The 492,624-nt window shown below is 36.7% G+C and overlaps 6 protein-coding genes and 2 long non-coding RNA genes across 15 annotated transcripts; 5 read left to right on the plus strand and 3 right to left on the minus strand.

Moving 5' to 3' along the window:
- The first annotated feature begins 1,128 nt into the window (after window positions 1-1,128).
- Window positions 1,129-331,960, plus strand: Mmp1 (matrix metalloproteinase 1). Of its 8 annotated transcripts, XM_031928038.2 has the most exons (11): window positions 1,129-1,572; window positions 49,787-49,960; window positions 77,580-77,703; window positions 89,016-89,177; window positions 129,477-129,584; window positions 219,798-219,949; window positions 267,293-267,595; window positions 291,634-291,793; window positions 298,685-298,821; window positions 298,892-299,212; window positions 331,640-331,960. In XM_031928038.2, exons 5-11 carry the CDS (start codon window positions 129,506-129,508, stop codon window positions 331,868-331,870), a joined length of 1,383 nt encoding a protein of 460 aa, XP_031783898.1. In that variant the 5' UTR covers window positions 1,129-1,572; window positions 49,787-49,960; window positions 77,580-77,703; window positions 89,016-89,177; window positions 129,477-129,505; the 3' UTR covers window positions 331,871-331,960.
- Window positions 257,216-258,136, minus strand: LOC116417024. Its single transcript, XR_004227316.2, has 3 exons — window positions 257,984-258,136; window positions 257,614-257,860; window positions 257,216-257,540 (listed from the first exon to the last, which is right to left on the minus strand). It is a non-coding gene; the product is annotated as an uncharacterized LOC116417024 (long non-coding RNA).
- On the plus strand, window positions 276,734-278,804 carry LOC116738668. Its single transcript, XM_032601909.1, has 2 exons — window positions 276,734-277,460; window positions 277,624-278,804. Exon 2 carries the CDS (start codon window positions 277,727-277,729, stop codon window positions 278,486-278,488), a length of 762 nt encoding a protein of 253 aa, XP_032457800.1. The 5' UTR covers window positions 276,734-277,460; window positions 277,624-277,726; the 3' UTR covers window positions 278,489-278,804.
- Window positions 331,961-337,802: 5,842 nt separating the features above from the next.
- LOC116417029 lies at window positions 337,803-341,206 on the plus strand. Its single transcript, XR_004227319.1, has 3 exons — window positions 337,803-340,788; window positions 340,865-341,050; window positions 341,125-341,206. It is a non-coding gene; the product is annotated as an uncharacterized LOC116417029 (long non-coding RNA).
- Window positions 341,207-376,248: 35,042 nt separating this feature from the next.
- On the plus strand, window positions 376,249-378,432 carry LOC116417028. The gene is made up of 4 exons (XM_032601911.1): window positions 376,249-376,389; window positions 376,514-376,776; window positions 377,455-377,995; window positions 378,158-378,432. The coding sequence occupies exons 2-4, from the start codon at window positions 376,609-376,611 to the stop codon at window positions 378,430-378,432; spliced, it is 984 nt and encodes a 327-aa protein (XP_032457802.1). The 5' UTR covers window positions 376,249-376,389; window positions 376,514-376,608.
- Window positions 378,433-387,916: 9,484 nt separating this feature from the next.
- On the minus strand, window positions 387,917-391,729 carry LOC103317346. The gene has a single exon (XM_008214943.2). It carries the CDS (start codon window positions 391,727-391,729, stop codon window positions 387,917-387,919), a length of 3,813 nt encoding a protein of 1,270 aa, XP_008213165.2.
- Window positions 391,730-401,108: 9,379 nt separating this feature from the next.
- Window positions 401,109-460,640, minus strand: LOC116417026. Its single transcript, XM_031928059.2, has 6 exons — window positions 460,106-460,640; window positions 445,557-445,889; window positions 402,274-402,486; window positions 401,991-402,165; window positions 401,617-401,908; window positions 401,109-401,394 (listed from the first exon to the last, which is right to left on the minus strand). The coding sequence occupies exons 2-6, from the start codon at window positions 445,749-445,751 to the stop codon at window positions 401,244-401,246; spliced, it is 1,026 nt and encodes a 341-aa protein (XP_031783919.1). The 5' UTR covers window positions 445,752-445,889; window positions 460,106-460,640; the 3' UTR covers window positions 401,109-401,243.
- On the plus strand, window positions 426,180-427,506 carry LOC116417027. The gene is made up of 2 exons (XM_031928060.1): window positions 426,180-426,533; window positions 426,622-427,506. The coding sequence occupies exons 1-2, from the start codon at window positions 426,436-426,438 to the stop codon at window positions 427,451-427,453; spliced, it is 930 nt and encodes a 309-aa protein (XP_031783920.1). The 5' UTR covers window positions 426,180-426,435; the 3' UTR covers window positions 427,454-427,506.
- Window positions 460,641-492,624: the final 31,984 nt, after the last annotated feature.

Raw genomic sequence — 492,624 nt, forward strand, 5'->3', positions numbered from 1 at the left:
TGTGCTGATTTTTAATAATTGCCTTTGTAAAACTAATTTTACTACATACCTTAGTATATTAATTAAAAGAGAGAAAAACTTTTGTAAGCTGGACAATTTCTTGAAGGATTACATAACATTTTAGAGGAAAAATTAGTTACCAACGTCACGCACAAATGCACACATACACACACGTGTGTGTAAGTATGTATGTGTGTGGGTGTGCGTGTGTGTGATTATAAATTAAATATATGGGAAATTCTACGGGAAAAATGTCATTTTCTGGTTCGAGAGACCGAAAAAAACAAATGTTGGGGTACGCGCTTTTTCTTTCTTTTTCTTATTGTACATGTTTAGAACAATGCAAAACCACGTTCCAAAAATTAAATTCGCAAAAAATTATGAAAAAAGATACAAATTTCTTAACTTTGAAAAATCCTGCAATTTTCATTATTTTTCCGCATTTTTAATTGTGCGTAACTTTTGACCAAATCAAGCATTTTTAACGCATTTTTTTTAAATTGATGCTCTTTTCCCGTTCTTTCATTCTACAGTAATACATTTTCTGTTTGTGCCCTTATGCATTAGTTATATGCCGTTGAACAATGACTATTTTTCGACAAATTTGAAGGGCTTATAAAACAGTGTCACGAGGTACTTTTTCGATGTTGGAATGTGTTTTTGCATTGTTCTAAACATGTACAATAAGAAAAAAAAATTGCGGGCGCGTGCCCCAACATTTGTTTTTTTTCGGTTTCTCTAACCAGAAAATGGCATTTTTCCCGTAGAATTTCTCATATATACATATATATTGTAAGGTTGGTTTTGCACATACACACACATGTTAGTGTATATATATATATATATATATATATATATATATATATATATATATATATATATATATATATATAATCAACATTGAAATATTTTATTTTTAAAATTAGAAAATAATAGAATATATTAATAATTTGACATTTAACATAGTATGATGGAAAATAAATAAGAATTCGTAGATTAATAATAGTGCTTTCAAAAATCATCGAAATTTTTCATTATCTGACTTTTAAACATGTCATGCCAACGATATAGTACGCGGCTTTCGAATAGTGGGAGATCTTATTAAAAGTCAGATGCAATGTGATTGTGAGTCACAGTGCCAGTAGTCTGCGGGCTAGTCAGCGGTAACTATCAGCGGACACCAGCTTGGTTAAATTTTCTTTTTGTATATCCCAGTATAATTGATGAAAATTTCATCTAACACTCTCAGCTGTGGTAGCATAAATGATTTTGTATTTATTGGTGTGATATTTTATACATAAATCCTAAGTAAATTGCACTTGAAAAATTGTATACTCTTATTAATAATATAGTGTGCCTGTAAACAATATTCTTTGTAGGCTCGTGTTGAATCATTCAATTAATAAATACAATTTAAAAAAAGTATAAGTCAATGATAAAATGTCTCTTAATATCCATACTCAGTTGCAGCATTATGCAGAATTGAAATATTTTATTTTTTTTGTATTTATAGTTCTTTATTTTCAAAAAGAGTCAGTTGTTTTAGCGAGTTTTCCAGCTACAGGAGCTATGGTGAGAAAAATATCTAATTTTCGTTTTCTAACATCTTTGTTTTTAATTATACGTATTTCCGTTTCAATTGTTTTGTATATAGTTTTTGTACTGATCTTTTTGCCTAAAAGCCTCACGCAAGCACATTGTAATGTCATGCTTCGTTGGCTCACACGGGATCTTAGTGTTACACGACAAATGTTTCATTGTGTACTACATTTCAGTAAAATTATTCTATTTTACTCTATTATATCTAAATATTTTATTTGCATATTAACGTTAAGACTATATCATTCCCATTCACACAATTAAACTGTTTGTATAAGGATTTACAAAATACGAAATTTATGGGCCGTTATAACAAACGAGTAATCTAAAACATTTTAATTATTTTCAAGAAAAAATAATATATTTTATAATGCATAATAAACATTCACAATAATTTCAAATAACAACAGATTTATTTAATACACGAAATATAATGTTTTGAATTACGATTCTAATTACCTTGATTCATACTTTTATTTAATACATTTTAAACATGTTCATGGACCATTAAGTATAGATTACAAAATAGGAATTGTGCAATTTCTATTAGAAATTTAAAAAAGTTTACTTGTTGAAATACTTTCAAAAAATTAATAATATGTCCTAAGCGTATTCGAACCGTCGACTTCAAATAATCGTTAATGCATTCCAAACAAGTGTTTTTCTAGAATATATGTAATGTTTATGACAACAAAAACAAATACAATAATGATCATACAAAACTTTTTAAATCATCAAACACTTAGCATTAATTTTTCAATGAAATATTCTATTCTTTAAATGAAATTGAAAAAAAATCATAAGTATCTTCATCAGCGTATTTTATTATTTAAATAAGTAAAAAAGTGACTCATATTATACTCGTTAATTGTTATCTTTACTTTCTATTTTAATATACGATTTTGTCTTACTTCCGTACTGGTTGAATCAGCTTATTTCTTTTATATGACATTTGTGAGTCATGCCGCAAATCTTAGAAAGATCCTTTCGTTTTGTAAATATTTGATTCATCAAAAAGAAACTGTACTTTACGCGTTTTAAAATATTGATAAGTGATTTAATCTATTACTATTATTATAATTCTGGAGTTTATGTTTTATTTATGCAAAGAATGTAACTAATCTAAATGTAACATAAATTGCTTAAAAATTTATAAAAATTGAAATTTATAAGTTTAAAAAAAAATGTAAATTATCAGGGTTATTAGTTTCATATGATCGTGAGGCCAGTGCACTGTTATAACAAGAAAGATGAATCTACAAGTATGACCTTGGACACGTCTTGATAGAGCTAGTTAGTATTCTACGCCCTCGCAACTCCCATCAGGCTTGGACTGAATGCAAAGTGATTTTCTCTGCTCTTAGGCAAGGTTTCGCATCATTACTCAAGATAATTTTTACTGCATTTTAATTATTTTTTCAAGTTTTCAATAAGAAAAAGAAAACACACATTTATCTACTTTGTGTGTGTGTATGTGTTCTATTTAGAGCACTCCAGTGGGACTCATTTACTAAACGCAAGTTACGTATTATCCAAGTACAAAATTTAAACATTTTTTGCCTATCGTGCCTACTTTAATTAACAAGAAAGTCTTTTTTTTATGCATGAATAATTTTTTTCGTAAATTTTTCTACATGTCTTAATAAGAGTACATTAAAAGTTTGTGTATGTATTTATATGTGGGGGGGGAGGTAGTTCTCTGTCAAATCAAAGATGAAAATTTTAATTTTGGCCCAAACTGCGTATATATGTTTTACATGGTGTAGCTGACTCCAAAAATATTTTCAGCGTGATCACTTTACTTGGCTTCCAGTTGTAGCTGGTCAAAGTTGTTGCCTATTTCTAATGATTCACAGCTCTTTAGGGATACATTTTCCACTAAAACTATTTACAGATTTTCTTTTGTAAAATTTTCTGAATTTTTTAATAAAAATATTTGTAAAGTCATATAAATTTGCTAAGGCTAGCTTATTCGCATTTTAAACCTTAAAATATAAATCGAGCAGTGAGACGAGTTAATGATAAGAGTATGCCGAGCCATACTACGATGCATACACGGAGAAAAAAATGGAATTATTCCATGCAAACCCCCTCGGAAATACAGCAGGCGTATTTGGCCGGGAAAAGTTGTAGGAGCTCCCGCAATATTAACGGGTGCGCTACGGGCAAATTGGCTCATGGAATACGTATATCCGACCTCGTGCTCACCATGCCGTGCGTTTCTTTTTTGCTAGTTTAAAACTTTTTACATATGTATGATAATCCAAGTGACGTATAAAAAGTTGCAGATATAGGAGACACGTCGAAGAAATTTAACAATCATCAGAAGATAGTTTAAAAGCAATCGGTAAGAAAAATAGAGGTTTAACCTCACTTTTGCTGATGCATGTATGCTTGTATTTTGCGGCGTTTTTGTTTGTATTTTTGAACACGTTGTCGTTTTTCATTTCTATCTTATTTAATTAATTACTCTAACTCTAGTTTCTTTATCGATTTTCAATTTGGGGTTTATATACCTTATTTTTTGCTGCATTTCAATGGGAAGTTCAGTAGTAACTTCTTGTGGAACATTTTTGAAATTGTGCTTTTGATTGGTTAGAATTTATCAATCCGGCAAACTGATGGGAGCATTTCAAAAACGTTCCACAATAATTAACTACCATCGAGTACATCTAATATTTAATAGTATATTTAATAATGGCACGTGAAATAATTAAATATCATTATTACAATCAATTTGTAAAATGCGAGCGTAGCGAGCACTGTAGCTCAAACTCGAAGCAATATAAGTAGAGAAAGCACTTTTAGACCACAGAGAGATCAACATCGTGACGCGATTTCGCTATTCCGTCGATACAAATAAGGTGTTGTCTGAGCTGACTTTTGCTGTGTGTGAAAAACATCATTAATACTAAGCTGGGAAAAAATATTCAAAAAAGCAAGACACTTGAACATTTAGTTGTAAATAACTAATTAATGAAAAAAATCAGATGACCATTAACTGATAATCAGCTGATAATCATGCCAAAACGTCAGCTGATTATCAGGTGATTTCGGCTCAGTATTTTTAATAAAGCTGATAGTTATAAATATGCGTTTTTCAATAATTTAATTTAAACAAATTTTTTTTCAATTGTTAAAAAATAAAAATTTTGGAGCTCACAGCCAGAGTTTTCTTGTTATCATCCTGATGGTAACACCAGTACTGGCCCTCGTTATTTGAAATTTATAAATTTTACTTATTTTAAACAACTTATAATAAATATATTAAAGGTTACAAATTTTGAATGATTATCACCTGATTATCATCAACATTTTATCTCACATAAACGCATATTTATAACTATCAGCTTTATTAAAAATACTGAGCCGAAAGCACCTGATAATCAGCTGACGTTTTGGCATGATTATCAGCTGATTATCAGCTGATTATCAATTGATTGTCATCTGATTTTTTTCAGTAGGGTAGAAGACAAGGTTCTTATAGCAAAAACAATGAATGAGTATTTTTGTGAAGTAAGCATTAATTTAAGTAACCAAATCTCAAATTTCGATACTAATCAACTAAAACTTCCAGATAGAAATGACAAATCAATTTTCTTATATACAACAAAAAATTGAAATTCTAAAAACTATAGATTTTATCAAGAAAAAACTGGTGGTGTTGATAATATAAATGCTTGTTGTAATATGTGAATTTATACAGTCGTAATACTTAAAACGGTACTCGTCGCGACATCTACTGGTTGACGACGATTTGGTGCAACGAGACAAGCTCGATCGAACGCGAGCATATGGCGCATGTCTCGCGTATATACTCTAAGCGCATACTATACTGTATACTCAGCTAAAACAATCAAAGTAATTGAAGTGATATAGCGATATCGTTGAAAAACATTTTTAATATGTGTATCCAACAATCAACGTGGCCAAACGCACTAAAACGTGCTGACATAGTCTCTATATTTAAGGCTGGAGATAGGTCTTGTATGTCGAATTACAGACCAATTTCTCTTATATCAAACTTAGCAAAAATCTACGAGAAAATCATATACAATAGATTGTATATGTTTTTGAGGAATGTAAAATTACATCAGACAATCAATATGGTTTTGTTAAAAATTGAGGCTTTATGGAAGCGTTAAATTATGTATCAAATATTATTTATAATAGTATAGATAAAAGCAAGCCTATTATTACTACTTTTTGGATTTAGCTAAAGCATTTGACACTGTAGGTCACAAGATACTATTAGAAAAATTAGATAGGTATAGAGTATGAGGTAGTGCCTTAAATATAATAATCAGCTATCACCCAGGTAGAAAACAATGTGAAAAAATGCAAAACTGCAAAAGCGAATATAAAGAAATATCTATTGGTGTACCACAGGGGACCATATTGGGACCATTACTTTTCATTCTATATGTAAATGATCTACTGAGAGATATGCAAAAAGATACAATTATGTCTTATGTTGATGACACAGTTATCATAGCGAGTAATAACATGTGGTCATCTGTCCAGGACAAAATCAATAATTATCTTAGTAAAGTCTCAAAGTTGCTTACTTTAAATAAATTTAGACACGTTAGGAATTAAATTAGGTATTAATATAATAAAAAGAGTAGAAAACCATAAATATCTTGGCTTACTTACTGATTTTAATATGAAATGGGATAAATATATAAATTATATTGTCAAAAAAACTAAGTATCTAATTTTCGTTTTTGCAAAAATTAAAAATTCAATGGACTGTAAAACATTAATGATGATTTATTACTCATTTTTTCAAAGTTTAGTAACTTGTGGTATAATTGCTTGCGGAGAAGGGTATACAACAATTTTCTAAATTTAATCTAAAAAATATAAAAGAAAATATTAAAAATTATAATTAAAAATCACTTTACAACGCAAGACCCTCCTCTTACAGTAAGGCAACTATTCCAATTAAAGGCTGTATTTTCCCATTACCTTACATTAAGAAACAGATGTACTATGAGCACTAGCAATACTAGAAATGAGATTATACCTTTGCCAAGAATAAATAAAACGGCTAGAAAAAAGAACAGCTATTTTGTAGCTATAAACTTATACAATGCATTAACTAGTGATCTCAAAAGCTTAATATCAAGCAAGGTCACAATAAAGAAAAGATTGAACGTGTTTATATGAAAACGTTATGTACTGTAAACAAAAACAAAAAAAGGGGGGGGGAGAAAGAAAGTTTTTAACACACTATTACTTAAATTTTGCGAGAAAATTTTATATGTTAATTAAAAATGTGTATTATTACATTATAGTAATTGTTAAGCCTATTGTTATTAGATTATAAGTTTGTTTCTGTACCCGTATGTACCTGTACCTGTATTCGTATGTATAGGCAACCCTGTTTGCCTCGATTACGGACTTAAAAAGACCTTATTGCACTTGAGATTTTGGGAAAAACTAGACATTTCATGTGTTTTGGCTAAGTTTATTGCGCAGCTTTCAAACCCTTATGGTTCTTAAGATATCAAGGTTTCATTTTTTTTCTGAATATTTTTCGATTTTATATATCTCTAATACAATGTAGTCAAATGCTTCAAAATTTTATTTAGTGATTTAGCATAAAAAAAGCTGCCTACTGCTAAAATTTTACACGATTTTATCAATTGGTTCTCAAGTAAAGAGCTAAAATGTAAAAACTTTTGCTTCCTCTTGTAGGTGTGTCGTTGCACGTCGTTAAAGTCCCTCCCTATGAATTTATGTCATACTGATAAGATTTCATCCATAGTTATTTTTCAGTATACTAAAAATTGTCATTTAAGTAGAAAATTTTTCCAGTAAAAATAGTTAATAGCCGAGATTAAAATTAAGAGACAAATAAACTTTGGATTTCCCTAGTAGGAAAGCACCCATTTAAAATGGCCGTAAAGGCAAAAATTGACTAAGTAAAATGTAAAAAACTGAACATTTCAAATTTCCTAAAAGTAGCGATATCTTGTGCATTTTTTATGGGTGAGAATTAGATTTTATGAAAATATCCATAAATTAATTAATTTTTCGGATGTAAGATACAAAATTATTAATATTTAGGCGTGAACTGAATAATTTGAATAATTTAAACATATGGCAAAGCTCATAGGGCTTGTGTAGAACAACGTCTGCGTGGCTCAGTCGGCTAAGGTGCACGGCCGTACTTATTTGGCCTCATGTAGAGTGTGGGTTTAAGTATCCAGTCAGACATTATAATATCTTTTTGTTTGCAATTCCTATCATGAGACCGTTTCAATTCTTCTTTTTCTACCTCATAGGTCATTTTATAAGCTTTAGCATATGGATTAAATTATCTCAATAAAAGGTCTAATTGACTTTGTAAATCTAATTTTGCATCACGATTACTTTTATTATTTTTACGTTGATTCCTTGCCATTTAATTATCCAGAACATATCGTCGGTCCCTACGAAGAGTAGTACAGTTCAGATTTTTGCGGCAAAGAGTAGTACAGTTCAGATTCTCGCGGCGAAAAGTTATACAGTTCAGATTATCACAGCGAAGAGTAGTACAGTTCAGATTCTCCCAGAGAATATTTCATACGAACTCTACAGTATGTCGCAGATAAAGCGGACACATTTCTTTTTTGGTGATTCAGAAAAAAAAAGTGTGAGCGCAAATAAAACTGGGGGGGGGGGGCTAATTAAAGGTTAAATCATGCTCTACAAATTTACCGTAGCTTTTTTTCTCTGAATCGTAAGGTTTTTTTACGGCCCTGGGTTAATAAAATGATGCATAAAAGAAAGTTAGGTAAGGTGCTCTAAGCCCTTCCATTCGACAGACCATGGCAAATAATGCTTAAAACCGCGATTATACGATTACCCTTGTGTTTATTCAATTTTAAATCAATTTTGAAAATTTATTTCTGAAGAGGGAATATTACGCCGGGCAACCGAAGATAGCGGCATGCGACGCACTTCCGTACTGTTGTAACTCAAGGTTAGTGCGTCGTCTGCTACGTGCGGGTTATGCGATCTCATCTAGGACAATAGAGTGAGGTTTGTCGCGGTCTCGTCCGAACGTGAATAATGAGCTGAACAACAATTTATATTAATAATTAAAGTTTTAATTTTTATATTTCTATAAGTTTTCTAAAAAAAAATCACGAAACTCATTTGGTATGAGCCATCTACCGATCATGGCCCATAGGTCAGTTTTTTTAACTTAAAGCTATTCTACAGTTATAAGCCTTAGGCAATCTATAATCTTTCATCAACTTCCATGTAAAATTTATTAAAATTGAAAATATTGTCCTGTGTTTTTTCAGTAATTGTGTATAGTTTTTTTTTTTATTCTTGCACGAAAAAAATGTGAGCCTGGAGGGATATCGGCATTCGTGTGCAGAATGAGAAACACCCAATTATGCCGATACAGCACATACGCGTGCCATTAGTGTACACAATCGAGCCGCATGAAGACGGTCTAAGCAAAGCCGATGCAGCACAGACCCGGTGCTGTTTTGGCACCAGTTCTTATGCTATCTCATTCGCAGCGCGCTCTTTTGGAAGCATGCGCGCGCATAGTACCACAGAGAAGTTTTTTCCGTTCGGCGTGCCCATGCCGCGTGTGGCATCAGAGTTCGAGTTGTGGCTTACTATATTGGTTAAAACTTTATTCAAAAGTGTATCACTGATACTATATCCAATTCCAAATAGTTACCAAAAATAGCCTTTATTGCGCCCCGGGTAATTTATTACCTAGCTAAGTGAACATTATTTTTTCCGGTATCACTAAACAGCTAAGCCCGAGATCTTGAATTAGAAGAAAAAATGGCCTAAAATGACCGTCCCTATCAAAACTGCGAGGTATTTGAAACAGGGTAAAATTCTTCGAAAATGCCTTCGAAACGAGAATTTTCACTATTTTTCCCAACACGCGGATGAAATGGGCCTTTTTTCATGCCTACAAGTAGCGTTGAAAATCGTCCATACCAAGCGTGTTAGAAAAAGTTTGAGCTCAAGCGGGGAGAAAATAATTTTCTCCCCTCTGTTAATACCCGTTTTTCAAATCTCTCAAATTTTCTCAATTTTTTCACATTTCTCAATTTTTTTCAAATTTTTCAAATTTTTATGCACGACTCGAAACGCACGATCTCCTACCCAACTTTCACGCATAAAAAAAGTCCCTTTCATGCCCTTGTTGGAAAAAACGCGGTGTGCAACACGGGAATAAAAGCTATGACATACTCGGATGAGGTGTTTTCAGCACTCGTCTACGTTTCGGACGCCTTCGGCGCCCTCGATTCCTAATTGTGCTGAACACCTCACATACGCTTGACATAGCTTATTTTCTCCCCTTGTTGCACAATGTACTATTGTCGGATTTTCTCATTTTAGGCTATTTAAAATAGGGTACAACGATTACGAGCAATTTAAAATGGGGTAAAAATCGTCTAAAATGAGAAAATCCGACAGAATTCTAAAAATTCTCGTTTCGAAGGCATTTTTGAAGAATTTCATCCTATTTTAAATAGCTCGCATTTTTTATAGAAACGGTAATTTTCAACAATTTTTTTTATAAATATAAGACCTCGGGCTAAGCTGTTTAGTTATTTCGCAGCGAGAATCTGAACTGTACTACTTTTCGCCGCAAAATTTGAACTATACTACTCTTTGTAGGAAATCTGAACCGTACTACTCTTTGTAGGGATCGTCGATATAGTTGACCATATCTTCGTGTATCATCTTTTTATTTTTAAGGTCTTAAATTTTAAGGCTTAAAAATTTTCAAGGCTCAAACTTTTTATGGTCCATCATTTTTATATAAAAAGATAACGTAATATCTAAAAAAGTGTGACGTAGGGCTGGTGGCCCGGAGAACCAGAGAACCGAAAAATAACTTTAATATAATGTAGGAAGGATGTACTATTCACCAGATGTGTAAATCGATGCATATATTGAATATATGTGTTAATGGTTCCGCAATATAGTTGCAAATTATTTTTAGCGTCTTAGTATTTATTTTGTCAACGCCACTATTTTTGAGTTATATGTTATATCAGTTATATAAAATCGTTATATGATGCATATGAGCTAATCGCATTTTCTGTTGCTATTGCGTATGAAAATCACTAACTTCTGATAATAACCACTTTAAAAAACAAAATAAAAGTAAGCGCATGTAAATAAGATTTAAATTAAATAAACACTCTATTATATACTCATAAGTGAAAATAGCTCAGGTAAAAGGATAGCGGATTAACACGCTGCAGACCCGGGTTCTAATCAAGGCTAGGAAAATTTTTTTATTGTTTTCACTACCTCATAGTTGTTTGAAGGAAGACTGTAACAAAGTTTACCTATAATGTAACGGACATAGAGACATATATCTATATTTATACAAACGCAGTCGTATGCTCGCGCTAAGGCCTCCCATCACTCTGGCCTGGAAGTCACAGATCAGCCTTTTATACTCTCCGCACTGTAATTCATCTTCATAATCCGTGGTGTAAACGCCCAACTGAGGTCGTCGCGGTCTAGGAATGATTATGTAAAGACTTCTAAATGTGTTTGCCTGAAGCCACGAATCGCACTGTCGATTTGCGGTAATGAGAAAAAAAAAAAACAATTCGCATTTGCTTTTGTGCCTAGCAGCCCTCGATTACGTCCGAAAGAATTCTTACCCTCGTATAAAAATGCTTAATTTTGTACCCTTAATACTCTTTCCAGCAACTTAAATTAAGCGGCGCGGTAGTGCCACGAAGGCGAGTTTGAGAAGCTTGCGGCGACCGCGACACTATTTTCTCCTATATTATTGGGTTTTCAAATATTTAATTCATTAAATACAAATATTTACATTATTGTATCTGAATTTTTTGACGTATAATCATATTTGTATGCTTGACTATGATATCTAATCAATATACTGGCAAAAAGCAGCTTTCTTTACTATAAACGAGTATGCCTCAAAAAAAACTTCTCAAATCCGTTTGGGATTCTTCAACCCAAGAATGTTTAGACGATAAAGTTAGCCGCACCAAGCTAGTGTTAATTAAGACCGTGAATTTAGCCGCACATATTGCTTTCCCACATACTTATACAGATTATAGGGATTACTGATATGATCACACATATGTGCAAATCCAGAAAAAACCAGACACTTCAGGGGGTCTGAGTGAACAAATTTGAAATTTGAGGGCACACCTACCAGACAAACTTTTTTGGGTTCTTTAGGCCACCCAGAACCCGAAAAACCTTGGGTTCCCAAGATTAAAAAATACTTATTTTTTTGCCGGGCAGTTTAAATTCTCTTATGGGAATTTAACACGGGGAAAATGAACGAAAACCAGGAAAATACCACTTTTTGTCTAGAGGCGCAATTTAAAAATGTGTCTCAATAGAATCGAAGTATTGAAAAAAAATATTGATTTTAGGGTTAGTGGGTTAAAAATGGTTGCCTAAGTCGAAAGTTGTCTAGGCTTGAAAATGACAAAAATCACCAATTTCTCGATTTTTTACGAAAATCAGCGATTTTTCTTAGTTTTAAAATCCTTATAACTTTTGATCCCAGCAGTCAATTTAGACCATTTAAAGCTTTAATAGTAGCTCTTTTCTTTCTCTTTCACTTTCAAAATTTAGATTAAACATTTTACTGGTTTATCAGCAATGAAATGAAATATATATGGCAATGAAAAAGATAAAAAAACAGCCATAATTGATGGGCATATATATAGCTGATCGTAAAATAAAAATGTTAATCTGATTTTTGAAAGCGAAAGCAAAAGAAAAGAGCTACCATTTGAGCCCCAAATGATCAAAATCTTATATAAAAAAGTGTGTACTATAAATAATATTATGATTCCAAAAGTATTTACTATTTTTTCAAATTACTAAATTTAGCTTTAAGATTTTTTCTTTGCAACAAACATTGTATATTTCAAGATTTTTGCGACAGCACCCTGATAGTAAAGCTCCTTAGAATATAATACAAAAATATTATAGTTTTAATTAATATTATCTAACAGATTCACAGCTTAAGAGTAATAATGTCAGTGTTTCATCGATAGACTATAAGACAGCGGGACGGCAGCAAGCATTAAAAGAATAATTTTGAAAAGTACAACCATCTTATTTTTTATATAAGATAAAAATCCGCTTTGTGTTTAAATGATTCTCCTATATACTTAGGAGAAATTTACTTGATTTTTTTATATTTATGATTTTGCTCATTTTTATGCACAAGATAATTTGGATTAATTTTAGAACATTCAGATTAGATGTGAGAAAATCATAAAACACAAAGCAGAATTTCTACTTGAAGTTATAGTGAGATTGATTCTTTTTAGAGTAAGTAATTATTTTTGTCAGTGTACTGACTTTTAACACTTGACATTTTTAAAACTGATTTTATTACATTCATATATTGATAAAAATACAGAAAAACTTTTGTAAACTATAATCATTAGACAATTTCTTTAAGAATTGCATAACTTTTTAGAGGAGAAATCATAATTATAATACAAAGATACAGAATGGTGAGGATGGGTATAAAACTTATATTTGCCAACATTTTACCTTGTGAAAGGTGTTTTTTTAACTGATTTGATCATCTTTTAATGAGTTCCAAATAAACTTATAAAGAAATGTTAAAAAAAAAAATTTAATTTGAATTACAGCATAGCATAGTTAAAAGTTTAGGTTTAAATTTTGCAAAATCTACTACATCTGCACTAAAATGCTTCAGATAATACGTAATGTACGTTGTCTTCAACAAGTTTTAATAACTTTATTTGTAATAAGCTGCTCGATTACAATAATATCCAGTTAAAATATTTTAGGGACACGATGCTAAGAGTTATATTTTCACAAAAACTGCTTCTACGCGAAAATACGTCTGATGATAACACCGGCACAAAAAATAAAAAAAGTTGTCTGCGCGAGAAATCAGACCTATCTATTTTTATGAAATCAGACCTATCTATTTTTTATTGGGTCGCTGAATTCGAATATAAGGTCAATTAGGCCCCATCACGTCATGGTCAAGGTCAGTTGGAGGTCAAATTAAGAAGAAAAGGTTTAAAAAAATTAAAATGCCATATATTTATGTTTTTTGGTCGCTGAATCCAAATCCGGAATCAGTTTGGCCCCATCTCGTCAGGTTCAAGGTCAGTTCAAGGTTAAACTGAGAAGTAATGATTAAAAGAAATAAAAATGCCATACATTTATGTTTTTCTGGTCGCTGAATCCAAATCCAGGGTCAGTTTTACCCGATCACGTCAGGTTCAAGGTCAGTTCGAGGTCAAATTGGGAAGTAACGGTTAAAAAAATTAAAATGCCATATATTTATGTTTATTTGGTCGCTGAATCTAAATCCGGAATCAGTTTGGCCCCATCTCGTCAGGTTCAAGGTCAGTTCAAGGTCAAACTGAGAAGAAATGGTTAAAAGAAATAAAAATGCCATACTTTTATGTTTTTTTGGTCGCTGAATCCAAATCCGGGGTCAGTTTTACCCGATCACGTCAGGTTCAAGGTCAGTTCGAGGTCAAATTGGGAAGTAACGGTTAAAAAAATTAAAGTGCTATATATTCATGTTTTTTTGGTCGCTGAATCTGAATCTGGGGTCAGTTTTACCCGATCACGTCAGGTTCAAGGTCAGTTCGAGGTCAAATTGGGAAGTAACGGTTAAAAAAATTAAAATGCCATATATTTATGTTTATTTGGTCGCTGAATCTAAATCCGGAATCAGTTTGGCCCCATCTCGTCAGGTTCAAGGTCAGTTCAAGGTCAAACTGAGAAGAAATGGTTAAAAGAAATAAAAATGCCATACATTTATGTTTTTTTGGTCGCTGAATCCAAATCCGGGGTCAGTTTTACCCGATCACGTCAGGTTCAAGGTCAGTTCGAGGTCAAATTGGGAAGTAACGGTTAAAAAAATTAAAGTGCTATATATTCATGTTTTTTTGGTCGCTGAATCTGAATCTGGGGTCAGTTTTACCCGATCACGTCAGGTTCAAGGTCAGTTCGAGGTCAAATTGGGAAGTAACGGTTTAAACCGATTAAAATGTCATATCAAAACTTTCCAAAAATGGAAAAAGATACCGAAAAATTGTAAAAAATCTTATTTAATCACATAATATCTTCCTTGTGTACAGAGAAAAGTTGCTTTCGTTTATATTTTTTTCTTATTTTGCTTTTTTTCCACTAGCTTAGTAACTCTCGATGTCTTTCTTTACTCCTTTTTTCTCTTGTAACGAACTCTTTTTACTTCAAATGACCTATGCAATGGGTTTCTTTTTCTCTTTTTGTTATTTGTTTTAATGTTTCTCTTCAGTGTCCAGCAAAAATCTGTCATCATGTTGACATTCCATCTTCCTTGGTATCGATTCTCCATTACACTTATATCTTGATGAAATCGTTCTCCCTGTTCTTCACTGACATCTCCTAGATTAAGAGGGAAGTAATCAAGATGGGAATGTAAGAAATGCATTTTATAACTCATCAAGCAACCCAAATTTTTTAAATTCTCCAACATTTGTTCAACTAGTTCCTGATAGTTCTCACTCTTTTTATTCCATAAAAAGTTCTCACGAACAGTTTTAAAACATTGCCATGCAGCTTTTTCTGTGTCGTTTATTTTTGTGATAAATGTTTCGTCTTCAAATAGAGTACGAATTTGAGGACCATCAAAAATACCTTCTTTTAATTTAGCTTCACTTATTGCGGAAAACTTTTCTCCCAAATACTGGAAACAATCGCCATCTTTATCCAGAGCTTTGACGAACTCCTTCATGAGGCCTAGTTTGATATGAAGTGGTGGTAGCAGATAGTTTGATGGGTCAATCAATGGCGTACGTATAATGTTCCTCGATCCTGGTTCAAAATGTGTTCTAGTTGGCCATACTTTCTTAACGTAGTGATTTACCCTGTCTCTACTATCCCATAAACACAAGAAGCAGGGATTTTTAGTAAAACCTGATTGTTGTCCTATGATCATGGTTGCAATTTTAAGATCACCACAAATTTTTCATTGATGTTCCAAGTACTTTATTTTTTCCAATACAATTTCTAAATTTTCATAAGTCTCTTTCAGCTTAGTCGAGTGAGCTATGGGAATGGATGCAAACCTGTTTCCGTTATGAAGCAGAACAGCTTTCAGACTTCGTTTTGACGAATCAATAAAAAGTCTCCATTCCTCGTCTTTATACGTATTCGGTTTTATTGCATCGACTAAACCTTTAACATCTATACAATATACCAACGAATTCTCTTCATCGTTCGTAAAAAAATTCCTAAATTCTTTTTCTCTATCTCGATAAAAAGAGGCCGTTGTTCCTTTTGCTAACAGATTTTTCGTTTTAAGAACTGACGCTAGATATTCTCCTCCATCTTTAGGTAATCCTAAATTTCGAATAAGATCACTTAACTCTTCTTGGTTAAAGGTTTCTGGAGCTTTTCTTGTACTGCTGGCAGGTATTCTTCGTTTGAGGATTCTTCGTCAGATTCTTCTTCAACCTCAGAACCTTCTTCGTCACAGGACTCATCAACTTGCATTTCTTCTACTTCGCCTGAGCGGTCCACATCCATGGGTTCGATACTAACAGTTTTATCCCTGACTTCTATTCTCATAGGTTTCACTACTGAAGAAACGTCTGCGTATACAATTTTAGATTTAGTAGCCGTGTTTAAACCTTTGGTATTAGTCATACAAAAATAGCAGTCATTTTGACACGTTGGAGAAGACCATATCATTGGTTTTGTAAATTTCAAGTTTCTTTCTATTTTATCTCTTTCCCAATGTGTTACCATCGTATAACATCTACTGCAAACTTTTTGTGGCATCCAGTTTACATTTTGATTGGCTACTTCAATACCAAAGCATTCACTGTAAATCAACTTAAACGGATTTGGATTCAGCGACCAAAAAACATAAATATATGGCATTTTAATTTTTTAAAACCTTTTCTTCTTAATTTGACCTCCAACTGACCTTGACCCTGACGTGATGGGGCCTAACTGACCTTATATTCGAATTCAGCGACCCGAAAAACATAAAGATAGATAGGTCTGATTTCTCGCGCAGACACCTTTTTTTATTTTGTGTGCCGGTGTAATTTATGCATTTCAATATTTCAAGCAACTTTCAATGGTTTTTTTTGTAGGTGCAGTAGTTTTCGAGATATTTTGAAAAAAGTATGAATCCGCCGTTATTATTGTTAATAACAAACAGAGTAGGTATTTGCTAAGAGGAAAACCAAGTTATTTTTAATAAGCGCTATAAATAGAACCATATTGAGTTGAAAAGTCCAGGGGACAATTAAAAAAACACAAAAAGGAAGCTGGCATCTGAATTAGTATATAAGTGAGACTTCTCTATATATCTGCTGAATTCTGACTGGAATATAGACTGTTCTGCTGCTCGATCAGCTCAGCTAAGCTTGCACTGAATGATTATCTTCCTGAAATAAGAATATTTTGGAACTACAAGCTATTTTCTGCCAGTGTCCACTACTAAGCATGAGATTCAAAAATTGCATGTAACTGCATAGCATATGCATATTCGACCCTTGCAGCGATAAAGAAATGACTGCAAGCCGTGAGATGAGAAAAAAACTCAAGCACTTGCGCTCCGCGCAGAGTGTTTACTCGCATTAGCTGATCAATTAACCTAACCTGATGCGACATGGCACGGCCGTTTTTTCATTCAAAATTATTACCGTTGGGTGTACAGCAATCAAGCTTCTTTACGTCTATAATACAACAGATTAGTCAACAGGACATATGATTTAAATTCTTTTATATTTGCAATATCTATCAAGTAGCCTTTGTAATAATTAAAGAATCGTATGTATAGCTATGATTGACTGAAAGAAAAAAAAAGAGAATCAAAAATGCGAAAATTTATTTTTTTTCGCAAAATTAATTTTCAAACTTATTATTCAAATTATTTTACAAATGAGCAATTTTCTTCAAAAAATAATATGGTAATTAGAAAGATCTTACAAAAATCTTTGAAATCGTATACTCATACAGAAACATCAACAGGAGATCGAATAAAATATATACAGAATTCGTAAAACGTAAATAGATTATTCAGCAAATTCAAAGTATAATAGGTCGCGGCGGGCTCCCGGCGGCACAGTGAATAAAACTTATACTTGCTATCGGAGCGCTACCGCACCCCTTGATGAAGTTAGAACGATTCTGATATTAAAGCAATACATAATCTTGAAGGAAGCTACGTGCCAAAGAATCGGCAGCAGTTTTTTATTTAATATCAAGTGGCGCAGTAGCGCCACGAAGACAAGTGAGAGGTTGCCGGTTAAATTTGCGTTCCAGAACAGTAACAGTAACTAGGTAGTTAGGGTAGCCTATGACGACGTCTAGGTAGAGCGCACCGTGGTTTTTTGGTGTCTAGATGTAAAAATCATTTAAGGGTGGTGGCTAGGTGTACAGGGTGGCCGATAGTATGTATAAATCCCAATTATATACCCTTAGTAGTAATTCGTTAGTTTTCAAATCAACAGTCTCTTTTGCCGTGTTTTTCACCATTATTTTGGAAACTTTTGTACGGAGTGGTTTAGGTTTCTCGATCACGTCAGCATAGGATAGCTTGGGTGATATATTATTTTTCTGTATAATTTCCAGTTTCCCCTTTAACATTCGATTTTTTCACTAAATTCTTCGACTAGCTCCATTGTTTTAGTAGCAGATTTTCAGCTTTTATACGTTTACATTTTCCTGCAATGTTACTATCAGGTAACTCCAGTGATGAACACTTAGATTCCTTTAACAACTCTTTCCTGAAAGTCTCGGTTTTTTTTTAAATTTTATTTGTGCAATGAGCAATTTCGCTGCATCACTTAAGTTGTAATCCACAATCTTTGAGGTTATATTCTTGCTGCTATAATCAGGGCAGGCCATTAGATTGTTAGTAATAAGCTTGAAATTGTTCTGCTTCTGCGTCAGGCAGTCCGGGAAGTACACTACGTCGAAAATAATGCACACGATTATTGAGGCTGCCTTATGTTTATGACAGTGAAAAAAGCTAAGACACTTTCGTGTTGGACAAAGATGTGTATTATATCTTTAACCTCACTGGTATTTGTTGGTTTAAGAAATATTAAATTTGCATTTATATCAGTCAATTTGATTTCGGCATTTTTTGGGTTCACAATACCATCACTCAAATTACGTCTAATATGGGTGAGGGTAAAAATTAAAAAAAATAAAAATTAGAAAGGGTAAAGATTAGAAATTCGAAATTTATAAACTGAGATTTTGAAATGAAAAAATGTATAAAACAAAAATGTTTAATTAAAATATTGCGAAAGGTGATATTTGTAGTTAAAATATTGCAAAAGCGATATTTTTAGAAATTTCCAAACTTAGGTTTTCAAAATTATACCTTTCCAATATTCTGGGACTTAAAATTTTACCTTTCGTTATAATTCAATTCGTAATTTTTGCCTTTCAAATATTTATTTTTCAAAATTTTTAGCCTTACTCGTCTAATATCACATAAGAATTTGTTTATTATCTTAGCAATCTCTACTTTGTCGGTAATTTTATTATTATTGTCCCTTATATAACTTATAGCATCATTGGATCTTTTTTCCCCTAATTTATTGTTAATGATTTGTCATAGTTTGTTAACTTTATCTAAAATTTTTGAATAATTTTTGTAATCGTATTTAAGTTGTTCATTGTTTATATCCAGTTGCTATAACTTATATAAAAGCTCCTTTGTTACGCAAGATTTGATAATGGCTTTAGTGATCCAGCTTTTTTATCATTGAGTTTGCGTTTATTTTGCTTCAATTTTGATAATTCAACACACATGGTTTCATACATTAGTGTCAATTGCCAAATTAGGATCCTACATGAATGTAATATCATTCCAGTTTCTGGATTAAACAATCTTAGCTGATTTCTTATATAATTTAGTAATACTGTTAGTTTTTTTTATTTTCATTTCATTGACAGAGATATAGATGGGATAACGGTTAGTAATTGATAGTTTGTGTTTATAAGTAACAGTATCCAGGTTTCTTGCCTTTATAAAGATATTATCTATGCAGGATCCTTTGACGGTACTTAAAGGCGGCCTTGTATTACCCCAAAAAATCCAGTATATAACCTTTATCAAAAAAATTGCATAGCAATTTCTGACTTGCCTGATCGCAATCTAATACATAAATATTGAAATCTCCAATAATTGAATGATTTTTCGTGTTTCTCTTTCTTCTCGAATATTTATTGTAGTCTAGCATAAACTTCGACTTTGGTATGTCATGTGATCTGTGCATAGATAAGATGTCAATATTACTGTTATTATTCAAGTTGAGACAATTGTAATGATGCGCAACATTACAAATGATACATATCAAAGTATTTGTGATTTTCAGGCTATGAAAAGTGAAAACACTGGCGCACTTGTCAGGAAACAACAGCTCTCCTGCTAGATTGGAATACGTAATTTAATAAAATACTAATTTCTGTCAATTAAATAATATAAATCTACAAGTGATTCATCAATTGACGAATTGCGCTACATCATCTAATAAATCACTTGACATATCAGTCGATAAATCAAGTGATTAATCAAATGATTTTTTGCGCCATGATTTCTATACGCACTTACTTTGATTAATGCGTACCAAGTGTATAAAAATCAAATGGCGCGGTATATTAGGATCCATTTATAACCACCATTTGGATGTATAATTGGATATGTCATTGGATCACACTGTTTACTTATTGGAGGTATGCTAATTGGTTTATCATTCCTTGGAATATATAACAATATTACGTTCGATCGGTGGATGACTATCTTCACCAACAAATATCATTGCAACTTCATTACATGTAGCTTCATTATATCTATTTTATCTAATTCATCATTTTTTGTAATTGACATTATAATATTTTTTGGTTTGCAATTCCTTTCATTAGACTTTTAATTCTTCTTTTTCTATCTCATACATCATTTTATAAGCTTTAGCATAAGGATTAACTTTTCTCAATAAACTGTCTAATTGACTGTCTAATTGACTAACATTAATTCTTTGTGGTAACAAGAATTTTCGGTAAATTTATTTTGCCCTTTTGATAACAATTAGAAAATTCATTTCGAATATACTCAAAAGCAAAATGTTTTGCACTGCAATATTTACATATCTCAGACATAGGACCTAAATAATTTTCTGTAATTGAATTTTCATTGAATTGTGTGTTTGCTATTCGGCCTTCAATATTTAAGTACAATACAATATTCATATTTTATAATATTTATTTTATTTATTCATCATATAAAAGTTCTTCTAATTTTTCTCCGGTTCACTTTGTGAGATGATACACATTTTTTTATTTATCTTGGCATTTTTTTTATATTTTATTATTGGATCTTACAAATTCTCGATACATATTCTCTCTCTATCTCTCTTACTCTCTCATGTACTGCGGTTTTTGTAGCTATGAGAAAGTATTATACAGCATGTTGATGGGAAAATGGTTTAAAATTTCTACAGCAAATAGATATTACCGTTTCTCATTGTCATACATTTTTTCAAAACGTTTGACAATTTAGTTTTAGAAATATTCAATTTTTTTCAAAATCACCTTTTTAATCATAAGAATTGAACGGAAGGGTCAATCTGAAAAATCTTGCACGAAAAAGTAGGCAATTTTATGTTCTTTTAGATACATTATCGTCAAATATATTGTATCATATCATAAAAAAAAAGCAAAAATATTTCTCCAAAAATCGAAAAATGGCTGTAATATGGTCAGGAAAAATGGCCATAAAATAATTAGAATCATAAAAGAAATGACCCGAATTCAGAATCAGAAAACGTATATGCACGTCAAATTTTATTACGATCGGTCACGTGGTTCAAGAATGATAAAGTTATACGTACACACATACACACATGCATATCCATCGGCACAGACATTTTCTAAAAACGCATGATTCGAACTTTAAACACCTCCAAACGCGATTCTACACAGTTTTAGCGAAACTGAAAATTTTACTATTACAAAACTTTTTCTATGAGGAAGCAAAAACTCAAGTTTATTACAATATTAACAATATATTTAGAGAAAATGGTTTTTCTCTATCTGATGTTGTCCCTCGGTGGTGATCAAGAATATTGATTTGTCTGTATCGGTCTTCCCGAGGCAAGTTGTGTGGTGAGGAAGGAGAGAAAAAACGTTACAACATTTTCTCTTTTCTACTCAACGTTTCATCGGACAATGCCGCCCTCATCAGGAGAATGATGTGAAAAATTTGTATTTAATACAAACTTGTTGGTGTATAATAATGTATGTACAGTGTGAAATAAAGCTTACAATTATGGAGAAAATCGGTGAAAAACTTTGTCAATAAGGCGCTTCCCCGCCGCGTGGCGGGGCGAACGTAGGTGCACAGTGTGTCTCTCTCAGCTTTTAGATTCTAATTCGCGCGAGTCGAGATTTTCGTCGTGTTTATATAGCGTGGAGTAGTGAGAAGAGAGTCGAGCGGCCGTGTTGACAATTTCTTCCGCTATTGACGTCAGAGCATGGCTTATGTTTGTTTTGTTTTCAGCTGGTGTATAAGGTATGTATACTGTATTAAAATTTTGTGTGTCTTCCTTCTTATTAATACCGTTTTCTTGTAAGTATATGTGTAGCATTTCGGAAACTAGTCTTTTATTTGAATTGATCTCTCTGACTTTAATGTGGTAATTTTCGAAATTGAAAGTGTAATTCAAATTGTTGATGTGATCGGAAATTACAGTATTGTTTGATTGTTTGTGTTCATTTATACGTACACACAACGGGCGGGATATTCAAAGTTTCATTTAACTGTGTGTGGTAACACACGTTTCTTTTTGTATGGCGTATATACGTAGCAGAGCAATAATTACATTGAAGTTTATAGACAACGTTGTTTTCTAGATCTTTATGTTTCTTGTCTTTGTCTTTATAATGATGTTTTTCATTTAGCTATTTATTTTCGGCACAGCTTTGATGTTAAGGGCCTTGAATGCATTGTTACGTCCTGAGACGTATTATAATATTTAGCAATAAGTCCGTAAGCACAAAAATGATGAGTGCGTACAATAAGTATTTTAGCGGAGTTAACGAATACGCCCGATTATGAGGCGTTAAACGGTTGACATTTGTTACTCAAGCTGGACTCTGCTACGACGCTCCGAGCTGTCGACAAAGCTACCAGTAATTTAAGTCGCGATATCGATCTAACAGTATAAAGAATAAGTTCCTGACAACACTAGCAGCAGAGCCGATAGCAGAATCAGCGCAAAGTAAGTACAATAACATATTTATTGATCGGGTCGTGACTTAACAGTGGTTCCGGTACAAATCGAACGCTAGACCTTTGTTATAAAACAAGGAAAACTTGCAAACAGATAAAATATATCAGAACATTAATAAATGCAATAAAAACAACTATAAGAGCAATCTAAAAATAAGACAGAAAGTTTAAAAGTTTTAAAACCGTATAAATCAAGTTTTGCCTAGTGCGAGTGTAACCCTTTCCTCAAATTTGCTTGGTAGCAACTATCCCCTAGATTTGCCAAAATAGCGGTCAGTCTTCTTGATCCTAAAGCTCGCTAAAAAGCGACTTATTCTGAGATCTGCTTAAATAGCGGTTACTCATTTCCTAAAAAGCACATAAAGACACGAAAACCCTCAAGCCATAAAAATACGGTTTATGAACGGATTTATAAACTGATATCTAAATAAACGGAAATAAATAAAATATAAAGAGTACAAAAGCAATCAGCACAATATAAATATAAAATCGTGAGTTTACAAAAAAAAATTCAGGTGAGTGACCTGCTTGTGCTCATTGGCAATTGCGCTCACCTTACGCTGCAGTGTCAGCAGGGTGATAAAACGCGGCGCGTCAGATCTACAGCGCTTGTGTAAGTTTAAAAACTAGGTCAATTCAAAATATTTAAAACAGACGCGAAACAATTAATTTCCTGCAGCATATATATATATATATATATATATATATATATATATATATATATATATATATATATATATATATATATATATATATATATATATATAGTATATATATATATATATATATATATATATATATATATATATATATATATATATATATAATACTAGGGGGGTTCCCCCCTGCTCGCTTCGCTCGCCAACCCCCATATGTTAATTTCAATTCCAAACATGATTTCTATCTATAGTAGTTTTAATAAAATATTTCTATTTTTTCCACGTTTTGCGTTTTTTTTTTTTGTTAATAAACTTTACCCATAATGTTTTATTGCTTATATAGTTTTCAGAATCATTATGTTCATCATAAACAGGTCTTGTTTACATTTTTATTTACACTTATTTGTGTTTATATTTAATGTTTATAAGACTTGGATGAGTATAATGATTATATAATTTTGTTTTATCTGATTAAGTTTATTAACAAAAAAAGTGGTATCCCCGATAGGCCTAATCCACTTTAATAAATCAACATATTTTTTTCAGATTTAAAGTTTTTACTCATATTTGTCTAATATTTAGCATGTATATACATTTATTTATATGTTTTATACTCTATGCTGTAAACCGATATGAGTAAATCATTTTATTGTTCTAAACGATTGAAACAAAAGCTAATCATAAATTATCAGAAAATGTATTGGAAAATGATAAATTTAGTGTCAGTAGAATGATTTACATTTTAATATTTTTATTTATTATCAAAAATTTTGTTCCACGCAATATTTTCAATCTGTGAATTATTTTCAAATTCATTTTGAATGAAAATATTATTTGGATTTTTACATCGTGATAAAGCTACGTAAAATTGTCCATGGGAAAATAAAGATCTTCTAATATACAGTCCTACAGAATTAAAACTTTGACCTTGTGACTTATTAATAGTCATTGCAAAAGCTAAGACAATAGGAAATTGTTTCCTATATAAAATAAATGGTAAGGATGTAGATTCTCCAGTTTTTAATGTTATTCTAGGTGTAAATACTTTATTTCCTTTGTGCTCTCCTGTTATTATTTCCGCTTCTATATTAAACTCATAAAGTTTTTTAATTCCGTTACATAAACCTTCATTTATACTTAAATTACGAATCAACATTACTATCGCATGTATTTTCAAATTTAATTGATGGGGAGGAAGACCCTCTTTAATCTGATTTAGAGTTTCTGGAGGGTAATTCAAATATATATTATCATCTGTTCCATCAACGCCTCTATGAGTAGCATAATCTATACTATAATAAGCTTTTGTTTCCCCATCGATTAGATTCAAAATACTATCATTTAAAAGTCTAATATCATCATTATATGGAGCTAATATCACACAATTAAAATCATTATCATTATTTTTAATATTCTTGTATATTGCATAATTTTATTTTGATGATAAAGTTTATTAGCAAAAAAAGTGGTATCCCCAATAGGCCTAATCCACTTCAAGAAATTGTCAATATGATTTTTTTTAGATTTAAAATTTTTACTCATATTTGTCTAATTATTTAGCATGTATATACATGTATTTATATATTTATACTCTATACTTTAGACCTGTATGAGTAAATTATCTTATTGTAAATGATTAAAACAAAAACTACAGAATTAAAAGTTTGACATTGAGATTTCTTAATAATTATTGATTGCAAATACTAAAACAGTAAAAAAATGTTTCCTATATAAGATACAGTGTATGAATGCAGATTGTATAGTATTTAATGTTATTCTAGGTATAATAGATACCTTATTTCCCTTTCTGTTCTTCTCTTCCAATTCCAGCTTGTATATTAAACTCATAAAGTTTTGCATTTCTTAATTTATATTTAAATCTTGTTACTGTTTTAATATTAATATGCAATATAATACATTAGCCATATAAACCAAATATTTCATAATTGTTATCATTGTTTGTAATTACAGCCGGTATTCGTTTTTGATGTTTTACTCTAAACTTTAACACTTGTATAATTTTTTCCAGAATGTCATTGGGAATTTGGTCGAATCGTGTAAAACTTTTATTTATACTACTACGATTTTTTTCATGAGCTTTAATTTTTTAATCTAATTTTTGCATTTCTTGTATTTGTAAATTTTCTAACATTGTATTATAGCAATATGCACCGTATTCCTCTTCAAATTTGTTATATTCGTCAATTTCTTAATTTAGTTCCAAAATAAATGGTTCTTCGTCTTCAAAATTTTCATTTTCTACATTGAGATGCGGTTCCATTTTTATTAAAAAAGTAATGAATTTTTTTTTTGTAACCTCTCTTTGATTAACTATATATTTGGAAATATGTTGCAGATACACAATTACTTTATAAATTAATTGATTTTCCAAACTATTTTTCATTGATTTATTTATTATCTATATAAGATTGTATTCTAAATAATTATATAAAAATATACAAATATGAGACAAAATATAAAGATGCGCAAAAAGAGTTGAGATAAATATGAAGTCTGCAACATTTACTACAGCTTGTTAATAAGTACATTAGAAAGAAAATTACATTTTCAAATTCTACTTAGTATCAGTAAGACTATGAGGGGGGGTGGAGGAGGGGCATGAGGAGGGGTATAAGGAGGGGCTGAGGAGAGGGGAGGAGGGGGAGGAGGAGCTGAGACTTACGAATCGCATAAACAACTATATAATATAGGGAGATATATATATATTCTGAGACTATCACTAGTTTAAAATTACAAAAGATGTTAAAATGACTCTATCGGTCTATACGTACACAATTAATTTTGAAATAATAGGCTATGACACTGTTCATTCTCAAAATTTGAGATCTCTGAACAGGCATGCCTTCCGAAAATAAAATAAAAATCTCGGCGTTTCGTCCCACCGTCAGATTGAAGTCAACTTAACTCAACTTATTTCAAAATTAATTGTGCTCGTATAGACCGATAGTCATTTTAACTTATTTTGAAATTTCGTACAGTTTCTAATCTGCCGTGTGAGAAGTGAATTCATTCGTCGATAAACAAACAGATTGCATTCAATGAAGGATAATATTAGTGTAGTAAATACGGTAAAAAAAATATACACAAAAGAGGTGGTAAAAGAATATTTTTACGGAAACTATTAAACAAAAAATCTAAATTAATAGAAGAATTTAGACAATTAAACAAGAAAATAGATTTATTTTTCCGATCGAAAGAAGTTAAGCAGCCAAAATTAGTAATCAACCAAGTAGAACAATCAGAGTTTCAAATAGAAATCGGCAACAAATTTGAAAAGTTATTTAATTTCGCTATGACTGAATTGAATACAAATAAATAAATTTGAAATGATAGAATCACAAAAAAAAAAACAATTTAAAGCCTAAAACCGTCCAAAGAATACTTAAAAAACAGAGCCGCGTCAAATTACTGTCACGCGTATAGCCGCGGTAAATGAATTGACCGAAATTTGTGTAGTTTGCAAAAACGCGAAAAGTAGGTCACGTATTGTAAAATAAGTAGTACAGCAATATTACATGCAATAAATAAAAATATAACTAAAATGAGAACACCAAATGAGTGACAATCGGAACAATCTACTAGGAGAGAAATTAACAAGGAGCGTTGTTCGTAATAATTCTATATTGCAGGATTAAATAATAATCCTCAACAACTAAACACCATTTGCAAGAAGTAACAAAGTAATTCTATTACTGCAAGGAAACAATATAACTGCACAAAGAGGGGACGAAGAATCAGTACCCAATACTGAAACATTTAATAAATCAATAGTTAAAAATATAGAAAAAATAGAGCAAGAAACAAATTAAGAACAGACAAACAAAGAAAATTCAACAGGGGCAATAAAAAAGTAGATTTCAAGACTTAACAAAGCCCATTTAACTATTAATATACCAACTACGCCTAATAAACAGGAATCAAGTAAAATATCTAAAGAAGAACAAATAGTAGCACCAGTAAGACCAGAAACACAGCTGACAGCAATTAGAAAAGCTGAAGATTGGAAATTCGATAATAGGTTGAAGCAGGACATATCGTTGATAGACATCGAAGGTTTTAACGAGCAACCAAGTCTAATCAGGAATTTAAAAAATTCACAGAGTAAATTTGACTTTAATTTTAATTTATACAGCTTATTAGAAAACTCCATGGTCGGTGGGGGGCTAAATAATCAACAGCAACAAGCGCCACCGCAGTTGCGTTTATTGCTATTATATGTAGCTAATCTTATACCAGAATTTGACGGAAAATCTATGTCAGTTAATGAATATGTAGAAAAATTAAAGCATGCAAAAACCATGCTGTCAGAGACCGATCAAGCAAATTTAATTCCAATACTAAATATGAAACTAAAAGGCCATGTGTACAGGGCTATGTTAAATGCAGAAGTTTATAATATTCAAGATTTTATCAAAGCTGTGCGGTAGATTTATCCATCAACTGATAACATGGCAACACTTTATGGAAAAATAGCGGAAAGTTTGCAAAATCCAGACGAAACGGTACTCAGTTTTGCTTAGAGATTGCAAGAATAAGTATTGGAAGTAAAGTACAGTAAGGAAGTGAAAGCATATACAGCAGAAGAAAAACAAAGATTCGAAACTAAAATAGATGCGGAAACTCTATTAGCCTTTGTAGAAGGATTACGGCAGGAAATACGTTTAGAATTAGGAGCAACGAGGGATTTAGGTGATGCTATACAAAAGGCAATGGAAGTATAGACAAGATCAAACAGAAGAGACTTGATATTTGGCAAAACAAATAAAGTATTTTGCAGTTTAAGCAATCAAGTGGCTATATCAGGAGACACAAGCGTTGCCATATAATGGTGTCAGATTTGTCAAGATTATGGACATGAGGCATTGTTTTGTCATAAAGTAGCCTGTATTTATTGCAAAAATAAAGACCATTTGTCAGATAGCTGCAAAATAGTAAAAAAAAGATTCAATTAATTTGTTAATTCTGCAATAATCACGGCCATTCAACTGATGCCTGCAAAATGAATAGAATCAAAGGCAACCATTTCCAATATTGCCAAGTTATGGGTCACACTGTAACTCAATGCACATTTATAATAGAGTACGAACTGTGTTGGAAATGCAAAGAAAGCGGACATGACCCTAATAATTGTAAAAATCAAGGAAAACAAAGTAAAACGTGTGAATTCTGCAATGGCGCAACTCATACAATAAAAGATTGCCCAGATGTAACATGCAAAAGATGTAACCAACGGAGACATGTGTTAAAATACTGTCCAATATTAATGGATAGAAAATTTCTAATGTCTGAAATTTGTAATAAAAATGATCATGAAGCTGAACAATGTGAAGAAGCTAAAATATTAATAGCATAACATAGAACAAAAACATGTTAACAGGATATCCAATGCCAGATTTGCAACGAAAAAGGTCATTCAGGAAAATACTGCCCCACATTGATGGCTCAGCAACAAGCTACGAATAATTCCAACACTTTATATAAATATCAAAATTACAACAAGTATAATAGTAACTATAGAAAGAACAACAATTAAAATAACCAGAATAGAAATTCAAATAATCCTAATTGGAAACCGATAAGTTGCGAGTATTGTAAAGTGAGAGGACATCCGATACAAGTGTGACGTCCTACGACGTATTGCATTTAACAAATATCAGCGGAATCGTTACGAAGCCGAAAACTGACGACTCAGATTAATAAAGAATTTTGTGCAAAAACCTATCCTAAAGACGCTGAAAAGCGACTTATCCTTTGATCGCTTAAATAGCGATTACTCTTTTCCATAAATCAATATCCTAACGGAAACCATATAACTCGGGAAATTCAGTTAGTCAACTATAAAATTATATCTGAATAAACAGAGATAATATATATATATATATATATATATATATATATATAACTTGCAAACAAAACGGTAGTTAGATTGAAAAATCAATCATTAAAACAGAAATATAAAATCGCGAGTTCAAAGAAAGATTGGGTGACCTGCTTGCGCTCATCGGCGATCGCGCTCACCTGACGTTGCAGTATCAGCAAGGCGATTGAAAGAAGCGCTGTAAATTGGTAGCGCTTGTGTCACTAGGTCAATCGAGAATATTCAAAACATATGTGAAGAAATTAATTACTCGCATACCTAGAAAGTAGGTCGTGTGTTAAAATATAAGTAGGACAATGAAATTTCGTTTGAATTGTTTGTAAGCGATTTGAAATTCTAAAATTCGGACTAAATAAGATTTTGTAATAAATAAAAAGGTAACAAAAATGAGATTATCAAATGAGTGATAATAAGAAAGAAGTAAATAAAAACGACACTCAGAGGCCAAGATTAACTAGAAACGCTGTTCGTGAAAATCCAGCATTAATAAACGACATAGTAATCTCTAATATCCAAAACCCATTCACAAAAAGTAAGAAAATAATTCGATCACCGCCGACAAACAGCGGATGGATAAAAGATAGTCAGCAACTATTATCTGATATAAATAATAAAAAGTTAGAAGATAGCCAACAAATAGTAACACCCGATACAGATCAGCAAAGTAAACAGAATCTAGAAATTCAAGAAATTTTGAAAGAAAATAAGGACTTGAAGCAGGAAGATACAACACCAGGGCAAACAACGGGAGCAATCAAAAAGCAAATCAAGCAGCTTAATAAAAACCATCTAAGCCTAAGTATACCGCTAACACCTGCAAAACAAAAAGAATTCGAGACAGTAGAAAAGCCAAATCATTCAACATTTTCACCTATAACACCAGCTACAGCGATTCCAATAGGTCTAGACAGAACAGTTAATAATACCAAATTCCTACAAGGAGTTGAGGAGACATCGTTAATACTTATAGAAGGTATTAGTGACCAGCCTAGCTTAATTGGAAACCCAAGTAATTCAAAGTTTAATTTTACTTTTGATTTTGATAATCTTCTTGACGGCAATCGTGCCAACGATATCAAAATGGCGGAGAATCCGCTACGCTTATCGTTAAAATATGTAACTAATTTGGTTCCAGAATTTGATGGAAAAAATATTTCAGTAAATGAATACATCGAAAAATTGTACCGAAGTTGAATCATTGGAAATGCGTTCCAGCAAATTTTGCAGTCTCTGCAAAAATACAAACCATATGACTGGAGAATGTTTCCGATTACAAAACCAGCCGAGCGTAGAGTCGGGAAACGAATAAAGCCTTCTCTGACCGAGTGGCCGAGAAGTTACAACACAAATCCACTCAGCAATACAGAAAACACGGATAAAACAAATGACATAACAGTATCTCAGAATCAGAACAGGGCAAATTATGAAGATCATGATCAGCAGGAGGTTCAATTGCTCGAGGAAAAATAAATCAAACTAGAAATATATCATTTAAAATTAAATGATTTATTAGAATATATTGAGATAATAAATCCCTATTCTAAAAATTTATGCAATTTACTTGTCGATAGTGGAGCACAAATAAATATAATAAAACAAAATCAAATTCCTATAGGAACCCAACTGCTAGATAAAAAATTATTATTATCCGGCATCGCAAATAATTCTATAAAAAAAAACATTAGTATAGTAGAACTACCGATAAATGGTAAAAATTTTGATTTTCACGTAACATCTAATGATTTTGTTATGTAGGATTTTGTTAAGAGGATGTAAACTACGTTTAGATGAAGGGTACTTAGAGGTCAATAATGTAAAATTAAAATTACTGAGAGGTCCGATTACAAAAACCGGAATGAAGCTAAGCCAAAAAGAAACTCTGAATATAATTTTAAAAGAAATTATTCGCGACAATGGTGCATATAATATAGAATAACAAAATATTTTAAAAGAAACGGATCATGAGAATAATATTGTTAAAATCAGAATGCAAGATGAAGCAAATCAAGAGATTTGTGAAGAGAGTCGGACTAGCAAAATCAGAAACATGGAGGATGAGTTAAAACAATCTAAACAATCACATGAAAAACAGAATACTGAGATAAATGAGGCAGAACCATTACTAGAAAATGATAGTGTCACAGAAAACACATTTAATAATGATGTTTTCGCCATTTTAAACAGAATATCGAAAATCCATGAAATAAATGCCAAATCAGAATTACAAAGTTTACAACAAAAAAATATAAATGAAAACAAGCCTAGAAACTTGGAAAATTTTTTGAAAAATGATGATAAAAATATAGAAAATTTTATATTTGACGTAAATACAGTAGTACAAGAGCAAGTAACGCCTGAAGAAGTACCAACCCAAACCAAAAGACTGAATTATAAGGAAATATTAACTATTATGAAGGAAAATAATGTAAACCTATCTAAAGCAGATAAAAAAATAATTTTTGAAGAAAAAAAATATCAATACGTTTTAATATATATCTATTATATACCAGAAGGGGCTCAAGTAGTAGAAGAACTTAATATTGATGCGAAATTAATTCTAAATATAGAAACTGAAATTTTAAATAAAACCCAACAAAATAAAACCAGAAAACCGAGTCGGAAGGAAATATAGCGAAAGAAATTGTAATTAAAAAACGGAGGTAAAAGAAATGACGAAAGAATCGAGCGAATGATAAACCAATATCCGGATGTTTTTTGGATAGAGGGCGATAAATTAGGTACATGTAACGTAGAACAACATGAAATCAACTTAACTTCAGACAAGCCAGTATACGTAAAGCAGTATCCATTAGCACACAAATCTAAGGGAATAGCTTTAAAAGAAATGGGCAAATTACAAGAAACGAAAGCAATCAGAGACACAAAAAGTGCGTTCAATGCGCCAGCGTTAGTAGTCCCGAAGATGGAGCTAATCCCAGGAGAGAAAAGATATAGATTGGTGATAGATTATAGAGCCTTGAATGAGGTGACTATAGCCGATCTATATTTACTTCCCAATATTAATGAAATTTTAGACTTAATTGGAAAGAGGAAATATTTTGATGTATTAGATTTAAAATCTGGTTTTCATCAAGTAAAGATGAGACCTTCGGATATTCACAAAACTGCATTTAGCTACATCCATTAGTAAGATTTGAATTTGTCGTCCTACCGTTCGAGCTTAAAAACTCAGCCTGGACTTTTCAGCGGGTTATAAATAAAGTTTTAGCCAGATATATCGATAAAATATGTTTTAATTATATTGACGACATCATAATTTTCGGTGACACGATTGAAGAATTAGAGGAAAGATTCGGTCAAATAGCTCAAGCATTAATAGAAGCAGAGCTCAAATTAGAGCCGGAAAAATGTGAATTTAGCAAGACAGAAGTGTCTTTTTTAGGGCATGTTATTAGTGAAGCAGGTATAAAACCAGATGAAAACAAAATACAAGCAGTAAAAAAATTCCCAATTCCCAAAAACGTTAAAAAGGTTAGACAGTTTTTAGGTTTTGTAAATTATTATAGAAGGTTTATTAAAAAATTAGCAGAAATTACCAAGCCACTAACCATATTATTACAAAAGGATAGGCCATTTGCGTGGGGATTGGAGCAACAAAGTGCATTTGATAAACTCATAGAATCATTATGTTCAGCACCGGTTTTGCAATATCCGCAATTCGATAAACCGTTTATAATAACTACGGACGCAAGTCAATCTGCGTTAGGTTGTGTAATTTCGCAAAGGAAGGTAGGTAAAGACAGACCAATATCTTATGCATTAAGAGTACTGCAGCCTGCGGAACTTAAATATGCAACCTACGAAAAAGAAGCTCTGGATATTATGTATGCTATAAAAACATTTAAAAATTATATTTATGGAAATAAATTTATGATTGTAACTGACCATAGAGTACTATTGTGGTTGAAATCTGCGGATAATAACGAAAGGGTTCAGAGATGGAGATTAAAACAAGCAGATTATGATTATGAAATTGTGTATATAAAGCTGGAAAACAAAACATAAATGCAGATGCATTATCAAGGAATCCTGTAGCGAAAATGGATATATGCGTAGTAACAAGAGCCCAGAAAAGGCCAGAAGAAAATCAGACGTCGCAAGAATTGACGAATGATGAAAAGATAAAAATTATTAATGAACAAAGATCGAAACTTCGTAATAAGAAGTTACAAATAAAAAAAAAACGCAAAAGGGCCAAGGTACAAAAGTCTAGAAAGAAAAGTGTACCAGAGGAGGAAAAAACCACACGATAAGCAGAAAAATATAGTATATTCCAAGAATACGATACAATTTCGCAATGCTAATATTATTCATATAGTTAATAATAAAGGAGAGTCATTAGAAGACAATATAGGGGAATTATTAAAAAAGGAAAATATTCATTGGAATAAAAACTTAAGTGATAATGAAATTGAAATATTAAATAAGGGTAAAAATAAAATTTTTGTTTTATGTTTAAATACAGCCGAATCAGTAGTTACTGTTAAAACTAATATCATTAAATTATTTCAGTTATTAAAAACAATATTTTTGCAAACAAATTATTTAATATTTAGCATTTCAAAAGATCTAATAATAAATAATATAAGTTGGGAGGAAATTGAGGAAATTTTGAAAACTATATTTGAAGGTACAAATATAAAGGTTGTGATCTGTCTGAATAATATAGTTTATGTAGAGGAGAAGCAAAGAGATAAAATATTTGAAATGCTACACTCTACTAAAATAGAACGACATTCGGGTATAAATAGGACATATAATAGAATAAAAGATAAGTATTATTGGGAAAATCTTAAGGTAGATATTCAAAACAGAGTAAATGTATGCGAGGATTGCCAGATAAATAAGCTAAAAAGAATAAAAATTAAACAACCTATGGTAATTACGAATACACCCTTAAAAACTTTCGATAAAATCTGTATGGATGTAGTAGGTCCGTTTAATGTTACTAAAAATAATAATAAATATATACTTTCAATACAGGATCAACTAACTAAATTTATAATTATAGCATCTATGTCAGATCAAACGGCGGAATCCGTAGCTGACGCGTTAGTTAAGAAATTTATATATATTTTTGGGTCACCAAAGCTCGTACTAACAGATAGAGGGGCAAATTTTACAAGTAAACTATTAAAACAAGTAGCGCATAGATTTAAGTTTACAAAGATTGAAACTACGGCATTTTCACCCCAATCGAATGGTTCTTTAGAGAGAGCTCACCACTCTCCGTGCGAATATATACAAAATTTTACATCAAAGAAAATTGAATGGGATGAGTTGTTAGAGTTCGCATAGTTTCATTATAACACGAGCGTTCATACGAGCCATAAGTTCACACCACATGAACTAGTTTTTGGTTGTCCAGCTAGACTTCCATCTAGAAAACATTAAAAAAATCAGAGCAATTGCCAACGTTTAATGGATATTTAGAAAATCTTGTATTAAAAATGCAAGAGATGGCAAATTAGCTTGAGAAAATTTGATAGATTCAAAATTAAAATCAAAAGCATATTATGATCGATTTATAAATCCAATCGACTTAAAAATTGGTGAAAAGGTCTGGTTAATAAAAGAACCTAAACCAGGAAAATTGGAGAAAAACCATAATTTGGGTCCATATGAGATCCTGAAAGTACATGAAAATAGTAATGTAACTATCAATTATAATGGAAAACCAAAAACAGTTCATACAAATAATTTAAGTCGTTGCCATACTTAATACTAAAATATTTCTCTTTCTAGGAATATAGACAACATGATTATTCAAATGATTATAATTTTTTACGCTTTTTCGAAACAATCACGCTATAATAGGATACGACTGCGGCACAAAAACACCAAACATAACAACATTTTCTCTACTGAACTCAGGAAAATGCGACTTCCACAATACACAAGTAAATTCAACAAGCATCAAAATCGAGCTGATACAAGTCGCTGAATTCCGAGTAGTCACGGTAATACAATGTAAAATAGAAATCCACCGAACAGTATCAAACTGTGAAATCTTCGGACATCTTATTCCTACAGAAAATGGAGAGCAGGAATATATTTATGAAATAAGTCATGAACAATGTAAACTTATTCATGATACGGGAATTTTTAAGTATGATAATATTCACACAATAGCAAATTTGAAGGTAAATTCAACAATTACAAAAGGAATAGATTTTGCCGGATGTGCAGAGGGCAACTCTTGCTCAGGTGCATCTTACGCTGATAGTTTTGGATCCTGGAATAAGGTATTTGTTTATGGCTTAATTAAAATAACGTTAATTCAAAATAGTGCTAAGGTTAGTTTAAAAAATGATAAATTAAGATTAAGCTCAGGAACGGTGTGTAAATTTTCTGCAAAACATTGTATAGATATGGAAGGATGACACGCGTTTCGGGAAGTTTTACCGCAAGGGGAATGTTTTAGAAACTTTTTTGATATTCTTTTCAAAGGGATAGCAACACAATATTTTAGCGATACTAATCATGAAATTATTTACGCACTAAATTCAAATGAAGTAACGTTCGCTTTAGCTATTAAGGATAAAATTATGCGTTGTAATAGAGAATTTATATGTACAGAACATCGAAAATTACTAATCATAGAAAAGAGTAGTTATTTAAATGTGTATCATTTTCAAAACGATAAAATTAGTAATATAAATAGCGTAAACTTAGATTTATTTACATATGTTAATTCAAAATTTGTATATGTAGAAAAGCATTTAGGGAAACAGCTAAATAATTTATATTTTAATTTAATAACGGACAAATGTGAAATTGAAAGAAAGGTAATCCAAAATTCCTTAGCCATAGCCTCTCTTTCCCCGGATGAATTTGCCTATAGAATTATGAAAAAACCTGGATACATAGCAAGAATTGCAGGAGAAGTGGTACATTTAATAAAATGTGTACTAAAAACAGTAAAAATTTTGCATCTAAAGGAATGCTACAATCAATTGCCAGTTTTATCAGGAAATGAAACCTGGTTCTTAACGCCAAAAACGCATATTCTGGTGAAGAAGGGAGTTCAAGTAAATTGTAACTCAATAGTACCTACATACTACAGAATTTCGGAGGAATGGATAAAATTCACACCAACACCAACTAAAACAGTATCACCTCATATTTTGAAACCAAACACAAAGATTGGATGGACATTTGAGTCTGTCGAAACACTAGCAACGAGTGGAGTATATTCTCAAGAAGAGTTGGACCAATTACAACAGCAATTAATGTTTCCAATAGAGAAGGCATCACTTTTCAATGTGATTGTCAGAGAAATGGCAGGAGAGAAAACATCTGAAAACATTTTCGGAAAATACAATAAGAAATTTAGTCGAAAGTACATGACACATGCTTATTGAAAAACTGATCACATGTGGGTCATTTTCATCTGTGTTTATCATGATACTTATAATCTTGTATATTGGAAAACTGATCATCGATACCATTATTAGAGGCTACACGTTACACACGATTTTTTGATGGTCAATACATCTACGTGGAGCCATTTTCAGCTCAGTAACGCATTTATTGACAACACTGGAAAATACAAGCAGCATAAAAGAGCAGATTCATACGAATAAAAAGAAGAACAGGGTTTAGGAAGAGACAGAATTACAAGAAATAAAGATTACCACTCCAATATCCGCCCCAATGCCACCACCTATTCCTTCACGCCCACCACATGCAAATACCTATACAAGTAAAATCACAATACCGAAAATTCAGACAGAATCTAAGGCTAGTATATCTTTATTTTCATTAACACCACTATAAAAGAAATCTATTATATAAAATCCCTATAATGTTATTCTACGTATACAACAACATAGGTATACAAAATTTATATTTTTTATGAAAATTGTTAGTTTATAGATTTTTGAGACTAATGTTACAACTTCGATTATATTGCATATACGATGTACTGATAGAGTAAATTTGTATTAAAATAAACTGATATTTTTAATGAATATTATGTAAAATGATATCTATAAGATTTGTAAATATGTAAATAAAATTCCAGCATATTTAGTAATTTAAATATAAAACAGTAAAAATGAAAACATTTAATGATTTTAAACAATAATAATTAATAAAAGAAAACTATTCCTGAAATTTTAAAGTAAATAAGTTGGAATATTTAAGTGAACAAAAATTATTGTAAAAATATGTTAGAATTTTAAGGATCCAAAATAATTATAAGCCGCTAGTTAATTTTAGTTTTATGTATTATTACAATAAAGTTGCCACTGTACCAATGGGCAATCGGCTAGTTGTGGGTTGTGGGGGTGTGACGTCTAGTTAAGCAATATCAGCGGAATCGTTACGAAGCCGAAAACTGACGACTAAGATTAATAAGTAGATCAGCGAGATTAATGAGTATCCCCTGTATATGCCGAGCGACCAGTTGTAATTATAAACTCGATCTGGACTCTTGTACGACGCTCCTATCCGTCGACAAGAGTTTCCAGCCCAAACAGTTAAACCCAAGTAAGTAAAAATTCAATAATTAATTATAGGTCGGAATTGCGACTTTACACAAGAGTGCAAAAAATTAAAGAATTTTGAAAATATGGCTTAAAGGCGGGAAAATTGCAGTTATTGTAAAGAAGAGGGACACAGTAGAACATTGTCAAGAAATCAAATCAATGGAATCAAGAGCGAATACATTTTGTAGCTATTGCAAAAATACGAACCATAAGATAGAGGAATGCCTTAAATTGCATAATCAGCAAATGAATCGTGTGAGAAACGAGTAAAGCCTACTCGGGATGAGTGGACGAGAAATAATAAGGCTAATGCACTCGAAACAGATTATGACACATCAAATTCAATAAAAACAAGAGATTCCTATAAACAAAATATCTCAAATACAGAGAAGTCGGAGAAATGTAATAACGAAGTAAACGTTACGAATATTGAGAAACTTGAAGTATATCATATAAAATTAGATGATCGATTAGAATATATCGAGATTACGAATCCGTATACAATAAAATCATGCAGCTTTTGACAAAAATTGTCAAAAGCCGAAGGAAAATTAATGTTTGAAAAGAATATCAATATATATCATTCGATATTGACTATATTCCTGGAGGATTTCAATTAGTGGACGAACTGGGCATAGAGGAGAGTTAATTTTAAATATAGAACCAATCAATGCATTTGAAAAAACTAAACAAGGCAAAATCAAGAAGTCTAATAGGCAGGAAGTAGAACACCATGAAATATATTTAACAACAAATACACCTATTTATGTAAAGCAGTTTCCATTAGAGCACAAAAAGAAAGGAATTACCATCAGTGAAACAAAGAAATTAGTCATAAATAAAGCAATTTGTAATACAAAAAGCCCGTTTAATGCACCGGCATTAGTCGTGCTAAGGAAAGAACTTGTAACGGGAGAGAAGAGATACAGGTTAGTGATTGACTACAGGGCACTAAATGAGGTCACTATAGCAGACCCTTATTTACTTCCAAATATTAACGAAATTTTAGATATCATAGGAAACAAGAAATATTTTTATGTTTTAGTCTTAAAATCAGGATTTCATCAAGTAAAAATAAGACCTTCAGATATAGAAAAAACTGCGTTTAGTGTACAGCCATTGGGTAGATTTAAATTTCTTGTTTTACCGTTCGGTCTTAAGAACACTGCTAGAACATTTCAGCAAGTAATAAATACAGTCCTAGTTGATTACATTAAGAAAATATGCTACAATTATATTAACGATATTATTATTTTTGGAGATTCAACGGAAGAATTGGATGAAAAATTTAATCTAATAGCAGAAGCATTGTTAGCAGCAGGATTAAAATTAGAACCAGAAAAATGTGTATTTGGTAAAACAGAAGTTTATTTCTTAGGGCAGATAATTAGCGAAGCTGGGATAAGGCAGGATGAAAAAAATGAAAGCCGTAAAAAGGTTTCCTATGCCTAAAAATGTAAAGGGAGTAAGACAATTCTTAGGATTTGCAAACTATTATAGTAGATTTATAAAAAACCTAATTACAAAGCCATTAACAATATTATTATAAAAAGGTAGACCGTTTATTTGGAAAGAAGAACAACAAACAGCTTTTGATAAACTAGTAAATATGTTATGTTCTGCACCAGTTTTACAATACCTACAGTTCGACAAACCATTCATAATAACAAGTGACGCAAGTCAATACGCCCTAGGATGTGTTATTTCACAAGGCGAAATAAGCAAAGACAGACCTATAGCTTATGCATCTAGATTATTGCAACCATCTGAAATGAAATATGCGACGTATGAGAAAGAGACTTTGGCAATTATGTATGCCATAAAAACTTTCAAGAGTTATATCTATGGTAATAAATTTGTAATTGTAACAGATCACAAGACATTGGTATGGTTAAAATCGGCAGATAATAATCAAAGAGTACAAAGATGGAGATTAAAATTGTTGGACTATGAGTATGAAATTATATATAAAGCTGCGAAGCAAAATACGAATGCAGATGCATTGTCACGAAATCCAGTGGCGGAAGTTGGAATATGTGTTATAACTAGAGCTTAGAAAAAGCGAGAAAAGAATAAAATCAGCCAAGAATTGACCAACGAAAATAAAATTAAAATCGTAAATGAACAAAAGACAAAAATCAATAAAAAAAAGTTGAAGATGAAAAACCGTAAACGAAGAAAAATTAATAGCCTAAAGAATAGAATCGCGTGTGACGTTGAAAAGCAGGAAAGGAAACAGGGAAATGTAGTATACTCCAAAAACGCAATCCAATTCCAAAATGATAATGTGATACATTTAATTAACAATTTCGGTGAATCACTAGATGAAAATACAGCAAAATTATTAGAAAATAGAAATATTTATTGGAATAAAAATCTAGATAGTAATGAGATTGAGGTATTATAAAAAGGAAAGAACAAAATTTTTGTATTATTTAAATACAGCTGAATCGGCAATAACAATTAAAACAAAGCTTATTAATTTATTTAAATTATTAAGAACTATCTATATGTTTGCAAAAGAATTATACAATATTTAGTATATCGAAAGATATAAAAATATCAAATACAAGTTGCGAGGAAATTAAAGAAATTTTAAAAGATATTTTTAACGAGACAAATATTAAAGTTATTATTTGTTTAAATAATATAGTTTATATAGAAATTGATAAAAGAGATAAAATATTTGTAATGTTACACACGACTAAAATAGAGGGACACACTAATATTCATAGAACGTATAATATAATTGAAGATAAATATTATTGGGAAAATTTTAAAGTAGATATTCCAAAATGGATACAAAGATGTAAGGATTGTCAAAGAAATAAGCTGAAAAGAATAAAAACTAAACAACCTATGATTATCACCGACACACCTTTAAAAACATTTGATAAAATTACTATGGACATAGTCGGACCGGTAAATGTTATTAAAAATAACAATGAATATATTTTATCTATACAAGATCAATTAACAAAATTTATAGTAATTACACTGAGAGACTTTCGGTGCAGCTGATTTGCCGTAACAGCGGCGACGGAAGCGCCGTACGTTTGGCGTAGCCCGTGTCCCGAAAATGAACTAATCCTACTCATATTGCACGCGCTCTCTCTACTCCGACACATCGGAGTAGTGGCTACTCCGATTGTCGGAGCGAATTCGGGGCGCTACGTCTCACGCTTTAGCGCGCGTTAGTCGCTATGAAGTTCTCCAGCTTTTCCAAAAAAGTCCTCCATTTTTCTATACAGTAATATGCATTAAACAGCGCAACAACAATAAAAAACACAGTATGAAATCCAATTGTGAACGTGCTTGGAAAGCCAGCGGCGTCAGGCAAATTGGCGCGGAGTAGAGAGTAACGGTCGTTCCGATTCTACAGACAGCTGTTATACCGACGGGGTGGCGCTGCTGGAATACCGACTCGGCGCACGGGCTGCGCTGATCGGAGTAGCTGTTACTCCGATTGCAAGAGTAGCGCCTACTACCACGTTTTGAGGCACTACAAGACTTTGAGGAGTAGCAGCTACACCGAAAGTCTCTCAGTGTATATCTTTTCCTGATCAAACGGCAGAGTCAGTAGCAGATGCTCTAAAAAAAAATTTATACGCACTTTTGGATCACCTAAAATTGTACTCACGGATAGAGGAGCGAACTTTACAAGTAAATTATTAAAACAAATAGCTCGAAGATTCAAATTTAAAAAGGTAGAAACCACGGTTTTATCACCTTAGTCAAATGGCTCGTTCGAAAGAGCACACCATCCGCTGTGCGAATCTCTAAAGAACTTTTCTTCAAAGAAAATGGAGTGGGACGAATTATTGGAATTCACTCTATTTAATTATAATACTAGCGTCCATACTAGCCATAAATTTACACCGCATGAACTAGTTTTTGGTTATACAGCTAGACTTCCATCTTGTGAACCATTAAAGAAAAATGAACAATTGCCTACTTTTAATGGTTATTTGGAAAATGAATAACAAAATTAAAAGAAATTACAATGATTGCTCGAGAAAATTTGATTAATTTAAAAATGAAATCGAAAGAATATTATGGTCATTACGTAAATTCAATAGAACTAAAAATTGGCGATAAGGTATAGTTAATAAAAGAACCAAAACCAGGTAAATTCAAATATAATATATACAAAATAATAAAAGTAAATAAAAATAGTAACGTAACTATAAATTATAACGATAAACCAAAAACTGTTCATGTAAATAGGTTAAGCCGTTGCCATACATGATTCTAAAATATTTTTCTTTCTAGGAAACTTGGACACAATGATTCCTGAAATTATTTTAATTTGTGCAATCCTCAAAACAAGTTAAGCTCCCTATTGCAAAATCTCACGTGAGATCTTACATAAGATCTCACCTGAGATCTCATGCCAAAATCTCATCTGTAATTTTGGTCCGGAAGCTGCTGGATCCTCTTATTTAATAAAAAATAAAGTTTTTAATATTGGAAGTCGCCTATAAGGAGGTGCTCCTACTCAGAAGAGTTCAAAAAACTAGGTTTCGAAGCATTTAAGATGTTTTTTCGATTTTTAAAAATTTCTCATCTGTGATCTCACCTTAAATGTCACCTGAGATCTCAGGTGAGATTTTAGATGAGATATTTTTAAAAATCGAAAAAATGTCTAAAATGCTTTGAAACCTAGTTTTTTGAACTTATTTGGGGGAAGGCTCCTCTTTAAAGGCGACTACCAATATTAAAAAACTCATTTTTGAATAAATAAGAGGATCCGGCAGCTTCCGGACCAAAATAACAGATGAGATTTTGGCATGAGATCTCAGGTGAGATCTCATGCAAGATCTCACGTGAGATTTTGCAAAAGGGCTATAGTAGGTTTCGACTGCGGGGCATCTGATCCAATCATCACCACGTACTCTCTACTTAATTCGGGGGATTTCCATCAATGTAAACGTGACAAGCGCCACCATACAACTACTAAAATTATCAGAATTTAGAAAAGTAAGAGTAATATGATGTAAGATAGAAATTAAGCATACGATATATCATTGCGGAATGTTCAGCCATATAGGTGCAGTAGAACAAGGCGTACAAGAATATATTTATGATATAAGCCATGAAAATTGTAAATCAATCCATGAAAAGCCTATAGTTAATTTCGATCTTTTTACATATGTAAATTCAAAATTTGTATACGTAAAAAAACATATTAGGGGTCAGTTTAAAAATTTATGTTTAAATATGCTAAAAGAAGAATGTCAATTAGAAAAAAAAGTTATTCAGAATTCCTTGTCTCTCGCATCCATTTCACCCGATGAATTTGCCTACAACATTATGCAAAAACATGGGTATATTGCCAGACTAGCAGGCGAGGCTATACACATAATTAAGTGCACGCCAGTCGAAGTAAAGATTTATCATACTGACTATTGTTATACACAACTGACCGTCTTATCAGAAAACAAAACAATGTTTGTCACGCCAAAAACCCATATACTGTCAAAGAAAGGTACGCACATAACTGCAACTCTATCGTACCTCGATATTTAAAAATTGGCGATAATTGGATAAATCTCATGCCTGCGCCAAGAAAAAGCATACAACATCATCAAGACTTTAAAACCGTTAAACAAAATTGCAAGGCAACCAGAAAAGTTGAGTTTATTGGCAACCAGTGGAATTTATTCACAAGAAGATCTTCAAAAACTACAACAGCATATGATGTTTCTGATGGAAAAAGCATCCTTACTTAACACGATAGCCAGAGGAATGCAAGGAGAAGAAACAGTTAAAGCAGGTTTAATAGCCAATCTGTTAACCGAAAATACGTTGATGAATATTGCTGAAAGCACCTGGAATCAATTTATAGACAAACTGGTCAAATTAAGATCAATTAACTCAGCAATAATAATGATATTTATTATCATCTATATCTGCAAATTGACAATAGATATAATACGAGGATATACATTACATGCAATGTACGGATGGGCGCTTCATCTGCTAGGAGCTATATTCAGCTCTATTACACATTTATTAATTGTAATGAAAAAAAATGATACGATAGTAAATGACGATAAAAGACGGACACCAGCGAAAAATTCTCAAGATATCCAGTAACAAGAAACAGTGGTGAAAAATCCTATTAGCTCGAAGAAAGAAATATCCCCACCTATTCCTATCCATCCACCCAATTCAAGGACCTATATACAAATTAACCAATAGAATCAAATGTAAAATCTAAACCAGAATCATATATATCATTATTTTCATAAAAGCCATCCTAGAATAGGCAGCTGTAATTATAATTGGTAAATATTCAAACCCTTTACTGTTATTCCTGGTAGAATCGGTAAATCATTTAATGGCTAGTTCTTGGCATGGAATCTAAGAACTGGGCAGTTTTCTTTGCCATTTCTTAGGCAGAATGTAACACTTTTTCTCTAACTTAATGGGCAGTTCTTGGATTCAATCTGCACACCTTGTTTTTAAGTACAAACTTCCCATTATAGTTGGTCAAGTAACACAGCTGGTTTACACGTGGCTTATTGCGGTTTAAGGTTGGAATTGGAAAATGGTAGCAAGCAGGCTTGGATTCGAGTTTTTAGTTTAAAGAAAGTATATAATCATTTTTTGCGTCAGAAAAAATTCTGTCTGACCGGAGACTTGAATCCACATCCTACACGAGTCCAAATAGGTACAGCCGTGCGCCTTAGCCGACTAAGCCACGCAGACGTTCCGCACAAGCCCTACGAGCCTCGTCATATGTCTAAATTATTCAAATTGTCAGTTTACGCCTAAATAATAATAATTTTGTATCTTACATCCAAAAAATTAATTGATTTATTGATATTTTCATGAAATATAATTCAGTTTTTGCCTTTACGGTCATTTTAAATAGGCGATTTTCTACCAAGGATTTTATGTAAACAATAGGACATCCATATTAATGTTTGATATATTTATTTTGCTAGGATTTTAGATAATAGATTAAGGTATAATATAAATTTCATTTCTAATTTTAAATGAACTAATGTTCTTTTTAATTGAAGTTATGTTACTACTAAGAATAGTAGATTTAATAATGGTAATGTAAATGAAATTCTAGTATATTCATACAAGTTGATAATAAGGTAAACAAAATAATACGAGCAGAAACAACTACGTCAGAATTCAAATCAAATATTCTAGGATTTTATGAAAATTAAAGGATGTTGCTTAGAACTTAATAAGTTGGGTATTTAAATAATCAAAATAGTTTGTTAATCTATAGTATCATTAAGTTGCTATTGTACCAATAGGCAACCAGCTTTTTGAGAGGGTGTTACATCCTGAGACATATTGTAATATTTAGCAATAAGCCCGTAAGCACAAAAATGATGAGTGCGTACAATATGTAGCTCAGCGGAGTTAACATATACACCCGATTACGAGGCGTTGAACAGTTGACATTTGTTACTCAAGTTGGACTCTGCTACGACGCTCCGGGCTGTCGACAGAGCTACCAGTAATTTAAGTCGCGATATCGATCTAACAGTATAACGAATAAATTCCTAATTAAAACTACAATCGTGAGTTATATCTTATTATTATCCCTGCATACGACTAGCCGATTGTTCCTGACAACACTAGCAGCAGAGCCGATAGCAGAATCAGCGCAAAGTAAGTACAATAACATATTTATAGATCGAATCGTGACTTAAACAGCATGACTGGTCTGCTTGTAAAAACCTTAAATATAGGGTAGCTTACAATATTGCGTATTTCATTACTGCTAATCTGTTGCCTCGACAATGTGTTTAAGTTATCGTTGACATTCATTTTCGTATATATTTGTTAATGAAGGCGGATAGATAATGATTTTCGTGCAGTAATTTTTTGATGTTTTAAATATTCTTATTGTGAAATTTTTTGTTAGATGATTTTATCGCTCTATCGACAAGATTGTACAACATGGCGATTTTTTGAGACATACGATGTTGTGATGTGTAATTTAAAAATCTGCCAGAGAAGGTCGGTTGTGTGTACCAATCAGTTACTAATTTACTTTGTCTTTAATCAATAGAACATCTAGAAAACTTATGGAGTTATCAATCTCAGTTTCGTGAACAAATTGTAATCTATTATTATAAGAATTGAATGTTTTTGAAATTTCGTCGACTTTGTCATTCGGCACACATGAGGCACACACGAGGTAACAGATTAGCAGTAATGAAAAACGCAATATCGTAAGCCTACCCTATATTCAAGGTTTTTACGAGCAGACCAGTCGTGCATTCAAGGCCCTCAACATCGAAGCTGTGTCGAAAATAAATAACCAAATAATAAACATCATTATAAAAGGCAAAGACAAGAAAGATAAAAATCTAGAAAACAACGTTGTCTATAAACTTGAATGTAATGATTGCTCTGCTACGGATGTAGGCCAAACAAAAAGGAATGTATGTGTACGTATAAATGAACACAAATAATCAAACAATACTGTAATTTCCAATCACATCAACAATTTGAATTACACTTTCAATTTCGAAAATTACCACATTAAAGTCAGAGAGATCAATTCAAATAAAAGACTAGCTTCTGAAATGCTACACATATACCTACAAGAAAACGGTATTAATAAGAAGGAAGACACGCAAAATTTTAATAGAGTATACACATATTATACACCAGCTGAAAACAAAACAAACATAAGCCATGCTCTGACGTCAATAGCGGAAGAAATTGTCAACACGGCTGCTCGACTCTTTTCTCACTGCTCCACGCTATATAAACACGATGAAAATCTCGACTCGCGCGAATTAGAATCAAACAGCTGAGAGAAACACACTGTTCACCTACGTTCCCCCCGACACGCGGCGGAGAAGCGCCTTCTCGACAAAATTTTGTACCGATTTTCTCCATAATCGTAAGTTTTATTTCACACTGTACATACATTACTATACACCAACAAGTTTTTAATAAATACAAATGTTTCACATCAGTCTCCTGATGAGGGCGGCATTGTACGTCGAAACATTGAAGAGAAAAAAGAAAATGTTTTGAAGTTTTTTTCTCTCCTTTTTCACCACACAACTTGCCTCGGGAAGACCAATACAGACAAATCAATATTATTACAATATTATTTTAATCATAATATAGCAAACAGAAAATTTTAGTGTTCAATTAAGGGCTGAATCAAATCATTGATAACTTAAACTTAAGCAATATATCGATCAATTACAAACAACTCTCGATACTTACTACGTAAATTTCTATGCCTGTTTCATTTTATTTATGGGTCTGCCTATCAGTAACTTTCTGCATATTTTATTTGTGTTTATGCACTTATAAAATTCTTATTTTATTATAATCTTATAAATTTTCAATCTAGATTACACGACAGTCGAAGTTAAATAATAATAAATTTGATATCACATTGTGACATATAGAAAGACTATTTTAGTTGTCCACCTATGAACAAAATGAAACGGGCATGGCAATTTACGTAGTAAGTATCGAGAGTTGTTTTCGTAATTGATCGATATGTTGCTAAAGTTGCCTAACACTTTTACTTTGGTTAAAAGTTTTCTCTTATATAATTTAAATTTATTAAAATTTTTAAATTATTTAAATTTAAAACTGATATGTTATTTTGACGTATATTTTTATTATATACCGTTATCACATACTTTTGTATACAACTGTAGTCCAAAATTAATACATGCAGAGGTATGTACATAATTTTATTACCTGTAAAAATCACATACAAAAAATACATTATAAAAATAAGTATTTCTTTTAACAGGACGAGAAATGCATAATATACCTAGATATACAAAAAAACATATTACAAAATCATATTCAGGAATAATTAGTGTGAGATCTCTTTATATAAAAATGTTAAACGAATATACGATATCAAGTTAACATAAGACAGATGTTACATCATAATATTTTGAATACTACTCTGCTTTATTGTGTGAATCACTTTTGAGAACTGCATTAACGTGTATAAAGTATTCAAGAACGTTCACAAGTTTTTCTCCGAATTATCTCAAGGTGGTTCCAGGGTTGTCTTTAGATGGTTGAATTAGCCAGAAATACCAAGCAGTACTTTTGAATAATGTAAATCCAGCTTCGAGGTTATAAAAACATTGTTGACTTATACTTAATACGGTAACCAGCACCACCAGAGAAACTGAATCCATCTCTAGAGTTTCCTCGATATGTTTCAAATAACCAATGTCAGTCTGCAATGCCCGGGCCGTGTGAATCATCTCCAGGGTTCTGCTTGGTCGAATTGTCAACAATATCTTCATAACTTATATAAGAACTCAACACTGATTCAACTCTAAAAACAAATTACACAATTACTTTGTCATTAATTTTACTCCACAATAAATATCTTGTAAAACATGATAAATAAAATAATACCATAATACCCAATACCAATCTTTATCTAGGCACCATCTAGCAAGAATAATGTATCAGCCCTGCAGAAGCAGCAGCAGTAGTAGTCATAGAAATAAGGGATATAATCTCCTAGCAAAAATCTCAATTATTTTGCTGGAGTTACATTTCTTATCATACTGCAACATGCATTTCTTAACGGACTGACACTTACTAATCTCATAGTCGTTGTTTTTTCGGTGCATCACTTTTTCATTCTTTTTGTATACTGTACCGAATACTATCATTACCCGCGAGCAAGGTCACGTGAGCAGAGGCTGCTTGAAAGCACGTATATATAGGCACAGCAACTGCATTGTTGGTTTTCAAACTTACACTGTTGCATCGCGTTGACGTTTTTCACTAGGTACTTTTTACTTATAACATGGGAAGATACGTAACTCTTGCAAGAAACTTGAGTTTTTGCTTGAAAGTTATATCTCGTGTTTTCGTGACTACTCCTGCTGGAGCGCCTGCAGCGCCGATACATTCGTCTTGATGATGTTCTTGATATTCTTTAAGATAAGATATTGATCTAGATTGGTATTGGGTATTGTGGTATTTTTTTATTTATTACAAGATATTATTTAATAAATGATAAAGTAATTGTATGATTTGTTTTTAAAGTTTAATAAGTGTTGAGTTTTTTCTCATGCCTCCCACTAGCAGCTATTTGGAATTTCTATGAGAGGAGGGGCATGATTTACTGTTTATTGTTGCAAATTCTACCAAACAGAGACAACCCTAAGGCTACATAGAACGTTTTGGCTATGCTGGGTGGGTTTTGGAAATGTCCCTGGAACGATATTTCACTTATTAGCAGTCCTGATTGGCGTTGCTAACTGCTTGAACTACCTCGATATGATATTAGGGCAGGATTTATGCTGTCTAGCAGTACCGGGGAACGTTCTTTTCTATTAAAAAATCTCAGGTGAGATATCACGCCAAAATCTCATCTAACCAATTTTTGTTTTTCATGTGTTTTAAACCATTTTTAGTCAATTAGTGGCTTTTTTGAAATTTTTGAACTTAGAAAATTTATCACAAATTTTGACCAAAAAAAATTGTCTAATTTATGAAAAATTTTCTAAATTTAATTTTTTTTTTTAAAGTCACCAATTTACTGAGAATGGTTTAAAACGCGTAAAAAACAAAAAATTATAGATGAGTTATAGATGAGATTGTGGCGTGAGATCTCATGTGAGATTTTTCAATAGGGTTGGACATTTTGAACGCGTTAATACAGCTTTTGAAAGTAATTTACACAATACAGCGTAGTAGATTCAAAATATTATAAGTAACTTCTGTTCTGTATTAACTTGGTATCGTATCTTTAATAAGTTTTAATTTGTTGCCTTGTTTAACATTCATTACTTGTGAGCATGATTTTGTAATTATTTTTTTTTTGTATATCTAGGTATGTTCTGCATTTCTTGGCTTTCTGATTGCACTGGAGTAAACAAGATATTGATCATAACTGCATCCGATGCGGCTATCTTAGTCTGTTCGATGAGGAGAAGTAGAATTAAGGGCACTGGTCATATGCCTGATCAACGACAATACTGGATCTTCGTTAGTGTATAGCTTACAGGTAAAATATGTTAATCATAACTTATATTGTTTAATAGTAGTAGAAGTACGTTATTGCCCGCCGTCGGCCTATGGCACCAAAGGTCTAGTGAAGGGGCTTTACGTCAAGGGCACATTACTGCCCAATATGGAAGGTAGAGGTCTGGGTCCTATGAAGGGATCAAGTGTCGGGGACGCGTTACTGCCCGATGGGGAAGGGTGAACCATAAGTGTAGCGGTGAGGTCGAGTATTCGGGGCACGTTACTTAACGAAAGTGGAGGTAGAGGTCTAGTCTCGGTGCGCCGCACAGTGGGAGAAAATGGACAAAATTCGAGCCACGCGTCATTTTTAATCGTAGAGCCATGATTTTTTTTTAACTCTTTAAAAAAGCATCAAGTTTAAGCTAAAGGTGCGGAAATTATTATATCACCTTCCCCTAAACCCATGCGACCCATAGAAGCCACCCCTACCAAACCACAAGCAGTCTAACTCATCTATCCCAGGGAACAGCGAGTTAAATCGCTTTCTTTTTTCTTAAAATAATTAAGCCACACACCATAAGCCAGCTAATAACCTAAATACCTACCCCTAAACCGCTTAACCCCTAGAAACCACCCCTACCAAACCACAAGCAATAAAACATGGTTTAAAAAAAAACTTTATTCATGTCACAGTTTGAATTTTGAAAAAAAAGGTAAAAGCACATAAAATGGCGGCTAACATGGGAAAATCGTGAAAAACTTCTAGAATTTTTTATTTGAGAATTATAGACTTTAGAAAAAAATTTACTGAAGAAAAAATTCTTAGATTAAATAAAAAAATACGTTGAAATTCTATCAGAATTTTTTGAAGATTTCTCGAATTTATTATATTATAGTATAATTTAATATAATTAAATCTATTGATCATACGAGTATTTGATGGTTAAATGTTTATTTTTGAATTTATTAGATTATAGTATAATACATACAAATATTGAACATTCGATTTTTCGATGGCTAAATGTTTACTTTCTGAATTTATTAGACTATAGTATAATACATACAAATATAATTAAATCTATTGATCATACGATTTTTCGATGGCTAAATGTTTACTTTTTGAATTCATTAGATTATAGTATAACACATACAAATGTTTATTTTATCATATTGAAAAAAAAACGTTTAAATTTAAATTAAGTTTTCTTCCGTCAAATCTAAGAATATTTCTCTTCAGTAAAATTTTTTCTATTACGTCTGTTATAACATAAGGCATACGTGCGTTCTGTTGATTCTAACTCTATGTATTTATTTTTTGTTAATTAATACAGCTGCGACTAAAGAATCAATCAACTTTTATTTCATATTTTCTGTTTCTACATTAATAAACACATGGACTTCAATTTTAATTGAGGATGTAAAATTACTTAACATTTTTCTTATATTTCATATCAGCAGTAGTGATTTTTAAGATTTATTTAGAAATGAAATAATGGATACAGACATCATATTGATTTTCTTTTACATGAACACTCATATTGATGTGAATTAATATGGAATCATCCTAATGAGCAAAATTGTATTCTCGACATAGTTGTAAATGATGTAAAAATAAAGTATGCACTTTCTGAAAGACATACACAGCATCTAAGAAACCAACTAACCAAATCATTTTTTTCAAAATATAAACTAAAATGGCAAGATGTTTCTTGAAAGAAAGATGTTAAGTCGAAACACAAAGAATTTTTTGAAAATTCTTTTGTGATTCAGTTACTTGACGAAGCTTCAACGTCAAATATAAATACTTCAACATCAAATATGAATACATCAATATCAATCATGAATAATGAAGCTTTAACATTATTTACTAGTAATACTTCACGTACTTCTGAAAAATTTTCTAATGTTCGTAATATAGGTCGACCTCATATAAGTTATGACAAAGGATGTTCAAAAACAAAAAATAGACGAGCTCGTGAAATCTCTGTAAAGCATTCTAAAGAGGAGCTATCGTTGGCGCTAAAGTTAAAAGAACAAACATCTTCAGCAGTTAATACTACGGATACTATAGAAAATTTATTTAATACCGAATATACAAATAAAGTATTAGCGATGTTTATGGACTTAGATTTAACAAAACGAACATTTGAGAAATTAAGGAACCACACTTACAATATGCATGGAAATAAATTATATCCACCTTATTCTGCAATCGTAGAAGCTAAGAAATCTTGTTACCCTGAGCATATCACTTGTTCTAATAGTGGAGCGAAAGTTCATTTTATATCTTTGCTAGAACATACTATAAAACGGATTCTAATGACTTTAGATAAAGAAGTATTAAATGCAACGAAAAGTTTAATATTTGTGGTCAAGCGATGATAATTCTGTTTATCAAACTACAGCCACTGACGCATCTGTATTTATTTGTAATTTTGTACCTCTGCAGCTAAGGACTGCAAAAAACGAAATTTTATGGGTTAACAAAAAACCTTCATCCGTGTTTTATTGTCGTCCAATAAATTTCAAATTTCTTAAAGAAAGCAATAAAGTAACCGAGAAACATTACGAAAATATTTCAGCATTCATTTCAGCTAAAGAAAATAAAAAATTATAACTTTGAATGTATGGAGATGGCATTTGACGTAGCATTTGACATAAAATGTACCATGATAGATGGCAAAGTATGCAATGTTTTAACTAAACATAAGGCTTTTTCTCGCTGCAACATTTGTGGAGTTAGTCCTAAAGATATTAATGATATGAATTTTGTCTTAAAACTTCAGGGCAATACAGAGTTTTACCAATGGGGATTTCCGATCTTACACACCTGGATTCGATCCATGGAATATATTTTACATATTTTTACAATCTAGATTTTAAAAAAGGATCAGCAAGAGGTTCAGATAAAGATTTGAAAAAAGAGAGAAAATCGTTAGTTCAGCAGTCTTTAAAGAGCAAACTTGGTTTAACGGTAGATGTAGTCAAGCAAGGTTCTGGAATAACTAACACAGGAAATGTGGCACGTTCTTTTTTTGCCAACTCTAAAGCAGTATCTCAAATTATCGGTATAGACGAAGAGTTATTAATTAGAATGCATATAATTCTACAAATTATATCTTGCACAAAAGAAGTTAATTTAAACGCATTTAAAAAATATTGCTTGGAAACTGTTAAAAAATGCACAGAAATTTATCCGTGGTATAAGATGCCACCTACTGTGCATAAAGTGCTAATACATGGATGTGACATTATGACGACATTTGATGGACCTATTGGGTATTTTTCAGAAGAAGCCCAGCAATCCAACAACAAAATATTTCGCCATGCTCGAGTTCGACATAGCAGAATGTATGAAAGAAGAAAGACGAATGAAGATATAATTCATTATTGCTTAGTTATATCAGATCCAGTCATAAGCAGCTTGCGAGATGTTGAAGAAAAAAAACTAAAGAATTAACTTCACAAGCTCAAACATTTCTGATGAAATGATAATTCAGTAATTCTAAGCCTCAATAAATGTCTCAACTTTGCTATGTAAAAATTATAAAACATTACAGATATAAAAACTAAAAGAAATTAAAAACAAAAAAAAAACAACAAAAAAACCTCTTTGAAGACTGCAACCTTGACGTGGTAAAGGGGCTTAAATCTGTTTCAACGCAGATGACTAATAGCAGTCCATTCAAAAATTACAGCTAACAAATAATGTGACTAATTTACTTATAATAATGTCTTGAATTACGTGGTTATACGATTCTGCGTGTTTCCGGTCTGGTCTGTGGAGTGGGTTTTTATTATTTTTAGAAAAAATAAAGCGATTTAACTTTCTGTTCCCAGGGTTATGTTAGTTAGCCTGCTTGTGGTTTGGTAGGGGTGGTTTCTAGGGGTTAGGGGTAAGTATTTAAGTGATTTGTTGGCTTCTGGTGTGTGGCTTAATTATTTTGAGAAAAAATAAAGCGATTTAACTTGCTGTTCCCAGGGTTAGGCTAGTTAGCCTGCTTGTGATTTGGTAGGGGTGGTTTCTAGGGGTAGGGGGTGAGTGGGTGTTAGGTGGTTAACTGGCTTATGATGTGTGGCTTTATTATTTTAAGAAAAAATTAAGCGATTTAACTCGCCGTTCCCTGGGATAGATGAGTTAGACTGCTTGTGGTTTGGTAGGGGTGGCTTCTAGGGGTCGCATGGGTTTAGGGGAAGGTGATACAATAATTTCCGCACCTGTAGCTTGAACTTGATGCTTTTTTAAAGAGTTAAAAAAAATCATGGCTCTACGATTAAAAATGACGCGTGGCTCGTATTTTGTCCATTTTCTCCCACTGTGCGCCGGTAAGCCAGCGCCCAGGATTGTTGTTGTGAATAATTTTTATAGTTTGAAAGGATCACGGTATCAACTCTTTCTTTATTATGAATTTGTTGAACAATTTGTTTATTGTGTTTTTGTTAAACGATTTGTTTATTGTGTATTTGTTGAACAATTTAAATAATTTTGTAGCTGCATAAGTAGGAAAAGTAAAAAAAAATGTATTGGATTTTTCTACAGTTATTTGTAAACAGTTGACTCTTTTTAAAAATTTGTTGAGGATTATGGGTTAGGGATTTCGAAATTGTGTATTAGGAAAGTATGCAGAGCTGGGGCCGTGTGGCTTTGGGATTCGAGTCAGTGTGGCCACCCACAGTGAAGAGAGTGCAATGACCCAATTAGAAGAGTTCCATGTAAGATGTTTACGCAACCTGAGATTAGTACTCATTTTGAAAAAGTAAAGTTCATACATTAGCAAGTAAGCGCATTTACACATTTGTATAACGTTCTCTTACCATGTTAATTTAGAGTCAATCACCAATCCCAGATTACGGACAGATGATTTAAACTTGATACGAAGGTGTTAGTTACAGAGGGTTAAGCATTAATGTATTAGAAGAAGCTCAGAAAGATTGCCTTTGCTTTGAGATCGTTGAGTTTTACACGATTTTGTGCATCCCAGCTCATTATCCTCTCTTCGTTAGCTCTCACTTGTCAAAGCAAAGGTCGAGCTCCTCAAGACGGCATTGACTATATATTTGCAAGTCATCCGCGGGGATCAGATGGGAAACATCAGAATCTAGGCAAAAGTGATGATTAATGGCGTTCATTAGGTTAGCATTAAGTGTTGTGTATTCGTCAAGTATGACGTAGCGAGAGATGACTAGTCACATACGCTAAAGAAGCCCCTTAGCTGCTCGGCGCTGATTTCTTTGTAGTTTCTGTAAGAGTATGCATTAGGTACATAACGTGGAATCTGTACCTCAAGAGTGGCCGTGATAAGGTCATGACCGTTGAAAGGTATGTCTGTCTTCCAGTATGACAGCAGGCGACCCTGCTCATCAACTAGGCAAATGTCAAGCCAAATATCGGAACCCTATTTGTGGTAAGTGGCACCATAGAGAACTAAAGAAAGAGAGTTTCTATCAATGAAGACTCTGATGAAATTGGCGTCATCAGATGAAAATAGTTGGTCTGAGCTGAAATCACCCATGATGACCTTCGTAGAGTAGTTGTGCATTTGGGTTGTTATTTGATCAACAAAGTTAGAGCCTTAGAAGAAGGAAGCGTGAGGTAGACGATACACAACTCCTACAAAAATGGGTAAAATTCCCTTTGTCAATAACTCTTAAATAAGGTATTTCGCTAACCTGGCTTTCTTGATGAATTACCGTCAGACGATGAGATAACGCCAACTGTCAATGTTTTATTTATGTAGAGAGCCTCATCTGTTCTTGTTTCTGTCACGTCTATGCAGTATATAATCATCCAGTGAAGGTATGGATGTAATCTTGCTGTTCAATCAGGTTTCAGTTACAGCTATTACGTGAAATGGAGTTTTTTTTCATCGCTTTTAATCGCTACTCCAGTTAGCCGAAACGTTGCTTGATTCTTGAGACCCTTTCAGACACGATGTTCTGTGCCTAAAGAGCGTTATCCGGTTCGTTGCGAATATCATCAAATGCCTCACGAATATTTTTCGAGGCAGCTTCAAAAATTCATGTTGTTTCGTCGCGTGACGACGAAGGATTGCGTTATGTGGAGGTTGATGGTAGTGCCGACTTAATCTTTCTTATCTGAGGCTGTCTTGGAGTAGTTCTTTCTGCTTTTGTGGCAGCTACTCCAGTTGTTGTTGTTGTTGTCGTTGTCGTAGCCGTCACCTTCGTGCTTTTAACGTGTCCATCTGCATACGTTTAACCTTGAAAGTGGACGAAGCGTTCTTAGAAGATAAGACATTTTGCTTGTTGAACTCTCAAAACTGGGCTGCTCTGACAGCATAATCGAATTCGTCAAATTCCTCACGAATTCTGGATATATACATGCCTGTCGACTGTCTGGAAGATAAAATTAGAACAGCATACTAAGGTATCCCACAAGATGGCGTGCGTAGCCCTCTCGTACATAATCTATGTATGTTTGATCACTAAAAACTCACACAAATCGGTTTGTGTTTCTCAATTTACTGATAATATATGTCTTTACATAAAATCTAAATCAACAAAAGCAGTAGACACCATTGCAACCAATCTTAACGAAAAAGGCTTAGAATTATCTCCAGAAAAAATCAAACTGTTGCATTTTAATAAGCAACGCATCCTTCCTGGTTCAATTATTATTATATTACTAGATTGCGTAATAAAGTTCACTGACTGTGTCAAATTCTTAGGTATACATTTCAACTATTAATTGTCATTTGAATATCATGTTAACCAACTCATCTTAAATTGCAGCAAAGCACTTCACATCATTAAATTTCTCTGTGGTACTTAGTGGGGGTCCTGAGTCCCTGAGTAACTTATTTTTTATAAAAGTTATGTTCGATCCATTATCGATTACAGTAGCTATACATACTACCCACTTATAGTCACTTATTAGAAAAAATAGATAAAACTAATGTACCAAAATAAAAATTTTTACTTCCTGTAGACGATGTCCAGGTATCAAAATCACCTCCCGGATGGGGAGACATGGTCTATGATACAACACACTAAGTATACAACAAATGTCTCAAAAAGAAATTTTCACTTCCTGTAGACGATGTCCAGGTATCAGAACAATCCTAAGGTTAACCCATTATAGTTATGGTAAATGAGATATGGTGCTACCTTCAAAATTAGTGGTTCCGTAATAACTTTACCGGGCTTGTGGTATGTTAATGGATGTTTTAGTCCCGTCTGTGCATAAATCGCGACATAGAAAGTAACAAGACTAGTATTGAGATGTATTATATGCTCTTCATTTTTATTTTTTACTGGATAACTTAAACTTTAAGTTAAATAACCCTGCTAAAAATAACCAATTAGACCCGATAAAAATAAAACTAATCGGTTTGAATACCTTTTTGTGATCCGGATTTCCGAATATAATCGGTCTAAATCGTTTGTAATTGTGTAAATGTTGTGGTCTAGTTTGCTATGGTTTATTAATCGGTTTGAATGGATTATAATCGCACGTGTATCTTATGATTAATTGGTTAGTGTAGTAACTTGAACGGCCTTATATACTAACCATCTTAGATTCTTTGCGTTTGCGAATACGAAAAACCGGACACCACCTCGCAGCGCGTCCGTAACAGTCTAATCAATTATTTTTTTTTAAATCGGTCTAAATCGTCTGTAATTGTATAAATGTTGCGGTCTAGATTGCTATGGTTCTTTAATCGATTCAAATAGGTTTTTATTGTAGTAATTTGTATTAATCAATCGAAATTTGTACAAATTGATTTTAATCGGTTTTAATGGGTTATAATTGCACGTATCTTATATGATTAATTGGTTCGTATAGTAAATTGAACGGCCTTATATACTGACCATCATAGATTCTTTGTGCTTACAAGTGAGAATCGCAAAAAAGTGGATAAAAATATCTTCATTTTGATATTTAGATTGCGATTGAGTTCAATTAGCATCGATAATTTAAAACATCGATTAAATCAATCTAGTATTTTTAGCAGGGATTCTTTTTTTAATTATTTAAATTGATTAAAGAATAATTGAATCTAACCGTAAAAAAAGTATCAAGATCGATTAAATATTATATAAACGAATTACCGTATGAATCAATTCAAATTTATTGATAAAATCACGAACAAATCATATTAAAAAGATGATTATTATTTTAATTATATAAATTAATTAGTAATTAAGTACTATTAAAACCAATCCTTAAAAAACAAAGATTAGGGTCGATTTAAGATTATACTTATAAATTACCACTCAAAAAGATTCAAGTTTGTTGACAAAATTACAATTAAATGATATTGCAAGAATAGTATTTGTTTTGGTTATTAAAGTCTATTAAACTTTGGGAGTGAGGAAATGTGACAGGAAATGACGAACTCAGAGTATGTGAACTGAATTTAGATTTATTCGAACTTTCGTTTCGTCGAGGGTCGGTAGCTTAGAGTGCGTGCGACTCGTGTCGTATCTCTAGCGTAACTGATTTCTGTCCTCCGACATCGGCTGTCGAAGATTTCGTCAGCTCCGCCTCCTGTACCGATCGGATCGGCAGGGACGGAGCTTGCACAGCCCGGGCAGCGCGTCAGCGGCGGGGTCGGCTGGCCCAAACGGCCCGCTGTTTGCTGTTTTATTGGGCCGGTAATCCCCCAGCGTCGGCGCGCATCCGCGGCTGTAGCAGTTTATAGTTATACTTCGCCAGGAAAAACCCGGGCGCAATCTAGCGTAGGTCGCAGGTATTGAGATGCGGGCGGCTACAATAAAACGTTCGAGCGCGGCTCGAACGCTTTATTGTCTCCCCGACGCGGAAAACGAATCCAATGAGTGCTAATCCGGGCCGAGCTGTTCGAGGCACGGTCGCCTGGGTTTGCGTGCGCGCGGACGCGCGCGTGTGTGTGTGTGCGTGTCTGTGCATGTGTGTCGAGTGTGCTGACAAAAGCGTGTGGCGCGGCTGCCACAAAACTATTTACTTCTATATTGGTGTTCGGATTTTTCATGATATAGAAAAAAATGCTTATTGCTACTGTTTGTGAGTTTTTTTGACTTATCGGTATGTTTTCTGAGCTAAACTATGATTTCCGACAAAAATATTTGTAGAAAAGCCGTTTCTTTTTATAATATAGTATATTTCGATACAAGTGCGCAAAAGTTGATTCTACACGAGTGGGAGGTTTGAGCTTCGCTCGGGCGACAAACCTCCCACTCGTGTAGGATCAATTTTTTGCACGTGTATCAAACGTTATTTTTTTATACAGGGGCGGAAAATGTGCTTGAACGCACGCGGAGCGTGCGTAAAAGTATATTTTACGCACACTGTATCGAAAAACGAGTTTATATACCACGAATGCTCAAAAAGTATCACTACTTTTTTCTCCAGTGTGGTAGGACCGTGCAGTTGGCCGCACAAGCTATTATGTGTAACATAATGCAACAGTTGGATATCGCTTTTCCACAGATTTCTATAAGCTGCGCAGAGTACTGAGTAAATGTGTTATTACATTGTCTGCTTGAATTTAAGGTTATGTTTTTGAACAGCTGCTGAACTGTCGCTGCACAAACTTTCTGAGTGTTCTGGGTCACTGATGACGGGGCCCAGGAAGTGGGTTTCGTGACTTTCCGTGCATACATGCAAATATCGTTTTGCGGTAGCCGATCACGCTCGGTATCTAGGTGCCAAGGGTCTTCGATGACGAGGCTGTCGAAATATATTGCGTGCTGTAGATTTTTGTATCCACGTATCAATATTGGCCATGAATGCGGTCTCAGGTGACTGATAACAAAGTCAGGCAGTGAGCATCGTAATTCTCAGTGCAAAAATATTTAAATCAATTATGTTTACTGTCCAGGAACATGCGGTCGACAATGACGTGATGGAGGTAGTACTCTCCGTAGCTTTCATTGTCTAAGTGTAAAAACTGATTCTAGACACCAAAAGCCATGGAGCTTATCACCAAGACCCTGTCATCGGTGACCTCATGCACCTGGATACAATACACGAATGATATCGATATTTCCGTAATAAAAATCCCAGTGTACACTACCTGAACCTCATTATATATTTTATTTTTAAAACAAGTATTAGGTACTTCAATAAGTTTGCTCAAAAAGACACGAAATCTCTGGAAAAAAAACTTGACCAAAGTAAAAAGGTTAGGCGCGTTTGATGTTTTGCGTATCAACTTTTTGCACTTTTGACCTCACAAAATGGCTTTAAAGTCAGCAAAACATAATCACATTTTAAGTCAATTATTCTCTTAATGTTTATTACAATAACAAAATGATAATTCTACGATTAAATTGAAAGGAAAACAATCTTAGGCTGATACTTCTTATTTGACCTTGAATTGACCTTCTCAAGGTGACTAAGGCAAACTTGAAATGTCATTTCCGGCGTAATTTTTTCCGCTGCTCCGTATTCCGAGGTCAGAAATATGGTTTCCCGTTAAAAAAATACAATGACCTTCAAATGACCTTGAAAATCGAGTTCAAGGTCAAAGGTGTTGGTGTCATTAGATGGCCCCTTTTGCTCCCTTCAACTTTTGTCAAGGTCATCTTTCAACATCAGTAAAATAAAACCAGACAAACAGCGGTTTAGCAGATTTTTTGTTATTTGACCTTGAATTGACCTTCTCAAGGTCACCAAAGCAAACTTAAAATATCCTTTGCGACGTAATTTTTTCCGCTCTATCCGATTCCAAGGTCTAAAATAGAGGTTCCTATTTAAAAAATCGAGTTCAAGGTCATAGGTATTTGTGTCATTCGATGGCCCCCTTTACCCCCTTCAACTTTTGTTAAGGTCATTTTTCGTTAAAATTAGTTTTTCCATGGTTTTTTGTCATGGTCGGATTAAAATGAAACACCCTATATATATATATATATATATATATATATATATATATATATATATATATAGAGGGTGTTTCATTTAGAGATATATATAATTACACTTAATTATTTAAATATTTTATATATATATATATATATATATATATATATATATATATACTAGTAACGACTAATTTAACAATTAGATTTATCAATTTATTAATTTGGCATAATTTGATTAAATAATACCAAAATAATAAAATTTTCAAGTTTTATAATTTTATTTATTTAGTTTATTTACCCCATTGTTGAAGAGGGGGAATTTTACTATTTAATTTTTAATATATATTATATTAAATTTTTAATAATTAGTTAATTGATTAATGATTTCAACCTTTCTTCCTTTTTTTCTCCTTTTTTTTAAATGGTTTGTAAAATTGATGTAAATTTATAAAAGTGAATAGGATAGAAATTTAATAATTTTACAAAACTAATTCTAAGTTGTAATAGAAAAACATTTAAATACTACGCACCAAAGCTTGCAACTTGAATGTAATTCGATCCATTTCTGATCAAGATCGATCGAATTAGTTCAAATTTGTAGAGATCGGTGTACTTTGACGTAGCACTCAAAGCTTGGTAGGTTCGGTGTATTTCAAGCGAGTTACGATCAAATTTACTCAATACACTCGCTTTAAACTAGTGGTTTGTAGGATTGATGTAAATTTAGATTAATCTTGTGACAGCATCAGGGGTTATACAAAGATATATAAAGATATATTAATTATATTAATTTATTATTAAAATAGTAAATTATTAATATTAATAGGAATAATTTTTAGATTAAATCGAACTCCCTTTGATTTTGCTGAAGGAGAATCTGAGTTAGTTTCTGGATTTAATACAGAATATATAAGAGGTAGATTTGCAATAATTTTTATTGCTGAATATGGAATAATTATATTTATAATATTTTTATTTACTATTATATTTTTAGGTAATAATATTAATAGCATTGTGTTTTATATTATTTATTCAATATTTTTGTTTTTAATTATTTTAATTTGAGGAATTTACCTTCGAATACGATATTATTTTTTAATATATTTGACATGAATAAAGTATTTACCTATTAGATTAAACTATATTATTTATATTATTCGAATAAAATGAGTTTTTACATATGTAATTATTGTTAATAATTAAATTGAAATAAATTTTTCCAATTATATATATATATATATATATATATATATATATATATATAATTAAATTAATTAAATAAATATATATATATATAATAAAAATAAACTATTACTAAAATTTTCAAAAAAATTTTGTGCTTATTTATAACACTAATATATATATATATATATATATATATATATATATATATATATATATATTCGATTATCAACATCTAATAAACGAAATATATCATTATCTTTAATTATAAAAGAATCAAAATTAATTATTTTGAAATCATTATATTCATATCTTCAATATCATTGATGACCAATAATTTTAATAGTAATATTTGGGATATTAATTTCATCAGTTAAGTATACAATTTTTAATGATGGGAATGCTAATAAAATTAATAAAATAATTGGAATAATAGTTCAAATAATTTCAATTATTTGTCCTTCTAATAGATTACGATTAATTAAATTATTATTTATTATAAATCTAATTATATAAATAATTAGCGAAATAATTATTATAATAATCTATATATAATAATCAATATATCCCCATCGAAATGTTTGCTACTTGTCGAAGGCAGCTGCCTTAACACCTTAGCAGCTGACCGGGTGATGGGCTTATGAGAGCAGCACTCCCCATAAACGAGCGGAACGCTGCTCTCTAACTAATCAAGCGAACCGCCGTGTTGGCCGTGCGGTGCGACCCGTGAGCCGCCAAAAGGAGAACCTGGGTGGCGAGGCGATCTGAAGTTGCATGCGGAAGTGACCTGACCCATCTTTGGCTTCCGCTGACGTGCGAGACGGGAGGCCAGAATCTAGCCAATTCTGGTCAATCGGCTTAGGCGAGTGCGTGATATCGAATGATGTCTGCCGGAAACTCTCCAGAGAGCCGAGCACCTTCGTTCGTGGTGGGAGGTTCGGGAGAGCCGAGGTGGACTAGTTCGATAGCGCGTGCTATACCCCGGTATGATGTGCCCAGTCTGATACCGCCTTCAGTCATGTGTGTGGGGTCATGCCAGCTGCTCCTATAGACAGGGGGATCCGGGTGGTCGGACACATGCCGGGATGAAGAAAACTACTAAACATGGAGACCAATAACGAACATCAAGAAAATACACAGGAAATCCTGGAATTGGAAACCCTAAGGGTGCCAATAGCACAAGACGGTGGATATCCAATCCACAAAGCAAGCAGCAGTACCAGCATAGCCAGCGCCATGAGCGCAGCAGAGTACCGGTTCGAGAAGAAGGCACCGATAGATGAAGAGAGCCAGACCATAAAGGAATGGCTAAAAGATCATGCTAGCCTGCGAGACAAGCTACTGGAAATAAGGCGCACGACCAGAGAAATGATGAAAACTGGAGAAGCAGAAGAACGTGAATATTCCGATTAAGGATGGATTACCTATTATAGGATCCACTATAATCGAAGCTCTCACGACTCTCGACAAGATGGAAGATGCTGCAAAGAGGCAGTCCCCCCAACAACCCAGAGCGGACAATCAAAAGCCTCAGAGGACGACAAAGTCGAAGAAGAGGGAACAGGCATCATCCGACGGAGGAGATGGTACCCCGGCCAAAAAAGACAAGAAAGAGGACAGAAGGGCACCCTCCACGAGCAACAAATCTGCAGAGGTACGTGCGCGGTCTTCCGGGCGACCTTAACAGCGGGAAAAACGCAAGGATAATGGCGCGGATACTTCAAGGCAACCTGCACAGAAGTAGGATCGCCCACGATCTCCTACCGCAATTTGTCGCAGAGGAGAAAGCGGACATCCTCCTGATAAGCGAACAGTACACGGATCGAGACACACCCGGCTGGGTGTCCAACGATGCAAAGACCGCTGCAGTCTGGGTGCCCAGGCGCGGAATCGCAGAATCAGGGACGGGGGATGACTACGTACGGGTAAGGGTGGGCCGCATCACTTACTTCAGCGTATATCTCTCACCGAAACTTACTGCGGCGGATTTCGCGATACGACTAGGGGAGCTAGAGGACGCAATAAGAGACATATCCGGGGAACTCGTCATTGGGGGCGACTTCAACGCGAGGGCCGCGGAATGGGGTATGACGACAACGAATTGCAGAGGCTGGGCCATACTCGAGATGGCAGCTTGACTAAGCTTAGTGGTAGCAAACGAGGGAAACACCACTATCTATCGCAGACCAGGTTTTGGGGAATCAATACCGGACGTAACTTTTGCAAGCGAAACGACAATCCGCAAAATCAGGGATTGGCATGTCATGGAGGAATATACTGCAAGTGACCACCAGTATATACTTTTTGACATCCAGGACGACCACAGAAACAGGACCAGAGAAAGAAAAAAGCAGACGCCACGGTGGAATACCCGGTGCATGAACCGGGACAGACTTGCTGAAGAGATGCAAAGGGTGGAGCTCCCATCAATTGGGCTCCCTCAGCAACTGAGCGGACGCGAAAAAGCCGAAGCACTAGTAGAACGTACAACACGTCTCATCACGGAGTTATGCGACGCAGCTATGCCAAGGGTGTCTTGCGGCCATATAAGATACCCGGTATACTGGTGGACGGAGGAAATTGCAAAACTCAGAAAAGATTGCTTTCACGCTAGGAGGGAGGCTCAAAAAGCTCTGAAAAGACAAAGGCCTGAAGCCCAGGACTTGTACGAGAGACACGACCGGGCGCGAAAAAGGCTGAGGGACGAGATAAAGGAAAGTAAGCGACGCTGTTGGGTAAAGATTGTCGACGAAGTGGAGAAAGATCCGTTGGGCGACGGATTTGCGATCGTTACCCGAAAGATAGGCGAAATGAAACAAACGGCGCCCATGGAGGCAGAAGTGATAGAAAAGGTAATCGATGGGCTGTTTCCCACACACCCCATCAGACCTCAGGCAGAAAGAACGAATGTGCCGATAGAAGAGATACCCCCTTTCACCGAGGGCGAGCTTATCGCGGCAACCTCATCCCTGAAAAGCGGCAGAGCACCAGGACTGGATGGTATTCCGGCGGAAATGCTGAAAGTCGTCGCAATCCAACGGCCGGAGCTGCTACTGGAAATGTACAATCTGTGCCTGATACAGGGTGTATTCAGCTCGAGATGGAAAAGGGCAAGATTAGTCCTTATCGAAAAACCGAAAAAAGAAGCGGACGCGGACACTTCTTATAGACCATTGAGTCTATTGGATACGATGGGAAAGACGGAGGAAGCGCTGATTAAACCGCAAATACTTAGCGCCGTACTCGAAGCGGGAGACCTCTCTGATAACCAGTATGGCTTTAGAAAAGGACGATCGACCATAGGGGCCATCAGGGAGGTAACAGACGCGGTAAAGAGGGTAGAAGAGGTTAGACACGCGACTAGAGACATCGTAGTTTTGGTAACGTTAGATGTAAAAAACGCGTTCAACTCAGCAAGATGGATCGACATACATAATGCCTTAGAGTCTTTCGGTGTGCCGCAATACATTATGCGTCTTACGGAAAATTATCTGAGGGATCGGGTTATAGAGTATGACACGAAGCAGGGACGTAGAAGAAGACCTATAACTGCAGGAGTAGCACAGGGCCGGACTTCTGGGGCATCTTGTATAACGGGCTTCTAAAACTCGAAATGCCGGGAGGCGTGATGCTTGTGGGATACGCAGACGACGTAGCCGCGGTTATAACGGCACGTAACGTGGACATCGCGCAAGCGAATGTGCTATGCTGGATGTCGAAGCACGGCTTGACTTTAACGCTTAATAAGACCGAAATAGTCCTCCTGACACGAAAGCGCATACCTACCATCATACCGATGAAGATAGGCGGCGAGACTATAACGACGAAACCATCAGCCAAGTATCTAGGAATAACTCTAGACACGAAGTTGAACTACGAGGAGCACCTAGATCGCGTCTGTAAAAAAGCCACGACTAGAATTGCGCAACTTAGCCGACTCATGGCTAACGTCCGTAGGCCAACAGTTAGGCGGCTACTCATGGTGACCACTAACTCTATCCTGTTATATGGAGCAGAGGTGTGGGCCGACGCTATGACTATGTATAAGTATCGGAAAAAGATTATGGCGGTACAGCGAAGGGGGGCACTTAGAATAGTATGCTCCTACCGGACGGTCGCGGCCGAGGCATCGATGATAATCGCGGGGGTAGTCCCCGTAGATCTTCTTGCGATTGAAAGCAAGCGGAGCTACGAGGCTCGTTTAGCATCGAATAGCACCTCAATTATCGCGGAAGAAAGAGAAATAACAATGCGCAATTGGCAGACTAGGTGGACCGATTGTCCAAAGGCTAGATGGACTAGGACCCTTATAAAAGATGTGGTCCCGTGGGTGGACAGGAAATGGGGGGAGGTCAACTTTTATCCAGTTTTTCTCCGCTCATGGATACTTTAGGAGCTACCTGTTCGCGATAAACAGGTTGTCATTACCGGGGTGTAAATACTGCGGTGGCGAACGGGACGACGTAAGACACACGTTTTTTGACTGTCCCCGCTAGGCCGAGAAACGTAGAGTACTGGAGATGACGATAGGGGCGTTCACGCCCGAGACTGTAGCTGAAACGATGCTTGATAGTAAGCAGAACTGGGATGAGATAACGGCGTACGTGGAGACGGTTCTCCGCGCGAAGAACAATGACGGTTGCTTGCAAGATTAGTTGTCGGTTAGAATAGCTTAAGACAGGCGACCCCCCCCCCCCCCCGAAGGAATGTGAAAGCGGCTACCGGGGGGCTTTTCGCGGCCTTCTGAGAGCTGGTGTTTTAGTGAGTATGCCTGATGTTGTCCCACACAAGGAGAGCCTCACACACGGGGAGTCTCGCACGGCTCCTGTCATGGTGCATTATGCATTCCTCCAACTCTCCGGATAAACAAAACAAAAAAAATCAATATAGCATGATCATGAAATATAATTATATTTTCTATAATTGGCGAATTAGCATCTTGAAATATAAATTGACTTCATAAAGAAATTTTAAAAATAATTTTTAAATTATATATATATAGAATTTAAATCTATTGCACTATTTTCATTATTTCATTATTTTCTAATGCACTTAAATTCATTAAAAGAATGATATCTAGGAGGATATGCTATAACTCATTTAATAGAATTATTCATGTTTTTTATAAAAATAATAATCCGTTGAGAAATAATTCTTTCTCATAAAATAAAAAAATATATATAGTTCTAAATATAGAAATTAGTCTTCCTATTGAAGAACTAATATTTCAACAAATATATGAATCAGGATAATCTGTATATCGACGAGGTATACCTCTTATTCCTAAAAAATGTTGAGTGAAAAAAGTTAAATTAACCCCTGAAAATATCATAATAAATTGAATTTTTAATCATTTTTTATTTATTGATAAACCAAATATTATTGGATATCAATAAATAAATCTTCCAAAAATTGCAAACACTGCATCCATAGATAGTACATAATGAAAATGAGCAACTACATAATAAGTATCATGAAGAATAATATCAATTGATGACTTAGATAAATTAATTCCTGTTAAACCACCAACAGTAAATACAAAAATAAATCCTAATAATCATAAATTAGTTACATTAAATTTAATTTTTATTCCATTTATTGAAGCTAATCATCTACAAATTTTAATTCCTGTGGGAACTGCAATAATTATTGTAGCTGAAGTAAAATAAGCTCGGGTATCTACATCTATACCAACAGTAAATATATGATCAGCTCAAACAATAAAACCTAATAATCCAATAGAAATTATTGCGTAAAGTATTCCTATTGCATCAAAAGTTTTCTTTTCTATTCTTTCATTACTAATTATATGAGAAATTAACCCAAATCCTGGTAAAATTAAAATATAAACTTCTGAATGACCAAAAACTCAAAATAAATGTTGGTAAAGAATAGGATCTCATCCTCCAGCTGGATCAAAAAAAGAAGTATTTAAATTACGATCAAATAATAATATAGTAATAGCCCCGGCTAAAACTGGAAGAGATAATAATAATAAAATTGCAGTCAATAATATTGATCAAGCAATATTATTGACTGCAATATTATTGAATCGTGTTGGAGCCATGTCAGCTGCCTCCATAGACGAGGGGATCCAGGGGGTCGGACACATACCAGGACGAAGTTTGATTTCAGCATGGATGAGGCAACCGAACGGAGTAATTTGAGGATGGAGGGGTACGACGTGCATGCAGACGGAGATGCGGTCAGCGGAGGTAAAAGTAAGTACCTGGTAGGTAGCCTGGCTACTATAAATGACACCGCTGCACAAAATCGTAAAGGGACGGGCGATATAATCGGAGGGTTGCCACAAAACTGGGAGGCTGCAGAGAGGAAGTTGGAAGACCAACTACTCATAAGACGCAACAACCTGGTGAAGATGAAGGCGGAGACATACGTACAAAAGAATGTCAGTCGCGTAATTACGGATGGAATGTGTGAGATCTATGACGCTGTTGAGGTTGGGATGCATGAACTCCAACGTATGAAGCAACTGCGACAGACTCTCACAGAAATACAAAGGACGGACACGGAAAAAACGCCACGACCCAAACGTAAACGGGACAGACAAACCCCGACTCCGGAACCGGGAACTTCAGACAAGCAGGAGTTACCGGCAAAGGATACGTGAACAACCGCCACGAAACGAAATAAACGAAAGGCGGCCACGGAAACAGAGACATATGCTGCTGAAGCAAACAGGACAAAGACAAAAGAGCCTACAGCGCGCAAGATAGATCGCCCAAACCTGAAACCCAGGTGAGCGCGATTTTGATCAAGCCAGCAAAGGGCAAGACGTACGCGGACGTTATACTTTCTATGCGACAGAGAGTGAATTTGACGGACAGTACAGTGGACATATGAGCTATTCGTAAGACCAAAGACGGTCCTGTATTGCTACAGCTTGACAAAGAACAGGAGCGACAGGTTTTCCAGCAGACGTTACAAAACGTACTGGGACAGACTGCCACAGTGAGGGGCGGGACCAAGGTGAAACTAGAATTCATGGACCTGGACTGCGTCACAACAGTACAGGACGTCGCGGACGCGATCAACCGCGAAACAGGGACCACGACTGACCGAAATGTCCACATCTTTGACGCGAATAACCGCGGACAAGCCCTAGCTGTCTGTGAGTTTGACGCGAGGCAACGGATCTACTTAAGAAAGGCCAAATTAAAATCGGGTGGATTAATTGCCGGATCAGACCCAGGTTTCACGTTCCGAGGTGCTACAGGTGCCTTGGCTATGGACACGTGAGGGTTGACTGCAAAGGACCGGACAGACAAGACTGCTGCTGGAAATGCGGCCGAAAGGGGCATGTAGGCAAGGCGTGCACAAGAGCGTCTTCCTGCTTTCTCTGCGCGGGGCAAGCCAACCAAGATCTAGCACACGTGCCTGGCACGGCCTTGTGCGCAGCATTTAAGGCAGCCCTGACTGAATACAGGACGAAACAGACAAAATGGACCTGACAATACTCCAATGCAACCTGAACGGGAGCAGCTTCGCACATTCGCTGCTCCCACAAATTGCGGCGGAAACTAATTATATTATAATTATATAAATAATTTATTATTTTAATTTTTTACTTCATTAATTTTTTTTTTTTTTTTACATAGCATTTGGAACTCGAAAGTTCATCGCCTCATCTACGCAAGCCTTCCACGCTGCCCTATCTTGTGTCAACCCCACCCAAGATGCACCTCTCCGATCGACACCCACCCGTCCTATTTCTACTAGATCCGCTTTTACGTTGTCCTCCCATCTACGTCTAGGTCTACCTAGAGGTCGCGTTACCATCGGCCTGCCCTTCATGACACGCGCTGCCGTACGGTCGTCTCCCACTCTCGCTACGTGCCCTGCCCATCCCAATCTGCGCGATTTTATTATTCTGTTAATATTTAGTGACGCGTACAGATTGTGTAACTCATCATTGTGTAGTCTCCTCCATTCCCCGGTTTCCTCATCTTTCTTCGGTCCGTATATTTTTCGCAAGACTTTATTTTCAAATACCCTAAAACGGTTGTCCGCCTGCTTAGTGAGATCCCACGTTTCGCACCTGTACAGAACCACCGGCAGTATTATTGTCCTGTATATTCTTATTTTAACGTTTTTAGACAACAGCCTCGACTTAAGTAAATTACTCACGGCGTAGAAGCAAGCATTACCCGAATGGAGTCTCTTATTTATTTCGACATTAATCTCGTTTCTATCATTTATGGTCGTACCCAGATACCTGAATTCGCTAACCTTTTCAAAAGTAAAATTCCCAACTCTGAGATCTTCCTCCCATCTGCAGATGCCTAGCTTATCCACAATCATGTACTTTGTTTTTGATTCACTCACTTCTAACCCTGTATACTCCACCGCTTTTATGAGAATTTCCGCGTTTTTTGCTACCGTTTCCCCACACTCCCCCAGTATATCCAAATCATCTGCGTAGCCTAGTATCTGCGTTGTTCCATTAAGCGTTGCGCCCATCTGGCTAACCTGCATCTTTCTAACGGCATACTCTAACGTAAAGTTGAACAGCACCGTAGAGAGTCCATCCCCTTGTTTTAAACCATCGCGTATCATGAAGGGTTCTGATACATTACCGCCTACTTGGACCTTTCCCGTGCTTCCGTTCAGACATATTTGAATTAATCTCACGAGTTTTTTCGGTACACCGAGGAGTACTAGAATTTGATACATTTTGCTTCGCTTAATAGAGTCGTACGCTTTTTTAAAATCTATAAATAGTTGGTGTATGGTTTCGCAAAATTCCCACTTTTTCTCTAACAACTGTCTTATGGTAAACATTTGATCGCTCGTCGATCTGTTGCGCTGAAATCCGCACTGATAATCTCCTACTATATCTTCCGCGAATGGAGTGAGTCTAGCTTGTATTACGTTTGACAGAACTTTGTAGCACGTTGCAAACAGTGAAATACCGCTATAGTTATTGCAGTCTGTCTTATCCCCCTTTTTAAAAATCGGTATAATGATAGATTCCTTCCAATTTTCGGGTATTGTTTCATTTTTCCAGATGGCACATACTAGTTTATAGATTTTGAAAGTGAGCTCGACGCCCCCATATTTGAGTAACTCAGCTGGTATAGAGTCATTTCCCGCGGCTTTGTTGTTTTTTAGTTTTTTAATCGCGGCGTCTACTTCTTGGTAGCTCGGTTCCTCCACGTGGGGTTCAGCAGTGTGAATTCCGTCCCCTAATTCTTCGCTATATTCGTGCACGTTTAATAATTTATCGAAATAATTTTTCCACAGCGACAGTAATTCGTTTTCATTTGTTACGAGGTCCCCGTTTTCGTCCTTCATCAATTGCGCTCTACTCCTAAAACCCTTTCTGATAGCGTTAATCCCTCTGTACATTTCGCGGGGGTTATTTTCCTTACTGTTAGTTTCTATTCTCCTAATCAGATTCTTTTGATACTCCCGCTTCTTATTTCTGTAGATCGCGCTCGTCTGTTTCCTTACGTTAGAATACTCTTCTACGGTCCTATTGCTTCTATTTTATAAGCTATCTAATTTAGCCTTTTTGCGCCTTTCAAACCAGAGTTCGCACTCTTCGTCAAACCATGGTTTGCTCTTTGGCTTTTTCTTTTTACCCAGTACTTTGTTCGCGGCCTCTTTTACCATTTTTTCGATGTCCCCCCATAAGCTATTCGGTTCGTCATTCCCCTCCGGCGATGTGTTTGCATCTTCAAGTGCCTGAAACCTGTTATTAATTTCTATCTGGTACCTAATTCGCTCTGTTCTATCTCGTAGTTTCTCAATATCAAAGCTTTCTACCTTGTTTGCTCGCTTACTATTTTGATTCGCTACTAGTCTAGCTCTTAATTTGGCTACTACTAGGAAGTGGTCCGAGTCGCTATCTGCCCCTCTGTGAGCCCTTACGTCAAGAACATTAGTATGACGTCTTTTTTCAATGAGGAAATGATCAATTTGGTTCTGTGTGTCCCCGTCCGGCGATGTCCACGTTGCCTTGTGTATGTTCTTGTGCTTAAAACACGTAGTTTTGATTATAAGATCTTTTGCCGCCGCGAAATTTATGACTCTAATACCGTTATCATTGCTGGCTTCGTGCAGGCTTTCCTTACCTATATTAGGCCTAAACATTTCCTCCTTACCTATTTTAGCATTGAAATCGCCTAATACTATTCTTGTGTCGTAAGACGCGAACTGGTCGATTACCTGCTCTAAGTTTCGTAATAGAGATCCTTAGCTTCTTCTTCTTTGTCCTCCGTAGGACAGTGTAGATTAATAAATACATATCTATACCATTCACCTTCGATAATGATGTACGAGAGCCTATCATTGATGGATTTGTAACTTTTAACCGAATGTATGATGCTTTTGCTTACGATAAATCCGGTGCCTAGAGATCCCCCACTCCCGGCCCCATACAGGTACGTGAAGTTACCCGATGCTAGTACTCCGCCATCTGGCCACCGCGATTCCTGTATTGCTACCAAATCTAGATTGTACCTATCAGCTTCCTTTACGAGTTCTTTAAACGCACCTGCTCTGTATAGACTGCGAACATTCCAAGTTCCGACCCTTAAGTCCCTTTTGGTTCGGATTTGATTTTTTTTGAGCCATGATGTTATGTTAAACCCGCGCGCTTCGGATCCTGTTCCGATCGCAGGTGAGTCCACCGTTCTAGAGGTGATAACCCCCATACCTCTCTAGAACTAAGTATGAGAGCTTTCCGACTTTGACGAGGACAGTGTCAATTCGTCGTCAGATACACTACGGTTTCATTCTCGCATCCTAACGCCCCCCTGCAAAGCAGCGTGCCTTCGCTGGCATCGTTACCGCGTAAGACCAGGTGACGAATCATTCTACACATCCCCTTTCGGGGCAGTTGTCATCGCTTCCGCATCCTCCTCGGCAGCAGGATTTTTGCCCATTTTTGTAATGTGTGATGAAAGAGATAGATTGAGAGATAAGAGATAATGTGAAGTGTTTTTTTTTTTGTTGTGGTGCTTGCGTAGTGTTTCTAGATGAATGCATTCGACAGTGTGGGCTCATCACACCCACGCCTATTCCTATCGGCTGTCCGCGGCTGCTTATTCAGTTTATTCACAGCTAACCTCTTTCTCAGGGGCTGTTCCTCTATCCGCAACCTAAGGACGCGCTGTGTAGTGGTGATAGGCACCCACCCGTCCGATCTGGACGACAACGCCCAAGACCCGCTTAGGTTAGCGTCTTTGCGTTAAAAGATTGAAGAAAAGACCAACAACGAAGCGAAAGTCAAAGAAGAAGGCAAGAAAAAGTAAAATAGATTCACTATATCTTTGAAGAACATTTTAAAATGTCGTTTTGTACAGCTACTCGAAAACGTGCCTCATAACCAAGCTTGACTTATTTTCCCTCCGTGCTACACAGACTGCTATAGAATCAAGCAGATAAGTATCTTACAAACCCGTGTCGTCGTTGAACGACGAGAGTCCCATGATCTCGCACATTCCATGATAGAACAGAATGTGCAAATAACACCGCTGACAGATACAATCGACAGATTTGTTGCTACAGTAAACGACATTGTACACTTGATTTTCAACCAAGTTGATGTTTATTTAAATCAATAACTTGTCTCACCGCCAGAAAACGCATATCCCTACGGTGCATGCTTAGAAACTATTCTAAATTATGAACCTGCTGCCAAATGTTCTCACCTAACTACCGCTCTATGCGACGCGACGCACAAAAAAATCACGACTAGGGAGTACATCAAAAAAGTGATCAGCGCCGAATCAATCAGCGAGTAGCATCAGCGGCGGATTGGAAGGGGAAGCGGCATCAGTAGCAGCGCCAGCGGACTGGAAGGGGAAGCGCGTAGCTGTAGCTCGGCTCAGTAGCGCCTCAGGAAATAAAAGGCGCCTCGCTTAGCTCCTCAGCCTGATTCGCTCGAACGAGCTGGAAGAGAACGGAGCAATACGCTCCTTCTTCAAATAGAGGTCGGTCAGAGTATCTTTTTGGGCGCGACTTAAGGCGCTAGCAATAAATCCAGTCTCTTACTCTTGCGGATAAAATTAAATGAAAATTCTAACTGTTAACGTAGAAAACAATAAATTATATTAAATATATATAATATAATATAACATCATCTATAACATAATCTCGTGCTATCAGCTGTCCGGGTATCTTGCATCTATTCTTTCGCATATAATTACTCCTTATATATTATTATCTTATTCATATTCGTGTTTGATGTCTATGTGATTTTTCGCAGCGAGAAGGATCCTCTAACCGGCTCGCACGCTGGCGCTAAAAAAAACCACGGCTTTTCGTGTGTTTTACGAGCCTGGAGGATTTTTTTCGCAAGCTGGTGATAACATAAACTCATCTCAACCACTGAACGACTGCTGACGGCGAAGATACTCATGACTGTTCCATCAGGAGGACATAACATCAGTGTTCAACATCGCTAAAAAGGAAAAAAAGGAAAATCACGTTTCTGTGATCATCAGCTCCAAATTCCACCGAACTGAGGTCTTCTTCAGAAATGTTTTGAGGTTAGAAACATATAGCATATTAGGACCGCTACTATTTATCCTATATATTAATGATGTCTTAAAGGAGATTCCCCCCGAGTCCATAATTTCTTATGCAGATGATACTGCTATTATAGCTACAGGTAAAGACTGGATAGAAGCTCAAGTAAACATGAACTATTTCTTAAGTTTAATTGCCGAGTGGTTGGCAGTAAACAATTTGTCCTTAAATGTAGGAAAAACAGTTTGGTGATATTTCGCCGAAGGCGACATTTTTCCAAAAATATGAATTAAGGCTTATTCAGGCTTATTCTTGAACTGAACTGAATTTTTTATTTATTATCGAATTGTTGCTTTACTTATAGTGGTACTTTATTTGTATCCATTCTTTTCATCGACAACATTTCTTGCTTAAACCATTTATACTTAACCTTTACTATAAAAAATAAAATAACGATCAACTAGATTACCTTAATGTACCCTAACTAGGTACTAGAACGAAACTGCAACTCAACCACTTTACACTAACCACTTAACCCGATAACACACGTAACGCGCTCTACTTTTTCCATTTGGGTTGTGAAGTCGACTCATCCAGCATTTTTAGCTGGGCTATTGGGTTAAGCAACTCGGTACAAAAACCAACTGCAACACAAACCATGGTCAGTAATAGAGTTGGTATGGTTATTTTTTTAAGATATGCGAGTTTGTCACGCAGGCAAATCGGTACTAAAAGCAACTGGAACACAAACCAAAAACGGTAAATCGTAATTTCATCTGTAATAAAAGTTTCTAACATCATGTGGCGCGATAGCGCCACGAAGGCGAGTTTGAAAAGCAGACGAAGCCGCAGCGCCACGTTACTATTTACTTCTATATTAGTGTTTGGATTTTTATAGTATTAAAAAAAAATGCATATTATTACTGTTTTTAATTAATTTTTTACTCATTAGCATGTTTTTGTGCTAAACTATGATTCTACGTGAAGTTTGCCACTTATAAGCTATACGTATAGTGTAGTTGGATATTGCTTTCCCACACACTTTTATCATATCAAGTGGCGCGAATTATAAGTGCTATATGTTCTATGGTGTCTAGGTGTAGAAATCATTTAAGAAAGGTAGGTGTCTAGGGGTACAGGGTGGCCGATGACGACGTCCAGGTAGTTCGCACCGTGGTTTTCGGTGTCTAGATGTAAAAATCATTTGAACACGGTGTCCAGGTGTACTGGGTGGCCGATGATGACGTCTAGGTGGTACGCTCCATGGTTTTTAGTGTCTAGGTGTGAAAATCATTTAAGGGCGGTGTCTAGATGTACAAGGTCGCCGATAACGAGATCCAGGTAGCGCGCTCCGTGGTTTTTGGTGTCTAGGTGTAAAATCATTTGAGGACTGTGCCAAGGTGTATAGAGTAGCCTATGACGAAGTCTGGATGGTAAATACTCAAAAAAATTTACTAAAAATGACTAAAATCTCTAAGAAAAATTGATCTCTAAAATAAAATTAAAAGGTTAGGCGAGTTTGATATATTCCGCAACGAAATTACAGATAGAAAAGAACTGAGATCGATCAAACAAAGTCAAGTTTATCATATTTAATCGTAATGAAGCAAGGAGCAACTCTCAAGATAATTACTATTTAACTTGCCATGCCCGTTTCATTGTACTTATGGTGTTTGTATGACGTTCTAATACATAAAAAGAAAATTTCAGTTGTCCACCAATAAACAAAGTGAAACGGGCATGGCAAGTTACGTAGTAAGTATCTTGAGAGTTGTTTCTAATGGATTATCGTGTAACTTGACTTAAGGTAAGTAAGCCCTTGATTAAACAAACAATTTTTTGCGTTATTATGATTAAATATAATAGACTTGACTTTGTTTGATTGATTTCAGTTCTTTTTTATCTGTAATTTTGTTGCGGACAATATTAAACTCGCCTGACGTTTTACTTTTTAAAAAGTCCATTTTTTTTAGAGTTAGCAAATACAACCTAATAATGGTCACAATAGAAATCTTTATGCAAGCTAGCCATTAATTTTAAATTAAAGTACAGGCTATTAATTTTTGATTAATTCAATTTCAACAACGAGTTTTGTTAAAATTCAATTAATGAAAAATTAACATTTTGAAGCTCAGGCTCACAGTTTTGGCGTTATTATCCGGATTATAATACCTATAAAGGCATGTATATTATATTAAAGTTATACATTATCAAAAACTATTATGGAACTTAGAGTTTTTTTTATATTGCTCGCGTCCAAATTTCCTGCAGCTATTTATGCAGAGAGGTCTGTAGAAAGTTAAGCAAAAATTTCTGCGATTTATTTCGCACTTCTGTAGGTTTGAGTGCAGGCCATTTTCGTAAGGGAATCAGAAAAATTCGATTAAAATATTTAAAATGCTGGAAGCGTTGTTATAAATAAGACGCACCGCGTGTTAGACAGGTTAAGGTAAAGGAATAAAAGTACTTTAGACAACCCAGTATATTGTAGAAGCTAATAAAGAGAGTACAGAATAACCGATGCGGCACACTTCGAGCTTGAGAACTTCGCTGTGTAGATGGCGCGGCGTTAGTCGCTAAAATTCATGGTAGGATAGGATAAGAGCATTTTTAGGGCTAGCGTGCACCTATAACTCTAACACTTTCTTCCGGTGGTCTTTGGGAATATTAGTAATTTATTATTTATATCTCAACGTTTTTTATAAAAGATAAATCTAAACTTTTTCGGTTGACATAATATCATAAAAATGTTTATAATCCTAGTAAACAACTAAAAATCTTTTTTTTTTACGTTTTTGAATTGTAAAAATTTTAAAAACGCAATATTATATTGTGGCTAATATACTTTCTAAAAACTTGGACATGAAGCATAGTCTAAAAACGATGTTTTATGCACATTATTTAATAAAGATCTCGGCGCTCACACAACAGGGACCACAATTTTTTCAAAATTGCTTCCTATAATTTAAAACTTATTAACCACTTATTTTTGGTAATAAATCTATAAATTGTCAAACCGCATATAACAGCAAAGTACGCTTCGCCAACGAAAGTAATTCAGCATCATACAAAGGTGTAACAATGATATTTGCTAATTTTAATTAGTACAATTTACTTCCACACTTTAAGTTAAGATGAGTGTAAAACCTTTTTCTCTGATCAAAAATATTTTCCAGCGATACTTATCTCAATATGGCTATTTACCACCATTAAATCCAACCAACGGTGGTCTTGTCTCTGAGCAGACGATGCAACGTGCTATTGCAGAATTCCAATCATTTGCCGGCCTTAATATAACAGGTAAGTAATTCTTGTCACATATATATTATATGTACGCATATTGTATGATATTTTAATGATACGAATAAAGATAAATCATTGTTTAGTATACAAATATAAAAAGGATAATATTTTTCTGACTAACGCACTATGATCTTACTACTCATTTATATGCTATAACGAAAAGTTTCCTTTTTTAAACTGTTCTCAATAAACCTCAACCTACAAAGTACAGTTAATTCTACACGTTGTCAAAACCGAACGCTTTTTTACACGGTCTTCTCACGACTCAAGCAGCACCATCGACAACTCGACTTCAGTGCTAAGAACACTTTTAGGATTTTAGTGCAAATGACGGCCCTTCTACATTCACACACTTTATAAAATACTTTCGCTAGGTAAACTATACATACATACGACTCTAATAACTTTGACTTACCCCACTCATCACAACCTTGCGTTCCGTTCTTTCACTTTGTCGCTTACAGTGCATCCGTTCGGGTGAAGAAAAAATTTTGAAAAATAAAGATTTGAAAGGACAAAGAACCCTGTCCAGTTTGGGCCCCAGAGTTTAATTTGATTTAACTCATATCGCTTTAAAGAAAAACCAGAGAACCGTTGATAATGTAGCGATTGGTTCGGCTCTGCTGCCCAATGGGTAGAATAGTTTTTACTGGTAACTATAACGGACGCATAGGCCTCTGGTGACAGTAGCCTTGCGCACAAAATTATAACTAAAATCTTGTTTCAGGTCCGAGCTATCAAACGAATGAGGCGAGGGTACAAATTTTAAATAATAAAAATTAGAAATGATAGATATTAAAAATTCAAAATTTATATATTTATATATTGAATTATAAATATCTAAAACAAAAATGTTGAATTAAAATATTTCAAAATAGGAGATTTGGTTCAAATATTGCGAAAGGGATATTTTTAGTAAATTCAAAATTTAGTTTGTTAATTTCTAATATTTTAGCACTTAACATTTTACCTTTTGTTATGAATTAATTCGTAAGAAACCCTGTCCAATTATGTATAGAATCTGGGTCTTAAGGGAGCAGAGGTGGGACCCGCTTAGAAATGTTAGGCTTCAATAGTAGATCAAAACGTTATATGGGCACAACCCAATCGGAGAACTCGGAGTGGTTTCTATGACACCGTGCCTATTTCGGCCAAATCAATTTTGTGACACTGAAAATGCGATTATTTTTATTCTATTTATCGTAAGAAGATAAACAAAAACGACTTTTAAGCTTTTGACGCCGACTTCGACGCTGTCGAAATTTATAGGCTTGTTTTTGTATTAAAAATACACGGAATCTACCATACAATCTAGTATTTTGCTATTTACATTATTACAGTATGTTAGTTTCAAGTCTTGAGTCTTGTACAAATATTTTAAGACTCGCATCGCATACTTAGAGTGTGTTTGATCATAACAACTTGGATATCGACTTAAATAATTTACGATGTACGATATATCTTAATATTGGCCTTGTGCATGAACTTATATAAAGCAATTCTCCTATCAAGTTTCTGTACTTTAGTCGCTCGTCTATTCGACTAGCTTGATCTAATTTTAGATTTGTCTCCATTGGAGTATCAATTAATTATCAATCCATTGGAGTATCAATTATAATTTTGTATTTTCTAGATTGTATTTTGCAGCTAAAGATTCAATATATTATGTTTGACTTAATGTCATTTTACTTCTATCTTCACTATAGTTTATATCTATGCCTATATATTGGCTTATCTTGCCTACATCTTTCAGTGCAAATCTTTCCATTAGACAAGCTTTTACTTCGTTTATTATATGTTTATTTTTGCAACAAATAAGGAGATCATCTACAAATACATATATTGGATCTTTGCTTGTATTGTTTATGTGCATACAATAATCATAGTTACTTCTAACAAAGTTTAGACTAGTCATGAATTTATTGAAGCAATTATACCAAGCCTTGGGCTTTCTCTGAGTCCATAGAGTGTCTTGTGCAATTTGCAAACTTTATTGTCTCCTCTTTCATAACCTTTAGGTTTATTGATATATGCTTCTGTTTTAACATAGCCATTCAGAAACGCACATCCATTTATTTGTTCTATCTACAAATTATTTGTGCAGCTGTATGACAATAAAATTTTCAAAGTTTGCATTTTACCTACAGGTGAATAGACATTATCGATGTATTCTTTTTGTTGGAAACCTCTAGCAACTAGTTTTGCTTCATATTCTGTAACGTTGTGGCCTTGCAAGTGCAAAATTGGATAAGTGTGTCCTATCGAGCTTAGGGACCGACGCGAAAGGCTACCACGTGAACAAAAGGATCGTCGGGTGACGACCAGGAACTCGACTCGGCTGTTCAGCATCTCCGTCTTGACGGACCGCGGAGAGTAGCGGAGTCCTTCTGTGCTGGGCTTATTCATGAATGGAAGCAAGGGTTTTAGCATGCACAATAATGACACTCTAATAATTTATGCTAAGAAAACCTTCGGGCTTCATCCGCCTTCAGAACGTTTATTCACTCGAAATAACAATGTACACTACGTGCAATCGTGTGTGCGTATGTTGTGCGTCGAGATGACCATCGAGATCGGCCGGCGCACTATGCGCGACAATCGGGCTTTGCCCTTGGCCCTACGCTAAGCTATATACTCACTCGTGCTTTTCTGCACGTGGTGTGCCATGCGCCAAATTAACTGAGAGAGAGAGAGAGAGAGAGAGAGAGAGAGAGAGAGAGAGAGAGAGAGAGAGAGAGAGAGAGAGAGAGAGAGAGAGAGAGAGAGAGATAGGTGGGCTATTTGCCGAGACAGGACAGACTCACGGGTTTACCGATGAACGTCGCGTTGCCGCTGCCGGACGGGCTGGTTGCTCTGGGTTCCACCTCGTCAGCGCCGTTTGATCGGCAGCCCACTGAACTCCTCCTCGTGGCGTTGGCGAGAGCTGCAGGCACTGAGTCATGGCCCTCGGCCTGATGGTCTGGTTTGGAGCCGCGCCCTTAGAGATGAGCGACTCCGACTGCTGGTCGGCTTTCGTGGCTCCTGGCCACATGTGGTCGCTACCAGAGTCGGGAGTCGAGAGCGCGAGTCGCGCTTCTCTCTGCTGATCGAGTCCTTTTTCGATCAATTCGGGGCCATTCGGATTGCTTCGTGCGAATCCGGCTCTGCTATCTCGTTCTCTCTTGTTGCGTGTTTATTAGTCAGCGTCGGCTATTGTCGCGCTGTTTTCCTTTTGCCCCCCCCCCCTCTCTCTCTCTCCTATTCTACTTCTATGCTTCGCACGCGACTCCTGCCTGATAGTCGTCGCAATGCATGTTTGTATGTGTGTGTGCGCGCTTCGCGCGTGTGTATGTGCTGGGCTTATGCCGAGCTGTTGTGAGGGCATATGCACTGTCACAATACATTATTGTTTTTTCTTTTAAAAACCCATTTAACATCAATGACCTTTTTGTTTTTTGGTCTTTCAACATTGTGCCAAGTATTATTTTTCTTAAGACTATTTATTTTGGAGTCCATCGCAATTTTCCATTGTTGTATATTCATTTGAGTTTAACGCCTCCTCAAATGTATTCGGTACATTCGCATCAATGTGATTTATATAAATGTAATGAGTTACAGGATTTCCATATCTATTTACAGAACTTTTCTTTCTATTTGACGTTCTTTTAACAATCAAATGTTCTCTATTTTCATTTTCTACATTTTTTGAATCATCGTCGCTTTTATAATTATTTATACGATTTTCGAAATTAATTTTGTTACTCCTACTTGACTCGAAATTCGAAGTATGAGTAAATGAATTTGTTTTGTTCGAGTCTACTTCAGTATCGATTTTACTTTTGCTTATCAATTCTGTCATTAAAATTATCGTTTTTTTCGAAGCATATTAATTTTATATTTTCTTCAACTACTATCTCATTTTCTACCTTTATAGATTTGTTATCTTCCAAATCTCTGTCTTTTTCATCATTAAGTTTTTCTAACCAAATAATTTTAGTATTTTCTTCAACTACTTGTACATGTCTAGCATGAATAACTCTACCGTTGACTAAAACTTTATCACCATTTTCTAAATAACCTACTAATACACCTAATTGGGCTTTCATCCCATTTGTTTTTTCGCAATGCTTCTGGAACTCTTACAAAGACTCGACTTCCATAAATTTTCAAACTTTTAACGTTAGATTTGATACCAACAAATATTTCATAAGGAGTTTTGTTTTCCGCTGTATTTGCAATTGTATGATTTTTTAAATAAGCAACAGTTTTCATAATTTCTAGCCAGTATCGCCTGTTTATTTTTGCTTCAAGCATTAAGCATCTACCTATGTCCAAAGCTGACTTATTGTTCTTCCCGCTACTCCATTTAGTTCATAGATGTACAATGAACATGTTACTAGATCTATTCCCTTGGACTTTACAAAATCATAAATTTCACGGTTTAAATATTCTTTACCGTTATCACATTGCAACTTTTTCACTTTTTATTAAATTTATTGTCTACTTAGTTTATGAATTCTTTCAGACAGCTAGCAGTTTCTGATTTATTTTTAATGCAAAATATTCTAGTACACCTACTATAATCGTCAACAAATGTCACGAAATATTTCTCTCCGTCATACCCAATTGTATTATGTGGACCATTTAAATCTGTATGAATGCATCTAAAATTTCGGTAGTTTTAGTTCTATTATTTTTGAACGGTACATTTGACAGTTTGCTTTCAATGCAATTTGCACATTTCATTTCAGTACTTTGAATTTTTTCTGGCAAGCCTTCAAATAATTTATTTTTTACTATTCAGTGCTCTTTTGTACTACGAAACTTTTTATGAAGTATAGATTATCTTTTATACTTGCAACTGCTATTAGTTCTTTATATTTAATGTAAATTTTGGCATCATTTTTGGCTACTACTGTATAATTTTCTGTGACTTTAGATAGACTCAATATATTTTGTCTTATACCTTGAACATAATAAACATTTTTTACGTCTACTTGTTTTTCATTGTAATAATTTTTGAAATATAACTTTACAGTTCCAATTTTTGTTGCTTTCAAACTTTCGCTATCTGGTAATTTCACTTTAATAGACTCTTTTAAACATATGGATTTATCATTATTTACAATGTGGTCAGTACAATCACTATCAAGAATCCAATTTATTTGTCCTAAATTTTCGCTACTATTTTCTAACGCAGTTACCTGGTTTACCTCTGGATTGCAGACCTGTGTCAACCATGCTTCGTTTGCGAAATATGTGTGAGATGCGATATCTTACGCAATTGTCTCCTTTTGCAAAAGCTAAAAAACTATTTTTTTTATCCCGATTCTCTACGTCGTTTTGAAATGCGGGCACAATTTGTTCGATTTTTAAGCGTTTTTTTAATAAAAATTTTCCTGTGATGCGATTATCTCGGAAAGAACTTTTTCCCATTAACATCAAATCATGAAAATGCTTAGAACTCGAATTTACAGCCCAAAATCGATTTTTTACAGCTAAAAACCAATTATTTGCCATAAAACATTACGGATTTACATTTTAGATGAAAATATTAAATATAAAAGTTGTAAACATTTTCAAAATGCAACATTTTTTTAACACTTTTTGACATACACAACCCTAAAAGCGATTTTTTGATACATAAATTGAATAATAACTTCGGTGCAACATGCCCCATCCAACCCAATTATTTTCAGCAATTTTCCTATATTATTAAAAGCTGAAAGTTATATTTTGGCCTTCATCTCATACAGATATATACAAAATTAAACCACTCTTTTATTTAAATTATAAAAAATGCATAATTTAGGAAATACGTAATCGCCGAATACAATCCGTGTAACTTGGCATCATATAACGACGTACGCTATATTAATTAAATCTGTTAAACTGAATCAGTACAATACAGTTTCAAAATTCAAGTGTATATACTGAAGTAGAAAAACCTAAACTCAATAAAGAAAATTGCTTAGATTGAAGAAAAGCTCTAAGTAGCTTACTACATCCCTCTAAACTATGCTAAATACCTAAACAATCAATTTTCTAATATTCTAATTGAAATCCTACAAACGAAATATCATCCTTTTGTTTACTTCCTCTTGAAAACTGCGATACAAAAGTGTTGTATTATTTATCTTAAATTACAATAGAATAAAATTAAAATAAGATATATTTTAAGAATATCTACAAACAAAAATAAATAATTGATACAAATACAAATAAGTTACTAATTTTCCAGTAGTTTTGATGATAGTGTTGATGACCGCCAGAAGAATACCAATCAAAACTTTGACAACAATATTGAAAAAACAAAACAGGATAATACTGCGAGCGTCGGACGGCGTGGCGAGCGCAAAGCGCGAGCGTCAGCGGTCGTGCCTTATGCGCAAAACGCGAAGCGCGCTAGTTTGGTTTCTTCTAATCTTCCACCAGCCGCTTTGAACTCGTTTGTAACCTTTTCAAATTCGACAGAAAAATCTTTAACTAATTTATAGTTATTCAACTTGATTTCCTCAATTTTGTTTCTGCATATTATTTAAGGGCTGTAAATTGTGTTAGATACATTTTGTCAAACTTTTGTATCACTTCAAGAGCCGTTGTGCATTCACGAACATACTCTAATTGTTTATCCGAAAGTGAACTTATTATTATCGTTCTTGCTTTTAAGTCTATCTTTTCCCAATATGTTTCTTTATCTTTATAAGTCTCAGTTATTGTACTAACTGCTGGATCTTTACACTCTTTATACTTTAATAAAATCATCAATCTGATTTTCCAACTGGTGTAACTTGCACGATCAAAAACAGGTATCAAAATATCTTCAATTTTTGCTTGTTTAGCTATTTTTACGTTTTCTTTTTGTTTAACACTTGTAATTTCATGTATTTGATTTTTACTGGTTAAGTTTTCACTTCACTTCTTCGGTTGCTTCTTTGGTTGCTGTTTCAAGTTTTACTTTAATCTTATTTTCTTGACTCATTTATACATGAGTTTAACCTTAAACTTGTCACGTGCTTTATACTAGCAGTTTACCACGTGTTCTACTTGCCGACTTCAATCCGCTTGCATCGCACTTAAATCTTGATTAATTTTCAAAAATCTTTTTATTGTGTAGTACCTGACGAATTTATCTTTGTCACCGAGCGTGTATTATTTAATACTTTAACCCATATTGACCGGTTATTCTTCACTTAAACATTTTCTTCTATCGACAGACTTTTTAACACGAAAATTTGAATTCCTTTGCTTCACAAGCATATTTCACTTTATTAAGAATAACCGTTAACTACTTTTCCACGTGGCTCTTCTTCTAACTTCTAAATTTTTAAATATCTCTAACATGACTCGGGAGTCGATGTGCGAGATAGAATAATAATACTAACCAGCTCTGCATCCATGTTGAGATAGAGGTTTAATAAATAATGACACAAGGTTAAAGGTTAATAATATATTATGAAGTGGCAATAGCCACCGGTCGGCGGTGCGTCTATCACAGTATATTATGACTGTGTAAATTCGCATATTACAACAATGCATTTGCCAACTATGATTTACTCAGCGAAGTAACTCGCGAAAACACTTGTAATGATTTAAAAATAAATAATTTTCTTATTTATTAATAGTTTAACACTTGAAACGTCACCATTTTTAACGGACTAGATATCGACGCGCAAACAATTACTTTACAATGTACTTCAACTAATTTCTCCTTTTCGAACCCTTACGATCTCGAGAGGGAGGACATAAGCTAGGTTAGGAACAGGTGGAGCGCCTAGTGAGGCTGAAGGTTGATAAATAAAAACAAAATTAGTTTATTAACCTCTCGACAGACGAAAGCTGACTACAACTTCCACGTACGGTAATCAACAGCGATAATGCAGCATTAATTTAGATTAGCGTGTTTCAGCCTAAATAACGATCTTAAAACCTTATCCTGACTAGAGATGGGCGATACTGTATAGATACATATGAATATTGGTATATCGGATGGTCAATATTGATATTTTGTATCATAGATTATCTTATTTAAATACACGCGCGCTTTAGAAGTTCGTTAGAAGGGCGCTCGGCAGCTCAGCACTGCGTGCCTAGCGGTATATATATATATATATATGAAGGTCCCCTCCTACCACGATATGCGAAACGACGCGCCACCTAGCAGAGCACCACGACATGGCAACCGCAAAGCGAGCTTATCAGCTCAGTCGCTTCCGACAATCAGTGCCAGCCAGGCCGCCGGTGCGGATGGACCCTTAAGCTACTCATTGTACAGTTCTAATAATATCTAGTGTTAATCAGCATCTAGTCTATCATTCTTTCTATACCCGGTCTGTTATGCCTTTCCTACCTTAGCTCCTATCTGTGAGAGTAGAAGAAAAGATTATTCACTCTCTTAATAAATATATATATATATATATATATATGTATGTGTGTGTATGTGTGTCTGTGTGTGTTTTTTTTTCTCTCTCGGAAAAGAGGTGTTAGGGAAAATCTTAGAAAGACCATAGCGTAACTTTGTTTATGGGGTCGTCGAAACAGCCCCATCCGCAATGTCAGCCGTGTGTCGGATTCACACCGACTAAGCCCATCCTTTTTACGGCCAGATGAAATACACCCAACCGTACCAAGGAACGCCCTCTTTGCCTTTATCGACCCTTATTAAAGGCGCACCTAGCTACATCTTCTATGCCCTTGTTCCCCGCGGTTCGACCGTCAAGTAGTGCTTCGCGGGGGGGGGGGGGGCAAAAGGCTTTTACGCCCTTTTCTAATTAATGTGGTCGTCATCACGTCTTCTTCTTTCTGCGTTGTCCGGGCGTCTGCTTCTTTCCGCATCGTCCGGTCGTCTGCTTCTTGCGGCATCATCCCGCTAACCCCGCTTTTCCTTCCTTCCATCTTTTCTCCTCTATCGCTGTTTGCGCAGTGTCGATCACTAGGCTAACTGCGTTCAGGGTTGAACGATTCTTCCTAACGCCATATTGGTGTTCCGCTAATCCACCTTTTCCTTCTATAAAATTATCCATTCTGACGCAGATTATGTGTTCCAGGATCTTACCCGGAGTGTCCAACATGCAGAGCGGTCTGTATGATGAGAAATCCTGGGGTGGCTTTTTTCCTTTTGGCAGAAGTAAGAGACGCTGTTTCTTCCAGTTTATGGAGAATGTTCCCTCTTCTAGACATGCATTGTAGATCCCCACAGGTACTATCGTTAAACAATACTTTTGTGGGGCCCGTTAACTAGCCCTTTTAGCTTCTGCTTTTAAATTTTACATTTCCATATCTCTTCCATCCATGAACAACGATTGCTTAGTAGGCAGAGTGTCGGGCTAGTAATCCAGAGGTTCTAGGTTTAAGCCTGACTCTCGACTTTTCTGACATCAGGACACCTCTATGTTTATATACTTTTATATGTTATGTACATAAATGTCTTCTAACGTCAAAGCTCCAGTGGTTCGGATCCCACTGTATACAATTTCGCACTGTACAAGTAAACTGCATGTGCACTACATTCTGATGTGATGCACATGCACCATGATTTTATTTTATGACTATAGGGAACCTCTCTGGCCGGTACCATTATATTATATCGGGCAGAGGGAAGAGCCATATAAGACTCTTTGAGAGGACTTGAGAAGGCTATGATATAGAAGAAAAAAAAAACATTCCTCATCCACCAAGGTGATTATGGGTTCAGGATCAAACTCGGCTTCTTTAGTATGCATCGTCAAGCTGTCTGCTTCCTACAGCATTATCCGGTCGTCTACTTCGAGTAGCATCGACCAGTCATCCTCTGAACAGGCTCAACCCCGACACCTACGTTTATCTGCATCGGGTGAGGGAGTCTAGGCTCAACTCAGTTACCTACGTTTCTCATCATCGGTCTGAGGAGCACTTAAAGGTACTTAACCCTAGCTACTACGTTTATCTGCCTTGGGCAGAGGAGTGAAAGCTTAATTCTGTGACCTACATTCCTTTGCATTAGTCTGAGGAGCGTTTCGTGTCTACTACCTAGTGGCCTACGTCTAGCAACAGTACTCGCTCTAGTACTAGCTGATTCGCCTTGTCCTTCCCTTCTATTCTCTTCGTAACCTTCTTGAGAATGGTCCTTATGTAGTTGTTTACCGCGCACCAGCCATCCTCCGACTCTAGGTATAGCTGTTGACGTCATTATTGACTCAGGGGTCACCCTAGTCTGAAGGTAACACTCGAGTTCTTCTCATTCCATTTTGCGAACAGTCACAGAAGACATGCTCCGCATCTTTGTTTGCTTCCGAATATACTGGGCAATTTGGATCGTGCTGTATCTTAAAGCAGTGTAGGTAGGCTCGAAAGCACCCATGTCCGCTCAAAAACTGCGTAAGGTAGTAATTCACTTCCCCGTGTCGTCTATTGGTCCAGCCAACAATACGTGGTATGAGACAGAGCGTCCATCGCCCCTTTTCACTGGAGTTCCATCGTCTTTGCCACTCAGCTAGGGTTTGTTCCTTTGCGAATTTTCAAAGTTCCTCTAGATTATTGTTACCACGCCAGTTTTCTTCGTATGTATTTTCTCGTTCTGTCGCTAAAAGGTGAATAAGCGGTATACTTGAGATAACGCAAACTGCATCTTCTGATACTCTTCGGTAGGTACAAGCGACCCGCAATGCACTTCACCTATAAACTATTGACAGCTTTCGTGCATAGAACTCCACGAACATAGCATCCACCCATATTTTGGTACTGTAAAACATAAATGATGTAGTTACACTGGCTAGGAGTAACGTTCGACTCTGCGATGGTCAACCCACATTTGGCATTAGTCGCGATAGTGCAGCACTGACTTTTGCTGCCTTACTGCTCACCCTCTCAGAATTAAAACAGTCCGCGATGTGTTAGTACGCCAACTTTTGAGATTCGTGACCCGAGGTTAGTAATCAGGAGAAAAGCACAGTCGAAAAATGATGATTGTCTTTAATCCACCCCGCGTTTGTCTGTTGAGTGGATAAAAGACTTCCCTATCCTCTGAAATGGAAGATCTACCAGAGGAGAGCTGCTCGTGTATTGGGGGGAATGAATAGGGGATATCCACTACGCATACCCTGCTCACTTAGGTAAACCACGCAGCTTGTAGACTGATGTGTGAGGTACTACCATCTCACCACGAGTCTATGACCAGATAGCCCCACCTAAGAACAGGGTACTACCATCCTGAACCAGTGAAACATCTCAAGAGGGGAAAGGAGTGGATGATACTAATTAATAAAGGGTTTGAATCATAGTAATATTATATTTATAAATGATGTGCGTTTACTCACTTGATTATATTGTTCTTATGCAATACTGATTCTCAGAGCCTACAGAAGAGGGAGTGGACTGCACGCATACTCATGAGAGCCTGCACTGAGATAAATGTAGAGTTGGATTAACCGGAAACTGGCAGTTTTTACCGGAGCGCTCAAGCAAATGGTTTAAGGTTGAATCTGCCTTAGCACTACCGCTGTTTTTACCTGACTGTAAGCATAAGTATAAAAATTGAATATTTAATAAGTGATTTATTGTTTTGGCATAAAAATTGGTTTACAAGTCCTCTGAGTACAGTTTATCGTATTTGCAAATTTTCATGATCCCAAAGCAGAAGGTTTGCTTAGCTCTGACGAGCTTACGGCAACATCGGGTTTTAAGGGCAATGCAGGTCTACGGCTTTCAGATAAGCTAAGAGACTTTACAGGTATGTCGCATTGTACACTGAGGGCTTGTAAACCAAGATTCATGGCTGAACAATGCATTGATTTATAATTATTTAAATTTTGTGCTTCAGCATAAGTATACAAATTTTGAGGTTAAGAGGTTAAGTTGTAAATATTGCAATACTTATTCTTAAACCTTTCGCAAAACTTTTACAAATTCCACGAAACCAATAAGTCCCTTATGAATTTGTCACTCATTGTAATATGATATGCTAAAAAACATAAACATATAAGTAAAACCTCACGTGTTCGGCGCGGCTGATATAGCGCGGGGAGGAGCCAAGCTTGGACTACTATAAACTCCGGTAGAATCTGCCTGCGTCCACCGCTAAATCAGCTGTGGTCGTCCAAGGCTAATACCACAGAAAAATGTACGGCTATTCTAACTCTACATTTCTCTCAGTGTGGGGCTCATGGACTACTGGATATGGTGGAGACCGGAGCAAGAAGCGAGAGCTTCCATTCGCAACTTCCTCAGTTGAGAGCCAGATTATCAAGGGATCCAGGTTGGGTTAAATCCTACAAAAAAAAACAACAAAATATACGTCTAAAAATTTTTTTCTTTTTACGTAAATTAAAAAACAAAAAATATTTACAATATACACTATTTCTACAGAAAAATATCACATATATACCATACAAAATTACTGACTAAAATTCATGACATTTTACTATATGAATAAGTGTTTTTAGTCACTTGCCACAGCTTTATAAAAGATCCGGACCGTCTTCTTTACTCTATCCGGACTTAAAATGTACCTTAAATATGCCCTCTCAGACCTAATGAATGACATTTCTAAAAAATTATAACGAGGTTCTTTAGCCCATGTATAAGAGAACTGTGACGTATCCACCGTTCTATCGAATTGCGAGAGGAGAAAAAGTAGCAACTCATTGCAGGCTTCTTGTAGGCTGTACGAAGCCTGGCGCGTAGCGCAGTATGCTGTACGTGCTCGTCCTCGAGTGAGTAGTACCCAGGCACCATGGAGAAAGTAAACAAAACCGACCTTGACCCCCCATCCCGAGTCAGTGAGAGGTCAAGATCAAGGTCAAAATTGTTTACTCCCCATGGTGCCATTTGTATTTTGGAGAAAGTCCCCTCACTCTCCCTCTTTCTATCTAAAGTGCCTCGGTTTTTTTGAGGCACTTTGGAGAGAACCCCTTTCTCTTCTCTGCCTATCCAAGGTGTCTTTAGTTTTTCAAGGCACTTCGGAGAGCGATAGAGTGACTTACTTGTAAGGTGTTGACACCCTGACGATCTACGAACGACTGATGTATTTACTGATCTTTTACTTGTAATTTTTCTTTTACCCTATGGGCTTTTAGGACCCAGGGCTGAAATCTCTCTCTCGCTGTCTCTCTCTCTCTCTCTCTCTCTCTCTCTCTCTCTCTCTCTCTCTCTTTCTTTACTTCAAAGATCTTCACATCTTGTAGGGTTCTTACAGTAACACCCTCTTCTAGCACTTCTTGCACCGCTTGTCGATGTTCCGTTGCCTTCCCTTCCGATGTGCGTTGGAGTTCCAAAAGTAAGTCACCAACTGCCGTTTTGCCTATCCTATTTACGCTATCCCCTAGCATCTTAAGTTTTGGATCTTTGGGGATTTGGACTTCCCGTCGGTAGCTTTTATGATTAGAGCCTCCGGTCGGGTTGGTCTTGCCCTTGGCGGCTTAAATTTTCTAGTGCCTTTTTGATCTACAACACCATTGTTAATCTTATCGTCTTCTTTTTCCTTTTTCTTCTTTTTCTTTCTTGTTTCCACCCTTTTGCCAGGGTGGTAATGTCCCTGTTGTGGGTGGTGGGCACTGAGTAGTGCTGAAAGTCGTCGCTTGTGGCACACTCTAGTCATGTTTTGGCGTTTTGTCCTCTTCTTTTCTTTTCTTATTGGTCTTTTCTGTGTAGGAGACCGTTCCTTCCTCTTCCTTTGCGTTTCTACCTCCCGTCTTTTTTCTGAGGTCAGCGAGGTACGTAAGCTATTTGACATCATCAGTCCAAAGCTAGACATGGTCTTGCTCGACGCTTCTCTTACGCTGATGAGCCGTTTCCAGAAAGACATGACCTCCCTTATCCTTAACACTCTTGTGAATTTTTTTGGCTGGACCTACTACAGCATCCATCTTGTCCAGATAGTTCTGAATCTTGTCCATCAACTCTTCGTCCGCACGATTTGCTGTCTGAATTTTAGACCATACCTCGTGCATTCCCCTGTTTATGACTCGATCACATTCTGATGCGTCACTTGAGGCTAATCTTCCTTTGAGGGCCGAGTGACCCACCTCTATAACCTCCTGTCTTGTTTGAGTTAATTGGCTCCCCCCAACATCCATGGAGCCTGCGTCGGCCACCGGGGCTTTCACTTGATCGAAACCAACGTCGGGAGTGGGCTCTAAAGCTTGACCCGCTTGGGGCAGTGTTATAATTAACTCACTGTTCATAATTGATTTATACTCGGGATTTCTTTCCCTATCCTGTATCGTAGGAAGAAGCCCTTTAACAAGGTGCTGTCATTCGGGCCAGATGAGCCTTGGTTATTTTAAGGAGGTTGCTACTCCTCCCCCTCCTCCTTCCCCACTTTTTTTATGGTGTGGCCCCGTGCTTGGGACCGGCGTAACGGAGTTGAGTGTATGTGTGTGTGTGTGTGAGTTTAATACACTTGTGGATAAACTTCAAATCTAGTTTATAACTATAACGAGTATGAAGGATGATTGGGATAGGTAGTGTTGGATAAAGTACACAGGTATGCGAGTAGAAATATTTATTATATATGTTTAACCATTATATTTATTTAAAACTCTTAAACATAATACAATTATAGTTATGTATCCTAATATATAGTTGTATTTAAGTATGCGACTAGCTTATATAAATGTAAATTAACAAACTTGTATATGATGATATAACCATCTTCTAAAGCTAAATATATATTTTCATCTTTTAATAATTGATCTCTCTTATCTACAAGCGTCTCGTCAAAATTTCTCATTGCACATTCAACATTGGAAGCAGTGAAATATGTGTACTTTGCATTTTCGCTATTTACTAATTTGTCTTTACTATAGTCACCCAGCTCTTTCACAATAATTGTTATAGCCTCTCTAATTTTTAATAAGTATTTGATTCTATGATCTATTATATCAGACACGGCTTTTAACCTGTCAAGCGCCACTCTTTTAAATACTAGTAAAGGCACTGCTTTCGCCCTAGACTCGCCAGAGTCTTTGCGTATTGTCGTCTCATCGTCCTCTGGTAATTCAAATGCTCAATCAGAGTAGCTGATCATAAATCTGATGTAAAATCCGGAAAGGGTGATTCGTTAATCCAGAATATCCTCCTCGCTGTACGCCCGGAAGTATCGGTCTATCTCGTCAAACTGTTTCCAGAACTGTAGTCAGGAGGCAAGCGGCAAGCATAGTCCGTAAAATTCGTTATTACTCAGTCGAACAACCGGGTTGAAGTCATCCGAACCGACTGAGGTATTTTCCAGCCCAATATGAATAATTTTTCCATAAGAGTTTTTCAAGTGGTGGAAGTTTGGCTGTCCTGAGTCTATCTATCGTGATGTCTCTTTTGCCTAGCCATCTTTTTTCTTCTTATACTTTTTCTTGTCACCAAGAGAGAACTTCAATTATTCTCTCTTAAAATATCTTTCTTTAAAAATCTCGTATTACAAGTAGGTGCGATAATCCAATGTGCTGTGGCATCTAAATCCAATACTGCTAAGCCCACTTCTTTCGGCACAACTCGACCCTTGTAATCCTTGAAAAACTCAAAATCGATAACTAGATCCATTTCTCCGTTTGTCTGCACAGCTCAAGAAAGGCGTATCGACTGGCACAAAGCTTGTATTGGTAGGTGGTTTTATTTGGTTTTTCAAAGAGCGCCATCTAGTCTTAACCGCTGTAATCCACCAAAACTTGTCGTGACAAGTCAATCTCCAACAGATTGTCGTACTCAGCATAAATTATACAATTTACAACAGTATCTAATGCGTTATCAAATCTCACGTCAATTCTCACACTTCTGATTAAATTCCAATGGGTGTCATTGTTGACCGATAAATCAGGCGTCAAATCAAATGCAAAAAGCCATTTGGGTATGCATCGCGTGTTATCGAATTGCCGGCATTTGAAAAATGTACCCCCGTACCCGAGAAGAGTGTGTGATACACATCCACATACATCTTCGTTTTTTTTAAAGTCAGGCTGCAGTTTTTTTGATGGGACTTGTACACCGTCCACAAACAAAGACAAGAAAATGATATTAAAATTTTTTTAATTTAACGGATTAAGTTTTTTATAGCCGTTATGAGCCTTATTTTCAATAAATCCAATTATGATTCTTTTCGGCAATTGACCCAGTATGACATTATCTATCGACTGACCATGCACGCCACTGTTCAGGGTTACGTTTTTCACCTCTACCCGTGTAAGCAGGTACTTTGCTGTGACTTACCACCAAGTAGTAGTCTATCTATATTTAGCATATCCACGTCTAAGTAGCCCAATAAATTAATTTTATTATTTTTCATAACTGTTTGTCGTCTAAAGAAACCTGCATTACCAGCATTAGTGTTATCTATTTTACCGGCCATGTCATCATACCACAAGACGCTGCTCAAGTGTGAGTTTTTTGCCGCTGGTCCGTAATTTAATAACGTCTCAATGTACGATCTGTATGCGTAGGCGTTACATGGTGGTGATACTGGTTTTTGATTGAAAAATACATCCACCTGATTGAACTGTGAATGCATAAAATTATTCACAGGGCCGACGACTGGTACTGACGAATCCTTCTCTAATGGTTTCGTCGGTGTTATATTCATACGTAGACTCAACATTGTATGCGCTAAATCTAGATATTCGTGTAAATAAAGTACCTGTAATTCCGTGTGTGCGGGCGAGACACAAGCATGCTGTCATCACATAGCGAATCTTCGCTATAGGTCCCGGTCGCGACGACTCGACGAGTCGTTTCAAGTCGTTAACGTAGCGAGGGCTGGACCCGTTCCCGAGACGTCGGGGCCCTGTGACGTGCTGGACGTTGCCACCCCGGTATATTAGACATAACATGACAAATAAGTAATTGTACAAGAAAATTTTGTTTTAGTATTTTGCTCATAACAACAATTTTTTTGATAAACGGGTTTTAGGAGCGTGTTTTACGGAAAATTTCCTGTCAAAATAAGCAAAAAAAAATCGATTTTTTCGAAGTTCAAATGTGTTGTGTCCCCTTAAAGCTAAAGTTACTCTATTGGATCCGAGATTCAATAAAAATACACTTCAATGACAGACTTGCTTGTAGCAAAGCAATAGACAAAATGTCAAGGTTACACCGCGAAATGAATGCAACTTAAAATAATAGTTCTCTGCATGAAAAGTCTGATAAAGTAAGTGATCTGAAAAAGGAAAGTTTTTGGGATTTGCACCCTAAGTTAGTCCAGAAAAATAATTTAATTAGAAAATCTAGAAATGAAGAAGAGTTGTATGATAAACTAAATTTTTTTTAGAATTAACCTACAATTAGAAATGGACGAAAATCTAATCGAATATTAAAATAAAAATTTAAGCTCATTATCTACCTAAGCCAAGCGGTATATGGTTATCGTCGCTACTTTTGTCCCTTCGGAAAGGTTATTTTATGAGGCTGGAAGGATCATGCCACAAGACAGAATTCGTCTGAGCCCTAAACTCCTACAGCATCTTTTATTTTTAACGTCATTGCCAAAAAGAATTAGCGGCTTTAAGAGGTTAATATTATAGAAAAATGATTATTTATTGACTTTACAGAAAAAGAAAATATTATTGTTGAACAAAAATTTAATATATTTGTTTATGTGAATTATAATTTACCATGTAATCATCAAACTTTGATCAAATGAAATCATAAAAACAATCGTGTGTAAGACTCTCCATGTTTTAAGAAACTTTAGTACATGTAGTATTCCGAGGACATATATACTTGTTAAAGGGTTGGAGACCTTGCTAATGCTGGGACAGTGCAGCGAGGAATCTAGGGCGGTCAGGATGAGGGATACGCGATATTCTAAAAAGTATCGATACTGCGTATTGATATGTATAAATCCACTAAATATCGATACGTGCAATATATTAGCATCAAAATATCGATATTACTTGTATCGGTTCGTATCGGTTCAATAGCTCCGTAGAAGCTTTCATCCTGACTTTCCGCTCCTTCTTGGCTCTTAACGCCCGGGCTTCTTTCTTTTTTTGGGCTCCCAAAGATGTCTTTGCCTTCAGATTTTAGCGATCCCTTTACTCGGCTTCAAGTCATAGCTAGTCAAAGTTAGAATCTTGAATAATTTTTGCATTTTTTGCCTTTTTTAATAATTTCTTGTGCAGAAATTTACTTGTGTTTCCCCTAAGTTAAGCTGGATTCCGATTAGTGTCATGCGGGATCTCCGTACCTAGGAATTACATACCATACTCTGGGCCGAATCCTATCAGGTATTTCAAGGACAACGCTTTTATTTTTTTAGGGTAATGAGACATTATAGATTTACTGATCAGAAGAACTTTGGCATAAGTAGCTAAACAACGAAAAACGCATGATTTCCGTCAGAATCTGATTTGAATTTCTATCCTTTTTGAAAGCCAGAAAACAAATTTTACAGTCACATATACTATACTTACTTACAATTTTCTTCTTCTAATATTGATAATCTTAAATTCAAAAAGTCGAAATTGGCCCGCCATGGACCACGATTTTTGGAATCGACCGTTACTCACGCCAGTTCACAGAACTGTCGAACTGTGGGAAATTCGGCTACTTTTTTGAACGAAAATCTGCTGACAACACAATTTTTGGCATATCAAACTAAATGTTTTTTAAATTACTCTGAAATGTTTAACAGGTAACTGCACCTTTTTTATAAAAACCATTTCAACAATATGTGCAGGCATAAATTAACAATAAATACTAGCAGTAAGTTGCATAATGTAGTAATTAGAGGCTGATAATGCACGTAAGTTGCATAAAATGCAATTATTTAAACAAATTTTACACAAAAATAACAAATTTATCACACTAGTCCTTATGTACATACAATTTATGTTGTCTTTAGTGATTTTTCTGTAGAATTTAAGAAGGTGCAGTTACCTGTTAAACTTCAAACATTTCAGAGTAATTTAAAAAAAATGTAGCTTGATATGCCAAAAATTGTGTTGTCAGCAGATTTTCGTTAAAAAAAGTAGCCGAATTTCCCACTGTGGCGTCGTAGTGTCCGAATCACGCAATCAGTATGCGCGCGTAATTTTAGCGGTAAAGACAAGTTACTTTCTCAATTTCAAAAAATATATATTTAAATACTTTTTCTGATTCAAATACAAACACTGGATTTGTTTGTGGTACAAAGACAATGTAATATAAATTTTTTATAGTATTAACAAAAAATGTCTTGATGATAATCATAAAATTTTGATTAATATGCTGTTTCCAAATAAAGATAATTTACGCATATCTTTTAAACAAGTGCAGTAGACTAATTCTTATGATTGCGGTGTTTTTGCTACAGCATTTGCAATCGCTATTGTATTTAATATTTGTGAATGTGATGTACAATTTGATATAAGTAAAATGCGAGAACATTTGATTAGAATGTATGATACATTTACTTTATCATTTTTCCCAATACCAAAAGAGTCTAAGAATAAAATTGATTTTGACACAATTGCTGAAATTTCTATTATAAGAAATGTTACTAGCGCAATAAATTTTGCTGAATTTAAGGGGTCTAACCTGGGTTAAATTCTGCAATATTCGTCTGATAAAAATTGTTCATTTTCACGTAAATTAAAAAAAAATCTAGTGAAAATATTTACAATACTATTTCTACCGAAAAATATCACATATATTTGGGCATTCTCTGCCAAATCAGCGACCCCACCCTCACACTTCAATTTTTAAGATAAATTAACGTTTTTGGGCTTAAAATTTTCGTTGAAGCTTCTAGTTTTTAGTACTGTATGGCATATGTGAATCTTTCAAAATGGCGGACCAGTAATGGCTGCCAAAAGGAAGAAACTACTCAATCAAAGCCGTTATTTGTATTTTGATTCGTATCAAAATAACAAATTGCTTCTTACAATTCACTTTTTTATGTAATTTAGATCGCTGATTATAAATCTATTCGTAGTTTTCAAATTTTCAAGATGGCGGATCCAAGATGGCGGCTGAAAAATGTAAAAATCATTTTATATCGAAATTTACAGTTGGGTATGAGTATAAGTGTTTTTGAGGTTGCTGATTACGAATTTGCTATTTGTTTTTTGACATTCCAAGATGGCGGATCCAAAATTCGATAATACACTTTTTTAAAACAAAAAAATATTTATTTGTAACAAGAACTAAACTAATCTATCTAAAAGTATGCGAATGTTACCCAAATCCTTAATAATAATCAAAACAAATAATAAGCATGAATGTAAAGTAAAAATTTTGAAAAACAATAATTTTCAATTATTAGCCACTTATATGTTGAGAATATTAGTAATTATAGTGAAGGTTACGTGTGTAAAGATGCGTAACATTCACTTTGGACTTATCTTAATGAATTCTTTGTTCACAGCTTTGTTTTTCTGTTTTAAGTCATCTGAAACAGAAAATAATAAATAGTTAAAAATTGCAATTTTTGAGCTTTAAACTATTTTCATAATTAAAGCACAAAATATCTACTTTTTTTGCAGTTATTTTATTCTGATAAGTATATACTTTGTTTCTGACAAGTAAAATACTTAATAGAACCAAATTTTTACAAAATAATAAAATTTAAATATTAATATCAAATTTGAATAATTTTTATTATACTCACATTAGATGATGTCTCTTATTGAAATTTAAATTATTAGCAGTACAGCAACACTACAGGAATCAGGTTGAAGATTAGAAAACTTGTCCAGATGAGATTGATGAAAAGTAGGCCACATGATCAGCTGATAAGCCGCACCAGACCGCTTGCCTGCTGCTTCTGTAACCTGCTTGGCATCTCCTCTCCAGCTATTTCGTGGGCAGAATATCTGTGTTTAGGGTGATTAAAATAAAAAAAAAAAAGAAAAATATGTATGATTTTATGTGTTTCAGTGTTGTGGTGCTGTATATTGTTTGTGTTTTTTGAGCTGTGGTTTAGGTGTTGGTTAGCTGTGTCTAAAAGTGTATAAAAATAGGTTAGTGTGCCCCAGCTGAGTAAGAATCATCATCTGGATGATTTCTCTTCCTTCGTGCTCGACGTGCTTCCAGTGTTGATTCTGTTGCTTTTCTATCAGACCAGAATATCCTTTCTTCATCCGCGTTCTTGGCCCAGTTCACTGCAGAAGACCCCGGTTGGATGCTAAACTTCTTCATCACCTCCAGTACTCCTGTTTTGCCGTCGTCGAAGCAAGTGGCTGCGATGTTGACACCAATTTGCAGGACTACAAGACCACTAAAACTTTGTTTAGGGACCAGTTTCCAAATAGATTGGTTGAAGCTTTCATTGCTGTTCTGTGTGAAGCCTCCAACGCATCTCTCAAGCAAATCTGGCTGTGTCAAGTCCTTATAAATTGGCTCAATCACATCCATGATAGCAGCAGGAAAAATATCAGTGAGGTGGAAATTTTAAAGTTTTCTGTTAGCTTTGGCTACCTGCCATTTGCACCAACTTGACTTTCTTGGCGGGCAAAGGTGGTGTGTAGGATTTTTATCTGTTGATTTCTTATGATAAAATGTCGCCCATATGGCGTTACTCATTGCATCAACAGAATGATTATGGCCTCGGATGGCATTGTCATAATATCTTGTCAACTGACCAATCCTTTGAGCAGTTAGACGATCTTGTCCACCAATACCTTTGCCATCTGAAAGTTTTTGGCCAGCCATATTTTTCTTCAGATTTCTGAGCCTTGTACCCATTCTCTTCTGCACGTGTCCTACACACTCTTTCTTCTGAATTACAAAATTTTCTCCATAAGGCTTAGCGTTGCACAGAGCTTTGTAAACTTTAACTCCATCACCTACATAATTCTTCAATCTTTCCAGAACTTCCTTGATGATTGGCGGAGCACTTGTCTTGATGGGCTTCGAACCACTCCTTGTACTGATGAGTATCCTCTTCTGCGTGCATTTCGCAAGCTCTGCAAAATGATTGTTTTGGAGCAACGTCAATCACTTTACCATTCGCATCGCGAATCAAAGTAGAGACCCCTTAAGTAAATTATTCACGGTGTAGAAGCAAGCATTACCCGAATGGAGTCTCTTATTTATTACGACATTAATCTCGTTTCTATCGTTTATGGTCGTACCCAGATACCTGAATTCGCTAACCTTTTCAAAAGTAAAATTCCTAACTCTGAGATCTCCCTCCCCTCTGCAGATGCCTAGTTTATCCACAATCACGTAATTTGTTTTTAATTTACTCACTGCTAACCCTGTATACTCCGCCGCTTTTATGAGGATTTCTGCGTTTCTTACTACCGTTTCCCTACAATCTCCCAGTATATCCAAATCATCTGCGTAGCCTAGTATCTGTGTTGTTCCATTAAGCGTTGCGCCCAGCTGGCCAATCTGCATTTTTCTAACGACATACTCTAACGTTAAGTTGAACAGCATCGTAGAGAGCCCATCCCCTTGTTTTAAACCATCGTGTATCGTAAATGGTTCTGATAAATTACCGCCTACTCGGACCTTTCCCGTACTTCCGTTCAGACATATTTGAATCAATCTCCCGAGTTTTTTTTGGTACACCGAGAAGTACTAGAATTATATACATTTTACTTCGCTTAATAGAATCGTACGCTTTTTTAAAATCTATAAATAGTTGGTGTATGGTTTCGCAAATTTCCCACTTTTTCTCTAACAACTGTCTTATGGTAAACATTTGATCGCTCGTCGATCTGTTGCACCGAAATCCGTACTGATAATCTCCTACTATATCTTCCGCGAATGGAGTGAGTCTAGCTTGTATTACGTTTGACAGAACTTTGTAGCACGTTGCTAAAAGTGAGCAACAACTATAGATACCCCTATAGTTGTTGCAGTCTGTCTTATCCTCCTTTTTAAAAATCGGTATAATGATAGATTCCTTCCAATTTTCGGGTATTAATATTTCATCAATTGCGCTCTACTCCTAAAACCCTTTCTGATGGCGCTAATCCCTCTGTACATTTCGCGGGGGTTATTTTCCTTACAGTTAGTTTTTATTCTTCTAATAAGATTCTTTTGATACTCCCGCTTCTTATTTCTGTAGATCGCGCCCGCCTGTTTCCTTACGTTAGAATACTCTTCTACGGTCCTATCTGTTGTAATATGTGCATTTATATAGTCGTAATACTTAAGATGGTACTCATCGCGCAATCTATTGGTTTGCGACGATTTCGTGCAGTCAGACAAGCTCACGCAAGAGCAAGCATATCGCGCATGCCTCGCGACTATACTCTATGCGCCTATACTACACTGTACACTCTCGTTCGTAGAGTCAGACTATACCGCACTGTACTACATATTCTCTCTCTCGACTACAAGACTCCAATGTGAGCGGACGCACTGCCGACTAGGCTATATTGCCACTACTATTATAAATATATTAGATTATTAATTAAGCTCACAGTGTTATTATTTATCCACACACTCCAACACTATCGCTTCTATTGTGTAAGCTATCTAATTTAGCCTTTTTGGGCCTTTCAAACCAGATTTCGCACTCTTCGTCAAACCATGGTTTGCTCTTTCGCTTTTTCTTTTTACCAAGTAATTTGTTCGCGGCCTCTTTTACCGTTTTTTCGATGCCCCCATAAGCTATTCGGTTCGTCATTCTTCTCCGGCGTTGTGTTTGCTTCATCAAGTGCCTGAAACCTGTTATTAATTTCTATCTGGTACCTAATTCGCTCTGTTATATCTCGTAGCTTTTCAATATCGAAGCTTTCTACCTTGTTTGTTCGCTTACTATTTTGATTCGCTACTAATCTAGCTCTTAATCTCTATAAGCCTTACGTCGAGAACGTTAGTATGACGTCTTTTTCAATAAGAAAATGATTAATTTGGTTCTGTGTGGCCCCGTCCGGCGATGTCCACGTTGCTTTGTGTATGTTCTTGTGCTTAAAACACGTAGTTTTGATTATAAGATCTTTTGCTGCCGCGAAATGTATGCCCCTAATACCGTTATCATTGCTGGCTTCGTGCAGGGTTTCCTCTCTATAGTAGGCCTAAACATTTCCTCCCTACCTATTTTAGCATTGAAATCGCCTAATACTATTCTTGTGTCGTAAGACACGAACTGATCGATTACCTGCTCTAAAGTTTCGTAATAGAGATCCTTAGCTTCTTCTTCTGTGTCCTCCGTAGGACAGTGTTCATTAATCAATACATATCTATACCATTCACCTTCGATGATGATGTACGAGAGCCTATCATTGACGTATTTGAAACTTTTAACCGAATGTATGATGCTTCTGCTTACGAGAAATCCGGTGCCTAGGGATCCCCCGCTCCTGGCCCCATACAGGTACGTGAAGTTACCCGATGCTAGTACTGCGCCATCTGGCCACCGCAATTCCTGTATTGCTACCAAATCTAGATTGTACCTATCAGCTTCCTTTATGAGTTCTTTAAACGCGCTTGCTCTGTATAGACTGCAAACATTCCAAGTTCCGACCCTTAAGTCCCTTTTGGTTTGGTTTTGATTTTTTTGAGCCATGATAGTATGTTAAACCCGCACGCTTTGGATCCTGTTCCGATCGTAGGTGAGTCCACCATTCTAGAGGTGATAACCCCCATACGTCTCTAGAACTAAGTATGAGAGCTTTCCGTCTTGACGAGGACAGTGTCAACTCGTCGTCAGATACACTACGGTTTCATTCTCGCATCCTAACGCACCCCTGCAAGGCAGCGCACCTTCGCTGGAATCGTTACCGCGTAAGACCAGGTGACGAATCATTCTACACATCACCTTTTGGGGCAGTTGTCATCGCTCCCGATTTTTACCCATTTTTGTAATGTGTGGTGAAAGAGATAGATTAAGAGATAAGAGATAATGTGAAGTGTTTTTTGTTGTGGTGCTTGCGTAGTGTTTCTAGATGAATGCGTTCGACACTGTGGGCTCATCACACCCACACCTGTTCCTATCGGCTGTCCGCGACTGCTTATTCAATTTATTTGCAACTAACCTTTTTGTCAGGGGCTGTTCCTCTATCCGCAACCTGAGGACGCGCTGTGTAATGGTGATAGGCACCCACCCGTCCGATCTGGATGACAACGCCCGCTTAGACGGAAAGAATAGAATAGAAGACGATTTAACCAACAGTGAAAAAGAGATCCAAAATTGGCTAAAAATGCTAGTAGTAGAGACAAAAGAAAGAGGATTACAAACCTAAATAGGATACCAAAAAATAAAAATAGAGGGCAGTTGGTACAAGTAGGATTAAAAAGAGGGAAGGATAGTGAATGTAGAGGAAAAGAAGTTTCGTGAATAATAAGGAAATTAGAGGCGGGATAAGGATAATATCTTGAAATATAGCAGGGACCAACAAAGTCAGGGGGGTTAAGGATTACTTAGATAAGTTTAAAATAATAGCGTTGCAGGAAAGATGGCTGGAGAAGGACAAGGAGAAAGACTGGTTAAATACGTCAGATAGGAAAAATAATTGGGATACGAAGGCTGCAATAAGACTAAATAGGAGAGGTAGGTGTAAAGAAGAAGTATAAGTAGAAATAAAGAAAGGAATAGAAACAGATAGTATGTCAGAGTGGAGCATGGGCAATAGAATTTACGAATTTTGGAGAGCGATAGGACTATTTGTACAGCAAAAGTAGGTAAAAGAATAATAGGACTTGGGACAAACAACGGAGGAAAAAAATTTAGAGAGAAATTAATAGAAATTATATGGAATAAACTTAAGAGAGAATTGTCTACATATAGCAGAAAATTTGAGTCAGCCCACAAACAATTAGCATACAATTTAGAAATAAAACCTGCAAACAATAGCTTCAATCGGTCTAACTAAGGCAGGAATTGCGTGAAAAAAATCTACAATCGTGAATGCGTCACAAAATTCATCAACACGTAAGGGCTAAATTAATACTTTCAGAACATACTAAATCTATGGAGAATCTTACTTTTTACACATGAAATTGATCACATACATTTGGTAGGCAGCTTTTTCTAAGTAACTCTAATTTTTTATATTTCCAAGTGGGGCGTAAAGTGCATTCTACGATAGTAAATATGTCACAAATTTATTATCACGTAGGGGCTAAATTGATACTTTCAGAACATACTAAACCTATGGAAAATCTTCCATTTAACACAGGGATTAGATTACATACATTTAGTAGGCAGCTTCTTCTGAGTAAATTTAATTTTTCATATAACTCAAACGTTTCTGCGCCACAACATACGAAAATGAGTCAGCTCACTATTATTTTTCCATACAACAAACAAAGATTTGATAGCTTTAATCGAAATATTATTCTTTAAAAAGAAGCAAAGAAACATGTTTAAAAACAATTCATGATATTCAACCAGGTAAAGAAATAACCTATTCATATGGATGTGACTTCTTTGCAGTTGGAGAATGTGAATGTAGAACTAGAGAAGAAAATTGTGAATAGATTAAGTTATATGTATTAAGGTTCATGATTATTTAATATATTTAGTATTTTTAATGAATTAACTATATTTTATATTAAACTATTTACTATCTATTTTATGAAAAAAAGTGTAACGATTATTAGCGTCTCTAACCTTAGTCTCTAGTCTTACTAGGCAGCCTCCCCTACGATCGTGAGGTGAAAGGGTTCTACTTCCACTAGGATTCCTAGTGCTTTGGTAAGCGTGGTCCTTAGAGCCCCAGTAGCACCCTCGTTACAAGTCCCCTTAGTCTCTCCAGGGTTCCCCTCGCCCCCGTCTGCTCTACCCCTGGCCACCACACCAGCGTGGCGTATGCAAGCCTGGGAAGAAGTACGGCCCTGTAGAGCCATAGGAGAATTTTGGGACTGAGTCCCCACGTGCTGCTAAACGCCCTACAGCATGTCCAGAATGCCACTAGGAACTTGTTACACTAGGCCGTAAGGTGTTTCTCCCAGGTCTTATCTAGTAATTAGCTGCGTCCTTCACCTCCAGGGTTGTGCCTGAAAGTCTAGGTGCTCTGTAGGTTCAAATCTTGTACTTGCGTGTAAAGATGTGAGGAGCTCAATTTTGTCCGGGTTGACCGAGAGCCCCGTCGAGCAGCACCAATTTTCCACTTTCCTTAGTGCGAGCTGCATGGCATCCATGGCAGCGCCAGCTTTGGCACCTTTGATCAGTATTAGGAAGTCATCTACATAGGCCTGGGCATAGCACCCCCAACATTCAGCGTCTCCAGCAGACCGTTAGCCACCAGACTCCAGATAGTGGGGGACGCCACTCCCCCCTGCGCGCCTCCTTTACTGACTACACCCGAAACCGTAAAAGTTCCTAGTTTTGAGACCATATTCCTGCAGTTTAGCATGCCCTCAAGCCATTGAATCAATGGCCTGGGCACGCCCTGCTTGATAGCCTCCTCAGTTACTGTTTCAGTAGAGGTGCGATTGAATGCTCCCTCTATGTCCAGGAATGCTCCCACCATGAGATCTTCCTTTTCCAGCTGCTTCTCGATGCGTTAGACCGCCGAGTGTAGTGCGGTTTCCGTGAAGTAACCCGCCCTATACGCATGCTGGTTGAGGTTTAGTGGGTTGATGGTAAGGATTTTATCTTTCCACTAACTTTTCAAGTGTTTTAAACACAAAGAAGTTCAGGCTAATGGGCCTAAAATCCTTGACAGTCGTGTGACTAGCTCTCCCAGGTTTTGGAATAAAAACTACCTTGGCCGTTTTCCAAATTTTAGGCACGTAAGCCAAAGCAACGCTAGCTCTAAAAAGTTTGACCAGGGGGCCTATTAGTTCTTCCAGTCCCTCCTGTAGAAAGGCCGGATATATACCATCCGTATCCGGAGCCTTGAAGGGCTGAAAGTTCCCGATGGCCCATCTGACCTTTTCTGGGGTGACAACCATCGCCGCCAGCTCCCATGCTGTATTCTGCGGTCTATTCCTCTGAGAGGGGATCGGCCACAATTCATTCACCAGCTTAAAGTCTGGAAAGTTGGCTTCTAGAAGAAGATGAAGACACTCCTCTTCCGAAGCCGCATGTTCTCCTGTCGGTAGTTTTATTGCTTCGAGCTATACCTCAGGATTCTTTGCGAGTATTCGGATTAGCCTAGCTGCGTCTGGGTATCTTTCGATTCCCTCACAGTAGTCACTCTACCCTTTCTTTTCACCAGAATTAACGTGGTTTTTATACCGCCGTTAGGCTTCTTTATGCTTATCCCAATCACTCCTTTTATGAGTGTTCTTGGCTCTGTTGAAGACTTTCCTTCTGACAAGATATTGTAGCAGTGCATCACCCCTGCTGTTAATATCTAAACTGCCCCAGACGATGTGATGTGCATTGGCATCATAGCCCAGGATAAGCGGAATTCCCTGAATTCGGCAATGCACGACAAGATTTTGTACTTTCATAGGCGGAGGCTCTTCCCGGGAGTCACAAGGGAAGTAGCCTGAGGCTACTACCACATCCCTTTCAGAGGCCCCCTCAACAGAAACCCTTATCCTGACCACTGTCAAATCCCCGCTGCACTGGGCTTGCAGTAGTACAAGAATACATACCCTTGGATTATTGCATCTAGGGTCCCTGAAGATCCGGCTCGACCTACTTACAAGGAAAGGTACCCAACCCGAACTCACCGATTTTGATGATTTTCATATATGTTGTAGAACATAAAAAAATAAGAGACACGTATTTTTTTTTATCGGCTAATTTTCACTTTTAAGGGGTAAAAACCTCCCCTAAAGTTAACCCCCAAAAAGCGTTTTTTTTAAATATCTCGGCTTAAAATTAATATTTTTCAATGAAACAAATTGGAGGTTATTTCTTACAAAAAGAGCAAGCATTTCATGGTGATTTGAAGAGTAAGGGTAGCATCCCCTATTTTTTAGGGGTTGAAAACATATATTTTTTGGCATAATTTTATAATAAAAATGTTTAAACCGACTAAAAAAAATTGGAAAAAATGTTTAAACATCCTTAATAACAAAATTTAGTTGACGTCTTTCGGTGTTTTCATAAATATTACCCCTAAGGGGGTAAACCACCCCTAACACAAAATAACTGTAAATATGTAATTCAATACATAATATTTCGTAGAAAGTTTGTATATAGAGGTTTTCGAGGTCGCTGATTACAAATCTGTTATCAGATTTTGAAAATTCAAAATGGCGGAACCAATATGGCGGACGGAAATATCGAAAAAAAATTTTATATAATAAAAAAGTTTTAAACGACTAAAAAAATTGGAAAAAATTTGTAAACATCTATACTAAACAAATTAAGTTTTTCGATTTTTTCATAGATACTACCCTTTAGGGGGTAAACCACCCCTAACACAAAATAACTATAAGTATACTTCAATCCATAATATTTTGTAGAAGGTTTGTATATAAGGGTTTTCGAGATCGCTCTTTGCAAATCTGATATCAGATTTTGAAAATTCAAAATGGCGGAACCAATGTGGTGGACGAAAATGTCGAAAAAAAATTTTAACTTTTATAAAAACTTGTTATAAATGTGTGATCTTTGTAGCCTGTACATGTGAACTAAAGAGCCTTAAACCCTAAACCCCTAAAGAACAAATAGGCTAAATGGTTGTGCTTTTTAACCAAACCACCTCAAATTCCTAAATTTGTAAACAAGAAAATTCTGTGTGTGAAGCAGTTTTATAATTTCCGTAGATATTGTTATCAGAATGTTATTGAAATTCCTTTATTGTAAATTCAACTTATAATGTATTTTTGTTTATAATATTAGAGTATAATAATAATCTACAATCTTTTATCTTTTGCCATAGTGCATTTTTTGTATTGAGCATAAAATATATTATTTTACGATGTTTTTACAATAATGGTAGTCCTCATAAAAGTGTTTAAAGCACAATGCTTTTTGCACCAACCACATCGTACAATTGCAATGTTTGTGCACCCTTCTATTTCACAATGTGTTGCACAAGACTTTCCAAAACTGAAATCTATAGGATTATCAAATTTATCTGGTTTTTCATTGACGTAACCGCTTTTATACCAGGAATATTTAAACAAATCTATATATCTCGGTGAAGACAGTTGGTTGTGAACCAATGATTGAAGTTTAATTATATTATTTCTCACATGTAAATTCATATCATGATCCATTAACATTACATTATCAGAAAATGTTCGGACAAAGTTTTTCCAAATACGGAATCCATAGACATCAAGTGGTTGTATTTTTCCTGTGGTTCCAGTTGGAATTTTTTTTATGTTAATAATTTTATTTTGTGGCATTGTTTCTTCTATAACTTTGTCACAATGACCACTCCAAGAATCAAGTAATAGTATTGAGTAATGGCCTACATAGGGATAAAATATTTTTTCCAACCAGATTTTGAAGTGATCTGCAATTAAACGACTTACTAATTAACTGATCAACGATATTACAATGTAAAAATTGTTATTAGTTCCCTTACTTGTTGTTAATTTTCCAGATTTGGATGCTTCCACGTACACGTTTTCTGGTCTAAATATGTTTTGTTCTACAATAGGGCCAAACTTGCCACTTGGTTCCTTTAAAACAAGAAATAGCGGTGACAACAATTGTCCAGTAGCTGATATTAGTGGCTGTATAGTATAACTATGCGTTGTTGCTGAAATTGACTGTACCAGACATTGCACTTGCTTTTCTCCTTCTACTGCTAATGTTCTTCCAGAATGCATTTCTAGCTGAAATCCGCTCTGATCTGTATTATACAAATTTTCGAGTCCAATCCTTGGTATACACGATTTAACGTCATCGATAAATGCTTCAGCTTTAGCCGTAAGTTCTGCACTACTTTCTAGTGTTTTTCTTGTTATGAACTTATTTATTTTCCTAGAAACTATTCGGTGTGCTTGCTTAAATTTGAGTAACCAATGTTTAGAAGCTTTGAATCTAATATCATCAAAACCAATTTCTTTTTTAGCTTGTATGGCCCATCGAATTATATCTTCATCATGGATAATTGAACCACTGTCGAGAGCTGCTTGAAAATTATCCAGGGTATACTGACAAATTTGTGCTACTTTTTCTCTATACGTGCCACCTTTATTAATTGAATGAGCCCAACGACGTAGCTGACTAATAGATGATACTTTTTTGAATCTGTTTTGCACTGTTTTGAGACTTAAATTTTGCTTCGTTTTGCTACTTCTCCAAAATTCTACAGCTCTTTTTTTGTATTCAAAATCTAGTTCTTCATTATCTGCTCTACATTGATTTGTTGGTGCTATATCCGGATCAGGAAAATGATGTTGCACTTCATCTTCAATTATTTCCGCATTATGGTCTTTATACTCTTCTTGAAAATCCAAAGAGTCATCAGTAATCATTTCTACATCGTTGAAATCATGTGTTGCATCTATTAAAATTTCTTTTATTTTTTCGGCCAACTCTGTTTTATGATAATTCGTGACACTATCTGGTATGTTTAACGCTTGAAAGTATGCTAATAATAAGTTTAGAACGTTTAACGGATTAATTTTCATTTTTCAATCTAAAATGAAAACAAGCGGTAAAATTTATACAAGCTGTGTTTTTGCATGTAAGGCACGACTGCTACATTTCTACCAGAATACAACGAGTGAATGTAAATTGAACCAAATCATTAATTTATGCATTGGAGAAGAATTCTCGTTCCACTTTGTGATGTTCGGAAAACTCTATTTTTGGTTTTATTCAACTTTTATTCACTTTGAAATTGAATAATCTAAATCTATATAAAATCACTAAAGAAAATTTTCTACAACTGTATGATACCACTGACAAACAAAAAGACGTACTATTCGTAGTTTCCGGCATCGAACTAGAATACCCACAAAACTCACTCACTGCCTAAAAAATAACACAGGCAGCTGAGGTAAACACTCGATGAAAACAATCTAAAAAAAGAACATACTGATTCGCACATATTGTCAACAACTTTTATGAGTGAAAGACATTTATCTGTGGAATTATCATTGAATGTACGATAACATTCATTAAACTAATGAATGCATATAAAATTCCCTTTCAATAACAACGCGTTCTTTAATTGCAAATGAAGTTCGAGTATTAATATTCTTTTATTTATTTTTACCAATAACAAAAATTATCATAGTAATATAATAATAATAATAATAAGAAGAAGAATAAGCATAATTGCAATAGCAATAATAACAGTAATACTGATAATAGCAATGATAATGAAAAATAATAATAATAATTAGAATAATATTTATTATTAAATTTAGATTTTTTGATAAATTCATTAAATCGTAGCAAATAGTATTATTATGGAATTCCAGACTGTAAATATTTTACTATAGATACAATAATCATTACTTCGAGAATTCATCTAAAAAACTTTCGGCTTACGAAATAATTGTAACAATGAAAAACTACCAAGTTTGACAACATTAAATTTTATTACAAAACGCAAAAGAGTTTGATAAACTAATTTTATTAACCTATGTTTTTTCATTTGCAAAAAAGTGTGGACTTTTTGAATTTATAAAATTATATAATTATGCAATTTATGAAATACTTTATAATTTATGAAATTACTTTTGAAATTATGCTTATTTATAAAAGCAGAAAAATAAATAATCTTTGATTGAAACATAAAACGAGACGTTATTTGTTACATACAAAATGATAGAATAAAATATCGGTAATATGTCTATACTCGTGTCTACGGTAAAGCATAGGCCTTCGGCTTGTCTGGAGGTTAGGGGTTTGGAGTCGTTTGGTTAAAAAGCACAACCATTTAGCCTATTTGTTCTTTAGGGGTTTAGGGTTTAAGGCTCTTTAGTTCACATGTACAGGCTACAAAGATCACACATTTGTAAACAAGTTTTTTTGAAAGTTAAAATTTTTTTTCGACATTTTCGTCCACCACATTGGTTTCGCCATTTTGTATTTTTAAAATCTGATATCAGATTTGTAAAGAGCGATCTCGAAAACCCCTATATACAAACCTTCTACAAAATATTATGGATTGAAGTATACTTATAGTTATTTTGTGCTAGGGGTGGTTTACCCCCCTAAGGGGAAGTATCTATGAAAAAACCGAAAAACTTAATTTGTTTATTATAGATGTTTACAAATTTGTTCCAATTTTTTTAGTCGTTTAAAACTTTTTTATTATATAAAATATTTTTTCGATATTTCCGTCCGCCATATTGGATCCGCCATTTTGAATTTTCAAAATCTGATAACAGATTTGTAATCAGCGACCTCGAAAACCTCTATATACAAACTTTCTACGAAATATTATGTATTGAATTACATATTTACAGTTATTTTGTGTTAGGGGTGGCTTACCCCCTTAGGGATAATATTTATGAAAACACCGAAAGACGTCAACTAAATTTTGTTATTAAGGATGTTTAAACATTTTTTTCCAATTTTTTTTAGTCGGTTTAAACATTTTTATTATAAAATTATGCCAAAAAATATATGTTTTCAACCCCTAAAAAATAGGGGATGCTACCTTTACTCTTCAAATCACCATGAAATACTTGCTCTTTTTGTAAGAAATAACCTCCAATTTGTTTCATTGAAAAATATTAATTTTAAGCCGAGATATTTAAAAAAAAACGCTTTTTGGGGGTTAACTTTAGGGGAGGTTTTTACCCCTTAAAAGTGAAAATTAGCCGATAAAAAAAAATACGTGTCTCTTATTTTTTTATGTTCTACAACATATATGAAAATCATCAAAATCGGTGAGTTCGGGTTGGGTACCTTTCCTTGTTAGACCCCTGACTCTCCCTGCTACTACCCAAGGTTCTTGTATTAGGCAGATGCCTGTGTGCATCCTAGCCATGCGCCTGGTCAAGAGAACGGAGGCGCCTTTGCTGTAATGCAAGTGCGCACTGCCGCTACCCCCGCGGTCTCTTGTTTACCAACGGTGACCCGGCCCAGCCGCCAGTGCAGCTGAAAATTGCTCGGTCTTGGTATCCTAGCAGATGTCTGGAATACTGAGCACCAGGAAGGTACCACAGTCCGGTCCCTCCTTGTTCTCAGCACCCATCACTCTCCATCTGTACTACCTCCGCATCCAGCTTGTTTCCCGGTATCCGTATGGTGGCCCTGTATGGTTTTCTAAGCGCGCACATCTCAACCACGAAAAAATTAGCGCTTTCCCAAGGTCTTAGCTGGGGGACAACTTCCTCCAGCCAGTTCCTTGAGAATTCGTTCTTAGCTACCACGATGATGGCCCCCAACTTCACGAAGGAGTCGCGGTACTCAGGCCGAGATCCAGTGGAGATCTTGCCAACCTCTGACTGGACCGCCTCAATGACAAGTGCTAACTATTGTTGTGTCAGCTCCTCATCAGGATAGCCCTCGCAAACGATTGCCCTCGTGAGGAGGTCCACCATCCTGGCCGCCATGATGCCCGGCTCCAGGTTAGGCCTTTTGCTAGCAACTTGATCGGCCAGAGGGATCAAGTGCTGGTTTGATCGCTTTGTAGGAGCTTTCGTCCCGGCCTTTCTCCCCTTCTCTGCTCTTAGTTTCTTTTTCTGGGCTCCTAAAAGTTTCTTTGCCTGCAGTTTTAAAGACTGCAGTCTATCGGTTACAAAACTCGCCTGAGGATTCTGGGCTCCCAAAAGTTTCTTAGCCTGCAGTTTTAAAGACTGCAGTCTATCGGTTACAAAACTCGCCTGAGTTCGTAGAGTCCCCCCTGCGAGGTTTGAGTTGCCGCTGGTTGTGTCAGTAGTCACTTCCATTGGCTTCTCTTGCAGGTCGTTGTGCCCTCCCATCGACGAGACCAGGTTATCCGTGGATCCCCCAGCCCCTCATCCCTCGGAGTTCTTTGACAGGTTCTGCGTTAAGTCCCTGTCTACGACCTCCGAGGGGCCCCTAGTGTCCTCCGAGGTTGCAGTGCTTTTACGCCCTGCCACCCCGGATAACCATTGGGTCAGCGAACCATGTGCATTGCTGCCCAGAGCCCGATTCCCCGCCGGCACCGCGGAGAGGTTCTCCACCGTTAAGTTGCTAGACGTTGCCGCGCTGCTATTGTCGGTTTCGCCCCCCTTTCCACCCTTCGAGTTTTTATGTTTGTTAGTATCCATTTTTGGTCCCACGAGAAGCTAGGCAACTAAAGGTTCGCTACTGCAGAGCCTCGCATGCAGTAGCGAACTACTAAGTAGTAAGGCTAGTTATCCGAGGAGGGCGCCAGGTATCCCTGGGTCACCCCCGAGTGGCCACCAGTTAAGAACGATCTTATTGTATTATATAAAATTTGTAGATCATAAAAATGTCAAGAATTTAATGTTTGTCGAAATAGAGAAAATCAAAAGAAAAAAAGTAAAAGTACTGAATTAACTCCAAACTTCTACTGCTAATGGCATTTAAATATTTGTTTTTTTTTTTATTTTTTCGGAAATCGTTTTAAAATTAATTTTGATTATTACCATTTTCGATTATATGTTACAATTATAAATAAATCTGGTCCGCTACTTTCTCTTATAATAACCATTGCGGCGTTGTTGAATGGCCAGTGGCCTGTTATATATGTTGATGATTGATCATTTTGTTTTTACGTAGCATAATGAGGAAAAAAATCTGTTTTTCATTTTATTAACGTGTTTTAGTTTCATAGCGATTCTTCAATTTATTTTTTTGTGATAATTTTATAGAAAGAGTTATTAAAAATAGTAAATGTGTACCTAAAAGTGAATAATATTTTCTATATTTTTACCGCAGATAATTTAGGTAACAGTTCATTGTTCTTTTGTTATGGACCGAAAGTGAAATTTTGTTAAACCGTCATAATTTTACTGTATACGTTTTACAAAAATCATGTTATAAATAACGTCATGTTATAAATAATACTTACTGCGTAAATATCAAGTTATTTTAGTTATTATACCCTGAGAAATAACTCAATTATTGAAACATAACGTTTTTGTTTCCTACTTAGGGAAGCTTTGCATTTTACAGACCAAGTTAATTAAAGAAAGAAGGCATCAATCATATCCGAAATTTGGACCTGGACGGATTTTCTTGTTATCTTAATTCTTATTTTTTATGAATTTATCGATCTCTGCAAGTTAAATATACTTTTTAAATCTTTACGTGTAGCTGCTCATTAGCTTTATTCGATTTATTTTTTGTCAATATTTTTTTGGAAACTTAAGGTTAACTCTTACACTAAAGTACATAAGTTATAACTCCAATATTTTTTAAGTGATATTGTTTTGTAAATTCGGTTTTATTAATGATACATTCAAACGATTGGGTGCTCACGCAATCAATATAGCGGCATAAAAGAATGAAAATATGTATAAAAATAAATTCATAGTGACTAAATTGATGTACTTAAATGCTCTTTAGATTAGATCTTGATCCTTCTAGTCGCCATGCATATTGAAAAACTTTCGTTCTAAAAACTACTTAAACATATAAATTTTTAATTAATCATATTAAGGCTTAGAGACTTATCAGCAAAAAATTGATATATAACAAATTCTTATTCTATTTTCTAATGTATATAAGTATTTGTATGCATATAGCAAAACCATGCCTGTTTCATATTAAAACGTTGGGCTTACAAACTAATGCCCCTACACTCGTTAAGTTTTATTTGATAAAGTCTATAATAAAAATTGCTTGCATTCGTCAAAAGAAGGAATTAGTCATTGTATACTGGAAGTCAAGGGGCTGTCAGAGCAAATATTATTGATTGTGACCTCACCTCGCGCCGTAGTTCTTATTATTTGCTTTGAATATACTTTAAATTAATCAAAATCAAATTGATAATTATTCCTTATTGTGTAAGTAACTTCGGAATACAGAGTTTTTAGTGATTTAATTATTAAAAAACTTGATATCATAAAATATTGTACGAAAAAGTGTCGGTCATCTTACTTATTCTCACTTTCATCGTCGCCTCCACCTTCCGCAGTAGTTCGTATTGTATATCTAAATTACATACATTGGTGTGAATATTAAAGGGCTTGTAAATATATAGTTTTATTATACGCACCTCAGAGCACCGCGTTTATGTGCGATAAATAAGTTAATGTGCGATAAATGAGTGTATGTACTTATTATTTATGATCCAAAATATTTTCGACATCCCCAATTTAATTTTTTTTTTGCTCTTTTACAAAATTGGCTACTTGACCATCGCAACAATCGAGCATCAAGAGCCTAACCTAATTACCCATGCGCCAACCTTTGTCTTAGAGCTGAACCAGTTAACCCATTAAAGCCCATGCTAAGACTGGTTGAGATAGCAAAAAACAAACTGGGCCATCCTTTGCATAAGTGAAAAATAAAATATACGTATTTTTTCTTATGTCATTTGCAATTGTTTATAACAAATTATTTAAACAAATTACAAAAAAATTCATAATTTTCAAAATCTGAATGCGGGAATCGATTCTGGAGGTAAAATCAAGACGAAAACCTATATAACACTTTTTTGTCAGAGTTCAATTTGTTATCTTTATGTAAAAATAAACTATTGACAAATAAGTGTTTTCATTCTCTTGCATGGTATATGGAATCATATCAGTATTTTTTACTGATAAATTTTGAGATCTTATACTGTAATTGGATAAGTTTATTTCATTTCGCAAATCCTTCGATTTCCGCATTCAGATTTTGAAAATTATGAATTTTTTTGTAATTTGTTTAAATAATTTGTTATAAACAATTGCAAATGACATAAGAAAAAATACGTATATTTTATTTTTCAGCTATGCAAAGGATGGCACAGTTTGTTTTTTGCTATTCCAGATAGATTTTGCTTGGGACTTGACATGGTCACTTTTTCTCCCCAACATGCAATTGTTTATTCCTACATTACACTCACAAATTGAACTCTGACAAAAAGGTGTTATATAGATTTTCGTCTCAATTTTACCTCCAGAATCGATTCCCGCATTCAGATTTTGAAAATTATAAATTTTTTTGTTATTTATTTAAATAATTTGTTATAAACAATTGCAAATGACATAAGAAAAAATACGTATATTTTATTTTTCACTTATGCAAAGGATAGCACAGTTTGTTTGTCGCTATCTCAACCAGTCTTAGCATGGGCTTTAATGGGTTAATGCACAATCTCTTAGCCACTTCAAGCTCAGCACATGTACTGCTTACTAAGCCATTTTACTATTGTAGCTTCTGTTTCTGTCCTGATCACGATTAAGGTTCCAAACCGAGTCATTGAACGTTTTACTAAAGCTTGCTATCGCATCAACATTAATAAGACTTCCAAGGTCGTCACCATAGCTTTGTTCTAATTAGAACAAATCTAGACAAAAATTCCGGCTGCACAACATTTGCCTTTATTCTACCCGAATTAGCCACTAATCTCAGCTGGCTCTTAGTAGCTAAGTTTCTAACTTGATTAATATTTTTTTATTCATTTATCACGCTCGTCAATACAGGTTTTTTCGTAATTGAATTTTCTTAGGAAAGAATAAGTAGAACATCACAATATTTATACAGAAAGTAGTTCTTATCATAATTCATCAACATGATTTTTTTTAAGAAGTTCCATAGTTTAGTTTTTTAGTTATAATGGTTTAAAAATTTGCACTTTTTGGTCTAACGAACGATAATCTAAAGTTTCTGCAGTATGGAGATAAATACTTTTATTCTCTTTTAGGTACGTATTCAGTGTGGGGGACTGTGGGGGGCCGTGGGGGATTGTAGGGGAGCATTCAGATTTTTAAAAATAACATAAAAATGAACGATTTTGACGTTATTTTGTGTGTGTCTGTGTGTATATATATAAAAGATGCATCAGTCCCACTCAATATGCCAAAAAAACGCAAAAATCCATACTTGTGTTAAAAAAATATGGTGTGCACCAAGGGCTAGGTAGGCTTTTTGGCCTCGTGTGGGGTTGCTCGGGCTGACTCGCCTGGACTTGTACTGCAAACTCCACACTCTGCCTAAAAACGTCTACTTTACACCTTTGGTACACAATATACTATTATGACATCAAATAAAACATTATTTGTATTGTCCGAATTCTTCATTATATAATATTTTTCATAATATTTTTTTTCAGTCTCTTTTTTCTCTTCGTTTTTGTATTAATTTCAGCTTTTTCTACTGCACTTTTCTTGTCATAATCTAATATCCTTTCTAAATTTGCTAGCTGAGCAGCAGTGAATTAGGAAAGGCGCGTTCGGCGATCTTCTCGAAAAGTCAAATAAATTTACCGCTAGATAAGCGAAATCAGCTCCATACTCGCCCAGGAAGTACGCGTGCGCTCAAGCGCGGTAATCCGAGAGTGACTTGTAATAAATTGACCTCCGAGAAAAAGAGAGAAAGAAAGATCGTCGGCCCTCATTGCTTTTCTTTTGGTTTTAATCTCTCTCGCGGCAATTAATACGGAGAAGACACGGAAGGGGTTCTGGTGAGCAAGAGTTAACGGATCCGGCAAATTGAGCACTGATTTTGCGCGAAAAATAACGTTCGATACACATGAGAAAAGTTGATTCTACACTTGTGACATTGTCGCTTCACTCGGGCGACAAACCTCTCACTCGTGTAAAATAAACTTTTGCGCACTTGTAACTTTTTACATAAGACTGGATACAAAAAGAAGCTCGATACTTTGGTTTCACTCGAATTAAAGTCAAAAAATTGAATGGACTGAGTTTCTATTTGTGAATCCCTGCCGAAACGAAACGTAATCGAGCCATTTTTAAAACAAATAATTACGGGCGATGAAAACGTACGCAGGTAAATGGTGTGCAAATATAAAGCATTGGAGAGAGGGATAGCCTCGGGTATTTAAGGAGCTCTGCTGCGCTGGCAGAGTCACTCGCTCTCTGATGCAGCAATCAGGCCGTTAGTATGGTTTCCGTTAGTATAGCGCTTTTAAAAGGTTATCCAGGGGATTATCCCTCTCTCCTAGTTATATATCAGATTGCGATCATCTGTACATTATGCTTAAATATATGAATGATTATCTTCTCTACTTCAAATATGTTCAACCTTATTTTATCTACCTTTTATCCCCTCGTCTTTCTCTTTCTTGGGTAGCACTGCGGATCCCTGCCTTGACTGAGCCGGTACTAAATAGATGTGGATGTGAGATAGTGGTTCCTCCTGAAGCATCTCCTAATTGCGGAGATCATTGATCATTAGGGGTATCAGACGTAAAAAGGAATAGCGAGGAATAGCAGCTGACAGCCAATCAGAAGTAAGCGTTAAACGGACTTGTTCCTTATTGAGGTGGTGGGGAGAGAACATGAAGGAATGAGTCCGTTTAAAGATTGCTTCTGATTGGCTGTCAGCTGCTGTTCCTCGGTGTACCTTTTTACGTGTGATAGCCCTTACCCGTAGTGTCAGATGATCCTTGGCCATTAATTACATTCATGGGGTGTGCTCTAATAACTACTCGGGCATAGAACTTACACACGGTTCGCGGCTAACATAGATCGGACCGTTTCAATATGTATAGTAATAAGTCAGTAATGACTCAAACTACATCTAGCGCTATAAAATACAAATAGAATCAAAAATACATATAACACTTTTTGATTCATGTCTCTGGCTTAATAATTCGTGTCATGAAAACTTGCGTACAGCAAAACAACTTAAGTTTACTCTGAAAACTTTTACAGTGATTTTATAAAATCATCATTTAGATTCACCACTTTATTACCAGCTTACTTTGTTATTTTCTTATTTAATACTAGCAAACGATTAAGTCCATTTTCCTTTATAACATTTTTCGGATGAAAGAAATAATTTTAAAACAAATTTTTAGCATTAAAAAAGCTATGACAATCATTATTATCATAGGGGATGCTAAATTTGAAACTAAAGTGTCTTAACACGAAGATGTTTAAACAAGAGCACGGAAAATGAGTTCCCGGCATAAGTATTCGCAATCCAGGCTGGCTGACGTTCGCTGCGCGAAAACCGCGTCCGCATCCTCTCGAAAGCAGCTTGATCGGCTCGCATAGGCATACATCGTTAACAACCTTTGACTTGCTAACTATGTTTGTATCCTTGACTTTCAGACTTTCCACAGATTTAGTCAAGTTGCCTATATCTGTTCTGATGATGTTAGTCAGATTTTTCAAGTTGGTGTTCATCCTGGCGTTCTTCTTTGCGATCGATGACATTCCTATGACTAGTTTGTTACTGAAACTGACCTGAGCCTTGGTATTTTCTTGTATCACGCGGATGAGTTCCTCTATGTTGGTCTTAGGTACGTTTTGAGGTGTTTGCGTGGGCGTTGACGTTATGTCTCCTGTCCCCTTTACGTCGCTGCAGTGGTTTACGGGTCCTCTCAACCCTACTATTTGGTCCTTGGCTGCTTTCAAAATCTCCAGCATTCTAAATGACTCTTTCGCCGTGACGATGGTCATATCTGTAAAATACACATAATCATTAGTCTGCGGTTGAGAAAATACCCTTGCAGGGCTCCTGCTACTTTGTGCACAAGCAGCAGGTTACTCTGCAGTTAATCGAGGCACTCTTCTAATAGAAAAAGCTCCCCAATCTACCCAGTCCATTCTTGCAGAATGTGTGATGAAGCACGGCTCCTGCCTTCCGAGACCCACTGAGCACGAGAACAGGTTTGGAAGATCTGTATGAGGGTCTAATTTTTATTGAGCGTGTGACACTGACTAAGTGTCTATACGTGCGCACGTACCTAGTCAACTTTATGAATACATCTTAAATCCCTCACAGATCCGCGCAGACTTCTACTATTATTAGAATTCTACTATTATTCATGAACAGACTTCATTATCCAATTGGAAACTTTTGTCCTTGTTTGTGATGATCCAGAAGTTTCTACCAAAAAGAGCCAGCCAGGTTTCATCATTGGGTTGATCGTAGGGTAAATCACACTAGTCCAAGATCTTTTAACGTATATCTTCCCAGTCTAGACCTAAGCTTGAATCTGTTGAAACATATCATGATTAATATTCACTCTTTATCCTGCATACAGGTTTTCAATTGAAAGTCTTTTTGTTGAGTTAATAATTAAGTTAATTCATTGCAAAGTTCACTCGCACACCAGCAGCCCCACCTACGCGGTGTCTGCAAGCAGCGCAGCACGCAAGCAGACTTATACTAGATGTGCAAGCGTGCGTTCCTAAATTATCGCGTCGCTTTCCTTATATGTGTGAACCTTTTTGTTCAATTAATTTAAAAAATGAATTAATTTCTGAATGCGCTGATACGTTAGCAGCCCCACCGGCACGGTGTCTGCCCTGAGGCGGAAGTGCAGCAATTGCGATTTTCCCTCCGTTTAAGTGTTCGCGGTCGTGGAGATACAGCATGAGGCTGAATTTAAAATGGCGTCGTCGTGTTTCACGGGTGTCACGCTTCGCGCTTTATTCGGGGTGACGTAAGATGGCGTCTCTTCACTCTTCTCTCTCTCTCTCTCTCTCTCTCTCCCTCCGTTGCATTCTTCTCTTCCCTCCAGCTTGCATGCAGGATAGAGGCGAATCGGCCATGTTGGTTTGGTTGCCTAGCAATCCCCTTGTCCGTCGCTTTGTTTCAAGAACTTTCGCGCGCGCTCCTGTTCGTTTGAATTTCTAAGAAACGCGTCGATCTGACTTTCCAGTTTCGACGCGTTTCGGATTTGCTTTTCGAAGAAATGGGATTTATACACTGTTTCTTGGCGTCGTTTTGTTCGCTCGTTCTTGTGGACTTGATTTTTAGTTTTACTCAACGCTTTTTTGCGAGACTTTTAAGATTTTATTTTATTTCACTTTTTCTCACTTTACTTTTACGCACATGTATAGATACTCAATGCTGATTCGGGATTTTATCAAAACGCGTTTTTCTTTATGATACGTGTCTACATCGCTTTATAATTTTACTTAACTTTTCCTTTGTTTTTCACACGCGTGTTTCTAAAACGATTTACACTTGAAACTTTATCAAAACGCGTCTTTCTTTGTACTACGAAATCGCGTCACTCAGTTTTACTTTTAGTGTACTACGCGTGGTTTGCGGATTTAGCCATCTATATTGATTTTCCGCTATTGTGTTTCCCAATTTTATCTAAGCCGGTGACCTTTGGCTCCTTGTTTTTGACGTATGAGTGCTTTTTACTGGGAAGCGCCGTGTAGCTTTTCTTGTTGAGACGTGTTCGTGGCGTTCGCTGGGAAGCGATGCGTCCAAGTCCTTGGTTTCTTTGTTGAGTGTAAATCGAGGTGTGAATCCTTCTTTAACGTGTTACTCTTTACTTTTCAATTCGCGCAGTGAAAGCGTGCTGGGCCCATAACCTGTCCGGATATAAGGATTTGCTAGACGCGAGAGGAAAAGGTAACGTAAAATAAGAACACTTCGTAATTAGAATGATAAACGTAAACATGGCTTTATTGTAACTTCGAAGAAATAAATGTGAGACTTAAAAACGTGACGTGCGCGGAAGCTTGTTGCTAGCTCGAGGAGCTGGCAAGCAGTGAGGCGGCGAGCGGAGAGCACCGCCGAGCTCAGCGGCATGTCAGGTGATGGAGACGGCTTAAGGGGATGTTGTCCCAAAAAACACTGTTTTTCTATTACATAAAACTGTTTGAATAAAGTTTGCAAATAAAAAACCGAGTCTGTATCGCCGAAGTGTTAAGTTTGATGAATCGTTCTACCGAAATAAAAATTCGATCAGACTTTCTGTTTTTCTAGAGGTTTGGAAATACAAAATACCCCGTGGCGGATTTGCGAAGCTTTTGCACCGACATCTTGGCGCTGTGGCGCCATAGGACAGGTCTCGATGTCGCGTGGAATCGCTAATATTCTAACGTATAGTAATACTATAATTTTTCCGAACAGTTTGTTAATGGATGGCTTAACTGGAGGTCAATCATTGACTTGCAAGGTTGCCTATTAATAAATATACATAAACCAAGATAATAACACGAGTAAACTTCTTCTTATATGTAATTTGTTTAAACTAATTATACTGTCAGACCGTCAGAAGATGTAATAATTTATCTAATCCGCTATAGTATGATAATATACTTATAGATGTAGAATAATTTATAGATCTGCTACGAAAATAAATGAAATTGTTAGTTACATACACTTTCAATTTTCAAATCCTAGAACCAGTGTCGCTATAGTTTTTGAACATCTGTACGCGTATAACAACGAAAGAAAAAAATATGCACTGTAGCACATGTGTTAGAAATAGACACGATTTAAGAGCTCAAGAATTCTAAATGAATTTAACTAAAGTGAAGCTACAGATAACAATAAGTGTATAAAGAAAATAATATTATTACACTACAGTAATTTCGACTATCGTAAGTGAATATTCAAGATACACAATCTTATTTGTAATATTTCCGAGCAATAAATGATCAACATTTAAGCAAAAATAGTATAATCTTAAGCTACATCTTTTTGAAAACAAGCGTAAATAGTATATAACATAAAGCTATAGCTTAACAAAGCAAAGCGTCTGTGTCCAGTTAAGCTCGGACAATAAATTCACTACTAAGCCTATACGCACGCATGGTTTTCATCATCCTAAATGAAACGAATTTCACAGAAGATTATTACAAATCAGTACGACCGGAGGGTAGGCAAAGACAATTCATTGTTTATTATGCAGCTATTGGCCAAGATAAAAGGTATTCTGAAATGACAGTAACGGTGAATACAAACAGTGTTTGATAGCATATCTTTCACTTCGTGTCAGAAAATGGAAAATTATTATTGTCTTATAAGTATTTAAAGCTTTTAAGAGACGATTTAGTTTGATCTCAAAATATATTCTCTTATGGATTTTTTAAGGTAGCATCAAGGTTCAGTTTTAAATATGTTATTTATTATAATATTCAGTTTACACACCTAAAATTAAAGTTTCTACCATAACGAACGTGGGGGTTAGCGAGCGAAGCGAGCAGGGGGGTACCCCTAAGTAATATATAAAGACAATAAGTTCAAGTAGGTGAGACAAGGATACTCACTAAGCCCAACTTTCTTCATCGCAGCTATGGTAGACACGGAAAGGGAGGTGAGCAAGGTACAAAAAGAAGGAGTAGTACATACGCGGACGACGTTGTACTACTAGCCACAAATGCAGTGGGTCTAAAGCAGATGATGAGGAGGTTTAGAAGGCTGATGAAAAGAAAAGGATTAGAACTCAACACGGATAAATCGAAGACAATGGCATTCAGAAAAGGTGGAAGAAGAAAAAAAAGGATAAGGTTCATGTCGAACTACAAAAAAAAAATAGAAATAGTAAGGGACTGAAACTAAAAATCATCTTTCATCTGCTGATTTCTTTAATCATTTCATCCCCTGAATTAAATGGTTAAAAGAATCACCAGATGAAAGATAATTCTAATTTTCAGTAACAGTTAATTTATTCATCCCCGAAGCCCTATTTCCACCTTTGAAATGAGAGGTACTCGCCGTACGGTTGTCGAGTCAAAAGGATATTTTTCCACCCCTAAAATAGGGAATGATAAGCAATTGGTTGTACCTGTAGTACTCTGCAACATTTCTTTCTCGCGCACTGTCCTGAAGTGTAAGGTACCTTTGCTGGCAGCGCAACGCGAGCAAGACCACAAGTAGGCTTGAGGGGGAGAGCAGGTCACTTAGCAGGCGCGCGCAGCGCTGACCGAAACCACATATTGCTATGTGGAGTGAACTTGGCCTCTTTCTCTTCCGAGGCTTCGACCAAGCGAGACGCCGCACTATGGGTCAAATGGCATTTTCGTTAACGGAAATCTAATATCTCAAGAACAAAAAGAGATAGCGACCTAAAAATTTTTTCGGTTGGAGTTCAAGTAATGTGGATTAAGGGAAAATTATTAAGATTGACATCATCCCCTATTTTGGGGGTGAGAAACATGGTTAAAGTATACATCTTTCAAATATCGATTTTTTTTCTCTTCTTTATGGTGTATCTCAAAGAAAAATAGAAATATCGATACCATTTTTTTTTAACTTTGACCAAAACAATATGGATTAAGAAAATATTTATTAGAATGCCATTATCCCCCTCTTAGGGGAGAAATAGGGGGTAAGAGGGCTAAAAATCGCCGAAAAATATTGTACAGGGTTTTGTAAATGAAAATACACAACGTAAAATGTGTTCGTACAAGGTAAACATACATCATACTACCACTTATTTTACCTTTTTGACTCCATTTTTTTCAATACATAAATAAATGAATACGGATTATGAATTTTATTTTTCGTTTTTTACTCGTATTTGTATTCGCCTTGTTAAGTATCCATCAGCGCCATGAAGTACGTGTAAAAGTAAACGGAGTGGTGAAGTTAGGAACCCTGATTATGGTGTAAGATACAGCAGCGCCATGAAGTCCGTGTAAAATTAAATGGTGTAGAGAAGTTAGGAACCCTGAGTAGGTTGTCGTTAACAAGGCGAATTGATTCAAAATTAACATAATTAATATAAAGTTTTTTAATCGTATTCATATTTATTTAAAATTTAAGTAATTAGTATAAAATAACTTAAAAACGTATACTCATAAAAAACAATTTTAAACAATTTTTTACATATCTTAAATATTTCTATTTGTTATATAAACTATACCTAATAACCAACTATTCTGCACAGTTTATAACTGATCCGTTAGTTTTACAAACAAACTGCGATGTTATACTGTTTTCGAATTTTACCATTTTCCGAATTTTCAACAGATTTAGGGTAATGATATTTTAAAACTTACAATATAATATATTAGTACTAGAAATACTAACTTACTTTAATTAGAGTCTGAAAATGTGTATTCTTAAACAATTTTAATATTTCGAATTTCGAACTAAATATTTATACACATAACACCTATTGACACACACACACACACACACACACACAAACACTTATGTATACACATATTCGTCTATAATGATTTGTATTATATATAATATTAAAAAATGACAATATACTTAATATTAAAAGAAGAACAAATTTAAAAAAGTTTTCCGTTAGATTAATGTTTTTATTGTTATAATACAACATTATACATAGTAAGGTAACTAATTTTTGACGATTATCTTTATTATATTTAATATTAACTATTTTTGATGAGACATACATACAATCAGATTTATATTTTTGAGAGTGAGCGCTAACTGAAAAAAAAACGTTTTTAAGTTCTTGCTTTTGTAACGTCCCGTACAAGCTCCGCAAAAAACTATACAGAATAAAAACTAAAATATATTGAATACACTTTTAGATGTTACGCGAGTATCGCGCTCCCCCATTTTCAATTAGGATGAGCCCGCGCTACAGCTGACAGCGCAACTTCAGCAGCGCCACGAGCCAGCGAGCGGCGGTAGCAGCAACACCGAAAGAAGAGGGAGAGCGCGCAACACATCATATATATATATATATATATATATATATATATATATATATATATATATATATATATATATGTGTGTGTGTGTGTGTGTGTGTGTGTGTGTATAGAAGCGGCGAGCGCAGCGGCGCAAGAAGGAGAAGCGACGGCGGCGGCGTAGCGCGCGCATATTATACATTATTTGTATGAATGGGTTTTGTACATAGGTGTGAATGTCTGTGTGAAAGTGTGAATGCGATAGTATTTTCGGCGGCACGATCCCCGCTCGCTCCGAGGCCTATAAAATTTCATTCGGTAATTTACTATAAAAAAAAGCTATCTGCTGCTAGAATTTTAAACAATTTCGTCGAGCGGTCATCAAGTGAAGAGCTCAAATATAAAAATCGTTTACTCGAAAATTGCGCGAGCGACCTATGAATGAATAGCCTGTTGTTTCATGATGGTAAGATTGGGATGGAACACATGGCTGGAAAAAAAAATTGACGGCAGTTTTCGTATTTTACAATAAAGAAATAGAGGGGTCTGCAAACTTTTGGACAATGACCCATCCAATACTTATACATTAAATTATGTATCAAAAACCGCCTCATACATTAGCAGGCACATATACTGTATATTAAAACAATATTTTATTTATTGGATCTATAAATTTGAGTATAAAAGGAAGAAAAAGAAATACTAGAATCTTCAATAAGCTTTATAAAATGCAAATGGGCACAGCAAAAAATACCAATAATCAGAATGAATGCTGCTAGAAAACCATCACTGATAAGTAAAGCATCTGCTATTACTTTAAAGATTCAGTACAATATTTTTCGGCGATTTTTCGTCGAGTTTTGGCCCTCTAATCTCTCATATCAACCCCTAGAGTGGGGGATAATAATAAAAAATCATACCTTAGGTTGCGAATGATGTTTAAATGGTTGTTGGAATCGTTTTTAGCGCCCACGAAAACCCTGTACAATATTTTTCGCTATCGACAACCCATCGCTCCCGAACACGTTCGCTATAGTTATAGCTCTTGCGGCATGCCGAATTAGTGCGTGAGTTAGATTGAGAACGTGCCATTAATATTTAAAATCAAGGAAATGTGTGCGTTACGAAGTGACTGCGCAGTGCGTTGTAGTGTATCGCGGTCGCGTCGAGGCCCCTGGGGTCGCGCTTTGTTATGGGACGGCTTGTAGATGCGGTAGTCGGAAATTTGTAAGAGCAGGGCCGGCGGGGACATCGGAATCTGCAAAAGCACATCATGACGTATGCGCCAGTCGTCACAGCCGAAAAACGACTGACTAAAGGAGCAAAGGGGGTGCATCGTCTCCACCGGCAAGTTAGGGGGGGTTCGCTGACAAGCGTGGCCATGGCACCGTTTGTCATGTGGGCGTGGACAGCATCTCTAGGTAAAAGGAATTAGTCTTTGTTGTTGGGCCGCGCCACGTATAGCCGAATAAGTACGCAGCGACCTCGACCGTCAGCACTATAAACACATGCGGTAGTCCGGCCGCTGTATGCGTGCGTGTGTGTGAGTAAATATGGCGGAATAAGCCTCTGGTAGTAGAGGCAGTGCATTACAGGCAGTAAGCCGGCATTGTTAATTAGAAGGAGCGAATAAATGGAAAGCATGCATCTTTGTGGCAACAAGGGTTGTTAATCTACGACCATGTTCCACTAATACGAATTAGACTTAGGGTGATGCGCAAAATGAATGATGAGATGTTAGGCTTCACCTAGCATTTCCTATCGTCGCTCCCTTCGAAGAGTAACACTGTTTAAATTTTCCGTCATAAGTAGCACAACTGATTTGACGCACGCTAGACTAGCGGACCTCAAAATTTCCCGTGAAGACTAGCACAACTCAAACTTTAAACAACGAATTTCTATTAAAATTTCTTGATTTTTGCGAAACTGTCCGTAATAAACATTTTTAAATATTCACAATTTACAACTTTTTACGGAATTTAAAAGTGTTTTTACAAATACAATAATTTTTTACAAAATTTTGTTTAAATTGTTCACTTTTTTTAGAAACCTTCTAAAATTTCCTAAATATATGTATGCCGTTAGAAAAATGCAGGTTAGCCAGCTGGGCGCAACGCTTAATGGAACAACGCAGATACTAGGCTACGCGGATGATTTGGATATACTGGGGGATTGTAGGGAAACGGTAGCAAGAAACTCGGAAATCCTCATAAAAGCGGTGGAGTATACAGGGTTAGAAGTGAGTGAATCAAAAACAAAGTACATGATTGTGGATAAGCTAGGCATCTGCAGAGGGGAGGGAGATCTCAGAGTTAGGAATTTTACTTTTGAAAAGGTTAGCGAATTCAGGTATCTGGGTACGACCATAAATGATAGAAACGAGATTAATGTCGAAATAAATAAGAGACTCCATTCGGGTAATGCTTGCTTCTACGCCGTGAGTAATTTACTTAAGTCGAGGCTGTTGTCTAAAAACGTTAAAATAAGAATATACAGGACGATAATACTGCCGGTGGGTGCGAAACGTGGGCTCTCACTAAGCAGGCGGACAACCGTTTTAGGGTATTTGAAAATAAAGTCTTGCGAAAAATATACGGGCCGACGAAAGATGAGGAAACCGGGGAATAGAGGAGACTACACAATGATGAGTTACACAATCTGTACGCGTCACCAAATATTAACAGAATAATAAAATCGCGCAGATTGGGATGGGCAGGGCATGTAGCGAGAATGGGAGACGACCGTACGGCAGCGCGTGTCATGAAGGGCAGACCGATGGTAACGCGACCTCTAGGTAGACCTAGACGTAGATGGGAGGACAACGTAAAAGCGGATCTAGTAGAAATAGGACGGGTGGGTGTCGATCGGAGAGGTGCATCTTGGGTGGGGTGCACACAAGATAGGGCAGCGTGGAAGGCTTGCGTAGATGAGGCGATGAACTTTCGAGTTCCAAATGCCATGTAAAAAAAAAAAAATGGTAATGAAGCGAGGAACAACTCTCAAGATAATTCTACTTAACTTGCCATGCCCATTTCATTTTGTTTATTGGTGAACAAATAAAATTTTCTTTTGATGTATTAGAACGTCATACAAATACCATAAGTAGGATGAAGCGGGCATGGCAAGTTACGTATTAATTATGTTGAGAGTTTTTCCTCGCTTCATTACGATTAAATATAATAAACTTGACTTTTTTAAATGGAGTTAGTTACGACTTAGTTCTTTTCTATCTGTAGTTTCGTTGCGAAATATATCAAACTTCCCTAACCTTTTACTTTTTTTAAAGTTATTTTTTTTTAGATATCAAAATTACATGGAGAAATATATAATTTTAATACATCACAAAATCAAGTCAATATTTTCACCAGGGGAGACTAGTGATCACTGTATATTTTTGTAAATTTTTGGATGCTCTGAAGAGGAAAGTTTAACACTTTTAAAACGTCGGCGAAATTAAAGATACCTTTTAAAAACGGCTTGTGGAGATTACTCTATTCCCACAGTTTTAAAATGTAGAATAACTTGTTATTTTTAAGATTTTCCGGTATTTGGTTTATTTTACGTTTTTAAAGAAATGTGTATGGGCTTTAGATCAAATTTGACATCATATTTGTGTTCAGTGACTCAAATTTTATTAAAAAATGTTTTTTAAATAGAAAGTTTGACTTCAAGCACGGTAAACAGCGCAAAAATCATGAAAAAAGCTGATTTAAAAATTTTTTTTCATTCTTTGACAAATTTTCGTGATTGAAAAAAATGAAGAGTAAGTCATTAAATTTAATATTAGATTTGTATTTAGCAGGTCAAAATAAATAAAAAAAAAAATTATTTTTAATACTAGAATATCCTGTAAACTTAGTAAATACCGAAACATTGGCAAAAATGTCCATTTCTCGAATTTACTGATCAATACTTGCGATTTAAATAAAACTGGAGAGTGATGAAGAAATTTCTGTACCACATTCGTATTTAGCGAGCCAAAATACATAGGAATTAATGTGTCATGTGCCGAGGTCAGAATTTTTTTTTGTGTGCCCGTGTTATTTACAAAATAAATATAACAATGTAGGCATAACTTACATTTACGGAGTTTTCGTCAATATATGAGTTTTTGAAATCAAACGTCAAAGGATAAAAAAAAATACTACAATTGTTTTCATACTTTCACCTACATTCTGCCTCAAGACCAATAGATGTTTTCCAACGTTTTTTTTTTTTTTTACAATCACCGACGGATTCAGGGATAGAGTCAGAAATACTGTCATAAAGATAAAGGAAACGCCAATGAATACGTAGCATTCATTTTAATTTTTGCATGGCATTGTGCGTCGGTTTAAAATATAAAATAATCACTTTACGAGTATCTTACGATTTTTGTCTACTGATGTGCATAATGTTCGATTTTGTGGGCATATTTTCGTGCTAAGTGTCGATTCAGGGCGCTGAAAAAGGCATGCAAAAGAGTCCGCGCATGCGCGCACTCTTGTTATTCTTTTGCACACTCAGTTTAGTGTCTGGAAAAGTGATACTTTGCAAACGCAAATGTGTTCGCAAAATTAAACTTTGTGCAAATAAATAGGAAAAGATAATATCAATACAATCGGATTTTTCAACGCCTTATGTTTACTTTTAGAATTAAAATGTAGGTTACTCTAAATTGCATCATAATCATTGTCAATCTCATGTAAGTTGATACTTTTTAGGGGTATTGGATACTGATACTGCTGCTTTAATGTCCATGCCCAGATGTGGAGTAAAAGATAGAGTTGGTGCTAGTTCAGATGGCAGATCCAAGAGATATGCTCTTCAAGGTAAGAAATATATATATGCTTAAATTTCGTTTTAAAAATTTGTGGTTTACAAATTGTGACGTGTTTTGTCGTCTCTTCAGCCCCGAACCTGCAACACTGTTATTTTTTAAACGTTTACAAATCTTCTTGCGTGTTTGTTAAATGAATAAATTAAATAAATAGATGAAAATTAAATGTTTATTAAATTTATTGAATGATCAAATCGAATAGTGCAGTCTCCAAAACTTTATGTTTAAACTCAAACTATATAACAAGAATTAAAACTGAAACCCTCAAGGGGGCGATGATCATGAACCATTTCGAGTATTATTTTTTCCGAATGTGGCGGTGGTCGTGAGGGGTAAGGCGCGTAATTACTAAAGAATTATTTCGCACAACCGTTTAATTCCAGATGAAGTAATTTTTTTTTCGCTTTTTGTATGTGTTATTTAAAGTTTAATAATAAACTAATTTTGGTTTTGTTACCTGAAAAAAAGAAAGGAACCAATTATTTTAATACATTTACGCGTTAGAAAAATAATATAATATTCATTTATTTGAACTGAGCAATAATGAAACTACAACAATAATTTACAAACAGCCCAAGGCCGGATTAAGGTACAGAAAGGCCCAGGGCAATGGTAGGATTAGAGGCCCTTATGTTTATAATAACTTTTAATAATTTACTATACATAATATACATAGCATACGTATAATTAGGAAACAAATTTTTTTCCACACTTTTTTTTCTGCAAATCGCTTTATGATACTTTCGAAGTCAATTGGATTAAACGATTCTCTTTTAATAGCTAAAATTGCCAAAGTTTATAAACGCGAATTTATTAAACATATTTGAATGTCTACATACTTTGTGTGTGTGTGTGTGTGTGTGTGTTTATAAGCGAACCTTGAAATATTAGTAAGCGCCTTATGTAAAGCAAAGCGTTTCGCTTCTAGCGATGTTTTAAAACATTAATGAACTGATAACAGGTAGGATTATTACATTTAGCAGTTCCTTCGATATTTTATAATTATGCATCAATGGGATCGTCTGCCGAAATTATTGCTTCTAAATGTTTACACATTGTAAAATTGGATTGTTATTCATCAAAAGTTACAGATATGACTTTAACACCAGTTTAACTTACAAGGAGGACTACCAGGCTCCGAGTCATGGATTTTTATGAAACTCATAAAGGAGTCTTAACTAATCGTATGATGACAAAAGCCACTTGTAGTTTGATCTCATAGGCCTTTATTCCCTAGATACAGCGTACCCTTTTTTGATCAATTTCAATTAACTAATAAATGTATTAACATGCAATAATATTCATATACGAGTTATAGGGCTTACCGGGTTAGTCAAATAGGTTTGTAGCAGCACATGTGACTTCATTTCGAAAGTTTAATAAACAACATAGGTCTATTATTGCAAGTAAAAGCGACAAAATACGAAGAAGTTACATGTACTTTAATAAGATTACTAGCAAAAAAACATATATAAGTATAAGTTGTCTTTCTTTATTTATAAAACTGATAATTATACAAGTGATGTCTTTTTTTTTATTTACAAGATAAGCTATGTTACGTTATAATCGGATAAAAAATAAAATTTTTTAAGCAAATATTTATAATGTTTTTTTTTTAATTTACAATACCAACGCTATTAGCAAATTAAATTTTTTGATAAAAGTTAGTTGTATTTTTTTAAGTATGTGAATCTAATTTAAACTTCCCAGATAACAGCACGTGCTGTCTTCACCGAGACTTGTTGTACCGCACGGCGTGTTGGCCGTGTGCCGTCTCTGCGCGCTAGCGGTCGCAAAATTTTTCGTCTGCAATATACTCGCATATAAGTTATGTTCCCAAACTCTGGGCACCGCGAGCACCGGCCGCCTGAAGAAGGTGAGCAAGGTGAGTAGCAAGAAAAGCCATATAGCGAGACCGTCTTTATGAATTTTCCCCCCTCCCCTCGGCTTCGGGGTCTAGTCTAATTATATAATAAGTAAGGCGTACCTGTTGCTAAGTGAACATTAAGTAATGGAACAGATATATGTCCTTTTTAATAAACTAGTGATATTTTGCGTGCGTCGCGCGAGTAAACTGCTTTCATTTGTATGTCTTTTGGACATGTCTTAAGTTTTGAAATTATAATTTCTTAATTAAAAATTTTTTTTTCTGTGAATCTACACTATATTAAAATTTTATATTTAGTAAATTTTGTAAAAACTCTCCAAAACTCGTACAAAGAAAAAAAATTAATCTATTTTACGGTCGAAATATTCTTTGAACTTAAATCATACAAGTTACCGAAAAAAAAATGTCAAATGTATCAAATTTTAATTAGCTTTTAGCAGTGAAAGAACTTGAAAAATGTCCGTCCATCCGTCCGTCCTGATTTTTTTTTGCATTTATTCCACAAAATGATGTATTTCATAAACAAAAAACTATTGCTTGGTATAGACAGGTACTTTTATTTTTTTTTTTTTTTTTACATGGCATTTGGAACTCGAAAGTTCATCGCCTCATCTACGCAAGCCTTCCACGCTGCCCTATCTTGTGTGCACCCCACCCAAGATGCACCTCTCCGATCGACACCCACCCGTCCTATTTCTACTAGATCCGCTTTTACGTTGTCCTCCCATCTACGTCTAGGTCTACCTAGAGGTCGCGTTACCATCGGCCTGCCCTTCATGACACGCGCTGCCGTACGGTCGTCTCCCATTCTCGCTACATGCCCTGCCCATCCCAATCTGCGCGATTTTATTATTCAGTTAATATTTGGTGACGCGTACAGATTGTGTAACTCATCATTGTGTAGTCTCCTCCATTCCCCGGTTTCCTCATCTTTCGTCGGCCCGTATATTTTTCGCAAGACTTTATTTTCAAATACCCTAAAACGGTTGTCCGCCTGCTTAGTGAGAGCCCACGTTTCGCACCCGTACAGAACCACCGGCAGTATTATCGTCCTGTATATTCTTATTTTAACGTTTTTAGACAACAGCCTCGTCTTAAGTAAATTACTCACGGCGTAGAAGCAAGCATTACCCGAATGGAGTCTCTTATTTATTTCGACATTAATCTCGTTTCTATCATTTATGGTCGTACCCAGATACCTGAATTCGCTAACCTTTTCAAAAGTAAAATTCCCAACTCTGAGATCTTCCTCCCCTCTGCAGATGCCTAGCTTATCCACAATCATGTGCTTTGTTTTTGATTCACTCACTTCTAACCCTGTATACTCCACCGCTTTTATGAGGATTTCCGCGTTTCTTGCTACCGTTTCCCTACAATCCCCCAGTATATCCAAACCATCTGCGTAGCCTAGTATCTGCGTTGTTCCATTAAGCGTTGCGCCCAGCTGGCTAACCTGCATTTTTCTAACGTCGTACTCTAACGTTAAGTTGAACAGCACCGTAGAGAGCCCATCCCCTTGTATTAAACCATCGCGTCTCATGAAGGGTTCTGATACATTACCGCCTACTCGGACCTTTCCCGTGCTTCCGTTCAGACATATTTGAATTAATCTCACGAGTTTTTTCGGTACACCGAGAAGTACTAGAATTTGATACATTTTGCTTCGCTTAATAGAGTCGTACGCTTTTTCAAAATCTATAAATAGTTGGTGTATGGTTTCGCAAAATTCCCACTTTTGTTCTAACAACTGTCATATGGTAAACATTTGATCGCTCGTCGATCTGTTGCGCCGAAATCCGCACTGATAATCTCCTACTATATCTTCCGCGAATGGAGTGAGTCTAGCTTGTATTACGTTTGACAGAACTTTGTAGCACGTTGCTAAAAGTGAAATACCCCTATAGTTATTGCAGTCTGTCTTATCCCCCTTTTTAAAAATCGGTATAATGGTATTGTTTCATTTTTCCAGATGGCACATACTAGTTTATAGATTTTGAAAGTGAGCTCGACGCCCCCATATTTGAGTAACTCAGCTGGTATAGAGTCATTTCCCGTGGCTTTGTTGTTTTTTAGTTTTTTAATCGCGGCCTCTACTTCTTGGTAGCTCGGTTCCTCCACGCGGGGTTCAGCAGTGTGAATTTGGTCCCCTAATTCTTCGCTATTTTCGTGCACGTTTAATAATTTATCGAAATAATTTTTCCACAGCGACAGTAATTCGTTATCATTTGTTACGAGGTCCCCGTTTTCGTCCTTCATCAATTGCGCTCTACTCCTAAAACCCTTTCTGATGGCGTTAATCCCTCTGTACATTTCGCGGGGGTTATTTTCCTTACTGTTAGTTTCTATTCTCCTAATAAGATTCTTTTGATACTCCCGCTTCTTATTTCTGTAGATCGCGCTCGTCTGTTTCCTTACGTTAGAATACTCTTCTACGGTCCTATCGCTTCTATTTTGTAAGCTATCTAATTTAGCCTTTTTGCGCCTTTCAAACCAGAGTTCGCACTCTTCGTCAAACCATGTTTTGCTCTTTGGCTTTTTCTTTTTACCCAGTACTTTGTTCGCGGCCTCTTTTACCGTTTTTTCGATGTCCCCCCATAAGCTATTCGGTTCGTCATTCCCTTCCGGCGATGTGTTTGCTTCTTCAAGTGCCTGAAACCTGTTATTAATTTCTATCTGGTACCTAATTCGCTCTGTTCTATCTCGTAGTTTCTTAATATCGAAGCTTTCTACCTAGTTTGCTCGCTTACTATTTTGATTCGCTACTAGTCTAGCTCTTAATTTGGCTACTACTAGGAAGTGGTCCGAGTCGCTATCTGCCCCTCTGTAAGCCCTTACGTCAAGAACATTAGTATGACGTCTTTTTTCAATGAGGAAATGATCAATTTGGTTCTGTGTGGCCCCGTTCGGCGATGTCCACGTTGCCTTGTGTATGTTCTTGTGCTTAAAACACGTAGTTTTGATTATAAGATCTTTTGCCGCCGCGAAATTTATGACTCTAATACCGTTATCATTGCTGGCTTCGTGCAGGCTTTCCTTACCTATAGTAGGCCTAAACATTTCCTCCCTACCTATTTTAGCATTGAAATCGCCTAATACTATTCTTGTGTTGTAAGACGCGAACTGGTCGATTACCTGCTCTAAAGTTTCGTAATAGAGATCCTTAGCTTCTTCTTCTTTGTCCTCCGTAGGACAGTGTACATTAATAAATACATATCTGTACCATTCACCTTGAATAATGATGTACGAGAGCCTATCATTGACGGATTTGAAACTTTTAACCGAATGTATGATGCTTTTGCTTACGAGATATCCGGTGCCTACAGATCCCCCACTACCGACCCCATACAGGTACGTGAAGTTACCGGATGCTAGTACTCCGCCATCTGGCCACCGCGATTCCTGTATTGCTACCAAATCTAGATTGTACCTATCAGCTTCCTTTACGAGTTCTTTAAACGCACCTGCTCTGTATAGACTGCGAACATTCCAAGTTCCGACCCTTAAGTCCCTTTTGGTTCGGATTTGATTTTTTTGAGCCATGATGTTATGTTAAACCCGCGCGCTTCGGATCCTGTTCCGATCGCAGGTGAGTCCACCGTTCTAGAGGTGATAACCCCCATACCTCTCTAGAACTAAGTATGAGAGCTTTCCGACTTTATTGAGGACAGTGTCAATTCGTCGTCAGACACACTACGGTTTCATTCTCGCATCCTAACGCCCCCCTGCAAGGCAGCGCGCCTTCGCTGGCATCGTTACCGCGTAAGACCAGGTGACGAATCATTCTACACATCCCCTTTCGGGGCAGTTGTCATCGCTCCCGCATCCTCCTCGGCAGCAGGATTTTTGCCCATTTTTGTAATGTGTGATGAAAGAGATAGATTGAGAGATAAGAGATAATGTCAAGTGTTTTTGTTGTTGTGGTGCTTGCGTAGTGTTTCTAGGTGAATGCGTTCGACAGTGTGGGCTCATCACACCCACGCCTGTTCCTATCGGCTGTCCGCGGCTGCTTATTCAATTTATTCGCAGCTAACAAGGGGCTGTTCCTCTATCCGCAACCTAAGGACGCGCTGTGTAGTGGTGATAGGCACCCACCCGTCCGATCTGGACGACAACGCCCAAGACCCGCTTAGGGTAGCGGCATTGTAACAGGGTATAGACAGGTACATATGATTAAAATATACATTCCTACCAAAAACATTATCAAGATATGGTCCAGGTAGATTGGAAGCTGTTAAAACAATAAAAAAATAGACGTAATTAATTAATTTTCTTTTATATGTTTGACACATATATATATATATATATCTTCCTATATTATATAGTCATTTTGGCAAGACTCCCCCCCACCACCCCCCCAGCACCCCCCCACTACCCCCCCACCACCCCTCCACCACCCCCCCCACCTTGGCCCCCCCACCAAAACACGTAAAATTCTTTCATTTTTCTGTTATTTTCGAAAATCACAAAAACCCCCCCACCCCCCCCCCACCGCCCCCCCCCCCCCCCACACACCACCCCCCCATCGCCCCTCCACCACCCCCCGCCTGGCCCCCCCACCAAATAACATGACTGCTCTCTGCGTTATCGGGCTTGAGACCGTCATACTTTCACAACACTATTGCGTAGTAAAATAAGGCCGCATTAACAGTCCAATTAAATACAAATTTATAACATATTATGATAGATTTAAATTGGATAATATTAAATAGAATTAAGGTTTAGGTTAAGGTAAGAAGTATCAGTTCCAAGAGAACCAGATATTGAAGATCTCTAATTTTATTTAAGTTATAAGATTAAAGTTAATTATTAATAACGTGTAAATAAGTTAGGGAATAATTGAGTTCAAAGAACTCAAAGAACCATCAGAAAGTATAATCATTATAGATGATTCACTGATTGAATAAACACCAAAATGGACAAGATAAGCGAGATCAAAGACCTCGATGAATTTTCAGGTAATATGAGTAGTCAGACAGAACTAGAGAGACAGAATAAAGAGACAGTTTTCCAAATAATTTAATTTTCAGGATCACCTCACGTCTCCCAATGGCGCGCAACTCGAAAAGTCTATCATTTTATAGATGCCTTTTGCGGCACAAAGATTTAAACATTAAGAACATTAAAAAAAATTAAAATTAATTTAAAAAAAAAAATATATATATATATATGTATGTATGTATAGATACATGGATGAATAAAAATTATTTTAAAATTAGTCCAGATAAAAGGTATGCTGCGATTAAATATTTTCCCAACACACGCATGAAATAGGTATTTTTTCATGCTCAAAAGTAGCGTAGAAAATCTTCCATTTTAAGCGTGTTAGAAAAAGAGCTCAAGCAGGGAGAAAAAAATGTTCTCCCCACTTGATGAGTAGCGGAGAGAAAATTATTTTCTCCCTGGTTAAGTAGCAGGGAGAAAATTATTTTCTCCCTGGTTAAGTAGCAGGGAGAAAATTATTTTCTTTCCTCTGTTTATGCCCGTTTTTCAAATATCTCAAATTTTCTCAAATTTTTTCAAACTTCTCAAAGTTTTCAATTTCTTCAAATTTCTTAAATTTTTTGTGCACGACTTGAAATGCACGATCTTCTACCAAACTTTCACGCATAAAACAGTCCTTTTCATGCCCTTGTTGGAATAAACACGGTGTGTAACACGGGAATAAAAGCTGTGTCAGAGTCGGGTGAGGTGTATTGAGCATCTCACCCACGCTTGACATAGCTTATATTTTCTCCCCTTGATGCACAATGTACTATTGTGCAGGGATGCTGCAATCAAAAATATTTGTGCAAATATAATTTTTTTTTACCTTATTTGTTTGTGAATATGAACTGACGATTTATGTATTCATGCATATCACAATATGTTATCTGCAGATTTGATTTACATAAAAGGGATGCTACAAATAATTACTTGTGCAGATATAATCGTTTTTTTAAAGTTTTGTGTTCGTGACATATAATGACGAATGCTGTAAGTATTCATTCATATCACAAGATAAAATCTGCAGTTTTGGTAGAGATCGAAGAGATGCTGCAAATAGTTATTTGTGCAGGTATAATCTTTTTTTATTCTATTTGTATGTGAATATAAAATGCCGTACATGCATATCACAAGATGAAATCTGCAATTTTGGTTGAGATAAATGGAATGCTGCAAATAATTATTTTGCAGATGTGCTCCTTTTTTTTAAAGCTATGTGTTTGTGAATATGAAATGACGCACATGCATCTCAAAAGATGAAATCTGCAATTTTGGTCGAAATAAATGGGATGCTGCGAACAATTATTTGTGCAGATATGCTCTTTTTTCAAAGATATGTGTTTGTGAATACGAAATGACGAATGCTGTATGCATTTATGCATAACGCAAGATGTTATCTGCAGATTTGGTCCAGATGAAAGGCATGCTGCAAATAATTTTATTGTGCTAATATGATCTTTTTTTTTAAACTATGTGTTTGTGAATATAAAAAGACGAATGCCGTATAGTCTCATCCATGTCACAAAATGCAATCTGCAGTTTTGGTCAAGATTAGAAGAATGCTGCAAAAAGATGTTTTAAACAAACATTACCATAAATCATATACTTTCATTAATGTATTATATATGTTTACTATAATATTCAAAGATATTTTATACAAATTTACTGCACATATCAAGCTGATGTGGATTTTCAATATTATAACGTTTTCATCAATTATTTACAGTCATTTTCATTGATTAATCTTAAATAAAAGCTCTACTATTAGGTATACTGCTCTTTTAGGTTTACTTCTAAAATACTCTAAATTTGTTATAATTAAAGATTATTTTTTAAATGGTAAAATCGTATTCAAAAATAGATGCATTTATTCCACAATCAATAAAGTGTCATTCTAATATTGACAACTAAATTTTATCTATTTATAAAATTATAAAAATTAACTTTCTGCATGTGAATCGAACGTTATTTCCTGATACAGGGGGCAAAAAATGTGCTTGAACGCACGCGGAGCGTGCGTAATAGTCTATTTTACGCACACTATATCGTAATATATTTTAAATACTGCCTTATTTAATAATTTAGATAAGTATTAAATAAAATAATAATAAAATAAATTTATTTTTATATGCGGATATAATATATGATTTTGTATAAAATTACATAATTTTTCATACTCATATTGATCCTTAGTGGAACAAAAATTCTGCACATAACAGTTTCTATCTGAAGATTTTAGACTAACTATGATTTTTAACAAAAAAATTGATAAAAACTTAGATATAATACATGAGTGTGTCATTCATAAAGTGCTCGAATCAAATCAAAAAATGTTAGGACCGTTAAGTTAGTTGCAACAAGTGTTAGGACCGTGAAGTTGGCCGCACAGCTATACACAGATGGATATTGCTTTCTCATAAATTTTCTGCTTGCTTGCTCACATGTAGTTTTAAATGTCTAGGTGTAGAAATAATTCGAAGGCGGTGTCTAGGTGTACGGGGTGGCTAATAACGAGGTCTAGGTAGTGCGCTCCGTAATTTTTTATGACTAGGTAAATATATCATTCAAGGGCGGTCTCCAGGTGTACGGGGTGGCTGATGACGAGGTCTGGGTAGTGCGCTCCGTGGTTTTTGGTGACTAGGTGTACAACTCATTTAAGGGCGGTGTCTAGGTGTACAAGGTGGCTGATGACGAGGTCTTGGTGGTGTGCTCCGTGGTTTTTGGTGCCTAGCTGTAAAAATTATTCAGAGTAGGTGTCCAGGTGTACAGGGTGGCCAATGACGAGGTCTAGGTAGTGCGCTTCGTGGTTTTTTGTGTGTAAGTGTAAAAATAATTCGAGGGCGGTGTCTAGGTGTACGGGGTGGCTGATGACGAGGTCTAGGTAGAGCGCTTCGAAATTTGTTATGACTAGGTTAATATATCATTTGAGGGCGGTGTCTAGGAGTACGGGGTGGCTAATGACGAGGTCTAGGTAGTGCGCTTTGTAATTTTTTATGACTAGGTAAATACATCATTCAAGGGCGGTGTCCAGGTGTACGGAGTAGGTGATGACGAGGTCTAGGTAGTGCGCTTTGTAATTTTTTATGACTAGGTAAATACATCATTCAAGGGCGGTGTCCAGGTGTACGGAGTAGCTGATGACGAGGTCTAGGTGGTGCGCTCCGTGGTTTATGGTATCTAGGTGTGAGAATCATTCAAGGTAGGTGTCCAGGTGTACAGGGTGGCTGATGACGAGGTCTAGGTAGTTCGCACTTGGTTTTGGCGTCTAGGTGTAGAAATCATTTAAGGACGGCGTCTTGGTGTACAGGGTGGCCGATGAGGAGGTCTAGGTAGTTCGCACTTGGTTTTGGCGTCTAGGTGAAGAAATCATTAGAGGGTAGTCTATTAATTAGAATAATTAGTGATTTCATGTTAGTGATATAAATGTCACAATAAAACCATGGCCAAAAAGTGCTAAAGATGGCTATATTTTATTTTTAGTAGAAATATGAAATACTCAAAATAATTTACTAAAAAGGACTAAAATCTCAAAAAATTAACTTATAAAAAAGTAAAAGGTTAGGCGATTTTGATATATTTCGCAACGAAATAAAAGAGAAAAAAGAACTGGAATCAATCAACTTAAGTTTTGTTTATTATATTTAATTATAATTAAGCAACAAATTTATTTTTGTTTAATAAAGGGCTTACTTAACTTAAAGTTAAGTTATATACTGATCAATTAGAATAACTCTCAAGATATTTATTACGTAACTTGCCATGACCGTTTTATTTTGTTTATTGGTAAACAACTAAAATTTTCTCATTATGTATTAGAACGTGATAAAAACACCATAAGTACAATGAATCGGTCATGGCAAGTTACGTAGTAAGCATCTTGACAGTTGTTTCTAATTGATCAGTATATAATCTAACTTTAAGTAAGCCCTTCATTGACCAAAAAAAATGTTGTTGCTTTATTATGGTTGAATATAATAAACTCGACTTTGGTTGATTGATCGCAGTTCTTTTTTATCTGTTATTCCGTTGCGGAATATATTAAACTCGCCTTACTTTTTACTTTTTTAAAAGTTAATTTTTTTTATGTTATTAAAAGCGTGTTTTTAAAAAGAAAAAAAATGTGTAAAAATCCGAAGATAGCTGTTTTGATTGGGAACAAACTAGTGAACGTAGAAGACAGCAATTATAGAATAAAGAAAACTGTTCTGAACTATGAAAAAGCTGTTGTCTTTACTTACTAATAGTTATTGTCTGTTGTATTAATTTTTGTATTAATTTTCTTAATTGTAAAATTTTACACCTGAAAAAAAACCAACTGAAGCTAGCAAATTGAATGAAACTGAGACAACAAAAGATTACTGTTATTTGTGTTTCAATTCCGACATTTTTCTGCTATCATCTGCAGTTCATAACGTTTTCTTACAATTGTTTTCATTTTTCTTTTTCGTTAGGGATTGAATATATCGTTATCATTTAATATAAAAGTAAATATCGAATTGTGTATTACATTTTAGTACAGAATACAAATGTTATGATTGTTATAATATCACAATTTACATTATTTTATAAATGTAAATCAGAAAAATATTTAATTAATATTATTTTTTTGTTAGATTTTGTTAATATGATTAATACTGTCATCAAATAATTTCAAAGAGTTTAAAAACATATTTTAATATTTAAAATTTATTTCTATTTCATTCTATAATTTCAAAGCCGGTCCTGTGTACTAGTACTATAACTACTTTTATAGAATGTTGGCTGTATTTAATATATTTATTCATACTTGACAGTAATTAATTCTTATGATACGTTTTTAAAGTCGTGCTTTTGATTGGTTAGAATTTCTCAATTTGGCAATCTGATTAGAGCATTTCAAAAACGTTTTACAAAAATTAACTACCATCGAGTGTACAACTAATATTGAACAGTATATTTAATAATGACACGTTAAATAATTAAGGGGATGTCGGCGCAAAAACTTCGCAAATCCGCCACGGAGTATTTTGTATTTCCAAACTTCTAGAAACATAAAAAGTCTGATCGAAATTTTCGTTTGGTAGAACTATTTATTAAACTTAACACTACGGCCCTACAGACTCGGTTTTTGATTTGCAAACTTTATTCAAAAATTTCTATGTAATACAAAACAGTGTTTTTTAGAACGACATCACCTTAAATATCATCACAATTAATTTGCAAATTGCGAGCGAAGCGAGCGTTTTTTGCTAGTATTAAATTGAAATTTATTAATTCTATATTAATTTTTTTATTATTTATTTAATTTGCTTTTATTTCATAAATAACTTTGTCTAAACGAAATCTATTTTAATTTGTAAATACTTTCTAGATTTTGTATTTTCGTGTCCTTTTAAAAGCAGCCAATCAAATCTCGTTTTCGTCAGTTTCACTTTTCTCGCATCTGTTTTTTAAGAAGGGTTGTTGTGGAATAAACAAAGGAAAGATGTGATCGTAAATTAGAATAAAATGTATTAAAAAAAAAAATTAATTTGTTATTTAAAAGAAACATAGTATACGCAAGAGGTTCTTTAACATAATTCCGAACATTAGTTGGTATTAACGGTAAACCATATTCTTTATTTTTTTTTAAACTCAAAAAATAACCTATATATAATAGCTATATGTAATACATATTAGATGTGGATAATAATTTTGTTCATTATTCTATGTCTTCTTTTGGCGGGTGGAGAAAACGTCTATACGCCAAATTTTTTACCTCAACAAGCGTGAAGATTTTTGCCACATCTTCGCGTGTGATCAGCCCATCGAAAACGTTGTCGCTGAACGGCATCGTCCACAGCCTACTGGTAATGGTTGTGTCTCAGTGATCGCTCTCGTAGCGCGCTGATTTGCGCCGCCATGCCACATGCATTACGTTTTCCAGCGAAGCTTTCTGAAACCATAAACCATAATAATTTGCGCAACTGTAACAAAAAACAGAAATATTCAGTATTAAATTATATAGAAAGAAAAAAAATATAAAAAAAGTTATACTTTCTATGCGGTACAGCATACTTGCAGCATATAGAGGTCGTGCGACGACAATCTGTAGGCCTTCATTAGCACTTTTGCCATATACCGATGAGGACACAGCTACAAGTGTGTGTGCAATCCCTGTTCCCGCAACAGAGTGTTTAAACGACGGTCATCAAGCCGAAATTTTGAGCGGATTTGCGATGCTTGAAAGTGGCGAAGAGTGTGACGCTGATTTCACGCCGTCGTACAATGGGCGATTTCAGGAAAAGTATTGTCAAAATCAAACTGCGCCTCTCAGGAAAGTGCTAGGAACCTAATTTTTTTTTTTAATGAAGGTTGTACTTCTCAGATACAGGGAAAAATATCAGAATATTGTTTTCTGATGATGTCGAGCCGGGGAACCTATGAAAAGTACGAAATTTTAAGAAAACGATATTTTAGCTACTTGTTAATGCATTAATATGCCATAAAAATGCATTTTAAAATAACACCGGCACACAAAATAAAAAAAGTTGTCTGCGCGAGAAATCAGACCTATCTATCTTTATGTTTTTCGGGTCGCTGAACTCGAATATAAGGTCAGTTAGGCCCCATCACGTCAGGGTCAAGGTCAGTTGAAGGTCAAATTAAGAAGAAAAGGTTTAAAAAAATTAAAATGCTATATATTTATGTTTATTTGGTCGCTGAATCCAAATCCGGAATCAGTTTGGCCCCATCTCGTTAGCTTCAAGGTCAGTTCAAGGTGAAACTGAGAAGAAATGGTTAAAAGAAATAAAAATGCCATACATTTATGTTTTTTTGGTCGCTGAATCCAAATCCGGAATCAGTTTGGCCCCATCACGTCAGGGTCAAGGTCAATTCAAGGTCAAACTGAGAAGAAACAGTTTAAACCGATTAAAATGTCATATCAAAACTTTCCAAAAATGGAAAGAGATACCGAAAAATTGTAAAAAATCTTATTTAATCACATAATATCTTCCTTGTGTACAGAGAAAAGTTGCTTTCGTTTATATTTTTTTCTTATTTTGTTTTTTTTTCCACTAGCTTAGTAACTCTCGATGTCTTTCTTTACTCCTTTTTTCTCTTGTAACGAACTCTTTTTACTTCAAATGACCTATGCAATGGGTTTCTTTTTCTCTTTTTGTTATTTGTTTTAATGTCTCTCTTCAGTGTCCAGCAAAAATCTGCCATCATGTTGACATTCCATCTTCCGTGGTATCGATTCTCCATTACACTTATATCTTGATGAAATCGTTCTCTCTGTTCTTCACTGACATCTCCTAGATTAAGAGGGAAGTAATCAAGATGGGAATGTAAGAAATGCATTTTATAGCTCATCAAGCAACCCAAATTTTTGAAATTCTCCAACATTTGTTCAACTAGTTCCTGATAATTCTCACTCTTTTTATTTCCTAAAAAGTTCTCACGAACAGTTTTAAAACTTTGCCATGCAGCTTTTTCTGTGTCGTTTATTTTTGTGATAAATGTTTCGTCTTCAAATAGAGTACGAATTTGAGGACCATCAAAAATACCTTCTTTTAATTTAGCTTCACTTATTGCGGGAAACTTTTCTCCCAAATAATGGAAACACTTAAAAATTAAAAATAACACTTTATAAAAATTACACTTTGTAAACAATAATAATTTGTAAAAAACAACACCTTGTGAAAAATAACATTTGCTTGCTTTTCAAAACTAGGATTTACATAAATATATACTCTTTAATTAGTTATGGGAAACAACCTCTTCTGTTAAAGTAGTGCATAGAGTATAGAGATTTTATGCGCAATTTTTTAAAATGATTTTTCTTTTTGTAATATTTAAATAATGTCTATTTTCGATAAATATGAAATTATTATGAATGCATATAAAAATAATATAAATATTATATAATATATTTTTATGTACATTCATAATATATTTTTTTTTTATCCGGAGAGTTGGAGGAATGCATAATGCACCATGACAGGAGCCGTGCGAAACTCCCCGTGTGTGAGGTTCTCTTGGTGTGGGACAGCACCAGGCTCTCAGAAGGCCGCGAAAAGCCCCCCCGTAGCCGCTTTCGTATTCCTTCGGGGGGTCGCCTGTTTTAAGCTATTCTAGCCGACAACTAGTCTTGCAAGCAACCATCATTGTTCTTCGCGCGGAGAACCGTCTCCACGTACGCGGTTATCTCATCCCATTTCTGCTTACTATCAAGCATCGTTTCAGCTACAGTCTCGGGCGTAAACGCTCCTATCGTCAGCTCCAGTACTCTACGTTTCTCGGCCCAGCGGGGGTAGTCAAAAAACGTGTGTCTCACGTCGTCCTGTTCGTCACCGCAGTACTTACACCACGGTGATGCCACCCTGTTCATCGCGAACAGGTAGCTTCTAAAGTATCCGTGACCGGAGAGAAACTGGGTAAGGTAAAAGTTAACCTCCCCCCACTTCCTGTCCACCCATGGGCATACATCTTTAATAAGGATTCTAGTCCACTTAGCCTTTGGACATTCGGTCCACCTAGTCTGCCAATTGCGCATTGTTTTTTCTCTTTCTTCCGCGGCGATCGAGATGCTATTCGACGCTAAGCGAGCCTCGTAGATCCGCTTGCGTTCAATCGCGAGAAGATCCACGGGGATTACCCCCGCGATTACCATTGATGCCTCGGCCGCGACCGTCCGGTAGGAGCATACTATTCTAAGGGCCTCCCTTCGCTGTACCGCCATAATGTTTTTCCGATACTTATTCATAGTCATAGCGTCGGCCCACACCTCTGCTCCATATAACAGGATAGAGTTAGTGGTCGCCATGAGTAGCCGCCTGACTGTGTCTGCCTTTCCAATGGCGGTTTGGATGGCCGTTTTAAGTGATTCCATTTTATCATCACTCTTACCTACGCCAATCAGAACGCCGCCCTCTTTTGTCTTGCTGCGATACTTAACCTCCGTATTCAGCTCCTCCGGCTTTAATCTTGCCTTGATCTGTCCCAAGATCTCGGCGTAAGTTTTTCCCGGTTCCGGTCTTACGACGATTGCATCTCCTCTCCGCCGCGGGGTGCTCTCTGCCTTTTTCCTCTGTTGTTGAGGCTGGTCTTGCTCCTTATTTTTCTTCTCCTTATTCTTTGCCTTTCTCCCTGCCGCTAGTTGCCAAGGCTCTTGTGTCTCTGCAGTTTTGTTGCTCGTGGAGGGTGCCCTTCTGCCCTCTTTCTTGTCTTTTTTGGCGGGGGTACCATATCCTTCGTCGGATGATGCCCGTTCCCTCTTCTTCGACTTTGTCGTCCTCTGAGGCTTTTGATTGTCCGCTCTGGGTTGTTGGGGGGACTGCCTCTTTGCAGCATCTTCCATCTTGTCGAGGGTCGTGAGAGCTTCTATTATGGTGGATCCTATAAGAGGTAATCCATCCTTAATCGTAATATTCACGTTCTTCTGCTTCTCCAGAGTTTTTATCATTTCTCTGGTCGTGCGCCTTATTTCCAGTAGCTTGTCTCGCAGGCTGGCATGATCTTTTAGCCATTCTTTTATGGTCTGGCTCTCTTGATCTACCAGTGCCTTCTTCTCGAACCGGTACTCTGCTGCGCTCATGGCGCTGGCTATGCTGGTACTGCTGCTTGCTTTGTGGATTGGATATCCACCGTCTTGTGCTATTGGCACCCTTAGGGTTTCCAATTCCAGGAATTCCTGTGTATTTTCTTGATGTTCGTTATTGGTCTCCATGTTTAATAGTTTTCTTCATCCCGGAATGTTTCCGACCACCCGGATTCCCCTGTCTATAGGGGCAGCTGGCATGGCCCCAACACATGAATGAAGACGGAACCAGACTGGGCACATCATACCGGGTTATAGCACGCGCTATCGAACTAGTCCACCTCGGCTCTCTCGAACCTCCCACCACGAACGAAGGTGCTCGGCTCTCTGGAGAGTTTCCGGCAGACGTCATTCGATATCACGCACTCGCCTAAGCCGATTGACCAGAATTGGCTAGATTCCGGCCTCCCGTCTCGCACGTCAGCGGAAGCCAAAGATGGGTCAGGTCACTTCCGCATGCAACTTCAAATCGCCTCGCCACCCAGGTTCTCCTTTTGGTGGCTCACGGGTCGCACCGCACGGCCAACACGGCGGTTCGCTTGATTAGTTAGAGAGCAGCGTTCCGCTCGTTTATGGGGAGTGCTGCTCTCATAAGCCCATCACCCGGTCAGCTGCTAAGGTGTTAAGGTAGCTGCCTTCGACAAGGAGCGAACATTTCGATGGGACATTCATAATATTTTAAATGATCAAAACATGACAATATTAAATATTACAAAGAGAAAAATCATTTTAGAAAATTGAGCATGAACTCCATATACTCTGTACTTTGAAAAAATAATGACAAATAATTAAAAATAATAACAAATAAGATCACTTATCACTATATGGTGGTGGCGTTCTTGTTGCTGTAAGGAATAACATCACCTCCGCTAAATAATTTGTCGAATCCTCACTCGAGCAAATTTTCATCAGAATTTCCCTTCCAGACATCACCATGATCCTGGGTGCGGTCTATCTTCAGCCTATTTCCGATACGACACGATACCAGGAGTATGTCGATGGCCTGGAGATCATCGCTGAGGCCAATGCTGATTGTCAGCTTGTTATGCTGGGAGATTACAATCTTCCTTCCGTCACATGGCACTCAAATCCACTACAGTTTGCTCAGACTGGCTATGTGGATCCGAGTCATCGCATGAAGTCTGAACTCATCAGCAGTTTAAATTATTTTAACATGCGATTAAGTTTATTACTCGAAACTTTTGGCCTGCCACCTTGCGCGAAAAAGGGCTATTTCCCTCATTTGTTTAATATCCCCTAAAACGAAAATTACGTCGGCCCTCTGCCCCTATGAAAGATTTTACGCGCCGGATTCTATTTCTGTCAAAGAGCGACAAGCGTCTACGCGTGGTACAACGACGATACTCGGCGTGATTATGTTTTCGATTTTTAAAAAGAAATAATAGAATACTGCCGTCTGCATGTGTTGCTTTTCGAGAGATATTTCTGAATGTAGGTAAAATCTGTCTATTCGTTAAAGCAACTACTATAGCAAGTGCTTGCTCGCCTGTGTACAGAAAAAATTTCACATGCGATAAGACTATAGGTATTATACCTGCTAGCGGTTATCGTCAAGGTGACAAAGATTCTCAAAAATCTATAGAGTGGTTGGTTCAGTGCAAACGCGAGTGTGGTCGAGAAATCATTTATGCGGGGCGCGCTCGAGAGTTTCGATTACCTAAAGGTTTTCTAGTGGACGGATCTCTACCACCTTTAAATAGAGAGCATAAAAGCACTGTATACAAGTACGAGGGTGGTTACACTCACGACTGCCCGAAATGTTTTGATAAAGCGCGTGAAAAATCGCTGGCTTATGGTCGCATGTTTGACGCCGCATACAAAAACACAATGTCTAAATTGCGAAAAATGCGCGATTGCGGCTACGATGTTCGTAGTATATGGAAATGCGAGTTTGACGAGGTGAAATTGAGAAACCCAGAGATCGCCTCCTATGTGAAAAATCATCCTTTAATGAGTCGAATAACTTTAAATCCGCGAGATGCATTTTTTTGAGGGCGAACAGAAAACATCATACCTTTTTACAAAGTCAAAGACGGCGAGAAAATCAAATATACAGACATTCGTTCGCTGTACCCGTACATCTGTAAGCGTGGAAAATTCCCAATCGGTCATCCGCGTATTTTCGTAAGTAAAGAGTGTTGCGCATTGATTGGCAATGATTACAACAATCTTGACGGGGTTAAGGGATTGGTCAAGTGCAGAGTTTTACTGCCGCGAAATTTGTATATGCCGCTGCTGCCAGTTAAAATGCACGGTCGCCTCCTCTTTGCGCTATACCGCTCTTGTTGCGCCAAGGCACGCGCCGAAGATTGTCATCACGAGCAAATAGCGGATCGTGAGTTTACTGGTACTTGGGTGGCGGAGGAGCTGCGCAAAGCCGTTGAGCTTGGTTATCACATAAGCGAGATATACATCATTTGGCAGTACAACACGATGCACTTTGATGGTACAAAAGGTGGGCTCTTTACGCAGTATGTAAATTTATTTTTGAAGATAAAACAAGAAGCCCCCGACTAGCCCAGCTGGTGTATCATCGAAGTTGCGAAAGCGCGCTATTTAGCCAAGTACGAGCGCGATGAGGGTATCATTCTAGATCGTGAAAAAATTAAGAAAAATTCTGGATTACGGACTGTTGCCATCTTTGTTTAAATAGCTTATGGGGTAAATTCGGTCAGCGCACAAATATGAAACAAACCACTGTTGTCAAATCACGCGAAAACTTCTTGAAGCTTTTATTTACTACTGATAAGGAGTTTTTCGACATCTTACCTATCAATGATGATATTCTGTATGTAAATTGGCAATTTAAAGAAGAAGCTGTAACGTCGACACCTTATACGAATGTTGTCATAGCAGCGTACACAACGGCGCAGGCACGCCTCTAACTGTATGGTTACGTGGAAAAACGCGTATCGCGCCTGCTATACTGCGATACAGACTCGTGCATTTTTGTCAAAAATAAAAACGACCCGGACGAATATGAGCCGCCAATAGGTAATCTCTTAGGTGCTATGACGGATGAGTTAAGAAGTTATGGCGACAATACGTACATAGAAACCATGATGTCTGCAGCGCCAAAATTTTACGCTTTTCGGGCAATCACACCGGGCACCGGTGCCACTATAGAATGTTATAAAGTCAAAGGCATACGTCTAAATTACAATAATTCTTTAAAGATAAATTTTGACAGCACAAAATCTCTAATTGACGATGAATTTGGTGAAAATGCCGACAAAAGTGACAGCGACAATGATGATGTCGACACCGTCAAGGACAAGTGTACAATTAAGGTACACTTTTCAACAATTAGGCGCACACTCACTGACGAAGTCGTGACTCGCGACGAGTTCAAAACTTGTAGCGTTGTTCTTAAAAAAAACGATATGTATCGAAAAACTGTTCTCTTCCTTTTGGTTATAAAATAAATAATCCATTGTAAAATATGTCTACATCTCAATAAATATGATTGAAAGTAAGAGATAAAACTTACCTTGATGTATTCTTATCTATACTATAAAAGTAAAAAAATAAATATATTTACCATTATTCATCACTCCAAAAATCAGCTTATTACCGCGGCAGCGGATCATCAGCTGATCACCCCGCGTGTAATAGGCAAGAAAGCAGCGGTCGCACCGTTTCAGCTTATCTCGTGCCCGCCCGCCCGGGGAAACAGCTGATAACGAGGCACGCGATGTGGTGGACAGACGACATTGCGGAGTTTAGGAAAGAAAATTTATACTGTAAAGAAGGGCTCGAAGAGCCTGGAAGCAGAAAAGACCTGAAGCCGGAGACCTTTCCAAAAGACAGGACGAATCGCGAAAAATTCTCAGAGACGCGATAAAAGATCATCTACGACGTCGAGAAAGATCCATTCGGCGATGGATACGCGATTGTTACACGAAAGATGGGCGAAATGAAACGCACGAAACCCATGGAAGCTGAAACGATGGAAAAAGTAATCGATGGGCTGTTCCCCATACATCCCATCAGACCCCAGAAAGAAGCGGCGGAAATACCGGCAGACGAGATACCTCTTTTTACAGAAGGCGAACTCATCACGGCAACTTCGTCCCTTAAGAGTGGCAGGGCACCGGGACTGGATGGCATCCCTGCGGAAATGCTCAGGATCGTCGCGTCGCAACGGCCTGAGCTGCTCTTAGAGATGTACAACCAGTACCTGGTGCAGGAAATTCTTAGCTCGCGGTGGAAAAGAGCGAGACTTGTACTGATTGAAAAACCGAAAAAAGAAGCGGATACGGATACTTCCTATAGGCCACTGAGTCTTTTAGACACAATGGGAAAGACGGGGAAAGCACTGATTAAACCGCGAATACTAAGTGCTGTACGCAAAGCAGGAAACCTTTCCCATAAACAGTATGGCTTTAGAAAAGAACGATCCACCATAGGGGCCGTTAGAGAGGTAACAGACACGGTAAAGAAAGTAGAGGAAGTTAGACACGCGACTAGAGACATCGTGATTCTGGTAACGTTAGACGTAAAAAGCGCGTTCAACTCGGCAAGATGGACCGACATACTTGCTGCCTTAGAATCATTCGGTATGCCGCGATACATTATGCGTCTTACGGAAGATTATCTGAGGGATCGGGTTATCGAGTATGACACGAAAGAAGGGCGCAGAAGAAGGCCTATAACTGCAGGAGTTGCGCAGGGTTCGCTCTTGGGGCCAGACTTCAGGGGTATCTTGTACGATGCTTCTGAATCTCGAAATGCCAGGGGACGTGATGCTCGTTGGATACGCCGACGACGTGGCCGCGGTTATAACAGCACGGGGCATCGCGCAAGCGAAGTTAAATGCGACCATGAGCAGAGTGCTATGGTGGATGGCGAACCACTGATTGACTTTAGCACTTGATAAGACAGAAATTGTCCTACTGACAGGAAAGCGGATACCGACCATCATACCCATGAAGGTAGGCAGCGAAACTATAACGACGAAACCGTCAGCCAAGTATCTAGGAATAACTCTAGACATGACGTTGAATTACGGGGAGCACCTAGATCGCGTCTGTAAAAAAGCCACGACTAGAATAGCGCAACTTAGCCGACTCATGGCTAACGTCCGTGGGTCTAGGCCAACAGGAAAAAGGCAGAGAGCACCCCGCGGCGGAGAGGAGATGCAATCGTCGTAAGACCGGAACCGGGAAAAACTTACGCCGAGATCTTGGGACAGATCAAGGCAAGATTAAAGCCGGAGGAGCTGAATACGGAGGTTAAGTATCGCAGCAAGACAAAAGAGGGAGGCGTTCTGATTGGCGTAGGTAAGAGTGATGATAAAATGGAATCACTTAAAACGGCCATCCAAACCGCCATTGGAAAGGCAGACACAGTCAGGCGGCTACTCATGGCGACCACTAACTCTATCCTGTTATATGGAGCAGAGGTGTGGGCCGACGCTATGACTATGAATAAGTATCGGAAAAACATTATGGCGGTACAGCGAAGGGAGGCCCTTAGAATAGTATGCTCCTACCGGACGGTCGCGGTCGAGGCATCGATGGTAATCGCGGGGGTAATCCCCGTAGATCTTCTCGCGATTGAACGCAAGCGGATCTACGAGGCTCGTTTAGCGTCGAATAGCACCTCGATTGCCGCGGAAGAAAGAGAAATAACAATGCGCAATTAGTAGACTAGGTAGACCGATTGTCCAAAGGCTAGATGGACTAGGACCCTTATAAAAGATGTGGGCCCGTGGGTGGAGAGGTAATGGGGGGAGGTCAACTTTTACCTTACCCAGTTTTTCTCCGGTCACGGATACTTTAGGAGCTATCTGTTCGCGATGAACAGGGTGGCAACACCGGGGTGTAATTACTGCGGTGACTAACGGGACGACGTGAGACACACGTTTTTTGATTGCCCTCACTGGGCTGAAAAGCGTAGAGCACTGGAGCTGACGATAGGGGCGATCACGCCCGAGACTGTAGTCGAAACGATGCTTGATAGTAAGCAGAACTGGGACGAGATAAAGGTGTACGTGGATATGGTTCTCCGCATAAAAACAATGACGTTTGTTTACAAGACTAGTTGACGCCTAGCACAGCTTAAGACAGGCGACCCCTCGAAGGAATGCGAAAGCGGTTACCGGTTGGGTTTTCGCGGCCCTATGAGAGGTGGAGTTTTAGTGAGTATGCCTGGCGTTGTCCCGCGCCAGGAGAGTCGCACACACGGGGAGCCTCGCACGGCTCCTGTCATAGTGCATTAAGCATTTCTCCAACTCTCCGGATAAACAAAAAAAAAAAAAAAAATTGTCGGCGATCCCCGCGGCGGTGGCGCAGTAGAGGCACATCACGGTCAGGCAACGTACACCGGTCTTCTCTGGTGGCTGGTAGACACCCTGGGCATGGTCACATCGCAGATCTCAGTTATCAGATTAGTAGTTTTCTCTACTATTATCTCTGCTCTTTCGCGTCCGCCTAATTCGTGCGGGATCCCGTTGGATGGGAGGTTCGTCCGAACTACACTTTACCCGCGACACAATACTCTCGTCTTCTACCGCGGCTGTGAAACTCTTTCCCTCGCGAGGAGGTTCCGATGACGAACACAAAGTATTTCGGGTGATACTCTCGGTCTTACGACTATGCGAAATAGCGGGTGATTAGGGACTAAACAACACTTTGCTCGATATTTAAGTACTAAAGTAAGAAAGAATTTTTATTTACTCTTTTTCTGACCACAAATTATACAACTCAACTTCTAATAGAATGCGTTAATTCCGACTTTCAAACTCACTCTCACTCACACAATTCTCGTCGCGCCGCGTACTTCGAAATTCTCTCGCGCCACGTGGCATCAATGAATGCTCGTTCCCGGCGGCCACTAGCTTCACTACGAGTTCTCGACACCATGAGTCTTACTAACCTGGCTACCAATTTCCGCACCACAACTGTTACTTCCTCTCCTCCTGATGATGTCTCGTCCTCTAAGAATAGCGAACTCGCGAAGAACTCTCTCGTGCAGTTAATCAAAACCGGGGGGATCTACTCCAGGTTTCGTGCTCGTTGCCGTCCGGAACTACAATGCCGCGTCGCGGGTCTCTGCGCCACAAGGACCTCATCGAGCCTGTCGATAATCGATATTTCTCGCACGCAGGCGACTAAACAGGCGTCGATACAGAAGTCAATACGCGCGCGATTCGAACCGCGACTCATTCTCTCACTCTCTCACGCCCTTGTTTTCACCATATTTCTGGCTCTGAGCCGCGTACAACGGCGCCAGTATGAACTGGGCTTATGCCCTCTACACATTTATCTCAGATGTTGGCAGGCGCGCCTCCACCGGTTGCCAATCGGGTCTTCTCCCTCCACTCCAAAGCAGTCGGGCCTCGGCATACGTATAGCTATACACTCGGCGCGCGCGCGCAGTTGCTGACTCGTCGTGCTGCTGGCCGTGCGGTTTCCCCCTCTCCGCACTGCCGACTCTCCAGCGCTGCTGCCTCGTGGTCTCGGCGCGCTTGCTTCCGTTGGCGGGAGTCAAAGCTGCGCTGCTCGGATCCGGGAGTTGCCGCACTGGTCAGCCGAGTGTGCGATTGCGTCGTCTGCTCCGGTGACTGACGTGCGATGAAGCTGCTGGCCACGACTCCTCTCTCCTCTCGTTACTACTACAATCACCCTAAATATTAGCAATTACTGCCATTGGGGCGACTCCAGTAACGAGAGCGAGGCGAGGATTCTGTGCACAGTGAAGACGAGCTTGTCTCGTCACACCCCCTCCCTAAACCGGAAATACCTGGATGTATTTACAGGTTTATCAAAAAAAAAAAAAAAGAAAAGGAAATAACTGTGCACTGCCCTCGCCGCGCTGCTGCTTACTAGAGCCGCTTAGACTTATTAGTAAGCTTATCCTACGTTTAGCTAAAAGATAAAAATAATGACGTTAGTTTTACTTTATAGATATATAGATAGGTAGAGAATATCGGTCACTCACTTTCTAACTTAATGTGCGGCGATACTTCTTGTCTGACTGAAATTACCTCTTACTTTTCTCTGACCTCTAATCATCTCGACGCGTTCTACTACGTGAAGCGCGTCCTGGTGAATTGCAGAATGTCTGGCGAAGGATGGCGTCCCTGATATCAGACGGCAATCCTCGTAGCTCCTCCATCAGACGTAGGGTGTCTGAGATAGCTCCAACTACTCCCTCTGAAGCCTCTTCTTGCTCCGAAGTTGATGAGGAAGTAGAGTTGGCATCTCTCTCGTTCTCTCTACGGCTTTGGTCCTCGTACGGCGCGGTGCGAGATGAACGGCGTGCTGCAGAATGGCTCTTATTGCGTCGTGGAGGAGACGGCGATTGGACGCGTCCTCTACTTGCTGCTGACCCCAATGTCTCTTTAGCAGTTAACTCTGCCTCCTTTCCCACTGTTCTGTCCACCAAGGGGCTCGCCCAGCGGACCGTCTGACTACTAGATCTTCTACCCTGACCTCGATTCTGCGACGGCCTGACTGTCGTCGACTCTTCGCAGTCCCTTGGTCTTGTGGTTTCTTGACGACGTGACGTTGAGTGCGATCGTCCCTGACGATTGCCGCTCAGGAATTCTCGGTGACGATCTCCGCATCTCGGGCAGTTTACCATATCTACCCTCCGACGCCCACAATTATAGCAGAAGGAGTCGGTTTGCGGCACTTCACACTCGAATACCGAGTACCCCCAATCCCAGCAATTGAAACAGGCATACGGAGGAGGGTCTATCACTGGATTGGTGGGTATCGGCTTGAGGTTGCCGAACTTTACTCCGCCTAATTTTACTCTGAGCAGGGCCGAACCACGACGTCCAGTGGACTGACCTCGGGCGTTCCGCTTATCTTGCCGGTCATCTTCTTTACGCGGGCCTGCTCCACGATCGAGTTGACGTGTTGGAGGTATCTCCTTTTCGGGGGTGGGCCCATTGGCCTTGTTAGACGAGTTACGCCCATTTCTCCTCCGATCAGCCGAGATAACTCCTCTTGCGCCTCACGACTCTCCCTGGCTTCGACACTTTCATCTCCAGCAGAACCAGGGCTGACCGTCAAGTTCGCCCTACTGGCTGATGATGCTGACGATCGAGGAGTGGCTGAACGGGTGCTGTCTGTGCGGGAGGCTCCGGGGCCTAACGTAAGGGCTCCGATTTCTGCTGTTGACATGCGTCTCGGTGCTCGTCCCTCCATCTGGTCGACCTACGAGGCCGTAGCCTCTTCCAAGTGAGCCTCCTGCTCTCTCTTCTCTCTCTCTAAATGAAGCCGGCGTTCTTCAGCTTCTTGTCGCCGTCGTTCAGCAGCCGCAAGAAGCTCTCGGCGCAGAACCTCAGCTTCGTCTTCGGATGGAGCTGATTGCGCCACTACCCACGAGGAAGCCTCTAATCGGGCTCTGACCGATTCGGGCGAGACAGTGACGAAGTTGGGTGGCGTGAACCCGCAGTCTGGCACATGGCGTCCGCGGCTTTGTGTACTACGACTACGGTACGACCTCGACATCACGACTGGCTTCAATCTAAAATACAATACAGTACGTCTAAGTATATGTGAACGAAACAAAATGAAAATTTTACAAACACAACGACCACAAGCAGGATACATAACTACCCTTACCACTTCTTCGAACTAGGAGGGATTGGGATTGTTGGTCCGGGTCTTACGAGGAGGAATGTATCTTTTCAAATCCATAGCATGCACCTTCGCTACTTTTCGACTTTTCCCTGCCCCGGCCTCCAATATGTAAACGGTTGGGGACTTCTGTTCTATGATTTTGAACGGTCCCTCGAAAAATTGTGAGCCCTACGAAGTACCTCGTCTCCTACTGCAAAGGTTGCTATTCTCCGTCCGCGATTATAATATTTCCCCTGAACCTCACGTTCGTTATCGATGTACTTGGCCACCAGCTCGCGCAGAGCATCTAATCGTTTCATGCGGTCTCCCCATACTGACGGATCTAAACGATCATTTGGTTGTCCTGCCTCTGTTTCGCGACGTAAGCTTTTCACTGGGGTAGGATTCCGACCGTAATTCAAATAAGCGGGTGAAGTCTTAAGGGTGGATTGCGTCGCGGTATTTATGGCATGACGGAACTCTGGCAAATGTTTATCCCAATCGCGATGGTCTGACTTTACAAAGGCCGCGATCATGGTCTTCAGAATACGATTGCTGCGCTCGACGGGGTTGGCCTGAGGGTGATATGGGGGGGTTGTTACGTGAATAACCCCGTACTCGGCTAACGTCTCTGACAGGTGTTTGTTTACGAACTCCGTTCCATTATTAGTCAGGAAGTACTCTGGCATTTCCCAACGGAACAAAACTAATTCCTCAAATGCTCTGGCGACAGATTTTCCGTCAGCTTTCCTCAAGGGCTTGACCTCGATCCAACGAGTGAAGAGGTCTTGAAATACGAGTAGGTACTTGTTTTGAGACTTGCTTCGCGGGAACTCCATCATGTCGGCGGCTACTACCGACCACGGTCTTTCCACAATTCTTTTTCCCATCAAATCGAGAGGGCTCTGTTGGGAGACCTTGTACTGCTGGCAAACCTGGCACGAATTTACGAGTGAACAAACATCATGGTAAACTCCTGGCCAAAAGTAATCACGTGGGACTCGGTCATACGTTTTCTCGATCCCCAAATGGCCTGCCGCAATGGCACTATGAGCTGTCTGTAATACTCTCTCTCACCAGTCCTCTGGCACTACTAACTTCCAACCTTCCTCATTATTAGCAACAGGATCTAGTAAGGGGTCTCTCTTGTATCTGTACAACTGACCGTTCTCGACTCGCCATTGTGGAAATTTTCTTGGTGCTTCCTCTACTTCTCTTCGCCTCCTAAGATACCACTGATCTGTTATCTCTACTGCTGCCGCAATTTCTGTTTCGAACATCCTCGACAAAGCGTCTGGCACTTGGTGATTGGCTCCTTTACGATGGAGAATGTCAAAATCCCATTGCTGGATCTCTAAAGACCAGCGTGCTAGGCGTCCTGACGGCTCTTTGAGAGATCGTAGCCACCGCAATGCACTATGATCAGTGATCACAGTAAAGTGATAACCCTCCACGTACGGTCGCAACTTTTTGATGGCCCAAACTAGAGCTAAACACTCCCTCTCGGTCGTGGTGTAGTTGCGTTCGGCTGGTGTCAATACTCTACTAATGTAGACTATAGGATGCTCACCGTCCTCGAATTTTGCGTCAAAACTGCTCCTATGGCGAAATTACTGGCGTCGCACTGAATGCAGAACGGTTTTGTGAAATCAGGGCGCGCTAGTACAGGAGCTTGAGTCAGAGCTTTCTTCAATTTCTCGAAGGCTTCTTGTTGTTCCTGGCCCCATTCCCAGGATTGACCTTTTCGTAACAATTTGACTAAGGGAATCTTCATCTCAGAGTGCTCTGGCATAAACCGTGAATACCATCCTACCATGCCGAGAAACCTACGCAGTTCGCGGATGTTTCGCGGCGCTGGGTAGTTAAGTACTGGGGCTACTTTTGCAGGATCTGTCCGCAAACCGTCTCTGTCAACAAATTAGGAGCGTCCTCTGGCCCAAATAAAGAATCAACGAGTCTTTGTAGAGTCATTGGCGCATTAATAAGGCCAAATGGCATACGAGTAAACTGCCACAAACCGTACCCTGGTACCGCAAAAGCTGTGTACTTTTTGCTGCTCTCTTCCATCTTGATCTGGTAGTAAGCCCGTCGGAGATCGATCTTACTAAGGTACCTGGCGTTTCTCAGTCTGTCTAAAATGGCGTCCATCTGGGGCAACTGATAGCAATCTTTCTTCGTGAGCTTGTTTACGTCAGAATAATCTACGCACAATCTATCTGGTCCATCGCTCTTGGGAGCTAACACCGGCTGACTGCAAAAATCACTGGCAGATCTCTCAATAATGCCTAGGCGTTCAAGTTCTTTCGCTCCTTGTTGAATGGCTTGTATCTTCTTTGGCGACCTCCTGCGAAACTTCTGTCTTACCGGCGTCGTTGACGTCAGATGTATATGGTGCTCTGACAAATCTGTAAAACCCAAAGTGTCTGGCGAATACACCGGCAGAATATGTTCCACTAGATCGTCAATTTGCTTTCTCTTGTCCTCGTCTAAGTCAGAGATTCCAGCGCATTCTGCAAACACTTGATCGTTTTGAGATGGATTCGTGCAGTTGAACTTTCTCCACTCGCCACCATTCGCTCTCCAAAGGCCTCTATGGTCCGTGTCGATCTTAAAGACGTCACAATCTTTACCTAACACTATGTCATGATTGATCTCTTTGACTGCCCGCGCTGTAATCGTGGCATTAATACCGTCTAACTCGAAACGGAGTTTCAAGTATCCCAAGACTGGCGACAATCCCCCTGTAATAGTCTGAATTGACGCACTGGCATTAACAAGTCTTTCTCGATAACGATTCACACCAACTACCGTTATAACAGCTCCCGGATCGAATAGTGTTCGATGAGCTATCCCTCCGAGGATCACTTGTAAATAATCTCTGTTATCTATTATTACACCAGCCACTTCCGCCTCCGAATCCGATTGATCTATCAACTGAGCTGATAAAGTCAACGGCGGTCCTTTGACCTGTCGGCAATCGAATTTCTCGGCCTCATAGCCCTCCTCTTCTTCAACCAACGTACCATCTTCCATCAACATGTCTACAGCCACCTCAAGCTTCCCTAACCTCACTTCATCTTCTTCCGTCTCCAACAAATCATGTAACTTCTGCTTCTTATCCCTAACCGGCATTTCTTGGAGTAATTGTTTCGCTTCTATGAGACCTGGCGTCTCCGGCGAAATTTCTCGAATAAACGACTCTGGCTTGGCTTCAAAACGCACTTTCTTCTGTGCTTGACCCCGGGTAATGTCATGTGACACCCCGTCAGGCTGTGCTGCAAGAACTTGACTCTCGTCTGAATCCATGACTTCAACGAACTCATCTTCTACTACTCTGAGCCCGAATGGCTTTGAATTAACGGCCGTATCATTCTTGGCATTCGACTCCTTCTTCACTCTATCTTCCACTCTCTGCTTGAGGCTCTTAAGGGACTCCCTTGAAAATTGCGCATCCTGATCAGGTGCTGAGCCTCTCGCCTTCAAAACTTCTTTCGACACACAAAACCCTCTCTTCTTGAACCTATTGGCCTCGACCTCGTAGGAACGTTCAGATTCACTGCTGGAGTCTGATTGGCTTCCTGTCCACAAGGCGAAAGCCTTCAATATTGGTTCATTTTTTTCCACACGCAACTCTGACTTCTCATCTTCACTGCTAGACAGCTGGGCTGTGACAGCTCCGGCGAATATCATTTTGTTACTCGGCTGGCGTGTTACGCCGGCTTTGGCAACTGATTTCTTCTCGACTTCTACTCCAACTCTTCCGTTGCCCATGTTTTGCCGGACAGGTATGCTCGGCTTCACAATGGGCTTTAACTTCTCGTACTTTCTGGCTTCAATGTCGCTGAACCGGTGGTTTGCACCAGCATACGCAATCTTCTTGAAACACTCAGCTATCTCCTCGATACTGCTGAGCCGACAGTGACTTCTCATTTCGCTCTTCTTCACGAACTACTGGTTTTAGTGGCAATTTGCCACTATCTCCCCCTCCCAAAACTGACGTACCACCTTGAAAAGAAAGTGACGTACCGGCAGTTTTAACTACTGCAAAGGGGCTAGGACATTGAACGACGCGGGAGACATGGGCCCCTGTGATGCTCCCGCCTGACCATTTCCCAACATCTGACGTACGGGAAAACAGTTCTGGCAATTCTGGAATGTAACACCTCCACGACCACAAACCTGACACTGCACCGGATTTGTAAATGCCATTGGACATTCGTTGGCTCTATGGCCTTTCTGTCTACATTTAAAACACTCCGTCTGTGGGCAACGAGCAGCTCGATGACCGACTTGCTGGCAGTTATAACATTCACCCACGAATTGTCTGTCAACGCTACTAGCCGCGGGTTGGACAGGCTGTTGGGCAGTGTTGCTGGCATTAATAACGTTATTTTGACGATTCGCAAGGTTCTGAGCGTGCATACTAGTTGTATTCTGCCGCAACTCACCTTGCTTAGTCGTAGTTGCACTGAAGGCACACGTCTGAGGCGACTGTGTTACAGAAACTGGCATAGTGGCTTGAATCTCTGGCTGTGCTGGTATGGCCTGTTGATTACCCTGCTTTTTCTTCTGCTGTTTATTTTTATTGTTGGGTTTTGGTGCGTTGTTCGTACTGTCATTTACTCCGGCCACTTCATCTACCGCTGCCACGCGAGCTTTTGACATAGGAGTCCAAGCCGCTGTTGGAATTCTTGATTTTTCAACGGGTGGTGGCGGTGTGTATCTCGCGTCGTTCTCCACACCTCTTTCGAATCTTCTGCCGTACTTCTTGACGTCACTGTAAGTTTTTATCTTCTTGTTCCGTAGTGCTTTTCGGTATTCTGACCTTAATCGTCCCAGTAGTATTTTCAACTGGCGTTACAAACTTAATGGTTTACGCAGATGTTCAACTATATGGCGGAAATTGGCTATACATATAGGGAGTTATCTTTTCCCCTTTACCTTGGGTTCTCTGGCGCAATTCGTCCATTATATCGTCTTCATTTAGATCGTAAATGTACTGTGTCGGAACGCCTTTTTAAATTCGCTCCAGGACTCCAAATCTTTCTTCTCGGTGCTGAACCAAACACTTGCGCTTTTAGAAAGAGTTGTGGGAATAACAGAGAGTAACTCTCTGCTCTTCATATTTAGACTCTTTCTACAGTCCGCCAATCGAGTTAAATACTCTTCTGGATCGTCACGATTTTCACCACTAAATTTTATGTTCCAATTCTGCACTATCTGGAGTATACTAAGCTTGTGCTCCAATTTATGCGACTTCGTTCGCGATCGTTCCGTTTTACTGTGCTTCTTTGACTTTCGCTTGTTCTTCTTATTCCGACCTCGACTACTGCTCCTACTTCTGCTACTATCTCTGCTAGTCGACGAGTAGTATGAGCTACTCTTGGAACTGCAGTACGAGTCGTCACTGGAACTATCGGCTGAACTACTACTTGAACTGTGGCTCGAGCTACTACAGGAACTGCTGCGCGAACTACTGGCCGATTCGCTATTCGAACTGTAGGTGCGACTACGTCTTGACTTCCTTTCGTTTTTCTTCGGCCTCAATACTAGTGGAGCTTTCTTACTCGATGTGGTTTTCGTTTTCTTTTTCGTAACCTTTACTTTCCTAACTGGTTTATTCGATGATCTCTTGGGAGTTATTACTTCTACCTCACTGACTTCAATATTATTATCGTTATCTTCCTCCCCGTCGCTCTCTCCTTCACTACTGTCACTACTACTCTTGACCACCATTTTGATTGACTTCCGAACTGAGGGGGTAAACGACGACGTTTTCAGCCTCGATTTCGGATTCTCCTTAGTCGGCTCGATTTCTTCTTCTAACCATGGTCTACCAGTGCTCGGTTGAAATCCCAGGCGTGAGGGCTTCAATTGCTTATCTTTTTTAATGCATGGAGTTTTCGGCAACGGAGAAAGTGGCTTGAAGGTTGGCGCATGGATGATTAGGTTAGGCTCTTGGACTCTTGCGCGTCGCATCTGTCGGGGTCTTCTTTGTTGCACCCGTAGAGATGTTTGGCGCCGATCGATTACTATCCGAATAAGCTTTAATACCTAAAAAGTTTGGCGTCTGTGTAGTCGAGCTAATTGCTGGGCTAATTAACGAATCAGTGGGTTGCGACGTCAAACCTGTAGCTTGGGGCTGTTTATTGACCAACAGGTAAGTGGCTGGGTTAAACGTTGAAAGACCAGTGACGTTATTGGCCGAACCCGTTAAAGCGCCTAGCACTTGCGACGATAACAATTGTTGGAATTGTTGAACCACTGTGCGGTCTAGAGTTGGTTTAGGTTGCTGACTGCTACTGTTGAATGTTGAGATTGTATTAATTTGTTCAATCGCTGAACTCATGGCTTGATCGAACGTCTCTTCCGATTCCGACTCTGACGTATTTATACGGTCCACAAGTAAGTTCTCTGTCGATGCTTGCTTTCTCAGACATGGCTTTCTAACAACCTTCTTGCTTAAGAGAGCTTCTTGTGTTTCTATAGGTAATTCACCACCGTCATCCCACTCATACCAGGGCACTGAAGCTGCAATACCCGATTGCAGTAGCATAGCGCGAAGTAATCTGTCTTTACGTATTTCACGATTGCCTTCTTTGCTAATTTTCAGTGCTACTAATTTGTCCTCAAGTACCTGGTCGTTCATTCGCCGAATATCGTTGCATATGCTCCGGACCTCGCGGTTTTTCTTCAACTCTTCCATACGTTGTTGGTGAGAATCCATCTCTCTGTCCGTCATTACTAATATTCGTTTACGCGTCAGTTCGAATTTAAACTTCTGAATTTAAAAAAAAAATTTTCAGTCTTCAATCTTCTGTGGTATTATTCTGGCCACGACTGGCAATTGTTTAATTCGTGGAAGTATGTATTTAGCGGGATTGAGGGCCCCCCTGGGTGCGCAATAAAATTTTTAAAAACTTGGCGACTGAGAACCAGTTGAGATTGGTGGACAATTCGGGTAGAATGAAGGCAAATGTTGTGCACCCGGGATTTTGGTCTGGATTTGTTCTAATTAGCACGAAGCTATGGTGACGACCTTGGAAGTCTTATTAAGGTTGATGCGGTAGCAGGCTTTATTAAGACGTTCAATTTTCAATTTCGACAGTCATTACTCGGTTTAGGACCGTGTATCGTGATTAGACTAAAGCAGCTTCTTTAAGCTAAAATATCAGGACAGAAACAGAAGCTGCATTGGAAAAATGACTTAGTAAGCAGTACATTTACTGAGCTTGGAGTGGCTAAGAGATTGTGAATTAACCAAAAGGTTGGCGCATGGATGATTAGGTTAGGCTCTTGGTGCTCGATTGCTGCAATAGTCAAGTAGCCATTTTTAAAAGGCCAAAAAAGTTCATATAGGGGATGTCGAAGCCACGCTGATTGATCGACATGTTCTGGTTTTCTTAACCTTAAAAATATTTTTGGATCATGAATAATAAGTACATACACTCATTTATCGCACATCAACGCGGTGCTCTGAGGTGCGTGTAATAAAACTATATATTTACAAGCACCTTAATATGTACACCAATGTATGTAATTTAGACAAACAATGCGAACTACTGCGGAAGGTGGAGGCGACGATGAAAGTGAGAATAAGTAAGATGACCGACACTTTTTCGTACAATAATAAAATCACTAAAAACTCTGTATTCCGAAGTTACTTACACAATAAGGAATAATTATCAATTTGATTTTGATTAATTTAAAGTATATTCAAAGCAAATAATAAGAACTACAATGCAAAGTGAGGTCACAATCAGTAAAGTTTGCTCGAACAGCCCCTTGACTTCCAGCAAACAATTACTATTTCCTTTTTTTTTTTTGACGAATGCGAGTAATTCGTATTATAAACTCTATCCACAAAAAATCATATGTCACACATCATTAGTTTGTAAGGGCAACGTTTCAATATGGAACAGACATGGGTTTGCTATATACATATAGATATGTATATACAGTAGAAAATAGGATAAGAATTTGTTATATATCAATTTTTTGCTGATAGGTCTCTAGGCCTTAATATGATTAATTAAAAATGTATATTTATAAGTAGTTTTTAAAACGGAAGTTTTTTAATATGCATGGCGGCTCGAAGGATCAAGATCTAACCTAATGAGCGGGTATTTAAGTAGATCAATTTACTTATCATGAATCTATTTTTATTTTAAAGCATTGTCTCTCTCATTAATCTGTACTATGATTTTGGAAAAAATTAAAGGGGTTATGTTATGTATTAAAATTTATATGCATTTATACATCTATATGTATTTTCATCCTTTGCGTCGCCATATTGATTACGCGAGATCTCAATTGTTTAAATGTATCATCAATAAAACTGAATTCACAAAACAATATCACTTAAAAAATATTAAACTAAAAATGGTAACTCATGTACTTTGGTGTAAGATTTAACCTGAAGTTTTTGAAAAAATATTGACAAAAAATAAATCGAATACAGCTAATAAGTAGCTACAAGTAAAGATTTAAGTTGTATATTTAACTTGAAGAGATTGATAAAATTATATAAAAATAAGAAATAAGAAAACAAAAAGATCCATCTAGATCCAAATTTTTTATATGATTTATGCCTTCTTTCTTTAATTAACTTGGTCTGTAAAATGCAAAGCTTCCATAGGTAGGGAACAAAAACTTTATTTTTTAATAATTGAGGTTTTTTCGCAGGAAATAATTAGTGTAATAACTTGATATTTACGCGGTAAGTATTATTTATAACAATCATGATTTTGGAGAACTTATACAGTGTAATGATCGAGTTATAACGGTTTAAAACAATTTCACTTTTGGTGCATAACAAAAGAACAGTAAACGATAATCTAAATTATCCGCGGTGAAGAGATAGGAAAATATTATTCACTTTTAGGTACACATTTACTATTTTTATTAATTCTTTCGATAAAATTATCACAAAAAAGTAAATCAAAGAATCGCTATGAAACCAAAACACATTAATAAAATGAAAAACAGATTTTTTTCCTCATTATGCTACGTAAAAACAAAAAGATCGATCATCAACGTATATTAGAGGCCACAGGTCATACAACAAAGCCGTAATGGTTATTAAAAGAAAGAGTGGCAGACCAGATTTATTTATAATTGTAACATATAATCAAAAATAAGAAGAATCAAAATTAATTTTAAAACAACTTTCGAAAAAATGGAAAAAAAACTATATATTTTAAATGTCATAAGCAGTAGAAATTCGACATTAATTCAGTACTTTTACTTTTTTTCTTTTGATTTTCTCTATTTTGACAAACATTAAATTCTTGACTTTTTTATGATCTACAAATTTTATACAATACAATAAGATCGCTCTTAATCAACTAAAACGTAATCATCAGATCATAAAGATGACATTTATAAAATAAAAATCACACCGAAACTAAATACGGGGGGTTGGCGAGCGAAGCGAGCAGGGGGGCGAAGCCCATATATATACATATATGGGTGGTTCTCTGTCAAATCGATGATCAAAAATTTTTTCTTCTCCAACCCACGGTAAATATATTCCAGAAACAGTTTCCGATGCACCTACATTTTATCAGATATTTAAATTACTTTTTACCAAAATGGTAGGGAGTTAAATATGTCAATTTTTGAAATTTCAGCACAAATTAATTAATTCATAGCTCCTCAGGGAAGCATTTTTTACAATAGACATGAATATACTTTTTTTGTAAAATTTTCTCGCTTTTTCATTAAAATATCTTCATTTTTAGCCAAAGATACAGGGTCTCTGCCATTCTGGGACCCATACAGGAACTTTTGCACTATAAAAACCGCTGCCAATTCTTTGGCACGTAGCTTTCTTTAACATTATGTCTCGCTTTAATATCTGAATTGCTTTGACTTAAGTCTAAGATAATAAGTCTATAAAGTTTTTGTATTTTTTCGTTTAATAGATAAAATTATTTTGAATCAATTATATATACATAATCAATTATGATTCTCTATCTCTAAAAAAAATTAGCTTTTGAAAAAGTAAAAAGTTAGGCGAGTTTGATATATTCCGCAACGAAATTACAGATAGAAAAGAACTGAGATCAATCAAAGTCAAGTTTATCAAGTTTAATCGTAATGAAGCAAGGAGCAACTCTCAAGATAATTACTATTTAACTTGCTATGCCCGTTTCATTGTACTTATGGTGTTTGTATGGCGTTCTAATACATAAAAAGAAAATTTCAGTTGTCCACCAATAAACAAAGTAAAACGGGCTTGGCAAGTTAAATAGTAATTATCTTGAGAGTCGTTCCTTGCTTCATTACGATTAAATATGATAAAATTGCCAAACTTGATGAACCGTCACAAAGCGAATTTTTAAGCCAATTAGTCCGAAAAATTCGTCGTCATCCCGCTGCAAAGATCCGAGAGCATCACCAAGGCCGTGAATTCACTTTAAAACGCTCCCGTTCTCGGTTCGCGGGTGCACGAAGATTCAGAAAAAAGGGGGCGCCCCTCTCGAGTGAAAAAATACACCTACCTTTATATATACCATTAGCTTTTCATTAGCGCGCGCTCATCGTCGACGGAAGAGGACAAAAGACGTCCTATACACCTATCTCCCCTGCAGGTGTGTTAGTGTGTACGTAAACAAGAGAATTATATCGGCGTTATTGGGTTAATTGATTGGCGCTAGCTCGCGTCGTTAAATTATGTATACACGAGCGAAAGAGCGGGATGGGAGAATTGAATGTGTGCTACGACTTTTATTTGCACAAACCTGTGCTGCATATTCACGTCCCCCGATCAGCTGATTCTACGACGAAAGTATATTCGATTGTTTTCAGACGATTGAATAATTCTGCCGAACGAATTTCGCGTAATACAATATATATATATATATATATGGGGAATTCTTTGTCAAAAAAGCCACCCCCCCTGCCCATTTCAATTGTGGGGAAACAAATTTTTTGAGCATATGAAAAAATTTGTCAAGAAGTGTAGTTTTTTATGCAATTAGGTGTTTTTTGAAAAAAATAAATTTAACCTCAAAAAACTGTCTAAAGTGAGGCATCTCGCAAAAAAGTGCCATTTTTTAGTCAAAAATAATCGAAAAAAATATAATTCCTCAATCATTTTGACCAAATTACTCATTAAAAGTATTTTGGGAGTCGCTGAACAAGAATCCGATGTCAAATTTCAAATTCAAAATGGCGAATCCAAGATGGCGGACATTTTTTTTCTTACTGTTGACCCATTTCTACTAAATTCTGTATGTTGGGGTTTTTGGGATCGCTGATTAAGATTCCGAATTCGAATTTCAAATTCAAGATATTTGATCCAAGATAGAGGATCTTAATTTCGAATTGCTGAATGCAGATCCAAAATGACGGACAGATAATTTCTTATTATTGGCTGTATTCTACAAAATTTTGTGAACGGAAGTTTTTCGGGTCTCTGATAACGAATTTGAGCTCAGGTTTCAAATTCAAGGTGGCGGATTCAAGATGGCGGACATTCCTTATTTATCATCGAATAATATATTCAAAATTCGATATTAAAAAATATTGATGGTCAAAAAATATTAATGTTCACTTAATACAAAACTGAGGTTAGGTTAACAAAATTCAAAATAATTTTTTAATTCTTTGTTTATTGTGGTGACCAGTGATTTGCATTTGTTTCCGTATCATTAGAAAATTTTTTAATCAAAACAATTCCATTGTTTCGTACTATAAAACCGTGGTTTTTCGAAATCTCAGGAACAGTCTCACAATTAAGATATCTTTGATTCAATTTTCGCCTCACCTTGTCATGTAATACTTTATCAAAGTAGAAAATAGATATGTTATCAAAATGTTTTTTTGCCCAATTGAATAGGGCTTGGGGAGTTAATATTGCTTCAGATGGTTTTGCCGTAAGACTTGCCTTGTAGGCTGACCTTTTGAAAGTAGCGCGCACCTATTCCATCATACATACTTTTTCCATGTGCAGTTGCTGTGTAATGCCATTCTGCTTGAATATTAACATCTTTTTTATGATTAATCAAGTTGTTTATTTGAAATTTATTTTTAAAATGTTGCCTAGCGCCATCAGTCGAATAATAAATTTTTTGAACTCTTTTAACTTTTTTTTTAATTTCTGGTATCAATAGCGTTTGAATAGCATATACACCGGCAGTGTCATGTTTCAGGCTATCAGACAAAAAAACCATACTCTGATGGATAACGTCATTATTTTCTTTGTAATAGAAAATCACAGGTACCACTGTACATTGATTATTGTTGAAATGGAAAGCTTGGGAAGCATCCTGACACACGTAAGCATAATTCTCTGAGAAATCAAACATTACAAGTACTTCATGAGGGCTAAGATTTTCTTTTTTTTCATTTATAAACTGAGTCTGCTGCTTAGCAATGTAAGAATGAACTTTCAGAGTATTTAGCTTATTGTCTAGATCCAATAAATAATCTTCAACACTCGATGTCTGTTCGGTTAATGTTGCTCTATCAGTGTCAGTCCACGATGAATATTTTATATCAGAAATACAGGAATCTTCTAATTGTTTACTTATTACAGATATAATTTTTTCAGTTCCTGGACATTTATTACACTTGTTGATGTAACAATCGGAAGTTGGATTAGAACAAACCATTTTTTCTATGCAATCTTTATAATTAGAAAGAGGAGTACTTGTATTTTCAGTCAATTGCTTCAGGTTTATTGCATCTAACATTAGTTTCATATTTTGATGGATAGTGCATACGCATACCGAATGCGTTCCAGATGCTCCGGGAAGAATACAGTATTTTGGTCTTAGAAATGCAAATTTACTAAAAGAAATTTCGATTTTCGGATGAGTTTCTTTAAAACAAGAATAGAGTTCTTTCATATTCAATAATAATAAACGTTTACGTTTTTCTTCTCTTGCGCCATCTTTATTTTTTACGGAAACAACGTCTTTCTTTGATGGCATGATTCGACTGTACATATCGTTATTGTAAAATTCTTAAATATTTTTCACAGTTTCCTGGGACAAACTACGACCCGCTTTCGCAACAGTTTCACTTAAAACCCCATTCATACTCTTCAGCCTTTTAGACTTTTGAACCAAATATCTTGAAGCATTAAACTCATTAGCAATCTTTCTCGTGCTCCATGAACTATAGCAATAGTAAGAATCCTGACTCTTAGAGGATCGTTACTGTACAAAGATGAAAATTTAGTTTTAAGCCCATCTAGCATTTTCTCTAGATCAATTTCTCTTTGGGATCGAACTTCTGGTTCCGGTGACACTCTAGAATCAAGGTTTTCTTCATCCTTGGACATACGAGAATCAGCATTATACGATTCATCAGAAGCACTTGTATTGGCTTGAATAGATTCACCCATTTCGTTTGAATTTAAATCAGAAGCCTTTTTTCGACAAGCCGCACAAATTCTAGAGTCGGGATGTAAACTAGGGAATTGTTTTATTAGAGCACCAGAAACCCTACGGAGATCTTTTCCATAATGACCCTTTTCACCGGGTTTCCTGAACAAATCCACGCATCTGTCTGTTCTCAACTTATCGCCCATCTTGATCAATATATTCATAAATATCCAAAGAAAAAGCGCCCAATATATCAAAAAACTGACTATCCTGAAAAGGACTGTCGATACTGATGTGAGAATAAAGGGTCACAAAAATTTGTGGAAAATTGATCAACTATCCTAAAAAGGTCTGTTGAATATAAACCACAAATTTTGTTATTGAACCTGAAAAGAAATCTCAATAACTATCCTAAGAAGGACAGCTATTGAGAGTACGCCGATGTTGAAGAGCACCGAATATCTCAATAAGCCGACTATCCTGACAAGGACTGTCGATACTGATTTGAGAATAAAGCGCCACAAAAATTTGAATTGAATCAATTTAATAATTCTATACATTGGAGGGAAATAAAAATATGTCGTTAATTTAATCTCAGATCTATAATAAAAAAGCAATGTCCGCCATCTTGAATCCGCCACCTTGAATTTGAAACCTGAGCTCAAATTCGTTATCAGAGACCTGAAAAACTTCCGTTTACAAAATTTTGTAGAATACAGCCAATAATAAGAAATTATCTGTCCGTCATTTTGGATCTGCATTCAGCAATTCGAAATTAAGATCCTCTATCTTGGATCAAATATCTTGAATTTGAAATTCGAATTCGGAATCTTAATCAGCGATCCCAAAAACCCCAACATACAGAATTTAGTAGAAATGGGTCAACAGTAAGAAAAAAATGTCCGCCATCTTGGATCCGCCATTTTGAATTTGAAATTTGACATCGGATTCTTGTTCAGCGACTCCCAAAATACTTTTAATGAGTAATTTGGTCAAAATTATTGAGGAATTATATTTTTTTCGATTATTTTTGACTAAAAAATGGCACTTTTTTGCGAGATGCCTCACTTTAGACAGTTTTTTTGAGATTAAATTTATTTTTTTCAAAAAACACCTAATGGCATAAAAAACTACACTTCTTGACAAATTTTTTCATATGCTCAAAAAATTTTTTTCCCAAAAATTGAAATGGGCAGGGGGGCTGGCTTTTTTGACAAAGAATTCCCCATATATATATTCAAGCACTCGGCTTAAGGGGGAGTGGGAGCTAAAGCTTCGCAAATGCGCCACGGGATATTTACTTTTTCAAAAGTTAATTTTTTTTAGAGATTTTAATCCTTTTTTGTAAATTTTTTGAGTATTTCATATTCGACGTCGTAAAAATAAAATATAAGCATCTTTAACCCTTTGACCACAGCTTTTTTGTAACATTTTTATCACTAACATGAAATCACTAATTGTTCTGATATACACCCCTTTTGAATTATTTCTACACCTTGACACCAAAAACCACGGTGCAAACCACCTAGACCTCGTCATCGGCCACCCTGTACACCTAGACACCACGTTTAAATGATTTTTACACCTAGACACCAAAAACCACGGGGCGAACTACCTAGACCTCGTCACCGGCACCCTTGTACACCTAGACACCTCTCTTGAATGATTTTTATATCTATAATATAAACTCTTAATTTAATAGGACGCCGCAGTAATATTTTTTTGTATTTAACCTTGCAATGATACGAGGAATGTGAGGATATGTAAAAAAGGTGGAAAAGCAATTCCCAAAGCAATTCCCTATCATTTTTGATGCCCAGCTAACTTTACCGTCCTTTCACACTGGAGAAAAAGATAATAATTTGAGCAAATCATATACAAGATTGTTTATATTATATAGATCACAGCGTTTTTTTTTTTTTTTTTTGACAACTTCTATTAAAAATCACTGATTAGCACCCGAATGTAATAATATATAAAAATTACTTAGAAACAATTATGGAAAGTATCATTTTTCTTAAAAGTGAAATCTCGGATACCAATATAGTAGTAAATAGTGTCGCGTGTGCCAAATCTTCGTCTGCTTCTCAAACTCGCCTTCGTGAATAGAAAATTTGTAAACTTTTTATTTATTATTAAATTTCTTATTCATATATTGTATTTATTTAGCTTCAAGTATTTTTTTACTGGGCAATCACACTATTATAAATAGGCTTACATAATGCTATCTGACAGGAGGTATACGTGGGTGCCTTACTTGAGAATTGACATTCGTCACAATAACGCGCGCTGATTGCAAAAGAGAAACTAGAAAGTACTATTAAATAACGCCCGCGGAGGCGGCGGTATTTGCAGGAAGGAACAGGGATCGGAAATAAGCGAACGAGGTTTAGAAATGACGACAACTCACGTTAAATAAAAAGACTAAGGTTATATTTGTCAGTCACGAAATAAACGTGAAGTTACAATAATAAAATGATAATACGCGAGTCGCCAACAACTTTGCGACTCGCCGCGACGCCAGAATAATCACGCTCGGACGAGTGTATCGACGTGAAGGTCGCGCGCGCCGGATCACCCTCGCATGGACCCACGCATCGTCGAAGACTTTTTCTATTTTTCTTATAGGGTATGCACCGCGTTATTAAATATAAGCAGTTCTACATGAACGGAAATTATCGTAATAGTATTTTGCAATTTTTTGCATTAAGAATGATTGCTATTTGGCTTGCCGAGCAAATTCTGGACATAAAAAGTCGATTTTGTTACTGTGCGCCGTAGCCCGATCATGCAAAAGAATGAGATGCTTGGGTGTAGTGAAATGGGATATCAGGTAGTCAACTAACAGCACACAGGATATAGGGAAAACGAGGTACTCCTTATTCCCTTTGGCGATCATTTATTTTACATCTTCTTTTTTCCCCTAGTTCTTCTTGCGGTCCCGTAGGATCTCTGCCAAGATCTTCTTGCGTGCGGCTCACTCCAAGCATTAATGCGACGGCTGCACGCCTCGGTGGCCGCAGATGTAGCATCTCGGCTATTCCTCTCTCTTCTTCCGGAGATACTCGGCGTGCTACTGCTCGTTTATCCGCGCGCATTCTTCCTCGTAGCGAGTCCGTATCAATGTGATATATTATGAGGATGTCAATGTAATATATTATGATGTCAATCGCCCGGTCCGGCACCTTGCTCACGTCTTTCGAGATGATAACGCCGTCGGCTTTAGCTGCTTCGGCCGATTTGCTTTAGTCGAGCCCATAGATAGGCCGGGCTTACGCTTTCTATCTTGCTAATTCGCCGTTGCAATTTTCCGAGGTCGCCCGTGCGGGCGGCGAGAAGGTTTCGGGGTAGCTCCGTTTACGGGTCCCCCACTTCTCTCCGCCATCGCGGATGTCGATCCGTATTTACCGGACCGTTGCTCGCGCTCGCGCTTTCCTCCCGCTACTACATCCGTCTGCTTGCTAGTTTGTCACGGGGTAACTGGCCTTGTGTACGGTGGCCACGAAGATGCCGCAGAGTCACCGAAAAGTTTCTCCATCTGTTAAAATACTTTGCCACGGCTATCCCTCGATAACGCTGGAGTCGCCCACAGACGTTAGCCATCGGTGCAATGAGGACTCCGTGCAATACAGCTAAGTCACTCGCGTATACAAAATGCACGGCGAGTGAAGCTGGACGCGCTTTCTCCGCGCACAGAGTTGCTTGGCTGCCAACAGCGACGAAGATGCCACGGTTTTATCCCAGTCTAACCCTGTCAAGTCCGCGAACAGGAGATAGGAAGGACGGAGTTCGTAACAGCAAAAAGCGCAACTTGTGAATAGAATAGTTGCATATATTGATTACTTCAATTGGTTACAATAGTTGCGCGCGTCGCGCGAGAGGACGGTGTTCGGTAGACGAGCCGAGGATTCGGTGGCACGAATCTTGGTTTCGGCGTCTTTATAGTCGCGTGAAGAAATTCGTGATATACGGAGATGCCAAGCATGCGTCGAGCATGATCTCCGGTGACTAAGGTCAAACGACAAAACCAGTCGAGGAGTCGTCCCTCCTAGCCAAGCTGCTCCAATCCTCGAAAGGCTCCTGGCTAGCTGCTTCTGGACGTCAAGCTCTGATCGAAGGTGCCAGCTATGGGAGTTGATTGCTCAGATGATGCTTGTCGACACGATACGTTTACCGAGATACTTTAGTTTGGTCGTAAAGGTTGACTATTTTGCAAGCCCAAAATAGTCAACCTTTACGCGCAGTGTCTCACATGCACCTCCGCGCACGACTTGGCAACACCGCGCTTGCATGCCGAGCTAACATCGCGCTAATTCACGAGCGTGCGTAATAAGAATTCGTGACAGCTTGTTACAGAATATAGTATTGAAAATACATGAATAAAATACATCATTGCTTATTAAAATTACTATGAGATTCTATATTAATTTCTAATTCTAAAACATTAAAACTTTTTTATCATACGTGTACGAAAATGGCCACTTTCCATGCATGTAAAATGAATAGGAAATCGAGTTTTTTCTTAGCAGCGGGAAAAAAACTACTCCCTTGGGAGGAAATAGTACATTATACAATCTCTAAAAAAAATAACTTTTAAAAAAGTAAAAAGTTAGGCAAGTTTAATATATTTCGCAACAAAATTACAGATTGAAAAGTACTAAGATCAATCAAACAAAGTCAAGTTTATTATATTTAATCGTGATGAAGCAAGGAACAACTCTCAAGATAATTACTACGTAACTTGCCATGCCCGTTTAATTTTGTTTATTGGTGAACAACTAAAATTTCCTTTTATGTATTAGAACGTCATACAAACACCATAAGTACAATGAAACGGGCATGGCAAGTTACGTAGTAATTATCTTGAGAGTTGTTCCTTGCTTCATCACGATTAAATATAATAAACTTGACTTTGTTTGATTGATCTTAGTACTTTTCAATCTGTAATTTTGTTGCGAAATATATTAAACTTGCCTAACTTTTTACTTTTTTAAAAGTTATTTTTTTTAGAGATTTCAATCCTTTTTAGTAAATTTTTTTGAGTATTTCATATTCGACGTCGTAGAAATAAAATATAAGCATATTTAGCACCTTTAGATCAAAGCTTTTTTGTAACATTTTTATCACTAACATGAGATCACTGATTGTTGATATACACCACCCTTGAATTATTTCTACGCCAAGACACCAAAACCCACGGCGCGAACTATACAGACCTCGTTATCGGACACCCTGTACACCTAGACGCCGTCATCGTATGAATTATTTACCTAGACACCAAAAACCACGAAGCGCACGACCTAGACCTCGTCATCGGCCACCCTGTACACCTGGACACCGCGTTCAAGTGATTTTTACACCTAGACACCAAAAACCACGGAGCGAACTACCTAGAACTCGTCACCGGCCACCCTGTACACCTAGACACCGCCCTCGAATTATTTCAACACCAAAAGCCACGGAGCGAACTACCTAGACCTCGTCATCGGCCACCCTGTACACCTAGGTACCGCCCTCGAATTATTTCACACCTAGACACCAAAAACCACGGTGCGAACTACCTAGACCTCGCCATCGGCCGCCCTGTACACCTAGATGCCGTCCTCGTATGATTTATTTATCTAAACACCAAAAATCACGGAGCGCACCACCTAGACGTCGTCATCAGCTACCCTATTTATCTAGACACCTTCCTTGAAAGATTTTTACACCAAAACACCGAATACTACGGAGCACACATTTATAATTCAAGCAGAGGAGCAGACAATGTAGGCTCAATAGCTTGTGCGGCCAACTTCACAGTCTAACCACTCGGTCAAACTGCACGCAGCTAACTTAACGGTCTTACCACTTTTTGGGCTGAAGAAAAATTAAGCAAGTGATTTCAGCATTTTTGTTCACCTGCATACTTGTTTATTATGTTAAAGCTGGTTTATTGCTGATATTTTGGTTTAAAATCATAGTTTGGCATACCAGTATAAACATTTATCAAAATTAGCTGGTTACATGAATGATAAATAATTTATTTCCTTAATTGAAAATTCGAGAGACCAATATAGAAGTAAATAGTGTCACGGGCGCCGAGGCGTCGTCTGCTTCTCAAACTCGCCTTCGTGGCACTCCCGCGCCACTTGACAAGGGACGAAAATGAAAATGATTGGAAAAAATTTATCCTTAACCAACAAAGATTCCTGCAACCTCTTTCCTATTAATACTATTGCAATGTTTGACACAGAATGACAACGACATGGTGTTCTATTAAACTTTGTATATAGGAGTTTAAGTAGTAAAGTCTGCAATCTCCCTTGAGGTGCGTAAACGTAAACTACAGTTTGCACAAATTGCCTGTATTATCGTAATGTTGATTAGCGGATTTCAACGATATATTTGAGCTAGCATCATTTGAACAACTTTGAGGAATGTTAGCGACAACCTTCAATATCTGCGGACTATCTAAATGATTGTAAAAATTGATCCTTAAAAGAACGGTGATTTCATTAACCATTTTTTTTATTATTACAATTGCAACGTTTTAAATGGGATTACAACGACATGCTGTTCCATTTTTCTCTTTATGTACAAGTTTAAATAGTAGAGTCTGCAATTTCCCTTTAGGTGCGGAAACGTAAAATACAGTTTGCACAGATCGTTTTTATTATCGTAATGTCGAACAAAGGATTACAATGACATTTGTGTGCTAGCATCATTGAACAGCTTTATGGGATAATAACGACATTGTTTTTTATGCGCGAACCATCAACATAGCTCGGAAATATTGATTATCAATAAAAAAGATGATTCTTATAGCTCATTTTTATTCATACGACAATAACGTTTTACACGGGATTACAACGACATGGTGTTCTATTAATCTTTGTTTATGAGAGTTGAAAAGGTAAAGTCTGCGATGTCCCTTTAGGTGTGCAAACGTGAAATACAGTTCGCACAGATCGCATGTATTATCGTAATGTTGTTCAAGGGATTGAAACCATTTAGCTTCTCTTTGTACATCTACGTTACATTTATTTACCATGTCGTTGTGATCCCGCCTTAGTCCTCTAATTCTAATGTTACGCAGACAAATCTGCTAGAATATATTATTCATGACGCATAATTTTATATTCTTATCCCTACTTTAGATGCTACATCTTCGTGATCTGAACCCATATTGCTTCTACTATTTGTACATCCACGTTGCATTTATTCAGCAGGTAGTTGTAATCCCGCCTTAATCCTCTGTTTGTTATGCTTGTTCAGAAAGGTCTGCTGGAATATCTTATTCATGACACATAATTTAATATTCTTATCCCACCGCTGTTCACCAGAAAATGTTACGAGTGAAAAGTGTAACAAAAAAGTCATGGACTTAGCTTGATTTCTTAGAATTCAGGGGAATGTAATAACAAAAATCTCACTTATAAGAAAGAGAATACAAGTGTGCAGTAAAAACAACATGAAAGAAGAGTTATAAATCATTAACAAATGTAATAAATTTAGTATATTAAAAAATGAAATAAAATTATTTCAAGCCATTGGCTCCTAGTTTTCTTGCATCCAATTTTTTTTTCTACCATGTTGTTGTAATCTTATATAAAATGTATAATTTTTAATGCACGTACAGACAGTTCTCCTAGCATTTTACTTTTTACGTAAAACTTTAATTAATTCCAATTAAAATTTAATCGACTAAAAAAGGGCAATTGATATACTGTTATCCTTTTTTGTAAACGTTAGAAATTTGTTTGAGTTACGATGTTGCCGTAATCCCGTCTTTTAGAAGTAATGTTTGCAAATATGTACTGTTTGGAATACAATGCCTGATAACTAGGAAGAAGGCATGTATACACTAATTTATGTGTAGTGGTTAAGGGTACTCGAAGTACATTGACATTATGCATGTATTTACAATATTGCTAATGATCTTTAAAACTTCAATTGTGTGATTGCCAGAATCTCGTTATAAAATAAAAACATGAATCGTGGCTAATGATCTTTAAAAGACGATCACTTATTTTGTAAAATATCATTGTTTAAAGAATAACCTTAAATTAATAGCATTCCTTATAATCATCAAAAATTATTACTGGCACACTTAAGCTAAAGAATCCGAATTCACAGGGTGATCCTAGTCCTGTATTGTATTGACTTCTTCTAGTAATTCTTCGTGTAAATTTGAAAAATAAATGTTAGTAGTTCTTTCGGATACTTAATAATAATACTATTTTTGCATGACTTTCGGAAATTTAAATTATTATTAGTAAGGGTTTGTGACGGGCGGGTATGACGGGAAAAGCGCCCATCTAAGAGAGTCGGCGGTAGTGCGTCGTTGGCTCAGTGGTTAGAGCACGTGCCTTTAGATCACGGGGACGCGGGGTCGAATCCTCCTCGTCGCTTTACTTCTGTGCGATTTAGTTCCCGAAATCTTATTACAGGTTATACTTACTGTTACATTATATTCATCTAATGGAAATATGTCGCTGCAAACCACAATTTAAATGAATGTTTTTAGAAATTGCTTCTTAGATGTGCATATAACGACGACTTAACCGTTAAATCACATATTTAGAAATATTTAATAATTATTTACAATAATAAATATAATCATCGTAAATGAGTTTTTTCTGTAATTTCGTCATGATCCCGTCTTGAACTGACAATTGAAGGATACGTATCTGTCTGCAGAAAAAGCAAAATGCCAAAAAAAAATACCCGTGTTTTTTCTTTTGTCGATCACAATTGTTTATAACAAATTATTTAAACAAATAACCCAAAATGTTGTAATTTTGCAAAACTGAATGCGGATATCGATTATACGGGCAAAAACACGACAAAAACTTCTGTAACGTTTTTTTGTCACAGTTCAATTTGTTAGTGTAAAATACCTATAAACAATCGTACTCTGGGAGGGGCATTGACCATGCCAAATGCATGCAAAATATGGCAGAGATATCAAGAAACGAACTGTGCCAACCTTTGCATAACCAAAAATAAAAGTACCCGTGTTTTTTCTTTTGTCGATTACAATTGTATGTAACAAATTATTTAAACAAATAAACCAAAATGTCGTAATTTTGCAAAACTGAATGCGGATATCGATTTTACGGGCAAAAACACGACAAAAACCTATGTAACGTTTTTTTGTCAGAGTTCAATTTGTTAGTCTAAAACAGGATCAAACTTTGCACATGTAAATTATAAACAAAACTTAAAATTAAAACTTAAAACTAAGATATATACATTTGGCATAGCTTCTAATAACAAATTTGTGTATTGCATACAGAAACAATTTTTTTCTTTTATTATTTTTCTAACAGTTGTATCGTATCCAGTCTTTTATGATTTTCTTTTGAGGGTATTTATTTATATTTAATACTTTTAGTCGATTAGGAAGCTCATTATATACATTAATTGCTTTCATATAGCTGTTCTTATTGCTGATTCTCTTATTTGTTTTTGGTATAATAATACTTCTATTCCTAGTAACACTACCTGATGCTAAGAATTTTTCTTTGAGATCATAGTAGTGTAGTTTAAGAGCTTCGAAAGCAAATAGTTGACCTATATTTAATGGATTGTCTTGTAACAAAAAGTTATTTTTATTGATGATTTTTAAAATTTTGTTTTGTAATTTTTGAACTTGGTCTCGGCTATTCCTATATGCACCGCCCCAAGCAATGATGCCATAAGTTATAATACTATGAAAAAATGCGTAGTAAATCATTCTGAGAGTCTCTATGGGCATTGATTTAGAGATTTTATAAAAAATATAGACTAGGTATTTAGTTTTTCCAACTATATATTGCATGTGGTTATCCCACTTTAGATTACTATCAAAGACAACTCCTAAATATTTAAAGTTCTCCACCCTAGTTATACTTTTATCAAGAATTTTAACATTTATCTGAGCTGGTACGCTTCCAATATTACTTCCAAAAGTCATGCACACTGTTTTTCCTACATTTAAGGACAGCTTGTTTACTGCCAGCCACTTGGCAATTACACTTAAGAAATTGTTCATATTTACTTGAGCTTCTATCCAGTCTTTACCTGTAGCTATAATAGCAGTATCATCTGCATAAGAAATTATGGACTCGGGGGGAATCTCCTTTAAGACATCATTAATATACAGAATAAATAGTAGCGGTCCTAATATCGTTCCTTGCGGGACTCCTGTGTTAACTAATTTTCTATCACTTTCATTACCGTCTATTTTGACTACTTGATATCTATCATTTAGATAGCTGGAAAGGAAATCCAACGCTTGACCCCTGATTCCAATACGATATAATTTGGCCAGTAGTATACGGTGGTCAACAGTATCAAAAGCCTTCGCCAGGTCAAGAAAGGTTATTATCGTAGGCTTACTCTTATCGATATTATTATATAATACATTGGTTAGGTAGTTCAGAGCATCCTTCGTACCAATCCCTCTCATTAAACCAAATTGTTGCTTAGAAATTATATTACTCTTTTCTACAAAATCATTTATTCTATTATACATAATTCGCTCAAGAATTTTTGCAACATTAGATATAAGAGAGATAGGTCGATAATTCGTGATCTTATGTTTTTCGCCTGATTTATAAATCAGCACTACTTCAGCACTCTTTAGAGCATCAGGCCATACCACTTTTTCAATACACTTATTGAAAATATGGGTCAAAGGACCTGCTATATGATTACATAGCAATTTTAAAGTCTTGGCATTTATCTTATCAAATCCCCCATTTTTCAGTTTTAGCGTATTGATTATACTTATTATTTCAGCCATACTGGTTGGCTTTAAGAAAATCGACATAGGATTCATGTCAGGTAGCCTAAGTTCTGCGTTGACAGGTTTCACGATATTTGCACTTAATTTTCTCCCAATTTCGCAGAAGAAAGTATTCATGTTTTGAGCTATTTCGACTTTGTCTGTAATTTTCCTATCATTAACCTTTATATAATTTATGGCATCATTAGATTTTTTAACTTTACCGATTTTTGTATTTATTATTTCCCATAGTTTTTTTGGGTTGTTGTAATTATTCTGCACTAGATTCAATTCATATTTCATTTTGGCATCGGTAATTACCTTATCCAAGATTTTAGAGTAGGTTTTATACTGTATTTTAAGCTGTTTATTCTGCACATCTAGTTGCCACAAATTATACAAAAATTCTTTGGTTTCGCATGATCTTATTATTGCGTCGGTAATCCAGTTTTTTCTACCATTTTGTCTATTAGCCTTTTTTGTTGTTTTTGACAATTCTACGCATTGCTTGATTTCATTTAACAATTTTTCTACAGCCAAGTTTGGATCAGGTATCGAACTAATTTCATCCCAGTTTCTTGAATTAGCGTTATTTATTATTTTTTTGTAGTTTAAGAAAACATACGGTTCTTTAGTTACTGTCTTTAGCTTATTTACAGCTATGATAATCGGGTAATGATCCGTTAGATCATGCTTAAGCTTGTATGTGGCTGTGTTAATGTTGTGAGGTTTAATGAAAATGTTGTCGATACATAATCCTTTAGCTCTACCGATAGCTGGCTTTGTAATACCAACAAAACCCTGAATAAATCCCTTATCAAGGAAGTTACATAGAAAATCTTGGCTATAATGATCACAGTCTAGCAGGTCAATATTAAAATCACCTATGACTAAGTGATTCTTTACATTCTTTTTATAAATTAAGTACTTATTTAGATCTAGTATAAATTCTGTTTTCGGTACACCATGTGACCTATACATGGCTGATATTTCAAGACCGCTTTTATCATTTAAGGTTATTCTAGTATTTATTATTTTAATTATCCCTGCTTCAATGACTTTGGTATTTTGGACTAGATTGCTATTGATAAAAACAAAGACTCCATCATTCCTGTTTATCCTACTTTCGTTATAATAAGTTTTATATTCATAATCTGAACCATTCAGTTGATAGAAATTATAATTAACTTGCTCAAAAGCTTCTGAACATATCACAATCGCTGGTTTGATAGCTAAACTTTCTATTAAAATTTTCAGCTTATCAAAATTTGCATTCATACTACGAATGTTTACATGCATGATAAAGTCCTTCTTATTGTTTATAGCTTTGTTAAAATTTTCAATATTACCACATGTCCGTTCTTTTTGCATCGATTCATTTTGAAACCTATCCAAATAATCAAAAATATCCATTTTTACCTATTTCTTGATCTTGTTTTTATCACTCTTGTTGGCTGGTGACAATGCAGAGGATTGCGGTTTTAGATGGTTCAGTGGAATTTGTGGATCACGTCTTGTGATTGGTCTTCTGTTGTGTTCAGTTTCTGGCTTTGTTTTGTTGCGTGGAGTGTCATTTTCCTGTTGTTCACTATCTACGACATTATTAGCCTCTGTGGATACTTTACGCCTATTTGCCAATTCTATGCTGTGATAGATCGATTCAGTTTCAGGTAGAGTAGGTTTTATCGGGTAATCAATAGAGTCGATATATCTGTCAATTTTCTTTTTCAAGATGCTGCACAAGTTAGAGTCATAAGTATGATGTTTTGTGTCTAACTTTGACTTGTATTTTGTGTTACTATAATGACAGTTAATACACTTAGCATAATCTTTATCACAATTACACGTATTATGCTTCCCGGAACATTTCAAACACATAAACTCATTTTGGCATTTCCTGGCACTGTGTCCAAATCTACCGCACTTGAAACACGGGCAAACGTTAACCAAATCATAGGCTTTGCATTGCTGATATCCAACAAAAACTTTGTTATTATTTTCTCTTATATGCTTGTAGATGTCAGCTGGGACTTCCATTATGACCGTACTCAAGCTATTATAATTATTCTCATACATGTGTAGGACTTGTCCTCCCTTTTCAAAATAACTGAAGTTCCTTTCGTTTATGTCCTTTTCAATATCCTTGATGTCCATATTTGCGTGATTATCTATACCTACTATCTTAATTTTCGGGTTGTTGAGTTCATTTTTCATGACATCACATTTGTCCTCTAGTTTTTCCTTTAGTACTGTCTCTGTCAATACCGCACTATTCTCATTAAGACAGCTTATAATGACTTCTTCATTTTTATTTACGTAGATGTTCTTTGTTTGGATGTTTTTTTCAGCTGTTAGACATTCAATAACTGACTTCATAACATCTATATTACTGTTGTTGTTTTTTCTTACGGATATTTTAGGAATTTTTTTATAGATTGGTCTAGAGTACTTCATGACATCTGAGTATGTAAGGACATTGTTGTCAGTTTTACTTCTGGTGTTTTGTAATTTTTCTTTTAGGAGGTCATTTTTCTCAGTTAATTCACTAACTAATCTCCTTAACAGCATGTTTTCCGTTTTCAGCAGTTCAAGATCACTTTCATCTATGGAATCAGTTTCTTGCAAGTCTTGAGTCTTGTTACTAGTTTCTGCCAGAAGGTCATTCCTCACATCTTCTGATTTTTTTAGTTTAATCTGTGCAATTAAAAGTGATGCCGACTCACTCAGGACATCCTCATCAATTTTTGAGGTTATGTTCCGATCACTGTGTTCAGAGCATACTATAAGCTTATTACCAATGAATTTAAAGTTTTCATTCTTGTTCTTAAGGCAGCTAAGGTGATATGCCTCATCACACATCACGCACACTGCTGTTGTTGCAGGTTTTTGTTTGCAACATGCAAAATTACTGCGACACTTGTTAGGAGGCTTGTTTCGGCCCGGCGCCATTTTGGCATTTGAGGACGTATGTGTTTTTCCAGCTTGTAATGCTTATCAAAATTTTCGAGAGAAAAGAAAGAAACCTTCCTTCCTTTTTCAATTTTCAAAACTCCCGCTCTAGCAGATTCCTGAGACACGCACCAAAATTACCATGGCCGATCAGTCATAGGTACCAACGTTTTTCCAGAGTCGATGGTGTTGCACTCTGATGGCGAAAATTGGTACTAGACGCGCAGCGACGGTGACAACTGATCTCGCGCTCTTTAGAGAGATAGAGCTATATGTTTCTAACCTCAAAACATTTCTAAAGAAGACCTCGGTTGGGTGAAATTTGGAGCTGATGATCACAGAAACGTAATGTTCCTTTTTTCCTTTTTAGCGATGTTGAACACTGATGTTATGTCCTCCTGATGGAACAGCCATAAGTATCTTCGCCGTCAGCAGTCGTTCAGTGGTTGAGATGAGGTTATGTTATCGCTTGCGAAAAAAATCCTCCAGGCTCGTTTGAATTGAAAAAAAAAATTATCTTTCGAAACGAGACTTTAGGAATAGAACTTTTCATAAAAATAGATCACATTATTCTTTGTCGATAACGCAATTGATAATGTCGAGACGGAGAGTTAGGAATCTACCTGATTTAGTTGAGGATTCTGACATTGACGAAGATCAATATGTCGATATAGCATTTGTTCCTGCTGATCATGAAAGTTCAGATGGAGATTCGGATGTTGATCTAGAAGAAGATATAACATCTCATGATCTTCCTACAGGTTCTTACGAACATGTGAAAAGTACTTACACAAGTACTCAAAAATTGTTGGAGCCAAATCATATTTACGATTGTGAAGATGATACTCTGGATAATATATTTCCTGATATCGAGGACAACTCCAATCTGTCAGCTATTTCTCCATTGTTTTTTAAAAATTCCTTAGATTATTCGAGTTATTCTTCTCGGAATCGATGAAGAATCATATTGTGGAAGCTACTGCTGAGAATAATTTCGATTTGTCTAAAAAGGATCTAGAAAGATTTATTGTAATCATAATGATTACTATTTTCAATTCTAGAAAACGTCTTTATGATTATTGGTCAACAAAACGAATCCTAGAGTGTCCAATCATTACCGAACTTATGACGAGAAATAAATTTGTTACCATCAAGAAGAATATTCGATTTTACAAACATCAAGATGAAAATCCAACTGACAAAGTTTGGAAAGTAAGAACGATGTATGACATGTTCCGTGAGAATTGCATGCAATTCGGTTTCTTCGACTACAACCTATCGGTAGATGAGGTAATTGTGAAATATTTCGGTAGATTTGGTATCAAGCAGTGTATCAGGAATAAGCCTATCAGGTTTGTAATAAAGATGTGGGCACTTTGTTCTTCTGATGGATACATCTATGACCTCGATATTTACACAGGTAAATCAGGGAATAACACAAAATGTTTTAGCTTCTGTTGGATTGGGTTCAAGAGTAGTAATACAATTACGAAAAAGAAGATTTGAGTAAGTACCACGTATACTTTGACAACTTTTTCTCTAATCCAGACCTAATGATATATTTGAAGAAGAATGGTTTATCATCAACAGGTACTGTCCGGCAGAATTGCGTGAAAGAGAAGGTCGAAATGCCAAAAAAAGCTGAAAGAGTTATTTCTAAGCATGAAGCTAATTCAGGGTTGAATTTCATTACGGTAATGGATTCCAAACCCGTATCGATTCTCTCAACTAAATATGGGGATGAACCGAAAGTGGCAATGCAAAGATGGCAGGAATCGTCGAAAAATTCCATTCTTTTCCCTCATTCTTTTTTAATGTACAATCAACACATGGGTGGTGTCAATCTCCACGATCAACACTATAATACTCTGATGCCTTCGATAAGAGGTAAAAAATGGACATGGTATGCGACTTATTCAAGCATCTTTAGCGAACGCTACGGTGATTTACAATCAACTCCATCCGGATGAAAAGAAAGGTTCCAAAGATATTGTTCAAGAAGTTTGTGAATATTACATTCAGAAGCTATCATCAGTACGTATTCCCAGGGAAAAAAGGAAGCCTGTAAATTCTTCAGAACACATCATGAAACAAGGAAGTATGAAAAAATGCGGGATAGGTACGTGTTCGACGAGAACTGAATGGTTCTGTACGAAATGTTCCAAACCTATTTGCAGAAAACACAAAGAAGATCACGGCAATGAGCTATAATTGGGTTCATAACTCGGAAACTTATTGAAACTTTTGCTACTTTGCGCACGATTGTTTATCCTTATTTTACACTAACAAATTGAACTCTGACAAAAAACGTTACTTAGGTTTTTGTCGTGTTTTTGCCCGTAGAATCGATATCCGCATTCAGTTTTGCAAAATTACAACATTTTGGATTATTTGTTTAAATAATTTGTTATAAACAATTGTAATCGACAGAAGAAAAAACACGGGTATTTTTTTTTTGTTATGCAAAGGATGGGACAGTTCGTTTTTCGATATCTCTGCCAGGTTTTGCCTGGTTTTTAATGGGTTAAATTATCTTTTTATAATTGGAAATCAGAAAATGGCAAATTTTCAAGAAGGGATCACACCCTTTCAGCCCGATTATTATATCAATTGGCATCCCTAGAAGGAACGTAGAATTTTTTGATATGCTGTCTTAGGAATGTTTTTATGAGAAAACGTTATTTTGATTTTAACGACGCTTAATTTTTTTCAATCTCAATAACTATACTCGATAACTATATCACTTCCGCATCTGCTAAACTATTAAACTTCATTAACCCAGCAACATAACATAATCTAGTTTATATTCAGAAAAAAATCTCTCCGCTTAATCATAAGGAGAACAGTAAACCGTTACATAATAATTATTGCATCAAAGTGAGCATCGGCCTGCTGTATCAGTTTGTAATAAAAATACTGTTTAAAAAAAATAGAAAAATCTACAATTACGATCACGCCTATAGCTAACCTGTCTACTATTTAATAAGCTGTTTGTTGAGCTCGAGCAGAAATGCCAGTGCGTTTGAGAAGCTACAGCTAATCGGGTATTAGTCACTTCGAATTTTTTCCTGCTAAAAGCATCATTGATCGCCAAAACGTCAGAAAAAAAAGAAATAATTTCCTAGTTTATTCTTATCCTTTATATACAACCTGCCTCGGGAGGATCGATAGACGCCTTGGATATATACGCGGTAGCAATAAGCCCGTAAAAGCGTATATATATATATATATATATATATATATATATATATATATATATATATATATCTGAAAATTATAAACATTTGCATCAAATAGCTAACATTCAAAGTCTTCTAAATTATAAAATGATTTTTTTACGAAAATCCGAACAACAAAAACATGTATATAATAAACCACGAACCCCTGAATGCGGTGCTCTTATAGTTTCAAATTCAGGATTACCAGAAAATTATGATCTTTGCGTATATCCTCAAGAATTACCAGAAAATTATACACAAAACACATATTTAAATAAATTATCGCAATTTGTTGATCTAATGGATTTCCCATTACTGTTTCCACTAGGTGATTTAGGATAGACTACCAATTATTTTCAAAATTATCAGTCAAAAGAGAAATAAAGATTACTCTATTGCAATATTATTCATACAGACTTGCATATCGACCTAACGAAAAAAATTTTATTCCTTTATTGTATGTGGGGAGATTAACTTAACAATTTTTCATACATTTTTATTTGATGATAGAAAACTATAGTTTGAATTATTTGAGAAATAATCAAAACACATTAAGGATAGAATGTTATTAAGGCTTATTAGATGCAGTAGTTAATAGTGGTTCGAATATTTCTAATAATGTTGAAACAAAAGAAAAATTGGAAATCTTTTGATACTACCATTAACATATATTGGAGGTCTTAGGCACATTGAACAACATTATCAAGATGCAATGGCTATTATAAGAAAATGTGGTAGACCAGATTTATTCATAACTGTAAAATGCTATCCAAATGGAAAGAATTAAAATTAATTTTAAAACAATTTCCAAAAAATACAACTCCAAATGATGTATCTCTCATCACCGTTAGACTATTTCGCACAAAATTACAACCGATAATAAATGATATAACAAACAAAAATATTTTTGGAAAAGTATTAGCTTATGTTCATACAGTTGAGTTTTAATAAAAGGTTTACCACATGCATACATTTTAATAACATTACATCCTGATAACAAAATAATAACATCTGATATTGATAAATATATATCTGCTGAAATAATTTCAGATAATGATAAACTTAAGAAATTAATCATTAAACATATGCTGCACGGACCTCATAATAATAAGAGTCTATGTTTAAATAATAAAAAAATAGAATGCACAAAAAAGTTTTCAATATCTTTTGCTAATACAAAAAATGGTTACCCACTGTATAAAAGAATGAATGATACTTCTGATAATCATGCTTATAAAACTTGATATAATGAGAAAATTCCAGTCAATAATTCAATGGTTGTACCGTATAATAAGTTTTTATCAATGAAGTACAAAAACCATTTGTGCTTCTATACAAAGCATAAAATACATCTTCAAATATAAGCATAAAGGTAGTTCTTTTGAAGAAACTAGTACTGTTATGTTATCAAATCAGTTGCGAAAATTTTTTGCGTGGTTCTTACTTTCTGAAAATATTTAAGGTGATCGTATTTGGAACTAATACAAAAATAATTTCATGAAAGATTTTATTAATAACAAAGAAAATTATGGTCTTTTATATATTATCCATATGAATTAACGGTAGATGGCGGCAACTACGAATTACGAGTTAAAAAAGGAAAAGTTTTTGGAAGAGTATAAATCTAAATGATATATGGTTTAGAATTGTTTTATCAACTAAACTTATTATTTTATTATCTATAATATTTTTTGATTGATTTCTAGCAGTTACTTTTTCTTTGTGTTGGCTTTTAAAAGAGTTAATTAATGATTGCAGTTGTAACGGGGTAGCTGGACTTGTGCATGGCGGCCGCGAAGTCGCCGCCGTGTCACCAAGCGGTTTATAACTACTATATCTAATGCGCCACGGCTCTCCCTCTATGATGCTAGAGTCGTCGGTACAATGACGACTCCGTACAATGCAGCCAGGTTGCTCGCGAATACAAAATGCGCGGCGAGTTTCACTTTCACCGTTTCTAGGGTTTCTCGACTGTCGACGGCGACGACGATGCCGTGACTCTTTCCCGGTCTAATTCTGCCAAGTTCGTAAGCGGAGAAAAGGAAGGACGTGACTCTAGGATTCACAACACAAACACCTTATGTCTGAAAATTGACTGCTAATTGCACATCAAAAGTCGAGTAAAATTTAAAAATGTTCTTGAATTCAAGTATATGGTTATCATTTATTTAACTTAAGTACATCTATAGTATCATAAATGTATTAGGAAATATATTGTCGTACAACAGCAAATAATCTATTTTTCATTTTCATTTTAATCAGGTATTCCTGCACTGACTAATTGGTTTAAGTAATTTGAAGCATAATTTTTTAACTCTTTTTTAAACAAATGTCACATCGACAGTGACGAATCGACGTAGAAAACTATAACATTTAAATACATAACAAAATCACGTCAATGTTCTCGCCATAAATAACTATATGCATAGATAACTTTTTTGATAATATAAAAATTTCATGTTGCATACTAGATAATAATATGACATTATATTTTTCTATTTGTTTACTAAAATTTTAGTGTCTCCATTTTCATGATAATCAGTGATTAAATAATCAATCTAATTTGGCGGCAAAACTTTAGAAAAATTAAAGCATGAAAGGCAAAAATTAAAAACTGAAATTATGAAATTAAACAATTTCTAAAACAAAAATGTTGAATTGAAATATTAGGAAATATAAAATAACAAGAGTTTAGAGTATTTTTGTTTTAAATTCGGAATTTAAAATTTATTTTTTTGGCAGTCATAGATTTTTAATATTTTCAGTTTTTAAATTTTACCTCCTATTATAAATCAATGCGTATATTCCGTGTTTTAAATCTTTACTATTTAAAATTTTTACTTCTATCACTATTAGGAATCGACATTAGGAAAAAAGGTATTAACAAAACTTTAATTTTATCACTATTGCAATATATATTTTAACCGTGCGACGTTAGGAGTGAGGTAAATTGCGCTAGTATATATTATTATTATTTTAACCTTACTATGTTTATTTATTCCTGTTGCAATGCCTCTACCCCAAGCGGGTCTTGGGCGTTGTCGTCCAGATCGGACCGGTGGGTGCCTATCACCACTACACAACGCGTTCTCAGGTTTCGAATAGAGGAACAGCCCCTAAGAAAGAGGCTAGCTGCGAATAAATTGAATAAGCAGTCGCGGACAGCCAATAGGAATAGGCTAGGGTGTAATGAGCCCACACTGTTAAACGTGTGGGCCATCCATCTGGAAACATTACGCAAGCACCACAACAACGAAAAATACCTTACATTATCTTTTAACTCTTAATCTATCTCTTTCATCACACAGTACAATAATGGGAAAAAATCCTGCTACCGGAGAGGATGCGGGAGCGATGACAACTGCTCCGAAAGGGGATGTGTAGAATGATTTGTCACCTGGTCCTACGCGGTAACGATGCCAGCGAAGGCGCGCTGCTTTACAGGGGGCGTTAGAATGCAAGAATGAAACCGTAGTGTTTCTGACGACTATTTGACACTGTCCTCGTCCAAGTTCTGCGACGGGGTAACCGTCGAAGTAGGAATCTCTCTCTTTCTCTCTCTCTCTCTCTCTCTTGCCCAAGCTACTCTCTGTCAGAACTGCATCACCACGAAATCATACTTATATTAGTGGTACTGCATTATAGATAGATAGATAGAGAGAGAGAGAGAGAGAGAGAGAGAGAGAGAGAGAGAGAGAGAGAGAGAGAGAGAGAGAGAGAGATAGCTACCGGATAGCTGCCGTACCGCCAGCCGTAGGAAAAGAGAGAGAGAGACATCATAGCAGACTACGCCACGCTATACTGTGTAGCTTTGCTACCAGCCACACTACTACGTTCCAATCGACTCACACGTATACACTACCTAGAAGAAGCCAGCGCAACACCGAACCAGCGCGAGTGAAGAAGAGAGCGAACCGCTGGGAGGGGAAAAACCGCGTTGTGCGGGCCCACTCGCAACTCACAAATAAGCCCGAGCGCGTTTGTGTGGAAGCCAGCGTATGAGTATGCGAATCATGTAACCTGGAATTAAATAATGTCAATCGCCGAGCAAAAAATTACATACGGTATGGAAGAGATATGCTGATTCGCGAGAGTGAGTTCTAAGTCAAATGATCTGTCGAAAAGTTTGTAAAACAACGACAAAGTAACTGAGTATGTACGGCGCATGCGCGCAATTGTATGCGAGACTATCATGTCGAAATCCACCGTGAGAAGGCATTCATTAGGTTTTGCAACACAGCCTGGAGCAGACTCCCTGGTAGTGCCTAAAATCTTAGTAGTTTTTCTATTGTTCGCGACGAAATTTTCAGAGCACGAGACATTACCAGTACAAGAGTCGTTTTTGTTAAGAAAGTTGAGGTAGAGAGTGAGGTCTCCGTATACCGATTTTATAGCCATACTGCCGGATGTTAGATTTGCTCTAGTCGCGGAGCCATTGTGTGTAACCATCGGAAGTTTAGTTTTCGCGAAAGCGTATCGCACGGATGTAAGTTCACCGCCGAATTTTAGCCGATGCTTCGTTGTGAACCACATAGCTAGTTAAAAATAAAAGAATTGTGATTTCGGTATATTAAAATAAAGTGTCATCATTTTTTTCCTGACTTCATCCACAGCCGATCTCCTCAGAGATAAGAAGTCTCCATTTGCCAGCAACGTGTTAGTGAACTTTGTTAAAAGTAAAAGTCGTTCGACCTAGCGCCCGTTTGATAAATACGGTCGGGCGATATTGATGCCAGTATTAACGTGTAAATGGCGTAATTTTACGCCGGATTTTACCCGAAAAATCCACCCCGTTACAGTTCTTATACTTAGTTCTAGAGAGGTATGGGCGTTATCATCTCTAGAACGGTGGACTCACCTGCGATCGGAACAGAATCTAAAGCGCGCAAGTTTAACTTACTATCATGGCTCAGAAAAATCAAAACCAAACCAAAAGAGACTTAAGGGTGGGAACTCATTATGTTCGCAGTCTATACAGAGTTGGCGCGTTTGAAGAACTCGTAAAGGAAGCTGATAGGTACGATCTAGATTTGATAGCCATACAGGAGTCGCGGTGGCCAGATGGCCCAGTACTAGCATCGAGTAACTTCACGTACCTGTATGGGCCCGGGAGCAGAGGCTCCCTAGGCACCGGATTTCTTGTAAGTAAAAACATCATACATTCAGTTACATCATCATTAGATATGAATGGTATAGATATGTATTAATTAATGTACACTATCCTACGGAGGATAAAGAATAAGAAGCTAAGCATCTCTATTACGAAACTTTAGAGCAGGTAATCGACCAGTTCGCATCTTACGACACAAGAGTAGTATAAGGCAACTTCAATGCTAAAATAGGGAGGGAGGGAATGTTTAGGCCTACTTTAGGAAAGTAAAGCTTGCACAAAGTCAGCAATAATAACGGTATTAGGGTCATAAATTTCGCGGCGGCAAAAGATCTTATAATCAAAACTACGTGTTTCAAGCACAAAGATATACGTAAAGCAACGTGGAAATCACCAGACAAGGCCACGCAGAACCAAATTGATGTTTTTCTCATTGAAAAAAGACATCATACTAACGTTCTCGACATAAGAGCTTATAGAGGGACAGATAGCGACTCGGATCACTTCCTAGTAGAAGCCAAATTAAGAGCTAGATTAGTAGCGAATCACAATAGTAAACGAACAAAAAAGGTAGAAAGCTTTGATATTGAAAAGCTATGAGATAGAACAAAGCAAATTAGGTACCAGATAGAAATTAATAACAGGTTTCAGGCACTTGAAGAAGCAAACACATCGCCGAAGGTGAATGACGAACCATGGTACGACCAAGAGTGCAAACTCTGGTTTAAAAGGCGCAAAAACGAACTCCATATGGAGGAATCGAGCTACCAAGAAGTAGAGGCCGCGATTAAAAAACTAAAAAACAACAAAGTTGCGGGAAATGATTCTATACTAACTGAGTTGCACAAATATGGATGAGTCAAGCTCACTTTTAAAATCTATAATCTAATATGTGCTATCTGGAAAAATGGAACAATACCCGAAAATTGAAAGGAGTCTACCATTATACCGATTTTTAAAAAGGGAGATAAGACCGCAATAACATAGGGGTATCTCACTTTTGGCAATGTGCTACAAAGTTCTGTCAAACATAATAAAAGCTAGGCTCACTTCATTTGCGGATATAGGAATCACTGGCGGCTGCAATTTATCGAACGTTGTGTTCTCTGCTCCAACATCTTTCTCTGCAACCTAACCTGCAAGTTTGCTCGGCTTTCTTCTCTGCTGCACATCGTCATTTTTCCTCAAAGTCTATCAATCGAAGTTAGGTCACTTTCTTGACTAGCGTTTGATCTGGTTTCGAGATTCTAAAGTCTCTGGCTCTGTCGGTAACTTACCATTCACGACTACCCTTAAACACTCTCTGCGCTATCGACTGCCAGGCTGTTGTCGACAGAAACTCAAGAACATCTAAAATGGGCCTAAACGGTGAGAAGAACGTGGAATCGCTTGCTATGTGTGCTCGCTGCTCTCCTGGACTTGGTTCTAGTTAACCAAGGATGCACCCACACCTTATGAAAAAGACACGCAGGGTCTATTGTCGACCTGTCGTTTATTAGCAACAGCCTTATTGGCTCGGTTAATTCATAGATAGTAAGTAAGCACTACACACATAGTAATCTCACTAGTCCATAATAATGGAGGTGGAAATATTAAAACAGGTACTCAGCGCGAGTACAACGACCAATAAAGTTAGTTGGAAAATAAAGAATTATGACAAGGAGATGTTAATGTTAGCAATGCTACTGTCTGGAACAGCGAACAGAAAGGCGGAGCAGGTGACGGTAAACATTACCCGATCATGTGACGCTGACATGCCTCAAATAGTGGCATAGAGTAGACGACCACCAGTATACTGGTGAAACAAGGAGATTGCAAGTGCACGTAGAAAGTGATACTGGACCAGAAGACGAAAACAACGGGCGAGAATTAAATACTATAAAACTGGTAGAGGACAGGAAATGGTAGTTGCCCGCGCACAACAAATAAAGGACACTAAAAGGAGTCTTAAAAAGAGAATCCGCAAAATAGTATACTGTGTACCAAAGGCTCAGCAGGCTTTTTTAGTCCGAGTGTGAAGTTTGCAGCACGAGTCAAGGCGAGTTAGCCCAAGCCAAAGGCGAAGTTGTTTACGAGCCGCAGACGAGTACTACAACCACACAAGGCCAAAAAGCCCGCTTAGCCATTGGTGCACACCATATTTTTTGTAACGCATGTGCTGATTTTCAGGTTTTAAACTGCACTTGTTGAATTTTACGCGATTTTAAAAGATTCGAGCATTTTCAATAAGCAGGCAAAAAAAATTTTTCTTGCCCGCTTTCCTCCAGCCGGTCAAGAAAGGTTTACTTTAAGCCTTCTTTGTTGGTCAAACAAAAAATGTATAAATCGTGCTTGGGGTCGACCGTATAAAATAGTAATGAAGAAAATTAAAGGAAGATACGTGCCCCGAACAAAATGCCCGAAACTATTACACCGGGTAGTGACTACACTGTTTCCCAGGCAACTGGAAAAGCCAAGTGTCATCGAAATAGGTGTAAAAAAAGAGGCTATCCTACTGATCACGATTGAGGAATTGTTAGCTGCCTGCAGAAGGGTAGGAAACAACAAGTCCCCAGAGCCAGATAGCATTCCAAATATTACACCAAAGCATGCCATTCACGCTCATCCAGAGGTCTTCGTGGACTTGTATAATGCATGTCTAGAAGAAGGAACATTCCCCACAAACTAGAAGAAACAGCGTCTCGTGCTTCTACCAAAAGGAAAGAAGGCACCCCAGGATTCCTCATCATACAAACCGCTCTGCATTTTGGACACCCCGGGTATGATCCTGGAACGCATAATCTGCGTCAGAATGGATCATTTTATAGAAGGAAAAGGTGGATTAGCGGAACACGAATATGGCTTCAGAAAGAAGCGTTCAACCCTGGACGAAGTTAGTCTAGTGATTGACACTGCACAAACAACGGTAGAGGGAAAAAGATGGAAGGGATGAGAAAAATGAATTGCGCATCATAGTTACATTGGATGTCAAAAATGCATTTAATTCGGCCAGATGGAGTGAAATACACGAGGCACTCCGGAAGCAGGATGTGCCCTTATATACATAAGAAGGATGATGCCCGACTACTTAAAGGACAGAATTTTATTCAAGGGTCAGTACTTGGCTCAGCGACTTGGAACATTATGTACGACGGAATACTAAAGCTACAATTACCTGAAAGAGCAACAGTTATGGGATTCGCTGACGACATAGCATTAGTGATAGTAGCGAAAGAAGAGGTGACAGACATAGCTGAAGAATCAACCCGTATAATACACGAATGGCTAACAGAGACGGGTCTGGAACTAGCCAGTCCCAAAACGGAAGTTATTCTCATTTCCAGTAGAAAGAAGATGGAGAAAATCATACTGACGGTAGATGGACATGAGATTGTTTTTAACCAATCATGAAATACTTGGGCATCACCATTGATGCAAGACTAAGTTTTAAACAGCATTTGGAAGTAGTCAGTGACAAAGCAGCAAAAGTTAGTGCTGCTATATCACGATTGATGTCAAATGTAAAAGGGCCAGCTCAGAAGCGAAGGTTACTTTTAGCTAGTGTAACCACATTGATTATGCTATACGGAGCTTCAATATGGACAGATGCGATACGGGTGAAATTCTATACACAAAAGTTAACTACTGTGTATAGGCGAAGTGCACTAAGAGTGGCGTCTGCTTACCGCACGGTATCAGACGATGCTGTCTGCATTATAGCAGGCATGCCGCCCATTGACCTTTTAGCGTTGGAGCGAAAGGACGTATACGAAGCTAGGAGACGATTGAATGACAAAAGCCAGAAGAAGATCTGGGATATCGCAAGAAAGGAGACGATGGCCGAATGGCAAACAAGATGGGATGTTAGTGGCAAGGAGCGATAAACTTGTCGCCTTATACTAAGGATAAAAGACTGGATTGGAAGACGACATGGAGAAGTTAACTACTACCTCACGCAGTTTTTGACTAAGTACGGATGTTTCCGGGAGTACCTGCATCTGTTCAAACTAGATGACTGTCTGAACTGCCCATTATGTTCGGATGCAACAGAGGATGTCGAGCACGCCTTTTGCAAGTGCTCACGATATCATCAAGAGCGAGAAGAACTTGAGAGTTATCTTCAGATCATAGTAACTCCTGAGTCGATTATTTCGGCCATGCTGACTTCAGAGGATGGATGGTGCGCAGTCAGTAACTATTCAGCAGACATTCTCAAGAAATTCAGAAAAGACGAAGAGGTTGAGTATGTACGTGTATGTGTGCGACGCAGGAAATGAAGGATGATTATAGAGATGACGACTATATCAACCAGAAGCAGGCAAAAGCTTTTCGCTCCCCGCGAAGCATTGCTTGACGGTAGTATCACGAGGTTTAGGGGCAAGATGGAGCTAGGCACCTTTTCCGAGGGTCGATAAAGACAAAGAGGGCGTTCCTGTTTAAAGCTGGGTCAGATCCCAGAGAGAAGCGATAATGATCCCTGCAGACGAGATACCTTTTTTCACAGAACGTAAACTCATCGTGGCAACTTCGTTCCTTAAAAGCAGCAGGATTTCGGGACTGGATAGTATCCGCGTGGAGATGCTCAGAATCGTTGCGGAGCAACAGCCTGAGCTGCTGCTGGAGGTGTAATTAGTGTCTGGCGCAGAGCGTTTTTAGCTCGTGGTGGAAATGACCTAGACTTGTGCTGATCGAAAAACAGAAAGAAAAGCGAATCCAGACACCTCTTACAGACCTTTTAGTCTTATATCAGACACAATGGGAAAATGGAAGAAGCACTGATCAAACCAGGAATATTAAGTCCCGTACACAAAGCGGGAAATGTTAAGACAGTGGAAGAAGCTAGACCCACGACTAGAGACATCGTAGTTCTAGTAATGTTAGATATAAAGACCGTTTTTAACTTAGCAAGATGGACTGATATACTTAATGTGTTAGAATCATTTGGTATTTAATATGCGTCTTACGGAAGATTACTTGAGGGGCCAGGCTATTGGGTACCAGGCTATCAAGAGACTAAAGAAGGGTGCAGATAAAACCTACAACTACAGAGGTAGTACAGGGCTCGACTTAAGAGGCGGATTTCTAGGGTGTATTGTACGACAGACTTTACAAGCGTGAAACGCCAGAAGGCGTGATGCTTATTGGATACGCAGTCAGCATTACCGCAGTTTTAACAACACGGAGCATAGACATCGCGCATTCTAAATAGAACACGACTATGAGTAGAGTACTGTGGTGGATGCCATAACACGGGCTGACTTACAAAACTTTAACGAAACCGAAGTATGGGCTATATAAAAAAACTAATTATCTATTGATCTATTATCTGTGTATTTTATAATATTGACTAGACTTGACGCAGTGCGCTGCGCGCACTGTAGTAGACTATAATTTCATTAACTTATTAAATGAAATATAAATACTTGATTGATATTTTTAATATTTGTTTTCTATCACGAAAATATATCAAACTTTACAATATATGATTCATTTCGCGCTCATATAAATTTCAAAATTGCCGCGGTTTCGTCGCCAACTTCCTTTTAAAATTTTAAGGTTATGTCTCGAGAATAGAATAGTCTCGAGAGTAAAATGTCTCTAGAATATTATAAATATACATTATAATTTGATATGTATTATAGTATTATATTACATTTTTAATATTGGAATCAATTTTAGAAATCAAAAACAAATCAAAAAATTCTAACGATACTTTTGACGTATGCGCACTACATGAGCCAGTCATATTGACGCATTCGTGGCTTCACTTCATCCGGTCATGAATTTTTTATATAGGGAATCTATTGATTTATTATCAAAAGGTTATTATAAAATACTATACTGTTTCAATCAAATTTTAGTTTTAATGAAGTTTTTTTGCTATTTTGATTTGATAAATACACAATGTCATTGTTATTCACACTTATCAGTATGTTTCTTTCAAAATGATGAATGAAATTTTTAGTTGTTATATCAGCTAAGCTTATTATTTTATTATCTATATTATTTTTTGATCGATTTTTAGCAGTTACTTATTCTTTGTGTTGGCTTCTGAAAGAGTTAATTAATGATTGCTGTATATATAATACAGCAAATTCCTCAATATTAATTTTATAAAAATTTAATTTAAATTTAGCAAATTTTATAGCTTAAGTAACGTTTCCTATGATTTAAATTTCAGCAATTGTTTTGAAATAAATTTTATTTTTATAATCTTTAGATATTGGAAAAAATGATAAAGTTAATGTATCATACATTCTAATCAAATGTTCTCACATTTTACTAATATTAAATTAAAGATTGCATGGGCAAACATTAAATACAATACTGACGGCAAATACTATATTAAAAACACCGCTATCATAATAATTAGTCTGATACTTTACTTGTTTAAAAGATATGCGTAAATTATCTTTATTTGGAAAGAGCCAATCAATCAATATTCTACAATCATCATAAAAACTTTTTTGTTAATACTGTCAAAAATTCGTATTACATTGTCTTTATACCACAAACAAATCCAGTGTTTGTTTGTACTTGAACCAGAAAAAAGTGAATATATTCTTTATGTCTATCAATAGGTTGAATATCTGACAATCTCCGAACATTAACTGCAGATTGCATATAAAATATCAAGTATCAAATGTTGTTGAATTCAAGTATATGGTTATCATGTAATTGACTTTTAGAATTAGAATAATTTCCAATTTTTTTTTTAAATAAGTACATTTATAGTATGATGAATGTTTCATAAATTGTCGTACAACAGCAAATAATCTATTTTTTATGTTCATTTTTATCAGGTATTTCTGCACTAATTAATTGGTTTAGGTGATTTGCAGCATAAGTTCTTTTTACCTCTTCTTTAAACAAATATTACATCGACAGTGACGTAGAAAACTATAAAATTTTAATACATAACAAAATCACGTCAATGATCTCGCCAGTGATAGATAACTATATGCATAGAGAACTTTTTTGATAATATAAAAATTTCTCGTTGCTTACTAGATAATAATAAGACATCATATTTTTCTATTTGTTTACTAAAATTTAGCGTCTTCATTTTCATGATAATCAGTGATTGAATAATTAATTTAACTTTGCGGAAAAAATTTAGAAAAATTATAATTCGAAAAAATTAAAGCATGAAAGGCAAAAATTGAGAGCGGCGATGGCTCAGTAGGCAGAGTGTCGGGCTAGTAATCCGAGGGTTCTGGGTTCAAGCCTGACTCTCGGCTTTTCTGACATCGGGACACCCCTATGTTTACATACGTTTGTATGTTATATACATAAGTGTCTTATAGCGTCAAAGCTTCAGTGGTTCGGATCCCACTGTATACAGTTTCGCACTGTATAATTAAACTTTAGGTTCAGTCGAGATGCATTTGTACTATACTCCGATGTGATAAACATGCACCGCGACAAAGGGAATCTCTCTGGCCGGTACCATTGTATGGTACGGGCAGAGGGAAGAGCCATATAAGACCTGGACAGGACTTGAGAAGGCTATAAAATAAAAAAAAAGGCAAAAATTAAAAAACTGAAATTATTAAATTTAACAATTTCTAAAATGAAAATGCTGAATTGAAATATCAGGAAATATAAAATAACAAGTTTTAAGTATTTTGTTTTAAATCAAGAATTTAAAATTTATTCTTTTGACTGTCATCGTTTTTTAATATTTTTAGTTTCAAAATTTTACCTTCCATTATAAATCAATGCTTAATTTTCGTGTTTCAAATCTTTATTATTTGAAATTTTTACTTCCACTCCTATTCTGAATTGACGTTAGAAAAAAAGATCTTAACAAAACTTGAATTTTATTACTATTGCAATATATATTGTAACTGAACGACGTTAGGAGTGTGGTGAATCGTGCTAGTATTTTATTATTATTAATGCAAATTTTCAGACCACTAACCGATATGCGTGACGTGCATATAGAAGCGGCATTTGTTTCTATGTTTCTTAAAATGCTGCACGCGACGCAATTTCTAGTGGAATAATAGTGTAAATGAAAAATATTTGGCAGAACGCCGTAATAAGAAAGAAGTATTAAGAATGGAGTCTTGGCAGCGTCAACTATTGGTGATAATTATTAGGAAGTTCCATACATTAAATTACGCTATATTGTTATAAAAAAATTAAACAAAATATTTCTATCAAACTATTGGAAAAAACTTTTACGGCCATTAGTTACAGTGATTAAAACATTGTCATCTCGGGGCATTGGCTTTCAGAGGTCATGATGAAATATTCGGCTCCGTTTATAACGAAAATTATGTCTTTAGAAATTATAGCTGAGTATGATCCTTTTTTTCAAGATCACATACAAACACATGTGAATCGCGGGAAATGTAATGTTTCCTATCTTTCTTCAACGATTTGTGAGGAATTTATAAGAATTATGGCTGAGACTACATTCAATAAGATTTTATCTGAAATAAGATCAGCAAAATATTTTTTTATTAGCTTAGATTCAACTTCTGATATATCACATATTAATCAATTAACTTTTATCGTGAGATATGTTTAAATAAACGGTATTTCGATTGAGAGCTTTCTCCAATTCATTACGAATTGTCGACACACTGGTGCAGATCTGGCTAATTCAATATTGAAGCTCCTTAGTTCATATGAAATAGACATTGCAAATTGTCGTAGCCAATGTTATGTCAATGCAAGTAATATGTCAGGAATATACTCTGGAGTGCAAGCCTATATTCTACGAATCAATCCTCTTGCAGCATGGGTACCGTGTGCTGCTCATTCTCCTTATCTAGTTGGAAAATGGAGCACCAAATACAGTCCATAAGCTGTTCAGTTTTGCTTCCTTCTTAAGGAAGCCTTATAATAGTAATTTTTGGAGTTTGTGTAAAAACATTTAAGGAGTCTATTTCGATGTGTTTGAGTTAAAAAATAGTGTTTTTAGAAAATGTCCGTACGGATGTATGTGTGTGTGTTCGTTCGTATACGCCTGTATCTCAGCTGCTACTTAGTGAATTTTAACCCGCCAAGTCGCATTATCTTTCTTTTTACATAGTGGGGAAATAGTCCGTTTTTACATTTTGTGGACGCGTTTTTTTCTATGATGATTTTTTAGTTTTGAGATTGCAGTTTCTTCTAATAAAGTTATTGGAAAAGTTAAATAAAAGTTAATTGCTTACTATGTACCTGAAAAAGAATGGAATTACCTATCTTTTTACCACCGAAAATGTATACTTTCATTCGTCGTTATTTTGTTATACACCATAAAGCGCAATTTTTTGAAGGCGTTTCAACTCGAAAACTAAATGTTGAACCTTAAAAAAATAACATGATTATCAAAGGTTATTAGGACTCTTCAGCACTTTAATTTAAATTCATTTCATGTGGCAGATCCTGAGAAAAACATCAAAAACTAAAAAAAAGTCGTTTTTCTACGTGACGCGATAACTGGAGTCAAAAGGCAATAATCAAGTTCAAATTTTAAATTTAGTAAGCATTATATAGTACTATGATCCCTTTCTTTGGGCTGTTTATAAAACTAGTTAGTTTTAAAGATATTAGGCTTCAAAATTTTATTTTATCACCCTGTATACTCTACATAACTGTAAACTGCATCACTTAGATCTCAGCTCCTATTTAATGGATTTTATTCTATACCGAGGCTCGTTTTTTTCTGTTTTTTTTTTACCAATTCGTGAAAGACAAGATTTTCAGTTACGCATGTGTGTTTTTTCATGGCGATTTTTCGATTACTAGCGATTCTGACGCGTTCCACAAACTACCCTAACCATTATAATACGGAATAAAAACTAAATGTTGACCTTTTTTTAGAAAACCATGATTATTGAAGGTTATTATAACTGTATAAACGATTTTGATTCTAAGTCCTTTCATAAAGCAGATCCGGAGCCCATCTGTTTGTTTCCCTTTGGCAATTGGCTCGCATTATTGTGACGAATGTCAAATAGTACAAAAACTTTGAAGATATGTATGAAGTAAAAACAATTCTGATATTAAAGCAATACATAATCTTGTAGAAAGCTACGTGCTAAAGAATTGGCAGTGGATTTTTCTTGTTTTGCAGAAATTATATAATTTTTTTTCTCTGGATCAACCGGGACATATAGATGGGAACCATTAAAAAAATCTTTAGAGAAGTACGAAAGTTTGAAAAGTTTGTCTATAACGCGATGGTCTGCACGTTTTAAAGCACGCAAAAGTTTACGCCAATCGTATCGTCCAATAATATCTGTTCTTTTGCTAATTGTCGACATACCATATAAAAAACCTACTACTAGAGCTGAAGCCAGAGGTATTTACAATAATTTAAACAAATTAGAAAGTTGTTTTATTACTATTGTTTGGTACGATATAATGGATCATATAGTGCATCAAAGATGCACCTGAGTTGTATAAATCTTTGATTATATATTTAAGTAACATGCGGCATAATTTTGAATTATATGAAACAATCGCTATTGAACTTTTTGGAAGTGACGTATATGAAAACGATAGTAAAAGGCAATGTAAACGTGAGAGATTTTTTGATGAAGAAAATACTGAAGATGCAAATTATTCTCGATCAGCATGTGATAATCTTCGTATGGAGTTTTTTTATAAAGTTTTAGATACGCTTCTTCAAGAATTACAAAGACATCCTAAAGCATATGATACTTCAAATTTAGATTTTGAGTTTTTAATGCGATTATTTGATCTACATTCCGAAGATATTAGTAACTAGCGCGCAACACGCGGCCTTGCGACCACCGTGACTTCCCGCCTAGCATCGCTTCGGGATGGAAGGCGCGCAAAACGCTTCACGTTTTGCGTGTAAGGCACGACCGCTAACACTCGCGCTGCGTGCTCGCCCGATCCACATACGCTCGCGATTCGCGCTCGTCTTAACATTGGCAATCAATTAAAGCTTTTGGGCCAGATAGGGCGTGTCACACCGAAATTGTTATTCAATTATACAGGGTGGGCCATTTTAATCAAACCAGTCTAATAACTCCTAAATTAAGCCATGAACAGAAAAATTGTTCAGATGAAAGTTGTCCAGGATCAAGGGGGACATCTTTTTATGCAATTAGTTTTGACCTTAAACTCAAATTTCAAGGTCATTTGAAGGTCAAATTTTTTGTTAAAATAGGAACCCCTATTTTTGATAGCAGATTCGGAAAGAACAGGAAATTTTACGTCCGAAACGGTATTTCAAAATTTTTTTCATGACCTTCACAAGGTCATTTCTAGGTCAAATGTTAAGAAATACTGTAATTGCTATTTAATCGCATTTTCTGAAAGAATAATCGTAGTTAATGTACTTTTATGATGAATATTCAAACCCAATGTGACAATGACCATGAAAATATTTACCTTGAAAACTAAATAATTCCCTAATGTCAGCGCTACCGAGGAACAACGACGTGGACGTATTAGGATTATGTTCCCTTTGGGGTGCTTTTTTAAAGTGAGTCCCCTTGCCTCTCACTGGGGTGCTTGTTTACTGTGAGTCCCCTTGCCTCTCACTAGGATGCTTGTTTAACATTCGTTAACAAATTTTTAGTGGTCAAAAGTAAATTTTGAAGTAAACATGATAATTTTAAATATCTGAGTTCTTAATGGGAGTGGGAAATGGAACGTTAAAAATCAATGTTGTCAATTCACTCACGGTCGAAGCAGAGTCAAGTAAAAGTTTAACGTTTCAAAAGCGTAAAAAATAGTTAAACAATAAAGGTAGGATGTTAAAAAATAGATTATTTAAGATAAAATATTAAACATCATTTTGCTTTTGTAATATTAAAAAAATGTTTAATAATTGTATTTGCCAAAGTGCATCATTTCCAGTTTAGATGTTTTTTTTAAATTGAATTTCTTTAATCTAATATAAATTGTAACGATTATTCTCACGCTGTCTTCAATTTAAATCACAATGTCTTAACGTAAGAAAATAAGAAGTTACAAATTTGATTTAAAAATTATACAGTTTGAAAATTTCTCCTTTCTTTTGTTGTCACTTTCTTATTTTGATTTAGTTTCAATTTCAATAAAGAGTGAATGTAAATAAAATAGTTTTTCTTATTATAAACAAAATTTTCAACATGGGCGATTATCAATCCAATGAAATTGTTGATATGATAATGATCTTAGGCGAAACCCAAAACAATGCCAGAGCCGCGGTGCGACTCTACGCTGAACGCTTTCCTTTAAGAAGGCGTCCTACTCACGACACATTACTCAGATTACTTTGAAGAGCTCGTGATGGACATCTTCGTCGTCAACGCAGACACCACGAATACAACGAAAATGATCCTAATGTTATAGCCGCCTTAGCAGCTGTTCATGTCAATCCACAAATTAGTAGTCGACAAATTGAAAGAGAAATCGGTATACCACGAAGAACAGCATTGATAATTCTCAATAATCTCCACTATCACGATTACCACATAAGATTAGTTCATGAGCTGAGGCCACGCCATTTTCTAATGCGTATTAACTTTTGCCAGTGGGCTTTAGGAGTTTTACAAAATGATCCAGATTTTTTCAGATTTGTTATGTTCTCTGACGAGGCTATATTTCGCAGTGATGGTCAATTAAATAGGCACAATAGTCACTACTGGTCACCTGTAAATCCCCACTGGTACAGGGCTATTGACCATCAAAAACGATGGAGTTTAATGGTGTGGTGTGGGATCATTAATGGTTACCTGATTGAGCCATATTTTTTCGGTCAAAATGTTAACCAGAATAGCTATTTGGCATTGCTCAGAGATCGACTGCCAGAGCTTTTAGAGGATGTTGACTTTCGGACGTTTCGGACGTAAAATTTCCTGTTCTTTCCGAATCTGCTATCAAAAATAGGGGTTCCTATTTAAAAAAAAAATTGTCCTTCAAATAACCTTGAAATTTGAGTTCAAGGTCAAAACTAATTGCACAAAAAGATGTCCCCCTTGATCCTGGACAACTTTCATCTGAACAATTTTTCTGTTCATGGCTTAATTTAGGAGTTATTAGACTGGTTTGATTAAAATGGCCCACCCTGTATGTACCAAAAATCGTTTCTAGGGTTGTTGTTTATGTATAAGAGTTTTGAAAAAATCTTAATCACAATAAAAAGTTGTATTTTTGAAATATCTACAACTTTTATATTTGAGATTTTTATGTATAATGTATAACCTTAAAGTTTTATGATGAATACTGGTTTATTGCTATAAAAAAAAAAATTGATTTTGGCCTGTTAACTCGAATTAAAAGCATTTTCACGCTTAAGTGTGAATAGGAAAAAGATTTTCCTCGAGATCTACAACTTTTCTCCATAACTTTTTTTTGTAGAACGCATAGAATTTGAGTTAGAGCCAAAAAACCGTGTTTTTAAAAAAGCGATTTTTGGGTGTGACCGCATTCTGCGTATACATGCAGGATCGAGCCCAAAATAAATTTGGTACCATGCTATTACGAGGGGAGTTCGCACACAAATTTTTAGCCCGATAATTAAAAGTCTCTTAGAGATAATCGTGTAACACCAACATTTTTATTTAAAAAACACGCAAAAATTGAATATATTGTGCCGCCATTTTAAAAAAAACGTTGACGATTGGGATAAAAAAATTAGTTTTTAGGTTTGTGCAAGAGGAGACTCCTGAAATTTCAGCCTGACCGTTCGAAAATTGCGTGAGATATCGCATCTCACACATTTTTCGATGACAAAACTAGACAAGGCACTTGTCGCGGTCGTGCCTAAAAATGTGGAAAATCTTGCAACAAAATATTCCAATGATTTAGATGAACTAAGTTCAAATTTAGAATGTCAACATTCGTCTTCTCACTTGATTTCTTTGAATTTGAAAGCAATTTCTGGCAAAGAATTGAACCAAATGATTATTGAAGAAGGTTTCTTGGAATTATATCTTAATGTTTATATAGCTTTTTCCATATTTTTATGCCTAATGGTAACAAATTGTTCAGGAGAGCGATCATTCTCAACTTTAAAAAGAGTCCATGATTATTTAAGATCACCCCAATAATAAGAAAGAATAAATGCCTTGTCTCTTCTTTGCATTGGATGGGAACTTACAGTTTTCTTAGATTGCGATCTTGCAAATAAGATGGTGTAAAGTCGGCAAATTTCTTAATCCGCCTCGGACTCTGATTAGTCCTCCGCATGTGGTGAGCCAATTAGCCAGCTCTGACCTATGGCTCGTTATCCGCGCGGACTAATAGCGAATCGGGCGTCAGCAAGAACAGCGGGCCCGACGGGCTCGAGGAGAGTTTGAGCGCGAGAACAAGCGGTGAATCCGCCAGTACTCTCTCGGCTGTCGACAGAGTACGTCAAAGTACAAGAGAGAGAGAGAGAGAGAGAGAGAGAGAGAGAGAGAGAGAGATTAATTAATAAACTGATTTATTTACACCGTGACCAGAGAGTCGAAGGGGGTGGAGCAGATAATACAGCATAGTAGAAATAGTGTAACCAATAATAATAGCAAATTATAAAGCATTTTGCAAAGGCACATCATTGGAAAATATTCGGCATTTAGTAACAAACCTAAAGCTATTAAATTACATTGTAATGAATCGCAAATCATAACAAAAAATAAAGAGTTTCTCTCTTGAACAATAATAAAGCAAACTTGCCATTTAAAGGCAGCGTAGAAAACGGAACAAGAATTGTAAGCGCGCAGTAACATTCTTATAAACTAAACTAGATATTAATAGTGCACATAATTTTGGAGTAAACTTAATGAATATTTGTAGAGACTCTGTTTAAACGCACTAAGAGATTTGCGAAATCTAATCGTAACAGAGATACAATCGCAAAAGCGCATGCCTTTAACAGTGAATGAATCTTCGTCCTAGTAGTCAGAATCACAAACGCAAAACTGTTATTTCTGGCCGAGCATCGTAAGTCCTCATTTGGCAGCGCGAATAAGTCAGCAAGATAATTGAGCCACTTGTGTATGAATAGCTTATACAGAGTAATCCCTAAATAATAATTACGCCGGTGGTCAAGTGATGACCAGCTCAACTAAGCATAGTAAGGGTCAGGCTTAGAGTCTTTCCTAAGGTAAAAAATAAAGCGTACTGCAGAATTACAAAGCCTTTGCAATTTGATTGCAAGGTTATTTGGAAAGTCTATAATCATCAAATGGAAGCGGTACCCACAACGATGGGTTCAATTCGATGTAAATCCAGGTGCATGTGGAGCTGAGTTGATCCGACAATCGTGGCCTTCGTTTTGCCAACATTCAGGAAAAGACCATTGTCCTGAGACCATTTAACTATACAGCTGGTATCCTTGTTTAGGAATGCAACAGCTAGGTCAATATGACTAAGCAAACATTGAATATAAAGGTCATTAGCAAACAGCATACACGACTTTTTACAATGTCGAAGTACTAAGACAATCTCATTAATATAAATGAAAAAAATCACAAGGCCTGGAGAGGATCCTTAAGGTACACCCGACGTATTAGGGAGAAAGTCAGAAAGATTGCCATCGAGACAGAAAGAGGAGAGAGAAAAAGAGAGACAGAGATCGCGCCAGCCACTCTGCGAAAGGCGAGAGCTGCGTCGAGCACGCGTACGTGTGCGAAAAAGATAGAGTCAAGAGCGCGTACTATGTGACACTACAGGCTACGGATCTGGAGACTAGCATGTGCACGTAAGAGAGAGAGAGAGAGAGAGAGAGAGAGAGAGAGAAAAGTGACGTTTGCTGCACGAGCTTGGATCGTGTGTGTGCGAGCGAGCATAAGACCTGCGTGGTTACATTATGCGCGAGAGGCCTTACAACGTTGTAGGAAAGGGCCAAATACAGAGTGCAATAAACTATATCTATTGAGTGTAATCATTTTCCCCTCTCCCCCGCATTTTCCCAAACGTTGGCGATAGCGCTAAGTCCTATTATTAAAGAAAAATCCTAGTGCATGTATTATGTCCCACGTTTATACTCTTAAATTATATGTTTGTACATCCTGCAAACCGGCAACCGTGTAAGCACGTAGAGAGTGCATACGGATCGCAGGTGCATCTGATTGCGACATTGCATAACCGAGCGCCGAAAATCGGAGCGAGTGCTCTGACCTCTGTATGGCGAATGCTGATTTGACTACCGTGATCTTGTTCATCTCAATTTCATAACCGCGTGAATTGGTACCGAAGCTTTAAAAACCCCGGAGCTGATACACGCAGTACCTTTTAGCGTAGTGACTTACTCCCTGGCGGTTACGACTGATTCTAAGGTGAAGCGGCGATGTTTGCTAGTTTTAGTGTTTGGACCGTGCTAAATCCATCCAACACCTTGGGAGCGGGCTAAATCCGTCCCTTGGCATAGCATACACCGGAGAGCCCTTTGAATACAGATCCGTACCACAGAGATAAGTACAAGCTAAGGACCGTCGAGTAAAATCTCTGCCGTTAGCAAGAGCAGTTTATCATCTTTACTATAAATTGCCACGTGAACGCGTGTAGATCGTAACAGTCAGCATCTGCCACAAAGGGTGTTTGGGATGTTTAGAACCATCTGAAGTGCGCAGGTCTACAATAATTGTAAGTTGCTAAGATAAATTATAAATACAGTTAAGAAAATAGACTAAACTTGCTAATAAACTACAGTAAAACTACAACTTGAGAATATAATAATACAACACCAAAACTCAGTCAACTCTGTATTCTGAACGTCTGTAAAGTGCTCTGGGCCAATAAAAACACATCAGTCAATATAATTGAAAACCTTGTGTATTAAATTGTTAATATTAATAACACCTCAATTGGCATGAATAAATTCAAATCAGCTACGCAGTCACGACGTGCAGGTAAGAGTACGATACTTTTGAACAAACTATCAGCGTCTACACACGAGGTGAGTTAAGCGAACATAACGCCGAGTCTGCAGGACACAAGAGTGTCACAAGCAACTTGTCTGCAACGACCGTAACAGTAGACACTCTTACGCCCGCCAAACGCAGTCGTGGACAGAATACCGTCCGCGCACAAATTCGCGCCCGCGCAGACAAGTAGCGTGGGACACACTTATATCTCAGAGTCCGCGCGTAACTCTAGTAACATAAGGCTCTCAAGCCGAAATCTTGTTTCTCTTAATTTAAATAATTAATTGTATACTCGCGCAGCCCGTCCCTATACCAAGAACGGTCTTTACACATGCGAGGCACTAGGTATTGCGCACCTGTGTTAAGAGGCACAGCGTTGCAGCCTTCACTGGCTCAAAAGACGTAGGAACTGATGCTGCGAGCGTTTACGCCTGAGACTGTAATCAAATCGATGCTTAAAAGCAAGCAGAAATAGGGCAAAATAACGGCGTACGTGTCCTCGGCGCGAAATACAACGATAAGTGTTTACAAGATTAGCTGACTGTTTAAATAGGTTAGGATAGGTGGCTCCCCGGAGAAATGCAAAAACTCCTACTATGCATATTCTCGCAGCAGCATGAGAAAAAGAGTTTTAGTAAGTATGCCTAGTGTTGTCCCATTCCAGAAGAGTCCCACACACGAGGTGTCTCGCATGGCTCTTGTCATGGTGCATAAAGTATTTCTCTAACCACTAAACAAAAAAAAAAAAACACTTTAGAGATAACTTATATAATTTTCATTTAAAAATTCAAGATCAGATTTTAGATGAGCACTTTTTAGATGAAAATTACAAAAATTAGCTCTAAAGTGTTTTAGTACACCTACTTTCTGATGAATCATTTGTTTGGTAGCACCAATAAGGCATGCCCATTTCTGTTTGATTTTCATTTAAAGCAAATTGTTGTGTTTTTTGATCTATAAATAATTTTATTTTGCGATAATAGGATATGCAATACATGATTTATTCTATACATGCGATCTAGTGTAAGACTTTGCAAAGTGAAGGCAATGTATCAATCCAAACGTACTTCGCAGTCAGCGGTGAAAACTGGAAAACGTAGATGAGTCTACTTGCAAAAAATTGAATTTGCTTCATTTTCTGTGAAAAATAACGTAAGCGACAGACTTCTTGAGGCTGACAAGTAAAGGAGTTACAACAAATTAGGAAGGTGATAACAAGTCAGGGATTTAATTTTCTACCTGTTATTAAAGATCCAGCAATTTTCACACATAAGGGGACACAACTCATTTAAGTCCTGAAAAAAAAAATTCACGAGGAGAAATTACAAAATTAAAGTAAACAATTTGATATTTTTCTTAGTGATACTCGATAATACAACCCTCAAATTTACCGTGCTAAAATATAAATCACTCCCACTTACTTATTGTGGTACTCTGGGAAATGTTTTGTAAATTTGTTCACTGTCCGTAGGATTCCAAGTGAACGAGTAATTCTTTCGAACTAAAATTTTTGGAGGACAATTTGTACACTTGTAGTTTTAGTATGAATAAAAGATTTTGATCTGAATTTTTAGAAAATGTTTTATACACAAAAAGGTGGCTTGATAAGCAGAAAAAATTCCAGTATTTACATCGCTAATATTTTCTACTTATTCAAATGAAAATCCCTGCATTAATGCTAAAACTAAAGTTTAAGCCCAAGAGAATCACTTGTTCTCTTAGAATCCTACGGACAGTGAAAAATCTACAGAAAGTGACAAAAATTGTTACTTTCTGTAGATGATGTCCAAGTGGGATTGATCCTGAGGTTAACCCAATATAGTTATGATAAATGATATATGGTGCTTTCTTTAAATTTACACTCAGTTTAACCACCAAGAAACCTCGTTTATAATCATAAGTATATTATTAGCGTTGAAATTCCAGGAAGACCAAAATTCCCAGAAATCAAGAAAAATTTTCTGAACAATCCAGAAAGTGCGATATTTCGTCTTTACATTGAACTATTATAACTGTTCAGTTTATATTTAGTCATTTAAATAGTGTAGATGCGGGTTTGGGTATTTGAATTTCGTGCCGCTGCGCGCTCTCCATTGTGACGTTGAGCAGCGCGCGCGCATGCGTCAAAGCGCGCACCGCCGGCCCTGCTTACGAGCGCGCAAAGGGCCTGCGCGCGCTTATTTCTGTCAGGACCGCCTAGCGACTCGTACATTTGGCTCCCTTACGCTTTTTAACGTTTCTCTGTAAAGTGACTTGTCCTTCTCAGAGCAATTACTGTTCACTTCGTTTGCGCTACTGTGCGGATATTCGAGATCGTGTTCGCTTGTGTAAATTGTGCTCGTGTGTGTGTGTGCCTCAAAGCGTTAGTTTTAAGAGTGTTCTTCCAGTTGCTTGGAGAACAGTTCGGTCACTACCCGGTGTTATAGTTCCGGGCATTTTTGTAAAGGCACGTATCTTCCTTTAATCTTCTTCATTACTATTTTATACGGTCGACCCCAAGGGTCTTGTTCAACCTCGTCCTGTAATTCTTTAAGGCACTGTCAGTTGTTTTCGCGAATTTTCTTTTTAAGACTCCTTTTAGCGTCCTTTATTTCTTGTCTATGGGCATTTACTATTTCCTTGCCTATACCAGTTTTATAGTATTTCTTCCTTGCCTGTTGTTCTCGTCTTTTTGTCCAGTGGCACTCGCAACGTGCTTCGCCTAGCTGTTTGCCGTTCCAGACAGTTGCATTTCTCCTAGTGCTAACAGGAACATCTCCTTATCATAATCCTTCGTTTTTCGACTTACTCTATTGGTCGTTGTACTCGCGCTGGATACCCTTTTTGGTATTCCTACCTTGATTATTATGGCCTAATGATCACTATGTGTGAAGTATTCACTTACTGTCGATGAATCAACTGAGCCAATAAGGCTGCTACTAACAAACGTTCAGGTCGACAATAGACCCTACGTCTCATCTTCTAAATGTGTGGGTGCATCCATGGTTAACTAGGATCAAATCCAAGAGAGTGAATGCTTCCAGGAGTACTCGACTTTTGTGGTTAGTCCATATGCTGCCCCACTTTACAGCCTATACATTAGAGTCTGCAACCAGCACTGGTTTCCTCCCTACTGCGTCTTGTATGAGCTGATCTGGCAGTTGTTCTAACTGCTTAATTGAAGCTTAGGTGAAGCATAGCAACTGTAAACAGTGACACCTGCAACCTTAGCCTGTATAAATCCTTCATCACGGGTCTTCATTTTTTTACAGAATGCAACGTTTTCACATGCCCAGATCGCTGCTTAGTGTCCATTTTCCACGATGGTTTGTCAAGATCCTCATATTGTTCGCACACAATAGCTACGTCTACATTTTTCTCATTATCTCTTTCTCATTATGTTCTTCGGACATACTGGTTGAGTAAGTCCTGTACTGTCTTATAATAGTTTAGATTTCACTGCACTATCTTCATTTCTATTGGTTCTTTAATTCTTTAATGCAGCTCGGTAGGCTGGGTATGTATAGCTACCAGCTGCATTGTTACTGTTTAATTCTTTATTCTTCTATCGGCAGGGAATGCAACCCAGCTCGTTTGTGCAACATTTTGCTGCATGTCCTCCCGTTCCGCACTTACAACAGCATTTAATTCCGTCCTATGTCTCTGTACAATTTTTTGCGATGTGGCCAAAACCCAGGCATTTATAGCATCTAGAAGGTCGCATCTATTGACTAATCTCCCTGATTCTGCAATTAACCTAACCTTCTTTAAACTTTCCTTTTGCAATTTCCTTTTCTGCAATCTGGGCAAGCAGCTGTACGGCGCGGTCTGCGTATCTCCATAGGTTTTCTGGAAGGTCTTTACGGACATCTCTGCTACAACTTTCTTCTCTTTTGAAAACTCTCTGCTCAGGGCTTTTAGAATATCCTGTTTAAAGGAAAGCATTTTAAAGTCTTTTATTTTAAAGACCATTTCATGCTGAAGCCTCTTGATTGTGGCTTCTTCTACCAGCACCGCTTTAACCGTTTCTAAAAGTTCCTGCGTTTTTACGTCTTTGTTGTAGTTCCAAAAAAATATCTCTTGCTACCGTTTTGCGTATCTTGATTACGCTGTTACTAAGCACTGTCAGATAAAGGTTTGCTTTTATTTTCCTTAAAATATCAGCGTGCGATTTTCCCTCAGCAGCTTTTATAACAAGTGTATTAGGCCTGGTGGGGTCTCTCTCGTTATTTACTAGCGCCATTTTTGTTCTTGACACCAGTGCCTTCATGTATAACCTTTTTCTTCTTTTTTTTCTCCTTTCTGGTTGTAACCTCCTGCCAGGGTGGGTCTGCCATTTCTTCCGAAGACACCTGTGATTGGATCTTTGATGTGACTACCACAGAGGTTACTTCCTTATCTTTTCTTGTTCTCTTAGCGTAGTTTTCTTTTTGCTCTACTACCTGGCTTGGTAACGTTGTCTTACGCTTATTTAGCGTTCTTTTCGTCACCGCGTTTGAAGCTTCTATTGTCTGTGATGCCTTGTCCTCCTTTTGGATATGCTGCTGGTTCGCTAACATTTTCTCTTTACTAAGCATTAATCGAAGGCTCTTCTTGGTTTCTTTTTGAGCGCTACTTGTCCTTTTTGAAGCCACTTACCTTGGGTCATAATTGCCGATGTATCACTTTTAACAGACTTATGAAAGTTGGATGCATTTGACACAACATTATCCATAGAATCCAGCCTGTCTCAGACCTTCTCTCATATGCTTTCTCCCTTTCGCTCAGCATCCCGGATTGTATTCCAGATCTCAAGAGATCCTTTTCCAGATTTCTCTCCTTGCTCGATTTAATTATCTATGCTCGATAATAGTTTTCATCTTGGTATGTGTCCGACCACCCTTGATCCCTCCGTCTATGGAGGCGGCTGACATGGCGCCAACACATGACTGTAAGCTGTGCCAGACTGGGAACATCATACCAGGGATACTGCATGCAATACTGCCCTTGGCCACATCCACTCTCTTAAACCTCCTATCCCGAACAAAGTGCTTGGCTCTCTAGAGAGTTTCTGGCAGACATCAAGCAATATCACACACTCGCCTTAGCTGATTGACGAGTACTGGCTATATGACAAGCCCCCCGTCTTGCCGTCAGTGGGAGCCAAAGGTGGTTCAGGTCACTTTTGCTTGCCACCTCAGATTGCCTCTCAACCCAGGATCTCCTTTTGGCAGCGTACGGGTCGAAACACACGGCAAACGCGGCGGCCTAATTTGGTCCACGGAGCATATTTTATTTCTGCTCCACCCTCCGAGGTATATACCTCAGCGAGCTCTCTTCCATCCAGGGGACGCGCCACATATGGGTTTCAGGCTACCCCGCGTTGTGTGTTCGTGTGGGTATTTTTTTTTAATGTGGCGTAGGCAGAGCAAGCTATGCACAAGTGGCCCTTCGACACCGGATCTCCACAGGTACTATCGTTGAACAATACTTTAGTAGGGCCCGTAAACTAGCCTCTTTTAACTTCTCCTTTGAAGTTTGACGTTTTCATACCTACCCCATCCACCAAGGTGATGAGGGGTTCAGGATCAAACTTGTCTTCTTTATTTTGCATCATTTAGCCGTATGCTTCCTGAAGCATCGTCTGGTCGTCTGGGGGTGAGGGAGTCTGGGCTCTACTCAGTTATCTACGTCTCTCAGCATCGGTCTAAGGAGCACTTAGAGGTATTCAACCCTAGCTCCTACGTTCCTCTGCATCAAGCAGGAGAGTAAGAGTTTAACTTTGTGACCTACGTTCCTCTGCATCAGTTTAAGCAGCGTTTCGTATTTATTACCTAGTGGCCTTCGTCTACCAGCGTTCTAACCTTCTTAAAAATTGTCCTTACGTAGTTGTTTACTGCGTACCAGCCATCTTTTGACGCTAGCATAGCTGTCATCATTGATTCAGGGGTCACCCTACTCTAAAGGTAATGCTTGAGTTCTTCTCGTTCCATTTCGTATCGCGAACAGTTACAGAATACATGCGCCGCATCTTCGTTTGCTTCCAAACATACTAGGCAATTTCGGATTATCCTCTATCTTCAAGCGGTGTAAGTAGGCTCGAAAGCATCCGTGTCCGCTCAAAAACTGCATAAGGTAGTAATTCACTTCCCCCTGACGTCTATTGGTCCAGCCAACAATACGTAGTATGAGGCGGTGCGTCCATCGCCCGTTCCGTAATGGTCGGCTGAGAGTTAATTTCGTGTCCGTCCACTGACAGCGTTATTGTCTCTATTTTCTTCCTAATAGATATAAGGATAGCCTCCGTTTTATGGCTAGCAAGCTTAAGTCCGGTCTGCTTTAGCCAATAGTACATGATGTTCTACAATAATTCGCCAAGCACTGACCCTTGTGGGATCCCTCCGGTTACTTGAAAGGTTTTTGTGCCGCTCTCTGTGTGATACAAAAAGGTTCTGTCTTTTAATTAGTCAGAAATAATCCTTCTTATATATGCGGGTACCTTTTTTTCCGTAGTGCCTCGTGTATCTTGTCCCAGCTGGCTAAGTTAAACGCATTTCTACCATCCAGTGTAATAGTAGCACAGTACTTCTTGAACCCTCCTTCCCATCTTTTTCCTTCTGTTGCAGTTCTAGCGGTGTCGGCTACTAAGCTTACGGCATCAAAAGTGGAGCGTTTTTTCCTGAAGCCGTATTGATATTCCGCTAGTCCGCCTGGTTTTCTAACGACTTGGTCCATTATAACGCCGATTATGCGCTCTAAAATCTTGCCTGGGTGTCCAGCATGCAGAGTGGTCTGTATGAGCTTCTCTAGGTGGCTCATCTCTTTTTGGTAGTAGCACCAGGCGTTGCTTCTTTCAGTTATTAGGAAACGTCCTTTCTTTAAGACATAAATTGTACAAGTCTACGAAGACATCGGGGCGTGCCTGTATAGCTTGTTTCAATGCAATATTGGGAATGCCATCCAGGCCTGAAGCCTTGTTGTTCCCAATTCTTTTGCATGCAGCCAGTAATTTCTCTGTGGTGATTGTTGGAATGATTTTGTCATTTTCCTTCACTTCAGGAATAGCTGTTTGTTTCAGTTGAAGGGGAAACAGTGTGGTCACAATACGATCTAGCAATTTCGGCCTCTTAGGAGGGGGGATATAACCTCCCTTTATCTTCTTCATTACCACTTGGTACAGTTGCTTCCAGAGATCAAGCTCAACCGCGTCCTGTAACTCTTTCAGGTACCGTAGTTTATTTTTTTGGATTTTTTCGAGTATCCGTTTAGCATCCTTCATTTCTCTATTTAGGGCGTCTACTATTTCTCTACCACGACTAGTTTTGTAGTATTTATTCTGAGCCCGCTGTTCCTGTCTTCTTGTTTGATGACACTTTTTGCAGGATGCGTTAATTTCTTTAACCCAAGTAAAAGAGTACTAAAATCCGGTCAGAATCGCGATTTTTTTCTCAACTTTATAACAGTTGTCTAAATGGTTCTATCGACGTGTTAGGAGTACTATAGCAGCTGTAAATGTGTGCGCCTGCGACCTTAGCGCGTACGAATCCTTTATTACGTCATGTCATTTTTTTCTGGAAAGCGGTGTCTCAGCATACTTATATCGCCGCTTTACCAGTACTGTCCATATCCCACGACGGTTTGTCCAGGTCTCTGTATTGTTCACACACGATGGCTATGTCGATTCTTGTCTCACGAACATACTGGCTCAGTAGGTCCTGTGCAGTCGCGTAGTGATTCATATTCAACTGCACTATTTTCATGTTCTTCGTCTGTCAGTGGCTTCTACTGCAGCTCGGTAAAATATGCATGCATAGTTATCAGCTGCGTGGTCACTCTTCTTACCTGTACCTCCTTTGCAGAGTACACAGTTGGGTTGGTTCTTACACTCCTCTGCTTTGTGCCTATCTTTTCCATATCTAAATCAAAGCTTACTTCTGAAACGGTCACGGCTCTTCTAGGTCCGGTGCAGAATATTTAATTTATATTATTATCAAAGAGCTATGAACATTTATTGCCCTGTGGCGTAATTCTGACGACGGGTCAAATAAGAGAAAGATAGTTAAATATAATTGATGATTTAAGTATAGGTCAGGTCCGGGATACCAGATATTGGAGTGTTATCAAAATAATAAGATCTTGTTATATGTTTAAATAGTAACTAAAATATATTCAATGAATCGTTTTATATGAAGAATATTGCGTAAATTGCAATATTCTTTTTAACAAAAGATTGTGTAAATCCGCTTTTGATTTTTACAATGAATTTTTATTAGATACGCTTTATTCTGCGTTATCCCTAACTAATTTAAAGTGCGTTTTATAGATGTCGTATACAATCTATAAATTATATTTGTTATGTAAATGATACGCTTAAATTGTGTTATCTTTTGACTTTAAATATGCAAGTGTTAATTTTAGTGAGATACAGTTTATAATTAAGTGCGCATAAATTGCGTCACCTAATTCTACTCGAATTAAGTTTGAATCTATATATGAATTTTACTATGTTAAATTTAAGTCTAAATGATACGCCGAAATTGCGTTATCATTTGAACAAGTTTAATTTGTAATAATATTTCTAAATCAATATTTCTATTCAAGGCGTAAATTGCTCTTGAATAGAGACTAGTGCGCGTAAACTGCGCCAGAACTAGTGAATATACTAGGCTGCGCAGTGCCTTTTATATCATTCTAAGCGAGCGCGAATCGAGCCACCAAATTTAATCACACTTTCGTATATCTCTCACATATACAAATATTGCTTGCCTTTTTCTCCTTTTTCTTTGACTTTCTTGTGACGACTTCCTGCCACGCTGTCTTTTTAAGTTGATTATCCGCTGCTTTGTTTTCTTTATTTCTATCCTGTGGAGTAGTTGGGGTTTTCTCTGTAGTACTCGCCTTTCGAGATCTGAGACTCGGGGTTGTCTGGGTTTCCCGCCCCTGAGTTCCCGGGCGCTGGCATTGCTGTTATCTTCTGCCATGCAAAGATTCTTATTGGCTCGCTCTTATGATTCAGGTAAGATCTTCAATTTGCTTGTGCACATTGTGCCTGTGCCTGACATAATCCATCAGTTCATCGATTCTGCTGTCAAAGGCGATCCGAGTGCGCATTTCTTTGCGTTATGCATATAGCTCTTTTATCCCTGTCTGCATCAACCTCCATATTCATATCGCCTGCGTCTCTACATGCAGCAGGGGTCAGGTGATAAACATCTGCGGCTTCTAAGTAAGTTTAGCACCCCCCCCCCCTTTAACTCCATTGGGCCAGTGTAGATTACCGAGGCTTTTACCCTATCGGAATCGACGGCGGGACTAGGCACTGTGGCTTGATTCGCTTAGGGTAGTAATGTTGTAACAATGCACACGCACACGCTGAAAGCGGCATGCGCACAGCACACACAAGCGCGTAGACGACGCGTACGCGCACACATACACAATACGACACGCGATACGAGACGCATGCCGAGGCGACAGGAGTCGCTGAGCCTGTCTCTCTCTCTCTCTCTCTCTCTCTCTCTCTCTCTCTCTCTCTCTCTCTCTCTCTCTCTTTCGCGCAAAGCGCATAGCGCAAACAGCGCGATTAGACGTAGTAGTTAGATTAGCTAGCATCACGTATAGAATCAGTGCAACTAGAAGCACATAACCTCGGTGAGCGTCTCGTGTACGCAATACACACGCGAGCATATAATACCCGGACCGAGCAACGGCCGGAAGAAATTCTATTTGTTAATTAATGTGAATAAAGGTTATACTGGGCGAAACTAGCCCAAGAGACTCAACTCGAATATTGAATGAGAATCACATTCTGCATGCGAACCCTGCTTCCAACTTCCATTTCAGTCAGCCGAGTAGAAAAGGATCCCGCCACTATCCGCGGTCTGCTAAAGCGGATACGCTAAGTTAGCCGATGCCGATCCTTGTCGTCAAATTGACGACTTTTGCGACACGTTAGCTCCTTGTGCGCCAGCCCGAAGCTTGGCAGGGCTCATTCGAATAGATTTTGCGCGAGCAAACATGTCACAATGTTAATAACTCACTATCCATGTTTGATTTATCTTTGGGGTTTCTTCCATTAGGCTGTTTGATCCGCGGAGCATATTTTATTTCTGCTCTACCCTTCGGCCGGTTAAGGAGACCTCGACGCGTCTATGAGCATTCCCCCTATCCGCCACCCAGGGGACGCGCCACATACAGGGTATCGGCATCCCCGCGCGCGCGCGCATGTGTGTGTGTATGTGTGTGTTTGTGTTTGTGTCAAGTTTTATTTTCTTTGTTTTAACTGTAACATGATGGGAAAAAAGTCCGTTTTTACATTTTTACCTTATTTTTTCATAGCGTTTTTTTTTTTTTTTTTGTTTTAAGAGTTCAGTTTTATCTAATATAGTTATAGAAAAAATTAATTAAAGTGAATTGTTTAATATGTAATTTTAAGAAAGAAAATTACCTATCTGTAACCGCAGAAAATTTATTTTATCGTTCCTTGTTCTTTTATTATACACCATAAAGCGCAATTTATTAAAATTGTTTGCACTTAACAACTAAAAGTCAAACCTTTCTAAAAATTTACATGATTATTGAAGATGTAAAGACCGTACTATATGGTTGGACGGGCTATGCGAGTTTTTCATATAATTATTTATTCGCGAGAACTAGCCTTTGGCTCGAGAGCCTGTTCTATTACTAAAGTTACACGCGGACTGTGGAATTGAGGATGTTCCGCGCTGCTAGTCTGCGCGGGCACGTATTTGCGTGCGGACGGTATTTTGTCCGAGATTGCGTTTAGTTGACGTGTGAGTGTCCGCTGTACTTACAGTCATTGCAGGCAAGTCTCTTGTGACACTTCCGTGTCCTGCGGACTCCGCGTTATGTCCGCTTAACTCGTCTCGTGTGTAGACGCTGATGGTTCGTCCACAAGTATGTACTCTGATAAATGTACTCTTACCTGCACGTCGTGACTGCGAAGCTGATTTGAATTTATTTGTTCTGATTGAGGTTTAGTTAATATTATCAATTTGGTACACAAGGGTTTTATTTATATTGATTGTTATCTTTTTATTGACCCAGAGCACTTCACAGGCGTTCAGTTTACAGAGTTAACGGAATTTCGCTAAATTTAGTTTAGGATGTTGTCGTTTTACAGTAGTATTTAGTAAGTTTAGTCTTATTTATTTATTAATTGTAAAGTACCTATGATTCATCTTAACAACTTACTATTATTATAATCCTGCGCACTTTAGATGGTTCTAATCACCCTTTGTGGCAGATGCTGACTGTATGATCTACACGCGTTTACGTGGCAATTGTAAATAAGGATAGTCAACTGCTCTTGCTAACGCCGGATATTCCACTCGACGATCCTTAGCTTGTACTTCTCTCTGTGGCACTGATCTGTATTGAAAGGGTTCTCCGGTGTATGTTATGCCAAGGGACGGATTTAGCACGCTCCCAAGGTGTAGGATCGATTTAGCACGCTCAAAAAACTAACACTAGCAAACACCGCCGCTTTACCTTAGAATAAGTTGTAGCCGCCAGTAAATAAGTCACTATGCAAAAAGGCACTGCGTGTATCGGCTCAGGTGTTTTTAAAGCTCCGGTACCGATTCACGCAGTTATGAAATTGAGATGAGAAAGATCGCGTTAGTCCAATCAGCATTTGCCACAAAGGATCGACGCGTACATACACAACTTTAATTTTGAGTTATTTCATGAGGCACATCCGTAGAGAAACACGAAAAACTTAAAAATCTAATTATTCTATGAAATTCGATAACTGTTGTTTCAACCTTCAGCGTGTCTACGCTAAGAATTTAGCATATGCATGCTACGGTTACTGATTTTCGTTCAAATGCCATTTATTATTGCGTTAATATTTTTGTTTAAAAAGAAGTTTATAAAAAGAAAAGCAACTTACTTTTGGTTTATCATAATTCATTGCATTTGGTTAGTTTTAAGTAATTTTCTACCGTGCACTTGTTCAGTTTGACTCAGTCTGCTAAAGTTGGGTTTTTGACTCCCTTAATATAAAATTCATTTTGTAATGTGTAATTATTTTGTTTAGGTTCAAGGTGGAGAGTGAAAAAACTTACCTATAAAATCAGTAAATATCCGAGGGTTTTGGAAAAAGGAGCTGTAGACAAAGAAATTGCAAAAGCATTTTCTGTTTGGTCCGATTATACAAACCTTCAGTTTACGCCAAAAAAATCTGGACAAGTAAGTAAATAGTATTTACACAACCTTTATGATCCGAAAAATGCATAATTTAACATATTTAAGAATGCATAATTATTTAATAATCACTAGACCACTTATATACGTTATACTGTGACAGTGCATATGCCCTCACAACAGCTCGGCATAAGCCCAGCATATACACGCGCGTGAAGCGCGCACACACACACACACACATACAAACACGCAATGCGACGACTATCAAGGCGGCAGGAGCCGCGCGCGAAGCATAGAAGTAGAATAGGAGAGAGAGAGGGGGGCAAAAGGAAAGCAGCGCGATAATAGCCGATGCTGACTAATAAACACGCAACAAGAGAGAATGAGATAGCATTGATAGAATCGATCGAAGAAGGACTATCGATCAGCAAAGAGAAGCGCGACCCGCTCTCTCGACTCTCGACTCTGATAGCGACCACACGTGGCCAGGAGCCACGAAAGCCGGCCAGCCGTCGGAGCCGCTCATCTCTAAGGGCGCGGCTCCAGATCAGACCATCAAGCCGAGGACCATGACATCATGCCCAGGCTAAGGCAACCCAGTGCCTGCAGCTCCCGCCAATGCCACGAGAAGGAGTTCAGTGGGCCGCCGACCAAACGGCGCTGATGAGGTGGAACCCAGAGCAACCAGCCCATCCAGCAGCGGCAACGCGTGGGCAAACCCGTGAGTCTGTTCTGTGTCGGCGAATAGCCCATCTATCTCTCTCTCGGTTAATTTGACGCATGGCACACCACGTGCAGAAAAGCACGAGTGAGTATATAGCTTAGCGTAGGGCCAAGGGCAAAGCCCGATTGTCGCGCATAGTGCGCCGGCCGATCTCGATGGTCGTCTCGACGCACAACACACGCACACACGATTGCACGTAATGCACATTGTTATTTCGAGTGAATAAACGTTCTGAGGGCAGATGAAGCCCGAAGATTCTCTTAGCATAAATTATTAGAGTGTTATTATTGTGCATGCTAAAACCCTTGCTTCCATTCATAAATAAGCCGAGCACAGGACTCCGCCACTCTCCGCGGTGCGTCAAGACGGAGATGCTGAGCAGCCGAGGCGAGTTCCTGGTCGTCACCCGACGATCCTCTTGTTAACGTGGTAGCCTTGCGCGTTGGTCGCAAAGCTCGGTGGGACACACTTATCCTATTTCGCACTAGCAAGGTCGAAATAGGATAAGTGTGTCCCACGTTACAGTACTAAAATACGAAAAATGGCTGCATGCAAATCTTCATATATGACTGCATAATTCTGTGCATTTTTAGCGATAGAAGGACCTGCATTAAAATCAGTGCGTGATTATGCACTATACCGTCTGCATTAATGTTTGCACAATGCACTATATACCATTATGCACAACTATATTCCCGTATAGTGGATTAACTATACAAAGGCTATAGCCGGGTTACTATGGTGAAATGGCCCCCTTGGAAAATGTATATATGTTATATACCATTCGATGGGGGATAAAAAAAAACTCCCATAGCCAAATTTTTAGCTCTCTGCCTAGTGCGCATGCGCAGTAACGTCGATAAACGTGTTTTTTTGATTTTATTTTTTTCTGAAGTCCCTATAGGATAAAAATTTTTTTAAAAATTCACATTGGTGTATTTTTATGTAATGAATAACTGCAATTTTTTTGGGATTACATAACCTCAAATATCGGATCTAAAAAAATTATTAAAGTTTTCAATCGATATTTTGACCCCCTTGTTTTTGAGGTGCAACTTTTTAAGTAGACTTTTTTTGTGTACTTTTTCCCGTTCTTTACGATGGCACTAACGTTTTTTCCTTAAAAATGGTGGCACAACTCGATTTGAGCCAAAAACTGATTTTTTTGCCATTTTTTCACGTTTTTAGCTGGTTATGTTACAATTTAGTTACTAAAGTGACTCCTTTTGAGTAGTTTTGCATATCTTCCCATGAAAACATAATCAAATGAAATATTTTGTTCGCTCCAAGCCGTATTTTTTATATTATCTTACGTTTTCAATGATGGTCTTATCAGAATTTGAGGTAATAAAGGGTTTCTCTCTATATATAAAAAGAATATCGCCGCTGTCAGTGTCTGCTTTTCTCTTTAACCTAAAAATGCCCTCATTTGAGTGATTTAACGCCGAAAAAGGCCATTTTTGGTACCATGTAACCCAAAACTAACCTAAAAATGTCATAATGCAAGGGTTTTCACGCAAAAAAGCCTGTTTTTAGCTAAACATAGCCTTGAAATCGATCGTTTGAGGGTACTTTTGGCGTCTTGTGGTCTTAAAAAGGCCATATTTGGCTTATCTGCCTCTACTTAATTGATTATTCAAAATCTATTGACAGTAATAATTATCAGGTAAAAAGGAATTGAAGTTAAGTATGTTCAATTCGTACAAAGTATAATTTATTATCTTCATAGGCTATTTAAAATAAATTATGGAACGTATACAAGTAGCTTTTTAAAAATAACGAATGTTCACAATAGAAAAAATGATTCACTCATCATTGTCACTATCTTCATCAATACACACTTCAATTTGATCATTAAGAAACATTTTAGACAGAATTTCAGCTGGTCGTATGATCTTTGATAAATATCTTCCATGTGAAAGATAATAGATTATGGCAGCAATATGCGCACAACATCCTATAGTACGGTTACCGTTAGCACAATCACAACAGTGTCTTAAGATGCTAGAATAACCAATACCATTTGGTTTATACTCAACGAAACATTTGTATTGTTTTCTGTTAATATGCCTGGATTGAACTTCAAGTTTGAGAATATTGTTAGTCTCTTTTGAATATCCAATCTTCAAATTATTATCTGCGTCAAGCATTTCCGTTAAGTAAGATATTGTCTGTTTAAGCTGATATGTTCCTGTAAACAGAATTTTCAAATCTTTTATTGTTTATTCAGGAAAGTCTGGTAAATCATCCGAAGTTATTATTTTAAATGGTAGTTTCCGACGACTCCATCTTTTGTCTGCTACTAAAACTGCTAATGTATTTTCAACATTTTTTCTAGATTGCATAGCACTAAATATTTCATCTTGCATGTCTTCATCAGAATCTAGGCGTTTGCCAAACAAGTTATTTAAGTAGCAAGAAATTTTACAATAAGATCCAGTATTTTTCACCATTTTATTATCAAGTTTGATCTAATAACCTATATTTTTTCTTTTGAACTCCGTGCACTGCTTCAACAACCCATCGCAGTTTTGTCGTGAATATTGTTTCATTTGATTCTTGCGTAGAAAGTTGAGATTTTGAACCTTTGAGTGCAGGCATCAAAACAATATAACGCATATTTTCTAATTTTTGTTTAATGTCCCTGAAACCTCTATCCAGTATAAAAATATCCCCTTGGCGAAGAAGTTTCTGTAAAATATTCTGCTTCTCTTCCAATATTTCAATCAGTATTGTAGCATCACTTTTATTTGCAAGATATGGACCTAACTGGTCAACAACATAACCATTAGTAGTACATATAGTAAATGGTTTAGTCAGAGGAACTTTTTTTTGGCCTGAATAAGATTTTCTTTGGTACTCGTTATTAGAGCTTTTTTCATGCCTTATATAAGTACCATCAGCAATCAAAATAAGTTGTTTACCAGGATGTAATTTCTTTGCCATATTAGAAGTTTGATTTTCAATCAATTCATTTCTGTCTACATTTTCTAATCCAAAGTGTTTTGGTAGTAAATCTTTTTCGAAAGATAATAATACTGATTGACAAAAACGAGATACTTGTTGTTCGCTTTCAATGTCAAATATTGTAGAGATGAGCGAGTTAGAATTCCCAGAGCGCATTTTGAATAAAAATACGACAATGGCTTGTGTCGCTGTCCTTACACAGGAATTCTTCAGAGAAGTGAGTTGATCTTTAAGATAATTAATATTTTCCCACGTTAATCCCGTAAAAACTTTCAATTTTTTTTCAGGCATGGAAAATTCAGCTACTGTATCTAATAAAGTTTCGTCTGCTTTCATTGATAATTGACTCAAAAATTGTAGTAATTCATCAATATATACCGTACTTGTAGTGGAAAAAATATTAATTTTATTTAGTTCATCTTCATAAAATCTTTTTTTAATTAAATGTGTGCAACAGCATCTATTGCCATGTGGAATAAAAACATTCATTTTACTATAAACTTGAATTCGGGCCTCTAAAGGAACTAATATATTATTAGTCTGTTTTTGGTACCCACAAACAAAGCAATATTTATGTGTCGCAATCGTCCTTTGAATAAGTAATTCCGTGGTTGCTCGTACTTTTTGTTCCTTTATTGTGTATACAGATGATTGTGTACTTTCCTGAGATGATGAAGTGACAGTTAGCTGAGAAAATGATTCAGAAACATTTGAATCTTGAGACGAAGCAGTTGCTGGAACATTAACCTTTTTAGGTTTAGAGCTTGATATGTATTTGGCTAATCGCTTTCTACATGAATCACAAATTACATCATGGATGTAAATATCTTTATTTGATAATTGTTTAGCATATTCGATTTCAACTTCAGATTCGATTTCCTTTTCTCGACCAATTGATTTTCTAATATAAATATTACACATGGCACATCTTCGATCATCGCGTTTCCTGATGTTATCTGACTCTTCATTACTATTAGATGCCATATTTATTTAACCGTTAGACAAGAAGATCACTTCTGAAATAATAAAATATAAATATTTTACAATACATTTAAAAATGCTGTTAGTTAGTTTTTAAAAATCTAAAAAAATTGTTTGCCTTTTTTTAAATTAAAAACTAGAATGAATAATAAATATTACAAAAATATTATAATCTAAGTTCTTGTATAATCCAGTTTTCTCAGTAGCTTTACATGAAAAGTAAAAAAATAATATTGCCTAGTAAAAGTGAAATAAGTTGTATTTCATTTATAAGTTTTTTAAGCAAATAATTTTTTTTTGTCATAAAAACTGTATTGAAGTGCTTGCACCTAGTGATTTTATAAAATCAACAAACCTATGAAATTATTATATTCAATTTGTTTTTTTGTAAAAATATGTTCTTGTATCTAGACATGAATAATAGTGTATTTTAAAATAAATAAATAATGTTGTTTTTAATGATGTTTCATATACGTATGTGTTTAAAGCATAGGTTAGCTTGTGTTTACTTTATTCATTTTACATTTTTTTAACTTAAAAGTTAATTGACAATTAATAAGTTCGCATCCTATTAGTTCTATTTTTCATTTTTATTATTTCTCATGTATTGTTTTTATGTAAAACCAAATACTTTTTTCTCATCTCATAATAATTAACTATAGTAAAAATCACATCATATATAGTCATATGCAGATATTTATGTGCATTTTTTATTAATTTGACAGTATTTTATACATAAACAAATTAATTATTGTTCAAGACTTTCTATATTTTATCAATTTAATCATACTTGTATAATTAATATACCGCATTACATCAAAACATGCAACTCATCAATCGTCAAATCCGTTTCTAGCGAAAGTTTATTGTCATATTTTATTCAAATGTTTTTCCTTCTTAATTTTATTTAGTTAATAGTTTCAACAACTTTATGTTTAACTAATTTCTCATTTTACTTTATGTGATTAGCCTAAATTGGTTAAGTTAAATAGATAAAGACTCGTTCCCCTTACATGCATTGTACGTATATCTATATCTATAGGATTGAAAATTCATTTTTATTAATTACTTTTTTGTTAGCTTATTGATTTAAAATCTGATTGCTATTTTTGTTTTAGGATAAGATCGGATCTTTATGCGAGTACTAAAACAGTTTATAATTTAATGTTGGTTTAAACTTTTGATTTTATGCAAGAATTTAATAACGTACACAACATGTTTTTCTTATTTAGCGTATAAAAAGGTCTAATAATTATCTGTTATTATTATTACATTATTATATTATTATATTATAATATTATATTATTATATCATATTATTATATTATTATATCATATTATTATATTACTATATTATCTGTCATTATTTTTGATACAATTACTCTTAATACTACAGAATTTATAATAAAAATTTTATTTTTCTACCCATTAATAAGTCTTACTCTGCATATACCGGTAAAATACAAGTGTATTTATTATAAATACATGGGAGATTTTTTATTTATCAGTAGGTTGGTTACAGTATTTTTTTCAAAACTCAAAGTGTCGGCATAAAAATAACATTTTAGATATTAATAATAGGTTTTGATTTTAAAGAAGTTATTTAACAAAATATTAATTTATTGTGTAATATGTATTAGAAATACATATAACCCTAATATCAAAGCATATAATCTGTGATGTCAAAACTTTTGAAAAACTTTGTTAAATCTTCATTTTTTTAAAAGATATGTAAAATATATAGTACTCACTTTAAATATACAAGATTGTTAGTTTTGAAGTAAACAGCAGAAAGATTTAAAGTAGCCGCGTCAGCCTTCGGTTCCAACTAACTCCAATGTATTTGAAAATAAATACTTAACTACTTTATTATTTTTTCTAGTATTGCTATCAATTATCAGTCAAAAGCCGAAATAGTAAAAAGAAAAATCGAAACAATTTTTATTTGCTAGATTTTAATTTACTTTAAAAGTTATAAACTTATACTAACAGCGTTTTCACCATTCACTTGTATTAGTATATATTATGGAGAAAGTACAATTGAGTCCGTCGTCCCGTACCGACCTCGGGACATACCGTCTGAAATAAGCTGTTTTTACGGGATTGGCTAATTCTGTACCGTCGATTGGGTTATCGAACAGAATTAGCCAATAATATAAAAGTGACTTATTTCAGACGGTATGTCCCGGGGTCGGTACGGGACGGGACGGGACGTATTGTACTTTCTCCCTTATATAGACAATTGTAAGAAAAAAAAAAATTAGTTTTGAAAAAAACAATGTTGGCCATTGGTTTGCGCATCGTTTAATTAATTAAGAAATCAAAATACTTTATTTGTTTATGCTCCTGATAATTCTTAATTTTATGATTGACCATTCACTACGCAGATCGTCTGCATTGCAGCCGCCGCGTCAACCGCGCGGCCAAGCATAACCTTTTATTATAAATAAAAATAAACAATAAACAAAAAAGTGCGACAGAGACAATACTTTCGACCAATCACAGAACGTTTAAAAAGAACATAACATTAGCCATCAGTTTTATAATAAGGTGATATCACAATTCTGATAAGACCATCATTGAAAACGTAAGATAATATAAAAAATACGGCTTGGAGCGAACAAAATATTTCATTTGATTATGTTTTCATGGGAAGATATGCAAAACTACTCAAAAGGAGTCACTTTAGTAACTAAATTGTAACATAACCAGCTAAAAACGTGAAAAAATGGCTAAAAAAATCAGTTTTTGGCTCAAATCGAGTTGTGCCACCATTTTTAAGGAAAAAACGTTAGTGCCATCGTAAAGAACGGGAAAAAGTACACAAAAAAAGTCTACTTAAAAAGTTGCACCTCAAAAACAAGGGGGTCAAAATATCGATTGAAAACTTTAATAATTTTTTTAGATCCGATATTTGAGGTTATGTAATCCCAAAAAAATTGCAGTTATTCGTGACATAAAAATACACCAATGTGAATTTTTTAAAAAATTTTTATCCTATAGGGACTTCAGAAAAAAATAAAATCAAAAAAACACGTTTATCGACGTTACTGCGCATGCGCACTAGGCAGAGAGCTAAAAATTTGGCTATGGGAGTTTTTTTTTATCCCCCATCGAATGGTATATAACATATATACATTTTCCAAGGGGGCCATTTCACCATAGTAACCCGGCTATAGCCTTTTGCGTAATTTGTGCATGAAATTGCTCATGGTTTTATGTATAAATCGATCTATAAAATTTTGCAAAAGCTATTGTTCGTAACTCGATTTCTATAATAATAATATGTGTATGATAAATTTAGTAAAAGACATTTCTATCATTTCATTCATTGTGTATATTGTTCCGCATATTACTTTACATATTTTTCTTCGATACAATTCTCATGAAAATGACATGCAGAAAATTATGCAAGAAAAGTTGCAATTAATCCCGTACACATGCACTTTGCAAATAATCTGATATATAGTTACGTAGTACAACATTAACAATCCAAGGCATAATCGTTTGTACTGCATTGTAATAGTATATTTCGATACAAGTGCGCAAAAGTTGATTCTACACGAGTTATTTTTCGATACAGGGGCGGAAAATGTGCTTAAACGCACGCGTAGCGTGCGTAAAAGTGCATTTACGCACACTGTATCAAACAAAGATTAATGCAGACAGTAGTGTATAAACATATTGTTGGAGTGACAAATCAAAATTACACTCGTTAAGGCATACTAGATTTTATTTAAGTCACAAGCGAGATCAGAAGCTGTTGCTGTAGCTGTAGTCGGTACGCAAGTGAAGCGACAGCGCACGAGCTCTGGAGAGCGAGCACATGCAGCAATAGCACATATGCAGATTTTTAGATAGGCGCTTCTTGTATATGCAGATTTTCATGCAGGCTTACTACTATAAACAAAAAAATCACAGTAATTTATTACAAGTACAAATCTTAGTCATGAATACAAGCACATTTCAATTTGTATCGCAAAGACTTTTTTCTACTTGTGAGAGTCCACTCGCAATCACGCACGCGACATACACACATTCGCACCGCAGCGTACAATCCAGTACGCTGAGCGGGAATCCACCCGGCCTGGTTTCACTCTCCGAATCTAGCACATACTCGTACCACAGCGCAGAGCCAGACTAGATTCACTTACCGAATCCATCATACTCTCGTACAGCTTTCTCGCACCTAACCTAAGCCTATATACACATTAATAACTTTACCGCTAATTTGTAGCTCGCTTAGTCTACACACTAAGCTTGCATATTACACGTGAACCTACAATGACGCATGTAACCTGATTACTCTAATTTATCCTCGCAATAAGACGCAATTACACGTACATTAAAATTAAGTGCCTTAAGCTAGCCACACTACTTGCGAAAATACATTCGCAAGTACATCGATGATACACACATCCACATCACAGCGCAGAATCCACTATGCTACCCGGAAATTCACCCGACCTGGATTTACTCTCCGATTCCATCGTTCACTCATACATGGCATACTTACATCCTATCCATGTACAAGCTAACATACTTATTGCTTAGACTACAAACTAAGCCTTACATCGTACACGCGACCTTACACTAACACATGTAAGCTAATCTTAATCCTTAAACTACTTGCGAAAACGCACCGATACACACGCACACGCACGATCTTCTGCTGTAGTTGACCCATCTGCGCTGATTGATTGCGTCCCTGCGCCGCATTTCTTGGTCCTCTTGCTGCATTGCTGCAGCCCGTGGACAGCTGATCAGCCACTCGACGCTGTCGTCTTTACGCTGCGTCTCTCTTCCCGCATCTTAAGTCCGGTTGCTTGGCCGCTCCGTCTTCCGGTATACCTGCCGCACCGGCCTTACACCTCCGGCCGATCTCGCCTAACCCAAGCGAATTAGTTTTATGGCCCAATCGGGCCCTTCGCTGCAGCGCTCGGACTCTCGGAGAATCCCCAAACATGGCTGTCATCCGCTTCGGTCTGTCGTAATACACCTACTCTTGCCTATCATAAACGAAAAACTTTCTCGGCATCTTTTCGCGCACACCCGAACTGTGTGGCGCTAATCCTTCCCGAAAACTTCAAAACACGCTTTGCAAAAGGTAGCGTCCTTTCTAAAGCGTCGTGACGCGGTTTCTCACGCGTCTCCCACTGATAATAAAAACGCCAAAACACGCGCGCTTTCAATCAACAACTTTACATTATCACGTAGCCGTCAAAGCTAATTTTTGTCTACGTAAACCTACGACTTTCAAAAGTTCGTACTTCGCGGATCACACGCACTTCAAGTGTCGTTGCATAATTTGCCCGACGCATGTCACACATCTTGCGTCGGCATTTACACACACGCGCGCAGAATCCACTTCGCGCGTATCTGCACAGCTTCTAACTCGCGTCCGCAACACTCACGCAGCTAGGCCTTGTTCGCTCAAAACATAGCTGCAACTCACTGCTGCAGGTCTTCCGCCGCATCTCTCCGGTCCTTAGCAGTTGATCCGCTTGCAGTCTGCACGGTCGTCTCGCTGCATCCTTGGAGCCCTTCTCCAACTGATCATTCACTCGACGCTGCCTTATCCTCGCTGCGTCTTGCTTCCGACTCCCGGCCGGCTCATTGCCCACCTCGGCGACCGGCATATCTGCCGCATGTGGGCCCAAATCTTTGGCCGCTCTCAAACCCAAACGGCTTAAGGGGATATCGTCCCAAAAGTTTAGCAAATCCGCAACGGGGTATTTTGTATATCCAAACTTCTAGAAAAACAGAAAGTCCGATCGAATTTTTCTTTCGGTAGAACGATTCATTAAACTTAACACTATGGCACTACAGACTCGGTTTTTCATTTCCAAACTTTATTCAAAAAGTTTTATGTAATAGAAAAATAGTGTTTTTTGGAACGACATCCCCTTAAGCTTTATGACTCTACTGGACCCTTCGCTGCACGCATGCCTGGGGAATCCCTGAGACCCGCGCGTGGCCGCCGCCCGATCCGGCTTATCATAAAAACAGCTCCTTGTGCCTACCGTAAAACGACTTTTCCGCCGCTTACCGCGCACAACCTGACTATCTGCACTAATCCCTTCCTGAATCTTCACAACACACTCCGAAAAAGGTAGCGTCCTTTTGAAGCGTCATGACGCGACTCCTCGCGCGTCTCCTGCTGATAGTAAAAACGTGAACACACGTAGCATTTCAAGTGTCCTTGCACAGAACTCCGCGATTGCCTGATGCAGAGCACACATCTCACATCAGGACTCACTCACACACACACGACGACACCTACTCCACGACGCTCGATGCTTTTTGCCTTGAAACCTCCATACGACTTGCACATACGGCAACACTCGCGTTTTGACGACGCACTTACTTCGCAAGAAAACCGACTCTTATACTCACATTCCCACGCAATTTTTAGATATGTAAAATAACAAGTTTATACTACATTTTCTCAGAAATATTTCAAAGTATTTTATAAATATTTAAGGAATAATTTTGTTTTATTTAAGTCGAGATAAATAAGAGACTATATTTGGGTAATGCATGTTTTTTTTCATTTTGTTTTCTTCTTAAGTTAGCCTTGTAATAGTAATTTTTTTAGTTTGTGTAAAAACATTTAGGAAGTGTGTTTTGATGCATTTTAAGAAGAAATAGTGGTTTTGTAAAATATTCGTACAGACAAATGTATGTGTGTGACAATGTGTGTGTGTTCGTTCCAGATGCCTATATCTCAGCTTTTACTTATCAGTGGATTTTAATCCACTAAGTCTTATTTTCTTTGTTTTTACTGTAGCATAATGGAAAAACAGTTCGTTATTTTCCGTCATTTACATTTTGTTAACGCGTTGTTTTTATAGAGATTTTTTAGTTTTCAGATTTTAGTTTTTTCTAATAAAGTTATTAAGAAAGTTAATATAAGTAAATATTGCCTGATGATATGTACTTTAAAGAGAATATAATTACCTATATTTTTACCGCGAAAAATTCGTATTATTGTTTATTTTGAAAAAACGTTTATTTTGGAAAACTCGTTTATTTTGGAAAAATCGTTTATTTTGGAAAAATACCGTTTATTTTAAGTTTGTACGCAAAAATTTAGGACAATGGGACGGTAAAACAAAGCTTCTCAAATTGACAGAGCATAACAAATATAGCATCAAATATTATAAAATATTTTTTTAACACTCATTGCGCGAAGCGGGGTTTTTCGGGCTCGTATTCTGTGCGCGAAACACAAGATTTGTTAACTAATACGCGAAACAAATCACATAGCACGAGAAATCCCGTTGCTATATATGATAGTGTAGTTTCGCATATGCTACGCAAAAAACGAGTCCCATGAAAACCACGTTTTTAGCGCATCACTAGCGTCAAAAAATACAGTTTGATACATGTGCACGGAGTAAGCGATCCTTGCACGGGTGTTTTGTAACTCGAGCGAAGTGTACGAAAATCGCTTACTCTGCGCAATTGTTTCGACATCTACTATACAATTTTAAAAAATTATATCCTTTATTATATTAAGAAGCATTTTCGTCAGTCAAATTAAGATTTTTTTTTTCTTCAGTCACCATCAATGGTTCGTATCTTCCTCCAATAGTTAACTTATATACAATACGGAGGTCCGTATATTAAAGACGGAGGTCCGTTAATTGAAGACGAAGGTCCGTTTATATAAGATGGAGGTCCGTTTTTATAAGACGGAGGTCCATGCATACAAGACGGAGGTCCGTTTATTGAAGACGGAAATCTATTTATATAAGATGGAGGTCCGTTTGTATAAGACGGAGGTCCGTATATTCAAGACGGAGGTCCGTTTATTCAACATGGAGGTCCGTGCATACAAGACGGATGTTTGCGTATACAAGACGGAGGTCCGTTTATACAATACGGAGGTCCGTTTATTCAACACGGAGGTCCGTTTATTCAACACGGAGGTCCGTTTATTCAACATGGAGGTCCGTTTATTCAACACGGAGGTCCGTTTATTCAACATGGAGGTCCGTTTATTCAACACGGAGGTCCGTGCATAGAAGACTGAGGTCTTGAGCCAGTGTACCTCGCTCGCTAACTCTCGCCCTGTTAGAGGTAGTTCGGTTAGATAACTGACTGTAATTAAAATGCTAAATTGTTATATATAAAACAGATGCACATATGTGTGTGTAGATAGTTTTTTGTGTGTATGTAGATAGTTTTTTGTGTAGCATATAATAATCAAGGAACATACAAATTTTTTCATTGTGTTCTGGCCAAAACCTTTGGGATTAAATGTCTTTACTATTTTATTTTAACTTATTCAATGTACTTATGTACTGAAAAAAAATTTTAAAAATCCTTGGTGGAAACCCCAACTAATTATAATCCATAAATAAGCATTATAGACACGTATGTAGCTAAAGATTATAGTTTTTTTAATTCACTGGTTACAAATTTAAAAATCTTAAAAGGAAATAGAAAAGAATAAATATTTAATGCAGATAGTTATACACAAATCAATACATTTATTAAAGTTCTCATTTACTTAATTTTTATTTGATTTAAATGTAAGTACATATATACATTTATAAATGATAATTTGAAACAATCAATTATTCTTTAGACATTTTAGTTTTTAAGTACCCTTGTAAACTGAAATGAAAAAATAATTATTAAATTATATTTGAAAAATAATAAATAATAATTATTACTACCGAAGTTACCTAACGACAGAATTATTTTATGTTTTTATATTCGGTGAATTTTCGTTTCATTATGTTCGGGTTATGTATGGCCGTTTGGCGAGATTTGAATTTCTCGCCGTAGAGCGTCGATCGCTGCGGCGAGAGCGGGCGAGCGCATGCGCGCGCCGCCAGGGGCGTATCTTTTTCGCGCGGGATTCGGGCTCGCGAGCACGTGCCAGTCAGTTCTGTCAGCTTCTCCCGAGGAACCGGTCGACTTTTGCATCTTGCGTCTACACCTCTTGTATTTGCGTGCGATTAAAGTCGTCACTCACGTCCTTTTCAGGACGGTCGACTCTACTTTTAATTCCGTGCGTCGCGTATTGTATGCGAATTACGAGCGGTGGGCTGTGTGTGTGTGTTTTCTTCGTGTGTTGGGACGTCGGCCTCGTTCGAGTTTCCTCGGTGTACCGATCTCCACCCAACGATCGCTACCTACGCGGCAGGGCTGAAAAGGTCTGCCCGTGGTCCAGGATAGGTTCCCTCGAGACGTCGAGGCGTCCTGCGACAGAGGAAGGTGCATCCCACCCACTTGCGACCAGGGCTTTACGTCGCGCCGTCCACGTTTCGTTCTGCGAACAAGGTAGGAGAGCTCTCCAGCGTGCGAAAGGTACCTCGTGGCGAATTTAGCGTTTAGTCATAATTGCGTTTTTCTCTCTCTCTCTCTTTATTTGGTCTATCCTAGAGTCACTTTGCATTGTATAATTTCATTATTTCTTCAATAAAGCTATTCGCTTGTCCCGGCTGTTCTCTCTTCTCCGTGAAAGTTTTTACGCCGAGGCAAGTCGTCTTTTTCCCGCACAATTCATTGTGTTTTTTATTTGTGTTTGATTTATTCACTTAACCTTCCCTCATTCATTCCACCATTTTTAGTTTAAACATATATATAGAACTCAGTAGCTTTTCTTCACATTAATTACCCAAAAAAATTTGTTGCTTTATCGTTCCAAAAAACTACTGCTACCTGAAAAATTTTAAGATTGTAAAAGTATTAATGCAATTAAAATAATAATATACTGCTATTAGTTGTGCAAATCATCCATGAACGAATTTTATTAGACTTTTAACCTCACTAAGTAGATCTTTGGTGGTGATTGTTTTAACATCTCCTTAAGGTGGGGTTCTGGTGAATTTTCTAACTTTTTTATATTATATTCTTATTTTCTAAAATTTGTTCTGAAACTTTTACTTATATTCGATATACATAAAGAGGAAGATTTGTAAATTTTGAGCCACATATTTGTTGACGTACTAAATTTTATTAATTTGCTTTTTTAAAAATCGGTTCACTATGTAATTTTATTCTCGAATAAATGCAAATATTGGCCGTAAAAATTTTGGTTTTAGTTGAAAAGGAGTACGCAAGAGACATTTACAAGTAAGCCCAATTTTGAACTATTTTTTGCAATAATTTGAGTAATATACTATATATATGGCTTAAAATTTACAAATCTTTCTCTTTTTTGTACCGAATATGAGTACAAAATTTAAGAAAATGTGACTGCGATATAAAAAGTTAGAAAATTCACCAGAACCCCACCTTAATTTTCTTAAAATACTCGTCAGTCATACTTATTCGTATTATTTTATTATATATATATATATATATATATATATATATATATATATATATATATATATATATATATATATATATAATAAAATAATACGAATAAGTATGACTGACGAGTATTTTATAACTACATCGGTATATATATATATATATATATACCGATGTAGTTAGCAGCGCATTTTATTAGCTAGACAATATTTAATTTAATTTCAATTCAATTTTATTAATCTTTTTTTAATTAATTCAATTTTATTTTTTATTTATTTACTTTGATAAATCATAGTACCTCTTAAAAAACAATATTTTTAGTATAATTTTTATAGTTCATTGAATTATTTTTAATATTTTGTTTATCTTTTATTAAAATATCATTTTCAGTTATTAAAACTTTTAAGTATTTTTTATGCATTGCTCGAGATAGAGCTACATATAATTGGCCATGACTAAATACTAAAGACGGAAGATAAAATTCAACTTTTTTAAATGATTGTCCCTGAGCGTTATTAATTGTCATAGCGTGGGCAAGTCAAACAGGAAATTGCCTTCTTGTCATATTAAAAGGTATTTCTTCTAAAGGTGGAGATAGATTTACTCTGGGTAATATAACTGTTGAGCAAGCTTTACTACCAGTTATTATTTTAGCTAAGATTGAATAATCTTTCATTTCATTGGTAAATAATCTTGTGCTATTGCAAAGACCTTCGTTTATATTTAAATTTCTTAATAGCATTACTATAGCGCCTTTTTTTAATTCAAGCTTATGCTGAGGTAAACAATTAGGTATTAAGAAATACGTCACTAATTTTTGGCGCCAAAATGATTTTATCATAATGGTCACGCTTATTTGTATCGATCTTAGTTCCATATATTTCTTTAATTATGTTCCTATTTGATAACATTTCTGTGGGTAATTTAATAATTTCATTGTCTTCTTTATATTTGTTTTCAAATATTCCATCACATATTTTCAAAAGCTATCTTTTAAATTCTGCACCTGAGGCCATTAAACGTTTATTTTCTTTCAAAGTGACTGATATAAATGCGGCCCATATATAACTTTTTTTTATGCAGTTTTCAACAATCATTGTATTACCATGTTTAACAATGGGTAATGTTTGTCGAAAATTACCTAAAACAATAATGACTTTTCCACCAAAAATGTTGTCGCTATCGCATATATCTCTAAACATACGATCTACTGCTTCAAAAACGTGTTCAGATGACATTGTTATTTCATCCCAAATCACGACGATAGTAGCAAGTTGCTCAATCAATTATCCAGCGACATACTATTAAAAAAAACAACGGAAAAAATATTTAAATTCTTTTCTTGATGGTTGTTCCATGCTCATTAATCATAAGAATCTTATTGTATCTTCGTCTTATTTAAAAAAAAATAGTATCAATTTCGAGATATTATTACAGCGTCCAGGTGATTTGGTCTACATTGAATATTTCGTTTTTCATCAAGTAATTAACATTGGATTTAATTATTCTGAAGCAGTCAATGTAGGCAGTTCGTTCTGGAATTTAACCAATCATTTATTTTATTCCTGTATATGTCCTGGAAATGCTGTCACTAAATTATCACGCAATGTGCAGGTAGAGCCCTATCTATCTGTAAAAAAGGTTAAAATATATTTTTGATGATGTCGCGAATCGTGGTGCATATTTTGATAATGTAAAATCATTTAGTCTACACTAGTTGGAGCAGAAATCCACAGTTTTTAAATGTGAATTGTGCGCTAAACTTCTTTCTACAAAAGAGTCTTTGCGCAAACACGTTAAAAGGATTCATAGAAAAAAGTCATTAATATGTTCAAACTGTAATATTCCACAAACACCTCAAAATATGTCGCGACACGTCAGCAGATGCTACGAACGAATTTGCGACAAATGTGAAAAGAAATTTAATCCCAAAGGTTTCAGCCGTCACATTTTAAATTGTAAGGGAAAAAATAAAGCATAATTAACAGTACATAATGAAAAAATTTGTATGTTCCATGATTATTATATCCTACACACAAAACTATCTACATACACACAGGCCAAAACACACATATGTGCATCTGTTTTCTATATAAAATTTAGCATTCCAATCACAGTCAGTTATCTAACCTAACTACCTCTAACTGAGCGAGCGTCAGCGAGCCAGGTACACTGGCTAGTTTTCTCATTATATTCCATAATGTTCCGTACAAATATAATATTATCACAAGTTTTCAATACATTTCCTTAATTAATCTTAAAATATATTAGAAATAATTTGTAGATATACATTTTGATTAAGTTGGAATAAAGTATATCGATAAAATGTTAAAAAATATTTTATATTCTTTTTAAGTTAATAAAAATGTTAAACTGTTTCGATATATTCCTTAAAATTTTAAACCGATAATCTAAATTTTATTTTGAAATATATTGACTCTTTTAAGATGTAACGCATTTAAGTTAAAATAAAAAAAGATCACGCTAAAAAGGCGCAATTTAATTGCAAAAAAATTTAACACATTACTGAAATCTGTGTTACCGACACCCTATTTTATATTTGAGATATTTATAATACCAAAAATGGTATTTTGAATTTATATACTTGTAGAAATAATTTACAAAAGTACATAGTAAGTTATAAAATTGCGAAATTATCATAGTGGTATATGAGAAACATTTTTTAAAGTGATTTATCCTTAGCGTAACGAGTAGAGTACCAGACTGTCACGCAGAAGATCGCCGGTTCAAATCCCCGTCGCGCCAAGGTTTTTTAATTCTTGAATTCCTTCAGATATACATATATCACGTGGTGCGGTAGCTCCACGAAGGCAAGTTTAAAAATCCTGCGGCGACCGCGACACTATTTACTTCTATATTGGGTTTTCAAATTTTCAATTTAATAAATACAAATATTTACATTATTGTATCTAATTTTTTTTAGCGCAAAATCATATTTGTATGCTTATATAAATCGATATATTGCCAAGAAAGCAGCTTTTTTTACAATAAACAAGCATGACTTAACAAAAATGCTAAAATTTGATTGGGATTCTTCAGCCTAAATGTTCAGACCATGATGTTGGCCGCACACGGCCAGTGTTAAGATCGCGAATTTAGCCGCACATATTACTTTCCCACATACTTATACCGACTAGCAGCACTACGGACGTAATTTCATTTTTTTTTACTTAATATCGAGTGCCGAGGATATTACAACAATTTCAATTACGTTCACTTTTTTCATGGTATCTTTTGTTTGTGAATATACAAGGTAAATCGATTTGGAAAGAATTTAAAAAAATTTTTTATTGAGAATGTTAGGTGAAAATATTTAATCTTTTCCCGTAACTCTAAGTTGGTTCGGTTTCTTTTTCTTCGAACTTCTACGAATAGAACTTCGTAAAAAATCAATCGTGCTTTAACCTCTGGAGATCAACAGTCAAAAATGGCTGGGGAATTTTTCAGATGTGAATTACAGTAAACGTGTAATAGAGAAAAATCCAAATAAAATTTTATTAATTTCGTAAGAACAAAATGAAGTAGAAATGCAATCTGCTCAATTAATTAAACTCTTGAACACAGTCTGAAAATTGAACTCCTGAAAATTTGATTCTAATATCTAATGAGAGCCGCACTCGAGGCTGGCTGATCTACGACCGCCGCCGCTTCGTTTTAGAGACGAGAGAAAAAGCTGCGTAGCTTTCTTCTTCGCGCAGTCCCGTTATCCTTCCCTCAGGCAGTATTGCAGTTCTTTTGACTTCGCTTGGGTTTCCGGCCTCATGGGCCTGACAACGCCGCAAGCCTCGAAAACTGCCGTGCTAGCTTTGCACGCACGTGTGCTCGAGTAAGGGAAAAATCGTTATGGGAGAGTGTTTGTTGCGAATACCTAACCTATGCGTTAATTGTCGAAGCTTCTAGATTTCTTTATAACTCTTTCTTTCGAAATCGAGAAGCTTCGCCACTTAACAGAGGATTTTAAAGAAAATAACGCACTTGTACAAATTAATGAAATATTGTCTACGGAAGACATGTATTGTAAAGATTTTGGTCTACCAACATCAGGTGTTAACTTAATTCAAAAAATTCTCAAAAAGATCAAAAAATAATCATGATATGTAAAGAGATGTTTAGTAATATGTACTGTAAATCAAACATAGATATGAAAAATATTTAAAAAAAATTAAATAATGGTATGGACAAAATTTATTTTATAGATGGACCAGGTGGATCAGACAAGACATTTATATATAAAACAATAATATATTATTATCTGTCAATAGAAGAAGAATATTTTATCAATGGCTTGGGCAGAAATAGTAACAATATTATTGCCCAGAGGAATGACAAGTCATAGAACGTTTAGTTTACCTTTAGATTTAACTAACATATCTATTTCTTTTTTAAAATTAGAATCTGAGAAAAAAAATTACGCAGAGTAGATGTTATTATTTGGCATAAGGTTTCTATGATTCCTAAAAAGCTTTAGAAATTATAGATAAAACTTTAAAAGATATTCGTAGTAATGATTTATATTTTGGTGGCAAATAATTGGTTTTAAGAGGTAATTTTCGTCAGTTTTAACCAGTTATTAAAAATGGTTTTCAAAGTACAATTATTGAAAATACAATTAAGTACTCTACATTATGGCCTCTGTTTAATGTAAAGAAATTACATAAAAATATAAGATTTAAAAATGATAAGTTGTTTTTATTCTTGTTAAATTTAGGAGAATAAAAAATTAATCCATTATTTATCCCGAATAATTGGAAAACAAATGATGTGTATGTTTAAAGATATACAAAAATATTAAGAAAAGTATTAAAAATAATGATATTACTGTGTGATAAAGCTCCACATAATGATGATATTAGACTTTTAAATAACAGAATTTTGAATGTTATCGATGGAGAAACAAAAACTTATTATAGTATGGATTACGCTATACATAAAGGTGTTGATCGAACAGATGATAATATTTATTTGAATTATCCGCCGTAAATTCTAAATCAGATTAAAGAGGGCCTTCCTCTCCATACATTTAATTTAAAAATTCATGCAATGATAATGTTAATTTACAATTTAAGTATTAATGAAATATAAATTCAGATAGAACCCCAAGGTACTAAAATATACAAATTCCCAAACGTTACAGAAAGATAAACAGAAAAAATAGCTATATAAGAGTTTTAAAAATTTTCAACAAATTACCAACAAAGCTTGAGGATTTAATAAACGGGCACGGAGCGCGCCAGGTGGTGCATGCGGTGCGCCGTGAAAGCACCTATACACATCCGCGCCGCGCGCCTTTATAAGGCGGATCACGCGGCGCAACAGGCAGTTCTACTCGAGCTCCACTTCGGATAGTATCGTGCTCACACGTTACTACAAGGAAAAGCGAGAGATAGACCTACGCCGACGAAATCGTCTCGTGAGCCCACGTGACGATTTGGTAGACGAACGAAACCCGAAACTTCGAATTGCCATCGTGAGCACACGAGGCAACCCGGAACACCCGAACGACATCAAGCCTCGTCTACGTGAGCACACGTGGCGACACCCGGTGCCACCGTAAAATCCTAACCTACATTCCGACACATTGCTACCTCCCTCTGCCGCTGTGAGCCCGCAGGGTTGAGGGAGTAACAATAGTTCCGCCGGCGATTCGCCCGGTCGTGCGCTCACGTCCTGGCGAAACAAAGGTAAATTCCTAACCAACAAAGCCAGCCTTACACCGACACCTCACGACTCGCTTTATCTCTGTGTTCACACAGGATAAAGAGAAGAACGAGACGAGCGACGAAGATTTGTGAAGCCGTGCGCTCACGACTTCACAAATCCGAGGGATAACCTCAAAACACCGTGACACTATCCCGGCCATTACTGTGCGCACACAGAGCGGTCGGAATCGTTGTTACACGACACATTCGGACGACTCCACCGTGCCGAATGAATTCCTAACCTCAAAATCCACCACCGACTCGTCATACCGCCACCGAACCGATATACCGCAGCCACGAACACCGAATCATTCTTGTAACGAAATCGCGTATATGTTCTTGTAAATTGTTAATCGCGTTAGATTAAATAATTTCACTTGTAAAGGCGAAGTATTTTTAACAATACGCATAATTGATTTCTGTTTCAGCCGGGATTTAACAACTGATTCCAAATGCTATCGTTTAACTAAGAAATATATTTTTTTATTGTTGAGAATATAAAAACAGACTCTTTTTTGCTTCTTTCCCCTATCCTGATCCTGGAACCGACTGACTATCTAGTCTCTTGGGGAAAGTTAAACCGTTACAGGTTAGAATTAAACAGTGGATCAATGAAAACTGCTAATAATGCAAAATAACATTTTTGTCTATAACAACAAAATTATATGTCAAATAACAAATTACTTTTTTGACTTGACGAAAAAGTGACGGACCTCGGGCTTGAACCGAGATCCTCTGGCTTGCAAGGCAGACGTTCTGTCGTCGCGCGTCGGCTATTAAATAGCGTGCTATAGCTTCTCTTACACAAGGGTTTTGTTGAAAGTTTGCAGGTTGTTCTTCCTGCTCTAATTCAGATTCAGATTCTTCGTCAGATACGTCCTTTATTTTAATATACGGTGTGAAGTGATTTCCCGCTAGGTGTAAATGTATAAACTCCTCATCCTCGTTTAGATTGAAGTAATAGTAATTATTTTAGTTATTCGTTTGAAAATGTATACATACATTGTATCCAAACTCCATTGAGAATACATATATGCAATCCGCGTCTCCGTACTCAACTTCTGATAGCAAGATGCGGCGTGCCTCTTCTGGATCACCACAGGTTTCTACGTTCGGGCTGCACAAGAGTTTATATCTCAGTTGACTCGGTGTCGTTTGTAGATTTGAGATTTTTATTATCGAGTTAAACAGGCAGTTTTTCAGGGGCTCCATTGGTATGTTTCTATCTTGCGTTAACCGTCTGAATGGTTTGGCGCAATCTTCATGCTGTGAGTACACCCATATATAGCGTCAGGGTAGGCTGAGCCCTGGGTGTCGTGCCCATAGTTGCTGCCATTCGATCCGTTGCTGGTTGACCGTTAAACGAGCCCTCCATTGGCTCTACAGACCTGTGTCGGATTCCTCCTTTTATGGAACTAATATTATCGTGTTTGCTCATATTATGACAGCATAGGTCGATGTCTCCCCTGGATGCTTCTAAAGCACTGCTCCCAGGCAAGGGTTTTGCGTTGGCTTGATCGTCTATTTGCGGTGTAATGTGATCAAAATCTTTGCTTGGTCTGTAAAAGGGATGAGTGTATTTTAGATGTTTTAGAGTGCTAGGATGACTGTCTCGTGGAGCTAAGAAGATAGGTGTGGTAAGAATCTGCTGTGGAGAGTCCATACTTTCGTGTGGTATTTCTGCGCTGAGGTTTCTTTTATTGACCCTCTTTCCATCGGGTATCTCGTTGCTACTTTGTGCTCCGCTTTCCTATATTTTGATTAGAACTTCTGACTTGTCTCGCTTACTTATCTCCTCTATGTCTATGGTGAGGCGAGTTCTAAATTTATTCTCATTGCCAAACAATGCCTGTAGGAGGTTTGTTATCGGTGATTCCGCGCTCGTCGGTTTATTACTGGGGTCTACATTACTCGGCTGGCTGTTCGTTTTCTAAGGGATTGGCCTTGATGTTTCATGACTGTTTTGACTGCTTGGTATCAACCTCGGCGTTAGTGGTTGTGATAAGTCGTGGCGATTCAGTGAAGGTTCTTTCTCGATGAGTTTGCGTAATATTTCTACCTCTTGTGCCCGCTCTACTTGACCGGCTCTTAAGGGTTTATCTTCGGCGTCACTACCTAATCTACTGTTGCTGTCTTCGCTGATTTTCATATCGTTTTTGTGAAATTTCGGCAGACTTCTATTAAGGGTCTGCTTCCATATAGGCCTCTTAGGGTCGTCGTTGTAATTCGTTCCCCGAGTTTGCGGTGTACTTGCAGCTTGTACTCCAAGTCTCATATTTTTTTCCTTGCAGAGTTTCCCCAGGATCCTATTCAGGTCCGCCTGACTAAGATTTGACTCGGATGTTTCTCGTGAGCCAGATAGTTTGTGGTATGTAGGGTATATTTTCCCGATTTTCTCGCCGTGAACCTTTTTGTAAACTCTCTTTGTACCATTTCTCGTTCCCGCCTTGGGTTGCCATTCGTCATCTGAGGAGTTATCTGGACCTGTGCTCTCGGTGTAAACTACACCTCGCCATTTCCTCTCTCTTGGGTTCCCGGAGTTATCAAATTCTGTCGATATTCTTTCTTTGTCTGCGGTATCGGCTGATTCCGAAAGCTTTTTAGATTTGCCTTTTTTCCTTGTTGTTATAAATCGTGCTCTTGCTTATCTGCCAATTCGTACAATTCTACCTTTGGTCTCTTTGAATTTTCTTCTCCTTCGTCGAGGATAGGGTTTTTAGAGAGTGCATCTGCATTTCCGTTGCGAGCTCCAGGTCTGTATACAATGTCGAATTCGTAGCCTCTAAGCACTGCCTTCAATCTGTTGAACCTAAGATCTGGTTTTTTCGTGGTGAAGAAATTTTTCAAGAGCTCGTGATCCGTTACGACTGTAAATTTGCGTCCTGCGAGGTAGTGTCTAAATTGGTCTTTTGCGAACACTACAGCTAGTAGTTCCTTGTCATAGGTGGAATATCTTAGCTCGGGTCCTTTTAGGACTCGCGATGCATAAGCGCAGGGCTAATCGCTGCCCAACTGTGCTTGACTTAAGATGGCTCCTATGGCGTAATCAGATGCGTCGGTTATTATTAAAAAGAGCATAATCAGAAGGGCGGTGCCTTCATTATTGGTTCCTCACACAATGCCGTTCGTAATTTGTCAAAGGCTTGCTGATGCTATTCTTTCCACACAAAGGGCTCGGTTTTTTTAACAGTCTAGATAGGATTGCTGCTGATTTCGCGAAGTCTTTGATAAAGCACCTGTAATATCCTGCGAGTCCTAAGAATTGTTTGATTTTCTTAGCGTTTGTCGGTATAGGAAATTTATTTACTGCTTTTATTTTCTTAGGATCTGCTCGAATTTTTCCTTCTCCAGCAATATGTCTTAGAAAGTGTGCCTCTCGCTGCAGGAATTGGCACTTCATAGGTTTAATTGTCAAGTTGGCGTCGTCTAGTCTGTTCATCAAGAGTCGGAACTTCTTACTGTGCTCTTCAAGATCCCTAGCAAAAACGATTATATTATCTAAATAGACGTACAGTTCTGTCACTTATAAGCCTGCAAGTGCTAAGTCTATCAGGGACTGAATTGTCGAAGAAGCGCCTTTGAGCCCCATCCCTAAACGTTGATAGCAGTAATGGCCGAACGGTACAGTAAAAGCTGTTTTGTGAGCGTCTGCGGGGTCCATTGGCATCTAGTAGAATTCGGTCCTCGAATCTATGGGGGATATGTACCTAGCTGAGGCGACGCTGTCAATAATGTCCGCTGCATTGGGTATTGGGTAGCTATTTTTCACCGTTACTTCGTTCAGTTTCTTAAAGTCTGATACTAATCGCCATTTTCTCGTACCTTTTGCTGTGGGATTTTTTGGTATCACGTATGTAGGAGAGCTTTAGGGTGAATCTGTTAGTCTGATTATGTCGTCCTTTAGCATCTGCTCTATCTGGTGCCCTAACTCCTCTTTCTCTTCTTGACTTAGTCTGTATCCTTTCGATCGTACTGGGACATTTGTAGTAGTAGGTATCTTGTGCGACACTAGTGTTGTTGCTTTAAGTTTCTCCCCGGGTAAACCGAAAATATGCGGTTTCTCTTGGATGATTTCTTCAATATGAGTTATTTCTTCCTCCGTTATATGCTTAAGTGTCCCTGGATCAAGAAGTTCAAAAATTCTTTTGGCCTTGTCCTTGCTTTCATTGGAGAATATTATTAGTATATTGACAGTCTCTTCAGGTTTGTCTTCTTCTAGGTTAAATACTGCTCCTCCCTTTTTTATGGCTTTGCAGGCTTCCAGTGTTACCTCTGGTAGATTTAACTCTACTTTATGTTCTGTAGTACTAACGCATAAGGCGTGTATGTTGCCTTCTTGGTCAATACCAATAAAATTTCCAAAATATAGCCCTTCTCCTAAATTTTGTAAAGGGGCAAATCCTGCTTGCTCTGATCTACCGCTTGCTCTTGCGTAAATTACTTGTCTCGACGTGCAGGTATAATAAATCTTTCGTTTTGAATAAATGGTATAATAGTCTGACAAAATTCTATACATCTGTCTGCAGCGTTAAACTTTCTACCGTATTTTGAAAGCACATCCCATCCTAAGATTCCATCTGTATCAATGGTAAATTCATCAGGAACCATGTGTACGTCGCACTCTAGTCCCTCTAAACTCATATTTATCCTACCTCAACTTAAACATCCATCTGGCGTAACTCCGTTAATGGCATAAAGGTATTGCTTATAAATTATCGTCCTACTAGTGACATTACTCGCTTGAATCATCAGCTCCACTATCCGTATAGAAATTTACTTTCCTCCCCTCTAAATTTTCACTTGTAAGCTCTGCGATCGGTGGTTTACGTTCTGCTGTAGCAAATCTTATTAAGTACTTCCGATTATTCATTTTCTCCTACACATTGGCTTCTTTCTCCTGTTCTAACTGTTCTTCTAACTTATTAAACTGCACGGCTATCTCCTTTATTTGCTTCTTTGAATTTTCGATTCTCTCCTGCTTTTTACTCTATGCTGTTGTACGTTTTGTGTGTGTCGAATAATCGGATCAGAAGACGGTTTTGAATTTAAATCCTCGTGTACTTTATCATGCATGAGTTTTTTGAACTGTTCATATTGCTCTATAAAATCGAAGTCTTCCGGTTGCGGCCCATGTTGTTACTCGACGTCAAGCTTATTAAAAAAATTACCTATAGAGTGTAGCCCATGGTTTTTAGGATCGGGTAATTCGTCTAACAGCGATCGGTTAAGACGTCTATCGTCGGGTAGTTGTTCGGTAAAGGTTCGGTAATCCCAGGTGTTTGAAATAAGGTGCGTCGTTGGAGTCGTGTCTCGTGCCGATCAAGCTAACTCTATCGTTTCGAACTGAGGCAAAGATTAGTTTTTTGTCATAGATGTCATTTACTGTGTCTAGAGCACCAGAGTTTAGCTCGATACACATGTTTTCGCGAATAGTTAGCTTTCGGTCTGTAACAATAGTAGTAGTAGTAACTGTAGTCGTCTAATTTTTCTTCTTTGATATGGAGCGCGAATGGGTCGTTTTTGTTAAAAATTTTACACTTGTGGATCGTTTCGTTATTATGCGTAACATGGAGGTTAGATTGTTGCGACGTTTTATCATTTCTTTCCGAAAGTTCCATTTTGTCTTAGATTTACAGTAGGTGTTCTTTCGCAACCCTTGACAATTGTATTTTATCTATTGGGATCAATCTTTCTTGCTGTACTATTCCCTGTATGCGACTTATCATGGTGTCGATCATTTCCCTTGACGGATATGCCATGGCCACGTCCGCGGGTTGCAATGCGATCGTTAATCGAATGACAAAAGTAGCGCCGGTTCCACTGATATCTCGAATTCTTGCAAACATCTTTGAAAAGTGTCGAGAACGGTAGCCTCGCGTGTAAATATGTTTTGTGTTTTGAGACCATTATGTTTGTTAAAGTTTTATAATCAGATGGATTCGATTCAGCTATATTTCGTATTTTATCACGGTATCTAAGACCACGGAATTTGATATTTTGGAGCGATTTGAGTCAGTTGTTAGTTATCCGAACTGAGAAGTTCTCACTAGTGGTCGTCGTTCATTAACAGGGCACACCACCTTTGAAATTAAAATCAAAATTTTTCATTAAAAATTTATAAATACTTATATAAATGAACCAAATTTTTATTACTATTCTTAGACATAATTACCTTTATTTTGATGGTTTTAGACCTTCTATATACCTCTATAATACCTGCGTATAGTAGGGAGTCCATAATTCACTTACCGTAAGATTCCAAAGGAACGAATGGCCCAAATGAGCTCAAACTCTAGGATATTGTTTAAAAGTACATTAGTTATGGTATGAATGAGGGGATTTGGTTTAAATTTCATAGAAAAAATTTTATAAGCGTATTACTGATTTTTTAATCAATTTTTAATTAATTTTAACATAACTATCATGTAACTTTTTTTCTAATAAAATTTGGTTCATTTATATAAGTATTTATAAATTTTTAATGAAAAATTTCGATTTTAATTTCAAAGGTGGTGTGCCCCATTAAAGGGTATAATTGTTAGTTTTTATCAAAATTTAATTGACTTACCTTAAGGTGGCTGCAATGATGAGTATCCAGGCAAAGTTCATTCTTCCTTCCCGTTTATTGGATTGAAATGATAACCGAGTAATCTATCTCTATCGCGGTGTTAAAATACGCCCGTATATTTTGCGAACAAAACCCCACACTCAGCACCAGAAAATGTTATGTGTCAGAGTCGATGTTAAGCTCACGGTTGCTGCAAAAATACCGGGGTAATGAACGAACACGAAAGATTATCGGTGAATGTGTCTGTTTAATAATTGTAATTTATAATGGACTGATTGTATGAAAGAGAGAAACGCGTGTTAAAGTGACCTCAGAGAATGTGCGTTCTAAGTATACGATCCTATCTGTCGTCTCCGAGTCAAAACTACCTGTCTAGTGCTGGATCGTGGGTTGCGGAATCGAGACCAAGCGCCCGCATGCCCCCTCTTTGATAGACTTCCTGGGTGGTGTGATTTCTAACCGCGCGGTCGTCCGAAATCGTGGAAGGGAGGTTATGCTGAGTCGAAAGAAACGGGCTTTGGGGTGAGTCCGAGCTGTTACTATGCGCGTATTTGGCGACTTATGCATCGATTGCATTATAACTAGCATCGCTATATACGTGTGACAATACAACCAAACTGTAGAAATATACAAAGTAAGGAATTTTCACAACCTGAAAAAAAATTGAATATTTATATCCAACATTGAAAGTCAATGGGAATGTAAATGCATAATTCGATAAAATAAAAGCTGAACATATGAGAAAATGACATGTGTATACTGTACCATAAACGCTCTCATCGTCGAATATCTAACTACAACTGGAAGAAAATAACTAACTAAATTTTAGAAAATAAAAAAGCTATTGAACAAATATCAAATAAGATTATAATTAAGTGAATACTCAAAATAGGTCTAATCCAGGAAATACAGAGAAACAAAACAAATAACTTATGCTAGCAGAAAACTGTGATGTATAAAACACATACATGTTGTTAAAGAGAAGCTAAAGGTAGAAGATGAAAGAATAAAACATATTAAAGAGATGAAAAAATTGCAATTATGCAATAGTAATGTTATTTCGCAATCTATGTATTAATAAAGGATTATGTAACAGAACGAAATTAAAAATTACAAAGCTTTATGAGTTTAATATAAAAGTTGAAATCACAACAAGGGAACATGAAAAAAACAAAGTATTTATATCTAGAATAAAATTAAATACTGGAGAATCTTCATCCTTACGTTTTATTTTATAAAGAAAACAATTTCCTATTGTTTTGACATTTGCAATGACTATTAATAAATCACATGGTTAAAGTTTTAATTCTGTAGGATTGTATATTCGAAGATCTTTATTTTCCCATGGGCAACTTTACGTGGCTTTATCAAGATGTAAAAATCTCAAATATTGTCATTTAAAATAATTTAAAAAATAATTCACAGATTCATAATATTGTATGGAACAAAATATTTGATAACAAATGGTAACACAAAAATGATAATAATATTAAGAAATAATTATCATTTCAAATGAATTTTGTAATAAATAATGATTAGTTGCTTTTAATAATTTTAAATAATAAAATAATTCATGCTGTAGACCTATATAAGTAGAGTGTAAAACATGTAAATATATACATGCTTAATATTAGATAAATATAAGTAAAAACTTTAAATCTAGAAAAATTAAGTTGACAATTACACAAAGTGGATTAGGCCTATTGGTGATACTACTTTTTTTTAATAAACTTTATCATTAGGATCACACGATTAACAACGAATCATTATATTTTTCTAAGTCTTATAAACATTAAATATAAACATAAATAAGTGTAAATAAATTGTAAACAAGACTTATATGAAGAATAATAATGATTTTTGAATATTATTATTAAGTAATACAACATAATTAATAGTTTATTAACAAAAAAATATCTCTCTATATACCTGAATATTTGTGTGAAAAAATAGAAAAAATTAATTTTATTACAACTATAAATCGGAATAAACATTGGGGGTTAGCGAGCGTGGCGAGCACGAGGAACCCCCCTATTATATATATATATATATATATATATATATATATATATATATATATATATATATATATATATATATGAGGCATTCTTTCCCAACGTTACACCCCTGCTGCCCACTTTTTATTTCATCTAAAAATTTTCAAAAAAATGTTAAATTTTGTAGAAAATTCTCAGCTTTCGAATGGCGAGTGGCAAAATCACCAGTGTTAATCGGATTATCCTGAAAATTCAAAAAAACCGTAAATTAAGGATGGAAAATTTATTGTAATGGCATCCTACTAATTCTGAAGTTGCTATACGAGTATTATCCAATAGGTAACAGCCTCTTTTCACTATAAAATACCTCGACGAACCGTTCAAATGGTCTCAAATTGGTTCTGGAAAAATTTGGATCCTGAATTTAAAAAAAAAATGACAAAAAGTTGTTCTTTCTGTGTAGTTATGACAATCTTGGTGTCAGAAAGAGGTATTAGACAACCTTTAGTTAACTTACAAATTTGAGAACACGTTGGAAGGTTCTCAACATCACTCCTGGTTTTGCCAAAAAGCCAAAATAATAATGCGAAGATTCATTTGAAAAATAGAAAAGATAATGACTATTTTTGTGATGATAATTCATCAATCGGATAAATTTTTCAGAAATGTCTCCACTATGAAATATGAATGAATTGATGTGACTCATAGTCAAATTCATAAATTTGTTGCATTGTAGTTCATCAGAAACAGGCCTGAGAGTTGAAATAGATCAATGAAACTGAGTGTTATTAGTAGTCATTTTTTAAAACTATTGGTCACAATATATCTTTTCTATGTTATGCTTCTAATATCTCCTGAGCTATTATACTCTATTTTTTGAAATCTTGATATGAAAATGTCGTTGTAGCGCCATCTTCAGAGTATCTTTTGATCATCATTTCTGTGTTATTAATGGGTATGAAACAGTGTTTCTTTAGAATTTCTGGAACTGGTGGAGCAGCATCAAATCTTTTGTTCAAAAATCTTTTCATTTTGTTGTGATCTTTGTCATTGTAAGATAGTAGATGAATATTTTTGGAATTTTTCTGAGCCCAGTCGATAAGTTTCTCGAATGTAATAATGGCGTCATTTGGTTTACAAAGAAGACTAGCTCGTACAGCTTCTCTTTTGAATACAGCACCTACACCATCAGAAGCCCCTTTACCGTGTGCAGTAGCATGAAAGTGCCATTCTGCTCGGACACCAAAATTCTGTTCATGATACATAAGATTCATCATCTGGTATTTATTTTTAAAATGCTGTTTAGCTCCATCGCTAAAGTAGATAACTTTACTCAGCTCAGAATTGATTTTTTTCAATTCAGGGACCAGCAACTTCTGTACAGTATATACTGCAGCTGTGTCATGGAGTGTACTATTTGACAAGAAAATGAAACTTTTGTGCTCAATTTTCAACCCATTTTTGTAGTAATACACGATAGGAAAGACTGTGCATTGGGAATTATTGAAGTGGAATCCTTGCGATGCCTCTTGTGCAACATATTTGTAATTTTCAGAAAAGTCTAACACTACGAGAAATTCTCTTTCTTCTAAATTCTCTTTCTTCTCCTGATAGTATCGAGACTGTTGTTTTGCTATGAAAGAATGAGGTTTTAGTTTGATTAATTTTTCACATAATTCATCAACGAATTCAGATGACGAACGGATTTGTGTTTCTAGAGTTGCTCTGTCAGTAGTTGTCCATACGCTAAATTGCACATGATAGATATTTTCCCTCTCCAAAAGTTCTTTCAAATGCTTATCGAACTCATTTATGCCAGGACACTTTATGCATTCACCGAGAAAACAATTTGCATCAGAATTTTGGCATACGATTTGACGTAAACAATCTTTGTAATTATGTAAAACCATATCAGAATCTGCAGTGAGCTTGTTCAAATTAACAGAGTCAATCATCAATTTGCAATTTTGATGTATCGTACAGACACACACTGAGTGCGTACCACTCGCACCAGCGAGTATACAATGCTTAGGTCGGAGCTGAGCAAATTTACTGAAACTAACTGGATATTCAGGACATAATTTACTGTAGGTATCATAAAGACTTCTTAAATCTGAAAGGAGAAGGCGTTTCTGTGACAAATGTCTACCATCATCATTTTTTACAGAAACCACATCTTTTATACCCGGCATGATTCTGCTATGTTCGTCACTATTGTAAAAATTATCTATTTGTACCACAGTATTGTTTGGCAACGGCCTGCCATTCTTAGCAGTTGTATCTGCCAAAACGCCTTTTGAAGCTTTTAAATCTCTAGCTTTCTTCGCTAACTGTCTTGAACAGTTAAATTCTCGACTAGTTTTATTAAGACTCCATGCATCTGGAACTACTGTCAAAATCGTTAATCTCAAAGGATCATTGATATCAAGAGTAGAAAACTTTGCTTTCAATCCATTCAACAGATCTTCCAACTCGATTTCTCTTTGTGACTTGACGTTAGCTTCCATTCGACTAGAAGATGATGAGGATACCCCTGGAGATTCAGGAATATTTTGTTCAGCTTTATGAGGGTTCAGCGTCAGATTCATAAAACTTGATGAATCAAACAAACCTTCATCCATTCGGGGATGTTTAATTTTCCTACACGAAGCACATATTTTAGCATTATCTGGAAAGCTTGGAAAACTTCGTTTAACCCCAATCGAAATACGCCGAAGATCTTTTCCTTTATGTCCTTCCAAATCGTAGGGATTACAACACCTATCACTGCGAATATTTGACATGTTCAAAACTATTGAGATTGTGAGATTCAGAAAGCTAATGAGATTAGTCCTGAGAAGGACCGTTGAGAGTAGTCGTGAGAAGGACTGTTGAGACTAGTCCTGAGAAGGACTGTCGAGACTAGTCCTGAGAAGGACTGTTGAGAGTAGTCGTGAGGAGGACTCGTGAGAAAAGTCCTGAAAAGGAGTGTTGGGCGTAGTCCTGAGAAGGACTGTTGAGAGTAGTCGTGAGAAGGACTGTTGGGACTAGTCCTGAAAAGGACTGTTGACAGAATTTCTATAGAGATCTGATAAGTGTAGTCCTTGAAACGACAGATTATATATTTCTGGAAAGTACTGACGAGATGGTCCTGCAAAGAACTCAACGAATGAACTTAAAAAATGAAGTATGATTTCACATTGGCCAAATCTCTCAACAATCAATTTCAAATAAAATTATTCAGAATGATGTTTTGCAGTATACACCTATGGTTTCAGAGCAGAATCAGTTAAGTCAACCAGACTTGTGTAATCAGGAAATTCAAATCATACCCGGATATTCTATTGAACATTTCATCTTGAAGATTTAGCATTCATGTACTCACGATTTTTTATTCGTGTCCATGTAATCCGATAAAATATTAGACTTATCTTGTTACGTTGGGGATTAAGATATGTGTGAGATTTAAGTGTAATAATATTTCGTTAGTTATATCATACTTTTTGGTAACAAAGTTTCATTCTTGTATCAAAATTATCCGACTGATGAATTATCATCAAAAAAATAGTCATTATCTTTTCTATTTTTCAAATGAATTTTCGCATTATTATTTTGGCTTTTTGGCAAAACCAGGAGTGATGTTGAGAACCTTCCAACGTGTTCTCAAATTTGTAAGTTAACTAAAGGTTGTCTAATACCTCTTTCTGACACCAAGATTGTCATAACTACACAGAAAGAACAACTTTTTGTCATTTTTTTTCTATTTTCAGGATCCAAATTTTTCCAGAACCAATTTGAGACCATTTGAACGGTTCGTCGAGGTATTTTATAGGGAAAAGAGGCTGTTACCTATTGGATAATACTCATATAGCAACTTCAGAATTAGTAGGATGCCATTACAATAAATTTTCCATCCTTAATTTACGTTTTTTTTTTAATTTTCAGGATAATCCGATTAACACTGGTGATTTTGCCACTCGCCATTCGAAAGCTGAGAATTTTCTACAAAATTTAACATTTTTTTGAAAATTTTTAGATGAAATAAAAAGTGGGCAGCAGGGGTGTAACGTTGGGAAAGAATGCCTCATATATATATATATATATATATATATATATATATTATAACCGGGTTCTTTACCCTGTGTAAGGAGTCAGTGACGAATTCATTAATCTATCGAATAGCGAGAGGAGTAAAAGCAGCAGCTCGTTGCAGGCTTCTTGTAGGCTGTGTGGAGCCTGGCCCGTAGCGCAGTATGCTGTACGTGCTCGTCCTCGAGCACGTGAGCCCGCGGAGGCGTCGTGAGAGACGATGCTACGTAGCTTAATCGCGGATGAAATGTATAATCGAGAGGGACGAACGCGGGGAATAGTTAGAGAGTCAGGTGCGCAATAACCAAGCGCAGGTTGAAATTCTAGTTAAATTTATATAAAACTAAGTAAAGAAAGATACAATCGCAACGATAGGCAAGAGAGAGACGAAGTAGAGCCTAATGCGGAGAGAGAGAGAGTAGCGATTACATTCGCCTTCGTGCTGGCTCGCAAGGATGCCTCGTGGCTCGACCGGAAGGGCGCAATCAGACGACCGTGGCCCACGCTGGGCAGCCAGGAAGATGCCTCGTGGCCTTGTGTGTGTGGCTGGGTGCAGCGGGAGGACGAGCGGCTATAGCTGCATAGCTCGTGACCGACGCGTGAAGATGACCGAGACCTTTTTGAGTATACCAAGAGTTCGACTGTACGGTTCGGCGCTCAGAATCGAAGTCCCTTAGCGCGGGAGCATGGGCAGCGCGGACTTTCTCCCACTCTCCCTCGCGACATACTCATACACGCGCGCGGCTCTCTCTCTCTCTCTCTCTCTCTCTCTCTCTCTCTCTCTGTGTTCGCTAGCTGGGCTTTCTGCTCTCTCACTTACCTTGTTCCTGAAATAACGTTTACGACATTACATATATATTTTTAGATATGTTTATATACAGTAATGAGGGAGAGAGACATAACGGGAGTAAGCTATTCAACTCGTTATATATATATATATATATATATATATATATATATATATATATATATATATATATATATATATATATCTACCTATATTATATAGACGTTTTGGACATACTCCCCCCCGCAGCCCCCCGTACAGCCCCCCCGCAAAATAAGGGAAAATTCTTCCATTTTTCATGTGATTTGAATAATCTGAAAAGCCCCCCCGCAGCCCCCCCGCACATTTTAGCAGCTTTTTCTTAAATATAATTTACTACTATAAAGAAAAACAAACCACCGTTAAAATATATCAGGTATAGTACTGCATTAAGATGTTGTATCAGCCTCGGGAAAATTCCACATTCTTCGTAGTAACTCTTCCAAGCCCCCATTACAAGCTCATAGCATAGTAGTATCTAAATTATATATAAGAGTAGAGATAAACCAATAGAGAGATAACTTAATAGTATATTATCACACTGTTGTGGGATCTGCTTTTCTACCTTTCTCGAGGCTTTCGCACGAGCACTGCGAGTGAGAAAATCGAGCAAGGTAGAAAAACACCTCCCACAACAGTATCATACGATATTTTATACCACGAGAGCCGAAAATTGCAATTAAAGTTTGCATTTTGAGGTTAGAGTGGTATACATTTTTTTTTCTATTTTTTCCACACCACCCATGAGGTAAATAGACAGGAGCGTTTTTTTGTAATATTTTTTGTTAAAGTTTGACTTTGTTTGAAGTAAATAATTCTTATAAGGTTTTTATTTTGCTTTTGTATTGTTAACACTTTGATGTGCGTATACTAAGCATTGACTTTTGCTTTTATATTGTTGACACTTTGATGTGTTTATACTAAGCATTGTCTTTTGCTTTTGTATTGTTATCACTTTCGCGTGTTTATATTCAGCATTGTAAAAACTTTATAAGATCATAAATGTTTTTAATTTATCAATTTCCTACTAACGTAAATAATGACGGTACGTATCAACATATATCTACGTTAGATTTTTTCGGTAAATTTGATCTATATGGTGCTTTTCTTCGTAGACAATATTCCGTTAACCAAAAAGTAATTTGTAAAAGTTGTTGCCCGCATCACAATTTTTATATTTTAATCATCACTATATCAAATTTTAATAATATGTACTATATTTAAAAACAAATTACTTACTACTTGAAAAATGATACATATATATCGATGCAAGTGGTATGAATTTAACCTCTTTTTTTGTCTTGATTAAGCTACTTCTAACAATTACGTTGAAAATTAAATTTACACTAAAACAAGAATCGGGGGGTTGGCGAGCGCAGCGAGCAGGGTGGCGGAGCCCCACTAGTATATATATATATATATATATATATATATATATATATATATATATATATATATATATATAATCAGATTATAAACTGCGACGTGTAGCTGGACGAGCAGCTCGCGAACACATACTCCTGCGCACACTAGAAGTCGCGTCGCAAAAACGTAAGCGTCATCGAGATAAGCGCGGACGATAACACAAGACGTACTGACTAGTGCGCACCGCCGCCGCGCATGCGCGATCGCGCTAGCTGACATGAGTCGGAGCGAGAGGTGGGGAGCGCGACTAGTGGGGAGCGCGCGCGTGCACTACTAGTGCGCACCACTAGTCGAGCCATGCCGCCACACTAGTGTCGCCCAGTGCGCCATCGCGAGTCCCGTGCACCATGACTGCTTCGTGACTTAAATATGACATTAGCGCCAGATAACGCGTAAGAGCAACCTCACGAATTCGCGCCATTTCTTCCTTTCTCTCTAGATGTGTGACGGATGTACCGTTTGCGTGGTTGACGCTGAAGGTGTCGCGCCGTCGAAAACGGTTATAGAGTGCGCAGATTCAGGCTTCCGGGTACGCGCAGGACTTTGAGGACGAGCGAAACTTCCTCCTCGTCCAGATTAATCTCAACCTTCAACGAGTCCTGACGTGCCGCTGCTATATATAGTTTCCGAAGTCGTTGTTGGGAGTGAAGCAGAGCTGTTGGGAGAACGTGTTGCTGAGAGAAGGAAGTAAGTCGACACAAATCCAGCTAAAATGCGATATTTATGTGTTTATTTCGTATATTGGTGGTAGCGTCGCGTCTTTGTTGAAATTATAGTCAAGATAAAATTGGTTCTCGCAGCGTCAAAACGTTGAGTCGCAGTAGATCCCTCTCGATCCCACCATTTTGTAATCGAATTATTGAGCCGCTGTTGATTGCAAAGCGATCCAGCCATTATGTTATCCGAAGTGCGTTGTGCCGCTGTTGATCACTAACCAATTCAGCAATCGTATAATTGAAGTTCGTTGTGCCGCTGTTGATCGCTAAGCGATCCAGCAACCGAATAGACTGAATATCGAGCGGCTGTCGATCTAGAAGATTCAGCTTTACTACATCGATTGCGTTGAGCCGCAGTCGATCTTAAAGATCCGGTAAAAATAAGTTTCATATTGAATGCGTCGTGTCGTCGCCGATCAGCTAATGATTCAAACGTCTCTACAATAACGGTTGGCGTAAAGCCGTCGTTGATTTCGCACGAAATCTGACCAGTTAAGCGTATTCATCCTTTAGTTGACTGTAATTCCGTAGCGACGTTAATTTGGCGCTATTTCAGGTGGGTGTTTCCTCGCGACGTTCGCCTAATTTTCGCGCTTTACAGCCAGTCAATATTTCAAGCAGTATTTGTTCGAGGCACCAGAGTTTCCGCCGATTCCAGGAAACGGAGAGGATTGAAGAACGCCATATTGGGAGACGCCGCGTCTATCGGCAGAGACACCGATGCCATTTTAACGGTGGCCGATAAAGTATCGCAGAACTGATACGGCTCAAAAACTACTACCCCATCCGATGTAAGTAGGGCTCTATTCGATTTTCAGTCAGGGCAACCTCGATTATAAATTTTCATCTCTCTTTACGAGAGCGCGCGAATGAAAATAGATAAAAATTAGATAAAAAAATATAACATTGTTGTAAATAAAAGCATATATTTTTTTTTTAATTTCGCGTATGCTGCATTCCCTTAAAAAAACGACAACGCATGATCATGGAACAAAACCTAATCGTTCGTTAGAACAAAAAAAAAATAAATAAACGCGGTAGGAAAGAAAGTGCAGCAGTAGCGCGTATAATACAAAAATCTAGAATCCGTGAGATTTGAATGTTCGCGTTACATTGTTGATGGCTCTAATCAAATGATATCTAAAACAAATATTTTAATTGAACAAAATCATATTTTACAAATATAATAGAAATAATAAAAATTAATCTATAACAAATCAAGTGTAAAAATCATGCATTTTCTTCACCAATTATAATTTATGTTAATGGCGTTATTTCTTTCTTGTAATCCAGCTTGATAATTGTTTCCTCGCTAATAAATTTGAACATTTTCGTCCTCTGGTTGTAATGGTGACACATCATCTAACATCCTGTAATCAAACAAATAATAATTAATTAAATGATTTTGAAAAATTGCTTTCTTGAAAGAAATTAAATACGTACCCATTTAGTTTTAGATAATTATGTAAAATTGCACATGTAATAATTATTTTGATAATTTTCTCTGGAGAGTAGATCAATTTTCGTGCTCTGCTCATAACGAGCCAAACACGAGTCAAGATTCCAAAACACTGTTTAATTTAAAATCTTGTTGTTATGTGCTCGTAGGTATAGTCAGTTTCTGGTGAGCCTTCTAGTGCGCCTACTATTGGAGTAAGTAAGATTGGAGAAGGTGTGTAGCCATTATCACCTATAAAAAACGAAAAATAGTTTAAATTAAAATTTTATATTAGTTTGAGTTTAAGTTCAGTTTCAAAATATCTTAGGTTAACTACAAAATGTTATTCATGTTGAGAAGAAAAACGTTACTTACCCAGGAGATAATATCGTCCTTCATTTTGGAGCACATCTACGTTGGTTCTAAGTTGTTAAGGCTCTTGTTGAATTTCACTGAATTGCCATATAAAAGAATCAGTAGCACTGCCTGGACATACTCGAATGGTTTTAATTATATTATCAGCATCTAATATCTGAAAAAATCATTTAAATTTGAGTACAATTATTGAATATAGTTACATAAAGCAATTTTTTAAAATTATAATAATTCCATCACACAGATGATACTTACAACCTGTACATTTATGAAAAGCTTCTTCATTTTGTGGTCTCTAAAATAAAACCTTGAAACAGTCAATAAGACCAAGTATATTTTGTATGCGATTATATTTAAGCGATTGCATCTCCAAAGGATTTTTCAGTGCTGTTTAATTCTGAGTTCAGTTTGAAGTTCAGAACCTTCTTTTTAAGTCAGTTAGTTCAGCTCTTATAAGGAGTGTTAGTGCTCGAAATTTTAGGCAGGCAGCGAGGCCCAAAGCTGAGTGTGTGCGAGCCTAGTGTGTGATCGTAACAACATGTTAGTGATTACATTTATATAGGACTTGATCAGCCTGCCAACATGCAACATTTCAGTAAGTCAACATTTTAGTACGCCTGTAACTGTCCGGGCTTGTGTACACCGCGAGAGACACGCGCAGAAAAACTATCGCGACTAGGGAGTACATCAAAAAAGTGATCAGCGCCAAACCAATCAGCGAGCAGCATCAGCAACGGCGACGGACTTGAGGGGGAAGCGGCAGCAGCAGCAGCGCCGGCGGACTGGAAGGGGAAGCGCAGTGGCTTGGCGCAGTAGCGCCTCAAGAAAGAAAAAGGCGCTGGCAATACGTCCAGTTTCTTACACTTGCGGTTTTAAATCAAATTCAAATTCTAAATAAAATAAAACGTAGCGAACAATTTGCCTCTTATAAAATATAAATATATATTTTAAAATTTTTTCTATTTTAACATCTGTGTAGTACAACTTCAGATGCAATACGCCCTCCGAAGCTCAAGTATACAAAACATTTTGTCAAATGGAACACTCTAGAGACATTACGTCTCAGGAGAAAGTTTCAGTTAAGACGAGCAACTCAAACAGTAATACATTTATTTGAGTAAAAATCTTTCTTAAATGAATGTAAACATAAATTCTATTCAGGTATAATAGCCTTCGCTACAATACGTTAGTCAAGAACGAAATACTTGGACATTGCTGCTCATCTCTACTTTCTTATAATACATAATAATCTTAGAGGCAATAAGTCCTTTAAGAATCACTTGTATTATAAAATTTTTGTCACACTAGAATTCTTCAAGGACACTACGTGTTAGAAGTAAATGCTAGATAAGGAGAGTATCTTAAACAGTAATATATCTGTTTAAGAAAAAAACTTGAAATAAAATACAAACACAAATTCATTTTCAGCTATATTAGTCTTGACTACAATACGTTAGCCAAGTCCAAAATAGTGATATTATATAAATTAAAATTCTAAATAAGAAGAGATTCAAATACCACGACATCCCGAACCACAAAATAATAATTTTTAAAAAGAGCTAAGTCAGAGCGTTTCAAGCCATTAAAAAAAATCTATTCCAAATTTATTTAAAATTATGTTGATTGTAACCGTTCTATAATTATTTATAGTACCAGAAAATGTTAAGCATGAAGTTGCCAACCTCTAAAAGATTTTGAAAACAGAGAATCTGCTATGTTTGCGAAACATGGGGACGGATTTAGTATACTTCGTGAACTGGGTTTACATAGAAACCTTGCTAGAAACAGCATTATAAAAAAATTACTGTTTGAAAGGTAAACAGGTTGGTCAAAGAAAGAATACGCAAGTTATGCTGGTAGATGATGAGTGAGTAATTAATTAATTATTAAATTGTTACATAGAATCAAAAATATGAATTTCGCCAATTATCATCATTATAATAATGCTTTGTAGCCTTGCTTGATTCCTTGGCCGGAATCTAGCCAATTCTGGTGTATCGGCTTAGGCGAGTGCGTGATATCGAATGACGTCTGCCGGAAACTCTCCAGAGAGCCGAGCACCTTCGTTCGTGGTGGGAGGTTCGAGAGAGCAGAGGTGGACTAGTTCGATAGCGCGTGCTATACCTCGGTATGATGTACCCAGTTTGGTACCGCCTTCAGTCATGTGTTGAGGCCATGCCAGCTGCCCCTATAGACAGGGGGCTCCGGGTAGTCGGACACATGCCGGAATGAAGAAAACTACTAAACATGGAGACCAATAACGAACATCAAGAAAATACACAGGAAATCCTGGAATTGGAAACCCTAAGGGTGCCAACAGCACAAGACGGTGGATATCCAATCCACAAAGCAAGCAGCAGTACCAGCATAGCTAGCGCCATGAGCGCAGCAGAGTACCGGTTCGAGAAGAAGGCACCGGTAGATGAAGAGAGCCAGACCATAAAGGAATGGCTAAAAGATCATGCCAGCCAGCGAGACAAGCTACTGGAAATAAGGCGCACGACCAGAGAAATGATGAAAACTCTGGAGAAGCAGAAGAACGTGAATATTACGATTAAGGATGGATTACCTATTATAGGATCCACCATAATCAAAGCTCTCACGACCCTCGACAAGATGGAAGATGCTTCAAAGAGGCAGTCCCCCCAACAACCCAGAGCGGACAATAAAAAGCCTCAGAGGACGACAAAGTCGAAGAAGAGGGAACGGGCATCATCCGACGGAGGAGATGGTACCCCCGCCCAAAAAGACAAGAAAGAGGACAGAAGGGCACCCTCCACGAGCAACAAAACTGCAGAGGCACAAGAGCCTTGGCAACTAGCGTCAGGGAGAAAGGCGAAGAAGAAGGAGAAGAAAAATCAGGAGCAAGACCAGCCTCAACAACTGAGGAAAAAGGCAGAGGATCAAGGCAAGAGTAAAGCCGGAGGAGCTGAATACGGAGGTTAAGTATCTCAGCAAGACAAAAGAGGGCGGCGTTCTGATTGGCGTAGGTAAGAGTGATGATAAAATGGAATCACTTAAAACGGCCATCCAAACCGCCATTGGAAAGGCAGGCACAGTCAGGGGAAAGATCTCCAGAATCATACTGGAATTTAGGGACATCGACAGTCTTACGACGCAGGACGATGTCCGCAGTGCTATCACAGCCGAGACGGGCGAAGAAGATGCCAAAGTCCATCTGTTCGAGCCGAACACGAGGGAGCAGAGGGTAGCAGTGACAGAAATAGATCAGATTAAGGCCACCACTCTGCTCAAAAAAGGGAAGATCCGTATCGGCTGGATAAACTGCCGAGTGAGGGTTCGCGCGAACCCCACGCGATGTTATCGCTGCCTCGGTTACGGACACGTAAAGGCGAGATGTAAAGGACCCGACAGGAGCGCCAACTGCTGGAAGTGTGGCGCGAGTGGGCACAGGGCAGCACTATGCACTGTGCCAACTCAACAAAAGAGATGTTTCTTATGCAAAGACGCTAAGATGGTCGAGGATAAGACAGTGCATGCACCAGGCACCGGTACGTACGCGGTCTTCCGGGCGGCCTTAAAAGCGGGAAAAACGCAAGGATAATGGCGCGGATACTTGAAGGCAACCTGCACAAAAGTAAGCTCGCCCACGAACTCCTACCGCAATTTGTCGCAGAGGAGAAAGCGGACATCCTCCTGGTAAGCGAACAGTTCACGGATCGAGACACACCCGGTTGGGTGTCCAACGATGCAAGGACCGTCGCAGTCTGGGTGCCGAGGCGCGGAATCGCAGAATCAGGGACGGGGGGGGGGGGGTGACTACGTACGGGTAAGGGTGGGCCGCATCACTTGCTTCAGCGTATATCTCTCACGGAACCTTACTGCGGCGGATTTCGCGATACGACTAGGGGTGCTAGAGGACGCAATAAGAGACGTATCCGGGGAACTCGTCATTGGGGACGACTTCAACGCGAGGGCCACGGAATGGGGTATGACGACAACGAATTGCAGAGGCAGGGCCATCCTCGAGATGGCAGCTCGACTAAGCTTAGTGGTAGCAAACGAGGGAAACACCACTACCTATCGCAGACCAGGTTTTGGGGAATCTATACCGGACGTAACTTTCGCAAGCGAAACGACAATCCGCAAAATCAGGGATTGGCATGTCATGGAGGAATATACTGCAAGTGACCACCAGTATATACTTTTTGACATCCAGGACGACCACAGAAACAGGACCAGAGAAAGAAAAAAGCAGACGCCACGGTGGAATACCCGGCGCATGAACCAGGACAAACTTGCTGAAGAGATGCAAAGGGCGGAGCTCCCACCAATTGGGCTCCCTCAGCAACTGAGCGGACGCGAAAAAGCTGAAGCACTAGTAGAACGTACAACACGTCTCATCACGGAGTTGTGCGACGCAGCTATGTCAGGGGTGTCTTGCGGCCATATAAGACACCCGGTATACTGGTGGACGGAGGAAATCGCAAAACTCAGAAAAGATTGCTTTCACGCTAGGAAGGAGGCTCAAAAAGCTCTGAAAAGACAAAAACCTGAAGCCCAGGACTTGTACGAGAGACACGACCAGGCGCGAAAAAGGCTGAGGGACGCGATAAAGGAAAGTAAGCGACGCTGTTGGGCAAAGATTGTCAACGAAGTGGAGAAAGATCCGTTTGGCGACCGATATGCGATCGTTACCCGAAAGATAGGAGAAATGAAACAAACGGAGCCCATGGAGGCAGAAGTGATAAAAAAGGTAATCGATGGGCTGTTTCCCACAAACCCCATCAGACCTCAGGCAGAAAGAACGAATGTGCCGATAGACGAGATACCCCCTTTCACCGAGGGCGAGCTTATGGCGGCAACCTCATCCCTGAAAAGCGGCAGAGCACCAGGACTGGATGGTATTCCGGTGGAAATGCTGAAAGTCGTCGCATTCCAACGGCCGGAGCTGCTACTGGAAATGTACAATCTGTGCCTGATACAGGGTGTATTCAGCTGGAGATGGAAAAGGGCAAGATTAGTCCTTATCGAAAAACCGAAAAAAGAAGCGGACGCGGACACTTCTTATAGACCATTGAGTCTGTTGGATACGATGGGAAAGCTGGAGGAAGCGCTGATTAAACTGCGAATACTTAGCGCCGTACGCGAAGCGGGAGAGGTTAGACACGCGACTAGAGACATCGTAGTTTTGGTAACGTTAGATGTAAAAAACGCGTTCATTCAAGCAAGATGGACCGACATACATGATGCCTTAGTGTCTTTCGGTGTGCCGCAATACATTATGCGTCTTACGGAAGATTATCTGAGGGATCGGGTTATAGAGTATGACACGAAGCAGGGACGTAGAAGAAGACCTATAACTGCAGGAGTAGCACAGGATTCGATCTTAGGGCCGGACTTCTGGGGCATCTCGTACGACGGGCTTCTAAAACTCGAAATGCCGGGAGGCGTGATGCTTGTGGGATACGCAGACGACGTAGCCGCGGTTATAACGGCACATAACGTGGACATCGCGCAAGCGAAACTAAACGCGATAATGAGTAGAATGCTATGGTGGATGTCAAAGCACGGCTTGACTTTATCGCTTAACAAGACCGAAATAGTCCTCCTGACAGGAAAGCGCATACCTACCATCATACCGATGAAGGTAGGCGGCGAGACTATAACGACGAAACCATCAACAAAGTATCTAGGGGTAACTCTGGATACGAAGCTGAACTACGGAGAACATCTAAATCGCGTCTGTAAAATAGCCATGACTAGGATAGGTCAGCTTAGCCGACTCATGGCGACCACCAACTCTATTCTATTATACAGAGCAGAGGTGTGGGCCGACGCGATGAGTATGAATAAGTATCGGAACAAGATAACGGCTGTACAGCGAAGGGGGGCCCTTAGAATAGCATGCTCCTACCGGACGGTCGCGGCCGAGGCATCGATGGTAATCGCGGGGGGTAATCCCCGTGGATCTTCTCGCTACTGAACGCAAGTGGATCTACGAGGCTCGATTAGCGACGAATAGCATCTCGATCGCCGCGGAAGAAAGAGAAAAACAATGCGCAATTGGCAGACTAGGTGGACCGAATGTCCAAAGGCTAGGTGGACTAGGATCCTTATTAAAGATGTATGCCCGTGGGTGGACAGGAAATGGGGGGAGGTCAACTTTTACCTCACCCAGTTTCTCTCAGGTCACGGATACTTTAGAAGCTACCTGTTCGCGATGAACAGGGTGGCATCACCGGGGTGTAAGTACTGCGGTGACGAACGGGAAGACGTGAGACACACGTTTTTTGACTGCCCCCGCTGGGCCGAGAAACGTAGAGTACTGGAGCTGACGATAGGGGCGTTCACGCCAGAGACTGTAGCTGAAACGATGCTTGATAGTAAGCAGAACTGGGATGATTTAACGGCGTACGTTGAGACGGTTCTCCGCGCGAAGAACAATAACGCTTGCTTGCAAGACTAGTTGTCGGCTAGAATAACTTAAGACAGGCGACCCCCCGAAGGAATGCGAAAGCGGATACCGGGGGGGGGGGGGGGGTTCGCAGCCTTCTGAGAGCGGGAGTTTGAGTGAGTATACGTGGTGTTGTCCCACACCAGGAGAGCCTCACACACGGAAAGTCTCGCACGGCTCCTGTCATGGTGCATTAAGTATTCCTCCAACTCTCCGGATAAACAAAAAAAAAGCCTTGCTCGATACGCCAATTTATTATTGTTATATTTGAAATGTAATAATTTTTTAGATTAATATTATATAGAATTTATTTGAATATAACAGTAATTTTTATTATAAAAATGAATTATTCACAAAATCAAATACTTTTTACAATTTATTCAAACTAAATTTATTACTTTTTACACACTATTTCAACATTTTTCACTTTTTAATATTCGCATTATTTTGTTTAAAATTATTTCAATTTTTGTTAAATCTTTTCATTAAAGGGAAAGAAAAATTGATTTTTTTGTAGCCTATACTTCATATTTCGACATTTAGCGATATTGTACCTTGGATGATAAGTTGCTTATTTGCTGTTTTGCGTTGTTGGTAGGTTGGTACTACTGCACCTAAAGATTTATCTCCCGGCGAATTTTTGCTGAGGTAATTGTTCCGTGAGTTACCGAATACCGATACTCGATCTGATAGATTATATAAATAATCTTATTTCAGTGACAATCATTCACAGAATTATATTTTTTGTAACCATAAATTGTTATTTATTCATTTTGTATAAAACTGTGGAAAATAAAAGTAAAAATAAATAATTAAATGAATTTAAATCTTCCCATTTCGGTTGGTTGTACTCCACTACACCTGGCCATCGAGTCGCTGAACTTTGACAGGTGTTTCTCAATCTTTTGATTCCTGATTAAGCTGCAGTACAGGAGATGACTCGAGAGGGAGGCCGTTACTGGAGGAAGCTAAGGCGACTTTGAGCTTGGCCCGAGAAACTCTGGCAGCGACGTTCTGACTTACTGTGATCTCAGTGACGCCCCAGGGTGCTGAAAGACTGGAACCCTGCAAGGTGGACGCGGCGAGAATAGGTTCCTACCCATCAGTTTACCAGACTATCCCGTGCGAGAGCGTTAGCGTAAACAAACGTTCAATGTGCACATGGCCGGCCATCACTTGTGCTCCAGGTGCTATCGCGATTCCGTTGCTCTACGTCTGAGGCTGAAGAAGGAGTTCAGGACTGCTGACCCGTTCAAAACAAACCTGAACTTCAGGCTGCCTGAAAAATAGCCTTTCCAGCTAAGCGAGCAGCATCTGTACGCAAGGCGGTAAGTTCTGGAACGGTATCTAGGAAAAATCCACCTTAAGGTACCGTCGACATAAAGGTTTTTTTCTGCTTAATCGAGAAGACGACACCGTTATCATTGGCCGTGTCTGTTGTCGCGTTGGTCTCGATACCAAACGTTCTACTCCTTTCTTTGGGATTATGCATAATTAAGAATGCGTCGGAATATTTAACAGTACTATAAAATGATACCGCTTTAAAAATGCTACACTGAAAAAATAATTTGTAAATCTACAAATCTCAGAGTAGAAAATTAAAAGTCTCATTTTAAGAGTAGTAGAATTAAAATGTTTTTACTCTGAGATTTGTAGATTAACGAATCAGTTCTTTCAGTGTATCCCATTTAAAGCAGTACCTTTTTATAGTACTATTAAATAGCCCGACGCATTCTTAATTATGCAACGCGTGTTATGCTGCACGACAATCCCACATATCTGTATGCGCCATAAATTCTGTCTAGAGATATGACCTCGATAGACCCCCTAACGAAATTTAAAACTTCGATTTGAGTTTTATTGCTAATCAGCCCAAAACATATTAGGCAGATTTTATAAGCTGATATAAGGTTTATTAGGCTTGATAGAACACAAACAGATTTTCAGACCTATACGCTTATAGCATGCTATGAGCGTACTGAAAAGAACTTGTGCACATAATCCTATAACCCATAAATAACATAAAGCAATACAACTTATTTTGTTTAAAATCATGTGACTTCTACTGCAAGGTGGATCCAATTTACAGACTTGGCATGCTCGAAGCTTTTGTCATAAGAAACACTTTCACCATTGGAAACCCAAAATTACCTTCGCGTACGCTAAGTACTAGACTCGTATAGCTTATATTCTAATATAGCAATATGAAACAAGCTATATGAGTCAAAATAAACTTTTTTTCATATTCTACAGAAAATTTACAGAAAAAGGTATTTATGTGTTTTTACCTAAAATGCTTCTGTTTTGAGTTTTTTGTCTACTGTTTTTCTCTTTTCAACTTATCTCCTTTACGTCCGTAATATTTTGGCATACCTGGTGCAAGAGATCACCGGTTTAGAACCCAGCTAAAATATATAAATCCCCTGAGTATACGAATCTACAGATTCCTACCATACCCCCTCATAACTCCTCTAATCTTGTATCAGTTTAGATACTAGATACTTTTAGCCTTGCACAAGATCTTCATTGCGGCGTGGTTGGTAGTACATGTATTCTAAGTCATGACTGGCTGTTGATAATTGACTTTTGGTGAATTTTTAACTTAATCTAATCTTGAAAATAGTATATTCCGCACCAAGGGAAGGAAAGAACTTCCGAGTGCAGATAATAACATGTGTAAATTAACACCCGAGCTGAAGGTGATAATATAGCCTCGCCAGTATGCCTTACGTCCGCGGTATACTATTTTTTGCAACAACCGGCCAAAAGCACCACATTTCCTTTTGGGCGCTGGGAGGGAATACGGTACTTTTAGTCTAGCATTTCGAAAATTTAAAAATGTTTTCAGACTAGTGTATAAGTGTTATTAATCCAAACTATTTGGTATGTAGGTACATATTGAAATAAGATTTGAACGAGGTGAACATGGAGATGGTGATCCCTTTGACGGTCCTGGTGGCACACTAGCACATGCTTATTTTCCTGTGTATGGAGGAGACGCACATTTTGATGACACTGAACAATGGACAATAAATAGTTTCCGAGGCACTAATTTATTTCAAGTAGCTGCTCATGAGTTTGGCCACTCTCTTGGGCTAAGTCACAGTGACGTTAAATCTGCCCTCATGGCACCATTTTACAGAGGGTATGACCCAGACTTTTTATTGGAAAGTGATGACATTCAAGGCATACAGGTGATTTTATATACTTTTCTTTATTAATTTATTATTCTTTGACCTAATAACCTTGAACATAGTACAGCCTAAAGAGGTCCTATTACCGTGTATATAATTAATCACTACTACGAATTCATTGGCACTTAGCATTCTCCGAAGTAATATGTCGTCCCTATATGTTATTACATATATATTGTTTGAATAACGAATATTTAGTCCAAATAAAATCTACAAAAATTGATATCTGATAATTGAATGGATTTCTAATACATGGGACTGCAAGAAAGATAACTGTAAAAAAGATTTCATTGCTGACCGAATATTACGAAAATTATTGCAAATATTAATACCGATATAGTATATTGTGTACCAAGGGCGTAAAGTAGGCAGTTTTTCAGTACATGTTTTAATCATTTTTACGAATTTTTCAAAAAGCAGGCAAATAGACTACTTTAGGGCCCTTTTTAGGTTTAAAAATGCTGAAATCGTGCATGTGTTACAAAATAGTATATTGTGTACCAAGGGCGTGAAGTTGCCTTTTTTAGGCCAAGTGTGGAGTTTGCAGTACGAGCCTCAGACGAAAACTGCAACCACACGGGGCCTATCTAGTCCTTGGTCCATACCATATTTTTTGTAACACAAGTACGGATTTTCGCGTTTTTTTTAGCATATCGAGTGGGACTGATGCAACTTCTTTCATATATATATATATTGGGCTGAAATTTTGCATGGTGATATGTTTCAATCTGTTAAAATAGTATATCCACTTGTCTTTATCTTAAGTGCTTAAAATAAGCATCTACACTACAAATTAAACATCTTGCACGAATACACTGAATATAAGGCACTATAACGATAAATACTGCCTGCGACTGACTCGTATACTGAGTTGGGAATATCTGTCAAGATCATCACTTTTACACTTCATCATTAATAATCTTGAATACACAAATTTCACCTAATATTTCTAATATCTAAACCCACATAAAAAGTGTACATTTCAGTGTGAGTGTTGAGTGTAGTCATGTTTGTATATATGCATGAATTATGTGTAAGGTTAGATTGCTATTCCTAACATATTACCTTTTATTTTCTAAATTTTGTTGTAAAAACCTTTTTTTTAACGTCAATGATTTTAAAATTTACTGATTTAAAGTAAATTTGATTATTAAGTTTATGAATTTTAGGTTATAAACCCCTTAGTGGATCAAGTACTCAACATAATGTAGGCATATTATGTTAAAGTATCCTGATATATTATGCTAAGAAAATATGGCCACTAGATATCGACAGGCCATATCTTATGGCGTATTTTCTACGAGGGTATGCACTACCTGCACCCCATCATTATGTATTTTATTTTTAGAACAAGTTTTATAGGTATTTCAATAAGTTCGCTCAAAAAGACATCAAATCTCTAAAAAAAAACTTAACCAAAGTAAAAAGGTTAGGCGCGTTTGATGTTTTGCGTATCATCATGCATGTCAATGATTTTGTTTACAGTGAAATTACAGATTAAAAAACAACTGAGATCAATTATAAAAAGTCAAGTTTACAATCATATTATTTTATTTATAATATGGAAAACGAAAAATCATTATGTTTAATTGAGGTCTGAGTCGAATGAGTGGTAATTTAAACTTAAGTAATATATTGATCAATTACAAATAACTCAAAAGATATTTACTACGTAACTTGCCATGCCCCTCACATTTTGTTCATGGTGCATATTTGTTCACGGAGTGGTCTTATTGTAAGTGTACCTTTCTGCATATTTTATTTGTCTCCAGTAGCCGCCGGAAAGTCTCTTGAAACTACTATCGCCTTTGTATATTTTTAATTGGAATCCCGCACTGAGGTTAATAATATAAATTAATCCTCTCTTGACAGTTGGCTAAATAAGACGTCACTCCTATAGTTATGGTTGTATCGCAGACTAATATTTCGCTGCGCTATTGAGTGGTGCGATTCAATTCTTATGAAACGAAAAGAGGAAGAGAGAAAAAGAGAAGTGATGCGCAATAGAGGCGTTCAGCCTGTTTAATAATGTGTCACCTACCTTTCTGTATTTTCTACTACTGATCTGCTCTGCTCCCAGCACGTCCTCTCAGTGGCGTCGATTTGGCTACCAAAGCAGATGGGTTTCGATTTCGAATAGGTACGTCAGGGATCAGGAGTTTTAGGGTTAAATGTGCACTCGCGATTTAATTTTAATAAAATTTATTCAATTGCCACGCGATTTGGAATTAACGCTCGCTCGCAACTATCTAACGTCTTGCGAATTATTCTAGATTTTCAAGAATGACAATGTAAGTATCTAACGTCTTGCGAATTATTCTAGATTTTCAAGAATGACAATGTAAGTATGTTAAAATTTTATAAGTCCACACACTGTTGAAATATACCGGACCGAATTCGGGCAGAGCTTTCGCGTGGCGATGATTTTCGAAGCAGACTGAGAACGTGAGGACCCGTTGCTGGGTTCTTTTATGCTCTCGTAGCAGAGACGATCTCCAATTTTTCGTCTCCATGGTGGGGTGGATGTTTGGCCAATTAGGAGGCCTAGATGAAGCTCCTCGCCTTATTTGGAGCGTTTAATGCATGTGACGTTGCAGGGAGGACCAATCAGAAAACCAGAGTAAAAATCCTCTCCTCTAGTACATCGAGTCCCCTTGTGCTCTTCTCCTGTCAAACTGGCCTCTGATTTACCCTCCTTATCTACAGGCTCATAGAAGCTTCTTCTATGGATTTTGAGCCGACTTGCGCGGTGTCCTTTTTGGGGGCTCCTCGAGCTTCCAGCACGCGTGACTTATGTGTCACTTGCCGATAGCGCTGCGCGCTCCGTGGGTTTCCCCTTCATTGCACGTGCATCGCTTTCGGGTATGCGCGGTCCATGACGTACAGTAAGCTTCTTGTTTTTTCTACTTGCGTCTGCTGTGTTCCCGCCGTGGGTTCGTAATGTGTGCGTGCATATCGGTGTGCTTCGCTTCGTCTTATGCCTCCACTGTGGAGCCGCAATGTGTGCGTGCATATCGGTGTGCTTCGCTTCGTCTTATGCCTCCACTGTGGAGCCGCAATGTGTGCGTGCATATCGGTGTGCTTCGCTTTGTCTTATGCCTTCTCTGTAGAGCCGCAATGTGTGCGTGCGTAACGGTGTTCTTTACTTGGTCTTATGCCTCTGCTGTGGAGTCGCAATGTGTGCGTGCATATTGGTGTTCTTTACTTGGTCTTATGCCTCCGCGATGCAGCCGCAATGTGTGCATATGTATGGGTGTTTTATTTTATCCTGATTATTCTACATGAATTTACTATTATTATTGATTTTCCTTACTGATTTGACTTCGAGTTTAATTATATTTTTATCTTTACTTCGTCTTACGTTGTCGTTCCTTATTCTTATTTATTTAATTAATTATTGATTTTGTCTATTTAATTGAGTTTTCTATATCTTATTATACACCGCATTCTAGTGGAAAGGGTGTCTATTGATTTATTTTATAATAACTAACCATACTTGTTTTTAATATATCAAAAATGCGAAAGAATTAAGTGAGCATTTCACATATTTGAACTATAAATTTTGTTAAAGGAAGCTACGTGCCAAAGAATGGGCAGCGGTTTTTTCAATAACTATATAATATTACTCAATAACAATACATTCTTTAAATTTAATTTAAATTTAAATAATATGTGTTATGTTTCAATGTTATGATGTAATTACTTCTAATTTTAAAATAAAATTATATTTTAATAATGGTGTATTATTTTATTTTTGTTTTTGTTTCATATTTCTATTATTATAAATTTGTGGATTATTTATATTTAAAACTTAATTAATAGATTCTAGCTGTAAATTCACTCGCTAACGCTCACTGGTTATAATTGAACATTGATTGAATTTAATAATATTTCTTAGTTGTCTTTGTAGTCAATGAAATTTAAGTAACACTAACTGTCGTTTTTACACTAAAACGCGGTCTTCTGTAGTTCGTATTAGATGAAATGTCTACAAATGCTTCACAACTGTTATAATGTATTTATCTTAACTAAAACTGACAACTACGATTTGAGATTAGGTCACTGCAGTCCTTTTTTTTTGCTGTAACATTTTCAATACAAAGTTTTTCAACAAATTAGTTAGACTTACAACAGTTAGATTTAGTATAATTTATGAATCAAAACTGTTCGTTATTTTCCTCAATAATACTAAATTGTAAATTTTATTATCATCTGCAAATCGCCATTGGAAGCGCTAAGATTTAGTTCATTATTTTGTTTATTATTTATATTAAATAATAAACAAAATAATAATTAATAAAATAAGATTATAATTTGTAAAGGGCGGATATAGCACCCGTAAGAGCTAGTCTAGCAATCTCTGATAATGCAATCAATGAAGAATGATGGAATCGTCAATAACAGCAAATTTTCTAACCACAAAAATATTATATGTAGTAACGATATTTTATCAGATAATTTAACAAGTAATCAAATAAGACAATCAAAAAATAACAGAGAAAGCTTAATCTTGTTAACTCTAAAAATGTGCATATTAAAAAAAGTACAACTAACTCAAAATCAACCCTGATAGAAACGATCAGCATGTCATACCCATAATATGCCATATTTTATGGGCTATGGCGATAATATTTCGATGGATATGGCTTGGTACACGGTGTGGTCTGGTCTAAGGAAAAATATATCATGATAACACCCCTAATATCTAGGACAAATTTTACCAGAAGAAAGTAAGATTCCAAAACACAAATGAATGATGTCTAGGTCTTCGGGCTCGCCGATGATTCAGGATCTGCATATTGGATCTGTTTTTCGTCGATATCTCGTAAAGGAAGGCTTTTCGTAAAAAACGAACGAAATTTTCGCCTCATATATGGGGCTCGAATATCGTCAGATTTTTCAATTTTGAGGTTAGGAATCCTTGTTTCATCAATATATCGTAAAGCCTTTCTTATACATAAATATATACATATATACATATTTTATTGTTAAAATATCAAAATATTTAAAATTATGTACAATCCTAATTGCATTTAATACTAAAAATCACATCAATATAAATCATTTCCAAAAATGTACATTTAAATAAATATTTAACGCAGTATACAGTTGAACACACTTCAACGTTAACGTGACAGTTAAATTTTAATAATTAGTATGGGCCCCTAGTGGAAATAAAAAATGTGTAATAAAATATAAGAAAATGTAACAAATCGTACTATTTTGTATGTTTTTGTTGGATTTCGGCCTTTTTTTTACGTTTTATTATAGTTTGCTACATTTTATTATATTTTTCACATTTTATTACAATTTATTAAAAATCCATTGATCCAGGATTTTATGGGGGTCTCTTTTTTGAAATGACAAATGTAACAATACGTAAAAAAGTATAACAAAATGCAAAAAATTGTCTGTAAGCGTAATATTATATAAGAAAATGGCGACTTTTTTATTTTCTTACTTCTGCTTACATCCTTCTACTTTTTCTTACAATTTCTTATGCATTGTTACATTTTATTATAAAATTAATAATTACAAAAATATATTGACTATATTAGGCAGTAAAATAACATATGTAATAAAATGTAATAAAATATGAAAAAAGTTAACAAATCTGAAAATGTAAGAAAGTGTACAAAAACGTATGAGAAAAAAGGTTCGAAGTCCAACAAAAAGGTACAGTTTATTACATTTTCTTACATTTTTTTACATTTTATTACAATTTATAACCTTTTTTTTCCACTAGGGGCTGTATGAAAAAACAAATCAATTATCTATTGATCTATGAGCTGTGTATTTTATAATATATTATCTATTGATCTTTTATCGATTATACTGTTTTAATCAAATTTTCATTTTAGCGAAGTTTCTTTTGCTATTTTGATTTGATAAGATACAATGACATTGTTATCTACATCGATCGATCGATCGTTTGATTCTTTTAAAATGATAAATACAATTATTAGTTGTTTTATCAGCTGAACTTATTATTTTATCATCTATATTATTTTTTGATTAATTTTTAGCAGTTACTTTATCTTCGTGTCGGCTTCTAAAAGAGTTAAATAATAATTGCTGTATATAATACCCTGTTGAAAATAATAACGTCATTTTATGACGGCATTGACTGACGTCATTAAATTACGTTAAATGACGTCATTATACAGGGTGAGTCATTTTAATCTTTAATCTCAATTATCTCGTTAAAGCATGCCAGCGAAAAAAGTTTCGGGTAAAAGTTTTAGGATTTTTTCCTGGCTATCTGATGATGACCTTGACAATGTCATTGAGCGTGACCTTCAAGGTCATTTGAAGGTCAAGTCGATTTTTTCAAATAGAAACCCCTACTTTTGGCACCAGAAATGGAGAGAGCGGGAAATTTTACGTTTGAATATGACCTTGCCTTGACCTTCAATTCAATGGTCAAGGTCATTGGTCATGCCGATAACAGTACAACTGGTTAGCTGAACTCGAATGCATTCAAGGAGAAAATGTTACCCACAAAAGTTTTCAGTTTTCTCCCCGGCTGACGAATGGTCATCTTGACCCTGTCGTTAAACAGGATCTTCAAGGGCATTTCAAGATCAAGTTGATTTTTTGAAATGGAAACCCCTACTTTTAGCCCCATAAATGAAAAGAGAGTGACATGCGTTCAAAAATGAAAAAATTTTCATTATTTCCAGAAATTTTCAATATTTTCTAAAATTTTCGTAATTTTTTCAGTTTTCAAAAATATTCAAAGTCATTCCATTATATTGTATTAGTGTCAATTTTCGAAATTCTTGATGTAGTTAAGTCATTCCATTATTTTGTATTAGTGTCAATTTTTGAGAGTGAACTACTCTTAACAGTTATGTAGATAGCAAATTAGTGCAGAAAAGCTTAATCGTGTTTTTTACTTCTTGTAAATCGATAATTATTATTGAAAAAAATCTGTTTCCCTGTTTACTGGTCTGTAACAAATTATTTTGATTTTGATCATGGCTGATTATGGTCCCAACGAAATCGTTGATATGATCATGATTTTGGGAGAAAGTCGAAATAATTATGCAGCAGCTGCCAGACTTTATGCTGAACGCTATCCCAATAGGAGACACCCAAGTAATGTTACTATTCAAACCTTAACTCAGAGAGCTCGAAATGGAGCTTTTGTTCGTCAACGCCGTCATCATGAAAACGACGAAAACGATCCTCGTGTTATTACCATTCTAGCGATTATTCGTCTTGATCCTCACATTAGTACTCGACAAATAGAAAGAGAAATAGGTATACTTCAATCAACAGCATCCCGAATATTGAGAGCGAGAAGATATCATCCTTATCACATAACATTAACACAACAGTTAACTCCAAATGATATGATTTTGCGAGTACGTTTTTGTCGATGGGCAATACGAATGATTCAACAAGATCAAGACTTTTTCAGGCACGTTCTTTTTTCAGATGAATCAACATTCAGCAACACTGGAGAATTGAATAGACATAATTGCCATTATTGGTCAGATGAAAATCCTCATTGGTTCAGGCCCATAGAGAATCAACACCGCTGGAGTGTTATGGTCTGGTGTGGAATCATCAATGGCTATTTGATTGGTCCTTATTTCTTTGAAGAGAACGTGAATGGGGTAAACTTTTTGAGATTACTTCCAGACATTTTACCTGAATTACTAGAAAATGTAGACAAGGCTAAGAATGTGGATCCAATTAGATGGAGCACCACCACATTATGCACGCATTGTTCGTGATTATTTAAACACCCGCTACAATGGCAGGTGGATTGGGCGAGGTGGCCCAGTTGCCTGGCCCCCTCGTTCACCTGATTTAACCCCTCCCGATTTTTACTTATGGGGATATCTTAAGAATGTTGTTTATGCTCAACGGCCAACAACGCGAGATAATATGATCAAACGCATTCGTACAGCTTGTGCAGCAATCCCTCGAGATGCTCTACTTAGAACCATAAGACAATTCAGAGCTCGACTTGATCTTTGCATCCAACAAAACGGCGGTAATTTCGAACAATTAATCAATGGTTAACTCCAGTTAACATTCCATAAAAATACCAAAAAAATACCAAAAAAGGAAAAAACAAAAAAAAACAAATAAAAAATACAAAAAAAAAATAAAACAAAAAACAAAAAATGGGATGCTAAATCCTTTTGACAACCTCCTCGATGGTGCATCCTGGGTTCGGCTGATGTCAAAGGTAATTTCCGCACAAAAGATGATTTGTTTCCAAAATCACATGTTCGAACGTAAAATTTCCCGCTCTTTCCATTTCTGGTGCCAAAAGTAGGGGTTTCTATTTGAAAAAATCGACTTGACCTTTTAAATGACCTTGAAGGTCATGCTCAATGACATTGTCAAGGTCATCATCAGATAGCCAGGGAAAAATCCTAAAACTTTTACCCGAAACTTTTTTCGCTGGCATGCTTTTCCAACGAGATAATTGAGATTAAAGATTAAAATGTCTCACCCTGTATGACGTCATTTGACGCTACAAATTGGAACCTTTTATGACGTAATTATTTCTTGGACATTAGCCCCCATTTTCCGTACTACCATCCGGATGGTAGCACCTATATAGGCAACCATTTTATCAATTTTAAAGTATTTAAGAGTATAAGTATTTAGAAGTACAACCTGTTGAAAATAATGACGTCATAAAAGGTTCCAATTTGTAGCATCAAATGACGTCATATAATGACGTAATTTAATGGCGTCAGTCAATGACGTAATAAAATGTATTATTTTCAACAACCTCAAGTTCCTCAATAGTAATTTTATCAAAATTAAATTTAAATTCAGCAAATTTTATTGAGTTAGTAGCGTTTCATATAATTGAAATTTTAGCAATTGTTTCTAAATTAATTTTATTTTTATAACCTTTTGATATTATAAAAAATGATAGAGTTAATGTATCATATATTCTAATCAAATTTTCTCGCATTTTACAAATATTTAATTGAACATTGCACGGGATATATTTAATACAATAGCGACTTGGCAATATAACTCTCGGTCGTGACGTCATCAACATGACACCCAGGCCATGCAGAATACATTGTCAGTATACGGAGTAGATCAGTATTTTCTAATTTTTTACATAATAAAGTGAACTATAGAGTAATAGTTTTTTTTGGTGCATTAATATAACATCAGTAAATACGTAGATTAATTTTTTTTTGCGTGACAGTATTGTATTTTCTTTAATAATAGAAAAACTCGTTTTGGAACATAACCTCTCACGATAAACAATGATAGTAACACTTCAAGAAATTTTTTAATTTGTTGAGTGTACAAGCTCAAGTAGAAATTTTATTGAAGGAGAAAGAGTGCTTAATTCTAAGCACATATTGAAATGTGGTAAATTAGAATCTGAGAATTTAAATATACGCGCATACTGTTATTTACAAATATCCAATTTGAAAGGACCACCTCATGAAATTAGTGGAGTTATTGGAATAAATGGCTCAATTATTAGTTTTAATTGCTCATGTTAAGCAGGGCAAAGTGAAAGATGTAAACATGTTGTTGCTGTGCTATTGTATTGCTACAGGTAATATTATAAATCATTTGGGAAGTTATTAATCGTTCAACTCAATACATAAACTTTGTTTCCTTTGAATTGCAGATGTAACGATTGTAGTGAATTGGAATTATTATCGAGTACATATCTCAAGTGTACATGGAAAACACCACAAAAAAAGGCTTTAGAGCAATATCAAGCAACTACCGTCGAACAACATGAGTGCTACAATAAATTATATAAAGGCTGTGATACAATTGCTCTGTCTGCTCATCAGATATCTCAATTGCAAGAAAGATTGTTAAACTCTTCTAAAAATGCGCTTACAAAGCACATGTAAGTAGTAATTTTTGTTTATTTACACTGATTTATACACATGATTTATACACTAATTTATACACATGATAATCAATTATTATACATATGCTGATTTCTACAATATACAATTTCTATTTATAAATGTATGTATACGTAAGCAATTTTAACTATTGTTTACTAGTACTGGAAGACACGAAGTTTTAGATGTTAACAGTAATAACAATCATGATGATAAAACTTTAGAACTAATAAAAGCAATAGTCTATAATGAGGAATCAGACGTTATGAAAAAAGTAGCTTTAGTTTCAGTTTCAACACTGAAAGATTGTTGCTATGAAAAGTTGATCAGTTTTTACAAAGAAGATATTCTAGTTTCTTGTATTGAATTGGAAAGTAATAATGCAGAATGGAGGAAAATTCGACAACACCGTGTGACAGGATCAAGAGTATATAAATTATATACGTACAGTTCAAATAAGAAGCCTGATTGGAAAAACAAGTCTTTATCGTACTTTAATCCAAAATCTTTTAAAAGCAAATATACAAATCATGGGATTAAATATGAGCAAGAAGCAATAAAAGAATATGAAAAGTACACAGGAACAACGGTTACAAGATGTGGAGCTGTTATTTCAAGATCGAATGCTTGGATGTCGTACACTCCAGATGGTGTAATTGTAACAAATGGTAAACCTTCTTTGTTATTAGAAGTGAAATGTCCTTACGCTGGTAAATCCAAAGGTATAACTGAAGTACTATCAAGCTTGAAATATATTAAAATAACTGGAGAAAGTGTTGTATTTACAGAAAGACATGAATACTATGCTCAAATACAAATGGGAATGGCCATTTTGAATATATCATCAACAGCTTTTATGATCTATGCATCATCAGACTCCAGTTTTATTATTTTTGATGTACCATATAATGAAAATTATATATTCAATATCTTAGCCAACGTTAAAAGATCTTATTGTGATAAGATGATCCACTATATCTGTTCAGAAGAAATAGAAAATGTACAAAAAGAAAACAATATAGTTTGAAACAATAAAACATTTTATTATTAAATATAAAAATTATGAATATAATTATTTATTAAATTTGTCATCTTTCAATATAGGACTTGTCAAATTCACAATAGCTGCAATAATCACAAATATTTGATCGATCCTGGGCACCAAATATGATGGTACTTTAGAACTTAAAATCTTAAAAATTTTTAATCTTTGATTAGATCTCTCTATGTGTACTCGAGCTTTAGCAATCTTCGCGTTCAATAGAGCTTCTTCTTTTGAAAATTGAATTTTATTTGTTAAAAAAGGTGGTCTTATTAACTGCACATTGTGTTCTCGACAAGCATCATCAATAAGAAAACCTTTATCTGTCATTAAACCATCTCCAGGTTCGAATAATTTAATTAAATTACTCTTATAAAATTCGCCTTATCGGAACTTCTTCCTAAGAATGCCTTGCTAATAAATGTGCTCAGACCTCCTGGTGATACTGCTGTCATAAATCTAATAGTATTATCACTTTTGTATGAAGAATACGTTCCAATTTGACAGCATTTTTTCCATTTTTCTGTAGTTTTCTTCACTACTTATACGGAGCATTACATATAACATGCTAAAACTAATATTTTGCTTTAATTTTGTTAAAGTCAATACAATTCTATCTTTTATAGATAACTTTGACTTAAAATAGCACTTTGCGGCTTTTGGACTCACAATTTGGACAACATCTTCGAACAAATTTAAAAGATCGAAACTTGGTAGGCCAGTTAAAATATTTAAGTCTTTGTCGGTATTAACAAATTTGTTATACACATCATATTGCACTTCAATTTCACTGTCTTGTATTGCATTACTTTCAGGCTCTTTTGTAGGTACAGCTTCAACAGTTGCTTTTACAGGGACGTTTTCTACAGGTATATCTACGACTGGCACATCTTCAGCAGGTGCTTCTACAGGTAAGTTTTCTGCAAGCACATCTCCTGGTACACCATTTGGCACTTCAATTGATGTATTCTTAACAGGTACAGTATTATTAACAAACTTTTCTTGATCAATTTTTTTCTTATTACATCTATTAATTAAACGAACACTTCTTTCTTGGCCATTAATGTTTTTTCTGAGTGTTGACTCAGTAACTGATTCACTTATTGGTAAGTTCAGTGACGGTACTGCAGATTTTTTCAATTTTCTATACTCTGATGGATAATCTAATAACAAACAATATAAATTTCAATATAATATTATATAAATGTAAGGTAATATTTGTGTTGGCATACGAACCTGGCATTGCATAATTATTTTTTATTTTTTGTGAAATGCATTGAACAGACTTGACTTCTAGAACCGATTTCCTTTAGTTTTAGAACTTTTTTCCATGCCAATCTACTGATTCCTCCGTGTTGAATTTAGTAATAAATTTTACAGTAATTTGGCCAGCCTTTGGAAAACGATGAAAACGTAACACAGGATTTTTTATAGCATTACTGGTGCAAACAGAAACACAACAATATGTTCTACTACTGGTTTTTTTTTGGTGAAAATTGCATGCCTGCCTCTTTTTGGTTATTACAATCCATGTTGCTTGAATATACAATAATTTGTTATTAATATTTATCAATTTTTACTATTTCTAGCTACAAATACCTGATTGTGGACTTACCTCTATAACCTATACAATGCTTTGATCATCCTAAATAAAACATATTAACAATTTCAGGGAGGGAAAAGTACCATCATCTTATAGTAAATTATATGCGTTATCACATATATAAAATTTAAGAGCTGTCACGTTATTTTTTGTCAAAAATTAGTAAAAACTACTTTGCTTTGTATACTACTAATGTATTTTTCATGGCCTGGGCGTCCATGTTGATGACGTCACGACCGAGAGTTATATTGCCAATAGCAAAAACACCACAATCATAATAATGAGTCCGATACTGTACTTGTTTAAAAGATATGCGTAAAATATCTTTGTTTGAAAACAGCCTATCAATAAAAATTGAATGATCATCATCATCAAGACATTTTTTGTTAATACTATCAAACATTCATATTACATTGTCTTTGTACCACAAACAAATCCAGTATCTGTTTGTACTTAAACTAGATAAAAGTATTTGAATATATTCTTTATGACTATCAATAGGTTGAAGATTAGACAATCTCTGAAAATTAACTGCAGATTGCATATCAATAATCGAGTAAAATTTTAAAATGTTGTTGAATTGAAGTATATGGTTCTCATTTAATAAACTTTTAAAATTAAAATTATTTCTAATTCCTTTTAAAATAAGTACATCTATAGTATCATAAATTGCCGTACAACAGCAAATAATCTATTTTTTATTTTTATTTTCAGTACTAATTAATTGGTGTAAGTGATTTGCAGCATAAATTTTATTATCTCTTTTTTAAACAAATCTCATATCAACAGTGACGAAGTGCCGTAGAAAACTATACAATTTAAATACATAGCAAAATCACGCCAGTGATAAATAACTATATGCATATGATAATATAAAAATTTCACGATGCTTACTAGATAATAATGAGACATCATATTTTTGTATTTGTTTACTAAAATTTTAGCGTCTTCATTTTCATGATATTCAGTGATTAAATAATTAATTTAACTTGGCGGCAAAAATTTAGAAAATTTTAATATTTGAAAAAATTAAAGCATGAAAGGCAAAAATTAAAAAACTGAATTTTCTTCGCTGTCATAGTTTTTTAATATTTCGCGTTTCAAAATTTTACCCTCCATTATAAATCCATGCATAATTTTCGTGTTTCAAATATTTATTATTTAAAATTTGTACTTTCCCTCTGTTAGGAATTGACAAAAGGAAAAAAAAGATCTTAACAAAAATTGAATATTATTACTTTTGCAATATATATTTTAACCGAGCAACGTTAAGAGTGAGGTGAATTGCGCTAGTTATATATTAAAATTTCCAGAAATGCTACGCATACATTATCATGACAACACAATCAATAGAATGACTATCACCAATTCCCTAAAAAGTACGTATAAAAATTCAATAGATACAATTAAAAAACATTGCGTTCGCAAAATATAATCTTTTCTCCGTTTGAATTCAGCAAACTGCAGAGTAGCGGAAAGCTAGTAGGTACCGGGAGAGCATGAAAGCCGGAGAGGTGGCGCCTAGCCGCACGAAGGACTACAGGCGCCATTGCTACAGACAGGTGGGACTATACCACTCGTTGCTATGATTAGGCGTCATATCTCCGTGGCGGCACATACGGCCGGAGTGTGGACTCATATATGCTGCTTGCGTATATATGGGCCTATACTCCGACTACATTCATACATACAAGCGACACTGCATAGCGAGTCTATTAAAAAGGCCTTGCACTCTATCTGTCTGACAGTATACGTCAAATCGTTGCTCGCAGCATAGCATACTTGCGAGCAACAATAAACATCTCTGTGCGACAATCCCCGGAAGTTTGGGACATAACGGTTTATAACAGTTATAATTAACCTTCGGTTTGTGTATTTAAGTGTTTGATGATTTAAATTTTAGTAATACCCTAGACAACTGTGCTTGTAGTTGACATGTGACAACAAGGTTTTTTATCATGTATTTTATCGGTATGACATGATGGTTTTTATTAGTTCAAATACGTTTGTTCTAAGACTTGAGACTTTAGTGATTAAAGTACAATTTTGTAATTTTTAGATGCCCTGAATAGGAAAGATTTAATCTTTTGAAATGTCGACACAATAAAGTAATTCAAATTGCTCGTAGAGATCATTCTATGTCTGAAATTTACGATTTTAGTTTGTTTTGAATTTTTAATTTTAAATTGTAAATTATATTGCATGTATTGTTGGTGCATAATAATATTGTTTAATAGTTATTATTTTATAGTTATCAATTATTAGTGATATATGTGCGTGGATGTATATCATTTTTTTGATTGCACAAATGTTCAATGTATATGTTTCCTGCCTTCAATAAAGTACTTCAAAAGAATCATTAGATAAGTGATTTATTATAAATTAAAAACAAAAATTATTGTTCAAAACTTTTTCTATTAAAGGCATGCCACAGTCCTATTTTATTGACCCGAACTTAGATTCCACTTTTTGGCGAAACAGCTGCTCAGAATGAATTTTCCTTTTGGGAATGGCATTCTGATGACCTAATAAAGGGCGGACGACCACTTTATGTGATTTTTCGTCAATATAGTAAAATCCGTGCTAAATAGAAATCGATAATTTAATAAAATCACGTGGCGGCGGTTGCTAAGGAGATCAACAAACACGCACACGCGGCAAAACAATTTTCATATAACAGAGATTTCACTTTTTGAGTATATTCACGTGAAGAACCAGTAGCGAGCCCTTTATTAGACTCTTCAAAAATCATTTCCAAACATAAACTAGTTCTATCTAGCCTTTTGACCGAAAAGTGGAACCAAAGTAAGTGTAGATCTTGGTGAAGGTAAAACATTATTCCTGTTTATATATTGTAACGGGCGTGGATAGCGCCCGTGAGAGCTAGTCGGCGCGAGTGCAGGGTAGTGCGTTGTTGGCTCAGTGGTTAGAGCACGCGCCTTGAGATCTCGGGGACGTGGGGTCGAATCCTCTTCGTCGCTTTACTTTTGTGCGAATTAGTTCCCGGAAACTCTGTTACAATATATAAAAGTGCTGTTTTATCATTTACATGAATAAAACAATGACAAAACAGTCGCGAATATATATATAATATATATATAATATATATGATCTATATCTGATGAATATATATATATATATATATATATATATATATATATATATATATATATATATATATATATATACACAGGGTGTTTCATTTTAATCTGACCACGACAAAAAACCATGAAAAAACTAATTTTAACGAAAAATGGCCTTGACAAAAGTTGAAGGGAGCAAAAGGGGCCATCTAATGAAACCAACACCTTTGACCTTGAACTCGATTTTCAAGGTCATTTGAGGGTCATTGTATTTTTTTAACGGGAACCCCTATTTTTGACACAATCCTATTACGTCCACGTCGTTGTTCCTGGGTAACGCTAAAGTTAGGATATAAATATGGACTCCACATAACATTTGATATTGCATTTTTGCACTTTTGACCTTACAAAATGGCTTTGAAGTCAGCAAAGCATAATCACATTTTAAGTCAATTATTCTCTTAATGTTTATTACAATAACAAAATGATAATTCTACGAAAAAATTGAAAGGAAAACAATCTTAGGCTGATACTTCTTATTTGACCTTGAATCGAACTTCTCAAGGTCACTAAGGCAAACTTGAAATGTCATTTCCGACGTAATTTTTTCCGCTGCTCCGTATTCCGAGGTCAAAAATAGGGGTTCCCGATAAAAAAATACAATGACCTTCAAATGACCTTGAAAATCGAGTTCAAGATCAAAGGTGTTGGTTTCATTAGATGGCCCCTTTTGCTCCCTTCAACTTTTGTCAAGGTCATCTTTCGACATCAGTAAAATAAAACCAGACAAACAGCTGTTTAGCAGATTTTTTGTTATTTGACCTTGAATTGACCATCTCAAGGTCACCAAAGCAAACTTAAAATATCCTTTGCGACGTAATTTTTTCCGCTCTATCCGATTTCAAGGTCTAAAATAGAGGTTCCTATTTTAAAAAATCACAATTACCCTCAAATGACCTTGAAAATCGAGTTCAAGGTCATAGGTGTTTGTGTCATTCGATGGCCCCCTTTACCCCCTTCAACTTTTGTTAAGGCCATTTTTCGTTAAAATTAGTTTTTCCATGGTTTTTTGTCGTGGTCGGATTAAAATGAAACACCCTGTGTATATATATATATATATATATATATATATATATATATATTGTAACGAGTTGAGCACCACAGCCAACTCGTAGCGGTATGACTACCGCTGCGCCGCGCCGAAACAGCGTAGAGTCGCGTGCGCGATAATAAACACGTACAAATTCGGTAATAGGCGCGAAAGAGATAGAGAGAGCGCTTATTTGGCGTAAATAAAAATTTCTTTTATTTTTTTACGGATTTCGCTCCGATTATACGAATTCGATTTTTCGTTTTATTCGATTTCGCGTAATAGTCTACGTCTCAGCGACGCGCTTAGGTGTGCAAGTAGAAAGGTTGTATTTTTGCAGCTTACGTTGTAGCAACAAGAATACAATCTAGGGGCTATCTGGAGTGAGTGCGAAGGATAGGGAGCTGCCACGTCGTTGTTGAGCAACCGCGAAATGTCGTTGGAAGCAGAACACACCAACATGCAACACCGACGATGCCCTCGAGAGTATGCAGTTGAAGCCAGACGGCAAGCGATTAGATCGCGTAGCTAGGCTAAACAGATGGCTCCTCGGAGAGTATACCGAGTCAGATTTTAGACAGAGCCTAGACACCTCGAGATGGCGAGAGTGAAGAGGGAGGAGTTGCGAAAGTCATTCATCGACACAACAGCCGAGCGAGTATCGACACGCTCGATTTATACGGGCGATTATGACACCGAACAGCCACACCCTCTGAAGCTGCTACAACAAGAGATCAAGGCCAACAAAGTCATGGTGACGCCGGCGATCGAGATGAACTATGGTCAACTGGCGCAAGGATTGGGCCAAACGACAAGGTCTAACCTACAACTGCTAAACGCGATGACAATGCGAGACACGTTTGCAGAAATGCCAGTCACTGAGGAGAGTGAACAGGCACAAACGTCAGCGTCGACGCCGGAGGTTACGGTGAAGACGAGCGTTGCAGCGCACAATACGCCCAGAGTCACGAGGTATCAGCGCAAAATTCGGTAGCTCAGAATGACATGCTAAGTCAGTCGATAGCTGAGAATACCGTAACAATGAGGGCGCTGATGTGCAAAATGGAGGCCATGATGTCACAATGGCCGACTAACATAGCGTCTAGTACAAGGGTGGAGCCACCAGCAAGCGAGGGCAATCCACAGAGCTCACGCAGAATCGGTCATGTGAATTTCCAGGATACGTATAGTATCAATCACATGAACCACAGCAGCTTTCGCGAAGACGCGGGCGCAGTGGCTGGTGGTACTTCCAACACTTGGATCCCGGCGAATCCTCTCATTCGCAACCCCCAGTAGTTACTAGGGGGGGGGGGGGGGGGAATGCGAATGCGACGAACGCGCATACGCAAGCGCTAAACGAGAGTAGCAACTACGATGGGTCGCGAAGACAGAGCAACAGACCCATCGGTCCTGCGGTGAACAAATGGGGGATTAAGTTCACCGGGGACTCGTCACAGAGCGTCGAGAACTTCTTGCAACGCATGGAAGGACGCAGAATGCTAGACGACCTGTCCCATGCGCAGATGTTGGCGTCATTACAAGTATTGACGGATAATGCGTACGAGTGGTTACAGAACCGGCTATTCGAACAGGGAGAATGGTCTAGCTGGGACGATTTCTGCGAGTTCATCAAGCGATGGTACGGGCAGACGCAAGGCTACCAACAGAAATTACTGAGCGAAGCGATTTTGCGGACGCAAGGGCCTGGCGAATGCGTGCGGGTGTACGTGAATAACCTGCAAGGCATAATGCGGAGGATGGTGCCCCGACCAGACGCTAGCCAGCAACTGGATCGGATCTATCACAATATGCTGCCTAGTCTCAAACGCGGGCTCCAGCAGAAAGATTTCTCTACCGTGGAGCAGTTGCTCGAAGCAGCAGTCGAATTCGAGGCCGCACTAGCATGCGAAGCCTCGTATCGAACACCTCCAAAGCCTGGTGTAGCAATCGTCCCCGAATGCGCATTTAAGGGCGAAACGCCGAAGACAGCCATGGGGTTTGCGGAGCAAACCGATACCCTGCCCTTATTGGTTGACGCCATAGGCAAGCTGTTGACACGAAGCTTGCAGCAATGGCGCAACCGGCGAAACACGCCAACGCGGGAGGAGGCGACAAGAAGTCAGCCCCTCAGCGAGGACACTCTGGACCTAGGAAAGAGAGAGGCAAGTCTCCTAGTCCGAAGCGCAAAAGCCAGAGGTCTGGCGAGAATGCCGGTCAATCGGACCGAAGAGAGCAAAAGAAGCTAATAGAGTGCTTTAAATGCCGCGAAAAAGGTCACATTGCCCGAGAATGTTCCTTGGGTAAGGGAAACGGCAAACGGGAGGAGTAGGCGAGGTTACTGCTCCTCTTGAACCGTCGCGCGGGGAGTCTTACCGAGAGGAGAGACACGTGACGGAGGGCGTAGCCGATACCTCGCGCGGAATCTCAGGCGATTTTGATCGTATGGTCGCACTGTTGTCCAGCGAGTCCCGCCAACCGACGATATCGCCAAACGAATACGAGTCGCGCTGGTGGGTACAAGTGTAGTGTGAGTTCGGAGTAAGAGCTCTCTACGACCCAGGCGCCGCTATGACCGAGATGGGGTCGTTAGAACTCCAGATCGCTAGCCCTTGCGGTCGACCCTTGCGACAACGCGATGGCCGTCAAGCACAGTGTGCAAATGGTCAGACGTCGCCGATCGTGGGATTTGTGGACTTGCCATTTGACGTCGCGGATGTACAACGCGACGTAACGATGTCGATCATGCCCGAAGCGACCAACGAATGTCTAGTTGGGACGAATTTCGGACGCCTGTTCGGCGCAGTCCACGATCCAAATGAAAACGTCCTGTATCTGAAGAAAGAGCGAAAGATCGTCCAACTTCAGGTGGCTGCAATAGCTACAGCAGGGGCGTTAGATATCGTCGCGGTTGCACTCGCGTACGTCAGTGACGATGAGCACGCGCAGATTCGCAGAATGCTGGACAGCATCCTGCCTAAATCCAATCGTACGATCGAACAGACACAGTTGATTGAGCACGGGATAGATGTTGGATCGGCCAAGCCGATAAAACAGATGTATCAACAAGTACGAGAGTTGCTTGCTGCAGGAATCATCGAACCCTCCGACAAGTTAATGCGCTGTCAAAGTCTGACGCATATCCATTACCTAACATGGATGATATCCTTCATAAACTGCAGAAAGCGAAGTACATATCGACGTTGGACCTTAGCAGCGCGTACCATCAAATACCGTTGAAGCCGGAGGCGAGACCCTGACGGCCTTTACAGTTCCTGGGCTAGGGTTATTCCAATTCACGCGTATGCCATTTGGTTTAGCCTACACTGGAGCGACCTTCCAGCGAATGATCGACGAAGTGATCAGCCCAGAACTCCAGCCATATGCGTACTCGTACCTCGACGATGTCATCATCGCGACGGAGACGTTTGAAGAGCATCTCGAGTACTTAGAGAAAGTGCTCCAGAGAGTGAACGCGGCTGGATTGACGATAAACCGGGACAAAAGTGTCTTTTGCCGAGATGAGGTGAAGTACCTCGGCGTCCTGGCTAATCACGATGGTTTTCGGCCAGATCCAGAGAAGATAGCACCCATTGTGGCGTATCCAGCGCCGAAAAACCTAAAACAGCTGAGACGTTTCCTAGGAATGGCGTCGTGGTATCGCAAATTCTTGCAAGAATTCGCGACCGTCGCTGAACCACTCCATTGCCTGACGAAGAAAGGCAGAAAGTTCTAGTGGGGGACAGAACAACAAGACGCCTTCCAACGAGTGAAAGCGCTACTAGCGTCTGCACCGATTCTTCATCGCCCAGATTTCGAATCGCAGTTCGTGTTGCAGACGTACGCCAGTGACACCGGGCTCGGCGCGGTACTTTTCCAAGTATTCAACGGAGAAGAGCGGGTTTTAGAATTCGCGAGCCGCACGATGTCGAAAGCCGAAAGAAATTACAGCGTCACGGAGAGAGAATGTCTCGCTGTCATCTGGACTATACGGAAGTTCAGACCCTATATCGAGGGGTATCAATTTAAGGTCATCACGGACGACAGTAGTTTGCGGTGGTTATGCAACTTGCATAATCCCACCGGACGCCTAGCCAGATGGGCACTAGAAATGCAGGGCCACGTCTACACTGTGGAACATAGGAAAGGCCTGCTAAATGCCGTACCAGACGCGTTGTCGCGTATGTACGAAGAGGACGCAGTACCAGTCGAGGCAGTCGGATGGGCAAGCGAGACCCAGGACGAATTGTACTGCGAAAAGGTCCGTGAGATACAGCTGCATCCGAGCAAAGATCCGCTGTATAAGATGTACGGCGGGCAGCTGTACTACTTCTGCCCAGATGAGAAATTGCCGGCGTCTATGAATGACGATACGGCATGGAAAGTCGTCGTGCCAAAATAAAAGCGAGCAGAAATCTTGCGAGAATGTCACGACGAGCAATCAGCTGGTCACCAGGGGCGTGAGAAAACTTGTGCGAGCGTCGCAATGGACTATTACTGGCCCGGTATGTACACCGACGTTGCTGAGTATGTTCGACGATGCTTCGTTTGTCAGCAATGCAAAGTCGAGCAGCAAGCGGGAGGACCGCAAGCGCGAAGACCGCGAGCGCCAGCTGGCTGAAGAGCGGCGCCAGCGCGAACAGGTGGTGCGTGTACGACCTGATTATTTTGCGCGCCTGCAGCGGTTACCGGTGGCCTCGCAGCGATTTCTAAATCTTCAATTGACTGAAGCACATCCGCTTTACTCTCCACGTAACTCGATTCAACCTCGAGATAGCTATTGTGTGCGAACAATATAAGGATCTAGATGAACTATCGTGTAAAATGGACATTACGGGTAAAACGGCAATCTGGGCATGTGGAAACGTTGCTTTCTGTGAAAAAATGAAGATCCGTGAAGAAGGATTTATGCGGGCTAAGATAGCAGGTGTCACTGTTTACAGCTGGCTTCAGAAAGAAGCGTTCAACCCTGGACGCAGTTAGTCTAGTGATTGATACTGCACAAACAGCGATTGAGGGAGAAAGATGGAAGGGAGGAAAAAAGAAGTATTGCGCCATAGTTACATTAGATGTCAAAAATACATTCAATTTAGCCAGATAGAGTGAAATACACGAGGCACTCCGGAAGCAGGATTTCCCTTATATACTATTGAAGGACAGAATCTTATTATATGACACTGAGGACGGTACTAAGAAGTTTCAGGAGGCGTCCCGCAAGGGTCAGTTCTTGGCCTACCGACTTTGAAGCAGCAGTGGTAGTAGCGAAACGTAAAGAAGAGGTGACAGACATAGCTGAAGAATCAACCCGTATAATACACGAATATCTAACAGATACGGGTCTAGAACTAGCCAGTCTCAAAACAGAAGTTATTCTCATTAGCCAGTAGGAAAGAAGTAGGAGGAAATTACACTGACGGTGGATGGACATAAGATTGTTTCTCAACCAACCATCAAATACTTGGGCATCACCATTGATGCAAGACTAAGTTTTAAACAGCATCTGAAAATAGTCAGTGATAAAGCAGCAATAGTTAGGGCTACTCTATCACGATTGATGCCAAATGTAGAAGGACTATCTCAGAAGCGAAGATTACTCTTAGCCAGTGTAACCACATAGATTAGGCTATACGAAGCCCCAATATGGGCAGATGCGATGCGGGTGAAATCATATGCATGAAAGTTGACTACTGTGTATAGGCGTAGTGCACTAAAAGTGGCGTTCGCTTACCGTACGGTATCGGACGATGCTGCCTGCATTACAGCAGGTATGCCACCCATTGACCTTCTAGCGTTGGAAAGAAAGGACGTATTCGAAGCTAGGGGACGATCGAGTGACAAAAGCCAGAAGTAGATCTGGGATGCCGCAAGTAAGAAGACGGTGGCCGAATGGCAAACAAGATTGGATGCTAATGGCAAAGGACGATTAACTCATCGCCTTATACTAAGGATAGAAGGCTGGATTGGAAGAAGACATGGAGAAGTTAACTACTATCTCACGCAGTTTTTGACCGGGCACGGATGTTTCCGGGCAAACTTGCACTGGTTCAAACTAGACGACCATCCGAACTGCCTAATCTGTTCGGATGCAACAGAGGATGTTAAGTACGTCTTTTGCGAGTGCTTACGATATCATCAGGAGCGAGAGGAACTTGAGAGTTATCTTCAGATCAGAGTAACTCCTGAGTCGATTATGACGGCCATTCTGACCTTGGAGGATGGATGGTGCGCAATCAGCATTTATGCAGCAGACATTCTCAAGAAAGTCAGGAAAGACAATAAAGACAGAAGAAGACGAGGAGGCTGAGTACGTACGTGTGTATGTACGACGCAGAAAATGGAGGATGACTATAGTGATGACGACCACATCAACTAGAAGCGGGCGAAAGCATTCCCCCCCCCCCCCCCCCGCAAAGAATTGCTTGACGGTGGTACTACGGGGTTCAGAAGCATAGCAGATGGAGCTAGGCACCTTTACCGAGGGTCGACAAAGGCAAAGAGGGCGTTCCTTTTTACGGCTGGGTGTTTTTACCTGACTGTAGAGGGGATGGGTTTAGTCGGTGGGAATCCGGCACACGGCTAACATTGTGGATGGGGCTGTCTCGGCGACCCCTTAAACAAGGTTATGCTATAATTTTCTAAGATTTTCCCGAATACCTCTTTCTCCGAGAGAGAAAAAAAAACACACACACCCATCCGCACGGACATTTTTTAAAAACGCATGATTCGAACTCTAAACACCTCCAAATGCGTTTCTACAAAGTTTTAGCGAAATTGAAAATATAATTTTTTTATTTTAATTATTTTTTTACTGTTACAATGCTTCCTCTAGGAGGATGCAAAATATAAACAATGTTGTATATTTTGCATATATACTAGTAGATATGCTCAAAACTTTGTTATTAGAGAATTTTCGAATTAAATTTTTTTTAAATCCTCACATTAATGGCAAAAATTTGTGTGTTTAGAGAAGATCTACCAGTACAAAAGTACTGTTTTTTCCCCAAAATATATATGACGTATGTTTTCTACGTCATATCTTAATATATTTAATATAAATATATTTAACCTTTTTCTAAAGAGCAGCATAAATGGCAGAAAATCGTCGGTATGGATCTAAGTCCCAGCGAATTGCTTGGACTTTTTTGTTCTAAATTATACAAAAGTATATCATAAATTTAATTTTTAATTCAATATTCTATTTAGATTTTTTTACTAATATAAAATTTTGCTAAAAACATTGCTTTTTAGCAAAATAATTAGCATTTAAAATAAATTCCCCATGGTTGAATAAAAAATGCACAAAAATGTTTTAATGGCATCCTGCAAACAACTATTAATTGTTGATTTTTTTTAGGCACTCTATGGTTCCAAAAATGAAGATGGAGGCGAATCAAATATTCATCAGCGAACTACTCATTTGCCTCCATCAAGCGAAGAAGATTCACAGCTTTGTTCTAATCCAAAAATAGATACTATCTTTAATTCTGCTGAAGGTGATACATTTGTGTTTAGAGGTAGGTTATACACACACACATTTCTTGCTCTGTTCACTGATTGCTTGGTGCCCATTTCTTTCTTTTCTAGAAAGGCGCGACGGGATTATAGGTCTTAACGTCCGCTTGGGCAATTTCTGTCTACAGTCTAGGGAAATTAGTCCGAAAATTTTTTTCCACTTTCCCAGTTAAGAAAGAAAAATCCCCTCACCACAGTGCTCAGCGGAAAAGCGCGTGAGGGGAAATGAGCCACGGCGGCCGCGGCGCCGTTGCTAAGGAGGTCGGCGGCGGCGAACGGAGTAACAATGAGAGCCCAAGAGATCGAAAAGCGCAACTCTTTCGCAAAGTCTGACGATCTGCATGTGCGAATAATTTTCGTTCAACTAACAGAACTAATTTTGATAAATTTTCCAGACTCTTCATACCCTTTGGACAATGAACCATCCAAAACTTATATATTAAATTATGTATCAATATCACCTCATACATTAGCTGGCAGATTATACTGTATATTAAAACAATATTTTATTCGTTAGACCTATAAATTTAGTTGGAGGAAGCTACGTGCCAATGAATTGGCAGCGGTTTTTTATGTTTGATCTAATTCTGTTGTAATATGTAAATAGTAGAATCGTGATCAGGCCCAAAATGGTGCACGTCGCGCTATCTCTCGGTATGTGACGATTTTGTACAGCGAAACGAGTTCAGACGAGAACAAGAATACCGCGCATGCCTCGCTACTAGACTGTATACTCCGCCGCCGTTGAGACAGACTATGCTGTACTGTACTCTACACTCTCCCTCTACCACAAGACACCAATGTGAGCAGACGTGCCGCCGACTATGGCTATTGATGACTACATATAATTAAATATATTGTTATTATTGTTAACCTCAGTGTTATTATTTTATCCATGCGATCGAATATGGTAGCAAGAGCATGGTTAGTAGTTTGTATTTCTCCTTATCTATATAGTTACTTTTGAGTACTATAAAGATAATAAAATAAGATTTGAAGTGCTGCGTGGAAAAATAGCTAAAGGTTCAAAAATTTTGAGGAAAAAGTTAAGTGCTTGCGGAGCATGGAATCAAAATTATTTGTCACAGTTTTTGCCATGTAAGAAACGTTAACACAGAAAAAGGGTTAGTACAGATAAATCGAAACAGAAAAATACAAGTATAAAAACGAAGGGAAAATCATTGACTACAGAATCATTAGAAGATTTTTGGAAAATAATTAAAATTAATGTGTGATGTTCGAAGATTAAAGTCTGCTAGTGAAACACGAGGCACAGTGCTAGTATAGAGCACGTAGCAATTTGGAGATTAAGCTTAGTTATAAATAAGTCAAAAAGCTAAGATTGAAGTAGAGCTCGATATAGCAACCAAAGAAGTAGCATAAAGTAAAAAATTAACTAACAATAATTAAGTATACGAGAATATAATTGCCAAAGAAAAAGCAATAGCCAAGCAAGCTAAAATTGAAGGTATTATGATACCAGTTTTTGATGGCGCCAACTACACAAGTTGGAAGATCAGATAAATGATTTTGTTAGAAAACAAAGAGTGTATGGAGTTAACAGTCAATAAAATGATAATACTAAAGGCAAAGAAGCAGGTTAGAAAATCGATCGATTCACAAATAAGAGCAATAATAATTAGTATTATATTCAACAAACAATTAGCTCAGGCAGTAGGATGGCGGATTACTACCTTGAGAATCCTGGCTCAAGCCTCGGTCAGGCAACATTTTTTATACATTTTTTTGTTTAATGTTCTTTAAATTGTTAGTTAATAAACTTCTCTGTATTACTTTAAGTTATGTTATAATATTAAGGACTGGGTTGCGACAAATTTCGGCCTTCGACGGCTTCGTTCCAGGTATCAGAGAAATCGTGCTCCCTCCCTCGCTGGTCCAACGTTTTCTCCTCGGCCTCGCGACCGTTCACGGCTCCCCAGGAGTAAAGGTGTACTGCTGTGGCTCTGGAGGCGTACCTGTAGTTACTCTAAGCACTAGGTAACTCTCTTGTGCGCCGGGTAAAGTTGATAAGCTCGCAATTTTCCGACGGTGTATCTAGCGTAGATGTAATCACGGCAGAAGCAAGATCGAATCTGAACGCGCAATCGTCTCTCCGCGAAAAAGTCCTCCGTCAGCGTCAGCCGCTGACGTCGTCTACTAGGGCATCTCATTACACTATATAATTAACAACTTAAGAGGCAAGCTAGAAAACAAAATTTTATATTTTATTATACAGGAAATTATGTGGAATTTTCCTGTAAGGTATAGAAATTAGAGGAATCCCTAAAAAATTCTCTGCAGAATTACTTAACATATTGTGCTTGTTATAAAATATATAGAATAACTTTTAATTTATTTTTTATAGTTATAGGTCTACCTCGCATGAAAAGCATAAAGATATCAATAATAGGTTACTAAATTTTATACGTTATATGCATGCCCATACAAAATTATGAGACAGTTTACAAAGTTTATCAGTTAATCTTATGCGACGCTGCGCCTTCCGACACAGGTGTGCAACACTTAGCGCCTCGTGTGCACTAGGATTTTTCTTTAACGGTAGGATTTAGTGCGATCGAAACGTTTAGGAGAACGCTAGGGAGATGGAACAATAATCACACTCAATGTGTTCAGTTTATTGCACTCTGTATTTCGCCCAGCTCTTTCCTACAACACGGTGGCTGTAGTGCCTCCTGCGCACAATGTAGCCACACAGGGTTTATGCTTGCACGCATACACACACGAGCCTCGCTCGCGCAGCAGACGTCAGGCTGCAGGCCCAGGTCCAGTCCGCTGAGGCTAGCTCTCTGTGTCTCTCTCTCTCTCTCTCTCTCTCTCTCTCTCTCTCTCTCTCTCTCTCTCTCTCTCTCTCTCTCTCTCTCTTTCTCGACTCCACGAAGGTCATAATGGGAGACTTCAACTCTGACCAGCTTTCTTCATCTGAAGATGCCAAGTTCATCAAGGCCTTCATTGATGAAAATTCCCTTTCTTCTATCCCCTATGGTGCCACGCATCATAAACAGGGTTCGGATACCTGGCTTGACTTGTGCCTAATCGACGAGCAGGATCGTCTGCTGTCACACTGGAAGACAGACTAACCTTTCATCAATGGACATGACCTTATCACGGCCACTCTCGACGTACAGATTCCACGATACGTACCTAACACATACTCCTACAGAAACTTTAAGGGAATCAACGCCGAGAAGCTAAGGGACTTTCTTAGCGCATGTGACTGGTCATCACAGATGAACTCAACAAGCATTTCAGCTCGATCTCCAATGATCCATTAGCTCCTGCTATTGAGGAATATCTTTTAACCCTGGAAAGTCTTGACCTCCCGGAACATTTCGAGTTTAGCACCGGACGTGTTGGCTGCAGTATCGCACTTCGACACCCAGGCCAGGGGAAGCGACGGCATCCCTCAGGTTGTTATCTCAAAAGCACTGCCAGTCCTTGCTCCTCTACTATGTCACATTTTCAACCTGTCTCTGTGCGAAACCCGTTTCCCATCTGCCTGGAAATTGTCACTTGTGCGTGCACTCAACAAAGTCAGTTCACCAACAGCCCTGACTGACTACCGTCCGATTTCACTTCTCTGCTTTCTCTCCAAGGCCCTGGAGTGGCTGGTGCACAGGCAAGTCTCACAATACCTTGAATCAAGGCTCTTACTAGACAACTATCAAACAGGCTTCCGCACTGGCCACAGCACTCAGTCTGGCCTAATTAAGCTAACTGATGATGTCAGGGCCGGGATAAACAAAAAGAAAGTGACACTCCTTCTTCTCTTTGATTTTAGCAAGGCACTGTATGTCATGTCCGGCTCCCGAGGAAGCTATCCACTTTCGGCTTCTCTAGGCAGGTTATCCGCTGGTTTGCCTCCTATCTCACTGGGAGAAAGCAAGCCGTCGTTGGTGACAATATCGAGCGTTCTTCTTTGCAGCGTCTTAACATCGGCGTCCCGCAGGGCTCCGTCTTAGGTCCCCTGATGTTTGCATTGTACATCAACGACATCGGTTTCTGTCTAGACTCTGATGTTTCTCATCTTATTTACGCGGATGACTTGCAAATTTACAGTCATTGCCACCTCGAGGAGCTCGATTCTTTATCAAACAAGATGAGTGCTAATGCCGAGAGGATAATGGACTGGGCTGCGCAAAACAAGCTTAAACTTAATGTTATAAAAACCAAAGCAATTGTCCTGGGCTCCCCATACTACATAAATCTACTTCCCTCAACAGCTAACACTTTCATTAATATCGGGGGTGCCCAGGTCAGCTTTGAATCCTCTGTGCGTAATCTGGGACTGGTGCTTGGCTCTAAACTCTCGTGGAAGGAGCACGTTACACAAGTGTGTAAACGTGCTCACTCGCTAATGTACAGGCATTACCTTTTTAGAAAGAGTACCAATCTCATATTGCGCAAACATCTCGTGCAAGCACTCCTATTTCCGATCATTGACTACTGTTCTCTTGTATACTGTGACTTGACGCAGGAACTCGACTTAAAACTACAGAGGCTCGTGAATACAGGAATCGGGTACATCTATGGTGTAAGGAGAGATGAACACATCTCCCCTTACAGGCGGGAGCTGCAGTGGCTAACCACTGACGGACGCAGGAAGTAATTCACAGTCTGCTTCCTTCGTAAAATGTTTAACTCGGTTGTACCATCATACGTACTGGCCTTTTTTGACTTCCGCGTCTCGCTCCGGCCTGTGAGGGGCGAGGTGACACCTCTGGAAATACCTGCCTTCGGGACTGAGACGCTGAGGAACTCGTTTCATATCAGCGCCTCATACTTATGGAATAGCCTGCCATCTCACATCAGAAACACCTCATCTACTGTCACCTTCAGAAAACTTGCTAAAGATTACTACTTTCAACTCGAAAACACATAATTCATACACACTCATGCACACGCACACACCTGCTCATTCTCGCGCTATTCATTTTCACCATCGGTACACTTTTACACTATACATAATCTAAACACGCATCAACTTACTGTATTCTACTTTCACCTCATAATGCTGTATCTTATTATTGTACAACATAATGTACACAAATAAAAACTATCTAATCTAATCTAATCTAATCTTTCTCTTTGTCTCCAACTCGCGTACCCACGCTAATCCCAGAAGCCGTAGCCTGTGACATCAAGCTGTACGCGCTCTCGGCTCTCTGTCTCTCATGCGCGCGGACTATATCTCTAGCTTGTGACAAGCCCGACCTGCTGCAACACAGACTCGCATGCGACTGACTGACACCTGGAACACACGCACACGCACTCGGGAGACTCTGCTGCCAATCAGCTTTAATCGTCGACCTGGGGTCGACGGGTAAAGGAGATCACGTTGACTCTCTTGCACGTCGATGTACTCCGTCGACAGCCGAGAGAAAACTGGTGGATTTCCCACTCGTCCTCATGTTCACTCTCTCCTCAAGCCCATCAAACCTGTAATTCTTGCTGGCGCCCGATTAGCTCAGGGTCTGCGCGGATAACGAGCCATGCATCGGCACTCGCTGATTGGCTCGCGACATGCGAAGGACCAATCAGCGGCGTGCGCCAACGTTGACGGTTAGCTACCCCGTTTCTCGAACTCGAGGTCAGGCCGGCGCCAACAACAAGTCGACTCGCTTGTTTCTTTCGCTCACTAGGGGCTTTGCCGCACCGATCGAGATTCCTCGTATCAGCGCGGCTGCAACGTCGCACTCATATAGAAATAGCGCAAGGATTGCGTGCAATTATCACTATATTATAATTTAATCAAAATAACTTTAGAAATGAAGAAAAAGTTGGCCCACGTATAGTAGTGTACAAACTAAATGAAGTTGTGCATGAGCGAAAATAGCTCAGGTAGTAGGATAGCGGATTACTGCGCTGAAAACCCCGGTTCAAGCCTCAGCCAGGTAAAATATGTCCATTGATGAAAGGGACAGAAGAAAGGGAATTTTCATCAATGAAGGCCTTGATGAACTTGGCATCTTCAGATGAAGAAAGCTGGTCAGAGTTGAAGACTCCCATTATGACCTTCGTGGAGTCGAGAGAGAGAGAGAGAGAGAGAGAGAGAGAGAGAGAGAGAGAGAGAGAGAGAGAGAGAGAGAGAGCTAGCCTCAGCGGACTGGGCCTGGGCCTGCAGCTGTCTGCTGCGCGAGCGCGGCTCGTGTGTGTAAGCGTGCAAGCATAAACCCTGCGTGGCTACATTGTGCGCAGGAGGGACTACAGCCACCGTGTTGTAGGAAAGGGCTGGGCGAAATACAGAGTGCAATAAACTGAACACATTGAGTGTGATTATTGTTCCATCTCCCTAGTAGCCTCAGCCAGGTAAAATTGTTATGTATTTTTTTATAAAATATTCTTTATATCGAGTGATTAATCAAGTTATAAATAGCGCAGACACGTTACGTAATAAATCACCCGAAAAATCACTTGATAAATCGCGTGATTTTTTGTTGCTGGGTTGTAATGTAATATTTTGAAAAACCCATAAACAAAGCACTGTAACTTAATGTTTCACATTAACGAAGTATACTGCTATCTCAGAAGCAGTGACAGAAATCTTGTTTATAAACAATCATCTACATAAAATGTTTGATATAAAAAACGATAAACCGATGAATATATACGAGGATAACTCAGGTTTAATTGCTATTGAAAAATTCGGAAATTTCACGAAAAACTCAAATTACATCAAAGTGCAGTATCATTTCATTAATGAAAAAAAAAAATTTTAAAATGTAAATAGCATAATTGATATTATTTTATTTATATACTATTTTCTGATACTATTTTCTTAGTGTTATTATTTTATCCACGCAATCCAAAAATTTCAAATTTTCTTTTACTATGACATTATACTGAACTTTTACTTTGTTTTTCAAATTTTTCAGGTGACTTGTATTGGAAATTAACTACAGACGGAGTAGAGAGTGGATATCCGAGATTAATTAGCACGTCATGGAAAAATTTACCTGGAAATATAGATGCTGCCTTTACTTACAAAAATGGAAAAACCTATTTTTTTAAAGTCTGTTTTCTATTCTATTTTGTGTTGAATAATCGCAAATATTATTCATACTAAAAGAATTATATTTTAGGGATCTAAGTATTGGAGGTACATAGGGAGAAAAATGGATGGAGATTATCCAAAGGATATTAGTGAAGGATTTACAGGTATACCTGATAATCTAGATGCTGTTACTGTATGGACGGGCAACGGTAAAATTTACTTTTACAAAGGAACCAAGTTCTGGCGATTTGATCCTTTACAAAAACCACCTGTTAAAAGTACATATCCCAAACTGATTTCAAATTGGGAAGGTATACCAGATAATGTGGATGCATCGATTACTTACCATGGCTATACATACTTTTTTAAAGATAATGCATATTTCCGATTCAATGATAGATCTTTTTCAGTAAGTATTGTTCAAATAACTAGTAAAATACTCGTTTGCACGCAATAAAAATATTGGAGAATAGGAGTTAACTACCCGCAGCCTTATGGCTTAGCCGTTATTTTCATACCTTCATTTAGATCTTACTCTTTTTTCCTCCTTACGTGCACAAAATTCGATTTCATGAAGACAATTGCGTTCGTCAAGTGTCATTTTCCCATGTGCACGCACATTATTGTATACGTCTTCGCACGCTTAGCTACTTTTCCGCGTGCTTTTCTCATGCGCATCTACAATTGTATGAAATTTGTAACGTTTACGGAGTCGTTAGCAATTTTGTCAGTGCTGCCGACATAGTTGTGTGAAAAAGGCTAGGATTTCACGTAGCTTAGGTTGTCGGAAATCGTCATACATCACTGGTGCGCTCCACTATTTCGACCATGCTGAGCGTATAAAGGCTCGCATACACATAGCATGACGAATAAGACTGGCGCGATGTCACTAGATTTATTCGTCAGAGGTATTGCGCGTGATCAATGATAGCGCCAGATTGTGTATTATTGATAGCAATATAACTACTCTATTGTGCATTGCCCTTTTTTGCTTGTCGGTTTTTTGCTAGCATCTGGCTCTGATGTACCCGTTTCTTTCTTTTTCATACAATAGGGCAGTTTCTTTCTCTGGGGGTTACACAGGACTCCATCGTAGGCCCTGTACTGTTTACAATATACATGACTGACTTAGAAAAAATTGTCTTTAGGACGCATAAAAAGATTAGTATACGCAGACGATCTAGAACTTTACACCAAGACAATATTAGATGATCTACCAGAGGCTTTGTCTGCCATGTCAGAGGCTGCGCGGGCTCTCGAGCGGTAGTCTGCGCGAGTTAATGTCTGTTTCAATTAATTGGATAGAAATCTATATAAAATAGCATGCACGTACCAATCGTTGACACGGTTAAGACCTACGGAATAGTTATAGACTTGAAACTAACATTGAAATCGAATATTGATTATGATTCTAGTAAAATAAATAGGGCTTGATACAGGATATAAATGTTTAAATTTAGCACCTTTGTTATTCTTGATAAGCAGCTGGCATGATCACTGGTTTTCCTTTATTTTAAATACTGTAGCTCGACATTCTTGAAGGTGACGGACGAACAGTAGAACAGACTGCAACAATTTTAAAAATCATGTAAGCGACACGTCAGCGGCAATATAAGTATATTACCCTATGGAGTCAATCTTCAGTGGCCTAGTGTACAAAAGTGTAATGTGCAATGTTACTTTTATACACATAAATTATGTATATGGGTAATTCCAACCAAGTTTTTTGAAATACCAAACCAAATGCTGCAGAGGACTGTCAATGTTATCGCCGTGTTTTCTATAAAAAAACATCAAAAAAGAAAACTGTTTATGAATTTTCAGCCCTCTAGGTGCCAACTGTGCTCGTGTAAAATTATTTAAATTCTCGGAACTCGCTAAAAAGTAGCTGATTTAAAAAAAAAGCCCCTCAGTTTTGCATTTTGACAAACAAAAATTAAATCATCCATAAATCTATGTTAGATTTATGTAAAAAATATTTTTATAACATAAATATATTCGAAAAGCGATATTGGTTTGAACAGCAGTAAACACCAAAATCAATGGTTTTTTAGTGACTTTTTATTAGACGCCATTATGTCAGTTTTTAAATAATTTAGGCTTGTTGCTCCTAAAAATCATCATTTTGGAAAGAACTTTAATAATACACTTCAATTATTAAAATTTATATATTAGAAGTAGAGTTATAGGACTTGGAAGGTAGCCTATTTTTTAAAAATCGCTAAGTTAGCCCCTCTGTAGCACGTTTCAATAAAAGTTAGCTGCAACATATTAAAAGAGACCCTAAAGTTTCGTTGGACCCCTAGACTTTATTTCATACCTTTGATTCCTTCTCTATCGTCAGATTTGGCTAAAATCGCGCATAATTTCATACAATATGCTTCCCTTTCCGACGCTCGTGCGTATACCTACGCTTGTCGGCTGCACCGACAATCTGTGCATGGTCCACTTCATCTCGCATATAGTAAGAAACAAACACACAACTAACGTTTGTTTTTTGAGAACATTGCTAGGGTCACGATTATTCTTATTGGTTTCCAACAGTTAACTTTAGGGGGCAGCGGTGAAACTAATTTGCGTTGTCCCACAAAGTTAGCCATCGAGAAGCAGCATTGTCAATGACCGTCATGTGCAAAGAGTTGCAAATATAATATTTTAATACTGATGTTCTTCAAGCCTCTAAACTCATCTATCCCAGATACAGCAAACTGCAAATCGAAAAATGAAAATTATGCTATACCAAAATCTCCTAAAACCACCTGGATCAGGCACAATAAAATGCTATTATAAAAGATGGCCATCAAGTTTTAATCAGTCAATCGTAAATAAGAGAATTTTTTCTTTATTACATCGGCACATCAGAGGAAAGCGAGCAAAAGCAAGAATTGTATCTAAAACAAACGAACAGCCATCGCAAACAAGGATCACAGCATCAAACGTGAAATAAAAAGTACAATTGTCGTTGGTAAGATACGGAAACAAATTTTTGATTGGTTAGAAAAATCCAAAACAATAAAAAAACTATCGAACTTCGGAAAATTAGTAGAATAGTAAATGCACACAGAAAAAGCGTAGGAATGCCAAAAAAGTGCAAGTCGCTTGTCGGTCCTGACAGAAATAAGGACATGCATAAGTGTGCGCGGGCCCTTTGCGCGCTCGCGAGCTGGGCCGGCGGCGCGTGCCTCGACGCATGCGCACTACGCAACGTCACAACGGAGAGCGCGCAGCGACGCGAAATTCAAATGCCTAAACCCACATATACTCTATTAAGCTGATTAAAAATAAACTGAACAATAGTTTTTATTTCCAATACATAACCAACATTTGTTTTTCTACTATGACGAACGTGGGAATTTGCGAGCAGAGCGAGCAGAGGGGCATCCTCCTAGTAAAATTAAAAAGTATCTTTTTACTATAAACAGTTATTTGAAGTCAAATTTGTACATTCAAATTTCAACAGTTTAAGTTTCAAACTGTAAATAAGGTACCTTAAACGTGTTACCTTATTATCTTATCTTATCATTAATTATATTAAATGGCTTAACGCACAGGTGTGCCGTTAAGCCTCTTATATCTTTTTCCAATTTCTTAACATCCTTGATTATATTAAAAGGCTTAACATGCCCGTGTGCCGTAAAGCCTCTTTTATTTTTCCCAATTACTTAACGTCCTCTTGTTTCTTAAAGGGTTTAACGTACCCGTGTGCCGTAAAGCCTCTTACTTATTTTCCCAATTGCTCAACATCCTCCATTTCATTATAGGAATTAATGTACCTTAATTACTTAACATACTATGTTATATTTAAAAGCTTAACGTACACGTGTGCCGTGAAGCATCAAATATCTTTTTTCAATTACTTAACATCCTCTATTATATTAATGAAATAAACTTACCTTAATTACTTAACGTCCTCTATTATATTAAAGGTTATACCGTACACGTGTGCCGTACAGCCTCTTATATCTTTTTCAAATTACTTAACATCTACTATCTACTATTATATTAATGTGCTTAATGTACTTGTGTGCCGTGAAGCCATTCACATCTTTTCTCAACAACTGACATATTTTATTTTTATCTTTCCATTACCGGCGCAGCCTTTTGGCCCAGCTGGCGGGGGACTTCCACCACATCTGTGTGGTAGTAATGCCGAATCCTATTTCTTTTTTTTACCTCACTATATCCCATACCTATATTTCTCCACCCTGCAAGACTCCTCCAGTGAGGACCATATTTTCAGACACACACTTTGCTGGTTAAGCCAGCACTCTCTGCCCATCACACCCACACACAGCCATCCGCACGGACATTTTCTAGAAACCCATGATTCATACTCCAAACACCTCCAAATACGTTTCTACGAAGTTTCAGCGAAACTGAAAATTGCACTATTACAAAACTTCCTTTTAGGAGGAAGAAAAAAAATACTTTATTAAAACGAAAATTTAATTAAAACATACATTTTTTCCATATAGCCTATACTTATGATTCAAATTCAACTGTCACATTAACGTTAAAGTGTGTTCAACTGTATACTGCGTTAAATATTTTTTTGAATTCTCATTTTTGAAAATGAGTTATAGTGATGAGATTTTTAGTATTAGTTACATTTAGGATTGTACATGATTTAAAACTATAAAATAATGCTCGCTTTGCTCGCGGATTATATATGTTGTTTATTATTTTTCATTGTGGATCATGTTTTACAAGAATAAAATATGTGAAAATTACTTTTTTGTATAAAATATGTCGATATAATAATTTATCGTTTTAATATAGTTTGTGATGCGATAAGATAAGATACAAACTTTTTTTTTTCAATATGAACTATTATCAGTTATTTAAATTAATTTTTATAATGGTTCAGTAAATCTGTAAATAATTTTATTTGATTATTATAATAAATAGCAATTGAAAACAATATAACAGATGATTTAACTGTAAAAAAAGCAACAAAAATATATATTATTACAACAAAATAATAATAAAGCATTACATACTACAACGATAAATTGGAGTTATACATGTGGATATATATGTACTCATATGAAAACATATAAGCATAATTAATAATATTCGAAAATATTGTATTGTGACGAGACACGAGTCTCGCACATATAAATACACATGAAGACGGCCGTAATAAGCATAACATGCGCAGCGAGCGAATACACACGATGCAAAATGGGCGCGCGCGTGCAACATTCACAAGGCGAGTCCGCACGAGCGCGGAGCGCGACAGCCGACGAACAGCTTAGCAACGACGCGCCAAGTGGCGCGAGCGGCGTACGCGCTCATACGTATCCGCACCGCGCGCCTTTATAAGACGGACAGCGCAACACGGTCGGGAAGTTCTACTCGAGATCCACTCCAGGTAACATCGTGCGCACACGTTACTACAGGGAACAGCGAGAGATAGATCTGCGCCGACGAAGTCGTCTCGTGAGCACGCGTGACGATTTGGTAGACGAACCGAAACCCGTATCTCCGAACCCCGAAACTCCGAATTCCCGTCGTGAGCACACGAGGCAAACCGGAACACCCGAGCGACATCGAGCCTCGTCTACGTGAGCACACGTGACGATACCCGGTGCCACCGTAAAAATCCTAACCAACAAAGCCAGCCTTACGCCGACATCTCACGACTCGCTTTATCTCTGTGCGCACACAGGATAAAGAGAGGAACGAGACGAGCGACGAAGACTTGTGAAGCCGTGCGTACACGACTTCATAAATCCGAGGGATAACCTCAAAACCCCGTTACACTATGGCCCGTTACACCTGGCCGCTACTGTGCGCACACATGGCGGTCGAGATCGTTGTTACGCAAGTCACCCGGAACGGTGTAGCCGTGCGCACACGACTCCACAGTACCGAATGAAATCCTAACCTTCAAACCCATCACCGATCCGCCATACCGTCACCGTACCAAAACACCGTAGCCGTAACCACCGACTCATTGTTATAGCGAAGTCGCGTAGATATTTTCGTAAATTGTTAACAGCGCTAGTTTAAACAATTCCATTTGTAAAAGCGAAATATTCTTAACCAAGCGCATAATTGATTTCTGTTTCAGACGGGATTTAACAACTGATTCCCAATTACTATTATCTACTTAAGGAAATATATTTTGTTAACATTAAAAACACAAAAACAGACTCTTTTATTGCCCCTTTCCCCAATCCAGATCCTGGAACCGACTGACTGCCCAACATCCTGGGGAAAGTTGGACCGTTACAGTATCAAGATTTTAGTCATTAAAAATTTTTTATTTTTAAATTATTTATGTCGATCTTTTTAATACACAATACAAGACACAAGCAGCACAGAACAGATACACAAATAATCATTAGTTAATACAGTAAGTTAATTTCGTGTTATTATATGTCACGTCAGCCTACTATGATCTAAACTGGCCGGCCAATACTCACGCGAATACCACGCTCGTCCAAAGGAGTACCTCACCACGGTAAATGGAACTGTTCCACGGCAGGCATAACGGAGACCAACAAACCAGCAACAGTCGGCAACGCTGTTCGACAAAGATATCGTGTTAATACTAGACTCAGGAGCAGGACCAAAGTTATTAAAAGAAAGCGAATGTGTGGATGGTATCAAAATTAACGAAAACGCTATTATTAAATTGACAGGCATCACAGCAGGAGTAACGCAGACACTTTAAAATAGAATTTCATTTGGTGAACAACGACTTTCCAATAAAAGAAGACGGACTGTTGGGATGCGACTTTTTCGCGCAATCGGGAGCAAGTATCGATTACAAAAACAGCTGCTTAAAAATTGGAGAACATATGATAACGTTCGCTAATAAGATAAATAAGGAAATCGCGGAGATTGAAATGAGCGAGAAAACGGAAATCGAACACAAAAAGATGGAGCGGAGTGCGCTGATAGCAAAAAAATCAAATCAAGTTACTCAAAGAAATATAAAAAATCTAAATCAAGGAAAAACTCAAGATAATATTCTAAATCAAGGGCGAAATCAAGTCGAAATCGAGAATCTAATTCAAGAACAAAAACAAGACAAAATCGGAAAAATAAAAATTCTAAATCAAGGAGAAAATCGAGATCAAAGCTACAAAGGCAGAAATCGAAAGCGGGAACAAAGTCGGGATAAAACCCGAGAGCTAAATCAAGAACAAAATCAGGCAAAAATCGAGAAACTAAATCCGGAAAGAGATCTTGATCAAGAACGAAATCGAAGTAAAAAAGTAAACAAACTCGAGGAAATGGGAAGAGAAAACTTAGTCGAAAAAGAAAGTGCGCTCGAAAAATTAGAAGCAATCAAGAAGGACGCGGGTCATAAAAAAGGAAGTGCCGGGGGAGGAGATTATTTTTAATATGCACACTAAAATAATCAGCGTAATCCTAAGCCTCAACAGCCTAGCCGGGTACAGCTCGGAAGGTACAAGGATAGCACTAGAAAGAATATTGGATGCAATTAAACAAGGCACCTGGCGAGAAGTGAAATTCCACGGTGTTTTAGAAAAAGCGCACGAGCAGCTGTCAAAAACCCGCAGGGACCTGCAGGATGAGCGGGTAGAGGCATGCGTATATTGTCAACCCGCCACGATCATAAAAATCGAAAGGGTAAAAAAGGTGTCCGAGCAACTGCGCTTGGAGCATATTTCTGAGAGCGAGAAAATCGGGGTACAGAGGTTAGTAGAGGAATTCTTCCACGACATATTCCATGTAGAAGGGGAAGATTGTCAAAAACACCGCTACTTAAATTAACAATACCTACAGTCGACGAGGTACCGGTATCAACTAAGCCTTATCGGCGCTCGCCCGAAGAAAGAGAAGAACAGGAAAAACAGATAGCCGAATTACTCGACGAAGGCATTATCGAAAGGTCCACGTCATCTTTTCGTAGCCCGTGTTTTCTAGTGCCAAAAAAGCCTAACTCCAAAGGCGTTGTGAAATTCAGATTAGTTATCGATTATAGTAAGATAAATGCTAAAACTCTGAATGATCAATTTCCAATGCAAAATATACTTGACATCCTCGATCAACTTGGGGGAGCCAAATATTTTTCGGTTTTCGATTTAAAATCGGGCTATCATCAAATAGAAATATCAGAAGAGTACAGGCACAAAACAGCATTTGCCACGCAGAGCGGACTGTATCATTTTACGCGCGGCAGTTTCGGTCTACACACAATGCCGGCGACATTTTCGCGCGCGCTCGCAATAGCACTCGCAGGCCTTACAGGCAGCGAACTCTTTATCTACATGGGCGACATAATAGTACATTCGGATTCGTTTGAACAACATCTAGAACGAATCAGACACTTGTTTGAAAGACTAAGAAAGCACGTATTTTAATTACAGGCAGATAAATGCGAATTCTTAAAGAGGGAGGTCGCCTATCTCGGACACATAATATCGGAAGCGGGTGTAAAACCAGACCCTAGAAAAATTGAGGCTGTAAAGGACTATCCCGCTCCTCGCAATAAAAAAAATATAAAACAGTTCTTAGGCTTTGTAGGCTAATACAGGAGGTTCATTGACAAATTCGCAAATATAGCAATACCATTAACAGAAATGCTTAAAAATGACGCGGAGTTCGTATGGACCGAAAAGGCACAAAAAGCGTTCGAAATTCTACGCGATAAACTGTGCGAGGAGTCTATTTTAACGTTCCCGGATTTTAATAAACCCTTTACGCTGGTAACTGATTCGTCGAGTTATGCACTCGGAGCAGTATTACTAAACGGAGAACCGGGAAAAGAACATCCGGTAGCATATGTCACGCACACTGACGGGGGCGGAAAGAAAATGGGACACGTATAATAAAGAGGCAAACGCGCTAGTATCGGCAATCAAACATTTTGGACCGTACCTGTTCGGGAGATGTTTCGATTTGATAACGGATAATATAGCGCTACAATGCAGACGCGCGGTCGAGGCGGAAGACTACAGGGGGAGAAATATAAAGAAGCTATAGCAGCTCTAATACCAAAAAAACGCAGGCCGAAAGAAAGTCGCTCAAAAGAACAGGTAGAAAAAGAAAACTCAGGAGAAAGTCGGGAAGAAAGCTCGGAGATAAAGCAAACCACCGCGAGGGGACAGGGCGATGACGAGCGGCCGGGAACGGAGGAGCTCAGAACCGAGACAACGGAGACGCGACAGGACTCAAACGAGGGGGAGGTACAATCGGAAAGCGACATTAGAGAAACGCAACAGGGGATCGATGAGGGGGAAAGCGACGACCCGGGAGAAGGGGCGGAACCCCCGAACACGACTGAAAATGGAAGCCAACGGGATATTCAAAACTCAGAGGAAGCCATTATCTGCCGAGAACAGATGTTTATGCGGAAAGACAACTTTATGTACTTTATCTCGACAAAGGGAGAGCCTTGCGATGAAGGGGCAAGACAATTAAAAATTCTGGGAAAGTTACCGATGTTCGCACGACTACAGGTCGAAGTTCCAGCGTCGATACGCGTCAATAATAAAACGCATATAGCGCTTCCATTACGAGATAAGGCTCGAATCGGACCGACCCTGGCACGACACAACATCGAGATTTTGTGCACCAATTTAATTCCATTTTTAAATCGAGCAGACTTGAAATCGATAAGTATAGCAAAAATAGAAAGAATCGAAGAATTGGAATGGCGCGACGCGATAAAACCATTAAAAGAATCACTCGCTCGCTCGCATACTAAACTAATAATTTGTTTGGGGCTTAAAAAATATCCATTCGCGGAAGATCGTGAAACAATAATAAAAGCGGCGCACCCGTCAATAGTCGGGGGACACCGCGGCGTAACAAAAACCTATAAAAGAATTTACTATTATTGGGAAAATTTAAAGGAAGAGATACAAGCTTTCGTGCGAAAATGTTTAGACTGCCAATTAAAGAAATTAGTTAGAGTAAAAACAAAACTCTCTATGGTGATTACAGACACACCAACAGTAAGCATGGAAAAATTAGCCATAGACGTAGTAGGCCCGCTACCTCCGACGGATAGTGGCAACGAATACGTACTAAAGTTCCAAGACAATCTGACAAAATTCGCGATAGCCGAACCAATGGGGGACGTTACGGCAGCGACAGTCGCAAACGCACTAATACGGAAAGTCATTTGTGTTTTTGGAGAGCCGAGAGTAATATTAACGGACCAGGGAACAAATTTTCTTAGCAAACTAATGAAAAGAGTGGCAAAACGATTTAGAATTAAACAAATAAAAACAACGCCATTTTACCCACAGTCGAACGGGTCACTCGAACGCTCGCATTCCAGACTGATGGAATACGTAAAGTTTTTCGTACAAAAGAATAAAAAAGACTGGGACGAGTATATAGACCTAGCAACATTTAATTTTAACACCAGTGTTAGTGAGGCCACTTGGCACACGCCGTTCGAGCTCGTATTCGGGAGGCTAGTACGCACGCCGGAAGAAGGCGAACTCGATGAGGAAGATTTATTACCAACCTTTAATGGTTATATGAGGGAGCTGGTAACCCGACTTAATAGTCTCCAAGCGACGGCGAGAGAAAACTCGATTAAAGCGAAGGAGAGGGCAAAACAATATTATGACCGACGAGTAAATATTAAAACACTACAAATTGGAAACCACGTATGGCTACTAAGCGGCCCGAAACCACATAAATTCGAGGATCAATATAAAGGACCATATACAGTGCTCGACGTGAGCCCCAACGGCAACGTAAAAATACAAATAAGCGCGACTAAAGAAAAAATCGTACACGCGAACAGGCTACGCATGTCGCATGTGGAGAATGAAAATGATAAGACTAAGTAGAAGTAGAACTACAACATAATCGTACGCACATCGTAAACAATGCATGAAAAGCACAGTAAAAAAATTTAAATCACATTCAGTGCAAGTTGTAACAATTTTTTTTTTTTCAAACACGCTACAGGCCAACACACATACGCGTGCCATTATGGCAGACACGAATACGCGTACTCTAGAAATACGCGATCACCAACAAACACACGCTTCAAAATTTTTTTCTTTCTTTCCTTTTCCTGCTACCTACCCGCTCACAATAACCATAAAACGACTACAAATAAAAACAAGAACCAGCAAACGGTACATGCAAACAACAGACAAACATGCTAAACAATACACATAAATGTTTGATAGATAAAAAAAAGAGAACGCATGACGTTTAATGAACTAATTACAATGATTACAGATGATAAACATGTGGATTTTGTGGCTAACAACGATAGCTCAACTTTTCATCGGGGGTGCCGCGATAATAGCATACGACTATTCGCAGCAAATCTCTAATTTAACAACCTTCTCGTTAATTAACGTCGGAGAATGCGATATAGAAATGGCGGTAGTAAACACGACGCGGGTGTTCGTAAAACTGTTGCAAATAAATGAATTTACGAACACGCACGTAAGATTCTGTAAAGTCGAAATAAAGAGAACGGCAAGAACCTGCGGCGCGTTTTCGCACTCGAGCGACGTGTTTAGAGGCAAGGTCAAATTTCTCGACGAGATAACGGGAGAAGAGTGCAAAACAATGCATAGGCATCGAACACACAGGTTTCGCGACGAGATGATTACTAACCTGAAAATAAACGCGACTACGGTGCACCCGATGACCTTCGCGGGAAAAATAGATCATTCAGGAAATTGTGAACAAGCAGTCACGTACATGGACCCATACGGGGTATACGACAAAGTAGTAGTTTCAGGATATCTCAAAATAACGTTAAAAGAATACGAAGCATCAGTTAATTTAAATACGAACACACTTACGCAGGACCAATGCATAGACTCGGAAGACGGGTACGCGTTTTGAGACCCGGTACCGCCAACAACGTGCGTGTTCAATAAATACGCGGAGTTGTACGCAGGCGAAGTAAATAAAGTCACGGAGGAAGGAAATGCGCAAAGGCCGGTGTATATTATGGAATCATCGCAAGTCACGTTCGCGTTTACAGCGGTCGGCACAGTAAACGTATGCGGATACGACCTCGTGCGTACAGAACACTCGAAATTATTATTTTTAGAAGGCTTGCAAACTGAATACTTTCGAACTGTAAAAGCGCCGTCAGTCAATAATTTAGACATATTTGCGTATGTAAATTCAAAATTTGTGTATGTAGAAAAACATATAAAGGGGCAGATTAAACAGCTGTACCACGATTTAATATTACAAAAATGCGAACTCGAAAAAAGAGTAATAGCAAACGCGCTAAGCATAGCGGCAGCGGCACCAGATTTATTCGCATATCAAATCACAAAAAAAGAGCGGCTACATAGGGTTATTAGCAGGCGAAGTAGTTCACTTAATAAAATGTGTGCAAGTCGAATTACACCGGAGGGAAGAAAGCACTTGCTATCAAGAGCTGCCCGTAATGAAAGATGACAAAAAATACTTTTTGACGCCGCGAACGCACATACTTAAAACGTTCGGGACAGAAACTACATGTAATCCACTAATTTCGCCTATGTTCCAACTAGAAAACGAATGGTACACGGTGCTATCAGGGTCGGTAACAAAGGGAATAACACCAAACACGCTAAAACCAAAAACGAAACCGACGTGGAATTACACGGACCCAGCGAACCTCGCGAAAAGCGGAATATATACGCCGGCGCAAATACAAGCGCTGCGACATCACCTAATGTTTCCGATCGAAAAGCCAGCAGTGCTTAATTCAATCGCGATGAGCATGTCGGGCAGAAGCTATAGAATGGATGGGCTATCAGTCACGAGACTGTTCGATGAGAACACTATGGCGAGACTAGCGGAATCAACGTGGAGTAGAATATGGGGAAAGTTTTTGACATTCGGCTCGGCTTCGGCGGGGATAATTGGCTTGTTTATGATAGCGAGACTCGTTAAATTCGTGTCTGACACAATAATTCACGGTTATGCTCTACACTCTATATACGGATTCTCAATTTACATTTTAGGAAGTTTCTGGATCTCGGTAACGCAATTATTGTTGCATTTGGGATCGCGAAAGGAGAAATCAAACGAACAAAGCAAGGAGGGGGAAAAGGACCCGGACTCTCAGCCGCAACCGAACGAATACCAAACACAAGCCCCGCCCCCTGCGAAGGACGTCGGCATCGCTCCCGCAGCGATTTTAACCGAGGGGGGAGAGCAACCATTGCGGTATCAAGCGGTAGCGAACCAATTATACCCGGTGTTACCAAACGCTAACGGAGTATTCCCGCCGCGAAAGAACTTCAAACGCTCATTCGAAACGGAAGTCTAATCAAACAAAAAATTATCGCCTCAACAACTCTGTTGTAACTGTACCGATACGCTTATTGTAGTATGTATGCACTTGATGACAAAGCAAAGAAAACATTAGTAAATCAATTAATCGAAGTCAGAAAAGAAATTACGTGGTCAGCACAAAGACGCGGTGAGTCGGCGAACGAATAGGGAGCACAAGTAGCGGAACTCCTCCTAGCCTACAATAGTAAAGGCAATTTGGCAAAGACTGAAGTATTCGAAATCACCGATTCACCCGGAGATAGGGAAAGATTGGCAATTTATTCGTTCTTGAAAGGAATCCGAGGTGAAGTTAAGAAGTATATGTGTGATCTCGCGGTTTATAAAGACTTAACACACGCGAGAAGACATGCACAACAGATCGCGCGCCGCCTGGAAGGTATTAAACAAATTAAGAAAACTATGATGACCTTTGTCTAGAATAGCAAACTAAGCGTAGAACTTTCAAGAATGATAAAGAGCTAATGAACCACTACTCGGTCCGTAACGTATTGGAAGGTTGGTACTCGTTCCAAATTAGAGCGGGAGTACACGAATACTACGCTAACGATCACAAAAAACTGTATTGTCAACTCTGTTACCATCAGCTTGTACAAGATACTCGGGGCGATTACGTCCGATTTCTAGACACACATATACTCTCAAAAATCACTTTACCGACTTCTTGCAACATTTGTGAGGCGACACTGCTTGAGGTAACGCCAGCGCGCGAATGCGAAAAATGTCACAAGATTTATACCGGGCAGGCAGCAATCAGGAGGCCGACCGCCTCACATTTCGTGATTGGTTTGGTAAAACTGAATCCGAACTAATCAGAAATTACGAACGTGTTAGCTACCAATACGGATTAAATTTTCTCTGGATCATAGAACTTGATTTTATTGTTACAAATGTTCCTACCAAAGTTGAGAAATCGTAATTATATTATATCTCTTACAAAAATTAACTTAATTATACACTGACTTTGAAAAATTATGATCGAGTGTATGATTCATGTTATAACTTTTTGCAATGTATGTCTATGTACTTTTTGTCAGCATAAGTCCTAATTCATATACAGGGTGAGTCATTTTAATCTTTAATCTCAATAATCTCGTTGGCAAAGCATGCCAGCGAAAAAAGTTTCGGGTAAAAGTTTTAGGATTTTTCCCTGGCTATATGATGATGACCTGTCATTGAGCGTGACCTTCAAGGTCATTTGAAGGTCAAGTCGATTTTTTCAAATAGAAACCCCTACTTTTGGCACCAGAAATGGAAAGAGCGGGAAATTTTACGTTTGAATATCACCTTGCCTTGAACTTGAATTCAATGGTCAAGGTCATTGGTCATGCCGATAACAGTACAACTGGTTAGCTGAACTCGAATGCATTCAAGGAGAAAATGTTACCCACAAAAGTTTTCAGTTTTCTCCCCGGCTGACGAATGGTCATCTTGACCCTGTCGTTAAACAGGATCTTCAAAGGCATTTCAAGGTCAAGTTGATTTTTTGAAATGGAAACCCCTACTTTTAGCCCCATAAATGAAAAGAGAGTGCATGCGTTCAAAAATGAAAAAAATTTCAATATTTCCAGAAATTTTCAATATTTTCTAAAATTTTCAAAGTCATTCCATTATTTTGTATTAGTGTCAATTTTTGAGAGTGAACTACTCTTAACAGTTATGTAGATAGCAAATTAGTGCAGAAAAGCTTAATCGTGTTTTTTACTTCTTGTAAATCGATAATTATTATTGAAAAAAATTTGTTTCCCTGTTTACTGGTTTGTAACAAATTATTTTGATTTTGATCATGGCTGATTATGGTCCCAACGAAATCGTTGATATGATCATGATTTTGGGAGAAAGTCGAAATAATTATGCAGCAGCTGCCAGACTTTATGCTGAACGCTATCCCAATAGGAGACACCCAAGTAATGTTACTATTCAAACCTTAACTCAGAGAGCTCGAAATGGAGCTTTTGTTCGTCAACGCCGTCATCATGAATACGACGAAAACGATCCTCGTGTTATTACCATTCTAGCGATTATTCATCTTGATCCTCACATTAGTATTTTATATAATTAGTACTCGACAAATAGAAAGAGAAATAGGTATACCTCAATCAACAGCATCCCGAATATTGAGAGCGAGAAGATATCATCCTTATCACATAACATTAACACAACAGTTAACTCCAAATGATATGATTTTGCGAGTACGTTTTTGTCGATGGGCAATACGAATGATTCAACAAGATCAAGACTTTTTCAGGCACGTTCTTTTTTCAGATGAATCAACATTCAGCAACACTGGAGAATTGAATAGACATAATTGCCATTATTGGTCAGATGAAAATCCTCATTGATTCAGGCCCATAGAGAATCAACACCGCTGGAGTGTTATGGTCTGGTGTGGAATCATCAATGGCTATTTGATTGGTCCTTATTTCTTTGAAGAGAACGTGAATGGGGTAAACTTTTTGAGATTACTTCCAGACATTTTACCTGAATTACTAGAAAATGTAGACAAGGCTAAGAATGTGGATCCAATTAGATGGAGCACCACCACATTATGCACGCATTGTTCGTGATTATTTAAACACCCGCTACAATGGCAGGTGGATTGGGCGAGGTGGCCCAGTTGCCTGGCCCCCTCGTTCACCTGATTTAACCCCTCCCGATTTTTACTTATGGGGATATCTTAAGAATGTTGTTTATGCTCAACGGCCAGCAACCCGAGATAATATGATCGAACGCATTCGTACAGCTTGTGCAGCAATCCCTCGAGATGTTCTACTTAAAACCATAAGACAATTCAGAGCTCGACTTGATCTTTGCATCCAACAAAACAGCGGTAATTTCGAACAATTAATCAATGGTTAACTCCAGTTAACATTCCATAAAAATACCAAAAGGGGAAAAAACAAAAAAAAACAAATAAAAAAAAATACAAAAAAAAAATAAAACAAAAAATGGGATGCTAAATCCTTTTGACAACCTCCTCGATGGTGCATCCTGGGTTCGGCTGATGTCAAAGCTAATTTCCGCACAAAAGATGATTTGTTTCCAAAATCACATGTTCGAACGTAAAATTTCCCGCTCTTTCCATTTCTGGTGCCAAAAGTAGGGGTTTCTATTTGAAAAAATCGACTTGACCTTCAAATGACCTTGAAGGTCATGCTCAATGACATTGTCAAGGTCATCATCAGATAACTAGGGAAAAATCCTAAAACTTTTACCCGAAACTTTTTTCGCTGGCATGCTTTGCCAACGAGATAATTGAGATTAAATATTAAAATGACTCACCCTGTATAGTAAGTATTGATATGTCCGTACAAATACCTTTCCGCTAAAGCAATCATCACTCTTTTTATGTGGACGTCTGCATAAGTACCGTTAAGTCTGCATAACTCACGTTGCAGTTCCGATTTTATCAGCATAAGTCACAGTACACACACACACACACACACACATATATATATATATATATATATACATATATCTTCCCATATTATATAGTTGTAAGCGTGATTTTAATTCGAAATCCCCTCCACCTTCCCTCCACTAAATAACGTAAAATTGTTTTAAAATTTACGATATTTTGAGACTCAAAATCTCCTCCACCCCTCTTCCCCCCTCCACCCACCCTCCACTTTCCTTCACCTAGCCCTCCACTTAAAAACGTTAAATTGTTTAAAAAATAATGTTATTTTGATTAAACGTTTCCCCTTTACTTATCTCCACCCTCTCCGTTGCCCCTCCTCTAACCCCTCCACTTCCCCCCTCTTTCCCTCCACTTCCCCTCCACTTTTCCCTTTAGAGTATGTAATTTTACACTTTCAGAAGTAAAGCATTTTGAGGATTTTTTGTAAGTCAGAAGAATGTAACAATTAGATACTAATTTATAACATTCTATGATTGGATGGAATTAAATTGCAAAATAATAAATACACAAAGTGTAGATCAATCATAATAAAATTGGTCACCCTTCCCATTAGAATGCAGCAAAAGATAAGATAAATAAACTCCAAATAAAAAGTCGATAAAGAAACTAGAGTTAAGAATACAATGTTAGGAATATCCAAGCATATTTAATAATTAACTAAATGAGATAGAAACAAGAAACGAGAACGTTATTAAAAATACAAACAAAAACGTGACTAAATCTTAATAGAAATAAATCAAATCATTAAAGATTATAAAACGCGATGCAGGGAAACTTAAGTTAAATCAGAGAAAAATCAAATCCGGACGCTATCACACACACATACTCACCATACAGAATCAAAGGAAGGCGACAGTCAGCGAAGGAGGATAGTACATGCAGAGACAGGAAGGGGAGCGCTTGCACTCGGGCCACGTACAAAAATCTAGCCGCTACGAGAAGGAGAAGGCGACTATCAGCAGAAGAAGAGAGTGCATGCAGAGACAGGAGGGGAGGCACTCGCACTTGTCCTGTGCATGGAAAATCGAGCCGCTACGAGAAGAAGAAGGCGACTATTAACGGAGGAAGAGAGCTCAGGTAGAAAAGTGCACAAGCAAGCCACCGTATACAGACCCCCGTCACACGCACAACAAAGAGCTGCGGACAAAGGAAGCTCGAGGTGCGTCGCACTTGACTACGATATATTTAAAAGTCATTGACAGCATAGAAAAAAGAAGATGCTCTGCATATCATATGGAAGCACGCAAAATAAGGAGATATGCTACGTGCAAGCCCCCTCATTAGTCGAATAGTCCTCTTATAGTTACTCCTATATGCCAAAGTGGAACCGCGAGGAGGCTAGAAGAACTAGAAGAAAGAGATAAGCAACCTCCATATAAGGAAATATGCAGCTTTCGAGGCTTCTGATTGGCTGTCTCTCCTCTCTCACACACACTAGAAACAGGAATGCAAGAAAGATTTTGGATATAAAAGGCCCAGAGCACTAGATACAAGGAAACAGTATTTCTTAAAAATTAGAGCAACGCGGAAGCTCTACCAGAATCCGGACCGGTACGTCGCATCGGACATGCGTTATACAAAATCTTGAATATGAAATATATAATTGAAAATTTTGGACAATCTGAAAATTCTCCAAAATTTTGGAAATTGTTTCTAAAGTTTTTAACAATTTAAAGCTTTAGTAAGGAGATGAAAACAAAATAAATCAAGAGGAGCGAAAACGACCATTTTCACTCCTCTCGATCTATTTTTTTCCATCTCCTTACTAAAGCTTTAAATCTTTAAAAACTTTTAAAACAATTTTCCAAAATTTTCAAAAATTTTCAAAATTTTGATATATATATATATATATATATATATATATATATATATATATATATATATATATATATATATATAATGTGCATCTATACACGCACACCGTAGTGGACGACTCGAAAAACTCTATTCTCGATCTATTTCATAGGCGACAAAAATGGTCTTCCTTATACACTTGTTATAAAAAGCACGGTGAACAACGAGGGGCGAATGTGCTTTTCCAGACTCGGATGATGTTTGAACACGAGTGGTAGTAGCGTAATGGTAGTGGTAGCCTAGGCGCCCTCGACTACCACTCGTGCTCAAACATCATCCTCGCTTGGAAAAGTTCATTTTCGCCCCTTGTTGTACAATGTACTATTACAAATAATAAATCAATATTTAGATTCGCAAAAGAGAAATGATTCCGTAGATCCAGCGTTAGAAAAAAAGCAAGTCGAAGTTATAAAAGATTAGAAAAGAGTCTATCGAATTATCACGTACAAGCCCATTTTTCTAAACCAAAAGCTAGAAAATCAATTCATGATAGAGTTCAGGGTTTAGACAAGAACTTATTTGGCACTTATAGAGAGAGAGAGTAAAGTTACGGACGACGAAGATGATAGTGTTATTAAACAAGTTAACACAAGTGCTTCACTTAAACAAGTATCTATAAATTTCCGCAGTGGCCCAAGAGATCGCATCTCTAGAAACCACGCCCCTTTTCTGAAACCCCAATCTCGGGCAGCAAGAACCTACACTTACAAAGCCAAGCGACGCTGCTCATAAATTAGAATTAGCCGAATAGGAAAAAGGTTTATCGACCGAGTTGTTGACTAACTAGAATTTATCTGAATCCCATAATTTAGAAAATATACGAATTTATCCAGTTCCTCGATAAACTCAACCATCGAAAACATGACTGCTATCAATACGACAAAAGCTAATACCCAATCGCGAAAAAAGGGAAAAAGTTGTGTAATTCCCGAAAATTGAACGAAATTTGAGGAAATGCGAGCAAATAAACAAATAGAGTTACTATTGAAACAGTCCCTGGCAAAATCGGCAGAAGTAGCGCGAGAAGCAGAAGAATTACACAATAAATTCGCGAATCACTTGAAAATCTAATTGAGTCCCTGCGTGAGAAAGGAAGTTTTAGACGACTATTTTCAAAGTCCAGAGAACGTTGACGAATTAAGCGAAAAACTTAGAAAGGGAGAAAACATTCTAACGTATACGACTACGTCCGCCGACGGATCCCAAATTTTTGGGGAGTCGCTGCATTTAAAAATAGTCCTAACGACACTCACGACCATACAGAGAATAACGAACAGTTCTGTATACCAACTGGAAATATAGTAAACCCTTTACAAATAATTTCTCCGAAGACGCGTCTAAAATTCGACGAAATCATAAACGAAAAAAATAGTGAAATTGAGAATAATAAGAAAAAAATGGCGCCACAAATAAAAGTGATATCTTTGAAGGACACGCTTGATTTAATTCCTCGTTTCAATGGATTAAACATATCATTAACACAGTTTGTCGACGATTGCACTAAAGCGTGAAATATTCTCCCCGAAGGGAACGAAGAAGACTGTACGCACCTTATTCGAATGCGCCTTTTTGGCGATGCATTAGCGTGCGCAAGGAGACGAAAATTCAAAACTATCGATGAAATCATTGAATTCTTTGAGAGTGATTTGAGATAGTCAAAAATGTACCACGAAGTTTCGGGAGAATCAGCAAAAATAAGACTCAGTCCAGCAGCAGCGAGTAGACGATCAGTGGCAGCTGTTAGGATTCTTGTCAAAGAAACTGAGCCCGACGCAAGCCCGTTACAGCGCCTTTGACCGTGAACTACTCGCTATCTACCTGGCGATCATACATTTCTGCTACATGGTAGAAGCTCGCACGTTTGTCATCTACATGGACCATAAGACACTGATTTTTGCTTTTAAGCAAAAACCAAGCATCACCGAGGCAGGCCCGACACCTAGACTTCATCGGCTAATACTCGACATACACGGACATACGACATATCTCCGGCAAAGACAATCTCGTCGCAGATGCCTTATCACGCATCAAAGCAGTGACCACGCCGATCGACTACAGCGAGCTGGCAGATGCACAATAAGGCGACGCCAAGATCCAAAACATCAAGTCGACAAATCACGGCCTCGAACTTAAGCTGCAGTCGATTCCAGGGACCGACACGAAAATCCTGTGCGATGTGTCGACCAACACTGCGCGACTCTTTATCACAGAAACTTTTCGTAGAGCAGCATTTGACGCAGTGCACATCTAGGCGTTAAAACCACCCTCAAGCTCATGACACAACACTACGTGTGGCTGTCGATCAAAGCCGACTGTTGGACATGAGCGCAAGCCTGCATTCAGTGCCAACAGTCAAAGACCTCTCGATACGTTACGTCACCAATCAGAGATTTCACGCCACCATCTGCGAGATTCCATCACGTGCACATCGACATCATCATTCTGTCACTATTATATACTTACGTAATTATTATCTTACGTAATTATTATTATGAAATACTGTCTCACGCGCGTGGATTGTTACACGCATTGGCCAGAAGCTTTTTCGATACTGGACCAGGTAGTGGAGACATTTGCTCGTGCTTTCTACGACGGCTGGATCTGCCGCTTTAGCATATCGCGGCGCGTCACCACCGATCAAGGTCAGCAATTCGAGTCCTACTTTTTTTAATTGCTTAGCCGATTAACCAGTACGAATCACCTGCGAATAGTCACCTATCATCCGCAAGCAAACGGCACGGTGAACGACTTTACCGCCATCCGATGCCAGCAAGACGTGGACGCAGGATCTGCCCGCCGTCCTCCTAGGCATACGGGCAGCGTGGAAGCACGACCTCACAGCTATCTCAGCAGAACTCGTTTACAGTGAACCTCTGCGTTTACCTGAAGAATTTCTCGCCTCCGACGAACGCTAGAACGAAGATCCGGCATTTCTTATCAGGCAGCTGCGAGAATACTTGCAACAGTTAAGACCAGCAGCCGTCACGCGACATGGCACAGCAAAAACTTTCGTTTTCAAAGACCTGGCAACATCGGAGCATTCTTTATATACGTCGCTCCAGATGCCATACGATAGACCGTATTAAGTCGTTAACCGCAGCGACAAAACATTAATTGTCAACGTGCACGGCAAAGACACGACAGTTTCTATCGACAGGCTAAAACCTATACCTTGGAGGAAGGCAACTTAAGTCACCAACCGCTTTCAATGACACCAACACCGCCACTTCCATCCAACATGCCCACCGAGCAGACACCGACACCACCAAAATCCCAGAGGCCGACGAGCCCAAATTAATTAAAAATTGATTAAAAAATCAGTAATATGCTTATGAAACTTTTTCTATGAAATTTAAACCAAATCCCCTCATTCATATCATAACTAATGTACTTTTAAACAATATCCTGGAGTTTAAGCTCATTTGGGCCATTCATTCATTTGGAATCTTACGGTCAGCGAATTATGGACTCACTACTATACATAGGTATTATAGAGGTATATAGAAGGTCTAAAACCATCAAAATAAAGGTAATTATGTTTTATAATTGTAAAAAAATTTTAGTTTATTTATATAAGTATTTATAAATTTTGAATGAAAAATTTTGTTTTTAATTTCAAAGGTGGTGTGCCTCCTTAATTACTTAACATTCTCTATTATATTGAAGGGTTTAACGTACCCAAGCTATAAATATTTATACCTAACATCAACCGAGCGACGTAAGGAGCGAGGTGGCCCTGCTAGTCTACACTATATTAAAATTTTATATTCGGTCAATTTTGTAAAAACCCACCAAAACTCATTTAAAAAATAAAAAAAATTAAATCCACTTTACAGTAAAAATGTTCTTTGAACTTAAATCATTCAGGTTACAAAAAAAAAAAAAAATGATAAACGTATCAAATTTCAATTAGTTAGTAGCATTAAAAGAACTTAAAAAATGTCCATTTGTCCGTCCGTCCGGATTTTTTTTTGCATTTATTTCACAAAACTTGATGTATTTTATAAATAAAAAGCTATTTAATGGTATAGACATGAAAATATACATTCTTCTGAAAAACATTTTCAAGAATTGGTCCAGGTAGGTTGGAAGCTGTGAAAATAATTTAAAAAATAGACGTAATTAATGTAATTTTTTTATATTTTTGATATATATTATGACAATTTTCAAATACTTCATTTGATTTCATATTGTGTCTATGTGATTGCGCGTGTGTTAGGTTAAGTTCGTGTGTGTGTGTTTCTACGTGTACCTTTCTTCTATTTTCTTCTTTTCTTCTGCTATACTCATGCTTCTTTAAAGCCTTTCTTCTCTGCGTTTTTATTACTCAATCATCTTCTTTCTGTTCCGTCCCTTTTCTTATTCTCGTCTGTTTCCCACCTCTATCACTATCGTGCCTATGCCGATTATCCCGTCTCTTTCTCTCAATAACCTTGTCTTGTCTTTCTCCCTTTGTTGTTTATTCTTTTTATTTGTTTCATTGACTGAAATATTATTTTCTTTGTACCCACACTCCTGTATTTCCCATTCCACGCCTTGCAGTAAGTCATCCAGCCAGTCCTCTAGTGACTCATCCTAGCACCTTTTCTCATCTCTTTTCTTTCCAGTTCTCGCCCTCCTAAAATCTCTGACTCTCTTACGCTTCCTTCTCTCTTTCTTTTTCATTTTACATTTCTTTTAATTCAGTTTTCTTTTTTTGACTCTTCTGCGGTCTTTCTATCTTGCTACTCATCTATTTCCTGAACTTGTCCATCTCTTTTTGCAGTTTGTTTAAGAAAACGGATACACCTTAAATCGTCAAAAAATGAAAAATCTGATTTTTGTTTATATGTTTTCTAAATTGTTTCAAAAATGAATTAAATTATTAAATATATTTAGGTATAATGTAAAAAAGATAAAACAATGTTTATATATGCCATATTATTAGGTATAACATTTCTTCAATGGCCAAAATTAAAAATTTCCATTTTTCAGCTACCGCAGACTTACTTAAGAGTTAGGCTTTGAAGGGCACTTTTATACTGATAGATATACTTCAAACACATATAGTTTCCAGATAAATGTGGGGTTTTTCAAAAAAATATTATTTAAAACAGTTGTCCGGATATTTAGTTTAATTCATTTTTTAAACAATTTAGAAAAAATATAAACAAAAATCAGATTTTCCATTTTTTGACGATTTAAGGTGTATCGGTCCCCTTAATTTACCTTCTATTAGCTCCACTTTCTCCTCTTAATTCTGCAGCTATCTATCTGCCACCATTTTCTTCTCCCTTTCTATTTATTCTTGCTCTCCTACTTCCTTCCTGTAGGTCTATAAATTACCTTTCTCTTCTTCTTTTACTGCTCGGCATTTTTTTCAACTTTTTCTGTGAAACTTTCAGCTATAAAAGAAAATGGGCCTAAACTTGACACTTGGCTCTTTGCTGTTTACGCTTTTAACTAACCTCCAAATACCGCACGTATTGTTTAGGTCATTTTTTTCTTGTTCCCCCATTCAGTTGCAGCCAACATTATTAAAAGCTTCTTGTTCCTGTCTCTATGTTCCGTAACTCTGTTTTTCAAAGAGATTATTTTTAATGCAACGTGTGTGGCGGTAACGTCGCGAAGTCTATCTTTTGCGTATACCTGAATCACAACACGGATACGTCGCACTACCTGCACAACGAGAGAGAGAGAGAGAGTGAGAGAGAGAGAGAGAGAGAGAGAGAGAGAGAGAGAGAGAGAGAGAGAGAGTAAAAATGTAAAAGAAGGACAGTTTTTTGCAAAACTTTTTCGAAAAATTCGAGGCACTATAAATAGAAAGAGGAGTAGTAGCGGATTTTATTTAAAGTACAAACGATACTATGGAGAGCAAACAAGCCCAGCCTTGTCCTAAGCGATTTAGGTGGTGGGTCATAAGACGTCAAGATTGTAATCAAGATTGTATTGTCTTATAAAATCATAAGAGAACTATGTGGTTTTAGCTCGAAGTCTATTAGATTTACACAATCTACACAAAGTCCCATATGATACACTAAGCATATACCCCCTTTCCTTTTATAAGTATTATTTTTCCTCTCCATATTATTTTTTCCCCTTTCCTTTTGTTCCTCACAACGTCCTCTCCATTCTTTGTTTACTATTCACCATAGCCTCTACCTGAGTTCTGTATCTGTTTTCTTCTCATTTCATCTAAATATTCTTTTTAATTTTTTTCATACCTTGTTCCTTTTAACGAAATATGATTTTATTAAATTAACTTCTTTAATCTCCAGAAAAAAACATAATTTGAAGGATCATATAATCTAAATAGAACGATAACTTTTACAAGACGAATTTAACTGACATTCCTATTGGATTAACGCAAAGTTTTTAAGGCGTCACAACCTTAAAACTAAAAGGTTGAATTATTCAAATTGAGAAAAAAGAAATGTAATATCAATAAATTGAAAATAATAGTTATGAAAATAAAGACTGCTAAATTTTTGCTTTTCCGAGCATCTCCGGAAGTGTTTCGTCACTACAGTCGAAATCTGGATCATTGCTATGGTCCAACATTTTTACACTTGACGTTTGATCACGTAAACAATAACTTTCATAATTTTTTTCCGCGTTTCTTGCATAACTTGTACAACATACATGGCTAAAAAGGAAAAAAATGACTGTAAAAGGAGATAGAATCGCACACCAAATCAGTGTCACTTACACAGCAGTATATATTATATACTAAATATAGTATATTATGTATAATAACTAAAATTATGCGTAAGAAAAGGATGACATTAGCGAGAGGCGTAGGCGTAATCTTTCTTGTTTTGTTTTGATATTCACTCGGGTACAGTTTTCTTAGGCAACCAGGTTTTATATTATTGACCTCGTGGCCTCTATACGGAACGAAAAAATTTTGCGACCTGTGGATAAAAAAATTTATAAGACACTGTAAAAAGCTATAATTAATGTTAAGATGTACATAATTTATAATTTTTATTTATTCAGTCACCACAGACTTACTTGTGTTTGGGGCTTCGAAGGGTACTTATTAGCACTTACCCTTTTGACGTAAAACATCTTTAGCCGCGCCGTGGGGTGTAAATTTGATCGAGATGTCGTGACACAAAAACGGCGCAATTGGGTTCCCTCCCCCTCTAACAAGGAAAGGTACCCAACCCGAACTCACCGATTTTGATGATTTTCATATATGTTGTAGAACATAAAAAAATAAGAGACACGTATTTTTTTTATCGGCTAATTTTCACTTTTAAGGGGTAAAAACCTCCCCTAAAGTTAACCCCCAAAAAGCGTTTTTTTTTAAATATCTCGGCTTAAAATTAATATTTTTCAATGAAACAAATTGGAGGTTATTTCTTACAAAAAGAGCAAGTATTTCATGGTGATTTGAAGAGTAAGGGTAGCATCCCCTATTTTTTAGGGGTTGAAAACATATCTTTTTTGGCATAATTTTATAATAAAAATGTTTAAACCGACTAAAAAAAATTGGAAAAAATGTTTAAACATCCTTAATAACAAAATTTAGTTGACGTCTTTCGGTGTTTTCATAAATATTATCCCTAAGGGGGTAAACCACCCCTAACACAAAATAACTGTAAATATGTAATTCAATACATAATATTTCGTAGAAAGTTTGTATATAGAGGTTTTCGAGGTCGCTGATTACAAATCTGTTATCAGATTTTGAAAATTCAAAATGGCGGATCCAATATGGCGGACGGAAATATCGAAAAAATATTTTATATAATAAAAAAGTTTTAAACGACTACAAAAAATTGGAAAAAATTTGTAAACATCTATAATAAACAAATTAAGTTTTTCGGTTTTTTCATAGATACTTCCCCTTAGGGGGGTAAACCACCCCTAACACAAAATAACTATAAGTATACTTCAATCCATAATATTTTGTAGAAGGTTTGTATATAGGGGTTTTCGAGATCGCTCTTTACAAATCTGATATCAGATTTTAAAAATACAAAATGGCGAAACCAATGTGGTGGACGAAAATGTCGAAAAAAAATTTTAACTTTCAAAAAAACTTGTTTACAAATGTGTGATCTTTGTAGCCTGTACATGTGAACTAAAGAGCCTTAAACCCTAAACCCCTAAAGAACAAATAGGCTAAATGGTTGTGCTTTTTAACCAAACGACTCCAAACCCCTAACCTCCAGACAAGCCGAAGGCCTATGCTTTACCGTAGACACGAGTATAGACATATTACCGATATTTTATTCTATCATTTTGTATGTAACAAATAACGTCTCGTTTTATGTTTCAATCAAAGATTATTTATTTTTCTGCTTTTATAAATTAGCATAATTTCAAAAGTAATTTCATAAATTATAAAGTATTTCATAAATTGCATAATTATATAATTTTATAAATTCAAAAAGTCCACACTTTTTTGCAAATGAAAAAACATAGGTTAATAAAATTAGTTTATCAAACTCTTTTGCGTTTTGTAATAAAATTTAATGTTGTCAAACTTGGGAGTTTTTCATTGTTACAATTATTTCGTAAGCCGAAAGTTTTTTAGATGAATTCTCGAAGTAATGATTATTGTATCTATAGTAAAATATTTACAGTCTGGAATTCCATAATAATACTATTGCTACGATTTAATGAATTTATCAAAAAATCTAAATTTAATAATAAATATTATTCTAATTATTATTATTATTTTTCATTATCATTGCTATTATCAGTATTACTGTTATTATTGCTATTGCAATTATGCTTATTCTTCTTCTTATTATTATTATATTACTATGATAATTTTTGTTATTGGTAAAAATACATAAAAGAATATTAATACTCGAACTTCATTTGCAATTAAAGAACGCGTTGTTATTGAAAGGGAATTTTATATGCATTCATTAGTTTAATGAATGTTATCGTACATTCAATGATAATTCCACAGATAAATGTCTTTCACTCATAAAAGTTGTTGACAATATGTGCGAATCAGTATGTTCTTTTTTTAGATTGTTTTCATCGACTGTTTACCTCAGCTGCCTGTGTTATTTTTTAGGCAGTGAGTGAATTTTGTGGGTATTCTAGTTCGATGCCGGAAAGTACGAATAGTACGTCTTTTTGTTTGTCAGTGGTATCATACAGTTGTAGAAAATTTTCTTTAGTGATTTTATATAGATTTAGATTATTCAATTTCAAAGTGAATAAAAGTTGAATAAAACCAAAAATAGAGTTTTCCGAACATCACAAAGTGGAACGAGAATTCTTCTCCAATGCATAAATTAATGATTTGGTTCAATTTACATTCACTCGTTGTATTCTGGTAGAAATGTAGCAGTCGTGCCTTACATGCAAAAACACAGCTTGTATAAATTTTACCGCTTGTTTTCATTTTAGATTGAAAAATGAAAATTAATCCGTTAAACGTTCTAAACTTATTATTAGCATACTTTCAAGCGTTAAACATACCAGATAGTGTCACGAATTATCATAAAACAGAGTTGGCCGAAAAAATAAAAGAAATTTTAATAGATGCAACACATGATTTCAACGATGTAGAAATGATTACTGATGACTCTTTGGATTTTCAAGAAGAGTATAAAGACCATAATGCGGAAATAATTGAAGATGAAGTGCAACATCATTTTCCTGATCCGGATATAGCACCAACAAATCAATGTACAGCAGATAATGAAGAACTAGATTTTGAATACAAAAAAAGAGCTGTAGAATTTTGGAGAAGTAGCAAAACGAAGCAAAATTTAAGTCTCAAAACAGTGCAAAACAGATTCAAAAAAGTATCATCTATTAGTCAGCTACGTCGTTGGGCTCATTCAATTAATAAAGGTGGCACGTATAGAGAAAAAGTAGCACAAATTTGTCAGTATACCCTGGATAATTTTCAAGCAGCTCTCGACAGTGGTTCAATTATCCATGATGAAGATATAATTCGATGGGCCTTACAAGCTAAAAAAGAAATTGGTTTTGATGATATTAGATTCAAAGCTTCTAAACATTGGTTACTCAAATTTAAGCAAGCACACCGAATAGTTTCTAGGAAAATAAATAAGTTCATAACAAGAAAAACACTAGAAAGTAGTGCAGAACTTACGGCTAAAGCTGAAGCATTTATCGATGACGTTAAATCGTGTATACCAAGGATTGGACTCGAAAATTTGTATAATACAGATCAGAGCGGATTTCAGCTAGAAATGCAATCTGGAAGAACATTAGCAGTAGAAGGAGAAAAGCAAGTGCAATGTCTGGTACAGTCAATTTCAGCAACAACGCATAGTTATACTATACAGCCAGTAATATCAGCTACTGGACAATTGTTGTCACCGCTATTTCTTGTTTTAAAGGAACCAAGTGGCAAGTTTGGCCCTATTGTAGAACAAAACATATTTAGACCAGAAAACGTGTACGTGGAAGCATCCAAATCTGGAAAATTAACAACAAGTAAGGGAACTAATAACAATTTTTACATTGTAATATCGTTGATCAGTTAATTAGTAAGTCGTTTACTTGCAGATCACTTCAAAATCTGGTTGGAAAAAATATTTTATCCCTATGTAGGCCATCACTCAATACTATTACTTGATTCTTGGAGTGGTCATTATGACAAAGTTATAGAAGAAACAATGCCACAAAATAAAATTATTAACATAAAAAAAATTCCAACTGGAACCACAGGAAAAATACAACCACTTGATGTCTATGGATTCCGTATTTGGAAAAACTTTGTCCGAACATTTTCTGATAATGTAATGTTAATGGATCATGATATGAATTTACATATGAGAAATAATATAATTAAACTTCAATCATTGGTTCACAACCAACTGTCTTCACCGAGATATATAGATTTGTTTAAATATTCCTGGTATAAAAGCGGTTACGTCAATGAAAAACCAGATAAATTTGATAATCCTATAGATTTCAGTTTTGGAAAGTCTTGTGCAACACATTGTGAAATAGAAGGGTGCACAAACATTGCAATTGTACGATGTGGTTGGTGCAAAAAGCATTGTGCTTTAAACACTTTTATGAGGACTACCATTATTGTAAAAACATCGTAAAATAATATATTTTATGCTCAATACAAAAAATGCACTATGGCAAAAGATAAAAGATTGTAGATTATTATTATACTCTAATATTATAAACAAAAATACATTATAAGTTGAATTTACAATAAAGGAATTTCAATAACATTCTGATAACAATATCTACGGAAATTATAAAACTGCTTCACACACAGAATTTTCTTGTTTACAAATTTAGGAATTTGAGGTGGTTTGGTTAAAAAGCACAACCATTTAGCCTATTTGTTCTTTAGGGGTTTAGGGTTTAAGGCTCTTTAGTTCACATGTACAGGCTACAAAGATCACACATTTATAACAAGTTTTTATAAAAGTTAAAATTTTTTTTCGACATTTTCGTCCACCACATTGGTTCCGCCATTTTGAATTTTCAAAATCTGATATCAGATTTGCAAAGAGCGATCTCGAAAACCCTTATATACAAACCTTCTACAAAATATTATGGATTGAAGTATACTTATAGTTATTTTGTGTTAGGGGTGGTTTACCCCCTAAAGGGTAGTATCTATGAAAAAATCGAAAAACTTAATTTGTTTATTATAGATGTTTACAAATTTTTCCAATTTTTTTAGTCGTTTAAAACTTTTTTATTATATAAAATTTTTTTTCGATATTTCCGTCCGCCATATTGGTTCCGCCATTTTGAATTTTCAAAATCTGATAACAGATTTGTAATCAGCGACCTCGAAAACCTCTATATACAAACTTTCTACGAAATATTATGTATTGAATTACATATTTACAGTTATTTTGTGTTAGGGGTGGTTTACCCCCTTAGGGATAATATTTATGAAAACACCAAAAGACGTCAACTAAATTTTGTTATTAAGAATGTTTAAACATTTTTTCCAATTTTTATTAGTCGGTTTAAACATTTTTATTATAAAATTATGCCAAAAAATATATGTTTTCAACCCCTAAAAAATAGGGGATGCTACTCTTACTCTTCAAATCACCATGAAATACTTGCTCTTTTTGTAAGAAATAACCTCCACTTTGTTTCATTGAAAAATATTAATTTTAAGCCGAGATATTTAAAAAAAACGCTTTTTGGGGGTTAACTTTAGGGGAGGTTTTTACCCCTTAAAAGTGAAAATTAGCCGATAAAAAAAATACGTGCCTCTTATTTTTTTATGTTCTACAACATATATGAAAATCATCAAAATCGGTGAGTTCGGGTTGGGTACCTTTCCTTGTAAGTGCTAATTATAGCTCTTCCTTCTTCCCTCTTTCCGCGCGCTCCGTATACTACACGCTGAGTGTATATATATATATATATATATATATATATATATATATATATATATATATTTCCTCTTTCGTCTGCGCGAACTGCGTCCAGATTTGCATGCTGCAGCTTCACTGTAAAAAATACTCTGTAACAATACAACTCTCAGAGTAAGAAATTCAGGGACCTGGTCTCAGAGTAGTAAATTTTTAGTCGCGTCATAAAATTACTAGTCGATATTAAACGTGTTAAATTTCAGATTTTAGACTAGTAAAATAACAAAAACATAACACTGTAGATTCACAATACGCTTGTATTTATATCAAGCATTTTTTACAGTGTACGGATACTACCGCGACACCTTAAGTACTTGTATATGTACATCGATGTGTTAGAGTACGTTTCGAAATCATGGTATTATTTTACATTGAACGTCAACTGCCAAAATCAGAGCGTCATTTCGAACTGAGTCTTGTTCCGAGAGAAGCGTCAATACTCGTGTATTCCTTTCTATTGCATTGCTTACCTATGAAACTCAATTATATATATTTTAACAAATTACGTCTGGGATACAAAAGACGTAGAAAGTTCTCATCGATATTTTTTATTTAATGCTATTTTTAGTTTATTAAACTATATACGAAAAATTCGATGAGTAATTTGTCGAGTGCTAAATCTCGCTAAATCGTCATATTACTTATAATGGGATAATTAACCCTAGTGGAAATGGATTTTTTGCCAAAATGTGCCATAACGTTCCAAAGTGTTCAAATTCGGAAATTTATACTTTGGCATACCTTGGCATACTTTGGTACACTTTGGCACACTTTGGCACATTTTGGCAAAAAATTTTTCGGGAATTAAGGACTTAGAAAAACTTTGGTCGAAATCCGGAAAACTTGGAATCCCGGCGGATTCTCCTGTTAAGGCATGTTTTTCCAACATTTAAGGCGGACAGCAGCTTTAAGGGAATAACGGGCAATTGTTAATTAATATTGTAAAAGTACTAGGTATCTAAAGCTGCTTGAAGTACATGAGTCCAAATTTTTGTATTAACTGTAACGAGTACTCGTGGCTTAGTGGTAGACCTCCAGCTTATTAACCCAAAGGATCTGGGTTCAAGTCTCACCATGGCTTAAATTATTTTTTTTTTATTAAATTATTTATTGTTATGTACTACTGGGACTTCAAGCTTCACGCGTGCCGTCGATATGACGGCATCGTGCAGTGGCAATGTTTTGGCGCCCGTGCGGCGGGATATATCTCACTGTGCCGAAGTGTTCCAAAGTGTGCCATAGTGTGCCAAATTGTGATAAAGTGTGCTATGCTGTGCCATACTATGCCATAATGTGCCATACTGTGCCATACCGTGACATACTGTGCCATACCGTGACATACTATGCTATACCGTGCCATACTGTGCCATACCGTGACATACTATGCTATACCGTGCCATACTGTGCCATACTATGTGAAAAAAGAGATGTTTGTTTCCGAAAAACCCATGTGTGTCAAGTGTGCCAAAGTATGCCAAAGTATGCCAAAGTGCAGCAAATTTCCGAATTTGAACACTTTGGCACAGTATGGCACAGTATGGTACAGTATGGCACAGTATGGCACAGTATGGCACAGTATGGCACAGTATGGCACAGTATGGTACAGTATGGCACAGTATGGCACAGTATGGCACAGTATGGCACAGTATGGCACAGTATGGCACAGTATGGCACAGTATCGCACACTTTGGCACACCCAATTATTTCCATCAGGAAATCAAGGGACATTTTTTGCTACAACAGAAAAGACGGGAAAGGTCGCGAATTCCCTCTTATTAGATATTAAGCCTATTCGCTGCGCATCTGACGGCATACGAGTGATCCCTTAAAATGTTTCCTTAACGTTCTACTGTAGTGGAATATTCAGCTTTTGTAGATAATAATATATATTTTATATATAAATGTCATAACTTCTTTAAAAGTATTCAATCATGTTCTTATTTTTTAGGTTGATGTGGCAAGTCCATCTTTTCCTAGAAGTATAGCTTATTGGTGGTTTGGTTGCAGATCAACTAGTAAAGGCACTTTAGAAAATGTTCAATGGTTGTTGAAAAATTCTCAGAACAATTCAATTTTATACTCGAAAAATTCTAAAGAAATTAGCAGTGGAATGTTTAAAATAAATAAAAGCTGTGCTCATGATAATCATGACGATACTGCTTTGGATACGTTAACATAACTGAATTATAAAGATACCTGATCGTTAATAATTTTGTAAACCAAACTTGTTCCTACGGAATGAATAAAGATATTCATACCGATATTAAATTCATGAATACAGTTTTTTATGTAACATTATTATATTATGTTTTTATTATCTTAGCCTGTTTTTCAAACGCGAAATCCTTTCCTTGAACATGATGACTTTTGTTGTAAAGCATTCAATACGTGATTTTGATTGGTTGCCTAGATAATGAGATCAGTACTGCACTTTAAATTCATAACGAGACCGAGGGAATCGATTCGAGACGAGCTAACTAAATGATATATGATTTATATTGATAAATAATAGACTCTGGTATGCCAATAAGGGAGAGGGAGAAGCGATCCTCCGTAGTACTCGTTTAAGAGTGATATGCTCGTAGCGTACGGAGTACTAGAAAGATAAGCTAGCAGATGAGGACCACAGTTCATCTGACGACCTAGACTAGTACCAGAGATAATGATTTCATACATTGTGCATCAAGGAGAAAAAATTGACTGTTTCGAACAAGGGTAAGGTGCTCAGCTTAGGGAAAAAAATAGCCGATTTTTTCTCCTCGTCGTCATTTTTCTCGACTTGAGTTTGAATTTTTTTACACACGCTTGGAATGAACGATTTTTTACGCTACTTTCTGGCATAAAGGGTCCATTCAATATCTGAGTTGTGAAAATATATTAATATTGCATCTCTAAACCCAAAGTCATCTTCGATGCGGTTCGAGAAGTGAATTTGAAGGAAAGTTCAATATCGAGTCAGTGAGTTTATTATTACATCCTTTGAATTTGAAAAAAACTCTGGACATCTCAAATTTGACACATCTACTTGCTATTTTACCTCAAAATTTTGAACCAAGATGACTTTATTTATTTTTTTATTTATTTATTCCATATACATATGCCTTTACAGGTACCCTATTTTTACGTCCTGAGCCGTATGCTGGCTGTCAGCGGACGAATCATCAGGTGGTTATTTTAATCATGGGGAACACAAAAGACGTCTCGACGCTTTGGTGTTTAGACACCTTTGCGATCTAAAGGAACAGCGGAAAATATCTGTACGAGTAAACTGCTTGACCGGGAATAATTATCAATCGATTGGCATTCTTGCTTAATAGTTAAATCGTTTCTCGATCTAGTATGACGTCGGGTTTGGACGTAACTCTCCCTCGTAACGTCTTGTTGATTCAATTTAATTGCAAAAAAAAGAGAGAACGAATGCGGGATCAGGCATCTACTTGTTAATGCAGCACGAATCAAAACGCTAGTTTAATTACTGCTTGCTCTTTCAGGAGAAAGAGAAAGAGAAAAAGAGAGAGAGAGAGAGAGAAAGAGCATCTAATTAGTTTATCCTAAAAATATGATCGACACTTACCTTTTGTCGTGCGGGTCTCCTGCAGTGCTGGGTCCTCCGGTTACCTGCTCAGCTTCGGTGAACAGTGCCACAAACAATTGGGATTAAGGGCCGAGAGGTATTCAGGAATAGGAGTGTCGATTGATTCACTTCCGATTTACGTTGAAATGTTGTATTTATTAAAATTTGTGACAGACTTATAATAGTTAACACGGTTTGTTACGGATTTCGAGAATGGCTTACGACGCTTAACTACGTAGGATGTCGCAGATACGAGAGACGATTTATTCAAAAGATATATTTGTAATTTACCGATTCCGACAATTATTAATTATAAACGGTTTCGCTTGATTCGTGTTTCGACTGATTGTCTCGAAATTTTTATGTCGTTTATCCGGAGATCTAAGATGTACTGCGCGACAAATTCTGAGTTAAACTTAATCGAGAAAATTATTGAGTGTTCGCGTTGTTAGCCCGAAATGAACTGACGTGAAGCGTCTAAAAATTATAATTACTAGGTCGCATGCGGTCTATGCTGGGCCCTTTTATATCATGTAGTCGCTTATGCGATAAACAGGTGTGTAGGTGAGTCGATGGCTTCTTTAGTGGAGAGGTCCATTCAGAAGGCTTAGTTCCTCTATGTCGTCATATTTGTGAGCTCGCTATCACATGTACATAGGGTCTAATTCCTACTGCTTGATTCTTGTTTTACGATGAAGAATATTCGCAGCTTATGCCGCTTTTATTTGAGTGCGTATGTATGGCCGTTTGGTTGTTTGTAATCGGGCCACCTTTCTTCTTCGTTTGCTAGGCGGGCTTTGGAAGACTTCTGGCTCGTAGCTGGTGCAGGGCGTTACGGCTTTCCGTGTATGTGTGGATCGACGTGGTTTTCATGTAAGTGCGCATCTTGTAGATGTCTGTGTGTGCGTTTCCTGTAGTCTGTAGTGCTTGTTTTATGATGCTGTGATTTGGGGATTCACGCTCTTGTTATAATTTTCGTTGTTAATTATTCAAATTGGTTGTCATTAGTTTTGATAAAGTCTCTCTCAATTTCGTCGTCTCTCGTCTTCTCGCGTTTTTGTATAATGCATTCATAGTCCCTGGTAGAAATATAACGGTTGAAATTCGTTAAAAAGTTGAGTTTAATTGGACACTTTTATCAAATTTTAATGTAAAAAAATTAATTAAAATATTGCTAATATTTTAGTGATGCATATCTATAATACCACATCAGTATTATTATTAAGTTAAAAATTGTTTTTCCCTTTTTTTGGTATTAAAATGTATATATGTCTGATTACGAATATTCGTATTTTTACGATTGTAATGTATTTTTCTACAATTTTGTGATTGTAACAGTCATTTGACAAATTTCAAGCAAAAGTTTCGATTTATCATGAGTTAATGCGTCATATCTATGCATTTATAAGGGTTAAACGCTTATTTAGTTAAATCGTTAACCACAACTTAGCTAAGTGTCTAAAAACTTAGCTTATTAACCGTTAACATTTCTACCAGTGGTATATTCTATTGAGTTTAAGTGAGTCATCATGCTCTCTGGCTCTATGCCATTCGGTCGCTTTATTTATGCTATTGTCATCGGCTGCTCCCTCATTTACGCTGTAACTCAGTGGGTCTCTGATCTAATATTAGTTTCGTTATTATTTTATACTGAAAGTAGAAATGCGAAATTTTTTAGCATTTCACACCTTCCCCCTGAGTTGAGCGTTCTGAGGTGAGCCTCTGACGCTCATAATTTTGATTTTATTACAATTTGATTGTTTATTGCACTTGTCATTCTTTATTGAGTGTTTACAATGATACGGTTTTCTTAATAATTCATTTTAATAATTTTTTTATTCAATTCCAATTCTTATGCTTAAATCAGTTAATTTCTGTAATTTTGTTGAAGCTGAAAAGTCTGATTCTACAATGATTTTGATGTAATCCAGAAAATTTATTTTATAATAATTTTTTTTTTTGTAATCTTAAAATTATATTCTTATAATGTTAACTTATAATGATTTTTGTGTAATTCAGAAAATTATATTCTTATAATTATAACTTATAATGATTTTCTGTAATCTAGGAAATTATTTTCTTACGATAATAACTCATAATTTTTTATAATATTGAAATTAATGACCAAATACAATGATCTGTAATTAGGGAATTTGGGTTTAGTGAGTTTGTTGATTTTTTGGAAATTGCACTTTTACTATTTATAGGATTCTTAACGATTTTATGTAATCTAAGAAATTTGTACTTTTACAGATTGTGGAATTTATGACGATTTGCTGTAATCTAGAAAATTTGCACTTTTATAATTTATAAAATTCGTAGTTATAGTAAGTCTTAATAATATGTATACCAGTGCTCTCTATTATAATTTTTATTCGTTTTTCTGGAATTTGTAATTCTAATTCTTATTTACTTATCACTATATAATATTTGCTTTCTCTTATTATTTCTTAATCTATCCTTATTTATTTCTAATCTTTATGAATATGAAATTTTCAAATCTATGATTTCGATCATTCTTACCCATCACTAACTCATTTATTCATTTATTATTTATTTTTTCAATTTGTTTTTTTTTCAATATATTTACCCATCACCAATTTTTAATTATCAATTCGATACTCTAAGGTAATGTTTAGATGTCAAGTATACTAATTTCTACTCAATTCATGATTAGAATTTTCACTATTTCCAATTTTTTATTATTAACTAGGATTTAATTAATTATTTATTCGATTAATTACTACAGGCATTGAGTTGTTAAGTGTAATATGATGAAAAGAATTCTTATTTCTTAAAATTATTACCTGCGCTTTACGTTTGCTGGTCTCTTCTTGTTGTGGGGTTTCTTTATTCAGGTTGGTGGGCAGAGTTCGTCGTTTTGTAGCTGTTTCGTTTGTACTTTTCTTGTGCTTCCTGCATGGCTTTTTTACCCATTTGATTCCTTAGAATGCAGCAGTCAGTTGTCAGGAATGCGTGTTTGGTTTATATTTCTTCTTCATTTTGCAGTGGGGATATTATAACGCCGGGGAGCGTCACGTCGGTGGTGGGTCGGGTGCAATGAAACCCAGGTAGCAACCCTCAGTCCTCTGCTCCGCTCTTGTACAGCTATAAGCTGTATATGTGTGCATATCGTTGTATGTGCGAGTATTTTCTAAACAAGATTTATTAGTCCGTAAGGGTCGTCATCTGTTGTCTCTTCTATATATTTGAAAAATTCTAAAGTTTTTGCTCGTTGTATGCGTCTTTCCATTGTTAATTGTCGTAGATGTTTTTCTACTGTTTCCGATAAATTGTGTCCGTTCTGATTTAAATTCAAATTGTTTAAAATATTCGTCTATGTCGAAATCTATATCTATATCTAAGAGGGAATTTCTGTATTTCCATGTCTGGCAGTAGTTCCATATCTATGAAGTTGTCTTCCGGCGTTTCCGTTATAATTTGGATTTCGTTATCTTGTGGGAAAATATCCTTATCTTTGTGCATTCTAAAATGTAATCAAATTGATGTGACATAATTAATATTTTTATTTCTTTTTAATCTCTTCTCTCTCTCTCTTTATCTTTAGATAGTTCTTGTTCTATTCCTGTTATATTTATTACGATGTCGTCTAATAGCTTTTCTTCTGCTTCTATGGCCGAAATATCTTCAAATCCCAAAAAGGTTAACTCGTTCTCTTGTTTCATATTATTTTTTCCTTTTAATTCTATTAATGGTATGTAATTTACTAGTTCTTCTGTGGTGATGGTGATTCGTTCTTCAGTGTTGGGTAGTCTTGTTAAGTTGATTAAGGTTGATACTTCGGTTACGTCTGTAAAAGTTTTAGATTTTGCTCTGTAGTGCGTCTTGCAGAATGAGCAACAATGTACCGTTTTGAGGGATCCGTTGAAGGTATCAGTGACTCTTCATATGTATTCTTTTTTCTCGTCTCTTACTTTTTTGAAGCATGTTCTGCAGTATTTCTTTCTCTGGAAATCTGTTCTGAATTATAGTTTATTTTAGTTTATAATCTTTAATTCTTTCTTTTCTCCTTTGTTGTTTATTGTTAGGCCTCGTTTAGAACGTAGGGGTCTATTTTACGTGTTGATGTTAAATTTACGTCAATTTCTCTCTTATGTATCGCGCTTGCCATTAGTGCTTCAAGGACTTTGAGATATTAGAATGCATTATTTGATGATGCTTCGTATATTATTGTACTGGCTTTACATTTGTGGCAATTGCATGTTAAGTTATCGTATTCTACAATGTTTTGTATGGTTTGATAATATGTTTCTTGTATCCTTGGAGCTTCTGTCATGTAGCATGAGAGACTTTATGGTGCTCTTCCATCTGCAAAAGAAAGTTTACTCTCTTGAGGTTCTTAGTCAATACATTTGATTTACGGCTTCTTTTCGAGAAAAATAAGCATCCATGCATAGTAGGTAGTTATATATGAGTTAGGATCTAAGCAAACCCTACTGAAAAAAGCAGATGACAATCAGCCGATTATTAGCTTATAATCAGCTGATAATTTGCTTAAAATCGTATCAAAACGTCAGCTGTTTATCAGGTATTATCAGCTTAATATTTTTTTTAAGCTGGTAGTTACAAATATGCGTTTATATGAGATAAAATGCTAATGATAATCAGCTAATTTATTTATACCTTCGAAGTACAAGCTAAGTACGACCAAGCGAGGAAACTCAACCCAAAAGAAATAACTACGTCAGTGAAATAATCAATCAAAACAATGAAACGAGACCTACTGTAAGGACATTAGCAGCAATGAACGAAGAGGCGTTTATCACCGAATGTGTTAAGTTCTTAAAAGGAGACAAACCAGTGCAAGTACTACAATATAATTGTGCTCTATGGAGAAATAATACCGATATAGTCTGGCAGAGAATTAACAAATTACTACGAATCTCATCAGGACGCTTTCTAACAACCTTTTTACATTTATTAGTCAATTATAAAGATCTATGGGACCGCCGAGATATAAACGGCGAAATCTTGATCTTCGAGCTGGGTCCAGTAGATTAGTGTATTTTCTTTAATGAAAAGGCACCGACAAACTAACAGTCAATAAAAAAGGAGAGGATATATATTGCGAGGCAATTAATACAGGGCGAGAAGATGTACTAAGAGTACTTAAGTCGCACGGATAAGCCCTGTTACGAAAAAATGTTTATATACTTTCGCTATTAATAAGAAAGCAAGTCATTTAATACTGCTCTTGAAAGCTAAAGGGATAAAGGCAACAGACCCCGTCGCTGCATTACGGTTAGCCATCAGAGAAGATGAAGAAGAAGAACAACTTATAGAATCAGGCCATGACATAGAAGCTCGTACTGAAAACGGAAGAACAGCACTACAAATCGCGATTGCCGCAAAACACCACCAAATAACGAGATACTTAATTGAAAAAGGAGCAAATGTGCGAGCCCGGATGGACGAAATCGGGGAGATACACCAGGGCGCCTCCATCAAAGAAAGAGAGAGGGACAACTGCACTCTAGTCGAGGCCGCCGCTCTCGACAACGACAGCGATGTGCTAGTACTTTTATGGAGCCTAGGAGCTCCTTTATATAATGAATTGGGAAACAGCCTTTTAAATAACCAAATTGGTGACGAAGCAAAAGAGGCTCTGGTGAGAAGGATGGCTCTGGTGAATCACTTGCAAGGAGTTATGCACCCGACAAACCACCTAATATGCACTCGTGATATAAGTCCTGCGAAGACAAAAGAGGTACAACAACAGAAAAAGAATCAGTACGAATAGTCTCTATAGTTTACTTCGAGTTCTACGACAGTGTTATGCAAACAAAAAACATATATAAGAAAGAATTAATCAATAATAATTAAGAATTAATATATAATTAAGAATAACCATAACAGAACTACGGCCTAACCAATCCGCGAAAGAATGCTATAAAGGACAAGAATATGCTATCACGGAAGAGAGAGTATGCAGACATCTACACAAAGAATGCGCAATTGATCAATGTGTACTCGTTTAACTAATCCAACAAATCACGGGAAGAATGGAAAGAAAGTTTAAGAAAAAAAATTCTCTATACGCAAACCCCAGCGATAATGTGCAAAATTGACCACAAACAATATTCAAAAATAAGCAGAAGGCTAGTAAGTAGAGTACAAGAGAAACAAGGATCACTATTAATTAACCTCATAAAATAAAGAGAGAATAAATAGTCACTGTGAAAATTAAACAACGTAAATTGCCACTCCAATGCACTAATATTTACTATTAGTTAAACTATAACGATAAACTATAACGATAAAAATATTACGATTTTTCCCTTTCAGTAATCCAGAACAATGGACATCAGGCACTATTTTCTCCTCTTGAGCTGCGGAAGCATAATGAGAGCCCATAAGTACATGCCCCTTTTCTCAGTCAAAAGGGTCGAGCGAAACACCGGTTGTATTTAGTTATTATTTCTTGGCCTCCGCGTATTATTTCGAATAATTAGGCTAAAATTAATTCTCGGGTTCTCGGATACGTTTCTAAGCATATCCTGACGGTGTAGGGACAATTGACTTCGACTGCGGCATGTATAATAGAGGTCATTTCTTCGGGAGTCATGGCGATGAACCACCTGCGAATTAAATCCCGTACTGCGTATCGTTGATGTCGTGATACCATATTTTGAATGATTCGTACCTTTTCCTTGTAGCTTGGCTTAAAAATGGCTATTGCTCGGCTAGTTATTTTCCAAAGGTAAGCGTCTATTCTTCTTCTGTGAGATAAATAGGAAATAACTGGATCAGATATTTGTTTTGTTTTGAATGTTGACTCGAATTATTTACATTCTTTCCCTCGCGTAGGTTTACTTATGACTGATTTGTTGATGTTTTATTATTTTTATCTCTTTTGTGTTTAGACTCTATTTTCCGGCTTCCTATGGCTGCTCCGCCCACTCTCGAGTAGAGCAGGTAGTTACGTGACGTTCTATTGTTGTTTGGAGCACGGCAGACTCGACTCTACTCCTTCTCTTGATTTGCTTCTGTGAGGGGGTAGGGTAGTTTGTCAGGGATGCACGGAGGGCATAGAATATTACGGTAGATTAGTTTCGTCGTGCAGTTTACGGAATTTGGTCGTCCTTCGTCGTGTGCTCCGCAATTTGTCTTTTTATATCCTTTTTTTGTTGTTACTCTGACGTGTTGCTCATCGAGCTTGTGAAGTCTTAATAGCAACTAGTTCGTTTGTGAATCTAAAAGTGGTGCTTTAACAAGACTTATCATCCATGGATTCTAACAGTGATAATGGAGACAGGATTTTCTGGAAATTCTGTTTTAGTTAACTGTTATTCTCATTTTTCCTTTTCGGAAAAGGTAAGTTGTCGCTTGCGATTTGAATTCTTCTTTTAGTGTTTATTTTCCTTCATCGAGTTGCTTGTTTATAGAGGGGCGCGGAGCCTTGTCATAGTAGCAAGGACCTTGAGAAGAACTGTCCGATCTGCTTTGAATCCACGAGGTCGCCATCAAATGTCAATTTCTTCCTGTCGAGAGGTATTGTCGGGGTAAGAATTTGTTCCTTGATATTTACTTAAAACGTTTGTTGATTAGTTTGAGATTTAATTGATGATATTGTCGTAGTTCTTGTAGGTATCCTATCCGGTGTTTGTAACGGATACTCGGACTCCTCCAGTAGGAAATATTTCTGACCAATGAGTCGTTTGTCATACGGAGACGTGGAACGGTCAACTAGCGGCTCGCAATTGTGCTTATTGTGAAGACTCCTGCGGTCAGCCACCGAAATTGATAAGATGGGAGAATACTGGTGTGAGTGTTTATAGACGGGTTTCGATCCTTTTTTTTATTATTGTTTTTATATTTCAAAATCTTCCTTATTTCAGCGGTGAATCTACAGATTTGACTTGGGATATATGGACTCAGCTGTCCTTTGGAGAGAATTTTAGTTATTTAATTTCATTTATGTGTTATGTTGTATTGAGTTTAAATTATATTTAACGTATTTGTGTATACATTATTAAAATAATTGCTTAAAGAATTAACCGATTTTTTTTTCTTTAATTAGAATAATTGTTCAATTCCTGCATGTTTGTGTGTTTATAGATCGAGCGATCGAACCTCTTGTCGATTATCATGAGTATTAATTTAGACATAACTAGTAAGCGATTCGTTCTGTTATGGAGTCGGGAAAAGTTTCTAATGTGATTTTTGCCAAATCCTTTTACGTGTCTTCCCATTCAATCCGTCTTTCGTTTATTATTTTTAATGCGTGACTAATCGTGGCAGCGTATATTGGAAATTTATCGTTATAATTCTCCTTTTCTTTGGCGCCAAATTCAGCGGATCTTGTTACATGTAGATATGCGTTTATTGGTTTTTCTGTCAAGTCTCTATACGTAACGTTTCGTGCAAATTTAGTGATGGACATATTTCTCCATTCAATTTTTGCTCTTTCGTATACGTAGTAGACTTTGGGATAATATGACCGTAGATCTTCTAAGTCTTTTTGATTTACCTTCCTCCCTTTCATTTCATCGCATGCTATACATACAATTAAAAAGACAGACGTTCTGCGTGGCAAATAGTATGCGCGTATATAATGGTCACACTTGTCTTGAAGATATATCTCGGCGCCCTTTTCTAATATTAAATTCATAGCTTTATAATTGTTACTCTAATACGTAATCATTAGTGCTGTATTTCCGTGAGAATCGCGAGCATTTATATTTTTATACAATTCTTTATACAATCTTAATACAATATTTTCGTCCAGACCTGCTCCTACGGCCAAATATAGTAAATTAGTATCATTCCTGTTATATAGTTTCAGTAATTGCGGTTTGTTATAAGTATCGACACAATATTTTGCTATTTTAACATCGTCGCTCAGTCTAGCCTGATGAATTATTATTAACGCTACTTCTTCTGGCAACATCGAGGGTAGTAGACAACCAATTTGTTCAATAGCGTTCTTTGTTAATCCATTTATAATAAGCATCCAGGTTCTTTGCAACATTTGTTAATAAGTCGACATCTCGTTTCTCTAGAAAAGCGAAGTAGTCAGAAGAATCCTTTCAAATTGTGTATTTCATTTAGTCTAAAGCTGTGATAGTGCGTTAGATTTTTAAATTGCGAGACCTTGATGTCGATAGGTGTCAGCGAATTTCTTGTTCCTTTTATGTGTCAAATAGTTCTATTTGTTTCTTAGTCTTGTCAATTTCTTATAATCACGCGTCGTGCAATTATTTATGCCTCATAATGTATGGTAACCACCCTGGCCGTTATTATGTATTTTCTCGTTGTTGGTTATTGATAATTGTTGAATATATCAAATTATGTTGGTGCGAGCGTACTCTACATATTTTCTTTGCGTGTTTGTGTGGATGTGCATACATCCATGTGTATGTTTTCGTGCATATATGGGACGTTTCACGTCAACCGGACCATCAGTGCACCAAAAATTTGGGTTAACCTAACAAGACGTTTGAGGTCTCAAAATGATCGTCTGGTCAAGGGCTTTTGAAAAAGTTCTGGCCTTTTCAAAAATCCAATGTGGCGCATAAAATATGGAGCCTGAAACCCACGTTTTCATAGCACATTCAACAAAAACAATAGTAAAAATGTTCTAATTTGTGAAATATCCCACCAAAAAGCATGTACAACTCATGATAGGACATATTATTGACAATGCTGACGGAATTCCAAAATCAAAAATGGCGGAATCAAAATGGTGGACATTATACCTTCACCAAACCCATTTTACCGCAACAAATGATTTTTGATCAGTTTAAAGTATCGATATGGGAGTTTTCAGGGTCACTGAATCTTATTTTAACCTCGAAATTTTAAAATCCAAAATGGCGGACATTATACAACCACCAAAACTATTTTACCGCAATGAACGATTTTAAATCAGTTTAAAGTATCGGTATGAGAGTTTAAGGGGCCGCTGAATCTTATTTTAACCTCGAAATTTCAAAATTCAATTCAAGAAATTTCACCCGCAGGCTCTCTCGCGAAAAGCCCCTGCTAACGCACTACCCGCCGAACATGCCACGCACGCTGCAGCGCTTATCACCGCGGCGCTAGTACCGCGGCGCGCCGCTAGGCGGCTGCGCATGACCCACAAGTGAAGTAACGTCGCGGAGGGCACATAAGGAGGCCGGGTCCAGCGCTGTACCTCGCCCCTCTTCCAACAGCCTAATGCTGCAAGTACACGGCTCGTGTCCATTGACAACTTTTGCAAAGACTTCAGCAAATAAAACTGTTTTGTGGCAAAGGAATTTATTGCTCTCAAGTGATTTATTTCATCTCTCTTTTTTACCTACACCCCCAACCCCTTCCCATGTTTAGCAACCCATAGAAAGGAATATTTTCTTCAAGGAATGCTTTCTTCATCCGCGACTTTTTCTCCAACTGTCTTTTTCAGGATAGTTGGTGAGCAAGTCTATCAGCGGCTTTATTCATAGGCGAATTTTTCTCCAACAATCCTTTTTAGGATAGTTAATAGGTACATTAATAGATACATTGGCGACTTCTTCTTCAACATCCTTTTTAAGGCAGTTGTTGAGTAAGTCTTACTTTATCGGCAACTCCTTGTTCAACTGTACTAGCCGTAATTTTGTTATTTCTAACAATTTTTTTGTTTTGGTTGTGCTTTCTCATATCCTACAACAATGTCTTCTCCTGCGAAAAAATATCGTATCGATAGATGCGTTAATCCATTTAATATTAATACAGGACACAGCAAATCTCTTAGGAAGATCTCCAAAGAATTTCAAGATGTCTATCCTGATTATCCAACATCTTCACTGATTTGTGATACATGTAGAAAATCCTTTTACAAACTACATGATTTGTCATCTCCAAACGTCAGTATGAGTGTTGATTTTGAATCAGAGACTGACTCACCTTCGGTTTCAAACACGGATGCACCTATGCAAGATGTATCTTACAGATATTTTAACTGGACTTAAAAACAAATTCCAATCCCTGCCGGAGAACGATTCATTACGTATCAGTATTCTTACTATTTTGCCCGAACACTGGGCAATACGTAAAATTATGAACCAATTTGGTGTGTCTCACAGAATGGCTCGTAAAGCAAAACAGTTAAGAGAATCAGATGGAGTTTTGGCTTCTCCTGTTGCAAAACGTGGAAAAACATTACCTGCAGAAACTACTCAGAAAGTTGAAGATTTTTACGAAAATGATCTTAACAGCAGAATTATGCCAAATAAAAAAGATACCGTCAGTATTTATTTATATGGTGAACAAATAAAAGTGCAGAAAAGATTATTACTTACTGATATTAAGAACCTTCATAATCAATTTAAAGAACAGTTTCCTGAACATCCGATTGGGCTTACCAAGTTTGCGGAACTGAGACCAAAATGTTGTGTCTTTGCAGGATCCTGCAAAGAATGAATGCAAATTTTGACATTCAAAAGTTTTCTAATTACGTTGAGAACATTATGGATGAGCACAATATTGATCAAGTCATCTTCAGCACGTGGCAATCAACCGATAGATACACTTTGATAAAACAATGCCTAACGTCGCAAGAATTTATTGAAACTTTATGCTCTAGCCTAGAAAAGTTGATACCTCATCATTTCATCGCTAAGGAACAATCAAAGTTTATTTCTGGGAAGAAAAATAATCTTTCAGATGAAGAGGTTCTTGCTCAATTGGATTTTGCTGAGAACTATGCTTTTACAGCCCAAGATGCTGCACAGGCATTTCATTTTAATAATGATCAAAGTACGATTTTTCCTGCTGTTGTTTATTATAAATCTGAAGGCAAGCTAAAGCATTTCAGTACAGTATCTATGTCCGACTGTACTACTCATGATGTCACTGCAGTATACAGAATGCAGCAAAAGCTTATACCTGAAATTCGCAAGGTTTGTCCCACAGTAAAAAAGGTAATATATGCTACTGATGGTGCTAAACAGCATTTTAAAAATCGTTATCAAATGAGTAGTTTAATGAGTCATAAGAGAGATTTTGGCGTTGATGCTGAATGGCACTGTTTTGCAACAGCACACAGAAAAGGTAGTTGCGATGGAGTTGGAGCGATAGTAAAGAGAGAAGCTACAAGAGCGAGCTTACAAGCTGCAAAAAATAAAGCAATTCTAGATGTTAAAGCTCTTTAATTAGGGCGATCATTCAATATAAAATTTTTCTTATACACCAAAAAAGATCACGAACAAACTCGTCAATTCCTAATAAAGAGATTTAAAAACTATCCACCTGTCACAAACATACAAATGGGGCATGGATTTACCCCAGAAAATAATGAAACGTTGAAAGTCATGCATTACTCAAATGCCAATGAACCTAGGAACAGAGTAATTTATGATATCGGCGAAAGCCATTTATCACCAGTAAAAACTCCACGAACGAGGAGCCAGAATTGATAAGAGTGCACAAAATGTCATTAAAGATTGATTAATTTGGCTAAATTATATATTTTTTTCATCCACGCAGGTATATACAGATACACAGAACAATAGAAAAATGTAAGTGCAAAAACCGCAGACAGATAATTCTAAATCTAATAGACCAGAAAAATATAAGATTCATGTGCACAAATACTGATTCCGATAATACATTTATAACCATTTACCTCACAAACCCCCATATCGATACTTTAAATTGATCTAAAATCATTTGTTGCGGTAAAATTGGTTTGGTGGTGGTATAATGTCCGCCATTTTGGATCCACCATTTCGAATTTTGAAATGTCGAGGTGAAAATAAGATTCAGCGGCCCCTTAAACTCTCATACCGATACTTTAAACTGATTTAAAATCGTTCATTGCGGTAAAATAGTTTTGGTGGTTGTATAATGATAGCCATTTTGGATTTTAAAATTTCGAGGTTAAGATAAGATTCAGTGACCCTGAAAACTCCCATATCGATACTTTAAACTGATCAAAAATCATTTGTTGCGGTAAAATGGGTTTGGTGGAGGTATAATGTCCACCATTTTGATTCCGCCATTTTTGATTTTGGAATTCCGTCAGCATTGTCAATAATATGTCCTATCATGAGTTGTACATGCTTTTTGGTGGGATATTTCACAAATTAGAACATTTTTACTATTGTTTTTGTTGAATGTGCTATGAAAACGTGGGTTTCAGGCTCCATATTTTATGCGCCACATTGGATTTTTGAAAAGGCCAGAACTTTTTCAAAAGCCCTTGACCAGACGATCATTTTGAGACCTCAAACGTCTTGTTAGGTTAACCCAAATTTTGGGTGCACCGATGGTCCGTTTGACGTGAAACGTCCCATGTATATATATATATATATATATATATATATATATATATATATATATTTGTACATAAGTGTTTTTTTATGTATATGCAAGTGTGAGAGGAGATCTCGGGTGTATATGAGTGTATGTAAGTGAACGTGTGTGCGTGCGTATGTGCAGATGTGTATATGTGCATGTATTTTATGTGACTTTCTGTAGGTAAATTTGTGTGAGCTCAAATGTGTGCACATGTATGTATATGTGTGTAAGTATGCGAGTGTGTGTGTTTATAAGGATTTTGCAATATTGGTTCTAGGCAAGTTTGTATGAATTTGTTAGTGTCTCTCGAGTGCGTGTATGTTGTTTTGATTGTTATCATATTGTATGTATTTTCATTTATTTTAATTTTTTTATTTACAAATTTCAAGGGACGGGGTTTCTGTAATACATTCATAATTTGACCCGATAAGCATAGGTTATGCTTCGCTCTTTATCTAATTCTTCCTGTTCAAGTGTACGTAGCATGGCATACTTTATTCTTTCACTAATAATATAGTTCTGTGCATGCCTTCTGCTTCGTCGTCCCCGTCGTACTCCGCATTGTCAAAAAGTAAATCCTAGTTACTCTGGTCTCGTGGATAATCGGGGTGTACATTTTCATCGTTGTTCTCTCTTAAATATTCTCCAAACAATTGCTTGGAGACTCTTTTTTCGTTCCAAATTCTGTAGGCTGTATCTTTCATCTCGTTGCTGTACTCACATGTGATCTCTACGATCCTTGTGATGACGTCGCCTTGTTTGTAGGCCTTATAGCGCTTATACTCTGGGCCCTCTCTTCCCTCGGCTAGGTAGTTTTCTTCTTCATTTTTCCTTTTCCGAAATTCCTTGTGCGCTGCCTAGCACACCATGGCGTCTCGAAATTTGGTTAGGTCGTTGTTCATTTTCTAGTATGTCGACAAAGCAGTAAGAATAATACGTGATGTTGACTACGCAACGATCTAGGGTTGAATGCACGTTTCTTGACTTTTTTGAGTTTCTCTCTCTCTCCTTTCTTTTACTTTCGAGGGGTGGGCCTTGTGAGGTCCTCAGCTTCCCCGTGCTTTCTTTAGACGCATACGACTTATAATATTGGCTGCTCGCATTGTGGGCGTGTCTTTCGACTACTTCGTAGCGTCGCTTGTTCATTTCATTGTTAGATTTACAAGCAACTAACTGTGTTAATTTCGTTAAAACATAGATATGTTGATCTCTGTTTCTTCTGGTGGCTGTACAGTGCTATACATTTTTTCAGCTCCAGTGTGGTCCGTATTTACCGTTTCTGGTTCTGTCAATGGCACGGTGACCTCGTTCGGCGTAACTTCGAGAGCGTTGCCTACTCGTGGTGCAAGTACAGTTGCATTGTCGTCCAGCATGGCCTTCTCCCTGCGTTCATTCTTATCCCTGGTATTGTTAAAGGCTTTGTTCCGAGTGTCTTTATAATTCGGACGTTCTAGTATTCCTGCGCGCGTTCGGGTCATCCTGCCTAATGGCAGTGTCTCTGTTTTAGAATTTGCGAAATCTCTGGGATTTATTGGTCTGCCTTACTGGCTTCCGATTTGCGATCTGGCATTATAATCAGGCTGTTGTTCTTAACTCGCACAATTTCTTGCAAAATACGCATTACGGTTTCAGTACTTTCCTCAATCGAGTTGCGTGAAAGTGCGTCGTCATTTAAATTAATTTCACCTGTCTTGTATACAATGTCAAAATCATAATCAGTTAATTTCGGACTCCATCGAGTCGCGCGTGAATCAGGATCTTGCAAATCTTTCCACCAACATAGAGGTAAATGGTCGGTGCATATTGTAAACTTGGTACATAATAAGTAATGTCTGAAATGTCTTATTCCGAAAATCATGGCGAGTACTTCTCTTGAATAAGTATTGTAATGCGTATCGGCGTCGTTGAGCACTCTAGAGGCATATACCACCGGTCTATCTTCGCCTATAGGCCCTTGAAACAACACGAACGGTTTTGAAAAGTCGGGGTGAATCAGTATGGGTTCTTCACATAGTTTTTCTTTTAGTATATTAAAGGCTTCTTGTGCTTTATCGTCCCACGCGAAAGGTACAGTTTGTTTAAGCAGACTGCTTAATGGTTTTGCTATTTTAGAGAAAAAGTCAATGAATCTGCGATAGTATCTGGCTAAACCCAAAAACAGTTCGTTAAGAAGTTGCATTTAGCAGGTTGCAATTTTACGTTCGCAGCTTTTAATTTTCTCAATCATTTGGCAAATTTATCATTGTGTTCCAGTATTTGATAAAAGCCGGACGCGAGATCTAACACGGTAAAATACTTCAATCCTCCGAGTTGTTGAAAAATGTCTTGTATGTTTGGCAAAGGATAGTTATCTGCTAAGGTCACTTCATTTAATTTGCGAAAATCTAGTACGATTCGATACTTCAGATTGCTGTGACTATCGTCCTTTTTCGGTAGGCACCAAAGCGGACTATTATAATCAGAATTAGACACAATGAGCCCGCTGTCCAAGAATTCTTTAATTTTATCCGCAATCGGTTTTCGATGTGCATTCGGAGGACGATATTGTTTGACATTAACGGGTTGGTTATTTATGGTAGGTATACGTTGTTGAATTAAGTGAGTAGCTGTTAGTTTCTCTCCAGGTAAATGAAATTGTTCATGGTAAATATCAATAAGATTCTCAATAGTCTTTCTCTCGTCGGGTTCAAGGTGACTAAGCCGTAAGAAGGCTTTGACTCTCTCAGGTCGGGGGTTTCCAATTATGTAGAATCTATAAGTAACACGTGCTTCCAAGCCTCGTCGGAGCATTCATGAATTGGCATTTTTTTTGATAAAGCATAACCCTCGTACGTCGTCGTCTAACTTGGTATATGTATTCATGAAATCGTTTAATAATTTTTTTACTTTTTCACACGTTTGTAAACATTGTTGTTCAGGAGTTTCCGATGAGAGTTTATCTTTTGTAATCGCTATCTCGTTACCTCTTCGTTCATTTTATCAAAATTAAATTTTCCGTTTTTAGCAGGGGTCAAATGTTTAACTATTTCAGATTGCGCTTTTATGAAAACATCCGAATAATCTTCGTAATTATTGCTTTATGGGGTTAACTCTTCTAGAGTCTTTTTGACTAAGGCTGTACCTTCTGTCTTATTTCGCTGTGAATTATGTGTTTCTAGCCTGGCTTTCGTTTTATACTTCTTTTCGCGTGAGCCCTTGTTTAGATCGGTAGTCTTTCGTTTATTAGAATCAAACTCGTCTCTCTTTTGAGCATTCATTATAACATCGTTGTTCTTTTTATCGCTAGTATTTGATGATCGAGATTCGATTTCGCGTATGTCACATAAATTTTCGTCTCTAAATTTCACTCTTCTTTTAATTTTTCTACTGTTGGCAGTCTTTAAACCAGATTTATGTACAGTTTTTGATTCTTTTGAGACTCGCGGACCTTCTTTTGATGCGTCCTCACCCGACTCTTGGGCTCGCTCGTTCGTAAAGACTGGTAGGTTCTCTTTTCCATTAAAAAAGGGTGGTTCTCCTTTTATCTCGCCTTTACCGTCTGACTCGGTAATATAGACTTCTTCTTCGTCACTCGAACTTTCGCCTCTGCTGTCATTTTTTGGTTGTATTATTATGCAGGAGCATTTATCTTTCTCAGCTCCTCCCGTTTCACTATAGATAATTTCCTTGTTCATCGTCTTATTTAACTTAATCTTTTCAATGTCATTTTCGCTGATTTCTAAAATCTTTCTCAATTATTTATTTGATTCTTCCGTATTTGTATCAGATTTGTCATCAACATCGCTCTCTAGATGTATGGTAATAAAATCAATATTTTTGTTAATTTCCTCAATATTTCTCGAGTTCTCTAATGAGAACGATCTATTGTGCACTTACACGTTTCCTAAACGTGTAAGTGCACAATATTCAACCGTTGATTTTCTTGCCATGTTTCCGCTATTGTCGTCGCTCTCTCGGCATGCAAGCGGGCGGCGGTTTTCTCTTATATATGTACCTTTCGAGTCGCTCTCTCGATTCGCAAGTGTGTATAAAATTTTAATTGCTAATTCATCAACTTTTGCGCCTTGTACATAGCTCTTTTGGCGTGTAAGCGCACAACATTCGATTTCATTAATTATCTCTGCACGAAATCCGTCGCTCTCTTGGCATGTAGGTTCATAAAATTCATAATAATCTTCTTTAAATGCCTTCGCAATCTCTGTTTCACAGTTCTGGCTTAATTTGTATAAACCCTCATTAATTTCTTCTGAAATCTTAATTTTTTCGCCATTATGCCTTGAGCAAGCCTGTTGACTTGACTCACACATGCCTCCGTTTGAACCATAACTTTCAATTCTTTGCTCATCTTGAATTCTGTTGTGTCAATATTAGTTTGTTGTTCTTCGTTGATATCCTAACTTTCTAACTTAAATGCTGCTGCGTCTCTCTTCATTCTTTTTTCACGACGTGGTAGAGGCTCGGCAGTGACTACCTGTGCCTATTGTGTACACATCCAACTCTGGACTCCGTCCTCTTGACTCGTGTCTCCACCGTCAACTACAATGGAGTCGAGCTTACAAGGATCGTCTTTTTCTTTTAGATCACCATTTATAAATGCGCTTTAGATTTTTGAATATCTCGAACAGTTTTCCGGGCTGATCTTGTTCTGAGGAAGCCTCTCCGACACGACTTCCTGTTACGCATCCCGTGGTAGATACGGCGATTCGTAATCGTATTCGTCATCTAATAAAAATTGTAAATTTTTATCGAGGAAAGGAATTTGTACGTTGGCTAAAATAAGACAATTTTGTTCATAACATATCTTTGCGCTTGTTTGCTTGAAGAACTCGTTACCCAATATACCGGCTTCTCTAATTAGGAAGTTATCCGGGACAACGTAAAAATTAATGTTAAGCTCGTCATAATCGACTGTGACTGTCCCCAATGTTTTAATCGCAGAGGGTGTAATTCCTCTTAAAATAATGATCTCTTGCGTGTTGATCGGCAAGTAAATCGGAACTTGCAATATTTTTAATAGATTAGTTGACGAGCCGATATCTAGCATAAAGATTGTAGGGCGTGTTGATTCCTTTATATCAATTTCGACGTTTAGAATATGACCGGTCTGATTTAAGTGGACAGTGGTCTCGTAAAGGACGTCTCCTCTTCTTGGGTCCTGGGATTCGGGCGAGCACTTGCGTTGGCTTCCCCATTGTCCGCCTGAGGATAGCCTCGGCCGCACAGTCGGACCGACTCCAAAAAAAAAATGGACAAAAGTCTTGCTTGAAGTGTGATTGCACTTAAAATAACTTAGCGAAAAAAAACATATAAATTTTAACAATTTTTCGTAAACATACAAAAATTAAAAATTGTTGATAACTTCTGACTAAAACATCTGATTTCAGCAATGTGTACTTTAAATTAAGAATCTGAGGTTTTTTTGCCGTTTTTTTACGACGCTTTAATTTTTTTTTCAATGGAGTAGTTTAATAATTTGGAAACAATAAATGATTATGTTTGGTCAATGTTTCTTGTACTAAATATGGGTAAAAAATGTGTACACGCGAATCACAATGTTTTTGCGGTAAGTATCGAATTATTGTAGAGATTGTTATATTATTGTACTATTTTTAAAATTACTATTATAATGCTACTACGAACTTACACTATTTACTTCATCATGCGTTTAAAAATGAAAATTGTTTATTAATAGAAATTCGATATTGTTAAATTTATGCATATGCATACTAGTACATGCATACACACATACATACATAGGATCTCTCTCTCGTAGAAAATTGAGCATATTATGGCAATAATTTTATCATGGAAGCATTTGAAAACGACGTATATCTAGAAATACTGAAAATACTTTGAAACAAACTAATAATATTACCTTATAAGGTAATATTATTAGTCACTCTAAACGCCGAAATCGAAAAATGAACGCTGCGAAGTCGGAATTTACTGATTTCTCCTTTTGAGAAGTAGAAAGTCCGAATTTTCAATTATACTCTTCTCTTCAATTTCTTTAGTGTTTTCTTGACTGATAGTTTTAATTGTTACTTTATTGTATAAAATTCGATACATAAAGATATTTTTCAAATATTAAGGTCTATATATATTTAGGCAAGTTTCTATTCGTTTCCAATAGTAGGTTACGATACGTGTGATTTAAATGGTTCTTTTTTACACGATGCGTAATTAGCATCCGAACGAGCGAGAGCGTTTAGCTCCGTGTAAAACTAAACCATTTGAGTCACAGGTATCGTATGAAATTTTATAGCACAGACTGCTAAAGTTCGCAAATCATGCCTATTAGTTTATCACACTCGCTAAGCTTGTGCGCTAACCTCACGGTGCAAATATGGATTACCTTAGTCACAGATAGGCGTGACTTAACAGCGGATGTTAGTCACACTGTGTCATAAAATCGGGGAGAATGGGGTAAGGGGGTTTAAGCATTTTTGTTATAACTTTTTAGCTTCCTTCTGGAGCCTTCACCCGATGTTAGATGCGCAGAACTCGGGGAGAGTAGGGTAACAGGGTTTGTGCATTGTTTTAGGTTTTTAGCTTCCCTCTAGGGCCTCCCTTCAATGTTAGATGCGTAGAATTGGGGGTGAGCAGGGTAAGAGGGTTTAAACATTTTTTTTCTTGACGTTTTTAGATTACACATGTTATTATGTATGAATTCATATCTGAGGCAAAAGTAAAATTGACATTTATATAACAAATGTAAAAATAATTAGCTTTAGAGAAGGGAATGAAAATATAATTTAAAGCATGTATTTTCCAATTGTACATATCTATCCAAAATTATGTAGAATATAACTTTATTGCAAATTTCACGAAAAACGCACACTTTTTACTTTTCAAAGGTTGAAATTACAATATTTCGACTTTAACATCGTTGTTAAATTTTGGCGTTTAAAGATTAGATTCAAAATGTACTTTGAAAAATGTTGGTATAAATATGGCCATAATATGCTGAATATTCTACAAGCTTGGGCTTTTCTAAATAATATTTAAAATTATTAACTGTACATCTTTTTCAGAGTCGAAACTAATACAGATATGTTTCAAAGATTATTCTTGAACTCTGATCCATATTTGTCTCTCATTAATTTATCTTCAAGTAAGAAGTCGAAAAAGTTGAACAATATAAAAAGACTCCTTATTATTGATTCAACTAAGGAAGAAAGCGATGACAGCAATAGTCCCTACTGAAAAAAATCAGATGACAATCAACTGATAATCATGCCAAAACGTCAGCTGATTATAAGGTGATTTCGGCTCAGTATTTTTAATAAAGCTGATAGTTATAAATATGCGTTTATGTGAGATAAAATGTTGATGATAATCAGGTGATAATCATTCAAAATTTGTAACCATTAATATATTTATTATAAATTGTTTCAAATAATTAAAATTTATAAATTTCAAATAATGAGGGCAAGTACTGGTGTTACTATCAGGATGATAACACGAAAACTCTGGCTGTGAGCTCCAATATTTTTGTTTTTCAATATTTTAATTTAAACAAATTTTTTTTAATCACCTGATTATCATCAACATTGTATCTCACATAAACGCATATTTATAACTATCAGCTTTATTAAAAATACTGAGCCGATCATTTATTTATTCGCTTCTTTATTTTATTATTTGTTTCTTATTTATATATTTGTTTGTTTGTACAAATTTTGTATGTCTTTATACGTTATTGACATTGTCTTGTTATTTACCTATATTTAATATAATTTAATTAATTATGTATGAATTTCGTATTCATTTAATTTTTATTTTTGAATTTATTAATATAAAAAGACCATTTCCTTGCTAGTCTATACTTCAGAAAACGTATGATACCACATGAAAGAGACTTGAAAATTTGTAGATTGAATTTCTTTTGTACATATATATTATTGTAATAGAAAAGTATTTACGCTAAAAATAGAGTAAATATTATAGAAATAAAAAATGAATATCATGTTAAATATTATAAAAAGCAGTAAAGAAAGTAAAAAAAAGATTGTTTTAGAGATTGCTAAACAAATATTTTAAATTTATTCGAATTTCTACGCATGTTTCTAAGATATAGAGATATACCTGTTAGTGACGATTTCTAAATCACAACAAAGGGTACGGATTATTTAAATATGCCATAATACCATTCAAGCCACAACTACGTGTTACAATTTAAAAACACCTATTTAAATATAATTATACTTTGTAAATGGCTTATCTATTAATGTATGTATAAATGTTCGTTCCCGTTTCTATATTAACAATATTATAATAATTTCTTCTTGTAACTATTGTAATCAGCATTTTGCAAGTATTTTCGGATCAGCAAATTTTTTTACCAATATTTTTCACGGGAAAAATTGACCAAACATAATCATTCATTGTTTCCAAATTATTCAACTACTCTATTGGAAAAAAAATCAAAGCATCGTAAAATAACCGCAAAAAACCTCAGATTTACCATTTAAGGTACACATTGCTGAAATCAAATGTTTTAGTCAAAAGTTATCAGCAATTTTTTATTTTTGTATGTTTACGAAAAATTGTTAAAAATTATACGTTTTTTTTCGCTTAGCCGTTTTTTTATTAGAATCGGTATCACCGTGACGGACTTGGATTCGTAAAATACATACAAAAATAAACATTTTTACCGTTTTTGAAGTTATTTTAAGTGCAGACACTCTTCAAGCAAGACTTTTGTCCATTTTTTTTTTGATTCGGTCCCACTGTGTGACGCCCGTTTAATAAATACGGTCGGGCGATATATATATATATATACATAAATAAATAAAGATTATTTTAAAATTGGTCCAAATAAAGGGGATGCTGCAATTAAATATTTGTGCAGATATGCACAAGTCAGTTCAGTCAGCAGCGCTCGGAGCGAGCGGTCGTGTTTTGCGCGCGCGTGCGTTTTGCTCGGAGCAGTATATAAAACTTTGTATATAAATGAAATTTAATCATCTTATTTTTGTTTAAATAACAACATATAATACTGTCAATATAGCGCCAATTGTGAAAACACCGGATAAGCCGGATCGCAGTTTTTACAAGTGTCATCCAAGTAAAATAGTGAAAACAGTGATTTGTATAATTTGTGAGAACGCATATCATAAAAGTGATTTCAAGAAGACTAAAAATCCTGTGCATGTTGGTGAACATTTGATTATATGCCAAGATCATGTCCTAGGAGATTTAACCACTAATACCGAACAACATATGCTAAATGATGTGTCAAAGAAAACCATTGCGCTTATAAAAATGAAAACATCAGAAGAAATCAGGGAACTACTACTAAAAGATAAAAACAATAAAACAGCTGAAAAACATAATACAACAATTATGGACGAGGAAAATGAACTGGAGAATCTTGTGGCAGAAAACACCCTATTGAAACAACTAGTAGCAGAACTGCAAGACAAAAATCAGCTTCAGGAAGAAATAATTGAAATGCAAAAACAAAAAAGCACAGAGTCACAGACAAATATAAAATCATGTGCAGAGGTTATAAGAGACATAAAGTCGAAACCAAAGCGAGTACCAAGTATAATGATTAAGGTTAATGACCCCAATCGGATAAATACAATGGAACTGCTCACGAAGTGTCTAGTTACAGAGAAAAACGCGCAAACTAAGTATATACGTAAAAAGAATGAAAGCGAAATAGAAGTCAGCTGTATGAATTCAAAAAGTCTAGAAACACTCGAGAACGTGTTAACAAGTAAACTTAAAAATTGTCAAGTCAATGTAGAGCAACAAGGTAATCCAAAAATAAAAATTGTTGGTATAGACAACGCTACAAACATGGATGAACTGGACATAGAAAGTGATATTAATACACGCAACTTTAAAAACTTTAACAGCTCATGTAAGGTACTACACATGTACACCAATAAAAGGAACAAAACCAGCACAGTACTAATGGAATGCTCACCAGATATATACAAGTCAATACGTGAAAACAACAATAAGGTTTTTGTAGGTCATCAGTGCTGTAAAGCCTATGATCTGATAAACGTGGAAGATACGGACATAGTGCATCAAAGTGTAGGAATGATCCTGCATGTATAAAGTGCTCTGATAAACACAATGTGAGTGTATGCAATAACAATAAAATTGAGTGTGTAAACTGTGTATTTAACAATAATTAATTCAAAACAAGTTTACCAACAGATCATCTACCAACAGACAGACTGAAGTGTTCTATACTCAAAAAGAAGATAAAAAATATATTAACTCTATTGATTACCCAATCACATCTGTATTACCGGCTTGGGATGAAACAAGTGCAATTAAACAAATACAGACAATACAAACTAACAAGCTACTATACCAGAGGTCAGTAGCACCAGGAAAGAACGTGGGAAAATTCCAAAGAGCTACGCAACTCCAAGGCATCAGTCAGCAGAATTATCCAGCAAACACAGTAGCTGATATTCAATAATGGAAGCACAAATAAATTTGATTGAAGAAATACAAAATAGTCTAAATGAACAAGAGCGGATGTACAGGGATGTCGAGACTTTTAATAAGGATAGAAGTAGTGATAATGATCATATCCTGTACTTAAACATCAGAAGCCTAAATGCCAATTTCGAAAAGTTACAAATCTTTCTTAAAAGTCTAAAAATAAAACCATATGTTATTGTATGCACAGAGGTATGGAAATTAACACACTATCAGTATTATAGAATAAAAGACTACAAATTATATTACAATCACGGCGACATCAATAAAAATGATGGTGTTGTGGTTTATGTAAATGAGAATGTTAAACATACTAATGAGACGATTGTAACAGGTGAGCTTAAAATACTAAACACAATTATCTCCCTTAATAATAAAAAGCAATTATAAATCTCATCGTTATACAGATCACACGGACTAAGTTGTATAGAATTTAATCAGAATCTCAAAATCTATTTAGATCAGAAAAAAAAAGTAAAAAACTATATTATAATTGGTGATTTTAACATAAATATACAGGATTACAATCATATAAGTGTAGAGTTCCTAAACAACCTTCTGGAAAATGGTTTTCTACCAGGGTTTACAAACACCACCAGACCAACAAACATAATTACAAATGAAGGAGCGTGTATTGATGATATCTTTATTAAAAGTGACTTCCTGAATAGTAAATCGCTAACACTTATGACACCTATTACTGATCATTATCCACTATTCTTGGAATTAAAAAATCGAACACTAAAACAAGATAACAAACAGTTAGAAGGAGACTTTTATCGTTACAATTACAAAAAACTTAATAACACTTTTATAAAGGCAGCAAAAATTGATCATGAAAAGAAAACAATCGAGAAAAATAGTGATGATCCCCAGAAAACTCTGGGCCTGCATTAATATCAAAATAGGCAAAAATAAAAATAAAACTGAGGCTACTATTAGTCAACTAAAAACTGAAGACAATACAATAATCACAAATAGAATAGAAATTTCAAATAAAATGAACGAATATTATTGCATACTTGGCGAAACATTGAGTAATAAAATAATTACACCAAGTAATAAAAAACTAGAATTACCTAAAAGAAATCCAAAAACAATCTACATTAAACCAACCAACGAATCAGAAATTATAAAAATTATAGACTACATGAAACTAAAAAACGGAGGTATAGATAAAATAAGTGCAAGAATACTCAAAATTACTGCTGCTATTATTGCAGACCCCCTGGCCCACGTTATAAATCAATGTATTGAAATAACAATTTGGCCAGATATGCTGTAGGCGGCTGAAGTAATACCAATATACAAAGCTGGGAAAAAAATGAAATGGGTAACTATAGACCGATATCACTAATATCAAATATTGCTAACATCTTTGAAAAAGTTATGCACAGGAGAATTATAGACTTCGTAAGTCAAAGTAAGATATTAAGTAAACGTCAATATGGATTTATGAAAAACATTGGAACCAAAGATGCTTTGAACATAATCTCTAAAACAATATACGAAAACCTAGATCAGAGTACACCGATAGCTATTACATTCCTAGACCTGGCAAAGGCATTTGTCACTGTAAATCATATTATACTATTAGACAAGCTTTATGCATGCGTATGAGAGGTAAGGGTCATCAACTTATTACGAGTTACTTAAACAATAGGAAACAAAAAGTAAAAATAGGTTCACATACAAGTGATTTCGAAAACGTAAATACTGGTGTCTCACAAGGGACGATACTTGGCCCATTGCTTTTTATAGTTTACGTAAATGACTTACTGATGAATATGCCAGAAAACTCTATAATATTCTATGCAGATGACACGGCAGTGACAGCTAATGGAAAAACCTGGTCTGAAGTTAAAGTAAAAATGAACAAACACCTTGAAGATACCTCAACAACATCACTTTTGGAAACTATTGCGATAGCGTGCCAAAGAAAATTAAATTTAAAATTAATCACGAAATACTAAAGAGAGTAAATGAACGAAATACTTAGGCCTAATATTTGATTCTAATATGAGATGGGATAAACATATTTAATATCTCATAAATACTAGATACCTCATTTTTATTTTCAGTAAAATTTCCAAATTCATGGATACATCTACTCTAAGAATAATTTACTACGCATTTTTCCACAGTCTGATTAACTATGGAATAATTGCGTGGGGTGGTGCGTACCAAAATAATTTGCAACTGTTACAAACGGTCCAAAAAAGAATCCTGAAAATTATAAATAAAAATACCTTTCAAAGAGCTAATCCGCTTAACCTACAGCAATTATTCGCATACGAAAGTCTACGCTATCATTATACTAACTTTAAAGATCAGTTTATTAATTCAACAAGCAGAACAAGAAATAAATAATCCTACCTATAACAAAACTGTAAGGACAAAGAATAGTTACATCAAAGCGATTAACATCTATAATAAACTACCGAATGATCTAAAAATCATAGACATGCGGAGAAAAACAAACGTCAGAAAAATACAAGACTGGTTAAGAATTAATGAGTAAAAAAACAAATACCACGACAATAGACTGCCAGCAACTGAAAATATGGCTCTCTGAGATAGGCAACCAAGATCAATGTGAGTGTAGATGTGTAATATCCTCAAAAATGCAGAATTTAATACAGCAAAGAAAAGAAATGAATAATGATCGACAAGGAACTACAGAAAACTCTGTATATTTAGATATTAGAACCTACATTTACGCAAAAGGCAAATGTAATTCATACAATATACGAAAACATCGTCGTATCTCCACCTACAATTACAGCAAAATCATTAATACATATCCAAATATTATTGATAGTTTAGACGATATAACAAACGATATTATAAATACCTGGATGTTCAAAATAAAAAAAAAAAAGGCTAATATCAAATTCATTAAATTCATTAAAGGAACATGCAATGACTTGGAAAACATCAAAAATCCTAATATTAAAAAATATAAACCAATTAAAATGGTCTTCTCCGTGATAGATGGAATGGCTGCAGAAAATAGCAACAAAGCAAGAAATAGAGAAGCGGCTGCCGCACCTGGACAGAAAATCACGGAATCAGCCAGCCATAGAATGTCCTATGGCGACATTAACTATCTAGGATCAAACAAAACCTTTTTCTACTTTGACAGAGGAATAAGAGGGAAACAGGTTTTTACAACCTCAGTGTCTTCTCTCAAATTACAGTCACCGTATAAGGACATAGTAATAATAGATGAAATAATTTTTACATCAGACTGTAAATGTGACTCATCATATCAGCACAAATAAATGTTTCCACACTATAAGTTACCTGTGCGGTTAGACTTACGTGCCCGGATAGGCTCAACTCAACAGAGAAAATGTCGTACATAAGTGAAAAAAATGCAACAATGGATAAATTTATGACAGCAAGACAAATATTAGTGCGAAATATGAAAAGTGCCATTATACAAAGTTAGAATATAATATTTTAAATGTTAAATTTTTTCTTTACAATACCAAAATACAATACAAAAACATAGAATCTAAAAAATCGTGCAATATAATCTTATTTAATGAGATCTTTAATGTCGTCGTAGCATTAGTCGTATAAAAGAACAAATCATAGAATCACTTACTAATAATTAAGAAAATGTTAACAAAATTTTTATATATTAATATTAAAAGGATTATATGTCACTAAATAAATCAATAAATAAATAAATAAATATGCTGTTATTTTTTAAAGCCATCTATTTGTGAATATTAGATGACGAATGATTTATGTATTCGTGCATATTATAAGATGTAATCAGTAAATTTAATCCAGATAAAAGTGATGCTGCGATTGAATATTTGTGCAGCTATAATTTTTTTTAAGTTATTTGTTTGTGAATATGAAATGACGAATTATGTATTCATGCATATCACAAAATATTATCTGCAGATTCAATTTACATGAAAGGGAAGCTGCAAATAATTACTCGTACATATTTAATTGATTTTTTAAAGTTTTGTGTTCTTGAAATATAATGACGAATGCTGTAAGTATTCATTCATATCACAAGATTAAATCTGCAGTTTTGGTTGAGATCAAAGATATGCTGCAAATAATTATTTGTGCAGATATGCTCCTTTTTTTTAAAGCTATGTGTTTGTGAATATGAAATGACGAATGCCGTATGGTTTTATGCATATCACAAAATGTAATTTGTAGTTTTGGTCAAGATCAAAAGAATGCTGCGAATAAGGTTTTGTTCAGATATCATCTCTCTTTCAAAACTATCTGCTTGTGAACATAAAATGTAGCTATAACTACTTTTATAGAATGTTGGCTTTATTAAATATATTAATTTATACTCGACGGTAATTAATTCTTATAAAACGTTTTTAAAGTCGTGCTTTCGATTCAATTTAGTTGCAAAAAGGAGAGAGAACGAATGCGGGATTAGGCATTTACTTGTTAATGCAGCACGAATCAAAATGCTAGTTTAACTACTGCTTGCTCTTTAAGGAGAGAGAGAGAGAGAGAGAGAGAGAGAGAGAGAGAGAATCTAAATAGTTTATCCTAAAAATATGATCGACGCTTACCTTTTGTCGTGCGGGTCTCCTGCAGTGCTGGGTCCTCCGGCTACCTGCTCGGCTTCGGTGAACAGTAACTTCGCAAACGATTGGGATTAAGGGCCGAGAGGGATTCAGGAATAGGGGTGTCGATTTATTCACTCCTGATTTACGTTGAAATGTTGTATTTATTTAAATTTGTGACAGAATCATAATGGTTAACGCGGTTTGTTTCAGATTTCGAGAATTGCTTACGGCGCTTAACGACGTAGGATGTCGCAGATACCAGAGACAATTTATTCGAGAGATATATTTGTAATTTACCGATTCCGACAATGAAATATAATAATTATGAACGGTTTCGCTTAATTCGTGTTTCGACTGATTGTCTCGAAATTTTTATGTCATTTATCCAAAGATCTAAGGTGTACTGCGCGACAAATTCTGAGTTAAAATCGAGAAAATTCTTGAGTGTTCGCGTTTTTAGCTCGAAACGAACTGACGTGAAGCGTCTGAAAATTAGGATTACTAGTGCATTGCACGTGCAGTTTATGCTGGGCCCTTTTATATCATGTAGTCGCTTTTGTGATAAACAGGTGTGTAGGTGAGGCGTTGACTTCTTTAGCGGAGAGGTCCATTCAGAAGACTTAGTTTCTCTGTGTTGTCATATTTTTGAGCTTGCTATCACATGTACATAGGGTCTAATCCCCTTTCTAGGCCGTTTCCCCCCTTGTGCATTTCTTGTGCTCAATATTCTTAGAAATTCGGTTCCTGTTGCTACCTGGCTTCTTCTTTTTTGGCTGTTGTTCGTTGTTCCGAGTCGTGCTGTGCTTTGCTTTGAGGTATGTGACTGCTTGTTTGCACAGCTGTGGAATGCTGGTGGCTACTGCTTGATTCTTGTTTTACGATGAAGAATATTCGTAGCTTATGCCGCTTTTATTTGAGTGCGTATGTATGGCTGTTTGGTTGTTTGTAATCGGGCCATCTTTCTTCTTCGTTTGCTAGGCGGGCTTTGGAAGACTTCTGGCTCGTAGCTGGTGCAGGGCGTTACACCTTTCCGTGTATGTATGGATCGACGTGGTATTCATGTAAGTGCGCATCTTGTAGATGTCTGTGTGTGCGTTTTCTGTAGTCTGTAGTGCTTGTTTTATGATGCTGTGATTTGGGGATTCGCGCTCTTGTTACAATTTTTGTTGTTATTTATTCAAATTGGTTGTCATTAGTTTCGATAAAGTCTCTTTTGATTTCGACGTCTCTCGTCTTCTCGCGTTTCTGTATAATGCATTCATAGTGTATTCTATTGAGTTTAAGTGAGTCATCATGCTCTCTGGCCTATGCCGTTCGGTCGCTTTATTTATGCTATTGTCGTCGGCTGCTCCCTCACTTACGCTCTAACTCAGTAGGACTCTGTTCTAATATTAGTTCTGTTATTATTTTATAATGAAAATAGAAATGCGAAATTTTTTTAGCACTTCACACTATAGAGGCAAACAAGTTGCCTGTACATAGGAATAGAAGAAATGAAACCTTACATACTAATAATCATAGACATAGGTCACATTTGTGATTGTCTGACCTAAACCACGGTTTCTTTACTAAAACTTTATAGTTTTATTTTTATGGCGACTTTACTTAAATCTAGGGATTTAAGATCATTGCTCAGTGTGTTAACCACGTAAATAGCCACGTAATAGTTATTTTTTCGAGTAATAGTTCGATAAACTGAATGCTTTTATTTCTAGTATTCAGGGTTGCAACTAATTAATGACTTATTTGATTTAATTATTTCCATAATTAATAATTAAATCTTTTAATTATAAATTATATGGCCTATAATTAATAATCAAATATCTTAATTATTAATTACCTCAAAACTTGCTCTCTAACGCTCGCTCGTTCAATTTAAACATTGATTTTTCATCAATATTTCAATATAATTTTATTTGAAAATCGAAATTGATTGCATTATAACATTAAAACATAATACTTATTATTTAAATTTATGCGATGTGATGTATTAAATATAATACCAAAGGGATTTAATTTTATTTACCAAACTAAACAAGAAAAATCACGTGATGTATCACACAGTCAATCACGTGATAGATTGATTGAATTCTTACGTAATCAATTACGTAACTACATAGTGTGATTTTTCACGTGAAAAATCATGTCAGAAATCATTTATAAAACTATTTACAAATCTCAAGTCATCCTCTTCCTCTATTATATTGAAATGTGTCTGGTAGTCTCCGGCTATAAGTTCACTTCATCCCCAAAAATACCCCTTCTTAGGAGTTGAGGTCAACCAGAAGTTTACTGAAAGTAGACTAAAAGTATACCGGAAGTCGACCGAAAGTTGACCGGAAGTAATGGGAATAAATGTTAGTGTGACAGTTGAATTTGAATAATAAGTATGGGCTATGTGAAAAAACAAATCAATTATTTATTGATCTATTATCTGTGTATTTTATAATATCCCATCTATTTATCTATTATCAATAAGGTATTATAAAATATTATACTGTTTTAATCAAATTTCCGTCTTGATGAAGTTTTTTGCTATTTTGATTTGATAAATATACGATGTCATTGTTATCCACATCCATCAGTATGATTCTTTCAAAATGATGATTGCAATTATTAGTTTTTTTATCAGCTAAACTTATTATTTTATTAGCTATATTATTTTTTGATTAATTTTTAGCATTTAGTTTTTCTTTGTGTTGGCTTCTAAAAAAGTTAATGATTCCCTAGTAGAAATGGATTGTATGCCAAAGTGTGCCATAGTGTGCCATAATGTTCCAAGGTGTTCAAATTCGGAAATTTATTACACTTTGGCATACCTTGGTATACTTTGGCACACTCTGGCACACTTTGGCACATTTTGACACACATGGGTTTTTCGGAAATTGAGGTCTTAGAAAATTTTTGTAAGAAATCTGGAAAACTTGTATTCCCGATGGATTCCCCTGTTGAGGCATGTTTTTCGAACATTTACGGCGGACAGCAGCTTTAAGGTAATTACGGGCAATTGTTAATGAATATTGTAAAAGTACTAAGTATCTAAAGCTGCTTGAAGTACATGAGTTTAAATTTTTGTATTAACTGTAACGAGTACTTGTGGCTCAGTGGTAGACCATCAGCTTACTAACCCAAAGGATCTGGGTTCAAGTCTTACCGACGCTAGAATTTTTTTTTTTTATTAAATTATTTATTGTTACGTTCTATAACTGGGGCTTCAAGCTCCACGCGTGCCGTCGATATGACGGCATCGTGCAGTGGCAATGTTTTGGCGCGCGGGCGGCGGGATATATCTCATTGTACCGAAGTGTGCCAAAGTGTGCCAAAATGTGCCATAGTGTGCCATGCTGTGCCATACCGTGCCAAACTGTGCTATACTGTGCCATACTTTGTTAAAAAAGAGATGTTTGTTTCCGAAAAACCCATGTGTGTCAAAGTGTGCCAAAGTGCAGCAAATTTCCGAATTTGAACACTTTGGCACACTTTGGCACAGTATGGCACACTTTGGCACATTTTATTACACTTTGGCACACTATGGCACATTTTGGCACACTTTGGCACACCCAATTATTTCCACTAGGGTTACTGTTTATAATTAATAATATAATATTAATTATATCAAAATATAATTTAAATTCAGCAAATTTTATTGCGTGAGTAACGTTTCTTATAATTGAAATTTGAGCAATCGTTGCAAAATAAATTTTATTTTTATAATCTTTTGATATTTGAAAAAATGATAAATTTAATGCATCATACATTCTAATCAAATGCTCTCGCATTTTACTAATGTTTAATTGAACATTGCATGGACAAATATTAGATACAATAGCGACTGCGAATGCTATATACCAAAAACACCGCAATCATAATAATTAGTCTGATACTGTCCTTGTTCAAAAGATATGCGTAAATTATCTTTATTTGGAAACAGCCTATTAATACAAATTGTATGATCATTATCTAGACGTTTTTTGTTAATGCTATCAAAAATTCGTATTACATTGTGTTTGTACCACAAACAAATCCAGTCTCTGTTTGTACTTGAACCAGAAAAAAGTATTTAAATATATTCTTTAGTTCTATCAATAGGTTGAATATTAGACAATTGAAAATTAACTGCAGATTCCATATCAAAAATCGAGTAAAATTCCAAAATGGTGTTGAATTCAAGTATATGGTTGTCATTCAATTGACTTTTAGAATTAAAATAGTTTCCAATTCCCTTAAAAAAAAGTACATCCATAGTATCATAAATGTATCATAAATTGTCGTATAACAGCAAATAATCTATTTTTCATTTTCATTTTCATCAGGTATTCCTGCACTAATTAATTGGTTTAAGTGATTTGCAGCATGAATTTTTTCACTTCTTTTTTAAACAAATGTCACATCGACAGAGACGAATTGACGTAGAAAAGTATAAAACTTTAATACATAACAAAATCACGTCTTTTTCTCGCCAGTGATAAATATCTATATGCAAAGATAACTTTTTTGATAATAAATCTTTAATATTTAAAATATTCACTTTTACCCCTATTAAGAATTGACATTAAGAAACAAGATCTTAACAAAACTTGAATTTTATTACTATTGCAATATATATTTTAATCGAGCGACGTTAGGAGTGGAGGTAAATCGCACTAATTCTTATTAAGAGTAGGATAATGGATTGTAAAGTTGAGGATCAGGGTTCAATCTTCTATTAAGGTGAAGATTTTTTTTTAATTTTTTTGCAGTCAATTTATTTGGATTAGCATCAACAAATATACTTTTCATAATTATTTAGTAAAAACAAAATAATTTATTTTAATTTGAACAAATACTTCAATTTTATGAGTGATTTCTGGCGTGATTTTTAATGTATTTTCTTATGTGAGAAATCACGCTAAATAGTCACATGATAAATCATGTGATTCTTTTCGCTAGGAAATAGACTAAACAGCAGAAAAAAGAACTAAATTTGACGTCAAGACTATAACATCACTATAAACGATTAATGAGATATTGCGAAATGTCCGTCATGGTAACGGTCATAATTTTTTAAATGTTCCGTACATCGAGATCTGATAATGAATCGAAGTAATTTAGAGAAAACGCGATATAATATAGATGTTGGCGTCATGTTAATTAAACTACTTCGATTGAGTATTAGAATCATAAAACAGATAGATGACGTTGTAATCATAATTCGATTTTCTAAAATTCGCAAATTGAGGCGCCGCAAGAGGGTGCTGTCATCGGCTCTGAAAGTTATACCATATCATGCGATCTTTGGAGGCAGGTTTGAACATGATTTTACTAGTTTAAAGAAACAGAAGTTATAGAAGAACTATAATATTATGTAGCGCAATATGGTTTCAATAGTAGACATTTTGGAATTAATATCCTATATTAATGGGAGTACGAGACCTTTTGAAGAAGAAAGCAGAATTGTTAATTCTAATCACATATTATTATGTGGACATTGTGGAATTAAACAAAATCCACAAACGGACAAATATTTTGAAACAGTAAAAAATGTAAACACATTGTAGGAGTACTGTTAATTTGAAATAGGTACACACATACATATGGGATGTTCCACGTCAAACGTAACAAAGCTCTGCCCAAAATTCCTTTTGATCTAAAAATTTTTTAAAATATGGAAAATTTAGCATTTTTTATGTACTTTCAATTAGTGAGGGGCGTTTTTTAAAATTTTTTTCCCATACGGAGCTACGCGTTCCCTAACTTTAAAAAATTACTACTTTACGAAATGATCAAGCTGTCAGAAATCACAGGGGCTCAGAAAAATCCTAAGCAACGACTATTTTCATGTATTTTGAGCTGCTGAACAAGAATCCGACGGTATTTTTTACCGATACCTCAAGCGTTCGTCCCTAACCACAAAAAACACCCCCCAAAATTGCTTTTTCACGCAGTTGAGAGGTTTATCCTGCGATCGACGGGAGGAAAATTATTGACAGAGAGTATTTTTATGTATTTTGTGCTGCTGAACACGAAACCGGTTGTCTTTTTTACCGATACCTCAAGCGCTCGTCCCTAACCTCAAAAAAACACCTATCAGCTTTAGTAAATCCGCCAAACTACGTACAAAATGGTGTGTTTTTGGCTGGTGAAAGAGGCACGCATAGCGTGTGTGTATGTGTAATACACCAAAATTTCAAGGCCATGCTTGAAGCATCCAAATTGATGATTCTCACGAAGGAATCTGGTGATCCAATAAATGGTTATATCGATTGCTTTTCGTTCATCTTATGCTGAAATCAGAATCCTGCTTGTTTTTTAGAAAGTTGTCAAAAAGTGGTAATTTTTTAAGATTTGAAGAACATGTATCTTCTGTACTATACGAAAGTAAGATTGAAGAATTAATTTTTAGTGTCCGGCAGTCAACAAATAAATGTACTTCGAAAAGAGAATGTCTTTCGGTGGATGATTTTACGTCTGAATTGTCTTTGAGTTTAAAAAAACTTATACCACATCATTTCATCGCAAAAAATCAATCTAAATATATAAAAGATCAGAAGAACAATTTACAAGAGAACAAAGGGCTTCTGGAGATGGATTTCGTTCAGGATGCTGCTCAGCAATTTCATTTTAACAATGATCAGTGTACAATAAATGTTGCACTATATTATAGAGAAGATAATGAAACAAGGCATTGTAGTTTTATAGCACTTTCTGAATGTACTACTCATGATACGGCCGCAGTTTATATTTTACAAGAAAAGATTATTTCTGAAATAAAGAAAAGAATCCCAAAAATGAATAAGATTATATACGTCACAGATGGTGCAAAGCAGCACTATAAAAATAGATATCAAATGATGAACTTGGTTAATCATGAGTCAGATTTCCAAATAATGGCAGATTGGCATTTCCATGCTACTGCTCATGGAAAGGGTTCATGTGACGGAGTAGGAGCCGTATTAAAAAGAGAAGCTACTCGTACTAGCTTGCAGGTCAAAGCTATGGAAGCAATTTTAAATTCAAAACAACTTTATGACTGGGCGAGACAAAAGTTCCAAACAATAACATTCTTTCACTATTCCAAAAAAGATTACGAAAAAACTTCAAGATCACTAAAGAAAAGATTCTCGGCTGCTCCGTCTGTTACAAAAATTTCAGAAGGACATGCGTTTTTAGTTTCTCCCGACAAAAAAATTACTGTGTTTAGATACTCTGATGCACGAAGTCCATTATCAATAGTGCAATATTAATAATTGAATTTAAAATATGTTCAACAAAATAATACAAATATCCAAAAATAAAAGTAATAATTAAAAAACTTAAAAAAATTAAAAAAAAGAAAGTAATGCGGGCTCTGTAATAAAGACAGTCCCAACCCTGTAAAACGCAGAGAGCTTTCATAGGAATCAATAAAAAAATTGCACAGTATAAACCATATTATTAGTAATCAGTTACATTATTTAAGTGAACTGAAGTAAAAGTAAAAAAATAAAATTTAGCTTCGTGATCAAATTCAGTGGACCAAAATTCATAAAAATAGCCTTCGTCAATGATTTTCCTCTAGATGTAAATTTCTTAACCGCGTAAAGAAAACATTTTGGATGGTTTTTTGAGGTTAAGGACGAGCGCTTGAGGTATCGGTAAACAAGACGGCCGGTTTCGTATTCAGCAGCACAAAATACATAAAAATACTCTCTGTCAATAATTTTCCTCCCGTCGATCGCAGGATAAACCTCTCAACTGCATGAAAAAGCAATTTTGGGGGGTGTTTTTTGCGGTTAGGGACGAACGCTTGAAAAAAACGCAAAATACATGAAAATAGTCGTTGATTAGAATTTTTCTGAGCCCCTGTAATTTCTGACAGTTTGATCTAAAGCATTCCCTTAACCTTATTTCCCGTAAGGTAAGATGCAAACCATCGGATAACCTGCTCAGAGAAGCTGAAAGAGGATAGATTTCTGAGTAGCCTGACTTAAAATACAGTATCCAATACCTTGCTAAAATCAAAAAGAAGTAGCAGAGTGACCCTCTTTTTGTCTATATAAAGCCTCACATCATCAGTCAGCTAAATTAAGCCGGATTGTGTGCTGTGGTTAGTGCAGAAGCCTGTTTGGAAGTTGTCGAGGTTAAGTCTTGTTTCAAGATACTTAGAGATTGATTTGTGCACCAGCGCCTTGGGCAGAAAACAGAGTAGAGAGAGAGAGAGAGAGAGAGAGAGAGAGAGAGAGAGAGAGAGAGAGAGAGAGAGAGAGAGAGAGAGAGAGAGAGAGAGAGTGAATTGTCGCACGGAAAGCCCCTTAGGCGTGGATTCCCGCTTGTTCTTGTTTTCGAAATTCGCAGAGGAGAGAGGTGTGGGAAAGAAATAAGAGAATTCGGTTGAGCGAAAACGAGTGTGTTTTTTATAGACTCAGAATGAGAGGGAAAAGCCTTCCGGCATAAAACCCCTCTCGAAAATGTTACAAGCTGCGGAATAGAAGAAGTGTGGACTGTGTGTGTGTGTGTGTGTGTGTGTGTGTCGTGAACTTGTACGATTCTCAGAGAGAATCTTCGCTTCGTGTCAGCGGCGCAGTTCCGCTGACTCAAGTCGGTAGCGCAATTCTACCGACTTGCACGTTTCGACGCGCGCGCAATTACGTTCGCGGAACCGGTTGCGAGCCAAGCGCGGCGTGCAAGCAGTGATAGAGAGAAAAAGAGAGAGAGAGAGAGAGAGAGAGAGAGAGAGAGAGAGAGAGAGGTCTTTATTTGCTACGAGCAAAAAATAATACAAATTAGATCACAAAGACTATGTCGCATACAGTCTAACAAAAAGAGATAATAAAATATGTAAAAATACCGTCACATAAAATCACACAAAATCACATTTCGTCATATTTAATTATCACATTAAACTTTTCTAATATTACGGTGTACATTTAAGGTTTGGTCATAGACCTATCTGTATTGCACGTTTGAAATCTAAAATACGTAATACTGAAAGAATTTTTACGGCCTAAGGGCCGAGTCTGACTAGATTAAAAACTAGATTAAGATTAAGAATGCAGCGCCAGAGGGCTCAGAGTCGTCACGATTCAGTGGCCAGCAGGTGCCGCCGTAGTCCCCCCTTGAAGGAGGCGAGAGATGGCAGGTTTCGCCTGAGTGTAGCATTGCGTTTATCGATGAGGAGCCTCAGCTCTGGTCCAGACCAAGGAGCATATTTCCTACGTGGGCAAACCGTTTTCAAAGGCGCCAATTCATCAATTGCTAACTTTATATTATTATTAAGAATGCATAAAGTGCCCTCCAGATCGGATTCGATAGAATTCATGGCTGTCCAGTCACAACAAGATAAGAGGTCGACAAGACTAGTTGTGTCTATGCACTTGTAATCCCGGTAAGAGAAAGTGTCACTCCCAGGAGTGGGAGTCTAGATGTCTAGCGAGACATCTATGATACAATGCTTGCCGAAACTAGGCAGCCACTCATTCTTAGAGTCCAAGATCGTGTCGTTTTCGTCGGTCATGATAAGGTCAATCCACGTGTGAGACGATGAGGTATGATGTGTGGGAACATGCCGATGATCTGAAGAGATAACTCTTCGGACAAACGCTTGATAGTAGCAGCGTCGTCTGAGTCAGATAGTAAATCCGAGTTCAGATCACCCATTATGATCTTATGACTAAATTCGCCGCATAAGTCCCGCAATACATCAAAAAGGTCTGAGTCCTTTTGCATCCGAATTTTCGGGGGCCTGTAAATATCTCCGAGTAGTACAACACTAATTGAAAGTACATAAAAAATGCTAAATTTTCCATATTTTTAAAAATTTTTAGATCAAAAGGAATTTTGGACAGAGCTTTGTTACGTTTGACGTGGAACGTCCCATATATATATATATATATATATATATATATATATATATATATATATATATATATATATATATATATATACACATACATTTTTGAAGACTAATATATGTATAATAAATATTGCTTTAAAATTTATGACTAAGAACAAATAATTCTATAGAATTATTAGGATGTACTGATTTACTCGAACAGTGGGGTCAGATCGAAGAAATTACTGTATTATTGCGAGGTTATGATCACTTGTTTTGGTATAACTTTCAAAACTTCCGAATATATCCCCCAGATGTGCCACTTTTGCCTTAACTTGCGAATACTTAAAACGGGATCAATTACCTTATTATGGCGCGTTTTTTAAAGTTAAAACTATGTCAGATTTATCTATTTATTAGTTTATACTCCAAATTTAATTGTAAACTTTTTTAGATTGTTAAACAAAATAAATATAATTACTTAATATTGATTGAATGTATGTTTTAAGATATAAGTTCCAATGAATTATTATTAACTTTATATATTGATAAAATTTTATTTTTAATACTATTTAATTCTAATCTCTTATTTATTATACTAGGATTAAATCAGCGTGCTTTGTGCTTGATTACTTAGATTTTATCTGGTAATGATTTATCATTTTTTAATCATTTTTTTTAATACTTTAATAAAATCTTCCACTCTTGGAAACTTTACAACATTATAAAATATATTCCAAAGAGTTTAAGTATAAAGTTTAAAATATACATAATCAATCATAATCAATCAAACTAAGTGATAACTCTAAATGTAAAATTTCTTCCTAAAAATATCATTAATTTCATATTAATACTACATTCAAATTTATATATTTTATATAACTCCTTAGTACATATTTTATATAATAATTCTTGAAGAGTTTCATAAGTTTGTGGAGTTTTGTTATCATATATTGAATTTAAAATGTTTTTAAATTACAAAAAGAAAAATTTTTTGGTTAAATTATTGGTTACATCTATGTAATTGAATTTTAAAAGCAAGGATTACCTTATATGCACTATTATATTTAGATTTTAAAGATAAATTTCATAGCTCTGATCGAATTGACAATATTATTTGCACTGAAATACCAGATAAAAGTAATTATCCTATCCTATATGGTCTTAACAACATATGATACATGGAACATGTGAAATTAAGAAATCAATATTTAGTATACCTCCAAATTGTACACAATATATTGTGCACTGAAATTTTTTAGAAAATAATTAAGAGTGGTTGGTTTATTTTTGTTTGATAATGATTTATTTAATAAGTTTTAAAGAAATACCATAGTTTTACACATTTTATTGTCCACAATGGTACAAATTAATTAAGCATTCTACACTATGCCAGTTGATGTGTTGTTAATATTTTTAATTCTACACCCATGGAAAAATTGTATTACTCTAGATTTGTATTTTTGTACACGCGGTGCTTCTAGTTTTGAATTAGAATGAATCAGAATGTTTTCATTTCACATTCAAGTTCATCTCCGTACATAGGAACGGGCATCAGTTGCATTTTTCGTGAGCAGTGACAGGAATACTACAATCAAAATGAACTGAAAGACTCCCAGCCACGCAAAACAACTTTTATTTATAGTGCGGCTTGCAGAAGATTAATTTTTCCAGCTGCAACGAAAATCAAAGATCAGGTAAGTATCCAAAAATCATAGAGTTGTTTATCGCGCCTCTCCTCCTTCTCCTCTCCTTTGTCCTCCCTTTTCCGTCTCTCCCTCTCTCACTCCTCTCTTACAACTTGCTCTCTCTACCTATTCTTTTTCAGCGCTCTCTCTCTCTCTATCTCTCTCTTGGCTCCTCTAACCATCCTCTCATTTCTCTCGTATCTCTAACCCGTTTACATCTTTCTCCTCTTAGGTGGCGCGGTGTTCAAATAATAAAAAGGGAAAGGTCGAGTAGCCGGACGCGAATACGTGCTCGCATTTATCAACTGTACTGACAAACATCGGAACGTGGATTTTCCAGGTATTTGTCGCTTCTCTCTCCCTCTCTCTTGCCAACCTATCTCAAATTTCTTATCTCTCTCGCCTCTCTTTCATGTATCTCACCTCTCTCTCTCTCTCTCTCTCTCTGCTCTCTCTTTACATCCTTTCTATTTTCTCTCTCTTTCGCATCTCTGCATACTCTCTTTCGACTTGTTCTCTTTCTCTCAGATCTCTCTCGCCTTTCTCCTCTCCCATTTTCGCTATTTAGCTCTCTTCCGTCTCTTTCGTTTCTCTAACCCGTTTCTGTCTTCCTCGTCTTAGGTAGTGTTTCGTTAAATATTGGGAACAAACCGGATACTCAGCTAAAAAGCCGGAGGGAGAACACGTGTTTTCATTTTCCAAGTGTAGTGACGGACATTGAAACGTAGATTTTCTAGGTAAGTGCTTGAATTTTTAGGCGTACTTCTCGTACGCCCCTCTCACTCCTCTCTCTTGCCTCTTTCTAACTTCTTTCGGCTCTGTCTCTTTCCCTCCTCTGCCTCTCAGTTCACTTTCTCTTGCTTCTACTGTCTCTTTCTTGGCTTTAATCCTTTGTTTGTAATCAATACTTTTCTAATATAATATTTTTTATTTTAACACAGGTTCCAAAATATTTCCTATACCTGGAAAACAAAATAATACCGTTCGGTACATTCACCACGGGTATACCTACTATCAGGATCGAAGAGGAGAAGGGTTGACATTTAGATGCACAACTCGCTATAGAACTGATTGTTCTGCCGTCATTTATGTACAAAACTTGCACAATCTGCAGGAGCAGCAGATAACTGTTACTGGCGATCACAATCATGCTAGTGACCCTTTATTGTTATTAAAGGCACAGTTTGATATTGCTATCAAAGAAAGAGCTCAAGAATGGGCAGCAGTGGATGAACTGAAACTAGTTTTCGAGTAAGTTTGCGAATTAGATCAGTGAGTGGTTGCTTTAATCCAAACTTTTTAGTTCTCTCTCTCTCTCTCTCTCTCTCTCTCTCTCTCTCTCGCCCCTTTGATCTCTCTATCCCTCGCATCTATTTTTTCACAAAATAATTAAGCCACACGCCAGAAGCCAACAAATCATCTAAATACCAACCCCTAGAAACCACCCCAACCAAACCACAAGCAGGCTAATAGTATGATCAATAGATTTAATTATATTTGTATGTATTATATATTATATATATAATACATACAAATATTATATACTATAGTCTTCATTGTAAAATTATATACTATATACTACTAACATTATATACTATAGTCTAATAAATTCAAAAAGTAAACATTTAGCCATCGAAAAATCGTATGATCAATACTTGTATGTATTATACTATAATCTAATAAATTCAAAAATAAACATTTAACCATCAAACACTCGTATAATCAATAGATTTAATTATACTAAATTATACTATAAAATAATAAATTCGAGAAATCTTCAAAAAATTCTGATAGAATTGTTGGCGAGTCTTCGCGCCGCTTGCCGTCTATAGAAAACTACAGGGCTAATCTAGCGCCACCATGCGGGCAGCGCTAGGTATTCACACGTGCTCTGCAAAGTACTCTCTCTCCTGCCGACCGCTCTCGAAGCAACAGCTCCGTCGCCCGAGTTATACATCAGAGGAAAATAAATAGAGAGTTATAACAGAATATTAGTGCCTAGTTTAATTACGAGTTCTCCTCACCAACCATCCAACTAGGATTAATCTAACAGGTTATGGGCCCAGAACGCTGGAATAGAGGAAGAACCGAGAAGAAGACGACTCAGATGTTTTTATTTTTATCTTTGTTCAGAGGAAAACAAATCAGACGTATCAGAGGTCTAGAGGACAAATTTCAGAAGAAAACGTAAGTACAAGCTTTTGTAAGGTGTAGTCAGAGTAGTAATCAGATATAGCAAAAGAAAGTTTAATTTTTGATCGGTTTCGGGAGTGTGTTGTGTTACCGCATCGACAAGAAAAATGAGAGTTGCGTAAAGAATAGTAGGAAAAGACAGTGCGGTGTCTTAATAATTACAGAATAGATCAGAAGGTTATAGAAAATCAAAAGTCTTAACACGAGACAAAAGCGCGCGACAACGAAACGCACGAGAGCTCGCCGGCAAAAGCCTGCACGAGCCGATTCCGGGAATCGGAGGGAGGTGAGCCGCGACTAGCGACGCTGTCAGAGTCGAGCGCGCGGTTTGTTGTGCTCTCTCTCTCTCTCTCTCTCTCCTCTCTCTCTCTCTCTCTCTCTCTCTCTCTCTCTCTCTCTCTCTCTCTCTCTCTCTCTCTCTCTCTCTCTCGGAATCAAAACAAATTTTACACGCACGGATTTTTCTCGTAAATTTTTTGTTCTCCTTTTTGAGTTTCAAAATATATGGTCTAATCAGAATCAGACGTAACGGATTAGATTGGCTATCGGTGTATATATGTAATAAATAAAATCAGAGAAAAATAATTCCAGTTATATCGTTCTCACTCCTATTCAGAATGTCAGAGTTATTCGAGTAAATCAAAAAGCTTCAATTTTTTGTTGGCTTATTAGTGTTCAGATGCACTCTAATAAATTTTAAAAACACGCCTTGATAGAAATTTCAACGAAACGGCGGTGCAGTGAATTTGAATTTATAAAATTTAAAATTATCAAAAGATAATTACACTTTCTTTCGTGATTTCTTGGACGACATACGCGTGTGCGATCGCCCCCTCGCAAATTATTAAGTGAATTGCGTTCGTTTACTTAGACTGGGAGGGAGCACGTGTGTGGCGTCCGGGAGGCACGGTGCTAGTGCTTGATTTTCAAGCTTGGTTTGATTTGCAGTGCGGTCTAACTTGGCAGAAATCAAAGAAAACTGTCAGAGTAAGCATTCTAACTTTATTTCAGAGGAAAAGAACATAAGAGGCGTTATGTCTGATTGGAGTCTTTCAGACCCATTACCATCAAATGAGAAAGAGGTGGCTAACGAAGGCAACGAAAATCTAGTGGACGATCATTTGAATATCCACCAAGGTACAAAGTGTTTTTAAATCAGAATATAAACAATTAATTCAGAATCAGAAGTTAGGCCTAAAATTCAGAGTTCAAATAATAAATAAAAATTGAATGCTAATCAGAGAAATTGTTTATAATACAGATTCAGATATAGAAGGGTATACACCCCCGGGTACACCCCCAAAAAGAGATATGGAGGGAAAGTCTCAACCTACTGACTCACAAATATAGTGGAGAATGGATAATCTGGAGAATGCTCTCGAGAGACACTCCGATATACTCGACAATCATGCTGAAATAATCAGAGATCAAACAGTAGCCATACTCGATATGAAGGAAAATATTGACAACCTAAACACCGTCATACAGAAACTCACAGAACAAATAGGAAAATTAACTTCAGAGGTAATTATCTACCCTGCCAGTTCCACACTCAGAGACATAAGTGAGACAGAATTTAGTAACAATATCAATTCAACAAACTTATCAGACGGAACAAGCGCATTAGGCGACCTCAGCAGAGCTTGTAATGAATTCAGACGATCTATTGCCCTAAACGCAACTAATTCAAAAATAAACATAAAGAGAAATTATAAATTAACAAAAAAAGTACCACTTAACATTTGGTTAGACAATATAAATGCTGAATTAAAAGCTAATAATCTTGCAGACATACTTGACGATTCTCAACAATCAGACGTTTCAGAGACAGTAATAGAAAGACAAAACAGAAAAGACCAAGTCAGAGACATTCTAATAAGTCGCGTAGATGATTATTACCATAATAAGATTTTACAAATAAAAGACCCATTAGAAATAGTCATTAAAATCAAAGAGTTCAGACGAGCAGAGGCCAATGTTACCGATTCTTCAGTCAGAGAAAAATTATATAGTCTCAAAATGAACAATAGAGAATCATTAAACGAATTTTGCGATCGTTTTGACTCTATTATCAGAGATTTTGAAAATTGTATTACCAAAACACCTCTGACGGAGGAAGAGATAAGATCGGCCTTCTTTCAAGCTGTTCAAGCAACCAAATCAGAGATGAGCCTTGATGACATAAAAACTTTGATACTACAGCTGGAATCAGACAGACGCAAATCAGACGGTCAGCCTTCAGACGACAGGCAAAAAATTGCAGTTAAACAGGCGATAATCACAGACAAGTGTTATCGCTGCAATAAGGTGGGACACAGAGCAGCCTTTTGTCCTCTTAAAGAGTACAATCTATGGTACTGCTTTTATTGCCAGGCTGTAGCTCCACACAAAGGGGATGATTGTCCAAATAAGGACAATCCCAAAGATGGGTATGTAAAATCTTATACATATAACAACACAAACACACAACATAAACACAACAGTAATAACTTCAGAGGTAGAGGTAACAGAGGAAGGGGTGGTTATAATAATGTCAGAGGTAGAGGAAATAATGTAAGAAGGGGATCTTTCAAACGCAAGGTCGATATACAAACACCAGGCCGAAATCAGAAGAAGGGATACAAGGTCAAAGCGATGCTAACAGGTAACAACACACATATAATTAATAAAACACCTACAAAACTAGTACTTATTGCGGACTCTGGCGCAACAGAGCATATCGTAAATAAGAGCATAATTTTAAGTAACTTCAGAAAAAGTTCAGGCGAATATATCAAAAGTGCAAATAAAAATAAATCTGCAAACATCTCTATAGACGGCAAAGGAAATTTAATTTTAAAATCAGAATCAAATGAGAATAACAAAATAATTTTGACAAATGTAATTTCTGCCAAAAATATTTCAGACAATCTGATCTCTCTCAGACGTTTTGCAGACGTAGGTTTGAGTATTTATTTGGATAATAAAATACTTAAAATCTACGATAAAAATTCAGACGAAGAGTATTTAGCTGGGACGTATGAAAAGCCAAACTGGATAATTTCTTTAAACGTAGCAAAACATGAACAATCAGATGAGCAACAAGAAGTCTACGATAAGTATTCATGCACGGCTAACATAGTCTCGGTAGACGAGTTCTTGCAGCAATCTCAGTCAGATATCAAGGATCTTGAGGATTAAAACGAATCAGATGAAACTAACGCATCAGAGGGAACTCAGATGAATCCGACTGAGATTGGGAGGGAGAAGCAGCAAGAACGAACTGTACAAGAATCAAATTCATCTAGTCAGAGAGAAGTTTGTGATACAAACTTAGATGAACAAATTCTGAACAGGAAAATCCTAAACATAGACGACTCGTCAGAAGAAATGCTGAAATATCTACAAAACAATGTGGACAACAAATCAGATAGACAAGAAAAGAAGCTGAACGAAGGAATGCTCTGGCATATCAAATTAGGTCACGCTTCTCTGCAATATTTACTATTGCTACAAAAGTCAGAAGATAAACTCAGAAAGGTAAAATTCGACAAGTCCATTACAGACTGCGAAGTTTGCGTCCTAGCAAAAATGGAAAACCTGTCGTTCTCAGAAGTCAGAGTCAGAGCAACAAGGCCATTAGAAAGGATACACACAGACACAATGGGACCAATTAAACCAGTCTCGTATCCTGGGGAAAATAAATTCATAATAGGATTTATTGATGATTACACCAGATTTGCCAAAGCATACTCTACTAAACACAAAAGTGAAGCTGGAGATTGCTTAGAAAAATTCTTGGTAACTACAAGAAATTTACTGGGCAAAGAAGAAAAAGTGTGTTTCATCCGAACGGACAATGGCACTGAATTTACTGGAGGTAAATTTTCAGAAGTTATGGAAAAGGAGAAAATTGAAGGAGAGTTCGCACCTCCTTACACTCCATAACATAATGGAACCGCTGAAAGGTTTAACAAAACCATACAGTGGAAAATCAGAGCGCTCATGATAGACTCTGGTCTACCCAAGAGCATGTGGATACTCGCTTTGGAAGTGGCGGTCCATATCTATAATAGAACTCCACACAAAGGAATCGATTCAGAAATACCAATCAAGAAAATGGTTCCAAATGGAAACATGCATCTAGACAAAATCAGACGTTTCGGATGTTTGGCCTATGCCAAAATACCGAATGCGACGAACAAGTTTTCAGACAGAGCAATCCGTACAATCATGGTTGGATATTCTCAAACTGGTTATGTTTTGTGGCACTCTGAATCTCAGAGATTCATTACATCCAGACACGTGAGATTTAATGAAAAACTGGTGTATAGGGATGTGTATAAAACTGACCTAAGAGAAAAATCAGAGACACTAGAAATATCAACAGATGTTGTCAAAACACAACCAGATATACCAAAAGATTCAAAATCAGAGAAAGAGAAAAATCAGAAGATTCAAAGGCTAAGAAACCTGAACCAGAAAAGCGACCTTGTCTAGAAAGAAAAGCCAAGACAAACAGACGAACTTGGACACATCTCAGAGAAGCAGTAGTCGAAGTAGAAAATACCAATCACGATCTGCCACAAGTATCTACTCCAACTGGAGAAACCAGAGATACACACTCAGAAGAAGATGAACTTGGACATATTTTTATAGCACGAACGAACAGAGATCCTGTCAGTTATAAAGAAGCTATTGAATCAGACGACAAACATAAATGGTCAGAAGCAATAAAACAAGAGTTAAAGTCTATGGAAGACAACAATGTGTGGACAATAGTAGACAGACCCTCTCTAGACAAAGATGGCAAAAAGGCACACATCATTGATTCCGAATGGGCATTCAAAAGGAAAATCTCAGAAGACGGTCAGACGACTTACAAAGGAAGATTAGTTATCAGAGGATTCAAGGATAGAAAAGAATATGAACTCAGAGAAACTTACGCACCAGTCTCAAGATTGCCAATCGTTAGAGCGACTTTTGCAATTATTAATAAGTTAAATTTAACTGCTTATCAGATGGACGTCAAGACAGCATTTCTGAATGGAACGCTTGAAGATGACATATTCATGGAAATACCAGATGGTATAAAAATAGACCCATCCATTAAGAAAAATAAAGTATGTAAACTCCAAAAATCCTTGTATGGCCTCAGAATAAGTCCCAAGCGATGGAACAAACGCTTCTCAGAAGTTGCTTTGGAACTTGGACTAGAAAAGGACATAAATGAACCATGTCTGTTCACGTGGAGATTACAAAATCAGATGGTAGTATTACTGCTATATGTAGACGACATCATTCTAGCAGGCAACAATCAGACGAAACTAAAACAGATAAAAGAAAAATTATGTTCTACCTTTCAGATGAAAGGCTTAGGAGAACCTAAATTATTTTTAGGCATGAAAATAACCAGAGACAGAGATCAGAAAATATTAAAACTGTCACAATCAGAGTATATAGAGAAATGTCTTGAACGTTTCAATATGAAAGATAGTAAGCCACAGAAAACACCTATGGTTACAAGACAGGTTCGAAAAAGAGAACTCATAAATTCAGAAGAAGCTCAGATAGCAACTCATGCACCGTATAGGGAAGCTATAGGAAGCTTACTATATCTGGCAGGTGCCACCAGACCTGATATTGCATTTCCAGTAAACTTTCTATCAAGAAAACAGCTGTCACCCACTGAAAGTGACTGGAAGGAAGTAAAAAGGATTTTCAGATACCTCAGAGGAACCTCAGAAATAGGTTTGATTTTCAGAGCAGAAAATGAGTATATGGAAGCAATGACAGACGCTAGCTTCAGAGATTGTGAAGACTCATCTTCAACTGGATGTAATAAAATTGTATGGCGACTCAATTATGTGGAGAAGCTATAAACAAGTTTACGTATCACTCTCTACCTGCCAAGCTGAGTACTTGGCAATGAGCAATGCTTGCCAAGAAATTGTATCGTTGGATAAAGCTATCAGAGATATAACAGGGAAAACTATGTATCCTGTTACCCTGTGGTGCGATAACAAATCTGCAGGGGACTGCACTCAGATGGAAGGAAATCACAAGTTGAAAAACTTTGATGATGATCTGGAAACAATTCAGAGAAAACTACAAATCAAAGAAAAGACAGGGAGTAAAAGTCACATGGCAGAAACACACGGAGACTACATAAAACAGTGTGTCCTAAAGGGACAAATCAGAGTTAAATGGATATCTACTACCGACAATGTGGCAGACATTATGACTAAACCTCTGCCTAATGATACTCATAAATACCTCAGAGATAAAATATTGAACATAGAAATTCACACTTAATTATAATTTTCAGAGTTTTATTTATATATATATATATATATATATATATATATATATATATATATATCAGACGAATAAGAATTTTTGTACATATTTCAGATACAGGAAACCAAGGAGAAACTAATTCAGAGTAAAGTTCAGAGAATAAAAAAAACGCAGACGTACAGGAGGACAAGCGCCCCGAAGGGAGGGAGTGTTGGCGAGTCTTCGGGCCGCTTGCCGTCTATAGAAGACTACAGGGCTAATCTAGCGCCACCATGCGGGCAGCGCTAGGTATTCACGCGTGCTCTGCAAAGGACTCTCTCTCCTGCCGACCGCTCTCGAAGCAACAGCTCCGTCGCCCGAGTTATACATCAGAGGAAAATAAATAGAGAGTTATAACAGAATACTAGTGCCTAGTTTAATTACGAGTTCTCCTCACCAACCATCCAACTAGGATTAATCTAACAAGAATTTCTACGTATTTTTTTTATTTAATCTAAGAACTTTTTCTTCAGTAAATTTTTTTCTAAAGTCTATCATTCTCAAGTAAAAAATTCTGGAAATTTTTCACAATTTTCCCGTGTTAGCCGCCATTTTATGTGCTCTTACCTTTTTTTTCAAAATGTATACTGTGACACTGAAGTTTAAGTCTCAAGGACACGATTTCTTCGCTCTAACCATAAATCTTAAATGATTTCAATGTGAAAAATCGACATGAATAAAGATTTTTTTCTAAACCATGTTTTATTGCTTGTGGTTTGGTAGGGGTGGTTTCTAGGCGTTAACCAGGTTAGGGGTAGGTATTTAGGTTATTAGCTGGCTCATGGTGTATGGTTTAATTATTTTAAGAAAAAATAAAGCGATTTAACTAGCTTTTCCCAGGGATAGATGAGTTAGACTACTTGTGGTTTGGTAGGGGTGGCTTCTAGAGGTGGCATGGGTTTAGGGGAAGGTGATACAATAATTTCCGCACCTGTAGCTTAAACTTGATGCTTTTTTAAAGAGTTTTAAAAAAATCATGGCTCTACGATTAAAAATGACGCGTGGCTCGAATTTTGTCCATTTTCTCCCACTGTGCGCCTGTGTTTTCTCGTGAAAAATAGAATTTTCTTCGAAAAAGTTTTTTATTGTTTATATTCTCGCCGCCTGCTCTTCATGCCTACGATCAGGCCCTTCTCCACTCCGCTTTCCAGAGAGCGAACTCTGCAGACATTAGCGGCTGCGTGACACAACAAACCGGCGATGCCTTTCGCGTCAGTTGCGTTAGACTTCTACGGGTCGCTCGAAAAAACGAGACAGGGCACTATCTATATATTGTCAATACAGGACATGTTGTCTAAATATGTAATTCTAACGCTTACGAAGCATGCCAACGCGAATGAGTTCGCGTGCACCCTCACAGAAAGGGTTATCTGCGTGTTCGAAGTTCCGTCTGTGATTATAACTGATAAAGGAACGCACTTCTAGAACAAAACGCTAGAGAACCTTGCAAAAATTTTCAAGATAACGAAGTTCTGTACAACCGCGTATCACCCTCAGGGGAATGGGTCCATCGAACGCATGCACCATACCCTGACATAGAGCACGCGCTATACACCACACGAGCTGGCATTCGGTACAAGTGGATTTCTCTCGAAAAAGGATTGTTTTTCCCACATATCTATCTAATTTAACTCTTGATAAAATCCGTCCCGCTAGGCTTATAAATTGGCTAGATTTGTGTAAACATGCCTGTAATAGGTTTTGCACGCAAACCACCTCTGCAAAAAATGCAAAGAATAGTACATTTGCAAAAGGGGGTGAAAATAAGCTGACATAGCTTTTATTCCCGTGTTACACACCGTATTTTTTCCAACAAGGGTATGAAAGTGACTTTATTTATGCATGAAAGTTGGGTAGAAGACCGTGCATTTCATGTTATGCACAAAAAATTTGAAAAAAAGTTAGTTTCAAAAAATTAAAATTCAGAATTTCCATTTTCCAGCTACCGCTGACTTACTTAATAGTAGGAGAGCTGGCTACGAAAAAGTAAACTGATAAGGTGCAGTCTTGAAATTTGTATAAAACGTCTCCTTGGTACCTTATAAGTACGTAGGGCTGCCGTCAGAACGCTCTCCCGGGGCGGAAGGTGTGGGTGGGCGGTCAAAGTCGTAAATTTATATTATGAAAAGAATGATAAGGTGTAGTCTTGAAATTTGGTAGAGTTATAGTTTTTTACTGTAGGAATCGAGAAAAATTATTGTCAGAAGTTTAGATCGGGGCTTAAAGACTGTCAGAAGTCGACCTAGTTGTAAAAAAATTGTTGAAATTTAAACCACAAAGTGCAGTTCTGACAACTGCATTTTTATATTGTTTATGGCTTACTGAACCTGTATATAAATTGTCAGAAGTCGAAATAATGGCTAAGTACATGAAAATTGATAATATAGCCGGAAGTCGTCATTTTGCTGGGAAACATGCACCATCGAAAAAGCCAAAGTAACATCTAGATTGACTGTGGTGTATGGAATAAGAGACGGATAATTGATGTTAATAAATTATCTAATTTTCTGGGAGACGATTCATGTAAAGCGTTACCTGGCTTCCACGCATTTACAGGTTGTGATTACAACCCTGCATTTTTTCGAAAAGGGAAACAACGCCCCTTTAAAATCACGTCACAATCACAGAAGTACATGAAGGCTTTTTTAAAATCACGTCACAATCACAGAAGTACATGAAGGCTTTTTTAGATCTCGGGGATATATCGTGTAACAAAGATGAAGTTTTTCAAGTTTTAGAAGTATACACGAGCAACTCCAATTAGTGAATAGTATTCGATTCGAGATATTTTTAAGAAATTATAAAATAACCGATGTAAACGAACCATTTCATAAAGAAACAGTCAAAAATTTCGATGCACCAAGTTTGCCTCGGAACTACGTCAGCAATTTGAAAGGGCGAAATACATCTCAAATGTATGGAGAAATGCTCACCTAAAAGTTCCAACGGAACTCGAACCTACAGATTGCGGCTGGATACAACAAGGATCAACATATGAATTTAAATGGTTTGAAGGACCTCAACTACCTTTAACAGTCAACGATGTTATCCGAAAAGACGAAAATGAAGAATCTGGAGCTAAAGGTTAAATATTCTACTACATGATTCGTACATTAATAAAAAATGTTTAATTTTAATGTTAATAATTTATGTTTCAGATGGTGAATCAGATACTGAGTATGCTAGTGACGCTGATGAACATGAGTAGTCAGATTGCAAGTGTTAATTGTTTCTTAAATATATTTTTTACAAATTATAAAACAATATTTATGTAATTATTTGTACTTACATTTCACTTTCTCTACTATTAACTTTGTTATAATAAAAAATATTAAAAATAACAAATTACCAAAAGTACATACAAAAATTATCGCTTACTCGGCATCACAATTTTTATGTTTTTTTTTTAAATATCTCCCTTCCTTAGCCATCTGTCATTGCATACTTAGTTAAATAGCATTGTAAAAATTAAAAACAAGAAATAGCCAGATCTGCACCTCGTTATGTAAATTTGAAACAAAAGCTTCAAAAGATTGCTTTCCGTTGCGATAGCCGCTTCATCGACTTCCGGCCATATTATCAATTTTCGTGTACTTAGCCATTATTTCGACTTCTGACAATTTATATACAGGTTCAGTAAGCCATAAACAATATAAAAATGCAGTTGTCAGAACTGCACCTTGTGGTTTAAATTTCAACAATTTTTTTACAACTTTGTCGACTTCTGACAGTCTTTAAGTCCCGACCTAGACTTCTGACAATAATCTTCCTCGATTCCTACAGTTAAAAACTATAACTCCACCAAATTTCAAGACTGCACCTTATCATTTTTTCTTAATATAAATTTATGACTTTGACCGCCCACCCACGCTTACCGCCCCGGGAGAGCGTTCTGACAACAGCGCTACGTACTTATGAGGTACTAAGGAGACGTTTTATACAAAATTCGTGACTGCGCCTCATCAGTTTACTTTTTCGTAGCCAGCTCTCCGACTATTAAGTAAGTCAGCGGTAGCTGGAAAATGGAAATTCCAAATTTTGGCTTTTGAAGAAATGTAATATAAACATGGTTTTTTGTTTCGTACATTATACCTGAATATATTTAATTGTTTAATTCATTTTTTAAACAATTTAGAAAAAATATAAACAAAAAATTTAATTTTTCATTTTTTGACAATTTAAGGTGTATCCGTCTCCTTAACGGAGCTGCAGACGTCCGCAGCTATGAACTTAGTCCAATCTAAGTACAAGTTGAAACACTGCTACGACCGGAAGCTGAATTGGAAGCATTTTCGGGAGGGAGAAATGGTATTCTTATTGAAGGAACCCAAGAAGGGCAAATTCGCAAAAGAATACCACGGGCCTTTCAAAATAATCAAAGTCAATCGAAAAACTATCAATGTCACCCTTCAGAACGACGAGATGACGAAAGTTGTCCACATATATAAAATCCATAGGCCGAGCGCGTTAGCAAGGGAAGCGTAGCTGACGCAAGTAAGTACCCGGAGGACTAGGACGTTTTTTTACTGTTTTTTTTTTGCACGGCCCCAGACGAGGCGCAGAAAGGAAAAAAGAAGCATCCCAGGAAGTCTCCGGTTGGTCAAGAAAAATCGATAGGTGACGGAAAGCCAGGCTACTTGTTCTTTCGTTGCTTGTTATACGAAATATAACCCAGCGTATTGCTTGCAGGTCGAGTGCGTGCGGCACGCAGGAAAGCAGTAACTTCGGCCCCGTGGGAGGACCGAATCACGTCACAAATAGATTAAAAGAAAATTTGGAACTCATAGCGCGCAGCTAAACGCAAATATTATTACGCTGGCAATAGCGAAATTCAGACGACATGAAGGTAGTAACCTATGCGATTTTGTTCGCAGTTAAATGCTTAGTTTACCCGCGGATTATGCCCCCGAGCAATTGGGGAACACTTTTTCTAATCCGTGTTTCCCAAGCCACATTTTTCCCAATGGACTTTTTTACCAAACATAAACTTTTCCAAAGTTTTCCAAACCAAACATTCAACTTTTCCCAAAAATATAAAAACAAAAATTTACAAATACATACTATTCAAAGTTTTATTTAAAATATAATATAATATCCAACATTTTTCATATATGTTATTACATCATCTTCGTGCATATATTTGCGATATGCTTTGACTACCGTACGTATCTAACCATCTGTTTCTCTTTTTTTTCCTGGCCTTTTCTTATACGTTGACCTAGCTGCAGTTAGCGAAACATAATTTCAGTGTCCTTATTCTTTTTTTAACTCGTCAAAAAAGACGTATAAGCTCGGATGCTGTTTGTCTACTACCACTTAGAATCTATTGTGCCAACCTTTCGACATATTGTTTGTACGTGCTAATCCTTTTAATACAGCATCGTACATATTCTACAACGAAGGAGAATATCTCGAGGAGCGACGGACTATCGTAAGTGCAGCTCTACTGAATTGTCGCGCGCGAAATATTCTGAGGCGAATATTCCCGCTTTTTTTGTATGTGTGTGTTCGAGTTCGCAAGGAGTAAGGTGTGGGAGAAATAAAGAAGTCGATTGAGCGAAAATCGAGAATATTTAATCACGCTCAAATTGAGAGGGGAAAGCCGTGAGGCATAAAACCCCTCTCGAAGTTCTTACAAGCTGCGAAGAAAAAGAAGAACGTGTGTCGTGTTCGTGTGTGTGTCGTGTTCGTGCGATTCTCGGAGAGAATCTTCGCTTCGTGTCCGTGGCGCAGTTCCACTGACTCAAGTCGGTAGCGCAGTTCTACCGACTTGCACGTTTCGACGCGCGCGAGATACGATTCGCGGAACCGGGCGCGAGCCGAACGCGAGTAGCAGGCAGCGAAAGAGACAAAGGAGCGAGATTTAGAGAGATTTAGAGAGAATGAGAGAGAGAGAGAGAGAGAGAGAGAGAGAGAGTAGCACAAGCACCAGCACCAGAAACACTCGATGGACGTACGGACGGGTTCGCAAGAGCCAAAAGTGTCGTTCGATCATTCGCTAGCTTGACTGCACGAGCTGTCAAGCTTGGCGTCTTATCGTCAACTCACTCGGCGCTCGTCCGGCCGCGCGCGACACGAGGCCGGCGGCGCTGCCGGCGAGCGCGGCAAGTCGCGACTCCGCTTGTTCAACTCGAGCACGGGAGATGGAGCCACATGCTCTACGTCGACCTCGCTGAGTTCGCTCGACACCGTTTTCACGGCGGAACTTACACCTCGGGTCTCGACGGAACATTCTCCCCCCGTTGCGAGTAACACGAGCAAACGAAATCATCGTTCGAGAGGGTGTACATTCGACGGTTGTACATGTGATTGAGTGTGTATGTATGTGAGTGTAAATATATATAATTCATTCAGCTTCTTCCGTTGAAGACGTGGGAAGAGGGCACAGCTGAGTGATGTTCCGCTTCAGAGTCCCTCGTGAAGTTCTAACGGTGGCGACTCGAGCGAGTCCGTCGGTTCCCGGGTGCACCTCTTGAACGACTGCCAGCTGCCACTGCGTACAAGGCTGATTTTTATCGATGAGGATGACGACCATTCCTTTCCGTAGTTCTCCAGTAGAGTCATGCCATTTTTGACGCTGCTGGAGCTCGTGGAGATATTCCAAATGCCACCGCTTCCAGAAGTCCTGTCGGGCTTTGGTGATGAACTTCCAAATGGACAGTCGATTATCTGGAATAGATGTTAAATCAGCGCTTGGCAGAACTGTAATAGGCCTACCTATCAGAATATGAGCTGGGGTTAATGCTATTGGGTCATTGGGGTCGGCAGAGATTGACCAGAGGGGTCGAGAATTTAAAATTGCTTCTATCTCTATCACGAGAGTATAGAGCTCTTCGAATGTGAGAAGTTGCCCACCCACTACGCGTTTGAGATGATGCTTAAATGATTTTACCGCGGCCTCCCATAGACCACCAAAATGCGGAGATAAGGGCGGGTTAAAATGCCATTGAATATCTAACGAAAGAGCTTTGGCATTCACCTTAGATTTGAACTCTTCTGAATTGAGGAGTGCGAAAAGTTCCCTAAGCTGGTTGTTGGCCCCAACGAAATTGGTCCCGTTGTCGGAGTATACATGCTGGGGAATACCTCTACGTCCTACGAATCTAGTGAACGCGCCTAGGAAACCTTCGGTGGTCAAATCGCTGGTTATCTCTATGGTCACCGCTTTTGTGGCCATGCATACGAAAACGCACCCATACGCCTTGAGGGCTGTACGATTATATCGCTTTTTCTCTTTAATGGAAAGGGGACCAAAGAAATCTACGCCTACGTGAGAAAAAACGTGAGATTCGGTGACCCTAGCGGTCGGGAGATCTGCCATCTTGCAGTGAATTGGAGGGGGCTTGTGTCTAATACACGTGACACACTCGCGGATGACACGACGAACTTGATTTTTTGCGTCAATCAACCAAAAACGTTGTCGCAAATAGAAAAGAGTGCTTTGAACACCGGAGTGGTAGTTCGACTCGTGAGCTTCACGGATGATCAAGTCCGTGACATGATTCCTTGAAGGCAATAGTATGGGGTGCTTACTAGCTATAGGGATATCTGCATTCTTCAGACGTCCTCCCACACGTACAACTCCATTCGCGTCCAAACACGGGTTAAGTGCCGCAATATGCGACCCCTTCACCTGAATACCCTTCGTCAAGCATGCAATTGAATCGGAAAACGCGTCCTGCTGAATGCTTCGAAACACGCGGGTTTCAGCATCGCGTTTCTCCGCGACCGTGATGGGTTCTCCTCGGTACTGTCGGCCCGAAGGAAGCCATCGTAAGCACATTGCAACGACATTAAGCATCATGCGGTGCTTAGAAAAACGCGATAGGAACATGCGATCCTTAGCACTGTCGACGAAGAGACAGACTCCTTTTTTCAATCCGGGTATATCCGGAGACGATTCGACGATGTTCGCGGGCCATGAAGCCTCCGTTTGCCGTAGCCAGGTAGGCCCGGTAAACCACGTTTCGTTTCGCAGGAATTCTTTCGGGAGTTGCCCGCGGGATAAAGCGTCAGCTGGGTTGTGTTGGGTAGGGACGTATCGCCAACTGGCGCGCTCTCCTAATTCTTGAATTTCGCGTACTCTGTTAGCTTCGAATAGCTTCAAATCTTGCGGGGATTTCCGTAACCAATGTAAGACTATAGTGGAATCGGACCATAAAACGATCCGGTCAATGGAAAATTCTAAAGCTGGAAGAGTTTCTAAAAGAAGTCTTACAAGGATCACGGCTCCGCATAATTCTAAACGGGGAATAGTCTGCTCTTTCAAAGGGGCGACTCTAGATTTGGAGCAGATCAATCGTACAGTGATCTTTTCGTCTTTATCGGTGGACCTAGCGTACAGGCAAGCGCCGTAGCCCTTTTTGCTCGCATCGCTGAAACCGTGAATTTCTATGCGCAAGGGATTAACGCAAACTACATGGCGTGGTGCAGAAACGCTGGAGAGAGACGACAACTGACTCGCGAAGTCCATCCAAAGCGTAAACAAACTCTGTGGAACTGATTCGTCCCAAGAAACTTTCTCCTTCCAACACTCCTGCATGATCCACTTCGCGTGCAAACCTACCGGTCCTACTAAACCTACTGGGTCGAAAATCTTCGCAATCTCCGACAAGATTACGCGTTTAGTTACGTTAGGGGGGATTTCTACGGGCTTGACTACGATAGCGAATTCGTCGCGTTTAGAGGCCCAGGAAACGCCTAATGTTTTTAAAACCGCGTCCTCGCCATCTGGTGCCAAGCTCAGAACCTTCTCATCTAAATTATCTAATGCATGGTTATGGTTAGAGGCCCATTGCCGGATGTTAAATCCACCATGCTTTAAGACGGTGATTATCTCATCACGCGCCTTCATAATCTCATCTAAAGAATCTGAGCCTGTCAGCAGATCATCTACATACATATCCCTCTTGAGAATCTCGGCCGCTCGGGGGTATTGCGCGCTTTCGTCGTCCGCGAGCCTATGAATAGTTCGAATCGCTAAATATGGAGCAGAAGATACGCCAAACGTAACTGTGTTCAACTCGTACACCTGTAGTTTCCCGTCGCGATACCAGAAAATGCGTTGGTATCGGCGATCCTCGGGATGGATAAGTATCTGCCGATACATCTTTTCAATGTCAGCAGTGAGAACGTACCTATGCGATCGAAACCTTACTAGATGAACGTAAAGTTTGTCCTGAATCGTAGGTCCAACGTACAACAGATCGTTTAAAGACACACCTAACGACGACTTAGCGGATGCGTCGAAAACGACTCGAAACTTGGTAGTAAGGCTCAAATTCTTAACGACAATCAAGAATGGAAGATAATATTCCGAGTGATTCTCGTCGACCACCAAAGACATATGACCCAAATCGAGATATTCCTGAAAGACACGACTGAATTCTTCCATCATGCCGGACGAACGGCTGCATCGCCGTTCCAATCCCCGGAACCGCTTGAGAGCTTGCGCCCTCGAGTCCCCTAGTACCGGGTCCTTTTTCCGAAACGGCAATCTCACCATGTACCGTCCGTCAGACAGTCGAACCGTAGTGTCGACATACCATTTCTCGCATTCTAACCTGTCGTCAGCCTGCTCAACCGGACTGGAGCATTTTTCCAGAGACCAAAATTGAACCAGCTGCTTTTCTAACTGAGAAAGATGACACGACACCGTTGAAATCTTGTCGGTGTCAATACCACCAACGATCACCCATCCTAGCTGAGTCTTCTGAAGATATAACTCGCTTCCTTCCCTAGACAAGTTAACTTGACCTATAGAAAGCATGGACAACGTTGCTCCAGAACCAATTAAAATGTCGACTTGTCGAGGGAGATGGAATTGAGGGTCCGCTAACCTGATGTTCTTGGGTAGCCTGATCGAATCGCGAGGAAACGGTTCCTCCGGAGTGACGCTAGTTATGTTGGGAACGGTGAGGAAAGTTAAACGCTTATTAAAGTCCGAATGCAACGCTTTAAATTGGGCATCGACGCAATGTTTCGTGGTAGTCCGCAAGTCGTTAATTGCTCCGATCGGAATCGAGCAAGGCCTAGTAGGGAGACGCAATCGTTTAGCTAAATCCGCGGTCATAAAGTTCGCATTTGCACACGTGTCCAGGAGCGCGCGAGCCTCTATGTACGCCCCATCGGCATCTCTAATCAAAACAACAGCACTCATCATGAGCTGAGACTGGAGAGCCCTGGACACGGTGCTAAGGACTCCTACGCCTAGTCACGGCTTCTTGCCTGAGGAATCTGTCTTTCGTTCCTCGTGCAAGAGCGTATTGTGATCCTTGTCGCATTTTTTTGCAATTGCGGGATTCGCATTTGCCTTCGTGCGTTCGCAAGCACTTCCTACATAGTTTTTTCGTCCTCACAGCATCCCATCGTTGCTGGACGGACAACGCAGCAAACGACGAACACCGATAGATCGTATGCTCGCCGCTACAATAGTAGCAGGAAATGGACGAGCTCGTTACAAGCGCTCGAGCTTGCCCGTTACCTCGCCGGAACTTGGTCCCTTTCTCGCTCTGCGCCACCGTCCGCTTGGCTGAAGCCTTGGCGTCCTTGGATTCCCCTTCTTGGGCATATAGATAATTGCTAGTTTCCTGCAAAAATCTGAAAAACGACTCGAGATCGGGAATTGCATCGATGGACATCCTTTTGATCCATTTGTCCTTGATGTTAGTGGGCAATGCTCGTTCGAGAGTGCGGATCACGAAGTAATCGGAAGGAACGACCTTGAGAGATTTTAAGTCTGCCAGATGCTGCCGGACCGAAGTTTCCATGTCCTTTAGCGATCGATGGGAGACCTCCGTGATGACAGGATAATATAAAATTGCGTCAATGTGAGAAGCAGCAATGAGCCGAACGTGCTCGTACTGCGTGCCCAAAAGTCGCCAGGCTTCATCGTAGCTGCCATCGCTTGGATCCAAGATGTGGAGCGAATTAGCGGCTGCTCCGACTAACGACTTTTTTAGATAGTGGAACGCTGTGATGTTGTCGATATTCAATCGCACCATCTCGTTCCTGAAAGTCGTTTTGAACGCGTTCCATTTTTCTAGACGACCATCAAACTTCGGCAAGTCAATAGTCGGCAACCCAGAAAATCGAGAGATGTCTAGAAGAGTCGAATGCCCTAACGGAACGGTAGTATCGCTACCGAGAGTCTTGCTCTGCTTATCCTCGGCGGATCGGATGTACGCGGTTACCTTGAAGTAGAAATTCTTCAAGTCATTGAACTTCTCCCTCTCGGCTTCCTTGTGGACTGCATCTAATTTATAGAATAAGTTACCGAGAGTCTTGTAGTGCATGACGATTTCCTCCATGCGCGCTTTACACTCGTGAAGAACAGCAGATTTCGACTTAATAACTATCGACAGGTCTGTCAATAAATCCCTAAGTTGCTCGGTCTGGTTGTTCCACTGTACCACTAAAGCGTCCATGTTGCCTAGTAGTCAGTGAATACGCACGCTAAATAATAAATACCGAAATCCCTTATACGGACTGAAGCGCGAGCACGTGTCTCGACGCGCTCAGATTCTCGGAATTCGCTCGTCCGGCACAACAACGGTTTGCCGCTCGCCGCAACGCGCGACCTCGTGTTTACGCGCGAAGTCAAACAAACGCCGCGCTGTGTTCGAAATTCACACACGCGTAGAGTCACTTTGAAAAGATAAACGCTACTTATCTTTTCTGTTGCGTTGACAATGCGTTGACCTTGAAGCGGCAGCTGGAGAGGTGACCCCAGGGGAAGACGTCTATGCGATGACCTGGGGAACCTTGATGAACCCTTTGTCCTTAGCTGACTGGCCGAACTGTCGATCCACACCTCACAGGAGGCACCATGAATTGTCGCGCGCGAAATATTCTGAGGCGAATATTCCCGCTTTTTTTGTGTGTGTGTTCGAGTTCGCAAGGAGTAAGGTGTGGGAGAAATAAAGAAGTCGATTGAGCGAAAATCGAGAATATTTAATCACGCTCAAATTGAGAGGGGAAAGCCGTGAGGCATAAAACCCCTCTCGAAGTTCTTACAAGCTGCGAAGAAAAAGAAGAACGTGTGTCGTGTTCGTGTGTGTGTCGTGTTCGTGCGATTCTCGGAGAGAATCTTCGCTTCGTGTCCGTGGCGCAGTTCCACTGACTCAAGTCGGTAGCGCAGTTCTACCGACTTGCACGTTTCGACGCGCGCGAGATACGATTCGCGGAACCGGGCGCGAGCCGAACGCGAGTAGCAGGCAGCGAAAGAGACAAAGGAGCGAGATTTAGAGAGATTTAGAGAGAATGAGAGAGAGAGAGAGAGAGAGAGAGAGAGAGTAGCACAAGCACCAGCACCAGAAACACTCGATGGACGTACGGACGGGTTCGCAAGAGCCAAAAGTGTCGTTCGATCATTCGCTAGCTTGACTGCACGAGCTGTCAAGCTTGGCGTCTTATCGTCAACTCACTCGGCGCTCGTCCGGCCGCGCGCGACACGAGGCCGGCGGCGCTGCCGGCGAGCGCGGCAAGTCGCGACTCCGCTTGTTCAACTCGAGCACGGGAGATGGAGCCACATGCTCTACGTCGACCTCGCTGAGTTCGCTCGACACCGTTTTCACGGCGGATCTTACACCTCGGGTCTCGACGGAACATCTACTTCGATATCGCCTTCTTGGACTTAAACGTCGCATGTAAGTCTTTTCAAAGTAGTCAACCATAGGATTCAGCTCTTCGGGTAACTCGTCACGTAAAAGTCGAAAATGATTTTCGACTGTATCGCACGGAACGAAAGATAAGGCACATAGCATGTACACTCCCTTTTTAATATAAAGTTCTTGCCATTGTACTGCGTCTGCAGACCTTCAGGTACGACGTGACGATAGACATTTTGACAAAAGTGGAAAAAACAACATTTTACTTTATCAGGACCAAAAACTCCTTCTGCGGCATTTATAATTGACAATTCGAAGTCACTCATTATACGCTCGGGGGTATCTGTTAGTCCCAGTTTGCGTCCCTCTCTCGACAAGATACAAAAGAGAACCAACTATTTCTCTATAAGGACCGTTTGTTTTGTTCAGTGTATTTTCGAGCTGATTTTCGCTTTCCTCTCTTTCTCGCCTTTCACGATTTGCTACTTGGTTTGTCACAATTGGCGTTCTTTGAGGATGCATTTCACTATATCCAAAACGTTTTAACATTTTGTCTATGTAATTTTCTAGAGTCAGAGTCATCGTTCGATTTTGCCTGTCTCTGTTTATTTCAATGCCAAGACAGCTCTTAGGCTCTCCCATGTCAGACATTTCAAATTCCAACTTAAGTTTTGACGTGATTTCATCTAGCTTATGTGTGTCATTACTGGTTATCAGAATGTCATCAACATACAACAACATTATCAGATATTTCTCGTTGTTTCGCCAAGTAAAGAGACACGGCTCTGAATCGTGAGACTCTAATCCTAGTTTTATTACAACTTCTGTGAATTTTTTATACCACTTTTTCGGGCTTATTTTCAAACCGTACAAAGCACGTTGAATTTTGCAGACTTTATCTCGTCTGGTTACTGGTGAGCAGTCAATACCCTCAGGTATTTCCATATAAATTTCGTTGTCGATTATTCCATTCAGAAAAGCTGTTTTAACGTCGAGCTGTCTTACTTCAAGATCGAACTTGTTTATTATCACTAGTACTGATCTGATTAGAGGAAGCCGGGAAACAGGTGCATATGTTGTTTTTAAGACCCACCTTGAGTCAATGATATTAGGTCTTTTTCCTCCTTGAATCATAGGTCTGTCGACAATTGTCCAGACTTTATTTTTCTCCATTGAGTCTAATTCGCTTTTAATGGCTGCTTGCCAATCAAGCTTATTTTTAGTACTCATGGCTTCTCTGTAAGAATTTGGATCGTTTTCTACAGTTGCAATGAACGCATTCAGTTCATCGCTTTCCAGCAGGTTTAAGTCGGATTTAAGTGTATGTGATTCTGATGGGAGTTTGACTCCTTTTTTGGGCGACCTCTTCGCCGTCTTTCTCCCTCCGTTTTAGAGATCAAAATTTCATCCTCTTCAAACTTAACAAGCCACGTCTCCTTATTTATATCTTCCATTGGATTAGACCAGTCTTTGATGCTCTGTTTATTGTATTTGTCTCCAAATACAAGCTTTTCGTTGAATCGAACATCTCTGCTTTCGTAGTATTTACCTTCTTTTGGTTTCAAGAATAGATATCCAGTTGGTTTGTAGCCTATTAGTACTACTCTTTTTCTCAGCTGATCGAACTTAGGTCCTGTCTTTCTTTGTGCTTTGATATAAGCGATACAACTAAAACGCTTCAATTGTTCCAGATTGAGTTTAAAATCTGGTTTAAACATTTGCAAGGGTGGTATCATTTCATTCGAGCTGTGAGGCGTTCTATTATAGTAATAGACTGCTGCATTCAGGGCAAGGTCCCACATATTCTCAGGTAGGCGTGTATCATACATTAAAGCTCTCGTTAATTTTTGGATGGTCTGATTAAATCGTTCAGCCACCCCGTTATGCTCAGGTGTATCTGGGCTAGCTAACTTTAGCTCTGCTTCAAACTTATCGAGAACTTCTTGTGTATATCCTCCTGTGAATTCTGTACCTTGATCACATCTAAGATAACAGAATTTAGCGTCATATCCTAATAAATTTCTCGAGCTTTTAATGAAAGATTCAAGGCAGTGACCCGTTTCACTCTTGTGTTTCATTGGATACGCTATTGCAAGTCGTGAATAATCATCGATAAATACAGATATGAATCTGTATTTCTTGGGATGTGTTGCTGGACTAATCGGTCCCATTGTGTCTGCGTGAACAATTTGCAGAGGTTAAGTCGCTCTCTGTCTAGTCGAACTAAAGGGTAACTTATTAAATTTCGACACAATACAAACTTCGCAATCCATCACAGAATCATCGAACTTAATTTCCTTTAATTTTTACAAGTTTGGAAACTTTTTCTGAAATTCTTTCAACTTTTTCAATGAAGCGTGTCCCAATCTGACATGCCATAGCATGGCTTTATTGGTGTAAAACAAATTATTGATTTTACTAATGTTAGATTCACAATCTAATTTTTCTAAGGCAACTGATTCATCTAAATTACATATTTTTCTATCATTTAAAGTGTTTTCGAAATTTGAATAACTAGAGCTTGTTGTTGTCTGAATTTACTTCTACATTTACTTCATTATCAATTTGCATTGGTTCATCAAGCTTACTATCTTCACTAATTTCAGTACTTTCAAGCTTGTCTTGTTCACGAGTTGTCTCTTTAATCTCAGACTCACTCTTCTTATTGGGTGCAACACTTACAGTCGGATATTCACGACGCCTTGTGGTTATATATGCAACAACCTTATTTATTTTATTATTTTCATTTCCATCAGAGTTATATGTTTCTAACTCTATTACCCATTAAGGTTGCTCATATATTCCGGACACAAAAATCGTTTTTGACACTGGATCAAAAATATCGATTTTCTTATTGTCTAAATAGATACCTAAACCCTTATCAACAAATTTTCTTAATGACAGCAAATTTTCCGACAATAACTTAGCATAAATCACATTATTCAAGCTTAAGAAATCGTAATTTTTGGTGTAACCCGCAATGTTACCTACTCCCTCCGATTTTATGATCGCTGAGTCATTGTCATTTGCGCATTTAATATCAAGTCTTTTAGTATTATCGAACGTTTTAAAAATTAATTTAGGTTAGTCATGTGTTCTGTAGCATCCGAGTCCGCCAGAAATCTAATCAATTGATTTTTATCGCTTTCTACCGCGTTGGGGAACTTAGTGTCTACATATAGACTTATGCACTCACCAGATTCGGAGGCTTTGGTAGATTTATTGTTGTTTTGCTTGTTCTGTCTACCTTTTCCTCGTGATCTGCCTCGGGCATGGCCTCTATCTGACTTAGTTTTCTTAGGATCGCTACCCTTAGGTGCTTCAGGATGGCGTCGTTTTCCACCACGACTGTATCCACCGCGTTTACCACCCCGATAAGAATTTGAAGATTCATACCTTCTTTGATTCTCATTTTCTTGTAGAACTTTTTCCAGCTGATTATCCGAGTATGGGCAGTCTGCACGAACATGACCTTCGTACCTTTTGCATCTGAAGCACATCTTGTCTTTTCTTGTGCACTCATCTTTATAGTGACCCTTGTTGCCACAGTTGTAGCAAAGGACCCCAGGATTAGTTACAAGGTAGGCTTTTGCTCCAGCTTCTGCTTTCTGTCCAGCTTACCCGTTTGATCCAATTCGAGCTGATTCCTGTTGTACAATATAATCCTTAAGTTGTTTTAAATTTAAAACTTTGCCCGTTGTATTTTTATTCAAAAACTCGGTCTCTTTAACTTGAGGTAAATGTACAACGATGCCTTCATAGAAGGCATCGTTTATCTCAACTTCAGACAAAGGAGGCGTATCAGGCAATTTATTATATAATCGAACTATTCTATCAAACCTATCCCAGAATGCAGATGCTCTCTCTTTATGTGGGTTATATATAATACTGTGTAACTCTTTTCTTACACTTCTTGTAGTCACGTTTAATTCGTTTTCTTTAATACGTTTGATTTCATCCAGCAATTTAATAGGATCCCGAATATCAGATACCTTTTCATAATAAGATATATCAATTCTATTTATGATAATATCGTGAACTCGAACTTTATATTTTTCCAGCTTTGTCTCATCGAGTACACGTGTCGGCTTAACCGTCGAATCAATCACGTACAATAAATCAGCAAGAGTCAATTCTGAATTTAAAAAGTCTAAAAAAGTGTTAATATTCAAATTTTGAGTTAATTTATATTCTCTACGAAAAGTACTATCTCTATTTGTTACTTCGATCTGAATATTGTCTTGTATATTTCCAATACTTTTATTTAAATCTTATTAACTTCATCTTGAACTAGTTTTGCTATATAATCTCTACTTACATGAGCATTTGATGTTACTTTATTTGAGATGGTCTGATTCGACGGTTGATTGTTGTTTTGTGCATTTTCTGCATATGCCGAAAGTCCAGCTGATTCGTCTTGTGCTTCATCGCACAGACGATCCTGTTCAGCCCAAAACTGTACCTTTTCTTCTATCCAGCTGTAATTTTCTTTAATTGCCCATTTATGTCTGAGCAGTTCCGTGACCACATCGTCATGCACTCTATTGCACTCCGTTTCGATTGTCTTTTTGAGATCTGCATTCTCCTTTTCCAACTTATCCAGCTTAGCCGTTATTTCTGAAATTTCAAGATTTTTGTCAGTATTATTCAAAGAAAACTGTCCGAGCTTAGATGTCCTCGAATCATGACGGAAATTGTTCAGTCCCAAACCCAGTTGTATAAACTGATTTGATTTAATAACTGGGGTGGATTTACCTAGCATGTTTGCTTCAAACTTATTTTTCCAACCTGCGTAGCCGAAGCCACCTCTTCGGTTTGATTCCTTTCGATTTCCTTTTTCACGGATTCCAGCATCCGTTCTTCGATTTGAGAATTATCTAGGAACATTTTACAAATGAGTTGCTTGTTTTGACGAACAACAATCAAAATTAGCACTCTATCACATGTAGCAATTTATTAAGCATATGCTTAGTTCACGAACGACAATCAAAGAAGCAGTGCTAATTGCCTGATTTTTATATAAAGAGATAAAAAAAATAAACCTGTAAAAACAACGGCTTTTCTTTCCCGCGTTGTCACGCGTCGCCATTTTGTTTCGCTGCGCCTTTGTCCCGAGCGCTCGAAACACGCGCGCGGGTTAGCTCGAACACGTTGTCCGGCTTCGCGCTGATTCTAAGAATCGCCTGCCTCACGTACCGCGCTACAAATTTTGCGTCATGCTCGTCTTCCCGCAAAATTTCACTCGCGCACTTTACCATAGAGAAAGACAGTGACTTACCCCTTGTCTTGGGCATATTAACAGATACTCTTTTTGTCTGATCCGACATCGTTGCACAAATCGAGCTGAAGTAGTCCCAAAAGAGTCACCGGTCGTCTCCGCAGCCTCGTGGATTTTGCAGTACTCGTCTGCGGCTCGGGCTAACTTGCCTTGACTCGTACTGCAAAATCCACACTCGGCCTAAAAAAGCCCACTTTACGCCCTTGGTACACAATATACTATTTTAAAGCCCTTTTCTCTTTTCCCTCGAACTCTTTCCTTCTTTTCTCTCTATCTTGTGTTCTCTATTGTTCTTTGATGCGACGCTACTCCTTTGGAGATTGAGGTCTCTCTTCCGCACTCAGATTTGAGATTAAGCAAGAAAGGGGAACGGACATGGGTTAGGTAAAGAACAACACTGGTATAGACTAAAAGTAAAGCATATTGTGAAAGCTAAGACAAGATAAGATGAGACTGGTCTGTCCCGATCGGCGGCCATGCCGGGACTGATTGATGATAGCGTTCAAGTTCACCTCGCGCTCGCCACGTCATGATGGTCCGCCAGGCAGCGCATCAGACCACATGTAGTGGTAGAAGAAGACCCCACAGCTACTACTACACCAGTGACAAAGGTGGATTGCCCGAAGAACTATGTCCAAGATTGCCTGTGAGGGTGACGTCCTGCCTGGGTAAGGGAAGCTGCGGTTGATAGAGGTGGTGCCTGAGCTGTTATTAAGGGCTGCTGAGCCCAGATGAAGCGAGGCTGCGGTGATTTGATCTTGTTGGTGGGCCACAGTCACCAGGTCCTGATTGGCTGGTTGGACGTGGACCCAAAAAATACGTCAGCAGAAGCCTATGCACAGTGTTCCCAAACGCCGAAAAAGTGATCAAAAGTCTTGATTCACTCGAAATTACGGTCAAAATGACTCTATAAGGGCTCATTTTGTTCGTTGTATAATAGGGAATCAAAAAAAGTGTATTGCCGAAATATCTGACAGTATATTATATATATAATATTGACGAATATAGCACACTTTCCCTTATATCGAATATATCGCTGTTTCCAAACATAATATCTTCACAAAAAATGGAGATATCGATCTGAAATTTTGTCTTAATTCAACCATAGGTCATACCAATTGAGGAAAAATTATTGGAAATGCAAACATCCCCCATTGATGGGGTAAAATTAGGGGGTTGGAGGGTGAAAACATGGAGAATCGCCGAAAAAATGCTTCAAGGGTTTTCGTGGATGCTGAAGACGATTATGGCAATGACTTTATGAACAGCCACCACTTTGACCATCCCATCCCTCACTCTAGGGGTGATTTTGGGGGGTTGGAGGGTGAAAACATGGAAAATCGCCGAAAAAATGCTTCAAGGGTTTTCGTGGATGCTGAAGACGATTATGGCAATGACTTTATGAACAGCCACCACTTTGACCATCCCATCCCTCACTCTAGGAGTGATTTTGGGGGGTTGGAGGGTGAAAACATGGAAAATCGCCGAAAAAATGCTTCAAGGATTTTCGTGGATGCTGAAGACGATTATGGCAATGACTTTATGAACAGCCCCAACTTTGTTTATGGTTTGCAGTTACCATCCCTTACTATAAGCGTGAGAGTGAGGATCAAGAGGGTGAAAATATGAAAAATGGATTATATATTTTTTGATCATGTACTGTTATATATATTATATATTATATTATATACATTATACAAAATTATTTACAGAAAAATATATATATGTACATATTTACACCGAAATTAAAATAGTTTTATTCAGTGTCTGAATAGTCTGTGTTGTCATCATCTGCTGACTCTGTATAATCTAATAACAGATTTTTCATCTCCTGAGTCATTGAGCTTTTTTTTTTTGTTTTCTTCGATGTCTAATAGCGAAAGATAAGGATCGGAATTTACAAATAAGCGACAACACATATCCGTGTTTGTTGCAACCCTGAAATAATAGTAATGGATATAAAATTATCTGATTTGAACAAATTTGCGAATTTTTTTTTATTTGAAATCTTTAGAAAGGTAATTTAATAAAATAAGCTCTTTGTTTACATAAAAATTATCTTAAAAAATTATTTTTTTTCAAGCAATAAAACTAATATATTACATAAGTTGCACAGACAAGTTATCGGAAATATATAAAAAAATGAATCTCTTAACGCACCGAGAAACTTTTCTTGAGAATCTATCTCTGAATCTTTTAATCATTTTATGATTACTTTCTTGTGCATCTTCACTAAGAATTCCAATAGGTACAATTAATTCTTTCGTAATGACGTGGCCATGTATTAAAATGACATGCATTAATGTAGGTATTTTATACCAGTTGTAGAACTCTACGTATTTGAATGCCGTCTCTTTGCAATAAGCACCAAATGCTGCATTATTTACTAAGCAATTTGATGAAATAACTGCCAAAATAACTTTAAATCTGTATAACAAGTGTTCATTGAATCCTACAAATCATTATTTATTTTATTATAATTAATCAGTGATTATAATTAAATTTTGGTAGAAATAAAATTATAAAAATTGTACCAGTTATTCGAGCCACAACGTCAGTATTATTAAAAAATTTGCTAGCAGTATTACCATTATTGGTATTACCAGATCCCTGCGTTGGCGCATCTACCAATATACTTAATTCACTTTTAAGTTGATCTTGAATCTCTTTTTTCTTTTCATTTGTTACTGCTTCAAAAACTTTTGAAACCTTATGGAAATATAATACAGAAGAACAAAGAGAAAAAATGAAATACTACATCTAAACATTTAACGATTGATGTATCTATCCATCTAACTATCTATCTTCATTACTTACTCTCCATACTGGAACTTCCAATGACAGACGATAAGAAATATGAAGGACTAGTTCCATGAACCGAATGTTTGGATGTAAGATTAAAAATCCATATTTAAGAGAGTCTGATTTTATATTTCTTTCAATCATATTATCAATATCGTTGAATTTTCCTATAGTGGCATTACATACAAAACATCTTTGACTCGATGAATCGTTAAGAGCATTGCAAACCTAAAAGTTAAATAATTTTATGAAGGAACAACAAAATGAATTGTCTATAGAGAGGTCTTTGATTTTTCCTTTATAAAAAAAGCCTGCAGAAAATCGTAGACAATCTTTACAGGAATAACTGCGATACCTCGCACACGATCCGCGGCCTAAATTAAAATCAAATCAATATAATATAATTCATAAATTCTAAAGTCACTCGACTATTTTTCAGAAACACAAGAATGCTTCGCTGCCCCGATCTGGCACGTAAACAACACCGCAGAGTCGCCAGCAGCGGCGAGAGAGGAGCATAACAAAGATTACGTAACAAGAGCGAGCACGCAGCGGCGTAAATCATTAATTATATTCAACTTTCTTTCTCTTTTTTGACCTGTCGTCAGATATACGACACAGGGCAGTAAATTTTCACAGCTCTTCGATAATAATATAAATTAAATATTTTGCACCGGACCTAGAAGAGCCGTGACCGTTACATAACTGCAAACATTTTAGCGGGCATCATACAACAATTTTTACAAGAATTACCTACCATAAATTGTTCTCTTTAAGGTGCCTATGAAATATCGTGGATTATACGTATGTATTTCATATTGCATTATTAATGAACAGGTTTTTTTTTAATTATACAGATAAAAACATACATAATCTCCAATTTTTCTTAATAATATATGTATTGTAAACTAATTTAGACAACTATTTATTCTCTTTAATAGTCTGAAGTATTTTTATATTGTAAAAATAAAACAAATCATTATGGTCGTAATTCTTCCCAAAATTTCTGCAGTAAAATTGTATGCCAGTTGATTACATGTTTGCTAATTTTCTGTTAAAGCTTCTGCATTATTGTAGCATGATTTTTTATAATCGTTATTTTTTAAATTATTTGTAATTATGCATACCCTGGTAGAAATCATATCACGTCGTGCGAATTTTTCAATATTTTTTTTTAATTTTTAAACTTTAATTTTTAAAACATAAATGCGTACGTGACGCTCGTCCAGAGCAAATTCGGAGATGCGGGTCTGAAGAGAGAAAGCGAGGGACAGATAGCCCTATCGTAAACATCTTGAGCTGCGCTAATCGGCGAGAGGCATCAGCGGATGCACTACAATAGCCATAGTAAAGTTTTTCTGCGCATTATTCGGTACGGGAAAGTTTTCGGCGTGACGGACCAAGCGCGATTTTATGACGAGCAGCTGCGTTTGCCTAAGATATCGGCAGCGTCTTGAGCGACCGTAATTAAGACAGCCTACGAGGCTCCGACCTTTCTTTTATTGCAAGGACAGTTTTGGGAAATACGCACGCTTGCAGCTGTGTATCGATCCCGCAATTTTCCGCTATTTTTCAAAATGCGAATATTTATTTTTGTCAATTGGAAATATTTATTTAGAATTATTTTTCATCATGCTGTTGTATAAACTATGCAATTTTCGAATTGTATACGTTCGCTTTTAGCAACAGTTTTAGTGGGATAATTCTACATAAAAGTATATAAATGCATAGTTTGTTTGCAGCTTGTAGTATAGTTATAATTTTACAAACTGATAAAACGATTTATTCATTAATTATTTGGCACTAAACTGTATATTTTTCGATTTATACAGTTCGCTTCTTGTGCATACTTTATGAATGGATCAAGTGTCTATTTGTTTATTTTAATTTTATCATATATTTTGTTGCGACAGTCGGTCGGTGTGAAACTACGATTGTTATAACGATGCATGGCTAATTTATTAAATTTTAAAAATAAAAATGGAGTTAGAATAAATATTGAGGCTGTAAATGAATGAAATGTATAAATTTCATTAGTAAATTCAAGAGTAAATTCATTTATTTATAATGTTTTCTTAAACTAACGCGCAGAAGAGCTTTATTACTAAGTTTTAGATATAGTTGTTTGGTATCGATTTGTAGAAAATTTCACAAGCATTAAAATTATAATATTGAAATATTTATACAATACTCTGCTCAACTTTTATTAATGATAAATAAAATGCTTGGGAAATTTTATACAAATTGGCACGCATCGAAAGCGGCGTATAGACGAACCACAGTCATAGAGAAGAGGGTGTAAGCGGACCGAAGGGCCTGACCGAAGCTGCATAGGAGGAGAGATGCGAAAATTCGGCGTAAGTGACGGTAAAGCTAAAATATAACGGCTTCTCTCACTCGCTAATTTTCGGCATCTAGGCGGAACGCGACCCCAACAACATCGGGAAGGGAGAACTCTAGGCCCTTTGTGCTGCGAAACATCTTTCTAGTTCGACACTCCGGTCCCGGCTCTAAGTAAGCTTGGTAGTATTCTCGCGCTTGTACGCGATAGATAGATTTGCGCTTGTACGCGATAGTAGATTCACGCGCTTGTACGCATAGTTTTAGATTTGCGCTAATTACGTACGGTTGTATTTTTAATATAAAATATAAGGTAGATTTAATCGAATTTGCGAGTGCTCTGTTGTTATTTTTACCAAGAGCCTTCATCCCTCCACGTTAGTACCAAAGAAGCAGCCAGCGGCAAAAAGTAAGTAAGAATCTATTTTTACTATTCAAACTTTTCTATTCCTTTCTATAACTATCGCTTGGATAAATGAACCGAATAACACCGGGTCATTTATCCCTTTTCTCTATCTTTTAGAATTTAGATCCGATTAACCCCGGGTCATTTTCTAAATTTTATTTTCCCTTCATTTATTTTTTATCATTCACAAACATTCAAAGCACCCAGCTATTGCACGAAAGTGTAGGCTAAAGGTGTAGTAACTAAATAATTGTGGTAGCATCGTTTGATGTTACATACTCTTTTTCTTGGCGCCCAACGTGTGGGGCAGTACACATAGCCTTTGAATGTTTGTTGAGTATAAGGAATAATTTGCATGCGCATGCTAATTTATTTAAAACATAGTAGGGAAATAATAAATAAAATATATAAGCTCTATTTTTATACGAAATTTTGAGTCAAAGAAAAGATAAACAAAAGCAGTTAGTTATTTTCATTTATCTAACAACTGTATAAGGTGGCAGACGCTTTTCTGTCAAAACAAGCGTGGCCTAAGTAGCATAAGCTTGAAGTTAGCATTACTATCGAATAGCTGCAGTCGAACTCGAAGCGCTGCAGTGCTGCCATCTGACGCGCTCGAAATATACCGCGCGATTTGAATTTGAATTTAGAACAGATCTTAAATCTCGTAATGGAATAGTTTATTTATTAAACAAGAAAATTGATAATTGAAAGTATTTGATAAATTGCGTATTTGATAAATAAATAACTATTAAATATTATAAATAATTAAATGGAAAGGAAAATTTTAGAAAAAATGTATAAACGTATAGTTTAAATTTTGATTTGAGTCTAAATAAATAATCAAATTATTATTAACAAATTAACTTTAAATAATGAAATAAAAGAATTATAACAATTAATATTTAACCTTAAAAAAATTTTTGTTTAAACTAATATAAAGATTTTATTTTGCAACTAAATTTGATAATAATTTAAAAATTTAAATGTATCTTTGTTGAGACCTTTGATACCTATAAGTAAAAACCTAGGCGAGGGGAATATGAAAGATAATATATTGAAATACTTGATGTGAATTATATTTTCAAATATTTAAAGGAATATAAATTATTGAATTAATAAATTTATTGATATTTTAATATTCGTTTTGATTAAAGCACATTCAAATCTACTAATTTTTTTTTTTTTTGTACATTATATGAAATTTTATAACTATTTTAAATAAAGGTTAGCTTATGAGTGGAAAAAAGGAAGAGGGAAAACGCGTTACAAGAAGTTCCGCGAATAAAGATCCAAAACTAAAAGAACACGTAGATAAGTATGAACAATTTAAAATTAGATAAGTTTGAACAATTTAAAACAGATCAGAAAGTAGAGTCATCTGAGTCGGATACATCAGAGACGTTTGATTCAGCAACATCGCGCAATACTACATTAAATTCGGGAATTTTAGATTTGACAGAAGATAACATTATAGATTTAACAGGAGATAAAACTGTAGTCGAGGCAGACAAACTAAATCAGGATTCACAAAATAATAGTGTAGACTCTTTAGACGAGGAACCAGAAATACAAATGGCGGCAGCTACAGTACCTTTAAAAGATGCGCTTAAGGTTGTACCCGAATTTGACGGTAATAATATACCAGTTAGCTATTTTATAGAAGGTTGCGAAGAGGCAAAAGAAATGGTAGAGACAGCATCCGTGAAAAATTTAGTAAAACTTCTTAGAAGCAAGATAGTTGGAGAAGCGAGGAAAGCGATCTATGGACAAAATTTTGAAACAGTAGATGCATTAGGCGACTTTTTAAAGAGTATATTTGGTCAGACAAAATCCATTCATCAATTACAAGGTGAATTAGGAAACGAATATCAAAGAGAGAGTGAAAGAGTAATAATATTCGCGAATAGATTAAGAGAAATAGGTAAAAGAATCCTTGACGCGAAAAAATTATTAGACGGAGCAGCGTCCGCAGATTTCAAAATCGAAGTAGAGACAAACGTTGTCGAATGTTTTAAAAGAGGATTATTGCCCGAAATAGAAAGGAGATTAGAAGCAGCCGATAGTTTAACCGACATAGGGAAAATGCGATAACAGCCGAGAGAGCCTATGAAGCGCAAAGATCGTTAAGAAATGAACCTAATACTAAAATTAAAGAAACGAGAAGAATTAGTTTTTGTAAAATTTGTAAAAAGGACGGACACGAGACGGAACAATGTAATGTTAAAGGAAATTCAAATTTTAATTGTTATCTATGTAAAAATCCGGGTCATATTGTCAGGAATTGTCCAAATAATCAAAATAAAGAAACATGTCAGTTATGTGAAAGAATAGGCACACAGCCAAATCTTGTAAACGTCAAGTTCCAATCATGGTTTGTCAAATATGTGATACACCAGGACATCCTGCGAATAAATGTAGCCAACGAAAAGCAAATCGAAACGAATCCAAACAACAATTTAAATGTCAAAAATGTAATTTTAGAGGTCACACAGCAGCGAATTGTAAAGTTAATACGAGTAAATTCTGTAATCATTGTAAGCGTTTAGGACACACGGATGAGGAATGTAGGGTTAAACAATATCAAACTAGCCATAATCAGGGAAACGACGGCGGTTTCCTGAAACAGAGCGCGAAACAGGAAACCGAGTCAAAAAAGCGCTCAGTGTTAGACCAAGACGAGAAGGAATTTTTGAAAGAGTTAACAAAATAGAATCAGCAGATGAAAGAAGTTCTTTGATACCATATATTAATATAAATGATAACGATAGTAGTTTTGAACAATTTATTACATTTATGATAGATTCTGGGGCACAAAGAAATATAATTAAAATTAGTCAGGTACCAGATAATATCGAGATTTTTAACTCGCAAAATATTTTATTAAAAGGAATATCAGAAAGCACTATTGATTCATTAGAATTCGTTGAATTTAAAATTTTTAATAAATAAACTCAGTTTTGCGTAGTAAACGATGATTTTCAAGCACCATTTGAGGGCATATTAAGGAGTCAATTTCTCTTTGAAAATAAATGCATTGTAGATTTTAATTCAAATCATTTTTTAGTAAACGGTACCTTATTTAAATTTAAACAATTAGCTAAAGAGAATAAAACTCAAGAAATCATTATTAATTTAGAGAATTCAAATATAGTGAATAACTTACCGTACATAGGTATTTATTCTTCGGATATGGAAGTTTCGCAATTATTAATAGATACAGGAGCTGAAGGGAGTTTAATTAAGGAAAATATGCTTCCGGAAGAAAATTTAATCGATCGGAACGACATCATTTATTTAAGAGGTATTGACGGCAATATTACTCCCACTATGGGATCAACATTTTTAGATATTTTTGAGATAGACTATAAAGTTCATATTGTTAAAAATGATTTCTCAATACCAGCAGAAGGAATTTTAGGAGTAGATTTTTTCGTTAAATCAAATAGTATAATAAATTTTGGGAAAAGGAGTTTAAATATAAGAGAAAATATGCACCGTTAAAAAGGAGATTATTAAATATTAAAAATTAAAAATGATGATCATCACCGTAAAGATGTGTCAGATAATGTAATTAAACAGGTAATTAGAGGTTTAGACATAGATTCAAGTGTAGATTCCGACTTAAATTCTGATTCAGATTTAAACTCAAATCCTGATCCTGATTCAGACATAATTTCAATTTCTAATTCAGATACAGATATAAGCTCGAATTTGGGTAAAAGGCTAAATTTATTACTTAGAGACTCAGATTCAGATTCATTAAAAACCAAATATGATCCTTATGATGGCTATAAAATAGAAGATTATTATATGAATGAATATTCTAATTTAGGAGAGTTACTTTACTTCGAAACAACTAATGAAAACTTATTAGACGAATTAGGAATAGAAGAGCGTAGGAATATTATAGAAGTAAATTTAATTAATATATTTAACGAAATTATGCCGAATCAAAAAGAAAATGAAGACAAATTAAGGTTAGCAAGAATAATAAAGAAAGAATTAAGAATAGTAAACAAAATTATGCAAGGAGTAAAAAAACGATTGATAAAGTTAATAATAGAAAAGTAAAGAATAAAGATAAGATAAAGGGCTTAAAATTGGTTGTAAATATAAAAAATATAGATGATAAAGAAGCTACAGAACTTATAGATTTAGCACGAAAGCACATAAATATATTTTCAATAGTTTTAGAAGACGAACAGGAGTATAGTAATGAATATTTAAGTGTAGATGAAAGAATTACAAAAATAAAAAGTTTGATTAATACTAATGGATTAAATTCTAAAGAATATGAACAGTTAAATAGATTAATAACGAAACACGCAGATAGAGTGTATTTAGAAGGTGATATTTTAAAAGGAACTAATATACTTAAACATAAAATTAATACAATAGACGATTATCCAGTGTATACATATAGATTACCGCATATATTAAAAGAAGAAATTGAAATTCAGATTAAGGATTTATTAAGAAGAGGAATAATCCGACCTTCAAAATCACCTTATAATACAGCATTGTAGGTTGTACCGAAAAAACCAGGACCAGATGGAAAGCCAAGATGGCGAATAGTACTCGACTTTCGGTCATTAAATGAGAAAACTATTCCCGATGCATATCCTATTCCAAATATTATGGATATTTTTGATCAATTACAAGGTGCAAAATATTTTACTACCTTAGATTGCTTCTCAGGATTTCACCAAATTATGATGGATCCAGAAGATGCAGCAAAAACTGCATTCTCAACCCAGGTAGGACATTTCGAATTTGTTCGGATGCCGTTCGGGCCTACGTAATGCTGCAGCGGAATATCAACGCATTATGGTGATAATACTGGGAGATTTAATTGGAAAAGGAGTATATATATATATATATATATACATAGATGATATAGTTATTTATACAAAAACATTAGAAGAGCATGAGACTCTTTTTAACAAAGTTATGGAAAGATTACGCGAGGCTAACCTTAAATTACAACCAGATAAGTGTGAAATTTTAAAACAAGAAGTGACTTATTTAGGACACAAAATTAACAAAGATGGACTTCAACCTGATCCCAAAAAGGCTGTTAAGTATTTTCCTACGCCTAAAGAAGTAAAAAATATACGTCAATTTTTGGGTTTAGCGGGATACTACAGAAGATTTATAAAAACATGTGAGCTGTCTAGGGACAGCCGATGAGAGCGAAGCTCTTGACTAATTAAATATTAATTTTATAGTTATTGTAATATTGAGTAAATATTATAATCTCGATTCATGATCAAAATGGCACTTGTCGCGCCATCTAGGACCTGTCTCTCTGCTGTTAGACTCCGATGTGAGCGGACGTATTGACCGAGGCTATTGCCGATACACAATTATTTACCTCAATATATATTATTAATATTATTAACCTCAGTGTTATTATTTATCCACTATTCTAACATGGTAGCAGAGCGTTGGAACTTTTTTTTCAATTTTACATCAACCTTCGGGGAAATGTAAAATTGAGGGGGGTTAAAAAGTGAGGTTAGAAGAAAAGCCACGTTGAAAAGAAGTTAACAAAGTAAATCGCACAGTGAAAATTGAGCAGTGAAATAAAAGGAGAAAATTTCGCATAAAGACTATATGCTTGTGAAGCATGAAATTCGAATTTTCTTATCGAAATGTCTGTCGAAAAACGAAAAGTTTCAAGTGAAGAAAAATAAGTCTAGAAAAGTTAAAGTTAAGAAATATATGCTCAATGACGAAGATAAAGTCGTCAGGTAATAAACAATAAAAAGATTTTTGAAAAATAATCAAGATTTAAGTGCGATGTTAGTGGATTAAAGTCGGCGAGTGAAACACGTGGTGAAGTGCTATTATAGAGCACGTGGCAAATTTTGAGGTTAAGCACATGTTCTCGTGGCTTAAACTAAAACTAATTCAAGATCACGAATTAGAGAATAAAGAAATTGTTTGGAAGGAAAATATAAGAAATCCGATTAGAAAATTATTCTTAAAAGAATTGAAGAAAATTATTATACTCAAAACTCAAGTATATAAGAATATAAGCAGAAGATATCAGGATGCCCATTTTTGATGGTGCAAACTACTCAGGTTGGAAAATCAGATTAATGATTTTACTTGAATATAAAGAGTGTAAAGAGCCAGCCGTCGGTGAAATGCCGAATACGTACAAAGACAAAGAAACAGATTGGAAAAAGATTGATCTAAAAGCTCGTACCATGATAATTAGTACTATCTCGGACAAACAATTAGAGTATGTTGGTGAATGTAAAACTGCTCTAGAGATGATTGAAAAGTTTGACAAAATGTATTTAACACAGTCTACAGCTTTACAGATAATAAGTAGAGGCAAAATCGAAGAAATCAAATTAAATAACTACAAAACAGTAGAAGAATTTTTGTAGAGTTTGAGAGAGTAACAAACGAGTTTAAAACAGCTGGTGGAAAATTACAAGAAACCGAAAAGTTGAGATATCTACTTAGAGCATTGCCACCAAGCTATAGCTATATTGGTGATTTCATAGATATTATTCCAGAGGCTCAGAGAACTGTAGACTATGTGAAGTCTAAAATAAAAGAAAAGAATATGACTAAAGCCGAGTCAGATAATAAGAGTAACGTCAGTACTTTTACAACCCAGGCAAAAGATAAATGCTACAATTGTGGCAAATTTGGTTACTACAAGAGTGAATGCACGAGTCTACAACAATCGAGCAACCGAGGCAAAGGTGCTCATTACAACAAAGGTCAAAGAGGTCACCAACGAGGCAACTACAGAGGTCGACCCTACAGAGGTCGTGATCGAGGACGAGGTTCTTCAGGCCAACCCAGAGGTGAATCATCCAACGATCAACAAAACTACTCATTCGAGGCATGGACTACACAGGTATGCGACGACTCGAACTATTTCTATACCAACCCTCGGGAGAAGTATAGAAATACTAAAATAAGTGAAATAAATCACGTATCAGGGCATGCTGAAAATAATGAAAATTATAATGAGATTAATTGGTTGTTAGATAGCGGTTGTACAGATCACATTGTAAAAAGTGATAGATATTTTTATAATTACGTAACTTTGAAAAATCCAGTAGATGTAAAATTACCAGACGGTAAAATGCTAATAGCAACAAAAATAGGTACAATTAGAATCTGCTTCAAAAATTATTAAAATGAAAAATGTGTTGATTTAAAAAATGTTTATTATGTAAAAGGTATTAAGCAAAATTTTTTAAGTTTTTCTAAAATCACAGAAAATAATACGATAGTAGCAAGAAATGAAAATGCGAAAATTTATAATCAGTCTAGAGAATTGATAGCTGTTGCAAACAAAGTAGATAATTTGTATGTTATGAAAAGCTTTGTAATTGTAAAAGAAAATAAACAAACGAATGTACATTCATTGAGACTAACCGATAAAGAGAAATGGCAGAGCGTTAGGTCATGTAAATTTTCAATATTTAAATAAATTAGTAAAAAACAAATTAGTTGAAGGATTGCCAGAAAAAATCGAAAATATTGAAATGAAATATGCAAATTGTATAGAGAGTAAAATGGCAAATGTACCTTTTGAAAATAGCAGATCAAAAACAACTGAAATTTTAGAATTGATTCATACTGATTTAAATGGTCCACATAATACTACTGGTTATGGTAGAGAAAAATATTTCTTAACATTTTTTGATGGTTATAGTAAGTGCACTAGAATCTTTTGTATTAAAAATAAATCAGAGACTGCAAGTTGTTTAAAAGAATTTGTTAATCTAGTAGAAAATAAATTCAATAAAAAGGTTAAAAAATTACGTTGCGATAATGGTAAAGAATATTTGAATCACGAAATCTACGATTTTGTAAAGTCTAAAGGAATTCAATTATTGCCATGCCCACCCTACGTCCATGAACTAAATGGAGTAGCGGAAAAATATAACAGATCTGCAATGGATATGGGCAGATGTTTAATGCGTGAAGCCAAAATACATAGATGTTATTGGCCTGAAATTATGAAAACAGTAGCTTATCTAAAAAATCGGACAATTGCAAATACAGCTGAAAATAAAACGCCATACGAAATATTCTTTGGTAAAAAACCTAATGTTGATCATTTAAAAATTTCTGGCAGTCGAGTCTTTGTAAGAGTACCAGAAGCTTTACGGAAAAGCAAATGGGACGATAAAGCACAATTAGGCGTATTAGTAGGTTATGTAGAAAATGGTTATAAAATCTTAGTAAATGGTAGAATAATAAATGCCAGACATGTTCAAGTAGTTGAAGAGAAAACTCAATTAATTTGTTTAGAAAAACTTGATGACGAAAAAGATAGAGATTTGGAAAATAGCGAATCTGAAAATAAAGAAAATGAAATACTAGAAAATGAATCCAAAATTGATGAATATGATGTAAATTCAAATAGAAAAAATTCTCTTATCTCTACTCAGACCTTCGGGGAAAGTAGAGATGACGAATCAAATTTTGACATTGTTGAAAACGAAAATATACATGATGATTTTTCGAATACTGTAGAAAATAAAAGTAAAGAAAACCTGATTGTAAAAAGAAAATCAGAAAGAAAGAAAAGTCCTGTAAATAGATTTGGAAATCCAGTATCACATTTTATTTATGTAAATTATATTGATGCAAATGTACCGAATACATTCGAGGAGGCGTTAAACTCCAGCGAATATAAACAATGGAAAATTACAATGGACTCAGAGATAAGTCTAAACAAAAATAATACTTGGCAAATTGTTGAAAGGCCAAAAGACAAAAAAGTAATTGATGTAAAATGGGTCTATAAAAAGAAAAATAACAATGTTTATAAAGCGAGATTAGTTGTAAGACGATTTCAACAAAGAGAATACATTGAAAATGTTTATTCACCAGTAGGCAAAATGCAAACATTGAAAATTTTATTGTCATACAGCTGTAAAAACAATTTATTTATAGAACAAATGGATGTAGAAACTGCTTTCTTAAATGGTTATGTAAAAACAGAAGTATATATTAATGAACCGAAAGGTTATGAGACTGGTGACAATAAAGTTTGCAAGTTGCAAAAGGCATTATACGGATTGCGAGAAAGCCCTCGAGCTTGGTATAATTGTTTCAACGAATATATTGAAAAATTAAATTTTGTGAGAAGTAACTACGATTACTGTCTATACGTAAATAATACAAGCAAAGATTCAATATACATACTAGTTTTTGTTGATGATCTCTTAATTTGTTGCAAAGACAAAAATAAAATAAACAAAGTCAAAGCTAGTCTGATGAAAAGATTTGCAATGAAAAATTTAGGCAAAATAAGCCAATATATAGGTATTGATATAGATTATAGTGATGATAGACATAAGATGACTTAAAAGTCAAACAAAATACATTGAATCTTTAGCTGTAAAATATAATTTAGAAAATGCCAAACTGTATGATACTCCAATGCAGTCTAATCTAAAACTAGAACAAACTAGTGAAATTGATGAAAATATAAAATACAGAAATTTAATTGGCGAATTATTATACATAAGTACAGGCACAAGGCCAGATATTGCATATAGCGTAAACTATTTAAGTCGATACCAAAGTTGTTATGATCAAACACATTATAAATATGCAATGCGAATTCTAAAGTATCTGTATAAAACGAAAGACTTAAAACTAACTTACTGCGACAATGTAAATAGCGAAATATTAGATTGTATGGTAGATTCTGATTACGCGGGAGATAGTGCAGATAGAAAATCTACAACAGGTTTTGTAATAAGACTTTATGGTAATGTAATTTTCTGGAAAACACATAAACAAACTACAGTAACAAAATGTTCTACTTTCGCAGAATATACTGCTATGTCAGAAGCAGTAACAGAAGTACTGTTTATAAAAAATCTCTTACATGAAATATTCAATGTAAAATTCGATAAACCTATAAACATATTCGAGGATAACTCGATTTTCTGGTTTACCGAGCACCATCCACTGGGATGGAAAGTTGCTTCCAGGATATTTACGAAGAGAAACTACTGATAGACTAGCGATTATTATTACAAGTGATGGAATGGAGCAACTCTTGGGTGTTCCAAATATCTCTTCTAGTAGTGGAATAAATCAAGCTCAAGCAGTATTCGATACTTTAAATGACTGGTCTTTATTAAAAAATATTGTAGCTCTTTGTTGTGATTCAACAGCTAGCAATACTGGTCAAATAAATGGAGCTTGTGTGTTATTAGAAAGATTAATCGATAAAGATCTTCTCTATTTTATCTGCCGGCATCATATTTACGAGCTTGTTCTAAGAAGTACATTTGAAATAAAATTTGGTAAGACAACTGGTCCGGAGGTACAATTGTTTAAAAATTTTGGAGATTTTTGGAAATCTGTAGAACAAACAAAATGTGATCCGGGTATTAGTGATACTTTTGTAATTGAATCTCTGCAAGATGTAAAAGAAGAAATTTTAGACTTTTGTTCGAAGTATTTAAAAAAGGATTTAAACAGAAGTGATTTCAAAGAATTTTTGGAACTAGTCATCATTTTTCTAGGCGGAAAATTACCTAGTGGTATAACTTTTTATCCACCTGGAGCTTTTCATGCTATTCACCATGCTAGGTGGATGGCAAAAGCTATATATTGTTTGAAAATATTTACCTTTGGGAAACAATATTTGCTAGATAAAAAAGATGTTGAAGTAAAATGTAGAGACGTTTGCATTTTTATAGTAAGAGTCTACGTTCATGCCTGGTTTTGTACTCCATTTGCTGCTCAAGCACCAAATCAAGATTTAAAGTTTTTAAAATGTTTGTACGAATATAGAAGAATTGATGAAAGTATATCTGACTGTGCTGTTAGAAAATTTATGAATCACTTGTGGTATTTGACTCCGCAACTAACAGCACTAGCATTTTTTGACTTTACTATTTCAAATGAAGAAAAGTTAAAAATGTGCGAAGCTCTACAGTCAAATTCTAGTGCGTTTGTTTATGGAAAACGAATTTTAGTCAATGAAAAAAATTTGGATAAAATAGTGAATTCAAGTATTAGTGATTTTATTTGCAAAGACACTCATGAAACTTTTAGACGTTTAAAAATTGACACAACTTTTTTAGAAAAAAATACATCAAAATGGGCCAAAGATAGAAACTAGACTCATGGTTTGGAAGTTGTTAAAAACCTCAGAGTCGTGAATGATACAGCCGAACGAGAAGTAAAATTGATAACTGAATTCAACAATTTTTTGACTAAAGATGAAAAGCAATTGCAATACCTATTACCTGTAATAAAAGAGTATCGAAGCTTGTTTTCAGATAGCAAGAAGGAAACGTTGATGCAGCCATATGAATGAATATTTTATTTGAATATACGATTAGAACATTTTTGTACTGTTTTTTAATTTTTACCTTCAGAATCTCGCTTCGACAGATCGTTTTTCTTTATCTCAGCTTATAAATTTTCTTTTATTTTTTTAAACTAATAAGTTTATCTGATTCAGTAGTTCAAAGTATAAATTAGTAGAAAATATTACAAATCAGCTTTTTGGCCTTTTTACCGTGATTTTCGAGTTTTTTGATGATTTTAACTTCTTTTCTCGATTGAATCGGCAAAAGCCAATTGCACCATTCGTTTAATGAGCTCAAAATACATAAAACTGTATGTTTTTGAAAAAAACTTTCCAATTCATCACTGATTATAAACGTTAAAAGTCCATTTTTACACGTTTTTTTGCGATTTTTATAACTTTATTATTTCACTATTACGGCGAAAACTAATAGCACCATTCGATTCAGCGGCTCAAAATAAATGGGAAAATATACTTCCAAAGTTAAAATTCCAAAATTTTCACAGGTTTTCAGAACGATAAACGTTTTGACCCTTTTTTAACATGTAAATCCCATAAGAAACTTCGGGTGCTTTGAGGCACGTGAAAAATCGATGCTATGGGTTCAAAACCTATATGCGCATGGTTTTTGAGGTACTGAACATATATCTCCAACAGTATTATGAGTTGTTGAAAAACCAGTACTATTATTAACCATTATTTCGATATTTGGTGTAGTTATATTTGTTATATCATTATTGTTTTGGTATATAGCAACACCACCAGCCCGAGTTTTATCTCGCTTAAATTGAACAATGCACCGAAAGTTAGGTATATCTAATCTATGTTCGTTGTTCATCCACGTCTCCGTGAGCAATAAAGTATTGCATTTTTGAACAATTGAATCCGATAAGTCATCTTTGTGGCTGTGTAGACTTTGGCAATTAAGGGTGTATAATGCAACTGTTTAATTACTTATCAAATTGTTAATGACGGTGGCCTTTGTTTCCAAAGTGTTTAACGCCAGTCTTTGAAATACTTGTATCAAAGATAAAGCTGATGTACTTTGCTGTCGGTTGTGGTAGAATTTAAATTTTGTTGGATCATCTGCAGCTGTCGTAATAAATAAACCCTCAATTGTTGTTACCTGTGATAATGCAACATAAACCATATCCCGCAAGTGTATTTTTTCATATTGATACACGATTTCATCGAACGTTCCGCCTTATGACTTGTGTATGGTCATAGCACAAGCCGCAATGACAGGAAAGTGCGTACGTTTGTTAGTAACTTTTTTATCTCTTGTTAGTTGAATATTAGTTGTTCGTAATTCAATTGGTACAACAGCATTTGAAAGATTCTCTTGTGCAACTAACTGAGCAGCTTTCTTTCGTGCACATTGTCCAATTTTCGGTGAGCTTTGGAATTCCAACCAAACTCTACAAATACTGTTCTGTTCAGGACACGAAGCTGTTAACCTCGTGCCTGATTGTACGACTAACAGTTTTACATCTGAACAGAAATAAATTCTTTAAATTCAGCTTCGCTCAATTCAACAGAAATAATGTGCTGTAATTTATTTATACAGGCGTACCTCTTCTAGTTGAAAAACGGCGTAAGGCCATTATCGCCGCGTTGGTACTCAGACTATGTGTCAGTTCAATATGTATCGCGCGGGTAGTTAAACATGTGAATAACGCGCCCCATCTTTTCTCACGTCTACGACCTATCTTTACTCGCATCGGTCCAAAATAATCCAATCCGCAGTGGCTAAACGGTTTTAAACGATATGCTAATCTAGCTTAAGGTAAATGGCCCATTTTCGGACTTGCGGGCTGCGCCCGAAGAAATTTGCAAATACTACATTTCGCTACTATGCTTTTCAACGCCGGACGCAAAACTACAATCCAATATTTTTTACGCAACTCGTTAAGAACCGTTTCGTGACTTGCATGGTAAAACCTTTCATGATATCTCTAATTAATAATTTAGTAAATGACTCTTGAGCATCTAAAATAATAGGATGAATCGAAAAAATGTCGTCCGAAAAATTCTTTAAACGCCCTTCCGCGCGCAAAACATTCTCCTCGTCTAAAAATGCAGTTAAAGATACAATTTTACTATTTTTTGGCAATGATTTCGATTTTTTAATTGAATCAATTTCTTCAAAAAATGAAACTGACTGGCTAAATTTACAGCACATTATTTCGGCAGCTACTTTTTGTTCGACTGATGACCGTATTTCTTTTCTTTTCATTCTCATGTAATCAATAGCTCTTACCACGTAAATCATCGTTTTCATTAATCGTCTGAATGTTGAAAAGCGTGAAAAATCAACAAAAAAACAACATTTTTATTTATTGCACACGTAATTAATGCTTCCTGTCTTACAAATTCTAAGTCTAAATCATTATTACACGATTGAACAATTTTAACAGGCCAATTAGATTCAGTTTCACGAAAAAATGACGGTCCTTTTAGCCATCTACTGTTGTTATCTAGAGCGTCAGGTGCAGCTCTTTTTCGCGAATTTCTTCTAATCTATTAGCAACAAAAACTTTAAAATCTCGCGGATCCTTCTTTATCCAATTTAAAACAGTTTGAGAATCGGACCAAAAAATTCTGCGCGTAATTTTAAAATCGTGCTCTTTAGCAATTGTTTTCGCTAATCTCGTCGCTATAAGGGCTGCTTGTAATTCTAATCGCAGAATTGTTGACGGTTTTAATGGTGCTACGCGACTTTTTGAGATTATTAACGATACGTGATACGAACTATCCCTCAATGTAAATCTCCTCTTCTCGAACTTGACAATTTACATTCTGATAACACAGCGGAATACTACAAGTTTTTACTTTTTCTAAATCGCGTAACCACTGCTGCCAACGAGAAAATTCTACATCCTTTAATACTTCGTCCCAACCTATACCGCTAGACCAAATCTCTTGCACCAAAATTCGCGATTGTATTGTAAATGGAGTTAAAAAACCTAAAGGATCAAAAACCGACATAATTAAACCTAAAAACTCTTTTTTAGTTGGTCGCTTAATCCCATTATAAATTTCATGTGAAATTTTCTTACTATTGCAATTAAACATTAAATTATCCGTTGAATTTAGCCACTTCAAACCTAAAACTTTTTCATCATTAATGCTATTTGGATCCCCTTTGATTAACTGATTTGAATCATTAACAGAATTAACGTCTTTTAAAATCTCTGGAAAATTACTAGCCCAACCGTGCATCTCCCAATTCGCGAACTCGTTGATGGCTATGGCTTGAACGACTCTTTCCGACGCTTCTTCTATAGTTTCACAACTGTCTAAAAAATCATCCATGTAACAATTTTCAATCAAACTATTTGCGGTTTCCGGAAAATTCTTAATAAATATCGCGCTACACGGGGAAGATTTCGCGCCAAACAACATTGATGTCATCACGTATTCCGCCGGTTCTCGATTCCTATCCGCGCCTCGCCATAAAAATCTCTAAGCGTCTTGATCTTCTTTTCTGATTTTGATTTTCATGAACATATCACGAATATCCGCTTTAATCGCGAATAAGAACTGACGAAAACGCATTAATACACCGAGCAACGATTTTAGTAAATCAGGACCTGCCAGCAAAAGATCGTTAAAGAAAATTCCGTTCTCTAACGCCGCTGCATCGTGCATAACTCGAACTTTACCCGGTTTATTTATATTAGTTACTCCAAAAAATGGTAAATATCGAATTCTAATTCCCGTCGGCAATAAATCAGCTTTCTCCGCGAATCCGTTTTCAAATATCTTTTCCATCTGTTTATAAAACATCTGCGCGTATTGACTGTCTCTGTCGAGTCTCTTTTCAGTTTTTATCAACCGTCGGAAAGACATCATTCGGCCATTAGAAAAATTACCTGTTTCATCCGATTTCCACGGTAACCCTACTACCCATTCTTTGCCATTATGATAACTAGTTTTTTCTAATATATTTAAAGCTAGTCCATCTTCCGTTTTGAACTTAACATAGTTATCAACGCCCATCGTTTCAAATTCAAAATATTGTTTAATTAATTTATCAAAATATTCATCGCGTGTCTCACGATCTAAATTTTCCTCGGTTTCTGCAATAGCAGCTACAAACCCTGACCGAATCTTATGAAAATTTCCGTGAATTACCCATCCTAATTCGTACCGCAACACTATTAAATCGTCTAACCCTAATTCTTGATATTCTTTGGTCACAATGAGTTTAATATTATCTTGCCCTATTATCATTTGCGGGGCAGCCTCATATGGCTCTGTTTTAATTCCTGTTTTCATCGCACAGTAATCGACAACTTTACTTTCTACGCATTGCTCTGGCAACTCTAAGTCTCTTACTACTAAAACATTATTTAATATATGAGTCCCAGTTTCGCTTCTTAACTCTAAACTTACTTTTTCACTACACATTGTGATCGCATCTTTATCGCCTACTCCTTTTAAATATACTTGCGCTCGCGTAGTTGAAACTCCTATTTCTTTAATTATCTTTGAATTTATTATCGAAACCGTAGATCCGTCATCTAACAAAGCGTATATAATCTTAGAACTACGCGTGCCTTTAACCTTTACTGGAATCAATTTTAGAAACGCGTGATTATTTAGTCAGATATTCTCATTATTTCTTGACGCAGCGCACGCTCTCGGAGTGTCATTCGAAGTCTCGCCAATGCTCCGAGAGCCCGCAGCCTTGTCAGTCTTACTAACGTTATGTAGGAGCAGGTGATGCTTGCGATCACACTGTTTACATGTCTCCTTCCGGCACGTATCCTTCGAATGACCGGGAACCAAACAATTAGAAAATAATCGCTTAGATTTTACAATTTTCCACCGCTTGTTTACATGCATTTTTGCCAAGCTTTTGCACTCTACAGTCCTATGATTGTCAACATTACAAATCACGCAGAAAGGTCCCCTCTTCCTCGGAGCAGATTCCACGTTTTCTCTAGTATTTACAACCGCGCTCACGCGTTTGCCATTTTTGCGCGTCCCGCGCGACTCGACTGCTACGGGCTCCGACACTTTGTCGAATACCGTTGTTCCGGCCATTATAATCATTTCCACTTCGCGATATACGAAGTCGGAAATTTTTTCCAAATCCGGAATAGTACGGCCTATATTCGCGGAATATTCCGAATACCTATACTTCATCGATTCTGGTAATTTGTCTATCAAATTATTTGCAAAGTCAGGACTATGCAAATAACCCGATGTGTTGTCTAACGACTTAATTGCCGATACTGCTGAGTTTAAACGCGTCGCGAATTCAACTAAAGTTATTTGATGATTCTTGACACTCGACAAGTCTCGAATCTCAAAAAGAATTTTCTCTAATATTAATTTTGCGTTTCCGAAACGCATCTCCAACATTTTAATAATTTGCGACGAACTAACACCGGCCATCAACAAAGGGTCGGCCGTAGCGTGCGCATCACCCTTTAGAGCCTCCGAAAGACGTAAAATGTTCTCCTCATTCGAATAAAAACCGATAGTTGTCGACATCTCGAACGCTTTTTTAAACTGTAACCACTCAAGTGGATTACCTGAGAAAGAGGGAAGACCTTTCGCTGAAGTCATTCTATTTACTAATCGCGAGTTCATTTATGAGACTCGAATCTCTCACAGCCGACAATGTGTTTTCTATCGCGCGTACTAAACGACTCGTTAGGTCGTTTTCATTCCGGTCGACTGAAAATCGTCGTGAGTTCTGTGTATTATCTCGATAATGCTCCGTACTGTGAGCTCGTGGCTCAAAATTGTTATGCTCATAATTCAATTCAGAATTATGCGATTCATTCGATTCTAAATCGCTTTCAATATTGTCTATTTCGGATTCTACTGAGAACTCACGAGGATCTTTAGCTACACACTCATTTATAAATCGCGCTCGCTTAGTCGGCAACGCGGTATCGAACGAATCTACATACATGAGTCTCCTCGGTCCAATGACGAATCGCTTCTCCTTGTTGTTCGGTGATGTTGAAGTCGCCGCAGCCATCCAAGAGTGCGGTGCACGCCGATTCCATATTTTCACGCATACAAAGGCTCGATTGCACTAGAAAAACTCGGGAAAAACCCCGACGCTACGTCGGAGCTGTCCCCGTGCTAATCCGTACCGCCATAAAAACACTCCAAACCGCTCGAGCCCAAACACCGCGCGTCACCCGCCCGACCCGGCCGTGCGAGCCTTGTCCGCACGCCCGAGCTCGGACTGCGCGCTGCCAGATGTCCGTACTCGAAATCCGAATTCGAGCCGATTTACTTTCCTCCGAAGAAAGTCGTCAAATCTGAAGCCTGTGACGTAGGGAAAACTCTCGTTTTGTTTCACGAGCAGAAAACCCACGTCAGGAACATCGATTACATTTTTCGAATATTAACTGCGCACGCGAGCGTTGCCGACTAATTTACGTTCTCAATCACACATCACGCTTGGTACTAAATTTATACACGCAGGCCACTATCAAGCGTACTTATTCCACGGATAAAACGCATCTGCGGCCCTCTAAGCACAAGAGCGACACTTCGCCTCTCTTGTCTTAGTGCTACAGGGCCAGTGTAGCCTCTCCTGCTAATAAGTCATTTCAATGACTAAGGGAGAGAAAGCGGCACTCGCTCGATAACTGTAGAATCGAGTTAGCCGCGAGCCTACACTGTGGCTTCTGTAGATCCACAGTGCGATGCGCTTATCCGCAAAATTGTGTATATCGGGAACAGTTGTCTTCTTGGAATTGTAAATGTACTAACTTCCCAATGACAAGAGTTGTGCACTAATCATACTCACTTCTTCAATAAGCAATACTCTGACATACTTGAAAAGCGTTCTGTATAATTGTAAATTTTCATTGGATAATGGTAAAAATTTATCAAAGTGTTATTTTTAGCGCTGTGTGTACTGTAGTACCACCAATGTTTACAGCATCTTTCCCGGTAGAAGCACATGCTATGTAAGCGTTGCAATAACCATCATTATCCGTATATCTGTTATAAATTTCCATAATAAGTTTAGTGACAAAAGTTTTTCTGCAACCTGCAGGACCAGTGAAAAATATTTGAAATGGAGAGTCATTATGTGTCTGAAGATGATTAATAATGTGAAGTAATAGATCCTTTTGTTCTTTGTTTGTAGATCTCATATACTGAATAAATTGTTGTCTATCCATCAAGTTCTCTCTTTTTTTTGCAATAGCGCCAATTTTGCTGAGTGCAGCATCGCGAATATCAGCATTTACATCTGAATGAAACTATTGTGGGCCTTCTCAATATTTTTTTCTTATTCCACATAACTCAAACTATATTCTCAATAAATTTCATCCAATTCCGTTTACTCCATCATGAGATATTAGATTTTAATAAAAAAAAAAACATTTCACACTGTGCGTCCCTGATCAGACATTTTCATCAAGTGTACCGCTACCAGCATCTACTTCTGTGGTTACCGTAGTAAGGCCGAGATCAACCTCCATTACTTCTTCTGCCGTCTGCTCCGAGCTCCACAGAAAGGCCTTAAGTTCAGGGCCTTCCGTGCTTCAATCTCAGTCCTTTCGAGCAGTACCCGAATAGCCGTCTCCTCCTTATTTTCGGTGAATACCCAGGAATCCGGTGCGAGTGTGATGTTCTGCCTTTTCAAGCGCTTTACCACGATCTCCGAAGTATGCACTCCGGGGGCGTAGATCTGACCAGCTTTTGGAGGTCTCCCATCCCATTATGCTGTGCAATCATCATTCATAGCCTCTAATTCCTTAAGAGTTTTTCTTATTCGTTGTCGTTCAGTAGGATAAACAGTTGGTATATAAGCAGTTGTAATAGATGATTTAGCCATGGGTTCACGTAACAAAAACCAAGCAGCTTCTTGTGCCGACATCTCAACGGAATTGAGTACGTCGACGCTGATTTTCTCGTAATTTGTACAATATCGAATTCTGGATTTTCGTCCATTAGTTGAATTATTTGACGTTGCAAATTACTGATTCCTCTATTATGTTTGTTCACGTACTCAACAACGTAAGCAGCACAAGCGTACTCATCTTGAATAATTTGAAAGTCCGTGTTAGATTGCAGATGATGAAAAACGAATGGGTTGAATGGATTATGCCATTTTGGTCGATTGATACCTGCACGAATGACGTTGTAATAATATTCATCAGAAGAAATGTTATTTTTTGTATAGAAATCTTCAAAATTTATATAGTCTATATTTTCCAAATTTGATCGTAGCATTTTGTAATGCTGTTTTTATTTTTTGAAATTTTCTTGTGAGAAATCTGGATCAGTAGGTAGCATTGGTATCAATTTTATTGTTTTACGTCTTGGCATGAATGGAGCTCCAAATCTGCAATTATCCTTTATATTTGGGTCCATTTTTTTATAGCACGTGAAAGTGTGCTTATGAGTCTGAAGTTTAATATTTTCGGATGCCTCTGAAGCAGATACGGAAACTAGTTCGTCAATCATCTGAATGACGCCTTCGTTATTACTTTGTAGATCTATAGGTGTGTTATCGAGCCATAAAAGAATATGAGCATGAGGGCTGCCTCGATGTTGAAATTCAATTCTTTTAAAATAATCAACGACTCTATATTTACCGAATGGATTTCCCTTTTTTGCTTGCAAAACGGTCAATAAACAATTGACTAATTTATTGAAGTAAATTGCACATGTAACAGCGTCATAATTTACAAGTTTTGCTTTTTGTATATAATTAGTATTTACTAAAAACTCATCTGAAATATTTTCTCCGTTATTTTTCAATTTATATAAAAGTTTTAGGAGATCATTCCAATCGGTTTCATTTGCACTCAATGAACGATCGGCCCAATACCAAGCTGAATTCGGTATGCAACGAAGGAAAGCAAGATTAGTTTCAATGCAATCGTGAATGAAACCTTCAGATTGTACCTGTTCTTTCGTAACATTACTGTCAAAACCAACGTGTTTAAAAGCAATAGAAACACTATCTCTGACCCGTTGTCTCATTATTTTTGTGGCCATGTATAAAAGGTGTTCTGGATCTACGCCTCGACGATCTGTACGACGTAGTTCGCTTGTAGCTTGCATAAATGAAGTTGCTGTAATACCCTCTTTGTAAGTTCGAAATTGTCCAATGTAAATCGTAGGAAGTGAAAGCTCTTCTGCATGTTCATCAAATAAAATGCTAATTGGTCGTTGCCTTTCACCAGGTGCCATATGCAAAAATTTATCGTCAAACCAACTCATATTTTCTTGTTGTTCTTTGACTTCATCGTATATCAAAGTTTGTTGTTGCGCCGTGACGTTATCTTCTATTCGTATATGTTCACTGACATCATCAATCGCGATTTCAGAAGCAGGTTGACGAAAAAAATCTTCGTTGATGGTTATATTGTAATGAACATAAAGCGATGTAGTTATCAAGTATTGTAACCATTCTCTAACATTTTTTTTTTTGTTAATAAGGCCGTGAACATAACTAGTTTTATGGATCAATATTTTTTTATATGCACATAAAAGCAATGGTCATCGTCAATATTTCTAGGTAAGTTAGTGACCATAGTATTAACGTCAACAGGAACATTAATTATTTGTCCATAAATACCGTATTGGCCATGGGCATACCGCAGTCGTCGTATTTGCATGAAGGGTATTCTTGGTGAAATTAATCGCTGAGAAACAATATCTAACTTTGGTAAATGTGGCCACGCAGAAATAAAAGGTATCTCGATAAAAAAAATAATGAGAGTGAACAAGATAAAATTAGGCAGCGTAATCGACAAAATACTAAAGCTTATCGAGACAGATGTAAAATACAGAAAACTTTAGTATCTGAACAAAATTCTAACGAAGAAAGCAGACAAGTACATTCTTCAACAATTACACAGACAAATGTTTCATCAAAGTAATGTATTCTTTAGACGTCGTCTATATCTACTTTATTTTCACTATTTCGGAATTGTATTTAACATTTTTAAACATTAACTACATTTAGAAAAGAAAAAAATAATAAAATCAATCCACTGTACATAACAAAAGTACTCAACAATTACATATAAGAAAAGAAAGAAATAAAAAGTATCAAGGTAAAATAAAACAAAAAACTTTAGCCAACATAATACCATGTACATCTGCAATGGAGACACAAAATCTACAACATTTATTATCTCAACAGAATTTGAATAAAAACCATACCGACTCTACAACAGTTGCAAACACAAATAATTTGTCAAGGTAACCTTTAATACGCAGTATACATTATTAATATTATTTCAACTGCTTCTAAATTATTTTTGTCATTTATCAATAACGATTTCAACAGAAGTAATGATGCTGCATGCGGTCAACAAGAAACGAGACAAATATTATCTACATCTTCATATACAGGCCCTTTTAGATTGTACCAACAACGTAATATTTATGCACAGCCGCAGGCAAACTTGTATAATTACACAGACATTCCAATGATGCCTCCAGGAAACTGTCTCTTTCACTCTCTAATAAAGATTCTTGATCTACAAATTTCACCTACGGACCTGCGACGACAACTAAGAGAATCACCATTTTTGCGATCTTGTGGAGACCCTCTTTTCACAAGCCAGATATTGCATAGCGATACTGAATATGGAGACATGGATTACTTATACCTTTTTTCGAGAGTTTATAATCAAAACATATGCGTTCATCTGCAATATACTGACATTAGAACTAACACTGAAACATTAACTTTTTGCCACTATAACGTTACTGACTCACTAAATTTTATGCACCTACATCTACAAAATTTACATTTTACGCTATATATCACAGTACAAGATGTTATTACACAGAATATAATAAATGCTAGTGTCTACTGTGAAAACCATGGGAATGACATGAGTGATGAAGTTTGCCATGAAAATGATATTTTTGCAATTCCTGATCTTTCGATTCAGAGTTATACAAATTATTATAAACATGCACAAGGACATCTACATTTTTATAAAATTTTTACAAAAAATACATTTGGAATATCGTATGCTGTATGTGACAGGCTGTGGTGGAACAACGATTTAAAAACAACTTCTGAAATACACAATGATATTTTGGAAAAGATCTTGCCGGTAATGTATTTAGCACAGAATATTGGAACGAAGTTCCTTTTTTATTTTTAATTGCTATTCAAACATTTATGATGATTGATTTTATAATTTTTATTTCAGCTTTGCCAGACAGGTAATACGGTAAAGGTGTGCTCTACTTGTAAATCAGCGTTGGACAAAAAGAAAATACAAATATTGTCAACATATAACGATTTTTCATACCCGACAATACCTGCTCATTTTTGTTTTTTTTTATATGTTTATAAATCGCTGGTGTAACTTCTAGTATTGCACACATGGTTTTAGATTTCACGTTTTCGTACATATGTAAAACTTTGCACTTTTCATCAAAATCACTGAAATTTCTTTGATTAATATCTTGTTCAAAATCTCTGTCATTATTATAAACTTTGTCTATATCAATCACTTTCACGGTTGGCTTTCTTATCTGTTCCTTTTCAATTTTAAAATCCTTGTTTGCTAGTTTTTTGATCAAAGTTTTTTCGAGTGAATTCGAAATACTTTCCTCGTTCATGCAATTTATTATTACGTTATTTTTATTTTTATTAATGACATTTTTAGTTTGTATGGATTTAAATATTTGACAATTGTATTTTCTAAGTTAGTGTTGTCATTTTTATTTATTTTCTTGACAACTAATTTGCACTCTTGGGTTTGGGTTTGCTATTGTTTATTGAACTTGTTAATGCCTCAGAAAATGATTTAACTTTGTTAAAATCAGTGTTATTGATTCTTTGTTTTTCATTAATTAGTAATTCGTTTAGTAGTTGATTTTACCTTGTAGTTCCTTGTATAATTCTTTTAGTAAACTGTTTTAGACTTTTAGTTTTTCATTTTCACTATAATCATCAATAGTACTGTTATTTTCACCGTCTTGTTTCTTGCTGAGTTCAATATCATTTAATATCTCACGTTTGACTTCTTCTCTGTTTTCATACTTCAGCTGTGCGATGAATTCGCAGGCCTGCTGATTAAGCGTGACATATGGTAGCTTAGAGGTTAGAGCAAAATTCGGGTGCTCCTGGCAGATTACAAATGAGCTGTTTAGGAATTTCACAGGACTTCCAGAGTTATAATTTGACACAAATTCGCTCGTGTGATAGAAATCACCACAAAATATGCACACTACTGCACTTACTTTATTGGTTGGATGACATTTAAAGTACTTATGATTAAGAGCGGCATCGGGCGGCTCATTGCCTCCCGACGTCATCTTGGTTCGATGATGACATGCCATTCAAATGTTATTACTGGTGAAACATATGCACAAAATTTATGAGACTATTAAAAATATACGACTTTATATTAATTTTATAATAATTATTGTAAACAGATAAGGTAACTTAATCGCTAATGAAAATTTGTAACTTTTTAAAAATTTAAGTTAACTAGCGGCTTATGAAAAATTAAGCACGATTTTATCGTCATTTTTCAATTTTTTCTTTTTAACATTCGTTTAAATTCATACATATAGAAAAACAATAATTCACAATGAGGTTGTAATCACAAGTAAAAAATAACAACCAATCAGAGGGCGAACAAAAATGTTGAAGATGCTATTAAGAGGTCTCATAGTTTCCCGTTTCTAAATTATTGGTTGGCTGTGGATAATGAATATGGTAAATCCAGTATCTACGCTAAATAAACGACCGAATCGTTTGTTAACGGCTTTTCTCGAAATTATTTCATAAGCTCATCTCATTGTAATCGCAAATAATAAAATTTAGACAAATGCTTATTTGAAAAGATCTGAATTTTTACAGTTTATTATTTATGCACTTAATATTTATCACGATCAAGAACAAATCTTTACAATGCTGTAACAAGCGCTTACTTGATTACTAAGAGTATGCGAGCACGACTGTGTTCCTACTCTTTGGTCTTCAAGTATCGCATGTAATAGACTTTTACACTTTTATCTGCCCCAAGTATGCGAGCACGACCGTATTCCTACTTTGTGGTGGTTAGAAGATGCTATTAAGGAGTCCCATTGTTTCCCGTTTGTAAATTATGGTCAGGTTGACTGTAGACAATGAATATGGTAAATCCAGTATCTACACTAAATAAACGACCGAATCGTTTGTTAACGACTTTTCTCGAAATTATTTCATAAGCTCATCTCATTGTAATCGCGAATAATAAAATTTAGACAAATGCTTATTTGAAAAGATCTGAATTTTTACAGTTTATAATTTATGCACTTAATATTTCTCACGATCAAGAACAAATCTTTACAATGCTGTAACAAGCGCTTACTTGATTACTAAGAGTATGCGAGCACGACTGTGTTCCTACTCTTTGGTCTTCAAGTATAGCTTCTAATACACGTTTACACTTTTAGCTTCCTTAAGCATACGAGCTTATGATAAAGTTGAATGTGACCAATGAATATAGGTAGTAAAATATCTATATTTGGTTAATGTAGTTACTTTATCATTCATTTTTTGTAAACACTATGGCAGTTTTATTAAAATCATTTGAAAAAATGTGAAAACCTTTTTTGAATATAATAGCAGAATATTATTTTAGTATATTATATAACCTTTAAATAGCATTATAATCCATTATCAAATGCAATGACATGATTTCATGAAGTCAATAGTTAAATTTGTTTCAATAATTATAATTTTATTGAATATGCATGAGAAAATATGTACAGCTTACGTAACACGATTTCGTTTAGCTGTAGTGCATAATATAAAGTTATATATATATATATATATATATATATATATATATATAAGTGTATAGTGACCGTATAGGAAAACAGCTAATTTACTCCTACTTCGTAGTTGTGAAAAACACGAAAATCCATACATGCGTTACAAAAACTATATCAATTTGAACTGCAAACTTCACACTACGTCTAAAGCCCACTTTACGCCCTTGGTACACATTAAACTAATTTTTTTAAGGGTACGTTTTAAACGTGAACTTAAATCGATTTTCTTATAAGCCACAGATATAATTTAATATCACAAATAATCACATAAATATGTCATATGTATAACAGCAATTTTATCCAAAAAGTATGCTGCGTCTGCTCGGCTCGCTCTCGAATTCAAAAGCTTTGGCCCTGCGGTCATCGAATGTGTACACCCTGCATTCGGAGTATCCTTAGACCGATCTGCCCTTGTTGCCGAGCATGGATCCGGTCCTATCTCTCCGCAAACATGATGGGAGGTGAAATTTATACTCTGAATTTACCATCATATGATTGGAACGATGTTTTAATCAAAGAATATGGTCCAGTAATTGGTTAATAAAATTGTTGAAAAATAGCAGGCATTGTTGTTATTATAATTAAGATTTTGCTATCATACTTTAAAAAATAATTTCTTCTCAGTTGATAAATTATGATGAAACAAATTCTATTTTGGTAAGTAATAATTCATACATATATTTATTATTAATGTATGAAATTGATTCTTTAAGATAATATCGTGCGAAGCAATTGATTTTAGTATAAAAAATCGCTGCTAACTTCATTATTAGTAGGGCACATGCGCCCAGTATAGAACTACTTAGCGAATTTTTCTATAACTTTCGATTAGGACCGTGAAAATTGCACAATCTGCAGGATTTACTTGCTGTTTAAGGACCTTTGATGTACTGTATAGTAGGGTCGTTAATTTTGCAAAATAAACAAATAGAATTAAGCAAAATTGTAAAAGCTAACGTGGGATATCGGAAAAGTGTCGCCCAGATTAGAATACCATTGATATTTACAATAACTAATATATGTATACACTGCAAACGTCCGAAAACCATTAAAATGCTCGCGTTATGTGAAGAAATTTCGTTAAGGGAAAATCTCCCTTATGCTTTGTACAAGAGATAAGATGATTAAAAGTTGTTTTGATTATCTTTTCATATTTAAGATTTTAACTCATTAGTTCCTGTTGTGAAAGAAGCTTAATTTAATTAAAATAGACAACTGTAAAGCACAATATATAAATTTTCCAACATGTTTACTTTTTATTGATATTTATTCATGAACAAAAACATGAAAGGTTCCAGACATGGTGATGAGATATTTACTCTTGAGTTTCGGAATTTCAGAACACGAAAAGATTCATTATATATACCTAGACTCTTCGCCTCAAAAGATCCAACGTTTACGGCAAAATCCGGTGCTTCAGTCGTTGTTTTTAACAGTGTTCAGACGATCAAGGAAATCTTGAAATCAAGGAAAAGTCATGGAATTTTCTGGGAAATGTATCAGAAAAAATAGGAAATTTTAAATAAAGTCTAAAATTTCTAAAATTCAACTTTGCATACACTAAATCAGAATAGTACATTGTGCAACTAGGTTGGGGGAAGATTGGTGTTTTCTGCAGAATATTGTGGGCAAACCTATAAATTGTAAATTGAAATTTATTGCAGACACTTTTCAAAGATTTTCAAAATTTTTATAAGCTTCATTATGTCATAAATTATAATTTTATAAATTATATATATATATATATATATATATATATATATATATATATATATATATATATATATGCTAAAAAACGCTTATAACGATCAAGGTTCGTACATATAAAGTATATATCGTCGCTCCCTACGAAGAGTAGCCTGTTCAAATTTCTCGTCATAAGTAGCACAACTCAAAATTTCCCGCGGAGACTAAGTAGCACAACTCAAACTTTAAACGCAGCTAATTTCTGTAAAAATTTCCCGATTTTTGTGAAGCTGTTCCAACATTTTTAAATATTCACAATTTACAACTTTTTACCTAATTTAAAATTGTTTTAAAAAATACAATATTTTAGAAACATTTTTTAAAATTATTCATATTTTTTAGAAATCTACTAAAATTTCTGAAACCTTTTAAAAATTTGATGTTTGTCTGTCTTTGTCCAAGGGTTTTCATTAACTTAACCAACAAAATAAACCAATAAAAACGTAAAATACTCACATTTTAAGTAAAATAAAGTCGCAAGTTATGCTACTCTTGACCGCATTTCTGAACTATGCTACTCTTCGCGGCAAATCGTGAGTTGTGCTAGTTTTTGTTTGAAAATTTGAACTGCGCTAGTCTTGGTACGGAGCGAAGATATTATCTAGGCTGATCTTTATCTGGGATAAATAGGACTTATAGGAAAAACGCTCAAAAACGACCAAATTTATTTTAAACTTGTTTTTTATTACCCAAAGGGTGTGGATGCTCCTCGTAAGTGTTTTTTTAACCTCGTGTGTGGTTTGTAAGTACTCGTCTCCGTTTCGCTAACATCCACTTGCATTCGTGGTAGTTCGTCTTTAATTCGATTCGCAAACTACATACTCAAGCTAGAACACACCTTAGTATAAAAAGTATCTTACTTCTTAGAATACTTAAAAAAATTATAACTCATTAGCACGCGCCTCAAAAAAAAACTTGGCGATCTCTTTTAAAACTATCTAGTTCAGTTAGTGGTTAACAGCGTCCACTAAATCAAGAGCGTTTTTTTTTTTTTGTTGCGGAAATCCTGTAGGGTTTGAGAAAAATTCTGCAGATGTCAATTGCACAAGTTTTTTTCTCCCTAGGTTTTAAGTCATTGCCCGATCGTGGCGTGTATAATACGTTGTGTACAAAAGTACGAATTAATAATAAAATTTTTCCATAGATGTAGAATAAAAAATATTCACAACACATCAACTGGCCAAGTGTAGAATGCTTAATTAATATGTACCATTGTGAACAATAAAATGTGTAAAACTTTGGTATTTCTTTAAAACTTATTCTAATGTGTATACATGGGTGTAAAATATTTTTATGTTAGTGTAAAATAAATCATTACCAAACAAAAATAAAGTTGTGTATAATTTAATTGTGTATAATAATATGTGTTAAATACCAACCACTCTTAATTATTTTCTAAAAATTTCAGTGCACAATATATTGTGTACAATTTGGAGGTATATTAAATATTGATTTCTTTATCGTGTACATTTATACGCGTAGAACGATATATAAATATTTATATTTTCCATGTGTGTTCAATCAAAAACACATTGCGCAGAATAAAAACTTCATAAACGTTTGTGTTATATTAAATCGTATAATTCTTATGTGTATGAAACTGACCCTGCCACGTTCTCCTTTATTATCAATAAAATAAGCTACATTATCATTTCTATATTCAATTAATTCTTTGCAATCCACAATTTGTTTATTCATTTCTAATATTTTAGTTCCCTTATTATATAAATTTATCATCGAATTTTTATCTTTTTCATTTTCTGATTCATCTTCGGATTGCGTTTCTTTAGTACTTTGTTCACTTATAGAATTATTATCGTTTCCTAACATCTTATTAAAGTGCGAAAGAATAATCACAATCAAATGAAACCAAGAAAAGACTGGATAACGAAAGCAATAACGATATCGTGCAATAAAAAAGAGGAACTGTATAAAATATGGAAAAGTGATCCTAGTAATCTAACAAAAAAAGAAGCATATAATAATTATGTTAAAATACTTAATAGAATTATATTCAAAGCAAAAGAAGAATTTGATAAAAAACATATAGAAATGAATATGTGCAATCAAAGGAATTTGTGGAAAATTATTAATAATAAAATGGGTAAGAATCCTAAAAAGTTCAATAACATTAATTATATTATAAATAACAACAAAAAAATCACTGATGCAAATGAGATGGCCGAACATATGAACAACTTCTTTTGCGACATAGGTAAGCAGTTACAAGGCAAAATAAATATGCCAAAGAATGAGAAAATAAAGATGCCAAGCATGAATAACAAAAGTATTTTTATACACCCAACAAACTATAAAGAAATACAAGAAATAATTAATAATATGAAAAATAAAAATGGTGGAATTGATGGCATCAATACTCTGACTTTAAAAACAATACACAAGTATATTTGTGATCCTCTGGTTCACATAATAAATCTGAGTTTGGAAAAGGCAATATGGCCAGAAGCTCTAAAAATTGCAGAAATTATTCCTTTACACAAAGCTAAAGAAAAATATCTACTAAACAATTACAGACCAATTTCGCTAATATCTAATATTGCAAAAATTTTCGAAAAATTGTTGCATAAACGTATACTAAATTTCTTTGATGAATGTAGCTTGTTGTCAAATAAGCAATTTGGTTTTAGGAAAAACAGAAGTACTAAAGATGCCCTCTACCAAATAACAAATCAGATTTATAATCAACTTGTAATAATTTATAATCAATTTGTAATCAAGCGGTATCTAAGTTCCACATTGCGATGACGGAGACCAAGAAATTAGATTTGTACTTTTCGTTCCGTAGATGAACATATCAGCCACGGATAGTGTCTAAAACTTCTAATGATGGGGCTTAGGACGTGCGATCCATAATTTTTGTTGTCTGACAGGGGGACATCAAAGTATCTGGGTAACCAATCTTGCTCAAAAATTTCTTGTAGACTTCATTAATAATCAAACATTTTATCTTTCTTTAATTTAAAGACCAGCGCACTTAGAAGGTTGAAATTTTGCAAGGTGATTCGCTTCAAAATCCTTCAACAATATCATTATGTTTATCATAGTGCAAATTAAAGTAGCCACACTTAAAGTAGATTGCACGCGAATCCCTAGTCAACTGAGTGTGAAAAACAAAGGTGTCAGCATACCGTTTAAAGTAAAGATAATATTTATTACGTTTTATTTTATTTTTATGTAATTAGATATTGCTATAAAATAATAAACATATTTACGAATATATGATTTTATTCTTAGTCTTAAGTATACATTTTCTATTTAAAAAATACAAAATAATTTACAGTTAATTTTTAAGATTTATGTTCTAATGAAATTCCTGAGTTCTTGACGAAAGCACTGCTAAACGTTTTAAAAGAACTAAATGTTTCTACCAGGGCTAGTCTGAAGCAAATAATACAAATAAATTAGTTAGCTTTAGTCTGTATACGTACGTCAAAAGTGCCATCACAAAATAGTTGAGTGCACTGTGACAAGGGTTCCAACATATCATCATGGATAAAAACAAGGCAGACGAGTCATCAGTAGCTCTTGCCATGCCTTTATAAAACTCACGTGTTATGCGATATTCTTGCAGCATTTCGTTTAGTTCCTCTAAATTATTAGGATTGCCTGGGAGTGTTTTTTTGAAAATGTTCAAAATGACATGTTTATAATGACGATCAATAACTAAAAAGTTTGGATTAAAGCAACCACTCACTGATCTAATCCGCAAACGTAATCGAAAACTTGTTAGGTATAAAACTTTCCAGGTATAGGAAACATTTTGGAACCTGTGTTAAAATAAAAAAATATTATATTAGAAAAGTATTGATTGCAAACAAAGGGTTAAAACCAAGAATGAGAGAGTAGAAGCAAGAGAAAGTCAACTGAGAAGCAGAGGAGTGAGAGAGACAGCGCCGAAAGAGAAGTTAGAAAGAGGCAAGAGAGAGGAGTGAGGGGGGCGTACGAGAAGTACGCCTAAAAATTCAAGCACTTACCTAGGAAACCCACGTTCCAATGTCCGTCACTACACTTGGAAAATGAAAACACGTGTACTCCCTCCGGCTTTTTAGCGGAATATCCGGTTTGTTCCCAATATTTAACGAAACACCACCTAAGACGAGGAAGACAGAAACGGGTTAGAGAAACGAAAGATAGAGAAAAAAATGGGAGAGGAGAAAGGCGAGAGAGATATGAGATAAAGAGAATGTAACGGTGTGGGTAAGCCGTACTAAAAGGTGGCCGGTAGTGCGGCGTACTCCACACGCGAGTTACACCCCACAGCTGTGAAGCACTCGGACCACTATACCGTTTCCCGGTAGGATGATATAGGGGTTTGAGTGAGAAACACAATTCAGTTTAATAATTAAAGGTTTGAATATATTGTAAAGATAAGTCATACAAATACACAGGAGACGTGTTCAGCCAGTAATGTCGGTCTCGACGTCATTGATCGGATCTCTGAAAGAGGATTGCTACTTAGATACCGTTACTTAATTATTACTAATGGTAGAATATAATAATACAAATGTTTATTATGTACGGATCGCGATTCTTCTACCGGAGCTGGCCGTCGTCGGTTAATACCCCTTTCGGGTCGGTAAAGACGGTATGGTATCGGTAATCGGTTTAGCAGGAAGTTACTTAGCCGACGGCCAACTCGCGTAGGCCCCTAGGAGCTAAGGGTCGCACCCCTTAACCCGAGACTGGAGGTTGCACCCTGCCAGTCGAAGGCAAAAGATCACTTAAGATTTACGAGTGTAAGTCAAGACAACAAAAGCCGTGATCGATGCGCGCTGATCTCGAGCGGTTCGCCCCTATTAGTACTCTCTCGGAGTCCAGTCATCTTGTGAGTTTCTCGTATCCACCTAGTGGTCGGGTGGCGAACTATTGGCGCGCTGTGCGATATACGCGCTGGCGTATTCGTCACAAGAACAAGCCGAAAGAGAGGATGCAGAGATGCGAGAGAGAGAGAGAGAGAGAGAGAGAGAGAGAGAGAGGTGATATACATGAAAGAGAGGCGAGAGAGAGAGAGGTGATATACATGAAAGAGAGGCGAGAGAGAGGTGATATACATGAAAGAGAGGCGAGAGAGATGAGAAATTTGAGAGAGGTTGGCAAGAGAGAGGTAAAGAGAAGCGACAAATACCTGGAAAATTCACGTTCCGATGTTTGTCAGTACAGGCGGACCGAAGGGCCTGACCGAAGCTGCGTAGGACGAGAGATGCGAAAATTCGGCGTAAGTGAGGGAAAGCTCAAATATAACGGCTTCTCTCACTCGCTAATTTTCGGCATCTAGGCGGAACGCGACCCCAACAACATCGGGAAGGGAGAACTCTAGGCCCTTCGTGCTGCGAAACATCTTTCTAGTTCGACACTCCGGTCCCGGCTCTAAGTAAGCTCGGTAGTATTCTCGCGCTTGTACGCGATAGATAGACTTGCGCTTGTACGCGATAGTAGATTCACGCGCTTGTACGCGTAGTTTTAGATTTGCGCTAAGTACGCACGGTTGTATTTTTAATATAAAATATAAAGTAGACTTAATCGAATTTGTGAGTGCTCTGTTGTTATTTTTACCAAGAGCCTTCATCCCTCCACGTTAGTACCAAAGAAGCAGCCAGCGGCAAAAAGTAAGTAAGAATCTATTTTTACTATCCTAACTTTTCTATTCCTTTCTATAACTATCGCTTGGATAAATGAACCGAATAACACCGGGTCATTTATCCCTTTTCTCTATCTTTTAGAATTTAGATCCGATTAATCCCGGGTCATTTTCTAAATTTTCTTTTATTTTCCCTTCATTTATTTTTTATTATTCACAAACATTTAAAGCACCCAGCTATTGCACGAAAGTGTAGGCTAAAGCTGTAGTAACTAAATAAGTGTGTGTAATGCCCCAGAGCATGTCCTGGGAGACATAACATCCAACTCTGAAGAGCATATGCTAAGTGACGTGGCAAGAAAAACCATTGCACTCATAAAAATGAAGAAATCTGAAGAAATCAGAGAACAACTGCTACAAGAAATTCATAACAAAACAGTTGAAAAATATAATTCAACAATACTAGGCGGGGAGAATGAAATGGAAAATCTTGTTGCTGAAAATACCTTATTAAAACAGATAGTTGCCGAACTTCAAGATAAAAATCAGCTTCAGAAAGAAATGATTGAATTACAAAAACAGAAAAATACAGAGCCGCAGACAAATTTAAAATCATATGCTGATGCTATTAGAGAGATAAAGCCAAAACCGAAACGTGTCCCAAGTATAATGGTTAAGGCCAATGACCCGGAACAGACGAACACAATGGAGCTACTCACGAAGTGTCTGGTTACAGAAAAGAATGTGCAAACTAAGTTTATACGCAAGAAGAACCAAAGTGAAATAGAAATCAGCTGTATGAATACTAAAAGCCTGGAAACGTGTTATCAAGTAAATTAAAAAATTGTGAAATTAAAGTAGAACAACAAGGTAATCCAAAAATGAAAATTATTGGAATAGACACATGTGCACCAATAAAAGGACCAAAACCTGCACAGTTCTAATGGAACTCCCACCAGAAATCTACAAGCACATACGTGAAAACAATAATAAAGTTTTTGTGGGTCATCAGTACTGCAAAGCCTACGATCTTATTAACATTATCCCTTGCTACAACTGTGGAAGATACGGACATAGTGCATCAAAGTGTAGGAATGATCCTGCATGTATAAAGTGCTCTGATAAACACAATGTGAGTGTATGCAATAACAATAAAATTGAGTGTGTAAACTGTGTATTTAACAATAATAAATTCAAAACAAGTTTACCAACAGATCATCTACCAACAGATAGAATAAAGTGTACAATTCTTAAAAAGGAGATCAAAAAATATATCAACTCTATTGATTACCCGATCCCACCTGTATTACCGACGTGGGACGAAACAAGCGCACGTAAACAAATACACAATCTACAAACAAACAAACTACTATACCACAGATTGATAACGGCAGGAAAAAAAGAGGGAAATCTACGTTTTGATACGCAGCAAGAAAACAACAGTCAGCATATTATTCCAAAGAACACAGCAAATTCATCAGTTGAATAATGGAAGCACAAATAAATTTAATCGACGAAATACAAAATAGCCTAAATGAACAAGAGCGAACATATATGGATATTGAGTCTTTCAATAAGGAAAGGACTAGTAGTAATGATCTAATTTTGTATTTAAACATTAGAAGCCTAAATGCCAATTTCGATAAATTACAAATCTTTCTTAAAAGTCTAAAAATAAAATCTTACGTTATTGTATGTACAGAGGTATGGAAACTAACACACTATCAGTATTATAGAAAAAAAGATTACTAACTTTATTATAATCACGGAGACATCAACAAAAATGATGGTGTTGTCTATGTAAATAAAAATGTTAAACATACTAACGAAATGATAGCTATAGGTAAGTTTAAAATATTAAACACTACTATCCCTTTAAATAATAATAAACTACTTGAGATCTCATCCTTATATAGATCACACAGACTGAGTAGCATAGAATTTAATCAGAACCTAAAAACTTATCTAGAACATACCAATTATAATATGGTTTTTTGCTTTTTTTTATGATTTTAACATAAATATTCAAGACTATAATCATGTAAGCATGGAATTCATGAACAACCTTCAGGAAAAAGGTTTCCTCCCAGGTTTTACTACCACCACCAGACCTATAAACATAATTACAAATGAAGGAACTTGCATTGATAATATCTTTGTCAAAACTGATTTTCTACGTACAAAATCACTAACTCTCATGACGCCCATTACCGATCACTACCCACTTTTCCTAGAATTAAAAAATGGAGTATTAAAACAGAATAAAAAAGAGTCAGAAGGAGATATATACTATTACAACTATAAAAAACTATATAACACTGCTAGGCAAATAAATTGGTCAAAATTTAAGAATAAAAATGATCCAAATGAGAATATAAACGAAATGATAAAAGAAATCCAATATTGCGTGGAGAGTTCGAAATATAAAAAACCAAATCTGCGGAAATCCAAACAAACCCCCAGGAAAGACTGGATAACAAAAACGATTCTAAATTCCTGTAATACAAAAGAAATACTTTACAACAAACTCAAACAAAATCCGAATAATGAAGAACTAAAAGCAAACTATAAACATTTCGTTAAAACTCTAAATAAAGTTATTAAAGAAGCGAAAATCGAACATGAAAAAAAAAACAATTGAGAAAAATAGGGATGATCCCAAAAAACTCTGGGCCTGCATTAATAGGAAGATAAGCAAAAATAAAAATAAAACAGATACTACTATCAGTCAACTAAAAACTGAAAACAATACTACAATAACCGACAAGAACGAAATTGCCAACAATATGAACCAATTTACTGCAAAATTGGAGAAACATTGAGTAATAAAATAACTACACCAAGAAATAAAAAACTAGAATTACCTAAAAGCAATCAAAAAACAATCTACATCAAGCCAACCAGCGAAATTGAAGTTATAAAAATAATAGACTACATGAAACTTAAAAAAGGTGGTATTGATAAAATAAGTGCAAAGGCACTGAAAACTATAGCTACTATTATTGCAGATCCCCTTGCCCATGTAATCAATCAATGTATCGAAATGGCAATCTGGCCTGATATATTGAAGGCAGCTGAAGTGATACCAATATACAAAGCTGGGAAAAAAAACGAAATGGGAAACTATAGGTTTATATCACTAATATCAAACATTGCTAAAATCTTCGAAAAAATTATACATAATAGAATAATAGAATTTATATGTCAAAGTAAAAATCAATATGGATTTAGAAAAAACATTGGAACCAAGGATGCATTAAACACGATCTCAAAAATAATATATGAAAACCTGGATCAAAGTACACCGATAGCTATTGCATTTCTAGATCTAGCAAAGGCATTTGACACTGTTAATCATATAATACTTCTAGACAAGATTTATGCATATGGTATAAGGGGCAAGGGGCACCAACTTATTACAAGTTACCTTAACAATAGGAAGCAAAAAGTAAGAATAGGTTCGCATACAAGCGAATTCGAAAATGTAAATACCGGCGTCCTCCAAGGTACGATACTTGGCCCTTTGCTATTTATACTTTACGTAAATGACTTGCTAATAAATATGCCAGAAAACTCCATAATTTCTTATGCAGATGACACTGCAGTAATAACTACTGGGAAAACTTGGTCCGAGGTTGAAATAAAAATGAAAAAACATCTCGACGATATCTCTACATGGCTCAGGCTAAATAAATTGACACTCAATGTTCAAAAAACAGTATACATGACTTTTGGAAATTACTGCGTTAGTGTGCCGAAAAAAATTGAATTTAAAATTAATAATGAAATAATAAAGAGAGTAGAAGAAACGAAATACCTAGGCTTCATTTTTGACACGAACATGAGATGGGATAAACATATCGAATACCTTATAAACAAGACAAGATGTTTTTATCTTCAGTAAAATCTCCAAATTCATGGACACAACTACTCTAAGAATAATTTACTACGCATTCTTTCATAGCCTGATTAACTATAGAATAGTTGCATGGGATGGTGCGTATCAAAATAACCTACAACTGTTACAAGCGGTCCAAAAAAGAATCATAAGAATTATAAACAAAAATACCTTTCAAAGTGTTAACCCACTTAATCTTCAACAATTATTCGCCTACGAAAGCCTACAGTACCACTACAATAGCCTCAAAGATCAGTATACAAAATCATCAAGCATAACATTAAGGAAAAATCTAATAATCCTACCGAAGTATGCTAAAACTATTAGTACAAAAACCAGCTACATTAAAGCTATCAACATCTACAATAATCTACCAAATAATCTCAAAATCATAGATTTACGGAAAAAATCAAACATCAAGAAAATACAAGATTGGTTGAGAAATAATGAGTGAGATAAGTACTCCCACTACAATTGACTGCAAGCAACTTAAATCATGGTTCTTAGAGATGTCCAATCAGGAGCATGGTGAGCAACAGAGAGTAATATCTTCATTAATACAGGATTTAATGCAGCGCAGAAATGATATGAAAAGTAATAGACAAAAAACTGAAATAAATTCTGTTTACTTAGATATTAGAACTTACATTTGAGCTAAGGGCAAATGTAACTCTCACAAAATACGTAAACATCGACGCATCTCCAACTACAACTATAAAAAAATGATTTTAACATATCAGAATATTACAGATAGTTTAGACAAAATAACGAATGAAATAATAAATACCTGCATGGTCAAAACTACAAAAAATAAAGCAAATATAAAATTCATTAATTTCGTAAAAACAACTGCAAATGAATGGGATGATAACAAAAACGTAAACACTGAAAAATACAAACCAATAGATACGGTCTTCTCTATGATAGATGAAATGGCTGAAGAAAATAGCAACAAAGCAAGGAGTAGAGAAGCGACGGCCGCACCGGGCCTAAAAATCACAGAATCAGCCAGTCGCAGAATGACGTATGGCGATATCAACTATCTAGGATTTAACAAAGCTTTTTTCTATTTTGATAGAGGAATACGAGGAAAACAGCTTTTTAAGAACTCAGTGTCCTCACTTAAATTACAATCACCCTACAAAGACATAGTAATCATAGATGATATTGTTTTTACGTCAGACTGTAAATGTGACTCATCTAATCAGCACAAAGAAATGTTTCCACACTATAGAGTTACGTGTGCTGTCGGACTCACATGCCCGGCTAGGCTCACCTCTAGAGAGAAACTGTCATACATAAGAGAAAAAAATGCAACAACGGACAGATTTATGACAGCAAGACAAATGTTAGTTCGGAACTGGTGAAATTGTGAAAGATGTGAAAAGTGCCATGATACAAAGTAGAAATTTTAATCTTCAAATGTTTTTACCGTTAAATAACATCAAATTATAACACAAAAATATAGAATCTTAGAATCGTGCAATATAATCTTATTTAATGTCGTCGTAGTATTACTGGTTTAAAAGACAAAAATATAGAATCATTTACGAACACTTTAGAAAATACCAACTAATGACTTCTTTTTTTTTATATACAACTGTTAAATGGATTATATGTCATTGTTAATTTTTTATGTAAATACTAATATTATATACTGTTATCAGAGTTGCGGCGAATAGAGTCCAGGGACTCCTGTAACCCAACCTAGGTTAAGTGTGAATGAAAAGGATGGTATGATCTGCGTCTGGAAGTCCGACACGGATTTATGTTATTCCCACGTATGAATGGAGGCTGGACTGTATGTAGTATGACTGGAGGTTATTGCTGTAAAGCAATAACTAACCAGTATTTATATGTATTCTCGTTATCTCTGTTATCCGGACCTGCGAACAGAAAATACTGTTTTCCTCTGCAGGATTTGCGGCGTTATAGTGTGTTATTGTGTGAATAATATCAACTCTGTATCGGATGCAAATGTTTGTAACTCTGGAGTTAAATAAATAAATAAATAATTTCGGCCGTCCCCACTCTTCTCACCTCCTACGAAACCAGCAGCTACGCAGTAGTCAACGCAGCGACGGCAGGCCATCGACGCGCATGTGTGCGTGCGCGTCCCTCATCTCTCTATAGCTACGAAGCCAGCATTAGCAGCAGCGCGTTGCGTAACACTATTTATATGTATATGTGAGCGTAAGCGAGCGACGGCGAGTCGTGTGATTGTGTGAATGTGCGAATATTTTCGGCGGCTCGATCAGCGCTTACTTAGCGCCCTATAAAAGGCCATGCGAGGCCTGTGTTCAATCACTAGCGGCAGCATTTTCAAGCGCCCTAGTCTACTCTGGCAGCACTTTTAAGCTAAATTTCGCACCCTACAAAAGAACGAAGTTATACAGATTTTTATTTCTAAAAATTGATATTTTTTTGGTTTTATAAAATACATTCCTATTGAATTAGTAAATATTGTGACGGCCGAGTGCACGTCAAATGTCTAACGGATAATCATGTACTAATTGTAATAAGATTATTGTTTCAGCAAGCTGCCAACGAGCGCCGAAACGAGCGAGAACGAGAAACGAGGCAAGATAGAGACAGAGAGAGTGAGAGCATAGGTAGCGCGGTTGTCGCCTGGCCGCACAGCGTTGGCGAGATATGACAACGATGTGCCGACGGCCGGGAGAACCGCGACTAGAGTTAGTCTCGCTGCGCTATCCACACGAGTAGCTCGCGCTACTATATACGCGGATTTGTTGTGAGTCCTGCGAGCATCTCGAGAGCGAACGATATTCGTCCGTGCGTTACCGACGAGTTGCTGCGACGCCCGTCCGAACTGTTACATCTCCACGTCCGAGACTGGACCACGTCCGTTGCGTCAAGTACTACTGCCACTACCGAGTTGTAAGTACCTGCACTCTCACTCTCTCACGTCGACAGGGTAATATCTATCGTCTCTCTTTATCGTTCGTCGAAGTGTGCGGCGTTTGCACCTCCGTGTATAGTTACAATTGAATATACATTTCCTTATCTAAACTTCTCGTGTGTTATTTCCTACGACCCGACCTACGCCGCCTCCGCGGGCTCGTGTAAAAACACGTGCATGATCTGAGTCGGCCGAGCCGTGCCTTCTGCACGCCCGACGTTAATTTACAATAAACAGGGCCCTTCTGGCCCTGGTTATAACACGGCAGGAAAGTATTAACCGAGTGTTATAATATAACAATTTTAACTTAACATTAAAAATTAGAAATTAATTTGATGTTAAACAATTTAAACTAATAATAAGCGTATGATAAGCTATAGGATATAATGTCAGCGATTTTCAACCAAGAAATAACATAAAATCTTCCGTAATATCTTATACAAGATCTTATGTTCATGATAAAAAGAAATATTTTCATCAAATATTCATTCAAGATCTTACGCAAGATCGTATACAAGATCTTGCATAAGAGATTACGTAATATCTTCCCCAAGTTCTTACATAAGATCTTATGCAAGATTTTACCACCATGATCAATACAAATTTTTTAATTTATAATTTATTCAAGATCTTATGTAAGTTCTTATAAAAGACCTTATGTAACACTTAAAAAGATATCTTTGTATTCATCATTTACTCAAGTTCGTATGCAAGATCTTGTATAAGATCCTATGTAAATCTTGAGTAAGTGATCAATAAAACGGTATCTCTTTCAGTGTTATGTAAGTTCTTATCTAATATCTGATATAAGATCTTGAATTAATTATTAATAAAACGATTTCTTTTGATTATGGCGGTAAGATCTTGTATAAGATCTTATGTAAGAAATTAGGAAAGATATTACGTAATGTCTTATGCAAGATCTTGTATACTATCTTGCGTAAGATCTTGAATGAATATATTTGATGAAAATAATTTTTTTTTATCATGAACATAAGATCTTATTTTCGTTCTTGGTCGCAAATCTCTGATAAGATCTTATGTACGATATTACACAAGATCTTTGACAAGATCGGATGTATGATTTTATATAAGTTCTTACATACGATCTTGAGTAAAATTTTTAATAGGGCTCTGTATAAAAAAATAACATTCTGCGCGCGTGAGGAAATTGATTTTACATGCATGTGAAATCAACTTTTTTCCATTTGCATAGAAATATACGTCATATTTAATAGTAATAATAATAATATGGAATTAAATTAATACCTCTTTGTAGGTAGGATATAAGTCATGGCCGTATTTAAGTGCTATTTTCCTTGATATCTTGTAGGCGTATATACTCAGGTTACCATTTACAATTAACTTCACAGCATCTTGAAGAGACATGCGTGAACGCTCAGCAGGCTTCTTCATTAGTTCTAAAATTTCAGATGCAGTATCCGGATCAACAATTTTGTCCATCAACTTTACCCCACTGTGATTTCCATTAGCTCTTAATTTTTTTTTATGTCTCGTAACATTGAGTATCGGTTATAATAACTGAACTCGAAGAATATTGTCGTCTTCTCTGAGTAACTGTAGAAGCATCGTCGTATGCAACTGTAAGTCGACCGTAAGGTTTATTTTCTTAAAAAATAGTTATTATAAGCATCTTATTAACATGTTATTGACATAACAATGTTTTATTTAGTAAAATACGTAAATCAATTTGGATGAGTAAAAACTGAGACATTTACTTATATACTGCCAGTTTTTAAATGGCTCACAAAATAGCTCACAAAAATGATTTTAGGGAGATTTTAAACTAAATTGAAAGCTATAATTTCATGACATGATGTAGCAGACGAAAATACAAATATATTTATATCTAGGAATGAAAACTAAATTACAATGAAGTATCGTATATTTGCCTTGAATTATATAATTATCAATCTCTATTACAAAGTTTAAAATGTGCAACATTCATCGATTTAATAAAATAAAAATTTGAAATCGTAAAATGCTACATAATTGTAAATCGAATGGCAACTATATTGTAGTTTAGTGAAATTCTAAAACACGTTTCTTTTTTTTTATAGTTTTCCCGAAATTATACATTTTTCTTTATAATTTTGTTTTCTACACATTGATAAGAACAACTTGATTTTAAATTATAATTACGAAGTTACATCAGAAATTGTTCTAGAAAGTATATTAAATATTATAGATGTAATTTATCTGAATAAAATACGTACGCACAAACATACTCACAGTGCCGTATACATATATGCGACTTGAAGAGAAATTTGGAAACAAAACGTACCCAATAATTTATAAAGATCTGTGTGAGTGTGTGTATGTTTGTATATGGATGTGTGTGTTACTTCGACTCGCTGATGCTGGCAATAACAATATTATGTATATGGTGCACAGATATATATATATATATATATATATATATATATATATATATATATATATATATATATATATATATATTTATATATGTATTAATGTCGAAGTTTGAGACCATGAATCTTGATATACACCAAAGTTTGAGTACATTTGCTAACTTTGGGGCCGGTCCCCAAACTTTTATACATCTAAGCCTAAATATGGGGACCGGCCCCAAAGTTTTATATATAATAGTACATATTTGGAGACAAATTCAATTGTGTATGCTAAAGTTTGAGGACTTTAGCAAATTTTGAGGACGGTCCTCAAAGTTTTATGTATCTAATCAGCAGTTTGAGGACGTAATAAGAATTATACACCCAATTTGAGGTACATGACGGCGTACAACTACTACAAATATTATATAAGCTTAAAAAATAAACATTTTGTTAAGTTACAAATTAAGAAACTAAGCGTCAAGTACAAAAATCTCTAATGCATCGTATAGTTCTTGATCTAGAAACTCCCAATTAAAATATGAAAAAGGCATATAGCCACAACCCTCTGACTTAGCGTCCTAAATATTCAGTATACTCCAAAGGTAACGTGCTTAGAATCAAGCAAAATAGATCCTGAGATTGAAAACAAGTTTATATGTTCAACTCAGACAAGAGCGTTAGACTTTTGATAAAAAACTAAAATATAAAAAAATTTTGAGCTAATTGGTGCATGATGTATAGTGTTAATTATATTCGTAGAACTTCGCTCAATTGACTGCTCAAAAAAGTTTAAAAACATGAGAAAACTAAAAACATTGATTAAGATTATCAGCTAAAATAAACAACAAGGAAAATCTCATTTGATTTTCGTACTAAATATATTTTTATACACTTTGATAAAGGCATCAGCACAACTCTCGAACTTAGCGTCTGAAATGGTATCCAAAATTTAAAACTCCTGATAGATTAAATGAATTAAACTTTGAGAAAAACATCGCCACATCCCTTCAACTGAGCGTCGTTAAAATACGGTATACATATATAGTTTTAAACTCTAATTGACGAAAATGTTCCTAAACTTAGGTACAAGTAGAAACGTTTGAATAAAGATAAATCTGTGACTGAAATAATAGCAATTTACTTATTAAGCAGCTTTTAAGATAATAAATGCAAGCTATACATCCTTAATGTAAGCATAGATCTTGGGTTTGATAATCGTTCCAAAATAACCTAATATTAATGGCTGGAATCAATATCGTAGATATACAGGTGCGTAAATTTGCGTTGTCAATCAAATCCAGCTGAGACAATAATCAAATTAAGAACATAAATATCTACTTAAAGTTTATCAATATCTACAAATTGAAACTCCTAGAAGATTAAATGAATTAAACTTTGAGAGAAGCATCACTACAACCCATTAAATATGCGTCCCCAAAATCCGGTATACATATATAGTTTTGAACTCATAATGAGGTGTACATAGACAAAGATGTTCCTGATCTTAGGTACGCATAAAAACGTTCAACTGAGACAAAACCACTGACTGAATTGATAGCAATTTAATTACTAAAAAGCTGCTAGGTTGATAAGTGCAAGCTATACAACCATAATAGAACTTGAGTTAAATAATCGTATCGAAATAACTTTAGAGTAATGGCTAGAAACAATGTCGTAGATATGCTTGGAGCGAAATCATGCGTAGTGTATCAAATTCAGCAGCAAAAATAATCAAAATAAGGACATAAAAATCTAGTTAAGCATAAATAGTACCAACTATTAAAAATACCTAGAAAAATAAATGAATTAAACTTTGAGAGAAGTATCGCCACAACCCTGTAACTAAGCGTCCTCAAAATTCGGTATACATATATAGCTTTAAACTTATAATGAGGTGTACATAGACAAAAATGTTCCTAAAATTAGGTACGCGTGAAATAGTTTTTCTAAGAATGAACCGCTGACTAAAATAATAACAATTTACTTATTAAACAGCTTATTTAAGGTAATAAGTGAAAGCTATGCATCCTTAATAAAGGCATAGATCTTGGGTTTCATAATCGTTCCAAAATAACGTAATATTAATGGCTGGAAACCATATCGTAGATATTCAGGTGCGTAAATTTGCGTTGTCAATCAAATCCAGCAGAAGAAATAACGAAATTAAGAACATGAAAATCTAATTAAACATGAATGGTATCCACCATTTAAAACTTCTACAAGAATAAATAAATTAAACTTTCACAGTAAAGGCTAGAATCAATATCGTAGATATGCAGGTGCAAAAACCTGCGTAATTAATTGAATCTAGCAGCGGAAAAAAAAGAACATAAATGTCTACTCAAAGTTTATCAGTATCTACAAATTAAAACTCCTACACTGAAAAAAGATTCGTGCAGCAGCTTCCTTAGGAGCTGCTACATTTAGTGTTTGAGTTGCTGTTACTCGATCATCGAGGAGCTGCCCCTCGATAAAGGAGAGCTGCTACTCAAGGTATATTGTGTAGCAGGACCTCGATAATTTGGGTAGTAGATACTCTGCGGACGGCGATCTGCGCGAAAGGGTCAGATTAGGTTAGATTTTGGGGTTATGGTAGGAGATGGCTTGAAAGCGGGGCCAAAAGGAAGTGCATTTCGTTCATTTCCTCTAATATATATTAGAGGAAATATACGAAATGCACTTATGCATATGCATAATTGTTATTAAACAATTTTTATAAATAAATTATTAAGTGCAAAATTTCAGTCCGAGAATATTTTTATTATATTTAATGGCTTATTCTAAAAACAAAGTAATCGCATTAATTATTTCAGATATTGTTTACTTTTCAAGATATACGCGTTTGAAAATAAAACAAAAGTCATTTTTAGGCCTTTTTTAATCGCTTATTACTTCGGCCAAATTGAATATTGTTTAAATGTAAAAGGCATAAAATGTTAATCTGACATTTAATTTTAAAGTATATCTACTAACTTGAGACAAACATTTTATGCCTTTTACATTTAAACAATATTCAATTTTGTCAAAGTAATAAGCGCCCAAGAAAGGCCTAAAATTGCCTTTTTTTCATTTTCCAACGCGTATATCTTAAAAAGTAAACAATATATGAAAAAAATTAATGCGATAATTTTGTTTAGAATGTGCCATTCAGTATAAAAAAAATATTCTCGGACCAAAATTTTGCAATGATTAATTTATTTATAAAAATTGTTTATTAACAAACATGTCATTTCATAAATTTTATACTTCTTTATAATTAATAATATATAATAATTACTAAAATTTGCATTGAACATTTAAAGTTTTCTAATTTTAAAAACGGCTGATTCGCGACGTTTCGTAATTATTGAGCCGAGAATCTGTTCCCCGACAATTGAGAGGAACTGTTCCTCGATATGTTTTGAGTGGCTGCTCCTTGAATTTCGACAAGCAGCTTCTCGATGGCAGTTGTGGAGCTGCCGTACGACTTTGGGGGCACTACTCCACAAATCTTTTTTCAATGTAGAAGATTAAATAAATTAAACTTTGAGAGAAGCATTGCTACAACCCTTTAAATATACGTCCTTAAAATTCGGTATACATATATAGTATTGAACTTATAATGAGGTGTACATAGACGAAAATGTTCCTGATCTTAAGTACGCGTGGAACAGTTTTTTTAAGAATAAACCGCTGACTAAAATAATAACAATTTACTTATTAAACAGCTTTTAAGGTAATAAGTGCAAGCTATGCATCCTTAATGAAGGCATAGATCTTGGGTTTAATAATCGTTCCAAAATAAACTAATATTAATGGCTGGAAACAATATCGTAAATATGCAGGTGCGAAAACCTGCGTAGTTAATTAAATTCAGCGGCGAAAATAAAAAAAAGAACATAAATATCTACTTAAAGTTTATCAGTATCTACAAATTAAAACTCCTAGAAGAATAATTAAATTATACTTTGAGAGCAGCATCGCTACAACCCTTTACATATGCGTCCCCAAAATTCGGTATACATATATAGTTTGGAACTTATAATGAGGTGTACATAGACGAAAATGTTCCGAAAATTAGGTACGCGTGAAAAAGTTTTCTGAGAATAAACCGCTGACTTAAATAATAACAATTTACTTATTAAACAGCTTTTACGGTTATAAGTGCAAGCTATGCATCCTTAATGAAGGCATAGATCTTGGGTTTAATAATCGTTCTAAATTAACCTAATATTAATGGCTGGAAACAATATCGTACATATGCAGGTGCAAAAACCTGTGTAGTTAATTATATCTAGCAGCGAAAATAAAAAAAAGCATATGAATATCTACTTAAAGTTTATTAGTATCTACAAATTAAAACTTCTAGAAAATTAAATGAATTCAACTTTGAGAGAAGCATCGCTACAACCCTTTAAATATGCGTCCCCAAAATTCGGTATACATATATAGTTTTGAACTCATAATTAGGTGTACATAGACAAAGATGTTCCTGATCTTACTTACGCGTGAAACATTGTTCTAAGAATGAACCGCTGACTAAAATGATTACAATTCACTTATTAAACAGTTTTTAAGGTAATAAGTGCAAGCTATGCATCCTTAATGAAGACATAGATCTACGGTTTAATAATCGTTTAAAAATAACCTAATATTAATGGCTTGAAACAATATCGCAGATATGCAGGTGCGAAAACCTGCGTAGTTAATTAAATTCAGCGGCGAAAATAAAAAAAGAACATAAATATCTACTTAAAGTTTATCAGTATCTACAAATTAAAACTCCTAGAAGAATAATTAAATTATACTTTGAGAGCAGCATCGCTACAACCCTTTACATATGCGTCCCCAAAATTCGGTATACATATATAGTTTGGAACTTATAATGAGGTGTACATAGACAAAGATGTTCCTGATCTTAGGTGCGCGTAGAAACGTTAAACTGAGACGAAACCACTGACTGAAATGATAGCAATTAACTTACTAAAAAGCTGCTAGGTTGATTAGTGCAAGCTATACAACCTTAATGTGAGCATAGAACTTGAGTTAACTAATCGTGTCCAAATAACTTTAGAGTAATGGCTAGAAACAATCTCGTAGATATGCAGGTGCGAAATCATGCGTAGTGAATCAAATTCAGCAGTAAAAATAATCATAATAAAGACATAAAAATCTAGTTGAGCATAAATAGTACCAACTATATTAAAGACCTAGAAAAATAAATGAATTAAACTACAGAAAAGTATCGCCACAACCCTGTAACTAAGCGACCCCAAAATTCAGTATACATATATAGTTTTGAACTCATAATCAGGTGTACATAGACAAAGATGTTCCTGATCTTAGGTGCGCGTAGAAACGTTAAACTGAGACGAAACAACTGACTAAAATGACAGGAATTTACTTACTAAAAAGCTGCTAAGTTGATAAGTGCAAGCTATACAACCTTAATGAAGGCATAGATCTTGGGTTCAATAATCGTTCCAAAATAACCTAATATTAATGACTGGAAACTAAATCGTAGATATGCAAATGCGAAAACCTGCGTAATTAATTAAATCCAGCAGCGAAAGTAAAGAAAAGAACATAATATCTACTTAAAGTTTATCAGTATCTACAAATTAAAACTCCTAGAAGAATAATTAAATTATACTTTGAGAGCAGCATCGCTACAACCCTTTACATATGCGTCCCCAAAATTTGGTATACATATATAGTTTTGAACTTATAATGAGGTGTACATAGACAAAGATGTTCCTGATCTTAGGTGCGCGTAGAAACGTTAAACTGAGACGAAACCACTGACAGAAATGATAGCAATTAACTTACTAAAAAGCTGCTAGGTTGATTAGTGCAAGCTATACAACCTTAATGAGAGCATAGAACTTGAGTTAACAAATCGTGTCCAAATAACTTTAGAGTAATGGCTAGAAACAATCTCGTAGATATGCAGGTGCGAAATCATGCGTAGTGAATCAAATTCAGCAGTAAAAATAATCATAATAAAGACATAAAAATCTAGTTGAGCATAAATAGTACCAACTATATTAAAGACCTAGAAAAATAAATGAATTAAACTACAGAAACGTATCGCCACAACCCTGTAACTAAGCGACCCCAAAATTCAGTATACATATATAGTTTTGAACTCATAATTAGGTGTACATAGACAAAGATGTTCCTGATCTTAGGTGCGCGTAGAAACGTTAAACTGAGACGAAACAACTGACTAAAATGACAAAAATTTACTTACTAAAAAGCTGCTAAGTTGATAAGTGCAAGCTATACAACCTTAATGAAGGCATAGATCTTGGGTTCAATAATCGTTCCAAAATAACCTAATATTAATGACTGGAAACTAAATCGTAGATATGCAAATGCGAAAACCTGCGTAATTAATTAAATCCAGCAGCGAAAGTAAAGAAAAGAACATAATATCTACTTAAAGTTTATCAGTATCTACAAATTAAAACTCCTAGAAGAATAATTAAATTATACTTTGAGAGCAGCATCGCTACAACCCTTTAAATATGCGTCCCCAAAATTTGGTATACATATATAGTTTTGAACTTATAATGAGGTGTACATAGACAAAGATGTTCCTGATCTTAGGTGCGCGTAGAAACGTTAAACTGAGACGAAACCACTGACTGAAATGATAGCAATTAACTTACTAAAAAGCTGCTAGGTTGATTAGTGCAAGCTATACAACCTTAATGTGAGCATAGAACTTGAGTTAACAAACCGTGTCCAAATAACTTTAGAGTAATGGCTAGAAACAATCTCGTAGATATGCAGGTGCGAAATCATGCGTAGTGAATCAAATTCAGCAGTAAAAATAATCATAATAAAGACATTAAAATCTAGTTAAGCATAAATAGTACCAACTATATTAAAGACCTAGAAAAATAAATGAATTAAACTACAGAAAAGTATCGCCACAACCCTGTAACTAAGCGTCCCCAAAATTCGGTATACATATATAGTTTGGAACTTATAATGAGGTGTACATAGACGAAAATGTTCCGAAAATTAGGTACGCGCGAAAAAGTTTTTCTGAGAATAAACCGCTGACTTAAATAATAACAATTTACTTATTAAACAGCTTTTACGGTTATAAGTGCAAGCTATGCATCCTTAATGAAGGCATAGATCTTGGGTTTAATAATCGTTCTAAATTAACCTAATATTAATGGCTGGAAACAATATCGTACATATGCAGGTGCAAAAACCTGTGTAGTTAATTATATCTAGCAGCGAAAATAAAAAAAAGCATATGAATATCTACTTAAAGTTTATTAGTATCTACAAATTAAAACTTCTAGAAAATTAAATGAATTCAACTTTGAGAGAAGCATCGCTACAACCCTTTAAATATGCGTCCCCAAAATTCGGTATACATATATAGTTTTGAACTCATAATTAGGTGTACATAGACAAAGATGTTCCTGATCTTACTTACGCGTGAAACATTGTTCTAAGAATGAACCGCTGACTAAAATGATTACAATTCACTTATTAAACAGTTTTTAAGGTAATAAGTGCAAGCTATGCATCCTTAATGAAGACATAGATCTACGGTTTAATAATCGTTTAAAAATAACCTAATATTAATGGCTTGAAACAATATCGCAGATATGCAGGTGCGAAAACCTGCGTAGTTAATTAAATTCAGCGGCGAAAATAAAAAAAAGAACATAAATATCTACTTAAAGTTTATCAGTATCTACAAATTAAAACTCCTAGAAGAATAATTAAATTATACTTTGAGAGCAGCATCGCTACAACCCTTTACATATGCGCCCCCAAAATTCGGTATACATATATAGTTTGGAACTTATAATGAGGTGTACATAGACAAAGATGTTCCTGATCTTAGGTGCGCGTAGAAACGTTAAACTGAGACGAAACCACTGACTGAAATGAAAGCAATTAACTTACTAAAAAGCTGCTAGGTTGATTAGTGCAAGCTATACAACCTTAATGTGAGCATAGAACTTGAGTTAACTAATCGTGTCCAAATAACTTTAGAGTAATGGCTAGAAACAATCTCGTAGATATGCAGGTGCGAAATCATGCGTAGTGAATCAAATTCAGCAGTAAAAATAATCATAATAAAGACATAAAAATCTAGTTGAGCATAAATAGTACCAACTATATTAAAGACCTAGAAAAATAAATGAATTAAACTACAGAAAAGTATCGCCACAACCCTGTAACTAAGCGACCCCAAAATTCAGTATACATATATAGTTTTGAACTCATAATCAGGTGTACATAGACAAAGATGTTCCTGATCTTAGGTGCGCGTAGAAACGTTAAACTGAAACGAAACAACTGACTAAAATGACAGGAATTTACTTACTAAAAAGCTGCTAAGTTGATAAGTGCAAGCTATACAACCTTAATGAAGGCATAGATCTTGGGTTCAATAATCGTTCCAAAATAACCTAATATTAATGACTGGAAACTAAATCGTAGATATGCAAATGCGAAAACCTGCGTAATTAATTAAATCCAGCAGCGAAAGTAAAGAAAAGAACATAATATCTACTTAAAGTTTATCAGTATCTACAAATTAAAACTCCTAGAAGAATAATTAAATTATACTTTGAGAGCAGCATCGCTACAACCCTTTAAATATGCGTCCCCAAAATTTGGTATACATATATAGTTTTGAACTTATAATGAGGTGTACATAGACAAAGATGTTCCTGATCTTAGGTGCGCGTAGAAACGTTAAACTGAGACGAAACCACTGACTGAAATGATAGCAATTAACTTACTAAAAAGCTGCTAGGTTGATTAGTGCAAGCTATACAACCTTAATGAGAGCATAGAACTTGAGTTAACAAATCGTGTCCAAATAACTTTAGAGTAATGGCTAGAAACAATCTCGTAGATATGCAGGTGCGAAATCATGCGTAGTGAATCAAATTCAGCAGTAAAAATAATCATAATAAAGACATAAAAATCTAGTTGAGCATAAATAGTACCAACTATATTAAAGACCTAGAAAAATAAATGAATTAAACTACAGAAACGTATCGCCACAACCCTGTAACTAAGCGACCCCAAAATTCAGTATACATATATAGTTTTGAACTCATAATTAGGTGTACATAGACAAAGATGTTCCTGATCTTAGGTGCGCGTTGAAACGTTAAACTGAGACAAAACCACTGACTGAAATGATGGCAATTAATTTACTAAAGAGCTGCTAGGTTGATTAGTGAAAGCTATGCATCCTTAATCAAGGCATAGATCTACGGTTTAGTAATCGTTTAAAAATAACCTAATATTAATGGCTTGAAACAATATCGCAGATATGCAGGTGCGAAAACCTGCGTAGTTAATTAAATTCAGTGGCGAAAATAAAAAAAAGAACATAAATATCTACTTAAAGTTTATCAGTATCTACAAATTAAAACTCCTAGAAGAATAATTAAATTATAATTTGAGAGCAGCATCGCTACAACCCTTTAAATATGCGTCCCCAAAATTCGGTATACATATATAGTTTGGAACTTATAATGAGGTGTACATAGACAAAGATGTTCCTGATCTTAGGTGCGCGTAGAAACGTTAAACTGAGACGAAACCACTGACTGAAATGATGGCAATTAATTTACTAAAGAGCTGCTAGGTCGATTAGTGAAAGCTATGCATCCTTAATCAAGGCATAGATCTATGGTTTAGTAATCGTTTAAAAATAACCTAATATTAATGGCTTGAAACAATATCGCAGATATGCAGGTGCAAAACCTGCGTAGTTAATTAAATTCAGCGGCGAAAATAAAAAAAGAACATAAATATCTACTTAAAGTTTATCAGTATCTACAAATTAAAACATCTAGAAAATTAAATGAATTCAACTTTGAGAGAAGCATCGCTACAACCCTTTAAATATGCGTCCCCAAAATTCGGTATACATATATAGTTTTGAACTCATAATGAGGTGTACATAGACAAAGATGTTCCTGATCTTAGATGCGCGTTGAAACGTTAAACTGAGACAAAACCACTGACTGAAATGATGGCAATTAATTTACTAAAGAGCTGCTAGGTTGATCAGTGAAAGCTATACAACCATAATGTGAGCATAGAACTTGAGTTAACTAATTGTGTCCAAATAACTTTAGAGTAATGGCTAGAAACAATCTCGTAGATATGCAGGTGCGAAATCATGCGTAGTGAATCAAATTCAGCAGTAAAAATAATCATAATAAAGACATAAACATCTAGTTGAGCATAAATAGTACCAACTATATTAAAGACCTAGAAAAATAAATGAATTAAACTACAGAAAAGTATCGCCACAACCCTGTAACTAAGCGTCCCCAAAATTCGGTATACATATATAGTTTTGAACTCATAATCAGGTGTACATAGACAAAGATGTTCCTGATCTTAGGTGCGCGTAGAAACGTTAAACTGAGACGAAACCACTGACTGAAATGATAGCAATTAACTTACTAAAAAGCTGCTAGGTTGATTAGTGCAAGCTATACAAACTTAATTTGAGCATAGAACTTGAGTTAACTAATCGTGTCCAAATAACTTTAGAGTAATGGCTAGAAACAATCTCGTAGATATGCAGGTGCGAAAACCTGCGTAGTTAATTAAATTCAGCGGCGGAAATAAAAATAAAAGAACATAAATGTCTACTTAAAGTTTATCAGTATCTACAAATTAAAACTCCTAGAAGAATAATTAAATTATACTTTGAGAGCAGCATCGCTACAACCCTTTAAATATGCGTCCCCAAAATTCGGTATACATATATAGTTTGGAACTTATAATGAGGTGTACATAGACAAAGATGTTCCTGATCTTAGGTGCGCGTAGAAACGTTAAACTGAGACGAAACCACTGACTGAAATGATGGCAATTAATTTACTAAAGAGCTGCTAGGTTGATTAGTGAAAGCTATGCATCCTTAATCAAGGCATAGATCTACGGTTTAGTAATCGTTTAAAAATAACCTAATATTAATGGCTTGAAACAATATCGCAGATATGCAGGTGCGAAAACCTGCGTAGTTAATTAAATTCAGTGGCGAAAATAAAAAAAAGAACATAAATATCTACTTAAAGTTTATCAGTATCTACAAATTAAAACTCCTAGAAGAATAATTAAATTATACTTTGAGAGCAGCATCGCTACAACCCTTTAAATATGCGTCCCCAAAATTCGGTATACATATATAGTTTGGAACTTATAATGAGGTGTACATAGACAAAGATGTTCCTGATCTTAGGTGCGCGTAGAAACGTTAAACTGAGACGAAACCACTGACTGAAATGATGGCAATTAATTTACTAAAGAGCTGCTAGGTCGATTAGTGAAAGCTATGCATCCTTAATGAAGGCATAGAGCCGAGGTTTAATGATCGTTTAAAAATAACCTAATATTAATGGCTTGAAACAATATCGCAGATATGCAGGTGCAAAACCTGCGTAGTTAATTAAATTCAGCGGCGAAAATAAAAAAAGAACATAAATATCTACTTAAAGTTTATCAGTATCTACAAATTAAAACATCTAGAAAATTAAATGAATTCAACTTTGAGAGAAGCATCGCTACAACCCTTTAAATATGCGTCCCCAAAATTCGGTATACATATATAGTTTTGAACTCATAATGAGGTGTACATAGACAAAGATGTTCCTGATCTTAGGTGCGCGTAGAAACGTTAAACTGAGACGAAACCACTGACTGAAATGATGGCAATTAATTTACTAAAGAGCTGCTAGGTTGATTAGTGAAAGCTATGCATCCTTAATCAAGGCATAGATCTACGGTTTAGTAATCGTTTAAAAATAACCTAATATTAATGGCTTGAAACAATATCGCAGATATGCAGGTGCGAAAACCTGCGTAGTTAATTAAATTCAGTGGCGAAAATAAAAAAAAGAACATAAATATCTACTTAAAGTTTATCAGTATCTACAAATTAAAACTCCTAGAAGAATAATTAAATTATACTTTGAGAGCAGCATCGCTACAACCCTTTAAATATGCGTCCCCAAAATTCGGTATACATATATAGTTTGGAACTTATAATGAGGTGTACATAGACAAAGATGTTCCTGATCTTAGGTGCGCGTAGAAACGTTAAACTGAGACGAAACCACTGACTGAAATGATGGCAATTAATTTACTAAAGAGCTGCTAGGTCGATTAGTGAAAGCTATGCATCCTTAATGAAGGCATAGAGCCGAGGTTTAATGATCGTTCCAAAATAACCTAATATTAATGGCTCGAAACAATATCGCAGATATGCAGGTGCGAAAATCTGCGTAGTTAATTAAATTCAGCGGCCAAAATAAAAAAAAGAACATAAATATCTACTTAAAGTTTATAAGTATCTACGAATTAAAACTCCTAGAAGAATATATAAATTAGACTTTAATCACTTTACTTACTAAAAAGCTGCTAGGTTGATTAGTGCAAGATATACAACCTTAATGTTAGCATAGAACTTGAGTTAAATAATCGCATCAAAATAACTTTAGAGTAATGGCTAGAAACAATGCTGTAGATATGCAGGAGCGAAATCATGCGTAGTGAATCTAAGCGTCCTCAAAATTCGGTATACATATATAGTATTAAACTTATAATGAGGTGTACATAGACGAAAATGTTCCTAAAATTAGGTACGCGTGAAACAGTTTTTCTAAGAATTAATCGCTGACTAAAATAATAACAATTTAATTATTAAACAGCTTTTACGGTAATAAGTGCAGGCCATGCATCCTTAATGAAGGCATAGATCTTGGGTTTAATAATCGTTCCAAAATAACCTAATATAAATGGCTTAAAACAATATCGAAGATATGCAGGTGCGAAAACCTGCGTAGTTAATTAAATTCAGCGGCGGAAATAAAAATAAAAGAACATAAATGTCTACTTAAAGATTATCAGTATCTACAAATTAAAACTTCTAGAAGAATAATTAAATTAAACTTTGAGAGCAGCATCGCTACAACCCTTTAAATATGCGTCCTCAAAATTCGGTATACATATATAGTTTTGAACTCATAATGAGGTGTACATAGACAAAGTTGTTCCTGATCATAGGTACGCGTAAAACATTTTTTCTAAGAATGAACCGCTGACTAAAATAATGGCAATTCACTTATTAAACAGTTTTTAAGGTAATAAGTGCAAGCTATGCATCCTTAATGAAGGCATAGAGCCGAGGTTTAATGATCGTTCCAAAATAACCTAATATTAATGGCTCGAAACAATATCGCAGATATGCAGGTGCGAAAACCTGCGTAGTTAATTAAATTCAGCGGCCAAAATAAAAAAAAGAACATAAATATCTACTTAAAGTTTATAAGTATCTACGAATTAAAACTCCTAGAAGAATATATAAATTAGACAAACAAAAAATAAATTATGAACATAATATGATAATAATCATTAAATAAAAAATTAATGAAAAAACATACTTACCACTTTGCATAATTATACTGCAGGGATAAAGAATGCCATTTTTATATTTGGCTTTATTTTTTCTTTTATTTAGTTTAGACTCGTGGATAAGATCATAAATTCCGTCGTGAAATCGTATCAACAACATCGTGCGTACTCTGTGTTAATTTCTCGCACGTCCTTGCACGTTTTTGATACAAAATGTCTCGCACGTTCTTGCACGTTTTTATCCAAAGATACGATCATAAATTCCGTCGTGAAATCGTATAAACAACATCGTAAGGCACAGCAAAACGTCACGAGGACAATGGACATGTAACACATGAAGACTAGGGACCAGAATGAGTGCAGGAGCACGAACTAGATAGGAAAGTCACTAGATTTATAGTATACAATTTTGTACAGGCAGGCGGCGTTGCTGTCAATAGTGCATGAGTCAAATGTAGTTATGACTCTTGTTTACATGTTTTAATTGCAATAGAAATAGATTATAAAAGTAATATTCATAAATAAAAATAATTAAAATCTATTAAGTCACTGCAATAAAGCTGCCTTAGGATAATATATTGCACTCTTAATTGTTGTGTATGCAAGTAGCGATATATGTGTAAAATATACGCATTAATGCACAATTGAGAAAAGAACTATAATTTTTGTTTTTTATATACACTGTTTTATAATATTATTATGTGCATTTTATAATATAATATTGTGCAAATGATAGAATGAGCATTTTAAATAATTTATGCTTTAGTTCTATTTGTTTTTATGAAAGTTGTATTATTTCTATATATAAAAAAATTTCCGTCACCGTTTCTGCCGTTTAAAATTCCGGAACACTGTATGAAAGTGTGGAAAAAAGCTATATAGCATTGTGTTTATGCTCCTGGTTTTCATGGTGCAACATAAAAGGTCTTCTACAGAAAAGGAAGGAACAAATATGAAGAAGTAGAACAAATCTTAGAGCATATATACATATATAACAGCGCGCTGTTCCTTCTATCTGTTCCTGTTCAAGGATCCTCATATAAATTGATATACAAACCCATGTTATCGTTTAATATCTGTTCCTGTAACTGTTCCTGTTCTCTGTTCTTTTTAGCGTGTAACGGGCCTCCCTGCTGAAAAAAGTAAATAGAAATCGATTGAAATCAATTAGAATTCACCATTGAAGTCGATAAGATTTCAATTAACTTGAATAGTGAATCTTAATTCCACTTTTTGCATTAGAACTCGATAAAACAAGATAAAAAACGATAAGAATCGATATAAGTCGATAAAACTCAATATGAAAAATTACAATTAATAAATATAGACCATGATCTTCTTGAAATTCTATCAACTTCAATTGTAATTTTTCTCATTAAGTTTAATCGACTTATATAGATTTTTATCGTATTTTATCACGTTTTATCAAGTTTTAATGCAAAAAGTGGAATTAAGATTCACTATTCAAGTCGATGAGTGATTTAATCAACTTATATCGACCTTTTCCGGCAGGGCTAACAGGCGCGTAGAAAAATAACATTGATTACTATAACCATAATGACTCGGCTACAACAGACAGCTCTTACTCTAGAGTCTGGAGACTACAAGAAGTACGCGGTGTTGAAAATATTAAGATAATATTTTACATAAAATTTAATGTAAATATTTTGAATTTTTTCATGTAAAGTTTCAAGGTCATTAACAAAGTTGTAAAATTTGACAAAATGTTGTACGTCAAGATTAATCATATCTAAAAAAAATTGATCGCGCCATCTTTAAGGATAGTAAAGAGCCGTTCTGATTATCTGTTCATATTGTCACGTGATCTGTAAAAATGTATGAATTTCTAACCTTAAAAAACGTATATTTAGGGGACCCAACACCTTTAAAACCTAGGTATAAAAAGAATACTGAGAAAAATTTAATTTGAAATTATTTGAAATTTTTCACAGATATATTTAGCATAAATACCTTTAATTTTATCATGCTAAAACCTTCATATGAATGCAGGGATTTTAATGTTTAGAATATGTTGTACACATAAAAAGGTGCCACAATAACCGGAAAACTCAGTTTTTTCATCGCCTAATCATTTCTAAACATTCGAAAGTGTTGTGTCCCCTTAAGAAAATATATTATACGATAAAAAGAACGCGCAGAGCGCGTCTAAATTCGCTAGTGTGTAAAATATTACGGGAATTTAAATTTTACAATTTTATTCCCTACTGAAAAAAATCTTGAGATTAGTTGTGTGATTATTCGCGTAATTAATCGTAGCAATGATTGCGTGATTAATTGCATTAATCTATCGAACTTCTTTTGGCGTGATTAGCCAAACGATCAATCGTGCGATTCCTCTAAAATAAATTTTTTATAGTATATTATGACACTGATGTTGTGGAAGATAGTTTTCTACCTTGATCGAGGTTTTTCGAAAATCGAGCAAGGTAAAAACAGACCTCCCACAACAGTCTCATATGATATTTATAGAACGACAACCTCAAAATCGACAAGAAAGTTAGCATTTTGAGATTAGAGTGCTATAAATTTTAATTTAATAAAATAATATTCTTTAAAATGCAAAATTATTAAGCGGGGTTGTCGAAGAATGTGTTACAATGCGGATAGTAACACCTAAATCGGCAACCCCACTTAAGAGGATGTTGGCTCCAAAGCTTCGCAAATCCGCCACGGGGTATTTTGTTTTTCCAAACTTCTAGAAAAACAGAAAGTTCGATCAAATTTTTCTTTTGATAAAACGATTCATTAAACTTAACACTACGGCGCTACAGACTTGGTTTTTCATTCGCAAGCTTTATTTAAAAAGTTTTATGTACCCTAGTGGAAATGGATTTTGTGCCAAAGTGTGCTCTAGTGTGTCATAATGTCACAGTGTTCAAATTTAGAAATTTACTACACTTTAGCATACCTTGGTATACTTTGACATACTCCGGCACACTTTGGCACATTTTGAGACACATGGGTTTTTCGAAAAGTGAGGATTTAGAAAATTTTTGGACAACGTCTACAAAACCTGGATTCCCGGCGAATTTCTCTGTAGGGGCAGGTTTTTGGAATATTAACATCGGGCAGCAGCTTTAAGGCAATTAGGAGCAATTGCCTTAAAGCAGTTCATTAATATTGTAAAAGTATTAAGGGGTCCAGCCTGGGTTAAATCCTGCAAAAAACAACAAAATATTCGTTCGTTATAAAATTTTTCTTTTCACATAAATTAAAAAACAAAAAATATCTACTGAAAATATTTATAATATATACTCTTTTCACTGAAAAATTTATATATATCACCATACAAAATCACTCACCAAAATTCATGACATTTTACTATGTAAATAAGTGTTTTTAGTCACTTGCCACGGGTTTGTGACAGATCCGGACTGTCTTCTCTACTCTACCCAGGCTTAAAATGTATCTTAAACATGCCCCCTCAGACCTAATGAAAGACATTTCTAAAAAAATTTAATTAAATGTCGTTATCAACTATTACAGTGTTAAAAATATCAATTAAATTTATTAGCTAGGTATACATCGTATAGATAATAATATTTAATCAATATTTTTTAGAAATGTCTTTCATTAGGTCTGAGGGGGCATGTTTAAGGTAGATTTTAGCCCGGGTAAAGTAAAGAAGACGGTCCGGATCTTTCACAAACCCGTGGCAACTGACTAAAAACGCTTATTTAATTAGTAAAATGTCATGGATTTTAGTCAATGATTAGGTACGTATATATATCATATTTTCTGGTGGAAATAGTTTATATTGTAAATATTTTCAGTAGATTTTTTTTGTTTTTTAATTTATGTAAAAAGAAAAAAAAATTACTGACGGATATTTTGTTGTTTTTAAGTAGGATTTAACCCAGGCTGGACCCCTTAAGTATCTAAAGCTACTTGAAGTATATCAGTCTAAATTTTTGTATTAACTGTAACAAGTTCTTGTGGCTCAGTGGTAGAACTTCAGCTTACTAACCCAAAGGATCCAAGTTCAAGTTTTACCGTGTTAAAATATGGTACATTTGTATTGTACATTATCAAGTTCAAGCCAAGTTCAAAGTATACTGCCAAGTTCAGGCTAAGTTCAATATGAGAATAATGATATGTAGTATAGTGCGCGCTAGAATGAGTGAGCGCGGTAATAAGTGTGTGAGGGGACGCACACCTGTATGCCTCCCCTCTTCGCGGTATGTGCGTGGGAGTCACATGACCACTAGCGGTGATGAGACGATACCCTGATAGCACAGAACCGTTTAAAAACGTTTTACTCTAAACCATTTTAACGTTTGTAAATCTAGTTTAAAAAACGTTTTATTAACGTTTTAAAAACGTTGGAAATGTCCGCTTTTTTGAGTTATAATAAGCAATTAACCCTTTCATCAAACGAATGTGATGTTCTAAAGACAGTTGAAAAACGTTTTTGTAAAGGGTTTGTATGACGTTTATATGACATTTTATAATGGTTTTAAAAACGTGCATAAAATGTTTGTAAAACGTTTTGAAAAACTTTAATAAAAATTATTTAAACAATTTATAAAAAATGTTTAAATAGCATCCAAATGTAAAATAGTTGCCAATATTGGAAGTACCATCCAGATGGTACTTCCAATAATAATAGCTGTACATAGAAGACAAATAAATCCACATTAATTATTTAACCATTATCCTCTCTGTGTTAAACCTCATTTTCTAATCATACCGACGCTAGAATTTTTTTTTTAATTATTTATTGTTACGTACTTTAACTGGCCCTACTGAAAAAAATCAGGTGACAATCAGCTGATAATCAGCTGATAATCAGTTGATAATCATGCCAAAACGTCAGCTGATTATCAGATGATTTCAGCTCAATATTATTATTAAAGCTGATAGTTCATATTCGTTCATAAATATGCGTTTATATGAGATGATATGTTAATGATAATTAGGTGATAATCAGGTGATAATCATTCAAAATTTGTAATCTTTAATATATTTCTCATAAGTTGTTTAAAATAAGTATGGTTTATGAATTTTACATAATGAGGGCCAGTACTGGTGTTATACCATCATGATGATAACACGAAAACTCTGGCTGTAAGCTCCAATATTTTTGTTTTTCGATAATTTAATTAAAATAAAAAAATTTTTAAGTGTTGAAAAATAAAAATTTTGGACCTCACAGCCAGAGTTTTTGTGTTATCATCCTGATGGTAACACCAGTACTGGCCTTCATTATGTGAAATTTATACATTTTACTAATGATAAACAACTTATGAGAAATATATTAAAGATTACAAATTTTGAATAATTATCACCTGATTATCACCTAATTATCATTAACATATCATCTCATATAAACGCATATTTATGAACGAATATGAACTATCAGCTTTAATAAAAATATTGATCTGAAATCACCTGATAATCAGCTGACGTTATAGCATGATTATCAACTGATTATCAGCTGATTATCAGCCGATTATCAGCTGATTGTCATCTGATTTTTTTCAGTAGGGGGACTTTAAGCTCCAGGCGTGCCGTCGATATGACGACTTCGCGCAGTGGCAATGTATTGGCGCGCAGGTGGCGGGATATATCTCCTGTACCGAAGTGTGCCAAAGTGTGCTATAGTGACCAAAGTGTAATAAAGTGTGCTATGCTGTTATGCTATGCTGTGCCGTACTTTGTCGAAAAAGCGATGTTTGTTTCTGAAATACCCATGTGTGTCCAAGTGTGCCAAAGTGCACTTTGGCATACTTTAGCACACTATGGCACACTTTGGCATACTTTGACACACTTTCGCATGGTTTGCCATACTTTGGCTAACCTAATCATTTCCACCAGGGTAAAATAAGATTTTAAGACTGGCGCTGCAATCTTATGAGTGCGACGAAGTACGCGTCAATATCTGTTCGTATTTTAAGATTTTTGCAAATCCATCAATTGATATTTTGCATATCAATGTTACATATAAATAGTTACGAATTTCTATGAAACTTTTAGGAACGAAATTGATAATATTGTCCGTCCTAGGCACCAGGTACCTCGAGGGTTAGCAACGACGTTACTTTCAAAGTTAAACTAAAACTAAATAGATCAAGAATCAAATTGTGCATCCAAGCAATTTACAACTTATTATTTATCTTTTATTTGTTGTTTATTGTTGCTGCTAGATGTGATAAACCGTATTTATCTGCGTTATAGCAAACCAGTTAATTTCAAACATTTAATCAAGCCAAGTTTTATGCACATTGACGACACTTAACTAGCCCCTATCAGCTCCGAAACCGTTTATTCATCAGATTTTTAATATGTACACCTAATTATCAGTCCAAATCTATGTACGTATATCTAATTTTAAGTACGATTTCAAGAGTTGTGATGACGATTCGTACAGAGTTGAATTGAAGCTATCTTGATCAAGAACGATCAAGAACGTGACGACATTTAACTAGCTCCCATCAGCTCAAAAACAGTTTATTTATCAGATTGTTATCATATATTGTTTACTAGTTTATTCTTTGATACACATTTATACGTGTACCCCAGTTCAGGAACCTATTTATCTATGTACTTACAATAAGTCCAAATCTATGTACGCATACCGAATTTTGAGGACGCTTAATTCAAGGTTTGTGACGACGATTCGTTCAAAGTCAAATTAAATCTATCTAGACCAAGAATAAAATCATGCATCTAATTAATTTATAACTTAATATTTATCTTGTATTTTTTACTTATTTTTGCTGCTGGATTCAATTAACCGTGTTGGCACACTTTGGCACACTTTGGCACACTTTGACACACATGGATTTTTCGGGAATTAAGGACTTCGCACGTGCGAAAGATCTACGATATTTTTTCTAGCTATTACTATGAAATTATTTTGAAACAATTATACAAAACAAGTTCTATGCGTAAATTAACGTCGCATAGATTGCACTTATTAACATAAAAACTGATTATTAATTAAATTGTCATAATATCAGACAGCAGTGTTATCTCGTTAAACTGTTGTACGCGTACCTAAGTTCAGGAACATATTTGTTGATGTAGACCTCATTATAAATCCAAAACTATATATGTATACCGAATTTTGAGGACGCTTAATTCGAGGGTCGTCGTGATGCTTCCCTCAAAGTTTTGTTTAAATTATTTTCTCGGAGTTTTAAATTGTAGATACAATTTATGTTTTATTAGATTTGTATGTTTATATTTTGTTTATTTTCGCTTCTGGATACGATTAACTAAGCATGTTTTCGAACGTGCTAAAGATCTATAGTATTTTTTCTAGACATTACTACAAGGTTATTTTGGAACGATAATTTAAGCCATGTTCTATGCGTGAAGTAAGATCTTATAGATTGAACTTATTACCATAAAAACTGATTATTAATTAAATTGTCATAATATTAGACAGCAGTTTTATCTTAGTTAAAAATTTTTACACGTATCTAAGTTTAGGAACATATTTGTCGATGTACACCTCATTATAAGTCCAAAACTATATATGTATACCGAATTTTGAGGACGCTCAATCCGAGGGTCGTGGCGATGCTTCCCTCAAAGTTTTGTTTAAATTATTTTCTCTGAGTTTTAAATTGTGGATACAACTTATAAATTATTAGATTTTCATGTTCATACTTTGTCTATTTTCGCTTCTGGATTCGATTAACTAAGCAAGTTTTTGCACGTGCGAAAGATCTACGATATTATTTCTAGCCATTACTACAAGGTTATTTTGAAACGATTATTCAAGCCAAGTTCTATGCGTAAATTAACGTCGCATAGATTGCACTTATTACCATAAAAGCTGATTATTGATTTAATTGTCATAATATCAGACAGCAGTTTTATCTCAGTTAAACATTTTTACACGTACCTAAGTTTAGGAACATATTTGTTGATGCACACCTCATTATAAGTCCAAAACTATATATGTATACCGAATTTTGAGGACGCTCAATTTGAGGGTCGTCGTGATGCTTTCCTCAAAGTTTTGTTTATGTGATTTTCTCGGAGTTTTAAATTGTAGATACAATTTATGTTTTATTAGATTTGTGTGTTTATATTTTGTTTATTTTCGCTTCTGGATTCGATTAACTAAGCATGTTTTCGAACGTGCTAAAGATCTATGGTATTTTTTCTAGCCATTACTACAAGGTTATTTTGGAACGATAATTTAAGCCATGTTCTATGCGTGAAGTAAGGTCTTATAGATTGAACTTATTACCATAAAAACTGATTATTAATTAACTTGTCATAATATCAGACAGCAGTTTTATCTTAGTTAAAAATTTTTACACGTACCTAAGTTAAGGAACATATTTGTCGATGTACACCTCATTAAAAGTCCAAAACTATATATGTATACTGAATTTTGAGGACGCGCAATTCGAGGGTCGTGGCGATGCTGCCCTCAAAGTTTTGTTTAATTTATTTTCTCAGAGTTTTAAATTGTGGATACAATTTATGTTTTATTAGATTTTTATGTATATAGCCATTACTACAAGGTTATTTTGGAACGATAATTTAAGCCATGTTCTATGCGTGAAGTAAGATCTTATAGATTGAACTTATTACCATAAAAACTGATTATTAATTAAATTGTCATAATATTAGACAGCAGTTTTATCTTAGTTAAAAATTTTTACACGTATCTAAGTTTAGGAACATATTTGTCGATGTACACCTCATTATAAGTCCAAAACTATATATGTATACCGAATTTTGAGGACGCTCAATCCGAGGGTCGTGGCGATGCTTCCCTCAAAGTTTTGTTTAAATTATTTTCTCTGAGTTTTAAATTGTGGATACAACTTATAAATTATTAGATTTTCATGTTCATACTTTGTCTATTTTCGCTTCTGGATTCGATTAACTAAGCATGTTTTTGCACGTGCGAAAGATCTACGATATTATTTCTAGCCATTACTACAAGGTTATTTTGAAACGATTATTCAAGCCAAGTTCTATGCGTAAATTAACGTCGCATAGATTGCACTTATTACCATAAAAGCTGATTATTGATTTAATTGTCATAATATCAGACAGCAGTTTTATCTCAGTTAAACATTTTTACACGTACCTAAGTTTAGGAACATATTTGTTGATGCACACCTCATTATAAGTCCAAAACTATATATGTATACCGAATTTTGAGGACGCTCAATTTGAGGGTCGTCGTGATGCTTTCCTCAAAGTTTTGTTTATGTGATTTTCTCGGAGTTTTAAATTGTAGATACAATTTATGTTTTATTAGATTTGTGTGTTTATATTTTGTTTATTTTCGCTTCTGGATTCGATTAACTAAGCATGTTTTCGAACGTGCTAAAGATCTATGGTATTTTTTCTAGCCATTACTACAAGGTTATTTTGGAACGATAATTTAAGCCATGTTCTATGCGTGAAGTAAGGTCTTATAGATTGAACTTATTACCATAAAAACTGATTATTAATTAACTTGTCATAATATCAGACAGCAGTTTTATCTTAGTTAAAAATTTTTACACGTACCTAAGTTAAGGAACATATTTGTCGATGTACACCTCATTAAAAGTCCAAAACTATATATGTATACTGAATTTTGAGGACGCGCAATTCGAGGGTCGTGGCGATGCTGCCCTCAAAGTTTTGTTTAATTTATTTTCTCAGAGTTTTAAATTGTGGATACAATTTATGATTTATTAGATTTTTATGTATATATTTTGTTTATTTTCGCTTCTGGATTCGATTAACTATGCTTGTTTTTGCACGTGCGAAACATCTACGATATTTTTTCTAGCCATTACTACAAGGTTATTTTGGAACGATAATTTAAGCCATGTTCTCTGCGTAAAGTAATGTCTCATAGATTGCACTCATTACCATAAAAGCTGATTATTGATTAAATTGTCATAATATCAGACAGCAGTGTTATCTCGTTAAACTGTTGTACGCGTACCTACGTTTAGGAACATATTTGTCGATGTACACCTCATTATAAGTCCAAAACTATATATGTATTCCGAATTTTGAGGACGCTCAATTCGAGGGTCGTGGCGATGCTGCCCTCAAAGTTTTGTTTAATTTATTTTCTCAGAGTTTTAGATTGTGGATACAATTTATGTTTATATTTTTTTTATTTTCGATCCTGGATTTGATTAACTAAGCATGTTTTCGCACGTGCGAAAGATCTACGATATTATTTCTAGCCATTACTACAAGGTTATTTTGAAACGATTATTCAAGCCAAGTTCTATGCGTAAATTAACGTCGCATAGATTGCACTTATTACCATAAAAGCTGATTATTGATTTAATTGTCATAATATCAGACAGCAGTTTTATCTCAGTTAAACATTTTTACACGTACCTAAGTTTAGGAACATATTTGTTGATGCACACCTCATTATAAGTCCAAAACTATATATGTATACCGAATTTTGAGGACGCTTAATTCGAGGGTCGTCGTGATGCTTCCCTCAAAGTTTTGTTTAAATTATTTTCTCGGAGTTTTAAATTGTAGATACAATTTATGTTTTATTAGATTTGTATGTTTATATTTTGTTTATTTTCGCTTCTGGATACGATTAACTAAGCATGTTTTCGAACGTGCTAAAGATCTATAGTATTTTTTCTAGCCATTACTACAAGGTTATTTTGGAACGATAATTTAAGCCATGTTCTATGCGTGAAGTAAGATCTTATAGATTGAACTTATTACCATAAAAACTGATTATTAATTAAATTGTCATAATATTAGACAGCAGTTTTATCTTAGTTAAAAATTTTTACACGTACCTAAGTTTAGGAACATATTTGTCGATGTACACCTCATTATAAGTCCAAAACTATATATGTATACCGAATTTTGAGGACGCTCAATCCGAGGGTCGTGGCGATGCTTCCCTCAAAGTTTTGTTTAAATTATTTTCTCTGAGTTTTAAATTGTGGATACAACTTATAAATTATTAGATTTTCATGTTCATACTTTGTCTATTTTCGCTTCTGGATTCGATTAACTAAGCAAGTTTTTGCACGTGCGAGAGATCTACGATATTATTTCTAGCCATTACTACAAGGTTATTTTGAAACGATTATTCAAGCCAAGTTCTATGCGTAAATTAACGTCGCATAGATTGCACTTATTACCATAAAAGCTGATTATTGATTTAATTGTCATAATATCAGACAGCAGTTTTATCTCAGTTAAACATTTTTACACGTACCTAAGTTTAGGAACATATTTGTTGATGCACACCTCATTATAAGTCCAAAACTATATATGTATACCGAATTTTGAGGACGCTCAATTTGAGGGTCGTCGTGATGCTTTCCTCAAAGTTTTGTTTATGTGATTTTCTCGGAGTTTTAAATTGTAGATACAATTTATGTTTTATTAGATTTGTGTGTTTATATTTTGTTTATTTTCGCTTCTGGATTCGATTAACTAAGCATGTTTTCGAACGTGCTAAAGATCTATGGTATTTTTTCTAGCCATTACTACAAGGTTATTTTGGAACGATAATTTAAGCCATGTTCTATGCGTGAAGTAAGGTCTTATAGATTGAACTTATTACCATAAAAACTGATTATTAATTAACTTGTCATAATATCAGACAGCAGTTTTATCTTAGTTAAAAATTTTTACACGTACCTAAGTTAAGGAACATATTTGTCGATGTACACCTCATTAAAAGTCCAAAACTATATATGTATACTGAATTTTGAGGACGCGCAATTCGAGGGTCGTGGCGATGCTGCCCTCAAAGTTTTGTTTAATTTATTTTCTCAGATTTTTAGATTGTGGATACAATTTATGTTTATATTTTTTTTATATTCGATCCTGGATTTGATTAACTAAGCATGTTTTTGCACGTGCGAAAGATCTACGATATTATTTCTAGCCATTACTACAAGGTTATTTTGAAACGATTATTCAAGCCAAGTTCTATGCGTAAATTAACGTCGCATAGATTGCACTTATTACCATAAAAGCTGATTATTGATTTAATTGTCATAATATCAGACAGCAGTTTTATCTCAGTTAAACATTTTTACACGTACCTAAGTTTAGGAACATATTTGTTGATGCACACCTCATTATAAGTCCAAAACTATATATGTATACCGAATTTTGAGGACGCTTAATTCGAGGGTCGTCGTGATGCTTCCCTCAAAGTTTTGTTTAAATTATTTTCTCGGAGTTTTAAATTGTAGATACAATTTATGTTTTATTAGATTTGTATGTTTATATTTTGTTTATTTTCGCTTCTGGATACGATTAACTAAGCATGTTTTCGAACGTGCTAAAGATCTATAGTATTTTTTCTAGCCATTACTACAAGGTTATTTTGGAACGATAATTTAAGCCATGTTCTATGCGTGAAGTAAGATCTTATAGATTGAACTTATTACCATAAAAACTGATTATTAATTAAATTGTCATAATATTAGACAGCAGTTTTATCTTAGTTAAAAATTTTTACACGTACCTAAGTTTAGGAACATATTTGTCGATGTACACCTCATTATAAGTCCAAAACTATATATGTATACCGAATTTTGAGGACGCTCAATTCGAGGGTCGTGGCGATGCTTCCCTCAAAGTTTTGTTTAAATTATTTTCTCTGAGTTTTAAATTGTGGATACAACTTATAAATTATTAGATTTTCATGTTCATACTTTGTCTATTTTCGCTTCTGGATTCGATTAACTAAGCAAGTTTTTGCACGTGCGAAAGATCTATGATATTATTTCTAGCCATTACTACAAGGTTATTTTGAAACGATTATTCAAGCCAAGTTCTATGCGTAAATTAACGTCGCATAGATTGCACTTATTACCATAAAAGCTGATTATTGATTTAATTGTCATAATATCAGACAGCAGTTTTATCTCAGTTAAACATTTTTACACGTACCTAAGTTTAGGAACATATTTGTTGATGCACACCTCATTATAAGTCCAAAACTATATATGTATACCGAATTTTGAGGACGCTCAATTTGAGGGTCGTCGTGATGCTTTCCTCAAAGTTTTGTTTATGTGATTTTCTCGGAGTTTTAAATTGTAGATACAATTTATGTTTTATTAGATTTGTGTGTTTATATTTTGTTTATTTTCGCTTCTGGATTCGATTAACTAAGCATGTTTTCGAACGTGCTAAAGATCTATGGTATTTTTTCTAGCCATTACTACAAGGTTATTTTGGAACGATAATTTAAGCCATGTTCTATGCGTGAAGTAAGGTCTTATAGATTGAACTTATTACCATAAAAACTGATTATTAATTAACTTGTCATAATATCAGACAGCAGTTTTATCTTAGTTAAAAATTTTTACACGTACCTAAGTTAAGGAACATATTTGTCGATGTACACCTCATTAAAAGTCCAAAACTATATATGTATACTGAATTTTGAGGACGCGCAATTCGAGGGTCGTGGCGATGCTGCCCTCAAAGTTTTGTTTAATTTATTTTCTCAGAGTTTTAAATTGTGGATACAATTTATGTTTTATTAGATTTTTATGTATATAGCCATTACTACAAGGTTATTTTGGAACGATAATTTAAGCCATGTTCTATGCGTGAAGTAAGATCTTATAGATTGAACTTATTACCATAAAAACTGATTATTAATTAAATTGTCATAATATTAGACAGCAGTTTTATCTTAGTTAAAAATTTTTACACGTATCTAAGTTTAGGAACATATTTGTCGATGTACACCTCATTATAAGTCCAAAACTATATATGTATACCGAATTTTGAGGACGCTCAATCCGAGGGTCGTGGCGATGCTTCCCTCAAAGTTTTGTTTAAATTATTTTCTCTGAGTTTTAAATTGTGGATACAACTTATAAATTATTAGATTTTCATGTTCATACTTTGTCTATTTTCGCTTCTGGATTCGATTAACTAAGCATGTTTTTGCACGTGCGAAAGATCTACGATATTATTTCTAGCCATTACTACAAGGTTATTTTGAAACGATTATTCAAGCCAAGTTCTATGCGTAAATTAACGTCGCATAGATTGCACTTATTACCATAAAAGCTGATTATTGATTTAATTGTCATAATATCAGACAGCAGTTTTATCTCAGTTAAACATTTTTACACGTACCTAAGTTTAGGAACATATTTGTTGATGCACACCTCATTATAAGTCCAAAACTATATATGTATACCGAATTTTGAGGACGCTCAATTTGAGGGTCGTCGTGATGCTTTCCTCAAAGTTTTGTTTATGTGATTTTCTCGGAGTTTTAAATTGTAGATACAATTTATGTTTTATTAGATTTGTGTGTTTATATTTTGTTTATTTTCGCTTCTGGATTCGATTAACTAAGCATGTTTTCGAACGTGCTAAAGATCTATGGTATTTGTTCTAGCCATTACTACAAGGTTATTTTGGAACGATAATTTAAGCCATGTTCTATGCGTGAAGTAAGGTCTTATAGATTGAACTTATTACCATAAAAACTGATTATTAATTAACTTGTCATAATATCAGACAGCAGTTTTATCTTAGTTAAAAATTTTTACACGTACCTAAGTTAAGGAACATATTTGTCGATGTACACCTCATTAAAAGTCCAAAACTATATATGTATACTGAATTTTGAGGACGCGCAATTCGAGGGTCGTGGCGATGCTGCCCTCAAAGTTTTGTTTAATTTATTTTCTCAGAGTTTTAAATTGTGGATACAATTTATGATTTATTAGATTTTTATGTATATATTTTGTTTATTTTCGCTTCTGGATTCGATTAACTATGCTTGTTTTTGCACGTGCGAAACATCTACGATATTTTTTCTAGCCATTACTACAAGGTTATTTTGGAACGATAATTTAAGCCATGTTCTCTGCGTAAAGTAATGTCTCATAGATTGCACTCATTACCATAAAAGCTGATTATTGATTAAATTGTCATAATATCAGACAGCAGTGTTATCTCGTTAAACTGTTGTACGCGTACCTACGTTTAGGAACATATTTGTCGATGTACACCTCATTATAAGTCCAAAACTATATATGTATTCCGAATTTTGAGGACGCTCAATTCGAGGGTCGTGGCGATGCTGCCCTCAAAGTTTTGTTTAATTTATTTTCTCAGAGTTTTAGATTGTGGATACAATTTATGTTTATATTTTTTTTATTTTCGATCCTGGATTTGATTAACTAAGCATGTTTTCGCACGTGCGAAAGATCTACGATATTATTTCTAGCCATTACTACAAGGTTATTTTGAAACGATTATTCAAGCCAAGTTCTATGCGTAAATTAACGTCGCATAGATTGCACTTATTACCATAAAAGCTGATTATTGATTTAATTGTCATAATATCAGACAGCAGTTTTATCTCAGTTAAACATTTTTACACGTACCTAAGTTTAGGAACATATTTGTTGATGCACACCTCATTATAAGTCCAAAACTATATATGTATACCGAATTTTGAGGACGCTTAATTCGAGGGTCGTCGTGATGCTTCCCTCAAAGTTTTGTTTAAATTATTTTCTCGGAGTTTTAAATTGTAGATACAATTTATGTTTTATTAGATTTGTATGTTTATATTTTGTTTATTTTCGCTTCTGGATACGATTAACTAAGCATGTTTTCGAACGTGCTAAAGATCTATAGTATTTTTTCTAGCCATTACTACAAGGTTATTTTGGAACGATAATTTAAGCCATGTTCTATGCGTGAAGTAAGATCTTATAGATTGAACTTATTACCATAAAAACTGATTATTAATTAAATTGTCATAATATTAGACAGCAGTTTTATCTTAGTTAAAAATTTTTACACGTACCTAAGTTTAGGAACATATTTGTCGATGTACACCTCATTATAAGTCCAAAACTATATATGTATACCGAATTTTGAGGACGCTCAATCCGAGGGTCGTGGCGATGCTTCCCTCAAAGTTTTGTTTAAATTATTTTCTCTGAGTTTTAAATTGTGGATACAACTTATAAATTATTAGATTTTCATGTTCATACTTTGTCTATTTTCGCTTCTGGATTCGATTAACTAAGCAAGTTTTTGCACGTGCGAAAGATCTACGATATTATTTCTAGCCATTACTACAAGGTTATTTTGAAACGATTATTCAAGCCAAGTTCTATGCGTAAATTAACGTCGCATAGATTGCACTTATTACCATAAAAGCTGATTATTGATTTAATTGTCATAATATCAGACAGCAGTTTTATCTCAGTTAAACATTTTTACACGTACCTAAGTTTAGGAACATATTTGTTGATGCACACCTCATTATAAGTCCAAAACTATATATGTATACCGAATTTTGAGGACGCTCAATTTGAGGGTCGTCGTGATGCTTTCCTCAAAGTTTTGTTTATGTGATTTTCTCGGAGTTTTAAATTGTAGATACAATTTATGTTTTATTAGATTTGTGTGTTTATATTTTGTTTATTTTCGCTTCTGGATTCGATTAACTAAGCATGTTTTCGAACGTGCTAAAGATCTATGGTATTTTTTCTAGCCATTACTACAAGGTTATTTTGGAACGATAATTTAAGCCATGTTCTATGCGTGAAGTAAGGTCTTATAGATTGAACTTATTACCATAAAAACTGATTATTAATTAACTTGTCATAATATCAGACAGCAGTTTTATCTTAGTTAAAAATTTTTACACGTACCTAAGTTAAGGAACATATTTGTCGATGTACACCTCATTAAAAGTCCAAAACTATATATGTATACTGAATTTTGAGGACGCGCAATTCGAGGGTCGTGGCGATGCTGCCCTCAAAGTTTTGTTTAAATTATTTTCTCTGAGTTTTAAATTGTGGATACAACTTATAAATTATTAGATTTTCATGTTCATACTTTGTCTATTTTCGCTTCTGGATTCGATTAACTAAGCAAGTTTTTGCACGTGCGAAAGATCTACGATATTATTTCTAGCCATTACTACAAGGTTATTTTGAAACGATTATTCAAGCCAAGTTCTATGCGTAAATTAACGTCGCATAGATTGCACTTATTACCATAAAAGCTGATTATTGATTTAATTGTCATAATATCAGACAGCAGTTTTATCTCAGTTAAACATTTTTACACGTACCTAAGTTTAGGAACATATTTGTTGATGCACACCTCATTATAAGTCCAAAACTATATATGTATACCGAATTTTGAGGACGCTCAATTTGAGGGTCGTCGTGATGCTTTCCTCAAAGTTTTGTTTATGTGATTTTCTCGGAGTTTTAAATTGTAGATACAATTTATGTTTTATTAGATTTGTGTGTTTATATTTTGTTTATTTTCGCTTCTGGATTCGATTAACTAAGCATGTTTTCGAACGTGCTAAAGATCTATGGTATTTTTTCTAGCCATTACTACAAGGTTATTTTGGAACGATAATTTAAGCCATGTTCTATGCGTGAAGTAAGGTCTTATAGATTGAACTTATTACCATAAAAACTGATTATTAATTAACTTGTCATAATATCAGACAGCAGTTTTATCTTAGTTAAAAATTTTTACACGTACCTAAGTTAAGGAACATATTTGTCGATGTACACCTCATTAAAAGTCCAAAACTATATATGTATACTGAATTTTGAGGACGCGCAATTCGAGGGTCGTGGCGATGCTGCCCTCAAAGTTTTGTTTAATTTATTTTCTCAGATTTTTAGATTGTGGATACAATTTATGTTTATATTTTTTTTATATTCGATCCTGGATTTGATTAACTAAGCATGTTTTTGCACGTGCGAAAGATCTACGATATTATTTCTAGCCATTACTACAAGGTTATTTTGAAACGATTATTCAAGCCAAGTTCTATGCGTAAATTAACGTCGCATAGATTGCACTTATTACCATAAAAGCTGATTATTGATTTAATTGTCATAATATCAGACAGCAGTTTTATCTCAGTTAAACATTTTTACACGTACCTAAGTTTAGGAACATATTTGTTGATGCACACCTCATTATAAGTCCAAAACTATATATGTATACCGAATTTTGAGGACGCTTAATTCGAGGGTCGTCGTGATGCTTCCCTCAAAGTTTTGTTTAAATTATTTTCTCGGAGTTTTAAATTGTAGATACAATTTATGTTTTATTAGATTTGTATGTTTATATTTTGTTTATTTTCGCTTCTGGATACGATTAACTAAGCATGTTTTCGAACGTGCTAAAGATCTATAGTATTTTTTCTAGCCATTACTACAAGGTTATTTTGGAACGATAATTTAAGCCATGTTCTATGCGTGAAGTAAGATCTTATAGATTGAACTTATTACCATAAAAACTGATTATTAATTAAATTGTCATAATATTAGACAGCAGTTTTATCTTAGTTAAAAATTTTTACACGTACCTAAGTTTAGGAACATATTTGTCGATGTACACCTCATTATAAGTCCAAAACTATATATGTATACCGAATTTTGAGGACGCTCAATTCGAGGGTCGTGGCGATGCTTCCCTCAAAGTTTTGTTTAAATTATTTTCTCTGAGTTTTAAATTGTGGATACAATTTATGTTTTATTAGATTTTTATGTATATATTTTGTTTATTTTCGCTTCTGGATTCGATTAACTATGCTTGTTTTTGCACGTGCGAAACATCTACGATATTTTTTCTAGCCATTACTACAAGGTTATTTTGGAACGATAATTGAAGCCATGTTCTCTGCGTAAAGTAATGTCTCATAGATTGCACTCATTACCATAAAAGCTGATTATTGATTAAATTGTCATAATATCAGACAGCAGTTTTATCTCGTTAAACTGTTGTACGCGTACCTACGTTTAGGAACATATTTGTCGATGTACACCTCATTATAAGTCCAAAACTATATATGTATTCCGAATTTTGAGGACGCTCAATTCGAGGGTCGTGGCGATGCTGCCCTCAAAGTTTTGTTTAATTTATTTTCTCAGAGTTTTAGATTGTGGATACAATTTATGTTTATATTTTTTTTATTTTCGATCCTGGATTTGATTAACTAAGCATGTTTTCGCACGTGCGAAAGATCTACGATATTATTTCTAGCCATTACTACAAGGTTATTTTGAAACGATTATTCAAGCCAAGTTCTATGCGTAAATTAACGTCGCATAGATTGCACTTATTACCATAAAAGCTGATTATTGATTTAATTGTCATAATATCAGACAGCAGTTTTATCTCAGTTAAACATTTTTACACGTACCTAAGTTTAGGAACATATTTGTTGATGCACACCTCATTATAAGTCCAAAACTATATATGTATACCGAATTTTGAGGACGCTCAATTTGAAGGTCGTCGTGATGCTTTCCTCAAAGTTTTGTTTATGTGATTTTCTCGGAGTTTTAAATTGTAGATACAATTTATGTTTTATTAGATTTGTATGTACGAGGAGAGAGAAGAGACGGATAGGTTGCTGTTGCACTCTTTATTGTTCCGTAATATTGGAGCTCCGCTCGCTAGGAGTGTCGCCGGTAGTCTGCCCGCTCGCTCGTCGACGCGACTCGTCGACGGTGAGCGGTTCCACGTGCCGAAGTGCAGCGTTGCACTTCTGCACGCGGAAACTTTCGGGCCGTGGTGTTCTAATGCTGACAATGCGTCTGGTGCATCGCCGGAAACGCAGGCCATCGGAGATGCCGCCGGAGAGCCCAAAGCTCGTCCGTGACACGTCCGAGGTCGCGTGGGCAGACGTCCCCGTCGCCCGAAAAAAAAAACAGAACCTATGCAAAAAAAATTGGTTAGAACACTGCGCCGAAAAGTGCATATGTATGTCAGTTTTGTGTGAATGTGTGCGTATTTATGCGTGTGTGTGTCCCCGTTTGAATTATGAGGGTGTGTGAGTTCGTTCTCTTCCGTCCTCTGCGTGCAAGACGCTAGATGAATGTGTTTTGTGTGTGTGTGTGTGTGTGTATGTGTGGGTGTGTGCATGTAAACGCGGATGTTGTTCCTTAGCAGCCGCTGCTACTTTACAAATTGTATGGATCGAAGCTCCTGTATGTACATAATTCTATTCCTTAATACTAGATGTGCGGTAGACTGGATAATAATTCCGCTGATTATTCTACGAGATAAGTAATATTTTATGAACAATTGATTAACCATTATTTTGTTTTACACCAAAATATTAATACTAATAATAGTACCCCTGAAATAATCGAATACAGTAATATATAAAACCCATAAAGCTAATAAATGGTAATGTAGGTTACATAATGGATTATTTAATGATAATATTTTAATTTTCTAATTCCTGAAAAAGAAGCATTCGTTATTATTATAGTAGAGAGCGTTTAAGCTTTTGCGCGGCTAGTGTCGTTTCAGTACTAGTCGCAATTTGGCTTTATTTTATTTTTTTTTTTTGCTGTGAATGGTGTACAGAGGGAAAAGGAAATTGTTTGTGAACGTTGCGTAGATGGCAGATCTAGTCACGGCTCCTAGCCCGATTCATCTCCCTCAAGGTTTGCAGCTCTAGCTGTTTTTCCTGCTGCTTAATTAGCTTGCGCGTTGACTGACCGGCGCGACGCTTTTTGATGGTCCATACGCCACTTATGATTACAATTATTATTATTACAACCGTCCAGCTTGAGTAGCTGAATTTTGACGTGAAGCTTGACAAATTCTCTAGCTCGAATGACTTTTCTTTGCGATCCGCGATTTCGCGTGCCTTTGTTGTTATATCGCGAAGAGCCGTACCAGTTTCCAAGGTTTCGAATTTTACGCCGTGCGAGTTTTCCGCTCGATTTTTGGCTTCGATCTCGATTGCTTGTTGCAGTTCGATCGCTTTGCCTTCGATATTACCTATTTCGGTTAGCATTGCGGAGACGTTGAATACGACTATATCGAAAACTGATGCGTTTGCGTAAGATGTTAGCGATTGCGAGGCGGCCAAGTGTGCGTTCGCCGTGTGCGCTGAGCACCCTGGGCGTAACTCGAGTACCCCTGTGCCACTTATTTCAGATGTTATTTGTTCGGCTCGCTGGCACTGTATGTAAATGTTCTCTGCATTGCTGACGGAAAAAATCCAGGCATTTGTTTTATGGAGTCTGAGCCACACCGTGTCACGTAGCTGTTTTATTCGAATATCACAGTGTTCGGCCTTTCCCAGCGCGTGCCCTGACGCGATTTTGATTTCGCATGCGCCGTTGCTTCGAATTTCCCTAATTGGTTCAGGGTTAACTGCAATTAGCAGGTCGCCGAGCTTGCGTAGCTTATTGATTCGTTCAGGTGGTATAGGCATGTACGATCTGTTAGATTCGCTTACTGCGAAGAAATGAAATTCGGGCCAAATATAGGCCGCGATGTTTGGAATATTTAACGCGCGCTGCACAGATGGCAGCGGTGAGGCTTTAAATAAATTAAATTTTTGGATATCTAAGAGCGGGATGGCTATCTGGTACACCAGGTGACTGTTGACCAGTAGTACCGTTACTTTGGATATTTTAAGGATTGGTATGGCGGAGAAGTTGCCGTCTGGCGCGGGAAATTTTGCATTCGCGATAGTGTTGGCTGCTGTTTTCGCCGCGTATAATAGCGTTTCTGGTGGCATAATCCGCGGATGAACCATGCCCTGTGTCGCGAACAAAATTGCATCTGTCAGGACTTCCGTGTCCAATTTAAATTGCAGTAGGTTGTCCTTTACGGTTTGTACCGCACTGCGTATCGCGATCTCGTTGTCCGATGTGATTGATTTGTTTATTAGGACGGCTGTTGTAGCTTCCAGCCTTGTCAACTTTTTATCCAAGTTGGATAAGGCACGATCGATAATCTCTGTTTGGTTCGCCAACAGCGCCGCAGTGATTTTGGTATCGTTTGCTATGGCTCTGACGGCCTCTTGGATTTCTGCTTCGTCGGCTTCTGTTAGCGTGCCAAACAGAAATTTGTGTATCGTACCGATAAACGGAAGTAGCGATCTTCGTGCGCGGCGTGGTTCATCCCCGATATTATGTACCAGTAATAAATCCATGACCCTTCCCGCCTGGCGTACGGCTTCTTTGACCGCTTGCTGCAACTCCCCAATTTCGCAATGAGGGCCGCATGCGTGCGCCACTAACGCAGTGTGTTTTTCTAGCGTTTCGCTCGCTCTGAAGTATGGTCGTAGGTCCACTTTCTGGATTAGCTTCCAGTCTGTGCTGGACGTAGCGAGTGGTGCGATTTTTTCGGTGATAAGGCCTACATTTTCTCCCAGTAGGCGAATGAATGGGGCCGATCCAGGGTCAGGGATCGCGTTGAAGTTCTCCTGGCGGCTTCCCGCGGCTACCCTAAAATATTAGTTGGCGTTAGTTTTTGTTGCCAGTAGCTCGCTGGCGCATGTAGCGAGTCGCCGGAGATTGATCTCTATGGGGCATAAATGTTACGTCTTTTTTTTTTTTTTTTTTTTTTTTTTGAGCGGTCGGAACGTCCGGTGCCGCGAAAAAAAAACAGAAAAAAAAAAGTCCTGTTCCTACTCTTCTTCCGACGCGTTCATCTGCCTGGCTAATTCACTCGGCCGCTTTAATTTGTTCATGTGCACAGTCTTTGTGATCTCGTCGTTGCGTATCGTCACGTTGTGCGTTTTTCTGTTAATGTCGATGATTTCAAATGGCCCGAGGTACTCGATCGCGTCCAGCTTTCCCTTTTTGGGTTCTTTTAGCAAAAAGACGGTTTCGCCCTCCCGGAAGTGTTTCGTGTTAAGTTTCCGGTCGTAGTAGTGTTTTGATCGGTACTTCGACTGGACCAGATTCATGGCCGCGGTCGTCTGTAGGGCTGTCAAATTCATCGTCATTTCGTCAATGTATTGGTTGTATGTAACGTCGTCGGTACTTGGCGAGAAGCTAGACGGAGTGCGAGGTTTTGTACCGAAGAGCAGCTCGTGAGGCGAGTAACGAGTGCTCTCGTGTTCCGTGCAGTTGTATGCGTGTTGGCAAATCGCTGTCCACTCGTCCCATCGCGTCGTATCTTTCACGTATTTTCGCAAGTATTCCGTTAGCGTGTGGTGCATTCGCTCTATTGAGCCATTTGATTGCGGATGGTACGCTGTAGTGCAGAACTTTTTAATTTGAAAGATTTTCGCGAGCTTTTCTAGCACCCGGTTCTGGAAGTGAGAGCCCTGGTCCGTTACGATAGCGGCAGGTGGCCCGAATACGCAGATGACTTTTTCCGTTAGGGCTCGCGCCACTTCGTCGGCGCTTGCATGCTTAGTGGGGATTAAAATGATATACTTCGTTAGCATATCTTGGATAGATAAAATGTACCTATTCCCGCGCCTCGAATTCTCCAAGGGCCCGTAAAAGTCTAGCGCTATCTGCGTGAATGGAGTTGATGGCGTGTTACTTATCAGCATCGGCAAGCGAGTTTTTACGCGGACCAGTTTGTTGCTTTGACAGACGGCACATCGGGCGACGAATTGGTTAATATCTGGGCGCATATTGCGCCAGTAAAAATCATTCGCAATTTTGCTATATGTCTTCGTCATTCCGCGGTGTCCGCCCATCGCCGCTATGTGGTATTCTTGGATTAATTTAAAGCGCTCGTTAACCGGGGGTACCGGCAGGTTATTCTTATAAAGTACCGCGGCCACGCGCTTGTTCATGAAAGTGGTGTCGAATAATTCTATTAATTTTGTCCATTCGACCGGTGTCAGCATTTCGAGATCTCGGATTAACGCTACGCTGTTCAAGCCCCTAGCTACCAAGACGTTCTTTAGGTTACGCAAGCATTTTATTAGATCTACGCGTAGGGGGCGATCGTCGAAGTGCGCTTTGATATAAACCCCGATCACGCTAAATCCTTTACCGTCGATGATGTTTATTTCACCAATTCCGAACTTTTTGTTTTCCAAATCTGCCGGGTTTATATAGCCTCGTTCGACGAGCGCCTCCTGTACTTCCGTCGCTAAATAATTGTCAGACGAAGTTAGGTAAACTAAGTTTTCTTGATAACGTAAGGGGTGCTCGTTCAAGGACTGCATGTGAACGAAGGGCTGGGGTTCTTGGCCGTCGGGAATAGCCCAAGGTGGCTTCTCGCGCGGAGGCCTGGCTCCGGCCACGACGTACCGTTTCATTTTTGGGTGCGATAACGCTGCACTTACAGCGGCAGCTGTCTTTTCGTCATCGCTCGTGGCGATGCTATTGCCCGCGTCACTAGTGCGCTTCGTTGCGGACATGCTTGCACCAAAATTCGGGCTTGAAAGAATAGGCGCGTCCTCGCGGTTGTCCCGCAAGTTCATCTGTGGCGGGCTTTCTGGACCGTTTGGGTGGCTTTGGTTTTGCGGAGGGGCGTCTGCGCATGATTTGTCGGAGTTATCGAAGCTCGAAATTCTAGTTCTCGTTGGTGAGGCGATAGATGTGGCTGGGTTGAGGACTAGCGACACGTTGCTTATGTTTGGAGATTCGCTCATAGCCTGAGTTGGCTGGGCAAACGGGTCTGGGCTAGTGCATGTCGCGATTATAATATTGCTCCCCACGCTCATGGCCGATTCGGCGCCACTCCTGTCGCATTCCTTGCGGGCTTCGTGTTCCGATAAATCCGGCTTAACGCGCTGTTTCCGTCTTTCCGCTTTTTTCCTTCCGAATACCAGCGACTTTGCGCTCGAGTGGCTACCGTCACTCGTGGGCGATGGATCTCGCTGTCGTTTCGTGGGCTTCGCGGTTGGCGGCGGCGCGTTTATGCGGATGTACGGCGTAAAATGCTGACCCGTCAAGTTAAGGTGCAGAAATTCTTTTGCCCCGCTCGACAACATGTGACAGAATATGCGATGTTTGTTCGGTAAATCATAATGAATGCATATATTAAAATTAAACTCTTGCGCGAACAGGTAGGCGCAATCGACGGTGCCGTATTCATTTTTGGATTTAAGTATCCTCATGGTTTCGGATGGTTCGCCACAGGAATTTATTGCGGGCGATTTAAGCAGATGTTTCCTGAGGTCTATTGCCGAGATATTAAGCTTCGCTGCTTTAATCAGCGAAAAGAACAGGCAGTTCCCTGGGGGCGAGCTTGGTATATCATCCGAGCGTACCAGCTCTACGTGCGGTTCGGCGCAACGCTTTTTCCGTATATATGTACGCATAAGCACGTTTCCCGAACTAACCGACGAGTTTTCGGCGGACGGATCGGGTTTGCGATCGTAATTTCGTGGTATGCCCGCGAAATCCTCGAAGGGGCCGACGTCTCCAGATTCTGACTCGTCAGCGCTCTGATGCGCGAGCGCCTTCGTTCCGCTTCCTGGTTCGGATGTCTTCTCTCGTGTCTGTAGTTCTCCGTTTCTCGAAATCTGACCTTCCATTCCGGCAGCTGCGCTCGTTTTTCGCGCGCGCGGCGTTTTGCTTTTTTCTAAAGTATTCGACGCTCGCGCGTTGTCGTTCGGAATTTCCGGCGTTTCAATTACCAAGCTGTCGTTTGTTTTTCCTTTTTCGGACGCTACGGATGGTTCTGCCTCGTATATATTAATTTGCATCCCGTCTCTACCCTTGATCTCCTTTTCTTCAATATTCATGACGAGTTTCTTTTGAAATTTACCGTTGCATAATTGCCATATTTCTGGAGTACAGGTTTTGACCGGAGAGCCGTGTGGACGCGGCGCGTGTTCGTTGCGCGGCGCCGTGACTTTATTAGTGTCGACTCTGGGCGTGTGCGATACGCTCGCCTCGCGTTGGTCCGGATTTCTCGCGTGCATACGTCGAGGAAGTTCGGGTGAGCTTATCTTGCTCCGTATTGACGCCTCGTCAGCGATCACGGGTTTAGCGGGGAATTTGAATGATTGGAGTGGCTCTATTTCCGGCGCGACTCCTGATGCTTGCATTACGTCGCCTTCGTCACTGCTGCTCGTGCTGCTGGGCGAATAGGGCTTGCGCGATATTTGGCTTTGGCTGGCTTTTGCCTTGCGCGTTACGACGCTCAGTGGCGCTACGTAATTTAAATATTTTTTTGCCCCAGGGGGTAGGATTACTCCGCAGCTCGAGCTATTTGAAACGACCGATTGCACTGTACTCATAGTTGCGTCGGAGTCTGGCTCTTTTCCGAAGTCCATTGCGGCCGTAGATTGCACGATTCGCGGCGACGCTCTGAATTCGATTGATTCCGCGAGTATTTTCCTTATGCGCTCGCGCTCGGTTTTCGACAATGTATATCTATTTTTACCAGCTTTCTTTAACGAAGTATTAGTCAAAATGCAATCAAATCTCGTGGAATCTTGGTAGTCCAACTCGTATGTGAATTTACAGTTTTTAATTTCGGTAAACCATTGAATTTTGATCACATCGTCGCCGTGGTAAATGTCGTGGAGCGCGCGGCATAGGTAAAAGTCTTCAAATTCGTTTCTTATGGCTAAAGTTTCTCCGGCTTTGTAAATCAGCGCGGCGTCATTGCATTTTTTCTTTAATTCGCTTGTTTTCCTTGACTCATCAGAGTCCGATATCGCTTGTTTCGTTTTTTTATTTTTATTCACGCCTAGCTGTTTGATCGCTCGCGCGCGGAAAATTCTACCGGGCGGTGCGCCGGCTTCCTCGTCGGGGTCCGCCTCGATTTGTTTTTCTGCTAATTCGTATAGTTCTAGTCGTGGTAAATCGGGATTAGTTTCACCCGGTTTGAGTATTGGATTGCGCGAAAGCGCGTCGGCGTTCGCATTTTTGTTGCCCGGACGGTATATTATGTCGAAATCATATCCGACAAGGGCCGCTTTTAGACGGTTAAATCTTAGGTCCGGTTTTTTCGATATGTGGAAGTGTTTGAGCGCCTGGTGATCCGTGACTATCGTGAATTTTCGGCCGTATAAATAATGCCGAAATTGCTCTTTGGCAAACATGATCGCGAGTAATTCTTTATCGTAAATAGGATATTTTAATTCACTCCCCTTAAGACAGCGAGAAGCGTACGCGCATGGCTGGTCTATTCCCAACTTTCCCTGGCTTAGGATGGCGCCTAGGGCAAAGTCGCTCGCGTCGGTTGTTACGATAAAGGGTTGCTCGAGATCTGGCGACTTTAGGACCGGTTCCTTGCACATTAACATTTTTAATTCGTCGAACGCGGCTTGCTCTTCTGCTCCCCATACAAATTTCGTGTCTTTCTTTAGGAGCTTGAACAGCGGATATGCCACTTTCGAGAAGTTCTCTATAAACCTCCTATAGTAGCTGAACAGGCCTAGGGCCTGCTTAAGCTTTTTGGGATTAGTAGGTACCGCGTATTCCGCCATTGCCCTTATTTTCTGGGGATCGGTTTTAATGAAGCCTCCGCCTACGATGTGGCCGAGTACATGCGCCTCTCTCTTTAGAAACTGGCACTTCCTCGGCTCCACCGTCATGTTGGCGTCTAGTAGTCTTTTCAATACCCGGCGGAGACGTACTCTATGTTCGTCGAGAGTCTCGCTGAATATCATAAGATCATCTAGGTATATTTCGACCTCGTCTCCTTGGAGTCCGGCCATTGCCAGAGACATAGCGCGTGTGAACGTTATGGTGGCTTCCTTCAGCCCCATAGCCATTCTATTAAACTGTAATAATTGATTCCCGTGTCTGCCGTCCGGCGCGTAGAATGCGGTTAAATGCGCGGAATCGGGATGCATTTCTATCTGGTGATAGCCTTGTTTTAGGTCCATCACCGTTATATAGTTGGCGGATGCAAGGTGCTCAAGAATATCACTAGTAAAGGGTAAGGGATGGCAGCTTCCCTCTGAAATTTCGTTTATCGCCCGGAAGTCGGTTACTAGCCTGAATTTTCGGTTACCATTCGCGTCCGGTTTTTTTGGGACAATCCAAAGCATTGAGGAATAGTCCGAATTTGAAGGCACGACGATATCTTGTTCGCGAAGCTTCTGCAACTCGCGGATCATGTGTTCTTTGAGCGCGGGCGGGAATCTAAAGCGTTGGCATTTTACCGGTTTGTTTGACTTTAATATGATTTTATGCTGTAGAAGGTGTGTAGCCGGTAGCGGTTCTCCTTCGAGACCAAATACGCCCGAGTATTCGTCTATTATTTCGCGAATATATTCAACTTCTTCCGCGTTACATCCCTCCAAATCGGCCAATTGTAAAATCTTTTCGACCCGTTCGAGCCTGGCCTTATTGTTTGCGCGCATTTTTCGTTTAATGTATTGACTTCTCTATATTTTTGTTCTAATTTATTCGCGTCGAACATGCGTCTTAGACTTGCCGAAAATTCTGCAACCCGGTCAGGTGAGCCGTCCCCATCGGCTTGATATAGTGGATGTGCTGCGATTGTTTCGCATTCTTGTAAATCCACTATCGGGCTGGCAACCGATACTTCCGTATCCCCAATGTTTATGCATTCTGCGAATATGCGCCCGTTTCGATTTTCCGCGACAAAATTCCCGAAGAGCAGGTTAGGGTGGAGGTCCATTAGTGGGACCCATCCTATTTTCACGCTACTATCTCGCACACGTGCGCTAATTACCATTTTTACCCGTGGTGGTACGGTAATGCGCTCGTCGGTCTCGAATGGCACCGATACGTCGCCGAATTTCAGGCGTTTGTTTGCCGCATCGACGCAACCTTTGTGTCTGTCGATCGTGTCCCAGCCGATTATGCCCGCGTTTCTATCGGGAAATCGTTTGGTACGACTTGGACATCGCATTCGAGGCCCTGCAGTTGTATTACCGCTTGCCCGAGCGTGTGCGCTGTGCCGGGGGTTACTCCCTGCACTTTTATTATTTTGTGCGTGTCAATTGGATAATCGGATGCTAATTTCCCGATTTTAACTATGGATATGTCTGCTCCCGAATCCGCGTAAAATTTACCCTTCTTGTTTATTAATTGAGGGCATTCTATATTTACTATTGGGGGTTGCCGGCCAGCAGTCAGGAATCTTATATTTGCTGACTCGGTTTTTTGCTTGGATTCCGGCTCTATGTATCGACGCTCGACGCTTAAGGAGCGCGGCGAGCGCCCATCTAGTTTAAATTCTGGGAATTGCTGTCTCCTGCGCCGTTCGCGTTACCGTTAACGCCGTGGTTATTTGAACTATCGTTATTGTTATTACTGTTATTATTGCCGTTGTTACCATTGTTGTTGTTGCTATTGTTGTTATTGTTGTTATTACTGTGGTTATTTTTGTTATAACGATTATTTTTGCGGTAGTTGCGATGTCCTCCATTCGTGTTGTTATTGTTATTGTTATTTCCGTTATTGTTTGAATTATTGCCGGAGTTGTTCCCGTTATTGTTCGAGTTATTGTCGAAGTTCTTTCTGTTTGGGTTCATTATTATGTTTTTCTGCGCGTGTTTTATTAGGACACCGCAATCTTTAAGTGCGTGATTTTTCATATCGCAGTAATTACAATATTTACTTTGCTGATTATTCCGCGTTCGTCTCGACTGCCTGAATGTCCGGTGGTTTAGCTTCTTCTGCTACGGCCCTACGTACCTGCGCTGGAGCAGGCAGTGCGAGCATTGCTGGGATAGAGGCTTCAATATCGCCGTACATTATACGTCGCGCGCTCTGCTTTCCCTCAAATTCTAATGCTATCTTAATTGCTTCGTTGAGGGTGCGTGGACGCTCACTCCGAACTTGATGATCGAGAGGTGATACGAGACCGAACGTAAATTGCTGCAGCGCGTCGTCATCTGCATAACGTCTTCTCGCTTTCCTGTCGAACGACGACAGGTCTGGGGGCCGATTCGATGATCGTGAGCAGTCTGTTGTGCAGTCTTTGCATCCGCAGACCGTAATCTCCGACGGCTTCGCCTGATTTTTGTTTTAAACTTTTATTTGCGCTTGTACCTCGTCTGCGATGCCGATATTTCCGTATTGCAACGTTAGATCATTTAACAGTTGTTCGACCGATAGATAACTTGTTGTACGAGCGCGGTATCCGTCGGCGGCTTTGCCTTTCAACTTGTTCGCGATGTACATTAGCAGGTAGTCTTCGTACTCTCTGCCGAAGGAATATAAAACTTTTCTGACGGAATTGCAAAATTGATTTAAATCGTCGGGGTCGCCGCCGAATTGCGGGATGAAATTTACCGCCTGATGGAAGGGCATGCCGCCCCTGGGGCGAACGTCGCGCCTGGGATTGCCATTATTGATCGCTACGATATTGTCGTCGCTCGGCTCGCTTGGATCATCCTCTGGATCGTTGCCTGATGGCCAGAACCCGGCAGGATTTCGGTGATTTCGGCGGTTCGGTCCTCGACGCGGTGGCTCGCGATCGCGGTCCGGTGCACGCCTTTGCGGGTGTCTGCGATCGCGCGGATCCTCGTCTGAATCGCTGTCCGACGGGTAGGCTCTGCCGCGGTCTCGGCTATCATCGTATCTCGATGAGTATTTATTTAATGCACTGGTCCTTCCTGCTCTTTCGTTTCCGGTTCGACTCATTGGCCGACGCTCGTCGCGGCTGAACTCGTCGCGGTTATAATTTTCGCCGTAGTGATGACGCCGCGCGGTTTCCCGGAGTTCGCCCTCGCTAAACGGGTTGGTCACCTGGTTGACTACAGCATTAAGACGCCCGGCGTCTCTGTTTCTGGGGAGACAGGGTCTGGTGGTTTTATTTTCAAGTTGCGTTTTATGTACTACCGCCTTGTGTTCGCTCCGGTGCTCGCTCTCGCTTTCATCACTGGAAAATTGGTCTATGATTGGCTTCGGATTTATGCGACTTTCTTTGAGTAGCCGGTCTTCGCGCATTCTCAATATTACTTCGAGTTCTTCCCGGATAGTTCGAACTTGCACACGGGTCGCTGAGCTGCGGGAATTTCGATAGGTGCGATTTTTCTTTGAGCTGTATTTTGCGAGTTGCCGCCGTAGCTTCTATGCCCGGGGCCGATGCTGGTTTGAGATCTACCTGCCCAAGGCCTATCGCTATCCCGGTTTTCGGCAGGATTTGGCTTAGACCATTGCCAAGCGCGATATTTTTTATTTCGAAAAGACTTGATACGCCCGGACACGCATTTTTCGTTGATTGCGAGCCGTTCCTTTGCCGCGAGTGGGACCTCTAACTTGTCACAAATGTTATTTCTTAAATTTAGCCGACCGAATTTTTCTTGTACTCCGGCTACGTCTACTACTCTTACTGTATTTTCCCGATTCGCGGCAGCAGCTCCTGCAAGTCCTGTGTTCGCGTAGGTGTTAATAGGATCTGCTACGTTTGACTCGGGGGCCTCTGCACTCGCGTCCGCTTCGCTCCGGGCGTGGCTCTCGTCGTCTAATACGATTAGCTTTTCCCCGCTATCGTCGGATTGTTTAGGCAGTTCGTATGATTTGGCGGTCGGCTGTGTTCGTCTAATAGGTTCTTTCGCGCCTCAATCCCGTTGACCGCCATTCTCGCGTCCCGAGGCTCATTTTCGGAATCGCTTGATAGTAAACAATCTTTACTGATATGCTTTCGCACTACCCTACGCGTGCGCGGAGTCATCTTTTGGGTGTTTCTATATACGTTCCGCGCGTATCGCATTTGTTCGCTATCCCATTCTGGTTCGCTTTTCGCTCCGGTATCTAGCTGTTTCTTTCTCGCGCCTAGCCCGAGTACGCCCCGCGCGCGCCGAGTATCCCCGTAGGAGCCATGACTATTTTTGACAATTGTCTATTGACTACTGTGTGTGTATAGGAGGCCAGGAATGTAAGAGACGGGAAGACTAATCTTTATTCCGCGCGTTGACTCTTTTATTGTCAAGTTGGACAGCACTCCGAGGTATTATAGTACGAAAGGGCACGCGAACAAGCCAAATTGCGTCTAGTAAAAAAAACGACTTACATTGCGATGAGTAGCGCTGCGTAGACGGCTCGCATGGTATTTCCGAAGCTGATAGTTGATGATGACTGTGTGGAACCGGTGGCTGCTGGCTGGGCTGGAGGTTTGTAGTCGCGCGTATCGACGGCTGGTCCGCATCGACACTGTGCTGCGCGTGGAGGCTGGATCCTCGGGCTCGTCGGCGGCTGGTCCGCGCCGATGGTTCTGCAGCTTTATTCGTTGGCCCAGGTGGGCTTAGGTGGTCCAGATGGACTTTGAGGATTTGGCAACGCTCGCCGGCGGTTGCCTGGTGTTGGATTGCCGCTCACTTCTTTAAGGCGATTTTGAGCTGAATGCTCGAGCGGCTCCCGTGAGACAAAAAAAAATTTCTTTGAGCTCGTGCTTTGATTACACGAGCCTCGGCGACTGCTAGAGCTCCTCACTACTACTTCTTTATTTTATATTGTGCTTTTTATGCGGCACGGTGTGTTCTGTGACGAACTTTTTTCTTACGAGATTAATTTCCTTCTATCGATCTGGATTTCTCGTGACTGCAGATAATTTATGATGCAGTTGTCTCTTCTGCTGCGAATCCTCGCGCCACAAGGGATGCCAAAATGTGACGGGAAGGGAGAGTCAACACGAGGAGAGAGAAGAGACGGATAGGTTGCTGTTGCACTCTTTATTGTTCCGTAATATTGGAGCTCCGTCGCTAGAAGTGTCACCGGTAGTCTGCCCGCTCGCTCGTCGACGCGACTCGTCGACGGTGAGCGGTTCCACGTGCCGAAGTGCAGCGTTGCACTTCTGCACGCGGAAACTTTCGGGCCGTGGTGTTCTAAATGCTGACAATGCGTCTGGTGCATCGCGAACGCAGGCCATCGGAGATGCCGCCGGAGAGCCCAAAGCTCGTCCGTGACAAT

This window comes from Nasonia vitripennis, assembly GCF_009193385.2.
Source record: "Nasonia vitripennis strain AsymCx chromosome 4 unlocalized genomic scaffold, Nvit_psr_1.1 chr4_random0003, whole genome shotgun sequence".
In the NCBI taxonomy this organism is placed as follows: domain Eukaryota; kingdom Metazoa; phylum Arthropoda; class Insecta; order Hymenoptera; family Pteromalidae; genus Nasonia; species Nasonia vitripennis.

Excerpts from the sequence above, each read along its gene's own strand:
- LOC116738668 (XM_032601909.1), top strand. The coding sequence starts at position 277,727 with ATGAAAAAAGTAGCTTTAGTTTCAGTTTCAACACTGAAAGATTGTTGC.
- LOC116417027 (XM_031928060.1), top strand. The coding sequence starts at position 426,436 with ATGGAGACACAAAATCTACAACATTTATTATCTCAACAGAATTTGAAT. Across the intron at positions 426,534-426,621 it reads AACACAAATAATTTGTCAAG|AAGTAATGATGCTGCATGCG; the intron begins GTAACCTTTAAT and ends CGATTTCAACAG.
- LOC103317346 (XM_008214943.2), bottom strand. The coding sequence starts at position 391,729 with ATGAGTGCTGTTGTTTTGATTAGAGATGCCGATGGGGCGTACATAGAG.
- Mmp1 (XM_031928035.1), top strand. The coding sequence starts at position 1,441 with ATGTCTCTTAATATCCATACTCAGTTGCAGCATTATGCAGAATTGAAA. Across the intron at positions 1,573-77,579 it reads TTCCAGCTACAGGAGCTATG|CGATACTTATCTCAATATGG; the intron begins GTGAGAAAAATA and ends AATATTTTCCAG. Across the intron at positions 77,704-219,797 it reads TGCCGGCCTTAATATAACAG|GTTCAAGGTGGAGAGTGAAA; the intron begins GTAAGTAATTCT and ends TATTTTGTTTAG.
- LOC116417028 (XM_032601911.1), top strand. The coding sequence starts at position 376,609 with ATGGATAATCTGGAGAATGCTCTCGAGAGACACTCCGATATACTCGAC. Across the intron at positions 376,777-377,454 it reads TAGGAAAATTAACTTCAGAG|CTGGAATCAGACAGACGCAA; the intron begins GTAATTATCTAC and ends TTGATACTACAG. Across the intron at positions 377,996-378,157 it reads AAATAAGAGCATAATTTTAA|ACAATCTGATCTCTCTCAGA; the intron begins GTAACTTCAGAA and ends AAAATATTTCAG.
- LOC116417026 (XM_031928059.2), bottom strand. The coding sequence starts at position 445,751 with ATGGACAAAATTGTTGATCCGGATACTGCATCTGAAATTTTAGAACTA. Across the intron at positions 402,487-445,556 it reads TATATCCTACCTACAAAGAG|GTTTGCAATGCTCTTAACGA; the intron begins GTATTAATTTAA and ends TTTAACTTTTAG. Across the intron at positions 402,166-402,273 it reads TGGAAGTTCCAGTATGGAGA|GTTTCAAAAGTTTTTGAAGC; the intron begins GTAAGTAATGAA and ends TATTTCCATAAG.